This window comes from Mesoplodon mirus (genome assembly GCF_964341445.2).
Source record: "Mesoplodon mirus genome assembly, chromosome: 11".
In the NCBI taxonomy this organism is placed as follows: domain Eukaryota; kingdom Metazoa; phylum Chordata; class Mammalia; order Artiodactyla; family Ziphiidae; genus Mesoplodon; species Mesoplodon mirus.
The window spans coordinates 93,990,295-94,567,010 of NC_138987.1; the positions used below are offsets into that span (position 1 = coordinate 93,990,295).

At 43.1% G+C, this 576,716-nt stretch overlaps 4 protein-coding genes and 2 long non-coding RNA genes across 8 annotated transcripts; 1 reads left to right on the forward strand and 5 right to left on the reverse strand.

Annotated features, from left to right (window-relative positions):
* Positions 1-71,991: 71,991 nt before the first annotated feature.
* LOC309812322 (spermine synthase-like) lies at positions 71,992-73,625 on the reverse strand. Its single transcript, XM_082636003.1, has one exon. It carries the CDS (start codon positions 73,553-73,555, stop codon positions 72,458-72,460), a length of 1,098 nt encoding a protein of 365 aa, XP_082492129.1. The 5' UTR covers positions 73,556-73,625; the 3' UTR covers positions 71,992-72,457.
* A 13,923-nt stretch (positions 73,626-87,548) lies between these two features.
* ETV6 (ETS variant transcription factor 6) lies at positions 87,549-336,697 on the reverse strand. Of its 3 annotated transcripts, none has more exons than XM_082636528.1 (8): positions 336,526-336,697; positions 233,757-233,883; positions 136,285-136,449; positions 123,312-123,446; positions 106,297-106,842; positions 94,049-94,191; positions 92,037-92,137; positions 87,549-88,051 (listed from the first exon to the last, which is right to left on the reverse strand). In XM_082636528.1, exons 1-8 carry the CDS (start codon positions 336,556-336,558, stop codon positions 87,946-87,948), a joined length of 1,356 nt encoding a protein of 451 aa, XP_082492654.1. In that variant the 5' UTR covers positions 336,559-336,697; the 3' UTR covers positions 87,549-87,945. The 3 variants fall into 3 exon arrangements, with proteins under 3 accessions (XP_082492654.1, XP_082492653.1, XP_082492655.1); XM_082636527.1 differs by having other exon boundaries at positions 233,757-233,886; positions 336,526-336,695; XM_082636529.1 differs by lacking the exon at positions 336,526-336,697 and adding an exon at positions 234,426-236,208 and having other exon boundaries at positions 233,757-233,886.
* LOC309812639 (selenocysteine insertion sequence-binding protein 2-like) lies at positions 177,087-180,081 on the reverse strand. The gene is given in 2 exon segments (XM_082636520.1): positions 177,087-179,688; positions 179,690-180,081. Coding segments are annotated over 2 exon segments (2,094 nt in total). The 5' UTR covers positions 180,040-180,081; the 3' UTR covers positions 177,087-177,944.
* Positions 248,761-274,609, reverse strand: LOC309812695. The gene is made up of 3 exons (XR_014295378.1): positions 254,270-274,609; positions 253,572-253,908; positions 248,761-253,524 (listed from the first exon to the last, which is right to left on the reverse strand). It is a non-coding gene; the product is annotated as an uncharacterized lncRNA (long non-coding RNA).
* A 156,217-nt stretch (positions 336,698-492,914) lies between the features above and the next one.
* On the forward strand, positions 492,915-495,764 carry LOC309812202. The gene is made up of 4 exons (XR_014295297.1): positions 492,915-493,280; positions 493,432-493,494; positions 494,818-494,868; positions 495,549-495,764. It is a non-coding gene; the product is annotated as an uncharacterized lncRNA (long non-coding RNA).
* A 45,413-nt stretch (positions 495,765-541,177) lies between these two features.
* SMIM10L1 (small integral membrane protein 10 like 1) lies at positions 541,178-543,398 on the reverse strand. Its single transcript, XM_082636541.1, has one exon. The coding sequence runs from the start codon at positions 543,137-543,139 to the stop codon at positions 542,933-542,935; it is 207 nt and encodes a 68-aa protein (XP_082492667.1). The 5' UTR covers positions 543,140-543,398; the 3' UTR covers positions 541,178-542,932.
* Between the last annotated feature and the right edge of the window lie 33,318 nt (positions 543,399-576,716).

Consider the following 576,716-nt stretch of genomic DNA (forward strand, 5'->3'; position numbering starts at 1 on the left):
TTTTTGCATTTCAGCTTATATCACCAGACTCAGTATTGGTTCCACCACCAGGCTAGAAATCACAAGCAGAGAAATAACCTCCTCACAGAGGCTTATCTATCTTCTCAGTACACCCCACTCTGTGGTAGACAAAGTCTATATTAAGGGTGCTAAATATGACAGTGGCTTCAAGAAAGCTGGCTTCAAAGTGGGCCAAGAGTTCTCGTTAGGCAGCCAGACAACAGGCGACAATGTTTGAAGTTGTACCAAGTGTCTGGTCAAAGCAGAGATGGTAAGATAAGAAAAAATTGCCTTAGAAACTGGGAACTCTCAGAAGCTAGAATGTATGCCCTGCTGAGCAGCACATAGAGGCGATTAAACTGGTCTGAAGGAAGGTGAACTGACCAGGGGTGAAAGGCTAGCAAGCAGGAAGCAGGTCCAGATGGAGCGTCACCCAGGTGGCGAGGGGAATGGAAGACAGCTGGGAAAGTGGTGCCAGAGAAGAATCTGGTAGAGCAGGAAACTGGATCCCCTGGTTGCAAAGAGGACTCTCAAGTGGAAATGCAGAGGTTATGCCTGAAGCATACCAAGAACGAGGACTTGTTCAAAAAAGGCAGTAGAGCATGGGGGACAGAAATTGAGTTGGAGTCTCAGATCAACAATTTATTAGCTGGTGGCCTTAGTCAAATTACTTAGTCTTTCTGTGTCTTGGTTTCTTCGATTTTGAAATGGGGCTGATAGTAGTTCCTGTATCTTAGGCTGTGGCAAGTGAACTGATTTACAAAACACAAGCAGAGTCACAGATGTAGAAAACAAGCTGACGGTTACCAGTGGGTAAGGCGGGGGAGGGATAGGTTAGTAGATTGGGACTGACAGTTACCCACTACTATATATAAAATAGATAGCTAATAAGGACCTGCTGTACAGCACAGGGAACTCTACTAAGCACTCTGTAATGGCCTCTATGGGAAAGGAATCTAAAAAAGAGTGGCTATATGTATATGTGTAACTGATTCACTTTGCTGTATCCCTGCAACTAACACAACATTGGAAATCAACTACACTCCAATCAAAATTAAAAAAAAAAAACGAATGAATCGAGATAAAGCATTTCAAGTGCTCAGCGGGGGACCTGGCATGGAGGAGTACTCAATCAGTAAACACTGACCGATGGCGGTAGTCGGAGCTGCGTCTCTGGGGTAGTGTCTAGAATGGGCTGTTAGTCTCCTGAGGGTTGGGTTGTGCTGACAAAGGAAACTTGATACCAAGTTGGATTCAATAGCTAAGCTGCGATTTCCCTCTTCCTGAGTAGCTAGTGTCCTGGAATTCCTTGCAGGATGGGAATACACATTTCCACACTAAACAATTAACCGATTGGTCTGATAACGAATCTGGGGTAGCCAACTTAGATGGCGGTCAAGTTTAGAGTCTAGAGTGAAATGTAACCTTTCATTCCTTGGAAACAGCTACGTGGAGAAGTGAAAACAATCTATTTTTCTGGATGATTCCCCCAAGGTGATTTTTTTGCACATGGGCAGCAGGAACGTGGGGATGAGCATAGGTTAAGGTTACACGCTTTAAGTGAAGGTTCTCGGTCGTTAGTGTTATTAGCGTCACCTCATGGGCTTTGCTAGAACACAGATTGCTGGGCCTGACCCCCTCACCCATACACCATTTCCGATTCAGTGGGTCTGTGATGAGTTCCCGGGAGGTGCTGCTGCTGGTCCAGGGCCGACACTTTGAGAACCACAGCTATACAGTCAGATGGACTTGGTTTTAAATTTCCACCATTAGCTACTTTTATAACCTTAGGCAAGTGATACAACCTGTGTGAGCTTCAGTTTTCTCGTCTGTAAATAGAATAATGACACTTCTTGGACTTGTTTTGAATGTCGGTTTAAAAAATATATGACAAGTGCTCAGCACTTAAAAGGAGTAACTTAAGGAGTAGACGTTAGGGATGTAGCAGGAATAGGAGGCTTAACAATCTGGGAAAACTGTAATTAAAAAAGATGGACCTAGAGTCTGTCATACAGACTGAAGTAAGTCAGAAAGAAAAAGACAAATACCGTATGCTAACATATATATATGGAATTTAAGGAAAAAAAAATGTCATGAAGAACCTAGGGGTAAGACAGGAATAAAGACACAGACCTACTAGAGAATGGACTTGAGGATATGGGGAGGGGGAAGGGTAAGCTGGGACAAAGCGAGAGAGAGGCATGGACATATATACACAACCAAACGTAAAATAGATAGCTAGTGGGAAGCAGCCGCGTAGCACAGGGAGATCAGCTCGGTACTTTGTGACCAGCTAGAGGGGTGGAATGGGAGGGTGGGAGGGAGACGCAAGAGGGAAGAGATATGGGAACATATGTATGTGTATAGCTGATTCACTTTGTTATAAAGCAGAAACTAACACACCATTGTAAAGCAATTATACTCCAATAAAGACGTAAAAAAAGAAAGAAAGAAAGAAAGAAATGGAGTATTCATAGGCTAGCACAATGCCCAACACAGAGTACGTGTTCAATAAACATTTGTATAAGAAAAGGAGAAAGAGAATAAAAGGACAAAGAAGAGTAAAGTAAAAAAAAAAAAAAAAAAAAAAAGGTACTAAAAAGCAGAGCAGAGAAACTGAGCTGATGTCCCTCTGGCTCCTCTCTGCCACGCCATCCGTCATGAACCTGGGAAGGGATGGGAGTTCGTGTAGGGCAGAGGCACCACAGGCAGCTCTGGAGAAGCTGGTGGAGGCGGAGGGAGGGGGCCTTGGCTATTTTTAGCAAAATAGCTATTTTTGGATGTTTTATCAGGTTAGTAATTCAAGGCAAAAATCGTATCTCAGAAGCGTTTTGAAGGCAGAGAGGAAACTTTCACTGAGGTGTCATCCCCTTCCACCCAGTCCCAGGGCTGGACTTGGCTTCTCAGAAGATCACTGAGTGTCCAGGCCTCTCTGGGATAGGGCTCAGGCCATCTCCTCTCCTCAGAATATTTTTCTTCTCTGGCCTCATCTCAGGAGGTGGAATTTACCTTTTAAATTTCTTCATCTCTGTGAAGCCTGTGGCCCTTCCACAGGCTCATTCTATTTTTAACTTGTTTTTGTTTTGAGACTTTGAATACCTCAACAGTATGACCTATAACTTATCTTTATATACCTTTTGTGCTCTCTAGCAAAGGTCCAGCTCAGTGTTTGGTAAATTATGAAGGAAGGGAGAGAGGAAGGAACGGAGAGAGGGAGGAAGGAAGGAAGGAAGGGATTTGCATGTAAAACTGAAGTTTCTAGAAGGCAGGATGGGTATCCTACTCTTTAAGGGCATCTTCCACACTTAGCTCAGAACCCTGAATACATCAGACATTCAGTAAATACTTTTCAAAAACTTTCAGTTAGGATTTGCACTATCTGAGTGTGGGTTTAAAGAGTACTTCTAACTTCTTTGAGTTTTCTCCTTTCCCTCTGTGAATGTTTTCTTCACTCTTTCACCTGTTCAAGGCTTTCTTTCACTTTCTCCTTTTCCAAGAATAAATTAACATATTGAACACATAGCTAGGGTATGATAACTTTCTATTTAAATTGTGCCTTATTTCCCATTCTTATATTTTGTAATTACACCATTGAATTATTTTAAGACTCTGCCTCTGGTGGGGATCTCTTCTCTCCCCATGTTCTTTCTCTACCCATAAAGGAAAAAGCTCCCACTAACAATATCTGGGGATCTGCTGGGGATCTGCTCTGCCTTGTGTATCTGTCAGCTCGGGCTACCATAACAAAATACTAGACTGTGCAGCTTAAACAACAGAAATTCATCTTCTCCCAGTTCTGGAGGCTGGAAGTCCTTGATCCAGCTGTTGGCTGATTCGGTTCCTGGGGAGAACTCTCTTCCTGGCTTGTAGATGGCTGCCCTCTTGTTGAGGCCTTTTCTCTGCGGTGTGTGGGAGGGGGAAGAGAACTCTTGTGTCTTTTCCTCTTCTTATAAGGGCATCATTTCTATCGGATAACCCCCCTCCCCCCATGACCTCACTTAACCACCCCCATCTCCAAATACAGTCACACTGGTGGTAGGGGCTTCAACATGACTATTAGGGGGACACAATTCAGTCCATAACACCTTGGTTGCACCTCTCTTCCAGAGGATGAGTTAACTGAATGGCCGTGAGCCTGACACACCCGTTGAGCTGATGTGTAGGGGCCAAGGCATGATGTAAAGATGAGGGCCTTGTGCCCCACCTCCCACTTTCCTGGCCCTCTCCTCCAAGGCTCAGAGGCTGGCATTGTGCAGCCACTCGCAGTGAGCAGGACGGCAAGGGGCCTTAGGCTGCCCCAGCTGGACCCCTGCTCAGTCCCTTCCTGTTTTCAGCTGCTGCGCGGTGGGTACATACGGCCAGCGCTGTGCCCAGATGTCTGTTTGCAACTCAGAGAAGGAGTGAGATGCCCCCCTGAACTTTGATCCAAGCGCTGTTCTCCAATCAGACTTTATGAGAAAGCCCAGTCCTTTGAGCTTTTGAGCTACCTGAGCACATATTTTAAATTGCACCTCCCCTCGCCCCCCATCCTAGCTTCTTCCACCTCCTTTACTCCGCTCTTTTATTTTTTTCTCCATGGCACTTTTTGTCTTCTACCATTTCTCCAGTCTATCCATAAGAATCTTTTAATACACTTTCAAGTGGCTTTCTGAAAAAAGAGACATTAACTGAAGCATCTGAATGTTATTCTGTTGAGGAAGGTGGCGTTATATTTAACTGAGGGAAAATGCTTTTTTAGGCACAGCTGGGGGAGAGTACATGAACTGTTATCAAACATCTAAAACATGGTTTTGGAGCAGAGGCATGACAAGCAAGCTCTGGAACTTCAGCTGGTGGAAGCTCTTAGGGAAATGGGGATGGAGATGATGGTGCACATTTATATATATATATAATTATTTTTTCTTTCTTTGGCCGTGTTGGGGCTTTGTTGCTGTGCATGGGCTTTCTCTAATTGTGGCGAGTGGGGGCTACTCTTTGTTGTGGTGCGCAGGCTTCTGTTTGTGGTGGCTTCTCTTGTTGTGGAGCACGGGCTCTAGGTCAAGCAGGCTTCAGCAGTTGTGGCACGCGGGCTCAGTAGCTGTGACTCGCGGGCTTAGTTGCTCCGCGGCATGTGGGATCTTCCCGGACCAGGGCTCGAACACGTGTCCCCTGCATTGGCAGGCAGAGTCTTAACCACTGCACCACCAGGGAAGTCCCGGTGTACATTTATTGAATCCTTTAATGTGTCAGATAGAATGCTAAGTGCTTAATGTGCGTCTTCACTTCTAAGTATCCCTGTGGTGTAGCTAACACCATTTATCCCATTTTATAGTCAAGGAAGCTGAGGACCAATGAGGTTAAGTGACTCATCCTGAAGTCCAGCTGAGGCCTGGCTCATCCCAGGGCCTTTGTGCATGTCACTTAGCTTAAGAAAAGAACATTCTAACAATTCGAGCTGGCCAGCGATGGGATGGCAACGATTACCATGTGGTCTCTGCTCTGAGCCTGATCCAGGAGAGGCTGGGTGACCATCTGTTAGGCCTGCTGCAGAAGGGAGATGCATTTAGACTACTTCTGAGTCTCTTTCCAACTGTAAGATCTTATGAAAACTTCACCGGGCAGTCCTGTGGGAGAGGAATTAGACTGGTTCTTTGTAGCTCTGCTCAATAGAGCAGCATGTCTCAGGCTCTTCCATCTAGAAATTCCCAATGTAAAAGACAAGTGAATAGATACTCCTGAGGGGTCTGGGGCAGACCTGCCAGAAGCAAAATTTTGTGTCAGATCTGAAAAAGAAATTATTTGAACTTTATATTTATCCACAAAAATATGCTTGTTGGTTTGAATGAAAAGTATTTTAGTTAGAAAATCTTTTAAAATGCAAAGACATTTAAGGTAAAGTTTAAAATCCACCCCCCCACCCCCCGCATGTCTTCATTTCAATTTGGTTCATCAGGAAAACATGCCATATTTACTGTATGGGTTTACACATCCCCAACCCATCACCAAGTCTCATGGGGGAACATTTATCTTAGTATGAGAAGCAAGGTAGTAGCGTTAAGACCAACAGGAGGGGAACTTCCTGGCAGCCCAGTAGTTAGGACTTGGCGCTTTCACTGCTGAGGGCCCAGGTTCAATCCCTGGCTAAAAAAATAAAGGACCAACAAGGAGAGGCTACGGAGAGGCAGATCAGATGTTATCCCAATGCCAGAGGGATCTTTCTAAGTAGTGTAGTTATCCAGCAGTGGAAGGGACCCTCTAAAGAAGTAGTAAGTAAGCAGCCCCTGAAAAGTTTCCAAGCAGAGGTGGGTCACAGGCCTGGGAAAGTTAATAGAGGATTCTACTTTGGGAGTGCTGGTGCCAGAGCAAATTTACAGCCACGGTCAAAGGAATAGGTCAGAGCCAGGCTCTCCCCCAGTCGAAGAAGGCTTGGAGAGAAGCCACTATCAGAGTAATAACAACTAACATCCTCCTCACTGTGTGCCAGGCCCTCTTCCCAAAGCTTTAATGTGTCATTCTGTCCTTAGAGTGACCCATATTATCATCAGCCCACTTTCCAGATAAGGAAATAGAGGCACAGGGAAATTAAGTAAATGGACCCAACGTCTCACAGCCGCTAAGAAGCGGAGCTGGATTTTTGAACCCAGACTGTTGGAGTTTGGGCTGGAACTGGCTATCTTGGTGCCCTCCCTGCCCTTTCTGCCTGTCCCCCAACCTGCGATGCCATTCCTGGGTTCCCTGCTCTGCCCTAGAAGGGATTTTGTCCAGGGGAAGGAGGACTGGTGGTGAGTGGTCAGGACACCTGGACTCTGGTCCACACTCCACCACTAACCAGACCTTGGGAAGGTCACTTACCATTTCTGTTTTTTTCACATACTGACCCATTATTTCTGAGCCTGCCATGGAGTCCATCGTTTTTAACACGTCTTTTACTAAAACTCAAGGAAATTGTGCCCCATCATGTAAAAGTCCTACTCAGCTACCAGTAGAACTGAATTATAGTAAAACAAAATAGAACAAAGCAAACAACCAAAAAAAAAAAAAAAGGCAAAATATCTACTGGGAAGCGCCTCTCTCTCTCCCTTGGGTTTACTTTTCTAGCCGGCGGCATCCTTTCCCCCAGGATGCTGGACTCTGTAGACAGTGTGTCTTTCTCTAGATCGGGGAATGTCTATCAAGGGGGGTACTCTGCATGGCTCCCAGCACCAACATTATAGTAGGATTTTACTGGACTCCTCTTACAGTGTATTTACAACTTCACAAAAATGTGGATGGGTTGTATCCAGATGGCTGTCTGGTTTCCAGTTTAAATGGCCATGAAATGTATTGATCTGGGACAGTGGCTTCAGCTGTGAATCATTTCTGGGTTCCCATCAGCTATAGTGAGATGATGAGGAATCTTCTAGGTCTCCCAGGGAATCTCTGCTCTAATGTTCCCCCTCCCAAAACAGTGGGGACAAAAGAGACTCACAGCATGGACCACCAAGAGCTTGATCTTATCATAGCCTGGGATGGGTGAGGCAAGTGCCACGTAATTCTTTCTAGAATGCTTTTTAAGTCACCAGAGGATCTCACAGGGAAATTGGGTCCTTGGAAGAATCTCACCCCTCATCTCCATTTTATCTTCAGAAGAGACTCGCCTTCACATGAGGGTCAAATGCAGGCTTGGTGTTTTCGATCTGGAAAATTTGCCTCAGTGACCTGAGGGTCTTACATACTTTGGGTTTTGTAGGTGGCAAGCGAAAACAGCATTGATCTGGTGTCCCTGGAGGTTCTTCCAAGTGACCTAGCAAGACCAGAACAGCTCAGAAGAAGTAGCCTGCTCACTCAATCATCCCATAAGCGTGTCTAAGTACCTACTAGGTGGAGATACATACATTAATATATGTAGTTATCTACCTACCTACCTCTCTCTCTCTCTCTCTCTATCAGTCTGTGTCTGTCTATCTATCATCTATCTATCTATCTATTGAGATCTATCTATCTTGATCTATATATAGATATACTGCTCACACTATGGGTAAGAAGTGTATTTCATAAACAAATTTGGCAATACAAAGAGACAAGTGCAGTATCAGAGGTGGGTTCAAAGAACCACGGAGAGAGGACTGATTGTCTTGAGTCAGACAATGAGAGGAGAAGGGCATTCCAGGAAAAGAGCACAAAGGAAGTAAGGACAGAGAAATGCAAAAGAGCTGCCATCACTGGGACCTGGGAAGAGTTCTGTGTGGTCAGCACGGAGGATGTTTATAGAGCAAGGGAAGTATCTGGGGCTGGAAAGATAGATTGAGAAAGATTGTGAAGGGACTTGCCGGCCTGGTTCAAAGAAGTGGGAATGAAAGCAGGGACGAGATGGGAGGCTGAAGGCAGATGGAGTGGGGTGAGGGGTCAAGGGGGGTTAAAATGGGAGGAAATGAATACTGAGAAATTTATGAAGGGAGTATTAATAATATTACCAGCTGACATGTATTGAATATGTTCTATGCGCCAGGCAATGTGCTTCATTCAATCTAATGCTCATAGCTACCCACAAAGATGGGTGCTGTCATCATCTTTATTTTTTTATTTTATTTTATTATTTTTTGCGGTACGCGGGCCTCTCACCGTTGTGGCCTCTCCCGTTGTGGAGCACAGGCTCCGGATGCACAGGCTCAGCGGCCATGGTTCACAGGCCCAGCTACTCCGCAGCATGGGGGATCTTCCCAGACCGGGGCATGAACCCATGTTCCCTGCATCAGCAGGCGGACTCTCAACCACTGCGCCACCAGGGAAGCCCTGTAATTATCTTTTATTTTACAGATAACAAGGCTGAGTCTTATGGAGGTAAAATAAATTGCCCAAGGTCACAGATAGTGAGAGAGCCAAGAGTCAAACCCTGGCTGTCTTACCCAAGGGAGAAATAACTCAAGACAAGAAATGTCAAGAAAGGAGAAGAAAGCCAATTTACTGGTCTTGAATTATTTCTCTGATTATTTAATTATGCAACCTCCACTTTTAATATGTTTTATTTGTCCCCAATAACCCTTCTTTCCAAAATCCTTGGTTTAAATTGTTCTTTGTCTATGTACCTCTTGTTATTTTCCTCTCTCCGCAATCCTTACCACATTTGCACAGTTCATGGTAAAAATCTTTTTAGGGTGCGTTGTATGAAAAGCATAATGCAAAACAAAAATTAGTCTATGAAATATATTGGCAGGACAAGCAGCATCTATTTGCAGTTTCTCTGCACAGGTAATTTGTTGCTTAGAGCTGGGGTTTGGTGAGAATATTTATAATGTCCGTTTTGTTTTTCTATAGCATTTCCTGATCAGGACACTGGGACTTTGGGAACTCATGCATATCCACCCGTTTCTTCAGTATAAATTGAGATGCAAAGTAATTGAACAGGACAAAAAAAAAAAAGAAAAGAAAAAGAATGAAATTGCCTTGTCAGCACCGTGAGTCTGACTAGTGCATCTAGGCAATTTATAAGTATAGTTAGACTTCTTGGTGTATGAGTCCACCTTTCTCCACAAGTGGGGTGGGCAGAGGAGGTCGTGGTAGCATATGCATGGATGATAAAGGTGTCCTTTCACAGGTGAGATGCTCTGAGAACAGTGCCTCCTTGCTCCTTCATGAGCTCTGAGTCCTCTTCCTGAGGGGGATCTAAGCCTGCATTCCTAGACCCTTACTGCAAACTGCAACAAAGTATGTTTTCAGGAATGGAAGAGGTGGGCTGAAAATGCTTCTTGGCCCACCTGTGGGCCTCTATCTTACCAGCCACTAGGGGCCTTCGCTGGTTGCCTGAGTGGAAGTCAAGAGCCATGGAAGGTAGGGGGTCCTGGAGAGAGGCTCTTTGTCCTTCTCTCACGTGACAGTGTCCACAAGGGAAGAAAAAACTCAATGTTTCTGCTCATCCTTAGAAGCTGTCGGAATGAACTTCTAGATTCAGCATCTTCACGTGTGCAGTGTTCTGAAGACTATCACACAGCGGCAGAGGCAGCAGAATTGCCATCACCTCTTGAGGTGAGCCAGTCTGTGAGGGTGCTTGGCCCCAGGTCCTAAAGTTCCAGACAGAGAAGCTGAAGAAGGTTCTCTAAAGCCGTGGGGCCACTACAGAAGCCACCGCCAGGAGCTGAGACATGAGGCTTCTTTCTTGTTGGCCGTTCGTGAAGCAATGCAGCCACTCTAGAGAGGAAGGCTTTTTAGCTGTCACACCCAGGTCTTTTGCTAGTGGAGTCGAGGGGGCCCTGACTGCAGTGGGTTGAGAGAGTTTGAGAGAAAACTTAGAGTCAGTGAGTATAGACAACACTTTCAGGGAATTTTATTGCCAAAAGGGTGAAGAGAGCAAGACACAGGGAAGCCAAGTGGCTGGCAAAGTCAATGAAAGTTTTCTTTTTTAAAGATAGAAATAGTAGCAGTTGGGATGTATGATTCAGAGTTTCAGGGACTGTTATGCATGTATCTCAAAAGCATAATGAGCAGTGAAAAAAGTAAGTACAGAATAGAACATACAGTATGATATAATTTTATTTTTTTAAGAAATATGTCTTTTTTTAAATAAATTTGTTTATTTTTGGCTGCATTGGGTCTTCATTGCTGCACACGGGCTTTCTCTAGTTGCGGCGAGCAGGGGCTACTCTTCGTTGTGGTGCACGGGCTTCCCATTGTGGTGGCTTCTCTTGTTGCGGAGCATGGGCTCTAGGCGTGCGGGCTCAGTAGTTGTGGCTCTGGGGCTTAGTTGCTTCACGGCATGTGGGATCTTCCCAGACCAGGGCTTGAACCCATGTCCCCTGCATTGGCAGGCAGATTCTTAACCACTGCGCCACAGGGAAGTCCATGATATAATTTTATTAAAAATGTAAAATATCCCCCCAAATCCTATCATTGCTTTATGACTATAAATGCAGTAAATATTTTTTTAAAGTCTTCATGGGACTGATACCATTCACCTCAGGCCAAGGGTCACCTGCTAGAGTGGAAGGAGGTACGTGGGATCAGGGAAGAACATTTGCAGAGCATTATGTGTATCTAAATGCTTCCTGTTTTTAAATGATTTTTAATTTTTTATTTATTTATTTTCCTTATTTTTTTGGCTGCGTTGGGTCTTAGTCGTGCCGCATGGGTTCTTCATTGCGGCACATGGGTTTCTCTCTAGTTGTGGCGTGCAGGGTTTTTGTCTCTCTCTAGTTGTGGCACGCAGGCTCCAGAGTGCGCGGGCTCTGTAGTTTGTGGCATGTGGGCTCTCTCGTTGAGGCGCGCAAGCTCAGTAGTTGCGGTGCGCGGACTTAGTTGCTCTGCAGCATGTGGGATCCTAATTCCCTGCCCAGGGATCGAACCTGTGTCCCCTGCATTGGAAGGTGGATTCTTTACCACTGGACCACCAGGGAAGTCCCTAAATGCTTTCTTCCTTTATTAAAAAAACTTGAACAAAATATGGTAAATTGTTACTAATGTGAAAGCTAGGTGGTGGATACACAGATATTTGATTTATTATAGTCTGCACTTCGCTCTTTACGTTGAAATACCAGATAATGTAAAATGAGCCAACACAAAAATATCATCAACAACAATAAAAGAATTCTCTCCCACTTGGAAGATATCAAATATAGAGCTACCAGAATATATGGGGGATAGGTTATGATTTCTTACGGTCTTTTTTTCCCCCCAGTCCCTTAATCAAAACAAAAAGTTCATTCCATGCAAATGTGTGGAGTGAAAGGATTATGAACTAGTTACTGTTTGGCTCTCTGCCATCTATCTCCCTTCCCACCGTGGGGGAGTGTTCTGGCAGATGGAGGTGATCATGAGAAGAGGGGGTGATTTTCTGATGACAGTTCACGTCCATAGAGTAGACCTCTACCTTTAGAGCAACGTTGACACGTTGGCACAAATAATTTTGGAGAGAAGCTAAAGCTATAAGCTGTTGCCTGGATTGAGCCACATGAACCCACCACTGGGAAATGGAAGGTTTATCAATGTGGGTTTTATTTTGGCCCTAATAAGCATTGAGAAGCAGCCACAGCTGTCTTTCTTCGATGTTCACAGTCACTTATGTTGGCCTCTGCCTTGAGTTTTCTGTAGTGTCCATGGGCTGGATACTGCACTGATAGGAGGATTATGTGACTCCCAGGGAATCAGATGAGAGGGCCCCGGAAAAGCAGTGCCCTGGGGAAAGTCGTTTATAATCGATCAAGATGTGAGTCAGAGGACCTGACTTTTCAAAACAAGTCAGGAAACAGACTAGAACATCTCTGTGGGGTAGGTGAGGAGGAGGAGGATCTGAAAGGGAGAGTAGAGGTACCTGTCCCTCTCTCTGGGCCGCTTGTACTTTCTGAAGGTCTGATATAAACGTGGTATCTCTATTGGACCAGTGGAAGTTGTAGAGAAGCTGGCCTGAGTCCACGTGGAAGGTTGGAGTATTTTGCTTGAGGATTGCTCAGGATGGAGCCCTTTGGAGCGATTCCAGCCAGATGTCCAGGCCCTTTCAGATGGTGGGACGGCAGCTGCTTTGTTGTTCTGTGAGATGAGGCATCGTTCCCGAGCTGTGGAACTCAGTGGTCAAGCACAGTCGTTCAGACACAGAGTCAGGGCAGAGTCACAGGAGGATGGCAGCTCCTGGGCGTCAGAGGAGTGTAGCTAAATACTTCAGCATTTCTTTCTTTTTTTAAATTGAAGTATAGTTGATTTATAATGTTGTGTTAATTTCTGCTGTATGGCAAAGTGACTCAGTTATACATATATGCATTTGTTTTTTATATTCTTTACATTAATATATATATATATTTTTAAACATCTTTATTGGAGTATAATTGCTTTACAATGTTGTGTTAGTTGCTGCTGTATAACAAAGTGTATCAGCTATACATATACATATATCCCCATATCCCCTCCCTCTTGCGTCTCCCTCCCTCCCACCCTCCCTATCCCACCCCTCTAGGTGGTTGCAAAGCACCGAGCTGATCTCCCTGTGCTATGCAGCTGCTTCCCACTAGCTATCTATTTTCCATTTGGTAGTGTATCTTATGCTTTATATTCTCTTTCTTTCTCACTATGGTTTATTGTAGAATACTGAATACAGTTCCCTGTGCTATACAGTAGGACCTTGTTGTTTATCCATTCTTTATATAATCACTTACATCTGCTAATCCCAACCTTCTACTCCATCCCTCCCCCAACTCCCTCCCCCTTGGCAACCACTAGTCTGTTCTCTATGTCCATGAGTCTGTTTCTGTTTTGTAGATCGGATCATTTGTGTCATATTTTAGATTCTGCATACAAGTGTTATCATATGGTATTTGTCTTTCCCTTTCTGACTTCCTTCACTTAGTATGATAAGCTCTAGTTGCATCCATGTTGCTGTACATGGCATTATTTCATTCTTTTTTTTTTTTTTTTTTTTGTGGTACACAGGCCTCTCACTGTTGCAGCCTCATCCTGTTGTGGAGCACAGGCTCTGGACACACAGGCTCAGTGGCCATGGTTCACAGGCCCAGCCACTCCACAGCATGTGGGATCTTCCCAGACTGGGGCACGAACCCGTGTCCCCCACATCGGCAGGCAGACTCTCAACCACTGTGCCACCAGGGAAGCCCTATTTCATTCTTTTTTATGGCCGAGTAGTATTCCATTGTATATACTTCATCATTGCTAACAAAAGTTTTAGAAATTCCTCCTCTCCCCACCTGACTCTTTGTTAATTACAACCACCCACACTTCCAGCATGTGTTACGTGGATCTATGCCCAAGAAGAGGTGCAAGGAAGGAGCTGGCCTGGAAAGATGCCTCATATTTCTGGCCCTTCTGCAACCGCTCCCCGTGGAGTCGACACTCCCTCCTGCTACAGGGGAGCAGTTTGGAATATTTGAAGGTGGTATTTGATGAAGCCCCACAGATAGCTGAGAACACAAACTGTCCTGGGTTTGATGAGCAGAAACATAAAGGGATAATAAAAGTGAACTTTTATTTAGTATTATTTCCCAGGCCCTTTTGGACTATGTCTCACCAGCCCCTCTCTACTCAACAATATCCCCATTTACAAACACGGCAACTGATTTTAGCGGGTGAGGGGCGGACAGGAGGTCACAGGCCTAGTAATGGTGAAGCCAGAACTGGACTTCAGGGCTTCCCTGGTGGTGCAGTGGTTGAGAGTCCGCCTGCCACTGCAGGGGACATGGGTTTGTGCCCCAGTCCGGGAGGATCCCACATGCCGCGGAGCGGCTGGGCCCGTGAGCCACGGCCGCTGAGCCTGCACGTCCGGGGCCTGTGCTCCGCAATGGGAGAGGCCACAACAGTGAGAGGCCCGCGTACCGCAAAAAAAAAAAAAAAAAAAAAAAAAAGAACTGGACTTCAAATCCCTGTTCTGTCCATTTCCATGCTGGCCTGCCTGCCCTCTGCCAGTTTCTGGATGCTCATGTCTGGTGGGGGCTGTTTGGGTGGTAGCTGCATCCGTGGACACCTACTAGCAATAAGGGTTCACCACCAAGAGCTAGTGAGGGGCCGGCAAGGTCTCCAGCACTGGGTCTGTGCCACACATGTGGCCCTCGCCTCATGGTTGCTCCCAAGGACAGGGCTTCATCTCTCTCCTTTACGGATCCCCAGCGCTTTGAACAAAGGAACCCAACACATACTTGCTGAATTACTCTGTTGCACTCTCAACTCTCCTAGTAGATTCTAAGGGAAAGGGACCATGTTAAATGTAGGTGGTGCATCTGCACATGAACTACGAAGAAGGAGAATAGTGTAGTGAATGTTTTGATGGCTTTTAAGAGATAAATAAGCTTCTTATCGTGGCTCTATGCACTGGTAGCCTTGGGACCTTGGTCTTGTTACCTAAGCCCCTCTGAGCCTTAGTTTCATTCTGTGTTGTGAGGATTAAAGGAGATCACGTATAGTCAGTGTTCAGCTTTCATACGTTTAACAAAAATAGCCCCTTCTGCCCATGGTCACTTCCCACTGTGTGAATATATTGGTGGCTGCGTGGATTCTACAGGCACTCTCTCATAAATATAATGAGCAGTTAGTGGTCCCCCTTTAAGTGTTCTGTCCTGTTGACAAACTAGAGAAAGATAAAATGCCATTTAACAACTAGAGGGGTTTATTTACCTTTTTTAATGCATTTAAGTTGAACCCTATAGAATTCCACTGATAATTTCATATCCAATCCAAATACTACAGATTTTCTTTTTCATTATTTCTGAATCCTGATTCACTCAACCTATCCCAGCTCTTATGCTGATTGGACTCAGCTGCCTTTAATGCTGGTTTTTAAGCTAATTACTTGCATTTGCTGTCTTTATAATCACCAAATACTCCCATTAACACTACCTTGTTAAACCCTCAGGATAACACAAGGAGTAAGTAGTATTATCCCCATTTTATAGATACAGAAAGGGAGGTTTGTGGTGGTTAAGTGAGTTTGCCCGAGGTCACAGGCAAGAAGTAGCCAAGTCAGAACTGGGGTGTGCTGACTCCAGAGTTCAGTATGTCTCCCATTATACTCCAGCTGTGCCCTCTCCACCATCATCAAAGTCTTCATCCTTGGCTATGATATAACAGTATTTGTATAGCTGAGTTATTACCTATGTCTCTTTATCTCTGTTGCCTCCTGGTTTCCTCTCCAGCTATTCCAGCCATTTGCATGCCCAAGTCCTGCTCCAGCTGATTTATCTTATTAGATCCTGAAAAGGAGTATAAAGGAAGAGAGTGTTTGGGTCTGCTTCACTTATGACTTTTCCTAAGATCCCGACCATATTAAACAACAATGACTATGATTTCAGGACCCGGAAGGTACTCTTTCGTTACCTGCGTTTCCCCTGGCAGCTGACAGACCATGTGGGCAGAGTGCTTCTCACTCAAGTGTAATAAAAAATTCAATTATTCATCAGTACAGTTGCTGTTAGACAAATGCCCAATTGTTACTCATCCATAGCTAAGTAACCTCCTGCTCTTTTTTTGGAGCTGTGACAGACCCAGCCCTTCCAGAACTGGCAGAGGGTTCAGATCAGAGAGCGCTCTGTGTCTTGTTTCAACCAGGAAAGGAAAGGTGAGCCAGAGCTCCCTGCTTGAGCCTGGGCCTCCTCCCCCACCTGCTGCCCAGTGCCACTTGGCCCGAGAACCTGGAGTTAGGAAAGCTGTTGTGGGGAGCTTCGTTCTGCAGCCATCGGGCCGGCAGCTGGGAGGCATCCCGCACCCCAGTTCACCTGGCAGAGGCTCTCTGGGCGGAACAGCTGCACGAGGCCTTTTGCCAAAGGAACAACTGAATTGCAAATGAAGCTCTGGAGAGTGGTCCTTGATTAGATGACCCTGGCTTTTCTCCTCCACAATCTGTGGCCTCCCTGCGTGTCCCCGGCTGGCCCAGGTCACTGGGAGGGCGAAGCCGGCGAGGAGGAAGTGTCCCAGGTTGCAGCCTTTCACTTCCCCCTTTCCCTTCCTGGCTCAGCATCTCTCTCCCCCGAGCTCTTCCTCCCTGCTCACCAGCCATCACGGGGTGGGGGGGATTTTCCTGGGCTGAACAGCTTTCCAGGTTTCCTTTTTTCCTACTTGCCACCTCCCCAAATTGACCACGAGATAGATCTCGGCCAGACAGTCTCTTGCACTCCTCCTGCGACCGAGGGCACCATCCTGCCCGTTTGGGAGGCCTCCCCCCTCCCCATGTCCCCCCAGACATCCTGAAGCCTTGTGAGAACTGCTCCTGGTGGCTTCCATGTTCTACCACAGCCCATCTCCACAGGGCAGTCCTTTCTGCCCTCCGCAGACCCCGGGTGTCTCCCTGGGGCTCCTACTCCTGGCCCCATCCGGCCTCAAAGCATCTCAGTCTGCTGCTCCCTCTCACTCCTTTGATCCTGGGTATCCCAGGCATCTTTCCTCCTCTGCCCTCTCTCTCATGTCTCTGCTGCCCTGTGCTTCCTCACCCGCCCCTCCCCACCTCTGAGTCCACTGGACCCTGTGAACCCTCACCCCTGGGTGCTCAGCCCTCTCCAACCACTCTTCCTCCACCCCCTCTCTTCCTTGCAACCTGCCTTTCCTCTAAGGAACACTACACATGTAACTTTCTCCACTGTAGGTTTTCTACTCTCCCATTTCTGGATCGTATCACTTTTCTCCTCATTAACCTATGGTGGCTTTCCAGCTCACTCAGAGTAAAAGCTGAAGTCCTCACAGGGTCCCTATGTGATTTGCCCCCATTATACTCCAATGACAATAAACCCTATCATTGTCCTCTTTTTCCCTCTCTCCTCTCCATTTTCTTGAGTCAAACCTGGTCCTGCCTCAGGACCTTTGCACTTGCTGCTCCCACAGGTTATAATGCTCTTCTGCCAGATACTCAACATCTCACTCCCTTCTTCTTCCATATCTGCTCTATACACTGTAACACCCTGGCTCTCCCTCTCCCCACTGAACTAACTTTTTTATAGCACTATTACCCTAACATTATATATATCTATTTTTTTGTTTATTGTCTGCCTTCCTCCATGAGTATGTAAACTCCATGAGGATAGGGACTTTGTTCACAAATAGTGGAGTGCTATGGACTGAGTTGTGTCCCCCCTAAATGGATAGACTGAAGCCCTAACCCCCAGTATAATGGATTAGGAGGTGGGATCTTTCACAGGTGATCAGGGTTAGATGAGGTCATGAGGTGAGGCCCTCGTGAGGGGATTAGCGTCATTATAAGAGACACCTGAGAACCTCTCCCGTCTCCCTCCACCATAAAAGGAAGCAGGGAGAAGGCAGGCGTCTGCAAGCCAGGAGTGGGGCTCTCTCCGGAACCTGACCACGCTGGCTCCTTGATCGTGGACTTGCAGCCGGACCTCCAGAACTGTAAGTAGTAAGTTTCTGTTGTTTAAGCCACCCAGTCTGGGGTATTTTGTTATGGCGGCCGGAGCTAAGACGTGGAAATTCACTAAGTATTTGCTTAAATGAATGCGTAGGGGGCGAGGAGAGGAAAGCTGGGATTTTTGTGTTGGTTTGTTTGCTCCCTGCTGCAGCTTCTGCCCTTGCGTGAAGGCCTTCCTGTTGAGGCCACTGCTGGTTGCTGTCAGCCGCTGTCTCCCTGTAACTCTCTCGCAGAGACTGTGGAATCTGATTTCCCTCTTCTTCCTCCAACCCGTTTTTTTTTTCTTTTTTTTTTTCTGCCGTAGGCGGGCCTCTCACTGCTCTGGCCTCTCCCGCTGCGGAGCATAGGCTCCGGACACGCAGGCTCAGCGGCCATGGCTCACGGGCCCAGCCGCTCCACGGCCTGTGGGATCTTCCCAGACTGGGGCACGAACCCATGTCCCCTGCATCGGCAGGCGGACTCTCAACCACTGCGCCACCAGGGAAGCCCCTTCCTATATTTCTTGCACGCTTTCTCCACGTTGCAAATACCAACTTTGCAACGGGGGGATGTGGAGGGAGAAAAAACACAGAGTTAAGTTCTCAGCCTCCCTTGTTTCCAGGGGCAGATACATGGTTTAGTTCCACCAACTTAATGCATCTGCAAGAGACTTTGACTCAAAACTGAGTTATACAGAGATGGTCAGGCAGGAGCCTCTGTCTTCCTGGGAGCAGGACAGCTGAGGGCGTTTAGTTGTATAGCTGGCAGCTGTGGTGGCGGAGCTAAAGCCTTGTGATTACGGCAGAGGCTCGGCCCCTCTGATGGACCAGGCCTGGGGTGTGTTGGAGAGGCTCATTCCTGGACGCCCAGCCAGAGGCTGTTTCTGGGCACCACTCAGGTGATTTCCTGAGCTGTCTACATGGCTCTCTGTTTAAGCCAGCTGAAGCGGATTCCCTTCTAACTAGAGCACCGCCCACCCTAGGTATCCTCTTTGTCTCTCGCCCTTCCCTTCCCAAGTCCTGTCATTATCTGAGCTTCTCTCCTCCTGATGACCTTGCCTCCCCCCACCATCTTTCCTCTGCACCCACCCAACAAAATACCTGCCCCACTCTCCTTTCTCCCTACACCTGGGTAGCTCAGCACTTTGTGGGAGGAAATCACAGAGCTGTGCAAACTGTCATTTGTGTCTCAATATCAGCTGGGTCACTGTGGATATCCAGCAGTCCTTTTCTTTCTCCTGTCCTGTCCATCTCCCGTTCTCTTCAATAGCAATTTAAAACTTTTACCATCCCCTACATATGTGGCCTCTTCACTCTTAGCAGACAGCCCTTTAGCTTTCTGTTCTATTCACCCCTCACCCCCTCCACACCCCCGGCCAACCTTATGCACCCTCCCTACATTTCCATAAGGGTCAGAATGTAGGGCACCCCTTTTACTTACAGGCAACCCCACGCGGTACCTCTGACCCAGTCTCCTCCTGCCTTCTCTCTACCTTGCTTCATCATCATCACCATTTGCTCCTGCATCTTCTGTCTTTCTTTCCCTTCTTAAATAACTCAACATTTAGTTAGTTTGCATGTTGATTATTTCATATGTGACTTGGTTGCTCATATGTTCTCAAGCTGATGTAAGGATTTAGATGTGAGTAGGGGGGTGAGGAAACACTATGGACTGTCTGTACACAGTAAACCTTGCCTGCACTTTTTTTTTTTTTTTTTTTTTTTGGTGTCAGCAGGGCTATATCCCTTTCTGGTAGCTCTGGGGAAGAATATGTTTCATTGCCTTTTTCATAAGCCCTGCCTTCCCTGGCTCTTAGCCTCATTCTCCCATCTTCAAAGGCATCAGTGTTGCATCTCTCTGTGCCTTTATTCAGTAGTTAGGACTTCCTCTGACCACAGCCGGGAAATGTTCTCTCTGATTGATTGATTCATTGATTGATTTATGGCTGTGTTGGGTCTTGGTTTCTGTGCAAGGGCTTCCTCTAGTTGTGGCAAGTGGGGGCCACTCTTCATCACAGTGTGCGGGCCTCTCACTGTCACGGCCTCTCTTGTTGCGGAGCACAGGCTCAGTAGTTGTGGCTCACAGACTTAGTTGCTCCGCGACATGTGGGATCCTCCCAGACCAGGGCTCGAGCCCATGTCCCCGGCATTGGCAGGCAGATTCTCAACCACTGCACCACCGGGGAAGCCCCTTGCCTGCACTTTTGTTGGGGGTAAACGCATTAGCTGGCAGCCAACAAAGATGGCCAGTCCGGGCCTCTTGTCCTTGAACAGGTCAAAGAGGGAAATCAAAGAAAACAATTTCAGTTGGTTATGGATTCTTGAGAAAACCTTGAGTCTGGATGAAGAGCACAGTTACAGACTCTCTCTCTAACGGCTCCTCGTGTCCGTCCATCAGCTCCTCCACCCCGTTACCACTCCTCACTCCCCACTGGATCCTTCCCCTGAACCTGCTCCTAATACTCTAGTGTTTCCATCTTGGAAGAATGTACCCTCCCTTCACCCTCCCCTGCTAGCACATTCAGACTCCTCTGAAAACTCCCCTCTCGGTCTCTGCTTTCTCACCTCCTTTTGCCCTTTATTCCACCTCAGTCTGTCTTCCAAACCCCATCAAGCTACCAAAACTCTTGTGCTAAGATCAATCATGACCTACGTATCAAACATAAGGACCAATATTTTTTTATTGAAGGATAGTTGATGTACGATATGTTAGTATCAAGTGTACAGCAAAGTGATTTAGTTATATATATTTATATACTTTTTTCAGATTCTTTTTCATTAGAGGTTTTTACAAGATATTGAATATAGTTCCCTGGGCTATACAGTGACTCCTTGCTGTTGGTTTTATATGTAGTGGCGTGTATCTGTTAATCCCGTACTCCTAATTTATCCCCCCACTGATTTATCCATAATTTTGTTTTCTGTTTTTGTAAATAAATTCATCTGTAGTATTTTTTTAGATTCCACATATAAGTGATATCATATGATATTTGTCTGTCTTTGTCTGACTTAGTAAAATTTCTAGGTCTATCCATGTTGCTGCAAAGGCAATATTTCGTTTTTTTTATGGCTGAATAATAGTCCATCGTGTGTGTGTGTGTGTGTGTGTGTGTGTATGTATGTGTATACATATATATATATATATATACACACACACACACCAGTGGTCCCCAACCTTTTTGGCACCAGGGACCAGTTTCGTGGAAGACAATTCTTCATGGACGGGGAGGGGGGAATGCTTCAGGTGGTAATGTGAGCGATGGGGAGCGGCAGATGAAGCTTAGCTCGCTCGCCTGCCGCTCACCTCCTGCCGTGTGGCCCAGTTCCTAACAGGCCGTGGACCGGTACCTGTCTGTGGCCCAGAGGTTGGGGACCCCTGATATACACCAGACTTCACCATCCATCCGTCGATGGACATTTAGGTTGCTTCCATGCCTTGGCTATTGTAAACAGTGCTGCAATGAACACTGGGGTGCATTTATCCTTTTGAACCATGTTTTTCTCCAGATATATGCCTAGGAGTGGGACTGCTGGATCATATGGTAGTTTGCTGGATCACGTGGCAGCTCTATTTTTAGTTTAAGGATCCTCCATACTGTTTTCCATAGTGGTGCACCACTTTATATTCCCACCTACAGTGTGGAAGGATTCCTTAAGGATCATTTTGTTTTGTCTTCTTCCTGGATTTTCCTGCTACCTCTGACCCTTTGGGACTCCCAGGATACCTGGTTACTGAAGTCCTGGTTCTTTATGGAGGCCCCTGATCATGTCGAGTTCATGGGCTCCTCTTTGCATCCCACCCTTACGTGTCGGTATCCCCAGGGTTTTTCTAGGCCCGTTCTCTTCCCTCTGGATTCTAAGTAGCACCCACTGTCGTTTTCACAGCTAATGACTCACAAACCTGCCGAGTACTGCTGGAAAATTACACAGAAGAAAATTACAGTCTAGGGGTAAGGGAGTGGATTTGTTTTATCCTGAGACAGAAATGCGAAACTTTACTGAACTCCTGCTGTTTATTACTCACCTTTCACTGGGGAGTTACACCACTTTCCCTAAATGGCTCCTCCTTTCCTGGGGCAGAGACTTCAAAGTGAGGGCTGGGAAGTGGCCAGTTGTTTGTTTGTTTGTTTTTTAATAAATTTATTGATTTAATTCATTTATTTTTGGCTGCGTTGGGTCTTCGTTGCTGCGCGCGGGCTTTTCTCTAGTTGCAGCGAGCGGGGACTACTCTTCATTGTGGTGCGCAGGCTTCTCATTGCGGAGCACGGGCTCTAGGCATGTGGGCTTCAGTAGTTGCAGCACGTGGGCCCAGTAGTTGTGGCTTGCGGGCTCTAGAGTGCAGGCTCAGTAGATGTGGCACACAGGCTTAGTTGCTCTGCGACATGTGGGATCTTCCTGGACCAGGGCTTGAACCAGTGTCCCCTGCATTGGCAGGCAGATTCTTAACCACTGTGCCACTAGGGAAGTCTAAAGTGGCTACTTTTTGGTTCTATCCATCCATATGTTGTCCCTTGAGTTACTCTGCAAATATTGACCCTCGTGAGACCCATTATAGCCATGGGGAATGTCCTGTGTCCCTGGAGAGCTCCCAGCACTCAGATGGGAGGCTATGCCTTGGGAATGGCAGCTGTGTCTTATGTCCATAATCTACTGGCCCAGTCAGGCCACCCATGGGCCATGTGTCTGCTGAAGCATAATCAGGGTGCCCCATTGTGCAGCATCAGATAAAGAGACTCTTGAGTGGCTGTTGTTGCAGTTTATGATTTTTTTTTACACCAGAATTTGTCTGGGAGCACTGGCAGGGCTCCATGGAGGGACCTGATGCTTTAAGGAGGGCATCCGCGCCTCATGGCACCATCACTCCCCTCAAACTCTCTTCTCCCAGCACAGATGATCTCTCCCATACATTTGGGCATTAATCACCCCTTGGTTTGGCATTTTCTTGTCCCCCGCCATCTTGTGCCCATGACTTTCTCCTTGAAGGCAGAGGCCATGGGGGTTACACATGACATATATGACACACTGCTACTGTGAAAAGGCACGGAAAAGTGAGTCCAGACCACGAAACAGGAAAAGCATGAACTCTGAGTCAGACCAACCTCTATGTGAGCTCTGCTTGGTTGTTTACAGATTGTGTGACCTTGCGGGTGATTATTTATCTGAGACCGCACTTGGTTAACTATCATAGAGGAATAGCAATTCACTTGATCACACAATGGTGGCAAAGTTAAATGAGGGAGCACAGATGAAGCAGTTGGCATTTATTAAATGCCCCCAAATGGTAGCTATTAGTAGCATCATTAGTAGATAGACACTTAATAAATATTTCCTGCTTCTCTTTCTTTCTTCTTTCTCCCTGGAGAACTCCCTCGGCCCTGTGACTCGTCTGTCAGATCTGCATAGTGCATGTCTCCTCCGCTCTCTGCTGGTTGCATCACACACTTGAGCATCTTGATGAACACTGATGCATACGTTTTTTCTGTTTATGATTTGTGTCATAAACCCTAGTGTAAGATTCCTGAAGTAACGATCTTATTTTATAGCTTTGAATCCCTACTGGCTTCCACAGTGTTCCAACCATATTAAATACTCAGTAAATATCTGGTGACACAGATGACTAACATTTCACCTTAGACTATAGTCAGACACGTGTTGGGGTAAAAAAAAATACTCCCTTACCCTTCACTCTATGTTCTTCTCCTGCCCGTGCTCTCCACGTTCCCTTATACGGCCCTCGCTCCACCCAGACTGGGGCCGACTCTGGTAGCCTAGGCTGGAACAGATTGCTGTGCACATACTTGGCAAAGTAATAATCTATTTGTGGATAAGCAGAAATTGGCTGTATTCTCAGTAGAGTTATGAACTGTCACTATTAACACCCATGAGTCACTAACATCATGGTGGGCCGAGTGATTTTTCTGCAGGCTTATAGGGCATGTTATACTAAAAATGCCACCGTCCATCTGTCTAATTACTGTCTGTTCCATTGATGTCAGAGGTATTCAAATGAGCTTCTTTCTTCATGCCAAAACACACAGGGGCTTTATGTAATCCCCAGATTCCACATGTGGGTGAGGTTGGGGTATCCAATAGTGGTGGCTTTTTTTCTTTTTATGGTTTCCAGGGCAGTGTATAGTATGATGAGAGAAGTTAAGGAGGAAACTTAAAAAACCAAACGAATCCTCTACTTGTGCTCCCCGAGACAGATCTTTGGCCTCACATCCTAGAAACGGAAGCGATGAGGATTAGATGGAGGAGCACATGGGTTGAATGGCCCTTAACCCAGCAGTATTTCAACCCTAAAAAACCCCCAGCATTTCATTGACTGTGCTGCTGCATGTCCACCTTCTAAATCACTCACAAATTTCTCTTGTGACCAGCTCTATTCCAGGACATACAGGAAGGGAATTCTGGGGAATGTGGCTCTGGCTTAGCTAAACAGACACGGTACAAAGCCACCACAGATAGTAAGTTTGGTTAGCATCCTAGAAAAAGAAAACCCTAGAGGAGAGAAAAGAAACTATCAATCATATCTTTCAATTGCAAAAGTACCCCCTCTTTGTAATTATTAAGCAATCTGTGGGTAATACTTTGAGATGATGTGGATATCCTGGTGGTTTCAGCATCTACTGATAATCCCTGTCCTTACGGCAAGACTATGTTTAGCTTTGTAAGAAGCTGCCACATTATCTTCCAAAGCGATCATACCATTTTGCATTCCCACCGCCAGTGAATGAGAGCTCCCACTGCTCTGCATCCTTGCCACTGTTTGGCGTTATCAGGGTTTTGGATTTTGTCTCTTCTAGTAAGTGTGTACGGGTATCTCGTTGTTTTAATATGCAATTCTCTCATGATATGTTGAACATCTTTTTAAAATTATTTTATATTGGAGTATAGTTGATTAACAACATAGTGTTAGTTTCAGGTATACAGTATAAGTGATTCAGTTATACATATATCTATTCTTTTTCAAATTGCTTTCCCATTTAGGTTATGACAGAATATTGAGCAGAGTTCCCTGTGCTATATAGTAGGTCCTTGTTGGTTATCTGTTATTTTAAATATAGCAGTGTGTACATGTCAGTCCCCACCTCCCAATCTATCCCTCCCTACCACCTGTCCCCCAGGTAACCATAAGTTCCTTCTCTAAGTGTGTGAGTCTGTTTCTGTTTTGTAAATAAGTTCATTTGTATCATTCCTTTTTTTTTTAGATTCCACGTATAAGTGGTATCATATATTTGTCTTTCTCTGTCTGACTTATGTCATTTCGTATGGTAGTTTCCAGGTCCATCCATGCTGCTGCAAATGACATTATTTCATTTTTTATGGTTGAGTAATATTCCATTGTATATATGTATCACATCTTCTTTATCCATTTGTCTGTCGATGGACATTTAGGTTGCTTCCATGTCTTGGCTATTGTAAACAGTTCTGCAATGAACACTGGGGTGCATTTATCCTTTTGAACCATGTTTTTCTCCAGATATATGCCCAGGAGTGGGATTGCTGAATCATATGGTAGCTCTATTTTTACTTTTTAAAGGAACCTCCATACTGTTCTCCATAGTGATGGCTGTACCAACTTACATTCCCACCAACAATGTAGGAGGGTTCCCTTTTCTCCACACCCTCTCCAGCATTTATTGTTTGTAGATTTTTTTAAAAGGAATTTTGCCTTTTAAAAAAAAAATATTTATTTATTTATTTATTTATGGCTGTGTTGGCTCTTCGTTTCTGTGCGAGGGCTTTCTCTAGTTGTGGCAAGTGGGGGCCACTCCTCATCGCGGTGCGCGGGCCTCTCACTATTGCGGCCTCTCTTGCTGTGGAGCACAGGCTCCAGACGCGCAGGCCCAGTAATTGTGACTCACGGGGCTAGTTGCTCTGCGGCATGTGGGATCTTCCCAGACCAGTGCTTGAACCTGTGTCCCCTGCATTGGCAGGCAGATTCTCAACCACTGCACCACCAGGGAAGCCCTGTTTGTAGATTTTTTGATGATAGTCATTCTGACTGGTGTGAGGTGATATCTCATTGTAGGTTTGATTTGTATTTCTCTAATAATTAGGGATGTTGAAAATCTTCTCACGTGCCTCTTCGCCATCTGTATATCTTCTTTGAGAAATGTCTATTTAAGTCTTCTCCTCCTTTGTCATAGAGTGATTGACCATAGGTACATGGGTTTATTTCTGGGCTTTCTGTCCTGTTCCATTGATCTTTATTTCTGTTTTCATATGCTTATTTGCCATCTATATATCTTCTTCAGTGAGGTGTCTGTTCAAGTCTTTTTCCCATTTTAAAATCAAGTTGTTTTCCTATTGCTGAATTTTTAAAGTTCTTTGTATATTTTGGATAACAGTCTTTTTTTAGAGGTGTCTTTTGCAAACATTTTCTCCCAGTCTGTGACTTGTCTTCTCACTCTCTTGACATTTTTTTTGCAGAGAAGAATTTTTTAATATTAATGAAGTCCAACTTATTCTTTCATGGGTCATGCCTTTGGTGCTGTGTCTAAAAAGTCATCATCGTACCTAAGGTCATCCAGGTTTTCTCTTACGTTATCTTCTAAGAGTTTTATAGTTTTGTGTTTTACATTTATATCTGTGATCTATATTGAGTTAGTTTTCATGAAGGGTGTAAGGTTTATGTCTAGATTCTTTTTTCTTTTTTTTTCTCTCCCATGAGGATGTTTAGTTGTTCCAGCACTGTTTGTTGAAAAAACTATCATTGCTCCATTGTATTGCCTTTGCTTCTTTTAAAGATCAATTGCCTAGGGCTTTCCTGGTGGCACAGTGGTTGAGAGTCCGCCTGCCAGTGCAGGGGACACGGGTCCGTGCCCCGGTCCGGGAAGATCCCACATGCCGCGGAGCGGCTGGACCCGTGAGCCAAGGCCGCTGAGCCTGCGCGTCCAGAGCCTGTGCTTCGCAACGGGAGAGGCTGCAGTGGTGAGAGGCCCGTGTACCACACAAAAAAAAGATCAATTGCCTAATTATGTGGGTCAGTTTCTGGGCTCTCTATTCTATTCCATTGATCTATTCCATTGATCTAACTAAGATTTCTTTTTTGGAATGTGCTAATAAAAATGGTAATGCACTTTTAATATCAAATTCTACTATGTTCATTGCATAGAAAATGGATTGACTTTTTAATGTTAACCTTGTATCCTGCAACCTTGCTGTAATCACTTGTTAGTTCCAGAAGTTTTTTGTTGATTCTTCTGGATTTTCTACATAGATGATCTTGTTATCTGTGAGCAAAGACAGTTTAATTTCTTCCTTTCAAATATGTCTATCTTTTCTTCCTGTCTTATTGCATTAGCTAAACTTCCAGAATTATGTTGAAAAACAATGGTGAGAGGGACATCCTTTCCTTATTCCTAAGGTTACTTTGTGATATTTGCATTCAATTTTAGGCATTACTTTAAAAAAATCTCTATGCCTATCACTCTTATTCTTATACCTTATACTTCATTCTATTCCACTCTTTCTTGGTAACCATTTGCATTTATTGCTGATTTATATTTTTGTGTTTCTTTTTTGTAAAAATAAGCAAATATGTATACTCACTTTTATTTTCCCTTCATTCTTAAACAATATGTGGCATAGTAGGTCTGCTTTCCCATGGCTTCACCAACTGAGTGTGTTCTCAGGAATTTGAATTTTTGCCATGAGAAATGGTACTCATTGTGAGTTTAGTTTGAAGTTACAGAAGTTTGAATTTCTCTCATTATAGTGAAGTTGAGCTTCTTTTCATGTGCTAAGGCAGGCCCTTCTTTCTTTTTTTAAAAAATTGAAGTATAGTTGACTTACAGTGTATATTAATTTCAGGTGTAAAAAAGTGATTCAGTATTTTTATAGATTATACTCCATTTAAAGTTATTATAAAATATTGGCTCTATTCCCTGTGCTATACAATATATTCTTGTAGCTTCTTTATGTTACACATAATAGTTTGTATCTCTTAATCCCCTCCCCCTTTCTTGCCTCTCTGCCTTCCCTCTCCCCACTGGTAACCACTAGTTTTTCTCTGTATCTGTGAGTCTGTTTCTATTTTGTTATATTCATTCATTTGTTTTATTTTTTAGATTCCACACGTAAGTGATAATATACAGCATTTGTCTTTCTGTGTTTGACTTATTTCACTGAGCATAATACCCTCTGGGTCCATCCATGTTGTTACAAATGGCAAAATTTCATTCTTTTTAATGACTGAGTAATATTCTGTTTTGTGTGTGTGTGTGTCTGTGTATCTTGCATCTTCTTTATTCTCTCATCTGTTGATGGACACTTAGTTTGCTTCCATATCTTGGCTATTGTAAATAATGCTGCTATGAACATTGGGGCGCATGTAGCTTTTCAAATTAGTGTTTTCATTTTCTTTGCATATATATACCCTGGAGTGGAATTGCTGGATTGTATACTAGTTCTATTTTTAGTTTTTTGAGAAACCTCCATACTGTTTTCCATAGTGGCTACACCAACTTGCATTTGAACCAGCAGTGTACTAAGGTTCCCTTTTCTTCACAACCTTGCCAACATTTGTTATTTCTGTTCTTTTTGATGATAGCCATTCTGAAAGGTATGAGGTGATATCAAATTGTGGTTTTGGTTTTCATTTCTCTGATTAGTGATGTTGAGCATCTTTTCTTGTGACTGCTGGCTGTCGTCTTCTTTAGAAAAATGTCTTTGGGTTGTTTTTTTCTTTGATATTGAATTGTATGAGATGTTCATATATTTTGGATATTAACCCCTTCTCGGTCATATCATTTGCAAATATTTTCTCCTGTATAATAGGTGTCTTTTTGTTTTGTTGATGCTTTCCTTTGCTGTGCAAAAGCTTTAAATTAGGTCCCATTTGTTTATTTTGTTTCCTTTGCCTGAGGAGACTGATCTAAAGAAATATTGCTATTATTTATGTCAAAGAGCATACAGCTTATGTTTTCTTCTGGGATTTTTATGGTTTCTGGTCTTACATTTAGGTCTTTAATCCATTTTGAGTTTATTTTTAGATGGTGTGAGAAAATGTTCTAATTCATTCTTTTACAGGTGGCTCTTGAGTTTTCCCAGCACTACTTATTGAAGAGACTGTTTGTTCCATTGTGTATTTCTGCCTCTTTTGTTGTAGATTAATTGACCATAGGTGTGTGGGTTTATTTGTGGACTATCTATTCTGTTCCATGAATATGCGTCTGTTTTTGTGCCAGTACCATACTGTTTTTATTACTGTAGCTTTGTAGTATAGTGGGAAGACTTGGGAGGGTGATACCTCCAGCTTTGTTCTTTTTTCTCAAGATTGCTTTAGCAATTCAGGGTCTTTTGTGGTTCCGTATGAATTTTAGGATTATTTTTTCTACTTCTAGAAAAATATGTCATGGGTATTTTGATAAGGATTGCATTAAATCTGTAGGTTACTTTAGGAAGTATGGCCATTTTTACAGTATTTTTAAGTCCAAGAACATGGGGTATCTTTCCATTTCTTTATACTGTAATCAGTTTCTTTCATCAGTGTCTTATAGTTTTCAGAGTATAGGTCTCTCACCTCCTTAGTAAAGTTTATTCCTAGGTATTTTATTCTTTTTGATATGATTTTAAATGAGATTGTTTTCTTGCTTTCTCTTTCATTATTAGTATATAGAAAAGCAACATATTTCTTTATACTAATCTTTTTTTTAAACATCTTTATTGGAGTATAATTGCTTTACAATGGTGTGTTAGTTTCTGCTTTATAACAATGTGAAGCAGTTATACATATGTCCCCATATCTCTTCCCTCTTGCGTCTCCCTCCCTCCCACCCTCCCTATCCCACCCTTCTAAGTGGTCACAAAGCACCGAGCTGATGTCCCTGTGCTATGTGGCTGCTTCCCACTAGCTATCTATTTTATGTTTGGTAGTGTATATATGTCCATGCCACTCTCTCACTTTGTCCCAGCTTACCCTTCCCCCTCCCCATATCCTCAAGTCCATTCTCTAGTAGGTCTGTGTCTTTATCCATCCACCTCACTACAAATAACTCAATTTCATTTCTTTTTATGGCTGAGTAATATTCCATTGTATATATGTGCCACATCTTCTTTATCCATTCATCTGTTGATGGGCACTTAGGTTGCTTCCATGACCTGGCTATTGTAAATAGAGCTGCAGTGAACCTTGTGGTACATGACTCTTTTTGAATTATGTTTTTCCCAGAGTATATGCCCAGTAGTGGGATTGCTGGGTCGTATGGTAATTCTATTTGTAGTTTTTTAAGGGACCTCCATACTGTTCTCCATAGTGGCTGTATCAATTTACATTCCCACCAACAGTGCAAGAGGGTTCCCTTTTCTCCACACCCTCTCCAGCATTTATTGTTTGTAGATTTTTGTTTGTTTGTTTCACACACACACACACACACACACACACACACTGTATTTTATTTTTACAAGAGATAAATAGACTGACACCAAGCATTGTAAATGGATGACCACAACAAAAGCAACGATTGCAATTTCCAAACATGGAACACACTCATACTATGTCATTATATTGACATTCAGTCCAGTAATCCTCCACTGTAACAGCTCCTTTACTTTGCAGTGAAAATTGATTTGTATTTTTTTTGCCTCTGAGTCCTTGTGGGTTTTTTTTTTATTCAGACAGAAAGTCACAAAAATTAAATCATCCTCATCAGTTCACTCAGTCCCATGTCATTAATTTTTTTTCATCTTGATCTTTTGTTAGCACTTTTATGAGTTCATCAGTTTTCCATTAGAGTTCTGAAAATGCTTATTCATTCAGTTCAGCAGTATAGTCAGTTACCAGAAACCTGTACTTGTCAGTCTTTTCCATGAATTCCTTGAAGATGAAACCCATTTATAGGAACATATTTGCAAAAGCATCAGAGTACACCCAGAACTGTCAGTAAATGACAAAAGACTTAAAAATGACCACGGTTAATGATTGGATGAAAGTTCATAATAATGCAGTTGACAAGGAAATTTACTTATTTCTGAGATATACATTTTAAAGTAATAACTAGAATTATGACTTATAACATTATACCAGAACATATAAGATTTTTAGAAATTTCATGTAATGTCTGAAACATTTATATTAACATATTTCCATACAAATAACCCAAAGAAAGTTTAGTATTAGTAGTTTTTTTTGTTTGTTTGTTTATACTGCATGTTCTTATTAGTCATCAACTTTATACACATCAGTGTATATATATCAATCCCAATCGCCCAATTCAGCACACCACCATCCCCACCCCACCGTGGTTTTCCCCGCTTGGTGTCCATACGTTTGTTCTCTACATCTGTGTCTCAACTTCTGCCCTGCAAACCGGTTCATCTGTACCATTTTTCTAGGTTCCACATACATGTGTTAATATACGATATTTGTTTTTCTCTTTCTGACTTACTTCACTCTGTATGACGGTCTCTACATCCATCCACATCTCAACAAATGACCGAATTTCGTTCCTTTTTATGGCTGAGTAATATTCCATTGTATATATGTACCACAACTTCTTTATCCATTCATCTGTTGCTGGGCATTTAGGTTGCTTCCATGACCTGGCTATTGTAAATAGTGCTGCAATGAACATTGGGGTGCATGTGTCCTTTTGAATTATGGTTTTCTCTGGGTATATGCCCAGTAGTGGGATTGTGGGATCATATGGTAATTCTATTTTTAGTTTTTTAAGGAACCTCCATACTGTTCTCTATAGTGACTGTATCAGTTTACATTCCCACCAACAGTGCAAGAGGGTTCGCTTTTCTCTGCACCCTCTCCAGCATTCATTGTTTGTAGATTTTCTGATGATGCCCATTCTAACTGGTGTGAGGTGATACCTCATTGTAGTTTTGATTTGCATTTCTCTAACAATTAGTGATGTTGAGTAGCTTTTCATGTGCTTCTTGGCCATCTGTATGTCTTCTTTGGAGAAATGTCTATTTAGGTCTTCTGCCCATTTTTGGACTGGGCTGTTTGTTTTTTTAATATTGAGCTGCATGAGCTGTTTATATATTTTGGAGATTAATCCTTTGTCCGTTGATTCATTTGCAAATATTTTCTCGCATTCTGAGGGTTGTCTTTTCGTCTTGTTTATGGTTTCCTTTGCTGTGCAAAAGCTTTGAACTTCCATTAGGTCCCATTTGTTTGTTTTTATTTCCATTACTCTAGGAGGTGGATCAAAAAAGATCTTGCTGCGGGCTTCCCTGGTGGCGCAGTGGTTGAGAGTCTGCCTGCCGATGCAGGGGACATGGGTTCATGCCCCAGTCTGCAAGGATCCCACATGCCACGGAGCAGCTGGGCCCGTGAGCCATGGCCACTGAGCCTGCGTGTCCGGAGCCTGTGCTCTGCAACGGGAGAGACCACAGCAGTGAGAGGCCCGCGTACCTCAAAAAAAAAAAAATTTCTTGCTGTGATTTATGTCAAAGAGTGTTCTTCCTATGTTTTCCTCTAAGAGTTTTTTTTTTTTTTTTTTTTTTTGCTGTACGCGGGCCTCTCACTGCTGTGGCCTCTCCCGTTGCGGAGCACAGGCTCCGGACACACAGGCTCCGCGGCCATGGCTCGCGGGCCCAGCCGCTCCGCGGCATGTGGGATCTTCCGGGATTGGGGCACGAACCCGTGTCCCCTGCATCGGCAGGCGGACTCTCAACCACCGCGCCACCAGGGAAGCCCTCCTCTAAGAGTTTTATAGTGTCCGGTCTTACATTTAGGTCTCGAATCCATTTTAAGTTTATTTTTTTGTATGGTGTTAGGGAGTGTTCTTATTTCATTCTTTTACATGTAGCTGTCCAGTTTCCCCAGCACCACTTATTAAAGAGACTGCCTTTTCTCCATTGTATATCTTTGCCTCCTTTGTCATAGATTAGTTGACCATAGGTGTGTGCGTTTATCTCTGGGCTTTCTATCTTGTTCCATTGATCTATGTTTCTGTTTTTGTGCCACTACCATATTGTCTTGATTACTGTAGCTTTGTAGTATAGTCTGAAGTCAGGGAGTCTGATTCCTCCAGCTCCGTTTTTTTCCCTCAAGACTGCTTTGGCTATTTGGGGTCTTTTGTGTCTCCATACAAATTTCAAGATGATTTGTTCTAGTTCTGCAAAAAATGCCATTGGTAATTTGATAGGGATTGTGTTGAATCTGTAGATTGCTTTGGGTAGTAGAGTCATTTTCACAATGTTGATTCTTCCAATCCAAGAACATGGTATATCTCTCCATCTATTTGTATCATCTTTAATTTCTTTTATCAGTGTCTTATAATTTTCTGCATACAGGTCTTTTGTCTCCTTTGGTAGGTTTAGATATTTTATTCTTTTTGTTGCAGTGGTAAATGGGAGTGTTTTCTTAATTTCACTTTCAGATTTTTCATCATTAGTGTATAGGAATGCAAGAGATTTCTGTGCATTAATTTTGTATCCTGCTGCTTTACCAAATTCATTGATTAGCTCTAGTAGTTTTCTGGTAGCATCTTTAGGATTCTCTATGTATAGTATCATGTCATCTGCAAACAGTGACAGGTTTACTTCTTCTTTTCCAGTTTGGAGTCCTTTTATTTCTTTTTCTTCTCTGACTGCTGTGGCTAAAACTTCCAAAACTATGTTGAATAATAGTGGTGAGACTGGGCAACCTTGTCTTGTTCCTGATCTTAGTGGAAATGGTTTCAGTTTTTCACCACTGAGAACGATGTTGCCTGTGGGTTTGTCATATATGGCCTTTATTATGTTGAGGAAAGTTCCTTCTGTGCCTACTTTCTGGAGGGTTTTTATCATAAATGGGTGTTGAATTTTGTCAAAAGCTTTTTCTGCATCTATTGAGATGATCATATGGTTTTTATTCCTTGATTTGTTAATATGGTGTATCACGTTGATTGATTTGCGCATACTGAAGAATCCTTCCATTCCTGGTATAAACCCCACTTGATCATGGTGTATGATCCTTCTAATGTGCTGTTGGATTCTGTTTGCTAGTATTTTGTTGAGGATTTTTGCATCTATGTTCATCAGTGATATTGGCCTGTAGTTTTCTTCCTTTGGGACATCTTTGTCTGATTGTGGTATCAGGGTGACGATGGCCTCATAGAATGAGTTTGGGAGGGTTCCTCCCTGTGCTATATTTTGGAAGAGTTTGAGAAGGATAAGTGTTAGCTCTTCTCTAAATGTTTGATAGAATTTGCCTGTGAAGCCATCTGGTCCTGGGCTTTTGTTTGTTGGAAGATTTTTAATCACAGTTTCAATTTCAGTGCTTGTGATTGGCCTGTTCATATTTTCTATTTCTTCCTGGTTCAGTCTCGGAAGGTTGTGCATTTCTAAGAATTTGTCCATTTCTTCCAGTTTGTCCATTTTATTGGCATAGAGTTGTTTGTAGTAATCTCTCATGATCCTTTGTATCTCTGCAGTGTCAGTTGTTACTTCTCCTTTTTCATTTCTAATTCTATTTGAGTCTTCTCCCTTTTTTTCTTGATGAGTCTGGCTAATGGTTTATCAATTTTGTTTATCTTCTGAAAGAACCAGCTTCTAGTTTTATTGATCTTTGCTTTCATTTCCTTCATTTCTTTTTCATTTATTTCTGATCTGATCTTTATGATTTCTTTCCTTCTGCTAACTTTGGGGTTTTTTGTTCTTCTTTCTCTAATTGCTTTAGGTGTAAGGTTAGGTTGTCTATTTGAGATATTTCTTGTTTCTTAAAGTAGGATTGTATTGCTATAAACTTCCCTCTTAGAACTGCTTTTGCTGCATCCCATAGGCTTTGGGTCATTGTGTTTTCATTGTCATTTGTTTCTAGGTATTTTTTTATTTCCTCTTTGATTTCTTCAGTGATCTTTTGGTTATTAAGTAATGTATTGTTTAGCCTCCATGTGTTTGTATTTTTTACAGATCTTTTCCTGTAATTGATATCTAGTCTCATAGCGCTGTGATCGGAAAAGATACTTGATACGATTTCAATTTTCTTAAATTTACCAAGGCTAGATTTGTGACCCAAGATACGATCTATCCTGGAGAATGTTCCATGAGTGCTTGAGAAGAATGTATATTCTGTTGTTTTTGGATGGAATGTCCTATAAATAACAATTAAGTCCACCTTGTTTAATGTATCATTTAAAGCTTGTGTTTCCTTATTTATTTTCATTTTGGATGACCTGTCCATTGTTGAAAGTGGGGTATTAAAGTCCCCTACTCTGATTGTGTTACTGTTGATTTCCCCTTTTATGGCTGTTAGTGTTTGCCTTATGTATTGAGGTGCTCCTATGTTGGGTGCATAAATATTTACAATTGTTATATCTTCTTCTTGGATTGATCCCTTGATCATTATATAGTGTCCTTCTTTGTCTCTTGCAATAGTCTTTGTTTTAAAGTCTATTTTGTCTGATATGAGAATTGCTACTCGAGCTTTCTTTTGATTTCCATTTGCATGGAATATCTTTTTCCATCCCCTCACTTTCAGTCTGTATATGTCCCTAGGTCTGAGGTGGGTCTCTTGTAGACAGCATATATATGGGTCTTGTTTTTGTATCCATTCAGCCAGTCTGTGTCTTTTGGATGGAGCATTTAATCCATTTACAGTTAAGGTAATTATCAATATGTATGTTCCTATTACCATTTTCTTAATTGTTTTGGATTTGTTATTGTGGGTCTTTTCCTTCTCTTGTGTTTCCTGCCTAGAGAAGTTCCTTTAGCATTTGTTGTAAAGCTCGTATGGTGATGCTGAATTCTCTTAGCTTTTGCTTGTCTGTAAAGGTTTTAATTTCTCCATCAAATCTGAATTGAGATCCTTGCTGGGTAGAGTAATCTTGATTGTAGGGTTTTCTCCTTCATCACTTTAAATATGTCCTGCCACTCCCTTCTGGCCTGTAGAGTTTCTGATGAAAGATCAGCTCATAACCTTATGGGATACCCTTGTGTGTTATTTGTTGTTTTTCCCTTGCTGATTTTAATATTTTTCTTTCTATTTAATTTTTGATAGTTTGATTAATATGTGTCTTGGCGTGTTTCTCCTTGGATTTATCCTGTATGGGGCTCTCTGTGCTTCCTGGACTTCATTGACTATTTCCTTTCCCATATTAGGGAAGTTTTCAACTATAATCTCTTCAAATATTTTCTCAGTCCCTTTCTTCTTCTCTTCTTCTCTGGGACCCCTATGATTCAAATGTTGGTGCGTTTAATGTTGTCCCAGAGGTCTCTGAGACTGTCCTCAATTCTTTTCATTGTTTTTTCTTTATTCTGTTCTGCAGTGGTTATTTCCACTATTTTATCTTCCAGGTTATTTATCTGTTCTTCTGCCTCAGTTATTCTGCTATTGATCCCTTCTAGAGAATTTTTAATTTCATTTATTGTATTGTTCATCACTGTTTGTTTGCTCTTTAGTTCTTCTAGGTCCTTGTTAAACATTTCTTGTATTTTCTCCATTCTTTTCCCAAGATTTTGGATCATCTTTACTATCATTATTCTGAATTCTTTTTCAGGTAGACTGCCTATTTCCTCTTCATCTGTTAGGTCTGGTGGGTTTTTGCCTTGCTCCTTCATCCGCTCTGTGTTTCTCTGTCTTATCATTTTGCTTAACTTACTGTGTTTGGGGTCTCCTTTTTGCAGGCTGAAGGTTTGTAGTTCCCGTTGTTTTTGGTATCTGTCCCCAGTGGCTAAGGTTGGTTCAGCGGGTTGTGTAAGGTTCCTGGTGGAGGGGACTAGTGCTTGTGTTCTGGTGGATGAGCCTGGATCTTGTCTTTCTCATGGGCAGGTCCATGTCTGGTGGTGTGTTTTGGGGTGTCTGTGGCCTTATGATTTTAGGCAGCCTCTGTGCTAATGGATGGGGTTGTGTTCCTGTCTTCCTAGTTGTTTGGCATAGGGTGTCCAGTACTGTACCTTGCTGGTCACTGAGTGAAGCTGGGTTTTGGCATTGAGATGGAGATCTCTGGGAGGTTTTCACCATTTGATATTACGTGGAGCTGGGAGGTCTCTTGTGGACCAGCGTCCTGAACCTGGCTGTCCCACCTCAGAAGCACAGCCCTGATGCCTGGCTGAAGCACCAGGAGCCTGGCTCTGAATCTTGACCGTGCCCTTTACAAGCTTTGTGACTTTGGATGAGTTTTGTAACTTCACCAAGCCTCCGTTTCCTCATCTGTACTCAGTGAGGTGTCTGACCATGGCTGGCTCACCAATATTCCGACCTATGGATGTGGATCAAAATCTTGGGTTGCAACAGCAGCTGCACTGGCCTTCTTCTCTGGAAGTTGTTTAAGACCCAAATCTGCTGCTGCCCCCAACCAACTCCAGTGCCACTGCCTCTACCTTGGGCGCCAGTAGCCCTATATTAATCTTGAATTTTGTCAAATGCTTTTTCTGTGTCTCTTGATGATCATGTGACTTTTATCCTTCTGTTAATGTATATCACATTGATTTTGAGGATATTGAACCATCCTTGCATCCCTGGGATAAATCCCACTTGATCATGGTATATGATCCTTTTTATATATTCTTGAATTTGGTTTGCTAATATTTTGTTGAGAATTTTTGTATCTATATTCATCAGTGATATTGGCCTGTATATTTCCTTTTGTGTGTGTGTGTGTGTGTCTTTATCTGGTTTTAGTATCCAGACAAAGGGTAATGGTGGCCTTGTAGAATGAATACGGGAGTGTTCCCTCCTCTTCAATTCTTCAGAATAGTTTAAGAAGGATACATAATAGCTCTTCTTTTTATGTTTGGTAGAATTCCTCCATGAAGGCATCCAGTCCTGGACTTTTGTTTGCTGGGAGTTTTTTGATTACTAATTCAATTTCACTACTAGTAATTTGTCTGTTCAAACTGTCTATTTCTTCCTGACTTAGTCTTGGAAGATAGTATGTTTTTAGAAATTTATCCATTTCTTCTGGATTTTCCAATTTGTTTAAATGTAACTGTTCATAATATTATGATTTTTTTGTAACGGTTGTAATTTCTCCTCTTTCAATTCTTACTTTGTTTGGGTCCTCTCTTGTCTTTTTCTTAATGAGCCTGGCTAAAGACATATCAATTTCATTTATTTTTGCAAAAACTGGCTCTTGGTTTCATTGATCTTTTCTATTGTTTTCTTGGTCTCTATTTTATTTTCTTCTCTGATCATTATTATTTCCTTCCTTCTGCTGTTGTTGGGTTTATTTGTTCTTTTTTTTCTAATTCCTTTAGATGGTAGGTTAGATTGCTTACTTGAGATTTTTCTTTTTTCTTGAGGAAAGCCTGTATTGCTGTATACTTCCCTCTTAGAACTGCTTTTGTGGCATCCCACAGTTTTTGGAAAGCTGTGTTTTTATTTTCAGTTGTCTCAAGATGTTTTCTGATTTCCTCTTTGATTTCTTCATTGACCCATTGTGGGTTTTTTTGTTTTTTAAGTATCATGTTGTTTAGTCTGCAGGTGTGTGTTCTTTTCCTGTTTTTTTCTATAGTTGATTTCTAGTTTCATACTGTTGTGGCTGGAAAAAATGCTTGATATAATTTCTCTTCTCTTATTTGTTGAGACTTGTGGCCTAGCATATAATCTATCCTGAAGAATGTTCCATGTGAACTTGAAAAGAAATGTGTATTCTGCTGTTTTTGGATGGAATGTTCTATAGACATCTCTTAAGTCCAACTTGCTTAAGACCACTGTTTCCTTATTGATTTTCTGTCTGGATGATCTGTCCACTGATGCAAGTGGGGTGTTAAAGTCCCCTACTATTATCATATTGTTGTCAATTTCTCCCTTTGCTTTATATATTTAGGACCTCCTATATTAGGTGCATATATGTTAACAAATGTTACATTCTCTTGTACTGACCCCTTTATTATTATATAATGCCCTTATTTGTCTTTTGTTATAGGCTTTGTTTTAAAGTCTACCTTATCTGAATATTGCTACCCCTGTTTCCTTATTTCCATTTGCATGAACTGTCTTTTTCCATCCCCTCATTCAATTTCAGCCTGTGTATCTTTAGCTCTGAAGTAAGTTTCTTATACACAGCATATAGATTGGCTTTGTTTTTTTTAATCCAATCAGTTACCCTGTGTCTCTTGATTGGAGCATTTAGTCCATTGACATTTAAAGTGATTATTGATGGGTATGTATTCATTGCCATTTTGTTACTTGTTTTCTGGTTGTTTTTGTAGTTCTTCTCTATTCTTCTTTCTAGTTTCCTCCCTGGTGGTTTGATGATTTTCTTTAGTGATATGTTTGTGTTCCTTTCTATTTTTTGTGTATCTATTATAGGTTTTTGATTTGTGCTTACCATGGGGTTCATATATGTTGACTTCTATATCCACTTGTTTTAAACTGATAGTCATTTAAGCCCAAACACATTCTAAATGAGCTCCATTTTTACTCCCCTCCCCCACATTTTGTGTTTTTGACATATTTTACATCATGTTTGTCCCTCAACTGTCTAGTATAGTTAATTTTACAATTTTTGTCCTTTAATTTTTGATCTAGCTTATTAAGTGGTTGATCCCTAGCCTTTACCATATATTTGCCTTTACTACTGGGAATTTTTCCTTTTCTGTAAATTTTTACTTCTTTTTATAGCCTTTCTCTTCCACTTGCAGAAGACTCTTTAACACTTTTTTTAGGGTCAGTTTAGCATTGATGAATTCTTTTAGTGTTTGCTTGTCTGAGAAGTTCTTTATCTCTCCTTCAATTCTAAATGATAATGTTGCTGGGTAGAATATTGAGTTAAGAGGTTTTTCCCTTTCAGCACTTTAAATATATCATGCTACTCCCTCTGGCCTGGTAGGCCCTTATTTCTTTTTTTTTTTCTTTTTTTTTTTTTTTTTGTGATACACGGGCCTCTCACTGTTGTGGCCTCTCCCGTTGCAGAGCACAGTCTCCGGACGCACAGGCTCAGTGGCCATGGCTCACGAGCCCAGCGGCTCCGCGGCATGTGAGATCTTCCCAGACTGGGACACGAACCTGTGTCCCCTGCATCGGCAGGCGGACTCCCAACCACTGCGCCACCAGGGAAGCCCTGGCCCTTATTTCTTGACTAGAATATTACAGTGGCCTCCTGACTGCTTTCCTTGACTTTGTTCTCTTTTAATTTTCTACAGTCCCACTAGGAATTTCTTTTAACAAGGGCAATCTGATCATGAAGTGCTCCTGGTAAAAGTCATTCAATCATATACACTATAGGAAAAATGTAAGATTTTAGCATGTCATACAAAATCCTTAATGATCAGTTCCCTGTTTGCATTGATTTTAGTCTCATATCCCTATGCACCCCTGCTCTACTCACTCCAAATATTTCCTTTTTCCTTTTCTATCATGCTCTTTCATGTCTACACTTTTGTTTTCAATTCCTTCTTTTTGGAATCCCCTTTTCCATCTTCATGAGAAAACTTCTACTCATCCTTCAAAGCCCAGTTCAAATATCATCTCCTTAATAAAGTCTTTCTTCTCTTTCTCAATAGAGCTACTCATCCCTCTGGGTTCCTATAGCATTTTGCAGCTCGGATGCCAACAATTAGCATTCACCAGATTGTGCTACAATTGTTTACTTTTGAGTCTATCTCCACTACTCTTAGAGCATATGGACTTAAAAAAAATGTATCTGCCCCTCATTTCACACACTGTGCCCGTTATATAGTGAGTGCTAAAAGAAGTTTTGCTTAATGAGCAAATAACTGATAAGTAGAATTTCATTCCTTCTGGTTTCTGCTGATAGAAAATTTGATATTTTTTCCTCTGGCTTTTTCTTTTTCTAGGATGCTAATGTATAAATTTAGCAGCTCAGTAGTTATGACCAAGCTTATGAGAGTTTCACTGCTTACCACCATCCAGTCTCCTAAGCTAATTTCCTTCAGCAAATCATGAATCATACAATTATTGAATCTCAGAGCTGGAAGGGATGTTGAGGAATCATTTGATCCTTCTTTTCCCCTCAAGGTAGCACATGAGCTGCTGCCCCGTGGTAAGTAGGACAGAAGATTGTGTGATTTCAGATTTCAACATCAGCAGAGTATACATCTCTCTTTTCAAGTGTGTGTCCAATAGTGCCTGAAATAAATCACCATGATTTTGCACAGGATGGGTTACAGGGGTGACATGGTTTTTATTTTAAGGTAAAAAAGTAGATATTTCTTTCCAAGTTAGACAGAGTACAAACATCTTGTCACCAGTACTATCCTAACTGCAGATCTTTTTGATGAAGATATGGTTTAGATATAACTAAAAATGTCTGAAGAGCACAGTTGAGGGTAATTCACCTATCTATCCCTTTTCATCATCTGGGTTCCTGGTCTCCTAATAAAATTGTAATAATGTGATTTTATTATTTAATAGTCATCATAACAAATACTAGGCTGTCATGTCACCCATACTAATGCGACTTGAATGAAAATCAACATTTGACTCCCACTCCCCAAAGCCCTTCAAGATAGGGGCTCCTCCCTATTATCTAAGAAAGATTTATTGAGCCATTAAAAAAAATAGTACTCTCCCCACCCCTGAATCAATTGGTCCACGTCAAAAAAAAAATCTTAAAAAATAAAAGAAATTGAAGGAAAGGAAAATAGTGAGGCTGGAGCTTAATGAACAAGGAAGAGAGTGGAACAAAGCAAGCTGTAGATGAAGAGGAAGGCAGGGGTCAGATCAAGCAGCCTTTGGGGTTACTGTTGGAATTTGTATTCCATTCTGAGGGTAATGGAAAGACATTGTTGGGTTTTATGTGACCTGTGACCTTTTAAGAAGATCACTTTTAGTTCCCTGAGGAGAATAAATTAGAGGGGGGCAGGGTTGGAAAAGAGACCAGTAAAGAACTGTGTGTAACTGGGGACAGGTAGTGGTGGCTTGTTTGAGGATGGTGGTGACAAAGATGGAAAGAAACAAGTGGGATCGAGAACTACTTAGGATGTGAAGTAGATGGGTGTTAGTGATAGAATAAATATTATGGGAGGAGATCAAGACAGGAATCAGAGATAATTTCTAGACTTCTCCAGTCTTGAGCAGCTAGGTAGGTGGTGGTACTCCTGTTTTCTTTTTTTAAATTATTTTTATTAAAATATACACATTTAAAAATCAAACAATACTAAAGAAAAAAAAAGTACAACTGAAAGTGCCAGTCTCCTCCTGTTTCAGTTTTGCTCCCCAGAGGAAACCATCTTTAACTCTCTTAGCTATTTTCTTGGTGTTATCTCTAAATTTCTAGATAATATTGGTGCATTGCTATTTTCTTTAAGTGCCTGTTGATCCTTGGCTGTTTATTGACATTCAAGAGAGAGACCCCAGTGCATGGATTAAAGCTTCGTGTGCATGGCTGCTTTGTTCTTGGTGACTAGGAGGCCCTCTCAGGAGAGGAAACAGACAGTGAACTGGCCCAGTATCAGTGTCTGAGGATTGTTTCTGTGGGGCCTTTCAGTTTCTCTAGGGAAGAAGATGCCAGTCCCTTTGACTCTTATTGTTCTGGGAGCATGGCAGGGGGAAGGGGGCTGGGTCTGCTTCTTACCATAGCACATACAGACTTTCTCGTAATTACCTTATTTTGAGATCTGAATCTTACTCTCGCCCTCCTCTGTGGCTGGTGTCCTGAGGTGGCAAGCTTTAGTTTCTCTGAAGGCTAAACCTCTAGTCTCCTGGCTGATCTACAGAAGGGTTCTGGTCACTTTTGTCCTGAGGATGGAGGGGTGAGGAAAAATCAAGAAATCCAGTTTGGAACACATGATGAGATATGCATAAATGATGAGCTATGCATAAATAGAGCTGTGAGGTAGGGAGGTGGGTGGAAGGTTTGGGGCTCTGAGAGAAGTTTCACTGGGACAGATATGCCTGAAGTCATCAGCACTAGAGGGTATTTCAGACCGTGGAACTAGATGCTGTCATTTGGGAGAGTATAGAAAGAGGTGAGAGGAGGGCACAGGACCCCATTCTGTGGCGCCCCAGCAGGGGTGCAGGGAGCCTGAGGACCAGGAATGAAGGATCTGCGGAGGGGAGGGTACCCTCACTTTGTCTGGAAAAAACTGATTGCTGAGAACCCAAGTGTCCACCGAGAGATGAATGGATAAACCAAACACAGTATGTACCAACAATGGAATATTATGTGGCCTTGAGAAGGAAAGAGATCCTGATACGTGCTACAACACGGATCCACTTTGAAGACATTATGCTAAATGAAGCAAGCCAGACACAAATAGGACAGTTGCCATATAATTCCACTTATATGAAATACCTAGCACAGTCAAATTCGTAGATACCGAAAGTAGGAAAGGGTAGTTGCCAGGGGCAGGGAGTGAGGTACGGGGAGTTTGTGTTTAATGGGCACAGAGTTTGTTTTGGATGATGAAAAAGTTCCAGATATGGATGTTGGTGATGGTTGCACAACCATGTGAATGCACTAAAATGCCACTGAACTGTACACTTCAAAATGGTTAACGTGGTACCTTTCATGGTATATGTATTTCACCACAATAAAAAAACAGAGGAAATTAGAAAGTATCAGGTAAGACCTCGGATGAAATAAAACAGAGTGATATGGGAAAAAAAAACCCAAACAACCCACCCAAAACAGGTAGCTGAGATAAGGTGACAGAGCCCTGTAAACGTGTTTTGTTGATTGAGGCCGTTTTCCCCTTTCCCCTCCACTGCCTTGCCTGCCCTTACATGGGGTCTTTGTCTAGTCCTTATGAAGGTGGGTGTGGTGTGGGGAGAAAAGGAGAGGGTAGAGAGGGCTGGAGAGGGAATAGATGAAAGAAAAATAAAACATCTAGGGAAGGTGCATGTGTGGGGAGGGAAGGAAGAAGAAATATAGAAGGAGAGGCAGGGGGAGAAAGGCTGCTTCTAAAGGTGTGACAGCCAGGCAAGAGGACAAAGGCAGGCCAGCCCCTTGTTGTCCTGGCTTGCTTCACACCCATGTGACAAGGACTTGGGATGTCGGTCCCGCAGAGCCATGCCCCACAGCTGGATAAGGTCCAGATAAAGTCCATTGAAACTGTCTTTCTGTGCCTGCGTAACTCGATTCTGCAAAGTGAACATGCTACCAATGAATAACATGTATTCGCTCACGTGGTCGTATGTAACTATAACGCTTCTTAGGTGATGCATCCTGGTGTAGAGAGAGTTTATGGAAAATATGTATGGAGGTATCCCTGTACTTTGTCACTACTTCAAACTCACAAGGAAAATGCATGGGAGATATGGTTTCGCTGTACCACACACAAGAGAGTCTTAAAATAGATCCGTGATTTTTCTAAACCACTTATAACACAGGTAGTACTTGCTTATTTAAAGAAATTAGGAAATAAAGGTAGACAACGAGGAAAATTTAAAACTCCCCTAAATTCTGCTCCCTAGAGATAACTACTATTATCAGGTGATGTTCTTCAATTTCTGTATCCCTGCTTCTTGAATCTGAGCAGGTTTGTAACTGCTTCAACCAGTAGAGGACAGTGGATATGATTTTGGAGGCTAGTCATAAAGGCCATTCAGCGTGTGCCTTGCTTGTTGGAACACTTGCTCATGGAGCCCTGAGTTGCCACATAGGAGGTCTAATTACTCTGAGGCCGCCATGCTGTGAGGAAGCTACAGTCACTTGGAGAGATTGCTTGTAGGCACCCTGGTTCACAATGCCAGCTGAGTCATGGCAGCCTGAGTGCCAGACAGGGGAGTGAAGAGTCTTCAGGTGTGTCAGGCTCCAGCCGTTTGAGTCACATGCTGCCAATCAGTTCTTCACAGCTGGAGCTCCAGACATCAGTGACCGGAGATACGTCGCCCCCATCCCCTGCACTGTGCCCTAGCCAAATTCTTGACCCACAGAATCTGTGAGTGTGATAAAATAGATGTGGTTTTGTGCTGCTAAGCTTTAGGTTAGAGATAACTGGAACACCCAGCTATTCTGTTCTCCTTCTCAGAGACAACCACCATTACCAGTTTCTTGTGTGTTCTATCAAAGGTATTTTATGAATATAAAATCACTTATTTAAAATATACTTTTAGTATAAATGGTTGTACACCACACACTTGTTCTGCACTTTGATTTTTGTCATTTAACGGCATATCTCGAAGATCCTTCAACTATACATATAGAGTTTCTTCATTCCTTTATGAGGATGCATACTGTTTTATTATATAAATATTTCATAATTTAATGAGTTCTCTATTGATGGACATTTAAATTGTTTTCAGTCCTTTCGTTTTTTTTTTCTTTTTTTTTTTTAGTCCTTTAGTTTTATAAACAGGTAGCAATTGCTGGAGTGACATTTGTAATTTTTGTGACATTGACTAATTGCTCTCCATGGGGGTTATTCTGTTTTCCTCTCCTAATAGAAATTTAGTTTCCTCAAAAATACCTTGTTTCATCAAACTTTGTTTTAAATCTCTGCCAAATAAATTGATAAGAATGACATGTTACTGCAGTTTAAATTATTTTATTATTTATTTTTCTTTTTCCAGTTTTGAGAGAGAATTGACATACAGCACTGTGATAAGTTTAAGCTGTACAGCATAATGATTTGACTTACATCATAAATGATGTAATTTAGGGAACATCCATCATCTTACATAGATGAAAAATTAAAGAAATTGAACATTTGTTTTCTTGTGATGAGAGAACTTTTAGAATTTACTCCAACAACTTTCACATATGACATACGGTGGTGTTAAGTATATTTATCATGTTGTTCATTACATCCCTAGTATTTATTTCTCTTGTAACTGGAAATTTGTACCTTTTGACTGCCTTCATCCAATTACCCCTATCCCACCCTACGCCTCTGGTAACCACAAATCTGATCTCTGTTTCTATGAGTTGGTTTGTTTTATTGTTTTTGAAGTATAATTGACCTATAACACTATATTAGTTCCTGTTACACAGCATAGTGATGTGGTATTTCTATACTTGTCAAAATGATCACCACAATAAGTCTTGGGATAGGTCTAGCTACAATATGTCACCATGCAAAGATATTACATAATTATTGACTGTATTTCCCACACTGTACATTTCATACCCATGACTCATTTATTTTGCTGCTGGAAGTTTGTATCTCAACCTCTCTCACCTGTTTCCCCACCCCCTACCTCCCCTCTGGCAACCACCTGTTTGTTCTCTGTAACTACAACTCTGTTTGTTATGCTTCTTCAATTGTTCTGTTTTTAGATTCCACATGTAAGTGAACTCTTACAATATTTGTCTTTCTCTGTCTGATTTATTTCACCTAGCATAATATACTCTAAGTCCATACATGTTGTTATAAATGGCAAGATTTCATTTTTATGGCTGAGTAATATTCCATTGTTGTGTGTGTGTGTGTGTGTGTACACATACATACATCTTCTTTATCCATTCATCTCTTGATGGGCACTTGGGTTGCTTTTATAATGTGGCTATTGTAAATAATGCTACAATGAACATAAGGGTGCATATAACTTTTCTAATTAGTGTTTTGTTTCCTTTAGATAAAAGCCAGGAGTAGAATTGCTGGATCATATGATAGTTCTATTTTAAATTTTTTGAAGAGCCTCCATACTGTTTTTCGCAGTGACTGTACCAATTTACATTCTCACTGAGCGTGTGTGAGGGTTCCTTTTTCTCCACATCCTCACCAACACTTGTTGTTTATTGTCTTTTTGTTAATAGCTATTCTGACAGGTGTAAGGTGATATCTCATTGTAGTTTTGGTTTTCATTTCCCTGATGATTAGTGATGTTGAACATCTTTTCATGTGCCCATTGGCTATCTTTGTGTGTTCTTTGGAAAACTGTCTCTTCAGATCCTCTGCCCATGTTTTCACTGAGTTTTTCTTCTTACTTTTTCGATGTTGAGTTGTATGAGTTATTTGTGTATTTTGAATATTAACTGTTTATCAGATAGATCCATTTGCAAATATCTTCTCTCATTCAGTAGGTGGCCTTTTCGTTTTGTGGGTAGTTTCCTTCATAGTGCAGAAGCTTCTTAGTTTGACGTGGTCCCATTTGTCTTTGCTTTTATTTCCCTTGCCTGAGGAGACATGTCCCAAAATTAAGAACAATATCAAAGAGTGTACTGCCTATGTTTTTTTCGAGAAATTGTATGGTTTCTGGTCTTACATTTATGTCTTTAACCCATTTTGAATTTATTTTTGTGCATGATTTGATAGAGTAGTCCAGTTTGATTCTTTTGCATGCAGTTCTCTGATTTCCCCAAAAGCATTCATAGAAGAGGTTATTTTTTTCCCCATTATATATTCTTGCCTCCTTTGTCATAGATTGTGTCCATATAAGCATGGTTCATTTCTGGGCTCTCTGTTCTGTTCCACTGATATATGTGTCTGCTTTTGTGTCAGGACCATGCTATTTTTGATGATTGTAGCTTTGCAGTATAGTCTGAAGTTAGGGAGCATGATACCTCCAGCTTTATTCTTCTTTCTCAAGATTGTTTTGGCTATTTGGGATCTTTTATATTTCCATACAAATTTTGGAATATTTTGTTCTAGTTCTGTGGAAAATGCCATTGGTGTTTTTTTTTGGTCACACCATGTGACATGCAGGATCTTAGTTCCCTGACCAGGGATCGAACTTGTACCCCCTGCAGTGGAAGTGCAGGGTCTCAATGGCCAGGGAAGCCCTGCCATTGGAATTTTGATAGAGATTGCACTGAATCTGTAGATTGCCTTGGGTAGTATGGTAATTTTAACTATCAATCCTTGCAATCCATGAGCATGGTAAATATTTCCATCTATTTGTGTCATTTTCAGTTTCTTTCATCAGTGTCTTATAGTTTTCTGAGAACAGGTCTTTTACCTCCTCAGTTAGATTTATTCCTAGGTATTTTATTCTTTTTGATGCAATTGTAAAGGGGATTGTTTTCTTAATTTCTCTGATAGCTTATTGTTAGTGTATAGAATTGCAGATTTATGTATATTAATTTTGTGTCCTGCAACTTTTTCAAATTCATTGATGAACTCTAGTAGTTGTTTGGTGGCATCTTGAGGATTTTCTATGTGCAGTATCATGTCACCTGTAAACAGTGACAGTTTTACTTCCTCTCTTCCAAATTGGATTCCTTTTATTTCTTGATTGCTGTGGCTAGGATTTCCAATACTATGATGAATAAAAGTGGCAAGTATGCTGTTAAGTGTGGTCTTACCATGTATGACCTTTATTATGTTGAGGTATGGTCCCTCTATACCCACTTTGTGGAGAGGTTTTTCTTTTTATCATAAATGGATGTTGAATTTTGTCAAGCTTTTTCTGTATATATTGAGATGATCATATGGTTTTTATTCTTCAGTTTGTTAATAGGGTGTCTCACATTGAGTTGTGGATATTGAACCATCCCGTCTCCCTGGGAGACTTGCTCATGGTGTATGATCCTTTTAATGTACTGTTGGATTCAGTTTGCTAATATTTTATAGAGGATTACTGTATCTATGTCCATCAGTGATATTGGCCTTTAATATTTTGTGATATCTTTGTCTGGTTTTGGTATAAGGGTGATGCTGGTCTCATAGAATGAGATCAGAAGTGTTCCTTTCTCTGCCATTTTTGGGAATAGTTTCAGAAGGATAGGTGTTAACTGTCCTCTAAATGTTTGGTAGAATTCACCTGCAAAGCCATCTTGTCCTGGGGTTGGTTTGTTGGGAGTTTTTAAAAATTGCTGATTTGATTACATTCCTGATATTTCCCTGTTCATATTCTTCTTCCTGGTTCAGTCTTTGGAGATTGTACATTTCTAGGAATTTATCCATTTCTTCTAGGTTGTCCATTTTATTGGCATATAACTGTTTGTAGTAGTCACTTACTATCCTTTGTATTTCTGTAGTGTTGGTTGTAACTTTTTTTTTTTTTTTTTTTTTTTTGCGGTATGCGGGCCTCTCACTGTTGTGGCCTCTCCCGTTGCGGAGCACAGGCTCCGGACGCGCAGGCCCAGCGGCCATGGCTCACGGGCCCAGCCGCTCCGCGGCATATGGGATCCTCCCAGACCGGGGCACGAACCCGTATCCCCTGCATCGGCAGGCGGACTCTCAACCACTGCGCCACCAGGGAGGCCCCGGTTGTAACTTTTTAAAATTTCTTATTATATTTATTTGGGTCCTCTTTTTTAAAAAAACATGAGTCTGGCTAAAGGTTTATCAATTTTGTTTATCTTTTCAAAGAACCAACTCTTAATTTTGTTGATCTTTTCTATTATTTGTTGTACTCTCTATTTCATTTATTTCTGCTCTAACCTTTGATTTCTTTTTTTCTACTAACTGGGTATTGCTTGTTCTTCTTTTTCCTAGTACCTTTAGGTTTAAGGTTAGTTTGTTTATTTGAGACCTTTCTTGTTTCCTGAGGTAGGCTTGTATTGCTATAAACTTCCCTCTTAGGACTGCTTTTGCTACATCCTATTGATTTGGGGATCATTCTGTTTACATTTTCATTTGTTTCTAGCTGTTTTTAAATTCCTTCTTTGATTTCTTCAGTAATTCATTGGTTGTTTAGTAGCATATTTAGCCTCCATGTGTTTGTATTTTTTTTTTTGCAGTTTTCTCCATTTAATTCATTTCTAGTCTCATAGTGTTGTGGTTGGAGAAGATGCTTGATATGATTCCAGTTTTCTTAAATTTACTGAGACTTCTTTTGTGGTCTAGCATGTTCTCTATCTTGGAGAATGTTCCATGTGAACTTGAATGTGTATTCTTCTGCTTTTTTAAACAACATTTTATTTTATATTGGAGTATAGTTGATTAACAATGTTGTGATAGTTTCAGGTGTACAGCAAAGTGATTCAGTTATACATGTATCTATTCTTTTTCAAATTCCTTTCCCATTTAGGTTGTTACATAATATTGAGCAGAGTTCCCTGTGTTATACAGTAGATCCTTGTTGGTTATCTGTTTTAAATATAGCAGTGTGTACATGTCAGTCCCAAACTCCAAATCTATCCCTCCCCCCCCATAACCATAAATTCAATCTCTAAGTCTGTGAGTCTGTTTCTATTTTGTAAATAAGTTCATTTGTATAATTTTTATTTGTAGATTCCACATATACACAATATCATATGATATTTGTCTTTGTCTGACTTACTTCACTTAGCCTGATAATCTCCAGATCCGTCCATGTTGCTGCAAATGGCATTATTTCATTCCTTTCAATGGCTGAGTAATATTCCATTGTATATATATACCAAATCTTCTTTATCCATTTGTCTGTTGCTGGACATTTAGGTTGCTTCCATGTCTTGGCTATTGTAAACAGTGCTACAGTGAACAATGGGGTGCATTTATCCTTTTGAACCATGTTTTTCTCCAAATATATGCCCAGGATTGGGATTGCTGGATAATATAGTATCTCTATTTTTAGTTTTTAAAGGAACCTCCATACTGTTCTCCATAGTGCCTGTACCAATTTACATTCCCACCAACAGTGTAGGAGGGTTCCCTTCTCTCCACACCCTCTCCAGCATTTGTTGTTTGTAGATTTTTTGATGATAGCCATTCTGACTGGTGTGAGGTGATATCTCATTGTAGTTTTGATTTGCATTTGTCTAATAATTAGCAGTGTCGAACATCTTTTCATGTGCTTCTTGGCCATCTGTATGTCTTCTTTAGAGAAATGTCTATTTAGGTCTTCTGCCCATTTTTTGATTTTTTTTTTTTTTTTTTTTTTTTTTGCGGTACGCAGGCCTCTCACTGTTGTTGCCTCTCCCACTGTGGAACACAGGCTCAGCGGCCATGGCTCACGGGCCCAGCTGCTCCGCGGCATGTGGGATCTTCCCGGACTGGGGCACGAACCCGTGTCCCCTGCATCGGCAGGCGGACTCTCAACCACTGTGCCACCAGGGAAGCCCAGGTTGTTTGTTTTAATGATATTAAGCCACATGAGCTGTTTGTAAATTTTGGAGATTAATCTCATGTTGGTCACACTTGCAAATATTTTCTCCCAATCTGTGGGTTGTCTTTTTGTTTTGTTTATGGTTTCCTTTGTGGTGCAAAAGCTTTTGAGTTTAATTAGGTCCTCTTTGTTTATTTTTTGTTTTTATTTCCATTACTATGGGAGATGGATCGAAAAAGATATTGCCGTTATTTATGTCAGAGAGTGTTCTGCTTATGTTCTCCTTTAAGAGTTACAAGGTGTCCAGTCTCACATTTAGGTCTTTAATCCATCTTAGTTTATTTTTGTGTATGGTATTAAAGGATGTTCTAATTTCATTTTTTAACATGTCGCTGTCCAGTTTTCCCAGCACCATTCATTGAAGAGACTGTCTTTCTTCCATTGTATAGTCTTGCCTCCTTTGTCATAGATTAATCTACCATAGGTGTGTGGGTTTATTTCTGGGCTTTCTATCCTGTTCCATTGATCTATATGTCTGTTTTTGTGCTAGTATCATACTGTTTTGATGACTATAGCTTTGTAGTATAGTCTGAAGTCAGGGAGCCTGATTCCTCCAGCTCCATTTTTCTTTCTCAAGATTGCTTTGGCTATTCAGGGTCTTTTGTGTCTCCATACAAATTTTAACCTTTTTTTGTTCTAGTTCTGTGAAAAATGCCATAGGTAATTTGACAGGGATTGCATTGAATCTGTAGATTGCCTTGGGTAGTATAGTCATTGATTCTTCCAATCCAAGAACATGGTATATCATCCCATCTCTTTGTGTCATCTTCGATTTCTTTCATCAACATCTTATAGTTTTTGGAGTACAGGTCTTTTGTCTCCTTAGGTAGGTTTATTCCTAGGTATTTTATTCTTTTTGATGTGATGGTAAATGGGATTGTTTCTTGAATTTTTCTTTCTGATCTTTTGTTGTTAGTGTATAGAAATGCAACAGATTTCTATGTATTAATTTTGTAAGCCTCAGCTTTACCAAATTCATGGATGAGCTCTAGTTTCCTAGTAGCATCTTTAGGATTTTCTATGTATAGTGTCATGTCATCTGCAAAGAGTGACAGTTTAACTTCTTTTCCAACTTGGATTCCTTTTATTTCTTTTTCTTCTCTGATTGCTGTAGCTAGGACTTCCAAAACTATGTTGAATAAAAGTGGCGAGAGTGGACATCCTTGTCTCATTCCTGATCTTAGAAGAAATGCTTTTAGCTTTTCACTGTTAAGTATGATGTTAGCTGTGGGTTTGTCATATATGGCCTTTATTATGTTGAGGTAGTTTCCCTCTATGCCCACTTTCTGTAGAGTTTTTTATCATAAATAGGTGTTGAATTTTGTCAAAAGCTTTTTCTGCATCTATTGAGATAATCATATGATTTTTATTCTTCAGTTTGTTGATGTGTATCACACTGTTTGATTTGTGGATATTGAAATATCCCTGCATCTCTGGGATAAATCCCACTTGATCATGGTGTATGATCCTTTTAATGTATTGTTGGATTCGATTGATAGTATTTTGCAGAGGATTTTTGCCTTTGTGCTCATCAGTGATATTGGCCTGTAATTTTCTTTTTTTGTGACATCTTTGTCTGGTTTTGGTATCAGGGTGATGGTGGCCTCATAGAATAAGTTTGGGAGTTTTCCTCCCTCTGAAAATTTTTTGGAACAGTTTCAGAAGGATAGGTGTTCGCCCTTCTCTAAATGTTTGATAGAATTCACCTGTGAAGCCAACAGGTCCTAGGCTTTGTTTGTTGGGAGTTTTTTAATCACAGTTTCAATTTCAGCACTTATGGTTGGTTTATTCATATTTTCTATTTCTTCCTGGTTCAGTCTCAGAAGGTTGTGCATTTCTAAGAATTTGTCCATTTCTTCCAGGTTGTCCATTTTATTGGCATACAGTTGCTTGTAGTAGTCTCTTAATAATCCTTTGTATTTCTGTGGTGTCAGTTGTAAGTTCTCTGTTTGCATTTCTAATTTTATTGATTTGAGTCCTGTCCCTTTTTTTCTTCATGAGTCTTGCTAAAGGTTTATCAATTTTGTTTATCTTTTCAAAGAACCAGCTTTTACTTTCTTGATCTTTGCTATTGTCTTCTTTGTCTCTATTTCATTTATTTCTGCTCTGGTCTTTATGATTTCTTTCTTTCTACTAACTGTAGGTTTTATTTGTTCTTCTTTCTCTTGTTGCTTTAGGTGTAAGGTTAGGTTGTTTGAGATTTTTCTTGTTTCCTGAGGTAAGATTTTATTGCTATAAACTTCCCTCTTAGAACTGCTTTTGCTGCATCCCATAGGTTTTGGATCATCGTGCTATCATTTTCATTTGTCTCTTGGCATTTTTTGATTTCCTCTTTGATTTCTTCAGTGATCCATTGGTTGTTTAGTAGCATATTATTTAGCCTCCACGTGTTTGTGTTTTTTTACGGTTTTTTTCTTGTAGTTTATTTCTAATCTTACAGTGTTGTGGTTGGAAAAGATGCCTGATATGATTTCAGATTTCTTAAATTTACTAAGGCTTGCTTTGTATCCCAGCAAGTGGTCAATCCTGGAGAATGTTCCGTGTGCACTTGAGAAGAATGTGTACTCTGCTCTTTTGGGATGGAATGCTCTATAAATGTCAATTAAGTCCATCTGGTTTAATGTGTCATTTAAGGCCTGTGTTTCCTTATTGATTTTCTGTCTGGATGATCTGTCCATTGATGAAAGTGGGGTGTTAAAGTCCCCCACTATTATTGTGTTACTGTTTGTTTCTCTCTTTATGGCTGTTAGTATTTGCCTTATATATTGAGGTGCTCTTATGTTGGGTGTATATATATTTACAATTGTTATATCTTCTTCTTGGATTGATCCCTTGATCATTATGCAGTGTCCTTCTTTGTCTCTTAAACAGTCTTTATTTTAAAGTCTATTTTGTCTGATAGGAGTATTGCTACTCCAGCTTTCTTTTGATTTCCATTTGCATGGAATACCTTCTTCCATCCCCTCACTTTCAGTCTGTATGTGTTCCTAGATCTGAAGGGGGTCTCTTGTAGACTGCATATATATGGGTCTTGTTTTTGTATCCATTCAGCCAGTCTGTGTCTTTTGGTTGGGGCATTTAAACCATTTACATTTAAGGTAATTATCAATATGTATGTTTCTGTTGCCATTTTCTTAATTGTTTTGGGTTTGTTTTTGTAGGTCTTTTTTCTTTCCTTCCTCTTTTGTTCTCTTGTCTTGTTTGATGACCATCTTTAGTGTTGTGTTTGGGTTGCTTTGCTTTTTCCTTTTTGTGTATCTGTTGTCATTTTGGGATTTGATGTTCCCAAGAGGTTTTGATAGAGCAATTTATATATGTACAAGGTTGTTTTAAGTTGCTGGTCTCTTTCCTGCCAAGAGGAGTTCTTTTAGCATTTGTTGCAAAGCTGGTCTGGTAGTGCTGAATTCTCTTAGCTTTTGCTTGTCTGTAAAGCTTTTGATTTCTCCATCGAATCTGAAGCCTCACTGGGTAAAGCATTCTTGATAGTAAGCTTTTCCCATTCATCACTTTAATATATTATACCACTCCCTTTTGGCCTGTAGAATTTCTGCTGAAAAGTCAGCTAATAGCCTCATGGGGGTTCCCTTGTATGTCACTTGTTGCTTTTCCATTGCTGCTTTTAATACTCTCTATCTTTAATTTTCGCCATTTTAATTACAGAGTGTCTTGGTGTGATCCTCTCTGGGTTGATTCTGTTTGGGACTCTCTGTGCTTCCTGTACCTGGATGTTGTTTCCTGTCCCAGGTTAGAGAAGTTTTCAGCTATTATGTCTTCTCTGCCCCTTTCGCTCTCTCTTCTCCTTCTGGTACCCACATCATGAGAATGTTAGTATGCTTGATGTTGTCCCCGAGGTCTCTTAAACTATCCTCATTTCTTTTTATTTTTTCTCTCCGTTCAGCTTCAGTGATTTCCACTACTCTGTCTTCTAGCTCACTGATTCATTCCTCTGTATCATCGAATTTACTGTTGATTCCTTCTAGCATATGTTTATTTCAGTTATTGTATTCTTTAGCTCTGTTCGATTTTTCTTAACTCTTTGGTAAACTTCTCTGTGTTCATCCATTCTTCTCCCAGGTTCTTTGAGCATTGTTATGATCATTGCCTTGAATTCTTTATTGGATAGATTACTTATTTCCACTTGAGCTAGTTCTTCTGGGATTTTATCTTGTTCTTTCATTTGGAACATATTCCTCTTTTGCCTCATTTTGCCTAGTTTTCTGTTTTTATTTCTATGTATTCGGTTGGTTGGTTACATTTCCTGACCTTGGAGGAGTGGCCTTTTGTGTCAGATGTCCTGTGCATCCCAGCAGCACACTCCCCTCTGGTCACCAGAGCTATATGCTCTATTGGTGCCTTCTAGGAGAGCTGCATGGGTCTTTCTGTTGTGATGGGCTGACTACTGTGGGTGGTCTGGTAGGCATGGGTGGTCCCCAGTCTAGCTGGTTGCCAGGCCCTGCCTTGTACAGAAGCTGTCAGCCACTGGATGGTGGGGCTGGGTCATGAGGTGGCTAGCTGTGGAGCCCAAGGAAGACCTGGGGCTAATGCTGCCCTGCTGGTGGTTGTGGGACTGGTTCCTGACATGACTGGCTGTGGGGTTTGAGGTATCCCAAAGCTGATGCTGGCCCATTGGTGAGTGGGACTGGTGTTGACCTCCTTGTTGGTGGGGCCAGGGCCCAGGGGGTCCCATGGCTGCTGGCAACCTGCTGGTGGGCTAGGTCAGGGCACAGGTGTTCCTGGGGTTAGTGCTTACCTACTGGTGGGCAGAGCTGTGTCCTGGCTACAAGGCCCTGCAGTTCCCAGGAATGGTGTCGGCCCTCTTGTGTACAGGCTGGTTCCTGATGGCTTGCTGCGGGGTTTAGGGTATCCCAAAGCTCATATTGGTCCACTGGTGGGTGGTGGGTTTGGATCCCAGGGCTGCTGGCTGAGGGGCCCAAGGTTTCACTGAGCTGGGTGTTGGCCTGCTGGTTGGTAGGGCTGGGGCCTAGGGGATCCTGGGGCTGGTGCCAGCCTGCTGGTGGGTTGGCTGTATCCTGACAAGGCAGGCTGCAGGGCTGTGCTGGCCTGAGGCTGGTGCCTGCCTGCTGGTGGATGAAGCCAAGTTCTGGGGCTAGTGCCAGTCTACTGGTGGAAGTAATCAGGTCCTGGGGTTGCTGGCTAAAGGGCCTGGGAGTCCCAGAGCTGGTGTCTGTCTGCTGGTGGGTGGGGCTGAAGCCCAGGAGGTCCTGGGGTTAGTGCCAATGCACTGGTGTGAGGGGCCGGGTCTTGGACCCTCTCATGGACAGGGCTGGGTCCCGGAGCAGCTGTGGGCTCAGGGGGCCTCAAGGTAGCAGGCCTGCTGGTGGATAGGGCTGTGTTTCTGCTTGGCTAGTTGATTGGCCTGAGGTATCTCAGTACTAGTGCTGACAGGCTGTTGTTCAGGGCTGGGTCCTAGGAGGATTCCAAAATGACACTTGACAGCACTGGTGTCCATGTGGTAGCATGAGCTCCCAGAAATGGCTGCTGCCAGAGTCTGTGTACCCAAGGTGAGTTCCAGTTGCCTCCTGCCTCTCTGGGAGGCTTTCCAAGGTCAGCAGGTACATCTGACCCAGGCTCCTTTCGTATTACTCCTTCTGCCCTGGGTCCCAGAGTGTGTGAAGTTTTGTGTGTGTGTCCTTTAAGAGTGGAGTCTCTATTTCCCTCTGACTCTCCTGAAAGTAAGCCTCGTTGTCCTTAAAACTGAGCATTCCGGGGCTTGTCTTCCTGCTGCAGGAGCCCAGTGTGGGGCTGGGACCTCTCTCTCCTTGGAGAGAATCTCTGCAATTGTAATTATCCTACTGTTTGTGGGTCAACCACCCAGGGGTATGGGATTTGACTTTACTGTGTCTCCGCTCCTCCTACCAGTCTCGTTGTGGTTCCTTCCTATATCTTTTGTTGTAGAAGATCTTTTCTGCCAGTGTTCTGGTCTTTCTCATCAATAGTTGCTCTGTAAATAGTTGTAATTATGGTGTGCCCACGGGAGGAGGTGAGCTCAGCATCTTCCTGCTCCACCATCTTGGCCACGTCCTCACAACTGTAGAGCCACAGCTGTGGCAAGTTCTAAGTCCACAAGGCAGGTGAACAGTCTGGAAACTCATGCAGGGCTTCTGTGTTATAGTCTTGAGGTAGAATTCTTTTTCCTATTATTAAATTTCTATTATTTTATTATAAGTGAAGTTGAAGATCTTTTCATATGATTAAGACCATGTGTATTCCTTTTTTGATGAACACTTTCTATCTCTTGCCCATTTTCGTACTGGACAATGGTGTTTTTATTTGTTGACCCCTTTATATAGTAAAGATATTAACCCTTGGACTGTAAAGTTAAAATCTCATCACAGTATTTTTTTTCTTTTGGTATTTTTTTTCAAAGAATTTTAATATTTGCATGTTGTCAAATTGCTCAGGCTTTACCTTACGGTTTCTGAGTTTCATGGCATTCTTAGCATGTCAGTTAGGATGGCAAGTATCGCACAACTGCAGGAAACCAAAATCTAAATACAGTGGCTCAAGTAAATAGGGTGTGTGTGTGTGTCTCATGGTGAGAAGTCTAGAGGTATAGATGGTTGTTAGCATTGGTTCAGCTGTTCAACCTTTTCAGGGCCAATGTCTCTTATTTTACTTTCTTGGTCTTTCCCTTCCGGTCCCAAGATGATCTCTTTAGGGTGCCAGAATGTTTTATTTTTACTGGGAAAACAAGAACATTTCCCAGCAGATTTTCATTTAAGTCTCAATGACCAGAACCAAGTCACACAACCCCTACGGCTGTAAGGGAGTCTGGGAGAGTGGAGAACAAGACTGCCATCATGACCCATCTTTGGGAGTTGAGACTACTGCCACCCTGAAAAGAACTGGGGTTTTACTTACCTGGGAAGAAGTGGGGGAATGGATAATGGATATGATGGACAAATGATTCACACCATTTGGCACGTGAGAAAAGGCTTTCCTCACTTCAAGATTATAAAAAACTATTTCCCCATGTTTTCTTCTAATGCTTTTAGGGCTTAACAGCCTTTCAATCTTTGATTCATTTGGTTTTTATTTTACTAATTTTGGAATACATGTATAATTTTTTCGTGAGATTACAACTCGGTTGTCTTAACACTATTTACTGAAATATCATTTTGCTTTCACTGGTTTAAAGTTCTACCTTTATCTTATACAAAATTCCTATATGAATTTGAGTCAGGTTCTTGATTTTCTAGTCTGTTTTATTGATGTATTTATGTACCAGTACCATAACATTTTAATTAGCTAAAATTTGGAAGAATAGATTTCTTTCACTATTTTTCCCTCCAGAGTTATCCTAGCAGCTCTTGTGTGTTTATTCTCCAAATGAACATTAGAATCACTTTGTATAGTTCAAAAAAATTTCTGTTGATTTTACGAGGATGACATACAGTTTAGATTAATTTAGGAAGAATTCACATCTTTATGATGTTGAGTCTTCCTGTCTAAGAACACATCACTTTTTATTTATGTAAGATTTGGGGGATTCCCTCAGTAGCATTTTAAAATTTTCTTGCTAATTTTTTAAGAGTTATTCCTAGGTGTGTTATCTTTTGCTTCCATTGCGAGGGAAATCATTTCTTCCATTATAAATTCTAAGCAGATGTTGTTTATATACAGACTTTGCTTTTAAAATTTTAATTTTGTATGTAGACAGCTTTAATTTCTTATTTTTTTAATAGATCTTTATTGGAGTATAATTGCTTCACAATACTGAGTTAGTTTCTGTTGCACAGCAAAGCGAATCAGCCATACGTGTACACATGTCCCCATATCCCCTCCCTCTCGAGCCTCCCTCCCACCCTCCCTATCCCACCCCTCTAGGTCATCGCAAAGTGCCGAGCCAATCTCCCTGTGCTATGCTGCTGCTTCCCACCAGCCAACTATTTTACATTCGGTAGTGTATATATGTCGATGCTGCTCTCACTTCACCCTAGCTTCACCCTCCCACTCCATGTCCTGTTTCTATGTCTACCTCTTTATTCCTGCCCTGCAACTAGGTTCTTCAGTACCATTTTTTTTTTAGATTCCATATACATGCGTTAGCATATGGTATTTGTTTTTCTGACTTACTTCACTCTGTATGACAGACTCTATTAGGTCCATCCACCTCACTACAACTAACTCAATTTCCTTTCTTTTTTATGGCTGAGTAATATTCCATTGTATATATGTGCCACGTCTTCTTTATCCATTCATCTGTTGATGGACACTTAGGTTGCTTCCATGTCCTGGCTATTGTAAATAGAGCTGCAATGAACATTGTGGTACACGACTCTTTTTGAATTATGGTTTCCTCAGGGTATATGCCCAGTGGGATTGCTGGGTCATATGGTAGTTCTATTTTTAGTTTTTTAAGGAACCTCCATACTGTTTTCCATAGTGGTTGTATCAATTTACATTCCCACCAACAGTGCAGGAGGGTTCCCTTTCACCACACCCTTTCCAACATTTATTGTTTCTAGATTTTTTGATAATGGCCATTCTGACCAGCGTGAGGTGATACCTCACTGTAGTTTTGATTTGCATTTCTCTAATAATTAGTGATGTTGAGCATCTTTTCATGTGCCTCTTGGCTATCTGTATGTCTTCCTTGGTGAAATGTCTATTTAGGTCTTCTGCCCATTTTTTAACTGGATTGTTTGGGTTTTTTTTTATATTGAGCTCCATGAGCTGTCTGTATATTTTGGAGATTAATCCTTTGTCTTTTGTTTCATTTGCAAATATTTTCTCCCATTCTGAGGGTTGTCTTTTTGTCTTGTTTATGGTTTCCTTTGCTGTGCAAAAGCTTTTAAGTTTAATTAAGTCCCATTTGTTCATTTTTGGTATTATTTCTGTTACTCTAGCAGGTGGGTCAAAAAAGATCTTGCTGTGGTTTATGTCAAAGAGTGTTTTCCCTATGTTTTCCTCTAAGAGTTTTATAGTATCTGATCTTACATTTAAGTCTTTAATTCATTTGGAGTTTTTTTTGTGTGTGTATGGTGTTAGGTAGTGTTCTAATTTCATTCTTTTATGTGTAACTGTCCAGTTTTCCCAGCATCACTTACTGAAGAGGCTATCTTTTCTCCATTGTATGTTCTTGCCTCCTTTCTCATAAATTAGGTGCCCATATGTGTGTTGGTTTATCTCTGGCATTCTATCCTGTACCATTTATCTATATTTCTTTTTTTTTTTTTTTTTTTTTTTTGCGGTATGTGGGCCTCTCATTGTTGTGGCGTCTCCCGTTGTGGAGCACAGGCTCCGGACGCGCAGGCTCAGCAGCCATGGCTCACGGGCCCAACTGCTCTGCGGCATGTGGGATCTTCCCAGACCAGGTCACGAACCCATGTCCCCTGCATCGGCAGGCGGACTCTCAACCACTGTGCCACCAGGGAAGCCCTATCTATATTTCTCTTTTTGTGCCAGTACCATACTGTCTTGATTACTGTAGCTTTGTGGTATAGTTTGAAGTCAGGGAGCCTGATTCTTCCCACTCCGTTTTTCTTTCTCAAGATTGCTTTGACTATTTGGGGTCTTTTGTGTTTTCATACAAATTGTAAAATTTTTTGTTCTAATTCTGTGAAGAGTGCCATTGGTATTTTGATAGAGATTGCATTGAATCTGTAGATTGCTTTGGGTAGTTTAGTCATTTTCACAATATTGATTCTTCCAATCCAAGAACATGGTATATTTCTCCATCTGTTTATGTCATCTTTGATTTCTTTCATCAGTGTTTTATAGTTTTCTGAGTACAAGTCTTTTGCTTCCTTAGGCAGGTTTATTCCCAGGTATTTTATTCTTTTTGTTGCAGTGGTAAATGGGAGTGTTTCCTTAATTTCTCTGATTTTTTTTGTTGGTGTATAGGAATGCCAGAGATTTCTGTGCATTAATTTTGTATGCTGCAACGTTACCAAATTCATTGATGAGTTCTAGTAGTTTTCTGGTGGCATCTTTAGGATTTTCTATGTAAAGTATCATGTCATCTGCAAACAGTGACAGTTTTACTTCTTCTTTTCCAATTTCCTTTTGTTTTTCTTTTATTTCTTTTTCTTCTCTGATTGCTGTGGCTAGGACTTCCAAAACTATGTTGAATAAGAGTGGCAAGAGTGGACATCCTTGTCTTGTTCCTGATCTTAGTGGAAATGTTTTCAGTTTTTCACCATTGAGTCTGATGCTTGCTGTGGGTTTGTCATATATGACCTTTATTATGTTGAGGTAGGTTCCCTCTATGCCTATTTTCTGGAGACTTTTTATCATAGATGGATGTTGAATTTTGTCAGAAGCTTTTTCTGCATCTATTGAAATGACCATATGGTTTTTATTCCTTGATTTGTTAATGTGGTATATCACATTGATTGATTTGCATATATTGAAGAATCTTTGCATCCCTAGGATAAATCCCACTTGATCATGGTGTATGATCCTTTTAATGTGCTGTTGGATTCTGTTTGCTAGTATTTTGTTCAGGATTTTTGCATGTATGTTCATCAGTGATATTGGTCTATAATTTTCTTTTTTTGTGATATCTTTTTCTGGTTTTGGTATCAGGGTGATGGTGGCTTTGTAGAATGAATTTGGGAGTGTTTCTACCTCTGCAATGTTTTGGAAGAGTTGGAGAAGGATAGGTGTTAGCTCTTCTCTGAATGTTTGATAGAATTCACCTGTGAAGCCATCTGGTCCTGGACTTTTGTTTGTTGGAAGATTTTTAGTTATGGTTTCAATTTCATTATTTGTAATAGGTCTGTATATGTTTTCTAATTCTTCCTGGTTCACTCTTGGAAAATTGTATCTTTCCAAGAATTTGTCCATTTCTTCATGGTTATCCATTTTATTGGCATATAGTTGTTTGTAGTAGTCTCTTATAATCCTTTGTATTTCTGCCGTGTCAGTTGTGATTTCTCCTTTTTCATTTCTAATTTTATTGATTTGCATCCTCTCCCCTTTTTTCTTGATGAGTCTGGCCAAGGGTTTATCAATTTTGTTTATTTTCTCAAAGAACCAGGTTTTAGCTTTATTGATCTTTGCTATTGTTTTCTTCATTTCTATTTCATTTATTTCTGCTCTGGTCTTTATGATTTCTTTCCTTCTACTGACTTTGGGCTTTCTTTGTTCTTCTTTCTCTAGTTGTTTTAAGTGTAGGGTTAGATTGTTTATTTGAGATCTTTCTTGTTTCTTGAGGTGAGATTGTATTGCTCTAAACTTCCCTCTTAGAACTGCTTTTGCTGCATCCTGTAGGTTTTGGGGAGTCGTGTTTTTGTTGTCATTTGTTTCTATGTATTTTTAAATTTCTTCTTTGATTTCTTCAGTGATCTCTTGGTTATTTAGTATCAATTAGATCTGTCTGGTCTGTTGTGTCATTTAAAGCTTGTGTTTCTGTATTTATTTTCTGTTTGGATGATCTGTCCATTGGTGTAAGTGGGCTGTTAAAGTCCCCTGCCATTTTTGTGTTACCGTCGATTTCCTCTTCATGGTTGTTAGCATTTGCCTTACGTATTGAGGTGCTCCTTTTTTGGGTGCATAACATTTATAATTGTTATATCTTCTTCTTGGATTGATCCCTTGATCATTATGTAGTGTCCCTCCTTATCTCTTGTAACAGTCTTTATTTTAAACTCTATCTTATCTGATACGAGGATTGCTACTCCAGCTTTCTTTTGGTTTCCGTGTGCATGGAATGTCTTTTTCCATCCCTTCACTTTCAGTCTGTATGTGTCCCTAGGTCTGAAGTGGGTCTCTTGTAGACAGCATATATATGGGTCTTGTTTTTGTATCCATTCAGCCAGTCTGTGTCTTTTGGTTGGGGCATTTAATCCATTTACATTCAAGGTTATTATTCGATGTGTATGTTCCTATTACCATTTTCTAAATTGTTTTGGGTTTGTTTTTGTGGGTCTTCTCTTCTCTTGTGTTTCCTGCTTAGAGAAGTTTCTTTAGCATTTGTTGTAAAGCTCGTATGGTGGTGCTGAATTCTCTTAGCTTTTGCTTGTCTGAAAAGTTTTGACTTCTCCATCGAATCTGAATGAGATTGTTGCTGGGTAGAGTAATCTTGGTTGTAGGTTTTCTCCTTCATCACTTTAAGTATATCCTGCCACTCCCTCTGGCCTGCAGAGTTTCCACTGAAAAATCAGCTGATAACCTTATGGGGATTCCTTTGTATGTTATTTTTTGTTTTTCCCTTGCTGCTTTTAATATTTTTTCTTTGAATTTAATTTTTGTTTGTTGGATTAATATGTCTTGGTGTGTTTTTCCTAGGGTTTATCCTGTATGGGACTCTCTGTACTTCCTGGACTTGGGTGACTATTTCCTTTCCCATGTTAGGGAAGTGTTCAACTATAATCTCTTCAAGTATTTTCTCAGACCCTTTCTTTTTCTCTCCTTCTGGGACCCCTATAATTTGAATGTTGGTGCGTTTAGTGTTGTTCCAGATGTCTCTGAGATGTCTTCAATTCTTTTCATTCTTTTTTCTTTATTCTGCTCCTTGGCAGTTATTTCCACCATTTTGTTTTCCAGCTCACTTATTCATTCTTCTGCCTCAGTTACTCTGTTATTGATTCCTTCTAGTGTATTTTTGATTTCAGTTATTGTGTTGTTCATCTCTGTTTGTTTGTTATTTAGTTCTTCTAGATCTTTGTTAAACATTTCTTGTATTTACTCAACCTGTGCCTCCATTGTATTTCTGAGATTCTGGATCATCTTTACTATCATTACTCTGAATTCTTTTTTGGGTAGATTGCCTATTTCCTCTTCATTTATTTGGTCTTGTAGGTTTTTACCTTGCTCCTTCATCTGTGACATTTTTTTGCTGTCTCATTTTTTTTTTTTTTTTGAGTGGGATTGTTTTCCTGTCTTACTGGTTGTTTGGCCTGAGGCTTCTAACACTGGAGTTTGTAGGCTATTGAGTAGAGCTGGGTCTTGGTGCTGAGATGAGGAACTCCGTGAGACCTCACTCTGATGAATATTCCCTGGGATCTGAGGTTCTCTGTTAGTCCAGTGATTTGGACTTGGAGCCCCCACTGCAGGAGCTTTGGCCTGACCCTGGGCTTGTGAACCAGGATCCTGCAAGCTGCCGGTTCACTTTGGGGTTCCTCCCGTCTCCTTGGGGGTCATAGTCCTGCACCAGTGGCCGGCAGGTGCCCTAGTTGTTGGGAGACGCTAACTCTACATCTTCCCACACCACCATCTTGACCAATTTCTTATTGTTTATAATAATTTTCAGTGAATTTTTGTGTGTTCTCCAAGAAAACATCGTAGTATCACCAAAGGTTACACTTGTCATTTTTTCTTCTTGTCTAATTCATTTGAATAATACTTAGAGTTATGTTAAACAGAAATAGAAATAGTGATAGACAGCCTTGTCTCGTTTATGAATTTATCAGAGACCATATATAAACATATATGTATGTATGTAATGTGTTTACACTTGTTCTATATATATGTAATGTGTGTGTATATATTCATATGTAATGTCAAGGAAGTATCCATCTATTCCTATTATAAGAGTTTTTGATGGATGCCTTTTTAGAAATCTTATTTTAGAAAATTAAGATAAGTCCCTGAATTTTAGATTTATTGACCAGATGGGAGATATTCCAAGCAGTATGGGGGATAGATTAGTGAGACAAAAAATCTTATCCAGACAGTAGTGTGACTATTAAGTTTATAAGAGGGTCAGGGGAATGTTTTCAGAATGGAGCATGTTGCAGTCAAACATGTTTTATTTACTGGCAAATGGGATGTATTGTTGTATTGCTCTGGTACTTAATCGTCACACTGAACTGCTGCTTATAATTAAAGGTTAAATCCAACATGGTACATTTTGAAATAACTCCATATTCTTCCGCATACCTGCACTGTTCGGATCTTCCTGGAAAGGAATACATTTTGTTTAAAAAAAAAAAGTAACGTTTCCATTCATGTTTGCTTTTTTGGTTAACATCCTTAACTGTAGACACTTTTGTAAAGCCTCCTTTTTTGATGTGAAAAATAATAAAACTCCTGATTTGAAATTAGTGAAGGAAAAGAATGTGGAGAATCTAGAGAAAATATTAGTGTTTTTCTTTCTGGGGCAGGTTAAAGTAGATGCAGTAATGCTACCTGAAGACCAAGGCCTCTTTTGATGGTTTTAAGTTTGCAGAATCAATGTGTACTGTCTTTGATCTGGTATTTGGAAAGAGATCGAGCTCATGTTAAACCTCCCAAGTTGTGCTTTGACACTTTGAAGGCTGACACAGGTTTTTACATTATTTTCTACTTCCTGGAATGAGCTTTTTAATGGACTTGATACAGACAGCAGCAGCAAAGAATGAATGACTGAACCAAGTTGAATGACTGTGCCCAGGTAACAAAGATGGGAGAGGAGGACCCAAGAGAGTTAATGCTGATAAGGATCCCACATGCTTTACTGTTGCTTAAGCTCTCCAGGGAGTTCAAAGGATGTTACAGTATGGTCTGATTACCTCTCCCAGCAACTCTGGACCATAGGTAATAAGTAGAAAGGAAGCTCTCATCTTTGGTAGTTAAATGCTGGAATTGGAACAATGAGAGCCCTGTTCCTCTAGCATTCCCCAAACACTGTACAATGGAAACCCCAGTCTTCTCTGGATTCCCTCTCCAGGTGAGGTGACACTGGCCAGGACTCCTCTTGCCCTCCTCTTAGTTGAGTCAGCTTTGGTTTCCCCCTTGTGTTAGAGAAAGTGAATCCCACACTTCTTTTAATCACAATTGACAATACTGGCTTTGTGGATTCAGCTGTCTCTCCAGTGCCTACTCTTGATGAAGGGTGAAAAGTGATAAGCTAGAAACTGGATTCATTGAGCTGGTTTGGCTACAACTCAATGACCCCAGGCAAACAAGTCTTATCAACTTTCATTAGATCAATTCTAATCCCTGAACTGTGTAATTCTTCCCAAGCTACAGTCCTTCCCATATCTCTAGATGCAAAGAAACTTTGAAAAGTAACCTGCAGGTGTCTGGATGGGGGATTTGGGGAGGAATGTATCACTGACAGATGCAGGTTTTGGTGACTGTTCATAGTGGCATCTATTATATAATTTTAAAGTTTCTGAGAGAGCTCATGTTGCTTATTTTTGAAAAAGTGAAGTGAGGAAAAGGGGAAGGGATAAGAAAAAATTCCCAGAATTGAATTTTTGAAAAAGAAAGATGAACTTAGTATTTACCTGCAAATTATACTTGTCATTATTATAGTTGTATCAGAATAGTGACTCACATCTTGAGATAAGGATTCAGGGTACTGTGGCAGCCCAGATCAGGCTTCTGAATCTAGAGCTTCTGTGGGAGAGAAATTCACTCCACAGAAGGAACACAAAGTTCCTCTCAGCACCTCTCAGACCATTCGTCATAAAATTGAGTGTAAAACATAGTTCCTGTGGAAACCTCAATTTATGCCCACATAATAGGTGGTATTGAATATGAAGGAGAAAGTATGGATGGGAACTGAAGGGATGAGAAACAGAGTAGAGGTTATGGAAATAGCAGAATGACCAAAGAATAATGTAATCTGGTGTCATTTTGTATGTGGGCAAACAATAACACACATGTTCTTGAGTCAGCAGAAAATTAAACTGTCTAAACATTTAATAAACCAAGGAGCTATAACAGTGATAAAACTTCTATCCAAAAAAATAAAGACTTAAAGTTTATTAAAGTCATTCAGCCAATGCAATATTGAAGAAGAAAGTTGGAGGACTGATGCTACCTGACTTCAAGACATACTATAAAGGTACAATAATCATGATAGTGTGTTAGGACTTCTCTGGTGGCACAGTGGTTAAGAATCTCCCTGCCAATGGAGGGAACACGTGTTCGAGCCCTGTCTGGGAAGATCCCACATGCCGCGGAGCAACTAAGCCCGTGCGCCACAACTACTGAGCCTGCGCTCTAGAACCCGTGCTCCACAACAAGAGAAGCCACTGCAATGAGAGGCCCATGCACTGGAACGAAGAGTAGCCCCTGCTCACCGCAACTAGAGAAAGCCCGCAGGCAGTAACGAAGACCCACTGCAGCCAAAAATAAATAAACAAATAAATTTATTTTAAAAAAAAGGTAGTGTGTTATTGGCAAAAGAACAAATAGGTCAGTGGAACAGAATAGAGAGCCCAGAAATAGACCCACATAATATAGTCAACTGATCTTTACAGAGGAGCAAAGGCAATGTAATGGAGCAAAGATAAGCTTTTGAACAAATGGTGCTGAAACAACTGGACATCCACATGCAAAAAGAAAAAAATGCATCTAAACAGACCTTACATGCTTCACAAAAATTAACTCAAAATGGATCATATACCTAAATGTAAGATGCAAAACTATAAAACTTCTAGAAGATGACACAGGAGAAAATCTAACACAGGTTGACCTTGGGTTTGGTGATGACTTTTTAGATACAATACCAAAAGCACAATCCATGAAAGGAGGAATTGATAAGTTGGACTACTTAAAATTAAATTCCATCTTATGAAAGACACTGTCAACAGAACAAAAAGACAATCCACAGAGTAGGAGAAAACATTTGCAAAAGTTATATCTGATAAAGGACTGTTCTCCAAAATATGCAAATAACTCTTAAAACTCAACAATGAGAAAACAGCTCAATTAAAACAATGAGTCAAGGGCTTCCCTGGTGGTGCAGTGGTTGAGAGTCTGCCTGCTGATGCAGGGGACGCAGGTTCGTGCCCTGGTCCGGGATGATCCCACATGCCGTGGAGCGACTCGGCCCGTGGGCCACGGCTGCTGAGCCTGCGTGTCTGGAGCCTGTGCTCCGCAATGGGAGAGACCACAACAGTGAGAAGCCCGCGTACCAAAAAAGAAAAGAAAAAAAGTCAAATCCAGTGGTTAGGACACCACACATTCACTGCCGAGGGCTTGGGTTCAATCCCTGGTCAGGGAACTAAGATTCCACAAGCTGTATGGTGCAGCCAAAAAAAAAAAAAAGGATATGCAGATGACAAGCACATGAAAAGATTCTCCACAGCATATGTCATTAGGAAAGTGCAATTAAAACAATAATGAAGTATCACTACACACCCATTACAATGGCCAAAATCCAGACCACTAACAACAGAATGCTGACAAGGATATGGAGCAGTAGGAACTCTCATTCATTGCTGAGGAACATGGGCATACAAAATGGTACAATTACTTTGCACAACAGATTGGCAGTCTTACAAAACTAAACACAGTCTTACCATATGATCCAGCAGTCATGCTTCACAATATTTACCCAAATGAATGGAAAACTTATGTCCACACAAAAACTTGCATACAGATGTTTATAGCAGCTTTATTCATAATTGCCAAAACTTGGAAGCAACCAAGATGTTCTCCAGTAAGCTAATGGATAAACTGTTTCATCCAGACAATGGAATATTATTCAGCACTGAAAATGATTTATCAAGCCATGAAAAGACATGGTGAAACCTTAAATGCATATTACCAAGTGAAAAGGCTATGTTCTGTATGATTCCAACTACATAACATTCTGGGAAAGACAAAACTATGGAGACAGTAAAAAGGTCAGTGGTTCCCAGGGGTTATAGGGAGGAAGGGATGAATAGACCGAGCACAGAGATCTTTTAGGGCAGTGAAACTATTCTGTGTGATGTTGTAATGGTGGCTACATGTCCTGATATATTTGTCCAAAATATCATAGAATGTGCAACACCAGGAGTGAATCATAATGTAAACTAGGGACTTTGGGTGATAATGAAGTGTCAGTATCAATTCATCAGTTGTGGCAAATGTACCACTCTTGTGGGGCGTATGGATAATGGGGAGGCTGTGGATGTGTAGAGGCAGGGGGTGTGCGGGAAATCTCTGTATCTTCTGCTCAGTTTTGCTGTGAACCTAAAATGGCTCTTAAAAAATAAAGTTTATTAAAACAAAGACAAAAATAGGTTATTCAGGTCTTAAAATAGTAATTTCATTTTCTGAAACTTGTATTTACATTTCATATCACCAATATGCCTGACAAATGAATTATTTCTTGATTAAACAAAATTTTGAATTCTAAAAATATTGAAAATTGGATAAGGTTGGGGATTTTGTTAAATATAGGGAATATATGTCTAGAAGAAAGAAGCACATTCTCTGATCTTCTACTTCCTAGAAATCCCTCTGTCACAGATTTATATTTTGGCAAAGGTGAGAATGGGCTGGCTACCCTGACAGCTAAACTTTAATTGGTGATTTGCGTGAAGGAGCAAAGCCCTTGCCTGCCTATTGGAAGATGAAATTACCACAAAGAACTTCAGAGGGGCTGCATTTAGATACAGCTCATTATGTCTTTTAAATTTTTATTTATTTTTAAAATTTTATTTAATTCATTTATTTTTGGCTGTGTTGGGTCTTTGTTGCCGTGCATGGGCTTTCTCTAGTTGCAGTGAGCGGGAGCTACTCTTCGTCGCGGTGCGCGGGCTTCTCATTGCGCTGGCTTCTCTTGTTGCGGAGCACGGGCTCTAGGCGCGTGGGCTTCAGTAGTTGTGGCTCGCGGGCTCTAGAGCACAGGCTCAGTAGTTGTGGCACACGGGCTTAGCTGCTCCGTGGCATGTGGGATCTTCCCGGACTAGGAATCGAACCCGTGTCCCCTGCATTAGCAGCCGGATTCTTAACCACTGTGCCTCCAGGGAAGTCCGTCTTTTTTATTTTTTATTTTTATTGCCTGAGGGGTGTCTCAGCTGAGGGCTTGGGTGGAATCTGGGCTGAGTCTCTGTGTAGTTGGGGCTAGGAATTTTGCCCCATTGGCAAGGGTAAAGCTTGGCAGAGGCTGGGGGTTACCCCAAAGGAAGACTGGTTGCAAGGAGTCAGACCCCAGGAGCAAGTAGAGAAGCAAGGTGGAGTCTGAAAGGAGATTCCAGTAGGTGACTCATAGTAAAAGTCCTAGGTTACTTTCAGAGGCAGAGACTGGCCAAACTATGCACAGATGTTTCCTCAAAACTGGATAGATTATTGCCACTTGAGCTGGATTCCATCATAGCATTTATACCTGTTACTCTATCTCTGTTTTTAAAGGGGGATAAAAGGATTTAGTTTATGACAGGAAGAAACAAAGATGGCTGTGGGGTTATAGGTTCTACCAAGCTAGTAGGACTGACTCTAGTCATTACTAAGCCAGTCAGTCTAACAAGTGTCTGGGCAACTTGACTGGATGGGATACAACCAGGAAAAGGTCAAAATTGTTTAGAATGCATTGTCAACTCTTTGCCTATTTTTTAGGTACCACACAGGTGAATCTTGCCAATGGAAAGCCCAAAGAACTCTTAGATGGATCAAGGAATGACAAAAGTATCTTTAAAAGCGATGTGTTTACATCTGATCTCTTCAATCTTTTGAATATTTATTGTTTCACTAAGAGATGGTCTTGGGTCTAATGGGATCTCTTTACTTTGTTGGGGCTGATTTTGTTTTCCCATTTCCTCAAACTGCTGGCTGTTCCCTTCTTCCAACCAGGCAGGACTGCCTTAAAAATAGGGCTACAGCAGGAATCCTGTGGTGGTTGGAAGAGCCTGAATCTTTTGAGAGCCCCACTCAGCTTTCCCATCTTGAGGCGCTTCCCCTCTACTCAACTCCCTCCATCCCAGTTCTTGGCTTTGGAGGACCAGATCAGCCTTTCTGCCCCAGTTCACTCTCCAGAGCTCCCACAGGGACCGCTTGGTCTTGATCCTTCTTCCCTGAGAATATTTCCCAGCTACAAGAGTAATAAAGCATAGATAACGTGAGTCAGTTATGTTTCTGCCTTCCTGGAGCTTAAGAAATTTGGGGTGGGATGGGCAGGAGCAAAGATATGCATAAATAATTACACATCAAGTCAGAATCCAAAAAATCATTATTGGAAACCAGTATATTCATGTAGTTAGTCAACCAATCACTATTTACCAGAGCTAATTTTGGGCTAGTTGTGGTTTGGAATCTAGTTTCTGGATTTTTTTTTTTTAAAGATAGTCTTCTTTCTGGCTGATGCACTTTTATGGAGTGCCCAATATAGTGGAAAGAGCTATAAGAAGAGATGGGGCAATAGCTTTCTGTGAGGTGATATACACCTTATCCCTGTAATGGACTCTCATGATGAATGCCTTAGCTATTCCAGATGCTTCCAAATTACTCTATTTCCCCCTCACTACAGAACTGAACATAGAGAGCTAGACATGGAGGGTTTACAAAGTGTCAGTGTACTTTATTTAGTTATGAAATAGGGTAGAGCTCCTCTTTTGAGTAGAGAAATCTGGTTCTGCTTTTGGATACTACCTGTCTGACTCTGAACTTTGAACTCCTAAGATGTCAAATGTTAGATGGCTTTGGTGTGGACTTACTGATACTCACTTAGATGGACCAAGGAATGGCAGAGATATCCTTTAAAAGCAATATGTTTACATTTGATTCATTTAATCTAATAAATTTTATTGAGTCATTAAGAGAAGGGATGTAATGAGATCATTTGTTGGATATAAGTAGCTATAATTTGTAAAAGAGGTTGTTTATAGGTGAGAAAAAGGACTGACCAAAGGCAACTCATACTGTTTGGGAATAAATAAAATTAAGCCCTTAATTAATACTTTACCCTCAAAGTATGGTTCATAATCTGGTTGATTTATTGCTCTTTGTGTAACTTGTTGAGATTTTATATCAGGGGCAGTATTTCCCATCATCCCTCTCTGTGCTCCTGAAAAAATCAGCCATCCTAGAACACAGAGCAAAACCTTCATTCTACAAAAAAAAAAAAAAAAAAAATTGAATTCCTACTATTTTCCAAGTGCTATAGTAGACATCTACCATTCATTATTTCATTTAGTCATATCACAACAACTAAAGGAACTGGGTATTACCATTATTTTATAGAGAGTTTATACAGCTAGTGAATAGCTTACTCCAACCCCAAAGCCTTTCCCCAGAGGGAAAGGTAGTAGGGACCATTCAAGGTGAGATCATCAGCTAAGTGTGGGGAAAGGAACAGAGGAGGTTCCAAAGGCAAAATTTACCTATTTACAAATTTGCATAGGGCCAGTTCTCTTCTGCAGTATAAAACCTGAAAGCTGGGTATCTCCAGGACCATAAGTTCCGCCCATCATAAATTTGTTTGCATCTCAGTCCGGTGTAAATATTTTAGTATTATGAAGAGCAACAGTGTATTGTTTTGCTCTTTTTCAAAGTGTGATGGTTTGGGCTATTTCATAATACCTTCCAGAGCCTATATAAGTGTTATTATTTGCTGGATTTGGGATTTCTATATCTATCTGATGAGTGAGATTGTTCCATAATTTCCATTTTTGTATCATCCTTATATTGTTTTGGTATCAAGGTTATGTTAGTCTTTTGAGTACATCTTGTACTTTGACCTTTTTGACTCTTTAGTTCTATAGTCAGCAAACTAATGCCTATTTTCAGAAGTTCCCATTTTGTTTATCTCCAGTAATACTATTTTTTTTCTCATTTGTAATTTTAATCAAAGCATTGCTATTCATTTTTTAAAGTCTTTCCTTATAAGCACCAAATTTTAATACCTAGGTCAATTTGGGGGGAGAAGAAACTCCCATCAAGAGCTCCCCTCCAGAAGAAAACAATGATGTTCATTCCTCCAAACAATCAAATTCGAAGACTACCAAAACAGAAACAAAAAAAGCCCACACAGAAAAACAAAAACAAAAACAAAAATCACATTCTAGAGGTTCAGTGCATTTAGCAGCCTTCACTGTGCTGTCTAATCACCCTTCAGCTGACTTTCAAAAAAATAACACCCTAGTTCATCAAAATATACATTTTCCATTTGATTTTTAAATTAAAAAATAATTAAAAAAAGGAAACTTGAAGGAATTCAAAATCAATTGCCTGACTCCTTTCGATGTCATGTACAGCATACGAAGGTCAGGAAGGCTATTTGCAGCACACATGATTAGGGGAAATTGATTTTCAAGGTTTAGCTTTCTTCCAAACAGTGTAAAATACCCACAATTCCAAGTATGAAGGGACACAGACGATCTCCTTCGAGAATTCCACAGGACAATACAGGCGCCCCAGCTGTTCTTCATAGAGTGACAGGGCTTCCATCAAATTGACACAGTTCCCCTGTGTAAAATATTTCCCATCCTGTTTCAATACTTTCATTGAGAGGTCAAGAATCAGTCTGAGAAACTCCCATGTGGAATCTTCTTCCGGAGATGTGGAGATTGGAACAGCTGTCAAATCATTAATCACATAATCAAACTCTCTCCCTTCTCTGGCGTACCTCTTCAGTACTGGAATACAGTCTTCTATTAGAACCTGATAGCAGTCTCCTTTAAGATTGTCTAGGACATCACCACATGCTTTCCGCATGTATTTCTTATATCCGTCAATCACCATTTGGTCAATCTCTACCATAGTGACCATCTTTGGTTTCAGTTTGACTATTTCACATAATATGCCCCCATCTCCACCTCCTAGAATCAGTACATCTTTGCCAGTGTAATCTTCTTTGCCGCTGCCCATGATGGCCCGGGTATACGCCAGATCACTTTCCGCCAAGTTAACATCCCCACTGAGGATGAGAATATTTCCAAATTGTTTTGAGTGTAAAATTTTAATGTTCTGGTAAGGTGAGTCTTCATCATACACTACTTCATCTATGTTGTACTCAACCAGGCGGCCGTCTGCAGTGGGCCAGTATCTGTCAACGGCCCCTCCTCGAACTATGGGTGGTAATCGCTTCACCCGCTCAGTACTGTCCTGACTCATTTCTTTCATTCTTTCTTCTACTTTGTTCAAAAGACTGTCAACTTCTTTGCCTTGCGCATCATCGTCGTAACTCTGAAGGTCCAGCAACACCAATCCATGCAGGTAAATTCTCAAATTGGCAAAGCTGCCGTTTTTGTTTATGTAGGTCGCTAAATAGCCATGTTCCTGCCAGGTGTGCACCGACTCCATCATCCCCTGCTCCTGGAAAATGGACTGGAGGCCTTTCAGAATGGTCTCACTATCAGCTTTGGCGCCGAGCATGAAGTCAAGGGTGCTGTGCCGTGCTGCTACCATAGTGAGGTGAGGCCCTGGGCCATGCCTGGGGGAGGCGGCCGGGGAGACTGGGGGGCTGCGCGGCGTGTCAGGCTGCGGCCGGTGGGGAGTGCGCCGCGCCAGGGAGGCTGAGGGTAGGAGGTAGGAGGGACCGCGGGGAGCCACCCAGGGCGTGGGGGCGGGGGCGGGCCCGCCTCCAGGAGGGAGGAAGCGAGGACGCCCGCAGCCCCGAACTCCTCCAGTAATACTATTGATATTTGCCTTAAAGTCTACTTGGTCTAATATTAACATAGCCACTTCAGCCTTCTTATGCTTGCTGTTTGCATGGCATATTTTTCTATCCATTTATTTTCAACCTGCCTATGTCCTTTATATTTCAAGTATGTTTCTTATAGACAGCATATACTTGAGTCTTGCCTTTTTAGCCATTCTGACAATCTCTGTCTTTTATTTGGAGTGTTTAGTCCTTTCACATTTAGTATAGTAATCAGTTTGATTGTCTACATTCTATTCTTTGTTTTCTGTTTGTCACATCTGTTCTATTACTGGTTTCTTTTGGGTTAAATGAATATTTTTAACAATTCCATTTTAATTCATCTATTAGCCTATTAGCATTTTAAAGTGATTGCTTAGACATTACAATATTTATCCCTAACTTTTTTAGAGTCCTAGAGTTACTATTGTATTGCTTCATGTAAAATGTAAGAACCTGGTAACCATATAGGTACATTTATCACCTTCCCTGCTATCATTCTTGCTTTAGTTGTCATGTGTATTACATTTCTGTATGTTACCCCACACCATGACGCTAAAACTTTTGCTCTAACCTCAATTCATTCAAAGTTTTGCCATTTTGGCCACTAGTCTACCTAACAGTTTCTGGAACAAGAATGAAAATCAAGGCCTAGTTTATAGCCTCAGTGGACTCCTTGTTTCTGAAACTGTCCAGGTGTATTTATAAATTGCTGAGAAGCCTACAGGAAGCCACTTTATTGGGACACCCAATTGCAAACTTTCAGCTAATAAACTAGGTTTATTCATCCTCTTTTTAAACTTAAATTGCAGTGAGCATCCAAGCCTCTTTCCTCCCACACAAACCAGTTCCTTGTATTTCTTCATGCAAAATCAAATACTTCTGCCATGCACTTTATTATAACACTTTGGCACCAAGCTGTCCATAAAATTAATATTTTTTATGGTATTTTTTTTTGCATTTCCTTCTGAAACAATATCTTATGTTTTTTCTGCTTTCAGAATCTGTTTTTCCTAAGACTAAATTGTCTTCTCAAGTATGGGACTTTTCATATCTGATGTGCTTTCCAGAAAATTTTCCTCTCTTCTTTTGCCTTCATGTTTATGCTGTTGGTTGGTAGCTTTTGAGGAGTGTTTTTTTTTTTTTTTAATTCCTTGCCTAGGTGTTTTCCTGACTCTTTGTGCCAAAGCCAGTGAACCATACAGAAGCATGCTAGCTATGCCACTGGGTAGCTGTGTGACTTCAGGTCAGTCATTAATTCCTTTGAGCTCCAGTTTACATAAAATTATGTAAGATTCCTTCTAGTTCTAGTATTCTATTGATATGTTCCTGTGACTCAAACTGTACTTTTAGTGACATGTAAACACTAGTGGGAGGGGGCTTTGGAACTGCTATAGCAATATTATCAGTTGTTCACACACATGCACATACACATAAGCACATGCAAGTACATATAAACGCACACATACAACCCTCCTCTCTTATTATCCTCTGACACTTATGGTTTTGAGCATCCTTACCTTTAGAAGCTGCTTCTGTATATCTCCTGATTCTCACCCCATATCCAGCTACCTGCTCCTTGCTATTCAAATACCCTCAGTGCTTATATTCTTGAATTGGGCTTTTACCCCTTTCAGCTACCCGGGTGATGCACACAGCTCTGATCCTGGCCTTGTACTCCACCTCTGCCTGCTGAGTTCACCAGGGTTTTCCTCCTTAATCCCTTCACCACACCCTCTCCTTCCTGAGAAAAGGCCATGGAAAAAGTTGGTGAAGTTTGTGAAGTCAGGATAGTGAAAAAGAGAGCTGAGGCTGGCCCAAGGTGAAATGACGACTTAGAGGAAGTTTATTTTCAGTATTCTTCCCTAAGTCCTTCAGATCCATTTCCTTTCTTTGGTGCCCCACATCCAGTGTTCTCATACTATTCCTTGCTGCCTCAACAGACACCAGAGGCACCTTCACTGAGTTCTCAGGACTCCAAATTCTACGTCACGGCCATGTCCAACTCTTCCCTCCAGCTAGACTTACTTGTCCTGTGTTCACTCCTTAAGAGTTCTCTAATAGCCAAATCAAGAGGGATCTGTGTCAAAGGCTGACAGTGGTTTGAAGAGTTTTCTTTCCTGGATAACATAGAACATGAAAAAACAAATCGGAAGATCTTGGTTTGAAACCAAGCTCTCCTGCATCAATCTATGTGAACTTCACCAAGTAACCCACCATCTCTTGAGTTTGTTTCCCTTTCCTTAAAGTGAGAGAGAATATCTTTTTCATGGGTTTGTAATAAGGATTTATAGATACAGCACATGCAAACAGTCCTTGTAAGTTCTAGGGTAAGTATAAAGATTTTTACTTGGGAATCAAAAACGCTTCTCAGCCTCACCATATACATTGTTAATTGGGAAAGAGGTCAGCTCATTTGGAAAAAGATAGATCTAGAACAGCCTCCATACTGAAGTTGTTTCTTATAAATTTTGTTCCCTTGACGAATGAGTGGAAAAAAGAATAAAATATGAAGAGAAAAGGTAGGTATGATTTGATGAGTGGAAGATAAGACTTTTGGACAGAAGACTGCATATCTATCTACCTATCCATCCACCTTCTGTAGAAAGGACCCACCCAGTTGAATAATTGTATCATTTATTGAACACCTACAATGTACCAGGCACTTTTTACATACATTTTCTCTACATTTCAAAGAAACCCTTCAGAACTGTAGAAAAGGCAATGGCTACTCAAAGAAAATGAGTAATTTTTACAGGGTCACATTGCTGCAGCGGGTAGAGCCAGGTTCCAAACTCGGCTTTGTCTGATACCAAAGCCTGTGCTCTTTTCAGGAGACCACCCTGATCTTACTTTTTTGAAGAAGCTTATTGATCCATCTCAGAAGCTACATACCACCCGAGGAACCTGGAACTCCTTCAAAAATGTTCCAAAACAAAGAGCAGGCATTTTTCAAAATAATTTGAAGTTGACTGGCCTGAGGCTTTTGGGCTGGAACTCTTAGAACTATGCCTGAGCAGTCTCCCAAGAACAGGGTTCCTCTGTGGAGCACCCAGTAGGGGGTGTGCTTTGGCAAGTCCGAGCCCATCCAAAGGTTGGCACCCAAAATTATAAAGGGAGGGACACTCAAGGAGCTGCTACATCATGATACCGTATCATTATTTTACATTGGTGTAATTCCTGCTTGACTGCTGGTTAAGCCACCTTATGTGACTGAAATGGAAGAAGCCTTTGTAGGTAAGCATAGAACTGAACTGGGTATTCTTTTATTTTCCCTTTAAAAAAATTTTTTTTTATTTTTTTTCTGTTCCATTATGGTTTATTACAGGATATTGAATATACTTCCCTGTGCTATACAGTAAGACCTTGTTGTTTATCCATTCTCTATATAATAGTTTGCATCTGCTAATCCCAAACTCCCAATCCAACCCTCCCCTGACCTTGGCAACCACAAGTTGTTCTCTGTGTCTGAGTCTGTTTCTGTTTTGTAGATAAGTTCATTTGTGTCATATTTTAGATTCCACATATAAGTGATATCATATGGTATCTGTCTTTTTCTGACTTACTTTGTTTAGTATGATAATCTCTAGGTCCATCCATGTTGCTGCAGGTGGCATTATTTCATTCTTTTTTATGGCTGAGTAGTAGTCTATTGTATGTATATGTGTGTATATACACGCACACACACACACACACACACACCCCACATCTTCTTTATCCATTCATCTATCGATGGACATTTAGGTTGTTTCATTGAACTGGGTATTCTTCATGGCCAACTTCTCAGCCAAGTGGCAGGACAAGGTGCAGGAGTCCCTAAAGTTGCACCTCTTCCTACATTCATGTTGAATGAGTCAGTCCACACCCTTCATGGGAAGGGACTCAGTGGTCCTCAAGGGTGGCTTTCCCTTGCATGTGGCCAGGTGCCATGTCATCATGGGCACTGGGGCAATATTTGAAGATGACCATGGTGTTGAACGCTGGCAGCAGAAGGAGAGAATGAAGCATCCCCCAATAAGGGAGCTATATTTGAGTGTCTAAATCCCTGATTACACCTAAGTAGGCTAAACCAAAACCCAAATTTCCCTTTCAATAGAAAATCTTTCTGTCTCGGGGGATGGACTTGGGGAAAGCCATCACTGGAGTTTTCCATCTTCTCCTGGGTTTTTCTCAGGCAGGGAACTGGATTGGGGGCTATTAGAGAAAGGAAAGGAAAGAGCTCCAAACTGAGTTGCCCAAAGCAGATTTCAAATTGCTTGGAGAGGGCCTCCCTGGTGGCGCAGTGGTTGAGAGTCCGCCTGCCGATGCAGGGGATACGGGTTCGTGCCCCGGTCTGGGAGGATCCCATATGCCGCGGAGCGGCTGGGCCCGTGAGCCATGGCCGCTGAGCCTGCGCATCCAGAGCCTGTGCTCCGCAACGGGAGAGGCCACAACAGTGAGAGGCCCGCGTACGGAAAAAAAAAAAAAAAAAAAAAAATTGCTTGGAGAGTTTGTATTCATCTGCTGATTTGACTAAGCTGCTCCAAGCGGATGCAAATGGTCTCTGCAGGATTTTACTAGGAGGAAGAGGCTGGGGGAGCGGAGGATCTTGCAGATTTCTAGTCCTGGGGGAGGCTTCTCCTTTAGGAGGCTGGCAGGGGAAGGATGTCTGACTTCCCAGGTTGTGTTGCAAGGTAATCTACCTCATTTTGGTGAAGGTCTTGACTTAGGGCCCTGTGTGTCTCGAAAGGGGAACATGGTAATTCAGTTGACTAGAAACTAAAGGTCTAACATCCCTCAGCGGTCGTCATTGGGTGATTTTCCCACATGCAATTCTATAGAATCAGAATTACAGACATTTAATGCTTGCAGGGCAGTGTGTACGTGGGTCGAGGGGAGGGTTTGGCAGGAAAGAGAGAAGGGAACTAACACGGACGTGCCAGGATCGTTACACATTTTCTTCATCGAATCACTGCAGTGGTGCATTGAGGAAAATAACTCTCCAGGAAACAAAGGCTCAAACCTTCAGTGAATTGCTTGAGATAGTGGTTAGATGGGTTTAGAATCCAGTACAGCTGCTGTTCCTCCTATTTTTCCACACGTCTCTGGAAAGAGGAGATTCTCACCTGGTCACGTGCATGTTTCCCCTTTCGAACAGAAAAGCAGGAGTCCAGCCGTGAGCAAGATAGTCCGGGTGTCTCACAGCTGGATCTCCGGAACACCCAGACTTCTAGGGCTTTGTGACGTGGCTTTCCCCGTGTTCGGGGCTCTCCTCAAAAGTACTGTTCTAATTTCCCAGTCCCCAGACTGAACCCAAACAGCATGTTTTGTGCACATGTGGGCTGAGTAGAGACTTCCTTAACAAGAAGGAGAAAACAAAATCAAGGAACCTCACAAAGTAATCTAAGAAAGAACAAAACCTACACGTATCCTACAGCTATTGAACTGGAACAAAACCAGATCAAAATGCCCTCAGTAATCCCCAACTGAGGCAGTATTTCCCTTGAGTCGAGTCCAACGCCACAAATAAGTTTCCCCGAGTGCTCGGGCTCTGTGAGGCTGAGAACATGGTCCACAGAGGATGCTGGGCTGTGGACCCTGGTTCAGACACCCCTGGGTCATGAGGGGCTCCGGCAGCCCGTCACCTGGCTAGGCTCGGACCCCTCCTCTGTATAAGTGATGGGGTTGTACTTGTTCCACGGTCTCCAAACTCAAACGAAACGAGCGGTGGAAACTTTTTCAGGAGGTGTCCTTTTGGGGAATCCCGACGTGTAGAACTGATAAAAAGCAGAGGCGCTCGGGGTGAGCTGCTGTTGATAGCTCAGTAGATCCAGAGTGAAGTACAAAAATAATAACAGGTAATAGTTAATGTGCCACGTATGGTACTTTTCTGAGCCCTTTCCGTGATAACTCATGTACTGTGCACGGCCATCCTTTTGAAGTGGGTGCTGCTATGATCATCATCCCCATTTCACATGTGAGGACACAGAGGCACAGCGACGTTAAGCCAATTGCCCGAGGTCAGATAGCAAGTGAGAGGAAGCGTGGGATTAAAGGCAGGCGTTCCGACTGCACTTGTTTCAACACTCTGCTCTGTGGCTCTCTCCAGCCAGTTGTGCTGGGGACCAGTCTACGTAAGGGATACAAAATAAGAACGGACTCAATCAGAAACTTGGTACCAATGAACCCAGGTGTCCATCTAGAATTCCTGATGTGACTGGCAAGATGAAGGTTGGGCACTGACTTCCAAGTAGACAGGAGCCTCAGGTGGACAAAACCAACATCTTTGCTGGTAATGCCCTATCTCTGATGTTGTTTTGCTCCTGGCACAGCTGGTCACTCCTTGATGATTTCGCAGGCTGTTCCTGCAGCCCTGAGGCCCACTGTCTAGAAATATCTCTTTGCCTATAATTGCAATAGGCTCAAGTTCTGAGACCAAAGATTCAGTGCGTAATGCTGTTTACCAGGAATGAGGAATTTATTTTATTAACTCATTTTAAAGCCCTTTAATATGCCTCCCAAGAGGCTGCCTATTTCAGAGATTTGCAAAAGGAAAGCGAAGAGGGAATATGAGTTACAGAACAGTGAAAAGTGTTTTGCCAACATGACAGACAGAAGAAATAATTTTAAAACACGTTTGGAAGATGGTTTCATTTCAGTAGACATGTAATATATCTCTGTCTTTTATGTGTGAGTGACTAACACTACCTGGTTATGGATGGAAAGATAACTGTCTTTTAAGGTAGCTTTAGATAAAGTAAAAATGTCGATATGTTCAATGCATGCAGTGAATTTATTTTGTATGCAAGAGTCGTGTTTTCCCCCAGTCTGTAGCTTGTCTTTTCATTTTCTTTTCACTTAACGGTGACTTTCTTTTTTTAATTAATTTATTTATTTTTGGCTGTGCTGGGTCTTCGCTGCTGCGCACAGTCTTTCTCTAGTTGCAGCGAGCGGGGGCTACTCTTCGTTGCAGTGCGCGGCTTCTCATTGTGGTGGCTTCTCTTGTTGTGGAGCACAGGCTCTAGGCGTGTGGGCTCAGTAGTTGTGGCTCGCGGGCTCTAGAGTGCAGGCTCAGTAGTTGTGGCGCATGGGCTTTCTCTAGTTGCAGCGAGCGGGGGCTACTCTTCGTTGTGGTGCACGGGCTTCTCATTGCGGTGGCTTCTCTTGTTGTGGAGCACGGGCTCTAGGCACGTGGGCTTCAGTAGTTGTGGCGCGCCTGCTCTAGAGCGCAGGCTCAGTAGTTGTGGCGCACGGGCTTAGTTGCTTCGCGGCATGTGGGATCTTCCCGGTCCAGGGCTTGAACCCGTGTTCCCTGCATTGGCAGGCAGACTCTTAACTACTGCGCCACCAGGGAAGTCCCTTAACGGTGACTTTTGAAGAGCAAGTTTTAATTTTGATAAAGTCCAATTTGTCAACAATTTTTTCTTTCTTGAATTGTGTTTTTGGGGTCATATCTAAGAAATTTTTGTCTAACTCAAGTGAACTCTTTGACTTTACTCCCGCATTCAAAACACTTATTCAGGTACACATGTACCAGGCACCACGCGAGGGGCTGGTCATATAAAAGCACATAAAACACTCTCTTCCCCTCTGAGAGCTCTAGTAGGGACAGGGGCAATGAGCAATCCATGGCAGACAAGCATCTAGTTGGATTTACAGAGTGCTTGCCGTTGGGACACCAAGGAGGGAGTGTGTCGTGCTCCCAGGCCATGGAAGGAGGCAAAGGCCAACTCAGGTGGTCTGATGTGGGATCTCATAACCAAAACTGGTTGAGGGGACAGGCACAGCGACCCTCAGAAGACTCTAGAAGAGTGTTGCTAAGAGGGTTTGGGGAGAGAGAGAGAGCAGTCTTCTACTGCCTTCAAAGAGATTTGGCAGAATTTATGTGTTGGCTTTTACTAGCAGAGATCTACCTCGTCAATCTAGCAGGAATGAAGTCCTTAAAAAAAAGGTGAATCTGTAAGTACTGACCGTGAGGACACTGCCCCAAGATTGTCTGCTTTTAATGTCAATGTCTTGGGCAGTTTGAGTAGAGGGTCTTTTGGAACAAGAATGGCATCGTCAGCTTTCTGTCTGCTCATACTTCTCAAGATTGGTCTTTCCAGAGGCTCAAAGAGGCAGTGGTGCCAGGAATTCTTCCCTCCCATCATGATGGTGACCATGAAGCATCTGGTTATGTGCCCCTGTGTTAAGGTCCAGTATGTGAATAGTTATCCCTTCACTCAGCAGAGACTTTTGCTCATGGTGTTTACTGTTGTTGCTGCCGTAAAAGGAGAACAAGCAGACTTTCTTGCAGAGCAGGACTGGCCCTGGGGACGATTCTAGGGGAGGAGTTGGCAAAGGAGCACACCGGAGAGAGAGGCTAGCTCAGTGTCGCCTTAGGTTCAGAATCTCAGGGCTGACAGATCATTGGTCTCTTGCGACTCAAAGTGTGGTCTGAGGACCAGAAGCATCAGCATCACTGGGGAGCTTTTGGTAAATGTGCCGAATCTCAAGCCTCGCTGGAGAGGAGGGTGGAAGAGTAGATCTGCCCCTGTTTCCTAAGATGGTGACCTTACTGGCAAAATCTGCTTTGAACCCAGACCCCCAGGTGATTCAAAGCACTTTCAGGTTTGAGAAGCACCGGTCTGGTCCAGTGGTTCTGAAGTCTCTTGCAAAAATCCCCGGCTAAGTGGTCACCTGGGCTCTGCTTAATAATTCCAGGAACAGACAGCCAAGGGCGGTGAGAATGATCCTTTTCTTTTTCGATTAGGCTAGTTAGGCAGATAAGTGGATAGAAGGGAATGAATTGCCCGTGCTCTGATTTACAAGGGCAGGCCAGCTGTTAGAGTTACCTTGAAAATAGCTCATCTTTATAGCAAACAGACTGCTTAAAAGGTTTGGAGGAAGCAAGAAGAGGACTTTGTTATGGGATTCTGTCCATTCAGCCTCCTTCCACAGTATGTCTAGTATTAGGGAAAATGCAGCATATTATGAGTAACATTAATGCAAATTAGTTGTCATCGATTACTTTGTGTATCTACTTTAAATCACCACACACTTTGTTTCATACTGTGATGAACAAATGGATGCTAGCAGTGGCTCCAGACTTCAGCATGCATCAGAGTCACCTGGAGAGCTTGGTAGACGAGATTACTAAGCCCCACTCCCAAAGTTTTTGATCCAGTTGATGGGGTGGGAACTTTTATTTGCATTTCTAGCAGTTCCCAGGGGATACTGATGCTGGTTATAGAAATAGTAGCTTCAGGTGCATTGTTAGCACCTTAGGAAATACCTAAACCCCTATTACTCGACACTGTGCTCTGACGATACAGAATAGAGGGCCAAGTTTCAGTAAGTCAAGGTCATGGGCGACAGAATACCTGGGACAACTTAAATATAGAAATAATCTCACAACACTTTCGGAGACCACTGATTCCAAACTTCTGCCTCCCAAACCTATATCGGAGTTGCTTACAAGCAAAATAAATTGCTTCCTTTTCCATTCTCCTCTTAGTTTCTACCCACCACTGATGGCAGGTAGATAGTTCTGGTCGACTGCAGGACGCTTGATGTTGGGATCGTAAGTGCCTACTGGTGGGCAGGTGACTCCACTGGCTAGTGTGGCTGAGACATTTTGAGTGCGGGGCTGGCTCTGAGCGGTGTGATGGATGACCTTCCAGGTCATTATAGGCCTGGGTGTAGTCACATTCATGCCCTCATCACCTATATGCGCACACCCATGATTTCAGCACAGTTGAGGGGCAGTTCTATTGTGGGAAGACCTAGGGTCCTTTAACTCTTCGAGTCAGGTGAGTCCGCAGCAAACTGATCATCTTCGGCACAGCACAGGACCCAAGCCGTCTCTGACTGAGGTTCCTGCTGGCAAATTTCTCCACTTGCGGCAGCTGCTCAGATTTGAACTGTTTGCTCTGACCTTTCTGGTGCCACTTGTCTAAAGATTGCCTGCAGACTGTTCTGTGACAGAGGCTTCCTGTCAGTGAAAAACCATGACTGCACTTTACACCGTAATTGAGTGGAGACAGGATTTACTTCATTGGACCACCCTGCCTGTCTGACTCCATTTCATATTATTAAAAACAGAGACTTGGATTTTTTTTTATAAAAAATTTATTGAGATGATGCAATTATAGGCTTTTCTTTAAAAATTATTTGCAATTCACTGGCCCTGAGAAAAGGCTTTTTTTTTTGTCTTTCTTTTTTGTTACATTCATTTGATTCAGTCCCTTATAAACCCCACACCTCATAAACAACAAGAGATTAGAAATTAAAAAAAAAAATCTAGATTCGTCCTGGTTTGCAGGCGGTTGCAGTCACAAAGGGAAATCTTCAGGAATGTTCCCTTGGCGTGTATGAGAGATTCGGGGAGTTTGTCGTTGTTTAGTGTTGATGCAGATGGGGCCCAAAGGGTACCAGGTTAGTCTTCTGTGGTGTTTAGGCAGGCAGGGACCATTGTCACCCCCCCTTCCCACCCACCCCTCCTGGCTCCTTGGATTAGTCCCTTCCTTACTGCTCAGAAGAGGAACAGGCTGAGGGGGTGAAAACTAACTAGCACCGAATGCTTGGGCAGAGAAACTGCCTTTTGTTCTGTGTGTATTTCCCCCCATGTTTATCTTCAGCTTCCTGGGTGGGAAAGGGTCAGATCGGGGTAGGGCCAGGCTGGGTCCCAATCCTCATGCTGTCCCTGGCATGCCGTCTGCTCCTAGGACAAGTCACAGGACCTCTCTGACACTCAGATTCCCCTTCCTCAAAAGGGGAGCTAACGTTTCAGACATGTATTCAGAGTTGGATCCTAGGCAGTGAATGGCAGAGGAGGTGTGGTTCCTTAGGCATTTAGGTCCATCCCGTCAAAGCCATTTAAGTTTCTGCTAAATCTACATTCTCACTTGGACAAGGTGTCAGTGTAAGAAGGTGATGGAGCAGGGGGTTCCAAACATACTGCTGAAAAGAGAAAAAAATCCATCGGTTGTTACTCCTCTTTTCCTGTGGGGATACCCCCGCCCCCCAAAGGGTGTGGAACATCGGTGACACTACCTTAGGCAAGACAAAGTTGCCTCGGAACAGAAAGATCTTAGAGATAGCATTACTTCCACGTAGCCCGTCCAGCCAATTGCCCCTGCTTTCTTCTGATGGAGAGGAAGCACCCTGGTTACCTCAAGGTGCAGAGAAGAGTAGACACTAGAGAATTTCAAGGTACAAGCGAGACTGTCTGCCTCGGACCCAGCTGGAGGCAAGTTTGCTCCCCTGCAGCATTCTTCTGAGTTCTCCTTTCTCAGTTTCTCATTTTGCAAGCCAAGACCTCCCACGATGGCAACAGGGAAAGGCCAACTACTCAGATCATGGACGTACTTTTAGTTTGGTCCCAGGTGAAATTTTCGTCACCCCTAATGCTTAGTGTTGAAGTGAGAAATTTCATGCTAGATAGATTCTGTAGGTAGGAGATACGCTCTTGGAGGGCAAGGATTGTGCCCGATGCTTGGGAATCTCTTGGGGTGTCTAGCAGGTGCTCCATCAAAGTTGCCTAAATTGAACCTGAAATCTTTCAGGTCTGCAGTGTGTAAATGCTGTATCCCCGGCATCAGCATCACTCAGGTATCCTCTCAAAGAACCAATGAGAAGAACCTTTGCCATTAAGGGAGTGAACAGAAAACCAATAACGGTAATACCTGGATGGACAGTGAAGACTACATTGGAATTGCCACCTTCTATTTCTTCAAGTGGCCGAAGGTGTCAGCCTAAGTCTTACAGACTCTTACAGGATATTGCTTTAAATACAGAAATCCTGGGGGCAAAGGGGAATTTCCCCTCCATAACTCAACTGTAAGACTCTTTGGACAATAAGAGCCCGAGTCCTTAAACCTGGGTGAACGGAATGAGATGCTCTAATCTTAGGGAAGAGTGACATCATGCCCGGGTCTCTGGTTTTATGTCACACAAAGAGAGCCTCAGTAAAGATCCACCCTTTCTCTCCAGCCCTGCAACTCAACGGCTTCACAACACACCAGGTATTTGGCTTAATCTCTCCATTGGAGAGCCAACATCAGTCATCTTAGAGGCTGGAAGATGATCACTGTGTGCTATGGAACGCTCTTGAAAGACATCTGTAGTATGCTGGGATCCAGCTGGATTTCATCCCCGTTCGAGCAGACTGAACCCAAACCCTTCATCAGGGGACAGGTAGAAGGTCCCTGACCTCACCGCAAACCCGACCTTCTGGAAGGTAAGAGTGGAGGGAGTGTGTGAGGGTGGGAGGAGGCTGGCCACCCCTGCGCATCTGTCTGTGGTCGGATGAGAGGCGGGAGCATTTCCAGTGTCCTTGAGCGATAGTCAGCCTATTTGTCCCTCCCTCCCCGCAGGCTGGTATCCTCGTCAGTGAGGCTGGGGCTGGGGGAGGGGTGGTGAATTTCTCCTGCCCGTGTGACCACAACCCCTGCCTGCCTGACTCACTCAGAAATGGCCTGAGGACGTGCCTGGGCATCTGGTGGCTTCATCCGGAAGGGCTGCTGACAGTGCAGACACGTACCCGGGGGGGCCATGAGATGCTCACCCAACTGAGCAGAGGAAGCGGAGAGAAACGAGGACGGGGTGCTTTGTACGGGAGGTCTAATCTTCGTGAGTAAAAAAAGACTGCACTCCTAATGTTGGATTCCGAGCCTGTATTGGAAGGGTTGATTTAGATGGCTATTGAAAAGGAAAAAAAAAAAACCCCAAACTGCAACAGCTTTCTAAAAATATGTTATCATCGACAGTACTAAGGGGTGGCCCCTTCCTCGTTTTATAAGACACTGTTGACCTTATTTTGAGGTGAAAAAGAGCCACACATGGGTCCATTCTGAAACACAGCTAGGAAAGAAGAGGGGAAAAGTAAGGTATCTGAGGAATTTCCCGTCTGCCCAGGCGTGGCAAACACCAGTAGCAACTGAGACTACACACTCCAGGGTCCTCCCTCTCAAATGCCCTGTGTCCTGTGGGGACCAGGAAACTTAAAAAAAAAAAAAAAAAGGCTGGGAATTGAAAAAAAATGTAGGTGAGGGTATGAAACTGACTGCACGATGGCCTCTGGGATGCAGCAGAGATGACCCTCCATAACCTACTTTGGAATAATTCATACCCCACTGCAGAAGATCTGTCACCTGGACCGTCAGGCCTGTGTGATTTTCTTTTTCATTTTTTTCTCACTTCGCAGCACTTGCAAACTAATCCCAAGATTCTGGGGCTTCCAAATAACCTGGACAGCCTTCCAGGCTTATCTTACGCTCTGTGGAACCACCAAGCCCCGCAGTTCTCCCAGCTGGGTCAGGGGCAGCCTGCCGGACTAGCGTTCATCTTTCCGGAAGGCAGCAGCCTCCGTGATGTTTCTGGCCGCCCTCCGATAGGTAGCCAAATGCTGGGATGTGGGTTTGATTTTTGTGGTGCCGGCTATAAAGCACCCAGACCACTGATTGCGTTTAGGTGCCAGCAATTCCCAAGACTCTCCAAAGAGGCTGAACTCTGCTGAAAGGCATCTGAAGTTCCACAACAGGCGAGGGGGGAGGACGGGACGGGGCAGGGAAGGAAAGAGAGCCAGAGAGAGAAGAAGAGAGCTCTCCTTTTCACTTTATCTTTTTTAAAAGCATCTTTTTTTTTTTCTTTTTTCTTTTTTTTTTCCAGCCAAGACCCAACAGCAACAGGAACAAACCTGATCCACGTGGCAGGATCAAGAGAACCTGAACCCTTTTGCAAGTGTTCTCTCTCCTGACCAGTTGGGCTTCTGCACTTTGTGAGATTTGCAAAAAAAATATATATATATAATAGATATATATTTCCATAGGAAAACAACCTCAATGTCTTCCCCTATATGAATGATGAAAAGTCAAACTGCATGGTCTTAAAAAAGAACAAAACCAAAAACACCATGAAACTTAACAACAGGTGGAACGGGGTGGGGGAGGAGTTACAGACAGAGATTCCAAACGAGAAGGAGCCACGAAGATGAGTCCCAGGCTGGTGCCCTTGGCCAGAATTCCAGCGCCGCCTTTGCCGAGTGGTTTGTCTAAGGTGCTCCGGGGTCCCTCACGCTGGGCGAGAGAAGTGTCACTGCCATGTCCGGGTCTCTTCCCTTCTGCTCCGTCACGCCCCAGCCATCCTGGCAGGCAGGGCGCCCTTGGCTACCGGCCCGCTGAGCCGGGGGCTGGTTCCTTCAACACTCATCTTCTTGGTATATTTGTTCATCCAGCTCCTGGGACTCAAGATGCTCCAGACGGTCTGTTCGGCCACTCATGATTTCATCCGGGGTTTTCATAAACCTTTGGAAGAGGAAATGGTGGCGTGAAGAGGTTACAATTTCCTAAAGCTGTCTTTACCTTGAACTCTAAAAAGAGAGTTCCCATCACCTTCACACAGCTGGAGAGCTACTGAACCTGGTCATAATGCTAACTTAGCACAAATTAGAAAAAGTTACCCCTTCCTCTGACTGCCTGAAAATTGGCAAAACAATGATAAACAGAAGTCTAGGATGACTGTAAAGAAGACGGAGCCGTGTGATGCATTCCTGCGTGACCAGGTGAGGGGGCCCTGGGACAGCACACGTGTCTGCATCTCTGATTTTCAGAGGGTTAGATTTTACAAAGACCTGTGAGTGCTGTATGTCCATTTCCATCCCAGACTGTGAGCCCAAGGAATGGTATTCAAAACTTGAATCTAATGCGAAGGATACAATTAAATGCTAGGTGGAAAAGCTGGGGAATAGGGCAAGATGGTAGAGCTTCTGGAAATTAGAAAGGCCAAAAGAAAGAATCTTTTTCAATGTTATCACCGCTCCACCCCAAATGCTAGCCATTCATCCCCTTTATTCTGTCTTCCTTTGCAGCTAGGTGCATACAGCAAGCCTCATCTTCTTGGTCGCTGGGGTCATTTGGAAATTTACATCAGTGCCGTGTTTTGACCATGATTTACATGGTTCAGGAAGGCTGCCTGGCTGCAAACGTTCCGTCCTTATGGTGGGAGGGCCCTTTCCACAGCCTACACACCGTTCCCTTCCTCTGCTCGGTACCACATGACCTGTCTTAAAACAGACATTTTCTCTCATCACTTCATGTTCAAAAGCCTATGATGAGGGCCTTCCCTGGTGGTCCAGTGGTTAAGACTCTGCACTTCCAATGCAGGGTGCATGGGTTTGATCCCTGGTTGGGGAACTAAGATCCCACATGCCTTGTGGCATGGCCAAAAAAAAAAAAAAAAAAAAAAAAAAAATCCTGTGACGACCACTTATCAAGTCAAGGATCCACTCTTTGGGCCCCTCGGTCATCTCAACCTGGAAACTCTTTTGTTTTTTACTGTTTACTAGCATGAACCTTTCACTCCAGTCTCGCCAGTTGTTTTTCTATAAATCACAGCTCCTGCCACCCTCCAAACCTTTAGCTTTGCCCTTATTTGGAACCCTCTTGACTCCTTCCACTCTCTGAGCCCTACTCACTGTCTGGGCTCTTGTCTCATCATCCACACCGAAATCTCCAAGAGCCCCTCCAGTTTAATACTTCACTTGATTACACACCGGGTTTTATACCGAGAAGCCTTCATTTTGGGGCGAGTCTGGCTTCCGACATTCATTTCCTCAAAAATGACTGATCTCTCCTCACAAATGGCACTCTTCTTTCCTTTTATCTTGTTGCAATCACTGTTGGAAGCCTGTGAACCTTCCACCTACAACTACTTTTCTGCCCATTATTGCCGATTTTTTTTTTTTTTTTCGGTACGCGGGCCTCTCACTGTTGTGGCCTCTCCCGTTGCGGAGCACAGGCTCCGGACGCGCAGGCTCAGCAGCCATGGCTCACGGGCCCAGCTGTTCCGCGGCATGTGGGATCCTCCTGGACTGGGGCACGAACCCGTGTCCCCTGCATCAGCAGGCGGACTGTCAACCACTGCGCCACCAGGGAAACCCCTATTGCTGATTTTTTTCAAGCAGTCTGTTCCGTAGCATCTGCAACCTGTCTTCCACTTTTATCCTGGAGCTAACACTTCTCCCTCAACATCTGGAGTCACTGATAATCCCCTCCAGGCCGAGTCCACAGATGTGCTATATTTGGCCCTCTGAAGTACCCCTATCCTCTTTTGATGGCTTTTCCATATTAAGTTTCTGATATTCCACACCAGGCTTGCCCAGAAACATTTATCAAAAGCCTCCATAAGGTATAAAACAGAACTATATATATAAAATATAACCCTCTACCTTCTAGGAGCTTATGACCTACTTGTTGGGGAGAAGGACTTCATATATACAACTATTAAAAATGTAAATCACGATGTGGTTTAGGGCCAAGGAAACCCAACATGATGGAAGAAGGTATCTGAGCGTGTCTCAGCAGTTGAAGAAGGTGTCATAAAGGGTAGTAGACTTGAGGCAGACCTGGGGGTATATACGTTAAAAAAGCAAAGGTTAAAGTGATGCACATTTCTGGCACAGGGAACCCTATTAGTGTTGGAGGGCAGCTGGCAGTGTGTATTATGAATTTGGGAGGCAGGAGAATGGACCAGAGGCAGAGATTGCTGAATTAATCTAGGTATCAGTCATGAAGTCTAGACATCAGCCTCCACTGCCAGGGAAGCAATAATAATGTTTCTGCTTTGCTTTCATCTTCCAGGTCTCGTGAGAGTACTTGCTATCGGTAGATTCCAACCTGGAGCCTGCTGGTAAGAAATCTTGGGAAATGTGGTTCCCAGGCTTCTAGCCCCTGAAACATAGACTGGAGCGGGAATGGTGCTGAAGAGCCAATGGACTGTCCAGCACAATGATGACGCAGATGTAAGAAGAGTCAAAGATAACTCTAGTGTCAAGGTTGGTTACTTCAACAATGGTGATGCCACTGTTGATGTAACATTTATTCTGGGGGTGGGGAGATTTCCAGTATGGGAAGAAGGCCTGTCTCGAACACTTCATGTCTGAGATACTAATGTGATATTTAAGAGGACATGTCCTATAAGAAGCTCTTGGAAATGAAGATTTGGAATTTCAGGGAGATTTGAGAGCTGCATGTAGGCATCTGAGAGCCCATTCACGGAGGTGATAACTGAAGCTGTGTCACGGGATCCATCCGTCCAGGGAAAAAGTATAGCGTGCGAAGAACAGAAGCCCAGGACTAAGGTTAGGGTGAAGGATGAAAAGAAGGCATCAGCAGAGCCCGAGAAAGGAGGCTTCTTTTTCCACTTTATTCTACTCTGTTTCCAGCTCTTGAAAAGCCTTCTCTGTTTCTTTTGAAGGTCGCAGCTGTTTTTTTTTTACTGCTCCTACGTTACCACACGTTTCCAATGCTCAGGCCCAGGTTCTCTGCTCTTTCCAGTAAGTACTTATCCCAGTGAGCTCGTCTGCTCATACACAGTGTCATTTTGTCATTTTCGACCCAAATCCACATCTCTAGCCCCATCTGTAACTCTCCTCTGTCCCACTTGCCAAAACGCAGAACCTGAGGTCGTGTTTGTCAATCCTACCTTCTCCCAAGTTTCATTTGGTCTCACCACGTCAATTACCACCAGTGTCAGAGGGCTATGTCTCCCTCTCCTGATTGGTCCTTTAGATCCCTTCTTTTTCCTCTTCTAATTGTTTCTCCTCTCTTGCCTAGGAATCACAATCTATGTGGTAGGTTAAATGGTTGGAACTCATTAGCTGGGAGGAATTCTGGAAAGAGGAATGTCTACTGCAGCAGCTTTCAGACTTTTACAAGGCACTGTCATAAATATATTTTACATCATGACACACACACACACACACACACATACACCCCTGAATCACAGTTTTCATGAATCAACAGTCACTCTTAATTCATGTGATACAGTCTGATATTTTCAACTCTATCCTTTCCTATTCAATTGTTCTATTTCATTAAAAAAAATTAGAATCATTAAATCTATTTCATGATTCACTAACGGGCAGGGTTGGCAACCTGGAGGCCTAGGTTTGTTTAGTTCCCTGCTTTGCCATCGGCTCCTCTGATTGCTCCCTTTAGCTACCATAGATATAAATGCCAGATAATACTGTTTGATCATCGCATTATTTGAAAGGTGAGTCAGATTGTGTTTATTTAGTTTTGGCTTTACTCTAGGTTAGACATAAGTGGAAAAGAAAAAAAATTTTTTTTCTTAAATTCTAACAAACCACCACCTGGTATCGAATGTGTAGCAGTGATGGCTTTGAGGATCAGATAGGCAGGTAGAGATCGTAACAGTCTCCCTCCTCCCTCTTATTTGAAGAAAACAATATCCTCCCAGAAGAAGGAAAGGAGAAAACGGAAGTGCTACCTGAACAAAAGCCTTTGTCCTGGCTCCTTCCTGATGATGTTTAGTTTGTAGTAGTGGCGCAGGGCTCTGGACATTTTCTCATAGGTCATGTTTGTTCTGTTCTGTTTGTTCAAAGGCGGAAGAGGGAAAAAAAGCACAAAGACACAATGAAATGAACCTCAGAAAAGACGCTGCAGGAGCTATTCAAATCCAGCTCTTCAGCTACTTCTGTGGCCCCGCCAGTTGGGAAAGCCACCTGCTAATCTGCTCCCTGCCACGCCCACCCCTGGGCTTTTTTCACAGACGTCCTCGCTGAGGTTTCTCCTAAGGTGAGTCTAGCTAACAAAGCACATCCCGCAGTGGCCTCCCCGACTTCCTCTCCCAGGCCTGTGCTCTGCTGTGCCCGAGGAATTTCCTGCAGTTCCCCCTGTCTGGGGGGTCATCCTTCACCTTCTGACCCACAGAGAATTTCTCTTCCTTTTTTCCTTTTTAAAAAAATTTTTAAAAATTTTTACAGTGACCTTTCTCAAGCTTGTGTTTCTGGTTTGTCATTTTTAAGGAAGAGATTTTTTTGTTTAAATTCCTGTCATGGAAGCAAGAATACAGTGGTTCCGAGCCCTGGGGTGAGGGCACCCTGTGCGAGCTGCAGAGCGATTTTTCTCAGTGACTCACAGGGTGGATGGTGTCAGTGGGGTCTGGCCATATTTGGTCACGACAGCCTCTGGTAGGTCCTCCTCAGCGGGGCCAGAGCACGGGCTGCCATCCTCCAAGGCTGCAGCCAGGGCAGAGCTCAGCGGTGTCTGCCCTGTGGCCTGCCTCTCCTTCGGCGGATCTGGAGTTGGGCCTTCCTGGTGCCTTGCCACCTCTGCCCCACGGCTACCTGTCTGTGGTCAGGCCTGGATCTTGCTGACTCATTTTTTTTTTCAAGTAGGAATACAGATTTATCTTAATTTTCTTTTCTTTTTTTTTTTTGGCAGGGGAACTCTCTGCGTATTTTACTTTATTTTACTGTGATAAGAACACTGACCATGATACCCTCTTAAACTTTTAAATGCATAATACAGCACCTAATACAGGGTTAACTACAGGTACAGTGTCCTACAGCAGATCTCTAGAACTTACTCCTCTTGTTTAATGGAAACTTTATGCCCCTTGATCAGTAACTCCCCATCTCCCCCGTTTCCCCAATCCCTGGCAACACCAGTCCACTCCTGGACTCAATGAATTTGCTTATTTTAGATCTAACTTTGAGTAAGTGGAATCAGGCAGTATTTGTCTTTCTGTGACTGGCTTCTTTCACTCAGCATCATGTCTTCAAGGTTCATCCATGTTGCCACACGCTGCAGAATCTCCTTTTTTTTTTTTTTTTTTTTTTTTCAGGCTGAAGGATATTCCATTGTGTGTATATAGCGTGATTTCCTTATCCATTCATCCATCAGTGGATGTCAAGGTTGTTTACTCACTTTTTACATCTATGCACTTTAATGGTTTTCCTAACTATATAAGACTTTATCTTTTAAATTCGATTCCCTCTTCCCAAGGTGGAAAACTGTAGGGGCAATCAGACTTCTTGCACTGTTTGCTTTTCAAGGAGATGCTTTAAAGTCAGAGGATAAAGCATTTTCCATGTAGAACTGGGCTTTTGCGACCATGGAAGTTTCTAACCCAGTGGAACAGAAGCGACGCTTCCCAAAGCCCCCTTGTGAGTCACAGAGTGCCACAGTGCATCCCTGGCACCCAGTGCCTAACGATGGCGTGGGTGGCAGGACCGGGCCGAGGCAGGGGAGTGACGGTTACTCGTAATGAGGCCTATCAGACCGGGAGACTTAACTGGCACCTGGCACAAGGCACAAATGGAAAGGGGCATCTTTAATTATTTCCTCCCCTTTGCAACTAATTGTTTGTCCAGTGAGGAATAAACTAAATAATCATGGGCAGACAGGAAGCAGAAGACAGACAATTATCCTCCAACCCAGGGATGAAGACTAGATTTTGGCCCTACTTTATAGAACGAATATCTGGTGCCCTTTTACCTTATGGTTTCCCCACAGTCGAGCCAGTCCATTGGGATCCACTATCCGGAATATTTTGGATTCTTTGTCCTCCCATCGGATGAAGTTTTCGTACCGGCTGTCAGAAAGCAACTGATAGACGTAATCCCAAAGCAGTCTACAGTCTACAGAGGAAAAGGGCAAGAAAACACTGTTGACAAGGTTGCTTGTTGAAGTACTAAGGGCAAGAATCAGAAAATAATCGAGTAACCGCTTTTGCCTCCTTTGGATGGATGGTCTAACTTCCTCGTTTTGGGAATTCCCTGGCGGTCCAGGGGTTAGGATGCCATGCTTTCACTGCTGAGGGGCTTGGGTTTGATCCCTGGTTGGGGAAGTAAGATCCCGCAAGCCACTCGGCCAAAACTAAAACAAAAACACATCCTCGTTTTATAGTGAGGGGAGCAAGGCACAGAGAGACCTGTGAGGTGGCAACCTGTGGCCTGTGGAGGCCTTCAGGACTGTCCGGGCCCAGAACTTCCCCCCTCAGGTGAGGACACAGAGACCGGAGAGAGGAAGGGACTGGTCCACGGTCATGACCAATGACCTGAACTTGAGCAGAGCCCACAGAAGGGACAGAACAAGCTCTAACTGCAAATGAATTGGTTCTGGAAAGGGGCTGAAGACAGGCTGGCAGGTAAAAGGGCAAAGCGTGTGCTCGTGTTCAGAGGAGCAATGTGGTGTCAATGGTGGCGCTTAAAGGTTACTTTGGAGGGTGAGACTCAGCGGATAAAGACGTGACGATTGGGGTCGGCTGAAAAGTGGCAGAAAAAGCAGCACGATGTGTGAAAAGCTGTGGAAGAAGAAAACCCCTGTGGCTTGGGGGCTACGACGGTGGGAACCACGGCCAGCATGGTCTTTAGAAAGAATATGGATAGTCTCCTTATAGCTACTTTGGAGGTTTTAAAAATCGTTTTATTATAATGGAATCAGTGTAGAAAGGAACCCAGTGCAGAAAATCCCTTTCTCCACGTGCAAAACCAATGTTGGATCACTTGGTCAGGCAACAGATCTTTCTTTGTACAGGCCAGGCGCTGGGCTAGGCCTTGACTTTTGGCTGTGGATTGGCAAATTGAAAGAGAAGATGCAGGCTGTGCACCTTTGCCCTGTTCTAGTGCTTTCGGGATTGGTGCCAGAACCGGGGGTGGCTTGGCCCCTAGCACAGCCTTGATAGGCGGATGGGAGCAGATGTGGACTTTCTAAGTCTAGCTGATGCAGGACTGGCCTCCAGATGAGAATAAGAGACCCCCCCTGGTGTGCACTGTTGCTTCTGGGAGCTTTGATGAGCACTAGCCAGCATGGCTGGTCGTAAACGATTAATTTTGTTGGACGCCGTGTATGTGTCCTGCACTTTGCAAGCATTATTTCTAATCCTCACTTTACACACTGCATCCTGTCTAATCCTCTCGTGCCCGAGGTCACTGGGATTTGAACTCTGGGGCTCCTGCACCGCAAGGTGCAGATTTCCTTACTTCCTTATGTTGGGTGAGGCCTGGCACACCTGCGTGGGGAATGTCCAGTCTCATCCTGGGCTATTCAGAGCGAGCCAAACATTCACCTCCTGGAGAATGCAGCACACCCTCCTCTGGCACATATTTACAAGAGGAAACGAGTCAGGTCGCCTTGGGCAAGTTGCTTAAATCTCCCTGAGGTTCCGTTTCCTCCTTCATGAAAGGGGAATAATAACGTCAACTCTCTCCAGGATTACTGAGTGAAGAGAAAGTAAGGAAAACAATAACAACAGCGGTTACTGGGTGCTATTTGCAGGCACTGGGCTGTGTGTTCTACCAGCCAGCTTGCCTCTGACCCTTAGGGTACCTGAGGAGGCCAGTGCTGTTGCTATTCCTAGTTTACAGCCAAGGAAGCTGGGGCTTAGCGGGTTTGGTCATTGGCTCAAAGGCACAGCTCGTGAGTGACACAGGTTGGAGTCTGGAGCCCCGTGCTGTGCCACACGTCCTGCTGAGACGTCTATTCTCAGAGGAGAGGGTTAACAGGTAACTGTTAGTCAAGGACTTTTCCAAGCAAGCTTTAACTCTGAGTGTGTCCTTCATGAAGTCCAGCTTTCTCACTGAACAGCAGAAGGAACTGGCCTAAAATGTGGCATTTTCCAGGAGGCTTAATCTTTTAAGGAACTACCATGAAACTTAAAATGACCATACATCTTCAGTACCCCTTACTGTATCTTTTTTTCCCCCGATGGATCTGTGTCTAAAAATTAATGTGACGTGTGGTTTCTTCTGTTTCAGAAAAGGACCCGTGGTGTCCTTCTCAGAAGGATGACTCCTGGAGTTTGAACCCTACGCTAAGAGAAGCTGACCAGAGATTCTGTTACCACCCCTGCCTGCCGCTGCCCTCCTGGTCGCCAGCAGGGGGCGCCGAGGAGCAGGGAGACAGCAAGGGGCCCAGTCCCGGCATCAGGAAGCACCTTGAGAGGTGAGTGCCACACGCCATCGCACACTGAGAATAATCGAGCTCATTTTTAAGGCACTTGTAAGAGGGCGACTGTAGGCAAAGCAGTGACGTAGGCAGTGTCTTTCTCCCTCTTTGCCACCTCCTTGTCTTACATCGTTTTTAGCACAGGTGGAAAAATAGAGAACTGAGATGCAGTTTAATTGTCCAGTTTTTGTCTTACTATCAAATGGCAGATGCATTTTAATTTCCCACAGGCTCTTCCAAGTAGAAACCATCTGGCAAGACCAAATATTATCACACAAAATGCCAGCCTACTAGGAGGAACAAAGGTGTAACAGCTTCTCCATGTTTCCTGACAGGGTTACAATCATTTTTACCACCGAGAGGCTTCATGACACCTTTTGGATGCATCTGAATTGGCAATGTGATTCTCTAGAGTGAATCATTTGAACACAATTTAATAGTTAAAAAAACTGATCTGGTTGTCTTTTGCAGTTTGACGGAAGGAACTTCTGCCCACCGGAAGGTGAGCAATAAATTGGCAGTCCCTCACCTCTAAGACTTCCTGGAGCTAAAATGTAAAGTGAGTGTTGTCTTAACACCATCTGCTGAGGGGTTTTCACTTTCATTGTTTCTGTAGCTTCTCTTTTACTGCTTTGGACATTCTGTGTCTCATAAAATGGTGAAGTGCGAACCATTTTCCGTTGGTTCGCACTTAAAAAATGGTTTCCATTTAAAACCATTTTACCGTTTCTCAAAGGAAGGGCTTAACCAGCGCTGGGTACCTACCATGCTGGTTCTTCAGAGGCATCGAACTGAGACCTTTATGTCGTAAATCATTTACTGAAAAAAATCTAGAATGTGATCTGTGTTTGTTTGGCTGGTAAATGAAGGGCAGGGCTTACCGCAGAACAGACCTTACCTATGAGTTGCAGGAACACGTGTATCTTGCAAACTTTTCCCTTTCATCAGTGTGAAAATAACCCCAAACAAGGGGCCAATTGATCATTTTAAATGACACTTAATCCAGCGAAGCCAACTTTAGCTGAGTAATAAAAATATATTGACATTCAAGACATACTGAATTACTCAGTCACTAACAGAGGCAGCAACAGGAATTTTGTGGCATAAAGTAGTTGTTTCAAGCTCAGAGTATAAGTGGCTTTTTATAACACTATTGATTCTTTTGTTTCTTTAGTTAAAAATTATGCCAGACGATAAAAAAAAAATTGCCTGACCACGCAACTTTTTTCTTTTTTTTTTTTAACAATCGAAGTTCAAGCCATCTGAGTTATTTTTGTTTTTTAAGATTTTAGTTAAATAAAAGGCAGATGCTTTTTAGTTCCTAGGTCCTCTGGAGGCTGTTGCCATGACCCGCCAGCAGTTTTTCAGCTTTGTCAAAATCCATGTGTCTGCACAGACACAGTGTTTTCTGATCATTGATAAAAATGCTTCATACTATATGATACAATGCACCAAAAGTTCATCCCATTACAAAACACTTGAACATGCATGTGAAAAATATATCACAAGGTCTTCACTAATTTTAGCTGCATGTGTCTTAAACTAAAGGGCCTTCTCTGTCAAGGCATGTGGGAATTTTAAACAAATGTTCATGATTTGGATTGTCTCTTCCATGAGAGGAAGCTCATGAAAGGGTTTAGCTCAAGTGAAGTGTTAAGTGTTATTTTCCAATTGCAGAAAGAGAGTTCTCTCTCTTTCCTGCTGGGTGAGGTACCCTGGGCATCCACAGTTAAAAGGCATTGTTAAATAAAAAAATATATATCCCTTCCTGTGGTTAGGGAGAAATATTTTCCCTCCCCCACCAGTCTCTTACCAGAGACTCATTGTACAAGCTTATTGAGCAGAGACTGTAAAAAGATGGGCAATTCACACATAACCAACATGGTTTCTAAAGGAAAAAAAAACAACCTAGAAAACCATGCTAGACAAAACTGATGTTTAAAAGATCTGAGTGGGCAAGTCGAGTTATTGACAAGTTATTTGAATTTCCCGAAATTCAAATTTCAGGAAAGCATCTAAGAAAGTAATTTTATGTTGTTTTAACTGCCCAAATGGAATTTTAAATGAAGGTCTGTAAACTGGAGTTCTGTGGATATAATCACCAACAAGGAGAGGCCTAGCGTTCCTGTTTCATTGCTTTAAATTTATTATGAAAAACTAATAAATTTATTTCAGACTCAGCAACAAAATGGGTCAGTAACACCCAAAATAAAAAGTTGCTTCTCTGCTTTATAGCAATGGTTCTAAACGAGGGGCAATCTTGCCTCCTAGGTGGTATTCTACAGTGTCTGTGACAATTTTGGTTGTCACAACTGGGGTGGAGATAGCATCCAGTGAGTAGAGGCCAGGGATGCTGCTAAAAATCTTATAATGCACAAAAGAACTCCTCCCCGGCGATGAACAATTATTTGGCCCAAATATCAAGAGTGCCCAGCTTGAGAAACCCTGCTTATGGAAGCACGGGTTTTACAACATGCAGGGGGGCTATCTGCAGGGTTTTTTTGTTTTCCTCCTCAATTCTAGATCAGCCATTACCTAGAAGCAGAAAGCTGATAAATCCAGTGCAGCCAACCCTGTGTTGATACGCAGAGGTGTGTTTACAATGGGTGCTTGCTGGTGCTTTGCTGTGGCTTAGGAAAACAGAAGCCATATGTGCACAGCAGCAAGCTGGGAGAGGGAGAAGCCAAGGCAGAGAATACAGATCTATGCTTCCTGGCTTCATCGGGGCAGAGGGACCCGCAGCTGCAAACAACCACCACTGAACCTTTCCACCTTTGGCTGCAGCGGGTGTGGAGTGAGGCTGGGAAATGCAGAGATCAAGCCCCCAGCTAAAACCCAGTAAGACGTACCCCTCCTCCCTCAGGCGTGGAGGCAGCCTGGGAGTTTGCAGCCAGGGACTGCTGGGACATAGGGACGCTGTTACAGAAATGCACGCCCTTAAACAAACTGGAATTTCCAGTCTCCTCAATCCCCTTCTATTATTTTCTACCCAGTCACTGTGCTGGTCCTGTTTTATCTTTTAAAAAAGCTGTCCTGAAACTTTCCTTCTCTTCTTGATTTCTCAGTGGCTCACAATGAAAAATAAAGTGCAGTGACTCAGCCAGAGTGTGAGGAGTCTGGCACCTCGGGATATTCCTGCCGGGGTGAAGGACTCTGTTCTCTCCAAGGGTGTCCTCCATCTCCTCCAAATACAGACAGCGGGCAAAGCCTCAGAGGAGGTAAGAGGGAGTGAAGAAGTTCATCTCCAAGGAAACTAGGGTTCCCTGAAGGGGTGCACTTTTCAGGCCAACATCACTTAGAACAAATGCCCAGACACAGGCCTTCTGGGTTAAGGCCCTGCACCTGCTCCGGTGGGCAGTGGTGCTGGCCACAACCACTGCTCTCGTCTCTGCAGCCCTGGAGCGGAGCAAAGAGAAATGGCACAGAGGAGGGACACTGACTGACCCTTAGAAGTTACCCTGCTTGGGCTAATGTTGGCATATTGTCTCTTTAGTGCTCAAAAGTGCCCAGAAATGAGTAGTAGTATAATCCTTATTATGGATAAAGAAACCAGGCTTCAGGGACCTTAAATACCTCTGCTTGGGAGACAAGGGTTAGATTCTAATCCTGTTGACTCCGGAGTCCATGCTTTCCCACAGGCCCACAGTGCTACCCCAGCAACCCTCCCACCGGCTGTGGATGAAGGCCCTGGGCCGGGAGCCATAGAGGGTTCTCTGCCCGAGGTAGCATGGGAGGACACAGCTCTGCCAGCTGGTACTAAAACCCCGAGCCCCCTTGGCTTATGGAGACATCCCACGATCCTGTCCTTTTTTCCAAACACAATATTTACACACGTGCGTGTGTGTGCAGAGGCACACACACGCACGCACACCACCACACCTTACTGCAAAGGCCTGGGGATGACACAGCCCTCCAGCACTTTCACACAGTCTGATTAGGCTTCTCTTTTATGATGTCGTCTTCCCTTCAGGGCTGCTCCTGAGGCTCATTTATACAAGAAAATAAAAGTCCACGTGACTCACTGGAAACAATGTCACCAGCAGATACCACTGGGGAAGAAGCAGAGATGGAAACAAGAGGGCAGGGTGCAGTGTGACCTCCCCCGGCCTGGGAGCCCTGAGGATGAGCCCCTAAGCTGCTGGCCCTGGAGTCTCAGGCTTAGGTGCCTTCATCTGATGTCAGATCAGAGGCTCCCAGGATTGAATTTCTGTGCACACAGGACTCATCCAGTCAATAAAACCAAATCAAGAGAGTACAGTGCTCTAGGCAGGTGACAAATAAGTGATACGGGAGATTCAGCGTCTCTTTGAGGAGAATCCTTTTGTTTCTATTAAAAATGTAACCCTGAGAGATAATACACATATATTTTTTTAAAGTCTCTCTGAGGATCTGGAAGATTGCCAGGCCAAGCGTGATCAGAGGGTTGCAAGTGAAGGGTACAGGGTCTGGGGGTGGGGTTCTCTGTTTTATCTGCTTTAAGATCAACTCACCAATGATATCCTCACAGACCGTGAAGAAGTTCACGTTTGCAAAGAAAATCAAGAGACTTAGACAAAAGTAGTGAGATGAGCACAAGAAAAGAATGACTCTTTTTGGATGGTCCATGGACTCTGAACAACCAAATCTGTACAGACCTCTTAAAGTCCGCACTTCTGTGGAGCAGGGGAATGGTTACGAATGGATTACAAACCAGGTTGCCAATGAATCTTCCTCCCTTTAGCAGATTTTTGGATTAAGTCCAAGGAAAGGGACACGCAGATAGGAAGTCTGCTAACTCAGGTTTTCATGGAATTGAAGTTTAAGAGAAAGCCAAAATGACTTCAATTTTTTTCTTTTAAAACTGAGCTGTTGGGCTTCCCTGGTGGCGCAGTGGTTGAGCGTCTGCCTGCCGATACAGGGGACACGGGTTCGAGCCCTGGTCTGGGAGGATCCCACATGCCACGGAGCAACTAGGCCCGTGAGCCACAACTACTGAGCCTGTGCTCCGCAACAAGAGAGGCCGTGACAGTGAGAGGCCCGCGCACCGCGATGAGGAGTGGTCCCTGCTCGCCGCAACTAGAGAAAGCCCTCACACAGAAATGAAGACCCAACACAGCCAAAATAAATAAATTAATAAACTCCTACCCCCAACATCTTCTTTAAAAAAACAAAACAAAACAAAACTGAGCTGTCTATAGTTAAAACCAAAGCAGGGAGCTTAGTTTGTCTGATGGCATAAAGTAAGAGGGATTATTGCCTTATGCCAGCAAAGACACAACCTTTGGCATTTAGAGACGCTGCGCCCTATCACCTAGAAAAATGCCCGGCACACAGAGATACGTGCGACTTTTTGAATGAATAATCTTTACATAGTTCAAGTGTGCAGAGCTACACTATTTTCCTCGGCTGTATTTTACTTACGTTAATGACGTTACTGTAACTACTCTGGGCTACTCGGCCATCAGCCTGCCGTCTACAGCTTAGCTCCTTCCCTACATCACTTGCCCTCGTCCCCTCCACGTCTTAGGCGCGCCTCATTCCCTGAGGTGTGAGGCATTCCTTGAGCGCAGGGACGGCATTTTCTACACCCGTGACTCCAAAGCATCCCGAACATACAAGCGGACAGTCGCGTAGAACAGGGAGCAGTGGACTTTTTCTGCAAAAGGCCAATCAGTCAATATTTTAGTCCAATCTCTGCTGCAACTCCTCAACCCTGCCAAGGCAGCCACAGACAATACTGAGTGAGTGGGTGCGGCCGTGGGCCAGTGAAATTGGATTTACAAAAACAGGCGGTGGCTGATTTGGCCCACAGGCCTGCATTTCCAGTCCCCGGTCCCAAGGAAACAAGTGTGCTGGAGAGAACAGTGGTTGAAGCTGGAGGCTGAACACTGGACGTGTCTTCATCTGTAAAAGATGGGTCTGTAACAGACCCTTCTAGCTTTGAAGTCACCGAGTTCTAAGAGTTATTTTCAATATATACTGAAAACACAGCATCCCCTGGGCTACGCTTCTTCAATTTACGGCGCTCACTGCCAGTACCACTCTTTGGCTATGAAACAGGTTGGCGAGACACAGGCCAGTAAAACGTTTGTGGGCTGAGAAAATGTTAGGAGGTGACAGAGGCTCCCCCGTCCCCCTGCCACCAAGCAGTCCTTTCCTGAGGACAATAAATAGCAAACAGCACAGAAAGAAGCAACTTGCTCCGTGTTGCACATACCACTGGCTGTTCAATAAAAAAACAGAACCCAGGCATCTTCTCTCACTCTCTCCTATGTTAAACTCTCTCCCACAAATGCCAGCCCTTCCAACTTGTTAAACTCAACCACAGTCCTTCCTATTCTTTGAAAAATAAGCAACACCTTTCAAAGTAAGCTATATGTGTCTATTTCAATTGATCTAATTTGTGGTTTGTATTTAAACTGTCCACTGCCTCCTGGATTTCTTTTATTGAAGATTTTAGTTTTTCCACCAGGTAAATACCTAAGTGAACTATCATAACTTTGCATGGGACCTCTTAATTGTGTGATGCCTCCCAATTTCATAGATATTAAAGTGTGAAAAAAAGAAAGAATTGCTAAACTATGGTGGATTTTTTTTTAATGACCCTGGATTCTTGAGTTTACATTTCTATCTGAAATAGAACACATATACTAGGCCTTACGTTGTTCTGGGGTTTTCTCCATCTGGAATGACCTCTTTTTCTTTAATCTCCACTTGTCCATATTCTAAGCACTCATCTAAGCCCAGCTAAAAGCCAGCCCCTCCAGGAAGCCTTCCTGACACCTCTCCTCCAACCTCCTACAGCCACTTAATGGGAGTCCTTGGAAGACACCACAAGCTACACTTGGAGCTCTCTGTCCCCAGGTCTCTCATGACAAAGATCATGGAACACTCCACCCCCATGAATGCAGAACAGTGCTGCAAACCCACAAGGGGTCCAAAGGCATACACCCAGGAGCGCCTGAGCAAATGATACGTGACTTACCTTTTGATCCACACACGTAAGTCGTGCTCTTATCCATATCCTCCAACTATGGTATTTGTCAGTGTGACACTCAGCAGCACCTTCTGTGCCCTCTGGGCTCCTTTGAAAAGCGACGTCTTCCCATATAAAAGCTGCTTTATAGAGATCTGAAGGACTTTTATGGCTGTCCAGTAATGACAGAACTTTACATTGTACATATGACTCACCCAATGAATTTGACTTCCAGTAAATGAAGAATCAATTCTACGAGGATCTGAGGAGTCCAAAAAGACACCCAAAGGGTTGGCGTGGAGAGACAGGGACACCCCAAATGAGAAACATAGAAGCCTGGGACTGTGATGAGCACTGTTCAGAGGGTCACAGGCTCAAGACTAAATGTTAGATCGTAGACTTCTCTCTCGTTTCACCCTTGAGAAAAACAGTGCCTTTGGATTACATTAGCTAATCCTGGATCTGGTTAAATTAGTGAATACAGACATATGGAGATTATGGAACTTTTGAATATACCAACAGAGTAGCACGGTTTTTAAGAGAGCCATATTAAAAAGTTTCCAGACCTACTAAACAAGGGAAAAACAGCTCTAAGCCTGAACAATTTAACGTGATACATGGGGCTTCTCTTGGATTCCTAAGAAGTCTGTGGCAAAGACGGCGTCACAGAGGAGGTGGACAAGACAGACGGTGATTAGGAACACAGGGGTGGCAAGGGCAGCCCAAGAGGCAGAGTAGCCAACGGCGCGGCAAGGGCTGTGTCGCAGCCTCGTCCGCCAGCCCCGATGGGACCTCTGCTGCTCTGCTGTGCAGTTTCCTCTGTGGTTTCCCCTGTAAACGACCCTTCCATATACAATGAACAGAGCAATGATAGGCTACCTCGAAGAGCTATCCTGAGGATTATAAACAAGTAGAAAGTATCCGCAAAATGTCCAGAACTGTTGCACAGACCGTGCGAGAAACAAGACAAGCAGGGCATACACAGACAAGAAGGAAAGCCTAGCAAGTCCACGACAGGTCATTTACATCATTCCCAGGAATATACTGACCCCTCCCTCTTTCTCCAGTCATCCGGGGAAATTCACAGGCTTTGCCAAATAAGCTCGTTGCTCCCTTATCCCCGTCCTTTCTTTTCATCGTTTCTCTTTTTTCCATTATTAAAAAAAACCTTTATGTAAAAGCAGACGGAACAATAATGTAAACCCCGGTGCACCCAACGCCCAGCCACACAGCCATCAGCTTGTGACTAACCTTATTTTATGTACACCCCACCCGTTCCTCACTCCCAACCCTGTGGGATGCTTTTGGATCCCATTCCAAGCGTACATCATTTCATTTTTCATAGTGTTTTTGAACCACGTCATAGTTCTTGGCCATTTGATTGTCTTGATTCAGCATCCCTTATGTAAATTATTTATAATGATAAAATTGAGGTGACATTGGAGGTGCCCTTGGGACCAGAGAAGAATTTAGAGACAAATGACTTAACTAAAAAAGGGACGAGTCAAAGCAGAAGTAAAGCAGCCTCAGGGCCCGTGTCGTCATGGTGTCGTGAGCACTGCTCCGTCCCGAGCTTCAGCTGGACCTCGCGCCTGCGGCATCGGCCCAAGGAGGAAGAGGCACCTCTCACCTTTCCCTGAACAGTTCCGACCTCTCTCCTGTCTCCGTGTCTCCCTCCCGTTACTGGACCCATGATCACCCTCAGCATCGAGCTACCACCCTTCCTCAGCTCCTCCAGTCAAAACACCCCTTTTCTCTCTGCGCTGCTTCCACGGCACTGAATTATCCTCGCATACAGTAAGTACTCAATAAATGCTCTATCCTCGCATACTCAATAAATGCTCTATCCTCGCATACTCAATAAATGCTCTATCCTCGCATACTCAATAAATGCTCTATCCTCGCATACTCAATAAATGCTCTATCCTCGCATACTCAATAAATGCTCTATCCTCGCATACTCAATAAATGCTCGTGCATTGACTGGGCGGGGCACAGGGCTTACGTCCTTCTGCCTTGGAGCTTAGTGGTTTTCACGTCTGTCTCTCCTCGTAAAATCTAAATCCCTTGAGGGAATAATAAGTGTTCTATCAGCTCCGTGTCCCCTACTTCCCAGTGCATTTGTCTGTGCACAGGAGGTGCCCCAAAACTGTCTCGTGAATGGAGAGAAGCTCTAGGAAAAGAGTTAACTTTGCCAAGAGGTTAGAGGATTATAAGCTTCTGGAGAATGACCTCATGTAAATTATGGGCGGGCTAGCAAAAATACAATGTGGTGATTTTTTTCACTGGTTTCCACTGGTTTCTCATTTTAGGGGAGTAAATTTGGGCTTGTCAGCATAGAAGGGAAAGAATTCGGGAGTGGTTTCCTCTGTCCAAATGACACAGCAGCACCAGACTCCAACACCCTAATCCTGCTTTTCTCTCCTACCCCCTCCCAAGGTGAAGGCTACGTGGAGTTGCTGTGCAGAGGATGGAATTACAAGCCTGAATCTGAGACAAAGGTTCTTTATGCTGCGCCTGCTCGTTAATTAGCTGCTGGAAACTTCGGGACAGGGCCACTGACATGCTCATAAACCTTTGATTTCAAATGTTTTTTTGCTCAGCCACGATTCTGTTGTGACTCTCCTTGTAAGCTGGATGGAGGACATTTGTTTCTTAACACTTCGGAGGCTCATAACTCCTCCAGCCCCGTGGCTCATTAACTCGCCCATTAAGGATTTCGCCTCCTGCAGGCAGAAGCCTCCACGTGGCCTCCCAGAGCCTCGGAGGGCACCTAATTGGGACAGTGTGAGGCTCCAAGGAAGCCCGAGGCTGGAGTGTGGCAAGGGCAGCGCTCACTTACCTGCTATCCTCCCGATGGGCATGGCGTGCTCCTCAGGCGGGGAGACGGAGACCATGATGTGGTTCATGTACGCCAGGTCTTCCCGATGGGAGAGGTTGATGGGTTTCCCTTCCCGGTGCAGCCCGTCCTCAGAGAGCCGGGACTGCTTGAAATCCACGGAGTGCCGGGGGTTCAGAATCAGAGGGTGCATGATGGGACTGGGCATCAGCTGGATCACCCGCGTGCTCTCCTGCCGGGGGCTGGAGGGCTTCTGGTGGGGCTCGGAGGACGGTGGGCAGTGATTATTCTCCATGGGAGACACTGACAGGGGGTAGGACTCCTGGTGGTTGTTCTCCTGGTGGAGCCTCGGTCCCTGGGCCCTCTCGGCCGGGGAGAGGCGGCGGATCATGTTGTCCAGGGGGGACCGGAGGGGCCGCTGCTCGGGGTCGGGAGAAGGCCGGTGGTTTGTCGTGATGGGTGACCTGGAACGGTGCAACAGTTCAATAGTGGGAGGGTTGTGGTGTACATTCTCCACCGACGGCCTCGGGGTCCTCTGGACACAGTTATCTGTGGAGCAGAGGGAAGGACAATCAGAGACCCTGATGGATGGTCAGGGGACGGACCTCACCACGGTCCTAAAGGCGGCAACCGTGGCGCACATGAGCTTGCAGGAGCACCTTTCTTCCTGGGATGCGGGGTCTTTTTCACCGCTTTAAAAAAATTAAAGTGCACATACTCGAAATTCTTCTCCTGCCAATGGACAAGCAGAAAATGTCTACAAACATTCCATTAATCACCTACTAGTGACTTATAAACACATGGAAGCCACACGTTCATTCTTTATCGTTTTGTTACTCGACTCTTCGACGTGGCTTTTGGGGTCTAAATGCTTTCACTGACTTTTCATAACCCAACTTTCATATTCTCTACCTCCAGGAGTTGCTGGTATTAATGATAATGATGATGATAATAATAAAGCGATTACTATATATCCTATGTACTGGATTATATTGTTTAAAATTTATAACACACCTAAGCAGAAGATACTAACTACTATTACTCCTATTTAACAGGAGAGAAAATAGAGGCATAAAGAAGTTAAGCAACTCACCCAAGGTCACCCAGCCAGTTAGACTCCAGTAAGATTCTAGAACCTTATGTACCCATTAGAATATCTACTTCTCTGCTATGTAGAAACTAGGGGGGAAAGTCACATCAAAACCTGCTCTAGGGCTTCCCTGGTGGCGCAGTGGTTGAGAGCCCGCCTGCCGATGCAGGGACACAGGTTCGTGCCCCAGTCCGGGAAGATCCCATGTGCCGCAGAGCGGCTGGGCCCATGAGCCATGGCCGCTGAGCCTGCGCGTCTGGAGCCTGTGCTCCGCGACGGGAGAGGCCACAACAGTGAGAGGCCCGCGTACCGCAAAAAAACCCCAAAAAACCTGCTCTAAGCATGCACAGTGGGCCTAATTTACATAATAACAATCTTGTACTTGAGAGAACATTGAGGATCATTTTGTTTCTGAGTGCACAGTCAGACAGGTAGAGTTAAGTAAGAAGAAGGAGGGATGGACCCCTGACAATACCTCCACCCCATCCCACCTGAACTTTCAAGCTGGAGACATCTGAGGAAGGACGACATCAGAAGTGTACACAGCTCAGGGACTTCCCTGGTGGCACAGTGGTTAAGAACCCGCCTGCCAATGCAGGGGACACGGGTTCGATCCCTGATCCTGGAAGATCCCACATGCCGCGGAGCAACTAAGCCCGCGAGCCACAACTACTGAGCCTGTGTGCCACAACTACTGAAGCCTACACACCTAGAGCCCGTGCTCCGCAACAAGAGAAGCCACCGCAATGAGAAGCCCGTGCACCGCAATGAAGAGTAGCCCCTGCTCTCTGCAACTAGAGAAAGCTTGTGTGAGCCAAAAATAAATAAAATAAATAAATTTATATATATATATAAAAAGTGTACACAGCTCAGCAGCAGAAGTAGCTCCATGGGCTGGGTTGAGGGAGGGACCAGCACGTATGTGGCCTTAGGCCCTTCCTGCTAAGGGTTGGAAGAACAAAAATCTGCCTACAAAAATGGAGTTTTCTCCAGGGCCTCACACACATCTTAATGAGGTTTCTCTAGCCACATCTGTTCCCAGAGCTGTCTCACCAAAAGGATGTGCATACTTGCAGGTCCCTGTTCTGGTCAAAGACTTGTCCATGGTTCTAAGTAAAGCAAGTCAAAGATATCTCCTTTATCCATTACGACAACATCTATATGAAGAACATATAAAGGGGATCTGGGAATCTGATAGGGTTAGTACACAGAGACAAAGGTGGTGGTTTCTTAAAGTTTTATATAGGGTTAACAGGAAAATGGGGACTCCACTAGATCTCACAAATCATATGAGACAGTGAACAAAAGAAATACTGTTCATGATAATTAAAAGATCATCTGCCTGAAGGCAAAGGGCTTATTTTGTAACCACTATATAACATGCTGCCATGAATTTAAAAGTGCTTAAACATTGGAATAGCTATCAATAGGAGACTGGTTTAATAAATGACGGTATATCTCTAAATGATGGAGGACTACGCAGCTATAAAATGGAATGAGGAATAACTAAATATTTTGCTCAGGACTGATCTCTAGGCTCTATGGCTAGATGAGCAAAAGCAAGGTGAAGTATTTATGGTATGCTACCATTTTTCTCAAAGGAGAAGGGAATTCCAGTTTCAGTAATGGCAGAGTGGCTTGTATCAGACTAACTTTCCTACATATAGCAATGATAGAATCTGGATAAAATATACTTATAAAAGTTATTGAGGGCTTCCCTGGTGGTGCAGTGGTTGCGAGTCCGCCTGCCGGTGCAGGGGACACGGGTTCGTGCCCCGGTCTGGGAAGATCCCACATGCTGCAGAGCAGCTGGGCCCGTGAGCCATGGCCGCTGAGCCTGCGCGTCCGGAGCCTGTGCTCCGCAACGGGAGAGGCCACAGCAGTGAGAGGCCCGCGTACCGCAAAAAAAAAAAAAAAAAAAAAAAAAAGTTATTGAGGGTACTGGAAACTGAACGGGATTTTACTCTTGCAAGAAAGGAACTGCCCAGAGTAAGATCCAAATTTATACAGCTGTCACTCTGAGGGTCCTTCCCAGTCCAGGTAGTGTGAGGCAGCTAGAAAAAGAACAGAAAGTTGCTTGAGATGCCAGGGAGTGGAGTATGAAGCTGCCAGAAGGGCAAAAAAATTGAGAAAACAAAGTCCATAAAGGAGGGACCCTCAGAGGGAGGAGCCACTAACTGGCAATAAAATCCCCTCAGATCCTTAACACGTGCTCCTGAACTGCAATGTGCAAGGGGAACTCCAAGGAGCTCAGTGAAAGGTAACAGCTGTACAGTTCAAAGACACGAAATCTCAGCTGCTGGCCATGGTATTGGAGACAGAGTTCAGAGTTGGGGCTCTATCAAGGAAGGCTCTGAAAACACCTCAGGCTGCTTATTACCTCAGAATGGCCACACCTTAGGAGTAAGGACTATGCTCTAGGACAAAGGGATTTGCCTGAGGGCTAAAGGCAAAACTGAAATAAATCTTCCCTGACCAAATATAAGACCAAGCCTCCACAAATTCAGAGTGACTGGCTAGTTATTTAACTGCTTGCTAGCAGAAAAATCAACACTCTTCAGAGGAATATAACATAATCCAGAGTCTCTACAATATGTTATATGTAATATTCAGTGTCCAATAAAGACATTCTAGACATGTGAAGGAACAGAAAAATGTGACCCATATTCAAGAGGGATGGCAGTCAATAGAAGTAGACTCTTGAGATAATCTAGATGTTAGAATGAGCAAAAAAGAACTTAAGCGTAGCTATTATAAATAAGTTCAAGCACTTAAAGAAAATGATGGTCATAATGAGTGATAACAGATGGAGACTATCAGAAAAGAAATGGAAACGATCAAAAAGGGTTTTGAACTGAAAAATACAGTACTTGAAATATTGGATTGGAGAGACTTAATAGCAGATGGGAGATAATAGAAGAAAGGGTTAGTAAATTTGAAAACAGATCAATAAAAATTGAAAACAAAGAAATAGATCTTCAGTGACCTGTGGAACAATATTAAATTGTCTAAAAGAAATGTAATTGGAGTTTGAGAAAGTGAAAACTTTTTTTTTTATACAGGTAGGTTGGTATCCCCCCCACACTCTCAACACACATTTTTAAAAACTGAATTATTTAAAAGCAAATTAGAGATTGTGATACCCTATCCTAAGTACTTGTGTGGTCATCTAAGAAAATAAGATGATTTTCCTGCACAGTCACTATAACACTGTAAAAGAGGAGAAAACAGAAAGAATGGGGCCAAAACAAAACAAAACAAAATTGAAGACATAATGGCCAAACTGTCCTCAAATTACAACAGCAACAACCATATACAACCTTAAAGATCCAAGAAGCTCGGCAAATTCCAAGCAGGATAAATACAATGAAAGCTACATTCAGGCACAGAGTCAAACTGCTGAAAACCAAGAATAAACAGACAATTTTGAAAGCAGCCAAAGGGGAAAGGAAAGTTACACCACATACAGGGGAAAAGTTATACTAATCATGGCTAACTTCTTTTTCAAACACCTGGAGAGTGTGCAAGCATGTACACAAAAAAGATATGAATGGAGATCTGTAGAGACTGAAAGGGACTTAAGAGACACATCAACCATTTGTGAAGTAGAGACAGACCCTTGCTTGGATTATGATTCGAACAAACGGCAAACACATTTACGAGGGCTTCCCTGGTGGCGCAGTGGTTAAGAATCCACCTGCCAATGCAGGGGACACGGGTTCGAGCCCTCGTCCAGGAAGATCCCACATGCCACGCAGCAACTAAGCCCGTGCGCCACAACTACTGAGCCTGAGCTCTAGAGCCCGCGAGCCACAACTACTGAAGCCCGCACGCCTAGAGCCTGTGCTCCACAACAAGAGAAGCCACCGCAATGAGAAGCCCGTGCACCGCAGCAAAGAGTAGCCCCTGCTCACCCCAACTAGAGAAAGTCCACGTGCTGCAACAAAGACCCAACACAGCCATAAATAAATAAATAAATAAATAAATTAAAAAAAACATTTATGAGATAGCTGGAAAAATGTAAACAGTAATAAAATATCTGATAATATTGAGGAACTATTAGTTTTCAGGTGGTGTGATGGCTATGTGATTATGATTTTATAACGGAATTAAAGTGCTTAATCAACCTTGCAGAGATACGGGTTGGGATGACAAGTCAACTTCCTCACTTTAACCTCAATGCAAATAATGCTTACAGGATACTGATTAGGCCCATGGGGTTAACTTTAATGGCCGGAATTATTAGTATGATAGAAATGATCCTCAATCTTTCGGGGATGAGGCAAGTTTTCTTTTCATAGCTAATACAGATCTCAATTCTGCCATCCACAAAAATGAATTTATCTTTTGTCCACGGTTCACTTTTTATGTCACAGAACATGATCATTATAAGCGATATTTAAGACAGTGGCATTCTGAAGTTTCACGTATTTTCTTCTAAATGCCATTTACAGAATACCTCCCTTTCCTTAAAAGCTTATTAAGGATTAAAAATACTTCAGGATGATGAAGACCATGTACTGAGAAATCCTATTTCCTGAATCCATTTCCCTTCTTACAAACTTTAAAACAGACACAGGCGTTGGCCAGTAGCCTGGTTACCTGCAGGTTTTCTTTGATGTCCTGGGCGTCAAGGCTCAGTGGATGGGTGTGCACTCAGGGCAAGCCTTAGGAAGTCTGGGAGAACTATGAGAGGAAGAACTTTTGTGCCAAGGGTAAAAGAGGAACTGATGTAATGTCCTGGAGAGATTTCACTCTCTGTTCCTGCCCAGATTTGGGGAACAATGAAGGAGGGAGACAGTGCTCTGGATGATCCAACTCAGATTTTACTTTTGACTCCGGATCTGGGCAGGAACAGGACTTGGATGGGCTTGATTTATTTATTTCTCTGCAGACACCACTGAAGGAGGAAGTACTTGATGAAGCTGATAACGTTAATGGTGGAGAACTGGAACTGAGGGTATTTAATTCCAGGCTCCTGGTGGTCTGGGCACACCACTGTCAAGGCTGAAAGGTCTGCAACGCGCCCTTCCAAGCTTTGCTTCAGTTTGCGAAGCATGTGCTCACGTATGGAGTGGGCTCTGACGTTGCTACCCTGCTGTCTGCCGCCTCTGTTATTATAAGTTGGCAGCACGGTATGGAAACTTATGAGACCAGAGCCGACAGGCAGAGAAGCTCCGGACACAGGAAATGCACTAAGCGGACAGTGGGTGCATTAAATCCCCCAGATGTAGGAGTCTTCTGTCTAAAACAAGAAGATGTTTTTTTGGTCTGGCCTTGATGTCTGGGTTTGTTCTTGGTGAACTGCCCAGCTGGAAAACTGGGAAATTATCCACATTGCCCTTGGTCTGAAGGTCTTGCTATGGGAGGGAAACGCACAAGGAAGAGAGAGGAAAAGCCAGTGTGGGCTTAGAAGGAGGGGGGGTGGGGAAGGTACCCAGGAGTGGTAGGGACCTTGTTCTGGTTGAAAGTACTTTCTGATCCCAAACCTTTCTCTTTGTAGATCTCCTTTAGACACAAAGAATCCCTTCTTCTCACTACCAAACAGCCCCCAATAAATTAGGACTTTAAATGTGAGGATCACAAAAAAAGGTCTGATTTCTTTTCTCATCCTCTTTCCTTTTACTTATTATGAAAGCCTCTCTATTTCGAATTCATTAGAATTCAACCCAATTTAATCACGTTATATAATGAATAACTAGTAGAAAAAACCTAAAAAACACAGCAAAACTCTGCCTTTGGTTAAAGTCTTGGTTTCTGACTAGGAAATTTCCAGGGTAGAGCAAAGGCTAAGATCAAGTTTACGTCTCACACACCAGGATCACACTTCCCCATCGTGCTTCCCCTAAGGCCATGGATGATAATAAGAGACGGAGATGCAATTCAACAGGCCCAGCAGATAACCCTCACTCATCATCCTCAGCACATTGTGATCCACATTTTTCCCCATGAAAACCCCATTTCCCAGCGCAATTTTGTAAAAGATTAGTAGGAGCCATGAATGATATAAAGACCTATACAAAAATTAAAGGCTCTAGACCTTGAGACGGAATTCAAAATAGATTTCATATCCATACTCCTGTTCTGTCACTCCCTGTTATGAGTTGACCTGTGTGCCCCCGCCCCAAAATTCATATGTTGAAGTCCCAATCCCCAGGACCTCAGAATATGATCTCATTTGGGAAAAGGGTCATTGCAGATGTAATTAGGTAAGGTAAGGTCATATCGGAGTAGCATGGGCCTCTATTCCAATATGACTGGTGCCCTTGTGAACAGGGGAATTTGGACACACAGACATGCACACGCTGCACAACCGGAGAGGACTGTTTTGTCACACGGTCATCACAATATGAATTGAAGCAAAGAACTTTCAGCGATGCCAGCCATATGTGAAGTAGTGTCTCAGATGCAGAATATGCAGAGTAAGGAAACGCAGTCCCTGCTCTCAAGGGTACCATGGTCTAATGGAGAAGGCAGACATATCAAAAAACGACAAAAGGCTGTAGGTGCTGAATTAAGAGTCAAGGCATGCAGGGGCAGGCCACGCAAGATCTACAAGCTGAGGCTCTCCAAAGATTGCCAGCAAACCACCAGAAGCTGGGAGAGAAACCTAGCAGAGATTTTCCCTCATGGCCTCAGAAGGAACCCATCCTGCCCAGACCTTGATCTTGGACTTCCAGCCTCCAGAACTGTGAGACAGTACATTTCTGTTGTTTATGCCACCCAGTGTGTGGCAGCCCTAGAAAACTATCCCTACTACCGCCTTTCCAAGAGGTTCAGCCAAGACTTTCAGCCAAGACTTTCCGCTGACCCTTTGCCTGCCCATTTCAGTGTTTCCATCTCACTCAACTCCCTTGTCACATTCAGTAGTCACTGAATTCCCTTGCAGGGCCTGAGAAGAAAACTGCCCTAGCTTGGAGTGTAGGACTCACAGACGTCTGAGGTCGTACACAATAAATCCTAAGGAAGCATCTAGAATTTTATAAGCATTTGGGTGAAAGGGGCTGAAAGCAACAAAACAGGTGACTTTCAGGATCACTGTGGGCAGGACAGCCTCCAACAGGCCACCTCTGCCGGTGGTTTAGTGCAGACGGCGTGGGCAAGTCTACACCAGCCGTTGACACGAGGCTTCGTGCTCCCGGCCGGACGCTGGCTCTGCTCTTCCCAGGTGGTGGAGGAGTCTCCCTCAGTCTCAGGAAAGGCCCACAAGAGAAGCGAATGAAGAAATCAAGGGATGAGGTTGCAGATGAGCCAATCTGCCCTTTGGAGGTAAACGCTGTGCATCATTTATAGGCAGGGGGCCAGGGCGGCACAACGGGAAGGCAGAGGAAGGCAGGGGAGGGGGAGAGTGGAGGGCTTCCTTCTCTGGAGTTGAACCCCCCCCCAACCCCCAGCCCTCTTATCTCAGAGGAATCAGGTGGCATTTCCTGAGGGCTAAGAGGAAATTTCTTGGAAGACTTCCTGGTTACCTTGGGAGCCTTGGGAGAATTATTCATGTCTATTACGGACCTCTTGCCCCTAAGACTTTTAGCTCAATGGAGCAAGCTAGCCCCTGGACTAAGGGCAGCCTCCACACCCCTGGAGGAAGCCAGAGGAGGCAAGGAAGGTGCACGGGTCCCCCCAGAAGGAGGCTGATGACCCCGATGAAAAGTGGCTCCATGCACCATCCCGGGCCTCCGTGTGCTCCCACACAACCAAACGCTCTGAACCAGGTCAGAGGGTGAAAGGTCATGCTGCCCTAGACCACGACATATAGGAGGCAAAACAGGAAGAAGAGGCCCTGGAGAGGAGAGGAGGGGAAAGAAGAGGGGAATGAGGCCGAGTGCGGGGGAAAGTGCCAGCTGGTGCTCGGGGGCTCTGACACTGCGGACAACAGGAGGTTCTGGTGGGACCTCGTGACCTCCTGCCAGATTCAAGAGTCACGGGGATGAAAGGGGCATAAGAAGGTTAATCTTAGAGTTCTTAAGGGTGAGAGGAGACGGCCAGATTAATAGAAAGGTTCCAAAGGGTTGTGGAGGACCCATCACGTGCCAGGTACTGCTGCAGGTAACACAAAGTGTAGGCACTGCTTATTTTTCAAACAGGCTGTATCCTGAATTAAGGTTTGCCCTTTAAATGTATTTTCCCATAGAAATCATGCAACAGATGGTGCCCGGTTAACCCATGAAGAAGCCCTAGGATAATGGCACGGGTGGACAACAGGCTTTTCCTACATCCGGATGCAGAAACCTGGTGTTTGCACAAAGCACATGCCATTGCAGTAACGGGACTGCTTAAGAAGATTGGAATTGGAATAGCACAGGGAACTATATTCAATATTTTGTAATAACCTATATGGGAAGAGAATCCGAAAAAGAATATATATATGTGTGTATTGATATATAACTGAATCACTTTGCTGTACAACTGAAGCTAACACAATATTGTATATCAACTATACTTCAATAAAAAATAATTAAAAACCAGAAAATTGGAGGTAAGAAAAAAAAACCATTGCACAACAATGTGAATATACCTAACACTACTGAATTGTACACCTACAAATGGTTAAGATGATAAATGTTATGTGTATTTTATCACAATTCAGCTTTTTTTAAGTTTAAAGAAAAGAAGAAAAAACCTGAACCAAATAGTGCTAAGAAACAGCAAATAGTAATAATGAATAGCATTTATCGAGCGCTTGCTATGTGACAGATGCTGCTCTGAGGGCATTTCCCATATGAACTTGACCCTTTCTTACATCAATCGTCTTCAAAAGGTACTGCTATTCTACTTTTACAGATGAAAACAGAGATACAAGGAAGCTAAGGAACTTGCCTCAAGTCACATAGCTGGTGAACTGGGAGCTGGAATTGGAACCCAGGTGGTCTGGATCCACACACGCACCATCACGCTCTCTGGCTCTACCATGTGCTACACGGTTAACGAGTATAACAAAGATGTCAAACCCGGGCCAATGGCCTCCTTGACACTTCAGTCATGAACACGATTCCAGCAAGACTAGAAAACCGGGGTGGTTTTTACAACAACGGGTAATAGGATGTGGCCTGAGCAGCTGGAAGCCTCATCTACTCTGGTGCCTGCTCAGCAGCTGTCCTGGGGGACCAGCTCTCAAGCAGCCACCACAGGAGGGGCTGGTCCAGGGGTACGAGAGCCAGGGCTTCTGTTCTCAGAGGCCACTGCCTGACTCAGAACCCACGTTTCTCCCAGGCCGGGAGTTTTTGTCCCGCTAATAAGTCCATTCATCCTGGGGCAGTCAATGATCCAGCCAGGTTAATTCAGTCCAATTTAGTATGAGTTTTTAATATCATTAACTGAAGACATACACTGGGGTCTCAAAAGTTATCCCTGACATTTTTTGGTTTTCATTTGACAGTTTCAAGTACAGATGGTCCCCGACTTACGATGGTTCGACTTAGCGATTTTTCGACTTTACAGTGGTGGCAAAGTGATACGCATTAGGTAGAAACGGTACTTCAAATTTTGAATTTCGATCTTTTTCTGGGGCTAGTGAAATGCAGGACGATACTCCTTGTGATGCTGGGCAGCGGCAGTGAGTACAGCTCCCGGTCAGCCACGCGATCACGAGGGTGAGCAACTGATACCATCCTGTACCCAGACAACCATCCTGTCTTTCACTTGCCGCACGGTGTTCAATAAATTACATGAGATATTCAACACTTCATTATAAAATTGGCTTTGCGTTAGATGATTTCGCCCAACTGCAGGCTAATGTAAGTGTTCTGAGCATGTTTAAGGTAGGTAGGCTAAGCCGTGCTGTTTGGTAGGTTAGGGGTATTAAATGCATTTTCAACTTAAGACAGATTTATCTGGCTATATCCCCATCCTAAGTCTGGGAAGATCTGTACTATGAAGCAGAAACATTATAAGCAGGAGTGCAGGGACCTGCCAGTATATTGGACCTGTCTTGGTATCCTAATCTCCATGGTTCTTCTACTCATCGTTTAATCATTTGCCCTATTTTCAGGGTTGCAAACACACAAAATTAATAAAAATGCTATTTTGGTCAGCTCATTCATGCTGCAGTGGAATGAACACCGAACCAAGTGGACCTGGGGTTAGGTCTTAGCTTTGCCACTACGTAGTTATGTGATTTGGAGGCAGGGTACTTTACTGCTCTTAGCCTCAATTTCCTCATCTATAAAGTGGAAATAATATTACCTTCTTTATGGGGTGGTTGTGAAGATTCAATGGTTTAAACATGTAAAAGCTTAGAACAGGGCCTGGAACACAATGAGGACACCATAAATGTTAGCTCTTATTTTGTTATTATGAGGTAGATTCATGTACCTCATCTCGTTGAATTATCTCACTAAAATTGTATAAGACTGGGCTTCCCTGGTGGCGCAGTGGTTGAGAGTCTGCCTGCCAATGCAGGGGACGCGGGTTCGTGCCCCAGTCCGGGAGGATCCCACATGCTGCGGAGCGGCTGGGCCCGTGAGCCATGGCCGCTGAGCCTGCGCATCCGGAGCCTGTGCTCCGCGACAGGAGAGGCCACAACAGTGAGAGGTCCGCGTACCGCAAAAAAAAAAAAAAAAAAAAAATTGTATACGATTTCCTTCCTCCGAAGTAGTCTCTGGCACTTGGATTTGGTGGGCAGGGGGAGGGAGCAGGGGAAATACTTCCCCCAGTAAAGCAACCATATAAATAAAATTTCTGTGGGCCATCCCAAAATACAGGCCACCCTCCCCACCCCCCATGAAGAAATGACTTCCCTCTACTGTCTGGGCCATGACCATGGGCCAGCTGTAAGGAGAGCTGAGAATGACAGCATTTCCACACCTGAAATTTCTCGTCCTCACTTCCAATCTCCATATCCACCTGGTGACAGAGAGCTGCCCCAGAGCAGAACTGTCACCTTAGAACTGTGTCTACTGCTGCAGAAACAATCACAGCACAGCATGTGTGAATAGTTTCAAGTTCAAGTGATTAAAAATCACCTCCCAATTCCCTGGCGGTCCAGTGGTTAGGACTCGGCGCTTTCACTGCTGGGGCCCGGGTTCGATCCCTGGTCAGGGAACTAAGATCCCGCAAGCCAGGTGGCATGGCCAAAGAAAAAAAGAAAAAAGAAAAAATCACCCCCCCAGTCTCTTAGATGGGGGCATAAGAGAGGGTGGACTGGGGCTTCCCTGGTGGCGCAGTGGTTGAGAGTCCGCCTGCCAAAGCAGGGGACACGGGTTCGAGCCCTGGTCTGGGAGGATCCCACATGCTGCGGAGCGACTGGGCCCGTGAGCCACAATTACTGAGCCTGCGCATCTGGAGCCTGTGCTCCGCAACAAGAGAGGCCGCGATAGTGAGAGGCCCGCGCACCACGATGAGGAGTGGCCCACGCTTGCCACAGCTGGAGAAAGCCCTCGCACAGAAACGAAGACCCAACACAGCCATAAATTAATTAATTAATTAATTTTAAAAAAGAGAGAGAGAGGGTGGACTGAAGGGTCGAAATTATAGGTGGGTCCCCCAAAGAGATCATGGGATGAGGACATTTGAGAAACACAGATCCTGTTCCTCCTCCCTGGAGACTTGTGCATGTCCAGTCCAACGGGGGTGACTCTGCAACGCTGACCCCATTTGGAGACCAGCCTAGACTAGAAGCATATTTTAATTGCTCAATGAACTTTTAGGGAATCACTCATTCAAGTTGTTCTAACACCAAAGGACCAGTGGCAATCGAATATATACTTTGGCACCAAGCTTTTCTTCTTAAATATTCCATGGGAGCCAAAAGTCACTCACTTCGGAACCCAAAGTATCAAAAGAAGTTGATATCACAACTGCGTGTGACAAAATAAATTTATTTTATAACCATCTACTGGTCTGAAATTTCTAAAGATGTTTTGCCTCCTGGTTTTGGTGAAAGAAGTAGTCTCCTTCCTACATAGCTATCTACGTTATACCTAACTAATTCATAACATGCAGATAAAATGGGTAATCAATAACCAAAGAAAAGGACTCTATTTAAAATGAGATTTTCACTGTGAAACAAGTGAATGATGCTACTCTTGGTTTGACTACTAAGAGGGGTAATGTATAAGGTGAGATAAACGAGAATAGATGTTCAACTTTTCTGAGCATCACCAGACAGGACACTGCTGTACTTTTGTGGATTTTAGTTGCCTGAAAGTAGAGAATGTGTCTTATTCATCTTCATATCACCCAGGGAGACTCAGTCCTTAGGATTTAAGAGCTCTAAGATCTGATACCATTTGGTGGTATTTCCTGTCTTATAACTGGGGTGACTAAGGGCCAGAGAAATGAGACACTGAGTCCTTATGACTGTTCTGGCAGAAGAGAGGATTAGAACCTGGTTTCCTGATGTCCAGATCCCACTCTTTTAAGACATTTAATCTAAGCTGACCATGTGCCCCAGTTTGTCAGGGATGGTCCTGGTTGATGCCTATTGTCCTAGCTCACTTACTAGAGTCCCATTTCACTAGCATAAGTGTCTGGGTATGGATGAAAAGTTATAAGGTTATCGTAATTATATAATATTGCCTTCCCCTCCCATAACTAAGTAAGGGAAGAGTAGAAATGCTGGTTCTCCTAGACGTAGGTGGTAATCTGAGTACTGCTTCACCCAAGGCATGACACACTTTTAGAGATAATGAATGCTTACAAAATAAAGGGTTTGAATTAGTGTGATCACCCTCCTCTCCCATCAGAGCCTGGAAGGGAGCCTCTGCGCTAACAATGACCTCCAAGCTTCTGGCACTGCCACGTGGCTGCCAGTACGGAAGGTGAGGTTTCAATGTAATGTACTCATAGGGGATATTTGCAGGCAACTGTTGCTGGATTACACAAGATATGTTTGTCCTGTGATATAAATTCCCATTGTGAAATTATGAATGTCTGAATTGGTCAAGTCGGTGGCAGTGATGAGGTGAAGTCACGGGGCGTTGAATGAAGCTTTGTGTTTGTACGTCACTCTGCACGCCTCCCTGTGCCAGCCTGCTGAGGGGCTGAGTGGGCCCTCTCTGGAATGGCCCATTCTCCTTCCATTCTGAGCTCTGGGCCAAGTCAAGAGCGACATACTCTTACATTGTACTGTATCCCCAATTAGGTAGCATAAATCACTGGGGATGTAATACTGGATGTTTATAATTTCACTTAACAAACCTTTCCCCTCCCCCCCCCCCGGACCAGATCTCTCTGTATATTAACAAATGCCCATATTAATGTGTTACCATTCACGATATAACCGTACTGATCCTAGAGATAATTCATGTTAAGCTGTAAATATATTCTTTTTGATGGAGGAGAAGGGAAAGGTGGTTGGAGGTGGGGACCTCATACTGATCCATCCACCTCTCTAGTTGGTCCCTTTGTCACCAAAGGCACCCATATATCTGGAGGTCTGGGGGCCAGCAGACTCTTCATATCACCTCCGTGCCCAGCACAGCTCTTCTCACATGATCCCACCTGACAAAGACCCATGCTCCCTTCTGTGTGTCCACCTGCTCACGTGAGAACAGGCAGAAGATCAAGGGCACATACCAGGACGGTGTTTCCTGGCTGACAGCTTGAAGGAACCGTCTCTGAGAACGCGCTACTTTTAAGAGCAGGTCTGAAGCAGAGCTGCCTGATCTACAGGGTGACGCAGCCCTTGACCTTGGCCTCATTAGCTCCATCCTTTTACCTGCTGAGCTCACCACAGCCAACAACGTGGTACTTGAGAGCGCAGCTCGTCCGGGTGTTGGTGGTGGTGCATGTGTACCTGCTCGGTGGGAGGGGGCTCTGAGGGTGGCCAGAGCTTTCTGCTGAGTCGCTCCTGCCCATGAGGACGACAACAAACACACCTACTTGGGAGTCAGATCAGGCCAAGGGGAGAGAAGGAAGGAGCTGTCACGAGATGAGACCAGCAGCCTCCCGTCACAGCTGAGGATAAACGGGGAAATAGAAATTCCAAATGGGATTTTTTTTTTTTTTAATAATGAGTAAAAGAGAGAGCGTGAAAAACAAAACGAAACAGCCCATCACACGCCTTTTGTGTGTGAAGAGGCAGGCTAGGCAATCTAATTCCTGCCCTCATCCTAAAGCTTCAGTAAACCCACCTCCTCCTCTCTGGAGTAGCTGTTGGCTATTACGCAAACAGGAAACGCACAGGGCAGGAAGGGTGAAAGAACGGAGAAACCCAGCTGGGATGGGGGGCAGCTGCTAAATTCAGCAGAGGTAAAGCTAGAGGAAGACGGGATGAGATGCACAGGTGGGGAGACTGCAAGAAGCACTTGCTTCCTCTCCATCACGGAGGCAAGGGGACCTGCTGTGAGCTGGGCACCGGGAGTAGATGCCGGTCAGGTGCCTGAAGCCAGGCTCTGCTCTGTGACGTGTTAATGAGGGAAACACGTAACGTCTCATTCTTAAATCTGCCAACAATAAAACAAAAATAGTCCTGCTATGGGGCATGTTCAATCAGTTGAAGGAAATGCCCCTGAAAAAACCCCAGGGCTGTAGGCCCCTCATAATCTGGTCTGAAGGGCAACTTTAAAAGAATTACGTTGTGGGGCTTCCCTGGTGGCGCAGTGGTTGGGAGTCTGCCTGCCCTTGCAGGGGACAGAGGTTCGTGCCCCGGTCCGGGAGGATCCCACATGCCGTGGAGCGGCTGGGCCCGTGAGCCACGGCCGCTGAGCCTGCGCGTCCGGAGCCTGTGCTCCGCAACGGGAGAGGCCACAGCGGTGAGAGGCCCGCGTACCGCAAAAAAACAAGAAAAAAAAAAGAATTACATTGTGTCCCCAATCTGGGCAGAAGGATGTGGACGAAATGCTCCCCAGAGGCACGGCGCATCGCTGTTCACGAGAACAGGAGCAAAGTAAGCTTCTTATACCCTATTTCTGTAGCCAAGCACCTGCTGTGGAAGTCTGCGCGGGGCCACAATTCGATTCTGGTCTTTTGTTGTGTTTTCTGCCAACGCTTTGATTAGGACCAGTGTAACTCACCAGAGCACAGCAGTGCACGGCACACCTGAACTAAGCGCTCACAGCGAGCACACTGCAAGGCACTGCCTCCGGTGCGCGAACACTAGACCCCCTTGGTCCCCCGCAGGGGTCACAGCGTTTGGGTCTCTCTTCTTCCTCCAGCTTAGGTTACCCTCTGCTCAAAAATCTTCACTCCCCACTGTTTCCCTCCATAGCCCGGAAATCAAAGTCCTCCACGTCCTGATTCTAATCTTACCTCCTTGGACTAGTTCTGCAACAGCAAAATGGTGATCATTGTTTGTTTGGTTTTTTGTTTGTTTTTGAATTTTTGGTTGTGCCCCATGGCATGTGGGACCTTAGTTCCCCGACCAGGGCTCGAACCCGCGCCCCCTGCATTGGAAGGTGGAGTCTTAACCACTGGACCGCCGGGGAAGTCCCTGTTGATCACTGTTGAAGTAGGGGGAGGGGATGGATCACAGGGCTTTAGTTAGTTTATTCTATTTGGGGTCTGTTTGTACTTTTTCATCATCAAAGGTAGGGGGAAAAGAAACGTAAGCTCTATAACCCAAGTCATGGGTTGCTCTCTATTCCAAGGACTCCCTCCATCCTGGGTCCTCCTGGGACGTTCTCCACTTCATTCCTGCTTATCAGACCTTCACAGAATCCTACAGAGTCACCTCCTTCATGAAGCTGAGCCTGCTGCCTGTACTGGCTGTAATCTCCCCTTCCACTGTCTCTTTATAGCACCTGTTATAATTATTCTTTGATACTTACATGTGTATCTATCCCATTTCCTCTCCTAGATTGTGAGTTGCAGAGAACCAGATCTTATTCATCTCAGCATTTCCCCCAGGGTCTCAAACAAAATCAGTACCCCACAAATGCTCGTTGAATGAAAAATGAATCACATGAATAAGAACGACTTATCAAAGGAACAGTGGAACCTCTGGGATTTGGCTATGTCTCAAGCAAAGAGAGAGAAGCCTCCTGGGTACCTTCTTCGTGGTTCTGATGCAGGATGACTTCCGGCTGCGTGTGTATCGAGTTTCCGGGGTGGAAGAACGGTGAGAAAAGAATCCGAGGTTTCCTCTGCTTCAGAATATGCTGAAGGAGTTCATAGAGCACGTCACCTGGATAGAAAAAGGAAAGAAAAATAGGGAAATGGCAGTGTTTTGTTCAACAACTATTTGCTGAGCTTTGACTTTGCGCCTGGCACTGTCCTAAAGACACAATGGTGAGGAAGACAGGTCTGCCACCTATCCACGTGGAGCTTATAGGGGACAGGATGTGGCACTGAAACTCAGGTTTTTGAACTTTTTTGATTATGAAAGTCATATACAAAAATTAGTATAAAAATGCAAGAAGATAGAAAGAAACAAAAATCACCTATAATCCTATCCCTAAGAGACACAAGCCTGTTAATACTATCTACAGTATTATATGGTTATAGAATTAGAATCAGGCTTATCATAGTTTAGTATCTCTCTTCTTCCCTCCACATTATTTAACTGCTTTAGTAGCTGCATTATAACAGCCTGTCACAGGGATGTACCAGACTTTATTAGAAACTTAAATTGTCCCAATTTATTTGCTACTATTTTTATAAAAAACATCCTTTTCACATCTGTATTTGCATTTCAGATTATTCAAAGAAGAATTACAAAGTCATTAAGGATGAAAAGTTTTAATGTTTCAATGACAACTCATGGATTCTTCATAGAAATCTTCCCAATAGAGAAAAACGTGCCTTTCTGATCCACCCCAATCCCAGGCAGGAAAAGAATAAACGTGAAAAAGAAATTCACAAGTCCGGTCAGAGGTGCTAACTATTAAAGATACCCTATAAGGAACTGGCATGTTCTGGGATGCTTCCCTCTAAAAATACACACAGGCACTGCTCCAAGGTTCCACAGTCTCTAGAAAATCATCTTTAGATGTCAGCACCTCGCAGAGGATGGTAGGGGCTGGTCTGAACTGGGGGCCTTCTGTTCTCTTTGGTATTGGAAGTGTCCACTGAGTTGTTAATTAGCCAAAAAAGCTGTCATGGTCTTGTCCCTCCCCTTTGACTTAGATCCAAGTTAAAAAATGCAGGTGGGTGCCTCAAAACCCCTTAGGGGTGGGTGATTAATCTTTAAAATACCACAGGCTTTTCTAACTGTCCCCCACACCCTTCCACATACAGATACGCAGTCAACAATTGTACCAAACAGTGGGCTTTTGTCTCTAATTTTAGACACTTTTAACAGATACTTTAATTAACAACTTAATTTAACTGCATATTTTGGGCTATTGCTAAATTATTTTTTTTTCCTCTTCAACTCAGCCTGAATCTGAGAAACACTCCAAATGAATTCCTTTGTTTCTGCAAACTTCTGCACCTTTTCTATTGGTACCAAATATAAGTTCCACGATACCCCGTCCTAAGTGATTCCTGAGATGCCCTGGTGTCTTTCCTTTGATTTTGTTCCTTCCTCTACCTTTGCATTTTGGTCATTATTAATATAACTTACTGCCACTGTTTACTACTGTGATCAAATAGAGCAAAAGACTTCTAAGAACTGAAGACCCCATGTCACTTGGGTATTTCCTCTTAGTGAAACGGGCGAGGAACCGCAGAGGTGTTCTGAACCCGACTTAAAAACGTTCTGTATAAGGTAGACCCGTGACACATGACTGCCTTTGGAGCTGGGAAGGCTTTGGAGCTCATCTAATTCAAATCCAGTAGTCATGGTGATGTTGTCTCTGATGAGACAAGGATACAGAGCCTGAAATACAGTCCTATTTTAATGATTCATATTTTAATCGCTTACAAAAATAAGTCCCTAATCAACATTTTGTGTCTTGGTTTAGTGTAAATGTCTTCCTGAACTTTTCCGAATTTACCCGGCCTCACAACGCTGGGTTCTATCCTGTGGGTTTGAGCAATGCTTTATACCGGTAGTAGCTGAAGAGAAAAACGAAAACACTGAAAAAAGAAGTGTTCCTGATGATACTAACAAAAATGGTCAGTTATTAGTGTACCCACGTTGGAAGGGGAGGCCCGGAAGTACAGACGCAGTGTGTGTGTGGGTGCTGGACTCTGCTGGTTTGGATGCGGGCTGGTGTGAGGGGAGGGCCCGGCAGCCAGGGCTGGAGCCCCAGCTCCTGTTGTGCATCAGGCGACCTTGAGCAGGTCCCTGAACTTCTCTGCGAAATGCAAACACCTCCCTCAGAAGAGGATGTCGTGAAGCAGGGCCTGGTGCACGTCACACGTGGTCCCTCCTTGGAGGTCACGTGGTGGGGGGCCGGAGGAGCTCTGGGTATGGTGGCTGCAGAGTGGGCAGGTCACTTTCTCTCCCGTCTCCATTTCTCTACGTGCACAGAGAAAGCGAGGCAACAAAGTGGATGCCTTTTACCTTCTCCAGGCCTCAGTTCCTCATCTGGAAAATGGCGATATTGGCAGTCTCTACCTCCCGGGATGCCTGTGAGGACCGGATGAGGTAAGTGTGTAATAAGCGCATCACAGCACCGGGCAGTGAGAACTCAGCAAACACCAGCTGTTGCGTGACCACTGCTGTTCCTGCTATTATTATGGATATCATTCAAGTGCTTTAGGACAGACCGGTAGACCCCGAAGGAGGTCTCAGGAGAACAGAGGAAGACTGTCTGGGTCATGGTCAGTGTTATGTTCCCCCTCCAGAAAGGGCAAGGTGAAGTGAGGCCGTTCCCCCACTGGGCTAAGCCTGCAGCGGGGCTGATACGTGCTCTGCCCTGTCCTCTCCCAGGCCTTCTGAACTGCCTCTCCCCAGCCTCTCATCCCAAAGCTGGCGAAGGGAGCCCAGCAGAGAAGGCTCGTCTCTGAGTGAGGAGGAGAGAGCTGGCGAGGGGCCGGTCAGGCAGAGCCCTGCCAGTTCTTTAACTCAACCACAAGAACTAGTAAGGTAACACTCGTAAGTGGCACCTGTGATAGCTGGCTAGAGGGTGGAAGCCTGGGCCCAAGGTCCTGGGCCAAGAAAAAACTTAATTCTAAGACTGCAGAGTATGGCTACCATTGGACCAGTCCATCCACAGACGTGTTTCCGCAGCAACCAGGAACTCACTTGGGGAATGTGGCTGGCTTAGCACAACGCATCGCTACTCTGGGGGAAAAACCAACCCGCCGTGCGTGCCATGTGTGTATGATTGGCAGGAATAGTGTGTGCCTGGTAATGGCTTGGAATCTTAGACTTAGAGAGGGTGCTATAGGTTTCCTAGATGGACTCAAACTTGTGATCAGTAAAAGTCCCCTGCCTCCTCTTCCCCTGCCAAGAAGTAGCTTTGGCTGAGTACTTCTGTGATGGGTAGCCGGCCACAACGTAAGCAAACCATTTCTGGACAGCTCTAGTCGACAGAAAGTTCTTCTGTTGAGTTGGAATCTGGCCTCCTCTGCAATCTCACGTACCTCGGTTCTTAGTTTTCGTCTCTGGAGCAGCACAGAACATGCGTCCCATCTACAACAGTTTCCTAAATAAATAAAGACGCTCCCCCCCTCCATCCTCTTCCATCTCCAATGGCCCCCGATTCCTCCGATACCCAGTCAGTTTTCTTGCTACATTCTTAAAATCTCCTTATACACAGGAGATCACATCTCAAAAGTGATCTCAACAAAAAGATCTCTGGAATAAAGAACAGATTTAAAAAGAAGTTATGGGGCTTCCCTGGTGGCGCAGTGGTTGAGAACCCACCTGCCAATGCAGGGGACATGGGTTCGAGCCCTGGTCTGGGAGGATCCCACATGCCACGGAGCAACTAAGCCCGTGAGCCACAACTACTGAGCCTGCGGCGCGTCTGGAGCCTGTGCTCCGCAACAAGAGAGGCCGCGATGGTGAGAGGCCCGCGCACTGCGATGAAGAGTGGCCCCCGCTCGCCGCAACTACAGAAAGCCCTCGCACAGAAACGAAGACCCAACACAGCCAAAAATAAATAAATAAATAATTTTAAAAAGAGAAAAGTTATATTTGTTTGCCTGCTGTATAAAAAGCATGAGCCATAGCACTATATATCTAACTAAGCTAATGACCACTGGCCTGAATTCAAAGGCACTGTTCAAAAAACTCTGGGCCTGTTCGACTCTTGATAAATCTTCTCTGTCTTCCCAGAAAAGAAATAACTAGTTCTAACCATAAAAGATGCTCCTATTGTACTAAGCAATGAAATCAAGGCTATTGCCTAAGGGATAACAGCTTTTGTTGGTTTCTCCATATATCTTCAGGCATACACACATGGTTCATGTACCCACAGGTACATGCACAAGTGGATTTGCCTCGAAGCTACTGAATTTCAGGGACCTTTCTTTGTATAGTCCCATGAAAGGAAACCTAGAATTATGTGCTCTCAAATTATAAATTTCAGGTCCCCAAAACCCTAGATATACTCCTAGGTGCACACACACACACACACACACACACGAGAAATCCACAAACTAAACACACATACAATTTTGTATCAGTGATCTTGATGTTAAAAGCCAGGCAACTACTTCCAGAATCCTAAATTCTATTATTTTATTTGCAATTTATTTAAAACGAACAGGAGTGAGAGTGAATAAAACTGCTGCAAGTTGCCTTAGCAAAGACTAGTGTCTGAAGATCAAGAACATAAAGATGCTGTTTAGGGGGTTAAACATATCTAAGTTTCTTTACTTTTTTTTTTTTTTTTTTAACATCTTTATTGGGGTATAATTGCTTTACAATGGTGTGTTAGTTTCTGCTTTATAACAAAGTTTCTTTACTTTCAGAAGAAAGAGCTTGGGCTCTGGAGCAAGGAAGTCCCAGGTTTGAATCCTGGTTCCTCTATTCAACAGCTGCATGCCCTGAGGCAAACTACTTTTCTCTTTGAGCCTTAGTTCAAGGCTTAGTTAAATATTCTTTTGTCTCAAATGAGAAAAATGCCCAGACTCGGCAGGGCTGTTAAGAGGATTAAATGAGATAATGTGAACAAGTGCCAGCCACACGTCTGCCCTCCTGTGCGCTCAGGAGATGGTACCCCTTGTGATTATGATAATTATTAACAGATGTGTCTCCAAAAAGTCTGGAAACTATTTGTTCTGCTTCGATATTTTTGTCTTTAAAGGACATGCATAAGTTTCATAAAGTCACATTCATAAGAATGGAATTTTTTTCCAGTTGACATCATTTCATACAGATATTTCTAGTTCATGGTTTCTTTCTCTTTTCTTCTAGTTCACAATGTACCTTCAACTTCTTTCTATAGGGTTCTTTCCTTTAGCATTTAAGCAGCTTCAAGTGTTTCCTGTCTTCTACACACACACATACACACTGTCCTCATCTTCCCCTCCAGGTGCTGCTCCTGTTTCTCTCCTCCCATCGCAGCCAAACTCCCTGAGGAGCTGTCCAACTCTTATCACCACACCCCTCTCCGTCCACTCCTCGGGGCCCTTGGTCTCCACTCCAACCCTCTCTCCAAAGCGCTCTTGCTGAGGTCACCTCCCTGTCATCAAACCCAAAGGGCAATGGTACTTGGGGACTCGCTGCCTCTCAGCAACATCCTCACCACTAGTCACTGCCCACCCCCCAACCCTTAGAACACCCCTCGGCTTCAGACATTCCTCCGTCTCCTGGTTTTCTGCTCTCCCTCCTTACCCAGCCTTTAAGGCTCCCAGATCTCCCATCGTCTTTCTCCCTGGGTCATCTCATCCCCTCCCGTGGCTGCAATCAGCTTGTCTATGCTAAATCTACTCCAGCCAGACCTACCTCCTCAACTCCAGAACCTTCACTTACCTCCTACATACGTCCTCTCGCATGTCACCCGGGCACCGCACATCTTATGTGTTCGACACAAAACGCCTTTACAACCCACGTGGTGTTTCCTAGCGCAGTAAACGCCCAGCTGATTGGGCCAGAAACTCGGCACTCGTCCTTAATGCCTCTCTCCCTCTTATACGACACCTAATCGGTCACCAAGACTTATAGACTCTGCCTTCTAAATACTGCTTCAATCACCCCCTTTTCTCTGCTGGTCCATCTTAGTTTAAGTCACCGCCATTGCGCCTACCTGCCGGCCAAGCCGACGGCCCTACATCTCACCGCCGCGCTTCATTATGCCGGTCTCTGCTTCAGACCCTGAATGGCTTCTACCTGTCTTTAAAATAACATGTAGGGCTTCCCTGGTGGCGCAGTGGTTGAGAGTCCGCCTGCCGATGCAGGGGACACGGGTTCGTGCCCCGGTCCGGGAAGATCCCACAAGCCGCGGAGCGGCTGGGCCCGTGAGCCATGGCCGCTGAGCCTGCACATCCGGAGCCTGTGCTCCGCAACGGGAGAGGCCACAACAGTGAGAGGCCTGCGTACCGCAAAAAAAAATGAAATAAAATAACATGTAAAGTGATGAACATGATCTGCAAGGCCCTGTACGATCTACTGAAGAAATAATAAGTGACTCAATGAATGGCCGTAAAGCTACAGTGTATTCCTCTATATTTATATTCTCCTCATTTTTTTTTAGCAAGTCTCCTATCGGGGGTGGCTTGGGCATTTCCAGTTTTTACCATTATAAATAGAATTGCTAAGGGCATCTTTTTTGTCCCTCTATTGGATTGTTCCCTTCAAATATTTTCCTAAAACGGTGTTATCAGTGAAAGCGTATGATTAGTTTTCAAGTTCTTATTATACACTGCTTGTTCTCCAGAAGGCTGGGACCAGTGCAGAGTGTCATCTTCAAGACTACCCAGAGCCTCTCCCCCAGGCATTTCACATCGTTTAACTTCTTGGGTTCAGTAGGTTGAAAGCAGAATCGTCACATTATTGAAAATTTGCATTTTTCTGGTGATGATTTACTATGTACACCTCCTCCTACGAAGATTATCTAAAGTAATGCATTCTTACATTTGCAAACTGTTCTCTTTTCTCTTTCTCTCTCTTCCGTTTTTATTCAGAGATTTTAGTTTCCTTCTGACCAATTCTTTAAAAAATAAATAAATATATAAATGAAAGCATGCACAGTGTGGGAGGGATACTTTTCAGATTTGTCAGAAAACTCTCTGCTGGTCCTCTCTGCCTGTGATAGGTTCAAAATGAAGTCCGAGGCCTCGGCTCCTTCAGTTTCATCATAAATTCCACAGTGAAAACACCAACGCAGACACAGGCCTGGGGGATCCCACTGGTGGCCTAACAAACATTCCCATCATGGGATGGCTTGGCTTTCCAACTCTGCTCTATCTTAGTTTCCAAGCATTCCATTCAATCCATTTTTGTAGGCTGCCTGAATTACAAACATTTTAATTTAATGCGGAGTGCCTTCTGTGACCGTAAAAATAAACCTACTCTTTTACTTAGGAACAAATATGTGAAATTCAGTTGATATCTATGTCTTGGACACAGAGATCCTGGGGAAAAAAAGGGAGCAGGTTGTGCGAAAATTTGAATATTATATTTAAGAGGAGAATAAATTTAGAAAAGACATCTAGTAAGACAACTGCCTTTACCTGGATACAGAATATAAGGTAAGATAAAGCAAAGAATAAGCTTGTGAGAAAATACAAATACCGTGACATAAGTATGCACTGTTAATTAAAGGATGTGTTGTATGTTTTGCATGTTAAAATATGACTCTGTACAGCAGAAAGATCAGTTATCACCACCATTTCACTGACGGGATAATCTAAGTGCTAAGAAATTCAGTGACTTTCCTGTAATTGACTTATCTAAGCATTTCTCCGATGGGTAATACACATATTTTTGGCTTGTTTTGCTCAAAGACACAGCAAGGGAAGAAAGAAGCCACTCTGGGTGTCTTCAGTCAAGGGTCATGTCTGCTGGAACTCCCACACTTCAGGGCTAACATTCCCCTCTGTGACCCACGCCCTCAGACCCTGTGACTTGAGTCTAAAACAGCCAGTTGATTCAGCTACTCAATTCAGCAAACCACCCACCATTGCTTAATAGAGATTAATAGGCAAGTTGGTTTCCAAGGAACTATATGTAGATAAAGACTGGTATTTTCAGTTTAAAGAAATTTCAAAGAAATTTTACTGTATTTGAAGATCACAAGCAAAGCATATTTCCAAAGTCAAAGGTTCTGGTGGGTGGGAGAGGTTTGTAACATCACACCGCAGTACGGTAAAAACTGATTTACTTAGTAAAACCCCAATTCACTTTTTGCTGAATTGACTTGAAGGAACTTTGAAAATATGTTTGTTTTGCTTTTCGCTTTTTTTTTTTAGCATTGATAGAAAGTCTAACATGAATTAAATTAATAACTTTTTGTTCATTTAAATAATGGATACATAAATACGTTCCACCTGAATACCTCTAAATAAAAGTTAGTATCAGGGCTAACTTGCCTGTTGCATCTTATTAACGTTTTCACAGTCTCAAAGTGGTCAAGAAACACATTAGAGTTATTCATTGTAAGACATTCATTGAATTCATAAAATTCAATGAAATTCCTTTGAATTTAAATCATCTCAGACCATTTAATATGGTAACTACCTAGTCGCTCAAGGGCTAGGTACAATTACCCTGTCCAGGTGACATTTTATAAAGCTGAGATTCCTTTACATTTTTTCCTTAACTTTGAGAATGTCATAAATATGTCATCCTGTTGTATCCTCTGATTGAGAGATTATTTCAAAAAATAGATCCCATTTATTTTCAACCTTGACATCTTCTGTTTGGAGATGATATTTTAAAGTACATTCTAGTACATTCCCTATTTTATTCTAGTGGTTGAAAAGGGAGGACCTTTGTCCTGGAGGTGGACAGGGTAAATGTAGTTTGTTAAATTGGTCAAAGAATGCGGAGTTCAGAGAGGCTACCATATTTGACTTAAGGTATCTCAATAGTTCAAGTAATTATAATTCATTGAACTCCCGTTCTCTCCTCTCTACATTTGGAATGAGTAGTGTCAAGGAATGTTATTTCCAAAGAAAGCAGAAGTCTGGGTGAGGCCAGGCAGGAAACGTGGCTGGGAGGAATCTATAAACATCCATTCATGGTGATGGGCCGGCCACCAGGTACTTTTGCTTCATTCTAGCAGCCCCATGACTAGTGAGAAGCTGCTGCTTTGTCGTAGGCAGCAAAAAAGATCCAAGGAAAGACAGGAAAAAACTGGGTGAAGTCTAGGTTTTACAAGGTATACAGGTCGAAGGAGACCAAGTTCTTGAATATTTATTTACTGCCTGTAGGTGGGAAGTTGTAAGGTTTATTGGAAGCTTAACACTTTCAGTGGTCGAAGTTGGGTTGACTTGCTCAGAGTTGAAGGGAGTTTAGGATCCCCTTGCTGAAAATCCCATTTTATGGATGAGGAAAATAAGGGCAAACAAGGTGATGTGATCTGCGGAAGAGCCACGTGTAGAACCTGGGCCTCACGACATCTACACCAAAGGCAAAAGCAAAGCCCGTGTCAGAAGAAGCAGTACCAAATGTTACACCAAAGAGAGAAGCAGGTTTTCTATTTATACCTTGTCTCTACCTAAGGAGAATGTGAGCAGGTGTATCACGCCCTCGTCACCCTGCTGGCTGGCTACTTCATGGGAAGGGTCTTCTCAACTCCTGCTTAGTTCTGTCTTCCAAACCCTCTGACAATCCTCCCCTGTTTGTGATAAGTTTTCTTATGGCCCCTACTGGCAGAATATCACCTTGATATTCTGTCCATGGCTTTCTGGTTGAAGCCTTAATTAAATTACCTACGGTGTAAATTTATCTTTATGCTCAGCTTGATGTAATGGGGATGATACTCAAAATGATTATTCTCAGCTTGGCCTGGTTCCTGTCTCAGATTCTGCAGAACAGGACGCATCTTCCTGGATGTCCTGGCATCGCTTGGCCAAAATGCCGGAAGTATTATTATTTTGGTGTCACTGAACCTATTCTGGATGTCAGCATCTTGCATGAGGACCACAGCAATAGCACTGTATCTTGCTTCCCTGCTTTTAGCGACCCAATAAATCCACCCTATGCACTGATGGCAAATGTCTGTACCAAAGGGAGAGCTCCAATCATATCATTCTCCTGATCAAAACCTTTCAGTGGTTTCCCATTACCTGCAAAATAACACCCAATCTCCTTAACCTGGGCTATAAGGTACTCTCAGGTTGGGTCATAATTCAACCAGTATTTATTGAGTGCTGACTGAATGCTGCGCTAGATGCTGGAGACATGGCAGCTTAACGGGACACAGCCCTGTCCAAACTGAACTCTCTACTCTGGGAGAGGATACGGAATAGAAAACAATGACATGTAACACAGTGTGTTACTCGGGGTGTGTGTGTGTGTGTGCACGCGTGTGTGTGTGTGCACGCGTGTGTGTGTGTGTGCGTGTGTCAGGGACCATGACAGAATTACGAAATGCTCTGAGATAAAAGAGGACCAGCACGTCACCCAGACTGAGGCGGGGAGAGGTGGAGGAAAGGAAGGTGGGGTGGAATCAGGGATGCAGGGATGGGAGCCAGGGAAAACATTCCTGGAGAAAGTAGCAGAACTTGAGACATGAAGAGGCAAGCAGACAGGTGAGGGGGGCAGTGACGAGTGACGATGAACAGTGTCTAGCTCATGTGGCCTCCTCTCTGGGTTCCTCCTCCACACAAACTGGCCTCAACACCTTTCCTTACCTACCTCTTGCTCACCCTTCAAAGTCCGGCTCCACTACCACACCACTGAGCCTCACTGGACAACCCAACTGGAAATCATCTCTCTATCCCTCAAGTCCTTCAGCCCAAACTCCCATCCTCTGATGTGGAGCTGCCCAGGGAACATTCACAGAATGAATTCCTACTGCCCGGTCCTAACTGTGGCTACGGCACCACGTCCCGACTATCGCACCAGCCTTATGCTGCCTCTTCCATCCGTAGGGGGGCTTCCTCACCGCCACCCAAACACACCAAAAATTAATGCTGCTCCAGTGACCCACCCACTCAGTTCCATCCTTCACGTCCCAGACCAACTTCACTCCTGCTTTCCTGAGACCCACCCGACTCTGCTCTCTCTTTCCCCAGCTCCCTGTGCCTTCAGGTTCAGGGCAATCCTGGCTCCAACTGGGCAGCAGGCTCCTGTCCAGCTTTCCACGTGGCCCACCCGGTAAAGACCTGGCAAAATGGCAAGGGCGTACTGACAGGTTTTGTGTATCTTCGCTCCCAGCTTTGAGCAGAGAGAACCTAGTTTCACAAGGAAAGTTGAGAGGTCACCGGAGAGAAAAATAAATCAGCAACAAAAAGGAACACCTGAGAGGTGGTGGGGGGAAGGCAGATTTACAAAGACTCTGGGAGGAAAGCATGCCCAAGGTCTAAGTCAAATCAAGTTAAAACACATCACTGGGTTTTCCTCTGTTTGCCTGACATGAGTAATTTCTCCGGAACCCTAAAGTGTTAGAGCTGTTTTCCTCCAGATAGGTAACTTTGCCCCTTTGAGTATAATCTGTGAGTTTCCACTGGAACAGAAAAGGGAAGTGTTATTGCATTAAATTAAAAGGAACTATTGAGGTTCCTTTTAGGGTAGTTTTATTTACTTATTTATATCATTGTTTTACGGTTTTCTTATTCTGAGGCTACAGAAAGAATCAATGATTGAAGACCGAATGTTTCAGGTAGATTTGTATCTCTTATAAAACCATAGCAATGATCTGTTTTTCAGCCTTAATTTAAGTTTTCAAGTTTCCATTAACATCTATACTTCTGGGGGAACCTTCCCCTTTATCATTTCCTCATATAAACGGTTCTGCTGCAATTGGGAAAAGCTGGGGCGATACTGTTCCATACACACCCTTATCTTACCCTCTGTGATGGGGCTGTTTCCTCGTGGCGGTTAGCTAGTGTATTAACTCCCAGCCAGCCTCCAGGAGTAAATCGGGGTGAGCGTAGCTGGGCACTATGGCAAGACCTCCTGCAGGACCCCTGCCCTCAGTCAAGAAGACACGGTCTCTGCCAGACAAGTTGCATCCAAGTGGGGCTGGTGGTGAGACTTGACAGAGGGAGGGCCCATCAGTCCTTGAATAACTGCCCTCAAGAGGCAGAAACCTGAGACCAAAGTTTCCCTTGGACATATGGAGTTCCCAAATCTCTACTTCAAAATATCCATCAAGTGTGAGAAATGAAGTTGGAAAGTATATTTGAAAGCTTAACCCACGTCAGGAATACACTTTGCAGGTACAAAAGCTCCTTGCTGAATGAAACCTTCCCATGTGGGTTCAGGAGCCCTTATTTTGACCAATCTTTCTAGTTAGATGCATTGCTTGTATTTTTCAGGGGTTCTACAAGCTGCAAGATGCATTACTTCAAAGAATTCAGTACTTCTAAAGGAAATCACTTGAAGCCCTGGGCATTTGTTTCTAAACTTGCCTGGGCTACTAGGATCTCCACCTTTCCCAGCCCTTCTCTCTTGTTCCCTTGATTCTTCCTTCCTTTCTACTCCTCCTACCTCAGCAGTGCTCATTCCCCTTCCTCTGCTGTCTTTTGTTATTTTGTTTTTGTTTTTGTTTTTTGTTTTCTTTGGCTGCACCATGCGGCATGTGGGATCTTAGTTCCCTGACCAGGGATCAAACCCGCATCCCCCGCATTGGGAGTGCGGAGTCTTAACCACTGGACCGCCAAGGAAGTCTTCCTGTCTTTGTTTATAACTGAGCAGTTTGCAATCTACACTCACGCTCAAGCATCTCTTGTAAAAGTCTTCAGGATCAGAAGCCAGGCAGAGAGAGAGGGCCAGAACGCATTTTCTTCCTTATTTGGTGGTGCAATGAGATCCCTTAAGTTCCAGGGTCTATAGGTCCGAACTGGGTTACTTCTCCTAACCTTAAAAGTCTCCCCCGGACCTGGAAATTCTTCCTCTTCTCCCTCAAACTGGCCTATGTCAGCAGGATATGTCCTCTCCTAAGCTGGGTCACTGTCCTTGCGTTCACGGTGACTTGATGTGGAGATGTCTTGGGAGGCTAAGTGGTGACAATGGCCAACTCTGGCTACCAGACATTCCAGGCTGAGCCCGTGTCCGGAGTCCAGACCCTCACCTGAATGAGGAGACCGGTAGCGAAAGTCCTCTTTGGTCAGGAGCAGGAGAGCTTTGCCATTCATCTCAAACGTGTTGCTGTCAATCGGCCTTAGAGAAAACTCATTTTCAGCCCACTTGAGCCACTGGGCTACGTCATCTCTGCTCCAGTACATTGGCTGCAAGCCTGTTGGAGAGACAGCAAGGCAGAAAGAAAAGAGAGAGAGAGAAAAAAAAGGTCTTGTCAGTTAGACAGTTGAAATAAAGGGCAAAGATTTCCAAATGGTTAATGAAATTGAGTCTCCATATCTGAAGAGCCCTTAGGTTCCACTCTGAATCCCAGGTAAAACTCAAGCTTCATGAGTGGCAAAGTGCGATATCAAATGAACTTTTTATTGAGAGGTAAAATGGGGGAAAAAATCCCTTTTTATGTTTTTAAGGAACCGTAGGTCTCACAGCCCTGTCCTTCCTTGGCTGACTCCGGCTCCAGGGGTGTCTGGATTCCTGGTCTGCCCTGAAGGTGCAGCTGTGGAGTGGGCCTGAAGCACCTGAGGGGGCTCAGAGTCATGACAAATGTCAATGGGCTTTGGAGGTGACTCCAGAATCAGAGCTGAGGTGGGAGGGAGGGAGGGAGACGCAAGAGGGAGGAGATATGGGGATATATGTATATGTATAACTGATTCACTTTGTTATAAAGCAGAAACTAACACACCATTGTAAAGCAATTATACTGCAATAAAGATGTTAAAAAAAAAAAAAAAAAGAATCAGAGCTGATCTGATTGTAGCCCATCGTCCTTTCAAAGTGACAATGTTCCAGAGCGGGGCTTGACCTTCCAGAGATGCCAAATAATGAAGTGTTCCCTGAAACTTCTTCCAGGAAGAGCAACTCACTCGCCTCTGGGAAGCTATCAGGCTAGTCTCTGGGAATGAGAGGGCAAGGTAAGGATAAAAGGTCTTTCGCCTGTTTACTGTACTTGCTGATGTCAGAACTTCCTGGTAGGGGTGGTACTTGAAGTCTGAGTAGGACCAGGAGCGGGTGAAAGGGAGGGCAGCCACTGAGGCTGAGAGGATGGCTCGGGCTGGGTCTCTGCCTGGAAGCCTGACCGTGAATCTATGTTTTTATTTGATTTTGCAGTTGTGGGAAAGCTTAGACACATCATTCAAGCGGTTTAGAACAGTCGTTACCAAAGTGTGATCCAGGGACCCTTCAGGGTTCCCAAGACCTTTTCAGGGTGTCTATGAAGTCAAAACTCTTTTCATAACAATATTAAGAGGTTATCTGCCTTTTTCACTCTCATTCCTTCATGAGCATATGGTGGAATTTTCTAGAGGCTACACAGCATGTGATATGACAGCAGACATGAGAATCCATCCATTTTCTATGAAGCTAGACATTAAAGAGACTTGCAAAAATGTAAAACAATGAATGCCACTCTTTAATTTTTTTTGGTTTTGGAAAATATATTCATAAATATATATTTATGTTAACATATACTTGGCTTATTTTTCAGTGAGTTAACCAATATTTTTATATATATTATAACCAATATTTAAAATTTTCAGTTTTAATTTCCAATATGGTAAATATAGATAGATATGAGCCACATGAGCAAAGCTCTTTGGGGTCTTCAATAATTTTAAAGAATCAAAAGAAATCTTGAAACCAAGCTGTTTGAGAACTGAGGGGTTAGAAGAAGCTAGATGCTCAAGAGTGCTTTATTCTCTAAAATAGCGTATGAATTAATAGTTCAAATACAACAGAATCAGTGTTTGCTAAGAGGAGCGTCAGTCTCTCTATTTAGTTACTTCAGCTTGCTAAGGAGACTCCAAGTGTGTGCTCTGACAGTGTCCTTCAGTTTGATCCTGGAAAGAAGCACCTTTCATCCTTATGTCAGGCATGACAAAGAATTGTCTGGTCTATCTGGATGGGCTGCTTTTCCTCCCAGGTGGACTGGGGAATGGAATGGCTCAGATGCCCTTGAGAAGATCCAGGGCCTCTGGGCATGACAACTGGCTCTGTCTTCCAGGTGGCTTCTTTGCAAAGTCTAGTTTTAAAGAATGGCAACTGGCTTCCTTGGACTCTGGGGAAGTCTCTTTGAAACTGGTCCACTGTGTAGGGCACCAATAAAGCACTATGGGCACTGAAATAATTAGAGATGGGCATTGAGAGTTTTCTCCTTGGTTTTTAAGTTTTTTGATTTTTTTTCACGTGAAAAAAGGGGCATTGTAAAATAATAACGTGTAGTATGTTACTGCTCTATGATCTTTAGAATAAACATAGCCACTAAAGAATTCAAGGTTTTGCTTTGGACTCTTGACTGGGCCAAGAAGCAATGCCTATTAAAAATGGTCCTCGGCTTCCCTGGTGGTGCAGTGGTTAAGAATCCACCTGCCAATGCAGGGGACACGGGTTCGAGCCCTGGTCCAGGAAGATCCCATGTGCCGCGGAGCAACTAAGCCCAGGCGCCACAACTACTGAGCCTGCGCTCTAGAGCCCGCGAGCCACAACTACTGAGCCCGTGAGCCACAACTACTGAGACCGCGAGCCACAACTACTGAGCCCACATGCCACAGCTACTGAAGCCTGCGTGCCTAGAGCCCGTGCTCCACAACAAGAGAAGCCACTGCAATGAGAAGCCCATGCACTGCAACGAAGAGTAGCCCCCGGTCGCCTCAACTAGAGAAAGCCTGCCCGCAGCAACGAAGACCCAATGTAGCCAAAAATAAAATAACATTTAAAAAAAAAAAAAAAGGTCCTTGGGACATAGATGGACTTGGAGGGCCTTATGCTAAGTGAAATAAGGTAGAGAAAGACAAATACTGAATGATATCACTTATATGTGGCATCTCAAACATACAACAAACTAGTGAATATAACAAAAGAGAGGCAGACTCACAGATACAGAGAACAAACTAGGGGTTACCACTGGTGGGGGGATGTAATATAGGGGTCGGGGGGTGGGAGGTACAAACTACTGGGTGTAAGAGAGGCTCAAGGATGTATTGTACAACATGGGGAATATAGGCAATATTTGGTAATAACTGTAACCTTTAAGAATTGCATTGTTAGGGACTTCCCTGATGGTACAGTAGATGGGACTCCACGCTCCCAATGCAGGGGGTCCGGGTTCGGCCCCTGGTCAGGGAACTAGATCCCACATGCATGCTGCAACTGAGGAGGCTGCGTGCCACAACTAAGGAGCCCGTGAGCCGCAACTAAGAAGCCCACCTGCTACAACTAAGACCTGGTGCAACCAAAAAAATAATACATTAAAAAAAATTGCATTTTTAAAAAGTTAAAAAAAAAAGGTCCTTGGAGATAGGAGGTAACCCAGCTCTTCCCAATGACCTTGAAAATGCACATCTGGGATCACAGTGAGGTGTGTGTGTGGGGTGTGTGTGAAAATGGTTCAGCAAGACCTCGACTTCTGAACTGGTTTAAAAAAACCAACACAAACCCTTAGAGTTGGCATCCTGCACTCCATGGTGTCAACTCTGGACGGGAACAGCAGAGTGATTAGTTATTAGGACTTTTCCCTTCTTTGCCTTCACACAAGGGGCAAGAGCACAGCCAGCCTTTAGGGGATGAATGTGAGGACCAGGCAAGCGTGGCCTAAGGAACTGCCTTGGGGCAAGAGGGCCGCAGGGCAGAAGATGCTTGGTCAGAAACAGGAAAAAGGACGGGGTAGCTAATTGGAAGAGGGAGTGCCAAAGCAAATACAGAACCGAATCCCGCTCAGGAGGGGAAATGAAAGTAAAATGCTGAAGTTTCTGCAGAGGAGACACTGAAGCAAGGGAGGCGGGTGAGAAGGGGGCGGGTACACAAGTAGTAATTTGAGGTTCTTTATATTCTATGGAAGAAAATACGCATGAGTAATCTTTTCCCTAAATACAAGAAGAGTCGCACACTCCAAACAGCCCTGCCGGTTAAGAACCACTGTTTCTCTTTTCACTTCCCATTAATCTCTCCCACAGCCCAGCCCCCGAAGCAAGCGGAGCCATCACGTGGAAACCCCCTCACCGGGGACCCACTGAATGCTTATGGGCTAAGGGGACCCGGCAAGTCTCAGTCTGTCCCGGGAGCACCATGGCAATCTTAGCAGTTTGACAAAAGTGACCCCGACAGACTAGGCTACCTGCTGGAGGCCAGGCAATAAACTGATCAGAATCACCGCTCTTCCAAAGAGAGAATGCGGACACATTCACCGAGCCGGAAAGAGGTTTGATAAACTTTGGGGTTCAAAGTCAAGTCCCACTGCTATACCCTTTTCAATTCAACAGAAGAGAAAGGTCCTGGTGTAGGATGCGCTCTGCCATTCTAACTGAGGAAAAAGAAGCTTCCTTTCCTCAAACCTCAGGGCCCTAAGGCCTGGGTGTTACAGCCTTGGATGGAGAAGACACTCCCACTGCATCAGGACCATTTAATTCACTTAACAGTCACCCAGCACCATTTTGAGCACTTGATAAATATCAGTTCATTTGACTGCACGCTCACAGTAACCTATGAGAGAGGGTTTCAGGTGGCGCAACTAAGGCCCAGTGCATTTAAGGGATTTGCCCAAAGGCACACGACCCCAGGGACCAAAAAAAACAAGAGGAGCTGAGATTTCGAACCCAGGGCACCGGGTTTCCGAGTCTGTGCTCTTACCCACCACATTCTGCTGACCCATGTATTTCCCATCCAGATTCATGACGCAGATTGATTTTCAACATCTATTGGGGATTCCGAAAAGACTGAGTGAACTGAATCCTCCCCCTCCGAGACTTTGATCCTGGGAGGTTTCTCAAGTTATCGACAGACTAAAAATAGAGCAAAAAAACACCCTGTAGATCCCTGGAGAAATAGATTTATACATGGGAAGAAGAGGGAGGTGTAGGCGAGACTCTGCTTTTAATGCATCCAGGAATAAGGCTCTACCGTCACTAGCTACTTGCTCACGGGCACTTGCTGTGCACACACCCATCCTGCGTAGACAGTTGCTAGTGTAACAGAACACGGGCAAGACCAGGGAGGAACGCATCACACGTAACTTGTTTTACAGTTACGTCTTGCAACGTTAGCTCAGCAAAGTTGGAGGATATACACGTTAATGATCACTAGTAAAAAGAAAAGAGAGGGAGACCATTATTCCACACCTACATTATGCTACCCCCCGTGCACATAACAAGCCTGTGAAAGCCACCTTAAGACCCGCATTTTTAACGCCAATTGATTTCAGAGCATAGTTGAGAAGGACTTTGCACAGAAGAAATGAACTGCTATGATTAAGAAAATTACTAAGAGTTCCACCGCACTTTTTTTCCCAAGTGGGTCAAGTCAAGTTCATGGGGCTGTAGCCTCCAATGACATACCCAGACCCTTAAACTTCCTTGTGATAGTTCTCCAATTCCATGTTCAAAGAAGCAGCCACATTCATCAGTACACTCTTAGCCTTGATTCAGACTTTTTGAGTTATGTTTAAACTAACGACGGAAAGCATGCTGAGAGATAGGAGCCTGGATTTTATTCCCAGATCTGCCATTAATTAACATGTGATGCTGGGCCGGCCACTCAGTTTCTCTTTGGTTCAGTGGCTTCATCTGTAAAACGAGGGGCTTAGAGTATGTGATCTCTCTTCCCTTCTGGGTTTAATACGGTCAAGACGCTCCCATTTAACTTGTCTCCTAAAACCCAAAGAATACAAGCAGCCGGGACCCTTTTTCTACAGAGCTACTCTGTGCTCACGACAATGACCCTGAGATTTTGTAACTTCCTGAAGGCTCTTCTGAATCACAGATTCAGGAAAACAGATTAAGTTACTTTAAATAGAGTTCGGTGCTTACGAGTATTTTTTTATATTCTAATTCTTGGAAAAGTTATAACCTGGTTACGGCAAGAATAAACAACATTTTAAGAAGGTGTTTTCACGTGTATGACCTCAGGTAATTCTCCAAAAAGCCCTGTGAAACCCACTGTGGTCTCATTTCAGTTTAACAGATGAGGAAACAGGGGCTCAGAGCCATTAGAGGATGTCACTGGTTTGCGTAATACTCAACTCAAGCTCTTTTGCTATAGTAAACATTCATCAAAAACACCCTTTATCCTAAATGTTCTGTGTACACAGGAACTGGCTGCAGATTCTGTGGCTTAGAGGACAGGATCATAGAATACAACTCCCACTGTCTCCTATTCATTAGGCAACTGAAGCTGGGAAAAGTGAAGAGATGGAATCAGGATCAAGCTGCCCCAGGTTCCCTGACTCTTTCCAACCTCCCACAGTGTCTCATAACTAGATTCGATGACACCGAACAGTTCCGTAACCCTTGACACAGTGAGGAAGGTTATCACTCCCTTGCTTAGTCATCTTGCCTTAAGATTAAACATCCTTCATTGGTCCAAACAGAAGTTCTGTACTGCCTTTTCCAGAGCCTTACAGGCCCGCCTGCCTCCTCTGGAGATGCTATTTGGCTGCCATTCCTAAAAGTAGTACCAGAAGCAGGACTAGAACCTTTCTATCTCTGGACAATGTTTTTGTTCATCCTAATAGCTAACAATTATTGAGCATTTATATGAGTCTTCACTACGACGATTACTCCTCCTCGTTGTGTAGAGGAGAAAACTGCCACACACAGTAAATGGAAATGGTGGTGCTGGGGTTGAAAACCAGGCCCCAACTCTTAACACCCCACCATATGGACTCTCCAGTTGCCCCCTCCGTATCGAGGTTCCACATCCAACCAACTGCAGATCAAAAATACTCAGAAAAAAAATTCCAGAAAGTTCCCAAAAGCAAAACTTGAATTTGCTGTGTGCTGGCAACTATTTTCATAGTGTTTACATTGTAGTCACAATAAATGACATAGCATTTGCAGTGTGTTAGGTATTGTAAGTAATCTAGAGATGATTGAAAGTAGATGGGAGGATGTGCATAGGTAGGGGATATGCAAATACTACACGAGTTCCTATAAGGGACTTGAGCATCTGTGGATTTTGGTATCTGAGGGGGTCCTGGAACCAATCCCCCCACGCAGATACCCAGGGATGTCTGTAACAGCAAACACTTACCAGCATTTACTGTGTGAAAGGCACTGTTCTAAATGCCTTCTCTATGCAACTCATTTAATCTCCACAGCAATCCTGTACAATAGAAACATTCACTATCCTCATTTACACAGGAGAAAACTGGAGCACTGAGAAGTTAAGTGATGCAGCCAAAGTCACATACCCAGTGGAAGAGCCAACATTTGAACCCAGTTGGTCTAGCCCGAAGTCCATATTTATTGACTCCTTGCCTCTCTGTCTAAGGTTATTTGGTGTTTTGGCAGGACATCAAGTTAAATTCAGGATTTAAAAAGAGAGAGAGAGAGAGGGAGAGAAAAGTTTCAGTGACTGTGTGAACTTTCACGTGGTTAAACATGTAGGCCCAGAGCACCAGCACGGAAACTCTACTTCCCAGCTGTGTGATCTCGGACAAGTTTCTTACCCTCTCTGTGTCTCACTTGCCTCAACTGGAGAATGGGGACAACTTTCAACTTGTGAAGCAAGTGCCACTGAATCATAGATGACATGCTTGTCAAATTGGCAAATGACATAAAGCTAGGATAGAGTAAGATGATACAAATGATGATATAAAATACAAAGGACAGTATTTGGCATAGAGCAAAAGCACTTAATAGTTATTTACCATTATCATTTTTATAATCTCCCTACCCTGCACATAGATGGCTGCTGTTTGGAACCCAACTGTAAGAAGGTGTATTAATCAGTATTAGATTTCATCTTGCTATTGTCCATCATCATTCCAGCCTGCAGCAGTCCCTCCAGATTTGGACCTATCTCTAGTATCATCAATACTTTGTAGCTTCCTGTCAACTGTGGCTTTGATTAGCATCTGTCACCTCAACAGGTTACTGACAAAGTGCTGATTAGGTGAGGGCTGACAGGAGAACACTCTGGTGACACACTAGCCACCTTCTTTCAGATGGAGACTGAGCCAGTTATTGGCTCCGTTTGGGTACAGGTGTTCAATTATCAACACATGTAAATACTCTGATATTTGGACTACATCTTTCCAGTTCAGCCATAAGTGGAACCATCTGAAATTCAAATAAAATGCTCTCTTGGTGTCCAGAAATACAATAACTACAAAAGTTACAGCAACCTTACTGAAGAAGATGAAGAGCAGCAGGTGGTTCGTTCCTAAGGGATGACTTTTTCCTAAGTGCTTATAACATGTATGTTTGAAACTCTCTTCTGAGTTCTATCTGAAAGTTATAACAGGTTAGCTGTTTGTAGTCTGTACATACAGCCTTTTTTCCTTCTTCTGCTCTGAGTGTCAGGTAAACAATGGCTCATATTCTTTCTTTTAGTGCCTCTTCCATTTCCCGCAATGCTTAGTGGCCTTTCAGTGTCAGTGGCCTTTCACCCTTGTAAGTTCTTTATTCTGGGATGTCATTTGTCTGGGCCAAGAGCCTTGAACTTATTTAGAACAACTTAGATTCACTTTTACAATCAATTCACCCATCTTGGGCTTCAATTCCCTCATGTCAGTTTGTACTACCTGTTTCAGTCTGACAATCACCCTCCTTGATGGAAGAGAGGGAAGAAAGAGAGAAGTTGCCCAGTTTTGTTTTCTGTTTGCCACCCAACCCAATCTGCATGCAGATACCGTGCTTATTCTTTTACTGCCCCTCCAAACACAGTTTTCTTAAGCATCTCCCATACTTTTTAGCTCACTTAGTTTTAACATTCTAGATCTAAAAATCTCTCCTTTATATGTTAAATTGTTTTGTTGTTGAGACACAGTTGATGTATAATATTATATACGTTATAGGTATATAGTAATCCACAATTTTCAAAGGTTATACTCCACTTACAGTTGCTATAAAATATTGGCTATATTCCTTGTGCTGTACAATATATCCTTGTAGCTTATTTATTTTACACATAGTAGTTTGTATCCCTTCTTCCCACACCCTTACATTTCTCCTCCCCCCTCCCCTCTCCCCACTGGCAACCACTGGTTTGCTCTCTATATTTGTGAGTCTGCTTCTTTTTTATTATATTCACTAGTTTGTTGTATTTTTTAGATTCCACATATAAGTGATATCATACAGTGTTTGTCTTTCTCTGTCTGACTTGTTTCACTTAGCATAAGGCCCTCCAGGTACATCATGCTGTTGTAAATGACAAAATTTCATTTTTTGTTTTTTAAAAAATTTCATTTTCAGTACCTTGTTCTTTCATCCACTATATACATCTTTTTAAAAATCTGAGCTCATTAGACTGGCACACAGAAAACAGTGGTAAGGTAAGTTGGCATGATCTTTCTAGTAACTAACTTGGTGATAGTTTAAGAGCCCTGTAAATGTTAACTTCTGAGAATCTATCTTAAGAAAATAATTGAGGATACAGAGAAATTGTTCATGCACAAAGATGTTCATTGCAGTGTTATTTTTAATAGTGAAAAACTGGGAACATCAATAAGGAAATAGTTAAGTAAGCTGTGAACAACATGTCTGGTAGAAAATTATGCAGCCAAGAACAATATTTATAAAGAGTATCTATTCATATGGAAAATCACAAAATAGCATGTGTGCATATATACTATAATCTCAAACAACTTATAGAAAAATATTATAATGCAACATAAAAATATTAACAGCAACTGTCACTCAACTGAGTTACAGATGATGTTTACTATCTCCTTTTCATTTTTTATTTCCCAATTCTCTCTATCAAGCATGCGCTACTTTCATATTTAAAAGGATCTATTTAAAAATTGAGATCATCAGAGAAGGTCCCCTCATCAGCCTCATCCAATTCTTTAGTTGTCCTCCTCCCTTCTCATGCCCTGTGCAGTTGATATGTCAGAATTTCATTTTCCAGAGCACCCTGATTCTCTAGACTTGGTTTTAGCCCCTTTCAGATCATGGGCCCATAGGTAGTTTTCCCCTCAATTTAAGTCATTTCCCTTCTTCAAGTCAAGAAAACACATCTGCTCGTGACTTTCAATTCCCTACCCAATTCCAAGATGATGTTTTCATTCTCACCAAAATTTCCATCATTTCTACTTCGCCAGCCAATTCCTCCTCATTTGTCAGACATGTGTCCAAATTAGCAGTGCCCCTCATTGCTGCTTCTACCTTCTGGGAGATCAAACTGCTAAATGGTAGGCACATGTGTTAAGAGTTAAAACGTGCATGTGTGTAGCTGAAGGCGATTTCAGCGCTTCTCAGATCGTGCTTGGCACACGACGGTCCCCTGGTAATGCCAGACTGTTTGGCCAAAGAACCCCAATGCTAGCACCCCACCTTGGGCCAGCTCTGCAGCCTGTCACTGCCACCCTGTCCTACCAACATTCTCACCAGGTGGGACACTTCTGATCTGTGCAGTTCACTGCCATTACCAGGTGCTTCTCAAACAGGTTGGGACCTGGGACCCACTGCTGCAGTGCTTGCACCTGGAGAAGCTCTCAGGGAGCAACAAAATACAAAGAAACTATAAGGGACTAAAAATAACTGCGTGCATGTGCAGTTGGGGTAAATTATGGACAGTAAGATACAAAAAGACCAGAGAGCCTAACTGCCACTTCTGAGGAGCCGGGAGCAAAAGCAAGGTGTCCCGAGCAAAAGCAGGGTACTGCGCATGCCCCCTGCACTCAACACCACAAAGGGGTGGGCAAACGATCTAAGCCACCCCTCCGGCCCGACCCCCTGGACACACCCCTACCCTCACCCCATAGAAGGAACCAGCTTAGCCCCCCAGTCAGGGAGCGAGCAAGCAAGGGAAAATATTACTTGTTCTCACTCCCCACTGCTGCAGCAGGGGCCCCAGTAAAGCCTTGCCTGAATTTCTTGTCTGGTCTCTTATCAATTTCTATTGATTAAGGAGGCCAAGAACCCTGGTGGTGACACTTCCACATTCATGGCATCCCAGCAACTATCCTGTGAGGGAGCTAAGGTTGGCACAACTGTATTTGCAGAAGAAACTGAAGCTCAGAGAGGTTGAGGGACTTTCCCAAGGTCACAGTGGGCCTCAGACCAGAACTCCAGCTCCTGGTCTTCTGTATATGTCCAGTGAACTTCCTCTGGGTCAAAGGAAATAAAGAATATAAAAGCCCCTTGCACTTTAATGCACCATAAAAGGCACTCTAAAAATGCAAAAGAATTAGGAATAATAAATCATAACTCAACTGGGGCAGGTTGAGTTGCAGGTCTGGTTTAGCTGCAGATCCAGAATGCCGAGCCCTTTCTGACCTCTGCAAAGGGGGTGCAGTGGGAAGGGTTTCTTAGGATAAATAAACACTCCAAAATAAAACAAAGTTATCATCAGAGGCTGTTAAGCTGCTGTTTCCCAGAGCACTTCGCAGGGGTCTTTTCTGACTCCTAACCCTTCCCCACAGGCTGAGTGCCCCCAGCCCACACTGCAGTCCTGGGTAGATTCTGACAAGCTCGGGCATTCCCGTTCCTCTGGGTCTGCCTCTAACTCTGGATGTGTTATTTGCTCAAGACTGCTCTCAGCACACAAATTCTGTCACTAGGGGACGTTCCAAAACATTTCCTACTTTTTGTCCTCCAGGTTATCCTGTATCTCAGCACTCAGTTTCCAAGTGGAGGTTGGAAGGTTATTCTGGTGTCTTTTCAGCTAAAACCCCAAGAGCAAGAATACTACACATTCACGTTTAGATCCAAAGTCCTATTCTGTTCCCTGGAAAAAATCTTTCCTTACAAACTTCATTTTGTGGATTTTTCTGGCTTTCACTCAGTTTTAGCCGCAAAGGGGTTTTTATCAGCAAACCTGTTGACAGCAAAACTGGCCCAGGGCCTCCTACTCATGCTTACAAACATGAGTGAGACCATTCCTCCTCATTTGTGCCTTTGGGCAGCAAGCCCAATGCGGAGAGAGGCATGGAATATTTTAGATAAAAACCTGGGTTTGGGAGTCAAACAGTCCTGAGCTCAAATACTGGTTCTGTTACACCTCTGAACCTCAGCTTCCCCAGCAGTCAAATGGGGCCAAGAATAGTACTTACCTCCTAGGGCAAATTTAAATATGGAGTGAGATAACCCAAATAAAGATTCTGTACCCTGCCTGGTAAACGGGAAGTGCTCAGTGCTTTTTGGGCGGTTGGGCAGGGCAGATTTGTTGTATTTTGTCACATCTTCAGGAGACTGAAATACCTTCTGCAGCTCACTGGAGCCTCAGAAGCTGGAGCAAGGGTTCTTGGGAGCCATGTGAAGGGTCTAGCAAGAGCTACGAGCCCAGCACAGGGCTTTAAGGAGGGGGTTGGCGTTATCCCTGTGCAGGCTGGGAAGCAGGCGAGAGGCCGGAGGAAGGAAGGCTGGGTTAAGAGCTCACTCAGGTCTGGGATTAGGGTAAGGCAAGTGAGGCACTCACTTCGGATGTAACATTTAAGGTAGTGACAGAAAACTCAGGAATCACAAAAAATAATGATAGTTTAATGCATTATTTTATTATTATTATTATTTTTTTTTTTTTTGCGGTACGCAGGCCTCTCACTGTTGTGGCCTCTCCCGTTGCGGAGCACAGGCTCCGGACGCGCAGGCTCAGTGGCCATGGCTCACGGGCCCAGCCGCTCCGCGGCATATGGGATCTTCCCGGACCGGGGCACGAACCCGTGTCCCCTGCATCGGCAGGCAGACTCTCAACCACTGCGCCACCAGGGAAGCCCTAATGCATTATTTTAAAATCAAAATAAATGCAAACATTCACAGTGAACAAAATATCAACATTTTACCTAAAGTCACATTGAAAGGAGAGATGATGGGGACGGTGTCCTGATAAAGGAGAATAGGGCAGTTGAGAGCAGTACTTCTTAAGTTCAGGAGGTAACGGACCCCTTTGAGAATTCAGTGGGAGCTACCGACCCTCTTTGGAAATGCACAGACCCACGCACACCGATATTCGCCTGCCATTTCCAAGTGGGTGGACTAGCTGAAGTTTATCTATGGACGCTTAGAGGATCCGTTTAGAACTGATTTTACCCTCGTGCATGCAAGCGGGTCTGATGAGATGGTCTAGGGACATCATGCAAAAACCCAATTAGGTTTGAGGAGAGAAACACACACACATGTCTTCTGATATGGGGGGGGAAGAGCGGAGAGAGGCAGGCAGGCTGCCCTCCGCTAACTCTGGAATTGGCGGGGGGAGGGGTGGCATGAGCAATGAAATGATGAAAGCCAACCTGGGGGTCATTTCCTTGTGAAAGGCGCACACCTGACCTTAAATACAAAACGTCCCCTCTTCAGGTATTTTAGAACCCATGGCTAACATACTGCACGTTTTCATTCATACTGGTGAAGGTCAATCGCTGCAAATTAATTTATGAATGTGAGGCAACTGGGCTGACCTAGCGAGAGACCCTTGAAAGACGAATTTCTAAAGGAAGGAGGCAGTTAAGGGCAGAATTTCTCAAGCTGCAGGGCAGAGAGATACGTTTTTATTTTCAACTTTACTGATATTTATGCACACAAAAAAGCCCAATTTTAAGAAGAAATAAGTATGTAGGAAAAATAGATATGAAGAGAGTTGAAATGTTCCTCAAATAGATTTAGCAAGCAAATGGAAACTGGCTGTGGAAAGCTGGTGCAAGAAGGTTTTTTAATCCTCCATAGAAATGGATGGGGTACAGAGAATCTAAAGATCTTGTTGGATTTGCACGATCCACAGAACACAGACGATATACTACGGATGTCCGTATAAACGGGAATGAGCATCCTTTCTGTCCCCTTTGGCTCTCTGAAACAGCACGGGATCGTCTCCTGTGCCTGCCAGTCTGCAGAACATTCCTCTGCAGAGTGTAACAAGAGCAGAACTCATTCTCGTTCTGGACGGGCAGGGACTCTCCCGTGTGTGGTTCAGCTGCGCTTGGTCCCTTCCCTCCCGGATTCTCTTTCTTCCAAGGAAACTAAAAAGCAGGCTGCCTTTTCTCAGGATGGAGAGTCCTTATGCTCACTGCATCCTCTGAGGAGACCAGGAGGCTGGAGGTAGAGGGGAGACTCTAAGAAGCATTTACCTTTCACCATGCTAACTCCACAGACCTCAGCAACATGTCCAGGGCCCAAAAGGCAGACTGCACCAGGGGTTCAAGCAACCTAACACACTTGTGTCAATAAAGCAATGCTTTTCTGGAAAATGCCTTCTTTGAATCCTTCTTTTCTTCCCTGACTCTTTGGGGAGGGATTCCGGTGTTTTTGAAGGCCCTGAGGCTGTCCAAGCAGATGCTGATTCCGCAGGAGGAAGGACAGGTGGCCTGTGAGCACAGGCAGGATGAAATCACTTCAACGGCCTCGCGGAGGCCTCGTGAAACGAAAAACATCAAACTTGGGGCTTCCCTGGTGGTGCAGTGGTTGAGAGTCCGCCTGCCGATGCAGGGGACATGGGTTCATGCCCCGGTCCGGGAAGATCCCACATGCCGCGGAGCGGCTGGGCCCGTGAGCCATGGCCACTGAGCCTGCGCGTCCGGAGCCTGTGCTCCACAACGGGAGAGGCCACAACAGTGAAAGGCCCGCGTATCGCAAAAAACAAAAAAAACAAAAAAACCCATCAAACTTGGAGAAGCAACTTCTGTTTCAATATAATTGTGTGTGTGAGTGTGCGTGTACGTGTGTGTCAAGATTACTCTCCACTCCTCATCCCCTCGTTCCTTCTTTACCGAGAGGATTCACGGGGAAACGTGAATCTACTTTCAGAGATGGATTCACCTAAAAGGCTGTCGTCTTTTTTTCTCACCAGTTATATTCCCCAGTATCAGAGATGTGAAGGTTACTAATCCCTGGATTTCCAGGCTTAAGATGATCACTTGGAGTCAGGAAGATCTAAAAACCAAACCAAACCAAGCCCTTGCCCCCTAACAGAGCAGCGGACACACAGGCAGAGGCAGGGACACACACCTTCCGCTTTACCCGCGGCCCCAGATGCTGGGAGGTGGGGTGACTGGGCCAGCTCAGGGGTCAAAGGGGCACCGAGGGACCCTCCCTGGCCACAAAATGTCTTTTTCTTTGGCTCTGTCATCCGGTCTGAAGTTATATATTATTCCCTCCTTTGGATGAAGGCACGGAGACCTCTGTGGGAGGGAACGCTGGTAAAAGGAACACATGGAATCAACATCATCCTTCACACTTTAGCTTTGTTACATAGTCGGATGAATGAGTCAGAGGAATGATTGTTTTAAGGCTAGTGGGGGTCGCCACAGCCCAGGGGCAGGATGCTAGAGGCACCAAAAGGAACGAGACTTGCACACTTTCACCGGCAGGGGTTACGGCTTCTGACTCTCCAAGGAGCTTTCAGATCTGCCCTAGACAAGGTGTGAGCACTACAATAGAGACGTGAGCGTCCTGAGCTCCGGAGAGGCCTGGGTCCCCACTGTGAACAGAACGAGAGGCACCTCCCTCACGACACCAGGAATGTTCACTCACAAAGTGCACACGTGCTTCTGAGACGCTGGGCAGGGGGGCGGCCAGGGCAGGGGGGCGGCCAGGGCAAGGTCTCCAGGTGCTCACAGGCTGACCTCCGACTGTCCTGCGATTTATAAAACATGCCGCCTCCTTTAGTTTCTTGGCAGGAATTGCTAATTTGCTGGAAATATTGAAATTGTCCTTTCGCAACTTGATTATAAAATGAGATTCAAATCCTGTTTCTGGCACCTGCTAGCTCAGCAACTACAGAGGGTTGAAAGGTGGCCCCCAAAAGACGTTGTCTGTGTTCTAACCCCTAGAACCTGCGAATGTGGCCTTGTTTGAAAAAAGACCTTTGCAGATGTAATTACGGATCTCGAGATGAGATCATCCTGGATTGTTTGGGGGCCTTAAGTCTAATGACAAGGGTCCTCATGAGAGAACACGGAGGAGAGACACAGAAGAGGAGACAGCCGTGTGAAGACAGAGGCAGAGATCGGAGTGGTGCAGACCCAAGCTTGCTTATTAGTTTTTCTTCTTCACAGGCTCCTATTAATCACATACTGAAATTCCTCTGCCCATCTTCAATATCTGTCCCTTTCTCTTGAAATGTATCTTTTTTTTTTTTCCCGGTAGGCGGGCCTCTCACTGTTGTGGCCTCTCCCACTGCAGAGCACAGGCTCCGGACGCGCAGGCCCAGCGGCCATGGCTCACGGGCCCAGCCGCTCCATGGCATGTGGGATCTTCCCGGACCGGGGCACGAACCCGTGTCGCCTGCATCGGCAGGTGGACTCTCAACCACTGTGCCACCAGGGAAGCCCTGTATCTCTTTTTTACTTTTAAAATGTTTGCTTTTCTCCTTCCATTTCTCTTAAAAATTACCTTTTGTATATGTTCATCTTGTATTCTTACTAGTTTACTTTTCATTTTTTTTCATTTAAAATTCTTTCCTGAGTTCCGTCATCTCATTTCTAAGTTTTCCTAATTCTGATTTATGTTGGGTTTTCCCCCCCATGTTTTATATCATTTTCTTAATGTCTTTCAGCTCATTTGGACATAGGTCACAGTTCTGAATTTTTCCAAAGCCATGTCTTTTTGGCATGCTTTCTTTAGAAATATTATTCTGCTTCTGATTTTCTTTTATCTTATAAAACCTTTGTATGGGATTTGAACTCACTGCTTTTCTATTGCTTGTTTCCCTGTGAAATTAGTTTTCCTGAACTTTTAGAACATGGTGTCATTCTAACAATACGCAGCTCTCTCTTCCATTATATTCATGTCATGTTCAAATATACCACTGCTGAAATTTCCTGGTTCTGTTTCCTTATGGGGACTTTTTCCTCTAAGTTTCTGTTGTTCCCACCCTGTCCAATTTGATTCCACTCCGGGCAGCTTCTCACTGTAGGGTCGTTCTGGAGGAGGACCTGGTTGGTTAGTTCCAGAGCTCACAGTGGCTGAAAAGCTCTAGATCCTTTAGACCTCCCTTCAGGCTACCTGTACTCATCCCTCTTGGAATCAGTAAAAGGACCCCCACTTTCAGCTCTTAGACTGACCCTCTATGCCTTCCTGTACTATTTGGGGCTTTTCCTGTTCTAACATCTAAAAGCCCCATTGTATCTTGGGAATATCCTGTCACCTGGTTTTGTCACTGTTCATGGGTTTGAAGTTTTGCTGTTGAGTTACTCTGCTCTTACCTGGGGGTTCTAAGAGATTAAAAACTACGCTGCTGCCCATGCTGTCATCCCAGACTCTGTCCCAGAATACTTTCTATTGGCAGGGACAGCATCCCTCTGGTGTCTCATAAAAAAGAGCACCGATCTTCTCATGTCTCTTGGTGAACTGTTGCTGGGTTTTGTAGCAGTAAGCAAAAATGTGATAATTAATGTGAGGCGTCTCTCATACAGAAGGCTAAAAAGCACATGAAAAGATGCTCAACATCACTAATTATTAGGGAAATGCAAATCAAAACTACGATGAGGTATCACCTCACACCGGTCAGAATGGCCATCGTCAAAAAAATCTACAAACAATAAATGCTGGAGAGGGTGTGGAGAAAAGAGAATCTTCCTACACTGTTGGTGGGAATGTAAACTGGTACAGCCACTATGGAGAACAGTATGGAGGCTCCTTAAAAAACTAAAAACAGGGCTTCCCTGGTGGCGCAGGGTTGCGAGTCCGCCTGCCGATGCAGGGGATACGGGTTTGTGCTCTGGTCTGGGAGGATCCCACATGCCGCGGAGCGGCTGGGCCCGTGAGCCATGGCCACTGAGCCTGCGCGTCTGGAGCCTGTGCTCTGCAACGGGACAGGCCACAGCAGTGAGAGGCCCGCGTACCGCAAAAACAAAAACAAAAACAAAAAAACTAAAAACAGAACTACCATGTGATCCAGAAATCCCACTCTTGGGCATATATCTGGAGAAAACCATAATTCAAAAAGATATAGGGCCTCCCTGGTGGCGCAGTGGTTGAGAGTCCGCCTGCCGATGCAGGGGATGCGGGTTCGTGCCCCGGTCTGGGAGGATCCCATATGCCGCGGAGCGGCTGGGCCCGTGAGCCGTGGCCACTGAGCCTGTGCGTCCGGAGCCTGTGCTCCGCAACGGGAGAGGCCACAACAGTGAGAGGCCCGCGTACAGCAAAAAAAAAAAAAAAAAAAAAAAAAGATACATGCACCCCAATGTTCATTGCAGCATTATTTACAATAGCCAGGACATGGAAGCAACCTAAATGTCCATCAACAGAGGAATGGATAAAGAAGGCGTGGTACATATATACAATGGAATATTACTCAGCCATAAAAAATGAAATAATGCCATTTGCAGCAACATGGATGGACCTGGAGATCGTCATACTGAGTGAAGTAAATCAGAGAAAGACAAATATCATATGATATTGCTTATATGTGGAATCTAAAAAAAGGCTACAAATGAACTTATCTATAAAACAGAAATAGAGTTACAGATGTAGAAAACAAACTTATGGTTACCAGGGGGTAAGGGGGGAGGGATAAACTGGGAGATTGGGATGGGCATATATACACTATTATATATAAAATAGATTACTAACAAGGACCTATTGTATAGCACAGGGAACTCTACTCGGTACTCTTTAATGGCCTATATGGGAATAGAATCTAAAAAAGAGTGGATATATGTGTATGTATAACTGATTCACTTTGCTGTACACCTGAAACTAACATAACAGTGTAAATCAACTAGACTCCAATAAAAAATTTTTTTTTAAATGTGAGGGGCCTCTGACCACACCAAAGGGGTAACAGCCCTAAGTGCAGGAAGCACAGACACAACACCAGAGGGAAGACACAATGTAAAATGTCCGTGAGCCTCAATGGGCATCGACGTCAAGGCAGGGAACACACGGCTTCCCTAAGCGAAAGGACTAAGAAACTATTCTAGTGAAGGTAAAACTTCCAAAGGGAAGGAACTTCTAGTGGGGATTAAAACGAAGCAACAGCGACCACAATACAGACGGCTGACCTTTCACTGCCTTTCCACACTTCTTCTCGTGAAAACGTCAAGGCTGTCAGATGTCAAAAACTGCAGACTTTCTAAAAATTCACAAAGATCTGAGTGACTCAGCCTGCAGGCTAGACATCTCAGAAGTCCTAGATAACGGTGAAGATCTCCCCCAAATGAGTCTTTCCCCGGCTCCGTGACAAACTGCAGCTCAAAGAAAGATGGAGTTCTGTGTTCGTCACAGATTTCCCACAGAAGCCCCAGGAGGAGCAAGTCATCTGCTCATCTCAGAAGGAGCCCCGCAAAGCAACGAGCCGCGGGATGCCAGAGGCTCTGCAGGTGTGGTCCGTTTGCCGTCCGCCCTCACTTAGCTTTCGTGCTTTTTAAAACCCTTCTTTCTCATTAGAGTCTGGTCAGTTTAGAAGACCCGACTCAACCCTGACAGGCAGGTCCCATCAGGCTGCAGCCGCAAAAATGATCATTTTTTAAAAATGGCTTTTTTACTGCAGCCCTTGGAAACTTTGCAAGGAATGGATCGATTTGAGATACTCAAGCTGAACTGTCACGCTTTGGCCAAGGGGAATAAATCTTTCCCATTCTCCATGCCTGTTGCCAAATGCCGCTTCCAGGAAGCAATGACTGTCCTTTCGGGAAAGGAAATAAAGCTCAAATGTTCTAGCGCCTTCCCTTCACTTCACCCGCTTCTCTTGTCTCTGCTGGCAATTCACTGACAAAAGCACTTTGCAGTCATTGCTCATTTGTATGAATAGGCATCTGAGTTAGTGATGTCCAAATTAGTGATGCCTGGCCGGGGCAGCTTCCTAAATAATGACGCCTGATCGTTTTGGCAGAGCCGGGGGCCCGCGGGAAGCAGGCTCGCGGCCCGTCGTCAGGTTAAACACTCTTCCTGTTTCATAACAAAATCTCCCCTACAGACCTGGCTGTGTAAAGTAGAGGGTATATATGTCCACTGAGGCTTTCGGTTAATGAGATCGGGACTCAGGACCAGGGCAGGAGGGTGGGGAGGGTGCGGGAAAGAGGGACCCACGCTGGAGTGTTCTAACGCAGACTAGAACACAGAAAGTCAGGATTAACACAGAAACTTCCTGACATCTGCTGTTTCTTTCATTTCAGTCTGGGGCGATGTCACCTGGCACAGTTCCAGGGGAATTCCCATCATTCCCATTAAAACACAGTTTGTCTAACTGTGCTGAGGGCTCCTCTGTCCATCTGTCTCCCTATTCCTCCACTCACCCAGCCATCTAACAAATTAGGCCTCCCCCCCCAACCCCGTGCACTGCATCTTGTGTCAGGTGTGGGGTACACCAAGGTGAATGACACACAGATGCTGGTAGGAAGAAAGAAATGTAAAGAGACGTTGACACGTCTGTGCATTAGTGCAAGACCGGGGAAGACTTACTGAACTGAAGGATCAGGGGACAGCTTTCCTGGCAGAGGGAACGGGGGATACAAGAACCTGGACATGCGAGAGAGCAAAGCCAGTTTGGGAAACTCTGAGCCGTTCAGTGGGACAAAACACGAGGTGTTCGTGAATATGTGTTTAAAGGAGGGGAGGGGGCAATAGAGCAGCTCCATGTTGATGCCTAAGAGGCATCTTAGACTTAATATGTCCCAAACTGCCCCCTTGCTGTCCCCCATCTAAATCTGCTGTACCCAGTCTTTCCCATCTCAGAGAATGCCAAGTCTGTTCTTCCTGTCGCCTACGCCCCGTACCCTGCAGTCATCCGTTCCGGCAGCAAGTGCTGCTGACTCTACCTTCAAAATGTATCCAGAATCTGGGACTTCCCTGGTGGTCCAGTGGTTAGGACTCCACACTCCCAATGCAGGGGGCCTGGGTTCGACCCCTGGTTAGGGAGCTAGATCCCGCGTGCTGCAAGTAACAATCCCGCAAGCCGCAACAAAGATCCCGCGTGCCACTACTAAGACCTGGCGCGGCCAAATAAATCAATAAATATATTTTTTAAAAAAGTATCCAGAATCTGACCACTCTCATCACCTCTGCTGCTGCTACTTTAGTGCCACCCACCATCACCTCTCACCTGGATTATTGTTACTGGTCCCTAAGCCGTCCCCCAGCTTCCACCCTTGTTCCCCTACAGTCCATTCTCAATATACCAGCCAGAAGGATCCATTTAAAACATGTCACTGCTCTGCTTGAAATCCCCCAGTGCCCCCCCAACCCTCAAGCAGAGTTAAGCTCAAAATCCTTAAAATGACCTTTGGGCTCCACATGATCTAACCCCTGTCTAAACCCGCTTCCTCCCACCTTTCCCCTCCCTCATTCTGCTCAACCCACCCTGACCCCTTTGCTTTTCCTCACACATACCAGGCACATTCCTACCTCAGGGCCCTTGTACTTGCTGTGTGTTTAGCTGGTGTATTCTTCTCCCAGACATCCCCACTTCCTTCAAGTCCTCCCTAGACATTCCACATAAAACTACAAATCTCTGTTCTCTCACTCTTCCTTATCATCTTCCCTGCTTTATTTTCTCCATAGCATTTATCACTATCAAATCTGTATATTTTACTATTTATCTTGTTTACTCTTCATTTTATTCACTAGAACGTAAATGGATTTTTTTCAACCTGCTTTGCTATTTATCTTTTTGGTGTTCACTGGATTGAAGAATATGCACATTTAAAAATCTTTTAAATGCAATTTTATACTCTGGAAAACTAAATGAAGCAAATATTACTACCATGAAAGTTATTTTATCTTGACATCCAGTCTCTGAATATGCTTGCAAAACTCCTTTGTTATGACTCCAAGGTAGACTCCTGATTAAATATTTTGATCTTTATTGTAATTAGTTACAAGAATCTAAGATAGCAGTGAAAGAACTGTTCTAATTACTGCTATATCCCCGATGCTTCAAGCAGTTTCTGGCACACTGCAGGTGATCAATATTTTTGAATGAACGAGAAGCTATGCCCTGTGAAGAAAAGATGGTGTATCACAGTGTGGGTTTAAATCTTGGCTCCCCAACTTACTGTGTGACGTTGGGCAAGATCACACAGTTTCCTCAACTGTAAAACTGGGACAGTAAACAGGACGCACATAGGGGAGTTGTGAGCACTCAGAATGTTGAGACGTGTGTAACGCTCTTAGAACAGTGCCTGGCATTGATGAGGCACTTGATAAATGTTAGCCATTTTTAGAAAGGGCCTGTTGTACTAAGGAGTTTAGACTTTATCCTAAGGCTGCTTGGAGTCATTGAAGGATTTTAAACAAGGGAGTAACATAATCAGATCTTGTTTTCCAATGGTCACTCCAGCTGCAGAGTGGAGGATGAATGCGAACAGGGCCAGACTGGTACAAGATCAGTCTGAAGGCTGCTGTAGAAATGGAGATGACAGATCATGTTAGCCTGAACTAAAGCAGAAGGAATGGAGCAAGAATGGGCTCAAGATATCAACGGAGGTAGAACTGTCAGAACTTGGAGATGAACTCAGTGTGGAGGAAGCAGTCCACAACAAAATCCAGGCTTCTGATCCCTGCCACCAGACGGTGGTGTCCATCCGTCCCAGGCTGCAGAGGACTGATGGGGAGAAAGTGTATTTTGTTTCATGTGAGGTGACTGTGGGCTAGCTAGGTGGAGAGGTGCAGTCCCACACAGTTGTATACGTGCGCCTGGTACTTAAGAGAAACATCTAGGTGAGATATAGAAGATATCTGGGAGTCATCATCATACTGGAGATTCTTGAAGCTACTGGAGTAGATGAAATTTAAGGAAAACATTTAAGGAGCGAAGTGTTTTAAAAAGGTGTACGTACCCTTTAAGGGGCAGCAGGAGACAAGCCAGGGGAGAGTGGCACCTCGCGGGCCAAGACGGAGCGAGTCTCAGGAGGTAGTCAGACTCACGACGAGAGGCAGGATAAGGAGGACCAAGGCATGTCCAGTGCATTTAGCATCAGGTGATTCGAGCCAGAGCGGAGGTGTAAGGGGGGGTGGAAACCAGCTCACAGTGGGTTGACGCATGCATGGAAGGTGAGGAAATGAGGAGTATATGTAGACAATCCTTTCACAAACTCGGCTGGGAGGCGGAACAAAGAGATGGGGCGGTCGAGAAGAGTGATGTCCAATCCAGGCAGATTTCTTTCAAGATGGAAGGGAACGAGATGCAAATGAGAAAGAGGCTGAGAGCAGAGAAGGGAGAGGATCCCCAACTGGGGAGGCTGGGGCACAGGAGCTGAGCTCGGGGGGAACGTGCCCTGCGTGCAGCGAGGGGAGACTTCTCGTGCTGTGACTGGAGTGAGCAGTGAGCTGGGCCTGAGTGCAGACAGGCTGGGGTAATGGGGGGAGGGGGAGGAGGAGAAGGGGGAGGAGGGGGAGGGGTTGTAGGTTAGGAACTGCGGGGCCTGAGTGCATACCAGCTGCAGGGAACGGGAGAGCACTGACTGGGGACAGTCTAAGGCTCGAAGAGCAGCATCCAGTGGAGGAAACACCAACCCAGTCTTTTCTGGAAATGCAGATTGTAGGCTCAGAGACATCAAGCTCCAGATCGCAATTGGTATAAAGCCAAAACCACAACAAATATGCCGTCAGACTATACAGTATTCCCAGAGAAATCCTCCTCAAGGACCACCCCCATTGCTTCTTTGATTAAACAGCTTCAAGGCTCCCCATCAAATACATACAGAATAAAATCACTCTCTTCACAAAGACGTTCACCACCCTAATGTGGCTCCCACCCGAGACCTTTCACCTGACATCCTCTCCTGCCTGCCCTGGTCCAGCCACTCCCTGCGCCCCTCTGCTCATGGGCTTGCTGCTTCTGACCCGACCCTGCTTTCCCTCCGGCTTTACCTGCTGGAACGCACCTCTCCTTTAAGGCCTGGCACTAAAGGCATTCTTTCCCTGATGCCTTCTTCCAAAAATGTCTTTTCTCCTGTCTTTTTGCTTCCAGAGCACCCTGAAGCTGGAGAGGGGACTTCCAGAAGCTGTGTTAAATTAGGTTTATCCATGCGTATGCTTCTTCCCCACTGGGCAATAAGCTCCAAATGCAAAGCTTACTTGTGTCTGATGTGGTACCACCCTCTCCACCATGGAACCCAGCCTGGTTGTGTTCATGCACTTGACCTGGCATGGTGCCAGGCTGAGGTGTGCCTTTTGTGGCCACGGAAAGAGTGAGAAGCCTTTTGACAAGTAATGATGATTTGTGTATTAAGACTGAATATACCCTATGAGTGCTGTCTTTCTGGCTAGAAAATCCTACTATTGGCTGGGTAGGCATTGAGCTAGAAATTAGATCTAGGGGTTAGAATACTAGGCCAGTGTATAGGACATTTGGGGCCCTAGTCAGTTGAGTTATTCATTGGCTCTTCTCCCTTCCTAAGGGTCTCTTCTGTTTGCTTCTAAGAGAATAATTACTGAAAACTTCTGGCATGGAAAGGAAAAGCATAAACTGAGATTTTACTATATACCTGGTGCTTTGGAGATTCTATCTGTTTGATCCGTACAGCAGCTCTGGAAGGTGGATGTTACTGTCCTCATTTTTTTCAGAGGAGAAAATGCAGACACGGAAGAGGGGTTAAATGACTTACAAAGATCCTGTGCCCCGTGAGTGGTGGGACCAGGACTCACAGCCCAGACCGCTTGGCTCCCGAGTTCAGATCCCCACACCCCCAGTTCACAGCACATCACCAGGTGGCTCGAAAGCCTGGAGCGTATAACCCTAATAGCACACGCTGTCCATGGCTGGGGACTGTGAACGTCTGAATTCTGCGTGGGCTGTGCGTCCAATGGAAGGACGGAAAGAAGCTGGTGTCTGATTAAAGTTTCCATTTGCTCCAGAGAAATATCAAGGAAAAGCAGGAGACGGTTTAATCTGAGTGACACTTAATGCTAGCAAATTATCCGCTGTGGTATGGACCCTCCAGCTGACCGACTCCTTTCCAGCCTTCCTTACCAAGCTCGGGGCTCCCTGGCACCCCTGCATCCTTTGGCTTAGACAGAGGAAGATGGCTGAGTGTGGGCTCATGGAGAGAGGGGGCCAGGGAAGCCGGGAAGACTTCAGGCGCCCCGTCCAGTATCTCTGCACACCTTGAGATCTGCCCTCTATCCAATAAAATTAAAAGGGTCAGGTAGCTGAGCACTGAGTTTGAGGCAGTGGTCTTTTTAAAACACAGAGCTGTGTTACTCCTTTGTTTAAACATTTTCAGAAGCCTCCCCGGGCCTCCTCAGCCCCTGCCTAACTCACCATGTCGCATGGACCTGCTTGCGATTCCCAGAGGTGCCACATTCTCTGGCCTTTGCACGGGCCACCCCGTCTGCCTGGGATGGGCCGCTGCTGTTTTTGGCCGAGTGAACCACACATGCTTCAAAATATGCTAAGATTTCTCAAGGGTCACCTTCTTGGTGAAGGCTTTTATAAATTACCACCCCAGGAAGGATTTGACGTGTCTCATGTCATCCTCAGAGGCGGTGAATAGTGCAAAAAACAAACAAACAAAACTGTGATGGAATTGCCTTTTGCATAATTTTTGAGTTTCACATCCTACAATGATTGCTGGTTCCAGGCATTTCTACTATACCCAGAATACTGTTCTTTGCCCCCAGTCAAATGAATCTGTTTGTTGCATCCTGTCCACAAATACCCTCAAACCTAAGTCATCACACCCTTTACCTGGATGCCCTTTTCCTCTGAGTCAAATCATGGGAAATGGAGACGTGAGCTTACATCTGGCAACAAAGGGCTTTCAAAGGCTACACCTCATCTGGCCTTCACAACAGCCAGGTGGGTCAGTGGTACAGACATTATTGTTCTCATTTCCAGCTGAGCATGCAGAAGGGAAGGAGGCCGACCGGCTTGCTCTAAGTCGCCCAACTAGTTCAAGGTTAGGGCCAGGATTAGCAGTGAGGACGCAGGCTCTCGGTCCAGGGTTCGTCTAATACACTGAACTCTGAAAGTAGAGGTGGCCCTGTGGGTCAGTGTCCTCAAAGGTACTCTCCACACTCATCCACCTGTTTACAACCAGGCCCTGGGGAACCAGTCACCTTAAAGCGTGACCCTACTCTATCAGGGGATTATGGGCATCAGGGAATTGTGGATAAGGAATCAGAAGACTTGTGCTCTGGTTCTGGCTTTGTCACCTTCCTTGTTTGGATAGGACTTAGCTAAGGCATCACTGCCTTTGGAAATGTTTTCTCCTCTGTAACATGGGGTGACTCTTTCTATCATGCCTACCTCGCAGGGCTGTTGTGAGATCACACGAGGCAATGGACATGAAGGTCGTCCTTTGACATTGTGTTACGGCTGCATTCAACGATAAGCAGATACCCTATTCGCGGTATGCTTCGACTTCTCCAGCCAAGTGTGTGAACTGTTGGACCACAGGAGAGTGGGGTATATCCTTTTCTGTTGCTTTAGGGCCTCTGTTTCCTTCTCCTTTAGCTCTTGTTCGGTGCCAGCTCCCAGCTTTCTGAGCTGAACCTGCAGAAACAGCAGCCAGGTCCCTGCCCCTGTACCAGGGCTACCCTGGTGGCAGTTGGCATCACTCTGGATGCAAGGCAGAGGTAGTGGGGGAGTGGCACTCTGCTCACATCTCTTCCCCTGGGGTGGCTTTTTAAAAAAAATAAATTTATTTATTTTATTTATTTTTGGCTGCACTGGGTCTTCGTTGTTGTGAGCAGGGGCTACTCTTCGTTGTGGTGCAAGGGCTTCTCACTGCGGTGGCTTCTCTTGTTGTGGAGCGTGGGTTCTAGGTGCGTGGGCTTCAGTAGTTGTGGAACGTGGGCTCAGTAGTTGTGGCTTGTGGGCTCTAGAGCGCAGGCTCAGTAGTTGTGGTGCACGGGCTTAGTTGCTCCGCAGCACGTGGGATCTTCCCGGACCAGGGCTCGAACCCGTGTCCCTTGCATTGGCAGGCGGATTCTTAACCACTGCGCCACCAGGGAAGACCCTTGGGGTGCCTTTTGTCATTATTAACCCCTTTCCTAGATGCCTGTAGAATTCTAATTTCTTAAAGTCTCCTCATTGTTTATCGCACTTGTCTTTCTATATAAGGTTTCCTTCGAGGAAAATGATACAAACCACATCTCACAGCAAAGCCTGAGAGAGAGGTGCAGAGCTCAGGAAGGAGGGCCATGGATCTGAGCCACTGTGATGTGGAGGCAAAACTACTGTCAGTCTCTGCAGGATGGTGTCAAACCCTGGCACGACTCAGAACACCTAGCAGAGATGGGCTAAGATATCAGAGAGTAATGGTGGGGACAGTTTGGGATGATCTCTCCCATACTTGGGTGACAATATTTATGATACTTCATATCTGCTATACCTGCTCTGAAAAAGAAATTTTGTTTCCTGGTCAGATTTGAGCTGTCATCACCTGAACCCAAAACATTGAAATCTTTTTTTTTTTAAACAAGTTTGGTTTATAATGCCAGGAAAGGATAAAATATTTAAAATTGGTACTACTCTGGGAATTCACGGTTGACTTGGATCCCCTTAAAAAAGATCTGAATATAATAAAATAGATACAACATAACAAACTCTACTGAATACAATTTCATTTTCTTTGATTTCTGAGTGGGTAATGCAGGATCTTACAGAAGTTCAGGGTCACTATTATAAATATCAGCTGTCATTGTACTGGTGAAATATATAACATGCCAGTTAATAATAGCTTTACAAAGTCACAGAAGATCAGATAATAGAGGTTTTACTGTAACTGGGTTCATGATGGTTAAGAGAATCAATACATTTTCCAAAAGAGCCTAAATCACTTCTAGGAAATATCTCATGCTCTGTGAGAATAGAACAGGATTTACAAGGAAGTGCTTGGTACTCCCTGGAAGAAAGGTGCTATATAATTGTAACTTGTGCCTTCTGTGCCCAAGGCCCTATCCACTAACCATACAGGCTCTCCTTAAATGGAGTGGAAGATTTCTCCAGTCTTTTCCTAAATCCAAGGAACAACATGCAGCTCGGGATGGGCACATCACACGAAGAAATCTTTTAAGGTCATGTTCAGAAGGACCCTTTGCTTAAAGGAATTTGGACTGGAATTAGAGTTCTCAGCTCTGACTTGAAGAAAGAGAGAGAGAGAGCCGGGAATGAAGGAGAGACGGAGGGAGAGAGAGAGAGAGAGTCACACCACACACCACTTAGCCACCAAGGACAGAGTTTCTGCGCTGTTTCATTAGAACACGAAACCTATTCTGTTGACTACGAGTCCTCTGTGAGCCGAAATGAAGTTAGTTCACTTCCTCAGCGTCTGGGGTCCCATCATTCTGAGTCATGGCCACATTAACTCTGCTACTGAAAAAGCAAGAGCGTGGCAGCATGGCCAAGCCCACGGCACCACCAGGCAGGGAAGGTTTCCCCCCCCCAAAGCACGACAGCGGGACGGGCTGCCCTGGTGGTGGGCTGCAGAGAGAAGGGGAGGGGAGGACACTTTCTTTTCAATACTCGCCACTTGCTCTGTAGAATTCAGTTCTCCCTGCCTGGGGAGGATGGACATTTCTGATTTCCTGTATCTCTTCTAACACAATGCATCTCGCCATCCCGGGAGGGCAGCTTAGCTGTGGCTCTGGCGGGACAGAGCTGGCCTGGCTGGGAAGCCACTCAGCAAAGGGAGGACATTCACCCTGGGCTTCCTGGGGTCTCATGAATGTCAGGGAGCCCCGTGGCAGGGAATCACTAAGTGATAAGGATAAAGACCAGTCGGGGTCCCTGTGCAGCTTTAGGGCAGATTTCTATTTCCCCTTATGGTGGAGAAGCAGATTCCAAACTGCATTCAAACACAATACGGTCTCCAGCAAGGAAGAAATGAAACCCTTTAAATCTTCAGCCCTTCGTGTGGTGCCCTCCCCTGCTGCTCTAGGGCTCACAGAAGCCTTTTGTTATAGTCCTAGGAATGTGTACTTAATAGAGAAAGCGTGGTTTTGTGGTTGCTGTGAAAGAATACTGAGCGGGGTGGAATAGACCTGCCTCTCAAAGCCTGATGGTGGCCTGTGTCAGGGAAACAGGGAAATTCACCAGAGACCGTGTTTCCCCAGCGCTCTCCCAAAAATGCAGGAGTGAGGGGCACGAAATAATCCCAGACAAGCATTAAATGTCCTCAGGTGAGTGAGTGTCAGTGACAGGGGAGCTCAAGGAGGTTTGCTGCATTGCTGGCTGTGACTAATGTGGTGGGTACCTGGGAAGTATTCCCGTATCCTCCCCTAAGGGACTTGTGCAGAAAACAGGCAGTCCGCTTACTGTGACTGAGTCTGACAGCACGCAGCCAAAATACTTCAAGGAATTAGAGGTGGAGGGGACCTCAGAGCTGATCGTCACCAGCCTTCTGGTAATCAGGCAAGATTCGTGCAAGATTCACATGAGGAGTGTGAATACTGTCCATTTCTCCAAAATGGGGACACTAGCTATGATAATGAATAAGGAAATGATAAACAGCACTCTGATCAAGTGGAGAAAGGTCCCTGATGAACACATATCTCATTCCACATAAAACATTTTACAGTGTTATATAAATTTTAGGTAAAGCCAAGGCTTGGAATCAGTCAGCATTAGGACATTTTTACTGCCACGTGCATCTGATTTCAAAGTGATGCTTTTAGACAAGGTCAACCTTATGCAAAATTCTGAAGCAGGCAAATTCCATCTCGGCTCCCACTTCTTTGCCCTTTTCCTTTCAATGACAGCACAAGGTATCATGGAATAAGGAGGAGCACAGGCTTTGGGTCAGGCAGCTCTGGTTTAAGTTCCAGCCCTGTCCCTGACTAGCCTATGACCTGGGCAGGACACTTCATCTCCTGTCTTCATTTCCTCATCTGTAAAAAGTAGATCTCAACTCACAGAGATTGCTGTGAAAATTACACGTGTGAAAGTGCTGGGTCCTCAGCAGGCGCTCAGAAGTGTCACCTTCTTTTCTTCTTTCCTCCCTTCCCACACCCCCAAACCTGTGTCTAGTGATGTACACATCCCCCCATCCATTAAAACACACTTCCAGGAAGAGATCTAAAAATGATTAATGTTCTAGTGAAATGACCACCCAGTGCTTAATGAGCCATCTCCCTAGTCTATGGGCTTTTTTAAACAAAAATCCACGTTCAAGGGGTAAAAGGCTAAGAGTAGAAATCCAGGCACTAAAGGAAGGGCCAGGAAGTATTCCAAAGGCAGCAAGTCTCTTATGGAAACTCTGAAGCCAGACAGATAAGCAGATAACTACAGTGGCAGGGTCACCATGGAATGTTCCAAAAGACACTGCTTCTTGGAATTATCACCGGCCTTTGCTAAACCGTCTTTCCTTTTCCTATCGGCTGCCAAACATTACATTTATGGAAACAGAGGATTTCTCAATTTTTAGTTAGATTCGAAATGAGTCCAGTAATCTAGATACCACCAGAGTGTGAAGTAAAAGATTGGTTGAGGTTGAGATCCTGTTATAAACAGTATCTGGGTGACAAGCAGAGAAGAAAAACACATAGAGGACCAATTATTTGCTGTACCACTGCTATGTGGGGTGGTATCAGCCTTGCTTTAATAAATGTCATGCAACTAAGAGTTTAAAGAACTTTCTGACTGTTGGCATTGCTTCAGAATGGCAAGCCTGCCTGCGAGACATTGAGGTCCCACTCTCAGAAGTGTCCAGGCAGAAGGTGGATGGTCATCACCCAATGAAGCCACAGGTGGAATACCCATACCGGGCAGGGGTAGACCAGATGACCTGGAATGTTCATCTAAGCCCAGGAATCCTATTTTAAAGCTATAAAAGCAGCCGCAAAGAAAAAAGAAAACAGTAAGTTTGAATCTTCCAGAAGGTGTAGGTTATTATTAAAGATGGACCCAATTCAGCTTTCCAGGTTAATCCTAATCAGAAACAGAGTAAAATCGGATATGTGGCTCTTGCTAATGTTGATAGGCATCCATGTTTTAGATTGGCTCTTGCCAGCTGGAACCTCAAGACACAACAGGTATTTCTGTCTTAGTATGGCTTCTCTTATACTAATTCACACTTAAATTTTAAAAGAAACCGTGGATTGTGGCACACAGATGCTGGATTCTGAGCTGTAGGGCCTCTGACAAAGACACAGATACTCACGCATGCACCCCCTTCACCCCTCCCCCCATACCTACACCCAGCTCTTTCTAGGTCTTCAAAAATGCATTTGAATTATTAGTCTGCACTCTTTCTGGAGTAAAGATGTGTTTTTCCTCATGGGTTTATATTCAGGGGTTTTCTATTTGAAACTTGGTGCTATTGTGGTCCCCTCAACCCCTCTGTGAATTCTCACTCTGGAGCATCATAGCCCAGAAGGACTCAGGAGAAAAGGGGGTTGGGGTTCATGACCCATGCTCAGGGTCAGCTCACAGAAGTCTTTAAGTGAAATGCTCTATTTCTTCCCCAGATTCCTGAGATGAGTTTTATGGAGCCTCAGTATAGCCTAAGGGACATCTGAAGACACCGATCCCTCCCAAAGGAGGATGCAGGAAGGCAGGAAACTGAAGATAAGGAGCTGGTGCTACTTAATCAACCATGCATCGCATGCCTTCCCTGTTTTATTTAAAAATTTAAAAATACACACACAGACAAATATATAGTTCAATGAAATTATAAAAATGTACACTAAGTCAAAACAAAATGATGGTTTGGAAATGACCCATTATTTTGGATTATCCATTTCATTCTCCTCTTCTTAGAACAGAAAGTCAATAGTTGAGTAAGCACTTCTCCTGTTTTACTTGTTTATTTTCATTCCTCCCCTCTTACGTCTTCTTTCCTCCTTTTCCTTCACATCTCTTCAGGTTCTTTCCTATATTCATTTTGTGTCTTTCCTTTGCTGTGTCTTTACTGTACTCTTTTCTCTTTCTTATCCTTTCCTCCCTCCCACTTCCTATCATTATAAATAGGTCACCCAGGTATCCCTGATTCCCTGAAGTCACATTTGTCTACTCAGCCTTCCTCTTCCAAGCACTCCTTTATTTTTCCTAGGTACACCTTTTGGGTTCCATGACCCAATTCCAATGTGTGGGGTTTGTTTGGGGGCGGGCAGGGCACTTGCCACACAACACCAAGCAATTCTCAGACACCAGCATAGTGTCCTACAATTCAGCAATTCTGACACTATCTCCCTGGAGAAAGCATCCGATTCCACAGGTTGAGGGCTCAGTCTCACAGGACTGCCTCCCTCTCCCACAACCTCAGACGCCAGACGCAAGGCCACACTGACACCTGTGCTTCTTCTTTTTTTTTTTTTTTGCAGTACGCGGGCCTCTCACTGTTGTGGCCTCTCCCGTTGCGGAGCACAGGCTCTGGACGCGCAGGCTCAGCGGCCATGGCTCACGGGCCCAGCCGCTCCGTGGCATATGGGATCCTCCCAGACCGGGGCACGAACCCGTATCCCCTGCATCGGCAGGTGGACTCTCAACCACTGCGCCACCAGGGAGGCCCGACACCCGTGCTTCTAACCAACAAACGATAAATCAGAAGTCCCCACCACTTCCTCCTTCCTGGGTTCGATTAATATGCTATAGCGGCTCACTGAACTCAAGAAACATTTCACTTACTAGATCACTGATTTATTATAAAAGGATATTATAACTCAGGAACAGCCAAATGGAAGAGGTGCAGAGGGCAAGGTGCGGGCAAAGGGCGGGAGCTTCCATGCCCTCTCCCAGCTCACCATTCTCCCAGTACCTCCACAAGGTCACCATCCCAGCACCGTCTCTGAATCCAGTCCTTCTGGATTTTTATGGAGGCTTTATTACATAGGCATGATTGATTCTATCATTGGTCATCGGTGACTGATTTAACCTCCGCCTCTCTCCCCTCCCGGGGATGGGGTGGGGTGGGACTGAAAGTTCCAACCCTCTAATCACATGACTGGTTCCCCTGGCAACCTGCCTGCAACCTCAGGTGCCTCCAGAAGTCACCTCCTTAACATAACAAAAGATAACGGTGCCACTTCGGGCACTTAGGAAATTCCAAGGGTTTTAGGTCTGTGCCAGAAATGGGGATGAAGACCACATACTTATTTCTTATTATAAATCACAATATCACACCTACTGTCTTTTACTATTTTTCTCTTAGTGCTTTGTTGCCTGGTACCATCCCCTTCAATGTAGTTTTCTAGGATACCTTGTCAGGTACTTTTTTCTTCTTATTGTATCTTATGGAGAAAATGGGTGGTGGATGGATGGAAGTGGTGTGGCCACAATTGTGGAGAAAAACACAAAATTCACGTTAAAGCTAGAGTTGGTTGCATGGCAACAATAGTTTGTGGGGTCCAAGCCCATAGTTGAGATTTTGGACTAAGCTACGTATGCCGCCCTTGCTGTCAAATGTTTGAAAACTTTGCTGACAAAAGAAATGGTCTATTCTGAAAATTCTAGGAATGTCTTGTAGGTATTCTTTTTCAAGTGAATTTTATGTTTCTCTTTCATGACCCTTTCACTGATTTATGGGTGGGTATATTGCTGATGATCACGGGAGAAGACGGCTGCAGGGCAGGAAGGAGAAAAATATAGGCTCCTATTACTTAAGAAGAATGTGCTAAGGTACCTTTGGTCAAATAACGGGTTCAAGAAGTAATTCCTATTTTTTGCAAAACTTCTTGGGGCGAGAGTAGAGGTGATAGGATCCCACCTATCATTCTTCTCTTCCCAAAAGGAAATAAAATCTGTGAGTCCAATCAAACAGCCATGGCTCTAGCAACAGAGGCACCTCTGGCCAGATGCATCGTGTTTCACTGGGAAGGCGGCTGGTTTACATAGATACATGCAGGTAAAGCCTCCCCTCTTTAAATATATGTTCCTGCCTGGCAGTGAGTAAAACCTAAAGTGGATTACTTGCTTAGTCTTTACCTATTATTTTATTGTGAGACTATTCTTTTCTTTCTCGTCCACCTTTCAACAGGCTCAGAAATGAAAAAACTTTCATATCTGAGGTTTCACAGCGCAGCTGTCAACCTGATGGCCTCGGGCCCCACCTGCTCATGACTAACGAGCCCTGCAAACTTAAGAGACTCCAGCCCAGAGCCACTGTTTCCTAAGCGGAAGCCTGGCCACGCACGTGTTCCTTGAAAGCCCCTGTGAATCTGTACTTTTCTTCACTCTACCGATCTTCCCTGCTACTACACATTCCTGCATGTGCTTCATAAAAAGTAATGTGTGAAATGTACTATCAAAATCTACCTAGTCTCCAATGTGCATTTATTTTCTTTGACATTCTTTAAGATCAAAATTGAGTAGATGCCTGTTTCTACTACAATTTACAACTGCAAGTCATTTCTACTGAGCTGTAAAAAGCCATACAATTACAGCAGTTGCATGAGAACCAGATTGCCTATTTATAGATAACTTTACAGCCTAAGCTTACCTGGAGATTTGAAACTGGTGGGCCTCAGACTCTGCCTGCATCTTTAAAACCCAGAAAGAATTCTACAAAACCAAGACCATTCGTCAGTGTGACAATTCTGCTTGTTGACTTGAATGGGGAGGGACACCACCAAATGACTATTAAAAGTCACTGTTTTCCTTTAAGGAATATTCAGCCTGTTCAGAAATGTCAGGTCTTGAGTGAAGGCTGATTCCCGGGCTCAAAGGATGAGCTCCTAGAGTTGAGCTCATCAGCTTCTTTGGTGTTGGAAGAATGAACACCACGTACGTGTGCCCTGAAGTTCAAAGGTCTGAAACTTGCCAATTTATCCCTGCACGGAAAGTGCAACTCTTTGGCCAGTTCTTTAAAATAGCAATTATGTTACAACTCAAATAAAAATACATTAAAGCTTAAAAGTTCCCTGAGGACAAGGGCCTCCGCTGTAATATTTTACTGTCTGTTGTCTAAAGCATTTAGCATGTTGCCAGGCGCACTGTCAGGAAACTTTGTTACATGAAAACCTAGGATGACTGTTTCATTATCAACTTACATTGACTGCCCAGGACAAAGGGGTATAGAGCTACCCATCTTTCTTTGGTGTCTGCTTCCTTAATAGTTCCCAGCTACTAATTGATAAACTTCTTGTTTTTAAAATGTATTTTTTGAAGCATAGTGATTTACAGTGTTGACTTAATCTCTGCTGTACAGCAAAGTGACTCAGTTATACATATGTATATATTCTTTTTCATATTCTTTCCCATTATGGTTTATCACAGGATATTGAATGTAGTTCCCTGTGCTCTACAGTAGCACCTTGTTGTTTATCCATCCTCTATATACTAGTTTACATCTGCTAATCCCAAACTCCCAATCCTTCCCTCCCCCACCTCTCCTCCCCGTTGGCAAACACAAGTCTATTCTCTATGTCTGTGAGCCTGTTTTATTTTTTAAATAAATAAATAAATTTATTTATTTATTTTTGGCTGTGTTGGGTCTTCATTGCTACGCACAGGCTCTTCTCTAGTTGTGGCGAGCTGGGGCTACTCTTCGTTGTGGTGCATGGGTTTCTCACTGCAGTGGCTTCTCTTGCTGCGGAGCACAGGCTCTAGGCACACGGGCTTCAGTAGCTGTGGCTCGCGGGCTCTAGAGCGCAGGCTCAGTAGTTGGGGTGCGTGGGCTTAGTTGCTCTGTGGCAGGTGGGATCTTCCCGGACCAGGGATCGAACCCGTGTCCCCTGCATTGGCAGGCGGATTCCTAACCACTGTGCCACCAGGAAAGTCCCTGTGAGTCTGTTTTGTAGATAACTTCATTTGTGATTTTATTTTAGATTCCACATACAGGTGACATCATATGGTATCTGTCTTTCTCTTTAACTGGTAAGCTTCTTAATCAATCTTCCTGCAGTATTTGTCTTGCAATATACTTGGAATACCATCAAATTCTTATCCTTTAACCTTTCCACCATCTTCCAAGTCTACCTTCGTCTGAGGTGTGGACAACAGAAACTTCCTTTTTATTAGACTTTTGGGTCCCAGAATGATGCCTCTCAATTATTTCTTACTTTACACCTTTCACTTACTTGATTTCAAGGATTATTCGTCAACTTGATATCTTGATTATACTGTTCTACTGAGCGGCTACAGCGACTCGTCACTGTCCCAAAAGATCACTGTAGCCCCTCGGTAGAACAGTAAATACATGATATCATTTAATGCTCATAACTCTGTGAGGTAAAGTGTCTGGTTTACAAGAGAAGATCCAAGATTTTGCGAGGTCTAAGGTTACTCAAGTAACACAGCCATGGCTACTCACTGCTTGTAGGACAAAGACCAAAATCTTTAACATGACGTTGCCTCACTCACCCTCACCATCCTCACCCCTCACAGTTCTGGTTTCCCACGGCAAATCCGCCAAATGTCAGTTGACTGGTCTTACTATTCCTTGAAGACCAAATCCTCTTCTGGGCTCAGGGCTTTCTGCTCCCCTACCCAGAAATAATCCCGCCTCCTCTACCCGATTAACTCCTGCTAAGCTTTTAAGTCTCCTCCTAAACGTATGTCATGGACTAGGCCAAGTTCCCATGCTTTGTGCTTTCAAAGCCTCCTGCAGGGCTGCATCGATACAGTTACCCTCGAGTGTAACTATCCGAGTCATACCTGTATCCATCCCTGCCCCTGTCCAAGGTCCCACTAAACTGCAGCAGAAGCATAAAAAAGGTACGAACCCGTGAAGAGACAGAATGGGAGAAGCAACAATGGTAGTTGAGAGGGGTATGCAACACTTTAGAGGATGGAAAACAGATGGACAATTGGTATCCGACTCAGCAGAGTGGGACAGCTGAACCCTACCTGCCTGCGAGGGGACATGCCAGCAAGACACAAGCTGGTTTCCCTGACAGAGCCCCCCCAAACCTCAGAAACTAGAGGTGCCAAGTGCCTGTGAAGGCAGGACAGAGCAGGGGAGGTGCTGTGGGCATCTGTACTCCGTCCCTCCTCCCCCGCCACGCCAGCCCAGCAGCTACCCCTCCTGGTAGATGACAAAACGTTTGCTGGCTGGAATCAGGTTGAGTCAGAGGATGAGAAGGTCCTGGAGAGAGCAAGCCTGAGAACACAGGGGAATTCAGTGGGAATCCGCATAATGAGTGATAAAAGCTCAAGCCCCTCCCCAGCTTGGCTCCTTCCAAGCAAGAGACCACAGGATTTCTTCCGGGGCAAACTCACTTGCCCCAAAGACTTGTGGAGTCTGCCATGAGACAGCCAGATTTCCACCCAATTGGACCATTACAGTTGGACCCGCCAGGCATCAAAAGCCCCACCTGTGCACACAGAACTGCCAATCGTCTTTTTGAACAGACACCTAAGAGTCACCATCCAAATTAAAAAAACAAACAAATGACACATCAAGTGGTGAAAAGTGCTATGAAGGAAAACAGTGCAGGGTAAAGGGGATGGCGAGCGGAGCGGGATGCCATTTTGGACAAAGCTGTCAGGGAAGCTTCTCTAAGGAGGTGATATTTGAGCAGAGACTGTGCCATGGGAATAACTGGAGGAACAGCCTTCTAGGCAGACAGAGAGCAAGTGCAAAGGCCCTGAGGTGGGAGCACAGGCAGAGTGCTCCAAGAAGAGCAAGAAGACCAGTATGGCTGAAGAGGAACGAGCACAACAAAAGGTGATACAGACTGAGACTGGCGAGGCGTACAGGGTTTATCGGGGCCAGATCACACAGGGCCCGGCAGTCCATACTCAGTGTTCCTAAATGTAACTGGAAGCCAGTGGAGGTTTTGCAGCGGTGAAATGACACAATTTGATTTCCATTTTACAGCGGATTACTCTAATCGCTGTGCAGGAAATGGCTGGTTTAATTCCTGGGGAAGCATCAATCTCCCCCACTATACTGTAAGCAACATGAAGGCAGGGGCTGTATCTGTCTTGGTCACTGATATATACCTAGCACATCACAGTAGACAGCAGTCACCCGGTAAATCATCTGTTGAAAGAATGAATAGAACAGCAAAAGTAGAACTAAAATTAGTTCTGAGAATCCAAAGCCTGTGGTCCTTCTAACACACTAAAAGATAAAGACACACGAAAAGACTTCCAGAAAAGATAAGGCTAGCAGAGAGTCCTGTGGTACTTTAATACGATTTTGGTGAAGACCATCACATAATAAAAATATCTTGGTTCGGTCTACAGCTATTGTGACATCACTGTGATCTATTTTAAAGTAAGAATACGTTGAAAATGACAATTATCCTTATGTAGGCAAATTGTGCTAATTAGTGTTTACAATGACAGTCACTATTTATAACATATTCCAGTTAATCCCAGTCTATAATATGAAATCATACATAATACCAGCTGTAAGTAACACTGCAAACAGGCCCTATTCTTCTTCTTTTTCCAAGTGCCCCCGACTAAATCACTGTTTTGCATTTCCATATTTAAAGCTTATCCCAAGGCATTTTTACAAAGATATTTTTCCTTGCCTTTGTAAGTACATTACACGCAGCATCATCAATGAGAATTCACCATTTTGAAAATCAATACTCAGTTCATGAGGGAAGTTTATCCTTACAAATAAGTTGAAAAAATTCACAACTTTTACACATTCTAGAAACAAAGTCCGAAACCCTGCTCCCTTTTTACTTTTATGATTAATTCATTCAACAAACATGTATGACATTACATGCCAAAAAATGAAAAATATCATGTATAGAAAGATAAACAACGGTCTCTGTCTTCGAGGAGTCTAACAAGCAGACTTCTTATCAGCCAACAAATTTCTTCCTGGTTAATTATAATTTCTTTCATGCTTCCCTAATTTGCACGAATATAACCACAAAACGCCACCTATAAATAGTCCAGTTCATTGATTTCCTCTGATGCTGGAATGATCATTTCCTATAAAGAAAGCAAGAAAGAACCCAAGCTTGTGGCAGAAGTTTGGGGAGGTGGGACTCATAGAAGCTTCCACTGAATCTAGGACATTCAAGAAAGGAAGGCCACAATACCCCCTGAACCAGGAAATAACACCTATTAAGAAACTTGTAGAGAAGCGAACTTGGCTTGGGGCAAATCAAGTGATTAAGAGACATCCTTCCAGTAACTGTCTAACCATATGGAAATAGCTAGAAAGAGGACAGGGGGTCAATTATTTTTATTATATGACAAGGGCAGGGCAAGTAGTAATGAGGCTACGGGTCACCAGGGAAAATTCAGGCTAATTAGGAGACCATGCTTTTAAACTATGAGCTGGGCTATGAGAGTTGCTAAGGGAACCTACAGAATTCTCAACACTGGAGATATTCAAAGTTCAGTTCAATCCCAAGGGATGAGTTAGGAATAATTAACTTTGCCCAAATGATAACAAACAACAAAATAATCCACCAGAGGTCCAGAGCAGGTCAAATGAACATAAAGCCTATCGGAGAACTTTGTGCTATGGTTCAAGGTTGGTTATCGTGTGGTTTATACCCCAGACAATTCACACTTGGTGTTAAGAGAGCCATGTCACATGCCTAGTCAACTGTGTCTGCCAATGACAAGGATCAGCCAAAATTCCCAGTCTCTATGCGATGGCTGAAAAGAAATGCTTGTAGTACTCATGAACCCATAACATTGAAGAGTCGTAGGCATGTATCTAAACATGGGTTGAAAGAATCAGATCCAGAACCTTGAGACATGTTCCAGAGCCCTCTCAATGCTTCCAGACAGAAGGTCCCTGCAGATACCAGTCTATGTAGAAATCTAAGCAGTCCTTTTAACTATGAGGGCTGATCTTCTAGGAGAACTTGCTGATCGTAAGTTTGAGCTTCTGGAAAATGCCGCCCAAGTGAGACTCTTGAGGCTTCTGTACACTTGCACTTTCCTGCCCTCTTAGACTTAGAGAAAGTGGAGACAGACCTTCCCAGCCTCCTGGGCAGCTGAGGTTTGGAGGCTTAAGTGGTTCGTGTTATCAGACCCCTGCAGTGTCCTAACCAACAGGAAGTTTCCCCAGAGTTTCCATCGCAGGAAATTTCCTGTGAGGAAGCCCTTACTGCACAAACAAAGAGTTCTTCAGCCCCCCTGCCCCCCAGAACCTGCAGAGGCAGCTGAAGCAGTGTGGGCAGACGGGGGTGGGTGTGTAACGGGCGTAGAAGGCAGCAGGGGGTGAGGGGAAGACAGCACGCAGCATGGGAAGAAATGGAGGGGAACAAAGTAGTTCTTTTACTTCCGCTTACTAACTGACACGTGTTGGCTTTCACCTCCGGGTCAGCAGCTTCATCCCTGGCCAGACTGAACATGGAGAGAAAAGACCGAAGCAGAGAGAAGGTCCTGCTGGTCGAACTCCATCCTTAACCTCTCAGTCTGTTTCCCCATCTGTACAGCAAGGGGGCTTGTGACAACTAAACGAGATAGTTTAATCCATACATTAATACTAGTCAACTATGAGGTACCATATAAATATAAGATAGTACTAGCTTTACCATAACAATATCTTCACTACAGCAAATGCCTGGATGAGAGTATGTTATCTGCGGAATAGCGGGGTCTCTCCCTGGGATGACCATTCTTTATCCTAGTCTCCGTCAAGGCCATCGAAATGACACAGAGCACCAGCTGTGGAAAGGGAGCCTTCGATTACATACCTGAATGTTTGGGTGACATCAAGAGTCATTAAACCAGCTTTTATTTTCCCAACTGTAAGGAACATTTTTTAAATGTAGGAAATCGGCCTAATTGCTCTAGGCCACAAGCCGAGAGTGGCCTCTTGAACTAAATCAGATAACTGTGTAGAAAAATTTTGCCTTTTTCTTCTAAAGGCCAAGGTCAGAGTTTTAAAAAGAAAGGTCAGTCGAGAGGTCTCTTTTGCTCTCTTCCAGTTAATTCATGTTTCTCTGTTCCCATATTTGCCATTCTGGTGTGGGGAATCTCCTCAGAATAATGTAAAACAAAAACCACTCATCCCACATGATGCGGACAACTTTTTCAATGAATGCAGCTCATTTTTTGTTTCATCTGTATTTTTGCTTTTATTTTTGAAACCGTGACATACTTGTGTTACTTCAGAGGGCAGACTCAACACTCAGATGACGTTTGCCATGCAATATTCTGGCTTTTTAATTCTTTCTGGTGAACATCTGGCCACAGACTCTTTTTTTTTTTTTTGAAATTAAATAATCACTCTTTATTCAAAATAAATAAGCCCTCTTACTTACAGGAAAATATGAAAGTAAACTTCTATCCTTCTGGCCTCTAAGATAGAAACCACATTCAAAGTATGTTCACTTACAAAAGAAAGAAAATATTTGTAGATTATGAAAACTGAAATTTAGAAACTTCAATATACATTTGTTTCTTTGCAAAATAATAAAAGGAATAATTTATGTCAAAAGGTCACAGGTTAGAGAACCGATTTTCCTCCTGAGGCTCAAACCCTCCAAGTACCCCCGAATCTTCTGGCTGAAAAGCCACAACCTGAGAAAGGCACCCCTCCCCACCCCGCTGCTCCTGTGCTGACACTGGTTCCCACAGCGCCCGTCCAGCGGCTTCTGCAGGGCTGTGCTGTCACCGGGACTGGGAACGTCAGGCTGGAACCCCGCTGCCACCCAGCCACGTCACCTCGGCCCCCCGCCGCTTTCCACAAACTAACCTGGCTCAGCTACTCTGCAATGGAGAGACGCTCCCTTAGCAGCAGAGTACTCCGAGTACCACCTTTTCCAGCATTTTCCAGACTCATACTGCACTCACAGGGCCAAGGCTACACCCCGAGGCTTGGTGAAAAGGTTTCCGCCAGCATACCAAGTGCCTGTCCATGGGACTCGCAGCTTCTGGATGCCTACAAACACCGCTGGTTAATTTCCCAATTAAACAGTCATACAAAACACACACTAGGTCAACGAAGAACTGAGAAGAAGAAAAAGACCCCGAAGTCTTTCAGCCCCCGCCCCCTTACCCCAAATACACAAACACACAGGAAAAGAACTCTTCTTATAAATTCAAGTTCATCATCTGAGAGGTCGAAGCCTCCAGCGATTCCTCCAGTTCCAGGGCACGTTGGGTGTATGCTTCCAGATGGTTTCTCCAGATTTCAATGTAGTGTGGCTCCTCTTTTCCGGCAGGGGCCAGGGGTCTGTCCTCTGCAGAGCAGCTGGGGCCCTGCGTGGGCGGGCTCGCGGGTGCGAGGGGCCCAGGCTCTCCCGGCAGCTCCCAGCGCGCATTCTCCAGCATGGTCCTGTACGCCTGCCGGGCCGCCATCGTCAGCTCGACCATCTTGTAGAACTGGTCCTGGGCCCCGTCGTAGCTAAAGATCCCCACCACGCTGACAGGAACAGCCTTGTTCAGACTGCGCCCCAGAGCTTTGCGGTTGAGAGCAAACACAAAGGGGATGTTCTGCTCACAGGCGTAGTCAATGATGGTGTGCAGGGTGTCGTCCAGCCCACCTTTCGACTGTATCTTCTCACAGTTGGGGGAGATGATGACGCATTTCAACTTTTTGAGCTTCAGATGTTTGAGAACTTCCCTCAGCCCCAACACAAGTCGGCGTTTGGTCTTGGCCTTGACTGGATCTTTCTGGTACATACGATCTTGGAAACGAACCAGCTCTTTCAGCAGGTCCGTAACACAAGCGTCAACTTCTTTACTGAGCATCTGGCTGCAGTAGTCCCTGAACCGCCGGCTGTGGATCTTGGGGCAGGGCTCCACCTCCTTCTGGGGCTCAGCTCCCAGTCGGTCTTCTGACTTGCTCTCTGCCACAGAAGCACAGGACACCAACTCTTCCATTCCCCCTGAGGGGTCAGGCTGCCCGAGGGCCTGGTCGTTACCACCGCTCTCTCCATCTTGCACATCGTCACTGGCAAAAGCTGGGCTCACAGCATTTTCTTGGAGACGCTGCTGCTTTCTCTCCTGCCGCTCTTTCAAAATAATCTTCTTCAACGAGGTTGGCTTCTTGGCCTTGGGGACCTCCCTCTGCTTCCCCTTCTTCATCAGGGGGGCGCTGGAGTCTAAGGGGTTGTGCGGGGTCTTCACCTGGCCGAAGCGGTGGCCCTTCTTCCCTGACATGGAGTCTTTGGAGAGGACAGGCACCGCCCCAACTGAGAACACCACTGGTTTGGAGGACTGCTTTGCATTCTGGGAGTGCTGCTTCTTTTCCAATGCGGTTAGCATTCCTCCCAAATCCAACTGTACTGGAATTTGGCTCTTCTTTCCACTGCTTTTAAAATTATTCTGTGGCTGCTGTTTAGACTGAAATTTCGGTGACTCTACTCTGTCTCTTCTTTCAGATGCAACTGCCAGATTGGGAAACTCCTCGGCATCTTCAATCCTTGGTGGCTCTTGAACTGTCAGGACTTCATATTTCGATTTAGACTTTTCTTTCTTTTTCTTATTCTTCCTTGAGGCTTCATTTTGCTCAGGATCGTCACCTTGTGATGCTCTGGACTTTTTAGTAGGATGGACAACATGTTTCTCTTTGTACGAAGGCTCCGAAGATAAAACTTCAGAAGATGACATACTACCATTTTTAGGATCTCTCGTACATGAAGAGCGACTGGTAGCAGCATTATCAGTTACAGATTCGGTCCGATTATTATTCCTCACCACTATTTCACCCTCTGCTAACACCGCAGCAGGTTTCCCCACTTCTCTTAGAAGAGGAACGTCAGTAGAGGCAGGGCGTAACGGCCCCCACTTGAGCTGCTTTTGTATCTCTGGTATCTCACTGTTCTCTCGACCCTGATTTCAAACTGTTCTCAGCATGAATGGACATACGAGGTGAACTTTTAACTGATTTTAAATCAGATGATATAGGTCCATCAGTCTTCTTAGTGTCAAACTTCGGCTCATCGCAGGTTTTCTTCTTAAACAGAGCTTTTGGGTCTTGCGGGAGAGGGCACATGTGCTCGTTTCGTGGCTTCACGGTTTGAAAACCTCTGAAACAACTGGGTTGGTTGTAATCATACTGGGAGCCAGGCACCGGGCAAACATTTTGTGACGACTCCAGGGTGTAAGGAGAACAGGCATACGGATGAAGAGGGATCTCAGGAGATAAATACTGAGGTGGAAAAGTTGAAGCTCCAAAAGCCATATCTTCAGCATAGAGTTTCTGTCTCGCCCGCGGGCTCCCGCGGTCCCTCCGACGCCATGGCGGGTGGCTAGGAAGAGGCCTGGCCACAGACTCTTGAAGAACATTTTAAAATTTGACCCTCGTGTTTCAAGATAATTCTGGGGGTTCATTCTGTCAAGGGTCAATACCACTGCCTTTTGTTTACAGACCTGTTGCAAAAACAGGCCTGCATTTCAAGCTTCTGGAGTAAAAAGAGGGGAACCCCCCCACAAAAGAGAGAGAGACAGAGAGAGAGACAGAGAGAGAGAGAGAGAAAACACATAATTTCAGAAGGAAGGGGGCAATGAAAATAGAAACTAAAAATGTGACAATGGAGCCTGCAGGTCAAAGGACAAGAGAGGACAACACATACAGATAGTCAGCAGAGCACACAGACACATATTTTTAATAATAACAAAGGACATTCAGCCTGGTTGGTATTTCATGACGTATTATCACCAGCGTCTTTCGTTTAAGCCCCATCGTTAAGGCCTCCCTGGAACCTGCCCCTAAAATCGAACGGATTCCACTTCACAAGCCTTTATTAAGCACAAACCCTGTGGCAGACGTGGCTGCTGTCCTCGAGGAGTCACCCTCCAGCAGGGGATGTGGACACACAACTAAGCAGAATACAATAATGAATTCCTGTCCAGCGACCAGCCCTGGACAGTAATAGGGGCTGTGCCCGTTAGGACAGGGTGAGAGGGATGGACGGCGAGACACACAGGTGATGCACAGAGGACAGGATACTTCTACATGACCCAGAACACGGCGTGGGCTGCTTTTCAGTCCTTAGCTAGTCACTCCCCTCCCCCATTCCGGCTGGAGCTCCCCGAGGACATGAGCCACCACCAGGCTGTGACTCTGATTCTGCAACTGGAACATAGCCCTGCCCTTCAGAGGTGGGCTCCAAACGGTGGTGAATGGAGGCTGTAAAGAAGTAACAGGCACTTGGGTGCAAGAGAGAAGCTCTAGGAAAAACTTCCTTGAAGGCAAATCACCGGAGCTGAGGCTGAGAGGCCCCTCCAAGCCTTTCCTCTGCCTTGAGCCAGAACCAAAGCTGAGTAATTTCCAGGTTGTAATGATGAGAGACTTGAGGGAAAAATCTGTCTATCACTCTCACTATCGTCCGCTTTGGGTTAGGCACTTTTCGATCCATGATTTAATTCTCACACCAATCCTGAGAGAGGGGAAAGGGGTTTTTTTTGTTTTGTTTTGTTTTGTTTTTTTAATTTCCCAGGTTAGACAAAGAAGCTGCAATGCAGAGAGGTAAAGTGTCTTGCCCTTTTTTACAGCTAGGGACTAGGGAGCTAGTCACAGCCCTGTCAGCCTTGAAGCTCCAAGGCCTACCCAACCTCTGCAGGGCCACAGAAACTTCCCTGCCGGTGGCATCCAGCTCCGCCACGCAGCCCACTCAGGGGGCTGAGAAGTCTGGCCACGAGGCGTTCTTCAGAACTTCGTACCTGAATGAACCAACCAAAACGCAGGGTTCTCCTGCTGGTTTTGGTTGCGCTTATAAACTGGATTTATTTATCCAGTCTTTCACTATAATTCCGTGACATTTCTTTAACGTTTTCTTAATCAAATAGAAGTCAGCCCAAGAACCAAGTTTCTCGTCTTGTCTCTTCCAATACTTGGGATGAACAAACATCACCAGCTCCAAGGCTTGGACACCAGCAGCCATGAAGGGGCCCTGAGGCTGATGAGGGGATTCCAACTAGTTCGTGGGGCTCAAGAGGAGGTAGACATTGCATGCAGGCTTACCAGGGGCGGGGGAACGGGAGGACACGCATGGATAACAGACCAGTGCTTTTTGGGGGGAGCCCTAAGGAAGCGTCTGGGATGGGTGGCCATGAAGGGGTTCTCTTGGCAAGTTTCAAAGCTGTATTCACCCATTCTCTCCTCAGGCTCCATGGATAAAAATGTCTGTGGGTAGCTGTCTCCTCTTCTTCCTCTCCCCCCGCCCCGCCCCGCCTTTAGTTAATTGCAGCTGTGGTCAAGGGCCTGCAGCCAGAAGTCCCACAATGCACTTCTCCACAGGAAGTTCCCAAGATCTCTTCCTGAACAGGAAATTTCCTGTGGTCCAACAGACATTCCTCTCAGCGTTTATCACTCACATACATTTGTTTTGGCAGATACTGGGTCTTGGGTAAGAACAACAAGAAACGGTTGGAGGGAAAGCTACCCCAGGGGGGGGGCAGGGGGGGAAGCAGTTATTGTCAGGAGAAGAAAGTGTGACAGGATTGACTCCTATCTCAAAGGAAAACAAATAACTAGCAAAATGAACTCAAGAGATCTGAAATGTGTGAGAATGTAAATACGACTTCCACCGCTATGTACCACTTGAATTTTAACTTGTAACTCAGAGTGAAGGTAAGCTGGCTTTTGGGGGTGGCGAGAGGGGACCAATTTCAAAGCACTTTGCAGAATTTTACTGGGGTAAAATCTGGGTGCTTATAATGAGCATGGCTACAAAGTGATTTAGATTTTAAACATATTTGCAATCTCCTTACCTATGTGCCCTAATATAACTTATTTCCTCATTTCAGAATCCTTCCAACCTCCCCCACATCTAGGGCCCCAGTCTACCCTTTCCTGAGTGGCTCACAAGCCAGGATTTCACATTTGTCTTACTTCTCTGGAGCTGAGTCCACATGTTTGGAAGCTCCAGTGGGCGGTAAGAGGAACGTGCAAGTTTTTGAGAATTATCAGCATCATTCTCCCTCCTAACTGGCCTTTCTGACTCCTGTCTTAGAATCCATCATCCTTCGCACAGTTCCCAAAGTAGTTTTTCTAAACACACACAAAGGAGCACATCCCTTCCTTAACTAAACTCCTTCAATGGTGGCCCCCAGTTTTCGCAGTAAAGCCTAATTCTTCCACTAAGCACTGCAGGCCCCTTTGGCCTATCTTCCCAGTTTTATTTTCTACCACTCCCCTGCCCTCCAGTCACCAGCTTCTGGTAGTTTCTAGAGCCAGTCGTGCCTCTTCACTTCTATTTGCCTTCCCCAAACCTGTCTTTACCTTTACTTTCCTTCATGACCCCATCTTAACCCCTTTTTCCTTTCCTAAGTCACTTGCTTCTCCTCTGTGAGCCAATGACAGGAAATGCATCCCCAATCACCCTATGTTCTAATTTGTTGGTTAGTTATCTGTCTTCTGCAGAGACAAATTCTTTGAGGGAACGAACTATCTTATTTGTTTTTGGAATCACAGTACAAAGGGCGTGTGCCTGACACATAATAGTTGATAGGTATTTGTTGGGAAGAGAATCTAAAATCTTACCCTCGTGTGGGAAGAAACACTAGGGGAGGGTTCTTTTGTTTCTACTAAAAATAAATAAACAAATAAATAGACTACACAAAGCTATCTTGTGTCACAAGCATTCAAGCCATCTTGTACTTTAGTCTACCGAGAACTGAAATCCTTTCATTCAAGTCATGCACTCTTGGAATGTCCATTTTCTCCTGTGCATAACATCAGTCCTATTTATTTTACTTGGGTTTTGGCTGTAGTGAGATGCTTGGCGGTCTGCCTCAGTGGCCCTATAACCTTTCCAGCTGGGCTTACTTAACCCCCTCTCTGTAAGTTCAACTCCACCCAGACTCCAGGCCCAAACCTGCCATTTATCAAGAGGAAGCTTGAGCCCAGTGGTTCAAGGAATTAGCACCCCAACTGCTGGTTTTATTGGTGCTTGCTGTCACTCAGAAAAAAAATCTTTCCTGTAACGGGGTCCTTCATCTTGGTTTCCCACCCAGCTTTATATTCTACTCCTTCTCCAGGACAGTGTCCTAGGACCAAATCCCACTTTCTATGGCTGAGTTTCTACCATCTGCTCTTGGACCCCTTTTCCAAAGTTAATGTTAGACCCCAGCTCCCAGCTACGAGCCGGCCTGCCTACCAAACTCACCAACGACTGTCGGGCCTGCCTTCCTCCCACTGATACTGAAACTTCCCCACTTGCCCTGACTCTGTGGGCACAGCTGAGGTTTGGAAACTGAATTTCTGAAATAGAATATCCTTTCATTTCTACATTCCCAGTGCGTGGACTAGTGCTAGGCATTTGTATGAATAAAAATACTAGTGTCTGAAAGAATGAACAGGCTCTCAAAAAGTTTTAAGCTTTATGTATGGAATGAGCTGGATTTGCTGGAAACATCAGAGTGGAGGACCAACCAACGATTTCTAGGTTCTTCCAGGAGAGAGGATCTTTCACTAAAGAAAGGATGTCTAAATGTTTCTCAAGAAGAAGAAGGAGATAAAGCCCTACTTCAAGGATTTATCCCTCAGTGCTGTTCAATTCCTTAAAACAAAAGAGAGAGAAAAAGGAAGTCTGCAGAGAGAAAGCCTGTCAATGCACAGCCTCGGTGTCCTTGGTGGGTTCCATGCACGGACAGTACACAGCAAGAGCTCTGCTTCGATGGTAAGTGATGCAACTCTGTGAATATACTACAAGCCACTGAACTGCACACTCTCAATAGGTGCATTGCATGGTTTGTCCATAAAGCTGTGGGTCGGCCGACCTCGTCTAACTGCAGGCCTCCAGCGCCATCAGCCTTCACTGTGGGCGTCTCCAGCATGCCTTTCGCACAGCGCTTCTCAGTTATCAGCAGGTTAGGGGTCAAATCTGGGTCACACAGTGGTTCTTAATCTAACAGTAATTTACGGGATTGCTGTTGGCTTCATTAGGGGAGGTACCTAAAAATGGCGTTTACTGAGCCAGACAAATTAATAAACTGGGTCAGACTTTATTTTCTGGAAAAAAAAATGGTAAGTGATGGATAAGAAAAAAAAAAAAAGGTAAGTGATGGATAAGAAAAAAAAAAGATAAGTTATGGATAAGAATCCGTGCTGCCTTTAAGATGATCAGGACCTTTAATGCCTGTGATCACTCTGGGAGGTGTGGACAGTTGTTTCCACTCTTCTATTCCTACCTCATCGGGCTGGGAATCAGGTGTGGGTTCCAATCCTCATGCTGTCCTTCACTAGCTCGATGACCCCGGACAAGTCGTCTACCTTGTTCGCCAAGTCTCGGTTTCCTCATCTGTAGGCTGTGGATAACACCACCCAGCTTGTGGGCAGTCGTGAGGGCTAAGGAAAATGACAAATGTCATGGGGCTGGCACGTGACAGGTGAATGGGAATCTCGGCCAAGAAGCAGAAGATGCTATTAAGTCAGTGTGTTTCTCTCCTTTCCTTTGTGCTCTGTGCAGAAAAGCCTCAAACTCAATGTACCCTCTTGTCTCAAAGGTATAACTAGTTCTTTACACGTGAGTTTCACTCGCAACGTCTTTCCTTCTTTACAGGACAGCAGCTGAACTGGAGGCTGAGGTGTCTGCATTTTATGTGTGCAAAGAGTAGTCTTCATTCAGAGGCCAAGGGAAAATATCTGAAGAATGTGGCCGAGGTCACCTGATCATCATGGACTTGCTGAGGCCGCTCAGATCAAGTCCATCGCTTGATCTTCCTGGGCTTTCTGAAGTTGAGCTAACAGATAAGGCTGGGGGGCCTCTTTGCATCTTAGCCAACATTTATTGGGTCCTCCCTATATGCCAGGCACTGTACTAAGTGAATGGTTTTTAGGAAATCAGCTCTGTATAACCTGCAATGGCTCCCGATTGTAACTCAAGACGTTCACTTTGGCTCTGAGAAGTCCCCATGTCGTGGCCTGATTTCATTGGAGAGTGCCCCTCCTCCTTGAGTCACTACCAAGGCCGGAACAGCTGGTGCTCTTGCCAACAGGGCTCCGGTTCCAAGGATGGGGAATTGCAGGCAAGAGGTTTTGTGAGGCAGGTCCTGCTCTGAGGCACGCCGGCCACCAGCAGATGGACAGAGGCCCTGCTCTTCAACTTCAGGGCCGCCTCCAATTTAATCCATGCTTAAATTTACCTTTTAAATATATCCTGCTTTAACTACTCCTGCTTTATTTTTACAAATATTACACTCTGAGATTCAATTTGAAGGAAGCAATTGTAGATATTAAAGGAAAAAAAAAGCATTGATGCAGCTCATATCCAATGAAACACTTACACATACACACACACATACACATGCTGATTTACTCTTAGAGGACTTGTGAACACAGAACCTCAAACAATGGAAGGTTAGGCAAACAACATAGTATTTATGCCATCTTCCAGAGGAGTGCCATGGACATTCAAGAAAGGTTGCTTTGGTCAATTCAACGGTCACAAAACACGTTAAGATGTGTAAGATGATTCATTAAGTTTTGAGGGCAGTTACAGTGAACGTAGGGAACGTGGTTCTTTCCTTTCAAGTATTCATCGCCAAATGGGAAAGAGAAAACAAATAAATGGATGCATCCATAGCAAATACCACTGATGTCTGCATGGGAAGATAACGAGGCACCATTTGTTTCTGGGAACCACCAAGTAAAACAATGGCTCTCTCCTGCCAAAATCCAGACTCCTAAGGATACTGATGCCCACCAATCTAAGATGACTGTTTAATCTTGCACAGGCCCCACAAAGGGGCAAGGGTATCGCATAAAACTAAAACAATTTCAAGAGATTAAACACGTAGGTGCAATGAAACCCACAGGTATGAGAGGCAGGTGCCTTGAGTATGCTGACCTCTCTGCTCACTGAGTATCTTCTTCAATTCCACAGCTAGCACCAGGAGGCTATTTTTAATCCCCAGGCTGTAGACAGCTGAGTTTGGTTAGAATAAGATATCTAAGTACCCAGGCAGCAGCGAGACGCCAAATGCCCGGAGCTCACCCTATAAAACTTGCTTGTACCCAAGCGGTGGAGAAAAGAACGTGCTTCCGGAGATCCCTGGGCCAGAATGGTTGAAAGCGTCCTGAGCTTAAGGGTCAGACAGGGGCCGGTTTTAGAGGTAGCATCGCCCCTGTCTTTGAGCTTAGCCAGTGTGCAGGTCCAAGAGCTATTTTAAGTGCACCTTGGAGCCGTTTCTATCCGCACACCCACACCAATGTCCAGGATGGAGAGAAAAAGAGAGAAAGGGAGGGAGGCTGACTGATTGACTGGGCTTTACTGCTCCTTCCCCGACTTCCGTGGGCTCCCATTGTGCTTCTAAGAAAGCAGGATTCAGCGGGCGTCAGTGCTGCGGGCTATATTTATCGCCTTCCAGCTGCCCAGTTGCTGCTGAGCTTTTCACAATTACAAACAGCGGGAGAACAAGACGCCTTCCAGAGAGGCCATTTTCTCATGGTATTTATTCTAGATTTCTCTGGGATGATCTCAGCATTCATATCTTTTTGATAAAGGAAAAAAAGAAAAGGGGAGAAGGAAAAAACCCAGAGGTGGTGGGCACAGTCCTCTGAAGCCACTGCAAAAGAGGGTTATTTCTTCTAGACACAAAAGGACGGTGCCTTCCCGTGCTTTATTTACCATGCATCCAGGTTGATACCTGAGAAATCGCCTGAAGAGTCATACAGTGCTACACAATGTAATTGTGAGTCGAGGTAGCCACTCATCCCTGGCTTTCTTTTCTGCCTCCTGAGAGGCAAACTGGAGCAAAAGGTATTAACAGGGGCAGGGAGGTAGGCCACTGGCTTTGGAATCCGACTTGGACGGAATCCTGGCTGCCACCGTCCATCTGTGTGACCCTGAGTAATGTCCTTGAGTTCTCTGAGGTCACCGGCCCTAATAGTCCCTTAAGAGCGTGACCGCTGGTTGTGAATGAGATGGCATGTGGAAGGAAGAGTGGGCATCCGCTGGCTTCCTTTGGCGTTTTCTACAACACCTTCTACAGCCCTGCCCAGCCCAGGCTGCAGCACAGTGTCCTCTGGGGCAGGCACCTGGGGTGAGCAGCCCAAAGCAGTACGGCACAGTGGTATCCAAAGAGGATCCAACAAGTGAGCAGATGTACAGTGCTCAGGGCCGTGCCTGGCACGTAGCCAGCATGCAGTAAGTGCTACCTGTTTTTATTTTACCCACCCAAAGCTCTGCTATTATTCTCCACTGTTCCAACACGAGAATATAGAATTTCAAGATACATTTTTGGGTAGTTTTTTTTTTCTTTTTTTTTTTTTTTTTGCGGTACGCAGGCCTCTTACTGTTGTGGCCTCTCCTGTTGAGGAGCACAGGCTCCGGATGCACAGGCTCAGCAGCCATGGCTCACGGGCCCAGCCACTCCGCAGCATGTGGGATCTTCCCAGACCGGGGCACGAACCCGTGTCCCCTGCATCAGCAGGCGGACTCTCAACCACTGCGCCACCAGGGAAGCCCTTGGATAGATTTTAAAGGAATATTCCTTAGAGTCAAACAATAAAAATTTTATAAACTTAAAAATTTAGTGGATATGAATTTGGTTATTCTGCAATTTTGCACTCTCCATCCCAGCCCCCAACTATGGTTTCTATTAATTATTCTATAATTATATAGTATAGTTCTATAATTCTATTTATTATTCTATAAATTATTCTTGCAACACTGACTGCTTTCGTTAAACAAAGGGTCCCTATTAATTCTCAAATAAAATAACCATTTTAGAGCTTTCTGAGTCACTTAGGTGGAAATAAAACTAAGGCTTTTTAATTTCCTCCCTTCTCTCCCTCAGCTGCACATAAGGGTTATTTGGTTTTACAGTAGATGAATGAAAATTGAACCCCATTAGCAGATGAGACCTGACTCTGAACAAGGATTAATTTAAATGTAATCCATCAGAATCGCGTGGGTTCCCTCAGGAGTGTGGATTTTGTCTAAAGTAAATGCTTAGCTGACTCTTGCCAACACTTCAAAAGTGTCTGCCACTGGGAGAGCAGGAATAAATGCACATCTATCCACAAGAACCTCTTCTAATTCTTTCCAGGTATAATCTGATTTAAACAAAGGGATGAAACAGCATAAAGAAAGGGGCCAACACACTATGTAAATGTTCTGTACAGAAGGAGAACCAAAGGCCCAAGACTTTGGTTTTCAAGCTCTGTGTGCATGTGTGTATGTATTTACTGTATAAACACACACACACACACACACACATACATTTATTTGTTGTACAAATTTATTTGTTTGTTGTGTATACAATACTTTGTTTCTAGTCTCAGTTCTCAGAACGGGCTCCTTTGCTGTCTTCTTAAACTACCCTCGACATGATATGTGCCGTCGATGATGTGCTGGTTCCTCCTTTCCCCCAGAGTGGTTCTTAAAATGTCTCACTTCTCTCTTCCCCAGAAAACTGGAGTTCTATTTTGTTATGTACTTGGAACCCACACCTGAAGATTCTAATTCAGTAGGTCTGAGGTGGGAAGTGAAATCTTTTTAAAAAGATCATCAGGTGAATCAGCTGTGCAGCTAGATGTGAGGACCACTGGCTATGACTATTTGAGAATGTAAAAGTATTATCAAAGTATATCAAAATAACAGTAGAAATTAACACTTACATGGTGCTATGTGCTAGTCATGGTTCTAAGAGCTTTACATATGCTAATTAGTTTATTATTAATTTGTATATTGATTTCTTTATTGAATTAAAGGGTGCTGGTGTAAAAACAGAACAAAAATCTAACTAACTGGGTTTTAACCAGATTATTCCTTTGATTTCTTATAACAAAGGAGACGTAACAATTTGTGCCCATTAACTGGACATAGGAATACAAAGAGACAACTACCTGTCCCTTAAGTAACACCTTAGAAAAATTCTACACAAGCAACATCTGTGATACAAGTTGTACTTGTCACGGTTTTAAAAAAATTATCCATAGTAGTAATAATTTCAGTTGACAGTGGTTTCTTTCTGAGAAGGTTTAGTGTGATATATACAAGAACACATGTATTTTAGACATCTCCCTATGGCAGAGAGATTGAACGAATTTATCTGAGTTTGAAGACGTTAATTTTAGCTCTTCTCTCTTTCCCCAAACTCCTCTAAAATAACAGCAAAGAGATTTTTAAGAAGGCACAAGGACAAAGACACCAGGAAGAGGAGATAAGAGCAAGAAGGAAAGGGGGGTGGGAGTGGAGTACAAAACAGAAAAACAAGCCAGAAACTTGAAAGCAGATGAACCAATGGTCATTTACTTAGAAGAGACAAGAAAGTGGAATTCTAAACTCATAGTAGGGAAAGCTGTGAAATAACCAGATGTACAGGGCAGAACCCTGGAACTGGTGGAACTGGTTACATCTGAAATCCTGGACCATCCTGTTGCTGCTTCTCCTCTAACCTGGCAGAAGATTACAAGTTCATGCACTAGAGTCAGTAATATACAGTGACATCCAAAAGAGCTGACACCAAAATGACTAAGTGGAATTAACTGAAAGTTTATATATGGAGGATTAAAAGAATGCATGTATGTTGACCACTGAGACCTCCCCTCATCCCTTCTCCCACTGCACTCCAGGGATGTTGGCAGCTAGACTTATTCTCTCTAGGATGGCTACCGAAGCATTGTCCATCTCTGGGGAATCTGAGCAACCAAAGACAAAAAACCTGGAGATACTGACACCAAAGGTATCTCAAGGAAATGCCCAGGCTGGTTCTTCTTGTGGGCGAGCCCACCCATGGATGTAGAATTTCCAATCAGTGTGCCATCAACTCTTCAGTATGAGCAGACAAGCAGAGATGACCAGACGTCTGAGGATAAAAGAGAGCAAAACACAACCAACCAGCAAACAAGCAGAAAAAGGCAACATGGAGAAAACAGAGACAACGCAGGGAAGAGAAAAAATAAGTAGAATAATTATTATGCTTCGATAAGAGAAGATATTGCAACTCTGAAGTGAGGACAACACGCTATAATGAGGAACGTGTCCAGAAAAACAACAACAAAAAACCCAGTGGTGTATTAAAGGGGTGACGTCAGGAATAAAAGTTCAATAGAAGTAGTGGGAAATAAAGTGGATGGATCTCCCAAAGAGGAGCTTAAAATATAAGCAGGTGGAAAATAAAAGAGAAAAGAGGAGAAAAAGTACAGGGCCAACATCCTCATAATGGGAGTTCCAGGGAGAGGGCTAAGAAAACAGAAGAGGAAATCTCCCAGAAGAGAAGGAAATGAACATGCAGATTGAAATGACACGAACAGATTAAGATTAACACAGACCCACACCAAGGCACCCGACAGGGAAATTTCAGAACTTGGAGGATAAAAATGCTCCCAGAGTGGGGCCTCCCTGGTGGCGCAGTGGCCTGCCGATGGAGGGGACATGGGTTCGTGCCCCGGTCTGGGAAGATCCCACATGCCGCGGAGCGGCTGGGCCCGTGAGCTGTGGCCACTGAGCCTGCGCATCCGGAGCCTGTGCTCCGCAACGGGAGAGGCCACAACAGTGAGAGGCACGTGTACCGCAAAAAAAAAAAAAAAAAAAAAAAAATGCTCCCAGAGGACAAACAGGCAAACAAAAATAGTTCCACACAAAGGACTAAGAATCAGAATGGCGTGTTCTTCTCAACAGTAGCGCTGAAGGGCCATACAATGGAGCAATGCCTTCAAAATTCTGGGGGAAAATTATTTCCTGCCTGGAACTGTATACTCAGTCAAATGATCAAGGATAGGGAAAAAATAAAGATATTTTCAGACAGCCAAGGTCTCAAAAAATGTACTGGCCACCCTCCACTTTCAAGAAGCTATTGGAAATGGTCCTCCATTAAAACAGGGAATAAACTAAAACAGGGAAAAAGCATGGCATTCAGGAAACGAAATCAAACTCAAAGAAGAGGTAAAGTGAAGAAAGGTCCAGATGGCAGCTGGGCACCAAGCTAAGCCAAGACCAGAGCAGGTGGAAAGCTCTGAGAGGCTCTGCTTCAGGATTTGTAACACCTACTGCATCCGAATTAGCCGAGAGAGAGGTGAGGCAGAGAGTTTGAATTACCAACAAGCACATAAAAAATGAAGTAGTATGTACGTGGTAAAGACACCATAGTTATTAACCCCAGGGAAAACTGAAAGTTACAGGAAAGGAAAAGTAATCCTTATAGACTCTATGAGTCAGATGCAAATAGCATTGATATAATCGTAAGATGTAAACACTAAATACTGATCTATCCGAAATTATGATTACTTGGATGAAATTATCCAAAATTATGATTACATAGTGGGGGGCTGGGGTAGGGGACAAAAAGGATAAACTGTCATCTTCCACGATGAGATAACATTAGATAATGTCTAGAAATGAAAAATAAAGAAGTACAATAGATACATGTATATGTATAACTGAATCACTTTGCTGTCCACCTGCAACTATCACAACATTGTTAATCAAATATACTCCAATATAAAATAAAAGTTAAAAAAAAAAGAAACAGCAACATGAGCAAGTGATTTAAGAATTGGAGGTAAATGACAAAAGAAGCAGTTAAAACATTTGAAAGTGTTTCCCTCTGGTGAGCAGGAAATCGAGTGGCAACAGTGAAGTGGGTGGCATGGAAGATTTTTGTAACTAACCTTATAGAATTGTTAGCTGTTTAAACTCCATACATAACAATATTGGTAACCAGAAAAACCAAATAAAGTTATCAGAAGAGAAATGATGGCTCCCGGGAGAAGGGACCCAGAACAAACCACACAAGATGCTAAGTTTCCTTTTCATCCAACGACACTTCCTCAAGTGCTACACTTCATGGACCACTTTGTACAATTTTTTTTTTAAAGACAGTATTACTGGGTTTGGTTGCACACCGTGGAGGGAAAAAAGAAGACTCCATTTGTGGGCGAAATAATCACATTAAAGTCTTATTAGTTTGGTACTTTAAAAAATTATTTCAAAACTTTTCAGAGTATCACTAGGTAGTATTAACATAGCCTCATGCTAAACACGTATCGTTGGGGTCCCTAATCCTGAGGAAATGATGTCAAAAAAACCGCCTGGGGTCCAAAACAATTTATTCTTGGTCAGCCTTAATCTCTTAATGGGTATTTGTTGAAGGGATTTTTGCTGTGTTGAAGGGAAAAGCATGATGAATGAAGCCTGGACTCCTTATAAATGTTTTCTTAGTGCGGTTTTCTTCAGCAATTAATGTTCCATGCCAGGGTGTTCGGGTAAAAGAAATCTGCTCAAGAAGGAAAACTGGGATTTCTCACTGAGTCCTTTAAGGGAAAGCTTTTCCTTTTCCTTTTCTTATTTCTTCTTTTCTCTTTCATTCATTTTTGGTGGGATTTGATACTGGAGGGATACAACTTAGGGCTCGTGCTTTGGAAAACTGCTAATAATCTATATAAGAGCCTTGGTTTTTATTCAAAGCAGCAATTTTAGCCTCCAGGTAAAACAAATCACTGTGATCCCTTAGACTGTTTTTGGTAATGGAAAACATACTGACCTAATCCTAGCTTAGCTACCAACTCACTGCGTGATCTTGAACAAGTGGTCTAACCTCTCTGATCTCACTTTGCACGGGGGCAGAATGAAGACCGCGTCCCAGCCTTTTCACCATCCAGAAGTCTCTCACCAACGCTTCCAACAAAAATATAATGTGAACCAAACCACATGATGTAATTTTCAATGTTGTAGTCCCCACAGTAAAAAGAAGTATGAAGAAATAGTTGACATTACTTTTAATAAAATATTTCATTTAACCCTATATATATGTAAAATATTATCATTTAAACATGCAACCAGTATAAAAAGTAATGAGACATTTCAGGTTTTTATATTGAGTTTTGGATGTCTGGAGTGCATTTACACTTAGAGCAAAGCTCAAGAAGATGAGCCGTGTTTCAGGTGCTCGACGGCCACGTGTGGCCAGCGGCTACCTGGACTGCACGTCACAGCTACAGGCACTGTGTTTGAAAGATTTTGCGTACCCAACAGCAGTTACAAGGAATAACTGATTTACTCTCATGTTCGTAACTCCGGCCAAAAGCAGAGCAATCTCATGCTTCCCTAGCTTGACTAACCTTACAATACTGTTGTCAAATATAGAATTACCATGGGGCATGTGGAATATCAAAACTGCCTCATGGACACACCCCCATTACCCTTTTCAGACTCTTTGGGGTCTGGAGGCCATCATTGGACTAGATAATATAATACCTTAGGGTCTCCCCCAGCAAGACCCTTTGGTAATTTCAGCGTTTGATCACTGGCAACAGTATCAATTATGCAGGTGCTTATCAGTGACGTCAGTATTCAGGGGTTTTAATAGGGAACGGGTCATCTGCCCGGGGAGAGCACTGGAGGGGGCTGGCATCTGCTCTCGTGATACGAGCCAGTTCTCCAAGGTCACAGCGCTCCTGACGGCTCTCATCAACCCCAGATGCTGCAAAGGGAAACAGGAGGCATGCACAATGCATGCAAAGAATTTCTGTACTTTCACGATGGAAAAGTCTTTAGAAGTCACAGAGTTCAGGGCTCTCTGTGCACCTCTGTTCTCCAGGAGACTTGCCCAAGATCACATATTTGTTCAGGGCTAGAACGACTGTCCTGACTCTTGATACAATGCTCTTTTCACTTACAACTTAAATTCCACACATTGAAAACAAAACACACAACCGTAAGACCTCTCCTCTAGAAATGAGCTGAGTGTTCTCAAGAAGAATCATATTTGTGCATTCAGAAATATAGAAATCCCTCCATTTGAGGAAAGCATCCTAGGAACTTGCTTGGAAAACAGGATTTCTGAAGAGTGTACCAACGATTCTGCCTCTACACTGACTTTCCAGCCCATGGTTCCGATCTACAGCTCCTGGACTGGAGCTGCAATATCCATCTCGATTTCCAGCCTCCTGCCCACCCTACTTGCTTCAGACTGGCCCTCACAACTCTAACTGGCATGAGCCCATCCCCTGACATCTCTCCCAATGCTACCGTTCGTCCTGCCATCAGGAATCCGGTGGTTTTTCTATACTGACAAACTCCTTAGTTTGTGTCAAGTCTGAAGTCAAGGGGAGATTCTGTGAGCAACCAAGGGCTCTCAGTTCAGTCCTGAATGGGTTTTTCCAATTGCTTGTCTTGTCACTATAGTCTACTTGTGCCATTAAATGTGCAAAGGTATACAGAGTTATACCACACCCTAGATTATCTGTTTAATATAAAAGGTATACAGGGCTTCCCTGGTGGCGCAGTGGTTGAGAATCCACCTGCCAATGCAGGGGATACGGGTTCGTGTCCCGGTCTGGGAAGATCCCACATGCCGCGGAGCGGCTGGGCCCGTGAGCCATGGCCGCTGAGCCTGTGCTCCACAGCGGGAGAGGCCACAACAGTGAGAGGCCCGCGTACCGCAAAAAAAAAAAAAAAAAAAAAAAAAAAATATATATATATATATATATATAAAAGGTATACAGAGTTATACCACACCCTAGATTATCTAACTGTTTAATATATTGTACCATGTTTAATACAGTGCTCCTTTAAAGCTGTCCATTTACCTTTACTTCAAAAATCTGAACATAGGGCCAGTATATAGTTATGCTCAGTATTTAATGGTGAAATTTAAATGGAAGTAAAATAAATCGTGAAAATAGTATCTCCCCCCAAAATGTATGCATGTATGTATGTATGTATATATATCAGAAATCCTATTATTGACTCACAACGAGAGTATAAGGATTCAATCTACAAATTATTTGCTTTATTTTGGAATGGTGTCAATTACATGTGCTATTTTCAATTATTTCATACTTATCAGAAGTTCTGAATAGCAGTTTATAGAGCATGTCTTTCATTAGGGAAAAGTGAGAAAACAAACTAAGTTGTACTTAATTGATACAGATTTTGTAGGAGAGGAAACTATGCAAAACATGGGATTCAGGCACAAAAGATATAACAAACATGGAGACTTGGTAGAAAGGACCACGAAAAACAGCATCGTACCGTACTCCCCAGAGGAAGTGATGGTCGATAAGCCCACGAGTACTGGAAATGCAGGTACATTTTTAGAAACAAAGACCCTTGCCTATCCTCTGAATCCCAAGACAGCTTCCATCCTGTGCTTCCAAATCCTCTTTTCCCGCCCGGATATGTGGTCACTTTTTGTAGCCAATGGCTGAATTATGCAATCAAACCTGCTAAAAACAAGTGCCAGAATTAGATGCCAAGCACAGAAGGCATGCTATTGGCAGCATCCTTCATCTGGTTCTCAAGTTCCCAGCTAATTCCAATGTCCAGAGTTACTCAAGAGTTTGAGCTGGAGGATTCTGAAGAGTGTGAGTGACGGGACTAAAAAAGGATGCAAAGACTGGCACCAGCCAAAGGCAAGGCTGTTTGCTACACGAGGAGCCAAGAAGCCAGCCCCGTGGCGTCGTGGCACCCTTCTACTCTGCAGAGGAAGATACGTGAAGCTTGATGTATCACGTCTTTCCAACAAGGGAGCCAGAGTAAGGGAAGAATAACATTAGCACTGCCATTAGCCCTACTGATTATAATGGTGGAGGTGGTATTGGGTAGGTGGGGTGAGGGGGTGAGTGGGGGCTGCTATGAAGGCCTCACATTTAAGCAGACATCTGAAGGAGGGGGCATGGTGGATGGACCATGGGAATATCTGGGAGAAGAGCAGCCCAGACACAGAGAACAGGAAGTGCAAAGGCCCTGAGGTAGGAACATGCTGGGACTGGCTTTCCATCATGTCTTGCCAAACTTATGGTTAACCAGCTCCTAATGTGCCTCTCTGCTTTCACAGCCCTCCCTCCTTCTACTTTCCCTCCTCTTATCCCTACAGCAGCTAGAATGACCCTTTAAAAATCAAAGTCAGACTACATCAGTCCTCTGCTTAAAATTCTCATTGGCAAATTAAAAGCCAAACCCATTATAATGGCCTAGAGGGTCCCCTCCCACATCATCCTGCTCCCAGCCCTCCTTCCTGACTCAGGCGTCCCTCACCTGTCACACATCACTTCAGACACACTTGCTTCCCTGCATTCCTTTTTTTTTTTTTTTTTTTTGTGGTACGTGGGCCTCTCACTGTTGTGGCCTCTCCCGTTGCAGAGCACAGGCTCTGGACACGCAGGCTCAGCAGCCCTGGCTCACGGGCCCAGCCGCTCCGCGGCATGTGGGATCTTCCCGGACCGGGGCACGAACCCGTGTCCCCTGCATCGGCAGGCGGACTCTCAATCACTGCGCCACCAGGGAAGCCCCCTGCATTCCTTTTAATACACCAAACACAGTCCTCCCTCGAGGCCTTTACTGCTCTCTGTGCCTGGAATGCATTGACCCCGGAAAGCACGTGGGCTCGCTCGCTCCCTCACTTCTCCGTATTGTTAACTGTGGCCTCTCCTATGGCAGGTACTCAGCATTTACTGCGAGAATGAGTCTTACCATGTCCTGCCTGCCCTCCAACACCACGATGTTGAATGGCACAGGGAAGACCACACAGACAGACAGACAGACTGGTACCAACACAGAGCCTCGGTCACCCAGTCGGAGGCAATGCCGGGACCCCGACCTGCCCAGACATCTGCCCCTGGCTCCACTAGCCACTCTCCCGTTTCCTTCACTACCACCCCCTCCATCTAAATCGTCTCAGGAAACAAAATGGAATTTTTGTGGGGAATTCCCATCAATTGAGCCTGCTCTCATTCCAACAATTATCCTATATTTATACCCACTTTTCTTCTAGTTCCACTGGAATGAATAGCCATCCACCTACTGAACCCTAAAGAATCCCTACCTCCATTTTTGTTTTGTATCTTTTTTTCCCCACTTCTGCAAGACCCAGTTCCATAAATTACCCCTTACTTCTCCTGTATTTTCAACTCTCACCAACAATTCTTCACGGCCAAATACCTTCCATTAAACAAACAAAGAAAACATCAAGGGAAGCCTCCTACACTGTTGGTGGGAATGTAAACTGGTACAGCCACTATGGAGAACAGTATGGAGGTTCCTTAAAAAACTAAAAATAGAACTACCATATGATCCAGCAATCCCACTCCTGGGCATATATCTGGAGAAAACCATAATTCGAAAAGATACATGCACCCCAATGTTCACTGCAGCACTATTTACAATAGCCAGGTCATGGAAGCAACCTAAATGTCCATCAACAGATGAGTGGATAAAGAAGATGTGGTACCTATATACAATGGAATATTACTCAGCCATAAAAAAGAATGAAATAATGCCATTTGCAGCAACATGGATGGACCTAGAGATTGTCATACTGAATGAAGTCAGACAGAAAGTTATCATATGATATCGCTTACATGGCATCTAAAAATAAAGCTATAAATGAACTTATCTACAAAACAGAAATAAGAGTTACAGATGTAGAAAACAAACTTATGGTTAACAGGGGGTAAAGGGGGGATAAATTGGGAGATTGGGATGGACATATATACACTACTATATATAAAATAGATAACGAATAAGAACCTGCTGTATAGCACAGGGAACTCTACTCAATACTCTGTGATAGCCTATATGGGAAAAGAATTAAAAAAGAGTGGATATATGTATATGCATAACTGATGCACTTTTCTGTACACCTGAAACTAACACAAGAGTGTAAATCATCTATACTCCAATAACAAAGTTAAAAAAAGGAAAATATCAAATGAAACACTCCTTTACCCACTGTTGCCTTCCAGCTTCTCTCTTATCGATTCCAATCCATGGTCCATCAAAGAGACATCTATAATTACCTTTTTCCACATTAACCACAGCAATAAGGTTTCTTCCCAGCTCTCCCCACCTCAAAAACTGTCTTGCCTGGGTCACTGATGACTTCCCTACTTGTAAAAGCCAAGGACACCTTCAATCCTCATTTTACCGGACTTCTCCACAGCATGTGGTTCTGGAGGGTCATTCTTTCCCTCTTGAAATTCCCTTTCTTTGGTCTTTCCGTGCTTTTCCTCCTGCCTCTCGGGGAGCCCATTTGACAGCATCTTCCTTCACATCTTGCCACCCAAGATAATGGGCTCCCCAAAGAGTCATCTTTTCTGCTTCCTTCCCTTACTCTCCTCATCTGATCTGTCCCTAAACCTGGCTCACTGAACACACTTAATATCACTTGACTATTTCCCATTCACAACATCCTCCCTCCCGAAGTTGCTTTAGTTTGGACTCGCATTTTTTCTCACCTGGATCACTGCCGCAGCTTCTTACCTCATCCCATGCTCTGTGTTACTGCCTATGAAAGCTTTTAGACATAAATCTGGTCACTCCTCTCTCCTCTTTAAATCCCTTGAACGGTACTTTATGACTTTCAGGGTAAAATCTAAACTCCTTTGCATGTTATACCTTTAGCTCCTCAAAAACTAGCTCCTACCTCCTTCTTCAGCCAGTCAATAGATTTGTAGTTATTGTTTTACATATATGTATACTTCTCATATTTTTAAAAAGTATTTATTTATCTACCTGTTTATTTGGCTGCATTGGGTCTTAGCTGTGGCATGCGGGATCTTTTGTTGCGGCACGTGGGCTCTTTGTTGCAGCCTGTAGGCTTCTCTCTAGTTGTGGCACGTGGGCTCTAGAGAGTGCGGGCTTAGTTGCCCCGTGGCATGTGGGATCTTAGTTCCCCAACCAGGGATTGAACCTGTGTCCCCTGCATTGGAAGGCAGATTCTTAACCACTGGATCAACAGGGAAGTCCCAATACTTTCCATATTTTTCTTATACATGGAAATAATGTAATTGAATTTCTTGCATCAACACACCTGAGGTTACACTATATATCATTTTATACTTAAACAAACCAAGGTGGCATATTCTCTTGATATTATAGTTGTAAGTTAATGTTTGGAGAATTTTCTGAAAAGGTATTTAGAGAGAAATAGCACAGAAGCGAGAAAAGCTGTCTCCTTCTAAACTTGTTACCATAAACATCTACATAATGGATTGTTTCCAAATCTTTCCAATGATCCTCAAATCCCTGTTTTTCCATAACATTAGTGAACATTCCACAGAGTCAATTTTAAGATGAAAAATAAAGTATAAAACCTCATAATTGTTCAATGGGAGAAAACACAAATATACACATAGTCATGAGTAAAGAATAAAAGACACTTTCACTCAATAGATTTCAGATACATTTTAGCTGTTTTACCAGTTTAAAAACTCTCACACAAAACTACAATTCTTCTTTTTCTCTCTTGAAAGCACACAGTATGTAAATTGATTAACCATCTGTTTATTACCACTGACCCAAGAAGATCTTTTCCCTAAGTCTAACTATAAGGTTTTAGGTTCAGCATGAATAGGATTAGCAAAATGAAAGAGGGTACTTGAGAAAGATTTTTCAGGAGAGCCAAGGAGGACATCTTGACTTCAGCAAATAATCTGACAGTCTGTCTTGACATTTTCTTATGGGTTAAACTGAAATGTAGTACCACTGTACATATTTGCAAAAGTGATGATGTGTCATTTACAGTATATATGGTACGTGGCATATAAAACAAGAGATGTATATGCCATAAAATACTACACAACCACAACATACTTGTTACTTATAAAGATTGTCAGTGCCTAGGTAGAAGGCAGTCTCTAGTGAAATGCCACAGGGCTCTTTCACTGATCCTGTCCCATTCAATTTTTTTGCTTCCAAATAATTAATATAAAGACCTATAGGGAGGGACTTCTCTGGTGGTCCAGTGGGTAAGACTCCATGCTCCCAATGTAGGGGGCCCGGGTTCGATCCCCGGTCAGGAACAAGATCCCACATGCATGCCACAACTAAGAAGTCCACATGCCGCAATGAAAAGATCCCGGGTGCCACAACTAAGACCTGATGCAACCTAAATAAATAAATAAATGTTAAAAAAAAAAAAAAGAACTATAGGGAATACTCTTCTAACCTGGATGACAAAAAGTAGAAAAGAAGCAATTCTATAGCAGGATGAAGACATAAGATCAAAATTACCTCAGCCAATTTAAATAAAATTTAACAGGATTAAATGTAAAGGCAGGGTTTCCCTGGTGGCGCAGTGGTTAAGAATCTGCCTGCCAATGCAGGGGACACGGGTTCGAGTCCTGGTCTGGGAAGATCCCACATGCCGCGGAGCAACTAAGCCTCTGCACCACAACTGCTGAAGCCTGCGCTCTAGAGCCCGCGAGCCACAACTATTGAGCCCGTGTGCTTCAGCTACTGAAGCCCGTGCTCTGCAACGAAGAGTAGCCCCCGCTCGCCGCAACTAGAGAAAGCCCATGCGCAGCAATGAAGACCCAACACAGCCAAAACTAAATAAATTAGTTAATTAATTTTTTTAAAAAAGTAAAGGCATATATTTAACTTAAAAAAAGACTCACAAAAGCATAAGGGAGGAGAACTCTGACTTTGGCTAGAGTCCAAATAAAAATGATCAACGTGAGTATGACACAGATACTAAAGTGCTAACATAACTTTATGTCACACTGATAAAATAATTGCCTACTTGTTCATTCAACAATTAGTTTGCACATACTGGAAGAAAAATACTGATAGAGGAATAGTCCCATTCCCTTAGCCCAGTGAGTATGCAGACCGCACCATCACATTAATAAAATTGGGGGAGCAGGGACTGAGGGAGCTCGGGAGGAAGACGAGAATGGTAGGTTACTCAGGAGGGATCCTCTCAAGTGAGAAGAGGTTTAACACAGAAAACAGAAGCCTGAAGGGGCAAGAGAATCACCTTCAAGTGTATGACCACTAATAAGGAGGATGGTTAGCATTTCTAGAGGATCTGCTAAGGGCCAGGCACAGGGTAAGGTCCTCTCTATTATATTTTAATCCCTGCAAAGTAGGTATTACTTTTCTTATTTTACCAATGAGGAAACAGCATTTCAAAAAAGATTACATATCTGCCTAAAATTCTTCCAGCTGGTAAATGGCAAAGGGGGGAACCAAATCCACACCTGATTCTAAAGTTTTGTCTGTTTCTAGAGTTAACATAGATGAAACATGTCCCACCTGGTCTCACAAGACAAAACTAGCACCAAAGAGCAAAGTGAGGGCTTCCCTGGTGGCGCAGTGGTTGGGAGTCCGCCTGCCGATGCAGGGGACGCGGGTTCGTGCCCCGGTCCGGGAAGATCCCACATGCCGCGGAGCGGCTGGGCCCGTGGGCCATGGCCGTTGGGCCTGCGTGTCCAGAGCCTGTGCTCCACGATGGGAGGGGCCGCAACGGTGAGAGGCCCGTGTACCGCAAAAAAAAAAAAAAAAAAAAAAAAGAGCAAAGTGACAGGGGAATTTCAGAAAAGCCTTATCCTGTCTGGGGACCTCCAAGAACAGGACAGGAAAGGGGAAGGGACGTGCACCTCGCTGACCGTGTCCAGGCAGAAGGCGAATGTCCTGCTCTACCCAGGATGCTGGAGAGACATTTGTGGCTTTGGTGACAAGTTGAAAAAAATGTCATCTCTGAGGCCCTTTACAGCTCAGGTTCATTGGTATGTAGCAGAAATTGCTAAAAGCCAGTTTTTAAAAAGTAAATAGACACTTCCACAGAGTTGCCCGAGTTAAAAAGCCAGGCCCACCTTTTTCTTGCAGTCGGGCTTTGCCACTGTTTCCTGGTAGAGGCCAGCTTCTCAGCACCCAGGGGACGCGGAAACCAAAGCTCCTTGGGATTTGCCTAATTTGCTAATGCCTCATACATGAAAGTGGAGGAGAGCCAACAGAGAAGACAATCCACTGACGGTCTGTGTGCTGACCTGGGGAATGCCAATGTGGACCCCCTTAACTTTGCCGTGAATAAAGAGCCCGCAGGACATGAAACGGGACGAAGTCCACTGCTATGCACTCATTTATTTTTATTTTTATTTGTTCAAATTCTGAGACTGTGTTTTCTTTCTGTGCTGATTTTATTTTTATTTAAAAAAATTTTGGGGGGGTACAGTTGATTTACAATCTTGTGTTAGTTTCAGGTGTACAGCAAAGAGTGAAGTAAGTCAGAGAAAGACAAATATCGTATAACGTCGCTTATATGTAGAATCTAAAAAAGGCTACAAATGAACTTATCTACAAAACAGAAACAGAGTTACAGATGTAGAATAAATTTATGGTTACCAGGCTGTAAGGGGGGGAGGGATAAATTGGAAGACTGGGATGGACATACACACACTATGTATAAAATAAATAACTAATAAGGACCTACTGTATAGCACAGGGAATTCTACTCAATACTCTGTAATGGCCTATATTGGAAAAGAATCTAAAAAAGAGTGGATATATTTATGTGCATAACAGATTCACTCTGAAAAGAGTGGAGATATATTTATGTGTATAACAGATTCACTTTGCTGCGCACTCATTTATAATCTCACACTAGACTTCTATACTTTCATCTGTTCAGTGTCCACAAACTCCTTCTGTTTCGGGGAATCCCAAGATTGGCAGGGCTTTCTTACCTGTTCTCTGGAACATAGCCTGGGACAATCAGAGGCACTTGCCCCAGTGTTTGAATCTGAAGGGAATGACCAATCCCCCAGGATGGCAAGAGAGTATTCATGGCAGGGCCATCAGTCTCATAAATTCACGTGTCCACTGGCAGCCATGTGCGGTGGCATTCTAAGAGGACTGTCCCCAGGGCATGATCTTGTCTGAGCTCCTGGCGACTGAGCCTACCTTGGTTTCTGCCACTTTTTTTTTTTTTCCCAGTCACGCCAATGACTTACCTAATATCTTTCCAATAAAAATTTTTCTGATTAGGTTACACATAATTTTTGTTGTTGTTATTTGCAGGTTAAAATACTTCTAACAGTGTTCTATCACAGAATGAGTTTGGATGAATATTTACTCTTGTCCCCGTGTAGTTAAAAAAAGGATAGAGGCTACTAAATCTAAAAACTACCTCTAACATAAACCCAGATGTTTGTTCTTCTCAAAAGCTGGCAACCTGGTGACAGAGAAAATCCCAACTTCAAAAAAATCTGTTCATTTATTAAATTATAGGAGATAACAATTACACTTCCATTAATCAACTGTGTGATAAATGATGACTCACCCACTGGTTCATTCATCTGGCACGTATTTATTGAAAGCCTTCTCTGTGCCAGGAAGAGGCAAAAGGAGTGATTCCTTAGGAACCCTTTCGTTTTGGGGGCATCTATGTAAGCACGGGCAGAGAAGGCTGAAGGTAGAACGTTTGTATGTTATAGACACACAAAAAAATACTATGGGAAAAACCTTTGAAAAAGTCATGCCAGGGGCTTCCCTGGTGGCGCAGTGGTTGAGAGTCCGCCTGCTGATGCAGGGGACACGGGTTTGTGCCCCGGTCCGGGAAGATCCCACATGCCGCGGAGCGGCTGGGCCCATGAGCCATGGCTGCTGAGCCTGCGCGTCCGGAGCCTGTGCTCCACAACGGGAGAGTCCACAACAGTGAAAGGCCCGCGTACCACACACACACAAAAAAAGTCATGCCATTTGTTCGATACTGCATAAGACTATTTCGTACAGACTTTATCCACTCATTTAATTATCCAGCACACTAGGCAAACACAGAGGGGGAATAACTGGTCACTCTCTGCAATTCTCCTTACACGTTTTACCTCCATGAAGGATTCTCATCAGGTACTGAACTGTAATCGTGAGAACTGCTATGCAACCAGGTTTTGAGTAAAAACCTGGCTCGCTGGAAAATTTGAGATATGAACGATGCTAAAGCTCCAAGTTTTCAGGGTATCATGCTAGTAAGCACCCAAGGTTACCTCAATGATTATTTTACCAACTCTGGGGAAATTCTTCAACGTGATAGTATATATTTTCCTTTTGGCAGAAAAGAGAAAAATAGCAGAGAGTCAAATGGTTGCATCACTTGAACTATGCCATTTCCATCCTGGAAATGTTTCTGTCTTGGTTCCCTAGGTAGAAAAGAAAGTGGGCTTTCTTGTGGGAGCTGTTTTTAGCATCTGATTTCTTTTTTGAGAAATTCGTTCCTTTCTTAATGTGAATGATTAACAAGACTAGCTTTCAAGTACAGTTTTAGATCAGAAGCGAGCACATCACGGGAAAAGTCAAAGGAATTTTAAGGTTTTAAGATGGGAACTCAGCAGATTTGGCCCCGAGTTCTGGGGAAGGGTTTGTATGCTAGCTTTCTGTTGCAGTGATCCTCCAAGAACCAGAAAAAGTACAGGCTGCGAAACAGCAAATCATTTCCCAAGTGATAAAAAGTTGAATTTTGAAGAAGGATCTATTCAGGAAAGCACGCACGGACCAACGCAGTGACGTGTGTGTGCAGATACGCAGAGGGGAGTCGACAGGCCTGTTTCCAGGTTTGCTTGAAGCCTAAATCTGTGAAAATACACAGCAAAGTACTGGATCTAGTTCTGAAGTATTTGGGGCCCAGCTACAGGAAGGACAAAAACCACACTAATATCTACTTCCGATGTAAATCTGGTTCTGGTTGTTTGGGAGATAAAATAACTACCAGCCCCAGTCTGACAGTTTGGCGACGTTCAAGAAGCTACAATAAGCGACAGCCCTAGGGCTGTATGGCTTGAACAAACAGTTTTATAAAAGAACCATGTGTCCGAGCCTCCAAGACCTTTTACCTGAAATGACCCACATGTAGGGCTCTCCAACCTCAGAGAAAGAACTTGGCTTTTATACCGTGCAATTCAAACCCAGTGGACACAACGCGGCTGGTTGAAAGGTGTTTGAAAGAAGAGTGACTTTCAGAAAGGGAACAATAAGAGCTCTTGGGCCCCAGAGGGGAGCTCCCTCTTTCTCTCCTTCCAGGCAGGCGTCAAGCAGCTGCAGGCTGAGGGCACAGTGATTTGCCTCCATGAGAGGGTGAAAGGTGGACATGTAGGTGTCGCTCAGAACTTCAGTCCGGTTCCGTCAATTCAGCCCAAATACACACGGGGCACTGTGTGGCACCCTAGAAATCTAACACGGCCCTAGGGTTCAGGAGGAACACTGACCAGACCTCATTTTCTGGGGGGAAGAAAAGGTTTCTCGGGGGGAAACCTCTCCTCAAATGACTTACAATAGACAAGGTCGTATCAAAACCAGGCGTGCACCAGGCCTGCTGCCTAGGATGACAGTTTCATTTACTGAGCACCTGCCACACACCACACGATGACTCCCAGAAGCTCACCACCCTTGCGTCCAACAGGTCCTGAGATCATCCTCCCAGGGATGAGGAAAACGCGACCCTGTGACATTCAGTCTGTAGGGCTCCAAAGCCTATGCCTCTACTGGGCATGGCTCGTCCTGAGAACAGAAGTTCCAGTCCGACCAGAGGAGATCTAGCCACTCATTGATACTTAAGAAGCATCTATGGGGGGCTGAGCTCTTGCTGCATTCTGGGGAAAGAAGGGGTGACCCAGGCGGCACAGTCCCAGCCCTCATGGACCCTCTGGTTTGGGGGGAGGATAGACCGGGCACCCATGTTCTAAGCAGGGAAGCTGAGAGCATGCTGGAAGCACAGTCGGGGTGTTGGCAAGTCCTCAGGGAAGCTCAGCCTGAGTAAGTGACCTAAGCTGAGGCCTAAAGACCTACTAGAATGATACTGAATTTATCTTGCTAAATTAGGGGTAGGTGGTGGTGCAGGGGAAGGGCTCAGCATAGAGAAGAGAGTGGCAACCAGAAGGAAGAGGAGGGAGAATGTGATCTGTACAGGAAACAGGAGAAGGCCCGGTGTGGCTGGGGAGAGAGCCAAGAGGCAAGTGGGACCCAGAGCCCTCAGGGCCTTGCAGGCTGCTGCATCCATGCCACGTGTAGCAGGAAGCTCCTGAGAGGGATGCAAAGAACACAAGCCCAGATTTGCATTTTAATACAATTAATCTAGGGGCAAAGCGGCCAGCTGGAGACAGAAGTGACCGCACTTTCATAGGCCTCTGTGGACAATAATGCTAGACAATGCTAGAAAAAATTATAGTAAAGAAGGAGAGAAAAATTCTTCCCACAATCCTTTCACCTAGAGTAACCAGGGTTAACTATTTCCCTGCATTTCCTTCTGGTCTATTTTTATATATTAAAAAAGGGAGGGGGGATTATTTTCAGGAGAGAGATCTGTATCCTGCCTTTTCAAAAACCTGATTTTTTTTTTTTTTTTTTGCAGTACGCGGGCCTTTCATTGCTGTGGCCTCTCCCGTTGCAGAGCACAGGCTCCGGACGTGCAGGCGCAGCGGCCATGGCTCACGGGCCCAGCCGCTCCGTGGCATGTGGGGTCCTCCCGGACGGGGGCACGAACCCGTGTCCCCTGCATCGGCAGGCGGACTCTCAACCACCGCGGCCACCAGGGAAGCCCCAAAAACCTGATTTTTAACTGCTGTATAATATTCTAGCCTGGGACCTGCCCTAATTTACTGAAGCGATTCCTTGTTGCTAGCGACTGCCGCTCTACTCGTCCACACGTACGAATCTTTGTCGGCATCTGAGTTTGTTTCCTAGTGATGGGTTTTTAGAAAAGAATTACTGAGCCAATGAGTATAAAGCTGTTTAAAGGTTCTTTATCCATGTGGTCAAAGTGGTCAAAGGCTATGCTCCCTGTATTATATTTTTGTTCTCATGCCACTGCTGTTGTTTTTTTGTTTGTTCGTTTCACTTGTATATGGAGGCCTCTTGTGTGAGTTGCTGAAAGTCTGGGGTAACCAGCTGTGTCAGGTACAAATAAACATCTCTGTCTTCCCACAACTCCATCTAAATTGAGAATTAACGTTAAAAAAAAAAAACCTGGGCTTCCCTGGTGGCGCAGTGGTTGAGAGTCCGCCTGCCGATGCAGGGGACATGGGTTCATGCCCCGGTCTGGGAAGATCCCACATGCTGCGGAGCGGCTGGGCCCGTGAGCCATGGCCGCTGAGCCTGCGCGTTCGGAGCCTGTGCTCTGCAACGGGAGAGGCCACAACAGGGAGAGGCCCACATACCGCAAAACAAAACAAAACAAAACCTTGCCAGTTAAAAAAAATACAAATTGGTATTTTATTATTTTGTGTGTGTGTGTGTGTGTATTTATTTATTTTTTGGTGACATTTAATCTTAGTGCTCAATCGCATAAAAAGATGCTCAATATCGTTAATCATCAGAGAAACACAAATTAAAACCATAATGAGATATCACCTCACACCTGCCAGAATGGCTATCATCAAAAAGAACACAAATAACAAATGTTGGTGAGGATGTGGAAAAAAGGGAGCCCTTGTACACTGTTTTTTTTTTTCCCTTGTGCACTCTTGGTGGGAATGTAAATTGGTGCAGCCACTGTGGAAAACAGTATTGAGGTTTCTAAAAAAATCTAAAAGTAGAACTACTGTATGATCCAGCAATTCTGCTCCTGTGTATATATTAAAAAAAAAAATGAAAACACTAATATGAAAAAATACATGCACTCCAATGTTCCCAGCAGCATTATTTACAATTGCCAAGGTATGGAAGTAACCTAAGTGTCCATCAACACATGAATGGATTAAGAAGATGTGATACACACACACACACACACACACTGGAATACTACTCAACCATAAAAAAGAATGAAATTTTGCTCTTCGCAATGACATAGATGAACTTGGATGGTATTATGCTAAGTGAGATAAGTCAGACAAAGACAAATACTGCATGAAAACACTTATCTGTGGAATCTAAAAAGCAAAACTAGTGAATGTAACAAAAAAGAAATAGACTCACAGATCTAGAGAACAAATTAATGGTTACCAGTGGGGAGAGGGAAGGAGGAGGGGCAAGATAGGGGGAGGGGATTAAGAGGTACAAACTACTATGTATAAAATAAATAAGCTACAAGGATATACTGTACAGCACAGGGAACATAGCCAGTATTTTCTAATAACTATAAATGGAGTATAACCTTTAAAAATCATGAATCACTATGTTGTAAACCTGAAACTTACTGTACGTCAACTATACCTAAATAAAAAAATTTTATAAAAATGGGCTTAATCAGTTAAAATTTTTTTAATGCTCAATCGAACATAGAAGTCAGGACCCCACTGACTGGGACTTTTTAATGCCACTGTGATGCAAGGACTTAGTCCTGGCATGCCCGTCTCCACCTCACTGGAGATTCACTTTGAAATAAGAAATCAATTTCCATCACCCCATAACTCCCTGGGTGTGGTCCTAAGCTCCTTCTCTCACACCACTCTGAGCTCCCAGGCTGAGCTCTGACAACTCCATCACTGGTAAACTGGTTTGCACACCCAGTACTGGTGATAATTATCCCCTTCAGCATCACCAACAAAGGCAGTTAGCAGGCTTGGTGCCCTGCGCTGCAGCAGATGGGGCAGAAAGTGGATTAAACAGTTCCCCACACTCCAGAAAACTTCGGTCGAAAACAGATCATAGTAGCTTGGACAGACCTGAAGAACTACAAGAAACAGAAACAGATCAGTACAATCAAGCAGTCGATGGCACGTCGACATGGACACGATACGACCACAACGCTTGGGGCAGGGAACTCCTGTTGCTACACTAACGGCTCACTGACCATTTCTTGGATGTGATGCTTTATCAGGCGCCACAGCAGGAATGTTTATAAACGTAGACAGAATCAACACGGGGAGTGACCTGATGAGGACTCATAACTAGGGCGGTGAGGGTGTCTTCTGTTCGCATCTGGTGGGTGGGTGTCTCCCCTCTTGGGTTGTAAATGCCACGAATGAACAGGGAAATCCATCTGCTCCTGTTCAGCACGGTTTCCGCAGTGCCTATCATCTGCCTGGCACGTGAGGTGCTCAGCTAATATTTGTGAACACAAACTTTCGGAAAGACATTTTAACAAGTCATAAAGAGAGGAGTGTCTATATTTTATTCACAGGATAACCTCAGCCCTCACCATGGGGCCTGCCACCAAAAAAAGTCTGGTAAACGTTTGCTGTGAATGGCTAAGCTTTCTTCTACAACCCCTTTGCGGGGGGATTAGAACTGGCGCGAGGAAGACCGTCACACACTTGTCAGTCTCCCGGGCTCTGCCGTCGTTTCTGTCACCACCTTCCAAGATTCATAGTCACGGGAACATCGGCCTTACCCTTCCAGATCCCAGCATCTTCCTTGACTGTCAATCAGTAACAGCTGAGCTCTAAAACCACAGTTCTGACTCGAGGAAACAAATGACCCTCAGGTGCAAGGTGACACGACCATACACGGGTAGAGAAGTAGGGACACAGCACACAGTGAAGGCACCTAACCATGCCCAAATCTGCAGAGATCATGTCTTTATACATGGAGTTGCTAACCAGAGACACTCAGTAGAGACCTACACGTAGGAAGAGGGAGGACTAAGTCCCTAGCCTGCCCCGTGGGGTCTCTGTCCTCTAACGCATAATCCAGAATTCCCAGGGGCTGTCTAAAGCAGCGCCTTCCCTCAGTCAGAGGTTACTTAACACGTTACCAGTTGTTCATTTTCCCCCCAAGTTCCTTCGAGGGGCAGGGTGGTGGTTATGGTGTGCTCTTCAGTGTACTGGGCATGTATTTCGCCAGATAAATTATGCTAAAAAAGGTGGTCGGTCGAAACAGGTCTTACCAGTATTATATTTCAGATAGGTTAGAGTTAAATGGGCTTTTGTGAGATAAATGGACATCTGAACACCATTTATTTACATTCGTTTATTTGTCGTGGGGTGGGGAGGGGACATGCTCCAAGTACCAATAAAGTTTTGGGACGCCCATCCTAAGATGCAGATTGACCCTGTGATTTCCTATCTCCGAAGTGCCAGGACAGGTGTGCAGGACACTCTGATGATACAGCATCCGTAATCTCTTCACCCAAATCCAGCCCTTGACTTTCTGAGTTCCATCTGCACGAGCCCCCGGGTTCTGATTGTAAACTCTCTGGGGTGGTTAAAACCCAAGCTCTCCATGCAGTTTCCCAGGTGGTAGGCTCTGCTTCAGGCCCAGATGAAACAAGGTAGTTTACTGACTAGGAAGAACATCACTCAACCCTGGACACGAACCTGCCCAGAACTTTCCAACTCACCCTCCTTCCTCATTTAACTCTCCCTCTTTCATTAAGAGCAAAACCAAAACAACCAACCAAAACACCTCTCCTTTTCCTTCCCATTCTTCTTCCATCGGCCATGCAGTTGGGTCCTGCTCCCAAAGCCCTTCCCCTCTGCTGTCAGGGCTCCAGACCTGCCCTCCTTCCCATGACGGCAGCCGTCCATCCCCGCTTTCTTCACTTTCTCTCTCGTTCTCGGTGGTAGCACCAGAAGACGGAGGAGGACACACGTCAACACAGCAGCAGGCCGCTCCCTTTCCCAACTTTCAGGTCAAATACATCCCACTGCACCCCCAGAAACAGGGGTGTTTGCACGTAGCCACGGGGGAGGGTGCTCCAGAGAAACCTTACCTGACAGGATTTCCTTCCCACACCTGGGCTTGAGATTCTGGGGTTTGTTTATCTGTTCTTTTGAGAGAACGAAGTATGCTCTCCTTATAAATACATGCTCTGTTTTCCTCAACTGCCATTCTTTTTCTATTAGAACGTTTTCTTCTGAAAGCCCTAGTAGCCAGAGCTTATGGAAAGGCACTTTGAGTATAGGCTTAGCGGGATGGATCCGTGTAGAAAGTCTCCTTCAAAAGGGAGTATGACCCTCAATTATCTCTAAGCAGAATCAAAAATATGAACTAACATATCAATAAAATAATGCAGATTTACATTTGAACAGGGACAGCTAATGTTCTAGAATAGGAATTGTATAATAAAGAAACCATGCTCTAAAATTCTAACTCCATCTTGTTCATTCTGATGTCACTTCAAGAATGTTTCCATTTTCGAATACTACTCAGCCATAAAAAAGAACAAAATAATGCCATTTGCAGCAACATGGATGCAACTAGAGATTATCATACTAAGTGAAGTTAAGTCAGAAAGAGAAAGACAAATACCATATGATATCACTCTTACGTGGATCTAAAATATGGCACAAATGAACCTACCTATGAAACAGAAACAGACTCATGGACATAGAGAACAGACTTGTGGTTGCCAAGGTGGCGGCGATGGAGAGGGATGGATTGGGAATTTGGGGTTGGTAGATGCAAACTATTATGTTTAGAATGGATAAACAAGGTCCTACTGTATGGCGCAAGGAATGATATCCAATCTCCTGGGAGAAACCATAATGGAAAAGAAGATTAAAAAAAGAATGTATATATGTGTAAAAAATTTTTTTTTCCATTTTCAACAGATCAGACTCAGCACAGTTGATTCTCAGGCAAAAAGACCTTTACTAATATACATATATACAGACATATATACATGCATGCATATACATATATAGACATATATACATGCATGCATATATATATATATACACACTCATATATATATATATATATATATGGCTGTTTTAGCTCTTGCTGAACTAAATAAAAATTGTTTTTATGTCAACGAAGTAAACTTAAGACAAAGAAGTGACAAGGAAAATGGTAAGATCAAGATTTTTTATACTTAAATCCTGATCATGGCACTTCCTAAAACCAATCTTGGAAGTAGCATTACAATGTGGACAATTTACAGCTCTTCCAATATTATGAATCTAAAATAAAAATTTTAGATTTTTGTTGGTTAAAGATAGACCAGAGGGAATCACAAGACAAGTTTAAACTGAGCACTACCATTATTAGTTGTTCTTTTTAACCTTGCAAAGTGTGGTAAAGAACTATTCTGACTTGGTGGTAGAAGGGAGCTGCCGCCTTGTTTTGGTTAACATCAAGTTCATTAGTTGCCTTATAAAGGAAATATGCACTTGCTTCCTCGACTCACAGTGGGTTTAATTCCCCATAGCCCTAGGAATAAATTACTTAGAAATTTCCCTTTGGGGGAAAAATTGGTCCCCTTTAAATGTGTATGACAGAAACCATCCCCCCAAATCACCCATCACCCAACTGCTCTGTGGTCTTGGCCACAAAGGATCTCACTTCAGAGCAGGCCCAAGCCCAGCGATGGGCACAGACCTGATCACAGAGAACTATCTTCACTGCTCTGACACCTTTGATCACTGAGTCATAAGATTCCCCAGGGAAGAAATTATTGAATTACATAATTGTTCTTCCAAACTCACAAGCGTTCTCTCTTGTGGCTTAAGAGAAGTGACTGATTGCCAATTCTTTCTTCAAACTAATTACCTTTAGTAACCAAGGCTCCAGAAAAACAAACTCTTCTGTTGGCTGCCCAGACTCCAGATTTTGGTTGTTCGTTTCAGAGATGAATGTTTAATAGAGATGAATCCCACCTTACATCTTCCAGGTGTTTGAAAGTTTCCATGCATATCATCCCAGCATCATCACAGTTTTGATGGTGATGGGGATGGCACACTGTATTACATTAATCAGCTATCTTTTTTGACTGCCAATGTATCATACTAGGGGCTTTCAGTATAGTTGGATGATTGACTATTAGAACTGGTGGGGGGCTTCCCTGGTGGCGCAGTGGTTGAGAGTCCGCCTGCTGATGCAGGGGACACGGGTTCGTGCCCCGGTCCGGGAAGATCCCACGTGCAGCGGAGCGGCTGGGCCTGTGAGCCATGGCCGCTGAGCCTGCGCTCCGCAGCGGGAGAGGCCACAACAGTGAGAGGCCCGCACACCGCCAAAAAAAAAAAAAAAAAAAAGAACTGGTGGGAACTCAAGAATCTAGAAAGTAAGGACCTGCAGGTAAAGTCAGAGCTGGGTCCAGAGGCCAGGCTTCCTGACTCTAGGCCATACTCTCATTCCACTGCAACATAGTTCTTTGCTGTGAAAGCCTGTTTAAACCTTGTGTAAGTTCAGTTGCAATTCAGGAGAACACCATGCATTCTATGAAGAGTCTTGGTTTACTTAGAGGAACCCAAGTGGTTAAACAGGACATGTCATTGGTTATTTCAATTGAAACTGCATGATCAGAACTCTGTAAGGAAGGGAATCGTACATCCATACTTCTTGATTTCTTCCCCTCTATTTGCTGTGAGGATCCACTTTCTCATGGGAACTTTAAGCTCTGAGTGTAGAGCTGTCACTGACGCCATGTTGATCTGTTACCATGGAGATCACTCTGGTAACAAACAAACCTGCCACAGTCCAGACACACAAGTGTCTCATTCTGACTCCCAGAAGGATTATTCTACCCCCAACTTCCCCCAGTTTAAAGTTCATCTCTGCTAGGATTTAGCTCTAAAGTTGTGGAGATTGACTTTTAAATGTCATTAAAAGTATAAATACTCAGAGACAAGAGTAAGGCAAGGGTGTCTCAAGACTTGAACACAACAAAGTTCACACACAGCAACTGCTCCCTAGGTTGGAGTTATGGACTCAGTTATTACATTACTTGACAAGGAACCAAAAGTAAAATGTGGTGGAGGGGGAGGACACCATTGGAATTCCCACCTAACACTTACTGATCATCAGCAATGCACTGTTTCCACAGTATCTACTCATTCCTGTGAGCTGTGAACTGTTAAAGCACTACTAAGAGTTAATCCCTACCTTTTCAGAAACTGGAGTTCTCTCCTAGACGGTGCAGGTCGATGGCAATGCTGTCACCGTCGGTCTCTAACGCAAAGACAAAGAGACTTGATGTCTCTCATCAGTTAAAGCCTTGTCAGCATCGCTCTGAGTCTTGTGCAAGTGCCCTGGACCAACCAGGAGGGTGGAACAGAGCCACTGCTTATTCTTTATTCACAGAAGTCAAAAAGGCTTTCTTTCTCTAGTGTAGAAAAAAGTGAAAAAAAAAAAAAGCTACATTTGTGCCTGAGACCTTGGTACCTTTCCAGAAGGTCTATTTTAATTTCCCCTAAATCTTAAGGTTACTGGCGGGCAGGCAGAGGGAGCAGGGGCTGTGGTGCATCAGGCTGACCGTGGACAGATAGGACCTCCCTGTTAGGATTCCCGGGAGTTACAGAAGGGAGAGGGAGGCTGGGACTGCCAGGCTCGTGTTCAGAAGCTCAGGCTTCAAGCTGGGCCTGGACCACATGCAGACATGAAGTTCTCTGACTGCATTTATGATGGGCAGAGGCAACTCCAGCTCCCGACAGCGTGAGGTGAACAAAGGAGGTGAAGCTTCCTTGCTCTGCACAACTAGAGCTGAACCCGGGCCACTGCCTCGGCCCCTTGGGGGCCTGATGGTCAGTGCAACTGTTAAGCACGTGGTTAGACACTGTCAACTCCCAACATCCAAGGCCTGGCGGGCCACTTGGGGAGCTCAAGCCCAGTGGCTTCGGTTCTTTCTCCCCACAGCTGCTCACTGACATTTTTCTGATCTGAAGGGCAGGGAATATTAAACAGAGGCTAGAACTGGAACTTATTAATTAGCAACTTTCTTTCCGTTTTCATTTGAACGGAAAGGATATTGAATTTCATCCACCTGTCAGTCATCTCGCTCCCTGCAGCACCTCTTCAGCTCCTGCAACTCCTGTGTTAATATGATCTTCCTCGGGGCTTCCCTGGTGGCGCAGTGGTTGAGAATCTGCCTGCTAATGCAGGGGGCACGGGTTCGAGCCCTTGTCTGGGAGGATCCCACATGCCGCGGAGCAACTAGGCCCGTAAGCCACAACTTGAGCCTGCGCGTCTGGAGCCCAAGAGAGGCCGCGATAGTGAGAGGCCCGCGCACCGCGATGAAGAGTGGCCCCCGCTTGCCACAACTAGAGAAAGACCTCACACAGAAACGAAGACCCAACACAGCAAAAATAAATTAATTAATTAATAAACTCCTACCCCCAACATCTTCTTAAAAAAAAAAAAAAAAGATCTTCCTCCTAGTGGATTCACCCCTTGCGATGCTGCCAGGTAAGAAAAACATCCAAGGAATCATTCCATCCAAGTGACTGGGATGCAGGAGAGTGCACACCAGCTCTTACGCTAAACCTGCCCCGCCTCCCTGCTTCTCATGTCCAAACAAAATAAAAAATCAACAAAATAAATAATCAATCAATCAGTCTCTTCCACACCCCCCAACTTCCTCACCAGAGGAGCAAAGGAGCATAGTGCAGATTCGGTCACAGCATTTCAACAGTACTTTCTTTTCTTCCACCTTAAGCCCAAATGCGGAATATAGTGTAATGAAAAAAAGGAATTTTTTTTGAAAGAGCCCACTGGCAGCTAGAGGCCAACGAAAGATTAATATGAGAGACTGCATTTCTCTGCAGGAGAAGTGACACCGCTTCTCCCCTTACTGTGAACTCCATATGACACCTACTTAAGTGTTTTGCTACATTTGCCAATGTACTCTGAGTCTTTTATAATTAGACACCATCACAATCGTATGTTTCTCTCAGATTTTCTCCAGGATATTATCTGTGTTTTAATTATAAATGAATTTTTACCAATAAAGATGTTAAAAAATATATATATATATATATACATATATATATAAATGAATTTTTAAAAATATTGTGGCCTTTATTGAAAAATAATTTTGAAAGTCTATATTCTTTGGGGAAGAAAAGTGAGATTAAGAATGGGAATGAGGGGCTACCCTGGTGGTACAGTGGTTGAGAGTCCGCCTGCCAATGCAGGGGACACGGGTTCGTGCCCCGGTCCGGGAGGATCCCACATGCCGTGGAGCAGCTGGGCCCGTGAGCCATGGCCGCTGAGCCTGCGCGTCCGGAGCCTGTGCTCTGCAACGGGAGAGGCCACAACAGTGAGAGGCCCGCGTACCACAAAAAAAAAAAAAAAGAATGGGAATGAGGAGGAGAAATTCCGTAGCTATTTTCATGATAGTCAAACAAGTAAAAAATAATAAAACAACGTTGGGCTATAAACAATAGGGCACACACTGAAAGGTTACTTGTACAGAGGAAATTTAATAAAATTAAGCAGAATGAAGACAAAACATGTTCTTTCTGCAGAGACTTAAAACATGTCCTTGGATGGAAGTTTTTTAGATATTTATTTATCTCTTATAATTACCATTTACTGGCACAGTAGGAGCTCAGTAATTACTGGTTTTATTGAATGATTATCCAAGTTTTTTCTTTCTTAGACTGATTTCTTACCTTGCTCATCTTTGTATTCCTAGCACTGAGCATAGTGTTTCTTCAAATCAATGCTTCTCGAATAGAACCAGATTTGAATTTTCTTCCGAACAAGCCCAGATAGCCACAAACAACATTTCCAAGGAATTTCACAAGGAAAAGGATGCAATCTGGCACCGGGCACTGTTCTTACCCACCTGAAACATGGCCAGCAGACTTCTGTCCTATTTTGCAAGGTGTGGCCAGAGCTGGCCAGTGAGGTTCTAGGCCAATTTGGCCCCAGGATGAACCCAAACAGGTTCTCTTCCAGAGGCAAAGGGCAGGGCTATATTTGCTCAGTTTATGCCCAGGTATATGATTTTCCACACTGGAAAGCTGCAGGCTTTTCTGCCATTACAAGAGCCTGATGACCATGAGGTTAGTTTTGTTTCTTTTCAGGGACCCTGTATAGGTTTAACTCCACTTCTACGCACTGAGTTCAATTTCGTAACAATGGACAACACAGATGAGATGCACTGAAGAACACAGGTTTGGGAGCAGACAGACCTGCGCTCAGATTCTGACTCTACCACTGACCAGTTCTGTGTCCTGGAGCCAATTACTTAACGTTTCAAAGCCCTAGTTTCTGTCTGTGTGAAGTGAAGATAGTATCACCTACCTCTCAGACTCGTCGGGAGAAAAACATTAATGAGACAATTTATTAAAGCACCAGTAACATACAGTACACACCCCAAAAACATAAGCTGTTTTGTTTGGGGACTTCCCTGGCGGTCCAGTGGTTAAGACTTCGCCTTCCAATGCGGGGGGTACGGGTTCAATCCCTGGTTGGGGAGCTAACATCCCACATGCCTTGCAGCCAAAAAAACAAAACATAAAACAGAAGCAATATGGTAACAAATTCAATAAAGACTTTGAAAATGGTCCACATCAAAAACAAAAGAAGGGGCTTCCCTGGTGGCGCAGTGGATGAGAGTCCGCCTGCCGATGCAGGGGACACGGGTTCGTGCCCTGGTCCGGGAGGATCCCACGTGCCACGGAGCGGCTGGGCCCATGAGCCATAGCCGCTGAGCCTGTGCATCCGGAGCCTGTGCTCCGCAACGGGAGAGGCCACAACAGTGAGAGGCCCACGTACCACACACACACACACACACAAAACAAAAGAAAACAAAGCATCAGCTGTTTTGACTCAAGGCTAGACTTGTCACCATTTTGCATCTGTGACCTTCTAAACGGTATCTAATTTTTCTAGCTCTTTGGTTTCATCAAATCAAAAATGGGTGCTGACAAGACTGTTTTGAGGCAAAATTAGTAATAGTCCTTCACTTATACAAACGGAAGATGAGGCAAAGAATAATGTGGCAGTCCTAAAATTACATATCAGCACACAATAAAACCTAACTGGCAGGACCAGTCAGCATCATGCCCTCTATCTTGGAAGCCTATTTGGACAAGGATACCCACGATGGGAACAGCTTAAATAAACAACCACTTGGAAACATACTGAGTATCCCCTGGAGCAGCTGGAAGAAGGTAAACCAAAATACTGGGACAAGTTCTCTTAAGGAAACTGCCATGTTCAACCCATGACCCTAATAATTTTCAATCAGCACTCACTCAGAAACACCCCAAAACAAATTGCTGTTGCTGACATATCTGGCAAGCCTCAGTTTTTTCCTGTTTACATCAGATATACTAACTAAAAGTATCTAGCTTTCTGATGCAAGTTTCTTCATCAGACAAGCTGTTATACAGGGGATATTTCTTCCTTACTCTTCAGAATAAATCCTGTAAGCAAAAGGCAGGGACCTCTTAAAATTGATTATACAATGTCAGAGTTGAACAGAACTTATTAAAGTCAAAGAGTTGGACTTTCCCCAATTTTACAGATGAGCAACTGAGGCTCAAAAAGGTTAAATAGCTCACCCTCATCTACAGAGCTACTGAATGACAGCCAGGATTGAACCCTGGCCTCCTGACCCTAAGTCCAAGATTCTTTCTGCCACACCATGTGACCCCTCTAAAACTTCACACTGTTATTTTCCCCTTCAGAGCCCAAGCATGCCGCACACATAAAATCTCTAATAAACATCTGCCAAACTGACCTACAAATTCTACAATTCTGCTGTTTCAACCTAATATGGTATTTCAATCCCCAAAGATCCCAATAGTGACTACAGAAACAGTGCTATTTGGCCAAGGCTTTAGAGGAGTGTATGAAGTGTTTTTGAAATCATAATCTAATTTCCTCACGACAATGTGAAACAGGTGTTGCTGCACCCATTTTAGAGATAAGGAAACCGAGACCAAGAAGTTAAGTGACTCGCCCAAGGTGACACTGCTAGTTTGATACTGTTAGAGCTGGCACTTGAACTGAGACATCTGATTCCAAAACCTGTGCCTCTTCTACTTCATTAGCTTAAGCCTAATTAACACGGACCCCAAATAACACTTCCACCGTTCCTTCTCCCGGTCTGCTCCATAAAAAAGGAATTTAATTCCTAAGGCATCTTCAGGTCAAGTTAAAAAAAATCAGGCTGACTAAACTACATAAAATTATAAGTTCAGGTATAAGGACATCATCCGCCCAGCGCAGACCCTCATTTTCTTCGACAAACCAGACTTCAGACCCAGCTCCCGAGACCAGAAGGGCACTTACGTTTACTGTCTACAAGATTTTTAAAGGCCAGCCTGAGGAAATGGCTGCATTTTTTTTTTTTTACCCCATTGCTGAAAACATCTTCAATCATTGCTTTGTGTCAGAGGGGGAAAGAAAGAGGTCATTTCTGTGGGTCTTGGCAGCATGGGGCTCTCACAGAACCTATATGGCCTCCGTGTAGGTCAGGATTGGGTGAAGCCACAAAGAAAGGCAGCGAGAGAGATGCTCCCAGCCTCCCTGCCGGCTGCTCCGAGAGCGGTTAAAGATAGAGATGGTGGCTTCTAATGGCAGGGGTGGGAGGGAGGGGGAAGCAGGGGGCTGCCAGGGAAGGTGTGGGGGGATGGATAGAATCCAGCATTCAGAAACCTGTCAGGATGGGATTTATTTTTGTTCTGTGAGGGAGTATAATAGGGCTTTGCCTGCACTCTCAATAGCTGTTTTGAAGTGAACCCGGCTGGTATGTCTTTAATTTGTCATTTCATTATGAAACTGTTTCCCTTCCAAGAAGCCTTCAAGTCAGGAAGCTCTGTCTGCCCACACAGGAAATTCCTTTGCTTCAACTTCCCCAAAAAGGAAATTTCCCTCAGAAGTGAGCCCAGCATATGCCTTTGAGCAGAGCTGTTTCAAGAAACTTTGGCAGCTGAGTCCTGAAAACACCCCTGGCTTGCTGGCTCCGACTGGGATGCTGGGATAAACAGTGTGGCTCTCTCCCCCCAGGGGATGGGGACCCCATTGAAATGGTCCCTGGCCCCCCTCGTCCTCCCTCTCCTTCATTCTCCTGAGCCCTTGTGCCAGCCAGCTCCCACCATCCTGAGCTTTAATTCTCCAAGTCACACCCAGAGCTTTAACTCTCCAAGAGGTAATCCGTACCTGTCACTTTCATCAAGAAATAGGCATCCCTGATTATTTTTAACTGTAAGTTTTGCAGAATCATTTAACTTTTTAAACTCTATACATGCATAACTTTTGATTTAAAAATTTTAGTGTTAGGGGGCTCATCTGAAGAGGGAACAGAGCTTGCACTGTTTGCACAGGATTATTTAAAGCAGAATTTGAGGTAATTGTGTGTATTAATCTGCTTCTTCCAAAAGGCACAGACTCCAAAAAAAAAAAAAGAAGAAAAAGAAGAAAAAGAAACAGGCATCTCCGAAGACATACCTACATCATACACGGGCACTTCGACACAAAGCACCCATTCTTGTCCTCAAGCCCACACACACTTAAGATTTCTGGTAGAAAGACTGCAGAATTTCAAACGAAGAGGGTGCACAAAAATAAAACAGCCAGTTATAGTTCCCAAAGCACTTATATGGCCAAATGACCTTTTATCAAGGGTGGTGGGTTTTTTCTACACAAACTTTCCCGGTGAGGATCTGAAGTAAAACATGGACAGGGAGAAAATATCCCAAACCACAGCCTTATAAAAATTAATCTCTCAGACATACTGTGAATGACTAAGTGGGTGAGAGCCCAGAGCAGCTGTGCTGAAGTGAAGAATAATATATAATATTTTATGAAGCTTCTTAGTACAGAGGCATTAGCAGAAAACTGCCAGACTCACAGTTAAGTTTTTAATTTTCCATTTCAAATCACTTCATTAAAAAAAAAAAGTTGTGAAAAGGAAACGACGCAGAAACCTAAAGCACAAAACGAAGGAGTGATACTGAACTTCACACGCTGTATCCCAAGCGATGAGACAAAGAGAGACACAGACAGATGAGGAACTAAGGCAGCCCTGGATTTTCACCCTGTACTTAAGACTGAACTTGAACGGCAGAGCGATAGGGTCCGATCTCATTACGCTATTCGTGTGCCAGGACTCAGTAGGGATATTATTTACCAGGGAGCAGAGAGATATTTAAGGGCCTAGCAAGACTCCTATAGCCCACTGAAATCTGAATATAGTAACACTGAGGTTTGGGGTTGTGGTGGATGCTTTTTTGTGCAGTGGATTTATGATTTGAGTTTAGCGAATTATTATGTTTTTCTAAAATTTATGAGGTTTTAACCACAGTTGGATCGCAGAGGGGGATGCAACACTATTTTTCAGGTTCTTAAAGAGAATGGTCCAGGGACTAGCTCTTTGGCTCAGCCTGGGAAGAAAGGTGTAGAGTGGAGGGTCTGACCTGCTCGGCCACCTATTAGCTCTGTGACTTTGGCCAAGTTCCTTAACCTCTTTAAACCTGACCTTTCATCAGTAAAGTGAGGATAATAAAACTCAGTTCATAGCTCTGCTGTGAGGATTCAATGATATAATCCATGTGAAAAGTCCCTACCGTAAGCACCGAGTACATGGAAGTTATTGCTCCATACGGAGAGCTCCGAGGAATCTTCCTCCCGAGACCACATACCCGCCCCTCATACAAGCCACCCACCCCCAGCCAGCCCCTTCAATTTCCACACAAGCCAAGATGTTCCTGGCCACTTCAGCTTGAGACCTGGATTAACAGCTCCCTTTATACCTGTGCAATCAAACAATTAGTCATCCCCAAGGTAGGGACATTTTGGTAGGAATGGTTGAAAAGCTTAAGGATTCAGATTTACACCCCCAAGTTCACCGCTCCTCTCAAGAAAATGCAGATGACTTACACATTCTCATGTTGACAGTGAGCTAGAGAGGTCCAACATTGTTTGGCCAATACGGATTCTGGCAACGTCTTGAGACCAACAGCCAGGCATAGTAAGTATCAGATTATTCATCCTGGTCTCACAGGTCCAGGTTCACAATGCTTCGTCTACATCGAGGGGTCTGGATTTTCCATCTAATCTTATGTCTGTCTCCTCCAAGGGGAAGCCAGCCCCCAGCAAAATCATGGAGTTTATTTCCAACTCAGCCCCCTCCCTTGACCTTCCATGCTGACCACGGATCTTCTATTTCAAAAGATTCAATTTGATAAACTAATTTTCATTAAGACATTAAGGGGCTTCCCTGGTGGCACAGTGGTTGAGAATCTGCCTGCCAATGCAGGGGACACGGGTTCGAGCCCTGGTCTGGGAAGATCCCACATGCCGCGGAGCAACTAGGCCCGTGAGCCACAACTACTGAGCCTGCGCGTCTGGAGCCTGTGCTCCGCAACAAGAAAGGCCGTGATAGTCAGAGGCCTGCGCACTGCGGTGAGGAGTGGCCCCCACTTGCCGCAAGTAGAGAAAGCCCTCGCACAGAAACGAAGAGTCAACACAGCCATAAATAAATAAAATTTTTTTTAAAAAAGGCAAAATTCCTTTAAAAAAAAAGACATTAAGACATTCAGGGACATAAGGTATTCATTATCTCTATCCAAGGTATCCTCTGCTATCATGACTATTTACTTTTTTTTTTTTTTTTTTCTTTTTGAGGTACGCGGGCCTCTCACTGCTGTGGCCTCTCCCGTTGCGGAGCACAGGCTCCGGACGCGCAGGCCCAGCGGCCATGGCTCACGGGCCCAGCCGCTCCGCGGCATATGGGATCCTCCCAGACCGGGGCACGAACCCGTATCCCCCGCATCGGCAGGCGGACTCTCAACCACTGCGCCACCAGGGAGGCCCATGACTATTTACTTTTAAAAGTGGAGCCAGGTGGAAACAATGCCTGATCCAAATGGAATGTACCTGAGGAGAATTTCAGGTACCATGGTAGTTCACCGTGGGAAATATTCAAGTGCGGGGCACTCTTGTATCATTGCAGCTGAGTGACCACACACTCTGCTGAAGCATAACATGGGCCCTGTTCACGGACAGCAATAAGCCCTCTGTCCTGGACCCAGAGTGGCACTGTCTGGACAGTACAAGTGTAGAAGCTAGCCACTTTCTGGATCTCAATACTCCTTCAGCAAACAAAGAAGCACCAGACGAGAGATGGCTACATGGCTGAATGTACAATGCCAACCCTACGATACCCAGTTGTTCTTCTTCAGCTTCGTTCCCTGGATCAGTTTGCGTGGGAGGAGTCATCACAGAAGCTCCATGGAGCAGATGTCTGGAGTAATAGCTCTGAGACAGTCCCAACCAAATTCCCCACCCTACACACACCCAAACATACATGCACACTCGTTTGGATTTATCTGAAGTAGAATTTTTCTTTGCCCAGGAATCAAAAGAAAAAACTTCTTCTTTTATAAGGCCCAAACACATTTCACCTCTGTATAGAGTTCTGTGGGTCTCTGAAGTACCTCTCAGCATGACCAGAGAACTACAGGAGAGTTTAAAAGGGCGTTTATAACCCATGACTCTCAAGTGGAGACTACCTCTCTCAGGGAATTTCTACTTTTGTGTTCCTAAAAGCCCTCTAAGTAAAACCCCAAATATCTGGATGAAGAGTTGAATCATGGCCAGACTGTAAGACCAGCAAGAAGCCCACACCACGCTTGACGGAACTGCAAAGAGGGGAACACGAATCGTCTGTCCAGGGTGGGGATTTTGTGAAGCGGCTTCACTGCCACATTGCAGGAGAAGTGAAAAGAGTAAGTGTGAGGGTACAGTGCTGTGAGAACAGCGGTGTGGAAGGAATCAGAGTGAAAAAGAAAGGGAAGAAGTTTCTCCCTGGCTTTGCTGACATCTAATAGGAAAATATGCCCAAGACAGAGAAACCCTCCAACACATCAGAATAACAGGTTTGTGAACCTGCCTGGCCGTAGGGCTGCTTCCTGGATTCAGGCTCCCGAGGAGAAAGAGTCATTTCATTTCCCCAAGAGGGTTGGCGCCAAATCACTGGCTCATATTTGTTTCCCTACAAAGAGCTCCTGATATTGGCGACCCAAGAGCTACTTAAGGAGGTAAAATAAAACCCCTCATCAGCTTTGTTCACAAATCACTGCTGCTTTGGGCGATTCTTTTCTCCCTAATCCTACACCCCCTTTTCGCAGCTTTTGGCAATAAGTGGATGATTCGAGTAACTAGCTCAGGGCCTCTACTTAGAAATCGTTCCTTGGGTGTGAGCTTTCATGCCCAGGGGATGGTATAAGTGTCACGGATTCTCTCTGCTGGCTGCGCGGATGGAAATGTACTTTAAAGCGCAGCATCAAAGCTTTCACTTTAGAAGCTGAAAGGCTTCATTCCCTTGCCCACTGGGCTTTTTTCCCCCCATCATTAATTAATGCAGTATTAATTGTGCATGTGCGATGGGGCCGGCGGAATGAGGGGAGTGTGGCCCATCCATGCAGATCAGCTGGCTCTGTAAAGCCCGAAACCCAGTGCACACCACCTACAGACGGAGCAAAATGCAGACTGTCATTTTTTACAGGTTACAGGAAAGGTAGACAAGCCCCCAGCTGCTGAGGGGATTCCCACACATCATGCAGTTGGGGTCAAGGAGGTAGTTACCAGAAGTCACACCTGTGCATCATGCACTAGGCAAAGAGCCAAACTTACAGACGATTCTCAGGCCAGAAGGGGGGCTTGGAAAACGGGGGAGCAGGCCTGCGGTTCTGCTGTGAGGTCCTGGGACCCAGGGGAAGATGCGAGCGGCTGAGGCAGCCTTCAGGAGACCTGCCAGGCGGAGCAGCTGGCTCGGGTTCCCAGCCCACAAAAGCATTAACCGATCTCAATCACGGGCAGCATAGGGAAGCACCCAACGGCGGCGGCGGGGCGTTGAATTGCCGTATTTCCTTGCAGGAGGGCATCCTCACAAAACAATCACAGCTAAAGTCGGGGACGATTGCCTGCGTCATTAAAATACCACAATCTGCACTAAAATGTGATGCTGAGTGCTCGAAATCAAGGGAATGATCACCATCCTTAGCATTTACAGATAATGCTCCACTGCTGCTGTGCCTTGTATTTCTCTACTGGAATTAGAGAACAAGAAAATGTCTGAGCGGGGAAGAGCCAGTGATTTTACACACTCAGGCCACTTCGCTTCATAGGCGAGGAAACCACAACCCTGGGAGGAAGAACAAGGTGTCTGAGACTACCCCACCCACCACGGACCACGCTGGGCCAACTCTCCGAGGAACGACCCCAGACAAGAGTGTCCGCTGCTCTGTGACCCTGCAGTAGAGTTTCCCAGAACACAGGTCAGATGGGTAATCCAAGGCAGCAACACATGCGACAATTTTTCCGAAGAAGCGTGTCAGATTAACAAAAAGCATTACGCAGTGGAATGGTTTAATTTGTGAACCCAATAATACAACCATCATTCGAACACATCACCTTTCCTACTGTTTAGTAATAATCTGGGAGGTAGATTATCTCTTTAAAAAGATGGAAAATCGTGGACAACAGGCACCTCTTTTCACTTCATTTGATTTTGTTTCTAACACACCAGCATTTATAGATACCCGAAAATAAGTTGCAGACATCAGTCTCCAAAGATGATTGAATGTGAAAATTTATCTTCCTGTAATATTTCTTAAGACAGACCTCTCCACACTCACCTAGGTACCTTTTTTAAAAAAAGTGATTGTTACCTCTCTCCTTGCAAACCTTCCCCCCTCCTCTTTAAAGCGGACCACTTTAGTGAAAGTCCCCAGACCAGAAAAGAGAATTCAGCCCTAGCCGAACTGGTGAAACAACATGTTCCCTGCACAGCCCTGCACGGATGAGAATTTTCCTCCCAGGCATCCCATCTACACCCCCCCCACCCCACACACAGAGCTCTTTATCTAGGGTCTACATCTGCAGTCTGCATTTCTATTACTGAAATCTTAGCACCCCATTTGAGGCTATTTCTATCCAAGATCTAGAGGAAGCAGAAATAGAGAATAATTTCAGAAGAATGGGGTTTGGTCCACCTACCAAAGATGGAGGCAGTAACTATCAGGGCGGGGTGACTAATTATTCTTAGGAATTTACAGTCAGCATGTGGTCAGAGACAGGGACCATTTAAGTCTCTCAAATCCTGCCCCACCTCGCTTCTGAAGAGAGCAGAAAAAACAGCTACGCTACCCCAAAACACACATAGATGGTTCAGGCGACTGAATCAGAATCTTCTGATGGCAACAGTGAAATCAGCAACACGCAAAGGTCCGAGGTAACACTGACCTCTGGAAATACATAAAGATGAAGCGGGTAAAGTCATGCCTGTCAGAAACTCCAAGAGTCTGAGCTCCTTTGAACTCAGGCATGCAGCAAAATGGGAGAAACTATCCGTTATTTGAAGATGGAAACGTGCTCACCTTTGTAGAGACTCAGCCCAATCAATATGCTTTGTGATAATGGGGAGGTCGTGGGGAGGAAGCTAAGGAAGCACAGTTCGAGTCAACGTCGTGTTGAATCTTTATCACACCAGCCAGCGAGTGTTACAGAGATACGTGTGAGGCTGGCCGCTTAACTGATGGACGGGGAGTCCCCAGTCTGCAGAACCCTAATATGCCAAGAGAAAGACCACAGCGGTACTGATGGTGGGGAAAATCCAAGGGGAGACAGGAGAGAGGACAAGGAAGAAACGGAAATATCATTTCTTATTTCCTGTTGTTCAAGTCTATTCATAGAATGAGCTGGTTCCCATCGACCTTTCTTCTTAAATGGATCTTTCGCTTCATCTGTCATAAAACTTCAACACTGGGTGTAGAATGGAGCCGGGTATCTCCAGGCTCATGTAAATATCCCACAGCACCAGGTAGGGACAACCCATAGCCAGTGGCTTCCAAATGTCTACTTCGGAATTCCAAGGAAAGCGAGAGCCTTCCCCCCAACTCCCTGCAGGACCGCAGCCACTTTGTCAGAGCATTTGTCAGAGGAACTGCCTTAAATGTACACGGAGTGCACGGCACGAAATGTGAAGTGAAAGAAAAGGTCGATTGACCTCTGGTTATATATTTTTTTTCTTAAAAAAAAAAAGACATCTATAAATAGCTGCATTTATTGAAGCTGCTTCCTTATCAGGAAGCATGCAGCTAGGAATTAACGTCTGCCTGCATCGGAAATTCTTGCAGACAGCAAACCCAAAAAGGAAATTTCCCTTCCAAAGCATCCTGGCTGTTCTGTTGTGGCCTGTTTTTTCTCTTCGAGCTCTTTGAAGCAGCTACCCAGGGCCCTGTGCGGCTGGAAAAGCAGAAAGCCTTTGAACACTTGAAAGTAAAAAGTGAAGGACCCCTAAGGAAGGCATGAGGGGCACAAAAGAGAAAATGCTGGTGGCTGGCCATCGTTGTTAGAAGTCACGACTGCTTTGTCAAGATACTGAGAAGGAAGTCTCCTTCCCCATGTCCTTGCCTCAACTCTGCTGGTGATGTCACCGTATGTCACAGGCAGCTGTGTGAGGAGGGGCCATTTGGGGAGGCCTGGGCCTGATAATGGCTGAGGATGGGGGAGCATCTGTCAGGTCTGAGGAGGTGGGCAGGGAAGGTTGAAGAAGGAGATGGCAGATTTGGGCAAGGCCAGGGAAGAAAGTTGTTCTAGACAGAGGTACAGGTACGGTGAGGGAGGTAAAGGCCCCGGGAAGGAGTGCCCCAGAGCAGAACCAAGCTCACGGAAATCACAGAGTCAGAAAATAAAGCTTACTTCCATTGTGACCTAGGGAAATCAGTCTCAATATGTGCAGACAGAGCTCCAGGCCCTTTCTTTAATGAAACAAGCAAGCACATCCATGCTTCTCTTGGCCCTTGAAAGGGAAGATGCACCTCCTCAACACAGAATTTACCAGTTGTGGAAACTGAAATAGAGCCCTCATGAGTTCCTGGCCACTGTTCACCATGCACTGTGCAAGATGCCACATACAAATTAGCTCTGATACTTATAAGAAACCCTCATCAACTATATTTCAATGAATTTTTTTAAAAAAACCCACAGAAAAAACAAAACAGACCAAAAAAAAGTTGCTAAAAGAGTAGATCTTAAAAGTTCTTATCACAAGAGCAAGAACTGTAACTATGTGTGATGACAGATCTTAACTATGATTGTCTCCAGGCTCATGTAAATATCCCACAGCACCAGGTAGGGACAATGATCATTTCACAATACATACATATATTGAACCGTTGTGTTGTACATCTGAAATTACTGTGTTATATTTCAAAAAAATTTTCCGTATTTTGATAATCATTGTGATTATGTAAGAGAATATCTTTGTTCTTAGAAAAATATACAGAAATATTTACAGGTAAAGGTAAAAAAAGAAAAGAAACCACCATCAGTAGGTGTTTTATGAAATTAGAGCCTTGGAGAGGTGAACTCATCTCTCTAATAGAGAGAGGCAGCCCTGGGATGCCAGCCCGTTCAGGTCTGTCCGAACTCAAGTCCTTCATATTGCTGTGCGTTTTCAACCAGAAACTCCGAAACAGCAGTGGGCCCTGTTCCCAAGAGGTCATTCCTGATGAAATGCCAGGGAATGTGGGGACTTGGGTGGGCCCTTTGTGGCCAGCGCTGTCCTGCTGGTGGCAGAGAGATACTGGATTTCAAGCTCAGCTCACTAAAGAGGGAGGCGCAGGAGGAATGGGTGAGCAAAACTGAAATAATGATCCATTGAGACAGGCCAGCCCGTTGGGAGGCTCAGCACAAATGAACGGCCAAGCGCATTACTGGAGCCCTAGCTGTTCCCAGTCCCCGCATCCACGGCTACCCAGACGCCAACAGTCAGCACTGCCTCTGCTTTCAAGTCTGAGAGACTCTGCCATTATGTCTTCTCCTAAGAAGGCTAAATGGTGACTTCTGAAATAGAAATCACGTTAGATTCTTCATGTGCCACGTGAATGTGAACAATTCAGTGTAACTATCTGAGCCATGGTCATCGCATCAATAAAATAGGATTAGTAACACCAAGCACTGCTGCATGATTAAATGAAACCACATATATGAACACATTTTGTTACTTATAATAATACAGAATACTAACTAAGATTATACTTAATTCCCATTTTTTGCCTCTTCTTTGGGAACGGAAAGAACTCGAATGTATATAAAATTGTTGACTGCTCCACTCAACAGCAGAGAGAAGTACTGCATCTCTTTTCAATCTCCTGGCTCTAACCGAGCTTTGCTTGTCTCGTGACTGTCTTACACTCGGTCACTCTGCTGAGACTGCAAAATCGCCCAAGGGGGTGAGCCACGAGGTAACGTTTCCAAAGGAAGGCATTAAATTAAATTATTAAACACACGAGCAGGAGCAGTAATGTAAGAATTCTGAAAGATTCACAAGGAAAGGAAGGAGGGCCAAGGGACTATTTCTGGTGTTCCAACTCTAGAAAACTCTGCGCAGCTATTACCGCTATTTATGAACCCGCAACGTCATAAACCGTAACCCTATTAAATGTGATGAATGAGTCCTGGGTTCCGATTTTTAAATATCAATTCACAGGAATTGCAGGAGAGCAAACTGGCACCGCAAACGGCAAAGGCTTCAGGCAGGCGGCATCACGTCAGCCTGTGATTAGAAGCAATTCTGTCGACTAAATGCGAGATGATTCTGTTAAAAGGAATTTAATAAGGAAAAGGCGTTCAGCGATTTAAATTCTGCCCCGTACATCTGAAATACACGCACTGTGGTCACGTGGGCGGCCCGGGGCATCGCGATTTGAGGCTGAGTGTTTCACAGGGCTGGCATCAGCTCATAAGGCACCTTTTGCTGCCCCCTTGGCACCCACCGGCCATGAGTTTAGAAAAAGTGGTCCCTGGGCAGACAAACTAGAGAGAGTCTCTCCTTCACACTAGGAGGGCCCAGTGAGGCCGTTCACCGCTCAGAGAATCAAGAGTGAACTTCTCCAGGCACTCTTGGGGCTCCACGGTCCTGCAACTGTTCTCAAGGTACCATGAAAGGTTTACGTTCCCTTTAAAGAATGGAACTTTTCTGGACTTCCCTGGCGGTCCAGTAGTTAGGACTCCATGCTTCCAAAGCAGGCAGCGCAGGTTTGATCACCGGTGGGGGAAATAAGATCCTACATGCCGCGCACAGCCAAAAAATAAATTAATTAATAAATTCAAAGAATGGAACTTTTCATTTTCACCTACCTGCTGTAATTGTCACACTTCAGCTCTTCTAGCCTCAAGCTTTAAACAAAAATTTAGTACCCTACATGGAAGGAAGGAGGAAAAAAAACCCTTTCTATCTTCTCAATAAACAAACTTGTGTCTGCTCTCCTGGTGCAACAAGCAAGTTCCAGGAAGCTGCCGCAGGACTCTGGGGGGTGGGGAGGGCAGGGAGGAGGCCTGACCAGGATGGTATGGGGCTGGTCCCCCCTCCTCTCCTTGGCCCCGACTGCCCCTGCCTGTGCCTTTCAAGTCCTCTAGAATCACCACTTTGGGCTTGCCCCAGTTATCACTTTGTTTTTTTGTTTTTTTTTTTTTAAATCAGAGGCAAGTAAGAGGAAAAGCCATGACTTTCTACTTCTCAACAGCTTCCTAAGTTGTCACACTGTGTCTTCAGCTTGCCCTGTGTTGGCAGGACAAAATGGTGAGAAACCTGCAGTACGAGAACCTTAAATATTATGATCCCTGCCTTCCGCCCTAACCAGGAAAGGCTATCTATTGATTTAAGAAGGAAAGGAGAAGAAGAAGGGGTTAAGAGAGAAAGGGTTTATCTGGAGATCCATGAGGACAGGGGGTGAAAAGAAGCCACTCGGAGGCATACCAGTCTGGTGAGTATCTCTTTAAAACAAGCGGCTAAAAATGCTTTCAACCCAGCAATACCATAAATGTCCTGCTGCCGTCTTGGCTTTCGGATTCTTCCCCGTACTTTCCATGAGCATTCCGCTGGGAATTGTCTGGAATCCCAGATTCAAACAGCAATAACCCAATTCCCTTGTTAGAATATTTATTTTCTTTTCGGTTTGGAAACCCAGCTGGGATGCATCCTCAAGTATACGACATGGCCTCAACCATCCTAGGCACTCCAGGAGATGTTTCTCAAACAGCACAATGGGCAGCAGAGTGCTGGAACAGGACAGGGAGGCCGGCAGCTCAGTCTCCTGTGGAAAGTCCCAGCTGAGGACAAACAGCAAGAGCCTGGGAACCTCCACTTTCAGAGGATTCATTCCAGATGTGGGAACAAATGGTGCTACCATAGGGCTGATGCAGATTCCAAGGAGGGCTCTAAAGTCAGGCTGCCAGACAGGAGCATTCAGGCAAAATCATCACCATGACCACCTAACAACTGATTATGTTCTAAGGCCAGCAGTAATGTGCTATATAGTTCTATATCTGATAATTCTCTAGGTGGGCATCCATCCACCCATCCATCCATCCATCCAAGGGAGATATGCAAACTATTTAACAACTGATCGACCAGTTAGAACAGATTCCAGCCAGAAACCAACCCTCTGGCCACATTAGTGAATAGTGGCTAACTGTCAACCCTGAATTCATCCATCCATCCAAGAAGTACCTATTAAACACACATCATGGCCTAACAGATAAAAGCCCAGGCTCTGGAGTCACACAGAACTGAGTTTGAACTCTGACTCTATCTCCTACTGACTGTGTGACCTTGGCAGGTTACTTACATTCTCTAAGCCCTAAATTCCTTATGTGTGACATGGATATAACAAAAATACCTACAAGGATCGCTGTGAGAATTAAATAAAATAATTTCCATAAAGGACTTCCCATAGTGTCTGGTACAGAGGCATCCCACAATAGCTATTAGCTACTATGACTGTGTGCTAGGCACACGGCAGGGCCTGACAAAACAGTGGTAAAGCAGCACCGCTGTGACTCAATGAGGAAACTGTCTACCCAAGAAAAAAATTAAAGTGTTGGTATGGAAGAAACAGTTCCAAGTAGCGAAAATGATGTCTTAGGTGAGATCATAATATTTTCAAGTTAAGAGGGCTGTTGAACATTCTCCTGTCCAATCACAATTTTGTATGGTATGAAAACTGAGTGTTAGGAGGACTGACTCACAGTCAAACAGCTAGTCTAACAGCAGAACTAGTTAAGAATTACAATCTCCTGATGGTCAGTTCGTTGTGTTTGTTAGTTCGTTTTACCATAGTAACTTTTTACGGAGAGGCAGTTCTACCGTAAAAGAGCTTACATATGTGGAGTCATCCAGAGACAAACCAAGAGTTAGGGTCTTTTGGGGGGCTGGGGGATGGGTTGTGTCAAAGTACAGGAAGAAAAAGTCATGAAACCTCAGCCTATTTGGGACAGGAGTTCATTATTTCTTTTTCTCTCTTTATGGAGACTTCAGGCTCCATAAGGGCAAGGAGTTGGGTCTGCTTTGTTCATTTCTGTATCCTGGCATCCAGAAGAGTGCCTGGCACAGTGCAGGTAATCAGTAACTATTTGTCGAACGAATAAATGAAAGAGATTAGGTAGTAGGCGTGCTTTCTCTGCATGGCCTGAGTATGTTCCACCCCAAAGTGAACGGTCCTGAAGTGAATAGCTTGGTCATAGAACAGCTTGGGGAAGAAAAAAAGGCTAGCAGTGGTCTCTTTCCCAGGCTGTCTGCTCACACCACTCACTGGTGCCACAAAACTCCGTTTTGCTGAGTACAGCCGTGCCCTCGATCATGACCATGGCACCTTCACAGCCCCAATCTCTTCTTTAAAAGTTCAGTGTGGAGAAGAGAGTAGACTGAAGCTGGAGTGTGCTGACCCTAGTATATACCAACTTTGTAAACACTGATGGATGCAGCAAGCTGGAGGAGGGGAAGGGTTCTCATGGCCCCCAACTCCCTTCAAGGATCCCAGCCACCACCCTCACGGTCGGGGAGAAGGGGTACGCCAGCAATGCACGCGAGTACCTCCCAGCATCACAGTCATGTGATCTGCTGGATGAGCACAGAGAGAGGAAAGAGAAGCCTGCATCCTCTCTTGCTGTTCCCCACTCTCAGCGGCAACCTTCTGCTTTCTGAGGAGGGATGGGCCAGGCGGAGCAGAATAACCTGGGAAGCACAAGCACGCCCGAAAAAGACAGCAAGTACCACTGGGCCACCATTCAAGTCATGAGGAATCAACTAGGGAAGGGCCAAGGTGACCGCCCCCCCCCCACGCCGTGTCGTGTCCTCCATAACTTGGACTCGTACCCTGAGGCTAACAGTCTAACCAGAGAACCTGGCATTTTCTTAGACACCGCGACCAGGGTGGCAATCAGGTGATGCCTTCTCCCCGGCTGCGCTCGGCATGCTGGATCATCGGGGCTGGGTGGCAGCTCAAGAAACAAAGACAAAAAGGAAAGGACAGGTGCTGGGTGCTTTGGAGCCTGGCCCCAGCGGCACAAGTGTGGAGGCCCCGACGCCCTGCTGAGCTGCAGCGCGGGTAGTATGTCATAGTCAGACACGAAATGAACACGCAGAGAAACGACAGCCAGGAAGCGCAAGCTTTTCAAAGCCATTTGCAGGTGGGAGGGCGCGAACGATGCCAAAGCAGCTTCGGGAGGTCGTGGGAAAACCATCTCAGAGCGCGCCCCTGCCCGGCTTGCAGCCCCGCCTCCCCGCCACCCCCGCCCACAGCGGTCGATCCTCCTGTCCGGCTGTCGGTCTGTCCGTCCCGTCCAATCCCCCCCCACCGCCCCGTCCATCCCGAGGCGCGCGAACACTCACGCAGGTGCGCAGGCAGGCGGATCGAGTCTTCCTCCATCCTGAGCGCTCGGGGCACTGGCACATGAAGTGGCGTCGAGGAAGTGTAACTGGGCACCGGGCTCTCGGGGGGTGTATATGAAATCCGTTCCTGCTGTTAAAAAGAAGCAGCAAGAGGGGAGGGGGGAAAAAGACAGTGAAAGCCTGGAACTGAGGGCTGACCTCCGCGAGGGGGCGGGTTCGGGGCACCTCTAGACACTGGTTCCCTCTCTAGGCACTCTGTGCAGCTGTCTTTCAGATCGCCAGCATCAGGGATTTGTAACAAAACGCGGGAAAAGTTTAAAATCGGGCTTTTCCTTTGCACTCGGCTAAATAGGTGTCCTTTTTTTTTTTTCTCTCTCTGTACTAGTTGTTTGTTCCAGTAAAAAGAGGGGAGGCAAGACCAAGGGAATGAAACAATATGTCTAAGAGAATGGCGTTAAAGACTCCTCTCTCAAAAATTACTCTTCCGGTCCCATAATTAATGTCACCAATACATTAAAACCACCTTCCCTCTTCTCTGGCAATATCCCCATCTTCTAATCAAAGTAGGATTCCACACTCAGATCCAATGAGAGGTGAGCCCAAAAGGATGGCTTATAATTTCGAGATTTTAGTTAATAAATCTGCGAGCAAGATTCGTCTATCACCTACCTATCTCATGACACAAGGTAGCACCACCAAAAATCTCCAGTGTTTCATTTTTCCCTTCATCGCAGGGAATTATCTGCTACATCAACAGTTATCTCCTTGTCCCCTTATGCTCCATCTCAGAATCAATAATTCCTTTCCTTCTGAAGCATTTCAGGGCTCATGCAAAGAATAACCTGCATTTAAGGAAGTATGGTTTAATCGAAGATTCTCACTCAACTGACAAGGAAAGGGGGAGGGGAGACCCAGCACATCCACTGTTTAAATTCAAACAGGCGGCGTTTGTTAGATCAATTAAAATAACTGGATGGGATGGGAAGGATTAGTTTTAAGTTAAAAATGTGCCAACTAATGGCCAGAAACCAACGATGGTGTACAGCGGGGAGAGCAGTGCAATTTGCATCTTAGATCGACAAATACCAACTAGTCTGACTTGCAGTCCATACATAAACCACAGAAACTAACAGAAGTTGTGTTTAACAGGGCAAAGTGAAGTGGGACACACATGGTCCAAAAATAAGATGGGGCGAGAGGAGATCGGTAAGATGCCGTTGGGAAAACAAAAATCGAGCAAAAGAAAAATCACAGATTCAAATAAAACGAAAGGGGTGTTTACGTATTGGAAACAGTTCTCTAACATTTTAAACTCCATCAAATATGCAAAGGGAAGCAGGGGAGTCCCCAGCCCTGTAACCAAACCGAAGCTTCTCTTCTGCTCATAACCTGGAAAGTTTGGCAGCTGTGGCAGGAAGTTTCGACTTTAAATGAATATATACATATTTTTGTAATTTCCGAATGGAATCACAATACCTTCCCTGAGGCATCTTCAACCTGCAACTAGGGCCTTTGGAATATTTCTGTTTAAACATACGTCCTAAAGTTTCCTGGTGAATTTCTTAATTAAGGGCAGACACATACACCCTAGATTTCATTTCTGGATCAGTGGAGACGTCCTGTGAAAGGCCACCCAGAGGCAAAACCTTCAACTTCACTTTTCTTGAACTTTACCAAACATCACACATATTCTGAGCAACTCTAACTTAAGGAGGAGTTATATTTGTGGTGTTTGGCTTGGGGTTTTTGAGGTGAAAAAGTCAAAGACATAAACACACATATGGGAAACATACGAAATCTGCTGAGGGGTTTTTCAAGGTGAGATAGGCTTTTTTAAACATTTTAAACAGTCTGTTTTTCTAGTTTAACAAATTCTCCATACACTTCACCCCTTGAATAACACCCCACCGCCACCCCAGTCCCAATATATGTCTCGCTATCTTATCTACCATTACTTTATTCCCAGAAATAGCTTTCTGTTTTGTTAGGGTTTTTGCAGAACTGAAACTGTTGATGAAGAAAACACGGTGCAGCCAGACAGCTTTCAAATGGCATGGTATGAGTGTGAGAAAAAAAGAAGATGGCATTTCCTAAGACGGTGACTTTCTCTTAAAGCAAGGAGAAACTTACAAGATTCTATAACTAGTCCACATGCGTGAGAGGCCACCTCTTCATGCTCCCTCACCCTCACCAACTCCATCAAGGATGGAGCCCTCAAGGCAGATTTTACTTTCTTGGGGAAATATACCTCCAGCCTGCTGATAAAAGAGTCAAGCTAGGTATCACCTTTAAAATGTATATATTCTGACTTGCTAAATTATCGTTGTGTTGTACCTTCTTTTCACTGTACTTTCTTTGGAGGCAGCCCCCTGTGTGTTTACATTTGTGTGTGGTTCCCGGTCTTTCCTGGTACACTGAACGCCACACTTCAGGGCTTGCCCTTGGATTTTTTTTTTTTTTTTTTTGCGGTACGCGGGCCTCTCACTGTTGTGGCCTCTCCCATTGCGGAGCACAGGCTCCAGACGCGCAGGCTCAGCGGCCATGGCTCACGGGCCCAGCCGCTCCGCGGCATGTGGGATCTTCCCGAACCGGGGCACGAGCCCGTGTCCCCTGCATCGGCAGGCGGACTCTCAACCACTGCGCCACCAGGGAAGCCCCACTGCCCTCGGATTTTTATGCCACACCCCCACACGTCCAAACAATTCCAGGTGAAGACAACCTTGCTATTTCATGATGAAACCTATAAGGAGAAGGGCGGACACCGAGTGATTGTGGAACTTGAATGCCTCTCACTCCCGATGATGGATTCCACCCAGCAACATTGCGACACCCTAAGCCTGGGATGGGAAGCTCTTTTCAAAGGTTTCAATGAAGAGATTTGTCAGTAACAAAAGAAAGGGTGGGTATCTTGACCAAGAGGGAGAAAAGCAAAATGCGCTTCTAGGGTCTTGAGCAATTTGCTAGCGGCTGTTACACTACCGTGACCCTGGGTTTAGCAGCCAGCACAGCACTCAGGGGACCCCGGAAAGGATGCCGCCCAGTGTGTGGGCTCCTTCCGAGGAGAAGCAAGCACACACCTGGGCATCCCCCACCAGACTTATGTCCCTTGTCTCTCTGTCAATCTCTAGGGTGACTCATGTGGTCCTCATTTTAAAATCTGTTATTCTAACCATGCACTTAACATCTACCGGGGCACAATCAGTAGACTATCAGCAGTTAGAAATATGAAACAAACACTGCTATCTCCGAGGGAGACATCCAGGCAGAGGGGCTTAAAGAGACTAACATCCGATTCCCCCGATAACGGAGACCTCTTTATTCTCAGAACTGCCTCTCTGGTCCAACCCCAAGGAAGGGAGGGGGAACCCGCTTACAGCGCTTTCACCTCGAGAGCAAATTGTCAGTCGGATGAAAACCAGAAGTGTTTTATTTTAACATTACAGAGGGGAATAACGATTTCCCCAAGAGGATTATAACCACTGCTCTAATTAAATTAAAATGCTGCCGACAGTGACATTAATGCATTCAAGCGTTGGAGGGGGATACACTGCCAGCAGAGGTCAATGATGTGACTAAAAATGCCGTGATGTGGTTACATTATTGTTTAGATACTGAAAAAGGAAACATGCTGCTCTCAAATGTGCAGACACAACCTATCAAACCAACGGGCCGAACAAAAGGGAGCACTGCCATTTCTAAGGCCAATTGTAATACCTCTGAGTAGGGGGGTTGGAAGAGCAGCACAAAGCTCTGGAAGGAGAAAATAAGGCTAAAAATAGTTTTAGGCAAAGGATGAAATGTAAATGTTACTAACCATCATAGAAAGCTTTCAAAACATTAAATGGAATGCGGAGTTAGGGTTGCTACAAGCACACTATTGAAAGTGAGCTCTATCCCCGACCATGAAGGGTCACAAGGTGACCCTTCAAGAGGCAGTTCTGAGAATAAAGAGGTTTCCATTACTGGGGGGAATCAGATGTTAGTGTCTTTAAGCCCCTCTGCCTGGATGTCTCCATCGGATATAGCAGTGTTTGTTTCAAGGTGACCCATCTAATGCTGCTCATTTAAAAAAAATTTTTTTATTAAAGTATAGTTGATTTACACTGTTGTTAATTTCTGCTGTACAGCAAAGTGATTCAGTTATACATATATATACATTCTTTTTCATATTCTTTTCCATGATGGTTTATCACAGGATACTGAATATAGTTCTGTGTGCTATACAGTAGGACCTTGTTGTTTATCCATTCTATATATAATAGTTTTTGCAACTGCTAATCCCAAACTCCCAATCCATCCTTCCCCCACCCCCCTCCGCAACCAGAAGTCTGTTCTCTGTGTCTGTGACTCTGTTTCTGCTTCGTAGATAAGTTCATTTGTGTCATATTTTAGATTCCACATATGAGTGATATCATACGGTATTTGTCTTTCTCTTTCTGACTTACTTCACTTAGTACGATAATCACTAGGTCCATCCATGTTGCTGCAAATGACATTATTTCATTCTTTTTTATGGCTGAGTAATATTCCATTGTATATATGTACCACATCTTCTTTATCCATTCATCTGTCAGTGGACACTTAGGTTGCTTCCATGTCTTGGCTATTGTGAATAGTGCTGCTATGAACGTAGGGGTGCATGTATCTTTTTGAATTATAGTTTTGTCCAGGAGTATATGCCCAGACGTGGCACTGTTGGATCAAATGGCAACTGTATTTTTAGTTTTCTGAGGAACCTCCATACTGTTCTCCATAGTGGCTGCACCAATTTACATTCCCACCAACAGTGCAGCAGGGTTCCCTTTTCTCCACGCCCTCTCTAGCATTTGTTATTTGTAGATTTTTTAATGATGGCCGTTCTGACCTGTGTGAGGTGGTATCTCATTGTAGTTTTGATTTGCATTTCTCTAGTAATACTTAATAGTTCTGCTCATTTTTAAACCAACTGCTTAGAACCTGTGACTACTGCATAAACCAAGCTTATATGTCTTGTGTTCAGTAGGAGAGTGGTGTTTATCCTTCCTCCACGCCTACCCCATGGCTGCCTTTTATGGGCAAGAGATAAAATCTGAATATTATTATCACCAAAAAAGGCTTTCCTTTTCAAAATTATTTAATATAGAGCTTCTATAAATCATGGGGATCCCCCAGCACATTTACACATTTGTTTTTACATCACTAACTCTTTGAAAAAGCTGAAAGGCTGAGAAATTTAGAGCTTACTGACCATTAAATACCAACCTTCTGGAAATAAAGATAAGGCATTTCTGTAACAGAGAAAAACAGAAATAAAGTCTGGTTGTACAGTCCACCGTCCCAAATCTGGGGATTCACCAACTATGGATTGAAAACATGCAGGGGAAAACAAATTTCAGAAAGTTCCAGAATGCAAAACTTGAATTTGCCATGTGCTGGCAACTATTTACATAGCATTTACATTGTATAAGTAATAAAGAGATGACTTAAAGTATGTGGGAGGATGTGTACAGATTATATGCAAATACTACACCATTTTATTTTATATAAAGGACTTAGGCATCTGTGGATTTCGGTATCCTCAGGGGTCATGGAATCAAACCCCCCTGCAGATACCGAGGGACAACAGTACTTGCAAAGAGACGGTTTAGAGGTAATTTCAAAGATTTCTTAACTGTAGAGCTAAGATGCCCTTGATTTAGGAACTTTTTCCAGAAATAGCCCCCATCCCCATTATGACTGCCAGGATCACACCAAAGATGATTTCTAAAGCCTGTGTAAAGTCTTGAGGACAAAGAGTGTCATGGAAACAGTGGTGCCCATGGACCATTTCCCAAGGAAATACAGTAAAAATGCTGCAGGTGCACTTTTGATCCTGCTACACTTAGGTGTCCCTTCACTGCACTGAAAACCAGCAACACAGACAAGAGGGGAAACGGTAGGTACCACAGGTACAGTGGTCGTGCTAGTAATATTCAATATTTTGAGGGAAGGATTTCCTTCTCTTTTCCACCCTGCAGATTCTTAGGAAAGCTGCCTGGGAAAGCTGATGCTTCTACTACAGTCATCTTCTATAGACTAAAAGAAGAAATCTCTCCTATGGGAAACTATTTATTGAGATTTACTCAACTGAAGTCTGAATACACAATTATTTAACTACACCCTTCTGGCTGCAGAATAATCCAAAGTGGTGGCTTTGGCTTTCATTAAATAAGCTTTCATTAATAAGCAAAAGCAACACATCACCAAAAAACTGAATAAGACTGAATTCTGAGCTGCACAGTTTTCTAGGTTTTTGGTGCCAGGGGTGCAAACAGAATACACAACAACCTAAACTAACACACTCTTGATTGCCAAGTTCTTTCACTTGAAAAACTACACTGAATATTTTGTTCACCCCCAAATTTAGCAAGATCAACTTAAAGGACTTGTGGAAAGATGCAAACATCACTCTTCTTTGCTAAATTTACACACAGCCACAGTCCACGATATCTTTCGCAGCTTTCGAGAAAGAAGCAGTGTACTTTAGGATCTGGGGTGAGAACGGTATACCTTAGGATGTGAGGAGTTCAAATAAGAAGTGCGAAGTAGAAAACCAGGTCCATCAAATCACAGCAGTGAAGTTGCGATGCTGTCTTTCCCTCCCACAGAGGCTCCAGGAGACGCCTAAACAAGTGACCCGAGCCGGTTCCCCCCTTAGTGCCCGGCTCCTCTCCTGAGGGAAACAGCCCTCTTGGTGCTGAGTCATCAGATTTTTACACCCCAATTGGTCTTTGGCTTTCAACATGCTTGCAGTCATTTCCAGCAAGAAAAATGGGAGTACCCCATGAAAACAGAATGGGCAGGAGCTACACTCCTGGTCTCTGGAGCTATCTCCCTTGGTCACCCAGACACCCATTCAGCCCTTGGTGGGGAGGGTACGCCCCACAATCTACATTCACACTGACGTGGGGATCTTCTGAGGAGCCCTGCTTCACCCGTCCAAGGAGTGCTCTTGCTTTGGGCACTGAAGAAGATGGTTCGGGACCTGGACTATGTAAATTCCTACATGCTTAGAACTGAAATAGACAGTCCTTTTCCTCCCCTTCTTAAGGCTACTCTACCCTAAATGAGAAGACAGCATATTGTGTCTATCAAACAGATATAAGTCAAAGCACCTTAAGTCTTTCTTTTGCCCAGAACTAAGTTATCGATGCACAATTGGATGAAAGAAAAGAAGCATTAGTGGGCTTCTCTGGTGGCGCAGTAGTTGAGAGTCCGCCTGCCGATGCAGGGGACACGGGTTCGTGCCCCAGTCCGGGAAGATCCCACATGCCACGGAGCGGCTGGGCCCGTGAGCCATGGCCGCTGAGCCTGCGCGTCCGGAGCCTGTGCTCCGCAACGGGAGAGGCCACAGCAGTGAGAGGCCCGCGTAACGCAAAAAAAAAAAAGAAAAAAAAAGAAGCATTAGCAATAGGCCATGCAATCAAGCACTGCTGTAAAAGGCCATTAAGGTTTTGTTCTCCCTGTGATTGTGATGAAATCTTTCAGCGTTCATCAAGCATCCACTAGCAGCCAAGGCCTGTACCAGGCATTACGAATTCTACCACCATTAAGTCCTAGAATTTCTACGATGGCCCCAATATTAAAAATTCCGGCCAGGACATGGAAGCAACCTAAATGTCCATTGACAGAGAATAGATAAAGAAGATGTGGTACATATATACAATGGAATATTACTCAGCCATAAAAAAGAATGGAATAATGCCATTTGCAGCAACATGGATGGACCTGGAGCTTATCATACTAGGTGAGATGGAGAAGGACAAATATCATATGATATCACTTACATGTGGAATCTTAAAAAAATGGTAACAATGAACCTATTTGAAAACAAAACAGAAATAGTGTCACAGATGTAGAAAACAAACTTATGGTTACCAAGGGGGAAAGGGCGGGGGACGGATAAAGTGGGAGACTGGGATTGACATATACTCACTACTATATATAAAATAGATAACTAATAAGAACCTACTGTATAGCACAGGGAACTCTACTCAATACTCTGTAAGGACCTATATGGGAACAGAATCTAAAAAAAAGAGTGGATATATGTATATGTATAACTGACTCACTTTGCTGCAGAGCAGAAACTAACACAACATTGTAAGTCAACTATACTCCAATAAAAATTAATTTTAAAAATTCTGCATCACTTTACCCATAATACATATGGGTACTCATACATAAACACTTATACTCCTCAGAACATATGTCCCAATCTTGGTTGAAAAATATAGTCATTGCGACAACCAGGGAGGGAAGCTAGCATTAATGGAGCGCTTGGAATATACTTCCCATGAAGCCTTCATTTTATTTCAGACTCACAATAACCCTGTAAGGAAGGCACCATGACCCCCATTCCACATGATGCGCCTGATCTGAAGATGGCAGGGGAGAAGCAATCTGTTCAAGTCACCAGCTCGGGAGATGGTACAGCTGGTAAAAAGAGGAGACATAAGATATTACACTGAAGTAGGGCCAGCCCGTCCACAGTGGCTTCACAACTAATGGTGACTCCCACGAGGTAAGTTCAAGCTTGTAAGAACAGCTGCAGCTTTGGAATATTTCATTGCTTTTGTGCCCTCACTCCTCAGAGAATTCCAGGGGGGTCCCCGAGGGTCGCTCCACAGGGGCCCCGAGCCAGGGTGCTGACTGTCTTAAGCCTGTTGCTTCTGCTACTGGGAACAAAGATGGCAGGCGTAAGTGCCTTTACCTGAAGGAAGGGGACTAAATGCAACGTGCGAGGGGAGTTCTCCTGGCATGACAGGAGAGACACTAGAATCATCCAGGGATGCGTGTTACCTGTGGGACTCCATCAGCAGAGCCGTCAGGGCATTTACAGATGGCTGGCGCCTCTGAGGACTCCACCTCGTACTGAAAGCTCATCCTAGGGGATTTTTAAATAAAACCATGTTCCTTTTCTCTCTAACAGTTTCTTCGACAACCACAAAAGCTATTTCCCTTACTCAACACCTTTCCATTTATCCAAGAGCAGCAGATCTGAACATACAGGTGAGACGAACAGGAGCCGTGAGGAGGAAAGGCCCCGTCAACATTTATCCGGGGCCTGTTCGTGGGCAGAGCTCTGAACCCAGGAGGAGCGAGTCTGCCTCTGGGAATCACAGTGGCTGCCATCTAACGACGCCGGTCCAGGGGTCTGAAGATGCACCCTCCCCTTCTCGCAAAAGAGGAAGGGGTGATGGAGGCACTAAGGGGGCTTGTAGGGGGGAAAGACTGAAAGTATCCAAATAGATGTCTTCAAATTCGGAAGGGCTAGTATAAGGCAGAGCGAAGGCTTCCCCTTAGCCCCCCAGAGGGCAGGGCTGGCCACACACACCTGTGCCCTAGGAATGTGTGTCTGATTACTGCTCCCCTTAAAGCCAATTTAAGATGAGGCTGAAAGGTGACTCTGAAAGGTGTTCCTGCGCTGGGAATTAACTCAAGGAGAACTTGAAGGGGCCTTGTAACTAAGTCCAAGATGCTGCTTCTGCGTGATCTTCTATCTCCTGGCGAGTCAATGCTTATTAATTACATTGTGGGCAGAACAGAGCCAAACAAAACAGGAAGACCACGGTCCCCCTTCTCCATCAACCAGTCCCCAGAGGCCCCTCACACCATCCGAGGGGTCTACCCAATATAATTAGAAAAATTACTAGTATCTACAACTTGGAGCAACCCTTTCGAAGACAAGCACCAAAGACAAAAACTCAAATAGATTTCTCTATTGTCCTAATTTTAAAACATTTTAATTAAGATCCTTTCCAACCCTGAGATGCTATAAATCTTTTTTTTTTTTTCTCTTCTGAACTTCTTAAATATTTCTGACATGAGTAGTAGTAAGCAGAATCTCAAGCTGTGATTCCTTTTCATGCCAGGTTGTGGTTTCCAGGGAGGTCTGTGTGTAAAGGATGCCTAGCTCATTTGGCTGGAACCCAGTGCTGACGGAGGCAAGGTCACAGGCTTTAGACCTGGATGGGAAAATGAAATGCACGCCACCCCATGGCCCAGATTACACCCCTAATCCCTGCCAGGATACAGATGACTTCTTTTAAGGTGGAGATTAGGTGAGCTCGGCAACAAACATCACCCCTACTGGAAACCCCAGAAGCGCATGTCCTACTGACAGCGGGGTCACTTCAGTATAAGAAAGGTGGTGTGACTTCATACAGAACCAGCTGGTGTCACCTCTGGGAAAAATACCGTCTTGCTGTGGGATTTATTCACAAATGCCCCTAAGCTTTTGATCCACCTTTTGAGAAAGGGTCACAGAATCCTTTCGTCCTAACTAATTCTAACAGCAGAAGAAACAGGTACTCAAATGAACAGCAGCTTATATCCTGGCCACAACCAAGTGAGGCCAAGTTCGGCTCTTGATTAGCTGCTTTCTCCTCCAGTAATGCTGTTCCCTCTAATGATCTGGCTATTGCAATTAGCCAATCTGCAGTGTCCCTGCCTGGGGCTAACAAGTAATGAACCGCGAGCGTTACTATTTAGTTGTATCAAGGGCGCCATTAGAGAGAGCTTCTCAATTTCTCCCCGCAAAGGAGAGATACCTTCCAGGCATGTTCTACCTGCCCGTGGGGCTGCTTTCCCACTGCACTCACAGCGCCCCTGGGTACGAGCTCCCGGGGGACTCATGGGACCTTAAGATTGGACAGAGGAAAGGATGAGGGTCAGGCTTCTGTGGAGACCAGAGGTGGAAGCAGCAGAAGAGCCCCAAAGAGGTGCTTTGAACCTGCACATTAACCACTGATTCCTCCCTCCCTCTTCACCTGCCTTCTCCTGCCTCATAAACATTCTCCCCAGCTCCAAGCAGCTTTCCTCTCTCTGTTACAGCATCACTCTGGGCTTAGTCCATCTTCATTTCTTTCGTGAATGACTGCACCTGAAAGTCTTACAAAAGGAAGAGAGAGAAAGAGAAGCTTTTAAACTCACACCCTCAGCTGATTGCTGGAGGTGACTGGAGGGGAGGCAGCTCAGACCCCCTTTACAATTGAAAAGACTTTTTGTCCTGTGATGTATCTTTACAAAATGTCGACAGCTGAAATGGACCACACACGGAATGAGAAATGTGAGGCTTTAAAAACAGGCTACCAGAGCAAGATTGGCCTTCTAGTTCAAACGAGGGTAATCCAGAGAAATGCTGAAGAAAGTCTCTAAAAGAACAGCCCCACTGAAGTCTGCGTGAAGTCCCGCAAGGCCCTAACTAGATGCTGCCCATTTCCAGTGAAATAGGAGACAACCCGGCCCCCCCGACACACCTCAGTCAGGAAAGGAGAAGGCTGGGTTACAACCACTGCCAGGGTCAAGATGAACAAATTCCCTTGCTCTACATATATCAGAAAATGCCTGGGTTGCATCAGGCTGACAAAGAAATAGAAAAAGCCCTGTAAACTATACCTAGAGTAACAAGTGCAAACGAGGTCTGGTACAGATTCATGTCTCTGGGAAAATGTTTCCTACCAATATAATTTTCAACAAAACCCTATTAAGAACACTATACTTGAAAAGCACCATAAAAGACATGTCAACAACTCCTCAGCATATGCCGTCTGAGGAACGGGCATTAAAGTACCCAACCTTTACCATCACATAATGTTATTTTAAAGGTAAGTCACATGAAGCTTGTGAAATATTACGCGTTTCTTGAAACAAAGGCTCTCTATAAATACAACGCATCGTTACAATGAGAAATTTGTATTACAATGAGAAATGTGTAAAGTCCCAAATAAAGCACTACTTTTTATGCATGCCGTAAGAATTAAACCTGCCTTCATGGTGCAGAGTGGGAAATTAACTGAAGCCACAACTGAAGACGGGCCGTGACTTCATATATGACTGACTGAAGAATCAGGGAAGAATTTATCTGCCTGCCCAACCTGCAGCCTCTGTAACTCAGAAGTAACCTATACACCATCTTGAACACTGATTAAGAGGGTCACGCACCTGCATCTCCTCTTTTAGAAAAACTTTTCCAGAAGTAATAACCATCCTGGCAAGTAATTTCTTAGAAACTTTGTCAGAAACCATAGACGTTCCCTGATCTTTAGACACATGACTCCTTACAGGAACTCAGAAAAGGCATCCTTCCCTCCACTGTGGTCGTGGTTACAAAGACCTGGGAGTTCGGATTTTTTTTGACAACTGATGACTGAAAACAAGTTCTGCTGCCAAGGTGAATATTATTATGAGAAATGCTACCAGCATTAGTAGCAATTCTAAAAACTTAATGACAGGAAAGAGAATGAAATATAGACGCCTGTGTGTGTATGTGATGACAACAGTCATTAACAGAATACGAAGCGGCTTGAAATAATAAAGAAACTCATGCGCTGCACTCTTGTAGCCCTGTCGTTATTTTACATAAGATCCTGTGCCTTCGTTACAACTACTGTGCTTGACAGTACATGAAAAATATGCTTGAGGTTCCACATACTTCAGGGACTCAGGATCATCTAATCATTTGGGAAATATACATTTTTTAAATCAGGTATTCTGAATCTTGCCTGCACATCAGAATCATCTGGAGAAGCTTTAAAAAAAAATCCCAGTTATCAATTAGCAGAGGCAAACTATCGATATTATACATAGGATGGATAAACAACAAGGTCCTATTGTATAGCACAGGGAACTATATTCAATATCCTGTAACAAACCATAATGGAAAAGAATATGAAAAAGAATATAAAAAATGAAAAGATTGTCTTTAATTGCCCCCCCCAAAAATCCCAGTACCCAAGTCAACCAGCCAGGTATCAATATAGATATATATATATATTTTTTGCGGTACGCGGGCCTCTCACTGTTGTGGCCTCTCCCACTGCGGAGCACAGGCTCCGGACGCGCAGGCTCAGTGGCCATGGCTCACGGGCACAGCCGCTTTGCGGCATGTGGGATCTTCCCGGACAGGGGCACGAACCCGTGTCCCCTGCATCGGCAGGCAGACTCTCAACCACTGCACCACCAGGGAATCCCCAGGTATCAATATTTTTAAAGCTCTTCGTGGGATTCCAATATGCAGAGAGGTAAGGCTGAGAATCAGTATCTTCAATCAAGACGTAAATAGAGTAAATCCAGACACATGCTAAATGATTACCTTTCGCAGTAGTTTTTTAGAAACCTTATTAACCCATTTGCTAATTGTCCTTCCCTCCTGAGTAAATTGCTACTGTTCTGCCTTTAACCATAAAATAGACATTATCGGTGTAATACAGGAAGTTCCCGCCTGATGACTACCTGGCCCACAAAGGAACAAGTGCCCCAGAAACGTGTGTCTGCAGTGGTTCCTCTTCCCTCCCAACTGCCTCTGGAGTTCCCCCAGCCCCACCCCCAGGGGGGCTGCTCAGCTTCACTTTCTGGAGCTCCACCTGGAGCCCATGTTCTCAGCACCGGCTGCACTTGACGTGGGTAGCAGGACCAAGACAAGGGTAACGATGGAGACGCTAGCGGGAATGAAAACCCATTCCACTTCCGGATTGCCCTCCCTCTCCCTACCCACACCCAGAAGGGTCTGTGTGTCTTCATGTGTTCAGGCCCCAGACCCCCTCTTTCTGGCTCAAGAATCCAGCAGCTTGGAGTCCAGGGGGCCTCTTTTCCCCAGGTGAGATGCATGATCCCCATGATGGCTGCCAGGGCTGCCTGTGTGCCACTCGAAAATGGCGAGTGGGATACATCATTTCCCCAAAGTAACCTTGCTACTTGTGATTAGGTCTTTATTGTTGCACATGAACTGTCAACTCTAACCTGGGGGAAGGTCTTGACCTCCAAGTAGCTGACTTCTTAAAAAAATCTTGGGGCTTCCCTGGTGGTGCAGTGGTTGGGAGTCCGCCTGCCGATGCAGGGGACGTGGGTTCGTGCCCCGGTCTGGGAGGATCCCACATGCCGCGGAGCGGCTGGGCCCATGAGCCATGGCCGCTGAGCCTGCGTGTCCGGAGCCTGTGCTCCGCAACGGGAGAGGCCACAACAGTGAGAGGCCCGCAAACCGCAAAACAAACAAACAAACAAACAAAATCTTGGAACCCTAAACGAGTAGAAATCTCCAGCCCGCTAAGGTCTTCACCAAGATGGTTGGAAGTCCTTCCATGACATGCTGCTATGTCCTCCTAACACCCCTGGGAGTCATATCACCCAAACCAGCACAAAACCTACTTGACAGATGTAGGAACTGAGGTGGAAGGATTGACAAGATTCTTGAATGAATCCCATAACTGCTCTGGAGGGCGCAGAGTCCTAAACCCAAAGATGTCATCTTTCTCTGGAGTTACCTTCTGTCTCTAGTGTTGTTTAAACTCTTGGTCATCATGATAAAGTCTGTGTATAAAGTGGCCCTTAAGGGGAAGCGTAGCTCACTTAAGAACCTAGCTGATTTATTCATTCATTCCTTGATAAAAATTATTCTCCAAAGAAGCCACTGGAAACCGAAGTCCTTCCAATAAAACAAAATTTTCAACAGTTTCCAAGCATCTTGATGTTATTAGTATTTTATCTCTTCTTCCTTTAAGCAAAATACAATTCTAAAACAGTGATAGAACTGTGGCATGAAGATGGCTTTATCATCTGAAATTCACTCAGGTGCTGAAAGTCCTAGAGTGGGCAGTAATTCTCTTTGCGTCTTTCAGAAGCAACTTGCAAGCTACCCTGTGAAAGCCGGCTACAGCATCGCTAGCCAAGCCTCACCAGCGGTGTCAACAGTTCTGACATGGAGATGCCAACAACTGAAACCTATCAACAGGAAGATCTGGAAAGTTTAACCAAAAGTTGAAATACAGACTCTGCAAATCACTTGGAGCTTGTAGGGTTGAAACAGGAGCTTAGAAAAAGGCTAATATTTCCTTTATTGCTATGGAATTCCTCTCTAGTTGTATTACTTTATATTCCTTGCCACAAGCCAATCAAATCTATGCTGACGGGGCTTCCCTGGTGGCGCAGTGGTTGACAGTCCGCCTGCTGATGCAGGGGATACGGGTTCGTGCCCCAGTCCGGGAGGGTCCCGCATGCCGCGGAGCGGCTGGGCCCGTGAGCCATGGCCGCTGGGCCTGCGCGTCCGGAGCCTGTGCTCTTCAACGGGAGAGGCCACAACAGTGAGAGGCCCGCGTACCGCAAAAAAAAAAAAAAAAAAATCTATGCTGACAATCCCCAAGATTTCTGCCTGAAGAAAAGGTGAATGAACCAGGCAGACACAAATGACAAAGCACTGATGTAGTATACAGTTCTCTGTTCTCATGAGAATCCGTGGTTTCTGAGTGGGTGAAAAGCATTTGAAAATCATTCTGATGAACAGAAGAAAACTATCTTCTCAATGAACTTACTCTTATTAAAACCCATTTTCCGGGCTTCCCTGGTGGCACAGTGGTTGAGAGTCCGCCTGCTGATGCAGGGGACATGGGTTCGTGCCCCAGTCTGGGAGGATCCCACATGCCGCGGAGCGGCTGGGCCCGTGAGCCATGGCTGCTGAGCCTGCGTGTCCGGAGACTGTGCTCCAAAACGGGAGAGGCCACAACAGTGAGAGGCCCACATACCGCAAAACAAAAAACAACAACAACAACAAAAAAACCATTTTCCAACTGTCAACTGTCATAAATCCATCCATATAAAAGACCACCGCAACACAACGGGGAAAATGTGTCTCTAACTTTTGAAGTCTAGCAACTTCCCATAGGAAGTCCTAATCACACTTCCAATGGATGCCCTAAGGCATTATCTAGACAAGCACGTTTGACAGAAATATAATGCAAGCCATATGTGTAATTTAACATTTTCTAGTTGATGCAGAAGAGACAGATGAAATTAGTTTAAATAATATATTACATTTAACCCAACATATCCAAAGTATTCTTTCAACGTATAACAAGCTATTGAGATATATTACTTTTTTTATACTAAGTCCTTGAAATTTACTGTCTAGTTTACATGACAGTTCAAATCAGACACTAAATTTTCACTGCAAATACCTCATCTGTCTTTACAGTTCACGGAATTTACAGCCGAAAAGGTAAATTCGCACACCCAACGCTGTTCCCAATAAATTTTTAAAGATTTTTAATAACCGACTCAAGTACAGTTTAAAATTCAAATTGATTAAAACTAAATAGGCCAAGAATTCAGTTTCTCTACTGCACTAGCCACTTCTAGTTCTCATAGCCTCATGGAGCTGCTAGTGACCCTAGTGTACACGGCAGGTTAGATCCTGGGGCAGCGAGCACCGCACGGGGGGGAATGGAGGACGAGGTGGGACGCGATCGCACATCCCTTCAGAAACATCCTCAAGTCTGGACGGACGAGGGCTACAGATGACCCATGTTCCTTGTCCTTCATTTCTCCAACTGCAGTAGTCAGTCATTAGAGTCACCCAGACTGCCAGCCATTTACAGAGCAGGACGAAGGGGCTAGAGGTCCTTCCTGCCCCTGTACTCAGAGACAGTGAGCTCTCAGCACTCAGCAAAAATACACAGGAGTTTAGGCTCCATCAGGTCAAGTCTTTTACTGTCTTCTTCTCTCTCATTCTGTCTTTCTCTCTCTCTCCTTCTCCCTTTAACTACCCGACCAATTTCCCTGGGAGCTGAAAAACGAGTTCGTGCAGGACGTCACCCTGCAGAGTTTCAGCTCTCCTCCCCGACACGAACAGTCACTGTGCATTGCAACCTTTCCTCATCTGGGTCATTCCTGAACTTGGCCACAATCCTTAGGAGATGCCCAGAAATATAAGCCGGCTGTAACTCCTAAAGCTCTGGGGCACGTGGTTGAATACTGATTAGTTCTCCCATCTAGAACTCTGAACCACAAAATCGAGGTTTAGACTTCTCAAAAGATAGTGTGCCCTCATCAGAGGAAATGTGTATCTAATTAGATGAAAACAGAATTAAAGCAGAAAGAAAGCTCCCTAAGGAGTAAAAGACATGATTCAACATCCCTTGAGAGCAAGTCTGGTTCAGACCCGCCCTCACCTGCCTGACCTGACTCCACGCAACAGGTACAGCAGATGTTGAAAAGGAACACAGGTTCCCTAGGCTGTGACTGACGTTCCATCTGAAGGACCTTCTTGAAAGCAAGAATGTTCCATAAGGACCTTTGATAAGGCACATCCCCCTCCCCCAAATACTCAACCTCTTACTAAAACTAACCTTACAGTTTTAACGAAACTTGTACGTATCCTTTTACCAATGCTAACCGTCCTTATCTGCTTTCCCCTACTGGCAAGACTAGAAAACAACATAAGTAGAAGCCTGAACAAACAGTCCTCCATATCCTCCGCACTGATTCTTCCCTCTAAAACTACAAAAACTACAAAAAGGGGGGAGGTGCAGACCTGAACCTCAGTTTTCTCAGCTACAAAAATGGAGACAATTGTGCTCACTGATTGATAAGGTTCTGAGTAAAGTGATTCAGTTAAAATAGGTAAAAAGGCCATGCCATGGGCTTCCCTGGTGGTGCAGTGGTTGAGAGTCCGCCTGCCGATGCAGGGGACGCGGGTTCGTGCCCCGGTCCGGGAGGATCCCACATGCCGCGGAGCGGCTGTGCCCGTGAGCCATGGCCACTGAGCCTGCGCGTCCGGAGCCTGTGCTCCGCAACGCGAGAGGCCACAAAAGTGAGAGGTCCGCGTACAGCAAAAAAAAAAAAAAAAAAAAAAAGGCCATGCCAACTATGATGCTATTATTCTTATGCCATGGTTTCCAGAGCTTTCAGACCAAGGTCCAAAGACTCGTGCTGATTCACTTGCCCATTCCTTTCACCCAGAGCAAAAAAAAAAGAAAAAAATTAATATGCACTGTCTCACTACATTATACCCTTTTATGTACAAACATTAGACATTAGATCATTGGGAAGAGAAGAACGGGTACAATTTTCCTCAGTTCAGACTAGAAAACTACATCAGTCTAATTTCTAGAGGCTGGCCTCGAGTGTGTTACATCCAGATTACAGGACAAACACTGGTAAATTGGGAATCTCTGAATGGCCCTGAGTATCCTACGACCTAAACAAAAATCCCACTCAGTTCAAACCACTGTCAATACGCGCCTTCTAGTTCAATAAGGGTGTTTAGAAAACTTTTTATAGCTGACTGTAGGTTTTTTACTCTACCGTCCCGACCCAGAGCTTTTAGCATTTCCTCCCCATCCAGAGACTCAGCTGTAGGTCCCCCTTTGGGACTTCCCATCCTGCCTTGTGCCAGGTCAAGTCTCTCCAGCCCATGTTTGCCTGACGTCCTCAGCAGACCTTGCCCTTGACTTTGGATCTGGGTCTCCTCCTTCACAGTTCCTTGTTTTCAGGTCGATGATTTGCTACAGCCTGGACTTTCATTCTCCTGTGTCTATGTCCACGGCTGGGGGTCTACCTCACCTTCACGTGCTTCTCAGACCCCCAAACCACACTGGAGCCCCAGGCCCTCCCTCTCACCCAGACGGGAAGGTTGTCATTGGCAGAAAACTTGGCCTGAGCAGGGGGCCTTGCCTGTCCTGCTCACCACCATGTCCCTCACACCCAGGGCAGTGCCTGTTGGCTCATAGCAGCCCTCGTTACATATTTACTGAATGAATGAATAAGCCTTATTAGACAATCTCACTCAGTGCATTTCTCGATGCCAACACAAACTCACCTCTTGTCCCGTGTTTTCCCCTAGGGCCATCTAGTGACTTTTGGACACAGTTTTAAGTCCAACTGTCTACATAAGAATCTTGCTACAAGCTGCCAGCACTGCCCTTCTCCTTTTCCTCTCCTCTCCAGGAGACACGTTCCCTGCCCTATTACCCAGTTAATGTGACTTGTTCTTAGGCCTTATTCCGGGTCGGTCCATGTTCCTGGAACACCTTCCCTCCAAGGATCCCATCTCATCAACCCTGCTGCCTCTCGAGAGACTTAAAAATGAACCTATACTCATCCCAATGCGGCCATCATTCCTCAAAAATACTCTAAAGACACCTCTTTCGGGACGTTCAGAAGCAACTACAGGTACCATTTTATTGCTATTTCTTGGATCTGACCAAGAACAGTTTCAAGTATAGCTTGGAAGCCTTACTCATTGGACTTGATGACAAATGCTTACAGCTATGTCCACAATTTAACTCCCACCTCAAGGACCGAAGTTGTTCATTGCTCTAAGTATCTGTGAAATGTTTCTCTCCCAGCTCGACTAGAAAAGAGCGGGGACACAGACCATGTCCGTGCTGTTAAGTGAATTCCTCCGTGCATGGCGCCTGATACACTGTACGTACACGACTAACGACTGGTGAGTCAATGAACAAATGATCTGAAGGCCTTTCTGAAAGATTCTTCTTTGATTCAACAAATACATGTCTGGTACTGCTAGATGCTGAGAATATGGAGATGAGTAAGAAAAAAAAAAACCTCTGTCTTCTTTAGGAACTTAATGTCCAAAGGGGAAAAGATGACTTAAGGGGAAAGGAAAAGAAAGTATTATTTACTGTCAACCCTTATGTAACAGACACGTATCACATTTCACTGAAATTTCCCCACAATCAAATAAGCATGACATTTAAATCCCTATTTTAAAAAGACTTAAAAAAATTGGGATTCAGCAACGCTGCATAACTTACATAATGGTAATAAGTTACAAGCCAGTCTTTGAACCCAGAGCCTACGGACAGCAAAACCTAGATCCTTTCTTCCTTGGCACAAGCAAGGGGTGTACAATTCAAGGAAATGTTTTGTCTTTTAAGTGACTACTTTTGAAACTCTGAAGGAGACACATTTACGTGGATATCTGGGTGCTGGTATGGGTCTACCCTTTTTTAGCCTTACCCCATCCATACTATTCTGGAAATCATGTTAGGTGATTTTAGCCTTACCCCATCCATACTATAGGTGATTTAAGTCTTACCCCATCCATACTATTTTTAGCCTTACCCCATCCATACTATTCTAGAAATCACATCAGGTGACCAACCAACTCTGATCTCCCTAAGAAGTACTCCAGGGACTTCCCTGGTGGCGCACTGGATAAGACTCCACACTCCCAGTGCAGGGGATCCCGGGTTTGATCCCTGGTCAGGGAACTAGATCCCACACGCATGCCGCAACTAAGAAGCTGTAGAGCCACAACTAAGGAGCCCAGGAGCCACAACTAAGGATCCCGATAGCTGCAACAAAGGAGCCCACCTGCCACAATTAAAGAGCCCACCTGGGCTTCCCTGATGGCGCAGTGGTTGAGAATCTGCCTGCTAATGCAGGGGACACGGGTTTGAGCCCTGGTCTGGGAAGATCCCGCATGCCGCGGAGCACCTAGGCCCGTGCGCCACAACTACTGAGCCTGCGCGTCTGGAGCCTGTGCTCCGCAACGAGAGAGGCCACGATAGTGAGAGGCCCGCGCACCACGATGAAGAGTGGCCCCCGCTTGCCGCAACTAGAGAAAGCCCATGCACAGAAATGAAGACCCAACACAGCCAAAAAATATATATAAAAAATAAACAAATGTGGGGTTAAAAAAAAAAAAGACTTTAAGATCAAAGCCCTTAAAAAAAAAAAAAAAAAAACGAGCCCACCTACTACAACTAAGACCTGGTGAAAGCAAATAAATAAATAAATATTAAAAAAAAAATACTCCGAAGACCATCTCCCTTAGCTCTAGCTCACACGGGCATCAAGAAGCCTGAGGCTTATTCACTCAGAGGTCCATGACCCCCGATCTGTGCCAATGTTGGGGTGAAGGTTCTTTTAGTAGAAGTTGCCATGTGAATATAGGTGGGCCTACGAACACCCACGGAGGGGCAGGTAGACTAGGCAGCAGATAAACATTGGTACACAAGGAGCTGGAAGGAAGGAGGAGGCTTGGAAGCAGAAACCAGTGTCACTACAAGGGGCCAACTTTGGGAGAAACATCACAAATGACCAAGACATCTGCTCATTCTTACTAAGTAGAAGATGAAAAATGGAGTCTGTCAAGTTTCATTTCAACGACATTTGAAAGAGACGAAAGATGTCGTATGGTTATCACAAAAGACATTAAAATCTAGGAACCGTGTTTTCCCTTCCCTTAGATTTCTCCATTCAGTTCTAAAACTATTTGTGAGCCTACACAGTGGTGGTGAAGAGCTATAGCTTGGAGATACTCAGGCTTGTTTTGAATCTTGGCTCCTGCACTTACTGCATGACTCTGGACAAGTGACTTAAGCTCCCCAAACCTGTTTCTTCATCTATAAAATGGGATAATGATAACACTGGTTCTATCTATCTCAAAAGGTTATAAAGGAGAAAATACATTAGAACTCAGCACAGGGCCTAGCACATAAAAAGCTTAACAAGCATCCATGACAAGAACACGTGCCAGCGTGGTGGTAAATCTTTAAGACATACAGATACGCACACATACAAAGACGGTCATTTTTGAGGTGGCTTAGGGTCTCCATCTGTGGTAGGCTCAAGATATCACATAATTACACAGAGGACTGTGTGATGAAAGACACAAACGGTCATGTAAAACTACCGTCCATGAGAGAGCTTAAGTCACTATCAAGTGCCTTTGCAAACCATCTGTTTTCAAGCAGGAAAAAATAGGGAAAAAGGAAATCAAAAGACTCGATTCCAATAAAGATGGTGCAATAAGCGGAAGTGGCCACTGCTAGGTCTACGTGTCCTAGGACGATCAGACAATCCCTGTCTCTGGATTGGGTAGATACTCGAGGAGAGAGAACTCAGTGTACTTTCTGTGACACTGTTACCCACGCTCTGCCCAAAGAGAAAACGTGCCTTTGCTTCTTTGGAGGAGCATGTGAGTGGCTACAGCTGGAGCATCAAGCCGAGCGGTCTGCTGAGCAGAGGTTTCCCAGCCGTCTGCCGTGAGGATCAGGGCAGGCGGCCGCCTCTCAGCATCAGCTGCACCTGGATTTGCGGATCAACTCTTCAGTATCCCGGAGCACAGGGCGGGTGGTGTGGGAGGCGCCTGTGTTGCTCTAATAATGAGCACATTTCGTTCCTTGCGTGGAGGTAACTGGTTCTTGCTAATGACACCTCTTTCCCAGTTGGTTGCATAAACACTCAGGGGCGGTGTAGCCCAGTGTGAGTCGTCAGGAGGAGGGCCTGAGGTACTTACTCAACCAGCGTGCACTCACTCTACCTGTAACACACACCTTTTCTGTAACCTCTGAAATTAAACAGAAGGGAATGGGAACGAGGTGAGGTGTCAGGGAGCATATGGTGCAGGAGGAGGGGCTAAGGGAAAATGAAGAGGCCAAGCAAATACATTCAGCACCTTCTATGCGCCAGATGCATAAGATACGATACCTTTCTGTTTCATAAATGAAGACAGCAAGTCTCAGTGAGCTAAAAGAACCTGGTTTTTCCAATGTCACACAACAAAGTGGGGCTAGAATCGGAATCAAGGGAGGTCAAATTCCAAAGCCACGATTCTAACTTTCCTCCCCCAAAATGAGGCGTAAGGATCTTTGGCAAAATGAAAAGTGGTACCATGGACTCAGGGAAGAGAAGATGGTAAAAAATAGATTAGAAAGTTTTTGAAAGTTCTAGGGGTTCACAAGGCGATTGCAAACCTGGAGTCGAGCTATTTAAATAGAAAAGAGCATATTCTGACATCTGGGATAATGCATTTAGGCCCAGGGTCGGGGTGTTGGGAGAACAAGAGTCGCTTTAGATCGCCCAGAGGCAGGGAAGGGGAAGGGATGTCTGTGCGTCGGGTACAGCCAGAGAAACAGGGCAGCGGCCCACGCCTGAGAAAGCAGCACATTCGAAGGACGGATGAAGAAGACGAAGGGGTGGAGAGATTGATACTGAAAGGAAACTGTCCTGCTTGTGAGCAGAGCTTAGTGAAGGACATGGAGTCCATTTTCTTTCTGGCCTCTCCGGCCTCCTACTTCCTGCTTCTTTCCTCACAGCAAGTTTGAGCAGAAAGGGACCCTAGCAATCGAGACCAGCATCCTCATTTTTCAGATGGAATATCTGAGACCAACAGAAGTATCTGCAATCACACTTCTTGTTTCAGAAATCAGGTAGTGATCAGTTCTTGTTTTTGTTTTTCACCATATTCTGTTGTAAAGAGAAAAAGGGTAGACAGGAGGAAAAAAACAAAACAAAAAACAAACCACAACCAAGAAACCAGAATTTTTAACTTGTAGACACAAAGATATCCCTACTTATCGCGACCTTCCCTGATTCCATGGCCGTGTGCTTTGAACCTTCTACCAAGTGGCATTAAAGGTGTGCACTGCACTGCTCACACAGTACCTTCTAGGTCATTTCTAAGGCACCAGGCCAAGCTGAAGGTTAGGACGGCAAGGCCGAAGGATGTCTCTTTATGCAGGGTGACCCTCATGGTTGCTTTCTTGGATGATGCACCATCCTGGCTGACCTGGGGTGGAGGTGATCCCTGGGATGTGGGATTTCAAGGCTAAAACCAGGAAAGTCCCAGAGAAACCAGGACGAATTGGTCTCCCTATTGCCTTAAGGAGGGCCACATTCTCAACCGAGCTCATGGACCCATGTAGATAAAATGCATTTAGCTGGACGTTTTAGCTGGTATGACACCAGCTAAGCGGTAGTTCACATTTCAAGTTTTTACAAAAAGAGGCGAAATGAAGATTAATGACTGTAAAAAGCCTTGAGCCCTGGGGGAGGAAGGTATTCTCAAAGTAGGAAGTGTTAAGTCCATAAAAGAAACAATATGAGAATGCAGTGGGGCTTTTTCATACCTAACAAGTATGACTAAATCTCTAAACACTTCCTGTTCCGTCCCATGTTTTTCTGAAATTTGCTTTTCCTTATTGGCCAAGAAGATAGAAAGAAAAAAACAAAACCGTTCTTTCTTCTCATAAGAATAACAGTGGGGAATTTCAAAACCTCCAAAGACTTCTAAAGTTTAGCTCACTCTTGCTGTCAGATAGAAATATTGTGGAGAAACAAACAGCCCTCATTTTTTCTCCATAGGCATCCTAAATTCTTTGTACGTATAATTTTGGGCAAGTAGAAAACCATCTGATTAGAAAAGACAAATACCTACACTTAAGTAGCACCCATGCATTCAGCCATCTAGTTGTATTTTCAATAAAAAAGTTTCTGTTGTCGTTAAACACTCTGACAGGTGCTGAGAATACAATGCTGAATAAGGAGAATACATTTTCATTTTAGTTTTCACAGTCACCCGAAGATCAAAAGCTGGGTTTTGGGACTTAATCCTGATTCTTCTTATTGCAATGGAGAAAGCAAGCCACCCTAACATAAAACCTCACATTTCAATCATTTCTCCAGGGCAGTCCTTCCCAATCACAAAGTGCAGCAGTGCCCCAAAGGCAGCCCCACTTTCTCCTTTTCTGGGTCACCAAATACCCAGGACGCACTCAGCCTAGAATGAAAGGGTGTAAGTCAAGGAAGGGGTTACACCAGGGAGCATGTCAATGGTTTCCCCTGCTCACAAGGACAGCTTAAAGCTGCCCTCTACTCACATTTGAGAAAGGAGCTCTTCCACCTCTTCTAATCTCCTAGAAGCACGATTTGAATATAAAGTAATTTTCTAGGCAAGGCCAAATGGTAGCCCACAGAGGACCCTTGGGGGAGGCTTTCTCTCTGTCCACTTCCACTCTAATGCGCTGACTGCCATACCCTCCAAAGCAAAAGGGGGAAATGGAACCAAGCACACAAGTCCCGCCACGTTCTTGAGTAGAGAGAACTGCCGACACCAGTATCTGCACCCTAGGATGAAGTCTAGAGGACTTGACATGAAGGGTCATGGGAAGCAGAGCCCGAACACTGTCAGACGTCCACCCAGCAACACGGCCCATCCAGGTAATAATGCCACCTCACCAAAGAGTCCACGGTCACTGAGCTCAGCTCTCCCCCTGTGCTGCGATGGACCTTCAGGCCCTAGAACCCTGGGTCCTTCCTGCATGGGGGCCTCCTGGGAGCCTTAGTGACTTGTACTTTTGTACACAGTACGTTGGCCTCTTTGAGTTTAGCAATTCCAGACCAGGAGCCTTATTGGACTTCCTCTGTTTATATAAGACTCATCAAGCAGGTTATGCTGCTTTTCTGCCACTTTTCCTTCCAGACACCTCCCAAATGCCAAGGTATCAGGAAGCAAGAGAGGGGTAGGGTTTTCTCACCACAATCCCAAAGGCCTACAAAGGCATGTGGAAGCCACAGGCTTTGCCAAAAGCCTGCTGCCGAGCCCTTCAGTGGTGGAGTATGTTTTTCAGGATGGTAAGGGAAGGGTTGTCAGGTAAGGTCAAAGTCAAATGTACGGTTTCTGTCGTTACTGCTGGTCTCTTTCCAGAGAGAGTAAAATGCACCCCTTGAAGCTGGCAGCAAGTCCTGTGCTTGCATCAATACTCATTTTCACTTGCATGGAAAAATCCTCCCGCCCCATAGCACATAATAGGTTCATGAAATCCCCTCTTTATTTTGCAGATCTAGAAAAGGTGGGAGAGAGAAATTAAATGCCTTTGTGAATCAGCAAAACAAACAAACAAACACCTAGGGATAGAACCTAGGACAGCTAGTCTTCCAGCCTGGACCCTCACATCTGGCACACCACAGGGAAAATGGTTATTTTTTCACTACAAAAGAGATGACCTTCAACTTCAGGCATGTAAGGTACAAAAAAAATCTTGAAAGACACCAGTTATTTTGTGGAGAGGAGAATCAATAAAACAGTAGCCCAGGGCACAGTTCTTTCCAGAGGTCAAGATGGTATCTAACCAAGGTCAAGACTGTAGGAACCAGAGGTCAGAGGCCACTAGCTAACCCCTGGTATGAGTCAGTCCTATTGAGACTGCCTCAAGGTCAAGGAGAGAATCCTCAGACTGCAAGCAATCTCCCCAAATAGGAATTGGAAACTAGCTATTCCTGTCGACCTCCTTTTCATTCATAGTAAAGGTTGCCATGGAGCAACCAGCTTAGATGCTGGGTGAGTCCCTTTATGAGGCATGAACCCAAACCTACCACTCTGCAATCCCACCCCCATCTGTTCCAAGATGGCAGAAGGAGTCTGCGGTTAAAGGCACAAAGCCTTTGAACAGGTCTTTGATCCTAACACTCCCACCCACAGGAGCACACCCAGAGATCAGATAAAATCCGGAAAACACGGGCAAAGTTCAACCAACAGCTGCCCCTTCTAGGCCACGAACTGGCACACCTGGCCATCTGGCAACTGTTCCTTTAGCGGACCTTAACCTGCCTGAGCAGGAAGCAGTGATAAGGCTAAAGGTAGTTTATGTTCATTGCTGTGGTTTCTCACACTTGAGCAGAGCTCAGTCTAGAAACAGAACCTTAAACTGCTGTCCATCAGATCCACGGAAGGTCAGAGCCAAAAAATTAACAGAGATAACGTACACCAAGTGTTCTGTAAACTATAAAGCCCTACATAACAATAGTCCATATAGTTATGTTGATATTAAAGTGCTAAAAGTAGAATATTAAACTGTAAATAAACATCGATAACAGCTACGGAACAAATGGTGAGCGTAGGGCTGAGGACCTGAAGAGGTCAGGTACAGGTGTTGGTTGCTATGTAAAAAGGCTCCATTTCAAAAACCTTTTAAAGTGGTCCAAACATTTAATAAACGATAGATAAGTTTAAATGATTTCCTTCCATTATAAATGTCTATGGTCCAATTCAACAGTAAAATCAGTGTCATAATCGTAACTTGGGGGCATCTCCAGGTGGCCTCAACACTAGCCCCATCTCCTTTATCACCACAAAGGATAGGAATCTGATTTTGTAAGGTGTAGACTGTTCTCTTGTGAGACGTACCCGTTCTTGCTAGCGTACAATCCATCCTGAATGAACATCCAGCAGTAAGGAGGAATCAACAGGCAACAGAAGCCTTTACACGAGCCCCATTTACTGAACTACAGCTCACCGGGTCTCGTAACTGGAAATAGAGCCGCTTTCTCCTGCCAAGGTCAGCTCCCGTGGAGTATCTGAGGACCACCTGGTCAGAGCAGCCTGCACACAGCTGTGGACCAGCAGGCCCGCGGGCTTCTCCCCCACATGTGTGATGCAGCCTCTACAGAACATTCAAGACACTGATTCCTTCACTTTTTATCACGATGTAAATCAGGTGTATTCCCCACACTTTTAATCACGCCTCGTAACTGGAAAGCCAGCTCCACTATACGCTGGAGGCTATATATCTTCTCAGCTCTTCTTATTCCTTATTTATTCTGAGTCTTTAGAATGATTATTCCTTTCAAGTGACTTCATGCGTGACATGGATGAGGGCGATGAGGAACACAGAGACGTAAAATGATCGAAGGGAACTTGGACACCACAGATAGAACAGGGAGCCCCCAGCTACACTGCCCCTAAGGGGAGAGGGCCCTAAAGGATGGGTGTACGGGATGCGGGCACGTTTGTGTCACACGAGGTTCCTTTCATACCAGGCTCCCTGTTGGAAGAGTCAGACAAACGCCACGTTCAACAGCTTGTCATACCGGTGGTGTTTATTTATTCTCCAGGGCAGGCTACCTCCTCAGGGCTCTGCCTGGTGTCCTTCCCCCCGCTGCCCGTGCACGGTCTGCTTACCCTCCACACATCAGAGTCTGTCTCTTCCCCGACAACAAGCTGAAATCTTGGCACTGACATTTACGAGCTGTGTGACCTGGCACAAGGGATCCGGCCCCTGAATCTCAGTTTCCTCGTCTGTAAACTGGAGATAAAGATGCCAATCTTGGAAGGCTGTGCAGATTAAATGAAGTCGTGTGTGTGTGTGTGTGTGTGTGTGTGTGTGTGTGTGTGAAAGGCTTCCACCTCAGAATTACACAACGTCTGGCACACAGGAGGCATTGGCCTTCCTCTCTCTAGCCTGAACTGATCCTTACTTTCCAATTACTTTGAGTTCCTACATTGTCTCCCCACTTAGATTGTGAAGAATCATGCCGTTTTCATCTTTCCTACCCACCACCCGAGCCGTGTGCACAGTGGGTGCCCAACCTGACAACTGCGGCCCAGGGTACTGAACACGTGGATCACTTGCCCCACTTCTCGTCACAGCTGGTAATGTTTCCTGAGGAAACTACTGTGAGCGCTGGATACAGCTGATCTCCCCTGTGACCCACCAGGACCTCATGCCTCTTCTTCTAACACACCCCTTTGCCACCTGGAATGCCCTTAAGAACTCTCAGAAGCCAAGTTATCCATTCATTTGATCACTTCTTGAGTGCATTTCTCTCGAGGACACTTGGGGAGCCCATAACCATTTCCTGGGTACATACCATGTGCCAACGAGGGGCACTGTGGATCCACACTGGTACTCGGAAATGGTAAGACATGATATCCCCCCCTACCCTTGAGGCCACCGAAGCGACTCATATGGATAGATAATACACACTCAGAATAACACAGAAAACCAGACACTAAGAGAAGCGTGTATATGTGAGTCCTGTGGGACAAAGAAGAGGAAGTTGTAATTCAGCCTGAAAACACTATTCTGGAATTTTAAAAATATATACTGCCTTTGAGATGGACCTTTCACACACGTAACCCGTTGAAATAGGAGGTCAAAAGGAAACCCCATCGTGGTCTATTACAAAACAGATCAACACGTAAGACAAATGTCACTCCAGAGAAGCTCTCAGGATTGCCAGGTCCTTGTCAGTACCTTCTCTCATGTTAGGCAATGTGCAATGCAAAACAAAAGAATTTTCCTGCAACTCAAACGTGGAATTCTGTCCAATCCATTCCACCCATATTCACAGCGTGGGATGTTAAGTATTTAGCACCAGACTAGGTATTGAGTAAAGAAAAGAAAAGAAATATAAGTCTTAAAAACTCTCTGCCGATTCCAGGCAGGAAATGGATCCTGGAGAAAAGATGTGCCCTGACAGTAGGTGAACCTGCTGGGGAAAATGGGCAGGAAGCAGGTGGCAGCCAGTTTACGATGGAAGAAATGCATGGCCATAAGACTCCAGTCTTCCCAGATGGAAAGGTGGAGAACCCAAGGGCAGGTGGACAAGGCCCACCTGTGTGGACACTGGAGTAGCCCCACCTGAAACCTTGGTATCATACAATAAGGAGGGTCTCCCCTACCCAGATTCATGCTAACGCAAAGTGCCTGGTGAAAAGCAGTGTGGGAAGGCTGTGAAGGTCTCGTGCAAGGACTACAGAGCCAGACAGGTTCCACGTCTAGCTACGCAACTACTACAAATGCCTTAATGAACTGGCTAAGCAGTTAAGACTTTCTTCCTACTTCCCTAAGGCTTATCATTATTTCTCAGGTCGCCCCCGCCAACTCTTTGTTCTTGTACCAACTTGACCCTCTGCTGATACACAGAGCAGAAGTAAAGGCGTCCTGAAGGGCAGGTCTTGCCCGTCTCTGTATCCTCCCCCCTACCCCCACTAGGATGTAGCAGAGGGCCCGGCACACAGTAGCTTCTCGATCAATGTTTCTGGAACACCCGGTCATGGGTCAAGCAAAGGGAAACAATGAGAAGACGGACCCCTGAAACATCACATAGTTTACGACTCTCCCCCGGGGGTAACTTCCCCCAGTGCTGACTGGCACGGATCCACCCACGTGATCGGCTCCAAATACCGAAGATCCGCGAACATGCGTAGAAGGCTGTATGCGGAAACCTTAAACCCTGCCGTAAGCCCTGGCCACATCGACTGTGCAAAACTAGCCCCCATCAGGAGCCATCTGAGGGAAGGAAACCCAAGCTGCATGAGTAACCAGAGACCTGGGCGGCTGACCTGCTTGCGATCTGGAAGCGGTCCCAGTGTAATGGCAAGTTTAAACCAGCTGTAACCGGGTGACACCTGGCAACCCACTTCCCTACAAGACCAAGAGTCAGGCTGACCGGTGGCTGACCAGCAGCGGGGCGCGGGGAGCTGCTGTTGGGAAGCACCAGCCCCACTGGGTCAGGGAGCACAGGGTAGCTTCAGATGGCCAGCTCTCACTCCAGGGACCCTCGGGAGTGTGGTCTCCCCCTTCCCCAACCAGGGGTCCCACAGGCTTCCTGGAGGCTCTCAAGGACATCTTGCCTTATCCCAGGGAGGACCTGCTGAAAAACTTTCATTTCACTCCAGGTAGCAGCCAAGTAAAAGGGGAGCTTTGTAGACGGTTGGTGATACCACCACCTTGCCTGGGCGTACGGGGGCCTGCATTTGGGGGAAGAAAGGGCAGAGGCTAAACTCACCACTGTGTTGGTCAAGGAGAAGCAGGAGAGGATAGAAGGACCAGAAGGGAACCCTGATGGATCTGTAAGGATGACAGGATTCGTGTAATAAACGCTCACCAAACTCCTACTGTGTGCCTGGTACCACCCTGGGACACTGAGACAAAGAAGGGGGTGGTCCTCAGAGATTCAGACTCTGGGACGTCACACTTGATGACAACAAATGTGTATTATTTTCTCTTGAGAATATTATTAATGTTGTTACAACACTGATTATGGAGATCACGAGAGAATGGGAGGCAGGTAGGAGGGGAAGGGATAATAGAAAGAAGGGAAGCGGGAAGCAGGAAGTGAGAAAAGGAGAGGCTTGTTGTGCACATTAAATGGGACAATCCTTGTACAGGGCTTAGTCAGGCTCTGGCATACAGTAAGTGCTCAATAAATGCTGGCCACTGTATTCATTGTCATAGGGACCTACAACTGCGTCGTGCTAGGCTACATTGAACATATACGATACGGCAGGCAATCATCTAAGTAAAAGGGCTTACCTTGTGTTAATTCATTTAATGTTCCAGCCTATGAGATAACAGTATTCCCATTTTATACATGAGGAAACGTAGATAAAGCGATTATGTCAGCTCCAACTACCCAGTCACACAACCGTCGGGTGAGAGTTGGTGGGGGGGGGGTCAGACCCAGGTGTCTGATTCCCGAGTTCATCTTCTCATCCACGACACCCGTGGTTCTCAAGGTGGAACCTGGGAACTTTTCAGATTTGCAAATTCTTGGTCCCAAGCAGACCCAGTAAGCCAGAAACTCTAGGGGAAGGGCCCAGCAGACTGTTTTTAAGAGGGCTCTAGGTGACTGTGATGAACACCAAAGTTGGAGCACCACGCCATTCATTACGGTGTAGTGCTTCTCCGTACAGTGGCTAATTTAAGGCGGATAATAAAACACCTCTCCCTCACTGGGACTGGGCTCGCCTGGCAATGGGCAAAGGTCAAAATACTTGGGTCGTGCATTTCTCTCCGATTAGGTTGTACCCTGGGGTCGGGGCTGGGGAGAACAATCTCAATGGTCCTTATTTTCAGAGAAGTCGATTTGGTTTCTCTGATTCCATCCTGTGATGTAAAGAGGAGAGGCGAGGAGGGGGCGAGAATCCCTGGATATTCTTAGGATGGTTTAACTCCTTCACAGCATGGGGTCCCGAAATATCTACCACTGGATTAAAAAGGGAACTTGAAAGCTTTGCCTCTAACGTGTTAATTTAGCTTCTGACAATGCACTGCGGGTGCATTGAGTTGTCTGTTCTTTTCTCTGCGCGTTAATTCAGTGACTCACACCGACCATCCAGTGGGTGGATTAGCGAAGCCTCGTGCTTCTCGTCCCCGGGAGCAGCCCAGCTTTTGGCCATTTCACTGTTCATTAGCACCTCTGCTGAGGCTAGGCAAGGAAGAATGAAAGGTGAGGAGACTCAAGCTGGTCAAGTTTTCTCCTTGTTAGCAGTTCTGGTGAAGGCTTGGTGGGAGGAGAATTGTTATTGGCTAAGATGAGACACAGGGATGATCTACAGGCTCTGAATTTCCATGCCCGCCCCCCGACACGGTCAGGCTAGCCTAACTTTATAGTGTAGCCCCATCGACAACTAAACAGAAGCATAACACTCAAATTCTAGAATTTCTACAAAGGTAGCCTGTGATATCTTCTTGCTTTAAATTATAGCTTTTGGGCTTCCCTGGTGGCGCAGTGGTTGAGAATCTGCCTGCTAATGCAGGGGACACGGATTCGAGCCCTGGTCTGGGAGGAGCCCACATGCCGCGGAGCAACTAGGCCCGTGAGCCACAACTACTGAGCCTGCGCGTCTGGAGCCTGTGCTCCGCAACAAGAGAGGCCGCGACAGTGAGAGGCCCGCGCACCGCGATGAAGAGTGGCCCCCGCTTGCCACAACTAGAGAAAGCCCCCACACAGAAACGAAAACCCAACACAGCAGAAATAAATAAATTAATTAATAAACTCCTACCCCCGACATCTTAAAAAATAAATAAATAAATAAGCTGAATGTTGAAAAAAATTATAGCTCTTAAAAATGCCAAGGTCATGGACAATTTTGATGACAGCTGGAAAAGCTCAGAGAAGTGGTCACGTCTCCATAGATGCCATTTTCAACAGTTGACTTTTCCCACCTTTCTAACTTTCCCTGACCTAACTGAATACATGCACCTTCATGCCCATAAGAAAAAGAAACCGAACATGAATTAGGCAACCTACTATATTCTAGGGTGCCAGACCTTCTGCTGGCTACCTTAGAAACATTATCGCTTAATTCTAAAATGACTTGGCAAGAAATTTTTATCCTGACTTTATAGGGAAAACCAGAGAATTGAAGCTCCAGTAAGGGCCAGAGCTAAAATCTGAACACAGAGCTGTCTTCCCCGCCCCCAGAACCTATGCTCTTTCCACTATGTAAGTCAGCCTCTGTTAATCACAAACACCTACTGTACAGCACAGCGAACTCTATGCAATATCTTGTAATAACCTATAATGGAAAAGGATCTGAAAAATTAAATATATATATATAAAATGTAGCTGAATCACCTTGCTGTACACCTGAAATTAACACAACATTGTAAATCAAGTCTACCTCAATTAAAAAAAAAAAACCAAGTCAGGCTCACGGATAAGATTTTTTACATCCACACAGAACTGTCTGGGACAGTGCTCTCAAGGCTCATTTGAGGGATGCTTGTGCTAAGTGCCCCTTGTGACTAAAAAGATGAAGCCCGTACCTGAATGCCCTAATTGCATCCTCAGAAGCCCCTCACGATGTCTTCAGATATCTACCTTTCCCCTTCCATCAGCTCTAATAAATCCGCTTCCACCCCTTTACCCTATCTGTCCAGACAGGCACTGATCTCGTTCACAGCTTCAGGTTGGTAGCAGAGCAGGCATTTCCTGCACAGCAGAGGCCTGAGGCCACGGTGGGAGAGGACGTCGGAAAAGACGCCTTCACTTCCTGGATGACTCAGCGCCAGCAAGTGTGCCAGGATGCCCATGCAGCCAAAGCCATGCCCTCGGTGTCACCACCGGGCCGCTTCCCCTTTCAGGGAGGGAAGGACCTGAACCGTCCAGCGTGAAGGCAGACGGGCAAAAGGGGAAAGAGGCTCCGTTCACAGTCTCCATCCCTATCTTCCCTCCCCAGTGTCTGCTCCTAACCCAGTGCCCAGGTTTTAGCGCCTGAACTTGCCTTTCTCCTCCCCAAGCCTCGCCGGCCAGGCTGCCCTCTGCAACTCTGCCCCAGCGCCCCCAAAGAGCCACGGCACCTCAAGTCTCTCACTGGGAGAAGCTCCGAGGCCTCTGCGTGTTGGCCAGAGATAAATTCACCTTTATTCAGCATCCTGTAAACTCGCAAATGGGCTTGCTTCATCACTGGGCACCTGGTCCTTTCTGGCCTTCCCTGGTGAGTGACTTACTCTCAGTGCAGGAAATACGACAAAAGCTGGTCCTTCAGGAAAGAAAATCTCTTCCCTCCCCTGTCCACAGCACTCATTGTCTCCAGCACATTCTAGTCCGAGAAGATCAGTATCTTTCATGGGTCTCAAGTTTGTTGGGATTTTTATATGCATTACATTGCCCAAAGAGGTTGTAAAATAATTTGGGGCAAGGACCCTCTTTTCTTCACCAAAGAACATCCATAGGATGCTGGACGGCCAGGCAGGGCCTCCTAATTTGAGATGCAGGCCTCCTGCCTGGAGCAAATGGATCCCAGACTCCAGGGAAGTAGGTCCCCGTGGCCCCAGCTCAGCTTCCTCTCCCCGTGGGCTCACCAACAGGACAGCAGCGTGGCCAGCCCTTGGGAAGCTTCAACATCCTTGAGTTCATCTGGTCTGCTGCCAGGTCCGGAGTTGCCAGAGGAATCACACTGACTGCCCTACCAGACTGGATGAAACAGTAAACAAATGCACCCTGCCTGGCATCAACCGCTGCAGGAAAGAGAGGGAAGTGCAGACCCTCGGCAGTTCCCGTCTGAATGACTCTTTCTGAATCACAGGGCAGGGATCAGCCGAGGGCCCTCACATGACGGGGCTGGAGAGTCAGGTAGCCCCCAGAGAAATGCCTGCTAATTCCAAAGTACAATCCTGAGCACCAGGCTGGCTTCCCATGTGCAGTTCCAGAGGACCTGTGCTTGTCTGGGCCTGCCCGCGCCATCCTGAAGTCCTTCATAACTTTCAAGCAAGGGACCCTGCGTATTCCTTTCGCCCTGGGCCTCACGGGATAAGTAGCCAGTCCCGCCAAGCGCTTCAACTTCAGTCAAAGATGCACTGCAAAACACCCAGTAAGTCTGAGAAGCCGTGCCAGGAGAAGAAGGGTGTGACCAAGCAGGGTGTGAGTGAGGCTTCAGGCTGGCAGGGATGAGCTAGGAAGGATGACCGCCCTGTAGAGAGGAGGGAGCACGGGGTGCCCGGGAGGAGACAACGCCACCTGCCGCGGTGGCGCCAGGAAGAGCTTCTCAAATACACATACTAAGTACTGCTCCCTTGGGAGCGCTATTTTTTGGAAACTCTCCCAATCCACCTCAAATCTTTGATTATGGGCCTCACTTGCTCACTCTCTGATTTCTACAAAGTCTGACTTTTCCCTGGTGTTTTAAAGAAGTAGCTCATTTTAAAAGCTGGCCTTCCATTGGTTTGTTCTTTTCTCCTCACCTGGAGAGAAATGTGCAGGAGGTGAGGGCTGTTGGGATGGAGAGGACTCCACTGCCAGGCTGTTAATCCTCGGCTGCACGTCCAGACTCTGTCAGCTACAGAGCTGGCAGCGGCCGTAAGCTGTACGGGGTCGAACACCGCCACGTACCGGGACGTGGACCAGGACAACAGGGGGGAATATCAGGGCCCCCCACAGTCTAGGGTCTGGCTGGGCGCCAACTCCCCAATGATCATCAACAACATCAAACTACAGGAGGAGAGCCGTCCCCAAGGGTGTCCTCTACGAAGTGGCCTTGGGCGAGCTTTCCCAAGTTTTTCCAAAAGGAGCCAAAAGACAAAGACACTGCTTCTTTGAATGCTTCCACAGCTGTCTTGTGATCACCTGCAGCCATGAGGTTAAGCCTTTTATTAATGTTCTCAGACACGACAGCAAGAGACGGATGGATGCTCCTTACTCAACACCCACCCTGCCACCCCCATAGCATCACAGTATTGCACTACAGGGGAAAGCAGCTATGTCCTTTTCAAAAGGGCAGTCGCTCTCTTTAGTAGAAGGAAATATTCCAGAGCACCCCTGCCTATCACTCCAGTCTGTCTTAATCCTCACACACGGCCTCTCCTCCTGAACCATGAGATCAGCAGAAAGCAGAGATGTTTTACGGGCTGTGTGTCACTCAGCGCTGCCGACTCGTCCTAACCGGTGATGAGATAAGGGACCCCAAGCAATCGCCATCAAGGCTGGCGTACCCTGGGTTCCAGGTCTGTCCTTTTTCGGGAAAGCGGAGCTGGGTGCCTGCTTCTTGGCAAAAGGAAGAAAATGACGTTGGGCAGATGCTGCCGTATTTGGACCAGGAGAATGTTAACGTGCAGCAGACGGGGACAGCAGGGACAGGCAAAAGAAAAGTTTTTCCCTGAGGCCCCGGGGAAGCCCTCACCTGTGCACTCTGAAGGCTGGAAGCGCCCGCGCCACCTTCTGAAACACCTGCTCAGATGACAGCCTGCTGCAAGCCACGCCGGCACTTTCATCAAAATCCACAGAATTATTCTAGATATAAGAGATAAGGAATCTGGACCTACACATAAGACGGGGCTCAGGGGCTGAGCCCTCTATGGACTTTGTGCCACTGCCTGAAAGCCACCAAGGTGTTCTCAGAACTGGACGGCACGGACAGGTGTTGAATTACTCAATACAGGAAGAAATAAGCAAAACCTAACAGCCACTCTGATGGCTATTCTGCTCTGATGGCTCTTCCACTCAACTGCGTAAAAGGAAAATCCAAGAATCTTAGAGCTGGAAGGGAAGAGGGATCCTCCTGACTGGGTCCACTGTTTCACAGATGGAGAAAGGGGATGTGGAAGGTAGGTAAGCTGGCATGATGAGTCTTCCTGAGCATCCTCAGAGCAGGCCCAGACAGGGCACAGAAGAGAGAAACCAGTTCTGCTCTGCCCAAGTCTACCAATTTCAGCCCCAGATGGACCAACTTCCACCCAACACTAACATAAATGCCAGTGCAGAAACTGAGGCAGTCTATCTGGAATGGAGACTACTTGTTCAGGGCAACTCATCTGGGTGGCATAAATCAGTACCGGTCACCAGATCACGGCCCTGAGCTCCCAGATCTCCACCTAATTGGGTCCAAATGGTCTTAAACACAAGGGTAATAAGCAAGCTGTTGCTTTCTTCAACTTTTCAGTATCAGACCCAGATTGTTCAGCAAATTCTCTTTGACCAAGATTGCAGGCTTAAGACAGCTAGGTCAAGGGTCACTGTTCTTCCCTGGGCTCTCCTATTTATGTGAAGAAAGAACTGCTGAATATTTATTATTAGAAGAAAGCTAATAAAGAAACCCGATAAAAATTCTCTGATCTAGGTTCGTTTTCCCCTCTTACACGTCAGATTTTTTAAGGATCTCAAAGCCTTTAGTACTTCCAAAAGTCATGTTTTGTGACTGTGACCAAAGTTAGAGAATCAGCTGTCACAAATCCCCAATTCATGATCATCAGAGAGAACAAACCCTTGTCCAAAAATAAGAGCAATGGCTGACCTTCCTTTAAAAGATCAGCTCATCGTCGGGAGTGGGAGAGAGCGCTGACTCAGGAGCCGGCGGGGCACAGCAGTGAAGAACACAGCTTAGATGGGACAGACCGACCTCCAAATCGCAGGTGTGCCTCTTATGAGCTGTGAGTTAACCACGGGGTCACTTAACTCGCTGGGGTGAGTTACATAATCTCTGAGTCTTGGCTTTCTCATCTTTAATATATTTTTTAAATTAATTAATTTATTTTTGGCTGCGTTGGGTCTTTGTTGCTGCTCAGGCTTTCTCTAGTTGCAGCAAGCAGGGGCTACTCTTCGTTGCGGTGCGCAGGCTTCTCATTGCAGTGGCTTCTCTTGTTGCAGAGCACGGGCTCTAGGCGCGCAGGCTCAATAGCTGTGGCTCGCTGGCTCTAGAGCGCAGACTCAGTAGCTGTGGCGCACGGGCTTAGTTGCTCCGCGGCATGTGGGATCTTCCCGGACCAGGGCTCGAACCCACGTTCCCTATGTTGGCAGGCAGATTCTTAACCACTGCACCACGAGGGAAGCCCCGCTTTCTTATCTTCAAAATGAAAATACCAGGGCTTCCCTGGTGGCGCAGTGGTTGAGAGTCCGCCTGCCGATGCAGGGGACGCGGGTTCGTGCCCGGTCCAGGAAGATCCCACATGCCGCGGAGCGGCTCGGCCCGTGAGTCATGGCCGCTGAGCCTGCGCGTCAGGAGCCTGTGCTCCGCAACGGGAGAGGCCACAACAGTGATAGGCCCGCATACCGCAAAACAAAACAAAACAAAAAACAAAAAAAAAAAACCTAAGTGAAATAAGTCAGAGAAAGACAAATACTGTACAGTCTCACATATATGTGGACTCTAAAAAAAAACATAACTCGTAGGTACGGAGAACAAACTGATGGCTGCCAGAGGCAAGGGAGGGAGGGAGGGTGAGGATAGGGGGAGAAATGCGTGAAGGTGGTAAGAAAAAAAAATGTCCTGTCATGAGTTAAGTAAGTCCTGGGGCTATAATGCACAGCACGGTAACTATAGTTCACAGTACCATATTGTACTGAAAGTTGCTAAGAGAACAGATCTTAAAAGTTCTCATGCCAAGAAAAAAAGAAAAGTTTGTAATTGTGTGTGGCGAGGGCTGTTAACGTACGGTGGTGATCGTTTTGCAGTATCTACATATACCAAATCATTATGTTGTACACCTAGAACGAATACAATGTGACATGTCAATTTCATCTCAATTAAGAAATAAAAATGTAAATAGAATGAAAATAGCACCACGTACTTCATAGGACTGTTGTGAGGATGGAAGGAGGAAATGCAGACAGTGTGTCTACAGACTCCCTGGTACTCAAAGTATGTCCAAGAATGGGGAGCTGAGCTCCAGTCCTGGCTCTGATGGTCCCCTGATAGCTCGGTCTCTTCCTCTTTATTTTCAAAATAAGTAATCATTAGGATCTATCTTAACTGGAAGCTCTAAGACAAGGAGGATGCTCAACTCTATCTGATCCAGTCTATCTTGGCCAATGAAAGAAATGACTTTCAATAATTATCTAACATGGTACAGTCTTCAAAGCACATGCTCAGAAAATTACCAAATGTTGTCACCCCAAGAATTCCTACTGGCTTGCATTAAATAACAAAGACAGACATCATCTTCCACCTCTGAAAAGCCTCTCAAAACTATCTCTACATTTTACGTCCGCCTGCCACTGCCCAAGGGCCTTGGCACGTAACCTGGAGCATATCTGTAACCATCTCTGCATTGGTTCTGATGCTGCCATGGTCCCCTTCCTCCAGTCAAATCCACAGCCATCAGTGTTCCAACACCTTCACTGCTTTCCAGATGCCTTCGCTGTAGCCCAACCTCAGGAGCACGCCTCCCTTACCCTGTGTTCCAACCACTCACTTTCCCAACGCAAAGGTCCCCTGTCCCCTCTACCAGGAAGTCTACTCCGATCCCCTAATCTGAAATAATCACTTCCTCCTGACCTTCCACAATATTCTGTCTACATGTCTACATGTGTCTTACACCACTGACCATTTTTTGCCTCAAGTTATAATTACTCACCTCAGTGCCTATCTCTACTGCTGGACCCGAAGTCATGTCTTTTCCATCTTTGGTTCTTAGCCTCCTGAGCCATGTCAAGCCAGCCACGCATGTAATAGGTAGTCCATAAACTCTTACAGAATTATTACTTAATTGGTTAATTGGTTTCAGCAGGCTCCTAATCAAATCTATGCTTGAAGAGAAGCAGCAGGGCTGGGTAGTTAGGCAATTCATTATCACAACATCTTTTCCATCACCTTGGAAAGCACAGAAAGCTGGAGGCAAGCCCATGAGACAGTAAGTAGGAGGCTGGTTAAGTTTTCACTGGGAGCACAGAGCAGGGAAGAGCAGCCCTGATGATACCTGTGCTCAGGGAACATGGGCAGGCAGAGCTCTCTTCTCTGCCTTCCCTTCCTTCTCTTTCTCTGTCCTCTCTCCCGTATCTCCTCCATCTCCCTCTGACCTCTGATCCATTGTTCACTCAATAAGTATTTAGTGAGTGCTTACTATGTGTAAGGCATTGTTCTGGCACTAGGAATGCCACAAAATGAGGCCACTAGCTTACATTCCAGGGCAATGTATCTCCAACTTGTGTCATCTGAATTATCCGGGGATCTTGCCAAACAGAACTGGACTCAGGGGGTCTGGGGTGGGCCCAAGCACCTGCATTTCTAATAAGCTTCTGGGTGATGCTGATGCCACCAGTCCATATTCTCTGTAGAAAGGTTCTAGACTAGAGCAGTGGTTCTCAACCTTGGCTGCACACCTGGAAATCACCTGGAAAGTTTTATAAAATACTGACGCCTGGGCTTCTTCCCCAGAGTTCTGATTTAATTGTTCTGGAGTGTATTAGGATTGTAAAAAAAAAACTCCCATGGTGATTATAATGAACGTCCAAGATTAAGAACCACTAGTGAGAGGTATAGAGAGAAAATAAATATTTATTTCAGACAGTACTGTGATGGGAAAAAAAGTAAGGTAAACACAACTGAAAGTGAGAGATTATATTAGTATATGAGGTGATCAGGAAACACCTTTCTGAGGAGGTGACATTTGAGCAGATACCTGAAAAATGTGCAAGAACAAGCCATGCCGTTGTCTAAGGGAAGGGCTACAGGTAGAGGAGACAGCACGTGTAAAGGCCCTGAGGTCACCGTGTGGTTGGCGTGTTTGAGAAACAGCAAAGGAGACTAACATACAAATACAGGCCCTAGGAGGCTTCACTGAAACAATAATTTACAATCATTGTAAAATAGTCAATCCTAATGGGAAGTCTAGGCACACGAGACCTGAAGGAGTTCAACATGAGTAATGCTTTAAATCTAAAAAACACTCTGAGATGGGCAAATATCTGAAAGCAAGGGAAATGCACGTGGATCTGTTAGGTCACTTACTCATCCCCAAGAAATGTATCCAATAAATATTATTATCCCCATTTTAGAGATAAGTGACCAGAGGCTCAGAAGGGCATACTCACGTGCCCATGACCGTAAAAGGGCGAGATTAACTCCAGTCTGAATGACCTCAAGGTCTGCTCTCTTTCCATGATAAATTCATCCCACACTGGGTTGCTCACCTTTACTCTCACTTCACACGTGCTCCCACCTTGGGCAGACTGGGAGTTGGGTGGCGGGGGAAGCAGGAGGGAAGGGGAGAAAAGTTCAGGAGGTAAAGGAGGCCCAGAGAGAGAAGCTGGAAAGACAGCGGCCTCCCCCAACACGCCTTCAGCTCCTGACTATTCACGGCTGATGCTCGTAAAAGCCCTGGGAGCTCGTGAGGGTGAATTTTACAGGTTGATATGGCCGGGCCACGGCACCCAGCTACGTGGGCGAATAGCAGTCTACATGTTGCTGTGAAGACAATATTTTAGATGAGATGAAATGTAAATCAGTGGACTATGAGTAAGGCAGATTATCCTCTTTCATATTGGGTGGGTCTCATCCAATCAGTTGAAGCCCTTAATTAAAAACAGACTGGCAGGGCCTCCCTGGTGGCGCAGTGGTTGAGAGTCCGCCTGCCGATGCAGGGGATACGGGTTCGTGCCCCGGTCTGGGAGGATCCCATATGCCGCGGAGCGGCTGGGCCCGTGAGCCATGGCCGCTGGGCCTGCGCGTCCGGAGCCTGTGCTCCGCAACGGGAGAGGCCACAGCAGTGAGAGGCCCGCATACCGCAAAAAAAAAAAAGAAAAAAAAAAAACAGACTGGCAGAAACTAACACACCATTGTGAAGCAATTATACTCCAATAAAGTTGTAAAAAAAAAAAAAAAAAAAACAGACTGAGGTCCTCCAGGAGGAGGGAATTCAGCCTCCTATTGTCTTCGGAGTTGCAACATCAACTCTTCCCTGGGTCTGGCCATAGAGATTTTGGACTTGGCAGCCTCCACAAGTGCATGGGCTCATTCCTTAAAATAACTCAAGTCTGTCTGTCTGTCTCTCTATACTTACACACACACACCCTATTGGTTCTGTTTCTCTGGAGAACCCTGATTGATACAGATGGCACGGCCAGTAACATCATTCCCATTTCGGATGAGAGGATGCATCTCTGAGAGGCTTCCCGAGGTCACACTTCTAGGAAATGAAGGACTGAGACTGGGGTCCAGGTCCTTTACACCCCTCACAGACCACTTGTATAGCTGGCATTTCACCTTAAGTCTCAGACCAGATTAAAATGCTACAACTCTGACCATACACGGAATGTTTTTAATAGCATTTTTATCCCTTAAAACGGATTGGGTGGATGAAACAGGGAATAAGGCAAATAAAAGGAAAGCACTTCACTTTGCCTACAGCTGGTACGATCACTGTCCTTCTGACTCCTGGGATTGCTAAAAAAGTGAGACAGGAGGGTGCCTGTTTACCACAGTTTAAACCTTCACCTGAGGATTAACCAAAGTGCTTTGTTTTTAGGAGGGTTCCTTGATGGGCTGGAAAATAATGATGGGAAATTAACACAATCACAGATGCCACACTAAAATTTCAGGACTGAAAAACACCCAAAAGGGGTTGGGGTTTGCTGGAGCCTTGACAAAACAGGAGACAGAAAGTGGAAAAAAACAGAGAAAAGTGATTCAGTGATGCAATTCCATCCACGGCGGGTAAGGTTGGGAAATACCGCACAATTCTTCCTCAAAAAATGTTGATCAAAATACTTGTTCAAAAATAATGATGTTGAAGAAAACAAGGAAATGACATTAAATCATGACTTCAGATGAGTATTCCTCTATTTTTTACTCATTTTTGAGTACTTATGAGCATGTCCCTAAAAGAACCCAAAAACCACTGTGAACCTTGTATGACCGGTGTTTTGAAAATACTTTAGGGAGAAATGTTTGGGAAGTCAAGAATGCAGCAAGGATGTCCCACAGAAAACAATGGCATCCACAAACATTCTCTCTCCCTTGAAAAAGGAATTTGGGATCAGAAACAGTATCCCTTCTCTCCCTGAGAGTCCAGGACAGAGGGAACCAGGATATATGAAGGAAAAAGAAGGGAGGTATTTTAAAAACAGTATTTCTGACATATACACACTATTAGATATAAAATAGATGACTAATAAGGATCTACTATATAGCACAGGGACGTCTACTCAATACTCTGTAATGACCTATATGGGAAAGGAATCTAAAAAAGAGTGGATATATGTATATGTATAACTGATTCACTTTGCTGTACAGCAGAAACTAACACAACATTGTAAATCAACTATACTCCAATAAGAATTAATTAAAAAAATAAAGTTGGGGCTTCCCTGGTGGCACAGTGGTTGAGAGTCCGCCAGCCGATGCAGGGGACATGGGTTCATGCCCCGGTCTGGGAAGATCCCACATGCTGCGGAGCGGCTGGGCCCGTGAGCCATGGCCGCTGGGGCTGCGCTTCCAGAGCCTGTGCTCCGCAACGGGAGAGGCCACAGCAGTGAGAGGCCCGCGTACCGCAAAAAATAAATAAATAAATAAATAAATAAAGTTGTGCAAATATATAGCAAAAAAAATAAAGTTCCCAAATATAACAATATTTTATACAGTTAAAAGAAAAAGAATATTTCTACACTTAAATGGAGTAACTTCTGCTGCTTCTGCAATTAGGATGGAGAAACGAACCTCGCAGGTAGAGAGACTCCTAGGGCTCCTGGTGGATGATGTCCTTCTCTCGAGGCACTGCTATCGCTGAAAAGCTGAATGAGTCTCCACAAAAGGGTGGAACGGACTCCTTGAGAACCCGCTTTGGAAACTGAGTTGTGTTGGACCATTTCACTTCTTACCAGACGGGAAAGAAAGTTAAAAACACTGAAGGAACAAGAATAATAGGTGGAGCCAGTGTGGGAAAGCTGGGGGATACAGTTGGGAACAAAAAAGAGAAAGGAGGGGTAAGACCGAGGCCAGGCTCCGCTCTCCGGGGTCACCCAGATCCCCGGCAGGGTGGGCAAAGCTTTCATACGACTTGCCCAGCTCGATCAGTTAGCAGCGGTTATCCGGAAGGGCACCGTGGTCATTAGCCACATTTGCCATGGTGCTGGGAGGGAGAGGAAGTGCCAAGTATCTGCTAGGCCTGGCTGCGGCCTCGGACCCTCCAAGCTAAGGGGTCCTCACCTGAGTCAAGTGAGGGGTCGCCTGCTTTCAAGGGGCCGCACTACAGTCTTGGGACCTGTTTAAACACAAAGTAGGGGTGGCTTTCTTGGTGTGACCTCAGGAGAGGCTCAAAACCCCACCCGCCCCTCATCATCCTAAAGGCCCCTACAGAACTTCTCCTAGGGGCTCAGGAATTGTGGCCACAAGAAGGCTGCTGTCAAAGGACCAGAGCTTTCCAGGAAGGGCAATAAATTCCTACCAATGAGCTCATTAGCGTGGATCAGCTCCTCAAATGCCCAAGCTATCAACGCGCAGAGCACAGGGCCCCAAGGCAGTGGGCGTATTTTGACAATAGCTCTATTTTCTATTTTCAGAGTACTTACCAATTATAATGTGTTTAAAAGGTGGTAGGAGCGGGACCTCTGAGCTCAGACTGCCTGGATCTAAGTCTCACTTCTACGACCTTCCTGCTATTTTCCCACTGCAGAGTGAGCACGACGACAGCACCTACCACCTGGGATTGTTGCTGGGAGGATAACATGGGCTAAACAGGTCAACAGGCACCTCGATCAGTAGCTGGCACAGGGCGACACATCATAAATACAGACTGACCACTGCCCCCAACCCTCGGAGAGGTGAAGAGGTGGGCTCAGAAAACTTAAGTGTCTTTTCTGGTGACAAGCAGAACAAGATTTCACGTAGAAGCTACGGAAACATGCAGGTACGGTTTGCACGTGTGCTGGGAAGGGATGGATGTACTTGGGGTTGGGGGAGGAGGGCAGAAGAGAGTATCTGAGTGACCAGAGAAGGCCAGCGGACTTCAGAAGGGGACACAGCACTAAAGAGGAGACAAGGGACTTCCCTGGCAGTCCAGTGGTTAAGACTCCATGCTTCCACTGCAGGGGCCATGGGTTCGATCCCTGGTCAGGGAACTAAGATCCCACATGCCACACAGCATGGCCAAAAAAAAAAAAAAAAAAGCTAAAGAGGAGAAAAGAGTACTCCAAAATCAAGGTTTCTCTTCCATGGCCTAGGTCGGAATCAGACAAATGCTTTCCCAGCGTGTGACTAATATACTGCGGCTTTCCTGACATAAGAATACTCTGCTCGGGCTTCCCTGGTGGCGCAGTGGTTGAGAGTCCGCCTGCCGATGCAGGGGACACGGGTTCATGCCCCAGTCCGGGAAGATTCCACAGGCTGCGGAGCAGCTGGACCTGTGGGCTATGGCCGCTGAGCCTGAGCGTCCGGAGCCTGTGCTCCGCAATGGGAGAGGCCACAGCAATGAGAGGCCCGCGTACCGCAAAAAAAAAAAAAAAGAATACTCTGCTCATCAATTCTGTAAGGCTACCGACGTGGCATGTGGAGAAGTGTGATGTGCTGTATTAGTCAGGGCTTTCCAGAGAAACAAAACCAGTGGCATGTGTGTATACACATAGGAAGAGATTTATTTTAAGGAACTGGTTCATGTGTTCAGAGGCTGGCAAGTCCAAAATCTGCAGGGGGGTGCTGGAGACCCAGGCAGGAGCCTATGCTAGAGTTCAAGTTCACAGGCTGTCTGCTGAATCCCCTCCTCCTTGGGGGAGGTTAGTCTTTTGTTCTGTTCAGGCCTTCAACTGATTGGATGAGGCCCACCCACATTATGAAAGGCAACCTACTTTACTGAGTCTACCCGTTTAAATGTTAAGCTCATCCATTAACACCTTCACAGAAACATCCAGAATAACGTTTGACCACATATCTGAGCAGTGTGGCCCAGCCAAGTTGAAACATAATATGAACCATCACGTATGCCCTTGTTGCCTTCAGAGATTCCGTCTCACAGAAAATTATGAGATGTCCGATGAAAACATATGAGTTCTACAAAGACTTTCACAAGAAGTTTTTTTCAAAAGAAGGGCAGGAATAAAACCGACCAAATTAAAGATGGTTAGTAACTCGGGTGGGAAGGCAGGAGGGTTCATTTTATCGCTCTGCTTTGGAACTCACATATCTTCTTGTGTATATAGCAAATAGTACATAGAAGAGAAAGGGAGAAGAACCAAGCCTTCCGGCCATGTAGTGAGGCCCGCACCTCAATCCAGCCTCCTGACCCCTCCTGAACAGCACTCTCGCCTTCTCTGATCATTCTGTCTCCTCCATCCATGGGCTGATATTCTAGATGACTCTTCATGTGCTTAGCCCTTTCCTTCTCAAATGGATTTTAAGTCCCTGAAGTTCTGGGGCAGTTTCTCACAACATCTTGTTATTCTCCCAGGGAGTCTAGCCGAATGTCTGAGTAACTCAATAAAAACTCACTGAGGGCTGCAAAACAAGGCGGGCGGGGCAAGCGTAACAAAAATAAGCCAGCGGAAGAGCAGGGCTGCTTGAGGGGTGCCCGGTTCCAGCTGTACAGAAGGTGTTAGCAGCTCCACAAGTTGGCGGGAGGGTCACATGCATGATTTTTACATGCCTAGAAGGTATGTAACATGCCCACCCCACGTGGTAGTCCACAAATGGTACCCGTGTTAATCAGGATAACACAACAAGGCTTGTAGATAGGGATACACACAAGACAGGTGGGGCCTCTGAGATGTCCAGATCGCGAGCAACCAGTGGGAAACACCTCCCAGGGATGTGGAACCGCAGCCCCAAGTGTCCTTAAGAAACATACCATGGCACCATAGCCAAGTGCCCAAGCAAATTTCCGATCTTTCAGCAAGCTTCCTGCCTAGTCCAGTCAGTAGCTGGGAGGCAACAGGACTCCCCGAAGAGCCAGCAGAAGGAGTGTGCTTTCTTCAATCCCTAGTCCACACACTTAATTTTTCTCGTCAGGACTCCGCAACCCTGAACTCCAGCTGCCTCCACTTGTCCCATGCACCCCAGCTCTGGCTTACTCCGATTTTGGTTAAAGGAGATCAAGGCTGTGTGTGGTGGTGAGCGCCCCCCCATGTGGGAACCAAATGTTAGCCTGGAGAAGAAGTATAGCTTTCCGTGTGTGCTCACCGCAGAGCTGGATGGGGATGCTTTCTCTACTCACCGAACTCTAGGGGATCAGGTTGGGAGAATCATAAATACAGCTGCTGAGAGAGGATTGGATAGACTTCAAGTAGCTTATAAATGGATCCTGTTCAAAGGTCACTGAATATACTATAATTTAGATGGACAGAAGGCTGAGATTAAAATTCCCATAGCCGTGGTCTAAGTCCAGTGTCATCACAATGAACAGGCGAATATGGCCCTAGGAGGTGACACAAGCAGCTTTGTGCCACATCAGCTCACCAGCAGGGTAAGAACCAGATCCAGGTCCCTCCCCTCCATGACCAATTCTCTTTCCACCATGCTGGACTCTAGGATAGCTCATTTTGGCCACCTGCCACAAATAGGACTTGGAGTTTGTGTAAACCGGCACTGAATCAAAAAAAAGGTCCAGATTAGATCGCACAAATCTATATGAAGGAGGCTGAAGGTCAGTAATTGAGGGGAAAAGAAGTCTCGCCTGACACTCAGAGAAGGAACCTCGTCAGGGCCAACCCAAACCGAGACCCTTTCGTGGACCCACCCCTAGGACCTACGCATTGGTTCCAATGATCCCCAAATTTCTCACGTTTAGAAGAAAACCCTCCTTCAAGATGACAGAATTCTCAACATCAGCCTGCTGCCTGGAACCAGAGGGAACAAACGAGGGCATGAAAGGGACTGTTGGAAACGCAGGGCACAACTGGAACCAAACGTCTGTGTCCAGCTCCCGTGGGGAAATCCTGCAGCTCAGAGAGGGCGTGATTCCCAGGGACGCAGAGCTCTGGGCTCAGGAAGCCACTTCTCAAGGGTGAGCTGCCCGCTGGCAACCCCCCTCATGGAGAACCAGGCCCCACAGCAGGATTTCTTTCTTTCGCTTAAGACTACCCTTTCGAGAAGCAGGGGATGAGAATTTTTGTTTTTCCTCAGCAGCACATTTTTTTTTTCACCTCCAGCCTCTTGGACACCATGGCTCTTCTTCTGGAATCTGAAATTGAGCACTCTTGTTTACTTTCTTACTAGTTCCCTGAGGTTTGATTGTTGATGTCTCGCAAGTTGCTGATTAGCATTCTGACCTCAGTTCCCTCTTCAGAGTCGGCCAAAGGAGCCCGAGAAGTTAGCCGCAAGCGCTCCCTGGGAACAATAGGCCCTTTCTACAAAATACAGGTTTGTCTTCCTTTTCAGACACACAGGAGTTGGTCCCTTGGCGGACGGGCCTCCCAGACTGTGCAGAGTGTTCGCTGGAGAGCCGAGGGCTCCCCAAACAACAGAAACCAACTTGCAGACCCCGTGTCCGACGGGGTCAAGGTGTCACCCCGATTCCATGTATAGAACTCGAAAGGTAAAACATGTGCCCCAGCAGAAAGCAAAGAGGTACAGCCCCGGATGCAGTCGACCTGGAAACACCTGGGTCCTAGCAGTCTGGGCCTGGAAGCGCAAGCACGCCTGACAGGCAACCCTGCCACCTTCACACCCTGTCAGTGTAAGAACTCCTCTGAGCTCAGTCCACGTCAGACTCACTCCCTCGTCTGGCCTGCTCTCAAAAGACCCTGCTGTTTCTCTAGCACTTAAACTTTAGGTCAATAGAAAACAGTGCCCGTCTAGGTGAGGCCTGGGCAGCCTAGAAGGTACCGAGGCCTCTCCACCACCGAGACCCAGAGGACACGGATTCCCTATGTTACTAATAAGGAAGAATGAATACTCATTCGCCTCTAAAAGCTAAAGTTCACAGCATCAGTTCTCTACGCTTTTTTATTTGTCTTTAGGACCGTTTCACAAGAGCCCATCTTGCACTGCGTCTGCCTTTGCGGTGAAAAAACGCGGAGTCTGGTCCCTGCCCTGCCCTTTACCAAACCGGGCGACTTAGCCTCTTTGTGCATCAGCTTCCCCGCGTGTGCACAAGGACAAGAAGAACGCCACCCTGCTTTTCTCACACGGTTACTATCAGGATGGAACCAGATAACAAAAGCAAATATTTTAGAAGCAGCTTCACAAATGAAAGGCGCTGTTATTCTCATTCCAAGGGCTCAGACGCAGGCGCTTCGGCAGAAGGAACACTTGCTCCTTGCCGTCCCTGTTCTAAAGAGGTCTTGGCAGGGGACCTCAGAGCCACTGCAGCCCAATGCCATCCAAGGATGTGTGAAACCATGGGAGATCAGGGATGGCTTCAAAACATTGGAGCCCCAATGCTACAATAAGTCTCTCAGAATGATTCTGGAAAAACCCACAGGCTCAAGGCTCTCGTTGCATTTCTCTGTGCTTCTATGGTTATTAAAAGCACTTAACACTGGTCAGAATGGCCATCACCCAAACGCCTACAAATAATAAATGCTGGAGAGGGTGTGGAGAAAAGGGAACCCTCCTACACTGTTGGTGGGAATGTAAATTGGTGCAGTCACTATGGAGAACAGTATGGAGGTTCCTTAAAAAACTAAAAATAGGGACTTCCCTGGTGGCGCAGTGGTTAAGAATCTGCCTGCCAATGCAGGGGACACGGGTTCAAGCCCTGGTCCGGGAAGATCCCACATGCTGCAGAGCAACTAAGCCCGTGCACCACAACTACTGAGCCTGCGCTCTAGAGCCCGCGAGCCACAACTACTGAAGCCTGCGCACCTAGAGCTTGTGCTCCGCAACGAGAAGCCACTGCAATGAGAAGCCCGCGCACCACAACGAAGAGTAGCACCCACTCGCCACAACTAGAGAAAGCCCGCGCACAGCAACGAAGACCCAATGCAGCCAAAAATAAATAAATAAAAATAGAGCTACCATATGATCCAGCAATCCCACTCCTGGGCTTATACCCAGCCAAAACTATAATTCAAAAAGATACATGCACCTCAATGTTCATAGCAGCACTATTCACAATAGCCAAGACACGGAAGCATCCTAAATGTCCATCGACAGATGATGAATGGATAAAGAAGATGTGGTACATACATACAATGGAATATTATTCAGCCATAAAAAAGAATGAAATATTACCATTTGCAGCAACATGGATAGACCTAGAGATTATCATACTAAGTGAAGTAAGTCAGAGAAAGACATGTTATATGATATCACTGATATGTGGAATCTAAAAAAATAACACAAATCAACTTATTTACAAAACAGAAATGGGCTCACAGATATAGAAAACAAAACTTATGGTTTCCAAAGTAGAAGGGGGGGGAGGGATAAATTAGGAGTATGGGATTAACAAATACACATCACTATATATAAACTAGATAAACAAGAAGAATTTATTGTGGAGCACAGGAAACTATATTCAATATCTTCTAATAACCTATAACGAAATTTGAAGCTGTATACCTGAAACTAATGCAATACTGTAAATCAACTATAGTTAAGTTAAAAAAAAATTTTTTTTTAAAGCACTGAAATGCAGGCAGCTGAACAGACCCAGCCTGTCTTCTCATGGTGAAGAGAGCACAGAGGTAGCAACAGTGTGGTAGGCTGACGGGGGTTAGAATTGTCTCTTGTGGCCTTCTACTCTTCCCCTTGGAACATTCTTCTGGCTAGGAGGGAACGCCCGTGGTTCAAAATAATTTCCCTGGAAAGCTCCATCAGCACGGGACAGGTGGTAAGGTGAATTATTTGGATGTGGGTGGGACTATTTGTTTGTTTGAGAAGAGGTGACTTTTTTCCCCTTGTTTTAATTTTATTTTGTTTTGCCCTTTTGTTAATATGTGAATGGTTTAAGTGAAGCATCCCAAGATCTGGGACTTCGTGTCCTTAAGTTAGACCACAACAGACCAGACCAGACTAAATCAAGATTTTTTTTTGGCTACTCAGGACAAGAAGTGTTGAACAGTCCAAAGCATAGAGGCAGTTTGCCACAAAATCACTCCATTAGCTCAGTGTAGATAATCTAATCTAGAGTGGCTCAGAAAACATCTGAAGGCCAGGGGCAGAGAATATAAATACAGGAGTCAGATGCCTGAAAAACACACACACACACACACACACACACACAGACACACACACACACACTCTCCCAGATGACGTACAAACCAGAAAAACTAGGTTTTTAGAGAGCCTTTGGCTGTTTTCGAAAAAATTTACAGACTTTATCAGTGGCATGTCACTGTGAATTGCTTCCCAGAGTTAGTGTCTGGGCACTAGCCCATGTTGTCTCCTGTTTTGTACGGTCACTATATGTCTCCCCGTTTTAGCACATTCTTACCTAACGCAGACACAACAACAGGAGAAAAGGCCTTGTGAACTCACTCTCCTTCCCCGTTCCTTCCACTCTCATCCCCCTCTCCCTTCTCTTTAACCCCAGGCGAGCATCCCTTCCAGGAGACCATTACCCACTGACTGGTCTTTGTAGCACTTTTCTCCCCTCGTCACCCCTCTTCTCCCCGGGGCACACCCTCAACTCGTTCATTCATTCAACCACTATTCTTTCTTTTTTAATTTTTATTTTATATTGGAGTACAGTTGATTAACAATGTTGTGTTAGTTTCAGGTGTACAGCAAAGTGATTCAGTTATACATAGACATGTATCTGTTCTTTTTCAAATTCTGTTCCCATTTAGTCAACCACTATTCTTGAGTACCTACCACGTGTCAACATTGTGCTTGATGCTAGAAAAACAGTAAAAAACAAAACAGACACGGTCCCTGTCCTCCTGGTGTTTACCTTGTAAGGGTGAGACAGACAAAGGAATGAGGGGGAAAAAGAAGGAATATTTGCAAGTTGTAATCATTGTTAAGAAGGACACAAACAAGAGTGAGATTAAAAACTACAGAAGGATACAAATGAACTTACTTACAAAACAGAAACAGATTTAGACTTCGAAAACAAATTTATGGTTTACCAAAGGGGCAAGGTGGGGGGAAAGGATAAATTAGGAGTTTGGGATTAACACACACACACTACTATATATAAAATAATCAACAAGGACCTATTGTATAGCACAGGGAACTCTACTCAGTATTCTGTAATAACCTAAATGGGAAAAGACTCTGAAAAAGAACAGATACATGTATATGCATAATTGAATCACTTTGCTGTATACCTGAAACTAACACAACATTGTAAATCTTCCAATATAAAATAAAAATAAATTTAAAAAATGAAAATACTACAGAAGGAGAACCTGAATATCCTTTGGGATGACCAAGACAGCTTTTCTTTTTTTAATGTTCAAAACCTTAGAAATACACATTTATTTTGGGTGTTGACACTTATACTCACAGGGCAGTCAATGACCCATCTAACCCTAAACTCTCCTTCTAATCTTAAAATGGAAAGGAATTACATAATTGAGATCCTTCAGTCCAAATCCATCAGGAAGCTCTCCAGCTCAGCCCTCCTAGCCTCCAGGAAGGAAACTCATCACCTCCCAGTGGGTGGTTACAAGGCATCCTGCTAGGCTCTGTGGATCATTCAACATAACTCCCACAACTTAACATGCATTTCCTTCCATTTAGTGCTTCTTCAGAACTTAAAAAATTTTTGATTAGTCAACTGCACAGTGAAAATCTGGCCACTGGATTAAACCCTCCAGAGGGCAGAGTGTGTGGTTTAAACGTCTTGGTATCATTCACACAGGTTTGCCTGTAAATAGTCTTTCATTTTTTTTATATTGAAGACAACTAAGTCAGCCCGTTTTGATCCCCCAAATTTCTCTAAACTTATCTCTTAAAATCCATCTCCTACATCTTTTTTTAAAATTTTTATAAATTTCTTTATTTTTGGCTGCATTGGGTCTTCGTTGCTGCACACGGGCTTTCTCTAGTTGTGGTGAGCTGGGGCTACTCTTCGTTGTGGTGCGCGGCTTCTCACTGCGGTGGATTCTCTTGTGTGGAGCGCGGGCTCTAGGCACGTGGGCTTCAATCGTTGTGGCTCGTGGGCTCTAGAGCGCAGGCTCAGTAGTTGTGGCACATGGGCTTAGTTGCTCTGCAGCATGTGGGATCTTCCCGGACCAGGGCTCGAAACTGTGTCCCCTGCATTGGCGGGCGGATTCCCAACCACTGTGCCACCAGGGAAGCCCCTGTCCTACATCTTAAGTTGTTTTAATCTCACTCCTCTTGATTCTCTATATTTATACACACTTTTAAAGCAGTGACTAAAACAGGAAAAAATATTCTAATAAGGAACTGACTAATGCAAAGGTTAGCAAAAGGGTTATTTTCCTTGAAACTCATTTTATTTTTAGTATATTTCAGCACTTTTTCCTCAATCAGCTTTTAGTCAACTAATGACTCTGGGTATTTTCTTTCAGTACTTGTACCAAGAGGTATTTTCCCTTTCTGTATGTGAATGTTTGGGGCCCTCCTGACATATCACTCTTTAAGAGTACTGACTGCTGAATTCCATTTTCTTTAATTTTCCAGAGTAACTGCTACCATTTTATGACTTAGAATATACACTGCATATGGGCAGGGACTATGTCTTTTCCTGTTACGCTGGCTTTCAAAGCACTTCGTGAAGAGCTGAGTTTTTTGCGGACCATTAGAGAAGCTCTGATGGCCGTGCCACTGATTTTTGAGCTTTGTTCTTCAAAGTTTCAGTTTATTCACTCATAAGAAAGCTTGAGTTCTTCAGTTACCAAGACATCACAGGGTGAGCAGAGAGCATTCCCCATGCAGCTTGGCCCATTTGTTCTAATTAAGGTTATATTCCAACTATTCTGTGTGTATTACATACAATCTTAACAATTGTATCTTTCTAGGTGTTAGAGCCCATGTGGAAGACTATTAAAACTACGCCCCCCCCAAAAAAAAAAACCTACGCCCAAAAGTGCATTACTGAGTAGCAAGCCTGGAAGTCGGAAACTGTCCAGTTGTCCTTTATAAATCAATCTCTTCTTGCCACTCTGGTTACAATAAGAACTCTAATGGAAATTTGACAAAAACAAAACTCTCAATTGGCGTTGAAATGATAAGGATTTCAGAATATTAAAAATGGCTAGCTAGGTGGGGCTGGTCCTACGAACTCTGATGTCAACAAACCCGACGCTACTGACCATGAGCAAACTCTTGTCTGTGGCTGCCTTGGTCCAGGCCCTCAGCATCCCTTGCCTAAAACGTTGCAACCACCTTGCTACCCCACTCCCCATGCCCACAACACACACACTGCTCTCCAATCCCCACCTCTCCTACTCAGATCCATCTACCGCTCTGTCAACCCATGGATCCAATCGGGTCAGTCTAACTACATGAAGCGGCCAACTGTTCCCCCGATCCAAACTCCTCGGCATGGTGTTCAAGGTCCTCTAAGTCCCCCACCATCCTCCCACCCCCTCTGCTTTCTATATCCACAGCCCTTGGCTATTCTTCCAACAAACCACACGTTTCCACTTGCCTTGGTTCAGGCTATTCGTGGAATGCCATCCCTTATTTCTCTGTCTTGAACACCTATTCCTCCTTCAAGGCCCATTTGAAGTATCACCCTTCTTTGAACTTTTCTTAAATTTCACTCACAGCCCTCAGCAGATGAGCGGATCCCTTGTGGTACCTTTTCTAGCACTTAGCACATGATACTGTAGTTAGCAGAGTATAGAGTTGTCTCCTCCAGAAGACTGTGCAATCCATCTCTGGTCAGGGGACTTCCCTGGTGGTCCAGTGGTTAAGACTTCACCTTTCAATACAGGGGGTACGGGTTCGATCCCTGGTCAGGGAGCTAGGATCCTACATGCCACACGCAGCCAAAAAACCAAAACATAAAACAGAAGATTGTAACAAATTCAATAAAAGACTTTAAAAATGGTCCACATCAAAAAAATATATATATTAAAAAAAAACAAAACTCTGGTCAGAAGTAGAGCCTCTGGGCTTCCCTGGTGGCGCAGTGGTTGAGAGTCCGCCTGCCGATGCAAGGGACGCGGGTTCGTGTCCCGGTACGGGAAGATCCCACATGCCACGGAGCGGCTGGGCCCGTGAGCCATGGCCGCTGAGCCTGCGCGTCCGGAGCCTGTGCTCCGCAACGGGAGAGGCCAGAACAGTGAGAGGCCCGCGTACCGCCAAAAAAAAAAAAAAACAAAGAGCCTCTGACACCTAGTAGGTGCTCATTTGTTGCTCTGACATTAATTGCCTCAGTTTTGCTACTCAGCTCCCCAGAAGAATATCATTCAGGAAGAACAGGGCATGCTCTTAGGAATGTCATTCTAGGAAAACGCCAAGGATAGATCTGGGAGAAAAATCTGCTTCTGGCTGCAAAAACTAAAAACACTGAAACTCTCAAGTCTTAAAAAGACAACGGCTGACTTAACGGAATGAAATTCTGACACACTACAACATGATGAACCTTAAAACGATGCTAAGTGAAATAAGTCAGTCACAGCACGATTCTACTTATACGAGGCACCTAGAATACTCAAATCCATAGAGACGGAAGAATGCTGGTTACCAGGGACGCGAGGGAGGGAAGAAGGGGACATTCTTTTTATTTTATTTTTTTTAATTTTTTATTGGAGTACATTTGATTTATAATGCTGTGTTAGTTTCTGCTGTACAGCAAAGTGAGTCAGTGATATATATACATATGTATATATTTATATATATCCTTTATCATATCCTTTTCCATTATGGTTTATTTCAGGATATTGAATACAGTTCCCTATGCTATAGAGTCGGACCTTGTTGTTTATCTATTTTATACATAGTAGCTTTTATCTGCTAATCCCCAACCCTTGATTTATCCCTTCCCGACCCCCTTTCCTCTTTGGTTACCGTAAGTTTGTTTTCTGTGTCTGAATCTGTTCCTGTTTCATAGATAAGTTCATTTGTGTCATATTTTAGATTCCACATATAAGTGATATCATATGGTTTTTGTCTTTGTCTGACTTACTTCACTTAGTATGCTAACCTCCAGGTCCATCCATGTTGCTGCAAATGGCATTATTTCATTCTTTTTTATGGCTGTGTAGTATTCCATTGTGTGTGTATAAGGAAGGGGCATTCTTGTGTAACTGGTACTGAGTTTCGGTTGGAGAAGATGAAAAAATTCTGGAGACGGATAGTGGAGACTGTTGCATAACAATGTGAATGTAGCTAGTGACACTAAATTGTACACATAAAAATGGTTAAAATGGTAAATTTTATGTTACGTATATTTTACCACACTTCTAAGCGGGGTGGGGCAGAGACAACAGCTGAGAGCCAAGATAATTAAAATGTAAAAAACATAGACACATGAAGGATAGTAGATACAGTAGATTTGAATCTGTTCACAAACTCTGAGATTCCAGGAATGAGGGCATCCCCCTCAGAGCCTTAAAATGTAAGTTTTAGAAATAATGGTTGGAAGCCCTGAGTTCCACAGTAAGAGTATATGGAATGTACTTTATACCTTTCACTCAATTCAATCAATATATTTTGAGCACCTCCAGTGTTCCAGGCCTCATGCTACTAGGTGCTGAAAGATAGCCAAGGTTTGTAAGAAGAAAGACAAATGTAGTCTAGGAGAACGTCAGTTCACGGAAGGTTTCCAACAAGGGTTCAGGGAAGGCAACTTCATAAGCATTTAATGAAGGAAGTTGGATGCTGACCCTGGTCCATTTACACCTTTGCATCCCCACCAGGAAGTGAGGAGGGGGCACTTGGTATGGTACAAGTCCTTCCAGCTGAAGGACTCTGCCATCCTCCGTGCTATGGAATATATATATATACACTCTATAGCATAGAATATAGAATATATATTCTATAGCATATGTATGTTTTATATATATATATATATACATATATATATATATATATATATATATATATATATATATATAACAATATGTAATGCATGCTATATGACGTGAGGGTGGCCACAACACTTTGGATGTTTGGCTAGATCTGACCCAGTGTGACATTTTTCCCTCCTCTTGACCTCTATCTGCAGCTGCTCCATTCTGCAACTCATGAAAAAAGCTCAATAATCAACAAACCTTCTCTGTATTTTATTTCCCCTTGGTATTTATAGATTTTACAGTATCTTGCAGGATAACTCTCAAGTTTCCAGAAATACAGAAGAAATACACACGCAACTGGATATTTTTACCCTACATTTCAGTTTCTAATACTCCAGTCAAACCTTGCCCATCTCCCAACAAGATCCATCTACATAAATAGTTTTACAGGGTGAAGAAACAGACCTATTCTGCCTTTTCTAGATTATTGGTGTTTTATGGAATAATAAAATGCAAAATGCTGAACTAAAATGAATGTTTTAAATGACTTAATATGAACAAGCTGTAGTCTATCAGCTTTGAGGAGTTCGTAAGTTTGGTTTTTTGGATGTGTATGCAGCAAAAGTGTTATTAGTACACACAAATCCCACTAAATTCTGGTTTCCTTCAATTTGTCCCATATGTCTTCAGGAAAATGAGAAAGCCTGGTTCAAGTAGAAAAGAAAGAACATTGTCCCTCCGTTTTATTAATGCATTCTTAAAGAAACACCCTATTCCAAGTATCCCTTTGCAATACTGCAGTGATTTAAGTATCTGATAAAGGAGAGGGAGAATTCTGAACATGAGTAGCATTATGTTCTAATGCAAAGATCTTCAAAGTAGTAGTACTATGGCAGGAATCCTCCTGCCTATGTTCCCACCTAGGTATTTTCTGTCTGCAAACCTTAGGCAGGTTATACAACCCCTAATCCTCAATTCCCCTACCTGTTAAATAGTTTAGTAATAGTTAGTTAACCTAACTCAGAAGGTTATGCTGAGAACTGAACGAGCCTGTGGGGGGGTAAGCTCTGAGCACATATCTGGTGGGCAGTAATTGTATAGAAAATGTTAGTTTTGGTTATTAATCACATTGTATTCTTACTCTAATGCAACCACTGGCTGCTCTGCAAATTTCTGGAGCTTCTTAGTTCTCCCTGCTCCTACCTTCCCTTACAAGGGTAACAGGGGGGAAACTGAGGTTACATCCATAATGAAATTTGAACTGTAGGAAAACATCAACTCCCTTGCTAGTTTTGAAGGGACAAGTTGCCATGTGTGGGGCGCCTGTGTTGGGAGGCCCACAAGATAAGGAGCTGAGGGCAACCTCCAGCCAACAGCCAACAAGAAACTGACACCCTCTGTCCTATAACCGCAAGGTACTAACCTGCAAACAGAGGCAGATTCTTCCCTAGTCAAGCCTCAGATGAGACCACAGCCCTGGCTGACACATGAATTGTGGCCTTGTGAGACCCTAAGCAGACAATCCAGATAAGCTGTGTCCAGATTCCTGCCCCACAGAAACTGTGAGATAGTAAATGTGTGTTGTTTTAAACCACTAAGTTTGTGGTGATGTATTATGCAACGATAGAAAACTAATATGAATATGGGGATTGGGAATGCCAGCAGATACACACAGTACAAAACACATACACACACAAACACACACACAGACACACAAGGATTCCTATGATTTAATGTCACTGCTGCAGTGATTTAGCTTATTGGAACACTATGGTAGGAAAGGACAGTAAACCAAGGTATTTAGGAGCAAATGGGAACAATCTTCTCCACAGAGATGGGGTATGGAAAAAAAAATTACAGCTTTCTGTGGCATTTCACCAAACGAGTAACAACCAAAAGGTTTTGTTTTCAATTTACTTTCAAATTAGGTAAGTCAGCCTTTCTGGAAACCAAATTGGGCAAGAGATTTTGTCAAGGTCCAAATCCTCTTGCCAAATTACATTACCTTATAGGCATGATTGGAATCTCTGGGGACTTAGTTATGGGAAAGGCCCACAAGTCAGATGCCCGGATCCGAGAGCCAACATGCAACTTAGTTCACGTTGAATAAATGGACCCAAACCAGGAAATCAGAAAAGCCTTCTGTTAAGATGTGGGTTCTGATTCATTTTCTAGTTAAGTACTAAAAGTTCCCAGTTCCTCTTGCAAAAAAGACACGATCCGCCGCTTGCTACTTGCCCACTGCTCCTACGGTAACAACCCCGTCCATCTTATCAGTATCTCCATTTAAACCTCTGACCTTTGTTTACTTTGTCAATTAACTTTATTTTTGGAACAGGTTTAGATGTACAGAAAAGTTGAGACCATAATACAGAGTTTCCACATACCCTCTTGCACAGTTTCCCCTTCTGTTAACGTATCACCTTGTTATAGTACATTCGTCAGGATTAATGAGCCAATAATGATACATTATTATTAATTAAAGCCTCTGACCTTAAATTCTTAACCAGTCTGAAGCCTTCTGAAATATTCTGCACAGAATCAGGAAATTCAACAGGTAAGATGGTTCACTGGAGATCACCTAGTCCTATTCTCTAATTTTACTGGAAAAACTGTGAGGCCCATGGAATTCAAATGACTGGCTCGAGTTTAAAAGCAGAATCTTTGTATCAGTACAGACTTTAAACTCTTTCTTGAAAACAGAGAGGAGGAGCTTGTTTCTCTCTTAACGTTGCCTTTTGTCTTTCCTGCATCTGTCTGTTCAGATGCCTGCAGCCTCTGCTAGGCAGCCCCCCTTGCCAGGGAAGCATTTCTGTGAAGTACCAACTATGAATGCAAGGAGATCTCACGTAACTGCTGGGGATCAAACAGGCTGGGGTGATATCCATCACCCACCAAGGTTCTGCCATTGCTGTCAATCCCTGAGAAATTCCAGCCAAGTCACAGCAACAAAAATAAATCACTGGCTCCACTGCTTAAGTGATAATAAATTACTGGCTCCACTGCTTAAGTGATGAGCTAAAGGTAGATCATAATCATACTCCTTCCACACAGATTCACCAACTGCAGCTTGGGGGAAAAGACAGCAAAAAAAAAAAACAAACCCAAAAACAAAAAAAAAAACCTATTCATTCAAATGTAACAAACATTTACAGAGCCACTGCCTACAATTTCTCTATAATTTATCTAACAAACACTGAATATCAATCATGTGTTTCACCACATCACTACCAGAAATGAAAAGATGACGTAAGAAACAGTCTCTGCCTTCAAGGAGTTCGCAGTCTTGCAAAGAAGTCAAATATTTAGCCATTATTATAACAACAGAGACCCTTTATTGAGCATTTACTATACGCCAGGGTGGTTCTAAGTGTTTTAGGTGGATGAACTCCCTCAATGTTCATTGCAGCTCGACGAGGTAGCCTTTATTTTTAATCCCTAATTGACTCACATACACACACACACAAAAAGGCATGGAAGGTTGAGTTACCTGCCCAAAGTTCACACACTCAGTGTTTTAACAAAGATTTGCCTGCTGTGTTATACACACTGCTCTGGGTGCAGGGGCGACAGGAGCAAACAAGAGAGATGAAAATCCTGTTCCCGTGGAGTTTCTGTATTAGTGGAAGGAGAAAAATATTAAGTAAAAAATAAGTAGAATCAATGTCAGAGAGTGACAGGTGCTAAAGAGAAAACAAAGCGGGGAAGGGGAACTAAAGGGTGTGTGGAGGGGGTCGGGCAGGTGCTATTTTAGAAAGGTGGCCTAGAAGGGTTTCCAGCAGAGACCTGAGGGGGTCCCGAAGCAGCAGAGTGAGGACTCGTGCAGGCGGCTGTGCTGCATCCTGACACGTACAGCCCTGCCACCATATACAGGGTCAAAAGGGCTAGGGAGAGAAGCTCTGACTTTCCCTCTATTCATCTCCTTAAAAGAGCTCTTTTTTCTCTTCTGATTATAAAAGTAATGTGCCCTTCTTGACAAAAAAATTGATTTAAAAGTGGGTTTTCATGTAGAATCTAAAAAAATGGATACAAATGAACTTCTATACAAAACAGAAATAGACCCACAGACATGGAAAACAAACTTATGGTTACCAAAGGGGAAGCGGGCAAGGATAAATCAGGAGGTTGGGACTAACATATACACACTACTATATATAAAACAGATAACCAACAAGAACCTACCATATAGCACAGGGAACTCTGCTCTATATTTTGTAATAACCTATAAAGGAAAAGAACCTGAAAAAGAATATATATGTACATCTATATGCATATATACATTATATATATTATATATATGACTGAATCACTTTGCTTTACACCTGAAACTAACACAACATTGTAAAACAACTTGTAAATCAACATTGTCAATCAACATTGTAATCAATTTTTTAAAAAGTGGCTTTTCACAGAAACTTCTATCCCATGGAGGCTTGGCTGAAATCCTTAGAGGGGTTCTCCACATCTGCCATGCAAAGGGCAAGGGAGAGAGGGCGTCATTTAATGGAAGCAGCCCTGGACGAGGATTCCAAAAGCCCAGATCTGGTCCTAGCTCTGCTTCTAACCAAAACGTGCTTCTGAAACCAGAGAGAACCCAGGGCAACTCCAGCATCCAGCCAGAAGAATTCTAACATCCCACGAAAGACACCCCGTGAAAGAGACCCAATCGCTTGAAAGCATGGCCCCTGTGGCTGCTGGTCCCTCCCTCCCTCCCCTCATCACTATTCCTCAGCCTCCTTTCTCCATCCTGTTCTACCCCTGTTGGTCCATATCCCCCACTTCAATATTTAACTCCCATACGGTCGAGAAATCCGTACTTCCATTTATTAGAATCTGTTCGAATCACAATGATTTCCTTTGAATTGGGGTTAGATTTGGTAACGTCCTGAAAAGAAAGGACAATGTACCTTCAGTTCACGACAGATCAGTTTGACAAGTAAGAAAATGCCAGAAAACAAAATGTCTCAGATGGGCCTGTCTTCCATATCTTTTGGCAGATTTCAGTAATATCCAGTATACAGAAGTTACACATGCCGTACGCTAGGGGCGGTACACCATCCTTACCCCACCGTTCCCCCCATTTTATTTTTTTAATCACATGGTGATCTAAGGGAAGAAAAACACAGTGATACACGGACACAAAATGAATGTCGAACGGAACTGTCTCCCAGCTCCTTGAGGAGAGGGAAAATAACATTTCCGTGGGGAAGGAAAAGAATATTTTATTCCATGGACCAGCAGGAATAGATCTTCTAAAGAGAGAGATGGGACAAACACACACCAAAGTACATGTGGATAAATTGTTACGACTTTGAAGCCCTAAACATATGAGAGCAGAGAGAAGGCTGTAACAAACACAGAGACAATAACCAGGTGGAAAAAGAGTTTTCACTGGGAAAAGTTCCTTAGGGGAGGAGATTTTTCAAGCACTATTTTGAAATTGAGGGACAGCCACGTTTAGGTAGACATGCCCACTCTGTCTGTTTAAAATCAACCTCTTTTTTAACCTCGGCACTGAATAATATTAAAAATGTATTAAACATTACAGAAAACAGTCCACTTGGTTTCAAAAATGGGCATCTGACTGGCACAGCTTAAAAGGACGGACTGAATCTTCTTATGAAAGCAACATATGGGCTGAGGCATTGGTGGAACAGTGGTTAGCGTAGCTGGCTTCCAAAGCAACATATGGGTCCAAAATTCAAATCATTCCATAAAGAAACCACTGTAATATATTTTGTGTGCATTACCTCTCATATAACCCTCACAATAACCCAATGTAGGAGCCAGGTATTAGTGGCCCATTTTTCAGCTGAGGAAACTGAGCCTCGGAGGTTAAATAATACGCCCAAGGTCACAGAGCTAAAAAGTGGCAGAGATGGAGTTCAAACACAGGCAGGTCCATCAAACTTTAAAAGCTGTGTTCTTAACCAGTGTGCTAGGTGAGTACACAAACACAAAGAAATTACAGCTCTAACAAGGTGAACCTAAAATAAAGACTTCCCCCAAAGCATCCAAACTATGACACTACATTGTGCCGTAGCATAATAAAAGGTGTTTCTCTACCACCATGCAGTCAAATAAAAATTTTATTTGGTACAACTCCATCCACCCTCCCCAAGTGTGTGTGTGTGCGCGTGTGTGTGTGCACATGGGGCTGGATAATCTCTCTAGTTAGAGGGAGAACTGGTCATAGAGGACTAGCTGTTTTCTCTGAGAAGAGACCCCTGCTGTCCGTCAGTCCCCTCTGGTGCTCCTCCTTCCCCCCAAATCACCGTTCCCTCTGCTTGTCAGTCTTCGAGGACAGGGGGTCAGTGATGGCCGCGAGTAAGCCCAGTGTTTCATCACTAGAAAGCAAGTATGTGAAAGCAGCCGGGGGCAGAGAGAGACTCCTGGGGCTAAAAGTTACCGGAAGTAGTTGACTGACCCCCCAGCATGTGCTTCTGTTACCCCTACAATGGAGTTATCTTGGGCTAATCCCTGGAGAGAAAAACATTCCTCCATAACCCCAGACTGGTACTGAATGCTACCGTAGGTGAAACCTGCTGTCCAAGCAAACAGGCTGAGTGGGACCAGAGGCCAGTGGGATCTTCCCCCTTCCCTGGGCACATGCCCAGGCCTGCCCTCTTAGCCAACCGGATACACCATGAGGGGAAGGGTGACGGACATCACTAAGTACCAAAGACCCAGCTGACCGGCATGGGGGTGGGGTGGAGCGTGGGCGTGAGTGGAAATGACCTGGCGCTATCTCCAATTCTCGAAGCTGAAGACGCGCCCCAAACACAAGCACGTTTGATTTCTCACCTGCCTCTGCTTAACTGAGCGGGGCATGTTCTAGTCAAAGCCAACCGCTTGCCAGGGCCCGAGTGTGCCACATCCTCCAGGCCTCTAACTTCCCTGAAATAGTCCACCCCTCCCTCCTTCCCAGTCTACCCTGTGAACTCTTGCTCATTTCCCAAATATCAGATCCAACACTCTCTCTCCCTCCCGCCCCCGGAAGCCTTCTCTCCTAGGGAGAGGTGAGCTCCCTTCCTCTATGACCTACGTGTTACGGCACATGCCATAATGCATTAAAATGCTCAGTTTAGAAACATCCTCTCCCCACTAGATAAGAAGTTCTTTAAGGGCAAGAACCATGCCTTATTTATTAAGATGGAGCCTGCCTGGTTGGTGGCAGGTGCTAAATAAAACAATGCAAAGAACTGACTTGAGTAGACACACAGAAGCACCAAAAAAGACTGGTCTCAGAGGGATATGGTTTTACCTCCAAAGAGTTTAAAATAAGACAAAGTCAGCAAGCATTGACTGCATCGAAGCCACGTATAAAGAAAGCGCCTGCCGGGCGCCCAGAGTCGTTCCAAGCCTCGGGGTGGGACCGGGAAGATGGTCGGAGGAACAATGTAGAAATAAGACGGTGTCTTGTCTCTAAGTTCATATGCTACTTCTTCACACCAAACTGAAATAAAAAGCACAGGGGACTTCTCTTCCCACAAATGTTCCTCCAGCTCACAGTACTGCTGGTTTCAAAACAATGAAGTCAGATACACAAAGTAATCCCTTGCACAGGGACAACTGATTACACGTACAAGAATATTTATAGCAAACATGTTCGAGGTAGCCAAAATCCCAGCACCAACCTGTGTGTCCATCAACGGGAGACTGAATGACTAAATGGTGTATCATCACACGATGGAACATTCTAGAGCAGACAAAGCAATGACCTACACTGACATGGAGCAATGCAGATGAACAACAGCAGTAAAAACATTAAGTTAAAAAGTCCCCAAAGGGCTTCCCTGGTGGCGCAGTGGTTGAGAGTCCGCCTGCCGATGCAGGGGACACGGGTTCGTGCCCTGGTCCGGAAAGATCCCACATGCCACGGAGCGGCTGGGCCCGTGAGCCATGGCTGCTGAGCCTGCGCGTCCGGAGCCTGTGCTCCGCAACGGGAGAGACCACAACAGTGAGAGGCCCGCGTACCGCAAAAAAACAAAACAAACAAACAAAGTCCCCAAAGATTATATATAATCTGATACCCTTTTTATCAAGTTAACAGACAACTAAAATGAGATACACTTCTGTATCGATACATACTTTTTATATGTTTCATGTAGTCCTTTTCAGGACTCATATAGTTGAAAGAGACTATACAGAAAGGAAATGACGCACACAGAATTCAGGTGATGGGTTACCTGGGGGAGGGAAAGGAGCAGGACTAAGATGTGGGGAGGATCATCATCCAGTCACATGTAGGTTATTTTCAAGAGCTTAGCTTTTGTTTCAGGAGATGGGTTTATGGTTACTTATTATTTTAATTTAAATAAGTTAAAATATAAAGATAATGTGTCATGAAGTAAGGATTATGATTAATCCAATTCTTTGCATATAAAGCCCATGAACAGAACAAAAAATGAAGTTACAGGAATATCGTAGCACGGTGCCTGAATCTATGCAAAATGCACAGGTGTCCTGTCAAGGGGATGAGGAGGGCACAGAGAGGCCAGCTCACGCCCCACTCTGCACGAGCTGACTTCCCGCAGCCAGTCTGTTCCCAGCCTAGGTCATCAATTGAAAAGAGGCAAGAAATCTGCATCTACACGTCCCACTGTCAGTCCTCGGAGCCCTCTGTTTCCTCCGGGCATTTGCAGGAGGAACTCAAGCCCTGGAGAACACCAGATACACTTGGGTTACCTCGGCACCACACAGCACTTATGGACCGGCATTAATCTCATCTTTGAATATTCTGACCCTTTCCCAATTGCGTCATAAATTCATGTTTGTGACACTGAGTACATGGAACTTCTGGCAAGAACATCACTGTATTTGTGCATGAAAATCAATCAGTTCTGTCTTCTTCCAGAAGTTTATACTAAGCAGACAAAGCTCTCGGATGGTTTGGTCCGCATGCCCTGGAGAAAGGGTGCAGCAGAGTCTGAGAAACAAGCCGAGGAGGAAGGGAAGAGTCTCCCAGTGGGAGACAAATGATTCTGGGGAGGACGCGCCCCGGGGGAAAACGTGGTCAGCTAGGACACTGATACGCATCCAATGTCCACAAAAAACATGGCAAAGAACGCCTGCTGCTCTGAACTCCCTCCTACCACGCCCCTAACCTGAAATTTCAGTTGCTGGCAGTTTATTTTGTTCTTTTATAAAAAGCTAGGCTGTGAAACATTGAAACCAGAGGCAAATCTTCTCTGCTCACCTAAGCCTGCCCATTAGCATAACTGTGGACATTTCTATGCCAGGATGACGGCAAACAATCAAAGTTTTCTTCCTGGAGGAGAGAGAAGAGCTAGCCATGGTTTAAAAAAAAATAAAACAGGAAAGTAAATGTACTGTGCTGTGCCTCTAAATATTCAAAGCACGGCTAATCATCCCCCGCTCCCCACCACTGCAGTCCATTCCCTAAATTTCAAGCAGGTCCCTTCCTCTATTTATTTTGGCTTTTGGGGGGGATCCTTTAATAGCACGAAACCGTACTAGGGTACCCCTCACCCTCCAGACACAGATGTTCACACTACTTCCACACTTTAGAATGTTCTTCCACACCCCCAGCAAACACCCCACATTTCCCTGAGTCTTGGGCCTCCTTCCCAGTAAATAATCTCAGTGATATCTTGCCAAAACATTTTTTTAATTAATTAATTTATTTATTCATTTATTTTTGGCTGCGTTGGGTCTTTGCTGCTGCGCACGGGCTTTTCTCTAGTTGCGGCGAGCAGGGGCTACTCTTCGTTGCGGTGTGTGGGCTTCTCATGGCGGTTGGCTTCTCTTTCTTGCCGAGCACGGGCTCTAAGCGTGCGGGCTTCAGTAGTTGTGGCACGTGGCCTCAGTAGTTGTGGCACGTGGGCTCAGCAGTTGTGGCTCGCGGGCTGTAGAGCACAGGCTCAGTAGTTGTGGCTTGCGGGCTCTAGAGCACAGGCTCAGTAGTTGTGGCTCGTGGGCTCTAGAGTGCAGGCTCAGTAGTTGTGGTGCACAGGCTTAGTTACTCCGCGGCATGTGGGATCTTCCCGGACCAGGGTTCGAACCCGTGTCCCCTGCATTGGCAGGTGGATTCTTAACCACTGCGCCACCAGGGAAGTCCCACCAAAACATTTCTTAATCACATATTTTCTTTGTCTAAAAAGAATGACAGATGGAGTAAGTAACCTTTGTTCCTCATCCTTCCCACATTTCCAGGGGCCCCACGGCATCTAACGGGAACTTGGTTTGCTTGGAGCCTGTGTTTAAATCCTAGATTCATCAGCATGGCAGAGAAAATTGTGGCTACTCCCTGTAACCTTGCTCTGTAAATGTCCACAGTCCTGAGCAGGTGATCACAAAGGATTCCTCTAATTAGCCCTTGGGGACCCAGAGCCAGGCTTGGAGGGGCAGCTGGGGCTGCAGTTATTCTAGAAGGTCCTCTGTGTGCCCACACCGTCCTCCTGAGTTTCTAAGGCTGCTCTGAAATGTGGTTTTGCATTCTTTGGCCCAAAATCCAGAAAAGAGTCAAGGGATCCCAGAGGGGGAGTGACACCACCTGGGGCTTTCCCTTCTTCCAGGTAAGTAGGCAGGTCACCCTCCAGCACTTAGCCCTTGTGCAAGCTGCTGGCAAGACAAGTGGGACACGGAGCTCACAGCGCCTGATGACCGAGATCTGGTAGTTATTGATCCTTCAAGGCCAAGGGAGAAAGGCCTCATGGAAAATCAAATAAACCACTGGACAGTCACAAGACTGAAGCAGAAATGATCAGAAAGCCAGACTCAAACCATAATAGTTGCCCTGTGACACACCCAGGGTTCACTGTGAGAGCCATCCTCCCAGGGTGCTGGCTGATCATGTTATTTTCTTGATAAGTTCATTCACTGGTTCTCTAACTGCTTTTCCCATCAAGTCCAAATGCTTTTCACTTGCATTGAAGGCCTTTTAAATATGCCTCTGAAACCTCATCTTGCACTCTTTCCCTGCCTACACCGGCTGCTTCCGTGAGGTGGTCTGCTTCCTTTGCCTAAAAGGTGCCCCCTTCATCAGGCATCCCTAGACCACCCCAGTATGGATAAGACTGTGGCTGTGGAGTGAAGCAGCCCAGAATCTTAATGGGGGTCCCACCATCCCCTTGGCCTGTGAGCCAGGCCAGTTGGCAAACGTGCCTCAGTTTCCTGACCTGTAGAACAGGAGTGAGAATAGAAATGCCCATCTCACATGGCTGACATGAAGACTAAGTGAGTGAATGCCTGTAAAATCCTCAAACAGTACTGAGTACATGGTAAGCACTCAATAAATGTTGCCTGCTGTCATTATTATCATTATTCTAGTTCTACTGCAATGAACTCTCTCCCTCTTTTAAACCCCTTTAGCGCACATCTGCAATTGGCATTGATGACATACTACTGCTTTTTGAGTCTACTTATCTTCTTATACATATGTCTTATCTCCATTAGGCTACAAGTTCCTTGAAGGTAAAGACTGCAGCTCATGTGCTTTTCTTTCCCTACAATGTTTGAAAGTGTCTTAAATGCAGGAACACAATAAATGCTGGCTATTTAACAACACACTCATACTGATTAAGCCCTACTTTGGCTATAACTGTACCTAAGTTCTTCACATGCATTAGCTCACTTAATTTGCTGATTTCTCATACTCCATGAACTTGACTGAGTGTTGAACTCCCAGAGACGTGTCTACCCAATTTCTTATTCAAAAAAAAAAATTGCCGGGCTTCCCTGATGGCGCAGTGGTTGAGAATCCGCCTGCCGATGCAGGGGACACGGGTTCGTGCCCTGGTCTGGGAAGATCCCACATGCCGCAGAGCGGCTGGGCCCGTGAGCCATGGCCGCTGAGCCTGTGCATCCGGAGCCTGTGCTCCGCAACGGGAGAGGCCACAACAGTGAGAGGCCCGCATACCGCAAAAAAAAAAAAATTGCCAAGCAAACTTAAATTTTAAGAAAACAGATACTACAGAGCATTGAGAATCACAGCAGATGAAGTTGTTGATATACAATCTAGGTACCACTCCAAATATCAATACATCCTGGACCCTTCTTGATGATCAAGGTGTGCAGAATAGTTTCTGAAGGGCATGAAAGCTCATACAAGAGAGAATGAGGAATGTCTGACAGATGTAAACAATAATTTCCTGGTTTGCCTTTGACAGCTCCAGGCCCTGGAAGAGTGGTTGAGTACATAAAGACAAACTGAATCTACTGTAAACTCTCTAACTCAGTACGGGTACCCCATGTCCTGGGCAGAAAAATCCAATAGTTAGTCCCCAGGGAACACAAGGGCACTGGTGTTTGGCAGAAGATAAATTAGGATGAGTAACAAGTTCATATATTGCAAAACTATCCACAGACGTGAATGTAGCTGATGGTTCAACCTAAGATACCAGAAACTTTTTCAGGAGTGAAGGCGACAGAATTTTCTAGATTAAATCGAAAATAACATTTTAAGCTGTTTTACAACACAATGGAATTTTACTTTGGGTTACATTCAGTGATGAATACTAACCTTGAAGCTTTTCTTGTACAAAGAAAATATGTGAATCAACAAATATCTCCTCTGTGGACTAAATGAAATGTCTACCAATGTTTAGTCTGACTGCGGCTAGCTGTGTTTGAAGAAAAGGCTGACAAACTCTTTGTGTGTATATGTAAAGAATGTTTCTTTCAAACCCTTCTTTTAATGGCTGAGAAGAAAAATGCTAAAATCATCCACTTTTGTTCAATCATATGAACATAATACCCCATTTTATCTTTGTTACAGAAAAGAATAAGACAAGAATGTACCCTAATTTGCTATTACATTTAAATCAAGTTTGACAAAGACCATCTTCCCTCTCTGCATCCTTTCCCTCCTCCATATTACCCACGTATATATTCACATGCACATGAAAATACACACGTGTGTATGTGTATTGTTGGTTTCTATACATTCATTTCCCACTTCCTGGTTTTTACCCAGATAAGAAGAAGTATTAAAAAGTCACAAGAAAAAAAAAGTCGTCACTTTTACTTTACCCAGAATCAGGAAGTGCCCCCAAATCTCAAGAGGGAACCTGCCCTGCAGAAATTAGAGCTCTACTATTATAGAGATAAGAATTTGAGCCCTTAGGACCTTATGTATTTCAAAGGGTCTTTAAGTAGCCTGAATTTTCAGTTTCTTTTTTTTTCTGGAAGGTCAAGAGGCAACTAAGCATAACTGACAAACAAATCAGCCAAAAATTATCACGAAGTTCAATATCAGTGCAGTCTGGGTGGTTCTTTCTATTTATCTCGCCAAGAAGGGAAACACTGAAAAGTTACATATTACAGATGATGACAACTAAAGCCAGCATTAATGGTGAAAAAAGTCTGCTTGGTTGGCTGAGCTTGCACAGGCCCCACCACTCTTAGCGTGCTGACTGCACACACTCTGCCCTGAAGGCTGTTCCCAGCTCCTGCTACCCACCTGTCTCGGCTCCCAGGACACCTCCCCAGGGCTCCCCTGACCACCGTGCCTGAAGCCCCCCGCCCTCCACCTGGGCCACTTTCTGTCCTATTACCCAGCACTCAGCATTCACAGAAATGATCTTTTTATTTTACTCATTTTGTGTCTGTTTCCTCACACTAGAATATTGCCTCAGGGATATTAAAACGTTCTAGTCCTTCCCTTTACAGGCTGTATGCTCAGTGCCTAGAACACGAGGTATCACATTTGAACTCCAGATATTCGATAACTTGAAGGAATTACCGTTAGCTTTGTTAGGTGTGATGATGACACTTTGTTTATTAAAAAAAAAAAAGCCTGTTAAAGACGCACACTTAAGTATTTATAGGTGACGTTACGGGAGAATTTATACTTCAAAATAATAGGGTGGGAAAGAGGTGAGAAGGGTGGCCATAGGATACAGAAAGAACAAGATTAGTCATGCATTGATCAGTGTTGAAACTGAGCAATGCACATATACAGTTCATTGGCCTGTTCTCTTAACCTTGGAATATGTGTGAAAATTTCGTTAATAAAATCTTAAAGTTTAATGGAAAAATGAAACAGGTCGTCTTCTGTATATTTAACCGAATATTTATTTGATCTTAGGGTAGAGAAAGCCTAAGTAAAATATCAAAGGAAAAAAAAAACGCAAAGAATTTTTTTAAAGCTAAATAAAATCAGATGCTCATTTAGTTTATCAAATTAGCAACGAGTCAAATCAAACCACAGATGAGAATCCATCTATGATGCACTGATTTATCTACCACTAAGAAAAAAAGAATGTATCACAATTACTTTGTACTTATTGAAAGAACTCTTAGATATACACGAGGTTTACATTCATCTTGGGCAAAATACTAATAGGAAAATAAGTGAAATTAACTGGTCATGCTGTCCCTAAAACTTCGTACATGCGGGGCCAACTCCCTTGAATCACTGTGACTCCACTGTCAATGTCCGTGACAAATGACCATCCTAATTCTCTGTCCATGTAGCAATATGCATCTGAGGAATTAATTATCAATTAATTTTGCAACACAGTGTTTAGGAAGGTCAGGCTTTCTTTATGCCCATGTTTGCACAGTAATGAATCAAACGCCTCTTCCAAGAGAGGAACTAAACACGGAAGTTTGGGAGGCAACTTTATGAAGTACATACTATTATATGGAATCCTACAAGAAAACCGGTAACATCAGGGAAAAAGTAACAATAGTTCCTGAGGGAATTTCTCTGTGGGCAGTCTGTTTCTGAGTTTACATTCTGATGACATTTCTAGGATAACAAACTCAGGTTCATGGTTTGCCCTCAGTTCTTTGACACATGAGAGTTACAGAGAGGAACAGCCAGACTTAAAAAGAAGTCTGAAGGGAAAGCTGATCCCCCTTTCCTCTTTCCATTTCTAGTATTCTGAACCTATATATAAATGAGCCAGTGATAGGCTACTGGTATATGCATCATGGCTAAAAATAGATCAATAAATGAATTAATAATAAATGAATAAATGAATTTCTCGAGAAAGGATGAGTAAATTCCTTTATTAGTGTTCCTTTTACATTTTTATTTTACTTAGTTGCATTGTAATTTAAATATCTTATTTATCATGTAGGCATTAGTACAAAAAGTGTGGCTAAGTCTGTGTGTTATCTGTGAAATGTGAAGTGAAAACGGTCTGGTAGAAAGTCAAACAAATTTCATGAGTTTATGTCTAGTAAATTGAGCCTAATCAAGGCAGAATCTTTAAATTAAAAGTGCTAGCCTTGACGATCAATGCAAAAAATGTACATATAGGGCTTCCCTGGTGGCGCAGTGGTTGAGAGTCCGCCTGCCGATGCAGGGGACGTGGGTTCATGTCCCGGTCCGCGAAGATCCCACATGCCGCGGAGCAGCTGGGCCCGTGAGCCATGGCTGCTGAGCCTGCACGTCTGGAGCCTGTGCTCCGCAACAGGAGAGGCCACAACAGTGAGAGGCCCGCGTACCGAAAAAAAAAAAAAAAAAAAAAGTATATATGCTGTATAGATTTGTTCACTGAACTATGGCCTGAAGCCTTTACCCAGTGGTGAGAATGAACACCACACTTACAGTCAGGAACTTCATTCCTAACTTCAGTCTTACCTCTTGATTTTCAGCATCATCCCATGCAAGTCACTGGACTTTGGGGTTTATGATGTGTGAAAACAAAAAAATACCAGAAATCCACCAGAAAGGGGCATAAAGTTGGCTAAAAAGTGTTAACAGCTAACTTGAACAATGTAAATAGCTATCTAAGGCCCAGAAGCCAAATCTTTAGCACACTGTAACAGAAAGAAAAGGGGGGACCAAGTCTGCTCCTCAATACATGAGCCAAACGAAAATTATCCTGAAAAACAAAGAAACCCAATGGACTTGGTGGTGCTTCAGCTGCTATGAACCCAGATGCACGTGACTTAGAGCTGCCTCAGCACGACAGAGATCACCCTTATCCTCTTTCCATGTGGAAAGCACACCAGCCACATTACAAAGCAATGAAGTCTAGACTCAGTGGGATGCAGAGAAGAGAGGCTGGCCCAGTGGGCTTCCAGAGAAAAGGTCAGCTCGCTCCTGTGCCTCCAGGAAGTGTGGACCAGAACCAGAGGACCTTGAAATCTCCTAACTCTCTATATATGATATTAATGACGATGCCCATTTTCCTTGTCCACCCTGGGATCCAAAAGGAAAGATGCGGAAAGGAGCATCACAGAGGAGTGAAAAATCTTCTTAAACAACAAGCCTAAAATAAAAGGTCTCAGAGTCACTTGAAGGAATGGGCCTCTCTCCACCTTCTCCTCCTCGAGGGAGATGGGCTGAAAGATGGAGAGATTGGCGCCCGGTCGACAGATGGGTCCTGACACAGGCAGGACTGTCTAGGAGACCCCGGGAGTGTTCAAATTACAGCCAGGAGAAGAAGTGGATCATCAACACCGTTGGGGAAATGCTCTAATTAGTTTCCAGGTAGATTGCTTTGCTGCTGGAAGGCGAAATAGGGACAGTCCATCATTTTAACAAATACTTTGCTATCTGTCCTTCCCCTCATGTGAGTCTTCCATGTAGGGAGTTAATCCCTGGCTGCAAGAAAATCAAGGTGTTCAGCTGAGTCAAATTATATGCGAGGTGATTGCCCTGATGCAGTCCCTGGCTCAGCTGGACATGAACTTCGACTTTTGGGATGAGGTCAGCTTTAGCTTTAGCATCAGCACTAAGGGGGACAGGGGTCTGCAATCAAAAACAAAGGACGCAAAATACTCCACTATCAGAAGTCATTTAGAAATAAGGAAAATGTCAACACTGAGGATGTTAAATAATAGGCATGGGTCAACTTTGCAATTTGGTTTCTAGACTTTTATCAATAGAGCTGGAATACACTGATTGCCCCCAACAGCTGTAGGGTTTTTATTTTTAGCAGCTACCACCTGAAGGGGCCAGAAGAGTTCCCTTTGTTTCTCACGGGAACACAGATTTTTTGAATTACTCACATGGCTGAGCAAAATGCTCCCAGAAAGCATAAGATATGAAAGATTGAAATCCCGCCTGCATCCTTTCAGCGTTCAGAAGCTATCAAGCTGGATGTCTCAACTTCTACAGAGGAAAAAACTACCAACCAGAAACGTTGAGTGTCTGATCCAAAGACACAGCTCGTCCTAATTCCCAGCCAAGTGCTAGTCCCACTACATCGTGATGGCAAATGAAAATGAAATCAAGAGATTTGTAAACTCAAGAAGAGTAATATGATGAGAAGCGCTGTGTGAGACCCAGAGGATGTCACAATGATGGATGCCAGTCGGAGCGTGATTCCTCCCCTAGACCACTCACAGACCCTAGAACTAGCATGCTTGAAAGTATGGAACTGCCTGTTCCTCTGGCTCTGCTATCCGGAGAGAGACAATGAATGGTCTATGAAAGACACAAATCACTGAATGTTACCAATGAGGGAAATTCTTCCTAAATGTGCCAGTTCCCTGTGAGTGGAGAGAAGAATGAGAGAGCGACAAAAATAAATACAGTCAAATCCCGTGATGGCCCCATTTAAAAAAAGGTTTATTTATAGACTGGAGAGACATCAAGATCATTTAACATCCCCTAAGTGAATTTTGCAGCAGCCCTGCAAAGAGTGAAAGATCACTCTATGGCCCCAGTTTGCAGAAACCAGGGAAGGGATGGAAGGAGACTGGGGAGAATAACCAAGTTTTCCTCAAGAAGGAAGGAATGTTCTTAAAAACATGTCCGTCTGTCCGTCCGTCCATCCGTCCATCAATCGCTAAGAACGGATTCTACCTAGAACACTGTACACACTGCTGATTGGCTCTTCTTTTCACACAACCATTGGACCTTACCATGATCTCAATGCTGAGAGCCGAAGAGATGGGTAGAGAGAAAAAATAATCCTTCAAGACACGATCTTTTCCCAAACGTTCTTACCCCTTAATTTCCCGCACGTTCAGACTATGTTGAAGATTTTACACACATATCCCACAATGGAGAAGAACATTTTCTTTTCAACTCAAATGTTATTAATAATCATATTAACGCTCTAGCTTATATGGACAACAACAACAAAAAAAGAGGTATGGTCAGAGCGGAAAAAAGGCGACTTGGAGAAGAGAAACACACTTCTTTCTGCGAGATGAGAGGAAACTGGAGGAAGAAGGTGCCGGCATGTGAGCTGTGGAGAACATGGCATAAAAAGACCAAAACAAGCCTCTCCTCGTCAACCACCTAGATCTGTGAGTCTCGTTAGCTAGTGAAGCCATGTGGCTAACCTGCAGGTTAAGCACTCAGTACACTTCCGCTGTAACCTCAGGGGGTTTCTTTACCTTGATGTCTGATCAAACATCAGCATCCATGGTAGAAAGCATCACACATTTACAACCTTGTAATAACAGTGGGTAGGCCAGGCTCTCCTTTCAATTCTCCAGGGCCTCAAAGCACTCTCCCTTTTTGTTCTATTTTCTTGCCCCAAATTCTTTTAATCATAATATGATATGTGTGGTACTTGGTCATTCATAAGCTTTGTTCTTTAATTTATTCAGCAGCAAACACACATCAAGTACCATGTGCTACTATTTACAATAGCCAAGACATGGAAACAACCTAAATGTCCATCAACAGGTGAATAGATAAAGATGTGGGATATATATACAATGGAATATTACTCAGCCATAAAAAAAGAACGAAATACTGCCATTTGCAGCAACATGGATGGACCTAGAGATTATCATACTAAGTCAGAAAGAGAAAGACAAATACCATATGATATCACTTATATGTGGAATCTAAAACATGACACAAATGAACTTACCTACGAAACAGAAACAGACGCACAGACATAGAAAACAGACCAGTGGTTGCCAAGGGGGAGGGAGGGATGGTTGGGAGTTTGGGGTTAGCAGATGCAAACTAGTATATATAGAACAGATAAACAACAAGGCCCTACTGTAGAGCACAGGGAACTATATTCAATATCCTGTGATAAACCATAATGGAAAAGAATATGAAAATATATATATATATATTTATATATATAAAACATACACACACTATATATATAAGATAGATAACCAACAAGGACCTACTGTATAGCACAGGGAACTATATTCAATACCCTGTGATAAACCATAATGGAAAAGAATATGAAAAACAATATATATATATATATGTAAAACATACACACACACTATATATAAGATAGATAACCAACAAGGACCTTCTGTATAGCACAGGGAACTCAACCCAGTATTCTGGGATAACCTATATGAGAAAAGAATCTAAAAAAGAATGAATATATGTACATGTATAACTGAGTCACTTTGCTGTACACCAGAAACTAACACAACATTGTAAATCAACTATATTTCAATAAAATAAAAAAAATTTTTTAAGTGCCATGTGCTAGACACCCCGAGGCCCCTGGATTATAGAGATGGGTACAATGCAGCCCTTCATCCAGAAGAGTCTGGCCCAGGTGCAGGCACCAAAGCAAAGGATGCCACAGCGAGGGGTTAAGTGCCACAGCTGCCTGCTCGAGGGAGCAGGGAGAGCTGGAGCACAAAGCTCTGCCACGGGAGGTCGGAGGGCCTGAGAGACGTCGAGGATGAACAGGGGCTTGTCAGGTGGGATGTGACCAACGTTAACGCAGCAGATGCTCTTGGCAGCCCTATAAAGCAGGTGCTACTCTCCTCACAGCACCCCTAGGTAGGTGCTACCACCCTCATTTTACAGTGAAGGAACGGGAAGTTTAAAGAGGATAAATGATTTGTCCCCTAAAGTTACAAAGTGGCACTAGCTTGACCCCATTACACACCCAGCCTGTTGAATCGGAGGCCTGTTTTCTTCACCATGGCAACTCCAATAGTATCCTGGCTATCACAGGTGCTCAGTTCGTATTTGTCCAGTTAGTCCATGTCATTGGACCCTATCTCTCATGTTATTTTAGCTATATCCCAATAAACCAAGAAAGATTCACATAAACATCACATAGCAGGCCAACTGCTTAGGAAACAAGGTCAGGTCTTCACGTAGGGCCATCATGTCAGGCCAAAGGCTGTGTGTGTGTATGTATGTGTGTGTGTGCATGTATGCATGTATGTATGTAAGTATATTTCCAAAGAGTCCTGATATGCACGTGCTATCTATACGGTCTTATTCAGAGTGTCAGGAAAGAACTTGGATTCTCAGCAGGAGTTCAGTTCAGCTTTGTAATTAGTGGCAGAGAGAGAGAGAGAGAGAGAGAGGGAGGGAGGGAGGGAGGAAAGGCTCTTCAAAAGCCAGACCCATCTACCTTCCTCACCTTTTCCAGAGGCAGCAACTAGAATTGATCTGTGAAGGCTTTTCCTGTCTCACAGGAACATCCAGAGAACCGCAGTGTCTTTGCAGGAAGGAGCAAATGATAAGGGAGACCTTCCTTTAGATGATTTGGTTTGGATTTAACGGTAAGCAGAGAGTCCATTTAAAAAAAACTCACCACTGCTCATGTATAACTCAAGATTCTGAATTCACAACTAAAAATAAAAAACTCCATGTTGTCCTCTGCAGAAACAAACTTGTAACGACCTGACTACATCTGACAATACTGCAGATCCGCTCAGCGAACAGTCCTGCAGAGCCTGAGAGGAAGTATCGGGACCTGAAGAGCATGAGACACTGAGCTACATACAGAATTAAGCAAAGATCATATTCTGTTTTCCACACGTCCCTTCAGTCAACAAGTATGTACGGGGACCAACTCAATGTCCAACACTGTGGTCACAGACACAAAACCAGGGGGGGCCCTGACTTAATGGGCTTATTGTCAAGTGATGGATATAAACAGGCAATTCCAAGACCATGTGACAGAAATTTCAAAATGGGTGCACTGAGCAGGACATCTCACCCAGACTCCAGGGGCCAGGAAGAGTCTCCTGGAGGTGAGACCTGAGGATGAGTAGTCAGTTGGGAGAAGAAAGATGGGAGGAGTGTTTCCGAAAGATGAATGGCATGTGCAAAGGCCAGGAGAGGAGAGGATGGTATCTGTGTAGAATCCTCAGGAGCCGGTGTGGGTAAAGCAAGTCTCAGAAAAGAGGGGAGGGGCGGGGACACACCGCACGGGTGGGCGTCACAGACCAAGAAAAAGGCATAAAGCTTGCCTGCCCCATCACTGCCTCACTTGGCAGCTCCCAGCCCCAGCGACTGTTTGCCATCATCTCCAGAGCCATCGCCCAGCCTGGGTCCCTTCCAAACTAACGAGGAAAGTGAGTGACATGAACAAGCAAGTAGTGGCCATAGACTGTGGCCAGAAACACAGCGCAAGGAACAAGACAGGAACATTCAACTCGCCTTCAATGGCTTTTTCTTTACAGTACTGTTTCATTTACCAATTTCTAGGTACACTTAACTCCTCCTTAAGTATGTTTTTCCGGGAGGGGGAGGGGAAAGCCCATGTCTGAGCTTCAAATTGACATTTCCTCTGAATGTACACTATGCACCGACTTTAAGGGCCGTATCATGAAGTTTGAGAGAGTGCATTTTCCAAAGGACTGACTGTATAGACGCCCCTGCTCGGTGACATATAATAGTTTTCAAATACATATTAGCATCACTAAAGGACTTCCAAGGGCTTTTTTTGTTGGATCACTTGCTTCATTTTTGCCCTTTGTAGCAGAAGTACAAATGGCAATCTCTACGAGGTCCTTGCTGAATGCTTTCTGGGTAATTCTGAGATCAAGCCAAAAATACCCAGGAGCTACAGGTGCTTTGGGGCAACAGGATACCTTAAGAAAACATTCCTGTGTTCTTGTTCCTTATAGTAATAAACTTGCGTGGGGTGGAGAACTAGGCTCACCTCTGTGGCTACTGCTAGGTCTGTAACTGTTAAATAAATATGCGCCCACAGAGAGGCAAGTCCTGCCCCAGGAGCTGGAGGGGGCACTGGGGGGACCTACACAGCCCAGGATGCATTCGATTCCTTCGATAAGTGTTGACCGAGGGGCTGCAGCTTCCCTCCAACATTCGTCGGGCCGTGGCCTCCATCACACCACCGCCAGGCTCTGTATGGCCCTCGGCAAGGCGAGGATGCAGCCCCCGGCCTCCTGAGCCCCAGCACCCCGTTCCCAGCTCCTGGAGGACAGGGGAGCAGTGAGAGAGCAGAGGCCGAGCTGTCTCCCTCCTGACCCCTCGCCTCTATCATCAGGCCGTGAGATGGACACTGACGCTCTCCTGGAAAAGAGGAGCAGGAAGCAGCTGCCTCCGAAGGGCAGGGTTGCACAACCCGGTCACCGTGGGGAAAACACCAGAAACAAACCCCCCAAAATCCCCTAAGTCCTGAGCCACAGGACACATTTTAGCAGGGCCCCAGATGGTGCCGAGCCAAGGGTGTTTCCATTTTCTGTTTTCTGCACATCTTCATGACACGAAAGAGACTGTCACCTCTTGGAATCGTAAACCCTTGAGGACAGGCACGCTACGACCCACAGCTTTTGGAATTTTCCAACATGGAGCTATGGTGCTACTTAATGAAAATCACTCGTGAAACAAAGTATTACTTTTTCTTTTTCCACTTTAAAAGCCTGAGCTTCCCTTCTTGGGTCACCGGCCGGCCATCTGCTCTCTGGCCCAGAATTCCTGCTTTCCCTCTTCCTCCACACGCCCATTTGCACATCCTCTGGCATTTTACATCGCTGTGTCCCAGGGCCTGTGCAACTCGCAAGCACAAGGACTTCCCAAAAATCTAGGCAAAAAAAGGAAGGAAGCTAACGATCCGGCCACGCGAGCTCAAGCCCTTTATTGTTTGCTGGATTCCGCACATTGTCCTGCCTGGGGGGCGGTGGGGACGTCTGCGGTCCCCAAGGTCAACGCCAGCCAACGCGTCACATGTGCGTTACCGTTACCTTGTACCTTTCAGAGGAAGCGGGTACGGAGGTCATTCTTTCTGAGTAAAGGAAAAGTCTCTGGGATACATTTGCATTGGCAGAGGAATAAAAATGACACCTGCTCCAACCAAATTCCATGAGCCAGCCGCTCCATTCCTGAGCTTTATTACTGAACTGCACTCACAAGAGTCGTGAATCACTGCCAAAGCCCGGTTTGGAGACCACGGGCCAGAGTCTGACCGGGCTGGTCGGGGGAGAGCAAAGATCACTGCGACAACAGTCACTGGCAATTTCGGGCCAGGATCAAACGCGGGACCATTAGGCACGGAAACAACTGAAAATGGAATCCGGCCATAAACATGAGACCAGCCCTCTTATGTAAGAGCTAAAACCGATGTATTTGGAACAACTATAAAATGGGGAGGGCTTGGGAGGACAAAACGCTGATTTGTGAAGGAATGCGATCTTTTATCCAACATCACTGCTCCTCAGACACCTCCTATGGGAACTCTGTATGACTAACAAGTTCAAGGTTTAGACCTGGCTTTGCTGCCTTTTCACACGTAGAACTCTTCTGAGCTGTCCCTCAGTTACTCAGGCAGCAAAAGGTTTAATGCCTTGATTGCTCTCCTCTGGATGCTACGAGAGCCTTTCTTTCATTCCGCTTGCACTACGACCTCTCCCCTCCTGCCCCAGCCCACTCCCCGGAGCCATCCAGTTCTCACAGACGTCCCCACACTGTTTCTCGCAGAAGAAAGCCACACACACCCCCTCCTCGCTCAGCCCTCCCACCGTCTCAGAGCGCTGCCCCCTCGCAGCTTGGCCCACGCCCTCAGAACACCCGGGCCTGGCGCCACCAGGGCCACGAATGGGCCGCAGGAGAGCCGCTCACAAGTACCAGCTCCAGCAGCTGAGATGCTCTCCCTTCCCTTCTGTCACTGAATGTTCAAGTTCCAGGTTAGTGAGGAAGGCTGGGTTTTAGAGCCTGGAGCATCCCCCAAACAGGGAAAAGGCTGAGGGACTCGCAAAGGGCTTTCTCATCATCACGCGGTCTTCCCAGGCAGCGAGACGGCAACAGCATTCATCCCGGGAGGACCTGGGGTTTCCCACAAAGCAGGTGGGGGCTTCTGATGTTCCAGGACACTCAGCTCAGCACCTTCCTTCCCTCACTCCAATCCGGGGCTCAGTACCGCTGGGTGGTCCCTTTCCGGAAGACGTGGCAACTCGGAAGAGCAAACATTTCATAGCGAGGACCCCAATTACACGGGGTGAGGGTCACCGAGGTTTCCGTAAGGTGGCCGTCCGCCACGGGTGGCATGGTGTGTGGGCTCTTCTGCTGATGCCCTCTTAAATTCTCCTTTAGCTCTGCCTTTCGGTGCGTAGCACTGTCTATCATATGCAAGCTTTGTTTCACCCCATGAACGGAGGACAACTGTATTAGCCATACGAGTCTGAGTTCCCGTGTTATTTAATTGCTACACTGCTGTGTTAACGAAGTTAGGAGGGGGGGTTGGCAAACACGTAGATCACCTTCACGTACAGATATTTGTGGTTTTATTTTTCCTTCTGCCAGCTTGCCTCTCTGTTTCAATTGCCTACCATCTGCCTTTGAACAATCTAAGTGCGAGCAGATAGGTTTTATTTGGAGGATGCAATGCTTTGAGCTCATCCTACAAAAGCATTTTCATAGAGTGGTGTTCAGAGTATGGGTTGCTTAATAGGATCTCGGAGGCCATTCAGTTTGGGCCGGGAGTTGGTTTCTTTTCACAGTCGAAGTACATTATAAAATTAAAAACCCATGATCACAGTTTTTTTTAGCGGAAGGAAACAGAGTGGTCAGGGGGCTGGAACCAACCTCTCACCTTAAAATGAGCCCTGAAACACCCAGCGGGAGTGCAGGCAGCCGGACAGGGGAGCAGATGGTGTGTTATGTATAAGGTCTATTTCCCACTCCACCGTCCTTAATCGCTTTGAGTTTTCTTGTTTTTTAATCCAAACATGAAGACCTTCTGAGTTTGTGGTTTTCTTCACATGACCAAAAACACCCAACTGAAAAGGAGACATATTCACTCTGTTCACCTGGTTGATTTTAAAAAGTTTTCCCACTAAGTAGAGTGATTTGACTTGAACCGATCTGTGATTTAGAAAATACTCCTAAAATAAAACCACCTACTGAGTTAGAAATCAGGAAGCTGCCAGGGAGTCAGAAGACCTGGGTTCTAGTTTGAGTCTTGTCTGAAACTCCTCAAAGCTGTAGCTCTAAGTGTCTAAATCCTAATTCTAATGACCATCTTCTGAATGACAAGTGCTCAGCAGTCAGAACATTTTTTTTTTTTTTGGTACACGGGCCTCTCACTGCCGTGGCCTCTCCCGTTGCGGAGCACAGGCTCCGGACGCGCAGGCTCAGCGGCCATGGCTCACGGGCCCAGCCGCTCTGCGGCATGTGGGATCTTCCCGGACCGGGGCACGAACCTGTGTCCCCTGCATCGGCAGGCAGACTCTCAACCACTGCGCCACCAGGGAAGCCCCAGTCAGAACATTTTTAAACCCTACAAGGCAAGTTTCAAGGTGTTAATCCTTATGGCAGTGTCATGCCTTAAGTGGAAGGAAATTTCACCTACCACCAAACCATATTCAAACTTTACTTCTCATTTACAAAGAGGGAATTCGTATGTATAGCTGGCCTGGTCTTAAAACTGAGCCCATAAGCCACCTCCCTAAATCTTCTCCCCACTAGTTTTAGAAGAGTGAGAACTTCTCTGCTTTCATTACTAAAATGAGGCTGCTCTTCGGTGGGGTATGACTCAAACTGAATTCCCTCAACTCTTTCCCTCTTTTCCCAGAACAGGGTATGTTGAAACTACGCTTATACTGAAAAATCTTACAAATGGGCAGTCATAAAATGTCAAAGAATACGGCTACTTCAGTAAAAGTCTGACGAGGAAAGCCCATTTAAGGAAATGCAGTTTTACTACTTATATGCAGTACACTGTGCACTTAAACTCTACTATAAAATGAGAAAGTTATAATTCCCAATAGGCTAATACCCTACAGTGATGTATCACCAACATTAAAACTCCTAACGTACAAAAATTAATTATTAGCTGCTGAAATTAAAGCAATAATTATAATAATTTCTAAGGCCATTAACTGAAAAACTCATACATTTAAACTGGGTTTCTTACCCAAACTGAATGAGATCCACATAAATTACAAAAAGAGTAACTTTCAAGCTTCTCCTCTGTAAGAATTACATGAACTATTTCTCAATTATTATAAATTTGGAATTATCACTATACCAAAAGCTGCCAAAAACCTACTTTCCTTCCCCTGTTCCCAAAGGGCTTGCTTGATATAAGTTCCAAATACTCACTATTATGTCCATTTAGCAAATTTAGGTAATGAAAACTGGTATAATAATCTCTAACTAATAGGAAGGAATACCAGCGTACCCCAAAGAATAAGACAAACTTAAAGGGAAAAAGGAAACAATAAACTACAAAATGAACAAACCAAGATGAACAAGTACTAAAACAGTAATTTGGGACAATGGACTATCACCTCACAGCTGTCAAAGTGCCTATCATCAAAAAGAACACAAATAACAAATGTGGGCAGGATGTGGAGAAAAGGTAACTCTTGTACACTGTTGGTGGGAATGTAAATTGATGCAGCCACTATGGAAAACAGTATGGAGGTTTCTCAAAAAACTAAAAATAGAACTACCATACGACCCAGCAATTCAGCTCCTGGATATACATGCGAAAAAAATGGAAATACTAACTCGAAAAGATACGTGCACCCCAATGTTCCCAGCAGCATTATTTACAATTGCCAAGACAAGACATGGAAGCAGCCTAAGTGTCCATCAACAGATGCATGGATAAAGAAGATGTGGTGTGTACACACACACACAAACACACACATACACACAATGGAATACTACTCAGTCATAAAGAGTAAAATTTTGCCATTTGCAGCAACATGGATGGACTTAGACGGCATTGTGCTAAGTGAAATAAGTCAGACAGAGAAAGATAAATACTGTACGATATCTCTTATATGTGGAATCTAAAAAAATACAACAAACTAGTGAATATAACAAAAAAGCAATAGACTCACAGATATATAGAGAACAAACTAGTAGTGACCAGTGGGGAGAGGGAAGGGGGAGGGGCACAATAGGGGTAGGGGACTCAGAGGTACAACCTATTAGGTATAAAGTAAGTTACAAGGATATATTGTACAGCATGGGGAATATAGCAAATATTTTTACAATAACTATAAATGAAATATAAGTCTCTAAAAATTGTGAATCACTATATTGTACACGTGTAACAATATTGTATAGCAGGGGGCTTCCCTGGTGGTGCAGTGGTTGAGAGTCCGCCTGCCGATGCAGGGGACACGGGTTCGTGCCCCGGTCTGGGAGGATCCCACATGCCGGGAGCAGCTGGGCCCGTGAGCCATGGCCGCTGAGCCTGTGCGTCCGGAGCCTCCTCAATGGGAGAGGCCACAACAGTGAGAGGCCCACGCACCACAAAAAAAAAAAAAAAAAAAAAAAAAAAAATATATATATATATATATATATATTGTATAGCAACTATATCTCAGCTTTAAAAAATAATAAAATAAATAAAACAGTAATTTGGGGAAGGAACAGGATTCGGGCAGAATCATCAAAGAACAAAGAGAAGGGTAAGAGAGAGTGAAGATAAGCCAGAGGCCACCAGGGGTGCCAGAGTGCCCAGTCCCGAGACGGAGCAAACCTGTTTTTGGAGAACTCAACGTCAGCACACACTGTTTGAAAGGTTCACAAACCACACATTATGTGCTGGAGGGTGAGGGTTTCTACTCTGGGAATATGAATGAACGCATGATAAAACGAAGGAGAAAATGTTCTCTTAATAAAGAAAAAGAAGACTCGCATCTGAACCGAACATGGGAAGTGCTCCCCAAAATAACTTTACAGGGAAAAGAAAGACTGGGGGAGGATGAGGAGGAACCCGGGAACTGAACGGGAAAGTTAAGTCAGCTAATAATAGAGACAGAAGGAAGTACTGCGCCCCAGGAGATAGAGACGCAAAGGAAGAAAACGCAGGCCGGCCAGCCTGGGAATCGCGGGTAATTACCCTATTGCACAAGAGGCTGTACGGCCGGGGCCTGACCAAAAAAAAAAAAGAAAAAGTCCATCTCTCCCCACCCTCCAACTTCTTTTAGATCAGACTTCGAAGTCACTTACAGCACAAGCTTGAGATTGGCCCCTGCAAGCCTTAAAGAATTCAACTATTAACCGTGAACAGCATTTTGATGTTCTGGGAATGTGTGTGGGTTTGATGTGGTGTCAGAACCGAAGTAAAGCTCAGGAGAGGGGAAGTGAATTTATGCCAAACTCATTTTTTTTTTTTTTTTTTGCAAAACTCTTTAAAGATGAACGTGTGTGCGCGCGCGTGCGCATGCATCCACGTGCACACGTGAGTGGGTGTGTATATACTTAGACCCAATTGCAAAGTGAGAGTTGCAAAGAGTTTTGGGGGTCTGAAGACACGGCCCTGAGGTCAGTCCAGTGCAGCTGGAGGAAAGCCAAGACCAAGAGCACCCAGGGCAGCTGCCTGCCATCTTAGAGCGCAGGACGTGCCAAAGGAATCAGGCTGCTGGCCGAGGAGTCCAATGTCCTGCTCTGAGGATGGCCAGTAAGGAGGCGTGTGCTCCTGGGTGTGTATAACAGAGCGAGCACACCTGGCTGGGCAACTGTGCAATCTGATACCACAGGGGGGAAACTTCTTCCTGATCTCAGCGCGTGATCGGATTCTGCCCTGAAGCAGAAGGCTTAAGTGTCCTTGCAACTTTTATCCAGAAGAAAGGCAAACAGACTCACTCCTCCTTCTCAATACCAGCCAAGGGTCATAAAAAATGAAGGAAGTACAGAGGAGAACCACAGTGTGGTGTCTTCGGTCACAGAGTGTCACCTTGGCCACGCTGGAAGGCTGGCTGGCAGGAAAGCTATGCTGCAACAGGCCTGATCTCACGCAATTTTATTTTTGACAAGAGCTAAGTTGTTAAAATATAACAGCGCACCCTTTTGTAAGCCTTGCCACATAAACGAAAAACACTGAGAAGTCCTTTATCAGATGACGTGTCACAATTTAGGGTTCGGAAAACACGGTAGCTCCTGCTGGGGGATGGGGGATGCCCCCCTACACACAATTTCACAGGCACTTGTTACTTCATCCCTATTTCTATTTCAACAGCTCCTTAAGGAATGCGTCCTGAACCTTTCCTCGTAGGCAGGTCAACTTTTAAGCAACGCAAGTGAAACCAGTGCCAGACGGCCCTAATGTAGTCACAGAGGTTGGAAAATGTGTCCATAGGAGGCTGCCACAACTGGGACTGTAATCCTCGCAGGACTGAAAGGGAGGGAGTCCCAAGATTAGACTGTTTGTCCTGATGCTCAGGAACCCAGCGCCCACCAGGGCTAGGCCCAGGTTCCCCTGCTCCCGGAAGGGTAAGCTCACCCTCGGGTCTGGTAAGGCCGGAAGGGAGAGAGAGGAGGAAATGGCCCCTCCATCAACAGCCTTGGCAGTGGAGAGGCTGGGCCAGGGGAGTGACAGCGGGAGGGACGCTGGCGGCACCATGTCGTCCGGGTGTGAGGTGTATGAGTTGAGGGTTCTGAGGAAGGCACGCGCTTCGCGGCTACCTGCACCCCAGGAGCCTCATGAATGTGTCTTTTCACTGGGCACACACGGCCCTAGGCTTTGCTGCTGCCCAACGCGGCTCAGAGGAGCATCCCTGCAACAGCACCCGACCTGCCTGCCACACAGCCCCTCGTGGAGCCTGTCTGGAAGGCAAGGGGAACCTAGGACACCCTGCAAGGACAGAAGGGCCTGGGGGTCAGGCACCGTGGAGACGCCCCCCCCACTACAGCCAGGAAGAGCCCAAGGCCGGGAGGGCTGGCGGGCAGCTTTAGGAAAGAGAACCGCTGGCAGATGACAGTCTGGGGGGGAACCGTAAAAGAGCCCTGGCTGGGGTCTGGCTGGGTTCCGGAAGTTGCAAGTTTTCACCTACCCTGATGCCCCAAATCCCACCTGTCTCTCAATGGCAACAAGCGCAGGGCAAAAAGGAGTCACCTGGGCCCCTACGGAAGGCCCAGGAGTGTCTGCTCGTACCTGAAAATACCTGGCTTCTCCAGACTGGTCCATCTCACATGCGTCAGATTGTTCCTAACTCTGACACACTCCCCTGACAGTCCTGACTTTAAGGACACAGCACTGAGTTCTCCACTGTAAATGGAAATGTTGAGGCTGTCATACCATCCATACGACAGGACCTGGGGCTGGTCTTCTAGTCCTCGCTGCTTTAGCCCCCAGGGCAGCCCACTGGGAGGGAACTAGAGCTCCAGAGCGATCATCCCCCAGCTAAGTGCGGAAGAGAACAGGGATCTGGAGAAGGAGGCTGAGGAGTTGACGGACGGAAGGGTCAGATCCCTCCCTTTGCCTGGAAGGGCAACCCTGGACTTCGCAGGAAGCTCACAAGCCGCCCTGCTCTCGGGTCACCTCCGCCACCCAGTGAGCAGACGGGTGAGGCAGAGAGCAGGCGGCGGCCCCTCGTTCCCGGAGGATCGCAGCCAGCAGGGTCAGGACTGCACGCGCTACAACTAACAGCCCCCAGCTCTCTCTCCCAGACCCGAGAGGCATCCTCAGCCAAGCAAAGAGGACGGATTTGATAGGTTCACTCCTTTGGGGCTGTCCGTGCTTCATCCCACACAACCGGCCTCAAGGTTCTCAAGCCTCGTCTCCAGCTGCCGATGCTCCTCTCTGGAATAGGGGCGATCAAGATGGGAAGATCCAGCAGGTGCTGTGTGTGTACGTGTCGGTTCAGGGACTGAGTCTCAAGGGGGGACTTAGGTATTGGGATTAGTCCTGACACTGCAACAGAAATGAGGTCTCTCCCTTTCTTCCTCCCTCTACCTTCAAGGGGTATTTACTCAGGACTTCCACTGTGCAAGGTTTTCAACTTACACTTCTCTCATGTAGCACAGAGCCTAGCGCCCACCGAGCCCGTGAACAGAAGATTCATAAATACTTGCTGATTTAAAAAAATTCCATTCAACTAAAGGACACTGGACCTTCTCTGTGCCAGGCACTGAGCTGGACACTGGAAATATAAAACGAATCCATCTGACTCCAGCTAGAGGACGAGGCACAAGCAAACCATAACAGGATCACTGCCAGTAACGGAGACAAGTTCAGCGAGGCTGTAGGATGCCGTGCCTGACAGCACCAGGGAAGGCTTAAGAAACGGGATTCAGATGACAAGCTGGCTAGCAGGCAGGAGGAGGACCGGGGCAAGGTTCCAGGCATAAAAGTTCATAATGTGGTTTGGGAGAACGACAGGTACTGTTGGACTACAACGTGGGGCAGGAGGGTGGAGATGATCCTAGCGATAGAAAGGCAGCCTGTCCAGGGCCTGGATGCCCTGATAGAGAGCTGGGTTCCATCCTGAACTGCAGTGTCAGAAAGGGCCTGGTGTGATCAATTTCTTGTTTGCCAAGAATCATTCTGGGCTGGTTGGGAAGGGGCGGGGAGTGCAGGGTGGAAGATCAGGTGGGAGACAGCTGAAGAGTCCGGGGCCGGGGGGAGACAGTGTTAGTCAGCACGGAGAAGAAAGAACAGCGTGAGAGACATGGGGTGTGGGCCGCACAGGATCCAGGAGCCCGGAGACGCAACCGTGGATGAGTCCGTGAGTGCCCCGTGGACCAGAGAATGGTCCTCACTCACCACCCTCGTCTTGGATGGCTTTTGTGGCCACACTGGCCTTTGGAGGAGAGAGAGGTGACTTGGCAGAACTATTATTACTGCCCCCCTTTTGGCTCCTCTCCCCCGTGATTCGTATCCTGAACAGTTTTCTGTAGCTCTATCTTTACGCCCTGAGACTCTGAGATTCTTTTAATAGAAACCTCCACCAAGGAAAGCTGCCATCTTCTCTCCCATTAATCCTCCTCATCAGCACCTCTTGGCAGTTATCTAACCCACATGGGACAAAAATAAATAAATAAGTAAACAATAATAGTAAGGCTCTGCCAGGCTAGCAAACTGATCCAGGCAGGGGATTATAAGAGACACCTGTTTTTCAACACAGCAGCTGCGAACACAGTAGAAGCGTGGCATCCTGGAAACAAGAAAGAGTTCTCATTAAAATCCAAGAGTAGCAGAAACTGCCATGGACCAGTTTTCAGCTATGTCACCTGAATGTGAAAAGAAGTTCAAATAGGACTAGACACATAAAAGGAACTCTGCTTCACTGAACCTGGAATCTGAATGTTAGTTTGCTTATGGGGAGGTGATTCACCTATTCATCCAAGTATTCTAAATCCTTAAAGCAGCTATTATGCACTTAGGGTATTATCATAAACATACTAAAGCTTTTTGAAGTCTGGTTGATCCATACCCCGTGCTGACCAAACACCTCTTCATTTAAACCAGAACACAGCCCAATGGAGAAAGTGGTCACTGACATAGGAGCAAATAGACAATATTTAAAATCATCTTTTCAAGATACATGCACCCCAGCGTTCACAGCAGCACTATTTACAATAGCCGAGACATGGAAGCAACCTAAGTGTCCATCGGCAGATGAATGGATAAAGAAGATGTGGCACATATATACAATGGAATATTACTCAGCCATAAAAAAGAATGAAATAATACCATTTGCAGCAACACAGACAGACCTAGATTATCTAACTAAGTGAAGTCTGTCAGAAAGAAAAAGACAAATATTATATGATATTACTTATATGTGGAATCAAAAAAATAATACAAATTCTTAAAAAATTTACAGAACAGAAACAGACGCAGACATATAAAACAAACTTACGGTTACCAAAGGGGAAGGGGGGTGAGGAATAAATTAGGAGTACAGATTTAACAGATACACACTACTAGATATAAATAGATAAACAATAAGGTTCTACTGTATAGCACAGGGAACTATATTCAATACCTTGTAATAACTGTAATGGAAAAGAATATAGATAATATACACATATATGGATAACCAAAGCACTTTGCTATATACCTGAAACTAACACAATATTGTAAATCAACTATACTTCAATTTAAAAAATTATCTTTTCAGTTCATTCACCGGTGAAAATACACACACACACACACACACACACAATCTACCAACATATAAGCACCACAGGCAAACTGTTTCATAGCTGCAATATGTACACATTACCTTTTCAGACCAGACCAGGGAGATGCTCTTAGAAACAGCTTGTTAACAAGCCCCTCGTATTGCTGTTTAACAATCCGTTTATAGCCCATCAGGAAGTCAGCCCTCCAAGGAGATATATTTTACATCTACATGTAGGGTTTCTTTGCCACAAGGCTGGGTTTCATGAAATCTTTCACTCTATACACTGGAAAACAGATTATGCCATAATTGCTAGGACATATGATCCTATGAGCATGCAATACATCTGCATATATACAGAGTCACAAGAACAAACCCTTGGAATAAAAGCAGAATGATGTCCAAGGAAGCACAAGCCACCCCATACAGTCCCGACTAGAACTAAAAATAGTGCAAAAAGTCCTGGTGTCAGCTACCCTCGCACTGTTCCCTCTAGAACACGCTACTTCTAACCACCAGTGTTGGTTTTTAAGCTTGAGTCTTCAATAACTTTACTTAGAAACCTTTCCCTGACCCAAAGAAGCTACTTTCCAGGCTTTGGATTGTGGAGCAATAGTTCAATGCACTTCAATTATGAGGCCATTAACGTACACAAGATGCAAACAAAGAGCGAAGCTGAAATTGTGAATTTCCCCCAAAGCCTAACATGTGTGCCCCGGGGACACTAGGGCCGGCTGAGAGATTACCTTTCTGGCAAATGGAAACCCCTGAAGCTCTAAGTACCGTCAACTGCCCAAAGTGCAGCCAGCTGGACCAACGCTTGCCTCACCCCGCCTGGGGAAGCGTGAGGCCAAAACTTCCCCAAAGTGGCGCAACCCTGTCAACACAGCCCCAGGCGGAGTCCCAGAAGGATTAAGAGAGAAAAGCAGCCTAAGTATATACAGGACCCCAAGAAGAATCACAGGCACCAATATGGGGGCCAGAGCTGTGAAGTGGATTTTTCCTAATAATCCATTTGGCATGTAGCCTGGCAGTCCACAAACATGTGCATCGGGTAGGATAATGAGATTTGCCCAAACTAGGCTCTGCAGGTCATCCTAAAATGGACCCAAATAAGAAACAGGAGGTGTTGCGAACTCATTTTCACCTATAACCTAGATAAAATTAACCAAGAGGTAAGAGGACGATACTCCCGTCCACCCACACCCCCGCCACGGCAAACCTTTAAACACCACAGCTGAAATGGAAACGTACCCAGAACCATCGTCCCCTTAAACGGGATTGTTCAACACCATGGCTAAGCACAAAAGCACGCGCAGGCATTCCCCCTACCTTACAGAAGCTCCATTTGGCCATTTCACCAAATTTTTCGAGACAGACGAATTCTCAGAAAAGCAGGCTAAGGTTAACAGTGACTTGCACCCCAGGGCCCGGCTCGTCCCTCTGCTGGAATAACAGGGCCTTTCGGCGGGGTGCGCGTGGCTTTCTGCCTTTTCTTGCATTTTTAAGGTTCTTTTCCCTCCGAGGCCTCGTCCCACACATCTCCAAGCAGAGCCCACGACCTTGCACCCAGAAAATGAGAAATAAATCTGCCGTTGATGTCAGTGGTTCTTTATTCATTTTCTAGGGTAGGGAGCTTAGAAAAGCCAAGGTGCCAGCGAGGGTGGGAGCATGTAAGACGGGTATACTAATAGGTGCCCTACTTGAGATGTAACCCAACACCTAGGTCCCTGTGCCCATCTCCCTCCCGTCTGGGTGAAAGTTAAAGATCCCCTTACAGCATGCTGAAAGAGATTAGAGGATCATCACTGCAGCCTTCCTGTGCTCTGCAGCATTCCCCCAGGATTCCATCGTATCCAAAAACTGCTTCTGACCTGCAGCTGACTTCTGCTTCCGAGAAGCGTGCCCTCACCACTCATGCACGGCCCCGCCAGGAGCACAGAGCCTCAGAGACACAGAAGAGCAGAATGCCAGCTTCAGAGAGCGAGCCTTTGTTTCTCTGTGTCTGAGGGCAAAGACGCTTGGCTTCCCAAAGGGTACGGTCTCCCGTTCCACCTCACCCTAAAGTGCTCAAGTCAGCAGACCCGGGGCAGGACTCGGGGGCACAGAGTCAAACACGGAGCTGGCAGCCTTCCAGGGGACGGACTTGAGAGGTCGTCAGCCAAACTGGGTCATTCAGGTCTCCACATCCGGGAGGAGAGGAAACTTACCCAGACTGGGGACCTAGGCCACTCAGAGTTCACCCTTAAATGACAGTTCTCCCACCCAGTTCACCTCACTTCGGAGACAGGCCAGATCAAGAGGTGCAGAGTGAGAGTGACCCTGACCTGCTGTCCCCAGCCATCACTGGCCACGACTGTCAAGACCATTAGGGGAGCCACAGTCTCGACAGAGCGAGGCACCAGTCAAGTGAACTCATGACCCGGATGTTTCAGATCTCCCAGGTCTCAAGTCAAAAGGAGGACACGGCAGCTACCAAATGCACCAGGGGGCCGATCGTTCAGATTGCCCAGTTCCCCAAACCAGATGTGCCAACCCCAGGGCAGGAATTTGGACACGAGAGCACACACAGAGGCCCAAAGAAATGAGAACTCACTTCTGTCCCTTTGGGTGCCCGGCCTGTGATCACAAACCTACACGCAAAAAGACAGCGCTGGACCAGATGGCTGAGTCAGGAGACACTACCATGTGGTCTGCTCTGGCAGGAGGCCGACGTGACGGTCAAAGATAGTGTCTGGGAAAGATATATGGTCTAGAACAATGAAGGAAGGAAGTAACATGGAAAAAAGTGGCCTTCCCTTGTCTGAGCTTCCGCAAAGCAGTCCAGAAAAGTACTCAGCAAACGCCTGCTCCCCTTTTATAAAGTCTCAGGTATGGTTTCTCTTGGCTACACCAGTGGCAGATCTATTTATCCGAGTACTAATTATGAGGCTTCAGACAATACTGGTCCCAAACTGTCTCTTGACCTGGAGTCTTCGTCAGGGATGCCAGCACTGTTCTGGTCACACCATAGCCAGGCTGGCACACACGAGGCCACCGCTGCACACCTAGACCCACACTTTCCCCAGAGACCCAGGGAAGTGTTAGGGACGCGGGTGACTTCAGAGACAGAAAGGCTGTTCTCTGGGGGGTGATTTTTTTTTTTTAAATTACAATGATGATTTCTATCTGTAGCTCATTTCTTCCAGGAAATACCTGAGAGTCAGTATCTCATCTTTGGTTGCTGCTTCCTCGTGTATAGGGGATGTGACAGAATCAGGCATTAGTGACCTCATGATACAGAGAAATCTTCAGAAAGATGAAGTCACCTGGCCTCATCATAACCCACCGGAGAGGGCTGCAAGACAGCTGAGCAGAAAAATCACCAAAGTTCTCTTGTGTTTTCCAGGGCGAAGGGAGAGGAACGGCTCCAGACCTAAGCTCTTTCCTCAACGGCCTAAAAGTGCCCACACCTGCTTCTGGGGACGGCGGTGGAGGCCGCGAACATTGTCTCCACTATTTCTCAAAAAGGGCTGTTTTCCAGGCCCCATTTCATCTTCTCATTTAACATGGATATCAATGGAAAACGCAGGAACGCACTGTAGGTCCACAGCAAAACACTGCTAACAAATACTTCAGCCCCCCTCTTAACATTTACTAAAAACAAAGGTTCCCTCATGCCCCAAAGTTACAAATTTGGCTTCTTCAAACTCTTCCGTCTAAACCTCCACGAAGAGCCATCCACTCCTGACGCTTGGAACTGGAAATTCACCACCCACAGCACACAGTGTCTGCTCTGTGGTCAGACAGACACGGGGCTGCACGCCACACAAAAGCGGACTGAAGAATGGATGCTCCCTCTCGAGTCTCAGCCCGGTCGCAAATAATAAGCGACTATATGAACAAGCAGATCCCTGAATAGGTTTGAATACTTGAGGGCTGAGTAATAATGCCCATCAGAGGCACTGTACGGTACTTCCAGGCTTCGGGTTTTTTCCTTTCTTTTCATCTCTGGAAACTTATTCAGAACCCTACTAGCTCCGCCCTCACCATTTTAAGATGCAAGAGGCATCTGTTTCTACCACGTAATTGCAGCTGGCTCCTTGCCCCTGTTAGTGGGGCCTGTATTCAATGAAAGTCAAAAGCGAGGCTTTGCTGAGCGCTGACTGAGCGACCCCAACCCCGGGAGAAACTCATGGCGACAGTGATAAGAGCCCAGCCTGGGAGTTGGCCCACCTGCAAGGCCTGGAGTTTAGTTCAGGCGGTGCCACAAACCAGCCACGGGAGCTTGAGTAACATCTCTGAGCTCCATTTTCTCAACGGTATAATGCAGGCACAGGACTAGAAAATCTCTCGCCCCTTCTAGATCCCTGTGATGGGAGGATATATAAAGAGGGAGAAGAACTAAGTTTGGGTGTTTTTAAAACAACGTAAGGCAGTGCCAACAGCCCCCAAAGATAGGTTTTTTTGTTTTGGGGTGGTTTTTTTTGGCGATATGTGGGCCTCTCACTGCTGTGGCCTCTCCTGTTGTGGAGCACAGGCTCCGGACATGCAGGCTCAGCAGCCATGGCTCACGGGCCCAGCCGCTCCGCAGCATGTGGGATCTTCCCGGACCGGGGCACGAACCCGCGTCCCCTGCATCAGCAGGCAGACTCTCAACCACTGCGCCATCAGGAAAGCCCAGATAGGTATTTTTATTACCACTTCAGATAACAGGTTCAAGCTTAAGATGAACAAGTTCAAGAAGCAGGATTCACACTCAGGTCTGTCTACTACAGGGTCCTTCCTTCCCCTAGAAGCTCTTCGCAGTATGGCAATGACTGGTCCCCTCTTCTCGGGAACTTACCATCCCCTTAAGGGAAATCAGTGTTACAGAGAAGAACCAATGAATAGCATTAGGCAGAACAAAGTGCAGATCAAACTCTGAAGCAGCGCTGACGGAACTACATGGGAGCAACAGTCACAGCACTGAGCGTAGGCACCCACGGTGCTCACACCAGTGGGGCCGCACGCCCTTTTCAGGTCATTCAGGAAATGAGATCGTTTTCCGTGTGTCTGACTCCCACATACAAAGGGAAAATACCCCCGAGGAACACACGAACTCCGGTGAGCGAGCAGATTTACTGGGCAGCTCTTTCCTGTCTTCTTTGGGGAGTAAGGTATTATTTTCAGAAGTCATTCGTCCAGATAGCTGAAGTGTGGCCTTCTAAAAACGTAACATTATTTCTATGCCAACCATTTTCGTTGGATAGCTTTCCAAAATGCATGACACTATTTCCTCACTTCCTAAATCTCATAATTTACAGTTTGTCTTCAACTTGGACAAGGTCATAATGATGATCATTAATACTGTCGGTCATTGTGTGGTGCCAGGCAAAGGGGTTTCACTCTCTAGATATGAGTCCTCACGATGAAGCTATGCTTTCTGAGGTCTTGTCTGCTTTTTGCCAATTTTCCTCGTGTTAGTGGAACATGGTCCTGAGACAGAACACCTGGATCCTGACTCCAGCTCAGCTATGAAGAGCACTGTGATCTCAGGCAGGCAATTTAAATGCTGCACGAGTCAGTTTCCTCATCTGTTTCATGAGAATTAGGGCTTAGGCTTTCTTAGTCCCTTCTTAACCCCCTCCATGCCATGTCTCTGTGTGCTTCCTTCTCTATGTCTGCTCTGAAGACAGGCTTCATTAAAGCTGTTCAAATCCAGAAATGTATAAAGTCAGAGGGCCCCAATTATCCCTTCATTCTGGGAAATTAGAACAAGGCCAGTAGGGCCAGATATCAAGCTATCAAGAAAAAAGATAGGGCTTCCCAGGTGGCGCAGTGCTTAAGAATCCGCCTGCCAATGAGGGGGACACGGGTTTGAGCCCTGGTCCGGGAAGATCCCACATGCCGTGGAGCAACTAAGCCCGCGAGCCCCAACTACTGAGACCACAGGCCACAACTACTGAAGCCCACGCACCTAGAGACCATGCTCCGAAACAAAGAGAAGCCACCAGAATGAGAAGCCCGCGCACCGCAACGAAGAGTAGCCCCCACTCGCTGCAACTAGAGAAAGCCCACGTGTAGCAACAAAGACCCAAGGCAGCCAAAAATAAATAAATAAATGTATTAAAAAAAAAAAGAAAAAAGATGATTCCTTTGGTGGTGGCGGAAATCAGGGAACACCTGAAGAGACATCAAATAGATTCCTAGAATTCACACAGTATCTTCAGATGGACATGAGGGATGGTTTTTAAAAAGCATTGCATTCATGGATTGTGTAAAAAGTTTGAAATTGTGGAAAAAAAAAAAGCAGTGGAAGGAGAGAGACTGACCAGGGTGTGACCAAGGTGTCCAGCTCCGAGGGTGGGCAGGATGAGAGGACACAGCCCTGGCCTGTCACCCACCTCATCACCTGATGACGGGGTAAGGAGACACTGGGGGAAAGCAGAGCGAGGCAGAGAGGGAAAAGATTTGTGAGAAAAACATGAAAAGGGCACAAATGAACCCACCCGCAGACAAAGTATCACGAGAGGACATCAGGGATTGGTGTACAAATGGGAGATCTGGACGTCTATTCCAAGGTGGGTGGTGCGACGTGACCATCTGGCTACCCTGCCGCGAGAGGGCCGGTTAGGGGGCACCCACCCAGAGAGGGAAGGAGCATCTCTGCCGGCTCTCTTCCCACCTCTCATCTTGGCCTGTGGGAAGCTCCCCCACATTACTCTTGGTTTCCTAACTTTCTTCATAAAGGTGGCTGTCCTTGAGTCTTGGGTCAGGAGAGAAAGTGCTTCGGAACTGTAGTCCCGAGATGTAGACTCGGTGAAGCTCGGGCCAGAGCACAGCCTGGGAGATCTTAGACCAATACATCGCTTCACGGCTATGGGCTTCAGGCTCCTCCTTTGCAAAACAGGGAGAAAAGCTGCATCCCGGAGGGAGTCGTAAAGAGCAAATGAGATAATGTAGATAGAACGCTTAGGCCAAGGACCAGCGCACAGCAGCATCCGATAAACGATGGTGGTGATGATGGAGGAGAATAACCACCAAGGCAGCACACAAACCCTTTTAATTACCTAGACTTCACAAAGCTCCCAAAACGCAGGTGTTCCACAGTTTCCCATACGCTTAGTCCACAGGCCTGAGTGAGTAGTTAGCTCACCTGGGGCTCCACACCTAACAAACACAGGCTAATACCTTCCTTGTCACCACCCCACATACGCCCCAAGTTCAAGGTCATTTAGCCAAAGACCAGGCTGAACTGTATACTTTCACTACCTAAAAACAAAGGGTGATCAAGCAAATTAACAGAGCAAGTAATATACTGACGGTACTATTTCGATGCAGGAGGTACGGTCTCCAGCACCCAGCAGCCCTCATTTCTCACCAGCTGATGGTGTGGACACAAGTCATTTCTGCCTGTTCACACGGAGGCTCAGCCTGAGACGCCCTGGAAAGCCACACTCTATTAGGCTGGTTCCTGTATGTTCAAAAATCAATGAAAATGTGTTTGTTTTTTAATAGGCTATCATTCTAACTTCTCACTAACTTTTCTCTTTCTCTCTCCAAATACTAGGCTTGGCAGCGAATGGTCTTTAAGCTGGGCCCCTTCTGGCGTGGGAACCCTGCGTCAACTTACACTCATGCTATTCAACAAATCCACACAGAGATTGGTTTCTACAACAAATACGGCAGTGAAGGACTCTGCCAGAAAACCAAAGCCAGTGCTTCTCCTAAAGTAGCATTCACAGAGACAAATACTTCGTTTGTATACCCCACACCCTAGGGGGCTTCGTTTGGCACTGATTCACTCAGCCGGGAGATCCACACCACAGGGCAACTTTTCAACATCCGTAACAGAATGCACCTGCTCTTCAAGTTGGTCCCCACACTCCCTCCCCACCTGCCCCCAACCTGCCTCAGTGGCTCAACTCAGATACACAGTTTAGTTCTGCCTTCCTCTGGTGCCCATATTTGGGGTGTTTTTCCCCTTCACTTACCTATGCTAAAGAGGTAAGCTACTTCCCTAGGACCAGCTGCCATGTTTTTAGCTGATGCAGAGCCTACTGTGTATATTATTTTTTCATTTTTGTGGTACGCGGGCCTCTCACTGCTGCGGCCTCTCCCGCTGCGGAGCACAGGCTCCAGACACGCAGGCTCAGCAGCAATGGCTCACGGGCCCAGCCGCCCCGTGGCATGTAGGATCTTCCCGGACCGGGGCACGAACCCGTGTCCCCTGCATCGGCAGGCGGACTCTCAACCACTGCACCACCAGGAAAGCCCCAGAGTCTACTGTGTATAAATTAAGGTGTATATTTGAGCCTAGGGCCCCCTCAAGGATTCCTCAGAAAAGGCCCTAACAGGTCCAGCACCCCCAGCCCAAAACAGAAGTACCAGCCCCTCACATGGTATAAAAAAGTACCACTGCACCCCACCATCCCATCTTTGGGTATAAATCCAAAGAACTCAAAGCAGCATCTCAAAGAGGTATTTGTACACCCATGTTCACCACAGCATTATTCACAACACCTGTGAGATGAGAGTAACCCAGATGTCCATCAACAGATGAATGGATAAAGAAAATATGGCATATACATAAAATGGAATATTACGCAGCCTTGAAAAAAGGGAAATCCTGTCACATGCTGCAACATGGATGAGCCTCCAGGCCATTATGCTAAGTGAAATAAAGTATGATTCCACTCATATGAACTATTTAAAGTAGTCAAAATCATAGAAAGAAAATAGGAAGGTGGTTACAGAGGGCTGGGAGAAGGGGAGAGGGGACATGGGTGTTGAGTGAGTATAGAGTTTCAGTGTTGCAAGATGAAACAGTTCTAGAAATCAGTTGCACAACAACGTGAACAGACTTAATGCGACTGAACCGTACCCTTAAAACTGGTTAAGATGGTAAATTTAATGTTCCATGCTTTTTACCAGAATACAAACACTTGATTGCTGTAGATGGTGGTGCAAATACAAGTCCATGAAGCCCCTCTTCCCTCACCCCCCACTCCTACTCCTTCCTCTTCTCACGTCTAACAATATACCCCCTGGACCCAGGGCTCCCACACACACCACCTTCCTTGGCACGTACCTCTGTGCCCTCATACCAGCTGGCTTGCGATTAAAATGGACCAAGCTGGGAAGTGCCAGAGAGTATGCAGCCTATTGTATCGAATTTCCTTGGCCTCTTATAGGGATGCACCGTGAACGCAGCCAGTGAGGGACAGGAGTCTGAGAACCAGGGGGTCTGCCTTGCCCTAAACCTGGCTCAGTCACCGATCAGCTGAAGCAAACAATTTAGCTGTGTGGACCTCCTCTCCATAAAAATCAGACGTTGTAGGGACTTCCCTAGTGGCGCAGTGGTTAAGAATCCTCCTGCCGGGCTTCCCTGGTGGCGCAGTGGTTAAGAATTCGCCTGCCAATGCAGGGGACAGGGGTTCGATCCCTGGCCTGGGAAGATCCCACATGCCATGGAGCAACAAAGCCCGTGTGCCACAACTACTGAGCCTGTGCTCTAGAGCCTGCGAGCCACAGCTACTGGAGCCCACATGCCACAACAACTGAAGCCCGCGTGCCTAGAGCCTGTGCTCTGCCACAAGAGAAGCCACTGCAACGAGAAGCCCGCACAGTGTAACAAAGAGTAGACCCCGCTCACCGCAGCTAGAGAAAGCCCGCACACGGCAACGAAGACCCAACACAGCCCAAAATAAATAAATAAATAAGAATCCGCCTGCCAATACAGGGGACATGGGTTCAAGCCCTGGTCCAGGAAGATCCCACATGCCACGGAGCAACTAAGCCCGTGCCCCTAGAGCCCGCGCTCCACAACAAGAGGAGCCACTGAAGAAGCCCGCGCCCCGCAATGGAGAGTAGCCCCCACTCACCGCAACTAGAAAAAGCCCGTGCGCAGCAACGAAGACCCAACACATCAAAAAAATCAAATCAAATCAGACGTTGGCCCAGGTGATCTTTATAGTCTCTCATCTCTTAGATTCTCAAAGTTCCCTGATTCACTTGCTAAAGACCCTGGGGAACACTTAGAAGCCTGCTAATCTGAACCTTCTCCAGTGATTCCTCAAGCCCCTGTCTTGTATCTTTTACCCAGTTCCATGTTGTTGTTCGTTGAGACGCAAAAGCAGTTTTTGAAAATTTTATCAAAATAAGAAAACATTATTATTAGGCCAAAATTCTACCAGTGATCATTTTTCGGCAGACACCCAAGGGAGTGCGCTAGGCCTCCCCGTGACAGCACAGTGGCCCTAGTAACCACTTCGTGCAAGCCTGTGGGTGAAGTGTTAAGTCACTCCGAGCACACAGGACAGAGAGCGGAAAGGGCACTGACCTCCTTCCGTGCTTCACTGCAAATCAGCAAACATTACTGACACACATTTCTGAGCCAGGTGCCAAGGTGGGCACCAGGACGCAAAGATCATCGCCATTAAACCCAAGGAGCTCAGAGTCCAGGAGGGGAAACCCAGAGACTCCCAGAAAGCAGCAAAATAGAGGTTTCATTCCGCTAAAAAAGCCAACCAGTACGGAGGGCAGAGAAAGGAGGGGCCAGGGATGTTAGGCAACTATTTTTCTGTACTATCCTGGATAGTTCTCGCCGGTCGCCCAGCCGAGCCTTACAAAGGGCTGTGTCTGCTGGGCCATAGTTACTTTCAGCTGCAACTTGGCTGAAGTTAACACTGAACAGGTGACTTGAAGGTGAAGGCTGATGATGGAAAAGATAGCCTCTTGCTTTCTCCCGTACCCAGCAGTCAGCCACACGATCCTCCGAAGAAAATAATTTGACTTTTTACAGAGTTAGGTGACCCTGTCCTTACATTTAAACAACCCCAAATGGTCAGGAATGGAAGCATTTAATCTCTCACGATGAGAACGCCCAGTGCAGACAAACAGTGGGGCGCAGCCACAGTTTGTGTGACCTTGGGCTGGTCAACCTGTCTTCTGCTATAAACATGTGTCTGATATTAACTTCCCTGCAGTGCCCGGAACATGTTTATAAAGTGCAAAAGAAATATAAAAGCCAATATCAGGCATTCATCAGCAACCACCACCATGAAAGTGATACATACAAAGATGTCACTGACTGATTCAGAAACTTTCACCCTGGAAATTCCACCGAAATCGTACACTACTCTTTTCTAGCACAGAAGTAAACAGAGTACTTCCCTCTGTGGCTGCCTCTGGTCAGGCTCCTCTGTGCTCCATCACACCAGCTGCTGAGGAATTTACTGCCTGCTGACCAGCTGCTTGTAAGGAATGAGAGCCAGGGAGGAAGGTTTCAGGAGTAGACAGGAGGAGTGAAGGAAATCTCTCCACACAGAGAGCCTTCCGTGTCACATGTCCTCAGGATATCAGAGCCATCAGGTCATCCTTGAAAGCTCCTGACACTCATTCTCTGCTCCACAGAAAACTTTATTGTTTACTGGACTGTAGAAAAAAATCCCAGTTCTTGTGGGTTCCCAGCACACATTTTTTATTATGCAGTCACTGTACCACATCCCAAGGACTAAGGGAAACACCGCACACATCACCAGAGCATTTTCAGACAAGCTAGAATCATCCCAGTCCTTGATCTCCGGCGCTTCTTACTGGAACGTTGCAAACTAAACAAACTCCGTGGAAAAACGCACTTCACATATGTGCATTTAAACATATGCACAGTCCAAGCAAACAGTCATATTCTGGTTCCATAAAGAACAATCCAAAATAAAAGTGATACTTTCATTACTAGTAAAGACCATTAAATCTATTCTAATTACAGAGAAATACAGAGTGAGAAAAGAGGCTCCCAAAAAGAACTGAGGGGTAAACGATAAGGAAAAAAATGATATACAGACTACGGCTGCAATTTTTATGCCACATGTTAAGACAGTGTGCTGTCTGGGTTTGGGAATGATTCCATCCGTGTGTGTGTAAGGAAAGGGCTGCTGTAGCCCCCCACTGGGGTACAATAAGATGAGCACCTGCAGAACCCAAACATAAGCCCCTCAGAACAGTGGGCATATGCAGCCTCTTTAGAAGAGACACCAAGAAAAGTCGCAGAAAGGCTTGTTTTTTGTTGTTTTCACCCTAAAATCACTATCTCATAGTTGGTCCAGGTTCTCCCCAGGTCAGATTTATTGCCATCGAGCTAAATACAATTTACTGATTTCATACCCTAGTATTTAGTTACCTGTTTGTGTTATGAAGTATCCGATAAATTAGATCAGGCATACCCTAGGATTTTCCTGAACTCGTAGAATCAAATTTATACAGAAAAAGAAATTGGTTTTGAAGTATAAACCTACCTAACACCTTTACTCTGACACCTCCCTGCCACCACAGACATACTGCTATCATCCCCAGATATGTACAAACACAGAAACCCGAAAGTTCCACTGGGCATTTTTTTGCGAGGCAAAAACAAAGAAACCCAACCCACCTTTTCAGTTCACATTAGCCCTAATTCAAACCCCCTGAGAATCTTTCCTGATAAGAAACACTAACACCTGAGTATAATTGTGAACCCCTAATAAGCAAACATGATAAAATACTGTTTCCTCTTAACAGATCCTATGGAAAAGCCGAGTTAAAGCAGGAAAGGTTTCTCGAATTCACCATAGATGAAGAAAACTGGTTACTTGTTCATTGTCTCTGCAGGGTCCCCTCAATGAACATTGAATGGGCCAAGCCACAAACAAACTTCAGGAGCTTCAGCCTCTCACAGAAGCAAAAGGCTTTTCCATCTGGGCACTGATGGAACAGGGAAATGGAAGTGCACACCAAATGCAAGGACGGGCAAAATAATTGGGGGAGATGGACAAATCAGTCTGCCTCCTCACGGTGGCAAACTTTACGACAACTTTCTAGAGGCAACAAACCGCAGCACCACTAGCCTTTAGAGACACACACACACACACACACACATAAATGTACACACACAACTACTTGAAAGGTAAATGCTGTGTTTGCGAACATCCCTCACCATCCTGCATTTACAATACTGAAAACCATGGCCAGAAAGCTGGGAGATTTCTACTCTTAGCTCTCCTCTCTGCACTGTCAAACTGGGAAGGTCATTTTGTCTGGTCACTTAGATAATTCTCCCTCTCTGCAACACGGGAGTTTTCTACTTTGGGATTGCTCAGCGTTCATATGCATCAGAGTAAAATAACCATTCAGCGACTTTATTCACCTTGGTTTAAAGGAAAAAAAGAGAAAGAAAAGAAATTCATTGTGCAATGCCCAGGAAAAGCTGACACGACGACTGTCTCTCCGACAAGCGCTTGCAATTACAATGCGGGGGTGGGGGGAATCTGTCTGATCCGACTCTGTGAGCCCTTAAAAAAAAGAAATGATTCCAATCCCAGTGGAGCCGGAGAACTTTTTTTTCTAAGGAGACCACCCCTCGGGAACAAAAGTTCCATTTCGGTCACATGTTGGGAGTAGGAGTAGGGACCAGGCTTTTTTTTTAAAGGCGCACTAATTACGGGGGTGTTTTGCAGTCCTGGAGACCACTCGGGCTCCTCCAGACCGACGGTAACTGGCATTTCATTGTCAAAAAGCAAAGGGGTGAGGTGAGGGCGCAGGAGCCGACAGGGCGCTCGGCGGGAGGGGGGGAGCAGCAAGGTTACACTAAAGGGTACGCTGCCGCCGCGAGCCGCGTCTCCTTCCCCGGCGCCCCAAATAATTTCCTGCGAACAGAGCGACTGCAACAGTCCCCTCGCAACTGAAGAGCCCAGTACGACTGGCCGGGCCGGTGCAGCTCAAGGTTTTCCACCCCGGAGAGGGAGGGGGAGAAGATCTTTACCTTAATGCTACACTGAGCAGGAGTCTCAGACATGTCTCACAGCGAGAGAGATCAGGAAGTTCTCAGTTTTTTTCCACTTTCCTTTCCTCTCCCCAACCCAGAAACGCTCCACGGCCGGCCGGACGCGGTCATTTAAGAAGTTTCTTGCAGCATCTCTCCCGGCGGCCGCCCCGGGGGGCCGCGAGCGCGCGGGGCGGGGCGGGCGCCGGCGGAGTCGCCGCGCGGGGCGGCGGGGGCGTGGGAGCCGGGCGGCGCGGCGGCGGGGTCTGCAGGTCGCGGTGCGGCGCGGCGACCCGGGACGCAGCCCGGCCGGCCTCCTGCTCTCTCCTCCCACCCGGGCCGGCGCCCCCGCCCCCCGCCCTCCCGCCGCTCTCCCTCGCTCTCTCTCTCGAATGTTTTCCTTCCTGGAAGAGAGAAACTGAAAGGCAGAACTGAGAAAGCTCTTTGCTCATTGATCTTGAGAGTTTCAGTGCAGAAACTGACGTGAATTCCCAGCACTGAGCTCTGCCTCTTAAAGGAGCCACCAGGAAATAAAAGATCGGGTTACAGCCCCGCATCGGAGAAATAAAAGCCGGGCCGGGGTGGGGGAGGGGCGGCGGCGGGGGCGCGGGCGGAGGATCCCGGGGAGCGGGGCCGCGCGAGGCCGCGGCTGCTAACTAGGCGGGCGGCGCGGCCCCCGCCGGCCTGGCGCGGGGCGTCCTAGGCTCCGCTGGGCCGCCGCCTGGCTCGCGGAAGACACTCCGAGAAACGTTCCATCGGGGCCCCAGAAACCTCAGAACAGGTTTTATTAAACGCCTCCCCCTCCCCTAGCTCCGTCTCTTGGATACATTGAAAGGCACAGGGGTTCCCCACCCCCCGCCGAGCGCAGACGCAATGAAAATAATTATATAGGAAGGGACATTCCGGTAAGGACGCGGAATCCGAAGGAGGAAGTAAAACAATAGCCTTTGTTCTGCTTCTCAACCGCGGCCTCTTTAAGAGAATCCACCAGGAAATGGGAGATCGGGTTACAGCCCGCACCGGGGTAAAGGGGCGAGCTAGCGAGCGAGCGAGCGAGCCGCGGAGCGCGACGTCGGAGACAAAGCGGGGCGGCCGCCGTTAGAAGCCCAGCCTGGCCTTGGGGGATTCCCCGCGAAGGTGGGCGCCCGGAAAAGAGGAGGCGCGCGCGCCCGCCAGGCCGGGGATGCGGGCGCTGCCCCAGCCGAGCACGCGTCCTGGAGAAGGAAAGGCTGTTGGGCGGTTATCAAAGGCAGTTGAGTTCCTTTTCCTGACCCCCCCCTTCCTCCCTGTTTCGAAATCCTCTTTTTAAAGCAATAGCGGCCGCTACCAACCGAAATAGGTGACTCGACTGCAAAGTTGACAGGACGTGTTCCTGGAGATAATACCCCTCCCCAGGACCGCTTCTCTGAAACCGTCATTGGCGATGGGACGACCCCGGGAGCCTGCCGGGGGAGGAATATTTGGTTGGAAAAACAATTGAGAGGAGGTTAAAGCCTGTCGGGCTGAAGGTTCTAGCCTTGAGTACGTGCAGTCTGATCACTCTATTATTTTTATTGTTATTTATAGTCTCTGAAAATGCTCTGAAGTGTCCACTGCAGAAGGTTGAGAACATTATACTTATGTTTAAATTCTAAACCCTGCTAATACGTACGGCTTTAATGTATGGATGTGTAATAAATTACAAATATATAAATACATATGTATAATGTGTGTCTATAGTATATACAGATAAACCAGGACAGATTTCCCAGATCCTCCCCATCCTACGGATTTTTCCTACCCACTTGCCTTCATCTCTCCACATAATAAATTGTGTTCAGACTTCTTCACACGCTCATTCGAAGAACACTCTGAACTAGAATTTATTAAAGGGGTTGGAATGGGAAAAGAGTCCTGTTGCTGGGATGGTGGGAATAATGGGATTTTGTGAGTCTCCGAGGACCTCAGCAGTCCATGTCACCTGTCACAGGACTTGTCCTTCCGGAGAGCGCTCATGTCCACACCAACTCTTCTGCCCTGGACCACCTGCTGCTCCCCACCTCAACCCACACACACGTGTCTGCCTTTGATCCCTCGGGCTGGTGTTGCAGGCGTTGGTTCTGATGTCCCATTGCTGGGTTAAGTCTTGTAAACCTCTACATCCCTTATTTATCAGCATGATCTTTGGCAACTCACTCTCTCAGCTTGGGTAAAACGGGGTGGGGAATATTACCTATCTCCTAAGATTCCTGTGAGTATTTATTAAATGAGCAAATATATACAAAGAGATGAATTATCTGAGTTCTTATCACATACTTTATCTGCTCAGTGAACGTTAGCTACCATTATTTAACCTCAGGACTGAATTAACTCTCAACTTCGTTCTATCTCCTCGTTACCTTCTCCAGGTGACTCAACAAAAGTGGCGTGTAAAGGAGACTGTGTGTGGTTCCAAAGCAAAATACGCAGTAGCAGCTGTGGAAAACACTGCATTTAGCCAGGGGTTGGTGATTTCTTTCTGTAAAGGGCCCAAGAGTAAATATTTTAGGCTTTGTGCCCCAAGAGACAAAATTGAGACTATGTAGATACTTACATAGCAATAGTGAAAACAGATATCCACAGTTTTTTTTTATTGACAAAATATAAGGTGTAATAATAAGAGTTGTAATGAGAGGAATGGAACTCTTTTTCTTTTTAAGGGGGATAACATTTCACTTAGTTAAACCCCAGTTTAAACTAAATGTTCTCTATCATCAAAATTGACTGCAAATGTTTATCTGCTAATGGTGATCTGTCATGAGATTTTACATATTTCATTTGGAAATATCTTTTCATCCAGATAGGATACTGCCAAATGTACGTCCATGAGCATATGGTTTTACTTGAGCATATTTATTGCTTATAAGGCATTTATACAATTTTATTGGAATTCTATAAATTCTCTTGATATTTCCCCTTTAGCGTGTTATTACATTGCAGATTAATCACTTCCAATTGAAAGTTAGGTAGAAGTGCCTGAACTGCACAGTGAAGTGGATTTTAAATATGAAAATATCCTTTTCACTTGCATCAAAATCCAAAAACCACTGTTGGAACTGTAGTTTGAGTTCAGAAAAATAGAACTGCTGCAAATTTGTGTTAGAATGGACACCTTGCTTCTTGTTTTAACTTTTGACAGCATAGGAAATGTATAAAGCAGCTTTATATTATTTGTGATGCAAACAATGTTAATTGTGTCAAAATGATTTAACTGCAGTATAAGCTTCACATATAGCTATATTTTGCCTTGTAGTTTTAGGTTTAATTCATGAAAAACAGACTTGATAAAGTCTGTAGCAAAACTAATTTCCAAAACCACTCAGTAATAGTAGTTAAGGGAAGTTGTTTTCATGCACTCATTCCCATTTGTCAGGTGTTTCTCTAGTCCTTGTTTCCTGACTTCTTTGGTGTAGTTAGGTATTTTTTTCATATTCCATTTAAATTCCTAGATGGTCTTTCTAGTGTTTCTTTTTTACATTAAATATAGTGGTTGCTCTAGAAATTACAATTTGCATCTTTAATTACCACAGTCTATCTTCAAATAATATTATTCTATCTCATAAATATATAAGAAACTTACAACAGCATAATTTCATTTATCCCTCTCCCATCCTTTATGATATTGTCCTATATTTTATTTCTACCTGTGTTACGAAACCCACCATACATTGTAGGGGGTTTTGGGTTTTTTTTAATATTGTAAATATGTGTGTATAATGAAGGTACTAAAATATGTCTCTTTTTTTTTTTTGCGGTATGCGGGCCTCTCACTGTTGTGGCGTCTCCCGTTGCGGAGCACAGGCTCCAGACGCGCAGGCTCAGCGGCCATGGCTCGCGGGCCCAGCCGCTCCGTGGCATGTGGGATCTTCCCGGACCGGGGCACGAACCCGCATCCCCTGCATCGGCAGGCGGACTCTCAACCACTGCGCCACCAGGGAAGCCCTAAAATATGTCTCTTTTTAATCTGTCCAGCTATTTATCCTTTCTGGTACTTTCTTATTCCTTCTTGCAGATCTAGTATCATTTCTATTTGGCCTCAGGAACTTCTTTGGCATTTCTTGTTGGAGATAAAGTCTCTCAGCTTTCTTTGTGTCAGAATGTCTTTATTTCACATTCATTTTTGAAGGATAATTTTCAACTGTGTATAAAATTTTAGGTTGACAGATTTTTTTTTTTCCTTTTGGCACTTTAAACATTTCATTCCATCTCTGTCTCCATTATTTTTAAGAGTCATTTGTAGTTCATATTTTAGCTCCCTGTGTGTAATGTCTTTTTTTCTCTGGCTGTCATTAAGATCTGGTCTCTAAATTTGGTTTTCAGAATTGTGACTAGGATGTGCCTACATGTGGGGTTTTTTTTTTGGTTTGTTTGTATTTATTCTTCTTAATGTTGACTACAGTTCTTGGACCTATAAGTTGGTATCTTGCATCAGTTTTGGAAAATTCTGATCTGTTATCTCTTTGAATATTGTTTCTGCCCATTCTTTCTACTCTACTTTTTTTTTTCTCCAATGATACAAGTGTTAGACCAACTGACATTGTTCAATAGACCCAAATACTCTATTGTATTTATCATTTTTCTCTTTGACTTTCAATTTGGATGCTTTCTATTTATCTCTTTTCCAAGTTTTTTTCCTCCATTATTGTCCAACTTACTGTTAAGCCTATCAAGTTCTTTACTTCTGATACTGTATTTATTTTTAGCATTTCCATTTTTTAATATTCTCCATCACTTTTCTGAAGTTGCTCATATCTTTATTTATGGGTTCTACCTTTTTTTTAAAGTCCTTTAGCATTTTTGTTATAATGTGATAATTCTCAAATGTGAGGTTTTCTTGGTTAACTTCAGTTGGTTTCCTTACTTGACCATAAGTTACATTTTCTTGCTCTTTTGTGTGTGTGTCTTGATATTTTTTACTCCATGCTGGACATTTTATGTAAAACTACATACATTTTCTGTAAAAATACAGTAGACAATGAATTAAATATTTTCCTCCAAAAAGGGCCACACACATTCTCCTATAAGACCACTAGAATTGGAGCTGAGTAGATATAATCTATAGTTGAGCTAGATGTGGGCTTTGTTGTAATTTTTCAGTTTGATTCAATTCACCACGGGTTTCAAATATTTTGAAGGCAAGATCAGAACTTTTCCTATAAGCAAATACTGTCTTAGAGCTGTTATCTCAGCTGTTCTGCCTTGCCTGATGTCTTCATTAGCTATCAAGCCTTCAGGTAGGCTCTCCCTTCTCTCCTGCCCTGAGCCTCAATTTTTCTTAGCTGAAGGCCTGGAGTGCCATGAGTTTTCTCTCAGCTCTCCCACCCTCTACAAGTCTTTCTTAACTAAAAGCCCAATGTGTCTCTGAGAGTGTCTCTCAGCTCTTCTTCACTGCCCCTCTGTTTATGGCCCTATCCCAGGGGTTAGTGACTATCAGTGGGAAAGAAGCGCGAGGTAGTAGAGTTTCACTCTGTGCCTGTGGTTCCTCTGGATTCTGATCTGTCATGTAAGCCCGCCCACGGCCATTACAATTTGTTAAAAGTTAGGCTGATGTCTCCTTGCCATCATCTATGGTGGAGTCCTATACTTCAGTCAGGGGTGAGAACCACTGTGGATCTTTTCTTACATTTGAAGGATTGTCATTTTCTGAAACTTAATTCACTTAGGTTTCTTTGTGCTCTCATCTCTCTGATGGTTTTTTAAGTGATAATTATGTAGATTATCTGGTTTGTTTTAGGTGTTAGGGAATGAATGATGGTCTCTTGTGACTTTCTACATACAAACTGGAAGAGGAACCTGAATGTCTAGTCTTTATCCTCCAAAAGAGTGATGAGGAGTGGCGAGAAGTGGGGAAGAATGAAGTTAAGAACCATGTGGAAGTGGATGTGCTTAATTTAAAAACACAGCCATTATTGTAGTATAATGTTATGTTTTTACAATGAAGATAATGACATTTAAAAAATATAAACTGCAAAAAAAACACCATCCACATATCTCTGCCAAATCAGAATTCCTTAACCTAATGGGCATGCTTCTGTAAGAAGGATCTGTCGTAACTGGTGGGGTGGGAAAGAAGAAGAGAAATGTTTCTGCTTATCCAAAGAAGACATAGGTTTTTAAATAGTAAGAGTCACTGCCTTAAACTATGTATTTTATTTACTATATCAGTCAGGGTGCATTCAGGCAGAATTACTCCGTGTGTGTGTTGTGGGAGTGTATTGTATATATATATATATATAGAGAGAGAGAGAGAGAGAGAGAGAGAGAGAGAGAGAGAGATGATTTTTTTTTTTTTTTTTTTTTTTTTTTTTGCAGTATGTGGGCCTCTCACCGCCGCGGCCTCTCCCACTGCGGAGCACAGGCTCCGGACGCGCAGGCCCAGCGGCCATGGCCCACAGGCCCAGCCGCTCCGCGGCATGTGGGATCCTCCCGGACTGGGGCACGAACCCGTGTCCCCTGCAGCGGCAGATGGACTCTCAACCACTGCGCCACCAGGGAAGCCCCTGATTGTGTATTTCTGATGCCATGCTGACTGATATAGTAAAGGAAATATACATATATACAGCAGGCAGTTGGGAAGAGCAGATCTTCCAACTGGGTGAAACCAAGAGATGGGTGAAATCTATGCTCGACTATGGGTGAAATCAAGAAAAAGCTAGAACTCAAAAGCATGAGCTGGAGCCCATGAGAATGGACTGAAACCCATGTCAATCTCATTGCCTCTGACCTTGATGCCCTGGGTGTCCTGCACAAGCTGGGGCCTGCCTAGCTCAGGAGTTGCAGAAGCTGAAGGAGGATCATGGTGAAGGCGGAGCAGTCAGTGGCTCAGCCACTGCCACACACCGATGAGGGAGGCAACAGATGAGTGACAACATGTGTGAGCTACAAAATGTCTGCTGCTTCATTTCTACCTTCCAAATCACTCCAGACTCTCTCCTGTGTCCCACGCTAACTGGAAACATACAGAGAAGGGAATTCTGAGAATGTATTTCAATCTAGCTAAGTTGTCACGTTACAGAGTCACTACGCAAAATGATCAGCTTCCCATAGCCCTCTCCTGCTGTTATATTTTTAGAATTTTTCAGTTCTCTGTCACATCATCCCCCACCTAACCTTCAAACTATTGTATTCCATATGCTTCTCCCTATGGCCTCCCCATCTCTCTTAATAATGCCATCATATTATCAACCCCCAAGTTAATGAACCTCAAAATAATTTTTGACATGCTGCTCTTTTTTATGCCATAAATATCGTCTCTTCCCAAATCTTTCTGTTTCATTCACAGATTCTCCTTTATCTTTCCAGAAGTGGCAACTCTAGTTTGGATTATTGCCACTTCCTTTTTCCACAGAACTTGTATAGTTTATCTATAATCACTACTGAATCTTTTATCTCTGCTCAAATCTCTTACTTCATTACTCCCATTGCTATCCTCAGGCCTTGTCCCGTATTACTCAAAACTCCACCCACACACACAAACTGAAACTATTTGTTTTCTGTCAGGTAGTACCTGAAAATCACCTCTTTCATAAATCCATCTCACACTATATAAATGGAAGGTATCCAAAAGATAAGGAGTTGGAATGCTGGAGTGGATTTATTATGTAAGAACTACCGCTCTCCCCTAATTATGACCTGGGAGGGTTCAAAAGACACTCCCTTCAACAAGGCTTTAAGTGGTGCATTGTTGAAGCAAACACCAGCACCCTTGCAGAGTTCTGTACCAGCCATTCTCTAAGCCATTAATGCTGCCATTAGACTGGGCTCCCTGAATTCATTGGGGATGGTGGGATACTGGAGTGACAGGCGTCAAGTGACATTGCTTAACTCTTTTAACTACCAGAGATAAGAAAACACGGTTATCATAATGGATAGCAAAGCTAAAGTGATAATTAATCGCCGTGGTTTGATCTTTGGTATTGGCTAATTTATTGGGATCTCCCTAGGACTGAAATAAATAGACATCCTATTAAAGTCTTACTTGACTCGTATACACAGAAAAGCTCTAGGTCTAGAGTCAAAAATTCTGACTTGAGTCCCAATAACAGACAGTGCTGGATCCTCAACTGAATCCCAGACTTGATTCAGTCCAGATGTAGATGCAGAGCCCCTTAAATTAAGGGGAGGAAGGTCTCCTTGAGGAAGAAACCGGCTACACTGCCAAAAATGTATGCTGTAAATCTTCTACCTACCTTTCCCCAAAGGCACATGTGGCCATCTACCAGTATGGTCTTGCATCAGGGAAGGGGGAACAACGAGAATCGGGGGTAGTTACTGCACACTGGCTCTGAATTAACACTGATTCCTAGAAACCCAATAGGTGGAGTTTTGACTTGAGCCCAATTCATAGTGGGCTTGGTGGATACCCAAACCCACCCCATGATTATTTTCCCAGTTCTGAAATGCAGAGTTGGAATTTACATATTCATCAAATGGCAGAATCCCCGCCATGTTCCCCAAATTATGAAGTGAGGGGTTTATGATAGAAGGCCAGAAAGAAGTCCCTAGAATGGCTTTTACTTGCTAAAATAGTAAACCAAAGGATATAGCATTCTTGGAGGAATTACAGAGATTAGTGCCACCATAAAGTTCTTAAAGGATGGAGAAGTGGTGATTTCTACTACATTCCCATTCATTTCACCTATTGGCCTGTGAATGAGAGATAGGTCTTGGACTTCCCTGGTGGCACAGTGGTTAAGAATCCGCCTGCCAATGCAGGGGACACGGGTTCAAGTCCTGGTCCAGGAAGATCCCACATGCCGTGGAGCAACTAAGCCTGTATGCCACAACTACTGAGCCTGCACTCTAGAGCCCATGAGCCACAGCTAGTAAACCTGTGTGCCACAACTACTGAAGCTTGCGTGCCTAGAGCCTGTGCTTTGAAACAAGAGACGCCACCACAATGAGAAGCCTGCTTGCCGCAACTAGGTAAAGCCTGCGAGCAGCAATGGAGACCCAATGGAGCCAAAAATAAATTAATTAATTAAGAAAAAAGAAAAAGAGATAGGTCTTGAAGAATGATGGTGGGTTACGGTGAACTTAATTAGGCCATAACTCCAAATGCATCTGCTACTCCAAATGAGATTTCCTTATTGGAGCACATCAATGCAATCCTTGGTACCTAGTATGCAGCGCTTGACCTGGCGAATACTTCTCCTCTTAATTCCCATAGTAAAGACTACAAAAAGCAGTTAGCTTTCAACTGGTAGGGCTGGCAATACCCTTCACTGCCCTATCTCAAGCCTACATCAACTCTACAGCCTTCTATCTAGTCTGAAAAGACCTTGATTGCCTCTCCATTCCACAAAATATTGTTTTGGTCCATTACAGTAATGACAGCATGTTGACTGGACCTGATGAGCAGGAAGTAGCAACTGTCCAGAGGGTGAGAATAAATCTCACAACAGCTTAGGGGCTTTCCACCTTAGTTACTGCCTCCTCTGATCTGCGGCGTGGTCAAGGTATCTCTAGGAAGGTGAACAAGTTGCTGGGTCTAGGCCTTCCCACTCCAGAGAAAGCAGCACGACTTCTACAGCGCCTCCGGTTTTCAATGGGACCTCACGTAGGAGAAGACTCTGCAACAGGCCCAAGCTGTGTGACCGCTCCTCTGCCCGTTGAGCCCTTTGATCCAGAAGACCCACTGAGATTTGAAATGCCCATGACAGATGGGGATGTTGTAGGGGCCCTTGACAGGATTATGTGAACTACACCGCAGACCTTTAGGATTCTGGAGCAAAGCTACGCCATCTTCTAAAGATAAACATTCTCCTTTTAAGAAACAGCTTCTGGTTTGCTACCGAACCCTAGAAGAGACCGAATGCTTGACTTTGGACTGCCACGTTGTCATGGAACCTCATCTGCCCATTCTGAATGCAGTGTTGTTTGACCCGGGAAGCCACTATGCTGGGCACACACAGCAGTGCTCCGACTTGAGTGGAAGTAATATACACGAGTTTGGGCTCACACAGGTCCTGAAGGCACGAGGAAGTTGCCTGAGCCACTGGCTCAGATCCCTATGGCTCTTACTCCTGTTAAATCACCTCCTCTCTGTCAACCCACACGTATGGCCTCATGGGAAGTTCTCTATGTCGAAAAAGTTATGCTAAGGACGAAAAAGTTCAGGCTCGATTGCAGATGGTTTCTCAGGCACCATGCTGGCACCATCTGAAAGTGGACAACTGTGGCAATACTGCCCCACTTAGGCGTGGCTCTAAAAGACGGTGGTTACGGAAAATCCCTCCAGCAGTCAGAACTGGTTATGGATTTGCCTTTTGTGTCTGCAGTGCTTCTGGAAAAACCACCATTTGTGGACTTACAAAATGCCCTATTCGTCCTCAGAGTATTCCACACAGCGTCACTTGTGAACAGGAAATTGATTTTATACCAAGTAAAAGACAGCAATGGGCTCGTGCTTATGGAATTCACTGAGCTTATCATGTTCCCCATCATTTTGGAGCAGTTGGCTTGATAGGGTAGTGTGATAGCCCTTTGAAGACTCAATTGTGGTACCAGATGGGTGACAACACTTTGCAAGGCTGGAGTAACTTCTTCCAGGATGCAATAAATGCACTGAGCAAGCAACCGCCATATGGCTTCTTCTCTCATTTCCAAGAATCAGGGGGTGGAAATGGGATTGGCCCCTCTTATTCTGAACTCCAATGGTCCACTAGTAAAAATGATACTTCCTGTCCTCTGAACTGTGTGGTCTGTTGGTTTAGAGATCTTAATTCCCAGAGGAAGAGTGTTTTCACTGGGGACACAGCAGTGTTTCTACCAAAGTGGAAGCTGAAACTGTAACCTGGACATTTTGAGCTTCTCGTGCCACTGAACCAACCAGCCAAAAAAAAAAAAAAAAAAAAAGGCAGCTTAATATATTAGCTAGTGTGACTGATCCCAATCCTCAAGGGGAAACGGGGTTGCTACTACACAATGGGGGCAGGGTGGAGCAACTCTGGAATTCAACAGATCCTCTGGGGACACCTCTTCATATTCCTGTGTACTATGAAAAAAAGTTGACAGAGAACTACAACACCCCAATATAGCAGCACTGAAAATGCTACAGATCCTTTGGGAGCGAAGGTTTGGGTAACCCACCAGGAAAGCTGAAGTGCTTCCTGAGAGCAGAGACTACTAACTGGATAATGGGAAAAGGAGGTTAATAAACACCAACCATGATCAGCTGACCAATTGCAGAAATGGGGGTGGTAGTAGTTTTGAGTGTATTTTCTCCTTGGTGTCAATGTGGAGGGGGGGTGAGGTGGGCAGCTGTCGCCTCTGTCTGCAACACACACACACACCCTTTTTTCTTTTTTTCCTCTCCCATTTCTCTACCATCTAACATAAAACATTAACTGTATACATTAGTATTTAAGTTACAGGATATTAAAAGATGAGTGAGATCCAGCTGTAGGACAAATGGACGTCACTGAAAAACAGATCTCACGTGTGGATTGTTGCGGGTAGACGATCAGGGCCTTTTCAGTTGTATGAGGGGTAGTTACAGCTTAAGTGGAAACATGATTTTGCTATTATCTGTATTTAGAAGTGGTTACAAGAAGATGTATAGCTGCCAAATTGGGAAACAGCAGACTACATTAAACTGTTCTGCTCTTTTCCAGAATTCCCTTTTCCTTATGGTTCTGAGTTACAGTCGGCCATAGAAAAGCCTGCGTGAAATCTGGAAGGCTGAACTGAAGAAGTGGCCACTGCTTTCAAAAGTTTGTTGTGGTCAGATATGGCGATGGTTGGATACAGAGGTCACCACTGGATTCCAGCTTGTCCTTGCTCTTAAATTCCATGATTTGCCCATAGAGGCAACAGCTTCCCACAGATTTCTCCACAAGCTCCCTTTTAGAGGCTCATTTGGGTATCTGGATATGATTGGCCTCTTGGGTTTCCCTGAAAGCTTCAACTTGTCCACCTGTGCCAGTGTTTCCAGCTGATTGATTATTGACTGCTTACGGGGATAGTCCACATAGGAGAGACGTGATAAATGCTTAATTTAATTTTTTTCTCTTTATTTACCTGTTCTCAAAATAATGAATGGTTCTCTATCATCTTCCCAAGGTAACCTACTAGCTTTTTCCCCAAGTGTCTAAACTCATAGATTTAAACATATTTGGCCTGTTTTAATGCCCTGCAATTAGTGCCTTTAGTGAGGTCCTAATTGTGCATCCTTGATCATCTATCAAGTTCTAATATGTAACAGTTTCATTATCATTTATTACATAGTATTCTAAATTTTCCATTATTATTTCTCCTTTCACACATGCGTTATTTAAAAGTGTGGTTTCCTTTCAAATTTTCAAAAGCATGGAATTTTTAAACTTGTCTTAATTTACTTTTATTGATAACTTAATTGCATTTCAGTTCAAAGATGGTTGTCACTTGATACTGATATTTTGAAATTTGTTGAGATGCTTTATGTCCATGTACAGTGGCACAAACTTTTTCTATAAAAAGCCAGATAGTAAATACTTTAAGCTTTGTGAGCCATATTTTCTCTTCACCTTATCAATTTTTACTGTATGTAATTTGATGCTATTTTATTAGGTGCACATAAGTTTAGAATTTTTATGTCTTCCGGGTGAATTGGGCTTTTAAAAACTATTATGAGTGTCCTCCTTTATACTTATTTTTTTAATCTTAATGTCTATTATTTCTAATACAAATATAGCCATATCAGCTTTCTTTTGTTTGATATTTGCCTCTTTATCCTTTTTTGCCTTTTTATTTTTAAGCTTTATTTGTTCTAACATTTTTGATGGCTCTCTTCTGAACATCATATAAGTAGATTTAAAAAATCCCTTCTGACATTACCTGCTTTTTTACTTGTGAGTATACTCCATTTGTGTATTGTAATTTATAGATTTCTCTGGACTTGTTTATACCATGTTATTTTACATTCCTATTTGTCCCACTTATTTCTCTGTTTCTTTTTTCTCCTTTTATGGTCATGATTGGCAAACATTCCTTGCACTGCCCTATATGAACACTGCCCTATATGCCCTATAAGTTTAGGGGAGGCAACGTGAGAGTAATCCTGAGCAACAGGAATGAAAGTGACGTATCACCCTTTGTCAAAGCTGGAAACGGTCAGAGTTTTCCATGTGTTCTTTTACGCTGTTGCAACAACTTACAACATGCCAGATGGCAAAGCCTTCATCCATCAAGCCCTTCAGTAGCTGCAGAGCAGGGTCTCCTACCAACCTGCGTTGCTGGGAAGTAGGAGAGAAAAGTCAGTTTCATTGTCAGTGAGATAGTGAAGTTGATTTATCGTCATAGCATAAGGTAGCCTACTGTGGCTAATATGTCATTGTAAAATCTTTGCAACGATTGTGTTTATTTATTTTTTCCTTTTTCAATTTTTTTCCCCTTGGTTTGGAATGTATTTGGTCTCTTTCTATTTATTTTGTATTTGTGTGTGTATATGGTGGGGGCAGTGCTGGAGATTTCCATTACTGCTTGGTAGCCCAGCTTGGCATTAAAAGTAGGTTTTATTCAGGATATAATTGTTTTTATTTGTACTGATGGATCCTTCAGAATGTCTGGGACACCACACCCCTGCAAGTGGAATCACATCCTTCTTGCAAATACACAGACGCTCACCACCAATCTCCTGTCACATATGACAGGCTCATAGCCCCTAAGCCAAAATTCTTTGGCCAGATGTGTTTCTGAATTCAGATCTTTTGGATTTAGAAAGGTAATGTAGTATACCTCTGAATCAAACATTTAAAGAATTCAGCTGTCAAACATGTGAATATTCAGAATAAATAGGATAAATCCAGATAATCAAGTAGCCTCCAGTAGTTCACATCAGATTCTTCCACCAAATTAGTTATTAAAAAATTTGTATTTCATGGTTTTCTGGAATTAAAAATAAGAGATTCTTGATTCATATTTCTTTAAATAGGTTACAAAGTAATTAACTTATCGTTTTGCTAGTGGCATTCTAAATAGTTCTAAGGATAAATTCTGGCCATTTTAGGTACAATTACTGTTTTCCAAGGCTCTTTGGCAACAATGCATTTCGTATTTTTGTTTGTTTTGTTTGTTTGTTTGCTTTTTGGCCGTGCCACGCAGCATGTGGGGTCTTAGTTCCTCAACCAGGGGTCGAACCCATGCCCCCTGCAATGGGAATGCAGAGTCTTAACCACTGGACCGCCAGGGAAGTCCCAAGGATGACTCTTTTCTCCTGTGATACATTATTGCTGTGTTGTCAGAAACACTTAGCAAATTTATGGGACTTCCCTGGTGGTCCAGTGGTTAAGAATCCACCTTCCAATGCAGGGGACATGGGTTCAATCCCTGGTCAGGGAACTAAGATCCCACTTGCCACAGGGCAACTAAGCCTGCACACTCTAGAGCCCATGCACCACAACTAGAGAGCCTGTGTGCGGTGACTACTGAGCTTGCACACTCTGGAGCTTGCACGCCACAACTAGAGAGAAGCAAAAAACACTTAGCAAATTTAAATTTTTAAAAAAAGATTTAAAATTCTGTTAGCAAAAACAGATACAGTACAGTATACTTAAGGTTTCATGGAAGGGGGGCTTCCCTGGTGGCACAGTGGTTAAGAATCCGCCTGCCAGTGCAGGGGACACGGGTTCAATCCCTGGTACGGGAAGATCCCACATGCCGTGGAGCAACTAAGCCCATGCACCACAGCTACTGAGCCTGCGCTCTAGAGCCCGTGAGCCACAACTACTGAGCCTGTGTGCTGCAACTACTGAAGCCTATGCGCCTAGACTCTGCAACAGGAGTAGCTACCGCAGTGAGAAACCCACACACCGCAATGAAGAGTAGTCCCCGCTCACTGCAACTACAGAAAGCCCACGCACCAAAGACCCAACACAGCACACCCCAAAAAAGATGTGGTTTAGGGACTTCCCTGGTGGTCCAGTGGGTAAGGCTCCTCGCTTCCCTGCAGAGGGCACGGGTTCCACTCCTGGTGGGGGAACTAAGATCCTACATGCCGTGCAGCATGGGCAAATCAAACAAACAAACAAAATGTGGTCTATACATACAGTGGAATATTATTCAGCCTTAAAGGAGGAGGAAATTATGACACAGTCTATAACATGGATGAACCTGAGGACATCATGCTTTGTGAAATAAGCCCATCACAAAAGGATTCCACTTATGTGAGGTACTTAGAGCAGTAAAAATCAGAGAGACAGAAAGTAGAATGGTGGTTGCCAGAGGCTGGGGGAGGGGGAATGGGGACTTACTGTTAAACAGGTATAGAGTTTCAATTTTATAAGATGAAAGGAGTTCTAGAGATGCATGGTGGTGATGGTGATGCAGGGGTTACTGGCATGGTTGTGGCTAGCTCATAGGGTACCTTTGTGTGAGTTACAAAAAGGCACCGCCTCCTGTAACACAGGGTTTGGTTTGGAGGGAAGCATGGGCTAGACTTCAGCCTCCATCCACTCCCTCTGCATGGTGCCACATAAGTGAGCCCTTCTGTGTAGGGTACAACCTACACAATCAACACAGTGGCCGTGGCTCCTGGGACAGAAAATGGATTATGATTAGGGGGATGGGAGAGGAGCTAATCTCTACTCATGCACAAAAAGATGGGGCAGAGAAGCAGGTAGGATGGACAAGGTCTCACCTGTGGGGAAGGAAGTCTTCAGTCCTGGAAGAGACTCCATACAGATTTTGTAATTACTGATACAGACGGTCTTGCCTAGCCAACCAGCAGATTTTCCTTCCTGTGGGAGAACATTCTTTAGCAAAGAGGCCAGTATAGTCTCTATTCATTTTACCACAGGCTCCTGGACTGCTCCCCCACTCCACCTCCCCTGCTACTCCACCTCCCCTGATACCCCACTTCCCCTGCTACTCCACCTCCCCTGCTACTCCACCTCCCCTGATACCCCACTTCCCCTGCTACTCCACCTCCCCTGCTACTCCACCTCCCCTGATACCCCACTTCCCCTGCTACTCCATCTCCCCTGCTACTCCACCTCCCCTGCTACTCCATCTCCCCTGTTACTCCACCTCCCCTGATACCCCACCTCCCCTGCTACTCCACCTCCCCTGATACCCCACTTCCCCTGCTACTCCACCTCCCCTGCTACTCCACCTCCCCTGATACCCCACCTCCCCTGCTACTCCACCTCCCCTGATATCCCACTTCCCCTGCTACTCCACCTCCACTGCTACTCCACCTCCCCTGCTAACACTGCTCCCAATTACACTAAGATGATCACTAAATCAGATCAACTTTCAGAGATCTCCCTACTGACCTTGGAGGCTTTTCTGCTCCATTCAAAAATTTCCCTACCTATTAGGTGACACCTGTAGCTTCTTTCACAGATGACAGAACCTTTTATTCCAGAATTCATTATGAAAAACACAATGAAAATGCCTGGTTGACACAGCACATCATGAAGTTTATTCATACTTCAGTGTTAAGAGTCAGTGAATGAACCAACATAAATGACTGACAAGGAAAAGAAATTAAAGAGCAGATCCCTGAAGGCAAAGAGGGAAGACCAAAAGAGGATGCTATGGAAAGCGAGCTGAACTCGCTCCGTTCTGCAGCCTTGTTCATCTTCAACTATGCTGGACAAAGGGAAATTGATTATGGGGTTGGTTTTTCTTATTTATTTTGCTTCTTTGCTTGTGTGTTTTCTTTTGTTTTGCTTTGCTTTTTGGTATTATAACTCAAAACCTTTGAGCCCTATGACACGTCTAAAACCTCCAATGAGGCTTGAAGATTTTATTTTTGTAAACACAAGCACCATTAATATAAAGAAGCTCATTATAAGGTAGTTCGTTAATTTTTTTTTTTTAATGTAGAACTTCAACACTGAAAGGGAGGAACCCTTCTTCCCTTGTCTGAACACTAAGCCTGTGTGTGCGTATGTATGTACCCTCGTAGGGAGAATACTGCTGATGCATGTGTCTGTCCTTGTCTTGCCACCGGTGGTCTCTAACTTCGCTTCAACTCACTTAATTTCATGGTTGGAAAGCTCCTTGCCTGTGCATGATGTTCTCACATCTCATAAAACTGAATGGTTAACCAAATACTTGCATCATTCGAAACAAATAATCATGTCCTGTCCTACTGAATATCTTTTAAAAGACCTTTCATGCCAGCTACTAGGGTAACCCAGCTCTTTCTCCTCTTTTGCTTAGAATTAGAGTGTTTATAGCTATAAGGAACGTAGAGATCATCTGGCTGGTGGCTTTCTCAGTGGTTCTCAAACTCTACAGGTTTCTCAGCCAGAGGGCTTGTTACACCCAGACAGCAGAGCCTCAGGAAGTCTGGGATGAGCCCTAAGAACTTGTATTTCTTTTTTTGTTTTTTGCGGTACGCGGGCCTCTCACTGTTGTGGCCTCTCCCGCTGCGGAGCACAGGCTCCGGGCGCGCAGGCTCAGCGGCCATGGCTCACGGACCCAGCCGCTCCGTGGCATGTGGGATCCTCCCGGACCGGGGCACGAACCCGTGTCCCCTGCATCGGCAGGCGGACTCTCACCCACTGCGCCACCAGGGAAGCCCAAGAATGTGTATTTCTAACAAGTTCTCCCCGGCTGCTGCTGCTGCTGATCCAGGGAGAGCACTTTGAGAATCAGCCCAAGGCCCTCACTTCACAGCAGGGGAAGTGGAGCCTTAGACAACTGCAGTGTTTGGCCCAAAGTAACCCAGCCCATTAGTGGCAGAGCCAGGACCAGCACCAAATCCGCATGCTAATTACACACGTATTCTATTGTTTCTTTTTAAATCTTGGTTCATTTTTCTTTCAAGAAAAACTTTTGCTGAACCCTTAAACATCAACTTCTTTTTTTTTCTTGCAAAGCTTTATGCTTTCAGATAATTGTTTTGATCTCCTTCTGTTAATAATTTCTCAGGAAACCCTGAGAAGCCACCTCTGTTTTTCTTCACACATTTTTTTTTTCAGATACAAAAATCCAAAGAAGAAACCTCTTATAAATTCTAATTATTTTTTCTGATCATTAGGATTTTGGAGCCTGCTTTTGGCAGCCTCGTCCATTCTGTCAGCTGCTGCTTTCCGGAAATGTGAACATCTCTAGAAGAGCAGATCAGTTCGTTGCCTTCTTTGGTCTTTCGCCCCACGTTACCTTACCTCTTCAGGTATCCTTCTCTCGTTTGCTCTTATTCCACATAGAACGTCTCTGTTCCTGCACTCTCTCCCATCATTTCCTTTCGATATCTCTTGAGTTTCAGTTAGTGAGCTTCTAACTTATCCTCTGGCTGACATCACCTTTGTCCCTTCCTCAGACTGTGTGCTTCCTTGCCAAATCTCTTTGGGAAAAACCATGGGGATGGAGAAAGGAGTGCACGGAAACATCACCAACATATGTGTTATATTAGAAAAAGTGGTGTGGATGGATGAGTCACTTGGCTTCTCTGGTCTCACTTCCTCAGCTGTAAAAAACGAACAGGTTGGTCTAACAAGGGCTGCAAATGCAAAACTGCCAGCAGAGTCCAGGCAGGATGTGTAGATGGATTGAAGCAAGGCTGCCGGAAGCTGGGGAGTATGTCCAGTGTCCCAAGGGCATAATGGCCGCAAGCTCTAGTCACAGCCGTGGAGAAATGCTGGCTAGTCAGGGTTGCCAGATCTTCCGATTTTTCAAATCTAGATTTTTAAAGAAATAATGTGAACTCTCCTTATTTTAAATGTTGACAACTAATTCTGAGCCAAATAAAACACATTCCATTTGTGTGCCCTAGGCTGTCAGTTTGTGACCTTCAGATGAGATGGGATCTTTAAGTTCCTTGCAAGTCTAAAATTTCATGACTCTTCAGTAATACATTTTAAAACAAACTAGATCTCCCTGGGAGATCCCTAAACTGTTTCCTTGCCGTTTGTGTTTGGTTATAAGATTATTAGTCTCCAAAGTGAACACTCTGGAGTTTGCTGTAAGAGGAAGATACAATTCTTCCCCTGCCTCTAGCGTAAAGTAACCACATGTTTTGCTCCCAGATGCTTAGCATCAGAATCAGCTGAGTGCACGTGCTCTCCTACAATGCCTGACTGTGGTGCGCACGTTGGTCCTGGGGTAGGCAGCCTCTGTGAAGCAGAGCTTGTGCCTCTGTCACTTTGTCTGGAGGCAAGATTTTAGTCCTTCTGTACATCCTATGTAATGTACTACTACAGATCAGTCTAACTAGGAGGAAGCTGAACAATCAAAGACTTGAGGTTCAGAAGCCCAGGAAATGAATGGAAGCTAACAGTAAAAAATGGAGACATTGCCTCAAGATGGCAAAGCTGAAGAATATTCACGAGATCCTGCCTTATCCTATTTCACATCTCCTTTAGAGATTTCCTGCAAGGAGAGCCTTTGGTGGGTCCCTGCAGGCCAGCCTTCCCTGGACTGGGACTCGTCTGTCAGAGCTCCTCTCCGTCTTACATACAAAAACTGGCACGTTTTTTCTAGTAAAATCCTGGCTGGCTGGCGTTACTTCTCGTCACCCTTGGACATTCAAGAGTAGGACCCATTATATCTTCCCTGTAGCTGGCCCTTGAGAATCTTCACTTTTTGGTGTTTCAGCGGAACTACGTATGATGCTTTAAATGACCCACAAGATTAGAAAGAAAATAAGGCTCAAGGGCCAATGACATTAACAAGGAGGAAAACCCTTCTTAGCAAGTTAAGAGTTTCTGTGAAATAGTAGCAGAAAGTATTACAGCCTAAGTTAGGAATCCACGCATTATACAATAGGGAAATATTTCTCAAACCACAAGTTCTCTATAAGTATCTTTAATTTTAAAATTTTTGATTATATAAACCATATGTAATATGGTTTAAAAAGTATGTTTTGAATCATTTGATAACCTTTTAACCAAGGACTGGCACGTAGATTCAGGTAGTTCATTTATATTTATGTTTATGATTATATTGTTACCAACTATCATCAGTAACTTCTAATTCAGTATTTCTCAGGCATTTCTTCAAGAAATCTTAAGGCTTTGTAAATTATAAGATGGAAAAATAATTGGTGTATGGGTAAGAAGAGGCATGTCTAGGTGTTATGTAACTCAGCAGGTGTTTACCATGTTGTGCGTGGAAGCTTAGGGAGGTTAAACACCTGCTGAGTTAAAATATGCTTGAAAAGTACTCAACACAGTGCCTGGCCTATAGAACCAATTAAAAAAAAAAGCAGACTACTACTATATGGTTAGTATTACCATTGCTAGCTACTTAAAAAAAATTTTACCATCTATTCTTGCTCTTGATTTTATTTTCATAAACAAACTGCTTTTGGCAGCCTCCTCCATGGCACAGACTTAGAAAACAGGGTTGTGGATAGTGATATGTTATGATCTGAGGAACCCTCTGATGAACTCCTTAATTATATTATCTTCTAACTATCTACCTACCTACCTATCTATCTATCTATCTTATTCCGGGTGAAAAAAATTTTTCCATCAATTCTCTCTTTTCACAAAGCCTAGCTTTTTAAAATTTTAAATTTTTAAATTCAATTATTTAAGCTACACTAAAGAAACAAACAAACAAACCAAACAGTTCATTAATTTCTCCCAAGCCTCTGGCAACCACTGATCTGGATCTATGTGTTTAGTGTGGTTTCTTTGTTTGTTTGTTTGTTTTTATTTTTTGGCCACGCCACACGGCATGCAGGGATCTTAGTTCCTCGACCAGGGATTGAACTCATGCCCCTTGCAATGGAAGCACAGAGTCTTAACCACTGGAATGCCATGGAAGTCCCTGCTTCTGTTTTTATATTCCACATGTAAGAGATATCAAATGGTATTTGTCTTTCTCTGACTTATTTCACTTAGCATAATGCCCTTGACGTTCATCCACATTGCTGCAAATAGCAAAATTCCATTTTTTATGGCTGAAAAATATTCCATTGTACATATACCACATCTTCTTTATCCATCGGTGGATTTTTCCATCTCTTCATTTTCAGACTGTGTGTGCCCATAGATAATTAGTGTATAGAAATGCAACAGATTTTTGTGTATTGATTTTTGTATCCTGCAACTTTACTGAATTTGTTTATTATTGCTAACAGTCTTTTAATGGAGTCTTTAGGGTTTTCTATATACAATATGTCATCTGCAAATAATGACAGTTTTATTTCTCCCTTTCCAGTTAGATGCCTTTTATTTCTTTTTCTCGCCTAATTGCTGTGGCTAGGAATTCCAATACTATGCTGAATAAAAGGGGTGAATGGGCATCCCTTTCTTGTTCCTGATCTCAGAGGAAAAGCTTTTCAGATTTTCACCATTGAGTATGATGTTAGCTGTGGGTCTGTTATATGTGGCCTTATTATGCTGAGGTATGTTCCCTCTATACCTACTTTGCTGAGAGGTTTTATAAGTGGTTGTTGAATTTAGTCAAATTCTGCAAATTTTTCTGCATGTATTGAGATGATCATATGATTTTTATTCTTCTTTTTGTTAATGTGGTGTATCACATTGACTGATTTTTGGATGTTGAACCATCCTTTCATCCCTGGAATAAATCCCACTTGATTATGGTGTATGATCCTTTTAATGTATTTTTGAATTCAGAATTTGGTGTGCTAATATTTTGTTGAGGATTTTTGCATTTATGTTCATTGGGGATTTTGGACTGTAATTTTTTGTTGTTGTTGTTTGGTGGCATCCTTGTCTGATTTTGGTGTCAGGGTAATGCTGGCCTCATCAAATGAGTTTTGAAGAGTTCCATCCTCTTTTATTTCAGGAAAGAATTATGATATTAATTCTTCTTCAAATGTTTGGTAGAGTTTACAGTGAAGCTGTCTGGTCCTGGACTTTTGTTTCTTGGAAGGTTTTTGGTTACTGATTCAATCTCCTTACTAATAGTCTGTTCAGATTTTCTGTTTCATCATGATTCAGTCTTGGTAGGTTGTATGCTACCAGGAATTTATCCATTTCTTCTAGGTTGTCCAATTTGTTGGCATATAACTGTTGATAGCAGTCTCTTATCATCCTTTGTATTTCTGTGGTATTAGTTGCAGTCACCTCTTTCATTTCTGATTGTATTTGAATCCTCTCTCTCTTTTCTTCTTGGTGGGTCTAGATAAAGTTTTGTTAATTTTGTTTATCTTTACAAAGAACCAGTTCTTAGTTTCACTGATCTTTTCTGTTGTCTTTTTAGTCTCTATTTTCTTTATTTCAGCTCTAATCTTTGTTATTTCCTTCCTTTATTAACTTCAGGTTTCATTTGTTCTTTTTCTAGTTCCTTGAGATGTACAGCTATTTATTTGAGACTTTTTTGTTTCTTGAGGTAGGCATTTTTTCTCTATACTTTCCTCTTAGAACTGCCTTTGCTGCAGCCCATACATTTTGGTATGTTACATTTCAATTTTCATATGTCTAGAGGTATATTTTGATTTTTCCTTTGATTTTTTCTCTGACTCATTGGTTGCTCAACAGCATGTTGTTTAATCTTCACATATTTGTGAATTTTCCAGTTTTTATTGTGTAACTGATTTCTAGTTTCATACAACTGTTGTTTGGAAAAGATGCTTGATGTGGTCTTGAGCCTCTTAAATTTATTAAGACTTGTTACATGGCCTAACATATGGTCTATCTTGGAAAATGTTTCATGTACACTTGAGAAGAATGTGTATTATGTTGCTTTTGGGTGGAATGTTCTGTAAATATCTGTTAAGTCCATCTGGTCTAATGTGTTCTTTAAGGCCAATATTTCCTTGTTGATTTTCTTCCTGGATGATCTGTCCATTGATGTCAAGTAGGGTATTAACATCCCCTACTATTATTGTGTCACTATCTGTTAATATTTGCTTTATATATTTAGGTGCTCCCATGCTGGGAGCATAAATATTTACAAATGTTATATCTTCTTGTTGGATTAATCCCTTTATCATTATGTAATACACTTGTCTCTTATTACAGTCTTCGTTTTAAAGTCTATTTTGTCTGATATAAGTATCACTACTCCAGCTTTCTTTTGGTTTCCTTTTGCATGGAATATCTTTTTCCATCTCTTCATTTTCAGTCTGTGTGTGCCCATAGATAATTTATCTAATATTTCAAAATAACACACAGGCACAGACTTAGAAGACAGAGTTGGTGGTTAGTGATATGTTATGATCTGAGGCACCCTGTGAGGAACTCCTTAATATTAGTATTTAAATCTCTTCCCTGCTAACAAACTTCTATTATTCAAGATTGAATCTTCATCTTCTTGTATCAGAAAAAAACTAGCTGTTTGTCAAAATTTGTGCTTGCCCTTCAGGGAATTTGAGTTGTCACTGGAAGCAGCTACCCAGACAAAGACCATATTTCCCCTTTCCTCCTGCACCTGGCATGGCCTTCCTTCTCATGTTAACTGGTGGAATGTGAGCAGAAGTGATGTGTGGCATTTTCAGGTCATGATTTAAGAAGTAGGTGCACTTTATCATCTTTCTCCTTCCACCAGATGAATTCATTTGAAGATGAGGCCTTAGGAGAAGACTGAACCACAAGATTGAAGGAGACTGGATCCTTGAATTACAGCATGGAGGAAAAGGACCCACCAACTGGGAACACTTACTGTAGGTGGTCAAATGAATGAGAAATAAACCTCTATTATGTTTATGCCACATATTCTGGGGTCTATTATTTATTGCCCCTAACATTACCCTAATTAACACAGGAATTAGCACTTTAAAGGAGGTGCTATAACAAAAACCTAAAGTAAGTATATTTGGCTGAACATGTGGGCAGCATACAGCAAAGAAACAGATGTTCAGTACTGGAAAGATGGAGACCCATGTTATGCATTGGCCAAGCATTTTTAAAGCTATGTCTACAATAACTTCCAAAGCAGAATCCATTACTGCCAGGCACCCATGACTGCTATACATTCCTGATTCTTCTTTTTTTTGTTTTTTTAACATCTTTATTGGAGTATAATTGCTTTACAATGGTGTGTTAGTTTCTGCTTTATAACAAAGTGAATCAGTTAACTTCTGTTTCTTAATAGGAGTTTTTATTATGATTATCTTGTCTCTGTTTTACCATCATATAATGAGAAGTACAGATAACTTCTCTATAGGTTTATTACCATGTGAGAAGAGCTTTAGATGGGAAGATATCATGCCACCCAAAGATGCTGGACTTCGAGTGGTTTACTGGGACTGGATTGGACTGTACTTGTTCTTGGAGTAAGAAAAGATGGGTGTGCATGAATACTTGGTGGAAAGAATGGCAGACCAAGGAAGGACCAAAATATCCACTTCCTCTTCCATATTCTACATCGAATCTCATCCAACCTAAGATTTCACTGGTCATCAAATACCCAGGTTTTATGTACTGCTAAGATATAAAAAACGCTTCCAACTAAATATGAATTTACACTGAATACTTGTTCTTAACTGAACACTGCACTCCTATCAAAGAGATGTTCAAGTGTGAAAAAAAATGTGTAGATTAGGAGTGATGAAAAATAATATTTTTGAGAACTGACTGTCCTATTTGAGACAATATTTCCTAATCTTCTTTGCATCCTGCTGTTGCCTTGAGACTGGTTCTCACTAATAAAGTATGAGTGGGAGTGAGATAAGTCACTCTGGGCCAGACTGGGTACCTCATCTGTACCCTTTTCCCTTCCATAGCTGAAAGCAGATGACAGTGGGATCTAGGAGAAGGCAAAGTCAAAAGGTGGGTGGCAGGGGTGGGGGAGACTGGTTTCCTGAATCGAATGGGAGAAAGCCACCACCGATCAGGAACACCCATACCGGCTTGGGCTGTGAGAGAGAAATAAGCTTCAATTTTGTTTAAGGTATGTATTGTCTGCTTTTGTTTGTTACTGCCATTAATACACTCCTAATTAACACACTCTTTTACCTGGGCTGTTGTAAGGATTAAAGAAATTATTATATGTAAAGCTCTTAGAAGAGTGTCAGGCATATAAAAAGCTCTAAATGGATGTCAACTATTATTATTATTTAGAATGCTCTTTAAAAATGCAAGTAGCCTTGGATGGGTGATCAACTTTTATCTTTGGAAGTTAGAAAGTTGTACTAGAAAACTACTTGAGTCAATTAATCCAAGCTCTGTCACTTTAGAGATAAGTAAATGAAGTCACTGAGAAGATGAATGGCTTGCTCTTAAGTTATTTTATTAGTCATAAGTACTTTTGTATGAATTAGTTGTGTTTCAGCCAAGAAAGAGCAGGCTGAAATTGGAATGAGACGGTGGATGGGGAGTAAGAGTGCAGATGCTTTTGGAGTTGGGTTATTACTGGTGAGGAAAAGCCCGGGATTGAGGCTTTTGGCAGCCACAGCAAGTAATAATGGGCTACTTGGTGACCAGGTTGGAAGAGTCAAGGAAGATCTAAACAGTAACATTTTTCATCTCATTACTAAACATAATGATTCATCCAAAGTTGCTTAGTAAAACATAATAAATATATTTTGGATACATTTTAGCACAAAGTCCCTTTCTTTGGAAATGACCCCCCAGAAAAGCCTCTGTGGAAGAGGTGGCGCCTAGGTGGCCATGTTGATGCAATGTGTCCTGGTTCCTCTTCTTCCATGGCAGATTGGAACAGGGCTGTATGTACACCTCACCCAAGCTGAGACAATCGGCAGCTTCTCTGGAACCAATGTGGAATTGGCTCTCTGAGAGTCTGTGTTAGCTGAGGGGAGCCCATCTGTTATGTAGCATCATGCTTAGGGTGAGTTTTATGACCTACAAAAAGCCATGTGCAGGCGAATATCACAGAAAAGCAGAAATATTGAATAAGTGAAGGGATCTGGTCTGCAAAGATAAGAATGGGGGGAGATATTCAGAAAAAAAGCAAAGAAGAACAGCCGTGGGGCTCCAGGATTTACAGAGCATGACTCCCAGGCTGACAGTTTACCAGTTCTCATCCTCAGCTCCCATGAGCTGGAATGAGTGGTGTTTACATGAATTCTCTCTGTCCTTAAAAATAAACCCACTTTAAAAAAATCTGAGCTGAGTTGGTTTCTGTTCTTTCGGTCAAGGAAATTGGTAATAACATAGTCAATAACTAAATCAATTAAAAGTCTCCTAACCATACTTCATTACTTATTGTCAAGTAACAACAATAAAAGTTCACCTCTGCCAAGAAGGAAGGGTTATAAAAGCCACTGCTACTACAACTGTGTCCTCCAACTTCTACTTCTAAGGGTCTAGATTTGATGCTCTTCTGAATAGTCTCCTAGAGATCATCTTAGTAATGATTTGAGTCGATGGGATCAAAATTTTCATATTTCTACCACAATAGATCAAATAAACCAAATTTTTAGATGTTAATCTACTCAGAATTTTTGGAAGGCAGGGGATTTTTCTTCTTAACAATAATAGTACATTTTCATTGTAGAAGATTTTGATACTGTAAATAGGTCAAAAAATTCTAAAAATTACAGTTTTACCATTAATAGACAACCATCAGTAATTTTTAGGATGAAATCCCAACAAAAATGAAAATGTAATCATACCAGTATCTTGAATTATCCTCAAGGATTCATGTAATTTTACTGGTTATATTTTTTCATGTGTCCATAGACTTTTTTTCCAAAGAGTTCCCCAAGGATCAGAATTTGAATCACTGAGAAGTACTTTTGGCATCAGACTTCTTTATTTTTTTCTGATGAACAATAAATGCATTTACTTTATTCAGTTCCTTTGTTCTTTAGGAAATGAAAAGAAATCATCTAATTGAGATATCCTGTGTGTCATAGAGGCAAGGAGATTTAAACCATGTCCCTAGGCCTTTATATTCCGTCACCTGCTTTTTATCAACAATTTAATGGAAGCATGTTTTTTACTTCCTAGCTGTCCACTTGTGTTTCCTGTAAAAACACCAAATCTAAAATGACTTCAATTCCAGAAGGGTCTGCCTGGCAGCTCTAGAATCAATCATGATCTGTCTTTTTCTCCTTATTTTGGGGTTTCATTGGGCTCACCTCTGTTCATTTTCTAATATCAGATATTTTATTTTATTCCCTCCTTGGGCTAATATTCATTATCTTTGCTCCTCTTGTTTTCCCTTGTTAGATTTAATTGACCCTCTCATTTTATTTACCATATTTAAAAATGAATTATCCTGATACCATGTTACTTATTTCTCACACCAAGGATTTATCGTCTTAGTAAAACCCTAGTCTTTTAACAATCAGAGTAGGAATATAGCTAAGAGTTTTAGAGGTGTTTTGCTTTCTTTCACACATATGATTTTTGCCAGTAGCCAAATTTACCTCTATTTTCCACTAATAAAGGAGATATTATTGAAATGCTAAGTTTTCTAAAATCTGGTAACTCTCCACTATGGTTTTGAGTTCTTTCCACTTTTTAAATTCCAAACATTTTTGGAGGGGCCATTTTAGGAGGATACCATTCTCTTGATTTGCCACCAAGGGCTTGTGTTCCCATTCTGCTTAATCATTATCATCTTTTTAAACCAGAGAACACTCATACTTTACTTGTTATGTGAAGATTTAGCTAAAGTTTTTTGGGGGGGACTGGAGGGTTATCTACTTAATCTGATTACCCTTGAACGGCAAGTATCATCACTGAATTTCAGAACTTTCAGTTATTCTCAGCATGTGGAAAAGGTGGAATATACAGAAGTCCATCAATATTCATATTCATTAAGTTAACAAATATTTATGGAATTTGTACTATGTGCTGGGCACTGTTCACCCATGAATAGGATGCACATGACCCCTGCTCTCAAGGACATCATGGTCTAGGAGGGAAGATAAACACGTATTGCAATACATGGTGTTAGCACCTGTGATTGGGGTAAGCACAGTGTTAGAGAACAGACCAGGTGGGCAATGACAGAGAGAGGATACGTGAGCTGAGACTTGAAGGACGAGAAGAGGTGAGAAGAGGGAAGACTATTTTAGAAAGAGAAAAGAGCTGAAAAAAAATTTAGAGGCGTGAGAAGGGACACTGGGGAACTCCAAGAACTTGATGTAACTGGTGATGGTGTGTGTGCCTTGGCGGTGTGGATGGTATTGGGAAAGGGGGGGAAGATGTGATCAGATGATGAATGGCTTGTGTGCCATGCTGAAGGGTACATGTTAGCCTGGGGAAGCAGAGTCCCTGAAGAATTTTAGACAGACATACAATGATCAGAATTGTAATTTAAAAGGAGTGTTCTACTGAATAGCACAGGGAGATCAGCTCGGTGCTTTGTGACCACCTAGAGGGGTGGAATAGGGAGGGTGGGAGGGAGACGCAAGAGGCAGGAGATATGGGGATATTGTATACATATAGCTGATTCACTTTGTTACAAAGCAGAAACTAACACAACACTGTAAAGTGATTATACTCCAATAAAGATGTTAAAAATAAATAAATAGATAATGAATGAATGAATGAATGAATGAATGAATGAATGGAGTGCTCTAGCAGTGGGGGCCACTGACAGGGCTCAGAAGATCCTCTTTCACATGTATAGAGAGTGTTTCTCTCAAGAGCTGAGCCTAGCGTCTGTGAAAGTCAGAGGGGTTGGGACTATCAACCAACACCAGAACATTTACCCCTTTTTCTCCTTTCCTTCTTTTTCTTCCTCTTTTTTCTCCTTCTTCCTACCTCTTCAGCCTCCTCCTTCTCTCAAACATTCTCTTAAGAAGCTCTTAAAACTTAAACAGTTCATGGGACATGGGACGTCTTTAAAAAATATCAGTGAAAACTTTCCAATTTAGTTGTAAATGTCTTCTTTTTCTCTGTGGTCAATGCTAAATTACCTACTGGCCGAATTTCCTTTCATGGATGATCAGATCTCCTTCTTTCCCTTTGCTACCTATAATTCTTTACCACTATCCATCATCACCTTCAATGTGGTGGAGGGGAGGGGAAACAGAAATTCAAGGAAATTGATTTTACTATTGACTTGTGGTTTTGTAGAGAGTTTATTAGTAGAATATGAAAGCTTCTGGTGACTTTAATGTTTTTCATAATGTTTTTTAAACTGTAGGTTGTGACCCATGTGTAGGTCATGAAATCAATTTAATGGGTCATAACCTGCATTTAAAAAAAAGAAACAGGACCTAATCTAACAGAACAGAAAATATCAGAGTGCCTTGAATATACTAAGGGTCAATACTGTTTTATGAAACTTTTGTTTCACTTATAGACATACATGTTTATTCATATAGATAGTATAAAATATGTCTTACTATGGGTGGTCATCAAAAAAGATTAAATTTTAAAAATAAAAAACTGTCAAAAAAGTTTGAAAAACACTACCCAACATCAACTTTTTTTTCCACTCTGAAGTTCAAAAAAATTGAGAACCACAGAAGGTGACTGGTCCAAGTCTAAGAATCAGCTGCAAATGCAAAATCTGAACAGTCAGATGTTCTTTGACCAAAAGTTGATTAATTGCCTAACATAAGGAGAGCATGGATTTCATTTACTTGATTTATCCTTGAGACCACATTGTGAAATGATCAAATGTCATAATGCTTCGTTATCTTAGTATTTATGAGAAAACACATCATGTTGGTCTTTTACTTTGCATCATAGATGGAGCACTCCACTTTGACAGATTGTCAGTTTGTGCCTTTATTATTCTTAAAAAAAATTTTTTGTGGACGACTTTGACACATATTCATACTTATGTTTTGAATAAAGATAATCTAGTTATTTTTGTTTTTCAGCTGAATGGCCGAATGATTATTTTGGTACTTTCTTTCATAGTCCTTAACCATCTTGAAAAACAAACATTCCAGAATATTTAGAGGTGTTTCTCCTGAAATCAGGGAAATATTACGTGCACCTCGGGACTCCTCCATCCTTATAGTTCTATTGCTTTTACCTTTGTGATCAGTCTTTATGGATTTCCTCTTCCTTTTTCCAGTAAATTAAACTTTTCTTTTTTCTTTGCACAGTATTTGACTTAATTTCAGGGAGGCATTGAGGCACAGCAAAAAATACAGGGTAGGGAATTGAGAGGCCCGAGTCCCACTCCTTTTTGTCACCATAACATTTGGGGGCCTTGATTTCTTCATTTGAAAAATAGGAAGTGTGTCTAGATTATCTATAGTTGCTGTAATCAATTAGTGCTTCCTAACCACGTGGAGGTTACAGATTCATTTCCAAATATGAGAGAAACCATTGCCTAGAAATTTGCACTTGAATATAGAGAAACGTGTTTTTGTGTAAAATTGTGTAGGATTCCTGGATTTTTGTAACCCATTTATAGGTTCACAGTTTCAAAAACCTTCTTTACATAACTTCTTCTATGTCATACAATGTACCAGATTCTCTACATTTCCTTTCTTGAACTTCCTAAGGAATACCTGATTCTGCTTCTTTAATGATGTTCTCTATAGTTCAAAGACTCCTAGAGCTGGAAAAAAATTTGAGCAAGCTAGATCATCCATCTCATTTCCTTCTTGTCTATTACCTTCACTTATCAGTACTTCTCATTTGTCCATTTAGTAACTCAAATAGTGTTTTAACTTTGAATAATGACATGGACAATAGCCCCTTAAAATCCATTTCTCATGTAGGGACCCTTTATTCATTCATTCTACAATATTTACTGAGCATCTCCTTGGGTCAGGCACTGTGTTCCATGTTGAGGATATAATGGTGGGTAAGATAGACACTGCCCTTTCCTCAAGAGGCTTACTGGAGAGACTGACAAAAAAGAAGTTAACAAAGAGTTTAATAAGATTACTTCAAGCTCAATGAGATGGGTGGATTTTGAGGCCAGGCTGCCAGAGCTTGAATCCCATGTTTATTACTTACTATCTGTATATATCAGCCACTTCCTGTGAACTACTTCAGATACCCTGGCCTCACTCATCTCCAGGGTCTTTGGCTATGAGGGGAAAACCCTTTTTTCCTCCTCTACCTTCCTAGGTTCACTGGCTGGGCTCTCCAATTAAAGTAATAAGAAACAGTTTAGAAAAAGAGAAGAAAAAAAAAAAAAAACCAAACAAACAGAATATGGCTATATACATAGACATAGAGTTTTACAAGGAAAAGAAAACTCAAGGAGACAGCCAGATTGAGGCTTATATACCATCTTCAGCTAAACAAAGGGCAAGAGTCTGGGCTTCTGGGTGGAGGAGGCGGGTTAAGGAAGGGGAGGGAGGAACCATAGGTAAATAAGGGTTGTCTAGCTATGCAGATAAGTCTCTTGGGTGATAAGAGTTGTCTCTGGTGTAGCTCTTTCTCTGGTAAGAGACATAAGTAGAAATTGCCTTTTTAAATGTAAATTTCCTGCACAAAAGGGGAAATTTTACTCTATTTTCAGGCAGTTAGGGGGAGGTAAAGAGCTTTTCCTGCAACTGCTGGTTCTCAATCGCCTTTAGCTCAAAATAATTCATATTCCAAAGAGGCATATTTTGGCACCCTTCATTCTGTCCTTTGAAAATTCTTCCCCCACCCCGGGAAAAGGCATTACTGTTAAAACAAAACAAAACAAACAAAAACCCAAAGCTTCATGGGTGGAGCAAATTATAAACCCAGTTTTGAGGACCAGAGGAAAAGTCAGTCAAAAAGGTTTCTAGATGTTGGACTCAAAGCAGCTTTAGATGGTGGAGAGAGGATGGCTGTGACAATCTAACTTCCAATTTCCTGATTTTCAGTTTGAATGTCTTTGGTGATGGCATGTATATCAGTGTCACAGTCATGGTTATTCTTCAGAGCAAAGCATGGAAGCATCTGGCAGTAGTTTGTAGAGCCCTTTTAGATAGTCCTAATGAGGATAGGGCAGTCAGGTTTTAGTTCTCAGTGGTGCCAAGTCAGAAAGGTGAGAGAAAAACTAGAAATGTTAATTACTGACAAAATGTACAGAACAGCCCACAAGGATGTGCTGTATTTTTTCACTGAAACAGAACTTCTCTCTCTATAATCACGCCAATTTCTATCAAAGGTAATCAAAGTAAGACTAATTTGCAAAAAAAATCGAGTCTCATTGAACTTGGCCTGATTATTTACATAAGTGCAGCAGGAATAAGTCACTGACCATTGAGGCTCTTTTAAGTCTGCTTTGCTGGAATTTTAAATAAGGGAACTCAGATTAGATTTTTAAAAGCCTCTTGAGGGTAGGAAGCCAAGCCAAGAACTTACCATCAGTCTTCATCTGAAGTACCTGTAGATTTGGGTGAATTCCTCCTTTCTCAAGGTTCCCAATATATTTTAAGGCTCCTGGGCCTTCCAGGAAGCAATTTTTCTTACCTGTAAGACCAGGAAAACTGTAAGGCAGCTATCAGATGGGTATTCCAAGAGGGCTTTATAAGCATTGGCTCTATACAGTGAACCTTAGTTCTCAAATACGCCATTCCAGTCAAAGCCTTGGTAATATAACCAATATTTCAAATTGTGTCCTGTTAACAAGGACAACAGATTCTTTTTTTTTTTTTTTTTTTTTTTTTTTTGCCCCTTGGCATGTGGGATCTTAGTTCCCCAACCAGGGATCAAATCTGTGCCCCCTGCAGTGGAAGCACAGAGTCCTAACCACTGGACAGCCAGGGAATTCCCAGAACAACAGATTCTTATTGAACATATGCAAATAATTATATTACTATGAAAACAAGAATATTCAATAAAAGCTTCCAAATTCTAGAGGGATCAGGTAGGGAGAAAAAGTAAATATTTCATCTTTATTCACAAAAGTATACTTTAACATATTTCTGTAAGTTATAGATAGCTTAAAAGAAAAGGGAAAAAGGATTCCTTAAATCTGAAAAACGAAACATTAAAGAACCAGTGACGTTTCAAACAAAAAGGCCAGAAAAATTATAATCATCCTTATCAGTTCATTCAGTCCCAGGAAATTAATTCTTGTTTTGCTTGATTTAGGGTTAGCAATTTTATAAATTCATCAGGTTCTTTGTTGGACTGCACCCCACAGGCCTACAAGAACTGCACTTGCCCAGCTTTAAGACCAAAGAAAGAGGACTTCCCTGGTGGCGCAGTGGTTAAGAATCCGCCTGCCAATTCAGGGGACATGGGTTTGAGCCCTGGTTCGGGAAGATCCCACATGTCGTGGAGCCACTAAGCCCATGCGCCACAACTACTGAGCCTGCTCTCTAGAGCCCATGAGTCACAAGAACTGAGCCCAAGTGCCACAACTACTGAAGCCTGCGTGCCTCGAGCCTGTGCTCCACAACAAGAGAAGCCACCGCAATGAGAAGCCCAGGCACCGCAATGAAGAGTAGCCCCTGCTCGCCTAGAGAAAGCCTATGCGCAGCAACAAAGACCCAACGCAGCCAAAAATAAATGAATAAAATAAATAAATGAATAAATAAATAAAAGACCGAAGAAAGAGCCCAGCATCAGCGACAGAGACATCAGTGGTTGAATGGCTGGGGGAGCTAACACGTCTGAAGCAAGGTCCTGGGGCGACACCCTACCGTGTGCGGTGGAAGGCGGGCAGGACACGGCAGCAATCTTCGCTCCTGGCGGGGAAGGAGAGATTGCCACTTATAGGAGGAAGTGACTTCAGGTTGGCTCATTAGTTACCAGCCGCGGGCGCACCCCTCACTGCCCCTTTGATAAGGACCATCCTAGCTGGGGCCTGGGACAAGTCCTGTAGGAAGGTCAGTTATGTGTGTAGGGTGTAGGTGAAGCAGGCACTGGTCGGGCAGGGGATGTACAAGAGATCAAGAGAACAGCCATCTTGAGTGGCCTGACCATACATTCTCCATTTGAGTTTTTGGAATTTTTACCCAGCCCAGTGGCATGATTTTTATGTTATCAGAAACCTGTACTCCAGAGTACTTGTCAGAGTCTTTTCTGTGAATCTCCCTGATGTGAAGCATTTTCCCCTGTAGTTGATTGCTACAACATTTCAGGAAGAATAGTGTAAAATATTAACTGTGTGTGAATGACAGACTTCAAAATGGTTAAAAATCTGATGAAAGTTCATTATGGCACACTTGACAAATTTGGTTATTTCTATGACATACAACATTTTATAATGACTGGAATTATGACTGATAACATTAAACAAGGACAAATGATGGACAGCAAAGATACTGACAAATTTCTAGGAACTTTATACAATTTCTGAAACATTTATATGAAAAACATGTATCCATACAAATATAACCTAAAGAAGGTTCAGAATCCCTTCTCATCTGACAATGTTTCCCATGTAATTTAACATTTCCAATAAACCTAATTAGTGTAACATCTCTATTTTACCAAGTGAAAGAACAAACTCTGTGAGATTTTTCAGGTGCCCTCTGGGAATCTCAAAGTTATCCTGAGGTAAAAGAAGACTCCATTTAGAATTTTATTTGGGGAAATTTGTCGAAAATATCAAAAGGTTTGAACACCTGATTAAATAGGATCGCAGGTCACTATGAAACAATACTTGGTTATCTATTTAACCAAAGTGACAATAAAAGATTTCAAAGGCAAATACAGAAGATCACATGACTATAAAAAAAAAAAAACTTAGCACTTTCAATATTAAGAAGTTTGTTTTCTCAAGTAATCAAAAACATAATAAAGACAACACAAAGCACAGAAAGTTATTCTAAGACACGGAATCTTTGTTTTCTAGGCAGATTACTCAACAGGTAAAAAAAAACTTTTTATGATATCACATTAAGAACAGACCATTAGGGGCTTCCCTGGTGGCGCAGTGGTTGAGAGTCTGCCTGCTAATGCAGGGGACATGGGTTCGAGCCCTGGTCTGGGAGGATCCCACATGCGGCGGAGCAACTAGGCCTGTGAGCCACAACTACTGAGCCTGCGCGTCTGGAGCCTGTGCTCCGCAACAAGAGAGGCCGCGATAGTGAGAGGCCCGCGTGCCGTGATGAAGAGTGGCCCCCGCTTGCCGCAACTAGAGAAAGCCCTCACACAGAAACGAAGACCCAACACAGCAAAAATAAATAAATTAATTAATAAACTCCTACCCCCAACATCTTCTTAAGCAAACAAAAAACCCTGCTGTGTCCATACAGCGTGATTCACTTAACAAAAAAAAAAAAAAAAAAAAAAGAACAGACCATTAATCCAAACTCCAGTTCTGTATCAGTACATTATTTATATCAAAATTCATTTTAAAACCTAATGATGAATACGTTTCATTTAGCCAGCTTGACCACAGGAGAAAAGGTTTTCTCTCTCTTTCCTTTTACACCTCCCTATATCTATCTAGGTTTTTGTCCTTTATTTTCCTCTTCCTCATCTGAAACAATTTTTAAATAACCTTAAACTACTTTAGGACAAAATTACTCTCCTTTTTCTTAACAAAAAAGCATCCTTCATCTCTCACATCCTGCCTTATTTTCTTGCATACTTTGCAGACAATTTTTTCCTTCATTTTTATTATCCCTAATAGCTAAGTTACATACATTGATTAGAATTCTTAACCCTTGGTAACCTTAATTTCCAGTGAAAACAAGGAAGTAAGCAATTGTGAACTGTGTGTTATATATATCAGCATTCTGTAGTAAATTAGAAAATTTATGAATATACCAATTTTATAATTTTTAGAGGTATCTTTTCTTCATAGTAAAATTTTTCAATATGATAAAATAATATGTTTATTAACAGAACTGAATATCTTTAGCCTGTGTGTAATAAGAGGCCAAAGTAGATATAATTAAACTTATGTTTAGCAATTAATGTTTTGGTATTTTATCTTATTTGGAGATGATCTAGATATTCAAAGAATGTCCATCATTTAACTTAACTTAGTATAGCTTTAAAGTTTTAAGATACCCAAAAGATTTTGGAAACTATTCTTAAGCAGAAAGGCTCATGTATAAACTGTTACCCACTTCCATTTAACCCACATATTCTTAACAGTTATGCTTTAATTGTTCATGAAAATTTCATGAGACATTAAACAAAACTAGCCATCATCTAAAGCTGTTTTCTTGTTAACAAATTTTGTAACATGCATGCTAGGAAAATATTAAAAGTCACAGAAGTAAAGAAACCAACATGTTACCATGTGCCTTATAATAAATTTGTAATTTTATAATTTTAAACAACTAGAGATAACATAACAACAAGTAGAGATAACATAATCTCATTTGAACAGTAAACCCAGGTAGAATAAAATTGTATGTCTGCTTTATATTTAATGCCACCAACTTTCAGGAGATACCTATTTTTTTTAACCAAAAATATTAAACTAGTTTTATTTACCAAACATTATCTGAGATCACATGGACTTAAAAAAAAAACTAATTTGGGTTAGTTTCTACTTTTCTGACAGTTTTAGGAATACATAACTTATATAAGTGTTTATTTCTTTCTAAACCAATTAAAGCAGAGCTCTTTCATGAATTTTGGCAATACCTTCCAGAGGTAGAAAAATATCACATATACAAAACATACATACGTAGACATAAACATTCAGACAGTCACAAATAGAAATCACATAGCATTCATTTAAAAATGTTATCTGTGAATTAGATACAAATAATATAAAACTTACTAGTTTATATAAAATATTTGGATCCAAAATTGTGTTTCTGCCAGGTATAACAAGTTAAGGTTACCTGCTGTACTAAGACTTTTTGACTTTTAGCCAACTAATATTGTATAATTTTACTGAAATGGGAAATCTTTAAAAAAATTATAAATATTTAAAAGACCTCGCAGATACACAGAACAGATTGGTGGTTGCCAGAGGTGGGAGGCGGGAGGGGTGGGTAAAATGGGTGTAGGTGGTTAAAAGGTACAGACTTCTAGTTATAAGATACATAAGTCCTGGGATGTAAGGTACAGCATAGGGACTATAGTTAACAATACTTTATTGCATATTTGAAACTTGCTAAAAGAATAGATCTTAAAAGTTCTCATCACAAGAAAAAAAATTCTATGTGTGGTAATGGATTTTAACTAAACTTCTTGTTGTAATCACTTTGCCTTATATATATCTATCAAATTACTGTGTTTTACAACAAAAAATAATACAGTGTTATATGTCAATTGTATTTCAATTAAGAAAATCCTTTTAGATATAAAGTCCAAATTTCCAAAGGTATCCCTATTCCAATGTGACTAGAAACCAGTAATCCTTTTTATGACTTAAACATGAACACAAGAAGCATCCCCAAAGAGGCTGAAAAAGATGCAGAGACAACCCCCCTTCCCTTTGCCCCAGGATCAAGAGTTACTCCCAAAGACAGCTTAAGAAATCAAAGACCTTCACTGTCACAAGCAGTAAGGAAACTCCGGTCCTCCACAAAAGTGTGACACCTTCAGTCATAGACCTGCTAACCTGTCCCACTGAATAGGCTATACTGGGATGAGACTTTTGCCTGAATGAAAAAGGAAATGAAATTATGGACTGAGACCTCTCATTGATACAAACTTCCATGAGAGCTGGTATGGTCAGATGGACAAGGTTACTTATGTGCTTTTGTGTGTTGGGTTTCCTAGCCTGACAGGTGCCACCAGATGTAGATCTGACAACCTGCACACCCCCTCCCCACAAGCTGTTGAGACCAAGAAGAGTATCCTCTCACTGGTTGCAAGCCAAGCTCTTAAGACCCAAAATGAAATGGAAAGACAATCTTATATGATTTTCCTCCTCATGACAAACAATGCAAAAGACAGAAACAGAGGAAAACAATGACTTTTCCTGGGAGGCTAAGGATCAATAAACAATGAGTACTCCAAACCAAATTTATTAGAGTCATAATCCAAAGAACTAATTCCTACAACTGCTTTTCTTCTCGATTTGGAAAGAGAAAACAAAGACACTTTACCACCCTCATTCAATTAGACCATGCAGACAGAAATCAGGGAGGGTAACTTTGGTAAGAAATTTTACCTTTTGCCAGCTTTATCAGAGGGCCCAGACCTCAGCTTCAGCCTCTGTGCAAGTGGGGTTTCCCAGGCATCCCTCTGTGGTAGAGGGAGGAAAACTGTAGAGGAGGAAAAGCGTTCTTCCTTCTATTCTCCTAGGTTCACGGGTGGACCTCTGAATCAAACTGATAAGAAATAGATTAGCAAGGGAAAAAAAACAGATTTAAATACATACATACGTATGCAGGAGAGTTCAAAAAGAAATGAAAACTCAAGGAGAGGGTCCTATGACTGAGGCTTTTTTTTTTTTTTTTTTTTTTTTTTTTTTGCAGTACGCGGGGCCTCTCACTGCTGTGGCCTCTTCCGTTGCTGAGCACAGGCTCCGGACGCGCAGGCTCAGCGGCCATGGCTCACGGGGCGCGGCATGTGGGATCTTCCCGGACCGGGGCACAAACCCGTGTCCGCTGCATCGGCAGGCGGACTCTGAACCACTGCGCCACCAGGGAAGCCCTGACTGAGGCTTTTATACCATCCTTGGCTAAGCAAAGGAAAAGGGGTGTGAGGCTTCTGGGCAGGGGAAACAAGTGCTGGGAAGAGGAGGGGAAGAATTGTCTGGTAAATAAGGGTTGTCTTGTTACGTAGATGAGTTTTCCCTGGAAGTAACTCTCTTCCTGATAAGAGACACCTTTACAAATGAAAATGTCCTTTACACGTGGAAATTTCCTTTGCCAAAGAGGTGTATTTTGGGGTGCAATATTCTGGTACCCGTCAAGTACTTGTTTTGCTCTAGTCACCCATGTGGCAGGCAGCTCTGCCTGGGCCATGATAGCCTCCAGGTAGACCAATCTGAGAGCATCTTTCCTCTGCCCTCACCAGGCCCCAGGCATCTTGGGACCAGGTGCTTTCCTGCTGCTGCTAAGACTAGCCTGTGGGCATGAGTGCAGCTGAGCTAATTAACGCTCCATATTGTAAACCTCCGACCAAAGAGACAGAGGCGCCCGTGAACATGGTCTTCCCCGCTTCCACCGGGTTGGAGTCCCGACACACATGTATTCATACAGCTTCTCAGAGTTGGTTAGGCAAGAGCGAGCCCTCCGGTGGACGTGAGAGCACGCAGTGGCCCCGTCACTTTGTGCTGACTATCGCTCCTACTTCCTGAGATTGCCCTCCCTAATGAAGTCATGGTACAGATGCGTTTCCTGCAGTCTCCGCTCTCTGGGAAAACAAAGGCCTTTTGAAAAAATGACCTCTCCGTGCCTCAGTTTCCTCAGTTGATACATATAAGTTCTAATAATCGTACCTGCCTCATAGGGTTGAATATAAAGCAAATTACTATATGCAGTGCTCTGAGTGGAGGGCCAGTATGCGTCACAGATGTGCTAGCTTTATTATGATGATTTATTCTAAGTGCAACGGGGTGTCACTGAGGAACTGTAAGGAGACTATCATGGTCTGATTGACATTTTAGTGTTAAGTTCCCTCTTGTACCTATGTGGGAAATAGATTAGAGAGAGACAGATACAAGTGGAGAAACATTGAGGAGGCTGTTGAAATGGTAATGCGGAGAGATTTTAGTAACCTATTCAAGAGAATAGAGTATTAGCAGTGGAAACCAGTAGAAGTGGACAGAACCAGGAAACGCTTTGGAAACAGTACCTACAGAGCTCAAAAAATAGATTGGATGGGGCAGTGAGCAAAAAAGAACAACTAAAAACTATACTGCTTGTCATGGCATGTGCATGATAAATCCAGCCCTTTTTCTCAAGATATGAAGTCAATTCCTCCCCCATCCCTAGACCACGGATTTAATGCTCTCTTTTTACCTGGACTGTCTTTGCTGAAGTTCTTGCTTGCTCTTCAGTCTCACATCCTATGACATAACAAAATGTTATTGTCCACCACCCAGTTTTCACCTGCCACTCCCTCCTGTGGCCCCAGTGATGGAAACTTACAACAGCACAATGCAAGTCTGCGTCTTGTGCTACTGCAGCTCCTTGACTCCTCCCAACTCCTCATTATTCATGCCCTTTGTCCCCTTCTAGCAAGCTTGCTAGGTGGGCCCATCACCTACCCTCCTATTTTTGCACCTGTAGCTTCAATTTACTCTTGGAATGCCATTTTCATTTTAATTGGCTGTTTTCTTTCTCCATCTTTACTCATTAAATCCTAACTCCCTCACTTAACAGAATCAGAAGACAAGCAGAAAAATGATCCTTGACTTCTCCAACCAACACCACTCACCCCTACTCACCCTCGCCGCAGTAAAAGTCAGTTGGCCCTTCCAGCTGTCCAGGCTGAAACCTTTAGAGCCTTTCTGTACGCATGTCTTCCTCTTACACCACATCCGATTTGTCAGCAAATCCTGTTGGCCTTACCTTCAATATGTATTCCAAGTTCAACCACTTCGGACCAGCACTGGTTCCACCTTGATCCAAGTCTCTGTATCTCTCCTCTTGATTATTTCAGTCGTTTTCCGCTGGTCTCTCTGCTCCTGTCTTTGTTTCCCTGTAATCTATGCTCAACACAGTGGCCTGGGTGATCCTGTTAGAACATTCAGATCATGTTACTCTTCTGCTCAGCATCTTTCAGTGGCTTATCGTTCCACACAAAGTAAAATCCAGTGTCTTTCACAGCCCCCAGTATGTGGCCCACTTCCCTCTGATCTGCCCTTTTATTCACTCTTTCCCTCCCCCCATTCACTCCACTACAACCTCACGGACCACCTTGCTATCTCTCAAGCATAGCAGGCCTGCCCCCAACTCAGGCTCTTCCACTCATTGTCCCATCTGACGAGCATGTGGTTCCCCCAGATCTCCACATGGATGGTTCCCTCCCCTCCTGCAGGCCTTTGCTCAGATGCTACCTTCTCAGTGAGTCTTCCCGACCATCCTCCCTCCCCACCAACCATGGCCCTCACTATTTCCCTTCCCTGTGTTACTTTTCTCTAAGACACACCCTCTCATACTATGTATATTAACCCCAGCTGTAAAGCACTTGGCTTGCAGACTGTTCTCAGTTCTTAAGCAGCTAACGTTCTTGTGTGCAGGGGGCAGAGTGGAGGTGGGAGGAGCTTGGAAGGGACCTCCTCCTTGTAATTGGGGTTTTTCTCAGTTCATTGTCTATCGATTGTGTATACAGTTTGTTTCATTATCTTTATATTATCAACTGAAAAGTATTATTCTACATTAATGTCACAATAATGGGACCCCAAATTTTACACAGGGGAATTTTTGCAGCCCTCTTTTGTTTTCACTAGTTTGCTTATCATCTATCCTGCTTGTGAGGACAGGACTTTTTACCTGTTCTTTTCACAGTGTATCTCCAGCACTTAAAACACTCTTGGCACCTAGTATGCCATTAATAAACATTTGAATTAGTGTTGAGTTAGTGAATGGCTCATCCTATCCACACATACGCTGTACACAACTCACCTGCTTTCAGAAACTAAGAGAAACCATTGCTTAATCATAATGTTTTCAAGACCATAACCTAAAATTCATGACACTTTACATTTATATATTAAATATATAAAATATATATTTAATAATATATTTAAATATATATATTAAATATATATATATTTTACGCAGACCGTAAAATACTTTCACATACTTGATCTCATTTAATCCTCACAACAACTTTATATTCTGATTTTTCACAGGAAGCCGACCCTGAGAAAGAGTGTTTTGTTCAAGGTCACAGGAAACTGAATCATAGAGAGACTGAGTGATTTGCTCCAAGTCCACACTAGAGAATGGAGATTCGGACTCCTGTTGTCTTGACCACAAATCAGATGCAATTTTCACTCCAGTATCTCAGTTCTTTGATTCTGTGTTGGATCAGCTGCCTACATATTCTTCGACTCTGTATCAGCAACATCTGCCGACTCTCCTCAGCAAACCAGGCTCAGGACTCCCAGTCGAGCTAATCAGGTTTGCTTCGGTTTTTACTAACTGTGCTAACCCAGCAAAACTAGGGATGGCTGAGTGGCTCTGCCTGGTTGAAAAACCAGGATTAGGGATTCTGAAAACCAATGTTCTCAATACAGCTCATCTGCAAAAACTTCAGGCTCTAAACACCCAGAAACAAAGACTCTGTAAAACTTAGTTTATATAGAATTGCATGCAGGTAGGGGCTTAGCCAAGTTCCGGTCAAACCATTTAAAAATGTCACTCCATAGCTTTAAAATTACCATGTCCTTTTCAAAAGAATAATTTTCTTATTTCTTCCCAACTTGAAGAAAGCAAGCCCTCTTTTTAAGCCCCGTGCAGATCCTGCTATAAATGGCTGCTGAGCACCTAATAAGTGAACAGCATGGTGCTCTCCCCTTCCTGTTCATCCATAAGCCCATTTCGCTTTCTCTGTAAACTTTCTTTGCCTTTAGTCATCCATCGTCCTTCTTCTTCCCTGACACCTTTCATGGCTCATTCCCACTCACAGAAACTTCATTATTATTATGGGTCCACTCTGGTTTTTCTTCTCTTGTGGCTTCACTACTTCAACTGTGGACTGTTTAGAGTTCAAAATCCATTTCTTTGTACTATCACAGATTGTAAATATTCAAAACCTGGTGACTTAGGAAAGGGAGAGGAGCCCCATTCATGATTTGAACCAGAGAAAGGAAGCAGCTGCTATCAGATGCCCCATTTTAATGGCATACAGATAACATGACTCAGACTGGTTCGGGTGCCGTCTGCGTACATCAGAGGGGGAGATGGAGTGCTGACTTGGTGAAGGAGTTGTAAATAAAAGCTGACTTTGGTTTGGCACCTATAATTACACCCAAGCCATAGCTTGCATTTTGATTGTCTCTTAGAAAGAAAGAAGAGGAAAAGAAAGAAAGACAGAAAGGAAGGAAGGAAGGAGGGAGGGCGGAAGGAGACAGGAAGATGAATTTGTTTTTTCATAATAGGATAGACTCAGACATTCAGTTTCCTTATGGAATTTATTTTATTTTTATTTATTTAAACATTTAATTTAATTTTTATTTTTGGCTGCGTTGGGTCTTTGTTGCTGCACGCAGGCTTTCTCCAGTTGCGGTGAGTGGGGGCTACTCTTTGTTGTGGTGCACGGGCTTCTCATTGCGGTGGCTTCTCTTGTTGCAGAGCACGGGCTCTAGGCATGCGGGCTTCAGTAGTTGCAGCATGAGGGCTCAGTAGTTGTGGCACACGGGCTTAGTTGCTCCATGGCATGTGGGATCTTCCCGGACCAGGGATTGAACCCATGTCCCCTGCATTGGCAAGTGGATTCTTATCCACTGCGCCACCAGGGAAGCCCTGAAATTTATTTTAAATTGGGTCTTCTTTTGCAGAGAACATCCATGAGAATGGTAGAATAGAAAATGGTGTAATTATCTAGACTTTCATAATAATTGTCTCACAGATGCCATAGGAAGCATTAATTACAACACTGAATTAAAATTTTAAATACTTAGAGGAGAAACAATCCCTCTGGCCACATCTACATGACATATCTAGAGCATCACAGGTGTTTGTACATAATACAAAATACTATGTTGAGTAATGCAAGGGAGGAAAACCTTTTTTTCTCTACTCTCCTAGGTTTGCTGGCTGCCCACTCCTCCAATCAAATTGATAAGAAATAGATTAACAAGAGAACCACAAAAACCAGATTTCATTACATATGTATGCATAGGAGTTTCCAAAGAAATGAAAGCTCAAGGAAGTGGCCGGATGATTGAGGCTTATATACCATCTTAGGCTAAACAAAGGAAAAGGGGTTTTGAGCTTCTGGATGGAGGAGGCAAGTTGTAGAAAGGGGAGGGGAGGAAATGCCTGGTAAACACAGGTTATCATGTTGAGCAGATCAGAGTCTCTCAGGTGATGAGTTGTCTCTGGGAGTAACTCTCTTCCTGGTATGAGACAATTTTACAAGTGGAAATTTCCTTTATAAAGGTAAATTTCTGTTACAAAAGGGGAAAATTGTACTCTATTTATGGGCAGTTGGAGGAAGTAAAGGGCTTTTCCTGCATCTGCTGATTTTCCATTGCCTTTAGCTCAAAATAATCCATATGCCAAAGAGGCACATTTGGGAATGGCACCTTTTGGAACCCTTTAGTACTAATGGTTAACACAGAAGAATTCCTGTCCTCAAAGAACTTTATAGCCTAAAAAGGAAAAGAGTATGTATGAAAATACTATAGCACAAAGCAAACGTGCTTTGGTAGAAGTATAAAGCGCCATGGAAGCCAAGAAAAGGTAGTTTTCTGCTGTGTGAGAGGTTTTAGGTTTTATGAAGAAGGTGACATTTGAAGAATGGGTAGGATTTGTATCTGTGATAAGTGGAGAGAAAATGACAAGAAAAAAGGCAGGAAAGTTCAGAAAACATTTAGCGGTAGGTGAGTGGTCATGTTTGGTTGAAGGATATGTTAGGAGGGATGAAGCAAGAAAGAAAGCAAGTGACAAATTATAGGGTGTTTGAGGCTGTTTGAGCAGTTTGGTTTTTATTCTGTGAGTCCTAGGGAGCCACTGAAGGTTATGGAAGAGAATAACTTTTTTCTAGACAGTTCTTTGACAGCAATTGGAGGATGTTTAGACTGGAGTCTGGGAGTATAGTAAGGAAACCATTATGTAACATAGGACCTGAGTTAGGTGAAGGAAACGGGATACATATCAAGGATGGTTAAGAGGTGGAACCCGGAGCTTCCCTGGTGGCGCAGTGGTTGAGAATCTGCCTGCCGATGCAGGGGACACGGGTTCAAGCCCTGGTCTGGGAAGATCCCACATGCTGCGGAGCAACTGGACCCGTGAGCCACAACTACTGAGCCTGCGCGTCTGGAGCCTGTGCTCCTCAACAAGAGAGGCCGCGACAGTGAGAGGCCCGTGCACCGCGATGAAGAGTGGCCCCCACTCGCCGCAACTAGAGAAAGACCTTGCACAGAAACGAAGACCCAACACAGCCAAAATAAATAAATAAATTAATTAAATTTAAAAAAAAAAGAGGTGGAACCCACATGATTTGGCAACTGGTTAAATGCTTTCCTATGTGTTCAGGAGAAGGAGAAGCATGGGGTGAAAAGCAAAGATTTAAGTTGGGATTTTGTAAATGACAGAAGCCCAACTTGATTCACCTAAAAAGTAAAAAAGGGGAATTTATTTGTAAAATTCAATACTTGATTACTAACCTAACTTTAGGAAGGACAGCCATAGAGCCAGGTAGGGACAACTGAGTCAAGGTCTCGGCTGTCATTCTTCATCCATATCCTCTCTTTGAAGATAGCCTTTATTCTCTTCTACTATGAGAAGCACTTCCATGCTTGAGGATCATCACCATAACTGGTTCTTCTAGCTAAGGGACTGAAGAAGAACGGGATCTCTCTCTGGGCCACTTTGAACTTTTCCGGAGATGGACACTGATGGATGGACTTGGGTCACACATCCATCTCTTGGGCCAGTCACTGGACCTGACATATGAGGTCCTGTTTTTGGCACATCCCACTAGAAAATCATGGTTGGGGGTAAGGGAAGGTATCACAGGCGTGGCCATGGGGGAACCCTTTGTGAGCTGTGGTGCCATCTTGGCCTTCCCAACGGGGGCACAGTAAAGAGGACAGAGGAATATCAGTTGTGACTGGGGTTCTGGGCCACTATGTTTGGGAGGATGGTGACGCCTTTAAGAGATGGAGGAATGGGTTTGGGTAAAGTGATGAATTTTATTTTAGACATCTTACTTTTTTTTTTTTTTTTTTTTTTTTGCGGTACGCGGGCCTCTCACTGTTGTGGCCTCTCCCATTGTGGAGCACAGGCTCCAGATGCGCAGGCCCAGCGGTCATGGCTCACGGGCCCAGCTGCTCCGTGGCATGTGGGATCTTCCCGGACCAGGGCACAAACCCGCGTCCCCTGCATCGGCAGGCGGGCTCTCAACCACTGCGCCACCAGGGAAGCCCCTAGACATCTTACTTTTGAAGGCGTATCAGGCCATCTGTGTGGCATTGCATGGGAGGCCCTAAGTAATTGGGGTCTTCAGTTCTTAGGAGAAGTCGGTTTAAAAACTATAGATTTGGGAGTCATTAGCATATACATCATGATGAAATTAATGGAGAAGATTGCTCAGGGAGGAAGTACTCAGAGAGGAGGATGGAGGGCAGAATCTAGGAAATTTCCATCATTTGAATGGAGGCCTACAAGGATAAAACAATGTAGACTGAGAAGGAGCTACCAAACAACTATATCCAAGAGAGGGAAATGCGTAAGGAAGTGTCCAAAACTCACTGAGAGTGCTGCAGATTCCTTTTTATCTTCTTCATCAAATCAACAATTCTCTCTGGAGTAGGTATTAGGATCGTTGCACTTTGATAGGGCACCAAGGGAGACAGAAAAGAGTAGAAGACAGATCTTTCCCTGAAGTGAAGAAAACTTGCAAACTCTCAAGAATGGGGTAAGGTAGTGGCGGGCTTTTGAGCGTGTGCTCAGGTAGGGACCAGAATGGCTTTGGCTGGCCAGCATGCCGATAATATCTGGCCCACCTGCCACCTTGGGCATATGTGCCAGACATTGCGAGAAGAGAATGAGGGGAAGGACTGAATGTGAGAACCTGTGGGAGCATTGCTTGTTAGTTGGTTGTAATAGAAAACTGTATATGGGACATAGTGCCTCATGAATAAATGTGTGATTTCAAAGGGTGATTACCTTCCTGGATCAAACAAGGCTAGGCTTAAAAATATCATATGATGGGGCTTCCCTGGTGGCGCAGTGGTTGAGAGTCTGCCTGCCGATGCAGGGGTCATGGGGTCGTGCCCCGGTTTGGGAGGATCCCACATACCGCGGAGTGGCTGGGCCCGTGAGCCTTGGCCACTGAGCCTGCGCGTCCGGAGCCTGTGCTCCGCAACGGGAGAAGTCGCAACAGTGAGAGGTCCGCGTAGAGCAAAAAAGAAAAAAAAAATCATATAATAATTGTCATTATTTTAAAGAAAATAATCTCTTTTGTTTGGGCAATTTTTTTTGTTTATATTTTCTTTTTTCCAGTTGAGTTTCTTTAGTAAATGATAACAGATTAGTAAGAGGTGTCATAACATGGTGGAAGAATCACTGTATAAGAAGGTAAGACAACCTAAATGCTCATCAACAGATGAAGAATAAAGAAGATGTGGTACATATATACAATGGAATATTACTCAGCCCTTAAAAGGAATGAAATAATGCTATTTGCAGCAACATGGATGGACCCAGAGATTGTCATATTAAGCGAAGTAAGTCAGAAAGAGAAAGACAAATACCACATGATATCACGTATGTGGAATCTAAAATATGACACAAATGAACATATCTATGAAACAAAAACAGACTCACAGATACATAGAACAGACTTGTGGTTACCAAGGTGTGGGGGGAGGGAATGATTGGGAGTTTGGGATTAGCAGATGCAAACTATTATATATAGGATGGATAAACAACAAGGTCCTACTATAGAGCACAGGGAACTATATTCAATATCCTGTGATAAACCATAATGGAAAAGAACGTGAAAAAGAATATATATATATGTATAACTGAGGCACTTTGGTGTACAGCAGAAATTAAACACAACATTGTAAATCAACTATACTTCAATAGAATTTTTAAAAAAAGTAGGAAACCAGGATTTTAGTTATGACTACCACTCTCTCCTCTCCCCACTTCTACCCCATCACACATACAAACCCCTATGCTCCAGGTTTGCAACCTTAAATCAGTCACTTAATCTCTAATAAAATGAAAATGATAATACCTCATTGACCCCAAGGGCACAGACTATATGGAAGATTTCTTGAGTTTCCGTCTGCTGTGATTATGATCATTCATTCATGGGACACATGTGCAAGGAATACAAAGCTGAAAGGATAGGTTGCTGCCTCCAAAGTGCCTACTGTCTGGTCTGGGGAAACAGGAAACATACAATTACAATTTAACATAAAAATGCTGTAGTGGAGGCAGATGATACACACAGAGGACACAGAAGGACCAGGAGCCCCACATCAGTCCAGGGAAGTTAGGGAACTTCCTTAGGGGAAGTAACACTTGAGCTGAGCCTGAAGGGAGTTCCCATGCCAGCAAAGAGAACAGGGGTTCCAGGCGGGGAGAACTGAACATGTTTTAAAAAGGAGACATGTCCTTACGGATACCGGTGTTGGGGTGGCGGGGAGGAAGGGTGGGATGAATTGGGAGACTGGGATTGACATATGTACACTACGATGTATAAAATAGATAACTACTGAGAACCTACTGTACAGCACGGGGAACTCTACTCAGTGCTCTGTGGTGACCTAAAGGGGAAGGAAATCCAAAAGAGAGGGGATGTATGTATACATAGAGCTGATTCACTTTGCTGTACAGCAGAAACTAATGCAACATTGTAAAGCAACTATACTCCAATAAAAAATCAATTAAAAAAAGAAAAGGAGACACGTCTTGAGGAAGAACTAAAAGTTGATATGAATGGGGTATAGCGAACAGGGCATGAAGTAGTGAAAATCTGGGGCTGGAGAGGTGGTCAGATATTACTCAAGATAATTATCAAGCACTCAGTGGTGGAAGGGCAGTGTATGCCAGATGCTGGCTGATTAGGAATTGCAAGAGTCTAAGGACTTATTTGAGAAGGCTTCAAACCAGAGTTAGAAAGACCACTAAGAGAATCCAGGGAAGACATAATAAAAGTCTATTAAAGACGATGGTTGTGGGGAAAGAGAGATATTTAGGCATTAGGATCAACCCTCAGTTTATGGAATGAGGTATAAGGAGAAGAGAAGAATAAAGGATCACTTTCAACTTTCTGGCTTTGGGAAGTTGGGTGGATAATGATGGCGTTCACTGAGGTGGGAGGTTGGTGGAGAAACGTCAAGTTTTGACACTCATATCTTTTATCCTGCCTTTGTTTTTTGTTTTTTTTTTAAATTGCGGTACACGGGCCTCTCACTGTTGTGGCCTCTCCCGTTGCGGAGCACAGGCTCCGGACGTGCAGGCTTAGCGGCCATGGCTCACGGGCCCAGCCGCTCCGTGGCATGTGGGATCTTCCCGGACCGGGGCACGAACCCATGTCCCCTGCATCGGCAGGCGGACTCCCAACCACTGCGCCACCAGGGAAGCCCTTGACACTCGTATCTTTTATCCTGCCTTTGTTTTATGGATGCAATATCATTCCTAATATTTCTGAATTTACTGACGTACTTTTGTTTGTTTTCTGCTCGTTTCTCATTCTCTTGCCTTCTGTAGAGTTTGGAGTCTGCAAGTTGAGAGTGTTTCTGGGTTTATTCCAGGCAGATTGACTACTTCCTTGGCTGTGGTCTCGTTCTCAGGGGTCCTGGGCTGCAGCTCACTCTGCTCTGAGCGTCCCTTACCCCTCTTCACCCATCTCCTGACTTCCAGAACTTTGTGGGAATCTCTACCCCTCTGCTTCTCTCCCTTTCTCTTTGTTGGATGGGGTCGGGGGTGTCCACATCTTGTTTATTTCTTTACTATGATTTTAATGTAGTTTTTGGGAAAAAAAAAAGATAAATGGATATGCTCAATCTACCATCCTAAACCAGAATCTCCTGAATTTGATTTTTGATAGGATGTGTTTGAGGTAGCTATGGTATGTCTAGGTAGAGATTCATAGTAGGCCATCAGCTGTATGTAGGAACTTGGAATTCAGGAGACAAACCTAAATTACAGGTAAAGATCAGGAGTTACCGGTACAGAAATGATGGGTGGGGATGAGATTGCCTAGGGAAAGCATGCAGCATGGGAAGAGAACAGGAATTAGCTTGACACTGGGGACCATCACTATTTAAGATAATTGTTTTTAGGATACAATATTCCTCTAGAGTTAGGGAGAGTAATGATAACTTAGAACTTCACCCTATGGATAGAAAGGACTCAAATGGGCTCTCTGAGTTCAAGAAAGTTGCATTTAATATATAACAAAGGTGTAAAAGCAATAGCAAAATGATTAGGTATAACAAAGTTGAACAGGGTGAGGATAGGAGTTCCTAAGATGGGAGAGATAATCAAGGGTACCATTGTTCCCAGATGATGCTATCTAAATTTTTTGGTTCTGGGCCCATTCTTATGAGTCAGCTGAATGATGGCTCCCATGATCTGCTCTAGTATTTTTTTCTTCAGCTGAGAACATGGCTCTGATTCAAGTATCATTGTTCAGTGTGGTTTGTCCCTGGACCACCAGGGAAGCCCCCAGAAGTTTTTTTAAGAGTAAAACTTAAAGTAAGTATAGTTGGCAAACAAGTCGCTGGTTAAAAAAAAAATTCAACTGGACTTCCCTGGTGGCATAGTGGTTAAGAACCCGCCTGCCAGTGCAGGGGACACGGGTTCAAGCCCTGGTCCGGGAAGATCCCACAAGCCGTGGAGCAACTAAGCCCGTGTGCCACAACTACTGAGCCTGTGCTCTAGAGCCTGCAAGCCACAACTACTGAGCCCGTGTGCCACAACTACTGAAGCCCGCGTACCTAGAGCCCGCGCTCCGCAACAATAGAAGCCACGGCAATGAGAAGCCCGCGCACCACAATGAAGAGTAGCCCCCGCTTGTTGCAACTAGAGAAAGCCCGTGCGCAGCAACAAAGACCCAACACAGCCAAAATTAAATACAAAAACAAAACAAAACGACAAAAATAGCTTATAAAAACTACAACTAGGGCTTCCCTGGTGGCGCAGTGGTTGAGAGTCCACCTGCCGATGCAGGGGACAAGGGTTCGTGCCCCGGTCTGGGAAGATCCCACATGCCGCGGAGCGGCTGGGCCCGTGAGCCATGGCCATTGAGCCTGCGCGTCTGGAGCCTGTGCTCCGCAACGGGAGAGGCCACAACAGTGAGAGGCCCGCGTACAGCAAAAAAAAAAAAAAAAAAAAAAAAAAAAACCCCCCCAAAAAACAAAAAAAACTACAACTAATCAATGAATGATTGTTTATTGCCTTCCTTATAAATCTCAGGGTTTTTTTTTTAAACCCCATGATTTTTTTTAAAGTCTCTGAAAGAGACAGGAAAAAAAATTTTTTTAACATCTTTATTGGAGTATAATTGCTTTACAATGGTGTGTTACTTTCTGCTTTATAATAAAGTGAATCAGCTATACCCACACATATATCCCCATCTCTCCTCCCTCTTGGAGACAGGGAAAATTTAATTAAGTAGGGAATAAGGATGTACGTTGGCCCAAGGGTGAGTAGAGAATTAATCTAGTATGGGGCTTTATTATTATTGCTAAAACTAATTAAATTTGTAATTAACATGACAGTAGTAGTGATGGGATAAGAAGAAAGGAGTAGGGCCACTTCAAATGATGACTTTTTTCTAGTTTAGGGGAATTTTTAAATTTTGTTTATTGAAAAAGAAATAATTGATTACTTGATCCACTCCATCAACAGATACACGCAGAATGTGCCAGGCACGGTGCTAGGTTCTGGAAACACAAAAATGAACTCAATGCTCACTTCTTTGTAGGGGGCTACTCACTGATGGCTAAATGAAATCCCACCGAGAAAGGCACAGCGCAGCGTACGCCGGAGGAAGGCTTTGCCTTACAGCCTTGGTTTACTGCAGTTATCTGGTGCTGCCACCTGCTGGGCATTTTCTTTTTCACAGGGTTTAACCCTAGGCATGGATGGAGAAACGAGAAATCCCCTGGGGGAGAAGGCCATTTCCTTTTTTGCACTCCGGACCATGACCTTTTTCTTGAGGAGTAAACCTTCCTCTTCCTCTCCACCAGCCCCATGGTAGCACGAACCCCAGCTCCTCCAGAATCACCAGCTCCTCTCTGGCAGGCGTGCTGAGTCACGTGCCCGTAAGCCCAGGGTAATTGCCTCATTTCTCTCCCTCCAACACTTTTGCTACTGAGCTTCTGTTTGGAGGCTTTGGCCTTCTTTGGTCTTCTTCCAGCTCTTGTGAGAGAGTTTCTTGCCAGGACACTAGTAGTGTGTGCCTGAGTTGCTTAACATGGGCAGGAAGAGGCCAAAGGCCTTTGCAGCAAACCCTTCCACCCAATTTTGACATTACTCTCACTTCTGTATAGGGGGGCCGTGTCGTGGGTAGGGATAGTTTACTTACTTCCTCAACGAGTCGTCTGGTTCAGGTCCTCTGGGCTGCTTCAGACTGCTGAGCAGAAGTCAGGGTGCAAGGATGAAGCGTTAAATAGGTCATTGGCTTTGCATCATCAGTCCTTGAAGGGAGTTGAACACTTTCAGGGATGGTTTCATCATGAAAAAGGAGCCCAGTATAGGGGCAAGACGGGAATAAAGACACAGACCTACTAGAGAATGGACTTGAGGATATGGGGAGGGGAAGGGTAAGCTGGGACAAAGTGAGAGAGTGGCATGGACATATAGACACTACCAAACGTAAGGTAGATAGCTAGTGGGAAGCAGCCGCATAGCACAGGGAGATCAGCTCGGTGCTTTGTGACCACCTAGAGGGGTGGGATAGGGAGGGTGGGAGGGAGATGCAAGAGGGAGGAGATATGCGGATATATGTATATGTATAGCTGATTCACTATGTTATAAAGCAGAGACTAACACACCATTGTAAAGCAATTATACTCCAATAAAGATGTTAAAAAATAAAATTTTTTTTTAAATTAAAAAAAGAAATTCGAACAAGGAAAAAAGAAAAAAGGAGCCCAGTAGTACTACTGAGTCCACCACTGATTGCAAGGCCTCCTGCCTCATTTGGTCCTGCTTCAAGTCAAGGGCTTCCCACGAACTGCTAATATTTCACCCAGAAAATATTTACCTACCTGGTTATTGGACTACTCGGTTAGGCACAGAATCACGGAGACCCCCTTCTTCCGTTACTTGTCATCACATCAAAAATTATTCTGGGTTTAGTAGTAAAAATGACTGTTGGAATATAAAATATGCTTTCCTGAGAAATGCACTGCTTACTTTATGTCTTTAATCCTAAATTAAATCATGAAGTGAAAAATGTTTTTCTGTCTGGTGGACCCCCAGCCCCCAAAAGCTCCAATTTAGGAACCCGAGTTTATTCTGCATGACTCTGAAACTGAAGAACATTTCCTGAGCTCAGTGACCTGAACCATGAGAAAGAGGGCCAGAGGCAGACACAGTGTTGAACAAATTAATCACCAAATCTCTTTTCTGATACTCTGCTTCTTGGTTCTTTTTCTTCCTCATTTTAGCTTGACAGACCATTCTGTCACTTCTCCTCCCAATTCTGATCCTTTCTCAGGCTATAATTCACGTTCTCCTTTACTTTCCCTCCTTTGCTAAAATTACTGGCATTTACGGACTGCCTTCAGCACAGCCTGGAACCCTCCTACCTGAATTGTTGTTGGATGCAGCCCAGCCAACCCTCACCCTTACTTCATCCCATTTCTGAGGATGAAGTGATTTTCATGAAAAATGTTTGTGTGGTGCTCGGCATGGATTCCAGGTGTCCCCACTGGTGCTCATTCAATAGACTAGTGCTTCTCACGACCAAGTTACGATGTCCAAGGTGTCCCACAAGTGAGGGGGATGAGGAAGCCTGGAGGGGGGTGGCAATAAGAAGGTAAGAAAACGTCGCTAATTAATAGAGAAATGCAAATCAAAACTACAGTGAGGTATCACCTCACACCGGTCAGAATGGCCATCATCAAAAAATCTACAAACAAGACATGCTGGAGAGGGTGTGGAGAAAAGGGAACCCTCTTGCACTGTTGGTGGGAATGTAAATGGATACAGCCACTATGGAGAACAGTACGGAGGTTCCTTAAAAAACTAAAAATAGAACTACCATACGACCCAGCAATCCCACTACTGGCCATATACCCTGAGGAAACCATAATTCAAAAAGAGACATGTACCAAAATGTTCATTGCAGCTCTATTTACAATAGCCCGGAGATGGAAACAACCTAAGTGTCCATCATCGGATGAATGGATAAAGAAGATGTGGCACATATATACAATGGAATATTACTCAGCCATAAGAAAGAACAAAATAATGATATTTGCAGCAACGTGGATGGACCTAGAGATTGTCATACTGAGTGAAGTAAGTTAGACAGAGAAAGACAAATATCATATGATATTGCTTATATATGGAATCTAAAAAAAGGGTACAAATGAACTTATTTACAAAACAGAAGTAGAGTTACAGATGTAGAAAACAATCTTATGGTTACCAGGGGATGGTGGGAGAGGGATAAACTGGGAGACTGGGACTGACATATACACACTATAATATATAAAATAGATAGCTAATAAGGACCTGCTGTATAGCACAGGGAACTCTACTCAGTACTCTGTAATGGCCTATATGGGAAAAGAATCTAAATAAGAGTGGATATATGTATATGTATAACTGATTCGTTTTTCTGTATACCTGAAACTAACACAACATTGTAAATCAACTAGACTCCAATAAAAAATTAAAAAAAAAAAAGAAGTTTGGTCAGAGGCAAGGAGGGCTGGGGCTGGAAGGTGGGTATCATGGGAACCAAGAAGACATGAAGCACAGGGCCCAGATAGAGTGGACGAGGAGAGGATCTCACAGGTGGGGGGTGCTAGCAGGCAAAGGGAGAACCAACTCCCCCAAAAAAACAGTCCTTAAAAATTAGGACTCAGGGGCTTCCCTGGTGGCGCAGTGGTTGAGAGTCCGCCTGCCGATGCAGGGGACATGGGTTCGTGCCCCCGTCCGGGAGGATCCCACACGCCGCGGAGCGGCTGGGCCCGTGAGCCATGGCCGCTGAGCCTGCACGTCCGGAGCCTGTGCTCCGCAACGGGAGAGGCCACAACAGTGAGAGGCCTGCGTACCACAAAAAAAAAAAAAAAAAAAAAGCTAATGGTAACAGTTTGATGTATTTTTACATTCTTATAATAACATATATAAGGACCTTTCTCTCTTTTTTTAACAAAAGATGAGATAATATATACACTCACACTGTAACTTTTTTCATTTAATAACATATATCAACATATTAATATTTCAGCATATATTTCAATATTTCAGTATATTTCAGACAATGGATATACGGTTCTTTATTCACCCCATCCTCCACTGACAGATATTCAAGCTATTTCCAGTGTTTTGGCACTACAAATATTGTCAAAATAAAAATCTTTATACACATATCTTTGTATCCTGGCTCTTTTGCTTTTAAAGGATAGATTCTTAAAACTGGGATTGTTGGGTAAAAGGGTCTGTGCATTTTTAGTTTTAGTGGCTACTGCCAGGTAACTTTCCCAAATAATTTGGGAATGCAAACTGTGCATTATCACAAGATGGCCTATATTAAAAATTCAATGATTTCTCTATAATTGAACCCAGCTTAGCTTCTACTTTCATTTGTATCCTGATAACTTAATTTACTCTCAGTTTAAAACTCAGTTTCTTATGAGTAACTCAAATTACCCCCCCAACCCTACTGTTCTAGTTCTTTTGTTCCTGGCTGGCCTCTGAGTTTGGGAGATGCTTGTGAAATTGTGGCATCAGGGGTGGGCATGTGAGTTTGAACCATGGGTATCTCTGTCCATGCTGACATCTGTAACTCATCCTTCGGGCTTTGAGCATTGCTTTCTCTTCCTGCTGAGTCCTGCCATGGCCCCCAGTTATCACATCTAAATTCTGTGTCTTCCTCGTCCTAATCACAAAGACGCACCTGGTGCACACAGCTTGTCCCACGCCCTCTCAAGGAGCCTGGCGATTCCAGCTCCTGCACCTGCACTGTGCCCAGCAGGCATAGGAGACTCTGGGAGAACCCCTTGGGCCCTGATACCCCAGCCCTGATCACTGCTGATCTTTCTCCTCAGGAAAACTCAGGCTGCTATCTGAGGTTTACAGTCACTTAGGTTGTCTGTGAAGCCAGGCAATGGTTCTATTTGCTCTGGAATGCCTCAAACCTACCTAAGCTTATTTTGTTTTTCTGCAAAGACTTGACCTTGGAGGAGGGCGTAGCAGCCCTAAGCCCCACAAATGAGCCCTCAGCACACCCCCTACAGTCCTCACTTTCTTGCCTGCTGGTCAAGCTCTTATATCCTCTAGGCTCTTCTGACATCACATATTCCTCTCTGTGGTTATGGTGTAAATATTATGTTCTTGGTCCTCTAGGAATTGGCTCTGGATATTTAAAGCCAGACTTTGGGAATTTAAAAAACTATATTTCCCTCTCAATTACAGCTCTTGTAATAGAAAATATGGCTTTTAAGAACTTCTTGTCTGCTACAGACTTTACAAAATTATTTTCAAGAGCTTAACTGTTTAGGATTTAATTGTTCTCTCTGTATTGTCTCTGTATCTGCATCTTTAAAAATCCTAATACTCCTTGAATGGTGGGGAAAAAGACAAGTAAAAGGAATTTTAAAAAAACCCACATAGTGGGACTTCCCTGGTGGCACAGTGGTTAAGAATCCGCCTGCTAGAGCCTCCCTGGTGGCGCAGTGGTTGAGAGTCCGCCTGCTAATGCAGGCGACACGAGTTCGTGCCCTGGTCCGGGAAGATCCCACATGCTGCGGAGTGGCTGGGCCCGTGAGCCATGGCCACTGAGCCTGCGCATCTGGAGCCTGTGCTCCGCAAAGGGAGAGGCCACAACAGTGAGAGGCCCGTGTACTGCAAAAAAAAAAAAGAATCCGCCTGCCAGTGCAGGGGACACGGGTTCGAGCCCTGGTCCGGGAAGATCCCACATGCCACGGAGCAACTAAGCCTGCGTGCCACAACTACTGAAGCCTGCACGCCACAACTACTGCAGCCCATGTGCCTAGAGCCCCCACTCGCTGCAACTAGAGAAAGCCCACGCTCAGCAATAAAGACCCAACGCAGCCAAAATTAAATAAATACATTGATTTAAAAAAAAAACCCACGTAGTTAAGTGTCAAATATTATTCCACTACAAGATCAAATATACTCATTGCCCAGTTAATTATGTGAGGTGATGAGACAGCTTTAATTCACAAGAATTCCATTTCGGGGGAGGGATTTGATTGGAAGAAAATGCTTGAATTGCTCTGGGGTAGGGCCATGTAATAACACAAATCGTTGTCCGAACTGGTACACATAAGACAAAGGGAGGACTTTGTACCAGTGAAGGAGCGAGGAGGTTGAGGAGGAGATGGAAGGAGACAGAAGGTAGGAAAGATGGCGAGATGATGTGCTCTGCACAACGTGACATATCCTCTGCCTCTGACTAAATCTGCAGGCTAATTCCACGAAGCTACAGGAAAAATATTCAGTCTAAGTGGATACCAGTGAGCAGACGAACTTTGCACCCAGGGTGGTGCAGGGCTAACAAGACCAACACAAACAGATAGTGTCCAGTTACCGGCAAAAGTAAAGCCTGTTTACTTTTGCCAGCCAGAGTTACTGGCTCTTCCCCATTATTTAGTATCTTCCGTCACCCCCTCACCTTCTTTGCCTGTAGAGGTGCTATGTTTTCATACCTTTATGGAAGAGATCTGCCTTTCCTCTTTGGCATCAGATGAGCCTCAGAGAGCCACACACATCCACAAACCTGATTCCAGGAGCGGTTAAAAAAACAAACAAACAACCTTCTTAATATACCTCCAAGAGTCATTTTTTTCTCTTTCACTGCTAGCCTCAGCAAGCAAGGAGAGGTTGTACATGTGTTTGACCTAACTTACGTGTGATGCTTTCATACAGACACATGCACACGTGTGTATTTAATAAACGTAATATGATGCATAATACATGTCATGTCTCAAATGATATATGACCAATGCATCTCCAGATATTGTATATTATGTGTGTATGTATATGTGTGAGTTTTAAGTATTATATATTATATGTATAAACATCTTTCAAGTAATTATATTTATGTTTATACTTATAAATATTATGTATAAATAGACACATGGACATTAATTGGCTCTCTCATTAAGGCCATCCTCAGCCTGGGGTCACATTCAAAAGAAATACAAATTTCACTCCGAAATGCCTTTCAAAAATAGTGCTTCTGGGACTTCCCTGGTGGCGCAGTGGTTAAGAATCCGCCTGCTAATGCAGGGGACACGGGTTCGAGCCCTGGCCCTGGAAGATCCCACATACCGCGGAGCAACTAAGCCCGTGCGCCACAACTACTGAGCCTGTGCTCTAGAGCCCGCGAACCACAACTACTGAAGCCCACGCGCCTACAGCCCCTGCTTGCTGCAACTAGAGAAAGCCCACGTGCAGCAACGAAGACCCAACGTAGCCAAAAATAAATACAAAACAAAAATAAATTTATATTAAAAAATAGTGTTTCTATTTAAATGTTTCTCAGAGACAGGAACTGGAGAAATGCATACATAACGCATGTCAAAACTTTAAAAAATCCTCTTTAGGCACCACCTGTTCCCCAAGTTTCATTCATCTTGTGAGCAGCTGGAATATCTCGGGCCCTTCCCTCTAGGAACTCTAGTCTCCTCCCTGCTTTCCTCTGCAGACCTCCTTCTCCTTCTCATCTGCCTCCTCTTGCTTCCAGGATCTTCCACACCACCCCCCAGCACTGCACATAGCTCCTATTCTATGTAGATAGACTCACTCCTTCTCAAAGCTTCTTTAATTCTCTGTCTATACCCCTCCTCTCAACTTAGGTCAACAAGTTTCCCTAGTTAGTAGCCAATCAGCCTCTTAGAGGCAGGAAAGGGAAAAATATTTTAAATTTTTATATTAAAAAAATACATAGATCTCTAAGCTAAGCTTGATCTTCTGCTGTATTACTTATCTTCTAGAGAGCTCTGATGAGTCAGTGCCCTTGCATGAGTGGCTGTTACATGATTCGAATACCACCTCTGTTGTAACAGAGACAGAACAAACAATCTTTAATTTAAGAGCTTTGGAAAAAATTCTGATTAGGGAAGAGAACTGTCTTCATTTTGGTTGGGAAAAGTGAGCCCACAGATTTGCTGTACACCTGAAACTAACACAACATTGTAAATCAACTATACTCCAATAAACTTAAAATATTTTTTTAAAAAAAGTAAGCCCACAAGGCATGGCCCCAATTAACTAGCAGTGGGACAAAGACTAGCAAATTCCATTGCAAAAGAAAGGCAGAATTTTGAGTTTTAGAAGGCAATCCAAGAAATTGGGAACAGAGAGGAGAAAATCAAACTCAGCATCATGGCATTAGTCTGGGCATAATTATGTGCTAGGCCCTGTTCTAAATGTTTAACTTGGGACTTCTCTGGTGGCACAGTGGTTAAGAATCTGCCTGCCAATGCAGGGGACACGGGTTCAAGCCCTGATCTGGGAAGATCCCACATGCCACGGAGCAACTAAGCCCGCGCGCCACAACTACTGAAGCCCGCATGCCACAGCTGCTGAAGCCTCCATGCCTAGAGCCCGTGCTCTGCAACAAGAGAAGCCACCGCAATGAGAAGCCCGCGCACCGCAATGAAGAGTAGCCCCTGCTCGCCGCGGCTAGAGAAAGCCCACAAGCAGCAATGAAGACCCAACACAGCCAAAAATAAAATAAATAAATTTATAAAAAAATAAATAAATGTTTAACTTGTATTAGCTGACTCATTCCTTACAACACTAAGAGTTAAGTACTGGTTTTTTTTCTTATATATATGGTTCCCTGTGCTGTACAGTAGGACCTTGCTGTTTATTCAAGACTCAAGTACTATTATTATTATTTTCCCCATTTTTGAATGTAAAAACTGAGGCACAGGGAAGTTAAGCCAACTTAACCAGGTATCAGCGAAAAGCCCCAACGTCACAGAGAATGGCAAAGAGTAGCAAGGCTGCAAAGGATAAGCCTAAGCCACAGCCCGGTGGACTCACCATCACTTGACTGGTGGGCAAGTAGACAGTGAGACTGAAGGGGGCAAGCAAGATGGTCCACTACACACAGCACAGCAGGCACAAGGGCACAGCCACTCGGGTTCCCCTCCCCTAAGTCCCGCAGGGGCGTCAGCTACACACACTGTGGGTTGTGCAGCCTGTGAGGAACTGAGGGTCAGAGTCTCAGCATATTTTATAGCAAGCAGCAAACAGACCAGCCCCTCTCCCTGAGGAGTGAGTGATAAAGTAGCTACACCATGGGCGCCTTGACCAACTTGACCGCTATGTGACTGGCTGCAGAACAGCTCAAGGTCAGGATGGTGAGATGCTGTGGCTTGGCGCACCCAGCAAGGACACGGCCAACTGCCTCTCCCAACACCAAGGTCAGAGCTGGTGAGTGAGGGAACGAGAGTCTGAACCTGGGCCGTCTGGCTCAGAGTCCACACCCGCCACTTCCCGTAGTCACACTGCGCAGAGGCCCGGCACGGAGCTCATCGTCCTGGTTGTCGTGCTGTGCCCTGCCATGTGAGCTCCTCTTTTGCTGCCACAGGACTTTGTGGAGCATTCACACATGGCTTTAATCAGCAGTGTTTTGGAGGAGAGGGGTTTGGGGTGCTGTGTATCAGAGTGACAAATTGCCTCCAGGGAACAACACAAAGCCCAGAAGGTGAAATGCAGACTGGAGAGTAAGAACTCAGAGGGAGAAGCAACCAGGTCCAACAAAGGCTTCCCAGCTGTCAGGAAGGCTGTGGGGCATCCCACACGCAGTGTGACTGGGCTGTGACTCAATTCTTATTAAATCTGTTTTTTAAATTAATTATTACTGGACTATAGTTGCTTTACAGTGTTGTATTAGTTTCTACTGTACAGCAAAGTGAATCAGCTATATGTATACATATATCCCCTTTTTTGTATTTCCTTCCCATTTAGGTCACCACAGAGCACTGAGTAGAGTTCCCTGTGCTATTCAGTAGGTTCTCACTAGTTATCTATTTTATACATAGTATCAACAGTGTGTATATGTGAATCCCAATCTTCCAATTCATCCCCCCCTTCCCCCTTGGTATCCATACGTTTGTTCTCTCTGTTTGTGTCTCTATTTCTGCTTTACAAATAAGATCATCTATACCATTTTTCTAGATTCCACGTATATGTGTTAATATACAATATTTGTTTTTCTCTTTCTGACTTACTTCACTCTGTATGACAGTCTCTAGGTCCATCCACAGTTTTTATTAAATCTTAAAGGGCAAGATGATCTTACAAAGCTGGAGGACTTGGGTACACCCATGGGCTGACACCTGGTGGAGGGCTAGATAAATAAATCAATAGACATATGATAGACAGATAATAAATAGAGGAACAGAAAGAAGAAAGGAAGGGAGGGATGGAGGGAGGGAAGGAACTCATTCTGTAGTGTTCACAGTGCTGGAAGCTTTAACGGTGACCACAGGGAGGCAGCAATCATTATCTCTGTAATCTGTTTTACCGAGGAAGGCACTAAAGTGCAGAGGTAACTTGCCCAACACCACGTAGAAATTGTCAAACCCAGAACTTTAACCCAGCCTTTCTAACTCTAAAATCCAGATTCTTTTCACTCAACTACACTGCCTGTTTCACTTGGGCAGGAAGGAAACTATGTAGAAACATAAGTAAAGGGTGAAGCCAGTCACACGAAAGCTAATCAGACACATCGGCCCCCCTACAGTGTGTGCCTGAACCACCTCCATCGGATTAGACCTGGAGGTTGGCAGTTTCATCAGACCCAGGGCCTGGCTCCTTTCCCTCACCCCTTTAGAAGACATACCAACCTCTGGATAAAAGATTGATGTACCCTCCAGGGTTATCTAACCATGGATGTCAGTGTAATACTCTGTTTCATCAAATCTAAGGTGAAACAGAAGACGGTTTGAAATTTTATCCACCTGCACATTTTACTTTTTAAGAACCCTATAAAAAATAATGGCTAAACCATATTGCTCTTCATGGAAACTCAAATAACTGGACTCGTTGATTGATCATACATTTTCTGACCAGACTTGATGGTAAATATTTTCCTATATTATGCTTTCTGCATCCTTAAAAACCGTTGGTCAATTTTAAGGTAGGTGGAGACACTGAGTCAATTTCTATCAAAATTAAGTATGGAATCCTTTAAAAAAATTTTTTTTTTTATTGGCCACAGCATGTGGCATGCGGGATCTTAGTTCCCTGACCAGGGATCGAACCCTCGCCCCCTGCAGTGGAAGCACGGAGTCTTAACTGCTGGACCACCAGGGGAGTTCATAGGATCCTTTTTTATATCAGGGATGATCTGTATTGTGGGTCACAACCTCTTCTGAGACATCCTTACAGGCTCTCTGTTCTTCTCATACAGCAGCTTCCATGCAGACAATGAACTATTACAATGCCCTTTAAATACCACCTTCTTATGCTTTGCAAGCACTCTACCCTCATATTCTTCTACAACACACTGGCAAAAACACAGCATTAAAAAACAGAATAATTCCTCAACTGCACGGCTTATAAGGCACCTTTATATATATATTACAACAGTCAGGTTTCCTTTACAACAGTGGGTTTCACTTGGGGATAATTCTGTCCCCCACCCTCCAGGGACGTTTGGCAATACTTGGAGACATTTTTGGTTGTCACAACTGGTGGTAGGGGGTGTAGTAGGGTGAATGCTCCTGGCATCTGGTGGGTAGAGGCCAGTGATACTACAGTGAACAGGACAGTCCTCCACCACAAAGAATGACTCAGCCCTAAATGTCAGTAGTGCTGGGGTTGAGAAACTAGGCGTCATAGTTTCCTCATAATGTTCCAGGAAAACTTGAAGCTGATAAAGAATGCATGGGAATCAACTGGAGGTCGGGGAGAAAGATAGATACACCCAACTATTACGGTAGCAGGAAAGCCATCACTAAATATTTCAGTACTTTGCAGATTATAAGATAACAGAAATGAAGAGGAGTTAATCTTTATGGCTGGAGCAGATGTTAGTTGATCTAGGATTTGTACAGTGGAAGAAAAGTGAGGCTGTAAAAGTCTGAGACAGGCATAGCCGACCAAAAGCAGAGCTGCTCCCGGAAGCTGTGACTCCAGACAAGGTAAATTCGCCAAGGGAGGAAGTCAGCCTGGGAAGAAGACCGGAGATGTATAGGTGGAAAGATGCTGGCAGAATTACTGGCCACAGTTCACATCTGGCTGAGGTCACAGAGAGCACAGTGTGTTTTTCAAAGTGCTCTGTGACCTTTTCCTTCAAGAGAAAATGGTGGTGAAGGCTTAGAAGTTTGTACATTAGAGCAATTTAAAATTACTTCAAATTCTAGCAAGTCTAAATATTAATACATTCTAAAATAAATCAAAACCAGAAATGTGCATGACCCTTTTTCAATGATTCTTTCTCTCATGATTCATCATTTCATGTAGGTAGATGACAGCAGAATGCAGGATTTCAAGAGAATCCATGAAGAGAGTAAGGAGGACCTGGGGCACCACCACATCTTAGTAGTAAAATTATTTCAGCTGGATTCTCTAAATTCCTCGGCATTCTGTATTCAGCTTTGTTGTTGATATTTAGTATCATTGTTTTCCTTGCTCTGGTGAGAACAAACTCCTACACTGTTCTTGGAAAGGACATCCTAGAGATTCTTGAAAGTCAGAGCATCTGACATTACGCTTGTGAAAGGTAGAGAAATCCCTAAATTCAGGAACAAATTACATGATGCCAAGGAGAGAGTATGGTGTGAGAATTGGTGTCACTAGGTACCTCTGGGCATGTATAACTTTGATAAAAATAAAATTATAAAATAATTATGTCTTTTAGGTGTTTTTGTTTGTTTGTTTTTGCGGTACACGGGCCTCTCACTGCCGTGGCCTCCCCCGCTGCCGTGGCCTCTCCTGCTGCGGAGCACAGGCTCCAGACGCGCAGGCTCAGCAGCCATGGCTCACGGGCCCAGGCGCTCCACGGCATGTGGGATCTTCCCGGACCGGGGTACGAACCCGTGTCCCCTGCATCGGCAGGTGGACTCTCAACCACTGTGCCACCAGGGAAGCCCTGTCTTTTAGTTTTTAACAATGGGCTATAACCAGATGCCAAAACCATTGCTATTCAACCAATTTCCCACTAAAAAACTAAAAATGGGAGAAAATATAAAAACTTATACTAGTACTAATATTAAGAATTATATCCAATGATATCATTGTTTGTGACCTTTTTAGACACATAAGTATTTTTGCTTGTATTTAGTCAAATATTTCAGTGTTTTTCTTTTTGAATTATTGTTGCCATAATTAGAAAATCCTTCCCCACCCCAGGGTTTTGTGGTTTTCTGTAAGTATTCTCCATAGTTCCTCTAGTATTTATGGATGGGTTGTTTATTCTTAAAATCTTAACCCGTCTGTATGATGTTGGCTATTGGTTTGAGATAGCAATTGTTGAATCAAATTAAGAAAACAGGCTTTAGTTTTTGTTGAAAGACTTTATCAGGAGACCCTTAAAAAATAATCAAATAGGATACTTGACTATTGATTTACTCATAATCAGGCAGAAAAAAAAGTAATAATACCTATAAATGGAGTTTGGGGAAATTTGAATCTAACAATTTTATGAAATTATTAATTTTTCTTAGGTGTGGTGATATTATTGGTTTTTCTGGAGAAGTCCTTATTCTCAGGAAATATAGGCTAAAGTATTTAGAGGCAAAGTGTCACAATGTCTGAGGTAATTTCAAATGATTCAGCAAATAAAAATGTATATATCTATAACTATCTTGATTTATCTTTATTTCATTTTTAGATTTATATATATGTAGATCATGTACAAATGTAGCAAAATATTACAATATATGAATTTAGGTGAAAGATATGTGGATATGCATTGTACTGTTTTTTAAAGTTCTCAAGATTTGAAAACCTTCAAGATAAAAACTCGGGAAAATTGCTCATCAGCAATATATGTTAAATGTTATCAAATGAATTTTCATCACCTATAACAATGATTACATAACATTTCTCCTTTGATTTGTAGAAGTGATCAATTATATTTGAACATTTTCAAGTGCTGAATTATCCATACATTCCTAATGTTTGATAGTACTTGCTCATAAAACTGTTTGGTATTGGATTTGTTTGGGTGTAGAATATTGATGGCCATTCATTTTTTAAATGTTACTGATTTATTTTGATCTTTCAGTTTATTCATAAGTTGATTTTAGTCATTGATATTGTCCTTGATAATCATCTACTTTAATCATACTTTCAAAATATTAAATTTATGGAATTGATTTATAATGCTAAAATGCCCATATCTCGGTTGTACCTTTTTCTCATTCTTAATATTTTATATTGGTGTTTTCTCAATTTTATGATTAAGTTTGCCAGAAATTCATCTAAATTCTTAGTCTTAAAAGAACTAACCACAGGTTTCAAAGAGTCATACATTAGCTCTTTTATTCTTTCTCAATTTATTGATTGTTCCTTTGGTCTTTTACTCTGCTTTTTGCCTTCTTTCCTTTTGTTCATTTTTTTCTCTCTATTGGAGGATGTCGAGAATTAAGATTGTAAATTTTCAAATCTCCCACAAAACTGAAATGCTTCCTTGCACAAATCACTTCCCAGCCTAAGAAAACATGCCTTGAGGGCAAAGTAAAGCAAGTAACAAAGGCTGTGACTTCAGCTTCCCACACTAGTTCAGAACTGTGGTGAGCTAGTCTGAGTCTTGAGAATATCTTTCACCTAAACTAGGTTGACTTGAATAGCTCTCACAACAAAGGTGGCAGATAGGTTTCCCTTTATTCTCCAACTCTTATCAATTGGTAGTGGCTTCTTGAAGTTCTATCCCATCGAAGATTCTAAGACTGAAGGAGAATTCAGTGGAACAGTGTGTCATGCTATGTTAACAATGTCATGGGCTTGAGAATGGATTATGATAGCGATATCTGACATTTCCTAACCTAAAACCAAAGCAAGTCAAGAGGACTTTTCTATCTAATTCTATCCCAAAGATTGAACCCAAAATCTTACTACTTTGATGAGATGAAAGGCCATACTTATTATTTTAAATAAAAGCAGAGATTTCCAAGAAAGAGAGCAAGAATAGGACAATGTTTGTCCTAATGCCTATTTTGTACAATTCTTCTGCGACATTCTTGGTCACTTTCCACTTTATGGGACATATAAAGACCCCACCAAATGCAAATCAAAACTACAAGGAGATATCACCTCATGTGGAAACAGTATGGAGATTCCTCAAAAAATTAAAAATAGAACTACCATGTGATCCAGCAGTTCCACTTCTGTGTTTATATTCAAAGGAAATGAAAACAAGATCTCAGAGATATCTGCATTCCCATGTTCACTGCATCATTATTCACAATAGCCAAGATATGGAAACAACCTAAGCGTCCACTGACTGATGTATGGATAAAGAAGTTGTGGTAAATATATATATCTGTCTGTCTCATAGAATATTACTCAGCCATAAGAAGGAGAAACAATTCCATTTACAATAGTGTCAAGTAGAATAACATACTTAGGAATCAACTTAACAAAAGACGTACAAGATTTGTATGCTGAAAACCACAAAACATGAATGAAAGAAATTTAAAAAGACTTCAGTAAATGAAAAAAATTCTTAGGCTCATGGATTGGAAGACATAATGTTGGTAAGATGGCAGGTTGGTAACATGTGTAAGCTGCTCTTAAAATTCATATGGAAATTCGAGGGACCCAGAATAATGAAAACCTTCTTGAAAGAGGAACAAATTCAGAGGATTCACACATATCAATTTCCAAAGGAAAAAAAAAATTAATAAAGAGCAACAGTAATCAAGACAGTATGTTACTGGCTCAAGGATATACACATACACCAGAATTGAGAGTCTAGAAATAAACTCTTACATTTTTTGGTCAATTGATTTTTGACAAAGGGGTCCAAATCATCCAATAGGAAAAGAATAGTTTTTTTTTCAACAAACAGTGTTGGGATATATACCTGCAAAAGAATGAAGTTGGACTCTCCTCACACCATATATCAAAATTAACTCAAAATGGATCAGAAGCACAAGTTTAAGAACTAAAACTATAAAACCCTCAGGAGAAAACATAGTGGTAAATATATGTGACCTTCGTTATTCAAAGCCTTCTTGGATATGACACCAAAAGCACCAGTGACAACAATAACAAAAAAATTGAACTTAATTAAAAATAAAAACTTTTCTGGACATACTGATGGCCAACAAGCACATGAAAAGCTGCTCAACCTCACTAATCACTAGAGAAATGCGAATCAAAACTACAGTGAGGTACCATCTCACACCAGTCAGAATGGCCATCATTTAAAAGCCTACAAGTAATAAATGCTGGAGAGGGTGTGGAGAGAAGGGAGCCCTCCTACACTGTTGGTGGGAATGTGAATTGGTGCAGCCACTATGGAGAACAGTATGGAGGTTCCTTAAAAAAACTAAAAATACAGTTGCCATATGATCCTGCAATCCTACTCCTGGGCATATATCTGAAGAAAATCATAATTTGAAAAGATACATGCACCCCAATGTTCATAGCAGCACTATTCACAATAGCCAAGACATGGAAACAACCTAAATGTCCATCAACAGATGAATGGATAAAGATGTGGTACATATATGCAATGGAATACTACTCAGCCATTAAAAAGGAATGAAATAATGCAATTTGCAGCAACATGGATGGACCTAGAGATTATCATACTAAGTGAAGTAAGTCAGAAAGAGAAAGACAAATACCATAGGATATCACTTATATGTGGAATCTAAAATATGACACAAATGAACTTATCTATGAAACAGAAACAGACTCACAAACATAGAGAACAGACTCGTGGTTGCCAAGAGAGAGTGGGCTGGGGGAGGGATGGATTGGGAGTTTGGGATTAGTAGATGTAAACTATTATGTATAGAATGGATATTGGGACTTCCCTGGTGGCGCAGAGGTTAAGACTCTGTGTTCCCAATGCAGGGGGCCCAGGTTCAATCCCTGGTCCGGGAACTAGATCCCACATGCATACTGCAGCTAAGAGTTTGCATGCCCCAACTAAGGAGCCCATGTGCCGCAACTAAGACACGATGCAACCAAATAAATAAATAAATATATACATATAAAAAGAATGGCTAAACAACAAGATCCTACTGTATAGCACAGGGAACTATATTCAATATCCTGTGATAAACCATAATGGAAAAGAATATGAAAAAGAGTGCATATGTATGTATAACTGAATCATTTTTCTGTATAGTAGAAAATAACACAACATTGTAAATCAACTATACTTCAATAAAATAAATTAAAAAAAAATTTCTATTTCAGAGGACACTATCAAGAAAGTGAACCCCCCCACACATTATGGGGGAAAATATTTGCAAACATGATAAGAGACTTGTATCCAGAATATATAAAAACCTCAAAACTCAATAATAAAATGGCAAAAAACCCCAGTAAAAATGGGCAAATAATTTGAATAGACATTTCTCCAAAGATGTACACATCACCAATAAGTACATGAAAAGAGCTCGACATGATTAGTCATTAAGGAAATGAAAATCAAAAACACAATGAGATATCACTTCATACCTCCAGGATAGCTGTATAATCAAAAAGATGGCTAATAACAAGTGTTGGGGAGGATGTAGAGAAGTTGGAACCCTCATACATTGCTGGTTGGAATGAAAAATGGTGCAGTTGCTTTGGAAAACTGTTTGGCTGTTCCTTGAAAAATTAAATATACAGTTACCATATGACCCAGCAATTTCAAACCTCGATATGTACCCAAGAGAACTGAAAATACATGTTCACACAAAAACTTGAGCACAAATGCTCATAGCAGCATTACACATGATTTTTTCAAGCCAAAGATTGGAAATAACCCAAATGTCCATCAACTGATAAATGGATAAACAAAATGTGATCTATACATGCAGTGAATTTCTTCTTTCACTCAAAAGATATTTTACAGAACTTTTAAACTTAAAGTTTAAAATTAGTCTCTCTTGCTTTATGCTGAGAGATCATGTTATGATCTGTTCAATGTATAATTTCTTCAACTTATCTTCTGGCAAAATATTAAATGATTATAAATACTTCAGGCACACTAAAAAAAAGGCATATTGTTTTGGAGCATACATAATTTTGTAAGTGTTGATTAAATCAAACATGCTAATTATACTACTCAGCTCTCTTAATATTCATGTATTGCTTATTTGACCTGTCAGAGAGTGACATATGTTAAATGTCCCAGTACATTTGTGTTTCTATAATTTTCCTCTTGTGTTTCTATTGTGTTTTGCTCTATATATGACTATATAGTGTTTATGAGTAAAATCACATGACTCATATCATGTGATTTTACTCATAAACACTACTTTATCATATGATAAAGGTGCACCTTTATCAATAAAATAGTGGTTTTGAACCTACTTACTGTTTTTTGCTTTAGGTTATATTTTGCCCAGGATTAACCCTTGTTTTCTTTTTCTTTTTATTTCTTGGTAGTTCTTTGTCTATCATTTTGCTTTCAAGTTTTTTAGCCATTTTGGTTTGAGTATGTTTTATAAACAGCATGATTATGTGTATATGGGTGTGTGTGCATGGGTGCATGTGTGTTTAACCAGTTTGAGAACAACTGTCTTTTAATAGGGAAGTTTAAGAAGTTGAACCCATTTTCATTATTATTAATATATATGTGATACTATGCTAAATATATATGTTTTATTTTTATTCTTCATTGTTTTCTGTTTTACTATGTTTTGTTTTGTTTATATCTTCTTCAATAACTTTCAAAATTGTTAACTTCATTTCTCAATTTTTTGACTAAATAAATCACAGAAAAATGGTACTTTTAACCATAAACATAAAACCATATGTACACTGAAAAATATCATGAACAAACTAAAGGACAAACAACTAACTGGGAAAATATTTGCAGCAAACATGATATATATCTGCAATATGAAGAAGTCATAAAAAATGGGTATAATAGTCAAAATTGTGTTTAGCTACAAGAAACAGAAAAACCTACCAAAATAGCTTAACAAGTGAAAGAACTGTTTTATCCAGGTAAAAAAAGATGTCCCATGGGAATCGGTCCAGGGCTGATACATTGGCTCCAAACATCACCAACGTCCAAGGCATAAGCCTTTGGCTCAGATATTCTTAGCATGTAGCTTTTATATTTTTGCTTTCAAAATGACTACTGTATCTCCCAGTAGTTCGAGAAGGAAGAAGGCAGAACTTGGAGAATGCACTAGAAGACTTATTTCTCACATCAACAAGGGAGAGTGGAAGTAAAAATTTAGCTTTTGCCCCACCCATAGTAGAGTCAAGTAAGGGAGGATGCAAATGAAGTTTGGATCTGCCAAAATAGAGTGTCTGCCATACAGACATAGAGTAGAAACAGAAAATGCATACATGAGAAATGAAAAGATATAAAAATCATATACAAGTAATAAACCTCATTAAAGCAATTTATGAAAAGTTGTTTGGTAGTATTCAGAAAGTTCTTTACCCTTTGACCTGTCAGTTTTTATTCTAGGGCTCAACCCTAAGGAAATAACTTTAAACACAAAAATTTATCTTCTAGGCTGTTTATCACAGAGTTGTTTGTTTGTTTTTTTTAATTGGATACAACCTAAATATTTGTCTATGCCAGTTAGCTTCTTCCAGGTTGCAAGGAGCAGATACATCTTTAGGTTGTCTCAGCTGATGGTTTGTATGGTAAGAAGATACAAAAAACAGAGACAGATCAAAATAATCTCATAAGCCACAGAGCTGAGGAACAGGCCTCAGAGGCCTCAGTGAGCACTAGAAAGCTATTCTGATAAGAAGCAGCTCTTTCAATCCTGTTATCTTGTCTGTGGCTCTGCAATGCCCTGACATTATGATGATTCATCTTCTCTCTGCTTCCACTTCTCTTCCCACTGCCGTCTAAACTCAGAGTTTCTAGACCCACTATTAGTTCTCTACAGCCCTGTCTGCCTCACTGGTCTCTGCTCACTCTTACTGTTTGGTCTCCTGATAGGTTTCTGGTCATTAGGCACTCTGATTCAGGGCTAAATGCAGCCAACATAATAAAGAGATTGAAATTAAACATGGACCACATCAAATTGCTTACAAAAGTGTTTGTTCGGTAAGTATTAATGTTCTTGAAAGTACTGCTCAGATTCTAGGCTACTGTCTTAAGGTCTTTAAATAATTTTATTTCAAGTTTTTGAAGAAGCAAGTGTCAAAAACCACACTCTGCATAACGAATAAACCAAAGCAGAAGATGAGTTTATTGTAAGGTTTTCGACCTGCAAGCCGAGAAACTCAAGGCTATGGGAGCAGTTCTGAGTTGCTCACAGACTAAGGGATTTTTACGGGATAAATACGGAAGTTATTTGGCTTTTTCAGCTTGTTGGTTACCTAGTGGTCTCCTTTTTTATTTGGGTCAGGGTAGCTGAGTCAGGGGAACAGAAAAGACCAGAGATGGCATGCACAGATTTGGCATTTGGGAATTGGCTGGTGTCCTCTGCTGATTTCTGAGAAGAGCTGTAAATTCCTGTAAGGTTAGGTTAAATTTCCTTTATGTGCCTGCATTGACCATCTGCATTTTGCCCTTGATATAAGTGACTCCATTTTAGTTTGGTTCTACACACGGCATGCTAATTATAGAGCAGTTGGACATACAAAAAAATATAACAATAAATAACCCACAACCCCACTCAAGCAGAATTGTTCCTCCTCAGATTATGGGAGAAAAGGAAAAAAATTATTCCAGGTAAAAGGACCCTAAGGAAAACACCACATTATCAAAGATAGTTTTCTTTGGATTGTGGGGTTGTGGGCCGCGGCATGGCTGGGCCCGTGAGCCATGGCCGCTGAGCCTGCAGAGCCTGTGCTCTGCAACGGAAGAGGCCACAACAGTGAGAGGCCTGCGTACCGAAAAAAAAAAAAAAAAAAAAAAAGATCAGAGTATTTATGGCCAAACAAAAAAAAATGGACGAATTAAATTACACATTTTCTATAATGTGCAGCATGTGAAACCAAATATGGCCAAAAATGGGAGGCCAAATGCTGTTAGTGTCTTTCCATTTAAAGTACAACCTCAGGCATTCAGTGCCATCCATTTGTTTTCACATAGGCTGATGTGAACCTCACCTCTGCATTGCATATGAAAACAAAGTTTGTCAGGCGAAGTCATAATGTAAATAAGATGACTTGGGACATGTCTGACCTGTGTAAGGGCTCTTAAGGATTTGTAAACACTTTAACAGCACTCGCAAGTGTTTACATACTCACTACTAGTGTTCAATGATTGTTATCTGCTCATTAAAGTTCATCAAGTAGAGCAACGGATAGTGAATGAGGAAAAGAGGTTTATGTTCTGAGACATGCTTCTTAATCCAAAACCAAAACATGCTACCTAGTTTCTTCACTTTCCTTAATGGCCAAAATAGTGTCTACAGTTACTAAGTAAATATTTGTTTAGTGAAAAGAAACCACTGGATCTTGGAAGCCACACTAGATGGAGAATGTAACTGAAGGTTTAACTCTTTTGTTGGTTCCTTTGAAAAGCATTCTCTGACTTCCAACAAAGACTTATATTCCTTGACTGTATTTCTCATCACACATCACAGCCTATTATTTTGGTTTCTCTGTAAGTCTTCCTTAATAGATGCTAAGCTTTATTATTAGTGTGTTTTCAATTTCTAGCGTAATATTTAGCCCCTTATATTTTCTCAGTGAATGTTGGTTGGTTGAATGAATGCACAACACACAGCTTAGTGGATGCAGTAAAATTTTTAGATTTCTAAACTTTGAGATCACAGTCTTTCATTCTTAAATTTTTTAGGGCCTGCTGATCTGCTTCGGTGAGGTGATGATTTGACTAATAATGATTATCTAAATTCATTATATTGGGTGAAGCAAGGCATGAAAAGTGTCTTATCAGGAAGCTAAAGTAGTTTGCAAGAAAAACCATAGAGGTGAAGCTGTTTGTGTGTGGGCAGGCTCTACAGTTTAGGGACTGTGTATAGGCACAAAACAAAACCACATTGTATCAGCGTTATTGGGTAGAAGAAATTCATTTGGCCACAATTAAGCTATCTATCTTAAAAGATTCTGTAGGACAGACTTATTTTTAATTAGAAAACTTTTCAATCTCTTTCATTCTTTCCAAGTGATAAAGTCTTTATTAAGAATATAAATTTTTAGAGACTTCCCTGGTGGTTAAGACTCCGAGCTCCCAATGCAGGGGGCCTGGGTTTGATCCCTGGTCAGGGAACTAGATCCCACATGCATGCCGCAACTAAGAGTTCACATGCTGCAACTAAAAAAAAAAAAAAAAAAAAGATACCGCATGCCACAACTAAGACCCAGCCCAGCCAAAAAAAAAAAGAGTATAAATTTTTAACAATATCATTTTAACCTCAAGATCTAACATCTGATAAATGTTTTTCAAAATTATTTTCCTAAATTCTCAATACATTTAAACTTCTTATTTGTCACTTTTCACATTTATCAGTCAGTAAAGGGTGAATGTGTATGTTTCCCCACAGAAGAATGAACACTTGAGGGGCCAGAACCATTTTCTTACTCATATGGTACCACCTTTATCTCTTCATACATTTCTCATAAAGGAGCATGGTAATTTTAACTGAACCAAAATTATCTTAATTCTTTACAGGAAATCACTATGTCAGAGAAGAAATTGATCCTCTACCTGCTTCAGGTTCTAATACTTTCTGAGATTCTACAGATGCTCACTTCCTTTCTTTTTAGATAAAGAGCAGATTATTTGAGATAATTTCATAGTGAGAAATGAATAAAATGAGGTGCTATGAGTGAGATACCCTGGATTCTAAGAACTCTTTTGACATTGACTCTCTGTGTGACCCTGGATAAAGCACTTAACACTTCTGGCCTTGTTTCCTTTTTTTTTTTTTAATTTATTTGTTTATTTTTGGCTGTGTTGGGTCTTCCTTGCTGCGCACGAGCGAGCTTTCTCTAGCTGCGGCGAGCGGGGGCGACTCTTCTTTGTGGTCCACCGGCTTCTCACTGCAGTGGTTCTCTTGTTGCGGAGCACGGGCTCTAGGTGCACGGGCTTCAGTAGTTGCAGCACACAGGCTCAGTAGTTGTGGCTCACGGGCTTAGTTGCTCCGTGGCATGTGGGATCTTCCCGGACCAGGGCTCAAACCCATGTCCCCTGCATTGGCAGGCGGATTCTTAACCACTGCACCACCAAGGAAGCCCTGGCCTTGTTTCTTAATCTGTTAAAGTATTTGAATTAGTTGACATTTACCATTCCTTCTAGGTCATTCTATGTGAGCCGATCATTATCTACCTTCTTCAATTCATCTTTGCTCTTCTTACTTATCTTATGGAAACATGTTATTCTTGCCTCCTCCCATACTCAAGTACTATTTTTCTTGAGAAATACCCCTGAGTTCTCTGGTTCTATTACCTGTGAAACTTTCTCAGAGAAATGTTAAGCAAATCCCTCAAACTCTCTGGCCTGCAGTATCTTCATCTGTAAAAATACTGGAATGCTAGAGGATCTCCAGGTTTCTCACAGCTCTGACAATCTCAGCAAGTAACCTTTGTTCCTACTTCCCCAAGAAGAGAGATGTTATCTGGTGATAAGGCTTTAACTTTTGGTTTCTGAGCTCATATATTTAGCTACATCAACTTAATCTCTGGAGTTAAACCTCTAGCTGGGTTCCACCAAAATAAGTAGACAAATAAAACTGGAATGGAAAGGCATACAATTGTCATACAATCCAACAAATCCTTGTAGGATTGCAAAAAAGCAGCAAACACAAGGTGCGACCTTAGGACTCCAGCTAAATTCTAAGACTGTGTCCCCCAATGTCTTAAGAAGATCACACCCTTGGAGACACGACTGAAATTTAAATAAAATACAGTAATTGAGGAATGACTGCAGATAAATTATGTCAGTAAGCACATATTAATGGTTGTGATTAAGCATTTTTGTCCTAAGAAACCCCAGCTGCATGCTATTAGAACTGGCTATTCAGTACACAAATTAACAAAGAAATGATATGGTTGACTTGCTTTATGTTCTTTTTTGTAAGCTACCACACTGGAGCTCTAAATTAAGTAGATTTAAATGCTGTCTCACTTAGTAAAGCCATTTGTAGCTCAAAACAATATAACCACCCATCAAATTATCAGTTTTAAATAGCTGAATTATTATTCCACTGATTTTTGTGTATAGACCTTGTATGATATTTTGATTTAGATTAATAAATCTGTCAATCATTTAAATGATTAAACAAATTTAGAAAGGTTGCTAAGATCATTAAACAACAGCTCTGCTTTTTCTTAAGTATTCAAAACCACACTCACTGAATCACAGAATTTCAGAGCTGAAGGGCACACGTAAGGACCATTTACTGCTATTTCCTTGTTACACAGAAAAGAGAACTCAACTCCAGACTTACTCAAATGCACTGAACTACGCTTTCAGTCAAAGAAGTGAATCTGCTGAAGGAGAGTTGGGAAACCCTCTAGAATGATGCAAATCAAATTATCCCTGGGATGGTGGGTGAGAGGAACATAGTACACGGTGATTTGATTAGGATGTACATAACTCTCTCCAGGTAAAGAGACTGTGGAAAACACTCTCAAATGAGGCACTGGAAGAAGTGACAAAGAGGGAGGAGCTCCAGAGTCTGGCCATAAAGATGGACTGGGCAAGGGGTCTCCAGCTGTACTGCTAAAGTCAAGAGCATGGAGGAACAACTGGCAAATAGGCAATGAACAATGAGCGTACAGATGGAGAATCAATTACCACGTGGGGCCATGACTAAATGACATTGGTCAGTTTTAATTTAATTTTATTTTTTGGACTCGTGGTATTTGGAAACTCTTCTTCCATTTGGGTGTTTCTAATCATATGAATCTTGGTCTCCAGAAGCTGAAACGTCTAATTACTTTTTTCCCAGTCCTGTGGCTGTCAGGATGTGGATGCATGGCCCTGCTCTATTTGTATTGTTTTTAAAGTAAATCTCTTTGTAAAAGATATGTTAGCAAAACCTTGGGTTGAGAGTATAAATAGATGAGGGAGTTATCTTGTGCTTGCAAATGTGCTATAATTCTTCACCTACTGCCAAGTTCTCCTTAAGTCATCTAAGGATTGAGCGAGTCACAGGCTTTCCGCGCTCCATGGAGGGATTTTCTCAAATAACACTTCCAGTCTCTCTCTCACCCCTCCCTGGCTCCTCCCCCAGGGGCTGAGTGTGTGGGCTCAGCCCCTTTCCCTCTTTTTTGGGGATGTGCTGTTCGCAGAGTGTGTGTGTTCTCACTAGCTCTTGGCCATGCAATGAACCTGTGGCCCAGTCTCTGTCTCTTTGGGTCTGGCTTGCTACTTTAGAAAGTTAATTCATTTCATTCAATTCAGAGGACCATTAGCAAGCCCACCTGGCTCATATTTAAGGCAAGTTCTCTAAATAACTTTATCAGTATTAAATGTGATACTTTGATGTCTATATGCCTTACTCTTATATCTTAATTAGTTTTGAATTCAGATAGGTGTTGTGTACGACCCCACTAAAACCTCAACACATTGTACCATCTCCAATCATTTAAAGTTAGAACCCAGCATTGTTTACAAGGGCCAAGATATGGAAACAACCTAAGTGTCATGGATAGATGAATGGATAAAGCAGATGCGGTATGTATATATAGAATATATATATATGGAATATTACTCAGCCATAAAAAAATGAAATGTTGCCATTTGTGACAACATGGATAGATCTAGAGGGTAGTAGACCAAGTGAAATAAGTCGGACAGAGAAAGAAAAATATTGTATGATTTCACTTATATGTGGAATCTAAAAAACAACAAAACAAACGAATAAGACAAAAGAGAAACACTTAGAGATAAAGTGAACAAGCTGGTGGTCGCCAGAGGGCGGGGGGAGACGGGTGAAATAGGTGAAGGGGATTAAGAGGTACAATCTTCCAGTTATAAAATAAATAACTCACAGGGAGGTAATGTACATGATAAGGAATAAAGTCAATAATATTGTAATAACTTTGTATGGTGACAAATGGTTACTAGACTTATTGTGGTGATCATTTCATAATGTATTTATATGTCGAATCAATATGTTGTATACCTGAAACTAACATAACACTGTGGTCAACTACATTTCAATTAAAAAATAAAGTTAGAACCTTACACAAAATGCCTTTAGGCATTAGGTGGCAGGCTTATTTTTCACTACCCTATGTGTTTCTCAGCCTGACCCGCAGGTGACAGCTTTAAGCCTCAAAGCTAGTCCCATTTTAAGTACACTCCAGCTTTGCTCACTGAAATGTGGTCTAGGAGAGAAGCACTACTGACATCTTGGAGAGCTTGTTAGAAAAGCAGAATCTCAGGTCTACAGGGTCAAAATCTGCATTTTCACAAGTCCCCCTGGTTGAGTTGTGTGTATGTTAAAGTGAAGACACACAGAATCATGGAACGCTTTGTGTGCCCTCTTCCATGCAGGCTATTCACAGAGACCGATTCTCAGTCACTTCATCTCTGCATCAACTCCTCAGATAAACAACTGAGCAGTATTTGTAACATCTGTTGACTCATCCAGAGCCAAGGAAAACCACTCCAGTTGTTTGTCTTGTTTTATAATTGGTCATTGCTGTCGCTCCCAACACCTTCAACTCTGCCAGCAACTGTTGTTACCAAAAGGCTAATAGTCTTGAGGAAGTTTATTTTCTCTGGACACATTCCTTTGGCTGCTGCAAACAAACACGAGTTAATTAATTTGCTGTTCGTGAATGGCTTTCCTTGCTTGGTTAACACATGTGTCACTCAGAATCTTACTTTGATTGCAGTCCTATCTTCAGGGACTTTTTTGTGTGTGTGTGTGTGATAGAATCCTGCTAGATGAGAAATTCCCTTTAAAATTTAAATTTGTTCCCTGACCATTGCTCTCCTGTGAGTTGGAGATACTTCGATGAGAGCTTAATCTGATAATGTCCGTGTACAGTACATTCTTTTAGCACAGCTGTAATATCATCATAAACACAACAAAATAATCCTCACTTCACTGTGCCTTCAGAGTGTGACATTTGAAGCCATGATTGTCCACCCTGGAATAGACCACTGAGTTTTACCTATAGGTGGTCTGGCAAGAATGGGAAGGGGGAAAGCCAGGTCTTTTCCCACCCTGTTGGAATTATGGTAAGACCAATAGAGGGACAGGAGGGAGGTGCCTGAGAGCAGACGTTGCGGTGTGATTTCCTGTCTCCTAGCTTTGGTCCACAGAAGTGAGATGCAATAGCTTAGAATGATGTCACCAAGGGCAGGGTAGGCTCCAGCCTCCCATCATCAGCCACTTGCCAGTTTTCACCTCACCCATCCTCACTTCCCCCTGTGTGAGGACACTACCTTCCAGGCTGCCTTGTGCTGAACTGAGGGACAGCCATGCAAAGCAGACTTGTTGATCCAGCATGATCAGACAGAGGGGGCTCCTGAGGTTTCACTTCCCTGCACTGCCCTAAACCCCCATGTAGTGTGGATAGTATCAGCCAAGCCAAAAGGACACAGGGCACAAGTTCGCCAGCCACAGATCTCAGCATCAGGTCCCTGCAGGGAGCCCAGTGGCCAGAGGGAGAAGGATCAATGCCCTGGGGAGAAGCTGATGTCAGCCAGCACATGCCAAGGACCGTCGCGAGACCAGGGGCCCCTCATGCCTCTCCCCAGAGCTATTTATAACTGAGAATTTTCTACAGGGATTGTGTAAGTTACTAGAACAAACTAAGCTTTAAATCAGAACCTGACTCCCCTATCCCTATTAATCAGGAGGCAGGGGTTTGTGAAGGGAACCAGAATAGATAAAACCAAATTAAATTATTATATTTCCTCTCAAGTGGTACTGTGATACAGGATATGTGACTTTGCTTATGGATTGTCTTCAACAGGCTGACACACCTGGGAGATTCCCTTTTTGATCCTTAAACAAAAAAAGCTTGCCCATTGCCCCCCTCTATTTAACGGAGCTTGTTGAAGCCCCGACTTTCCAAACATTCCTGACCTGCTCTCTCCTCCTGTATCTCAGTGGTGATTTATACTCTCAATATTACATGTGCAGGCTGTCCTGGCACCTTTGTCACTATAACAAGGACAAAAACACACAACTACCCAGCAGTCGCATTCTTAGAGATTTACCCAAATTCAAAACGTATGTTCACACAAAAACCTATATGCAAATGTTTATTTCAGCTTTATTCATAATCTCCCAAACCAGGGAGCAACCAAAATGACCTTCAACAGGTTAATGGATAATCAAGTTGTGGTACCTCCATATAATGGAATACTATTCAGCTATGAAAAAGAATGAGCTATTTATTGATTCACACAACATGGATGGATTTTTTTTTTTTTTTTTTTTTTTTTTGCGGTATGTGGGCCTCTCACTCTTGTGGCCTCTCCCGTTGCAGAGCACAGGCTCTGGACGCACAGGCTCAGCGGCCATGGCTCACGGGCACAGCCGCTCTGCGGCACGCGGGACCCTCCCGGACTGGGGCACGAACCCACGTCCCCTGCATCGGCAGGCGCACTCTCAACCACTGCGCCACCAGGGAAGCCCAACATGGATGGATTTTAAATGTATTTTGCTAAGTGAAGGAAGCCAGACTACAAAGGCTACATGTTATATGATTCCATTTACATGACACTCTAAAAAAGGCAACACCACGAGGATAGAAAACAGAGGCCAGGGGTTGACTACAAAGAGAATTCATGGAGGAATTTTTAGGGTGATGGAACTGTTCAGTATGATTCTGAGTTGGTAGATAAATGACTGCATTTATCAAAATCCACAGAACTGTACATCACAAAGAGTGACCTTTATGTATACAATTATAAAGCATCCACCAGGATGTTGGGGATCCCAGGATGGAAAGCAGACTTGGATGAATGAATCCCACTGGATTACAAGTGGATTCCCTATGAAGGGAATGGGGGAGAAGGAGCTCACCTAAGTGACTTCGGAAACTGCTGCTCGGACTTGTAAGGCTGATGGCAAAAGGAGCTGTATGTAACCACTGTACTCCAGATGGTAAATCTGTTTCTCATGGAGGTGTGAGTTGGCAATTCTGAAACTGCTTTACATGTAAAGTAAGTAATAATAATGGACACAGGAGTAAATGGACGGTGGATAATGGGGCCAGGTTTTTCACCGTCTGAGAGGGAAGTTATAGATGAGCAAAGGGGGGACACCAGAAGGACCCCTGTGACACTAGAGTTAGGGGTATGAACTTGTATTTAACTTATATATTTGATATGTATATTCATATTTAAGTTATAAATACATATATAGGTTGTATATAGTGTATATATGTATGATATATATATTCACATAGAAACAATAATGCATATGTATATAAACATGGGTTAATATAGTTTATATATATTATTTATATGATATATATTATAATATAGAAATAATAGATGTGTCTCTATTATATAATAGATAAATGATAATAGATATGTGTATATGTATAAACATGGGTTAATATATTTTGTATGTATTATTTACATTTTATATATTATGCTTTTTACATACTATATGCATGCTATATTTCTATCCTGTAATTTTTTTATTATGTATATTCTAGCTCTGTTCCAGAGAAGGCCTAGAAGCAGTGACACCCAGTGTGAGATTGCCAGATAAAATACAGGATACTCAGTTAAATCTGAATTTCAGATAAACAATAAGTCCACATACACACAACCTATAACTGAGGAAAATATCTTTTGAAGGATGTACAAGGAAACTGAAGCTGGTGGTGGGCAGACTGGTGGGAGGAGAGTAGCCTTTTAATTATGCACATGTTTCCTATTCACAAAATAAACAATTCTACAAAAACGTAACCAGCAAAATCTTGTTAGTAACTTAGTAAATAAATAAAATTGGAAAAAAAAAAGACTGCCTTACTAACTTTTAAAAATTTCACTGCTTTTTAGAGAAACCACTTAAGCCCTTGTATAACTGCTTTGTAAGTCCATCTTTCTCTTCCCCCGAGCAGGTCTTCTCTGCCCTTCCGCAGATGGGCTGGTGGTCTTGGGCAACACACCATTTCCTTCCTGTACCCGCTTCTTCCCAGCGGATTGTAGGGGAAGGGTGGTGTGCTGACAATTGGGGGGCAGAGACAGGAGGAGGGCGTGCTCCCTGGGGTGATGGCTGTTTCTCACTTTAATCAATGTCTCCTCCTGAGTCAGAGAAGTGAGAATGTTATTCTCAGCTGTTGACACAGGAAAATCCTTTAATTAAACTCCGCCTGGCTACCTGTGCCAGTCATCACAGGCCAGCAACAAGGCAACATGCTTGAAACGATTTAGAGGAAATCTTCTTTTAATGGAGGGAATAATTAACCTGTGCAATTTACTGTTACAGAATCTCATAGAAACAAGGTAGTTTATTATAATGAAAAAAAAGAAAGAAAGCTTTCAGCCCTGCTCTGGATAAGATGGCTTCCACAGTGACACTGCAAACCTGGGTGAAGCTTCCCAGGTCTCTAGAGGCATATGGTAATTGTCAGGAAGGAATGCTGAGGTCAAGGAGGAATTTCCTTGCACTGGGCCCGTGCAAAAGCCAGCAGACCAGAAACACCGCAGGAGGGGGTGGTCTGCCTTTTGCAGCAGTAGGCTGCATCCATAAAAGAGAGGAAATAGTGCAACAAAACTTCTCTTCTGGTTCAGACTTGCCACAATAAGAAGACCAGCCAAGACTTGGTCAGCAGGCTGGGCTAACAGATCCTGTCTTAGCAGCTGCCCACGGAACTGAACGGGGTTGGAAAGTCATTAGGGAAATGGAGCGTAACAGCCCACCTCTCTCTTCTGCGTCCAGGTCAGCAAACATGGAGCGTGAACCAACTTTTCCTGCTGCTTAGACTGAGGCTCTCCTCATGAGAGACTTCTACTTAGAGGCCAACACCCACAGTTTGACATGAAAGTTACAGGGCTGATGAGTACAGTTCATAATTCCTTTACTTCGGTCTTGTTTCCTGAACTGCAGGAAGTAAGGAAGAAAGATGTCTACTTTATGAGGCCTTAGGGGAAAATTTAGATATTCTCTGCATTCATGTCCCCCTCTTGGCTCTCTTAAGTGAAGGGAGAGCTTCCTAATTTAGTGTCAGATCTAGCTGCCTTGATAAGGATTGGCTGGACTGGACATCCTGCACTAGCTTGTGGGCAAGAAGAAAAACACTTAGAGAAAATCCTCCCCCACGTAGCTCAGAGAATTCACTGTCTGCACCATCCCTTTAAAACTTCATCATCATCAACAACAACAACAACAAGAAAACCAGGTCTCTGGTACTGTGGTGAGCTTCAGCCCGAGTCCCACGGGCACTTTTTCCTTCTCTGGCTTGGGTTGGGGACAATGGAGGTGACCATTCAGAAGCACTAGGGTGTTCCTTTAATTGCTATTTGTCCGTCAGCGCTTTTACACGATTTCCCCTCGTTTGCTGCTGACTCTTGAGGTTATGCAGCAATTGTGCTGTGGAGGATCAGCAACCGTGTATGCTCTGTCCTCTAACAGCTTCCTCTTTGCTGGTGAGAAAAGAGTAGTAATTGTAAATGGGAGAGCAGCTCTAACAAGCATGGAGGAAACTCTTCCACAGCTTCATGCTTACTCACCTGTGGGGGGTCTGCCTTCTGTGTTAAGACTTAGGTGATCAGTCATCCTCTCCACCTCGGGGTATTGGAAAGAACTGGGCTTGACATCAAGAGACCTTGGTGTGCATCCTGGCTTTGCCACTTGTGTTATTAGCACAAATTACTTAACATCTCTAAGATTCTGTTTCACTCTCTATAAAATGTCATTAAAAATGGCTATCAGGGCTTCCCTGGTGGCACAGTGGTTGAGAGTCCGTCTGCCGATGCAGGGGACACGGGTTCGTGCCCCGGTCCGGGAGGATCCCACATGCCGCAGAGCGGCTGGGCCCGTGAGCCACGGCCGCTGAGCCTGCGCGTCCGGAGCCTGTGCTCCGCAGCAGGAGAGGCCACGGCAGTGAGATACCCGCATACCGCAAAAAAAAAAAAAAAAAAAAAAAAAAAGGCTTATCACCAAAGATATTGTGAGAAATAAAGGAATTAAAATTCCTGCGAAATACCATTTTCTCATTAAGTGCTTGTTGAATCTGAAAGATACTGCCTGAATCCCACCATCGTCAATTATCATTCTTAAGTATCTGGATCTGTTCTTCCCAAAGACAGAGTATCTGACCACTAAAGGTGCACAGTGGAAGGCAGAGATGCTGAAGTCAGTTTACGAAGACTTTTGAAATATTCATTAGGAAAGGTCAGTGATAAAAGAAAGGGATTATTCAGGGAGCACACAGTATGTCGCTTCTTATACGTGTGACTTATAAACACTCAATGAGGAATCAGTTATACTACAGCATTTGATACTTCTACGTTCAAGTGTTAACAGAACATAGAACATTTTGTATTAGCATACAAAAATGACACCAAAGTTTTTCTATCTGCTTATAGCTTGATGTGTTTTTTTAATTCTCATCCATTCTGATCAATCTCATAGAAACTTTATTTTCAAATTCTAAAAAACCATTTCTCTTTAACATCCTTGAATGCCTTTGACATAAGTGATTAACATCCCCTTTCTCTCAAAACAATATTCATTTGAACACATTTGGCTAAAACATGTGAAACTCTAAATAAGTTTCACTTCAGATAACACAGAAAATCACACAGGATTTGCATACTTCATGTCAAAGGGCCTTGGAATTTAGTAAAGAGAATAAAAAATATTTGTGACTTTCACTTTAGCCTGCCTTCCTCTGATCTCTAATTTCCTAACCCAGATGTTAAAGACACAGGAACACCATTGCCTGAGGGGGACAAGTTCTCGTTCTTTCCCGGTGCCAGCCCGGTTGCATCAAGCACAGGGACATCTGTACCCATGCTTTTTGAGCTTTCTGCCCTCTCACCACCCCTCCTTGTAAAGCCTAAGCACGGACATGGGTTCATGGGCTCCACCTAGTGGTCACACCTCAAATCATCTAAAAGTTGAGAACATTTTGCCAGTGGATGAATGACATTTAATCCACCCGTCTTTTTGACATATGGGAAATCTAGACCTAAAGAGGTGAGGCAAAACATTCTCTTTTATTTTTATTTTTTTGGTTGTCATTTCTCTTTAATCTCCTTTAATCCAGACTAGTTCCCCCTGCCTTTTTTAATCATTTAAGATATACCTACCTTTAATTTATTTGTTTCAAATTTTGAATTTTAAGTTTTTTCCTGGGCTAGCAATACATGGTACAATAACCTCTCATAATGCTGGGCAGCAGCAGCCAGGCAGCCAGCCACAGCTCCCGGTCGGCCACATGATCACGAAGGTAAACAATCCATACATTTACAACCATTCTGTACCCGTGCAGTAGTGAATTAACCACAGGAAATAGTCAACACTTTACACCTTTATTTTAAACATCACTGAGGAAAAAAAGTGCTGCCATTTATAACTGTAAAATGCCATCAACTGTAAGATGAACCTTGCTAAATGCTGCATTTTTTTAAAATTGAAGTATAGTTGATGTACAATGCTGTGTTAGTTTCAGATGGAGGCGAGGCATTCTTGGCACACAGCGGACAGCTGGTTAGCGGTGGCACTGGGGCTGGAGCCCCACGCCTGACCCCAGCCACATTCCCTGTGCTGCCCTCCTGCCCGCCCCCCCCACCCCGCCGACGGCACCGAGGTAGGCGTCGCACAGTACTGCTTAACAGTACGTATTCTCCAGGAACTTAAACAGCTGACGTTCAGTTCTGATGTAAAAATAAGCCGGAAACATAAAAATGAATATTTGAAATGATTAGAAGTATAGCAATAGAAAAGACTGTATACTTCCACTGTATGAATTGTAAAGATTACTATGCTTTAAAATTCAACGATAAGATTTGTTGAATCAATGAAAGACAGATTTCGGTGAAGGAAGAGTCAATGGAGGAAATGGAATTCCATTAGCATCTTGATTATGGAGGAGTGGATAAGATGGAGGAAATTCCTGGGATAGGACATTCCAGGAATATTGGAAGAGCATGACCAAAAAAAGTTGGTTGGATTCCCAAGGCAGGAATCAGGAATTTTTAAAATAATTTTTTCTATTTTATTTATTAATAGAGTTTTAATGGGCACAGTGTAAGTTTTGACATATGCTTACACCAAGGAAGTCATTACCACAATCAGGACAATGAACATATCTGTTACCCCCCAAAGTTTCCTTGTGTCTCTGTGTAATTCTAATTCTTTTCTCTGGCCCCTCCCCACTCAGGCAACCAGTGATCTGCTTTCTGTCACTATAGATGAGTTTGCACTTTCTAGAATATTAATTCATTAAAATTTTTTTTGTTTTAAAATAATTGCAAATTTATAGAAAAATTGCAAGAATAGCATGAGAACTTCCATATATCCTTCATTCAAACTCCCCAGTTAACATTTTACCTTATTTGTCTTACTGTTCCATCTGTATACTTATACATAGTATTGTTACTTTTTTCTGAACCAGTTGAGAGCAGTTGCAGACATGATATCCCATCACCCTTTATTACTTCAGTATGTATTTCCTTAAAACAAGGACACCTATTTAACCAGAGTGAAACCATCAAGACCAGGAAATAAATATTGCTGTAATACTGTCATCTGATCTATAGGCCCCATTCAAATTTCCACAGTCATCTCAATAATGTGCTTTATAATTTCAGAATCCAACCTAGGATCATGCGTCATACTTAGTCATTCTTTTTTAGTCTCCTTCAATCTGGAATATTTCCTCATGTTTCCCTTGTTTTTTACAACTTTGACATTCTTTAAAGAGAGCAGGCTACTTTGTAGAATGTCCCTCATCTCGGGTTGATCTGACGTTTTCTCATGACTAGATTCGAGTCATGCATTTTTGGCAGGAATTTCATGGAAGTTATGCTGTGTTTTCTCAGTTTATCGGGAGTAACTTAATGTCAATTTATCCTGTCACTGATAACCCTTTTTTATCACTTAAGATGGTGCTGGCTAAGTTTGTCCACTTTGAAGTTAATTAGTAAGTATTTTGTACTTTTAAATAATCAGGTAAATATTTGCGGGATCTGTTTTGAGACTATGTCCATAACCTCATCAAATGCTCCCTGGGAGTTTTAGCATCCAGTGATGATTCTACCTAAACTAGTTATTACTGTGATAGTTGCCAAGTAATGGTTTTCTAATTCCATCATTTCTTCTATACTTATTGGTTGGCATTCTGCTATAAGGTGGAGGTTTCTCTTCTCCCTCATATTTATTTATTTGTGTATTTATATCAGTATGAACTCATGAATTTTGACTTTTCTCCCTGGTGGATTATAATCAGTATCATTATTTATTTTGGGGTTCAAATCATCCCAGCTCTGGTCAGTGGGAGTCCCGTTAGGCTGGCTCCTGTGTCCTTTGGGTATGTCCTCATAGTTCTCTGAGTGCTTCTTTACTTTCTGGAACAACATTTCCAGACTCATCATCTTGTTCTCTTCCTTCCTTAGCCCTGGAATCAGACATTTCTCCAAGAAGCCAGAAACTGAGATTTGGATGCTGGATTTCAGCACAACTGGGGTGTCATTGCTTCTAAGCCATTTGGTGCCCACAGCTACGAAATATAACACACCTATCTGTTCATATCTATTTCCATATCTATCTATCTACCTACCTACCTACCATCTATCATGTAATCTATCTTAAACCATGACTTCAAACTGATATCTTCAATTCCAATCCAATACCAGTTTCTCCTTTCCACATTCGTAACGCCTTTCCCCAACAGTGAGAAATTGCCCTGCTATCCCCCATATATTTACTTACTTGCTTAATCCTCTTGCACGAAGCCATTCTCCCAGCTGCGCCAGTCTTGTCCCGAGCCCTAGTGCACCAGCTCTGAAGAGGAGATGGTGAAACACCAAATTTTCACTCTTTGCCCATTTTTCTCTTTTCAGTATTACTCAGATCCATTCTCTCCCCTCAGTTCTACTTCCACTGCCCAAGTTCAAGGCTGTAACAACTGCTATTATTTCTGGTTTTGCTCCTGAAGATCTAACCTGCAAATAGCAGTCCACATGATCTTTCAAAACATGACTATGTCTGGTATTCCTCTCCTTTAAACTCTCCTCATTGCCCACAGAGTTAAGTGAAGCTCTCCTACGTTACCGTGACCTGGTCCCTGTCCGCACCTCCACTCTCATGTTTTCCTCTCCCTCCCTTGTCCTTTCAGAAGAGATGAATTTTTGCAGTTGTTTGCACACACCATGTTCCATTACTATCATTTCTGCAGCATGCCCCAGCTGCTTTCCCCAATTCACCCTTATAAACCCTGCTCAGGTGCTCTTGCCTCTAAGAAACTTTTCTTGCCACCTTTTTTCAATAGTTAATTACTCCTTTCTATTAGTCCTATTTCTTGTACACACGTTTATTATTGCATGTGTGACTCTCCACTATTTTTATTTGTTTACGTGTCTGTTTGTCCTACCAGGTGACCAATCCAGAGGGCAGGAATAGACTCATTTGCCATTGTGGTTCCAGTATCTAGCATAGTTTCTGTCGTGTGCTGTACACTTACTATATGCTTATTGAACTGAAAGAGAAGTTTTGTTTTTTTGGTCTAGGAAGAGTGGAGAAAATGATGTGCTTTAGTTATCATAACTAAACACCTGCATAACAAAATACCTTAAAATGTAGTGGCTTAACACAATTTCACATCACATGAAGTTTATTACTTCACATGATTCTGGGGGTTGCCTGGGTAGTTCTGCTTCGTGTGGTACCGGCTGGGGCACTGGGGTGGCTGGAAGGATTTAATGGCCTCGGTTCTCTGGCTGGGTGTCAGTGCTTGTTGCTGGCTTGTCGCTCCGCTCAGCTGACGCTGTCAGTCAGGCATCTCAATCTTCTTCAACAAGGGCCTCTTCATGTGGCTGCTTGGGCTTGCTCCCAGCATGAGGCCTTGGTTTCAACAAGGAGCATTCCAAGGAAACAAGTCCCATACAAAAGCTTATCAAGAATCCATTGCATTTGGCAAGCGATGTCAACTTGAGAGGGGACCACACAAGGGCATCACACAGAGAGTGGCTCATTGGGGGAATCAAAGTAACAGTCTACTATGGGGAGATGTTAGATCCTTTTGAGTATCATAATAAAAGGCATTGAGTTTCTGAGGAGGAGGGATTTTTTTGGCTACGCCACACAGCTTGTGGGATGTTAGTTTCCTGACCAGGGGTCGAAACCGGGCCCCCCGGCAGTGAAAGCGCCAAGTCCTAACCACTGGATCGCCAGGGAATTCCCACGAGGAGGAGGATTTTTTTTTTTTTTTTTTTTTTTCTTTTTTTTGCTGTATGCGGGCCTCTCACTGTTGTGGCCTCTCCCGTTGCAGAGCACAGGCTCCGGATGCGCAGGCCCAGCGGCCACGGCTCACGGGCCCAGCCGCTCCGCGGCATATGGGATCCTCCCAGACCGGGGCACGAACCCGTATCCCCTGCATCGGCAGGCGGACTCTCAACCACTGCGCCACCAGGGAGGCCCGAGGAGGAGGATTTTAAATGTGAGAAAACAATGCAATGGGAACTCAATGCAATATCTTGAAGAGAGAATTACCTTGGGTCAAAAACAATGGAATCTCTGCAAATATGAAATCGGGCACCCAGACCTGACACTTTCCTTTCAATAGATTAAATTCATGATGCAGCAATTGGAGCCAGCAAACTGTAGTCTATATTGGAAGTGAGTTACCTAACCCAGTATTTTTTTACAAATTAGTGACAGAAGCATTATCTCGAATAGATGCTTATAAGAAAAATAAAACAGAAACAGGTAAGGCACAACACTCAGGGTTATTTCATTTAAAGTTGGGGTGTTTTGGGTTCTCCCTATTTTCATGTATTTTTGGCCATTTTAATAATAAAAAATAAATAAAATACAATTAAAAATCCATTTTATAAAGTAAGACCCACAGAGAAAGGTTGCTGTGAGTCAATGTTTGAAGCTTTGCCCACTCCATCCTCTCTCACGACTGTCCGCCGCTACCCCTTCTGCTGGCATCCCCCAGAGACCTCCATGCTTCAGATACCTTCGAGGAACTCAGGGCAGCCACGGATCATATTTTGAAAACTGTTGACCTGACTGACTAGAAGATGCCCTAGAAGATTCAGGTCTGTACTCTGATCTGGTCCTCCTAATACTGATTTAAAAAACTAACTAGAGGGCTTCCCTGGTGGCGCAGTGGTTGAGAGTCCGCCTGCCAATGCAGGACACACGGGTTCGAGCCCTGGTCTGGGAAGATCCCACATGCCAGGGAGCGGCTGGCCCTGTGAGCCACAATTACTGAGCCTGTGCATCTGGAGCCTGTGCTCCGCAACAAGGGAGGCCGCGATAGTGAGAGGCCCACGCACCGCGATGAGGAGTGGCCCCCACTTGCCACAACTAGAGAAAGCCCTCGCACAAGAAACGAAGACCCAACACAGCAAAAATAAATAAATAAAAAATTAAAAAAATAAAAAAAAATAAAAAAAATAAAACAACTTTATAAAAAAAAAAAACTAACTAGAATCAGTGTTGCTGCTGCTCTGTGTCCTCTCTGCCCGCCCCCCGCCCCCAACCCGGCAGCCACCCAGGAGTCCACTGCTCTCTGCACTTACTGCTACCGTGAACACAGGAAACAGCCTGGGTACCTTCTGACTGCTGACTGAGGATGTGGAAAGTGATGCTGCAGGGATCAAAAGCAGAGAAGCTTCTAAGACATTTGCGAAACTGCATTCCCAAGACATTTGCTAAGTGGACTCCAGCAGAAACTGCAGAAGTAGCAGCAGCAGTGGCCCCCAGAAAAATCCAAAGACGGGTTAGTCTGTGCAATTTTTTAAAATAAATTTATTTTATTTATTTCTTTGTGTCTGCGTTGGGTCTTTGTTGCTGTGTGCGGGCTTTCTCTAGTTGCGGTGAGTGGGGGCTACGCGTCGTTGCGGTGTGCGGGCTTCTCATTGCGGTGGCTTCTCTTGTTGTGGAGCACGGGCTCTAGGCATGCGGGCTTCAGTAGTTATGGCGCACGGGCTCAGTAGTTGTGGCTTGCAGGCTCTAGAGCGCAGGCTCAGTAGTTGTGGAGCACGGGCTTAGGTGCTCCGCAGCATGTGGGATCTTGCCGGACCAGGGCTCGAACCTGTGTCCCCTGCATTGGCAGGTGGATTCTTAACCACTGCGCCACCAGGGAAGCCCAGTCTGTTCAATGTTAATGCCATTGTCCTGTGAATACTTTTGCAAAGAAGGCTGGAGTCAGGTGGCTCCCCACCAAGGGCACTAGCCGGGGGAGGGGAAGGGTAGGAAGCTATGCATTTTGTACTGCAGGCTTATCAAGAGTTGTGATGTTTCCTGTGTTAAGGGAGCTGTGTGGTCTCCGTGGAACATGAATAAGACTTTTTAAACTTCTTGATCATCATTGAGTTAATGCTAGTTCTAGTCATCTCATCATACATATACTGTGTTCTTACTGTGTTCTGGGCTTCCTGCTTAATCTTTGGGAGCTCACAGAGAGGAGTAGGGATGCCTCTGTCCTGAAAATGCTCACAGGCTGCCGTGTGCTTGGGATCAAGGTTGGCTGAGTAAATACCCATTAAACATACAAAGCAGACACTTGGGAAACTAGAAAAGCAGAGAAACAAAGTTTTGTTTTGCTTAAAAGAATATGTTTTCCTCCCAAAGCATAAAAGCTCTAATTGTAGAAACTATGCATGTTATTATTTAATTTTTCAGAAAGCAAAATATTTTTAAGATTTGTAGTTTTCAGGCTTCCCTGGTGACGCGGTGCTTAAGAATCCGCCTGCCAATGCAGGGGACACGGGTTAGAGCCCTGGTCCGGAACGATCGCACATGCTGCAGAGCAACTAAGCCCGTGCGCCACAACTACCGAGCCTGCGCTCTAGAGCCCATGAGCCACAACTACTGAGCCTGCGTGCCACGACTACTGAAGCCCGCGTGCCTGGAGCCCGTGCTCTGCAACAAGAGAAGCCACCACAATGAGAAGCCCGCGCACCATAACAAAAGAGTAGCCCCCGCTCACCGCAACTAGAGAAAGCCCGCATGCAGCAACGAAGACCCAACGCAGACAAAAATAAATTTAAAAAAAGTGAATCTGCATAAAAACATAAATCTACCATAAAAAAAGATTTGTAGTTTTCAACATGTCTCTGTAGTGAGTGTGAAAAATATGCGCAGGAATAACTCTAACACAAGACAGCATGTGATGGATACCATAAGGGAGCGCCAAAGTGCCAATGTATTCAGAGACAGAGGGACCACAAAGTCTTTATGGAGGAGGTGGTGTTTGAAGTGGACTTTGATGGGTAGATAGAAGGGGTTGGAGCACATGATCTCTAAATCCATTCAAATTCTTTACTGCTGATTTGTGTGGGTGTGGGTGGGATGGACAAGGATGCTCCAGGCAAAGGGACTACTTTGGGATCAGAGAGGCATGCTGGGGGATTATGAGCGCTCCCTGGTGTCTGGAGAAAAAGGCACATGGCGGGGTAAACGATCTCAGGGCTCAGCCTGGTTTAGTCTGGCTGCAGCAGGAAGGCTTCCTTCGACCTCCTTTACTCTCCTCAATCCCAGGCCCTACTTCCAACAGGAAAGTCTGGAGGGACTGCTTTTCTTTCCAAAGGGCAGTCTGCCCAGGGCCGAGGCTGGTGTGTCCAGCCTGCCTCTGTCCCTGCTCAGGGTACAGGGAAACCACTGTATGGCTTTCCTGTTTTAGGTGCGAGTGCTCAGCTCAGCTGTCTGTGTTCCTAGCCTGCTTCTGTGTACTCGGAGTTGACCTTCAGAGCATGACGTTTGAGCGTCAGTGCCGAGCTTCCTGTGCAAAATACAATGAGTTTGTGCCTGTGTCTAGAGCTACAGACATGCTCCTTTTCTGTGAGCTGCATGACCAATTTGGCCTCATTAAGAATGAAGTGGGCAAATGGGAATGTTTGCAAGGGCATCAACGGGTACTGCTCGGACAGAGGACAGCCACCAGGTAAACACACCCCAGGCTTCTTCCCAGTAAGGGAAGACCCCGACTCACAACGTGGCCTTGTCCCCAGCACTTCCCACAATACCCTTTAGCATCCTGGTGCCACCCACACCCCGTCTCACTCCCGCGTGCCCCTTCGGCCACCTCTCCTACGAGCGCCCTTCTGGGGACTCTGTGACTCCCCCTTGTGCCCCTACACATGACTGAAACTTTCATGTGTATTTTATTCACAGAGTTAGGATAGCCTCATCCTTTCCAAATTAATTTCTCCTTGATCTCGGTTCCTTCTCCCCTGTTTCCATCAAGGTTGAAAGCCAATGTTATTTTCAAAGGGAAACTGATAGTTCCTTGAAGGATTCAGTTGTAGGAGCCATGTGACCTGTTCACAGAAGTTCTGTGTAGTCACAGAAAGAGAGGGAGGTATGTAGAAAACATACCATAACTAACTTAACAGAGCAGTTTAAAGACAAAGATTAATGCTGCTACCATTTAGGAGTTCAAAGACAAAACATTTGCAAATTTAAAACATAATTACACATATATCCCTCTTGGGGGCTTGGAGACGTAGTTTTGCAAAATAACTTTGGCTGCTAGTTAGAGAATGAAGGAAAGTGCTAGATGTTAAAAACTGTTAACTGTTCATGGACCCACATAAATTGAGGGTGTTTTGATATTTTCTGTTTCTTACTCCACTGCTCCCCTGCATATGCACATTTACTCTGGATTGATAATTGAGATTATCCAACACTTGTTGTACACGTATGCAAAGACTCGGGAAGAAAAGCTTGAGTTAGTAAAAAGCTAGCTAAGTGACCATGGGCAAATTATTTGTCCTCTCTCCATACATCTTTCCTCACTTTTAAAATGAGAAGGTTGGACTAAGCATTCTTCCACCTTTAACAATCCGTGATTAACAAGAAAACACACTATAGAACAGTAATTAGTGTCTTAGGATCCACTATTGCCTTTGATTCTTATAACTGTGTGATCTGAATAAAGTAGTTTCTTCTCCCCAGACCTCACTTCAACTGTAAAATGACAGAATTGGTCTCCCTATTCTTTATTGTCCCTTCGAGCTCTAATATTTTGCAGTTTTCCTCAGTTGGGGTGGGAGTCTCAGCTTTCTCTTCTTTGCATTCGGCTCTCATGTTGGGGGAGAGGGGAGGGAGAGGGGAGAGGCCTAATATTAATCATTATTATTTTCAGTCTCTCTGTTTCGTCTTCCCTCTTTCCTCTCTCTCTACTCCCCCCACCCCCCAACTTTCTCTCCTATTGTTCTTCTAGAAAGCTGGGAAAGTTTCCTCATAATGAACGTTGCAGACCCAGCTTTACTCAGTGAATCCTGAAGCCTAGGTCTGGGTTGGAGAAGAGGCGGAAGTCCTTACGGCTCTGCCTTGTTTGTTTTTAAGTCAGTTTATTGGAATCCCTGCAGGAGATTAAGCTCTTTAGACTATCAATACTGAGCCCTGTATTGCTATAGTCTAAGGCTCTTGTGGCAGCTCTGAGCCAGGAAGTCCTCAGCACCTCAAGCTCCTTGGCCTACTTGCCCCACCATCCCCAGGCTGTAGCTCTCACCCTGTTGATCCAAGCCATATAATGAGGAGGGAAAACCAGGAAGAGGCTTGGGAACTGCCACACTGTGCTGCACCCCATTGGCCAGACATTGGTCACATGACCACACCCAACTGCAAGGGAGGCTGGGCATTGTAGACTCCCTTCTGGGTGGCCATGGATCCAGGCAAAAAACTGAGGATTCCATTACCTTGGAAGGAGGTGAGAATGGATATTGGGAACAGAAAGCCATCTCTGCTACTATCTCCATTTGGCTAGTGAGCCTTGGATATGTTCTCTCTCTAGTGAGAAACCATCAGGGAAGAGGGGTGAGTCCTAGGACCTCCAATACCCAGCACCCTTATTTCTCTTTATTCTCTCTTGTCCTAGAAGACTCCACTCTCACAAGACACTGCCATTTCCCAAGAACTCCAAGTCATTTGTGTATTTACTCATCTATAAAGGTTTGTGGAAAATGCTCTGTAGTCAGCACCGTATTTGGCAAGGGGACCAGAAAGGCAGATGAGGTACAGTCCTTTCCCCAAGGAGTTTACAGTCTGGCAGATAGAAGAGGACGTGTAAACCAATTGCCTGGAATCGTTATAGAATAGACACTTGAACTGGGTATGATGGGAGGGGGTATAAGAAAAGAAGTAATAGTTCTAACTTCACAGACAGACGGCAGAGGGGTAAGGAAATGCCTCATAAAGGAAGCCTCCGTTAGGGCTTCCCTGGTGGCGCAGTGGTTGAGAGTCTGCCTGCCGATGCAGGAAACACGGGTTCGTGCCCCCGTCCGGGAGGATCCCACATGCCGCGGAGCGGCTGGGCCCGTGAGCCATGGCCGCTGAGCCTGTGCATCCGGAGCCTGTGCTCTGCAATGGGAGAGGCCACAGCAGTGAGAGGTCCGCGGACCGCAAAAAAAAAAAAAAAAAAAAAAAAAAAAGGAAGCCTCTGTTAAACTGAGTGTTTAAAGCCAAAGTCCTTGGATGGAAGGGACAGGGCAGGGTCTCTGCCTTTTTTCTCCCTTTTCTTCCCTTTCTTCTCCATGACTAATATGTCTTGCTTATAACCACCCGTATGTAAACAGATCAACTTGGCTGCTGTCCTGCTAAAAATACAGTGTCCCTGGCTAAGCTCAAATTACCAAATTGCATATTCATATACGTGGCAATTCCTGTAACCCTGCCTCTTAAGAAAACTAGAAAAATGAAGTTAATTACCAAAGGAAATCAACGGCAAAAATATCCAAGCCCTAATTCTAGGTAAAGATGACAGAACATGGCACAATGTAAACTCTGGTGGGGGTCTGTCGAAGAGGTGGAGCAATTGTTTTTACATGGAGAAATTACCGGGTTCTGTACAAATGCAACTATAATAGTTAGCAAGATAATGGAATATGGCTTCACATTTACTAAACTGTTGAGCCATTATCTGCTCAACTACTAACATTCAGTTCAAAGAGTATTTTTCTCTAGTTATCATAAATGGAAGTAATGGTGAACCTGAGAAATTTATGAGCAATAACATTTGATGTTTAGGAGAATATAATTTATCATTCACAGCATACAATTTTGCAAGAAAACTGGGAAAGTTTTCTTTCCCCCAAATGTTCTTTCCCCCAAAATGTTCATTTTGCCACAATAATTCAAGATTGCTTAGATTCTTTCAGTTAGATCACCGAAGGTGAACTTTCAAGTTCTTACAAATTTTTCTTCCCCATGAATTTTCATTGACTAAGTCAACAGGAAATTCTCCATTTTATCTGAAGTTTCAAAATATGCACTTTTATTTCTCTATTTTTCTATGTATGAAACGTATGCTTCATAAGCTTCATAAATGCTTTATTATTTTTACTTTATAAGTTTAAATTCCTTGGAGAATGCTTTAAGTATAAAATTTAATTTTATAAACATGTATTCATTATCTCATAAAGCAAGATGAACTGTGTAAAGCAGAGGTCCACACACTTTTCCAATAAAGGGCCAGAGAGTAAATATTTTAGATTTTGCAGGCCCCATACAGTCTTTGTTGCATATCCATCTTCGTTTATGTCTTTTTTTTGCTTAACAATGCTTAAAAATGTAAAAACCCTGTAGGCTGTACAGAAATGCTTCATTTGTTCTGTGGTCCTTAGTTTGCCAATCTCTGAAAAGCTTTGATTTCAAAATCTTACATGCACATAAATAACTATAATAAAAGGCAGATATGTAAGGCTATATAAGTACAAATGTGTAGATATGCAGCATTTGATCCTCTTCCAGGGTTCTTCCCAGCAATGGCATCATTATCTACACAATTATGAAGTCAGAGACCTTGGACTCATCCTTAACACAAATCTCTCCCTTTCCCTTGCCCCTTGTATTCATTTATTTATTTTTTGAATTTTATTTATTTTATTTTATTTTTTTTTCCAGAGTTTAAAATAAATAATTATGTAATTTATTTAGAGTTGTGATTTTTATGTTAAAATGTGACTATGCTTATACACACAACAGGATCATTTAAGTGAACTTCAGATTTTTATAAATTTGTAAGTTTGAGTACTTAGACATTTAGATCTTTTTTTTTTTTTTTTTTTTTTTTTTTAATTTTTTGCCTTATAACAAATTTAATCAGTTATACATATACATGTTTCCATATCCCCTCCCTTTTGCGTCTCCCTCCCACCCTCCCTATCCCACCCCTCCAGGCGGTCACAAAGCACCGAGCTGATCTCCCTGTGCTATGCGGCTGCTTCCCACTAGCTATCTACCTTACGTTTGGTAGTGTATATATGTCCATGCCGCTCTTTCACTTTGTCACAGCTTACCCTTCCCCCTCCCCATATCCTCAAGTCCATTCTCTAGTAGGTCTGTGTCTTTATTCCTGTCTTACCCCTATGTTCTTCATGACATTTTTTTTCTTAAATTCCATATATATGTGTCAGCATACAGTATTTGTCTTTCTCTGTCTGACTTACTTCACTCTGTATGACAGACTCTAGGTCTATCCACCTCATTACAAATAGCTCAATTTCATTTCTTTTTATGGCTGAGTAATATTCCATTGTATATATGTGCCACATCTTCTTTATCCATTCATCCGATGATGGACACTTAGGTTGTTTCCATCTCCGGGCTATTGTAAATAGGGCTGCTATGAACATTTTGGTACATGTCTCTTTTTGAATTATGGTTTTCTCAGGGTATATGCCCAGTAGTGGGATTGCTGGGTCATATGGTAGTTCTATTTGTAGTTTTTTAAGGAACCTCCATACCGTTCTCCATAGCGGCTGTACCAATTCACATTCCCACCAGCAGTGCAAGAGTGTTCCCTTTTTTCCACACCCTCTCCAGCATTTATTGTTTCTAGATTTTTTGATGATGGCCATTCTGACTGGTGTGAGATGATATCTCATTGTAGTTTTGATTTGCATTTCTCTAATGAGTAAAGATGTTGAGCATCCTTTCATGTGTTTGTTGGCAGTCTGTATATCTTCTGTGGAGAAATGTCTATTTAGGTCTTCTGCCCATTTTTGGATTGGGTTGTTTGTTTTTTTGTTATTGAGCTGCATGAGCTGCTTATAAATTTTGGAGATTAATCCTTTGTCAGTTGCTTCATTTGCAAATATTTTCTCCCATTCTGAGGGTTGTCTTTTGGTCTTGTTTATGGTTTCCTTTGCTGTGCAAAAGCTTTTAAGTTTCATTAGGTCCCATGTGTTTATTTTTGTCTTTATTTCCATTTCTCTAGGAGGTGGGTCCAAAAGGATCTTGCTGTGATTTATGTCATAGAGTGTTCTGCCTATGTTTTCCTCTAAGAGTTTGATAGTGTCTGGCCTTATATTTAGGTCTTTAATCCATTTTGAGCTTATTTTTGTGTATGGTGTTAGGGAGTGATCTAATCTCATACTTTTACATGTCCCTATCCAGTTTTCCCAGCACCACTTATTGAAGAGACTGTCCTTTCTCCACTGTACATTTCTGCCTCCTTTATCAAAGATAAGGTGACCATATGTCCGTGGGTTTAACTCTGGGCTTTCTATCCTGTTCCATTGATCTATCTTTCTGGTTTTGTGCCAGTACCATACTGTCTTGATTACTGTAGCTTTGTAGTATAGTCTGAAGTCAGGGAGCCTGATTCCTCCAGCTCCATTTTTCGTTCTCAAGATTGCTTTGGCTATTCGGGGTCTTTCGTGTTTCCATACAAATTGTGAAATTTTTTGTTCTAGTTCTGTGAAAAATGCCAGTGGTAGTTTGATAGGGATTGCATTGAATCTGTAGATTGCTTTGGGTAGTAGAGTCATTTTCACAATGTTGATTCTTCCAATCCAAGAACATGGTACATCTCTCCATCTATTTGTATCATCTTTAATTTCTTTCATCAGTGTCTTATAATTTTCTGCATACAGGTCTTTTGTCTCCTTAGGTAGGTTTATTCCTAGATATTTTATTCTTTTGGTTGCAATGGTAAATGGGAGTGTTTCCTTAATTTCACTTTCAGATTTTTCATCATTAGTATATAGGAATGCCAGAGATTTCTGTGCATTAATTTTGTATCCTGCAACTTTACCAAATTCATTGATTAGCTCTAGTAGTTTTCTGGTAGTATCTTTAGGATTCTCTATGTATAGTATCATGTCATCTGCAAACAGTGACAGCTTTACTTCTTCTTTTCCAATTTGGATTCCTTTTATTTCCTTTTCTTCTCTGATTGCTGTGGCTAAAACTTCCAAAACTAGGTTGAATAAGAGTGGTGAGAGTGGGCAACCTTGTCTTGTTCCTGATCTTAGTGGAAATGGTTTCAGTTTTTCACCATTGAGGACGATGCTCGCTGTGGGTTTGTCATATATGGCCTTTATTATGTTGAGGAAAGTTCCCTCTATGCCTACTTTCTGCAGGGTTTTTATCATAAATGGGTGTTGAATTTTGTCGAAAGCTTTCTCTGCATCTATTGAGATGATCATATGGTTTTTCTCCTTCAATTTGTTAATATGGTGTATCACGTTCATTGATTTGCGTATATTGAAGAATCCTTGCATTCCTGGAATAAACCCCACTTGATCATGGTGTATGATCCTTTTAATGTGCTGTTGGATTCTGTTTGCTAGTATTTTGTTGAGGATTTTTGCATCTATGTTCATCAGTGATATTGGCCTGTAGTTTTCTTTCTTTGTGACATCCTTGTCTGGTTTTGGTATCAAGGTGATGGTGGCCTCGTAGAATGAGTTTGGGAGTGTTCCTCCCTCTGCTATATTTTGGAAGAGTTTCAGAAGGATAGGTGTTAGCTCTTCTCTAAATGCTTGATAGAATTCGCCTGTGAAGCCATCTGGTCCTGGGCTTTTGTTTGTTGGAAGATTTTTTATCACAGTTTCAATTTCAGTGCTTGTGATTGGTCTGTTCATATTTTCTATTTCTTCCTGATTCAGTCTTGGCAGGTTGTGCATTTCTAAGAATTTGTCCATTTCTTCCAGGTTGTCCATTTTATTGGCATAGAGTTGCTTATAGTAATCTCTCATGATCTTTTCTATTTCTGCAGTGTCAGTTGTTACTTCTCCTTTTTCATTTCTAATTCTATTGATTTGAGTCTTCTCCCTTTTTTTCTTGATGAGTCTGGCTAATGGTTTATCAATTTTGTTTATCTTCTCAAAGAACCAGCTTTTAGTTTTATTGATCTTTGCTATCGTTTCCTTCATTTCTTTTTCATTTATTTCTGATCTGATTTTTATGATTTCTTTCCTTCTGCTAACTTTGGGATGTTTTTGTTCTTCTTTCTCTAATTGCTTTAGGTGCAAGGTTAGGTTGTTTAATCGAGATGTTTCCTGTTTCTTAAGGTGGGATTGTATTGCTATAAACTTCCCTCTTAGAACTGCTTTTGCTGCATCCCATAGGTTTTGGGTCGTCGTGTCTCCATTGTCATTTGTTTCTAGGTATTTTTTAATTTCCTCTTTGATTTCTTCAGTGATCACTTCGTTATTAAGTAGTGTATTGTTTAGCCTCCATGTGTTTGTATTTTTTACAGATCTTTTCCTGTAATTGATATCTAGTCTCATAGCATTGTGGTCAGAAAAGATACTTGATACAATTTCAATTTTCTTAAATTTACCAAGGCTTGATTTGTGACCCAAGATATGATCTATCCTGGAGAATGTTCCATGAGCACTTGAGAAAAATGTGTATTCTGTTGTTTTTGGATGGAATGTCCTATAAATATCAATTAAGTCCATCTTGTTTAATGTATCATTTAAAGCTTGTGTTTCCTTATTTATTTTCATTTTGGATGATCTGTCCATTGGTGAAAGTGGGGTGTTAAAGTCCCCTACTATGAGTGTGTTACTGTCGATTTCTCCTTTTATGGCTGTTAGTATTTGCCTTATGTATTGAGGTGCTCCTATGTTTGGTGCATAAATATTTACAATTGTTATATCTTCTTCTTGGATTGATCCCTTGATCATTATGTAGTGTCCTTCTTTGTCTCTTCTAGTAGTCTTTATTTTAAAGTCTATTTTGTCTGATATGAGAATTGCTACTCCAGCTTTCTTTTGGTTTCCATTTGCATGGAATATCTTTTTCCATCCCCTTACTTTCAGTCTGTATGTGTCTCTAGGTCTGAAGTGGGTCTCTTGTAGACAGCATATATATGGGTCTTGTTTTTGTATCCATTCAGCCAATCTGTGTCTTTTGGTGGGAGCATTTAGTCCATTTACATTTAAGGTAATTATCGATATGTATGTTCCTGTTCCCATTTTCTTAATTGTTTTGGGTTCGTTATTGTAGGTCTTTTACTTCTGTTGTGTTTCTTGCCTAAAGAAGTTCCTTTAGCATTTGTTGTAAAGCTGGTTTGGTGGTGCTGAACTCTCTCAGCTTTTGCTTGTCTGTAAACGTTTTAATTTCTCCATCAAATCTGAATGAGATCCTTGCTGGGTAGAGTAATCTTGGTTGCAGGTTTTTCTCCTTCATCACTTTAATTATGTCCTGCCACTCCCTTCTGGCTTGTAGAGTTTCTGCTGAGAGATCAGCTGTTATCCTGATGGGGATTCCCTTGTGTGTTATTTGTTGTTTTTGCCTTGCTGCTTTTAATATGATTTCTTTGTGTTTAATTTTTGACAGTTTGATTAATATGTGTCTTGGCGTATTTCTCCTTGGATTTATTCTGTATGGGACTCTCTGTGCCTCCTGGACTTGATTAACTATTTCCTTTCCCATATTAGGGAAGTTTTCAACTATAATCTCTTCAAATATTTTCTCAGTCCCTTTCTTTTTCTCTTCTTCTTCTGGAACCCCTATAATTCGAATGTTGGTGCGTTTAATGTTGTCCCAGAGGTCTCTGAGACTGTCCTCTGTTCTTTTCATTCTTTTTTCTTTATTTTGCTCTGCAGCAGTTATTTCCACTATTTTATCTTCCACCTCACTTATCCGTTCTTCTGCCTCAGTTATTCTGCTATTGATCCCATCTAGAGTATTTTTTATTTCATGTATTGTGTTTTTAATCGATGCTTGATTCATCTTTAGTTCTTCTAGGTCCTTGTTAACTGTTTCTTGCATTTTGTCTATTCTATTTCCAAGACTTTGGATCTGGGAAATAGAATCTTGGATCATCTTTACCATCATTATTCTGAATTCTTTTTCAGGTAGACTGCCTATTACCTCTTCATTTGTTAGATCTGGTGGGTTTTTATCTTGCTCCTTCTCCTGCTGTGTGTTTTTCTGTCTTCTCATTTTGCTTATGTTACTGTGTTTGGGGTCTCCTTTTTGCAGGCTGCAGGTTCGTAGTTCCCGTTGTTTTTGGTGTCTGTCCCCAGTGGCTAAGGTTGGTTTAGTGGGTTGTGTAGGCTTCCTGGTGGAGGGGACTAGTGCCTGTGTTCTGGTGGATGAGGCTGGATCTTGTCTTTCTGGTGGGCAGGTCCACGTCTGGTGGTGTGTTTTGGGGTGTCTGCAGACTTTTTATGAGTTTAGGCCACCTCTCTGCTAATGGGTGGCGTTGTGTTCCTGTCTTGCTAGTTGTTTGGCATACGGTGTCCAGCACTGTAGCTTGCTGGTCGTTGAGTGAAGCTGGGTGCTGGTGTTGAGATGGAGATCTCTGGAAGATTTTTGCCGTTTGATATTATGTGGAGCTGGGAGGTCTCTTGTGGACCAGTGTCCTGAAGTTGGCTCTCCCACCTCAGAGGCACAGCACTGACTCCTGGCTCCTCAATTTGGGATGATGTGTTGTCTATTCATGTATTCCACAGATGCAGAGTACATCAAGTTGATTGTGGAGCTTTAATCCGCTGCTTCTGAGGCTGCTGGGAGAGGTTTCCCTTTCTCTTCTTTGTTCTCACAGCTCCTGGGTCTCAGCTTTGGATTTGGCCCCGCCTCTGCGTGTAGGTCGCCGGAGGGCGTCTGTTCTTCGCTCAGGCAGGACAGGGTTAAAGGAGCAGCCTCTTCGGGGACTCTGGCTCACTCAGACCGGGCGGGAGGGAGGGGCACGGAGTGCGGGGCGAGCCTGCAGCGGCAAAGGTCGGCGTGACGTTGCACCAGTCCGAGGCGCGCCGTGCGTTCTCCCAGGGAAGCCGCCCCTGAATCCCGGGACCCCGGCAGTGGCGGGCTGCACAGGCTCCCGGAAGGGCGGTGTGGGCAGTGACCTGCGCTCGCACACAGGCTTCTTGGCGGCGGCAGCAGCAGCCCCAGCGTCCCACGCCCGTCTCTGGGCTCCGCGCTTTCAGTCGCCTATTTATTTTTTATACAGCAGGTTTTTATTAGCTATCCATATTAGTGTATATATGTCAATCCCAATCTCCCAATTCATCCCACCACCACCACCCTGTCCCACTTTCCCCCCTTGGTGTCAATACATTTGTTCTCTACATCTGTGTCTCTGTTTCTGCCTTGCAAACTGGTTCATCTGTACTATTTTTCTAGATTCCACATATATGCGTTAATATATGATATTTTTCTCTTTCTGATTTATTTCACTCTGTATGACAGTCTCTAGGTCCATCCATGTCTCTACAAATGATCCAATTTCATTCCTTTTCATGGCTGAGTAATATTCCATTGTATGTATGTGCCACATCTTCTTTATCCATTCCTCTGTTGATGGACGTTTCGGTTACTTCCATGTCCTGGCTGTTGTAAACAGTCCTGCAATGAACATCGGGGTGCATGTATCTTTTCGAATTATGGTTTTATCCAGATATATGCCCAGTAGTGGGATTGCTGGGTGGTATGGTAGTTCTATTTTTAGTTTTTTAAGGAACCTCCATACTGTTCTCCATAGTGGCTGTATCAATTTACATTCCCACCAACAGTGAAAGAGGGTTCCCTTTTCTCCACACCCTCCCCAGCATTTGTTGTTTGTAGATTTTCTGATGATGCCCATTCTAACTGGTGTGAGGTGATACCTCACTTAGTTTTGATTTACATTTCTCTAATAATTAGTGATGTTGAGCAGCTTTTCATGTGCCTCTTGGCCATTTGTACGTCTTCTTTGGAGAAATGTCTATTTAGGTCTTCTGCCCATTTTTGGATTGGGTTGTTTGTTTTTTTAATATTGAGCTGCATGAGCTGTTTATATATTTTGGAGATTAATCCTTTGTCCACTGATTCATTTGAAAATATTTTCTCCCATTCTGAGGGTTGTCTTTTCACCTTGTTTATAGTTTCCTTTGCCATGCAAAAGTGTTTAAGTTTCATTAGGTCCCATTTGTTTATATTTCCATTACTCTAGGAGGTGGATCAAAAAAGATCTTGCTGTGATTTATGTCAAAGAGTGTTCTTCCTATGTTTTCCTCTAAGAGTTTTATAGTGTCTGGTCTTACATTTAGGTCTGTAATCCATTTTCAGTTTATTTTTGTGTATGGTGTTAGGGAGTGTTCTAATTTCACTCTTTTACCTATAGCTGTCCAGTTTTCCCAACACCACTTATTGAAGAGGCTATCTTTTCTCCATTGTATATTCTTGCCTCCTTTATCAAAGGTAAGGTGACCATATGTGCATGGGTTTATCTCTGGGCCTTCTATCCTGTTCCATCAATCTATATTTCTGTTTTTGTGCCAGTACCATACTGTCTTGATTACTGTAGCTTTATAGTGTAGTCTGAAGTCAGGGAGCCTCCAGCTCCGTTTTTTTCCCCTCAAGATTGCTTTGGCTATTCGGGGTCTTTTGTGTCTCCATACAAATTTTTAACATTTTTTGTTCTAGTTCTGTAAAAAATGCCATTGGTAATTTGATAGGGATTGAACTGAATCTGTAGATTGCTTTGGGTAGTAGAGTCACTTTCACAATATTGATTCTTCCAACCCAAGAACATGCTATGTCTCTCCATCCGTTTGTGTCATCTTTGATTACTTTCATCAGTGTCTTATAGTTTTCTGAGTACAAGTCTTTTACCTCCTTAGGTATGTTTATTCCTAGGTATTTTATTCTTTTTGCTGCAATGGTGAATGGGATTGTTTCCTAAATTTCTCTTTCTGATCTTTCATTGTTAGTGTATAGGAATGCAAGAGATTTCTGTGCATTAATTTTGTATCCTGCAACTTTATCAAATTCATTGATTAGCTCCAGAAGTTTTCTGGTGGCATCTTTAGGATTCTCTATGAATGGTATCATGTCATCTTCAAACAGTGACAGTTTTACTTCTTCTTTTCCTATTTGTATTCCTTTTATTTCTTTTTCTTCTCTGATTGCCATGGCTAGGACTTCCAAAACTATGTTAAATAACAGTGGTGAGAGTGCCTGGTGACTCCAACTTCAACTAAATTAGTTTAGTGCACATCCTGAAACACACCTTGATTCCATTTATCCCAAACCTACCAGCTTGAGTCCACTTCTAGTTACCTCTCCCGTAAGCCAGTCACCCAATCGCTCCTTCATCTGAATTTCTTTGTTATTTACTGTGTTTCACAATCATCTGTCATAAGATTGGAAATTGAAAATTTAGGATCTTCTAAAACAAAACACACAAACGTTGTTTGTTTGCTGGTTTTGTTTCCGTTTGGTTATATCATTCTTACTCCATATTTTTTTTTATTGAAATATAGTTGATTTGCAATGTTGTGTTAGTTTCCAGTGTACAGCAAAGTGATACTTCATAGATCTTAACGTCTGGAGAATTGAAAGGCATTCTTGGAACTATCAAACTGTCATCATGCTTCCTTATCATTCACTATTCCTTCAATGAATAAACTGTTCTCATATAAAAAAAAATAGTGGCAAGAGTGGACATCCTTGTCTTGTTCCTGATCTTAGAGGAAATGCTTTCAGTTTTTCACCATTGAGAATGATGTTTGCCATGGGTGTGTCATATATGACTTTTATTATGTTGAGGTAGTTTCCCTCTATGCCCACTTTCTGGAGAGTTTTTATCATAAATGGGTGTTGAATTTTGTCAAAAGCTTTCTCTGCATTTATTGAGATAATCATATGGTTTTTATTCTTCAATTTGTTAATATGGTGTATCATACTGATTGATTTGCATATATTGAACAATCCTTGTATCACTGGGATAAATCCCACTTGATCATGGTGTATGATCCTTTTAATTTGTTGGATTCTGTTTGCTAGTATTTTGTTGAGGGTTTTTGCATCTATATTCATCAGTGATATTGGTCTGTAATTTTCTTTTTTTGTAGTATCTCTGTCTGGTTTTGGTATCAGGATGATGGTGGCCTCATAGAATGAGTTTGGGAGTGTTCCTTCCTCTGCAATTTTTTGGAAGAGTTTGAGAAGGATGGGTATTAGCTCTTCTCTAAATGTTTGATAGAATTCACCTGTGATGCCATCTGGTCCTGGACTTTTGTTTGGGAAATCTGGAAGATTTTTAATCATAGTTTCAATTTCATTATTTGTGATTGGTCTGTTCATATTTTCTGTTTCTTTCTGGTTCAGCCTTGGAAGGTTATACCTTTCTAAGAATTTGTCCATTTCTTCCAGGTTGTCCATTTTATTGGCATAGAATTGCTTGTAGTAGTCTCTTATGATGCTTTGTATTTCTGCAGTGCCCATTGTTAACTTCTCCTTTTTCATTTCTAATTTGATTGATTTGAGTCCTCTCCCTCTTTTTCATGATGAGTCTGGCTAAATGTTTATCAATTTTGTTTATCTTCTCAAAGAACCAGCTTTTAGTTCTATTGATCTTTGCTATTGTTTTCTTTGTATTTATTTTAATTATTTCTGCTCTGATATTTATGATTTCTTTCCTTCTACTAACTTTGGGTTTTGTTTGTTCTTCTTTCTCTAGTTCCTTTAGGTGTAAGGTTAGATTGTTTATTTGAGATTTTTCTTGTTTCTTGAGGTAGGATTGTATTGCTATAAACTTTCCTCTTAGGACTGCTTTTGCAGCATTCCATTGGTTTTGGATCATTGTGTTTTCGTTGTCATTTGTCTCTAGCTATTTTTTGATTTCCCCTTTGATTTCTTCAGTGATCTCTTGGTTATTTAGTAACGTACTGTTTAGCCTCCATGTATTTTGTTTTTTACATTTTTTCCCCTGTAACTGATTTCTAATCTCATAGCATTGTGGTCGGAAAAGATGCTTGATATGATTTCAATTTTCTTAAATTTACTGAGGCTTGATTTGTGACCCAAGATGTGATCTATCCTGGAGAATGTTCCATGAGCACTTGAGAAGAAACTGTAATCTGCTGTTTTCAGATGGAATGTCCTATAAATATCAATTAAATCTGTCTGGTCTATTGTGTCATTTAAAGCTTGTGTTTCCTTATTAATTTTTTGTTTGGATGATCTGTCCATTGGTGTAAGTGAGGTGTTAAAGTCCCCCACTATTATTGCATTACTGTTGATTTCCTCTTTTATAGCTGTTAGCATTTGCCTTATATATTCAGGTGCTCCTATGTTGGGTGCATATATATTTATAATTGTTATATCTTCTTCTTGGACTGATCCCTTGATCATTATGTAGTGTCTTTCCTTTTCTCTTGTAACATTCTTTATTTTAAAGCCTATTTTATCTGACATGAGTATTGCTACTCCAGCTGTCATCTGATTTCCATTTGCATAGAATATCTTTTTCCATCCCCTCATTTCAGTCCCTAGGTCTGAAGTGGGTCTCTTGTAGACAGCATATATATGGGCCTTGTTTTTGTATCCATTCAGTGAGCCTGTGTCTTTTGGTTGGAGCATTTAATCCATTCACATTTAAGGTAATTATCAATATGTATGTTCCTGTTACCATTTTCTTAATGTTTTGGGTTTGTTTTTGCAGGTCCTTTCCCCTCCTTGTGTTTCCCATTTAGAGAAGTTCCTTTAGCATTTGTTGTAGAGCTGGTTTGGTAGTGCTGAATTCTCTTAGCTTTTGCTTGTCTGTAAAGCTTTTGATTTCTCCGTCAAATCTGAAAGCAATCCTTGCTGAGTAGAGTAATCTTGGTTGTAGGTTCTTCCCTTTCATCACTTTAAATATATCATGCCACCCACTTCTGGCCTGTAGAGTGTCTGCTGAGAAATCAGATGTTAACCTTATGGGAGTTCCCTTGTATGTTATTTGTCATTTTTCCTTTGTTGCTTTTAATAATTTTTCTTTGATTTTTGTCAGTTTGATTACTATGTGTCTCAGCGTGTTTCTCCTTGGGTTTATCCTGCCTGGGACTCTCTGTGCTTCCTGAAATTGGGTGGCTATTTCTTTTCCCATGATAGGGAAGTTTTCAACTATAATCTCTTCAAGTATTTCCTCAGGTCCTTTCTCTCTCTCTTCTCCTTCTGGGACACCTATAATGAGAATGTTGTTGCTTTTAATGTTGTCCCAGAGGTCTCTTAGGCAGTCTTCATTTCTTTTCATTTTTCTTTCTTTATTCTGTTCCGTGTCAGTAAATTCCACCATTCTGTCTTCTAGGTCACTTATCTGTTCTTCTGCCTCAGTTATTCTGCTATTGATTCCTTCTAGTGTGGTTTTCATTTCAGTTATTGTATTGTTCATCTCTGTTTGTTTGCTCTTTAATTTTTCTAGGTGTTTGTTCTTTAATTCTTCTAGGTCATTGTTAAACATTTGTTGCATCTTCTCTATCTCTGCCTCCATTCGTTTTCCAAGGTCCTGGGTCATCTTCACTATCATTATTCTGAATTCCTTTTCTGGAATGCTGCCTATCTCCACTTCATTTAGTTGTTTTTCTTGGGTTATTATCTTGTTCCTTCATCTGGTACATAGTCCTCTGCCTTTTCATTTTGTCTTTCTGTGAATGTGGTTTTTGTTCCACAGCCTGCAGAATTGTAGTTCTTCTTGCTTCTGCTGTCTGCCCTCTCCTCTTGTATTTAATCTATCGTCAAATTCTATCCCTCTTACCTCCTAAATATCTCTCATATTGACCCACTTCTCTCCATCTCACTGTCACACTCCTATAAAACTGTCATCATCCCCGACTTGGAATGTAAGATTCCTAACTGGTGTTTCTAACCCACTCTCACCTATTTTGCTTCCCTATTCAATATTTTATGTCTCCTTCCTATTTCTTTTCCCATTTCCTCTCTTTTTATCCTTCTTCTCACTTCTCCTCACCTTCCTTTCTCATCCCTTCCTAAAAAATTCAGTCCTAAACCACTTGCAGTGTGGGAGGAGGTGGGTACTTCAGTGGCCCAGCTGGGTTTCTGAGCCTGAACCAGGTGAAGCCTGTTCATGTGGTGCAGGAGTGTGGCCTGATGTGGCGTGTCCAAGCCCAGGCAGGTTAAGGAAGACACCCTAAGGGAGGATGGCCTAGAATGCAGGCTCAAGGCTGGAGGGGGGAGGAATTGGCAGCAAAGATGGGAGAAAAGTTACATACACTGGTCAAATAGGTAAATATACTAGAAGCCAGGTTTTTCACTGCCTGAGATGGAAATTACACACAAAAAGAGGAAACTAGAATGATTCCAGTGATCCATGGTGTTAGGTTGGGATCAGTCAATTCATGGTTTTTAATATGTAGATACACAGGTAGACAAACAGATAGATAGGGAGATAGATAGATAAGTATAGACGTAGATGTAAATGTGATTGTGTGTATGATTTTGTGCATATGTGTATTGTGTGTGTGTGTGTTCCTTAGCTCTGTCCACTGAAAAGGCCTGAGAGCAGTAACAGCCCAGTAGCAATGAGTCCATCTCATGTCCAGATCTTCACTTCTAAAGGCCATTTTCCAGTAAAAGACACCAGGACTCCTTGAAGCCTACTCCAAGTCAGGCTGGGTAGAGAAAGTACAAGATGAGCGGAGAACACCTTGTTGTGCCCCCAAACAAGGAAGTATTCAAACAAAAGACAATAACAAACAATGATAAAATGGCAAAAGAACATGAAGCCAGCTTGAATGGGCACCCACTGGCTAAATCTTTATGATGTAGCCCAGTGCTTCTCAGATTTTCTGTGTAATTATCAACAAAAATATATAATTAAAATACTGATTTATAAGCCCCAGTCCCCAAGTTTTAGATACATTGGTCTGGAATGGGGCCTAAGGCTGTATATTTTTCTCAAGCCCCCAGGTGTTTGATTCAAGTGGCCAATGGACTTCACTTTGAAGCCATGGACCGGGCCTCTGTCTGTCTCTTCTTTCTCTTGTCTCAGTGCTCATCACTTACTTTCCCTGTGCTTCAAGGGCTACAAAGGTTCTACTTTAGCTGAACAACTTCCAGATGATTAGGAAAGTCAAGAGTGAACTTTTTGCAGAGCATTTTTAATAGAGTAGGAATATGTGAAAAGCAGATTACAGGGGGCTGAAGAGAGGAAAGAGGAAGATTTTGTTCTTAAAAAGATAAAAAGGAAGGAAAATATGGGGAAACACATGGGGAAGGTTTGAGGTGGAAGGGAGGGACTTCCAGGGACTTGGAGTTGGAAGGTGCATGTGGTCAAAAAAGAAGGTAGTGGTGGATGTCCTGCCACTTGCAACAAAATGGCTGGACCTTGAGGGCGTTATGCTAAGTGAGATATATCAGACAGGAACAAATACTGTACGGTCTCACTTACATATGGAATCTAAAAAAACAACTCATAGAAACAGAGAACAGATAGGTGCTTGCCAGGTGAGGGTGGTAGGGGGCGGGTAAAACGGGTGGAGGGGGTCAAAAGGTACAAACTTCCAGTTGTAAAATAAACAAGTCCTGGGTATATAATGTACAGCATGGTGTCTATAGCTAATAATAGTGTATTGTATATTTGAAAGTTTCTGAGAGAGTAAATCTTAAAAGTTCTCATAACAAGAAAAAAAAGTGTAACTGTGTATGGTGATGGATGTTAACTAGACTTATTGTGGTGATCATTTCATGATACCCACATATATCGGATCACTGTTTGTACAACTAGAACTAATATAATGTTATAAGTCAATTATATCTCAATTAAAAGAAAAAGACAGCACTGTCATCTGTTGAGTATCAGGGAGGGATCAGACTGGCTGATTGAGGAGATTGAAGTAAAATTGTAACAACTGGGGTGGGAATTTCAGTAATAAATCAGTCAGGGGCAAACAAAAAAAATGATTGAGGCTCTGGCTGCTTCAAACTCACAGTCTTAAAACTGGAGAAATAGAGGAGACAGATCAAACACGAAATTTGATGCTTTGATCCCCTCTGCGACGTGCCTGCCAATTGACGGGAAATTGTTATCCCTGTACCATCCCTTCACATTTTGGCCAGCTCAGACTGTTCTTTTCTGCAATTCCCCCCTTTGTCTGTTTGTGCTCTGGGGGAGGCTGTGTCCACCTTCAACACGGGAGCCCTTGAAATGCTGGATGATGCCGAGCTATTGCCACCAACTCTTCTCCGAGGTCGGCGTCCCTAGCCTTTCTGACGATTCCTCAATTATTCCATGTCCAGCCTTTATTCCTCTTTCTCTCCTCAGATTGTATGATTCTTTGTACACCTTCCTCTTGTAGTTCTCATGGAATAGCTTGACCAGTGCAGAATAGAGCAGAACCATTATCTTTTAGAGTCTAGACATGGTAATTCTGCTAAGATAGCCTAGGATTACATTAGCTGTTGGGGCAGGAGAAGGGTATGGGAGGTAAAATGTTGTTGATTATTGACAATATCGAGTTTGCTGGCTGCTAAAATGTTCCTATCTTTTCTTCACATCCTTCTGCTAAGCCATAGTGCAACCAAACTATATGGAGCTGAGATGTTTTAGTGGCTCATTTGGTGTTTGTTTGCTCTGTTGACTTATTGTAAGACATCATGAACATGAAATAATGTCAAAGGCTTTCTTGTGCTAATGAGTGGCCAGGTGAAGACTGCTAGTGATCCCCTCCATCCGTGGTTTCAAATTACATTGAGATTCTTCAATTTCAACCCTTAGCTTTCCTGTGTCTCCCACCCTAGGTTGCTCCCCAGCTGATTGCAAACTACTTCTGGGCCAATCCCTGCATTACCTATTTCCACATCTCCAACTCCCACCTATATGGTAGGTGCTCATAACTGCGTGACAGTCTAGTGAGCAAGCACAATGAAGGGACTGGCATGAAAGTGTACCCAGGCCATGGTTCTCAACGACTGGTAACACCAAAACAGAGAGCAAATCAGACATGAAGTGCCTCCTGAAGCAGAACACACCACTACCTATGGTGTAGTCTTAAAAAACAAAAGAAACTGACCAGGAATCTAATCAAGCCCCTGGATATAACTGCCAATTCACAGGAAATGGAACAGAAGAATGCATTAAATGGTCTTTCCGGTATACAGCTCAGCAAAATCTGGACTGTGGGGGAATTCTACAGAACAAACAATCAGTTTCTTCAATTAAAATAAAAAAGCAAGAAAAAACAGATGAAAGGGGGGCTATAGATAAAGAGAGACTTAGGAGATAGGTCAATTCATCATAAAGTTTGGGTCTTATTTTGATCACAATTCAAACAAACAAGTGGACAAGCTATTTTAAGAAATCAGAGAAATGTGAACACTGACTACTTAATGAGACTAAGCAAGTATTAATATTCTAGGTGTGATAACAGCAAAAATCAAAGGGACTTTATTTTGTTCCACTGATCTATATTTTTACATTCATGTCAATATTATACTATATTCATTACTATAGCTTTATTTTATTTAACAACAAACACAAGGAATTTAAGTCTTTCTTTAAATTCTTAAATAGGATACAAAAAACATGAACTACAAAAGAAAAAAAGATAAGATAAATTAGACTTTATCAAAATAAAAAAACTTTGAGACAATGAAAAGGTAAGTTAGAGACCAAGAGAAAATATTTGTAAAACCCATATCTGAAAAAAAAAGGGCTACTATCCAGAATATATGAAGAACTCTTACAACTTAATAAGACAATCAATTAAAAAATGGGGAAAAAATTTGAACAGACACTTAAAGGTGATAAACAAGTACATGAAAAGATACTCAACATTATTAGTCACCAAGGAAATAAAAGTTAAAGCCACAAGGGGATACCACTACATACTCACTTAATGAGTCACTCACTACAGTATCTGAAATTAAGAGGACAATACCAAGTGCTGTTGAGGAAGTGGAGAAACTGGAGCTCTTATGAATTTCTGGGGAGAATACAAAATGGTAGAGCTACTTTGGAAAACAGTTTTGTCGTCACTTTAAGTTAAGCATAAAGCTGTTCATAGCAATCCTACTCCCAGGGGAGATAAAACATAGATGTATCTCAAGGCTCCCACGAAAATGTTTATAGCAGATTCATTCATAATAGCCTCAAACCCAGAACAATCTAAATGTCCATCAACTGATCAAAGAATAAACAACTTGTACATCCATACAGTGGCACACTACTCAGTAATAAAAAGGAACATCTACAGATCCCTGCAACAACGTGAATAAATCTCAAGCACATTTCGTTAAGTGAAAACAGTCAGACACAGAAACTAAGTATGATGTGATTCCATTCTTATGACATTCTGGAAAAGGCAAAACCATAAAAACAGAAATCAGATTAATGGGAGACAGCAGCTGGGAATGGGTGGTGGGGACTGACTTTGAAGACAAGGGAACTCTTTGGGGTGATAAGATTTTTCTATATCTTAATTGTGATGGTGATTAAACAACTGTATTCAAGTGTCAGAACTCATCAATCTGTACATTTTAAAAAGGTAAATGTTACTATATAGAAATTATAATTCAATAAACCTGACTTTAAAAATTAATGAATAAGGTGGATCAGAGCACAGAAATTCTGTATTCTCCCAAAAACATTACTGGGACAGTTAATTTATGTGCTAATTATTCTTTATGAATTGGCTAAAACCTATTCATGTCTGCCTACAGTGTTTCACTGAGACCACAGCTATAATTTTACATGGTGAGGAAAAGGAAGCAGGGAGAAAAGATGAGTAATACTCCCGGGCTGGATATCTGGGATTAAAAAATGAGAACAGTTTATTTTACTCACACAAAGGACTCTGACCTGTTGAACAACCTTCATGATGGTGAAACTTATGAGGACCCCACATGTTGCTGACTATATATTTATGAAGCAAAATTGATCCAGTTTGCTGTGGTGACCACTGTATACAAGTTTTTCAGATTCCACAGAGAATATTAGAGAGAAGTAGCTGAATAAACTGCAAATTGTAAGGCAGTGAATTCTTAAAGGACAGCCTTTATCTATAACACTCATCTCTTCTTCAGGGCTCTCTCTTCCTTTCCTCTCAGATAGGAAAAGGATTTGGAGAACACACCCACTGAAATATTGGAGCTTCATGGGATATTCCTCTAAGAAGGTGGGCTCCCCACTTCATAGCAGTGCTGTTTACAGTAGCCATGACATGAAAGAAACCTAAGTGGCCATTGACAGAGGACTGGATAAAGAAGATGTGGTATATATATACAATGGAATATTACTCAGCCATAAAAAAGAATGAAATAATGCCATTTGCAGCAACATGGGTGGACTTAGAGATTATTATACTAAGTGAAGTGAGACAGAGAAAGAAAAATGTCATATCACTTATATATAGAATCTAAAAAAAATGATACAAATGAACTTATTTACAAAACAGATATTCACAGACATTGAAAACAAAGTTACGGTTCCCAAAGGGAAATAGGGGGAGGGATAAGTTAGGAGTTTGGGATTAATAGATACACACTACTATATACAAAATAGATAAACAACTACATTGAGTATCTTATAATCCTACTATATTCAGTATCTTATAATAACCTATAATGGAAAAGAATCTGAAAAAGAATATATATGTATATATAACTGAATCACTTTGCTGTACACCTGAAACTAACACATTGTAAATCAACTATACTTCAATAAAAAAAGTTGGGCCCCCCAAAGAAGGAAATACTTATTAATACAAAGAAGTTTCTAGTTAATAACGGTTTGTCACTTCAGTGGAAAAAAAATGGCCTGAAGCAGGCTCCCCAGTGACCCCTTGAATTGCTTTATGTCCATGATAATCTACTCTGCTCATGCACTCATGCCAGGCATCATTTAGAGAACGTTTTGGATTTCTATCCAGTGAGTGACTGTTAAATGTTTTAGCTTACAAAAGATGGGTTAGGAGGCAGGGGTGTACTGGAAGGTGCCTCATCTAGCTGTTGTCATGGGCACTGTGATTTGATAGCTTTCCTTGTAGCTCTGGGGTTGGTTAATAAGTTTGGTTAATTTTGGATCTGCGCTCATAGGTTAATTTAAGGCTTTATCTTTAGCCATCTTTTATTTTTTTATTAAAAAATATTTTTAAATTAATTATTTATTTTTGGCTGCGTTGGGTTTTAATTGTGGCATGCGGGATCTTTCATTGCAGCATGCAGGCTCTTAGTTGTGGCACGTGGGCTTCTCTCTAGTTGTGGTGCATGGGCTCCAGAGCGTGCGGGCTCTGTAGTTGCAGCACATAGCCTCTCTAGTTGTGGCGCATGGGTTTAGTTGCCCTGTGGCACGTGGGATCTTAGTTCCCCAACCAGGGATTGAACCCGTGTCCCCTGCATTGAAAGGTGGATTCTTAACCACTAGACCACTAGGGAAGTCCCTAGCCATCTTTTAGTCTCAAGCTTCATGATTTCCCCTGGTGATGTAATTCTCTTCCACAGCTTCAACTACTACCGATATACTGATAATTATCACATTCATCTCTCTTGGGTCAAGAACCATAAGCCTGATCAACTATTGGCATCTCTGCTGGGATGTCACACAGACCCTAATGTAGTATGTATACTTCCTGTTATAGCCATTATTTGAGTGATGGTTCAAAGATCAACACCGTCCTCAGAGTTAGTTAGAAAACTGAGATGCATCTGTTGCTCCTCCCGTTCTTTTTCCCCTACATTCAGTCAGTTTCCAAATCCTAAAGAATCTAATCCTTCATATGTTAAAACATTTGCCCTCACCTTCAGTTACATCTCCTTTTTCCTGGTTCTAACTGTATCTTACACAGATGATTAATATATGCCCTTCCACCTCATCTACCTGTCTGTACCGGACATCTGACTTTTACATTTTGACCTTTCCACAATCTAGCTCCTTTCTTCCTGCTTTGGGAATTACTGACCATGTGGCCACACAGAATCCTGATGACATCTGTCAGCTTTTCCTGCAACTAGATGTGGCTATGTCACCAAGTTCTGGCAATGGCTTATAAGTAGAAGTGAGATACACAACTTCTGTGTTGTGCTCTGAAAAGAAAAAGCATGTCATCTCATTTTCCCCCTTCCTCCTGCAGTTGGAATGGAAACATGATGAGGGGAACTGGAGCAGCTATCTCGGACCACGAAACGGAAGCTATGTGCGAAGGACTACAAAGTAAAAACACAGAGGGAGGTTGGGCCAGTGCTGGCTTCACAGAGAAGCCAACATGGACCTTTACATGAAGGAGAAAGAAACGTCAGCCTTCTTTAAGTCATCGTTAGATTTGGTCTTTGTTATTTCAGCCAAACAGATCCCCTGATTAATACTCTGTTGTTGCAGTCTAAGAGGCCAGTTAACCCTCGCTGCGACCTAGCAACCAAGATGTGGGCAGATGGTGGAGGGCTGACCATCCTGTGTTTCCACTGGGGTGAAGGGGGCTAATTCAGGTCGGCAGTGACAGCAATGTCCTACTGCCGCCGAATCTTCTTGGTCAAACTGGTCCAACTCCGAGACAACGACTGTGCCTCCTCCAAACTGCCTTTGCTCCTGTGGTTTCCAAGCCGGCTCTTCCAGCCTCTTGATAATTTGGTGAACTCGTGATAGCCTTCCAATAAATTCTCCCTTTTCATTTAAGTGAACAGAACAAGTTTATGTGACTTGAAACAAAAATCAAAATTCCAAATTGATGCACTGAATTCCAATTTCATTTTCTTCTAAAGAAAAGGCACCGCTGCCTGTGTTGTATTTGTAAACAGTGGTCTTATCCTGCATTTTCCCTGCTTAATACCCGTCGGGGTTCTTCAGTCATTTCCGGCAGGACAACCTCCAAAGTGTGGCATGTGAAGCCTTCCAGGATCTGGCCCAGCCTCCCTCCCCGGCTTTCTCTCTTGGTCCTGTCTCTACACTTCCCAGTTCAGCCATACTAATCACGTGGCAGGCAGTGTCTGCACCTCACCTATCCTTCTGCTTAGGACTCCTAGCCCCTCCTCATACTTGCTCATCGATTTTCATTCACGAGATGCCTTGGGGTTCCTTGCCTCCATAAAGCTTTCTTAACTGCCCCCTACTCTGGTCACCCCTATTTGACTGCCAACTGTCCTTTGGGCTGCACACTGCACTCTTCTTAACCTCACCAGGATCTCTTCTGTGTGCTCACCTGTCTTCATGACTGCCTTCCCCATATTGTGTTACCTATTTTTCTATTTCTAGCATCTTTTATATAGTTGGTGCTTGATATACATGTCTTACCTGAAAGTAAACTTTCTGTAAAACATTTGAAAAGTTTAAAAATAAATCAGTAGGTGGCAGCCTAGTCATTCTATTAAAACCAACCACTGCACTCCTAGATTGCTTGCAAAAACTCACATGAGCCAGAAGGTGGCGCTCTCGGCCGTAAAAGCCCTTCTCGCTCATTGAGCCCCTCCTGGCTTCCTTTACTCCCAGCCTGGCTCCCTGCAGGAAACCCTGGATACAGTGCTATCATCATACACCAAGCGCACCTGTTAGAAACCGAAACCATCTACACCCGCACAGCTTACTACCAGTAAGGCTTCACTATTTGTATTATTTACTATGTACTGTGTACTATCTATTATTGTCTTCACCAAGTCTTTGCTATGCTAGGAAACTCTTGCCCAGGAAGATAAAAGTTGTAAAATCAGACTCTTCAACTTTCCAGTAGGTGACATCAAACAGCTGTTTACTCCCCGAGACTCTTCCAAACCCTTGCTGTCCACCAATCTTTGTTATTGTATCATAACCTTTACCAAATCCTAATCTAGTCTTCGCACTGAGAGACTCATCTTAAACCAAACCCCAAAATGTCATAAATATCTCAACCCTGACCCCTGGCTTTGAGCTGCTGCACCTTTATGATGGTGAGCAAGCAACTCAACTTTGCCTCATTAACAATTTGTTTTATTGGTGATTGAGGGGAGCCAGCATTTGTCAATATACATAAACCTGAGCATTCATGTGTTGTCTAGGGTTTTGCTACTCAAAATGTAGAGTTTGTTAAAATGCAGCACCTCAGGCTCCATCCTAATCCCACAGAATCAGCATCTGCACTTTGACACGATGTCCTGGTGATTCTGTGCTTCCTTCAGACAATGAAGTTGGATGTGTGTTGTTGTCAGGGCATTACCTCATTTTCTTCTAAAGAATGCATGCAGACTCAAAGTTTACACTTTAAAGAACAGTTTCTTTTTTCTTTGATTTTTAGTTGAAGTTTACCTAATTAGTATGAAAACCAACAGAATAGAAGATTTGGATTCAAGCCTCTGCTTCATTAGGAAATTCTTCAGGTTTTTTTTAGACAGAACTACCTTCAGAGGATGGGTGGGGTTTTTGGGTATTTGAGGAAACATACCTGTTGAATTCATTTAAATATATATATTTAAAAACCCTGCCAGTGTTTCCTAGGAGAGATCTATGAAACAATGGATGCATGGTGTATCAGGAGCCACAGTCAACAGGCACATGAAAAAATGCTCAACATCATTAATCCTCAGGGAAATGCAAATCAAACCCCAATGTCACTTCACATCTGTCAGAATGGCTATAATCAAAAAGACAAGAAATAACAAGAGTTGGTGAGGATGTAGAGAAAAGGGAACCCTTGTTAGTGGGAATGTAAACAGTGCAGCCACTATGGAAAACAGTACGGAGGTTCCTCAAAAAATTAAAAATAGAATTGCCATATGATCCAGCAATTCTACTTTTGGGTATTTATCAGGAAAGAACAAAAACACTAGTTCAGAAAGGTATATGTACCCCAACGTTCACTGCAGCATCATTCACAGTAGCCAAGATATGCAAGAAGCCTAGGTTTCCACTGCTAGATTAGTGGATAAAGAAGATGTGATATATATATTATTACTCAGCCATGAAAAAAATCTTGCCTTTGTGAAAATGTGGATGGACCTAGGGGATATTATGCTAAGTGAAATAAGTCAGACAGAGAAATATGATTTCACTTACATGTGGAATCTAAAAAAACAAATTAACAAATGTAACAAAACAGAAAAAAGACTCACAGATACAGAGAACAAAGTGATAGTTGCCAGAGGGGAGGGCAATGAGGGGGATGAGTGAAATGGGTGAAGGGGCTTAAGAGGAACAAACTTCCAGTTACATAATAAGTCAGTCACAGGGATGTAATGTACAGCGTAAAGAATAGTCAGTAATATTGTAATAACTTTGTATGGTGACAGATGGTAACTAGACTCATAGTGATGGTCATATCACAGTGTATAAAGTACTGAATCACTATGTTGTACACTTGAAACTAATATATTAAAACAATGGAGCCATGGGTTTGTATTTCCTAACTACAGTGCTTAATCCACAGGCACAGTGTGCACTCAGTAACATTTAGTCAGCTGTTGATATAAGAGTTTTTTTCAAGAAGTATTTTAAATCTGGATTTGCTCTTTACCCCATACTCTGTTATGTCTTGTATTAATCTCTTTTTTGAGATGTGAGCCCCATTTGTCTTAGAGATTTCCGCTGATCTACCAAACAGATGTAATGGAAAGAATGTGGTATTTGAGATCAGAAGACATGGAGTAAAATCACAGTTCTGCCATTTCCTGGCTGTGTGACTTGGGGCTATCCCCTTAACCTCTCTGAGCCTCAGTTTTCTCATCCTAAAATGAGGAAAATGTTACCTAGCTACAAGGGCTGATTTGGGGATCAAAAGAGATAAAGTATATGATAAAAGTTCTTACACCAACCTTTGCATTCATGGTCATTTACCTTAAACACACAGCATCCACATATTACTAGGCATTACGGCAATTAATATTAATGAATTAATTAGTGCATCCAATCATTTTAATAGGGATAGAGGGGAAGGTCAGAGTTTCTAGAGATAATGGTTTATCACTCAAAAAACTGTTTATAATGGTGGCAAATTTTGGCAACTTGGGAAATGTGCTAAGTATGTGGTTTTGGTCAGGGCTATTTCATCTCACACCCCACACTGGCTACCCACCTAATTCTGCATCAGACAGGCTACATCTATCTCATTGCGAGTATTAAATCAGAAAGTGCACCTATCCTCTACTGAATTTCCTCTTCAAGTCAGCTGCTCTGAAAACCACATACTCTACTGTTCCTCTTCTATTGCTACTTAATGACCTTGTTTTCCCCACCATGATTGGTGCTGTGCATTCACTAAGGCTTGTCTACAAATTCTTGGACCTCCTCTCATGTTATGCAGAAAAGAATAAAGGGGAGCCCTGACAGAACTGCCCAGGTGAGCAGACGCCCACAGGGAATAACTGTATTTAGTTGGTGTGTTTCAGAGCTTGGTGCTGTGCCTTTGCCATTGTGAGAAAACTAAATGTACCAGCACCTTACCCAACAGTGTCCACAAGGGATCTCATACACATCACTGCTAATAACTTTCAGTGTGACTCATCAGAGAAAAACAACAGAAGCAGGAAACAGGGACTTGGAGTTTTGGTTCTGTCTTTGTTTTGTTGTGGGACAAACGTGAAACCCCAGGATCCTGGGACAGGTTTGAGTCCTGACTCAGCCAGTGAGTAGCTGTTATGGCCTTGGGTGAGTTACTTAACTTCTCTGGACCTAAATTTCCTCAGCTAAGTACTGGATTAGATTCTAGGATGCCTTTTAGCAATACAGTCCTCCCATTCTGTGGAACCGGCATAGCCCACGGTTGTCTCAAGGATCCACTGATTGCCCCCGAAACAGATGACTGCACTGAGACCCACTTGGGTGGTGGTTCCAGGGCAGTGATTTACAGGGCAGGTGACTCAGGAACGCAGCAGGTGGTAATAGAAAAGATCGGGGTCTTACAGGGACGCAGCCCATAACATGCCTGCCAGTGCCATTTTGCACCCCCCACCCCAACTCATCCCGGTGTTCCTCCGTGAATGTCCCCGTTTTATTGTCTAGATGAGAGGGTCTGCTCCTTTTCTGCTTTCCCAAACCATCCTTTGTACCGTCACAAGAATTCTCTCTGTGGCAGTGCAAATGAGATCATATCACTGCTTGGTGTTAAACTGTTGATAATTTATTATGAACAGTTTGTGTTTGTCGTGACACTCAATGCATTCAGGATCTGGCCCCAGTGTTACACTTTACTACTTGCTCTTACCTCTATCTCCAGAGCAAAGCTTCAGACGGTCCACGCTGCACTGGTATGTGTTCTCCCAGACTACCAAGCACCTTCCCAATGCAGTGACCACTTATCTATGCTATTAATTTTCTGGGAAACCTACTTCTTGACCAACAGGTAAACTCCTCCTATTTCAAGTTCTAGCTCAAAGGTCATCTCTATTAATCCCTTCGCTCCTTCTGCTTCTATTGCACTGATCATACTGCCTTCTGATTACTGGTTGTTTTCAGGCCTAGTTCCCCAACTAGCAGATGAGCTTCAGGGAATGCAGGCACCTGGTTTTACTCTTCTTTATTTCCTTCAAAGTGCTTAGCACACTTCCTTGAATGTGACAGTACTTAATCAAAGCTTGTTGAGTAAAGAACCCTCGCAAAGCAAAGCAGGAGGGAAGATCCCTTCATCTTCTCTTGACATATCCACCAGACTATTATTTCGTGAATTATTTTTGAAGTTTTCCCCTCAATGTTCATTTTCAAGTATTTCATTAACAAAATTAGGGTGGAACCAATAGGTCCAGGAGACATTACAGACGGTTTTCTCAAGTGCAAGAGTTGGGAGTGGAGATGGGGGCGGGGTGGCAGGATGGAGGGGGAAGCGGGGGGTAGACAGATGAAGTCAGTATGACCATTTAGCTCAGGACTTCTATTTGAAAAGTTCCTTCAACAGGACTTTTTGATGTTATCTCTAAATGAGAGCTGTACATACAGTTATAGGTATACATTAACAAGATGGAAGATGTTCACTGTAAGACTTAAGGCTTGCATTCCATTCCTGGAGGATCACACTGCTTGTAATGTGAATTACAATTAATTTACAAATTTAAAAAGGATTATTTTTTTAAATTGTAGTTATCTTATAAATAGCACAATATTTTTATGCTTTGGCATCTCTTATTTTTTAAAAATATCATAGGCACCTCAAAAGATGGAAGCGACTGACGGCCTCTCTTGACCTGTGAGATTCCGAGGCAAAATGGACAATGCAAAATAAGTTACTACCACACACCCATGAGGTCAGAAAAAATTTAACATGGGGTCACACCAAATACTGGTGAGGATATGGAACACTGCAAAACTCTTATATGCTTTTAAGACTTTAAATTGGTACAATATTTTTGAAAAATAAATTTTAATTATTTAGTACAGTTGAATATATGCATACCGATGGCCTAGCAATTCTACTTTAGGGTATCTATCTTAGAGAAACTCTAGTACATATTCACTAAGATAACTGAATAAGAAGGTACTTAGCTGAACTGTTTGTAATAGTCCCAAACCAGAAAAAGATCATATACCTATAATACTAGAATAGAAAAATTAATTTCGGTAAAATTATAAAATATCAGTATAGTATATAGCAATGAAATTGAATGATCTGAAGCTACGTGAAACAGTATGGTTGTATCTCACAAACAAAATGTTAAGCAAAAAGAGTAAGCTCAACAAATACACATATGAAGCTGAAAACCAGCATATTCTGAACTCCTTCACTATCTACAAGAAACCAAAGTTGGATCTCAAAGAGATATTTGCACACCCATGTTCACTGCTGCACTATTCCCAATAACCAAGACACAGAAGCAACCCAAAGGTCTATTGACAGATGAAGGGATAAAGAAAATGTGGTATAAACATACAATGGAATATTATGCCACCTTAAAAAAGACGAAAATCCTGTCACATGGTACAGTATGGATGAACCTTGAGGATATTATGCTAAGTGAAATAAGCCATTCACAAAAGGACAAATGCTGTATGATTTCACTTATATGAAGTATGTAAAGTAGTCAAACTCATAGAAAAAGAAAGTAGGTGGTCGCCAAGGGCTGGGGAGAGGAGAGAGATGAATGCTTAGTGGATATACAGTTTCCGTGTTGCAGGATGAAAAAGTTCTAGAGATCCATAGCACAACAATGTGAATATACTTAACACTACTTAACTCTATGCTTAAAAATGGTTAAGACGGCTTTATAGTTTCTTTCGCTTTGACACTGTGCTAAAGCAGTCTGTTCTTTTCCTATGAATTTAACGGACTATTTAGCCTCTTAAATTTATTCAGAAAGTCAGCACATTAACTTAACTGTATTAAAGGGTGTGAGTGATCCAGAATATCCCTTCAAAAAAATATTTTACTTAACCATGAACTATAGTTGCATCTAAGTGAAGAATTCCAGTGCTGGGATGGTTTTGTGTTTGTGTGTTTATTATTAGGGTCTTCATCCCAGAAGAATAACAGGAGGATTGACAGCTGCAGAGGAAAAGGCACTACAGTTTTTGGAACAAGTCTAGGGTAGCGAAGAGATGGACAGGGAAACACTTGTAGATGTGGCCAGAACACCTGTACATACTAAAATTCATGCTGAAGTTCATGATGTCTTAACAGAGGCTGTTGTGGACCCCTTTTAGGCCATTAAAAAGTAAGAAGAACCTACTGACCTTGTGAAAACTAATAAAGGGAAACCTCATTAAGATGAAGTCAGGAGGCTGGAAGAGAGAACTCTCAGGCACGTAGCATTTGACGTCAATACAGATTCCAGCGGAAAGAGGTGTACCTCACATTTCTGGCAGGATGTGACACTGGTGCTGTCAATGGGGGGAGAAAGATTTTCTTCTCGCCTGGCAACAGCTCAGCCAATGAAAGAAAGACTCTCGAAACCCAGCTAATGAAAAGCTACTATACTCTGAACGCCCAGTTTCCTCCAATGAACTTTGTGTTTTTATAGCTCCCAAATTCCCCTTCTCTATAAAATAATTTCTTCTCTTTTGTTTTACTGGACTCGCATGGGGTTCACCATGGTTGCATGTCCCCAAGTTGCAATTTTTTGCTGCTCCCGAACAAACCCACTTTGCTGGTAAAATAACTGGCTGTTTTATTGTTTTAAGTTAACAAACTCTTCACCGTTGAGATCATGGAGATGAAATACTAATCTGAGAATGATACAAGCTTAATCACAGGTCTTGTTTTAGACCATGAGCGTGGCACCCTGATATGAAAAAAACAGAGAAGATGTATACATCTTCATGTGCAGTGTGTCATTAGAATATGAAAGACAGAGTGAATTCTAGACTTCTTTTTTACTAATTGTATTGAAGTGTACACACATAGAGCAGGCCATTTTAACCCAATGAACAGGGTATTTTGCTTTAGTTTCAGTGATATAATAAAAATACATGCTAGATAAGCACATGCTATCTATCTTGTAATTAAAAAGAATAAGATGGTAAATTTTATGTTATGTACTTTTTTTGCCATATTTTTTTTAAAAAGGAAATATGTGAGAATATCAGATTACATCATTGATGTCTTAAAAATATTGTTTAAATATTTTTAAAGAACATTTAAAATGCAAACTACACTTTTGGCAATTCTTTAAAACAACATAACAGAAAAACAAACTAATAAACAAAACTTGGGCCTGGGCTTAGGAGAAAGTTCTCTGTATTGAATATAGATAACAACAGCAGTGGGCTTGGGTACAGACTGAAAGATCTATGTGTGACAGAAAAAGCATACCTCTTTATTCAATAATTAAATAAGTATGTAATATGAGATACTGAGATAAATATAAGGATCACAGTCAAGACAACTGAAATCTTATTATCATTTGCCAGGTATTTCAATTATTTAACAACTATTATTAACAGCACACTATGGACTAGGAGCTGGGGATGAAACTGTGGAACAAGAAGAAGCTTACTGCCTTGTGAGTGTAAGTCAACATGAAACTGAACCCCAGAGGATGACACGTGACCCTCTCTTGGCAGTCCAAGGAAATCTTCCCTGAAGGAATGATGTCTAAACCGAAACCGGTGAAGCAGGATAAAGTAAGCTGAAAGGAGGTTAGGGGCTGGGGTGGGAGGAGCAGAAGCAAGGAGAGTGTGGTGTTTCGGGCAACTTAAAGTACTTCGGTGAGACCACAGTTTACACTGAGTGTTTATGGGTGGTGGTGCAGTGACCACAGTGCTAGAGGGCTGGTTAGTGCCAAGAAATGAACTCTGGGAAGTAGCCAAAGCCTTTGTATTAAAAGTTTGGACTTTATCCAGAAAGCAATGAGGGAACCAGTGAAAGGTTTTAAGTGGGACAAGGAGGCAAAAAGGTTTGCTCTTTAGAAGAAAAATCTATACTGTGTTCACTAAATGGGAGGGGGCAGGACTGAAGTCAGGGAAACCAGCTAGGCGGTTGTTGCCAATAGAACATGATGGCATTCAAAGGGGAATGGAAGGAAGGCAGAGATTTAAAAGCTACTTAAGAAACGGAATCGACAGGATTTAGTTTATTAGATCTGTGGGATAGGGAGAAAGGGAGAAGGTCACATTTGGCAAGTTTAGGGCCAGAGCAGAGGCCAGCAGAGATGCGTAGGGAGTGGAAGAGGTTAGTGACATCGCTGAGATGGGCGACACAAGAGGGGAACAGGTTCTGGGGAGAGAAGAAGAGCCCTGTTTTGAACTTATTTAATTTGAGGCCCTTGTAGAAAATCCGTTAGTTAAATATGTAAATCTGGGGTTTGAAGACTGACTTGATCTAAGGATATAAAAGCTCCATTATAGCACGATCTTGTTACTGAACCAAACTGGAACCCTTTTCCTCATACATTGGGGCCCTTTTATCGTTAATGTTTAGTTATTAATATTTTAGGTGGGAGAGCTATGAAAACTTACTGTACCCAGGAATGGGTTACCAGTGAAGGCCAGTAGTGTCCCAGTGGGAAATCTACACTCAGTAACATTGCATGTAGAGAGGTCCTTCCACCAACGGAGTGGGTCACAAGATCTTTTTGGAAAACGCAACCTATGGGGTAAGTTTAGCATTGCTTATACTGAGTCTTTTACAGTCTTTTCTGAATGTGGTTCCTCTAACTTCTTTTCTAACTTCTCTAAAACAATATCTGTCAGGGTGGCTGCAGGAGAGAGATATTCTTTCCTTTTCTCTAGTGTGCCCTCGCCCCTTCCCCTTCTCTCTCTCCCTTAAAATTAAAAGCAAGAAAGTTCCACAAACAGCCAAATCTAGATTCTGGTTTGCTTTAGACAAGAATATCACTTTACAAAGTCTTAATATAATCCTCTGGAACAAAAGTTATGCTGAAACACACAAGAACAAAACATAATAAGACAACCAAAGAAAACAACAGAAAGGCCTCCATAGGCCCATGAGGAAAGAAAAAACTTAACTTTTTTGTGCACGTGCTATGTGCTTAGCCCTCTGATATTTTGTTATTTTTACTTTGTATTATATTTTGTATTTTGTATTATATTTTATTATTTTACTTGATCTCATAGTGTTCCAAGGGGTATTATAATTTCCATTTTTTAATATGGGGAAATAAATTCGGAAAGCATAAGTAACAATAAGTTTGAAACATATAATTGCTTTCTATTTTAGCTCCTCACAAAAATTTTTCTATGTTTTTAGGAGCAAATTTGTAATATCACAACTATCAGGATCACTTTCCCTTCTACACAAATCAACATAGAAATTTTTACTTTTCAATTTTTAAAATATGAGTTTTCCCATTTAAACCAGTGGTTCTCATTCAGGGGCAGTTTTGTCCCACAGGGACATCTGTCAATGTCTGGAAACATTTTTGGTCATCACAATTTAGGGAGGGGCTGCTGGCATCCAGCTGGTAGAGGCCAGGAAGGCTACACCCTCTAATCACAGGAGCCCCACAGCAAAGAATTATCTAGCCCCAAATGCCAATAATGCCAAGGTTGAGAAACCCTGATTTAAACTGCAAACAAAGTTTTTAGATGTAAGTTATTCAATGTTACACTCCTCGGTATGTGCTTGTGTGTAATTTTATTTAGAATTTATAGGATTTCTTGAGTAGTAACATTTCTTTGTTCTCTGCTTTGGTAATTAAAACAGGGTAAGTCTCAGTTTAATTTAGGAGAGCTTGATTCCCAACTATTACACTGTTCAAATTCACCAAAGAGGACAAGGTAATCTGTCAGGGGAAGGAGACTAGCTGGTTGCAACCAAGCATTTTTAAACATAATTGAAGTCAGCTGCTCTTTTAGTGGTTTCCTATGTCGAGTTTAAGTTATGTTAACATCCAAAGCAAATCTGAATGAATGATCAATTATCCAATTTTCCTGCTATGTCACCTTCTGTCATCTATAAGAATGACACTTGGTGGGCTTCCCTGGTGGCGCAGTGGTTGAGAATCCGCCTGCCGATGCAGGGGACGCGGGTTCAAGCCCTGGTCTGGGAAGATCCCACATGCTGTGGAGCAACTAGGCCCGTGAGCCACAACTACTGAGCCTGCGTGTCTGGAGCTTGTGCTCCGCAACAAGAGAGGCCGCGACGGTGAGAGGCCCGCACACCGCGATGAATAGTGGCCCCTGCTCGCTGCAACTAGAGAAAGCCCATGCACAGAAACGAAGACCCAACACAGCCAAAAATAAATAAATAAATAAAATTTTAAAAAAAAGAATGATACTTGGTGGATTGTGTCCTAGGCACTTCCTAAGTTAGGCCAAAATGTCAAAAACATTTTATTAACATTTGTGACATAATGAAAACACTATCAACACATAGTTTGTAAGCAAGAAGATCATTGTAGCGGGCTGAATGATAGGGCCCCAAAAGATACGCCTACGTCCTAATCTCTGGAATTTGGAATGTGGACTTATTTGATAAAAGGGCCATTGTAGATGTAATTAAGGTAAGGATCTCGAAGGGAGAAGACCATACGAAGATGACGCAAAGACTGGAGTGACGCTGCCACAAGCCAAGGAGTACCTGGAGCCCCCAGAAGCAGGAAGAAGCAAGGAAGGATTCTCCCTCCAGAACCGTCACAGAGAGCACAGCCCCACGAACACTTATTTTGGACTTCTGGGCTTCCAGAACTTTGAGAGAATAAATTTCTGTTGTTCTAAGCCACCCAGTTTGTGGTACTTTGTCATAGTATTCTTTGGAAAGAAATATAAAGATTTTTCTTCAAACAAGAGTTCAAGAGCATAACCAGTAGTAAAGAAAAAAAGAAAGAGTGAAAGGAAGAAAGAAATTTTAAAACTTGTTGAGTAGAGCTTCTATTCTCCAAATATTAAAACAAAGGGCAAACAAGAACACCATATCCCATTGGAAATCGCTCAATCAGTAGGGAGAAAAATTCTATTAATTTGTCATTTATGTGGTTGTTAATTTTGTAATTTAGTATTAACAAAATATGCTAAATATATGAAGGGCTGCAAAAGACAGGATAGGTGATAGAGAAAGGAGCTATTACGACTCTTCTTTGCCAGAATCAAATCAGCCAGATAATAATTGAAAGAGGTGGAGTAATTAAAGTATTTCTCTCAGAGGGAATCGAGGAAGGCTTCACAGAGGAGGTGACATCTAAGCTGGATCTTGAACCATGAGTAGGAGTTTCCCAGGCAGACACTAATGTGGAGTCAGGACAGTCGGTATTTCACAGAAAACACAGCATGTGTAAGGCAAGGGTACAGAGATGGAAATGTATGGCACATACCTGGGAATGATACGTGGTTCCATGTGGTTGGTCCCTCAAGCGCACCGGTGATATTGGTAAGAAATGATTTGGAAAAGTAGGGAGGGACTGGATTGAGATGGTTTTTTTTCTGCTTTACCTTGGCACTTGGCCTTATTCCTGTGGACAATGGAAAGCCATTAAGGAGGGGTAGTGCCATAATTAGATGTATCAGACTTACGGCCGCTGAGGTAGAAGCCCTTCAACACTGGAACATTGGATGAGGTGCTGAAGATGCTGGGACCAGTATGCATCTCGGAAGGAGGTCTTAGGTGTGGCCTTTCCCCTGCATGGGGACTCATGCCACCTATGTTTGAAGACCCTGAAGCACCGTTGGCTGTGGTCAGAGGAGGTGTAATTAGTTGATGATGCACGTTGAGGTAAGCATGGTCTTTCTCTCCTAATGGGGGAAATGAGATGCCCACACATGGAAAATAGTTTTGAACTAGTACCAAGGTTAGATATGAAACATACACACAAATATAGTATGTACGTACGTAATATTTTTAAACGTCAATTTGTTTACTTTTCTCCCATGCTTAAAATTTTTCAATGGTCCCCTTACTCTGGCCACTGTTATCACACTTTATTTAAGAATCACCTGGAGAGGTGGTTAAAAATGTAGATTCCTAGGTCTACACTCTGAAGTAGGACGCAGAAATTCCTATTTTCAGCAAGCCACCCTGTGGATATGAAGCGAGGGGTATCTGCCCAATGAGTTACAGGGTGGAGCCCAGGCTCCCTAACATGACACTCAGGGCCCTTCATCTCTCTCTGGCTTCCCAGGCAAGTCTCCAGTCCTGAAATAAATGCTCTCTACTCACCAAACTCACCACTTTGTTTTAAACCCACTTGGCCTTTAATCTGGTTCAAGTGTTCCCTCCATCACTCTTCAACATTTATTCCACCCCTTACGGGCAAATGCCCTGTGAGGTGTCTCAGGCCAGGCTCTTCTCAAGATCTTCCTTCCCCCAACGCCACAGTTCCTGAACGTTTACACTCTATCTCCTTGGATTTTATTCAGACCTGCATTCTCGCTAGTCTTATCTTAGGTGCCATTATTTCTTTGTATGCCTCTCACTTTCGTGAGTCTCTGAAATCCTGACAGCGAGAACTCGTGTAATTTTCATCTTTTTCTGAGCATTGTTCAGCATCCTAGGAGGCATTACTAGGTGCTCAGTTGAAAGATCGACGAGCGAGGATTTGGGGGTGGGGGAGGGGTGGACCTGGAGTCAGCAGTGATCAAAGAAATCTCATTTCATTACTGTGGACAGGAGAACCAGGATGGAACTTTTCCTTTCTCTATAAATGGGAGCAATTACATAAAGGAGTCCTGTCTTAGGACCTCAAGGAAGAATAAGGACTTCTTATCCTTTCGGTGGAATCCCTTCAGGTAAAACATCTCGCCAGGGGACCACCTCCCACCCAAAGGCTCCTTGCTTATCTTTTCTTAGTGGTTGACATTAACGTCTGGTGCAACAGTGCTTCAGGTTCAGAATGTCCTTTCCCTACTCTGATTTCCCAATCGCCAACATTCATACCAAATGCTACAAATTTCTCAATCCCTGATTTCAATCACTTGTCCTCCTAAACTCTCAGCATTGTTCTTTTCCTTGTTTACTTGCTTCGATAAGGTATCTGCCTCCTAAACTAGATTGCAAAATCGAGGCCTAGGGTCCTACGCTCTTCCCTTCCCAGTTCTCCTCTCCAATAAGGGTGGGAGAGGGTAAGAGGAGATCACTCTTTCTTCTTAATTTTGCACATAAGTGCCTGATAAATACTTGTTGGGGGAAAAAGAATGATGAGCAGTGTTTATTGTTGTATTTCCCTGCTTCCAGACTCAGGAATGACTATTATTTTGTCAAGTAGGACTTGTTACTGCTGAACCAAACTAGAGTACTATCAATATGAATGGTTTCGTCATTACCGTTTTGACTAGAAGCGGTATGGAGATTGGCCAAACCAAGGAATGTGTTACCAGCAAGAGCTAGTGATGAGACAGTGGAAATCTGTACTTGAAAAAGTGTCAGATGGGGATGATTCCTGCCACACATGGCATGGACGACAGGATCTTTGTGAGGAATGACACCATCCACGGTATCAGAACAGTCCACCAGATTAGAACAGTATGCGTCTTTATAAGCATGCATTCTATAGAAATCTGGCTTCCTAAGTCCTAAAGGCCAGGCACACCCTGCTGGGAATTTTGTTTATTAATGCTCTTTAAGCAAAGGTGTGATTTATAGATCTAGATATACAGCCACAAACAACAGCTAACACAAACACATTATACTGAAGAAAGGACAGCCTGGGAATTTGAACACTTGACATCTGGGTTTGGGTCATTCCTTCTGGGTCTCTAAGATCAGGATGTGTGACAAGATTTCTGAATGAATTTCAAGACCTAACACTGTGTGATTCTAAGTCATCCCTATTTTACTGGGAGATCCATTATGTATGGGCTTCCTTTCTGGCCATGGAAGCAGTATGTATGTTGCAGTGGTTCAAGCTTGCCCCTGGATGGCAGGTACCATGGATTTGCGTTCCGGGCTCAGCCACTCACTAACTGTGAGGCCTGAAACAAGTAGTTTAACTTTTCAGCTTGTCCATGCATTGTGTTCATACAGTGGGAATAATAGTATCCACTTCACAGAATTGCTGTGCAGATAAATATGTTTTGTTTATATAAATTAAATAGACATATATCTAGCCCTTGGAACAGTGACTGGCACGGTAAAGTGTTCAATAGATGTTAGCTGTTATTCTAGCAGACTTGATGCCTTAACTCTGTTTTGCTTAAGCTAAACTTAAGCGGTGACATTCCTCAAGTCCATGCTAGATGCTCTGTGAAAAATGAGGGAATAACACAGGACACGGTCTTAAATTGCTCTGAAGAATGTTGCTGCTGTTTTGAAATTATGATCTTTATTTATCACTATAAAGCCATATTGAAGCACCAATTCCAGAATAGGAAACTTAGCTATGTGTCCCTTCATCTTTTCGACTTGCCTATGTCCATTTCAGAATCCATCTAGGTCTGTGGCTCTTCCCCCAACACACAGAGCCCTGTCTCTATTTTCTGCCTTGCTTTCCTTCTTACCACTTGTACTGTGTGGTGTATGAAGTGTATATATAGTTTACTTCTTTAACTTGTCAGTTGCTTCCTCCACAAGGTTATGCTTCATTACGGCCAGGAACTTTGTTTTGGACTTTGCTTGGTCCCTCACACCTAGAACAGTGCTTGGTATCTTACAGGCACTCAGTGAATATTTGTTGAATAAATTAAGTCTGGTATATATATTTATGTTCTGAAAATTTCTCTCTGGTGGCTCTTAATTATACTCATACTATATTGGGAGAAGACCAGGCAACAGTGCGTGAAGAAAATTAACCAAGCCCGTTCCCATGTCACCTCAGGGCCTTTGCACTTAATGTTCCTGCAGCCGAGAACACTCTTTCTCCAGAGAGCATATAGCTGTCTCCCTCACTTTGTTAAAAGCCTTTCTCAGGGAGACCTTCTCAGAGCCCTATGCAAAATAGCATAGCCACTAACTTCCTCCAGACTTCTGCCACACCAACACTATCTGTAACCCTTCCTCGATGATTTTTTTTCCACACTACTAATCTCATCCAGCTTATTTATATTTACTTGTTTATTTATTGATGTCTCTCTTCACCATGATGTCAGGAACTAAGCCTATTTCATGTTCTACTAATACTTAGAACAATGTCTGACACTCAATATGTATTTGTTAAATGAGTTAGTATACATGTCAGAACATGTAAAAAGGATGGCAGCATTTATATTTTCTTTAAAAAATAATTTACCCCTTATAATAAAAGCAAATCATGCTCACTCAGTGAAATTATTATTATTAAAATGAGAAATATCCAAAATCTTATTATACACGTAGAATCACACGAGAGGTAATTTGGTAGCATTTCCTTCACAGCCTTTCATAGGTGTCTATTATGCCCTGCTTTTTTCTTTTTATTCAGTTATAGGCAAGCTGTATATATAGTTTTGCATTTGCTTCCCTCCTCCCCTCCCCGCCCCCATTACAGATTATTCTGTTATAGTTGTTGCCCACGTGACTTTTAAAATCAGGATGGTGTATTGCCAATGCAACCTCAAAGCACAATTTAAAAATTCTTTATTTTCTCTGTCTTCTCTGCCATTCCTTCATGAACTTAAATTCTATTTTATCCCTGAACTGCATGGGAGAGATGACAGTTCTAGAAAAAAGACTGAGAAAGAAGGATTTGCTTCTTCGTCTTGTACCAGGAACTTCTCCCTACAACACCCACCCCCTTCACAGGGCAACACTCATCCTTGGGCTGTCGTGACTTCATGCCTTCCTTGCATCCTTCCAAGATCCGAGAGGGTGTCCCCTTGTGCACAGTCCCCCTTCAACAAACGGCATTGCAATTTGCTGCCTGCTTGCTTGCCTTCCCCTCTAGACTGTAAACTCCCTAGTGGCAATGATCATGTCTTATGCACCACTGTATGCTCAACACTTACCACAGGGCCTGGACTATGATGCACAGGTGCTTTCTGTTGAATAAATGAATGCAAGGCCATGCAGGACCTCAGACCTTAGCCTGTCCTTGCTTAAAGTGTCTTCCTGCTCTTCCACACATTAGTCTTGCCCTTTTGATCAGAAGCTCATTGAGGATAAAGAGGAGAGTCTTGTCTCTTTGGTACCGAGGACACTGCCTGGCTCAGACGGCGGTGTGGGGACGGATCCAGAAACCCTAAGGGACACACCTTCCTCTTCCTCCACCTTCTCCTCCTCCTCATTATCATCATCAACATATTCTTTATTGCCCTGGACATACAAACAGGGGTAACAGTGTGGCCCTTCCCTGATAGAGATTATGAATTTAGTCTTAGAAAGAAACACATAACAACAATAAAAAAAAGATAAATGACAAGCTAAGTGCCAAATTCAGGATGCCAACCCCAGGGTCTCTAGGAAGAACATATTCTGGGTTTGACTAGTTGGAAGCAGCTTCTTGAGACTCGACTGACGTTTAGACCTTAGACAAAGGGAAGGGGGCACGTGGGACCTGGGGAGTTGAGGCCCAGGGTCCAGGACTTAGCTACTTAGCTACTTAGCTACATGCTGCTCTCAGGGGCTGGCTTTGTGACCAGCAGGTGCTAAGCGAGCAGCCCAGGCTCAGGTTACACCAGGAGAGGCTTGGGAACCCCATGGGGAGAGCTTCAGCTCAGGGTGGAGCAGCTGAAGGAACAGGAGGAGAGGTGGGCTGAGGGGACAGGGGAGGCAGCTGGAACAGGAGGCCAGGGCCCCTCTGACTGCCCAGATTCCCTTAACTGGTGGGAGTACTCTGTCGCCGTGCAAAATCTAAAGGAAGGATTGCAAGTCTCTCCTGGCGCCCTTGTGGAGGGTTCTGAGCCTCTGAGCCAAGGTCCAGGAGCAAAGGACCTGTCAGGTGAGACCTGACAGGGCCGTGAAAACCATGATGAGGTACCAATTTTTCCCAAGAGGCTTGGGGCATGCGTGGTGAACAGTATAACCTGTGGGAGCAGGCGTTGATCTCCTCAGCTTTCCATCATCCGTTCCACGCCTGCTGTCCTAATGACTCAGGTGTGGTGCGTGTGGACGACAACATCCAGAAGCTCTTGCTATTTAAATGTGCTTTCCAGTTTCAGGTCGCATGCATTTTAAGTCATGGTTGCTTTTTCAGGGAATCACCTAGTTCTCACTTGACCCTGACATTCTTTTCTCCTGGAGTCTTTCTCCTCTTTTTTTAAAAAAAAAATTCCACACGTTTGTTCGGTTCACTTTCAGTGAATAAGGAGATTGCAGCATCTAGCCTGGCTTGGTTTAGGAAGGTGATGTTCCTGAAGGCTCCTGGTCCAGGACCCTGGAACAAGCCTGCAATCCTGACATTTCTTCTACTTCCTTTTCCTTTTCCTCGCTCCTGCTCTGCTGCGTTTGTGGAAACAGAATGGAGAGTGATCAAAGACCCTGACTTGCTTCTTATCAGCAGGGTCGTGTGCTTGTTTATGTGAGGCTTTTCTTCTCTCTCTCTTTCTTTCTTGGAAGTTCATCATTAAGACCCTTTAGTACTGGCTGGAAGAATTTGGGGTAAAGAAAAATTGTTAGAAGGTTGAGAGCTAGGCTCAGGTCTTGTTTACATGCTGTGAATCAGCTTCTGATGAATCCATCTGTTGACATATGTTTTGTTTTGGGGAGCGGTAAATTATGCTCAGACTGAAATGGTCTTTGCCAATAGTTAATTGAGCACAGGTTCACTGCAGGGATTACAATGATTTCACAAGCCTAGAGCATATAGGATAACGTCTCAATAAGCCAATACAGAAATGACATACTCCTAACAAATGATAGATTAATTTACACTATTGTTCCCAGGTAAGGGGAGGAGACAGAAATAAAGTCCGCATTCATATGAGGGGTACGTTTTTAATTTTTATTTATTTATTTATTTATTTTTATTTTATTTTATTATTATTATTTTTTTGCAGTATGCGGGCCTCTCACTGCTGTGGCCTCTCCCATTGCGGAGCACAGGCTCCGGACGCGCAGGCTCAGTGGCCATGGCTCACGGGCCAAGCCGCTCTGCGGCATGTGGGATCTTCCCGGACCGGGGCACGAACCCGTGTCCCCTGCATCGGCAGGCAGACTCTCAACCACTGTGCCACCAGGGAAGCCCTTTTTATTTTATTTTTTAAAAATCTTATTATTTAGTTATTTATTTTTGGCTGTGTTAGGTCTTCGTTTCTGTGCGTGGGCTTTCTTCTAGTTGTGGCGAGCGGGGGCCACTCTTCATCGTGGTGCGCGGGCCTCTCACTGTCGCGGCCTCTGTTGCTGCGGAGCACAAGCTCCAGACGCGCAGGCTCAGTAGTTGTGGCTCACGCGGCATGTGGGATCTTCCCAGACCAGGACTCGAACCCGTGTCCCCTACATTGGCAGGCAGACTCTCAACCACTGCGCCACCAGGGAAGCCCTACATTTTTTAATGAGGTTGGTTTTCAGGAGAGTTGGCTTAACCGACCACGAGCTGGTGTCCAGCAGTGGTGAAACTCAAGTGAAAAGTCCCATGTTGTTAGAGCAGTTGATAGAGAACGAGGGCACATGGGTGTTGGTGGCCAAGGTGAGCTTCTTCTCAGGCTGCTGCCTGGCTTTGGTCACTGCCAGTAAAAGGGTCACCTTCACCAAGGCAGGAGCTAAAGCACCAAGGTCTTTGGAGACTAGATCAGCAAAGGGTAGCTTTGCCAAGATGGAAACTCTCATGTAGTCCTCACTAACTCTGGGTATTTATAGCCTAAATGTCTCCTCCTCTTAGTTGCTTCATGTGTTTTTATTGATAAGCCTCCAGGGCAGCCGCTTAGCAGCTGAGCCTGAGTGCTTATCAAGAACAGATGAGATGGTGACATCCTGATACAGCTTACTTCACTCTTATAGCAAAACAACTTTACTCCTAAAATCAACTCCTTTTTTTTTGTCTTTGCCATAAACAAGGGGATTGAAACCACTTCACTTAAGTCATAAACAACTGGATTGAAATCATTATCAAAACAATACACAAGAAAGTTGTTACGGATATTTCACCAGCCCTTGAAATTGCCATTAACTAGCTCTGTGTTTTTGGATGTTACTTAACCTCTCTGTGCCTTAGCTTCCTCATCCTGCCTGGGTTGCAGAGGGACACGTGAAGATTTCCTTTGTCCCGTGACTTCTCTGAGTTTCTTCAAACTTGATAACTTCTTTTCATCCTCTTATCTTGCCCCTGAGATCTAGCTTATCACTGATTTTCCCTTTTCTTCCTTTCCTTCTAATAGATTTTATTGAATTCCAATCTTCCTCTCATCTTCCCCTTCCCCATACCTGAATTTATTTCCTCAATGGAGGAAAGCTAATTTTAAAGCCAAAACATAACTTAAACAGCTAGTTGGATTTTGCTAACGCTCATGTTTCCAGAGTATACTTTGCAGCTACAGAATATATTTCATGTTTTTCCATATCTGTGGGTTTTTTCTTTCTGAGTTTCCTTGTTCTTTTAGCTTTATTTATTCTGATTATTTCAAGTAAGAGGACGTGGTCATAATGATTTGGATTGATCTCTGATGCTTTATACTAGCCTTTCTTACACATCCTCCCATTGATTTACTAAACTGGTTATCTCTGCTCAATTCCCAGTAGGTGTTGATACTTCATATTGCATACATTTTTATTTGAAAGTGAAAGCTGCAATTAATGATTCTAATAACTTTCCCCTTTTGCCTTTGGTAAAGAAAGGAATGTTGCTCGCCATTCCAGTTCTATAAGGATCAATCCATTAGCCAGTCGCTGCAGTCGCTCAGGATAACACACCCTGAGGGGAATTCAGGGTGGAAAAAAACAGGAAGCATTCTCTTCTTTGGATATACTGACCTGTGATAGTTAGGATGCATCTCTACGGAAAAATTTCAATGACCCCAAGATTCTCGCATCTTCTCACACACAGAAAAGCACTAATATCATTAACTTGAGATGCCTGTTCTTTGTGATCAGCAGTACTCTTTTGATGCTCGATTACAAGTTTGGTTTTTTTTTTCCCCGAGCGAAAAATTCCTATATATCCTGGCTCCTTCCTTTCCTCTTCGGAGCAGTTCCTCAGAGCTATCTGAGAGGCTGTCTTCTGGGCTATAGTCCTCAGGAAGATCCCCGAATAAAACTCAGCTTGCAACTTTTAGGTTGTATGTTTTTCTTTCAGTCAACACTTTTTGTTATCCTTGACTTGCTTTGAAATCTTTGATTTGGTCCCTTATATCCAATGTCTCCCACTCATTCAGCCCCTGGTGACTGGCCCAGTGAATTTTAGTGGATCGTCTATCAATTCTCTTTCTACCATAAGGAGACTGGAAAGTGAGGGAATGGCCTGGGCCTGGGTTTTGCCTTACCTTTAGCATGGCTGACATCTGTGTACTTCCCTGCTTTGTTTCCCAATACTTTTTTTCCCCACCAGAGACCCACCATGAGGAGGGTGACCTTGGCCGTCTTATGCCTGCTTCTTCTGCTCCAAGGGAGTCTAGTGCCAACCCCAAGTAACTCAGCTCCTCTGGGCCCTGCAAACTCTGCCTTCTCACTCACTGTTCCCTCTGCTGCTAGTCAGCTTACTACCAACTTTAAACATTTCAGTAACACTTGGTATTTATTTCCAAAGTGTTTGAATCAAGTTTACAGGAAATCCCAGGCACAGCCCAATTTCCTGGTTGCTAGCTTTCTCACTGGCCTTAAGGAAATCTCCATGAATCCCACCTCACCTGGGTCTGGCTCAAATTTTGATTTGTTTCCTACCCCGTTAATTATTTCATTACTATAAGAAATGTTTTTTGAGCATCTGTAATGTATTAGACACAGACTCATTAAACAAAGCCTGCCAGGACCACGTTGGGTGAGTTAACAAAGAAAAAGTCTTGGAAGAAGAGAGTGGGGTAAAAAACATTACCGTTGAATCTGTCATCAAAGCTGCAGTAGGGGAAGCTGTGAAGATTTTTCTGCCTTCCAAACTAAGGCTGTTTGGAGCCCTGAAAAATAATAATAATGAAAAGTAACATTTGCATCTTTTTTTCTAGAGATCAACGTAACAGTTCTTAAGGGGGACAGTATCATGAGGCTTCTTTTCCTCCACGGAAATGAGTTTAGGGTCATAGTTAGTAAGTGGTAAAATCAGGGCTGGAGTCCAAGTCCTAAATTCACTCTGGTTCTTGGTGAGTTCCTCACTCTTGTGTGTGACAGTCTCTGGCTTTTGGCCTTGGACGGTGAAGGAGAGCTCAGAGCCGGAGCCGGCTGTAGGTAAAGCTGTTGTGGGAATCTTACTAACAAGCCTCGCCCATCCTTCTTGAGTTTCCTCGGACATCTCGCTTGCGTGCCTCCTCTGCCACTCTTAATAATTTTTAATGAATGGCAGTTCGTCTAAATGAGATGGCAAGGTGAGAGTATCTGGAAACAGAACAAAGTTAAATGTTCTGTTCCACTACTAGGCATGAGCACTTCCAGAGTGTTCTTTTTAATATCAACAATAATAAGGACAAATTTGGACAATGGCAATCAGGTTGCTCAGTGGATAGAGCAGGACCATAAGAATGGTTTTATGGGAGTGATTCAGAGTGTGTTTGTGCTAATGAAGTCCAAACCTCAGTTATTTCCAAATTTTTTTTCTGAGGAAATTCTCATTCCTGACAAGGGAAATTGGACTGGACAAGTAGCAGGGAAAAGGTATCAGTTCCTTAACTGAGAAGAATTAAGTCTCTCTGTCACACAAGCAATGCAGCAAAGGCTGTACTGTCCTGTATGGTAGCTGCGAGCAGTAGATAACTATATAAATGAAAATAATTAAAATTAAATAAAATTAAAAATGCAAGCACTCAATAGCCACCTGTGACTAATGGCTAAGGTATTGGACGGCACAGAGAGCATTTCCAGATGGTGGAGAGCCACGGACGTGCCCTCCGCTCCTGTCTCAGAGTGAGGGAAGTGGGAGAGAGACTTACCGTAGACTTTGCTGAAACGTTCGGTCTCTTGCTTGTATTTGCTCGACTGCCTTTTATTTAATGTCTTCTGCATGAAACAATGCCTACAGATTGAGACACACCGGTGGAGAATTCGGTGACGTTTGGGAACAGGATTTCAGTTAGGAATTCATTGAAGAGTCATTTGAACCATTTAGTGAAGAATCCAGGAAAGAACCCACTGAGAAATCCAAAGAGAAGCAGTCAGAACAGCCTCAAGTTAACTCCAGTGAGGAATACAGTTGGAAAGGCAATCCTGATGGAGTGTAACTGGGAGTACAACCAATAGCCTGCTTGGGAATCCAATGGATAAGGAGGTGGAAAAAATAACAATAGAAAAACTTACAAGTAAATTCGTCTTTTGAATACTGTTTTAGGAGTCTAGGGCTCTTCCTCTACTTCCAGTAAGATTTTAAGATGTCCTTTATGGGCTTTAGTAGGATTACGGCAGCAGCATTGTGCCCTTGGGGCTCTGGCCTTGGTGATACTCTGCTCTTTAGGAGAGTATCAGAGGATAGGTGGAAATTTGACCTTTATTCTGCTACCTCTTGTAGTCCCAGGATGCAGGGAAGGGCTCCTCTGCCAGCACTATGGAAACCAGGGCCCTGTACTTCATGGGGCAGGTGGGGGTGACTGGGATCTGTTAAAGCGAAGATGTGATCAGCACGTTCCAGAATCTGATTTCACTCTCTTGGACCATCGAGTCATAGGGGACCCCAGTGTCACAGTGGACAAATGGGGTCTTATGATCACACCAACATTAATCTCATGAATATTCTGTCCCAGAGAGTTTCTCCCTGTTCTTTCTCAAGCTTTGAAAACCTACTCTGTTCCAGGCCTATGGCTAGGCTCTGGGGAACAGAAAGAGGATTTAGACAGACCTTCCTCTCTAGGTTCTTATAGTCTAACATTCTGTGACTCTATTCCACTTGCGTCTGTAGCAGAGTTATTTCTGGAGTGCCGTGACTGGTTTCCCCTCTGATGAGACTCTCTCTAGTAATGGGTCTAACCGCTCTGGCTCCCTTGAAGTGAAACAACTGTATCTTGTTACATGTATTATTCCAGGCACATTTGACCTTGGGATGGAATCAGCCCGTTCTGTACTTCTACAAGTAAGTTTGCTTATTTATTTAAATAGACTTTATTTAAAAAAAATTTTTTTTTAATTTCTATTGAATGAAAGATTCTTTAAATGCTGTAGTGCTTTACAATGTTCAAAAGTTTCACACACATGATTTCATATAAGGCCATAATAACCCTTTTTCCCCCTTACCCCTGTGTTGCCTCTCCCCACACCCTCTCCCCACTGGTAACTACTAGTTTGTCCTCTACATCTGCGAGTCTGCATCTTTTTTGTTACATGCACTAGTGTGTTGTGTTTTTTTTAGATTCCCCCTATGAGTGATATCATACAGTATTTGTCTTTCTCGGTAAATAGACTTTATTGTTTAAAGCAGTTTTAGGTTCACAGCAATACTGAGCAGAAGGTACAGAATTTCCCATAACCCCCTACTCCTGCATGTGCACAGCCTGCCCTGTGATCAACACCTCCTACCAGAGCAGTACCTTTGTTATAACTGATGAACCTACATTGACACACCATCATCCAAAGTCCACAGTCTATATTAGGGTTCACTCTTGGTGTTGTACATTCTATGGACTTGGACAAATGTATAATGACACGTCTACCATTACAGTGTCACAGAGAGTGGTTTCCTTGCCTTAAAACCCCTCTGGGGGCTTCCCTGGTGGCGCAGTGGTTGAGAGTCCGCCTGCCGATGCAGGGGACACGGGTTCGTGCCCTGGTCTGGGAAGATCCCACATGCCGCGGAGCGGCTGGGCCCGTGAGCCATGGCCGCTGAGCCTGCACGTCCGGAGCCTGTGCTCCGCAACGGAAGAGGCCACAACAGTGAGAGGCCCGTGTACTGAAAAAAAAAAAAAAAAAAAAAAAAAAAACCAAAACCCCTCTGGGCTCTGCCCGTGCCTCTCTCCCTTCCCTCTAACCCATGGGTAAGTTTATTTATTTGGTCTGTGATAACTCTTGAGTATCAGACTTTCTAATTTTTTTTTTTTTTTTTTTTTTTTTTGCGGTACGCGGGCCTCTCACTGTTGTGGCCTCTCCCATTGCGGAGCACAGGCTCCGGATGTGCAGGCTCAGCGGCCATGGCTCATGGGCCTAGCCTCTCCGCGGCACGTGGGATCTTCCCGGACCGGGGCACGAACCCGTGTCCCCTGCATTGTCAGGCAGACTCTCAACCACTGCGTCACCAGGGAAGCCCAGACTTTCTAATTTTTAAAAAATACTCCCTCCCACTTCCTCTTCACATAAAGGACAATGGGCAATCAGCCACTAGAAATGAGGAGGGAGAATTATATACTCTTTGACCCTATTACTGAAGTTACCATGTTTCATTTTTCTGCAGCTTGTTTGTCTGAAACTCTCCATCCAAATACAGATTCCACATAACTAGTTGTGCCTTTCTTCGAGGTGATGGTGGATATCTATCTAATACCAAATTTCTTAGATGCCCATTACCTTTGAATCCAGTTTCTACTATGCATTTAGATGTGGAAAACAAGAATTTACTTTTAATGCCTTTGGCACCTCAAAGAGGGCAGAAGAGCTCTTCCCACAGAATTAGATAATGTCGTGTGGTAGAAAGAACACTGGATTTAGAGTCAGATTTTAGTACCAACTTTTCTATGTGTGCTTGGTAGATGATGATGATTGTAGTACTGGCTACAGTATTTTTTTTAGTACTTACTAAATATTCAGTACTTACTAAGTATAGGCACTATCCTAATTCTTACACAACCCCATAAGATAGGTATTGTTATTCCCATATTACATATGGGAAAACTGAGGTATAGACATGTTAAGGAATTTGCCAAGAGGCAGTGTTGCAACTGGAAGCCAGACAATCTTATCTAATCTTTCTGAACCTCCACTTCCTCCTCACTAAAATGAAGGTATTAGGCCATAAATCGCTGAGTTTATTTCTGTTCTAAAACCCTCCGGGTCTGTGAAGTTTTACAGATGGGCAGCCCACTATGACAACTGCAGGATGGTTTGGTTTCATGTAGTAATTATAAAAATTAAGGTTGGATGGCCTGGATAGTTGCCTTTATCAGGACTGTAAGAACTTTCCTTTTTACTCCCTGTTATTTAGGTTTTGGTTGCTGTTTTTTAGGGCATGAAGTTGGCATCAAAGGAGCCAATATCTGTTCCTTAAAAGGAAGCATGGATCGACCCATTTTTCTTACCTCTGAAGAACGAGTATCAAGTCCTGAAGATATTCCATAAAATTGGAATAACACCCAACACAAGGCTGTTGTGATACTCAAGTAAGATAATGCATGGGAACTGTTCTGTAACTTGTCAAATTCTATATAAATGCAGGAGCTATTGGTATTGCATATAATACTGATTCACAGATCAGAAACTGGGTAGTTTTCCCATTTGATTTCTATGCATGGTGCATTTAGGAGGCTTGAACACACATCCTGCCTGCTGAGATTAGTATACATGCTGATTAAAGGGTAAGATACTCCAGTCTTATTTTTGCTTTTCTAGGGTTAAGACAAAACAACCTCTGTAAACAGACCCCTAGGATGTTTAGTCACTAGCCAGAGTCAGAAACAATACTGCTCCATTTTCCATTAAATTTCCCTAACTAGTTAAAAACAGAAAGCGCAGGCAGGGCAAAATTCCTGCAGATTTCATCTAAAATGCGGCCTGAATCGTGACCTCAGAATTCTGCTTGATCCCAGGCTCCTCATCTCTATCCAGATCACCCACCTGTATTTTCTTGCATGGAAAAGCAGGATACAGTTCCGAATTTCCTGGACTCTTTTTTTTTCTGGCTTCCTGGATCTTTGGGCTTGTAATACACACACTTTTCTTGTTTTGGGCACCCACTGATGGATCACACAGAATGGCTGTCATAGGATGGCCCACTGAATTGAGAACAGAGAATATAAAAATAGTTGGTTTGCAAAGGTCAGTTTCTTCATTTATTCACTTATTCATTCAATGAGTATTTATTTTATTGATCTCCCACCATATGAAGAACATGGTTGAGGATATATAAAAAAAAAAAAGGAATTGACTTCTCTGAGCATGGTGGGGCTCTTTGCTGGCCAGGGTGGTTGGAGGAAACACAGCAAGTTTTCCTTATCATTGATATTGAGTAATGCCCACATGAGGCCATCCGGATGAGGCACCTTAATCATAAGTCACAGGGCCCTGGAAGGCAAAATGCCTGTCTGGCTCTCCTTCCAGAATTTTCCCATTAAGATTCCATGGATTCTTGCTGTAGTTCTCAGAAGATATTTTTATTGGTTGAAACGTCAAATATGTTTTGGTGCTTTAAGCAAGAGAACACGCACGCCTACATGCTCTTGGTAGTGCTTCCAGCTACGGATAGAGAATGAAGATGAACAAGGTGTTTGCTCTGATGGGAAGGGCTGCTTTTCATGGAAGCAAAGACTGGAATAAGTTGAGACAGTACAAGTAGTTACTTGGAAATGAGTTAGAATTTTCCTTGCCTTTCACTATTTCCCACCTTAGGTATAAAGTAAATTAGGAAAATGTGCTTGTATTTATTTCCCTGTAACTGATGGTGAAATAAATGCCAATCATGAGACATTTTGGGTTTACCAACAGAAAGAGTGAGGAATTGGATACTTCCTGGTGTTTCAAGAGAAACCTTATTCTGGACGAGATGGCTTACGTTCTTCAGAGGCTACTGTCCACTAAGTCTGTTATGATTAGATGAATTCTAGATGTCTTGGTTCTACCTCTTGGCACTGCACTAAAGAGCTGTGACCTTGACCAAGTCACTTACCATCTTGGATTGCTATCTCCTTGGTTAGCACTCAATATTTAACTATTTATGGAGGCGACAATACGCGGGGTGTTCACTTGTAGAAAGATATTAATATGCATTCTGCCAATCTCTCAGAATTGGTATCAGAGTAAATTTGGATTTGAAAGCCCTTTGAAACATTTATAAACCTCACACATCTCACAACAAAAGGCTATACATCAAAGAAGGAAATCCTTGCCTCATTTAAGACTAGACTTATAATAAGAAAGCCTTTCACTAAATTAATAGCAAAGTGAAGCAAGATCAAATTGGAGATTTTTGTCGTAGCCTGATTTGGTACAAAGAAATGGAAACACAAGGAACCAAACCTGTGTGTTCATGACTCACTTAAAGCAAAATTTCTTTCACTTCCTAGAGTCCTGCCAACATCTAAAATGTCTCCTTAGACATCTTTTCCCTCCTTCCCTTGCATCTCTATGAAGCAGCTAATAGGAGCTATGCAATGTGCTGGGATGCAGATTAGTTTGGGATACTTGGGGTACTCGGACAGTATATCCCACCTCACACTACACTATCAAGGCTTTAAACAGGACAGAGGTTTATTTCTCTGACCTGGTAAGATGGCTGTGTTCTGCAACTTTGAGAAGAATGCAGGATCCTTCCTTTATATCTTCTCTGCCATCCTTACGATGTTGCCCTCATCCAGATGGTTCAAGATGAACCATCACTACACCCACATCCCATACAGCAGAAAGGAGAAAAGTAGAAGTGAAGGATATGCCTTTCCCTTTAAGAACAAAACCTAGAGGTTTCAAATACTACTTCTGCTTATATCCTCCAGGAAGTGAAATCTTCATGTCGGGCTGTCATATGCCCGGTTAAGCATCAGGGATTTTATTACTCTGTGAGAGAAGGGAAGAATGCATATCAGGGGTAAGAAGCAATCTCTGTCTGGGGTGCAAACATGAACAGTTCTTGGTCCTTTCCTAAAAGCTGCTTACTTTAATGGGAGAAAACCAAAGTAAAAATAGGTAATTACACATATTTTTTGCAACTCCGTGCCATCATTTACCCCAACACTTTTACAGTCTAACACTTTCATTCTCTTACTTCCTTTTCTCTCCTTTCCCTCTGCCGATGCTCTTGTCAACTGTTAAAAAACAAAATTCAACCGAGTGAATTTCAAAGATCTTATTGGCTTTATTCAACGATTCATGAATCAGGCAGCATCCAATCTAGCAGATAGAAAAGAGCTCTGAGGACTTGTACAAAATGAAAGCCTTTTTATAGGCAGAAGGAAGCAGGAACAAAAGAGTTATACTGGGCAAAAAAGCAGGTTGGTCATGGCAAGGTTGCTTTCCTTCAGGAGACGGCAAGGGGCTTAAAGGCACATTTCTTAACTAGTGCTGATCAGGAGAATCCTGACTGACTGGTTTAGGATTCCATTTCTAGGAGAGCTGAAGCTAATTAAGTCTCAGTCTGGTGAGTGGGGATTAGCATAAATGACTTCTTTTGGGGCTTGTTGTTTTGTTTTTTAACACTCTTTACCTAAACCCCAAAATAACTGCTCCGCCCCCAAAAAAAACCCCACCTCACTTTCTCTTGATCTTTTTGCCCCTGTGCTTACTTCCTTACTTTTCTTTATTCTTTTTTTTTAAACTGTAAGGCAATTTTATTTATTTTTATTTTTTTTTATAATAACTTTTTTTTTAACACCTTTATTCTTGACCTATCTTGGCTGTATCTGATGCTGTTTACTATCTCCTTGAAATACTCTCCTTCCTTGTCTTCTGTGTCCGTGTAACACTGGTTTTCTGCTTCTTTGTCTCCTTTGCTGGCTTTTCCTCCATTGTCCTAAATAAAAGAACTTCCTAGACCAAGCTCCTTCCTAGTCCTTTCTTTCCCCATCTGTTTTGGAATCGTATCTACTGTTTGGTCACAGTCATCACTTCAGAGCAAATGAATAACACATCTCTATGCATAAAGCAAAATCACCATCATAAACCAAAATCTCATGGACTTCAGCCTCACGTTTTCTGCTGCTTATGGGATATTTCCATCAAGATTCTCTTAAAGCAACACAATTTCCACTAGCCAAACTCATCTTGCCCCCACCTGAAAATCCTCTCTTCACCAATCTCCTGTCCTCCTAACACCATTCAGAAACTGGGTCCTAGTTTGACCCCCTGTGTATGTCACTGGAATAATTCACCCTTTACACCTTGGGAGTCATCTTTTTCCCCTCCCTGGACCCTCACTTCTCATGTCGTCCGTGTAAACATAACTTGCTGATCATATAGTATTCTTGCTACTCAATGTCTTGCCTGTGCTACTGTGATGCCCCTCTTCTCATCTTTCCTTTACATTTTTTTCCACTGCCTGTCTTCATATAATATGAGTTGCATCAGCTTAGTCTACTAAAAAGCCTTCTGTAACAAGCTGTTATCTGTCAGTGAGTCAAATCTCTCTGGTCTGCCATTCCAAGGTAGGCATTCCATTCCATGGTCTCAAATCCCTATGTTTTCTGCAACATCCCTTTAAGACAAATTAGACGAATTGCTGCCACCTGGATGGGTTCTCTACTCTCCTATCTCTGCTGCTATGTATATTTACTTGGATTATTACTTCTTCCTGATAATCCTTCCTGTTTTACCTATCATTTCTCCTGATGAGATCTTATCCATCTTCTAAGATCCAGTTAAAATGTAACATCCTTTATGAAGGCTTTCTGAACTATTAGCCACAAATACCTTCAGAGTCAGGGACGGTCTTTACGTCACTAGTGTCTAGCATAGTTCTTGACTCATTGAGTTGCTCAACAAATGGTGGCTTAATGAGCCATCATTAGTTGAGTGTAATCTCTGTCTCCTCTGGATCACCAGAGTACTCTGTACTTCTCTTAGGGCTCTTGTCATATTACATCTTTTACTTCATTTATTTGTATCCATAGCTTTGAGCCCTTGGGATAATAAAGAATTTTGCAAAGAACAGATGATTCATCAGTATTAATTAAATGAATGAACTCTAGGAGGCATTAAAGTAGGGAGGGTGCTGGGTTGTTAATCAGAAAACTTGCTCAAATGGTTAAAACTGGAGCTAAGGAGAAAAGGGAACCCTCCTGCACTGTTGGTGGGAATGTAAATTGATGTAGCCACTATGGAAAACAGCATGGAGGTTTCTCAAAAAACTGAAAATAGAATTATCATAAGATACAGCAATTCCACTGCTGGGTATATATCTGAAAGAAACAAAAACACTGATTTGAAAAGGCACTAATTAGTGCCTAGCTGCACTCCAATGTTCATAGCAGCATTATTTACAATTGCCAAGATATAGAAGCAACAGATGAATGGATAAAGAAGTTGTGGTATATGTATATAAAGTGGAATACTACCCAGCCATAAAAAAGAATGAAAATCTTGCCATTTGCAGTAACAAGAGATGGACTTGGAGGGCATTATGCTAAGTGAAATAAGTCAGACAGACAAAGACATATACTGTATGATGTCACTTAGATGTGGCATCTAAAAAATACAATAAACGAGTGACTATAACAGAAAAGAAGTAGACTCGAAGATGTAGAGAACAAACTAGTGGTTACCAGTGGAGAGAGGGAAGAGGAGAGGGACAATACAGGGGTGGGGGGGGGGAAAGGGGTTATTATGGGATTATATGAAATCATGTGTGTGAAACTTTTGAAAATTGTAAAGCACTATGGAATTTAAAGGATTTTTCACTCTATTAAAAAAAAAACAACTAAGCAGTGCCTGGAATAAAGTAAGAATCAAATACATGTTAAATGTGTGAATCCAAGAATAAAATTTAGAATATCTCATAAAGTGAATGGACTATAATCCTCCTTGAGCACTGAAGAGCAAGAATAATGCATAAATTTTTTTTTCAAGAAATATACAGAAGAAAATGTTAATCATGGGTTCAGGGTTAGGAAGCAGAGGTATTTTTCCTTTTCAATTTGATACTTTTAAGCACTGTTTGAAATTTTATCATGTACTGTGTTCATTTTTATTTGAATAAATATGTTATTTTTATTTTTTCTTCTAATTTTATTGAGATATAATTGACATATAGCACTGTATAAGTTTAAGGTGTACAGCACAATGATCTGACTTCACTTATGATTACCACAATAAGTTTAGTGAACATCCATCATCTTATATAGATACAAAATTAAAGAAATTAGAAAGGAGATATTTTTTCCTCATGATGAGAACTCTTAGGATTTACTCTCTACGCAATTTTCGTATATAACATACAGCAGTGTTAATTATATTTATCATGTACATTATATCCCTCATAGTTATTTTTTTTTTTTACAGTAGGTCCTTGTTGGTTATCTATTTAAATATAGCAGTGTGTACACGTCAATCCCAAACTACCAATCTATCCCCCTCTTCCCTCCCCCCGGTAACCATAAGTTCATTGAATAAATATGTTAATTACAAAAATAAAAAATTTTAAAAGGACTTAAAAAAAACGGGTGTTGAGAATTAATTTTTTTGAGATTATATTCTATAACCTTTCCACCCCCCACTAGGCTGTGTGATTCTTGGAGACAAGGTCCTTTAAACTCCGTGCGCCCAGGACATTTTCGGGCACTTAATATTTGCTCAATTAAATGTTGGTTCAACAGAATTGTCTGGGCAATGGTAGGGATGGTGGAGTGGTGGTGGTGTGATTCTCTCAGGGAGAAGTGGGGGATAGGTCAGGTGGCCAATGGACTGTAGCACTGTTGGGAGGAGCCATCAGTTCAGACTCTTCCTGACAGAGCAGTGAGCCTCAGGTTCTTAAGAGAGAGTCTCTTAATGTGCTTTTCAAAGGGAAAGGGTAGGAGGCAATACTGCTTGGAGGAAACTCCAGTGATCAAAAGAGAAAAGAAAATTTGTATATAGAAGATGAGGTGACTTTGTTTCAGATTGCCTTCAGCATTTATCAAATCTAATAACGGGCGCTTTCACTCTTTATCCACCCTTTACCCTTCATTCCGCTTTACCTAAATGCGTGCTGGGGTGGTTAAGAGGAGGCTCATTTGTAAGGAAAAGAGTGGTGAATAAAATTCCATGGTGCATTTCTATTAATCTCTTGGAGAGGTTAGCAAAAGACACTCAAACCTTTTCCTGCTTTTTCCCTATGTAACTCAAAATGTGATTGGGGAAACTGAAGTTCTTTCATGTACCTTCTCCAGCCTCTCACAGGGGTACCTACCTCAATCTGGTGTCAGGAGAGAAGCAGCTATGTATTTATTTAAAGAACATTTTAAAAAAATTTTATATTGGCGCATGGTTGTATAACAATGCTGTGTTAGTTTCAGGTGTACAGCAGAGTGATTCAGTTATACATATACATGTATCTACTAGGAAGCATCTATCGAGAACTGGGTCAGTGAGGAGCCTGGATGAAATCTCCTAGTTCAAATCTTACATGGATGGGATTCCACTAAGCTTCAATGTCTGTTAAAATGTCTGAGCTCATTTGGTCCAACAATAATGGGCAAAGCGCCTAGCTAGGTACTATTAGGGAACATGTCATAATATAAGTCTGGCCTCTGTTGTCTGAACCTTTCAATATAGTTGGGGCAGAGACGTAAGGAAGGAATTAATCCTGAACTAACAGAGTAATGAGTAATTACCCTTGACACTTAGATGATGAGTAGAGATGAGCTTGTATAAAGAAAAGATGGAAATTGAGCCACACTGATTGGATTGAATACTGCTTCAACCTCTTACTAGCTTTGTGACTTGGGGCAAGTTACTTAAATTCTTTGAGCCACAGTTTCCTTATCTGTAAACTGGATGCAGTGATAATAATTTAGGATTGTTATAAGGATTAAAATGATATTTGTAAAGTACCTAGAATTTGGAAAATAGTTTGAATTGTGTCTGGTACCCGATCATTGTCATTTAGCCATTATTAACTTATAGCTATTTTTAGAAATTTTAATTGCAGTAAAAAACTCATAACATACAATTTGTCACTTAACTGTTTTTAAGTGTACAGTTCAATAGTGTTAAGTATATTCACATTATTGTGCAACAGATCTCTAGAAGTTTTTCATGTTGCAAAACTGAAACCCTATATCCATTGGACAACAATTCCCATTTCTCCCTATTCCCAGCCCCTGTCAACTACCATTTTACTTTGTTTCTCTGAGTTTGGCTACTTTAGATACCTCATGTAAGTGGAATCATTCAGTATTGGCCTTTTTGTCACTGCCTTATTTCATTTTGCATAATATTGTCAAGGTTCATCCATACGACCTTGCTTGTTCATCCATACGACCTTGCTTGTTCATCCATGTGACCTTGTTCATAGCATGCGACAGGATTTCCTTCCTTTTTTAAGGCTGAATAACATTCTGTTGTATTTGTAAACCACATTTTCTTTATCCATTCATCTATTGCTGGACGTTTGCCTCAACCTCTTACCTACTGTGAATAATACTGCTATGAACATGGGTATGCAAATGTCTCTTTGAGATCCTGCTTTGAATTCTTTTGGATATACACCCAGAAATGGGATTGCTGGTTCATAAGGCAATTATATTTTTAATATTTTGAGGACCTGCCATACTGTTTCCATTATGGCTGCACCCTTTTACATTCCCACGACAGTGCATAGAGTTCCAATTTCTCCACATCCTTGCCAACACTCATTATTTTGTCTGTTTGTATTTCTGATAATCTTAATGTGTTTGAGGTGAATCTCATTGTTATAACTATTTTATTTCTTATCCATTAGCTACAGACCCACCCCATGAATTAAAAGGGTCCAATCTAGAGGCAAAATATTTAACAGATAAAGACACTGTAGTCAGTCTCAGAATTTCCCATAAGGATGGGTACTAGCACCAGAGAAAACATGGGCCCTAAAACTTTATTCTCACCCAGTGAGATCCATTACTGCTACACCACAGTGTGTTTTCTTACTTGTTCACTCACCACCAGGCAAGACTCTCAGCTGAATCTCAGGACTCATCCTTCTCCTCATCCTCCTCTTCTGTCTCCTTTTATTTTTAGCATAGGCGTTTTGACTCTGGGAATTCACGTCCTAGAGGAATTAAAGCCAGCTCTTGGTAGCATATACATAACTTATGGTGGGGATGACTTGCCCATCCCCGCCAGTCCCATCAGCCACCAAGTCCCTTTAATTTCACCTTTGTAATGTCTTTAGTATCTGCGTCCTTCCTTTCATGCCTAGGGCCACCACTCTGCTCAATCTGAAGTAGCTCTTGCTTGTGCTGTGTCATAGCCGACCTACTTTCTTGTGCAGGTTTGGTTAGTCTTCCTAAAGCATGACTCCACCAGAACGTCTGCTGGCAGAATAATGACTCATCTCTTCAGCTTCTGAAGCGTTCCTTGGTTTGGTCCCAAATGTCATTTCAGACTGTTTTTCACAACCTTCTTTCCTTCCACCCCCTTTCCTCTCACACTCTCCCTATGTTCTCCAGTCAGGAAGTTCTCTTGAATGAGAATAGTCACTCTTACAGTTTTAATTATTCTTCAAGGTCCATTTCAAGTTATAATAATGATAGCTGCCAATCACTGATCATTTATTATATGCTAGTTACAAGTTTACATGGATGAGCTCATTTAATTTTCATAATGATGCTGTGAAATGATTACTATCATCACCTGCATTCTGAAGGATAAAGTAACTTGGGCAAGCCCAAGTGTTCACAAAGACCTGGATTCATGGTCCAGAACTCAAGTTTTTAGCCACTATTTTATTGCTGAAATGATGGATTTGATGATGCCTTCCCACCTACCCCATGTTACAGTTCAATACAGATGAATAATCATTTGGCAATCACTATGCAACCATCACAGACTCTGTAGGAGTGGGTAATGCAAAGTTGATTAAGATGGTCCCAGCCTTCAGTGGCTTAGAATCTAGCAATTAGCACAGTTTTCCTCTATGTTCCCAAATTGATTATAGTTCACATGACAGGACACCTTGAACGTTACTATTCATGCACATTACTTCTTCTGCCTAGAGTCCCTCCGTTTACCTTCTTTCTCTCTATAAACCCAGAAATATGTTTATTAAATTCAGGCGAATCTTATCTAACTGTCCCATCTTCCCCATGAAACTTTCCAGGGGGATGTTCCTTTATGTTCCCACCCTAAAATAATATTATCAACTCTTTGGAGACCTGGGCCTTTTTCATCTTCAGCACCTAATAATAATAATAGCTAATTTTTATTATGGTTTTCCTTATTCGAGGCATTTGACACGAATACATTGATTTAACCCTTATAGCAATCCAACAAAGTAAAAACTATTTTTATGTCCAGTATGTAAAGAAAAAACTGAGGTACTATGAGTTAAGTAACATGCCCATGGTTGCTTAATTATTACTGGCAGAGCCAGGATATACGGGATATAGTCCAGGATGCTGGACCCTAGAGTCTGCAATTTTGACCTCTTGTCTCATGCCTCTTCTGCTTTAGTCATTTCTCAGTCATTCTGTAAACATTTGTTAAGTAAATAACTTTTTTGTATCTCTGGCACTGGATTAGAGTTCTTAGTATCCTGTTATAAACTGCCTTTGTAATATAAATTTAAAAATAAATAAATAAATAAACTTACTCCATGGTTATAACTTTTTTTTTTTTTTTTTTCGGTACGCGGGCCTCTCACTGTTGTGGCCTCTCCCGTTGTGGAGCACAGGCCCCAGACGCGCAGGCTCAGCGGCCATGGCTCACGGGCCTAGTCTCTCCGCGGCATGTGGCATCTTCCCGGACCGGGGCACGAACCTGTGTCCCCTGCATCGGCAGGCGTACTCTCAACCACTGCGCCACCAGGGAAGCCCATGGTTATAACTTTTAAGAAGGAATCAATTTTGAGATTTCTTTTGAATTGCTCAAGATACTTAGTGTAATTGCTAGGTCTCTGACCAGATGCTGGAAAAATGCTTGACTAGGCCCTAAAATACTAGGCTAGCCCTTATCAGTATCTAATCTGCAAGGTAAGGTGGCCATTCTGGGCGCCCTGTTCCTCAAGGGAGAAACTTGTCTTGCTCTCTGGAAACTTCCCCCTAAGGGAAGCATGACTGTTGGGGTTTGGAATGGAGAATGGAGGAAGCACTTGCCCTGGGTCAAATTCCTGGCTCCATGCTCCCAGGTGCTTCAGGGCTTCTGTCTGTTGAGGGTGGGAATTCAGAGGGGACAGAGACACATCTGCAGGATGTCACTCACTCCCAGCTCAACCCGCTTGCCAGAAACTGATCTCACTCTAGAGAAAGTAGACGCAAAGGCTTTTGAATTTCTTTAGTGCTTTCAGGAAACTTTCCACACTTTCTGCCAGACTTACCCTTTAGCACTTAATCTGGCATTAAATGCACAAGTCAATTTAATATAATCATATTTTCCAGAAGGAAGGATGGTGATAGTTTTTTTTCCCTTCTCTAATTAGATCAAACCTGTGATAATCTGTTTCAATTATAGTGTTTCCTTTTCAAAAGACCATAGACTAATGCGATCAGAGACTAAGGACCAGGAGTCATCTATCATTAACTTATCAATAAATATTTTTTATCACCTCTGATGTGCCAGACACTTTGCTAGGTTTTGGAGAAATCTGAGGGAATAAGACAGGAAAAAACTTACACTTTTTTTTTTAGAATGGTGAAGAAATTGGAAAGTAAAATGATAGCCACTTTTGACAGCTGAAGAGAGGAAAAAGGACCTAATTTTATATATATGGCCCCCCAGAACAAAACTGGGGCAAATAGGTTGAAATTACAGGAAGACATATTTTCTCTATTGGAAGGAATAATTGTCCAAAGATGAACTATTCTGCTCAATGTAGTGAGTTCCCCATTACCAGGGATGTTATTTAAGGAAAAATTACTCTTATATTTTAAAAAAAGACATTGGATATCTGGTTGAGCTGAGTACAATTTAATATACCTTCAAGCCTTGACATTATATAATTCTATAAAATTTGATAACAATGGAAAAAGTTAAGAAAGCCAAAATATTTTAATACTGTAAAACAGAACTACAATCCCATATTAATAAAAAAGACCTTATAATTATAACTTGACAATTTTATTGGATCTCACCTTAGCAGAGACCTCTCTGGGACCCACTGTGTTAATGACCTAACTATATTCAAGTGATGAGAAATAATAACACATCTTCATGACGGGAGACCAAATTGCTCCCATATTTCAACGTAGTAGTCACCAAGAAGCTGTTCGTCCACTGACTCTGGGGGAAACTGAGGCACACAAAAATGCTACCATTATCTTTGGAAGAACATCTAAAGCAGTGTCTATATTTTTAGGTAGTTGAGTTGTGAAACAAACCTTCTAGAGGAAGCTGGTCATTTCTGTCCCCTCAGTACTAAGGTCTAAGTCCAGCTCTCCTCAAAGAGATCAGAGATTCTACTTTGCACATAGGGAAGTGGATTCTTCCAGTTTTCTAGGGTAGGAAATATTCTCATATTGTGGCTGATGCAGATTAAATCTCCCCTTCATCCACTGGCTGGCGACCTGCTGCATTACTGTCTGATTTGAGTTCACTGTTTGCTGGTGTTATTTGCCTGCAAGTTTTTCATGAGCTTCTTGCTTCCCAAGCTCCTACTGTATTTGGTTACACTTCATTGCACAGGCCTTGCCAAGGAAATTTAGTTTCCAGAAAAACAAAATGTGTGTGTGTTTGTGTGTGTGTGTGTGTGTTCCCTCTGCCTTTAAGGAGAAGACTGTAAAGTTGCCACACTTCCTGGGACAAAACTATGAGCTCAGGGAGATAACAGGGCCTGGGGCACAAATGGTGGAGTTGGTTGAGAGCGGAGGCCCCAGCATCAGGGTGCCCACAGGTTTGCTTCCTGATTCTATAACATTTACTGTGTGACCTTTCATAAGTTCCTTAACCTCTTTGTGCACGGTTACTTAATCTGGAAAAGGCGAATAAGATTGCCTGAGGTTTGGTGTTAGGCTAAAGTAACACATGCCTACGGCAAGAGTTAAGCACCCGATGAATATTAGCTGTTATTATTACTATTACTGAGAGGTTTCCCTCAGTGGTATTGTCAGCCCTGTGGTTTCTGAGGAGCAGGAATCAGCTGTGACCTTTTAAGTAAAGAAAACTGAAACCAAAAGCCCCCATGGGCTTTGACCCTGCGATGGGAGTTGTGCGTATGTGTAAAGGCCTCCTGTCCAGGTAACGGTGGTGACTTCACTGCGCTCTGAGGCCTACTTAGGTGAGCCAGCCCCACAACCCTGTGTTCTCTCGGCCTGCTTTGCGTCTATGGGGAGGGTTAGTCGGTGCTCAGCCAAGGACGCATCGCAGCTTCATACCGCCCCCTGGCGGACTGGGAAGGTCATTCGCAGGAGCCAGGTCCTCACAGTCAAGAGGTCCTGCGTGTTCGCAGCATCGCGGCGGAGCGTGAGTGTCTTCGGGTAAATCGTTGTCATTGAGTCTCTCAGCCTCTAGGCTCCTCACCAGAAAAATGAGGACAATCACGACTCCCGCACAGGACCGTGGTGAGAATCCAATGAGATAGTGGCACATGTGAAATCTTACAATTTTAGATATTTCTGTTATGATAATAGTTGTACTAGTTATTATCATTCTGATCGACGATTCTCTTCCAGGGACCCGCTAGAGTTAGAAGACTGTTCGCATTAGGGCTCTCCCTCAGCGTCAACGTCACCAGCAGACCCCACTACTATTCTTAGTCCCGCACCCTGACACACAGTGGCATTTCGGGGGCTCAGTAAAGCATTATTTGGCTCCAGCCTAGAGGACAAACTTGCAGCTTTGGGTGCTGCGATCTGGTGGAACTAGAAGCCCTGCCCCTAGTGCTAATGGGGCAAAGGACCCTAACGTCGCCAAGGACCTCACTGATGGTTTCCTCCGAACTCTTCCTTACTTCCTCTCCCTCCCGCCACGCCCCCCACCCCCCCATCCCCCTCCCCCCTCTTTCCCCTCCTTTGCTTCAGGGCAGTCTCATCGCTTGTGGGCGAGGCTGTTTTCTTCCCAACCCACTGGGAATGCCTCCTTTGGGACCTGGGCCTGAGGTTGTAATAAATGCCCAGCAGAGCTGCGGTCCGGCACCCTGGGGCCTCCCCACCTCCGCTAGCCTCCCGCGCTCCCCGCCCCGGCATCAGCATCATGCTCGGGAAGGCCCTGCTCCTCTCCGCCTGCTTCGCCCTGGCGGTGACTTACCCCGCACTGCTTCAGGGTGAGTGCCTGTTGGGAGGTCTTCTGGAGAACAGGGCTTAAGTCCATTCACTGTGTGTGTGTGTGTGTGTGTGAGCTATGAGGCCTTGGGCAAGTTGAGTGGCTTGATTAAGGTTGTGTTTTGCATCCACCTCATACAGGTAGTCAGGCTGGGTCAAATGGAATTAGGGTTGGTGATGAGAGGGCTCTTGAGGTTTCCCTGTGGTCCCCTTAACTATCAGGTGCTAAAGAGGCTTCACTCTATTTGATTCAGGTTAAAAAGTCCTTGGGTGTACTCTCACTTTACTGGAGAGTAAGATTCAAAGTGCTTTAGCCGCTGGCTGGGTTACATGCAGTGGGCATCAGTGGGTCTGGAGCAGAAACTTGTGAGTCATATTGAGAGAGGAAGGAATCCCTGTCTCCTGAACCAGAAGAAGGCTGCTTTCCCCCCAAGGCTCTTTCTCTTCTAGTCCTTCCTGAACTCAGATCAGTTTCTCAAGAGGAGGGATATTCATTCACTTGCACTAAAATGGTGATTATACCCTCCACTTCCTCCTAGTTCCCCTTCTGTTAGCTCTCAATTTATCGGCTGCTGGGTTTGGGTCCTTTACTGCATATGAATGAATGACAAAGCAAATTACTAAATTAGAGAGCTAATGATTTTGACCTCATTGGCAGGGTGCCCACAACCTGCTGGACTAGGCAGCCATGAGGACTGTAGGTCTTTCACTGCAGCCCAAGCAGACCCAGGTTGTAGGCTCATCAGGCCTTCATGGTTATGATGCTTTTATGGTTCACAAGACCCACAACGTCTGGATTGTGCATTCTCTGGGACAGACTGGAAACTGAAGAGCTAGATGTAGCCCATTAAATGAAAATGGTAGGAGTCCCCATTTTAGAGTCCATTTCATTCTTGCTTATGCACCTTGGAAATAGCTGTTTTCCTTGCTCCTTTCCCCCACTTATATTTTTAGTTTTCAGGAAACTGAAAGAATTATATAGAGGGGTTTTTGAAATTTTATTCCACTGCAGTCTGACTGATTCACATTTAGAGGCACAATATCAAATGCTCCTTCCTAAACCGACCCCTCAAAGGAGGGTGGAGTAGGGGACAGTGAGCATATTCCTAGGTGGCAGTTAGTCTTCTGGACATGCTAGCACTTGGTAGAAGAGAAACTTGTGGGGAGACCAGTTTGATTCAATATACCCTTTTCTGTTCCATGGTTTCCCTGGAAAAAGATCTAGCTGGGAATGGAAGGGTGTGGAGATGGTGGAAACATTCTCACAAGAAAGTACTTGAGCTGTTTTTTTTCTTTTTGGTTCCTCTAGAATTCATCACTGACTTAGAGTCAACCATTGACCTGGAGTCAACCACTGGCCTAGATCTGACCACTGGCCTACAGTGGACCACTGGCCTAGAGTTGACCACTGGCTTAGAGTTGACCACTGACCCAGAGTCGACCACTGGCCTAGAGTCAACCACTGACCCAGAGTTGACCACTGGCTTAGAGTTGACCACTGACCCAGAGTCGACCACTGGCCTAGAGTCAACCACTGACCCAGAGTTGACCACTGGCTTAGAGTCGATCACTGGCCTAGAGTCGACCAGTGGCTCAGAGTCTACCACTGACCCAGAGTTGACCACTGGCTTAGAGTCGATCACTGGCCTAGAGTCGACCACTGACCCAGAGTTGACCACTGGCTTAGAGTCGATCACTGGCCTAGAGTCGACCAGTGGCTCAGAGTCTACCACTGACCCACAGTCGACCACTGGCCTAGAGTCAACCACTGACCCAGAGTCGACCACTGGCCTAGAGTCGACCACTGACCCAGAATTGACCACTGGCTTAGAGTCGACTGCTGACCCAGAGTCAACCACTGGCCTACAGTGGGCCACTGGCCTGGAGTCAACCACTGACCCAGAGTCGACCACTGGCCTAGAGTCGACCACTGGCCTAGAGCTGACCACTGACCTGTCAGACCTGACCACGCACCATGACTTCACTGAAGATGCAGAAACAACAACTGACGGGTATTTGGAGAACACACAGACTTTTGGTAAGTGAGGGTTCTGTCCTCAGAGGAGGCCTGGGCAGCAATTGGTAGGCTCCCTCTTTTACATTTCTGAGGGAAAGCCTGCTTTTGTCCAGTGTACTTGATTTCCAGCATATGTCTGTGACAATTCCTGTCCTCCATTTTGTTTTCCTAGAATTGCCTACTAATGTGGAATTAAACACCCTGAGCTCTAAGGAAGAAGCCACTGAGGTCACAGGTGAGGATTCCTCTCTTCAGAAATGCAGAAGTTCCTCCCTGCCTCCCTTTCCTTATTTATAGTTCTTTACATAGGAAAGTCCTATGGCAATTTACACATTTGGGGCTACTTTTGCTGCTTTGTTCTCTGAGGTGGAGTAAACTTAGCCAAAAGTTCATTGAAACTTGAGGAAAGTTGAAGTATTTCCCAGAACGCCAGGAACTGCAACTGGTTGAACACCAACATAGCTCCAGCCCCAAGGTCTGACCTGATCTGATCTCTGGGACCTGCCTTCTGGGCTTCCCTAAAGAGGACAAGCTCCTTCATGTCTCTGTAGGGTCGATGGACGTGGTGTCAAAAAAGGGGTTAACAATTTCCTTTTCATTTCCAGTTGATTACAATTCATTTCAAATAGAGAACTTTTGGAGTAAAGGTTACGCTAAGTGTAAATCTTATCTGAATATAGACTGAACAGACGATAGAGCGATTTAAAAGCTTCATGAATTAAGCAGTGTCCCTATCTCTGCCCATCCCTCTCTCAAGCCACCATCAGTTTTCAAATTTCTGTCTGCCGCTCAGCCAAGAAGTCATAAGATTTCAATGCCTTCTACCTCCGCAAACAAACCCCAGTAGTCTGGGGGAATGCCTGAGATTTTTGCTAAGAAAGACCCTTGGGCCTTACTTACAAAAGCAAATTTCTAAACACTCTGATTCTTATGTCTATAAATAATAGCTAACATTTATTGAGACCTACTGTATTCCAACACTGCTTAAAGCGTATAGGGGATTGCAGATAGTAGTTGGAGAAATCTAGAAATTGTATTTTAGGGAGGCTGAAGGGCCTGTTAAAAAAAAAGGTTGGGGCTTCCCTGGTGGCACAGTGGTTGAGAGTCCGCCTGCCGATGCAGGGGACACGGGTTCGTGCCCCGGTCTGGGAAGATCCCACATGCCGCGGAGCGGCTAGGCCCGTGAGCCATGGCTGCTGGGCCTGCGCGTCCACAGCCTGTGCTCCGCAACGGGAGAGGCCACAGCAGTGAGAAGCCCACGTAATGCAAAAAAAAAAAAAAAAAGGTTGGATCTCTCAGGGACTTCTAAGTGTGAGTGGAGACCAGCCCTTTAACTAAATCCTTCTCATGAAGTGCACTTGTGTTTCATTTCCACTGGTAGGATTTCAGGCATGGCAGAGTGCCTTGGCAGTTAGAAGAAGGGAGGTTTTTGTGTCATAGACTCAGTGGAGTCCTATGTTTACTAGGGGGCTACTTAAGTCTGTGAGCTGAATGACAGACACACTGTGAGTGATCCTTACTGGAAGTGAATAAAAACCTTCTCTTTACTTAATTATAGAGGAGCCCAGCACCTCCACGGGAAGCAACGAGTCCAACACAGTGTTTTTTGGTAAGTTTCTTCTCTCTTGTCTCTGGTATCTTATTAGGGATTTGACACCATTTTCAATGCTGGTTTTAGTCCACTGGGAAAGGATTCCAATTTAAAACTTTCCAGATGCTGAGATCAGCTATAATTCTAACATGGAGGTGAGAAAGACAGCCTCTTTCCTCTCTGAGGTTTGCCGTCCAAGTCTAATTGTTTTGGATTTTCAGTCACCAAATAGGCATAGGATAAACAAGTATTCTCCCTTGAGTTTTCCAAGATTTCCTGTCTCACTAGGATGTGTATTCCAGTCCAGTCCATGGAATCTTTTTAAGGGAGAGCCTGAGGAAAAGGCATCAGATTTTCTGATTCATAAAATATATAATTCAATTAAAAGCTGTAAAGCCTAGGAGCTCTGAATCAGGAGGTCCCGGTTTTAATACTTTGCCTCACTCCTGGCTTTTTTGGAAATTTCTGAAGTAATTTCTTCAGGCATTAAAATGGATACCTGGACAGTGTGCAGGTATCTTGCTTAAGGCTCAAAGAGAGGGAAGGAGAATAAGGAATTTACACCTTAAAGAAATTAAATCATGCGCCCACTGTCACAGCGGGAAATGAGAAAGATGAGCCTGATCTTTTGAGCACTAGGTTTTCTTGTTTCTCTTGGCAACTCATGTTTTCATTTTTGTTTTTGTTTTGCTTTTTAGTTTAGAAAATGAAGTAGATTCTCATTACCTGTGACCATCGCTCTACTAACCGCAACTTTCTAAGAAGATTCTGAGCCTCTGAACAAGCCTTCCATTCCATTATAGGAGCTTGAATAATTGTAAAAGACTAGTGAGACATAGGAGGTACCTACTTGAGGATAAACAGAGTGGCAGGAATTATACACAGACAGAAGGGGGGCATCTCTTAACCATGTCCCATTTAATAGGGGCTCAATAAATGTTCATTTGTACTAAATTTTGAGAGGGGGTTTTTATTTTATGAGGCAACATATTGCTTAGTTGCCTTGTTTTAGAACCAATAACCATTTTATTCCTCTCTGATAAATACTTTATAATCAGGCGCCAACTCCTAATGACCACAGGAAAGCGTGAAATGAGCCTATGGAAAGTATATTGGTTTTCCTATTCCTAGTATAACAAGTTACCACAAACTTAGTAAATTAAAATAACATGGGCTTCCCTGGTGGCGCAGTGGCTGAGAATCTGCCTGCCAATGCAGGGGACGTGGGTTCGAGCCCTGGTCTGGGAAGATCCCACATGCCGCGGAGCAACTAGGCCGGTGAGCCACAACTACTGAGCCTGCGCGTCTGGAGCCTGTGCTCCGCAACAAGAGAGGCCGCGACAGTGAGAGGCTGGCGCACCGCAATGAAGAGTGGCACTTGCTCGCTGCAACTAGAGAAGGCCCTCGCACAGAAACGAAGACCCAACACAGCAAAAAAAATAATAATAATAATAACATAAACCTATTATTTTAGTTTTGTAGCTCAGAAGTCTGAAAGGCATCTCACTGGACTGAAAAGGATGTGTTGGCAGGGCTGAGTTCCTTTCTGAAGGCTTTCTGGAAACCTCCATTTTCTTGCCCACCTTCCTTGGCTGTCTTGCATCTTTGAAGCCAGCAAAGGTCGGTTGGTTCTGACAGTACGTCACAGAGTCACCAACACCGACTCTACTACCTCCCTCTTCCACATTTGAGGACACATTAAGCTCCACCCGGATAACCTAGGATAATCTCTATTTCAAGGTCAACTGATTAATGACCTTAATTCCCCCTCTACCATGGAATTGAACATATTCAGTGGTTCTGGGAATTAACAGGTGACCATCTTTGGGAAGCCATGCCACAGACAGCAGAGAACATCTTACTCTAGAACTGGTTTGGTTCAGTGGGGGATGGAAACAATCACCCATGTTTTTCTTTATGTTTACACTATATTTTTTGCAAAAGGGAGTGGGTGAGTTTATGTAAAATTAGTTGGTTTCACGTATTTAACTTCACAGTATGTATATGCCACATTAAAAATGACAAACTAAAATGACACAAGTTTAGAGTGATGGGCAGACTTGGGAGTGAAGAGATGTAGATTCTACCAGTTGTATCTCTGCCTCTTGTGAACCCCAGCTTCCTCTTATAAAATGAGTCAGTTATATCAAATCAATTGAAATTTCCTTTTTGCTCCTTAATATATTTCAACAAATAATACACTGATTTGGGGGATCATTAATGTAAAGAATTACTAATTTATTAGTTTGCCTCAGGGAGAAGTATTCCATGTCATCAGTGATCTGTCACATAGGCTTGTACCAGAGCACATCATATTTGAGGATTCCTTAGCTGGGCTCCATCAAGCCGCTTGTCTCAGGGCTTTTCATCTAAATAGGAAAGTAGTTCCAAGGCCTCCACTGACCTCTTTTAAGGATATAAAAGTATTTCTGTTCTGTCAGTGACTATTTTTCCAATTTCTCTTCCCATTTTCTTTTAAAGTTCAAGTGGATTTCAGCATGGAATTTTATGATGGACTATTGGAATGATTTGTGAAATTTAGCCAAGAAAAAGTGTTAGTGGACTCAAAATAGGCACTCATTAGTATCTATCCAGAATGGAAAAAAATTTTCATTTCAAATTCCAGCTGCACAGTTTAAGTGGTTACCTAGAGAATAGAGGTGAGTCCAGCCAAACCAGGGGATTGGTTGAAGGGGGAATTTGTAGCATGTCTGCTTAGTATTTACTGATCCTGGTGTAAGTGGCAGTTGAAGCTATGGGTTTAGAGAGGTCACTTAGGAAGAGTATATAAAGATCTTCCTCAACCTACAATGGGGTTATGCACCTAGTACCCATTGTAAGTTGAAAATATCCTAAGTTGAAAATACATCTAATGCATCTAATCTACCGAATGTCATAGATTAGCCTAGCCTAGCCTACTTAAACATGCTCAGAACACTTACATCAGCCACTGTTGGGCAAAACCACCTGATTGGGCAAAGCCAGTTTTATAATAAAGTGTTGAATATCTCATGTAATTTACTGAATACTGTTCCAAAAGTGAAAAACAGAATGGCTGTATGCATACGGAATGGTTGTAAAGTCTATCAGTTTTTTACCCCCCTGATCATGTGGCTGACTCAGGGCTGGAGAGTGTATCATGCTGCAAATGATGAGAAGCCCTACCCAGTTTCTGTCCTCATAATAACAGCTATCACTGAAGGCCTGGCCTGAGCTGAAAGCTCTATATGAGTTATTTACACTGTGTACAAGTTCTATATGCTATTACTAATTGTACAAAATTAATTAATTTGTACCAAAAATTAATTATACAAAATATTAAATAATATTTAACATAAAATATTAGGTGAGCTGACGTGGGTTGTGAAAGAATTCACAAAAGTATTAACAAGGGTAGAAAAGAAAGTTTTTATTCACTTTCCAAGGGAGGAGAGGGGCCAAACGCATAGAGTGGTGTTGGCCCTGAAGGGTGGGGGGGGTGAGTCTTTTACTGTGCTTTAAAGGGCAAGGTGCAGGAAACAGGGAGGGGGTTCACATCTGTTTTGGTCCACGTTTTTATGTGGGCTGGCTGTGCTTCTACAGGATGTGGTTTTTCTGAGAATCTGTAACCTTTTGTTTTCAGTAATTTTCTAGTCCTTAGATGTCTGAAAGAGACTTGATGGTGGCCCTTGACAGGCGTTATCCTATTTTGAACAATGTTAGATGGGTTTACATAAAGTGTGTGCAATTTATATATAAATACAAATATTGGGCAAATTTTTATACTGGTGTAGGCTATTCTGTTTCTTTAGTCCAGAACCTCCCCAATTTTCAAGCATTTTGGTTTACTTTAGCCCATTTACATTTAATGTAATTATTGATATGTTTGGGGCTTATGTGTACCATTTTACTTTTTGTTTTCTGTTTATCTTGTTATTTCTCTATTTTCTATGTTTTGCCTTCCTGTGGGCTACTTGAATATTTTTTTAAAATTCCATTTTGGTTTAGTTATAGTATTTTGAGTGTATCTCTTTGTACAGCTTTTTTTTTTTAGTGGTTGTTGTAGGTATTACATTATATACACATACATTTTCATTGTCTAAGAGGTTCAATATTTTACCACTTCGAGTGAACTGTAGAAATCTTGCCTCCCTGTATGTCTTCCTTTACCCTCCTCTGCTTATAATTGTTTTAAATACTTCTCTACACACATTTACAGCCATATCAGAGAGTATTAGATAATTTTTGCTTTAACTGTCAAACATATTTAGAAAGTTCAAAAGAAAAAGGAAGATGTATTTTATCAGCCCGTATTTCCCCCTTTCCATTTTCTTCTTCTTCTTGATGTTCCAAAGTTCCTTCTTTCATCATTTTCTTTCTGTTTAGAGAATTTCCTTTAGCCATTCTTTTCAGGTAGATCTGCTAGTGACAAACTCTTGTCTTCCTTCCTCCAATGTCTTTATTTCCCTTTCATTCCTGAGAGATAAATTTACTATATGAAAATCAGTATTGACAGTTCTTTTCTTTCAGTACTTAAAAAGTATTGTGCCACTTCTTTCTGGCTTTCATGTTTTCTGCTATTTGTATTGTTTTTCCCCTACAGATAAGTTGTTTCTCTTGCTGCTTTCAGGATTTTTTTCTTTGTCTTTATTTTCAAATATTTGACTATGGTGTGTCTTGGTGTGGATTTCTTTGGGTTTATCTTGGTTGGAATTTGCTTGCCTTTTTGAATCTTTAGGCTTATGTCTTCTGCCAAATTTGGGAAGTTTTCAGCCATGATTTCTTTTAATTTTTTCTCAGGTCTGCCCTATATGTCTTCTTTTTCTGGGATTCAGATGATGTGAATATTAGGCCTTTTGTTTTACTCCTGCAGGACCCTGAGAATCTGTCAGGTATTTTGTTTTGTTTGTTTGTTGGTTGGTCTGTTTCTTTTCTCTCTGTTGTTCAGACTGAGTCATTTCTATTGCTCTGTCTTCAAGGTCACAGATTGTTTTCCTCTGCTGTTGAGCCCTTCCATTAAGTTTTTTTTTTTTCTGCTTTATAACAAATTTAATCAGTTATACATATACATATGTTCCCATATCCTCTCCCTTTTGCGTCTCACTCCCACCCTCCCTATCCCACCCCTCCAGATGGTCACAAAGCACCGAGCTGATCTCCCTGTGCTATGCGGCTGCTTCCCACTAGCTATCTACCTTACGTTTGGTAGTGTATATATGTCCATGCCACTCTTTCGCTTTGTCACAGCTTACCCTTCCCCCTCCCCATATCTTCAAGTCCATTCTCAAGTAGGTCTGTGTCCTTATTCCTGTCTTACCCCTATGTTCTTCATGACATTTTTTTTTCTTAAATTCCATATATATGTGTCAGCATACAGTATTCCATTAAGTTTTAAAATTTTGGTTATTATAATTTTCAGTTCTGAAATGTCCTTTTGGTTCTGCTATACATTTTGATTCTTTGCTGAGACATTTTATTTCTTTGCTGAGTTTTTTTTTTTTCAGTTGTTTTAAGCATGTCTGTAATTGCTCATTGAAGCATTTTTATGACAACTGCTTGAAACTGTCAGATAATTCTAATATCTCTGGCCTTTTCGTCTGGCATCTACTGATTGTCTTTTTCATTCGGGTTGAGATTTTCCTGATTCTTAGTATGATGAATGATTTTCAACTGAAACAGGATATTTTAGGTATTAGAGGCTCTGGATCTTACCTAAATCTTCTGTCTTAGCTGCACTTCTGTGACACTACTCCAGCAGGTAAAAGCTGGAGGTACTGAATTACTGGCAGGTAGGGGTAGATGTAAAGATCTCCCCCTCAACTTGTGTTGACTCCCAAGCAGGGGCGGGGTTCCCCATAACTGCCTGGTGAAGGATGGAATTCTGGCTCCCCACAAGGCCTCCACTGATATCACCCTGTCTGGGAGGAGTCGGGGTGTCTTGTTACTGCTTTCCGTGTAGTCTCCACTGACACCACCCCAGTATGGAAAGGAGGGAGTGCTTCGTTACTGTTGGATGAGGACGTCCAGGCTCCCCATCTAGTTGCCACTAACTCTGTGGGGTGGGGGGAAAATGAGGGTCTTTTTTTTTTTTTCACAGTAAACACATAGGACATTTATTATTATTGTTTTAATTTTGCACCTGTGAGAAAGAATCTTGCTTTCTAAAGTTTATTTTCACAAGCCTCCCAACCCCCAAGATCATCCTCTTTTCCTTTTTTCCAGAGGGTCAGTGACCATTAGTACTGCATATAGTATAGGGACTGTCCACGAAAATGAGGGTCTTAAACTGCTAAGTGGGGATGAAAGTTCCAGCTCCTCCTCGGTCTTCTCTAACTTTACTCTGGCACAAGTTTGGGCACCTTGTTACAGCTGGGCATGTGTGGAAGTCTAGGCTCCCCACTTGGGGCCATAGCTTTTTCTGTGGTGTTTGACTGTAGAAGAGGGATTATTGTCTAAATGTTTTCTGCCATGCTAGGCTGTCTGTTTCCTAGTCCTTTGGCTGGACAGAATAGGTTTTTGTTGGGGACACACATTGCATTATCACATATACGGTTTGAAAAGCTAACCCTGGCTGCAGACTACAGCTTGGAAAAGGATTTGGAGGAAAAGCGAAAATGGTTACAGGTCACCAAGTAGGGAGGATACTGTAGAGCATAGGTGAATGGAGGTGGTGATAGAGATAGAGACAAGTTGAGAAATATTTAGAAAAGGAGACAAAAATTGGTGGTGGATCTTGTATGGAATGACACAGAGCTAAAGCTATAGATTTTGTATTGTATGAGTGGTTGGATGGTGGTCTCTAGAGTTAGGATTATCAGATTAATTTTGTTTTGGAAATACTGTACTGAGTGGTGCCTTTAAAATATTTAAATGAAGATGTCATATAGGTAAAGGTGTGAAGCTTAGTAGAGATCTTGGCAAGACACAGAACTTTGTATCATGGCACATAGATAATAATTGAAGCTGCGGGCAAGGACGAGTTTTTTTTTTTTTTTTTTTTTTTGCGGTATGCGGGCCTCTCACTGTTGTGGCCTCTCCCGTTGCGGAGCACAGGCTCCGGATGCGCAGGCCCAGCGGCCATGGCTCACGGGCCCAGCCGCTCCGCGGCATATGGGATCCTCCCAGACCGGGGCACGAACCCGTATCCCCTGCATCGGCAGGCGGACTCTCAACCACTGCGCCACCAGGGAGGCCCAAGGACGAGTTTTTATTTTTATTTTTTCCAGTTTCACTGAGGTATAGTTGATGAATAAAATTGTATATAGTGCTCACTTTGGCAGCACATATACTAAAATTGGGATGATACAGAGAAGATTAGCATGGCCCCTGCACAAGGATGACACATAAGTTTATGAAGTGTTCTATATTTTAAAAAATTGTATAGAATTAAAATGTACGGTGTGATGATTTCATATACACGCACATTGTGAAATGATTACCACAATCAAGTTAACACATCTGCTGCTTCACACAGTTACCTTTTTTTTTTTTTAGTATGAACTTTTCTAAGGAGATAGTATATAGTGAGAAAAGAATCTAAAACAAAGTTAGAGGAATTTCATAATTTCGTGGCTAAATGGAAGCATATGCACCTGCAAAGGACATGCAAGGCTTTAACTCCTAGATGGTGGGCATCATGATTTTTATATTCATCCTAAACTCCTAGTAAAATCACTGGTGTAGAAGAGGGACTCAATAAATACTGGATAAATGAAAGAAGTAAGGAGGAGAGCAACCAGAGAGTTAGACTATGAAACAGGTACACACAGTATCATGGGGCCAAAGGAAGAGAGTGTTTTAAGCAGGACAGAATTGTAAATCATGTCCATTGTTTCTGAGAAGCAAGTTAAGATGAAGATTGAAACATATCCACTGACATGTTTCAGCAAGCTGGAAGTCACTGGTTACCCTGGTGTGAGCTGTTTGACTGGAAGGATGGGAAAAGAAGCCTTGGTTTATAAGCCTTTGTCAGCCTTTGTTTTGATTTTTTAGCCTATTGGTCAATTTTTTCCTCAATATAACTGAGAGCGACTTATGTGTGAATAGTAAAAACATTTCCTATCCCTTTCTTCTCAAAGTCCAAACAAGAACAAGAAGAAAAGAAACAGAAATGCAAACATCAGCTCTGATAAAACTTACAGGACAATTAACAGCCACAATTTATAAGGACTGGAAACCAGCAGAATGGTTAATGACATAACAGAAAGGAGAAAAACTTACTCAAGCAGCTGTGCACGTCTGGGGGCAGGGATAGTGGTACCAAATAGAAGTAAGCCAATGGTCTTACAGAACCCTGGCAAGGCTCAAGGACTGTAGACACAAGGCATGTGAAGACTGGATTGGAGGAGGAGTGATGATGGTGGGGAGACAGGTGACTGTAAACAGGTTCATATCCTCCCTTATTGCAGCAGGAGAGAGTAAGTTTATTGTCTAGAAAAACTGAACCAGAGAGGCACGGACAGTTGGGGACAACTGTTATGGAAGAAGATACAAGTGAGATGCTATTCAAAAAACAGGACAATCAAGTGAAAGCCTATAAAATAAATGGAGAGATGTCCAACCTCTTACCCTGGCCAGCTCCAAAGCGCCAGCAGTGAGGATTATGCTTGCCAAGCAGGAGATGGGAAGATTCTTCTGAAGGCTCAGAGCTGTCTCAGAGACAGCACCTGGAGATAAGTTTCAACAAAATAGCTATCATGCCACTCAATCATCCTACTGTGAGGTACATGATTCTACAAAAATTCTTTCAGTGCACATAGAGTTTTCTGATCGTCTTGTGGAGAGTTTTCTGATCGTCTTGGTGTCTAACTCCGATGTATGAACAGAAAGCAAAGAATCACCAGACATTTGAGGAAAATCTCTATCAAATAAGACTCAAGTAAAGAAACAGTAAAAGGAGAATTCAGAGGAAACAGACAATATGAGGAGTAGAAGAAACCTTTAAGAAACTGTAATTAATATACTCTGAGGGAAAAAGAATACATATTGCATCTTTCAAACAAGAACGGGATGCTATTAAATAAAGAGTCAACCAGGGGCTTCCCTAGTGGCGCAGTGGTTGAGAGTCCGCCTGCCGATGCAGGGGACGCAGGTTCGTGCCCCGGTCCGGGAGGGTCCCGCATGCCGCGGAGCGGCTGGGCCCGTGAGCCATGGCCGCTGGGCCCGCGTGTCTGGAGCCTGTGCTCCGCAACGGGAGAAGCCACAGCGGTGAGAGGCCTGCATACCGCAAAAAAAAAAAAAAAAAAAAAGAGTCAACCAGAAGATAAAAAGAAATATTGGTCCTTGTAAAGTTAGTTGATGATAAGTTCAATAGAAGATGAAGTTAAGAACTCCTCCATAAAATAGAGCAAAAATGCAGAGATGGTCAATAGGTGAGAAAAAATTCAACTAACACAAATTTCAAAGAAAATAGAATATATTGGGAAAGAAATTATCAATGAAACACATATTTTCCAGAATTTAAGGATGATCCTCCGTGTTGAAAGTGTCCAGTTATTATCCAAAGGCTCACACTTAACATTGCAGGGTCCAGTGCAGGAATACAAATGGAGGCCTGCATACATATCTCTAAATATTCACAAGTTACAAACCAAGATAGACCCTAGGTTCAGGTCATGTTTCCCATGTTGTCTGTTTCCCGAAGCCTGTTCCTTGGAGACTGCCTTTTAGACCAAGCCTAGAGACCATGGGAGCCATGAGTTCCCCTGGATGGACACTGTCCCTGCAAGCTGGGAGGAGGGAGTGGGCAGGCTGTCTGCTGAAACAGCAGGTTGGAAGCTGGTCGGGCCCAGGACTGACCTGGTCAAGCTCCTGTGGGAACCTGCTGGGCAAGTTTTCCTCCCTCTTGCCTCAGTTCTGATTTAGGATTTCCAAGAATTTTTAAGCACCTCCCCAAACTATCACTGAGCACAGGAGTTATTGGGAGTGTAGTTACAGTGGGGGTGGTGGTGGGAGAACCTGTCTGCCTTCAGGCTTTTGATTGATCTGAGGTGACTAAATTTAAGCAAAAGTAGACTTTTTTTTTTTTTTTGTCTGATGCCCCAGGGCAGGAGCTGTGAACTTATCCTGAACCTTTACATATTCTCAATCCTGCATACTCAGGCCTTGGGGACCCCATGTTCAATTGTGCCCCTCTCCCACAATTCCTGTTTTTTTAATTTACTTGCTGAACTTTAAAAATATTTTCTAATGAAAGTGAAAGAAAAAAACAATGCCTTTGTTTTGGTGTTTGTGTGGGGCCTCTTTTAAAGTGCAGGCCCCAGGACAGAAGACCCTCTGGGAATACTGAGTGCCCAGTACAAGAAATGGAAAAAAGGTCCACATCAACATATATCTAATTAAATGTCAGGGATAAAAAGATGATTCTGAAGTTCTCAGTGAGAAAAGCAGTCATATGCAAAGAATTGAGAATCAGAATGATAGTGGAACAACAGTGGAAGTCAGGAATTGTAAAAATTCTGAGTAAAAATAATTTTAACCTAGAATCTTTTTTGTTTTTTAAACCTAGGATCTTATATCCAGTCAGATTATGAACTGAGCATAAGCCTAGACTAAAGTCATTCTCAGACATAAAACTCTCTAAATATTTAGCCTCTCATGCACTCATTCGTAATAAGATATGGTAGGATGTACTTCAAACAAAGAAGAATACCAAGAAAGGCTTTCTTTAACCCAGAACGTACATCATCCTACTTAAGAAGGAGAAAAGGGAATTTCCAGGACAAAAGCAAATTATCTGACACGTTTGAGGGTGAAAAAGATTGTGTTGAGAGAGATTTAACAGGTCTGTTGGAGGTTGCATGAAGACTTAGATGTGAAAGGAAACCAAGCAAATGAAGAAAAAGATGATTATTAACTGCAGGAAAACAAAAAGTTTTCAAGGAAGGAAATGTAAGTGTAATTTAACTCTACAGAGTAGAGTTGACCTTGGTGATTATATGATCCACCTATAAACAAAATCTTTCTCATTTTAAAAATAGTCACTACCAAAGACTCTTGAGCACCTGGAGCTGGACACCTCACTGCAGGGCTTACTAAGAGGAAGCAGACCCATCCCTGTCATTCAGCCCACCTCCATCCAGGTTAGAAACAATTTGGGGAGAGTGAAGTTGCTATCAGAAGTCAAGTGGGAAGTGAAGAACTGGAGGTAGAAGACTTTTTCTTCTCCTTCCTCTTGGTGCTTTCCCCTCTGTGAAACCAAACGGGAGGATCCAAGAGACTCACCTGTAAAGGATGGGTCCTCTTCATAGGGCTAAGGCACCTGGCTTCTCCCAGAGCAAGTGATGAGAAAGAGAGAGAGAGGGAGAGAGAGACTGAGATTGAAGAACAAGAGAGAGTGACCAAGACGAAGCCACAATGTGCTTCATAACTCAGTCTTACAAGTGACATACCGCCATTTCTGCCATCAGTGTGCCAACAGTCACACAGGCCAATCCTGATATAATCTGGTAGGGGATTACACATGACTGTGACTACCAAGAAGTAGGGATCTTGAATGCTGGCTATCTGACAGTGAAGACTATAATTTTTTTTAAAAAAGCATGCCTTTTTAGATATCACACCAAAAATACAATACATGAAAGAAATAGTTAATAAGCCAGATTCTTTAAAATTAAAAACTTTTGCTCTGTAAAAGAGACAGTTAAGAGAGTTGGAAGAGGAGTCATAGACTGGGAGAAATATTTGCAAAAGACACATCTGATAAAGGACTGTTATCCAAAATATAACAAAGAATTCTTAGAACTCAACAATAAGAAAACAAACAACTTGATTAGAAAATAGGCCAAAGACCTTAGGGTGTAACTCACCAAAGAAAACGTACCGATGGCAACAAGCATATGAAAAGATCCTCCACATCACACATCACCAGGAAAATGCAATTTAAAACAGCAATGAGATATTACTACATACCTATTAGAATCGTCAAAACCCAGCACACTGACGAACCAAATGCTGGTGAGGATGTGAAGTAACAGGAACTCTCATTCATTGCTGATGGGAATTTGAAATGGTACAGCCACTTTGGACGACAGTTTGGCAGTTCCTTATAAAACGAAACACTCTTGCCATTATGATCCAGGAATCACACTCCTTGGTACTTCACCCAAAGGAGTTGAAAGCTTGTGTCCACACAAAAACCTGCACATGGATATTTATAGCAGCTATATTCGTAATTACCCAAACTTGGAAGCAACTAAGATGGCTTTTAGCAGGTGAGTGGATAAATAAACTGTGGTACATCCAGACAATGAGATATTATTCAGTGCTAAAAAGAAATTAGCTTTTAAGCCACAAAAAGACACTGAGGAAACTTCAGTGCATATTACTAAGTAAAAAAAGTCAATTTGGAAAGGCTACATACTGTGTGCTTCCAACTATATGACATTCTAGAAAAGGCAAAAGTATGGACTTCAGATGACTATGATATGTCAATGTGGTTCATCAATTGAAATAAATATACTACTCTTGTGAGTGATACTGATAATGGGAAAGGCTATGCATATGTGGGGACATGAGTACATGGGAAATCTCTGTACCCTCCTCTCAATTTTGTTATAAACCTAGAACTGCTCTAAAAAGTATTAGGTCTTTAAAAAAAAATCTACCAGAAGAAAATTTTTTTTAAAAAAGCAGGTTAACGAGATGGACGGTTTTTGTGTATTCAGAGAAGGCTTCGAAGTGGTGAAATTTGAGCTGATTTGAATAAAGTGAGGAAGCATGACTGATAAAGGTAGGAACAAGCTTGGTATGTTGGAGGAATACCAGGAAGATCAGTGGGTCTAGAATGGAGTACAGAATTAAGTAGAGAAGTCAGCAAGTTCAGAAACAGCCAATCATGTAGGGTGTTGGCCATAGTAACAAATTTGGATTTTGTTCTGATGGAATAAAATGGTGGTAATACATTGGAAATTTTGGAATGGAAGAATAATGTGATCTTAAAATAAATGGGGGTGGAGAATAGACTTTTGGAGCAAGAGTGGAATTGGTATGGGAGTAAGCTAGCAAAATCCTTGACTAGCCAATGTGGGTTGAAATTCAGAGGAGAAGTAAAAGGAGGAAGAAGGCTTCAACTATAATGGGAGAGAAGCCAGAGAATAGGGCTAGAATTGCCTGTGGGTTAGTCACAGATTATCATCGTGCAGCACGTCTCATGGTTAGTCACCTTGGTGGCTGTTAAGGTGAGACAGTTCTTTTCTGATTTCCTTGAACTTCTCAGTAAAAATTTTGAGGCCATCAGCAGCGGTAGAAGGTCAATAGTAGAAGCAGGATTCAGTATTTCCTAATTCTGAACCGTGCTTGCAATCCTCTTTCAACATGATATATTCTTCTTCTAACACAGTGTTGACTAGTTAGATGTTAACTGAAAATTTTTCCTGATAAAATATCTTTGCAGGTCTACATATTTTTTTGTGTGAACCTCACAGAATGAATTTAGAAACTTGTTAATCTTATCTATATTTTAGAACAATTTAAGTAAGAATTATGTTTTTTAATGATATAAAAATTTATATATCAAAATTTGCTATGTCCATTGATGGTGGAGGTTATAGTGAGAGGTTGTTGCAGCTGTTTTCCTATAACTTCCATTTCTTTCATGGTTATTTTCTATTCAACTTTTCCTAAGCTTCTTGAGTTAAATTTGGCAATTAACATTATCTTACAATAATGTCAATTTCATTAAAAATTTTAGATCAAAATAGCATTTTACGTTATCCTATTCCTTTTTTAATTTTTTAATGCCAGTTTTAAAAGATTATTTTAATCTTACAGAAAAGTTGCAAAATTAGTATAGAGTTCCTGTATACTCTTCCCCCAACTTCCCCTTAGGTTAGCATCTTACATAACCGTAGACCATTTGTCAACACTAAGAAATCAACCTCAGCTCCATGTTACTAACTAAAGTACAGAACTTACTTGGATTTCACCAGGTTTTTCCAGTGATGTCCTTTTTCTGTCCCAGGATCTCCTTCAGGATTCCACATTACACTTAGTCATCATGGCTCCTTAGTCAGGCTCTTCCAATGTATTCCTCAGTCTTTCTTGTCTCTCATAACCTTGACATGACAGAGTACTGATCAGTTATTTTGTAGAATGTTTCTTAATTTTGGGTTTTCTGATACATGCTTATGATTGGATTGAGGTTGTGCATTATTGGGAAGGTGCCATCAGCTGTGCTTTTCTTAGCGCATCATATCAGGGGCACATTATGTCAGTATGTATTATTGGTCATGTTAACCTTCACTTCTTGGCTAAGGTGATATCCACCAGGACTCTCTACTGTAAACTTACTGTTGCTCCCATTATAAATATTTGTGGGAGATACTTTAAGACTATGCAGATATCCTATTTATACACTGATGGATCTTGCCTGTGGTTAAATATTAGTGTGGTGTTCTAACATATTAAGTGGAATTTTTCTGCAAGGAAAAGTGACCACTTTTCCATTCACTCATTCATCCATTCATTCATTAATCTCAGGATGGACCTAAGAATACGTATTTTATTCTTTGGGTTATAATCCAGTACTATCATTATTTATTGCGTAGCTCAAGTTCTTACTGGTCATTGAGTGCTCTTTGAGATACCTTTTGACATGTTCCATCTCTTTTTCTTTTAAGCAGTTCCTTACTTTCTGACACCCAAGATGTTCTAGCCCTGGAATCAACCATTTCTCCAAGGACCCCTGGTTCCCTTTACTGAAGAATGGCATTTAGAAACCAAGATCTAGCAGCTAGGTGGTGTGTTCATGGCTACTAACCTGTCACTGATTCTAGCCCCTCTCACTGAATAGAGCTAGAAAATACATGTACATATGCTAACTCATACACACATATGTGCATTTATTTCTGTATCTGTTTGTGTATGCATATGCACACACACACACATAAGTGAGAACATGAGTACATACTGATAATTCAATTCCAGTCCAGCAACTCAAAGTTTATTCTAGCCTTCTCCATTTCCTTCTTTTTCTTTTACCTACAATGAGAAACCTACTTCTCAACTACAATATGTTTACATTATTTGTTCAACTCTACTACACCAATAAATTGGTTTCAGAGATACTGACTCACCTGTCAAAACAGATTTACAATTACAGAACAATGTTTGTGTGTAGCTCTTTTTGTCTTTTGCCTTCACATTATCTGGTCAAAATCCTCTTTGCCAAGGTTACCTAGGTTGGGACCTTTGTTTCTGTTCTGTCAGCATGGTTATATGGTTCATTTGTACTCAGTTATGGTCATCTGTCTCAACTTGCACTTCATCTTAGATTCCCCCCATACCCTGGTTGATTGTGCTTTTATTTACATACAATAAAGTTCACGTTACGGTGTACAGTTCTATGGTTTTTGACAAATGCATAGAATTGTATGTCTACTGCCACAGTTCCATACAGCAGTGGTCCCCAACATTTTTGGCGCCAGGGACTGGTTTTGTGGAAGACAATTTTTCCACAGACTGGGGACAGGATGGTTTCTGGATGATTCAAGCACATTACATTTATTGTGTGCTTTATTGTTATTACACTGTAGTATATAATGAAATAATTATACAACGCACCATACTGCTGACAAGAGGCAGAGTTCAGGAGGTACTGAGAGTGATGGGGAGCAGCTGTAGATATGGATGAAGACAAACATACGTTTGTCTCAGGAGCAAAGAACTAAGACTCAACATGACTAGTATGTGGATGAATAGGAGTGATGCGAAATGAAGCTAAGGATAGGAGGGAAGTTGGTAGTTGAGAAGCAGGTTCTGGGAGAAAGGGACTGTCTGAAAGGTGACCAGAGATCAAAGTGACAGGGGAGCCTTCTATCCCCATGATGCTCTACCCTTGTGCCATCCCTTACAGATGTAAACAACTCAAGCTCAAACTCAGTTAAGGAGTTTCTGAGACCATCTCCTGGAGGACCTGGAGTACCACTACCTAGACCCCCTCCTAATGGTGAAAATCAAGGTGATGGACCTCAGCAGAGACCACCCCCACAAGATGGTCAACCTCAGCAGGGACCCCACACACAAGATGGTCAACCTCAGCAGGGACCCCCTGCACAAGATGGTCAACCTCAGCAGAGACACACTTCTACAAGAGGGTCAACCTCAGCAGAGACCACCCCCACCAAGAGGTCATCGTCATCACCATTCTCCCCCATCTCCTTCTGGGAATAATCAGGGAACACCATCCCCAGGACATGGACCAGAAAGACCTCCCCAGGGCCCACCACCCCAGTGTGGATCTCCCCAAGGCCCACCACCAACACAAAGACCTCCCCAAGGCCCACCACCCCAGGAATCTGGAATTCAATGACAGGTATGATTCAAGCTCACTCTCCATCAAGGGCCCTAACCCCTGCAGGTCTCAAACTTTACTGTGTCACTGAATCAACTGGAAACATATTGAAATTGCATAGTCCTGGACCCCCAGTTCTAACGATTTCTATTCAGGTATTCTGGATTAGCGCAGCAAGATCCTTTATTTTTTAACAAGCTATCTAAGGTGGTTCTGATTATGAGAAAGACAGCCCATAACTTTCCTTTTTCCCTATGATTACCTGTCTTAAAGTGGGCTGGTAATGAGGAAGTAGGTCACTGTTCTCTCTTGGTCCTCTCCTCTCTTCCTCCTCAGGCTCAATGACTTTCCACCTGACCAGGCCTCTCAGGGCCTGTGTCCCTGGTAAATGATACTGTAATTTTATGCTGCTAAATGTTTTGTAGTTTAAAAAATATTGCTTATATATGTTCAAGTTAGAAAAACGCGAAATAGAAAGTATGAGGCTAACTTTTAAAGGCATATCATATCCTGCCTCTCCACTTCCTTCTCCAAAAGCCACCACAGTTAACTCGTTTGAACATCCTCTCGGAAATATTTGTGTCCATATAAATATATATAATCTTTTTTTATCCACAAATGGTATCATATTTTATATTCAGATCTATATGCTGCTCATATCAAATAACGTATTTCTTCGAAAACTTCCATATTAGTTCATAGAGCTATGTGGATCTATTTGATCCTGGTTTTTGTTTTTGTTTCTGTTTTGTTTTACCACTGTATACTATCCATTGTCTGGCTGTGCCATGATTACTTTAACCGACCCCTATCAATGCACATGTAGGCTGGTTTCATTTTTTTGCTATTATAGGAAATGTACAGTAACCGTCTTTGTAAATACATATTTGAACATTACCAACAGCAATCAAGAGATAACCTCAGAAGAATCTTTTTCATTCATCTTGTAAGAAACAATTTAGAGCCTATTATCTGTTAGGTGCATATAAACCATAAACAAAAAAATTAGGAAGGAAAGGGCAGAATAAGGAAGAAGAGAGGGAGAAATGTTGAGCTCTCACCCACTTCCCTTCAATTAGTAGCAAGGATTAGAAACCCCCTGCAAACTTTTTTGGTTTTTCAGAAAATCAGTAAGAAGATACCAGTTCTTCAGAAAGCCATGACACTGGAACAAGGCATTCTATCTTCAATTTACCAATGAAATAATCAGCATCCAAAATCTAAGTGCCATGTCTCATTCTGAGTGTTTGTCAATCTGAAATTTGAGGGCCATGAACCCAGCATAGGAACATCCAAGACCCCTTCTCACTGATGATTCCAGCAGGCTTCCTCCTGGACCACTTTTCTAGAAAACATTTTCCCTTTGTTCTTTGCTTGCAGACAGGAACAGCTCTCTCCTTTTCTACCTGCTGTTGCTTCCTCCCCCCTGACACCTCTGTTCACAAACCAGCTGCCAGGTGAAAGAGCTCCACTGTGTTCCGCCTTCCCTGGATTCTACAGCACTAGTGCAATGGTTTTATTACTTTCACACCTTTTTTGAGTTTCAGTAATTTTAGCAAACAAGGAAAATATTGCAAAGGTGAAGAAGCTGCACAGGCTGGAGAAATCCTTAAAATACAAAAAGTAAATGCTGGAGAGGCCAGCAAGAGTCTGCCCCACTCACGGGAGGCCCAGACACTTTTTAAGAGCTTGACCTCAACATTGCTAATTATTAGAGAAATGCAAATCAAAACTGCGATGAGGTTATCACCTCCCACTAGTCAGAATGACCATTATCAAAAAGTCTACAGATAGGGCTTCCCTGGTGGCGCAGTGGTTGAGAGTCCGCCTGCCGATGCAGGGGACACGGGTTCGTGCCCCGATCCCGGAAGATCCCATATGCCGCGGAGCGGCTGGGCCCGCGAGCCATGGCCGCGGAGCCTGTGTGTCCGGAGCCTGTGCTCCGCAACGGGAGAGGCCACAGCAGTGAGAGGCCCGCGTACGGAAAAAAAAAAAAGTCTACAGATAATAAATGCTGGAGAGGGTGTGGACAAAAGGGAACCCTGCTACACCACTGGTGGGAATGAAACTGGTACAGCCACTATGGAGGACAGTATGGTGGTTCCTTAAAAAACTGAAAGTAGAGCTACCATATGATCCACCAATCCCATTCCTGGGTATATAGCAAAGAAAGCCATAATTCGAAAAGATACATGTACCCCAATGTTCATTACAGCACTATTTACGATAGCCAAGACATGGAAGCAACATAAATGCCCATCGACAGATGAATAGATAAAGAAGATGTGGTACATATACACAATGGAATATTACTCAGTCATAAAAAAGAATGAAATAATGCCATTTGCAGCTACGTGGATGGACCTAGTGATTATCATACTAAGTGAAGTAAGTCAGACAGAGAAAGGCAAATATCACAAAATATCACATATATGTGGAATCTAAAAAATGATAGAATGAACTTATTTACAAAACAGAAATAGACTCACAGACTTAGGAAACAAACTTATGGTTACCAAAAGGGAAAGGTGGTGGGGAAGGATAAATTAGGAACTTGGGATTAACAGACACACACTACTGTATATACTGTATATAACATCGATAATCAACAAGGACATACTGTACAGCACAGGGAACTCTACTCAATACTCTGTAATGACCTATATGGGAAAAGAATCTGAAAAGGAATAGACACATGTATATGCATATCTGAATCACTTTGCTGTACACCTGAAACTAACACAACATTGTAAATCAACTATACTCCAATATAAAATAAAAATTAAAAACAAACAAACAAAATAAAAATAAAATTCCAAAATAACTGATCTTCTTGCTAGGGACATAAATGTGGTTCTAGGTCCCCATTACCTGGAGCTCACTATACCCCATTTCCCCTTTTTAATTTTTGCTCAATTTTCTCCCTCCCTAGATGGCCCACCATTCTTTAACAAACACGAGTCTATTTCATAAAGGAAGCAGCATGCTGTATTCTATAAAGCAAGGAATTTGGACAACTGAAGGTGGAAGATTGGTTGCAACAAAGTTACATTCTGCCCCTTTTGGAGCCTGTTTTTCTGTCACAGTCCAAAGTATTTGAGGTGTTTGGGGCGGGGGGGCGGAAAGGAAAGTAGATACTCCACGTCATTTTCTTCCAACTTGGCTTTAAGTGGGTACTCTGGGCTTTATGCCATTTTCAGTTTCTACATAAGAGCCTTCTAGTCAGAGCTCGGTAGAATATACACAATTGACAAAAGGTCTTACCGAGACTTGCAGAAAGCACTGGATGTGGTGATGTCGCGCTCTCCAGGGCTGGGCCTAGGCCAACGTTCCCGGGAACCAGGCCGCTCTCCTCATTCTGCCCGCGGACCCCTGGCCTCTCCTGCCCGCCCATTGGTGGTGCGTGGAAGGCAGGGGTGCGAGCCCGGGCCCGCCTTTGGTCTCCCGCCCCTGCCTCTCAAGCCGCGGGCACTCTCTAGCCTCGACGCCTCGGTGCATGTCTCGCGAGAAGCCTCCCCACCCCGGTGGGGGAAGGGCGGGGGTGTCCCGCGGCCGTGCTGCGTGCCCACCTCAGTGCGTGGGCGCGTCTCGCCCCGCCCTCAGCGGTGCACCTGCAGCGCTCCAGGTCGCCCCTCAGTGGCCCGAGCTGTGGCGTCATTTGCCGTTGCCGGCGAGGCTCGGGTCCCCACCGCGATGGTGCGTCCGTCGAGCAGCTCTCTCCGGACGTCGAGAGGGTAAGGGAGGCGTGCCTGTCCCCGTCTCGTGGGGCAGGTGCCTCGTCGTGGTCGTCCTCGCCGCGTGCGGGGGGGAACTGACGTAGCCGGGCGCGCGCCGTGTGTTAGCCTGGGTTGCACGCGGGCATGTGAGCCATCGTGGCGGGCCTGGCGACGCGAGGCGGGCTCGGTCAGACTTTTCAGATCCAGCCCACGCGCACGCCTCGGCCACGCCCCGCCCACGCCCCGCCCAGGCAGACGGAGGAGCCTGAGGCAGCGCAGGTTTCTCACTGCCTTGACCGCCAAGGCCCACGTCAGCTCAGCTGTGACCCATACCGCAGACCCCCAGCCCAGCCGTGAGCTAGCCTCTCTCGAAGGGCCTCCGTGGGCCCGAAGGGGAGACGATGGTGGGGGACGACGCGCCCTCGGGGAGAAAACCTCTTTTAGAGATCGGGGAGGACCTTGGGGTACCGGACCCCCAGCCTCCGCGCCTCCAAAGCCCGCTGTGCTGCAGCGTGTGCGCAGAACCTCTCATCCCCGTGTGAGGGGGGCGCCGTATTTTTTTTTAAGTTAGACAAAAAATTAAAAAGATAATAGAAAAAGAAAAAAAACTTGCCAAAATGAAATGAAATGCATGTCTATTTTGAGAAGAAACAGAGAATATAGTTATCAATTTGCGGACGGAAAGCTGAGGGTTCCATTACATTGGGAAGTTACCAAAATCAGCATCGGAAATAGTCTCAGTTCAAAGCTACAATCAACCGTGTGTGAAGTTCTTTATTAGATTTAAACATGAATAACTCAAGAAGCGGTTTAACAAAACCTATTTGTTTCAGTTAACTGTTAGTTCAGTATGAGTTAATAGTGTGAGCTAGTAGGTAAGAAAATAAAATCATACTCAGCATTCATTAAGCGATGTATAGTGAGTAGACCTGGAGTTAGGATGAATCTGGCTGGCCCTGAAGGAATGTTCCTCAGATCCCCTCTTTCCAGTATATAAGGTTTGCCAGTCCTTTCCAGAGATGTTCATGAATGGGCTCCTTTCCATCTTAGAGATCTGCTTGGATAGATTCTTATCATTCTATATGATTTCAAGGTAGATGGAAGCCCTTGATGAAATCCAAAGATGATTTTTTTTCACTTGATGTCAACGATCCCACTGTCCGGTTTCTTTTTCAATACTGATTTTGTTATGCCCATTGTAAAAGTGTTGTTTAACCCAGGAACATTTCCCAACTTTGTAAGAAATGCGAGTGAGTAGAAGTTATCAATGTACCACGACAGAATCAATATCAGAAACAGTATCCCCCAGATGAAACGAAAAGACATCAGAAAGTGCTACCAAAAAAAAAAAAAAAGACAAAGTGAATTTTTTCATGTCTTTTTAAAATTTGGAAGGCGCATTGTCAGACAATATTGTAATTCGATCTTTTTTTAAAAAAATAAATTTATTTATTTATTTCTGGCTGCATTGGGTCTTTGTTGGTGCATGCGGGCTTTCTCTAGTTGCAGCGAGTGGGGGCTACGCTTCCTTGCGGTGCGCGGGCTTCTCATTGCGGTGGCTTCTCTTGTTCTGGAGCACGGGCTCTAGGCATGTGGGCTTCAGTACTTGTGGCACACAGGCTCAGCTGATCCACGGCATGTGGGATCTTCCTGGACCAGGGCTCGAACCTGTGTCCCCTGCATTGGCAGGCGGATTCTTAACCACTGCACCACCAGGGAAGTCCTGTAATTTGATCTTTTGTCATAGCAATCTGAACAGTTTTAATTTGGGAGCACTTAATTTCTTAGTTTCATGTGTACTGTTCTTGCCCACAATAATTATTAGGAAGTGGTGAAGGCATTCTCTGCTAGGTTTTTACGTGGGCTAATCATTACTCTTCGTCCTCTAGGGTAGGTATTATTATTATCTTCATTATATGGGTGAGGAAACTAAGGCTTTGAGAGTTGAAATAGCTTGCTAAAAGTCCAGAGAAAACAAAAAGAGATAAGATTAAACTCACGTCTGAAGAACTCCAATTAGAATACATCATGCCACCTCCTTTATGAAATTCACTCAGATTCTGTTAACAAAGATGCGGGATCTAGGGAGGAGGAAAATTGAGAAATGCCAAAAAAGGGGAAAAGGGGTATAGTAGGCTTGAGGGAGTAGGGACCTAGAGCTACATTTCTTTTTTTATCTTTAACAGGATCAGTTAGTTTGGAAATTTTAATGATTCCCTCAGCCTATGCAACTTCTTCACATTTGCAATATTTTCCTTATTTCCCTAAAATCTCAGTAAAATGTATGAAAATAATAAAAACATGGCATTAGTGCTGTAGAAACCAGGGAATGAGAGAAACAGGCACCTGGCTTATGAATAAAGGTGTCAGGGGAAAGGAGGCAATAGCAGGTAGAAAAGGAGATACACATTCCTGTCCCCAAACAAAGAACGAAGGGAAAATGTTTTCTAGGAAATTGGTCCAGGAGGAAGCCTGCTGGAAGCATCAGTGAGAAGGGGTCTTGGATGTTCCTATGCTGGGTTCATGGCTCTCAGATTTCAGACTCACAAACACTCAGAATGAGACACGGCACTTAGAAATTGGATGCTGATTATTTTATTGGTAAATTGAAGATGGACTCCCTTGTTCCAATGTCATGGCTTCCTGAAGGACTGGTATCTTCATACTCATGCTCTGAAAAGCAAAAAAAGAAAGTTCATAGAAGGTTGGCAGGTGGTTTCTAATCCCTGCAGATCACACTGAAAGGAAGTAGGCAAGAGCCCACAATTTTCTCTCTCTTCTTCCGCCCTCTCCGGTTTCCTTCCAGATTTCTTTTGGTTTGCAGTTTTTATGCACCTAACAGATAATGGGCTCTAAATTGTTGCTTACAAGATAGAAAAAGATTCTTCTTAAATTGCTATTTAAGGTGTTCAAATATATATTTACAAAAATGGTTACTGCAGTCCGTTTTATAGTAGTGAAAAACTGAAACCAGTCTAAATGTCCATTGATACAGGGCTGGTTAAAGAAATCATGGCACAGCCAGACAATGGAATAGTATACAATTAAAAAGAAAACAAAACCAATACCAAATAGATCCGTATAGCTCTGTGAATTGATAAGGATGTTATCTAAGAGGTTTGTTCTTTGAAATGAGCAACTTATAGATCTGCATATGAAGAATGATATAACTTGTGGATAAAAAGGTTATATATGTTTATATGAGCATAAATATTTCCAGAGGGTGTTCAAAAGAGTTAATTGTGCTGGCTTGTGGGGAAGTAGGATGTGAATGCCTTTAAGAGTTAGCCTCATACTTTTCTGTTCCGTTATATTTTACCTTGAACATACACTAATTCAAAATGAAATATTTTAAAAGCTAGATAAATTTAGCAGCGTAAAATTAAAGTATCATTTAGCAGGGACACTGGAGCTGAGAAGCCTGGTCAGGTGGAAACTTGAGATGGGAAGTCATTGAGCCTGAGGAGGAGGAGAGGAGAGGACCAAGGGAGAACACTGTTCTACTTCCTCATTACCAGCCCACTTTAAGACAGGTAATCATTGGGGAAAAGGCACTTTATGGTCCGTGTTTCTCAAAATCAGAGTCACCTTGGATAACATGTTAAAAATAAAGGATCTTGCTGTTCTATTCCAGAATATCTGAAATGTTTAGAACTGGGGTCCAGGACTATGCAATTACTACATATTTTCAGTTGATTCAGTGACACAGTAAAGTTTGAGACCTGTAGGGGTTAGGGCCCTTGATGGAGAGTGAGCTTGAATCATACCTGTCATTGAATTCCAGATTCCTGGGGTGGTGGGCCTTGGGGAGGTCTTTCTGGTCCACGTCCTGGGGATGGTGTTCCCTGATTCTTCCCAGGAGGAGGTGGGGGAGAATGGCGATGACGATGACCTCTTGGTGGGGGTGATCCCAGCTGAGGTTCATCACCTTAAGGGGGTGGTCTCTGCTGAGGTTGACCATCTTGTGGGCGTGGTCTCTGCTGAGGTCCATCACCTTGGTTTTCACCATTAGGAGGGGGTCTAGGTGGTGGTCCTTCAGGTCCTCCAGAGGGTGGTCTGGGAAACTCCTTATCTGAGTTTGAGTTTGAGTTGTTTACATCTGTAAGGCATGGCACAAGGATAGAGGAGCTAGGTGACGGATGGTTGCCCTCTCATTTTGATCTCTGATGACCTTATCAGACAGTCCCTTCCTCCAGAACCTACCTCTCAACTACCAACTTCCTACTCCTTTTTGCAGTACTCCTGTTCACCCACATATTAGTGATATTGAATCTTAGTTCTTTGCTCTTGAGACAAATATGTGCCTTAAATTTGGCAAAAAAGAAGGTGTTGGGTATCTTAGAATCCCCAGAGGCTGCCTCCTAGGACAGAAAACAGCAAATGGATTATCCATGGCAGTTATGTTGCCAGTTATATTTTGGGTCACTGACATAGCTTGCCAACTGTGATTCCAAATCTGGCCTGTTGAGTGTATATGTGGAACTCTTTGGCTCTAAGAGCAGGTGAAGCAATAATAATAAGAGAGAGAGAGACAGAGGGAGAGGCAAAGTGATGGCCCACACGGGATTCACTAAATAACTTTTCCAAATTTTAATTAAGCACAGGGACATAGTTGAGAGGAGAAGCACAGAGAAGAAGGAACCATACCTAGTTTCTTTTCATTTTTCTTAAACCACATATTTAAAGAGAGGAACATTGAGGAAGAAGGAAGCAGTTGGTTCTGAGTACACTGGAGGAGTCAGAACGTGGACAGCTTGCCTTGCTGTCCTCTCTCAACAGTCATTTCTGGCCTGAGGGCACTCCTGTGTCATCTAAGCTAGACATCTCTGTTACTCAAGTTAGGGCCCTGCTCATGGTCCCCAAAATCAAGATTAGAAAAGGATTGCCTAAATCCTTTTTTTTGTTTGTTTGTTTTTTTGCGGTACGCGGGCCTCTCACTGCTGTGGCCTCTCCCGTTGCGGAGCACAGGCTCCGGACGCGCAGGCTCAGCGGCCATGGCTCACGGGCCCAGCCGCTCCGCGGCACGTGGGATCTTCCCGGCCTGGGGCATGAACCCGCGTCCCCTGCATCGGCAGGCGGACTGTCAACCACTGCGCCACCAGGGAAGCCCAGGGTTGCCTAAATCTTTAAGGGTACTAACTTTAATCAGCTCTTCACAAGAGAATGATGATAATAGGACAACAGAGAACTGAAAAGTTGCTAATGAAAAAAAAGAAAGATGATGGAGGATTAATTGAACCTTACCTGAAATGAGGTTGAGAAAGCCTTCATCGTTGCCCTCTGGGAAAAGAAGCAGAAGATGAAGTGCAAGGTACGTTCCAAAACCTTCAGGGCTCACAACTGTTGTACAGGGAAATGGACACTTCCAGCCACACCCCATATATCCCCTGAGTTATCCCGTCAGCCACCATCTGTGATGCTTTTGCAAAGGGAGGAGGATGTGGAGGGGTGGCTGGGTTGCTCCTGTGCTGAGGATCAACTGCAAACTCAATATACACGAGGCCCTTCTGTTCTCCCTAGGATCCCTTAACCCCATTACTAATTTAGGTTAAGTGCTGGGGTATTTCAATGTCATATGTTAGTGTACTTCTGCCCTCTTTCTTCATAAAACACTCTACTTATATTAACGTGCTTTCTCAAGGTGACAGGACCAGGAGTAACACGTGGATACAATCTTGCCCATTTTGGGCACAGCACATTGACATATTAAATGTGGGTGGGAGTAAAACAAGACCACTAGGCCTTGGAATCTCTGTATCTCTATGTCTCTAGGCAGAGAGAGAGAGAGAGAGATTTATTATCCTAGTCTCTATCTCTGAAGTAGCTCTGAACAGGCTTCACCTCCTCCGTCTATGTGGCATCCCCTGGCAAGTCCATCTTCATCCTACTTCATGCCTACTTTGATTACTGTAACCTCTGCATGAGGGAACTTCTCTGTACTGGTCTTGCGTTTTTGTAATGCATTCTTCATAACACAGTCACAGAGACTTTTGTAAAAATGCAGAACTTAACATTTCATTCCTCTGGTTGAAAATTCTGTACTGGTTTCCAGTTGTACTTTAAATAAAGTGTGAGGCCTTCACACTCACAAGGATGTGAAGGGCCTTATTCTTGTCTTAAGCACCGTGCAGCCTCATCTTTCCTCTCCTTTCCGTTCTGTCTCTACCAGCTTCCTCACTGCAGTCTCTGTGATCTCCGCAGCCCCAAGCAGACTCAGCACCCTCCCCCTTCTTCTTCTTACCATCAAATGGGCCCTGAGCTGAGCGCAGGGCCAGCAAGGCCACTGAGAGCAGGATCAGCAGCATCTTGGAGGAAGCTCTGGAGGTGTTCTCAACTCTGTGCCGGGGGAAGCCAGGCAGCTTCCTTTATAAAGGGGAGCAGAACAGTGGTATCTTTGAGTTCCATACTGGACAGACCTTATCACCGGATAGACAAGGTAAGGGTTGGGACTTATCCCAGCAGGATGGAGTGGATAGTTGTTGCTAGTGTGTCATTTCTAAAAGGTACAACATGTGACTTGGGCAAAGATTTTGAAGGAACAATATTCAAGCAGTCAGCACAGGTATTAGAATTGTTCTGTCATCATTTGATTTTCAGTCTGTTTAGTTAGTCTGTTTCTCTGTCCTTACATTGTGTTGTTCCTGTGTGTGGTGTGTGTGTGTGTGTGTGTGTGTGTGTGTGTGTGTATATGTTGGCAGGGATCCTACTGCCCATAGTGAAATTGATCAATATCTCTGGCCATTATTATGACCTAAACTCCATCATTCATTGTATTTCTGTACGTATGTGTATGATATGTAGAGAAGCATTTTGATGATAGAGATCATCTCGGTTTAACTTTGAAAGTTATGTGGAAAACTCATATTGTGCACACATGGATAGCAGAGAAGGTTGACCCTCATCCTGCTCAGGCCCCATCCATCATCCCAGATTCCATGGCTCTAACTGAGAAATCTTTGTGTTGTAGACAAATGTGACCTAATAATTTCTATTCATATTAATATCCTTAAGATTTATGATATTTAATAAATGCAAATGTAGACACAGAATCTACCATAGGGGGTCCAGGACAGAAGAAATGAATAAATACATAGTTCCTAGAATGGATCATGGATCATGTTATTTTATGTCTCTAAGACTTCTTCCATGCTGCTTCTCTTTTCTAGAATCTTCTGTAAGATTCTGGTTGGATCTTATTTCTTCTAGAAAGTATTTTTAAACCCCCCTCCCCCCACTGATAATTTAGAGGCTGCAATTATGCACGCCAATAAGATAGTCTGATGCTCCCTTTAAAGCCTCAATTGCATTTCATGGATCTTCTGTTTTTCAATCAGTTTCTGTGCTAGAATCTGTTTTCTCATTTTGTTCTTTAACAGAGGATGTTTTCTCTTCAAAATTCTGGCACTCGAAGACGCGGAGATCACCTTCCTCCCCACGGATACACCAGAAATACAGCTACACGTGGAACAACTCCTACAGAACACCTACTGAACGCTGGCAGAAGACCCCAGACCTCCCAAAAGGCAAGAAACTCCCCACATACCTGGGTAGGGCAAAGCGGAGAGATCCCCACACAGAGGATCGGTGCCGAGCGGCACTCACCAGCCCGAGAGGCTTGTCTGCTCGCCCGCCGGGGCGCGCGGCGCTGGAAGCTGAGGCTCGGGCTTCGGTCAGAGCGCAGGGAGAGGACTGGGGCCGGCGGCGAGAACTCAGCCTGAAGGGGGCTAATGTGCCACAGCTAGCCGGGAGGGAGTCCAGGAAAACTCTGGAGCTGCCGAAGAGGCAAGAGACTTTTTCTTCCCTCTTGGTTTCCTGGTGCGCGAGGAGAGGGGATTAAGAGCGCTGCTTAAAGGGGCTCCACAGACGGGCGCGAGTCGCGACTGAAAGCGCGGAGCCCAGTGACGGGCGTGGGACACTGGGGCTGCTGCTGCCGCCGCCAAGAAGCCAGTGTGCGAGCGCAGGTCACTGCCCACACCGCCCTTCCGGGAGCCTGTGCAGCCCGCCACTGCCGGGGTCCCGGGATCCAGGGGCAGCTTCCCTGGGAGAACGCACGGCGCGCCTCGGGCTGGTGCAACGTCACGCCGACCTCTGCCGCTGCAGGCTCGCCCCGCACTCCGTGCCCCTCCCTTCCGCCCGGCCTGAGTGAGCCAGAGTCCCCGAAGAGGCTGCTCCTTTAACCCTGTCCTGTCTGAGCGAAGAACAGACGCCCTCCGGCGACCTACACGCAGAGGCGGGGCCAAATCCAAAGCTGAGACCCAGGAGCTGTGAGAACAAAGAAGAGAAAGGGAAACCTCTCCCAGCAGCCTCAAAAGCAGCGGATTAAAGCTCCACAATCAACTTGATGTACCCTGCATCTGTGGAATACATGAATAGACAACACATCATCCCAAATTGAGGAGCCCGGAGTCAGTGCTGTGCCTCTGAGGTGGGAGAGCCAACTTCAGGACACTGGTCCACAAGAGACCTCCCAGCTCCACATAATATCAAACGGCGAAAATCTTCCAGAGATCTCCATCTCAACACCAGCACCCAGCTTCACTCAACGACCAGCAAGCTACAGTGCTGGACACCCTATGCCAAACAACTAGCAAGACAGGAACACAACGCCACCCATTAGCAGAGAGGTGGCCTAAAATCATAAAAAGTCCGCAGACACCCCAAAACACACCACCAGACGTGGACCTGCCCACCAGAAAGACAAGATCCAGCCTCATCCACCAGAACACAGGCACTAGTCCCCTCCACCAGGAAGCCTACACAACCCACTAAACCAACCTTAGCCACTGGGGACAGACACCAAAAACAACGGGAACTACGAACCTGCAGCCTGCAAAAAGGAGACCCCAAACACAGTAACATAAGCAAAATGAGAAGACAGAAAAACACACAGCAGGAGAAGGAGCAAGATAAAAACCCACCAGACCTAGCAAATGAAGAGGTAATAGGCAGTCTACCTGAAAAAGAATTCAGAATAATGATGGTAAAGATGATCCAAGATTCTATTTCCCAGATCCAAAATCTTGGAAATAGAATAGACAAAATGCAAGAAACAGTTAACAAGGACCTAGAAGAACTAAAGATGAATCAAGCATCGATTAAAAACACAATACATGAAATAAAAAATACTCTAGATGGGATCAATAGCAGAATAACTGAGGCAGAAGAACGGATAAGTGAGGTGGAAGATAAAATAGTGGAAATAACTGCTGCAGAGCAAAATAAAGAAAAAAGAATGAAAAGAACAGAGGACAGTCTCAGAGACCTCTGGGACAACATTAAACGCACCAACATTCGAATTATAGGGGTTCCAGAAGAAGAAGAGAAAAAGAAAGGGACTGAGAAAATATTTGAAGAGATTATAGTTGAAAACTTCCCTAATATGGGAAAGGAAATAGTTAATCAAGTCCAGGAGGCACAGAGAGTCCCATACAGAATAAATCCAAGGAGAAATACGCCAAGACACATATTAATCAAACTGTCAAAAATTAAACACAAAGAAATCATATTAAAAGCAGCAAGGGAAAAACAACAAATAACACACAAGGGAATCCCCATCAGGTTAACAGCTGATCTCTCAGCAGAAACTCTACAAGCCAGAAGGGAGTGGCAGGACATAATTAAAGTGATGAAGGAGAAAAACCTGCAACCAAGATTACTCTACCCAGCAAGGATCTCATTCAGATTTGATGGAGAAATTAAAACCTTTACAGACAAGCAAAAACTGAGAGAGTTCAGCACCACCAAACCAGCTTTACAACAAATGCTAAAGGAACTTCTCTAGGCAAGAAACACAACAGAAGGAAAAGACCTACAATAACGAACCCAAAACAATTAAGAAAATGGGAATAGGAACATACATATCGATAATTACCTTAAATGTAAATGGACTAAATGCTCCCACCAAAAGACACAGATTGGCTGAATGGATACAAAAACAAGACCCATCTATATGCTGTCTACAAGAGACCCACTTCAGACCTAGAGACACATACAGACTGAAAGTAAGGGGATGGAAAAAGATATTCCATGCAAATGGAAACCAAAAGAAAGCTGGAGTAGCAATTCTCATATCAGACAAACTAGACTTTAAAATAAAGACTATTAGAAGAGACAAAGAAGGACACTACATAATCATCAAGGGATCGATCCAAGAAGAAGATATAACAATTGTAAATATTTATGCACCCAACATAGGAGCACCTCAATACATAAGGCAAATACTAACAGCCATAAAAGGAGAAATCGACAGTAACACACTCATAGTAGGGGACTTTAACACCCCACTTTCATCAATGGACAGATCATCCAAAATGAAAATAAATAAGGAAACACAAGCTTTAAATGATACATTAAACAAGATGGACTTAATTGATATTTATAGGACATTCCATCCAAAAACAACAGAATACATATTTTTCTCAAGTGCTCATGGAACATTCTCCAGGATAGATCATATCTTGGGTCACAAATCAAGCCTTGGTAAATTTAAGAAAATTGAAATTGTATCAAGTATCTTTTCCGACCACAACGCTATGAGACTAGATATCAATTACAGGAAAAGAGCTGTAAAAAATACAAACACACGGAGGCTAAACAATACACTACTGAATAACGAAGTGATCACTGAAGAAATCAAAGAGGAAATTAAAAAATACCTAGAAACAAATGACAATGGAGACACGACGACCCAAAACCTATGGGATGCAGCAAAAGCAGTTCTAAGGGGGAAGTTTATAGCAATACAATCCCACCTTAAGAAACAGGAAACATTTCGAGTAAACAACCTGACCCTGCACCTAAAGCAATTAGAGAAAGAAGAACAAAAAACCCCCAAAGCTAGCAGAAGGAAAGAATTCATAAAGATCAGATCAGAAATAAATGAAAAAGAAATGAAGGAAACGATAGCAAAGACCAACCAAACTAAAAGCTGGTTCTTTGAGAAGATAAACAAAATTGACAAACCATTAGCCAGACTCATCAAGAAAAGAAGGGAGAAGACTCAAATCAATAGAATTAGAAATGAAAAAGGAGAAGTAACAACTGACACTGCAGAAATACAAAAGATCATGGGAGATTACTATAAGCAACTCTATGCCAATAAAATGGACAACCTGGAAGAAATGGACAAATTCTTAGAAATGCACAACCTGCCAAGACTGAACCAGGAAGAAATAGAAAATATGAACAGACCAATCACAAGCACTGAAATTGAAACTGTGATAAAAAATCCCCCAACAAACAAAAGCCCAGGACCAGATGGCTTCACAGGCGAATTCTATCAAGCATTTAGAGAAGAGCTAACACCTATCCTTCTGAAACTCTTCCAAAATATAGCAGAGGGAGGAACACTCCCAAACTCATTCTACGAGGCCACCATCACCTTGATACCAAAACCAGACAAGGATGTCACAAAGAAAGAAAACTACAGGCCAATATCACTGATGAACATAGATGCAAAAATCCTCAACAAAATACTAGCAAACAGAATCCAACAGCACATTAAAAGGATCATACACCATGATCAAGTGGGGTTTATTCCAGGAATGCAAGGATTCTTCAATATACGCAAATCAATCAACGTGATACACCATATTAACAAATTGAAGGAGAAAAACCATATGATCATCTCAATAGATGCAGAGAAAGCTTTTGACAAAATTCAACACCCATTTATGATAAAAACCCTGCAGAAAGTAGGCATAGAGGGAACTTTCCTCAACATCATAAAGGCCATATATGACAAACCCACAGCCAGCATCGTCCTCAATGGTGAAAAACTGAAACCATTTCCACTAAGATCAGGAACAAGACAAGGTTGCCCACTCTCACCACTCTTATTCAACCTAGTTTTGGAAGTTTTAGCCACAGCAATCAGAGAAGACAAGGAAATAAAAGGAATCCAAATTGGAAAAGAGGAAGTAAAGCTGTCACTGTTTGCAGATGACATGATACTATACATAGAGAATCCTAAAGATGCTACCAGAAAACTACTAGAGCTAATCAATGAATTTGGTAAAGTAGCAGGATACAAAATTAATGCACAGAAATCTCTGGCATTCCTATATACTAATGATGAAAAATCTGAAAGTGAAATCAAGGAAACACTCCCATTTACCATTGCAACAAAAAGAATAAAATATCTAGGAATAAACCTACCTAAGGAGACAAAAGACCTGTATGCAGAAAATTATAAGACACTGATGAGAGAAATTAAAGATGATACAAATAGATGGAGAGATGTACCATGTTCTTGGATTGGAAGAATCAACATTGTGAAAATGACTCTACTACCCAAAGCAATCTACAGATTCAATGCAATCCCTATCAAACTACCACTGGCATTTTTCACAGAACTAGAACAAAAAATTTCACAATTTGTATGGAAACACAAAAGACCCCGAATAGCCAAAGCAATCTTGAGAACGAAAAATGGAGCTGGAGGAATCAGGCTCCCTGACTTCAGACTATACTACAAAGCTACAGTAATCAAGACAGTATGGTACTGGCACAAAAACAGAAAGATAGATCAATGGAACAGGATAGAAAGCCCAGAGATAAACCCACGGACATATGGTCACCTTATCTTTGATAAAGGAGGCAGGAATGTACAGTGGAGAAAGGACAGTCTCTTCAATAAGTGGTGCTGGGAAAACTGGATAGGGACATGTAAAAGTATGAGATTAGATCACTCCCTAACACCATACACAAAAATAAGCTCAAAATGGATTAAAGACCTAAATGTAAGGCCAGACACTCTCAAACTCTTAGAGGAAAACATAGGCAGAACACTCTATGACATAAATCACAGCAAGATCCTTTTGGACCCACCTCCTAGAGAAATGGAAATAAAGACAAAAATAAACACATGGGACCTAATGAAACTTCAAAGCTTTTGCACAGCAAAGGAAACCATAAACAAGACCAAAAGACAACCCTCAGAATGGGAGAAAATATTTGCAAATGAAGCAACTGACAAAGGATTAATCTCCAAAATTTATAAGCAGCTCATGCAGCTCAATAGCAAAAAAACAAACAACCCAATCCAAAAATGGGCAGAAGACCTGAATAGACATTTCTCCACAGAAGATATACAGACTGCCAACAAACACATGAAAGGATGCTCAACATCTTTACTCATTAGAGAAATGCAAATCAAAACTACAATGAGATATCATCTCACACCAGTCAGAATGGCCATCATCAAGAAATCTAGAAACAATAAATGCTGGAGAGGGTGTGGAGAAAAGGGAACACTCTTGCACTGCTGGTGGGAATGTGAATTGGTACAGCCGCTATGGAGAACGGTATGGAGGTTCCTTAAAAAACTACAAATAGAACTACCATATGACCCAGCAATCCCACTACTGGGCATATACCCTGAGAAAACCATAATTCAAAAAGAGACATGTACCAAAATGTTCATAGCAGCCCTATTTACAATAGCCCAGAGATGGAAACAACCTAAGTGTCCATCATCGGATGAATGGATAAAGAAGATGTGGCACATATATACAATGGAATATTACTCAGCCATAAAAAGAAATGAAATTGAGCTATTTGTAATGAGGTGGATAGACCTAGAGTCTGTCATACAGAGTGAAGTAAGTCAGAAAGAGAAAGACAAATACTGTATGCTAACACATATATATGGAATTTAAGAAAAAAAAATGTCATGAAGAGCATAGGGGTAAGACAGGAATAAAGACACAGACCTACTAGAGAATGGACTTGAGGATATGGGGAGGGGGAAGGGTAGGCTGTGACGAAGTGGGGGAGCGGCATGGACATATGTACACTACCAAACGTAAGGTAGATAGCTAGTGGGAGGCAGCCGCATAGCGCAGGGAGATCAGCTCGGTGCTTTGGTGCTTTGTGACCGCCTGGAGTGGTGGGATGGGGAGGGTGGGAGGGAGACGCAAAAGGGAGGGGATATGGAAACATATGTATATGTATAACTGATTAAATTTGTTATAAAGCAAAAAAAAAAAAAAAAAAAAAGACTATCAGATAGTAGAACTAAGCAGGGCAGTGTATTACTTTTCTTTTTATTAATCCATTATATGACTTCCAATAAGTTATGAATGAAAGCATTTGTTAGAAAACGGTCATTCAACACAATATTCAAAGGAAACTTCTGAAAACTCAGAGATCTATATGTTCATAGCACAGTGTCTGACATATAGAAGCCCTACAACGTTTTTGTTAAGAGAATTAATAAATTATCTCTCTTTGTTCATTCAAAAAAAAAAAAATTCTGGCACTCATATCTCCCCATTCTCTACCTGAATCTTATTTGTTGATATTTTATCTGGAATCAGTTCTCCGTGTTTTTTTTCCCCTCTTATATCTATCTTTTTTTCCTGTGCATTTTGGAGGAATTCTTTTATTTGATCATCTAAATCAGGCCTCTCTCCTCTTCACTAGCTTGTTGCTTTTATTTCAGACTTGGCAACAAGTATTGTGTTTCCAAAAATTTTTTTTAATTACCTGCACTCTTTTTTTCAGTTGATTATTATATTTAGTAGTTGTCTGCTTATCCTTTTATTTGAGGATGAGATTCGTCAACATCATCAGCTGCCACTTATTTCAGAACTAGTGTTGGGTTTTTGTAATTGTTCAGTTTTTGTGCAGTGAAATTTTATGCTTGTGTTATCTGAGGGAGAGCCATGTAGCTGGAAATCCTAAAGAACGTGTCCTTGACTAGTGTGCATGAGTGGGTCACCTGCAATGCATATGAGTGTCTGGGTCTGGGCTTTTCTGAAGGATTGCAGATAATATTACAGGAAGGCTTTCTGATACAGTGGTGTTTGCTACAGATAACTTTGCCACTGCAAGGAGACTGGGCAGATTGGTTTCTTTTCCTGGCATAATTATGGATGTGTTCCAGAAAGAGGACTGTATCCACAGTTGGCAATGTGGGAAAGCTATGTGGCTATGTGGCAAAGCAGAATCGTTCCAACTGGGCTTTGTGGGAGAAAAAGAGTACTTTCTTGGGATAAACAGGTCCTCTTATGGTATTGGGATGACTTTTTCTGGTTTCCTCAGACAATAATTTGGAAAGGAAAGTGGAGGAGAACAGTCCTGACCAGGTGGCTTTTGGTAAACCTTCAGGTGGGAAAGGAGGGTCAGAGGTAAGGAAGAGAGGGAAGTGGCAGCCGACTTGTGTGTGGGCTGCGGAAGGGGCGGTCCTGCTGGAAGGCGGGCTTCCCTTTGGCTTGGTGAGGACTGGAAGAGAGCAGGGAATTCTTCAAAATATCACTCAGTTCAGGACCTTTCACTAACCTTCTCCAGTGTCAACCATGGAGGAAAGAGATTAGTGTGCTATGACAGGATAAATAGCAGCTCTGAACTCACCAGACACAAGGAAAACAGAGGAAATGGAAGAGCTGAAAGAGAAGGCTGTCAGTCAGGAAGGGTGGGGTGAATGCAAAGAACAAGGCCGCAGCAGGAGGTTAGGCACCTGAAAATGAATGCAAGCTCTCAAGCAATGCACTTGCCTCCTAGTACGTATGCTTAACTTAACATGTCCCAAAGAGAATTTCTGATTTCCTTCCTTAAAATCCACTCTCCCTCAATCTTTTCTCTGTTAACGACAGTTGTTTCAGCCATTTGTTCCAAAATAGGAAGTCATTCTTGACCTCTGACCCCCCCCACCACCTGTCCATTAGCAAGTCCAGTCGGCTGGACCTTCAAAATATACCCCCAACATGAGTGCATCCATAATCTCTACCCAAGAATGTAGTCCAGGCTGTGATTCTTTCTCTCCTGGAGGACTGTAACAGCCTCCCAGCTGGTCTTGGTAACATTCCTGCCCTCTGCCACACTCCATATCAGTTTTCCACTCAACAGCCAGAGTGATAGAAAAATATGAATTACATCATATCACTTTCTTGCCTAAAATTGCCCAGTTTTTTCCTTACACTTGTAGTTTGATGTGCATTTCATACCTCAGCTCCTTCAACAACCACATCTCCCTTCTTTCTAGAGGAGTGATGAGCTCTCTGAATGTGACAGAAATATAATCTTCTTAAACTTTATCATGCACTAGTTTGCCTGGAACACTAAAGGGTGGTTATAGCAGAAAAGATGAGTACTGACAGAGTTGACAAACTTGTGCTGAGAGAGTGAGTGAATTATATCGGGTCCCTATGGTCTAGGAAGTGCTCATGGGAATTGGAAGAATTGATGTGTCCACTGAGTTAAATAAGCACTCTGATGATGTAATTAGCAAATAAACAGTGATTACCTGTGTCTTAAATTGTGTTAAGACACAATTAAACTTTGATTCGATTTTCCTAAAGCTTCTGGGCGTACTGTTATGCTGGTTACTATATTTTAATTTCATATTGACGGCTTCTAGTGAATAGATTAGGGCAGAAATACTGGGAAGTGATATGTGACATTAGGTTAAGAAAAGACAGTGACTTCCATCGCAACTCTGCTCTCTCACTCTGTTGAAGCATAGCTTTCACTGGGGGAAGCAAGCTGCCCTGTCATAAGGCAGCCCGGGGAGAAGAAACCTAGTTGCCATGTTGTGAGGACATTCAGACTGTGACTAAGTCCATGTGGTTAGGAACTGAGGACCACTAGCAGCTATGAGTGAGCGTGGAAGCAGGTCTTCCTCTGGTGGACCTCGAGAGAACCACAGCTCCGTGTGACTGCCACTTCCTGAGAGACCCTGAGCCATAACCACCCAACCAAGCCACTCCTGGACACGTAGCCCACAGAAACCGTGAAATAAATAGATGTTTATTGGTTTAAGCTGCTAAATTGGGGATAATTTATTGCACAGCAACAGATAAGAACATCTCCTCCTGTTAATATCTTGCTCCTTCCAATTCAACAACTCTTGCAAGAGACTCAAAGAAACAAATTGTTAACAAAACTTACCCATTTTCTCAGCCTGGCTTATATTATATTATTAGAGTCACCATGCAGGATGTAGTTTTTCTGTTGTTGTTTTATCTATGATAGATGTTGCCAATTCAGCAATAGATTATTTTTTATTTCTTGTAATAAATGAAGGGATGTGGGGCTTCCTAGTTCATTCTACCACCAATATTATCTATGAAGAGGAGAACATGTAGTGCAGAAAAACACTTTACAGAAGAACTTAAAATCCAAAGTGAGTAATCAGGAAGTAGGACAACCCATATACCTTCAAATAATTTCAAGTTCCCAGAGTCAGACGAATTGCATCTTTGGTTGTAGGGAACTGGTAGATGTGAACTGAAAGACAAATTTTTGAGATAAGGAAGTTCCAGGAAAGATGGGAGCATAAGGAGAATAGCTTAGAATCCTTTCACTATCCAAAATGGAGTAAAATAAGAGAAAGGAAAAACAAAATGGTATGATCAGTGCTGAAACTACAGGACAGGTATTGATATGTTGGCCAACCTGTCAAATCCTTGTCTCGGGGGAAACTACTTCAAAACATGTGATCCCATTAAAGCTTCTAATCATAATTGCCCAAACCTCAGGCAACTGGGGTTGGTGTATGTCTAGGCCAGTCATAGTGATTGGCTGAGGAACTGGCATGTGGTTAAAGCATATCTAGTCAGTGTCTTCCAAGTGGAAGTCTTCCATAGGAAAATATATGAATGAATTGCTAAAATGAGGGGATGTCATATGGAGCTGCTGGCAGTCATTTTGGCAGCCACACATGGAAAGAGCTAGAGATGGATTAAAGCCTTTTGATAACATTTTTGAGCCACTGAATCCAGTCATATTTGAGGTCCCTGTTATATGCATATTCCATTTTTTATACTTAAGTTAATTTTAGTTGGGTTTCTTGCATTTGGAACCAAATTAATCTTTGTGGAAAAAGATTGCTAAGTGCAAAACACAAATTTTGAGATGCTTCTGCCAGAAAGAAAGACTATTGGATTTTCCTAAATAAGAAAGTAGCATACATTTCGTGAAACAACTGAGTGTTATTTTGTCAAATTCCATAAATTTGACTTCCCGAAGCTGGAAGATTGAATGCAGCGAGTAATATTCTGCTCCTTTTGGAGCCTTTTTTTCTGTCACAGACCAACAGTATTTGAGGTGTTTTGAGGGGCTAGAAGGGAGAGTAGATATTCCTTGTCATTTTTTTTTCCAACCTGGCTTTATGTAGATACTTCTTGCTTTATGTCATTAGCAGTAGGAAAAATGTGAGCTTTTCTAGTTAGAGCTTGGTAGAACAAATATAATTTCCAAAAGGTCTTATTAAGACTTGCTAAAATTAAATGAAGTACATGTTTATTTTGAGAAGAAATAGAGTATATATTTACTAATTTGAGGACATAAAGCTAAAAGTTCTATTACATTTGGTAAATACCAAAATCAGGTTCGGAAATACTCTCAGTTCAAAGCTACAATCAATGGTGTATGTTCTGTATTAGATTTAGAAATGAATTACTAGGGGGCTTCCCTGGTGGCACAGTGGTTGAGAGTCTGCCTGCCAATGCAGGGGACACGGGTTTGAGCCCTGGTCTGGGAAGATCCCACATGCCGTGGAGGAGCAACTAAGCCCCTGTGCCACAACTACTGAGCCTGTGCTCTAGAGCCCACGAGCCACAACTACTGAGCCTGCACGTCTGGAGCCTGTGCTCCGCAACAAGAGAGGCCACGACAGTGAGGGGCCTGTGCACCACGATGAAGAGTGGCCCCCGCTCACCACAACTAGAGAAAGACCTTACACAGAAACGAAGACCCAACACAGCCAAAAATTAATTAATTAATTAATTTTTTAAAAAGTCAAAAAAAAAAAAAGAATTACTCAAGTAGTTTAAACAAAATCTATTTGTTTCTGTTAACTGCTAGCTCTGTAGGTGTTAATAGTGTGAGCTAGTAGGTAAGAAAATAAAATAATGCTCAGCATTCATTAACAGAAGTATAGTGAGTAGACCTGGAGTTAGGGTGAATCTGGCCCTGAAGGAATGTTCCTGAAATCCACTCTTCTTAGTACGTGAAGTTTGTCAGTCTTTTTCAGAGATGTTCATGAATGGGTTCTGTGACACTGTAGAGATCTACCAGGATATATTCTCATCATTGCATGTGATTTCAAGATAGATGGAAGCACTCAATGAAATCCAAATGTTTATTTTCCACTTGATGTCAACAACCTCAATGTCAGGTTTCTTTTTCAATACTGATTTTGTTATGCCCATTGTAAAAGTGTTGTTCAACCCAGGAACATTTCCCAACCTCGTAAGAAATGGGAGTGAGTAGAAGTTATCAATGTACCATGACAGAATCAATATCAGAAACAGTATCCCTAGATGAAACAAAAAAACACCAGAAGAGGAGTTATGTAAACTTCCCATCAAGGATGAGATTTAAGGTTAAAGGAAAGTAGAGAACGATTTACAACTTGGAACAACATAAGCTCTTTAATGTTTGTTAAGAATTCCAAACAATCATTCTCCAAGTCCTTATTCTAATCATATGTGACAATCTGGCCTTTTTGGTTTTTCATCTGAGATATTAGAAGTGTGTTCACTAATACTCTTTATCATGAACTACCCTTCCCTACTTGATTTTTTTTTTTTTTTTGTGGTACGTGGGCCTCTCGCTGTTGTGGCCTCTCCCGTTGCGGATCACAGACTCCGGACGCGCAGGCTCAGCGGCCATGGCTCATGGGCCCAGCCGCTCCGCAGCATGTGGGATCTTCCTGGACCGGGGCACGAACCTGTGTCCCCTGCATCGGCAGGCAGACTCTCAACCACTGCGCCACCAGGGAAGCCCCAGACGTAACTTTTAAAACAAAGGAGCAGACTATCTATCATTAGGGATCTAAGCTAGACTAGCTACTACCTTTCTAGAATAAGACAAAAATCAACTGAATTTATAAAAAGGTACTGAATAATGTCCCTAAGTGTATAATAATACTTATATGTCTACTTTGACACAGAATTTGTATGGTGTGTGTGTGTGTGCATCTAAGGATTATATGAACAGTAATGTCCCTTGTCAGAGAGGATAAAAACAACCAACTCACCAGAGATAAAAACAAAGTTTACAAAAGAATCACATATTTGTAGAATTTTTGGACATGTTTGTGTGCGTATATAGTGCTGAGTTGACATTTATAGTAATTAAAATAAAAGCAGCTGAAAATGTATATACATCTTAAGGCCAGCAGGTGGCAAAATTGTGCTTGCTAATGATATTACAATTTTGAATACAATAATTCATAATTTTGCTAGTAATTTTAGAGATTATAATTGTAAACATTTTTTAAAACCATAAAAAATGAAGAAATTTTTGTTAGGATTTACAGTTGCCATAATTATTCAGTGGTAGAAGCAAACAAACAAAAAAACCCAAAAACAACGTAGAAAATAAATGTTGAAAAGATGTGGGTTATAAATTAATTTTGATGGAGCAGTAGGTCAAGTCTGACACTAGGAAGAATGTAAGAACCATAAGAGCTTTGTAAAGCGTACCCTTACTCCAGGGAACAGGGCTATGGGGTACTCTGATGTATCCACGATGATGACACATGTATATGCAGATCTCCATAAAGATTTAGATTTCTAAGCTGCATTCATTATTTGGACAACTATATAAGAAGTTTCCTGGGTGGGGTTAGGGGAATTAGATGAAGGTGGTCAAAAGATACAAACTTCCAGTTATAAGATAAATAAGTACTGGGGAGGTAGTGTACAGTATGATGACTATAATTAACATTGCTGTATGGTATATTTGAAAGTTGCTAAGAGAGTGGACTGTAAAAGTTCTCATCACAAGGAAAAAGACATCTTTTTTTTGGTATTCATACTAGATGATGGATGTTAACTAAACTTAATGTGGTAATCATTTTGCAATATATGCAAATCAAATTGTTATTTGTACACCTTAAACTTATACAGTGCTGTGTGTCAATTATCTCTCAATAAAACTGAAAGAAAAAATAAATTTCCTAATGGTTGTCACTGGGATTATCTTGTTTTAGGAAAGGTGAAATTCTAATTATACTGGTTATAGTTAGATTCAGTACTGAGGATAATTTGATTTAGAATCCCTTTCAGTAAAAAAGTTAAAAATTACTTTGTACTTATTAGAAGCAAGCATAGTTTTAGTTTTTAGATTTACATTTCAGTGTTACTAAACTTTTCTTTAATGACCTATAAGATAAAAAAAGATTTAGGCAACTATGCATAGCCCTGGGTGCTTATGAGTGGAATTTAGCAGTAAATGTCTCATTAGGATTAAGTTCTCCCTACACATGTACTAATCTTGGAGAGGTGAAGCTATGAGAAGTAGGGGCCTGGGAACTTCCCTGGTGGTGGTGGTGGTGCCTGCCAGTGCAGGGGGCATGGGTTCGAGCCCTGCTCCGGGAGGATCCCACATGCCCCAGAGCAACTAAGCCCCTGTGCCACAACTACTGAGCCTGCGCCCTAACGCCTGTGAGCCACAACTACTGAAGCCCGCACGCCTAGAGCCCGTGCTCCGCAACAAGAGAAGCCACTGCAATGAGAAGCCCGTGCACCGCAAGGAAGAGTAGCCCCTGCTCGCCGCAAGTAGAGACAGCCCGCGTGCAGCAGCGAAGACCCAATGCAGCCAAAAATAAAAAATTAAATTAAAAAAATATAAATTGAAAAAAAAAAGAAGTAGGGGCCTATTCCACATAATAGAAGCACAGAAAATAACTATAAAAAGATTAAGTCTGGGCTACGGGCTGGGCATTGTCTACCAATGTATTTATTGTCTTCTCCCTATTAAAATGGCATTTAGAGATTAAGTTCTGTGCCTCTCCTTTCCATAAGAAGAAGCCTGTGTTAGAGACCCCAGCCTTGATCCAAGAAAAGCTACTAGTATCACATCCATAGCTAGTCTCATGCAATCTGGAGAGAATTGGATCCCATTCTGGAACCGAACTATTGGGAAAATAAAATGATTGTCCATACTTTATTGCTGATCACTTCCCTCCAAAATAAACTTTTTATAGTCGAAGTAATGAGTTTTTTGGTTTTGTTTTTTTTCAGTTTGAGATCAGGAGTGTTGCAAATAACCTGTTTCTAATGTCAGAAGAGGCTTATATCTGAGCTCTGCCCTAGGCCTAGAACTTAAACTGAGAAGATATTTCAGTGTTCAAGCCACATTGTCTTGAACTTTACTGAAAGAAAAGGTCCCAGTAGAAATACGCACGGATGAATACAGAACGTGGTAATGTTGAATCTCTGATGGTTCAGGTGTTGTGTCTGCTGCTCTTGATTAAACCTCATGTCCTCCAAGGCAGGGGCTTTCATAACTGAAGTACAGAAACCAGGGGGGCACCTGCAAAACCCATTCTTCCACAGTCCACCCACCTTGACATTGGTTAGGGCTGTCTATCGAGATCTATGCCCTGTGCTGGATTGCCCAGAATAAACCATTTAAAAATGGATCAGATGGTTGGCTTGATCAATTAAAAAAAGACAATTTTTTTTTTTGGAGGGGGATTATTTGAAGGTATAAAAGCTCGGGTGACAGATGGGTTATTTTCAGCTTTAGCAATTTGGAGGGACACCAACGTAGATAGGGCTTCAGAAGACTAAGGCACTATCTTGACTTGTATGTTAGTACATCTGTTTCTTAGACCCAGGTTTAAATGAGTTAGCTTTAAAATAACTTCTTTTCCCTTCCATATGGATCTAACCTGACCTCTAAATTTTAAGGCTTCTATTAATTGTACTCGACTTTGCAGTTTGAGATGCTTTTTATCAATTAAAAAGCTAAAACAGTCTTTTGAAAAACAGCTCTTTTTTAAAATTAAACATCTTTTTGTTTCTTTATCTGTTGGACACAATCTCTATTACTGTGCCAATGATTTTAGAGCCAAGATGTTCTAAGTACAGTATTTCCTTAGTGGTTTTTGCTTTTTCGTTGTGTGATGATTTATTTTTCCTCATTTTGGTTCATATGAAAAAGTATACCCACCCTCCCTCACCCAGTATATGAAAGATCTCCATTCCGCTTTATTTTTCACTGATGGCACTCCACCACCTTACTGTGAATAAATCCACTTGGTGCTTGAAAGCCATAAGGATGAGCAAGAATTTCCAAAGTTCACTGCAGATCCCTAATTAGGACAGAAACTGGGAGGAGTGCCCTCAGATGTACTGCAACTAAGATGTACTTTACTAAGAATTCCAGTGTTTCTTCATTTGTTGTAGGCACCAGGAATGTCCTTTGGCCTTTCAGTTCTTCCAAGGGCATTGCTGAGATTTGCATTAGTGAGGAGTGGGGGTGGGGAGGAGTTGGTTTCAGCTGCAGAAGATTCATGACCTGACCTGGTGGTAATCCTGCTGGGCAATAGGCTATCATGTGTTCTTGCTGAAATTGCAAGGACGTTCCCACACTTAGGGTAATTCAAGACATAGACTGATGTGACTCAATCCAGCCCAAGTGTTGGAAATTCTGATAGCTATTGAAGGGGTCCTTTGGTCCACTGTGTTTGGAATCTTCCAGATCTACTCCTCAGACTACCTTCCAGGCATTAGGATTTTCCTCTCCTTCTTTTGTACCTATATTCATAAACTTTCTATTCCCCCACCACTTTATGTCTCCATGTGTAAGTTGTGTTTTCTTCTTGACTCTTATCAAATGCTATTGATGCTCTAAGAAAAGTCTCCATTAAAATAGGACTGCAGAATTTTGTAACCGGGAATTTAGTTCAGCCTCCTCAGGACAGCGATGACTTAGCTTGAAAATTCATGTTTTTACCTGATCTCCACTCCATCATGGGAAGGAACGTGTTTTCTTTCCATCCTAGGGGAAATGAATGTCCTTTCCTCTGTGTTCTCCATCGCCTTCACCCCTCTTCCCCACAAATAGGCCAACTGGCTTTAGGCATCAGAGTATAAAATACTCGAATTTAATATCAAATAATGTTAACTATTTATATTCTAATACAAAAGGCCCTCAATAATTATATTAAAAAAAGATATCCTCAAGTATTACTCAGGTAATACTTCTGTTTGAGAATTTGAGAAAAGCTACGGGATTATTCAGAATTACCTATACATGTAAAAAAAATTGAATCCCTCATCAAATGTATCTTTAGTAATAAACTTGAGATGCACTTGTGGTTTGGCCAGTTACTATGACCTTAGGAAAGTTACTTAACCTCACTAAATCCTAGTTTCCTTACCTGAAAAAATGATGATGAAAATATCTTCCTCATAGGGTACACGTGAGGATTATGATCATGTAAGTAAATAACTTTTCATAGTTCCTGGTATTAAAATCTCAATAAAATTTTAAAAACATGCTGATAGTGATTAGTGATATGTTCTTTTTTTTTCAAGGTTTTTTTTTTTTGATGTGCACCATTTTTAAAGTCTTTATTGAATTTGTTACAATATTGCTTCTGTTTTGTTTTGGTTTTTTGGCTGCAAGGCATGTGGGATCTTAGCTCCCTGACCAGGGATAGAACCCACACCCCTGCATTGGAAGGCAAAGCCTTAACCACTGGACCACCAGGGAAGTCCCAATGATACATTCTTTTAGCCAACTAATCATAAGTATTTTTACCCTCAATTTTAAAATTCTTAAACAAAAAAATCTTGCTCCCTAACCCTTAGGTTATGTGTTTACTATGATCACTATTTCCCTTTTAACTATTAAGAGTCTCCATTCCCCCAGGATTCTTGTCAGTTGCACTGCATAAACAAGTGTTTTTCTTTATTGATCAGAATTATGCCACCTCTTTGCTTCTTCAAGTTTGAGATCTCTGGGCCAATCAATATTCTTCAAGGCCTGAAAAAGCTTGATTTATGGGAGAAATAAAGTAGCTGACTTTAGTATCAGGGACAAACACATCTTTATTTCTTTTATTGACTGCTAAGTGTAGAAAAACCAACTAATTTGGCATTCATTCAACAATATTTACTCACATTAGGCAATGCTGTAGGCTGGGGATTGAGAAACTCTTTGGCTTCATGGATGTGACCTGGAAGGATGCCAGGAGGAATAAAATTCCTTGTAAATTAGAATAGTAAGTGGTTAATAATAAGTAGGGCAAAAATCTTGTTTTCTCCCGTGGGAAACTTTACTGAGTTGTATCATGTAGGAAGAAAAATACACATCTGGTTTTAAGAGCAATTGTTAAGAATAAATGGTAAATCATGGAGCCTTCATTCAGTTCCTACTATATATTTGCTGATATTACAGGCTGTAAAATTTGATAGGATACAGTACCTTCCCTCACAGGGCTTCTAATCTAGGTGGAGGATATAATAATAAATCTGCTAAAGTGCCTTAGTTTCTTCAGTGTAGCAAAACACTAATATGAAGAAAAAAAGGTTGAGGAAGGCACATGTTCATTAGCCACCCAAATGGAGCATCCCTGTATGTCACCATTCCAGGGCTAATGGCAGCCTCATTCTTTTGTGTTACAGATTGGGACATTATTGCCTCTAGGAAATAGTGATGCCCACCATTTGTCAACCCATTGGCAATACTGAATTATTTCATTGATCAAATTACATTTCTGATATTTCAGACTAAAATGTTTTAGTCCCTGCACTTTCACAGCAATATGTAATTACCAAGGGAAGAGATCATAGTCCAGGAAACCTGTCTTCTTGGATATTCTTTAAAAAACTACATCTGATAATTAATGCACAATTAAGCACAAATAAGGAAGCCTATGAAAATGGCGTAGGTTGATATTAACACAGCCCTTTTTTTTTTTTTTTTGCGGTACGTGGGCCTCTCACTGTTGCGGCCTCTCCCGTTGCGGAGCACAGGCTCCGGACGCGCAGACTTAGCGGCCATGGCTCACGGGCCTAACCGCTCCGCGGCATGTGGGATCTTCCCAGACCAGGGCTCGAACCCGTGTCCCCTGCATCGGCAGGCGGACTCTCAACCACTGCGCCACCAGGGAAGCCCAACACAGCCCTTTAGATGGATTAAAAGAAATGATCGCTAATCTGGTCAGGAGCATCTAGGAAAAACTTAATGGAAAAAGTGATGTCTAAGTTCAGCCTTAAAACACAGGTAGAGTAACCATAAGCCAAAAAAAAAAAAAAGGTACAGAAGGCAGAAGAAAGTGTACGTAGAAAGATGGAAGATGTACTCTAGTTTGGCTGGAGACAAGGAATGAAGGGTAGGAAGAAGTTACTCGAAGTAAGACATTGTGCTACAGGGGGCACTTATTTTATTATATTCCTAGAGTACAGTTGTTTGTTGGATACAATTAGTGGAATACAGAACACTACAAATAGTTTAAATCTTTACTTTGGCAAATAATTGCCCCTTTCAGCTCAAATGTCTCTTCCTGGAGGGTCTTCCCTACACCCCCACTGTCAGTAATCTACAAATCTCCTTCAGTACTAAAACCCTCCAATGGAAAAGCAGGCACTCCATATGAGAGTTTTAAGTTTTATTCACAAGTTAATGAAATATTCTGTTATAACAAATACTCTTTACTGTGTACGGTATGTATCAAGCACTAAGTCGGGCTTATTTTTAATTCTTGACTGATCTTTCAAGGTGGATATTTTTACTCTCATTTAATAGAATTGAGAAAGCTGGGGTTTAGGCAGATTAATGGGCTCACCTGGACCACAAAGTTAGTTTGTATTTTAACAGAGGTCTGCCCGATATATCTATATATATATATCTTCACACACACACACATATGGGTAAGAAAAATCACCGTTACTGTTAGACTGTTAGTGAAAAACAGCAGTCCTCCACCTTTCTCTGTCTATCCCTGATCTTCTTTCTCCAGAGACTACCAATTTTAACTCTTAGCTATTTCTTATTGTACTCTTTCTAAGTGACAAGTTATACTGCTTTAAATCAACTTTTCTGTATCAGATCTTGATTCTCCTCCATTACATATACATCTCTCTCTTCTCCAGTCCTTCCAATGTTACCTAATAATTTGTTACCTGTATTCAGTGTTTATATAATTATAACTGGCTTGATGAGTAGTAATATTCTTCACAGTGGAGTTATGCAGTGTAGTTCTTGAAAAATTTTTAAATTTTTCCCAGGGTTCATAACTGCCTCAGCTTTGCTTCCTTAATTAGAAAAAATTTTGCAGACCACTAATTCGTCTCCAGACTCTCTGAAATCTAAAAATCTCTTGACTCCAAATAGATCAGGAAATCTGAGACATTCCACCCTAACTCTAACCTCTAGGCATTTCTTGTTGACCTCATGCTGTTCTCCCCTCCTCTTCTCTTTCATATAGTTACATTTAAGCAACTTTATGGCTACTCTTTAAATAATAAAATGCCCTCTTCCCCCATCGACAACAGAATTTTCCTCTCAGCTTCCCACTTTAAAAAGACATCATTACCATTCCAGGTACCCTCACTTACGCCATCAAGGCTGATAACATGTGCATTCAAACTTTGTAAATATAAGTATTCTCTTAAAAAGATGAAAACCATAAACAGCATTTACATTATTATGATTATTTAAATGTTATTCAGTAAGTCGCCAAGCTTTGTGCTATGACTGGATTTCCTTCTCTTTGGCTCCAAGATTTTGAACTGCATGTTACTCATAGGGACACTGAAATAGAGTCCACTTTCTTACACTCCCTCTGTTCAAAATCCTGCAGCATTTTACATTGTTTGGTATTTGAAGGATGTGTTTCCTGTACAGTTTTTTTCACTGAAAGCTTCTGATCGTCATTGTTTTTTCTTGTGGGATGAAGAAATATATGCTCTCCACAGCATATCCTTAAGATCTCCAGCTTCCTACTTATATTCCAGTCTCATACTCCCGAAATTTACTTATTTATTAAATTAATATGGACCATGAGCTTGTTGTACATTTTTGTCCTGAAAATTTTAGTACCTTTCCCTTTTTGTAATACATCCTGTTCGTCCCGTTTTTGTTTTAAGGATGCACAGCTTCTTAAATATTGTCGTGGGTCTTAAGTTCTTTCTCGGCTCCCGGAATCGCGTATTTCCTCTTCCTAATCTCGGCAAGGTCTCAGTGACAGTACAGGAGCTCGGCTGAGAGCGGAGAGCACAGCCGCGGAGGGAGCCCAGGCACTCTCGCGAGACAGCGGGACTCCTCGCCCCCAGCTCCACGGCGCCGCGGGGCCGCCTGGGGGTCGGCCATAATGCAGGCTCGGGATACCGGCGGCTTCCTCAGGGCTCTAAAAGTGTACCTGCAAGCGGATGTTGAGGACCACGGAGCCCGCGATGTAGAAGTACGGGAAGTTCATGCGCAGCTGCCAGGCCAGCTCGAAGAAGGCGAGGAGGGTGCGGGAGAGCCCCTTGCAAAAGACCCCGTACGAGCCGGGGGCCGCGGCCAGGCTCGAGGCCTTGAGAGCCAAGGATGACGGAGCCGCCGCGGTGGCCATGGACGCGGTGTCGCCGCTTGCCCGGTGCGGTGCCTGGAGCGCAGGGTGACCGTAGACCCCGCGGACCCTCCGACTGACGGCAGTGACCGGGAGGGGCCGGGGGCTAAGCGGCAGCTCGGCTTACACTCGCGCCCGGCGTAGCCGCAGCTGCTTCCCTAACGGCGGTGAGGCGGGGGCTGCGGCTGGCGCTCCGCCCCTTCCTGTCTGCTGCTTAAAATGGTATTCAGCGTTTAGCGTTTTAACTCTTGGTAGGTCGGGAACGGGTTATTTATTTACATGTATGCCACGCAGTTATTTTGTACAGCATATACGAACAGCCTTACCGATACTGTTTTCACTTTAAAATGAAGAAAGGAAGCTAAGTAAAATTCTGGAACTTGCCCGAGGAGCTTGCATTAAAACTCGGGTTAGTCTGCTCTGTGATCTGGGCTACTAGCCAGTAATCTTACCCATTTGATTCTGTAACATTAACTTTAATATTAGGGCAAGGTGATCTCCTTACATGAGCCAGTTTGGGCACAAAGTCTCCGTATTTATAACATGCTTTAACTTAAAGGATCACAATCTCAGGCAGTGGATTTCCTATGTATCAGGACGATTTCAGGGGCAAGTGTTAGAAATTACACACTTATTTAAGCAAACACACACACACACATATCCACATATATAAAACTGTATAAAACTCAACTGTATATCCCCAACTAGAATTTCTTTTGCTACTTTGCTACCAGTACCAACCCAGCAACTAGACAGCACCTAGAGGAACTGATAACTGCTCACTCAAGACAACTTCTAAAATACTGGTATAGAGACTGAAGAGTAGCGTAAGATAACTGACAACTCAGAACCAGTAGATGTATCGTTTCCACCTAGAAGTACAATTTATCCTTTCTGAAAATTGAAAGAATAATAGAGGTATTCAGGGTCACAGAAGTCATGAAGTCCCTGAATCTTCCATTTCCAACCACATAAAACTATGTGGACTCATTCTCTTCCACCATTCTTCTGCTCTTCGCGCCCCTCCCTCCCCGCTGGCTCTTGTTAACTCCGTGAAAATCAGATCTTTCATTCTAAGCCCACGGGGAAAACAGCAGCCATTTATCAATGTTTATAACATGGCTAGGTTGATACCCTGGTCCAGTTGGAAAGGAAGAGGCAAAGAAGAGTAGTCATGAAGCTCCAGCTCCTACTTGTTAATGCTGCAGAGCTGACGAAAGATTTCTATCAGGTGAAAGTGACAGTGGAGAGTGGGATAGGATCAGTAGTTTACATGATCGTGTTTTTTATTCTGTCCCTTGATGTCTAGACTTGAATGACTGATCCACCCTTTTTGCCAAGTAGGCACACATAAGTAAGCTTCAACAGGAACACATCTTAAACCATTTCTCCAGATGTTGCTTCATTGACTCTTTAACTTGGCCTTCCTTTCCAGATCTTTCTTATCCCCTTATTGTTGACCCTATATTCCCAATTTAGTACTTTTTTTTTCTCCTTTAAAGTAAATGTTTATTGGGAAAATCAAGTCTGCTGAATTTACAATGATTTGCTATTAAATCATCATGAAGCTTAAAATCCCCAGAGGTCATGCTCATCTTTTCATCACACACATTGATTTTCATTTTCAGGAGGCCTAGACAGGCTCTGAAAAGTAGTTCATCTCACTGGGTTTCACATCAGTAGGGCCAGGAATGCAGCCTAAAGAGGAGATCATACCAAGATCAAATGTAAGTGCTTCATTTCTTTTTTTTTTTTTTTAACATCTTTATTGGAGTATAATTGTTTTACAATGGTGTGTTAGTTTCTGCTTTATAACAAAGTGAATCAGTTATACGTATGCCCAGTTTAGTACTTTTTAATGGCTTGTTTGGTTTAATGATGCTGTGAAAAAGTTTTAAGGTAAGCTGCAGCAGGTCTGCAAATTCTCACCTCCTTCTTTAAAGAATTTGCCAATATAAGTGTTCTATTATATATAAAAAAATGCATTCAGGCTGCAAGGATTGGATCCAAACGATCAAAGCCTAAACACAAGATAAAAATTACAACTCAGTGAAAGAGTCTGTCCCACATTTGCAGGCTAACAGATTGAGTTTAGCCTTTCATTAGGCATCACATCAGGAACTGTTTGATGTTCAGTGGAAACCTTTATGTAGGTTTAGTAAACTCAGTGAAAGAAAAACAAATTGTAACATTTGATAGCAATGATTAGATCCCATAGTAACACTGAAATTTCTGGATCAAGACTGTACATTCAAGCATCAGATTTGTGTCATACAGAAGCAAACCATTAGCTGCAACATCAGATTAAGATTTTTCCCTCTTAAGGTATCTAGAAAAATATCTGATGCAGGCACCGTTTCTGGACACTTAGCTCTGAATCTCCTTCTGCAGACCTTGTAATACTTTGATACTCTCTCATAAATGCCTTTATGCTTAAAACCACCAGAATAGATTCTTTTAAAATAAATTTCAGTGAGTTCATGCTGACCTTTCCAATTCTAATTTTGTATATGTTTATTTCTTTTTTCTAATGCTGAAAATTTTGGTCCCTAACAACAAAAAATTAACAATTATTTGTGTGCATCTCTGTGTATAATAGTTTCAAACTAACAATATGCTATTCTAACAACATAATTATTAAAAAAACAATTTAAGATTTCTCTTATTTAAGAATATATGCTAATGGAGACAAAAAATAAAATTACCATGTCTTAGCGTCATTTGAAACAACTTTATTATTAAACCATCCACTATACAAACAAGTGTCTTTGCTTTATTTTGCATTTGATTTTTACAAATTGATAGTTCTTTTGATTTAATTTTGTCTATTATTATGTAATAAATTTTCATGGTACCAGAGTCAAAACTTCAAAACAAAGTATATTTAAAGAAGTCTAGCTTCTTTCCTGTCTCCTCATCTCTGTTACACTCCAAATAGGTAACTATTTTAAAAAATTAGTTTTCAGTTAGGAAGCCTTCTGCACTTCCTTAGCCACTAGATAGCACACTATACACATTGTTCTACATCTTGCTGTTTTTCACTTAGACGTATAACTGGAGATGACTCCATGGGACTCTGTAACATCTTGCCCATTCCTTTTTACTGCTGAATACTATTCCATTTATCCCCTCTGCAGTTATTCATAGACCCAGGCTGAAGAAGGCTTAACCAATTTTAACACATTTTCTCTTTTTTTTTCAGCTTTATTGAAGTATAATTGACAAAATTGTAATATATTTAAGGTGTAGGATGTGATGATTTGATATATATATACATTGTTAAAGGATTCCCACAATCAAGTTAATTAACACATAAATTGCCTCACATATTTACCTAGCCCCCCTTTTATTTGTGTGAGAACACAAGTTCAACTCACTTAGCAAATTTACAGTATTATCAACTATAGTCACCATGTTATACATTAGATCCTCAGACCTTATTTGTGTTATAACTGGAAGTCTGTACCCTTTTGCCAACCTCTTCTCATTTCCCCTAACCTCTGGCAATCACCATATCTTTCTGTAAATTTAACTTTTTTTTGTAAGATACCATATATAAGTAATACCATGAAGTATTTGTCTTTCCCTGTATGGCTTATTTCACTAAGCAAAACGCCCTCCAGGTTTACTCATGTTGTTGCAAACGGCAGGATTTCCTTTTTTTTTTTGGTGGCCAAACAGTATTGGTGAGACATATATATTTATTTCACATTTTCTTTATCCATTCATCCTTCTATGGACACTTAGGTTGTTTTCATAGTTGGCTATTGTGAATAATGCTTCAATGAACATGGGAGTACAGATAACTCTAAGAAAATGATTCTGTTTCCACTGGTTGTACATCCAGAAGTGGGATTGCTGGATCATATGGTATTTCTATTGTTAAGTTCCTGAGGAACCACCATACGTTTTTCCAACTGCCTGTACCAGTTTACATTCCTATCAGTGGTGCACTAGGGTTCCATTTTTACATCCTTGCCAGCATTTGTTGTGCCTTGCTTTTTGGATATAGACATCCTAATAGATGTGGTATCTCATTTGATTTGCCTTTCCCTGATCATTAGTGACGTTGAGCACCTTTTCATAAACCTGTTGGACATTTGTATGTTTTCTTTGCAAAAATGTCTGTTCAGGTCCTTTACCCATTTAAAAAATCGTATTCTTAGTTTTTTTGTTTGTTTTTGTTTTCTTTTTTGCTATTGAGTTGTATGAGTGCCATGTATATTTTGTACATTAACCCCTTATCAGTATATGATTTGCAAATATTTACTCCCGTTCCAAAGGTGGCCTTTTCATTTTGCTGATGGTATCTTTTGTTGTGTGGAAGCTTTTTAGTTTGATGTAGTCCCACTTGTTTATTTTTGCTGTTGTTGCCTTTGTTTTTGGTGTCAAATCCAAAAACTCATTGCCAAGACCAATGTCAAGGAACATTTTCCCTATGCTTTCTCCTAGGATTTTTATAGATTCAGGTCTTAAGTTCAGGTCCTTAATTCATTCTGAACTGATTTTTGTGTGTGGTGTAAGATAGGGGTCTGGTTTCATTCTTTTGCAGTTGTATATTCAGTTTTTCCAACAACATTTATTGAAGAGACTGTCCTTTCCCCACTGTATACTCTTGGCATCTTTGTTGAAAATTAGTTGAGTGTATATGCTTATGTTTGTTTCTGGGCTCTCTATTCTGTTCCATTGAACTATGTGTCTGTTTTTATGCCAATACTATCTGTTCTGATTACTATAGCTTGTACTGTGGTTTGAAATCAGGATGCGTGATGCTCCCAGCTTTGTTCTTTCTCAAGATTGCTTTGGCTGTTCAGGGTCTTTTGTAGTTCCATACAGATTTTAAGATTTTTTTCTATTTATGTGAAAAATGCTATTATAATTTTGATAGAGCTTGCATTCAATCTGTAGATCTCTTGGGGTGGTATGGATATTTTAACAATATTAATTATTCTGATTCATGAGCATGGAATAGCTTTCCACTTGTCTGTGTCTCCTTCACCTTCTTCAATTTCTTTGAATGTCTTGCAGTTTTCAGTGTACAGATCTTTCACCTCATTAGTTAAATTTATTCCAAGGTATTTTATTCTTTTTGATGCAGTTATAAATGAGATTGTTTTCTTAATTTGTCCTTCTGATAGTTCATTGTTAGTGTATAGAAATGCAACTGAATTTTGGATATTGATTTTGTATCTTGCAAGTTTACTGTATTTGTTTCTTAGTTCTAGCAGTTTATTTGGTCGAGTTTTTATGGTTTTTTTTAACATAATATGCCATCTGCAAGTAAAGAGTTTTACTTCTTCCTTTTTAAAATATATACATTTATTTAGTTTTGGCTGCATTGGGTCTTCGTTGCTGCACGTGGGCTTTCTCTAATTGCAGTGATCTGGGGCTACTCTTCGTTGTGGTGCGCAGGCTTCTCATTGCAGTGGCTTCTCTTGTTGCAGAGCACAGGCTCTAGGTGTGCAGGCTTCAGTAGTAGTGGCTCGCGGGCTCTAGAGTGCAGGCTCAGTAGTTGTGGTGCATGGGCTTAGTTGCTCTGCAGTATGTGGGATCTTCCCAGACCAGGGCTTGAACCCATGTCCCCTGCATTGGCAGGTGGATTCTTAACCACTGCGCCACCAACGAAGTCCCACTTCTTCCTTTTCAATTTGGATGCTTTTTATTTTTTATCATGCCTAATTGCCATGGCTAGGACTTTCAGTACTATGTTGAATAAAAGTGGTGAGAATGGGCATCCTTGTTTTGTTTCTGATCTTGGAAAGCTTTTCACTACTGAAAAGCTGTGGGCTTGTCATATATGGCCTTTATTAAAGTTGAGATATGTTCCCTCTATACCCAGCTTGTTGAGAGTTTATCATGAATGGATGTTGAATTTTGTCAGATCCTTTTTCTGCATCTATTGAGATGTTCATGTGATTTTTGTCTTTCATTCTGTCAGTGTGGTGTATCACATTGATTGTTTTGTGAGTGTTGAGCCATCCTTGCATCTGAGGAATAAATTACACTTGATCATGGTGTGTTATTCTTTCAATGTGCCGTTGAATTTGGTTTGCTAATATTTTGTTGAGGATTTTTTCATTTATGTTCATCAGGGATATTGACCTGTAATTTTCTTTTCCAGTATTGTTCTTGTCTAACTTTGCTATTAAGGTAATGCTCATCTCATAAAATGAGTTGGGCAGTGTTTCCTCCTCTTCTGTATTTTGGAAGAGCTTGGGAAGGATTGGTATTAATTCTTTTTTGAATATTTAGTAGAATTCACCAGTGAAGTCATCTGGACCAGGACTTTTGTTTGTTGGGAGGTTTTTGATTACAGATTCAATCTTACTAGTAATTGGTCTGTTTAGATGTTCTATTTCTTCATGATTCAGTCTTGGTAGATTATATATTTCTATGAATTTATCAATTTCTTCTAGGTTATCTTAGAAACATTGGCATACAATTGTTCATAGTAGTTTTTTATGATCTTTAGTATTTCTGTGTTTCAGGTATAATGTTTCCTCTTTCATTCATAATTTTATTTATTTGAGTCTTGTCCTTTTTTTTTTTTTTTTTCTTAGTCTGGCTAAGAATTTGTCAATTTTGTTTATCTTTTCCAAAAAACAGGTGTTAGTTTTATTGACCTTTTCTATTTTCTCTCTAATCCCTACTTTTATTTCTATCCTTATCTTTATTATTAATATTTTCCTTCATCTACTTACTTTGGATTTAGTTTGTTTTTCTTATTCTAGTTCCTTGAGGTATAAGTTAGGTTTTTATTTGATAACTTTCTTTTTTCTCTATGTAGGCATTTATTGCTATGAACTTCCCTCTTAGAACTGCTTTTACTGCATCAGGTTATGGTATATTGTGTTTTTATTTTTATTTGTCTCAAGATATTTTTTATTTCCCTTTTGATTTCTTTTTTGATCCATTGGTTGTTCAGAAGCATGTTGTTATTCTTCATGTATTTGTGAATTTTCCAGTTTTCCTCTTATTATTGATTTCTAGTTTCATACCATTGTGATTAGAAAAGATGCTTGATATGATTGCAATATTAAAGTAGTTAAGAATTGTTTTGTGGCCTAACAGGATCCTTCATGGAGAATGTTCCATGTGTACTTGAGAAGAATGGGTTGAATGTTCTGTAAATGTTAAGTCCATATGACCAGCATGTAGTATAAGCCCGATGTTTCCTTATTGATATTCTGTCTAGATGATCTATCCATTGTTGAAATTGGGTATTGAAGTCCCCTACTATTATATAGATTATCTATAGATAATATGGATTTCTACTTTGTGGTTGTCATGAGGCTTACGTAAAACATATTTTTCACAGCCTATCTTAAGGTGACAACAATTAACTTTGAAATCATACTGAAGCTCTACAGTTTTACTCTCCTGCCCCCCCACCATGTTTTATGTTTTTGATATCACAATTTACATCTTTTTACTTTGTGTATCCATTAACAAATTATTGTAGTTATAGTTATGTGTTATATTTAATACTTTTGTAATTTAACATTAATATGAAATTTATAAGTGATTTATCCACCACCATTACAACATTAGAGTATTCTGAATTTAACCGTATGTATATATATATATATAGAGAGAGAGAGAGAGAGAAAGAGATCTTTACCATTGAGAGTTATACTTTCATATATTTTCCTGTTACTGATTAGCTTCTTTTTGTTTCAGCTTAAAGTCCTTTTGACATTTCTTGTAAGGCTGATCTAGTGGTGATGAAGTCCTTCAGCCTTTGCTTGTCTCGAAAACTCTCTCCTTCAAGGACAACTTTTCTAGGTATTCTTTTTAAAAAATTGAGATATAATTGATATATAACTTTATTTAGTTTCAGGTGTACAACATAATGATTCGATTGATGTATGTATATATTAAGAAATAATCACCACAATAAGTCTAGGTAATATCCGTCACCACACATAGTTACAGACTTGTTTTCTTTCCTGAGTAGAGTGTTTTGGTTGGCAGTTTGTTTTTTTTTCCCCAGCACTTTGAGTGTTATCATGCCACTCCCTTCCACCTGCAAGGATTCTGCTGATAAATCTGCTGATAGTTTTATGGGGGCTCCCTTGTTCATAAGTTGTTTGTCTATTGCTGCTTTTAAGATTCTTTCCTTATCTTTGACTTTTTACGATTTAATTATAATGTGTCTCAGTGTGGGTTTCTTATAGATTCATCTTGTTTGGAACTTTCTAGGGCTGCCTGGATCTGGATTTCTGTTAGTTTCCCCAGGTTAAGGATGTTTTCCACCATTATTTCTTTGAATAAGTTTTCTGTCCCTGCCTGTCTCTTCTCCTTCAGAGACCCATGTAATGCAAATATTGGCTTCGCTTGATGTTACCCCATATGTCCCTTAAGTTGTTTTTATTCTTTTTCATTTTTTTTTCTTTTTGTTCCTCTTACTGGATGCATTCCACTGCCCTGTCTTTGAGTTTGCTAATCATTTCTTCTGCTTGATTTACTCTGTTGCTGAGCCCCTTTATTGAATTTTTTAGTTTTCTTATTGTGCTCTTCAGCTCTATTATGTCTCTTTGGTACTCTAAAATATTTTCGGTCTTTTTGTTGAAATTCTCACTTTCTTCGTGCATTGCTAGTTTGAGGAATAGGCAGGATTCGATTTTCTTTTTAGAAGAGGAAAGGTTTGACCAGGGGCAAAGGGCAGTTGCCAAGGGAAGGGTAAAACTAGCTATGAGTCAAGAAAAATCAAAGATATACACAAAAAAGCATGATGTTTAAAGTCTGGCTTCTCTTGACAACTTTCTTGGAGGGAAGAACCTACAATAATTTGAGCTAGTTTTTCTTGTATTCTGATAACACGTCGAGATCGAGTATTATTGTCATGCATGATGCTAGGATGCCACCCTGTGGTCATTATAAGTATAGCTTCTATAATATCATACATCATTATATTTCTAGATTTCAATTACAACAATTTTCATGGCTCTTTTATTTTTTTCTTAGCATGGCTTCCTATCTTAAGTTTCTTTTTGAGTAATACATAACATGAAAAGAAAATATAAGGCCAAACAAACAATTCTGCACACAAAAATTTATAAAAATCAAAAAGTGTGTTACCACACCTAAATAAACAATTTTAGAATTTCGTTGAAAACCTTATAATGATATCTGAGGTTAACTTGTACAGTAGGTTAACTTGGAAATTATGTTACATTGTTTCTTTGTTAAAAAAAGATATGATTTTTTAGAATAATAGAACTCATAAGGTTAGCGAGAGGTTCAAATAATGTCTTACAATAGTTATTTTCAATCTTATTTCAAGCACTACTTTTTTCATATTCATCCTGATAGCACACATACTATAATAACTGCAAACCTAGCTGTGGAAGAGTCATCCAATCAAGTATACTCCATTATTGTTCATTTCATCTAGCTCTTTTTAATCTCTTTTTATTTGATTCCCAACAACTTACTAATTGTCTTTGTACTCCAGGTCCGTGGGAATGTGCATCACTTGTTTGTATCACATAGTCTAGCAGTAAAATGTTGAATTTAGTACATATTTATTTACTACCTTCCTAAGGGTATGCAAGCCTTGCTCTCCCATGAAGATTGTTCCTTGAGGACAATAAACCATATTACATATTTCTTTTGTATCCTCTATATAGACACACCTTTAATTTAAAGTTAATAGGTTGAAGAAGGCTGTATTTCTAAAATTATATTTAAAAAAACTATTCGATCAAATTAATTATTTAAGATTGGAAAAATTGATTTTTATTGGCCAAAGTGACAAGTAAATCAAAAAGAAATTGTCTTTGATTGATTGATTCAGCCAACTATTGGAAATACTACTCAAAATAAACCAAATCTCTCCCTAAAATGTCAATATCATATAACAGAAGTAGTAGGGCATGACTCTGGGGAAGGAATAAGAGAAACTTAAGAAATGTTCATCTGTATTCGTTCTTAATCTGTACTAATGATTAGAATAATTGACATTCTAACTAATTAATGGAAGGATCAATAGACTTAAAGAACAAACATGAAATGCAATCATTACTTAAAAAAATTATCTGCTGAGTAAATTGTTCCTGGTGAGTTGCTCTTTTGGAATTGGGGTTGAAATGTTAAACTAATCATAAGATCTTAGATGTCAAACATAATACTCTGATTAGACGAACCCCGTGATGGAAGAGGGTATATTTTGAATGTGGAGATTATTTGAATAGTTGTGATCAGGGAGAGGAATACCGTATATTATTCTTCTCTCTGTACCTAAGCCCTTTGCTCTCTGTTTGCTCTAAAGAAAAGGAAAGCAAAAAAAAATGACTGAGAATAGACAGTCTTTTTTTTTTTTTTTTAAGGTAAATGGAACCCACTATGCATTTATTTTGAACACTTGGCTCTCAGAACCCAGTAAGATTACTGTGTAAAATGATTGCACAACTATTCATTCAGGTCTGTTCATTCAACAGACATTTGTCGAGTGCCTCACACGTGGCAGGCCCGATCTAGTACTGGGAAGGAACAAACAAACAGGAGAAGAAATCACAGCACGGACCTTGGCCCTGGGGGAGTGTGCATTTTAGTGACATTTGTTGTGAGCACACCATGAGCCTTCAAGTTTTGGAGGAGATGTCAGCGACTTTTAAATGCTAGGGAACATGAAGCTGACAAGGAACATTGGGGGTTCAGTTTTAAACAGGGAGGTCAGGAAGGCCTCAGAGGAGGGACAGTGGAACAGAGATCAAATTTTAGGGGGAGCATAACTTTTCCCCTGCCCTCTTAGGGTCTCCAGCTGGACGTGAGAATTAAATCGATCTAAGACAGATTAACAGGAGAAACCCACACAGATTGTTCCATGGACATGGGCGCCCCCAAGGAAACAAAGACCCAGTGAAGGGGCCAGGTCTGGGTGTTTCGAGGACAGACAGTATTAATGCTCACATGTCTGCTCATCAAAACCTTATCACACTTGTCATCATATCAGACTTATCACTCTGGGTCTTTAACTATTTGCTGGGCTTTTTTCAGAGGCAGCAGGGTAGCTAAAGGAAGAAGGAAAGCATCTTTAAATCAGTTATTCTTCCCTTTCTTCTAGAGGAATTTGGGGTTTCTCACTTGCGTAGTTTACAAAGAACAATAAAGGCTATGCTGCTACAGAAGAAGGACCTCCAGTCTTTTCTCTTGTGAGGTTGCTTGAACCAGAATATTTCCTTCCACGATTTATCACTGATCTCATTGTGTCCTATGTTATTAAAGTTGTCACACGATAGTACAGCTTCTGCTGTCTTCCTCAACTGTTATGAGAATGACAGATAGCAGAAGGAATGATTAAGAAAGCACAAATGTAATTGCTTGATGACACAGGAACTCCTTGGGAGAGGGTTTACAAAGAACTTTCTGATTTGTTGGCAGAACCAGAGGAATTGCTAGGTAGTGCCAGGGGAAAGTCTACAAAGAAGAGACCCACGTTAATATACAATACCTGGTTTAGGGTTGATTTAGTTCACAGAAAATTGACAAGAAGTGAAGATAAACTTTACAACATCAGATTCCCTTAGCAGAAATACTGGAGGTGAGGAGCTGGAAGCTGTGGAAAGGATTTGGAGAGTGATTTGGTGGGAACGGCACTTGCCGCTGCAACTTGGAAGGGAATTTAAGACAAACTGGCCTCAGTGGAGGGGAATCAGGGAGTTAAGAAAGAGTTGGTTTTCTTGTACAAACATGAAAGGTCAAGTCAAATGATTTCTGGGAACTCAGGACTTGGCTCCTCCTCTTATTATCTCTTTGACTTTGAACATTAAAACTGAAACAGCTGGGGCTTCCCTGGTGGCGCAGCGGTTGGGGGTCCGCCTGCTGATGCAGGGGACACGGGTTTGTGCCCCCGTCCGGGAGGATCCCACGTGCCGCAGAGCGGCTGGGCCTGTGAGCCATGGCCGCTGAGCCTGCGCGTCCAGAGCCTCTGCTCCGCAACGGGAGAGGCCACAACAGTGAGAGGCCCGCGTACTGCAAAAAACAAAACAAAACAAAAAAACAGAAACAGCTGAACTAGATGTTCTCTAAAGCCATGTTTGTCTTCATGCAAGGAGTCTGAACAGAGTTTTAAGGATAGAAACTGCTATTTTATCAATTCTCTGAAAAATTACCAAAAGAAAGGCCATTTTATAGGCAGTAGGAAAATGCTTGCTTGAAAGAATATACCTAAGAACGAAAACTTTCCTTTGGTTCTAAGGAATAAACTATAGAAGTTAAGTGTTTGTGTCCTGAAGTCAGATGTGGTTTCAAAATCTGTCTTTATCACTTACTGGTTGTGTAATTTGGGCAAAGTAATTAACCTCTCTAAGCCTCTTTCTCTTTATCTACAAAAGAGAAATAGTAGTAACTAACATAACATTTTTGTGGGAATTAAGTAAAATTACAAATATAAAATGCTTATCCTGCCGGGATTTCTGTGGTGGCACAGTGGTTGGGAATCCACCTGCCAATGCAGGGGACACAGGTTCGATCCCTGGTCCAGGAAGATCCCACATGCCACGGAGCAACTAAGCCCGTGCGCCACAACTACTGAGCCTGCGCTCTAGAGCCCGCGAGCCACAACTACTGGGCCCACGTGCCATAACTACTGAAGCCCGCGTGTCTAAAGCCTGTGTTCCACAACAAGAGAAGCCACGACAATGAGAAACCCACGCACCGCACTGAAGAGTAGCCCCCGCTCACCACAACTAGAGAAAGCCCACACATAGCAATGAAGACCCAAGCAGCCAAAAATAAATAAATAAAATAAATAAATTTATTAAAAAAAAAACTTTGCTCTGTCATTTAAAAATGTTGTCTCTATCACAGACCTTACGGAATTTGTGGGTACACAGAAATAATCCGTGGACTATTACCTATTTCTGGACACTAAATTGAGTCCAGCAAAGTGTCCCAAAACACGAGAAGGCTGAGATAAAGGCAAAGAGTAATCATCCTTGTACTTTTGCTGTCATGGATCAATTATGCTAGATGGTCTCATTCTCAATGATGTGTGATGCCTCCTCATTATGAAAGTTTTCCAACTCAGAATTTAGAAAGGGTTCCTCATTCAGATTTCCTGAATGGTTGTTGAGATTGGCAGGAAAGATAGATATGTCAGGAAAGAATAAAGTACAAGAGTCAATAACACCAGGTGGAACAGAAAGACAGCCACTAACAGCCACTCTAGGCAGTCTGATATTCCTAGTTGAGAGAGGAATGTTCTAAAGAGCATAATATATGTCAACCTTCACTTAGTTGATGATCTGTGTTAGGCTTCTGTCCCTGTATACATGAGGTAGCTATCCAAGTTCATCTTGTATTTTCATCACTTTGTGCTTAGACCACACAGAGCTTCTGTGAGTTTCTTCAGAGCTAACCATCGTATTCCTCCAACAAGCAAATAGAAAATAAAGGGACTATGATGGAGGGGGAAGATTGGGAGTTTGGGATTAGCAGATGCAAACTAGTATATATAGGATGGATAAACAACAAGGTCCTACTGTATAGCACAGGGAACTATATTCAGTATCCTGTGATAAACCATCATGGAAAAGAATATGAAAAAGAATATATATATGTATAACTGAATCACTTTGCTGTGCAGCAGAAATTAACACAACATTGTAAATCAACTATACTTCAATAAAATTTTTTTAAAAAAGTAAAGAGACTGATTATTTTTGCTGATTAACAAAATTGTTGTTTAAACGGATTAGAATTTTAAGAGCAAATGTAATTCTTTTATTGAGGCCAATACTCATTTAAATTAGATATGTATGTCTTCCCAGTTTTGTTGCTGTTGTTGTTTCAACAACTTCTTAATCTAAAGGTCTCAAGTCTTATTTCTAGGGAGTTATAGTCCCTCTTTGAATGAAGACACTTAGCATCAAAGATATAAAGGAACAATGCAATAGCTTCTTGTGGTCTGTTCCCTTGCCTTAAAATCATTATACTCCTTCATGCTGACTCAGATATATTTATTCTTATTTATGACATACAAACATAGATTCTTCACCCTTTTGTATTCTAGAATGAACAACCTTCATTATGGCACAATTGTCAGATTCTTTTATTTATCATTAATTCTTCATAATGCCGCTATGACATTTCATTTTAAAAATTATGTGCAGTGTTCATATATTACATTTTTTTTTTTTTTTTTTTTTGCTGTACGCGGGCCTCTCACTGCTGTGGCCTCTCCTGTTGCGGAGCACAGGCTCCGGACATGCAGGCTCAGCAGCCATGGCTCACGGGTCCAGCCGGCATGTGGGATCTTCCCGGACCGGGGCACGAACCGGTGTCCCCTGCGTCGGCAGGCGGACTCTCAACCACTGCGCCACCAGGGAAGCCCCCATATATTACATTTTGAGTAGAACTTTGCTTACTTTGACAGCAGAGGTATCTTGTCTCAGCTTTATTTGGTTTTGTTTCTTGTTATTTTTCACTGAGAGAGCCGAATCAGCTTATCTGACATAGTAGCGGTGACCATTTGCATATGTTGAGAAAGAGGGAGAGCCTGGTGTTGGAGTGAAGTTCTGGCTATTTAATAGAATGATTAAAAAATGAAGGCCAGCAAAGAAATTTAAAAGACTTTTATTTGGAATACCTTGTCTCTAAGAATCAGGTTTGCTCAAACTTTAAAAAGTAAGAAATGGGAAGAAGGAGGCAGTCTTGCTCTGACAGAGATAATGCTGTGAGTTCACCAAATCCCTTCTATTGCTTGTCCTCCCTTGGAACAAGGAAAACTACTTCCCAGTCCCCCAAGTAGTTGGCTGGAGCCATGTGACCAATCCTGGGCAATGAATATGAGAACAAGTGACATGTGTCATTTCTGGCTTGAGGCACTGAAAAGCCTTTTATGAGTCTCCAGGCAAATGTGCAGGCCTCAGGGTCAGTTGGTGGGACCATAAGACCAAAGCAGCCAGAATCACTGAGCAGCTGCATGCAGAGCAGGGAAGCTTTCAGACCCACAATGGGCTTTATGTGAGGAGGGAAGAAACAAACCAAAAAAAAAAAAGAAGAAGAAAACCTATTCTCTTAAGATTTGAGGCTTGCTGCAGAATAAACCCAAGAAAAACTTGCAAGAAAAATTCAAGAACTTAGAAGCAAGGTGAAACAGAAATACAAAAGAAAAGGAGCTTTATACCTGTACCTATGGCTTTTAAAGTCTGGGCTAAAAAGGAGAGAGAGACTCAAGACAGACTTAGAGAATGAAAAGCAGGAGCCTACATAACAAAGGGGAATCATTTTCCCAGTAGTAGCTGGTTTCAGAAATTATTCAAAGTATGACAGGAAATCATAAAGCCAGCAATTGACCCCAAAAGTATTAACCAAGAAACAAAAAATAAAGATATTTGCAACACAAGTCTTTGATAAGGGCTTGTATCCAGAAGTTAGAAGAAACTCCTGCAAATCAAAAAAAAAAAAAAAAAAAAAAAAGAGAAAACCCATACAGTAATAGGTAGAATTTGAACAGACTCTGTATGAAATAGTAAATGGCCAAAAACGTAAGAAAGGATGCGCAACTTCATTAGTCATTATGGAAATGCAATGGAAACTATTACGTTAGAGAAAAAATAGAGGCACATGTGAAAAAAGAAAAGAAACACTAGACACCTGTCAACTGAAAAAAGGGCACAACCTAAAAGCTGAGAATTATGTTTTAGTCGGCAGACAAAATCAAGGACTTATGCCTGGGACACAGCATCTCAGATAGCTCTGAGAGAGGTAAGGGAGAAGCCAGGATACATAGGAGTTTTTGCAACAAAGACCAGGTAGTCGGAACATCAAAAGTTTACTGTTAATTAAAGAAAGTCAGATATCTCAAGTTAAGGAACTTAGTGCTTTTTTATATATGGGAAGATGCAGAAGTCTGGGCTCACTGAAATCGTTCCTTTGATATGGATCTCAGTTATCTGAGGCCAGTATCTGATGCTTTCTCATCCTGAGTCTCCTCAGGGTGCGCTGTTGGGGGAGGGCGCCGCAGTTGACTGCTAGGTGGCGGGCATCCTGTTTCTATCCTGAGTTCCCTCAGAGCTCACAGGGCAGCTGTAACGTGAAGGCTTGATGGCTGCAACATCCTTTGTTTACTGACATGACAGGCAACATGTTTTTCATTGAGACACCTAGTCCACTTCTTCAGGATAGGATTTGGAATAGAGAGAGATTTTTGCTGCTCTTGAAATAGTGCGGTTTACTTATGGCCTGAAAAATTCAGAAGCTGAAAAAAAAGGGGGCTTGTGGAAAAGAGCAAGTTGATGAAAAGGGGTATACTGTTCCTTATCAGGACCTAAGGGCAGTTGCTCCCAAAACATCAAGAGCCCAGTTCAAGAACAAGTTAACTGAAATGTTCTTTATCTCAATCTGGGAAGTAGATTTGTATGTACATACATACAAATATACATAAAATTATATTTGTATGTAAAATTTCATTAAGCTATAGAATTAAGATCTATGCACTATACAGTATGTATAGTTAGGCTCGAAAAATACCCTTAATTTGTTAAAAAGCATAAGGTAAGAGTAATTCTCCAGGTGAAATTATCTTGGGAGCAAGAAAGAAACCTCCTCTAGGAGACAAGGTTCATAGGCATCAAGAATGTCACTACAGGAGGTCACAGTGACAGACTTTAAGGTAGGGCTAAAAGGTCTGAGGCTTCTGCTGGGGATGAACACATACATCTTCCAGAGCAGAAGACTTGAATGAAGGTCAAGGTGTCTAGAATTCCCTATTACAAATAATGGTACCCTGCTTAAAAAGTATTGTAGAAGAAAGACTCCATTTATTTGTGATGCTAGGAACATGGGGTTCAAAAAAATAAAAAATTTAGATGTTTCTCATAAACTAATGGGAATAATTCCTTAAGTAAACTTTAGACAATGTTTATAACCCTTTAGACAGTTTCACATTCCACCCTCTGACAGAGAATACATACATAAGGCATAAAATCACTATTAACTTCTTAAAGGAGATATTTCTTCTAGTTGAGTTTTTAGCTCACAATTTGTGGACTATAGACATCTGGTAGAAGTTCACTGATCGTCTAAGTTGAAAACAATAATTTTCTCTTTGTTTTTGTTTTTCTTTTTCCATTTCCCTATCTTGGTGGCTCGCAATAGTAATGCAGGCACATTGCTTTTGCTCTTTAAATGTTATTGCTCCAGGCAAATTTTCTAAACTTATGTATAGAGATATTTTTGTAATATTCTTTTATATGCAATTATCCTTTTCGTTCTTTGGAAAATGGGACATATAAGACACTGTGGTTGGAAAGCAAGGGGGTATTTTTCGACTTTGGAGAGTCAAGGGCCTATAATTACTCAAGTGAAAAATGGCTTAAGCTCAGTTACAGCTAAAGGCAAATAGAATCTAATGAGGTATCTGAATGGCTTAAGTAAGGTGAATAGAAGATGAAATTGGAGAGCAGAGTATTTTGGAATTTAGTTTTTTTAGGATTTTAATTTGTAAAGGATAGGAATATTTCTTCCAAAAATTAATAATAGGAGGCATTTCCTTTGGTGGTGTTTTTCATTGTAACTTTTGGGTTCATTTTGTAACTATAGGACAGTGGATTTGCAATGGGGGACTTATGGGGAGAGAGGCATCTTTACCCTTCTCCATACACTTTCGACCTCCTTCCCATGTTTCCAATAAAAATTAATTTAAAAAAACAAAACAAAAAGGAAGTCTTCTTAGAAGGCAGAGTGAGATTTGGTGGCTTTGGATGTCCTTCAACAGTTATCCTTCAACAGTCCTTTCCCCCATCCTTTCTCCTTTCTTCCCACCTTCCTTTCTGCTTCCTCTCAAGAGAGGAGAATTTGCTAATCTGCTTGTTCAGAATCAAGGATATGAGGATATTAACTGTGCTCTATTTTAGGGCAGGTTTGCTTTGTCAGAATCCAGGAGAGGATGCTCTTGTCCATCCACCTCCTGGAGTAAACCCTAGCCGGGCTCACTCTCTTGAGGCAGCTGACTGCCTCTTCTCTCCCCACCATTTGGCTAGGCCACTAAGTCACTTGGTTAAGTCAGTAAGTAGGTAAGGGTCCCCTCTGTGCTCAGCCTTCTTGAGAGAGAAACAGAGAGTCAGAGGCCCCACTTCTGTACTTCCAATCCAGTTTATACCAAATAGTGCTACATAACCCTGTGCCTACCCAGATAATTTCAAATATTACAATGAAAGCTTTCCATCCATTTACCGTACTGAAATATTGTGTATACATTGATCATCACTTATACTAAGTTTGGTTAAGCTGAAAAGAGTTGACGTGTGTAAGCAAACCTGAGGAAATAATACACAACGGATTCAAAGGATTTTTGAGATAGAAAGGAAGAGGAAAAGAAATGCACAGGGACTTCCCTGGTAGCACAGTAGTTAAGAATCCGCCTGCCAATGCAGGGGACATGGGTTCGAGCCCTGGTCCAGGAAGATCCCACATGCCACAGTACGTGAGCCACAACTACTGAGCCTGTATGCCACAACTACTGAAGCCCATGCGCCTAGAGCCCGTGCTCCATAACAAGAGAAGCCACTGCAATGAGAAGCCCACCCACTGCACTGAAGAGTAGCCCCTGCTTGCTGCAACTAGAGAAAGCCTGTGCAGAGCAATGAAGACCCAATGCAGTCAAAAATAAATAAATAAATAAAATTTAAAAATGCACAGTTCATATGGCCAGACATGTGAATAGTGATGGATGTGTCAACATTTTTGAGGGAGAGATGGAAGAATTAACTAAGGGCACAAAAAAGCATAGACTAACAAAGGGTTATAGGACCTGATATCTAGTTGTAGAAACAAAAACAGGGCCAAGCACTTTAACTTGGGCTGATTAGGGGATTTCCATGGGTAATTCTGGCAATACATGATTTTTCACCTTGTGTTCTGACCTTGGTTCTTAACTTGCTGTCAGATGCCGCTCTACTGCAGTGTTCCTTTCATGTAAACTCCTTAGTCAGGAACCCTGAGGCAAAAATCTGAGTGGCAAGATCCAGAATAACTGTTGAAGGACATCCAAAGCCACCAAATCTCACTCTGCCTTCTAAGAAGACTTCCTTTTTGTTTTGTTTTTTTTAAATTAATTTTTATTGGAGTATAGTTGATTTACAGTGTTGTGTTTCTACTGCACAGCAAAATGAATCAGTTATACATATACATATATCTACTCTTTTATACATTCTTTTCCTATATAGGTCATTACACAGTATTGAGTAGAGTTCCTTGTGCTGTACACTAGGTTCTTATTAGTTATCTATTTTATATATAATAGTGTGTATATGTCAATCCCAATCTTCCAATTTATCTTCCCCCTTCCCCCCTTGGTAACCATGTTTGTTTTCTACACCTGACTCTATTTCTGTTTTGTAAATAAGTTCATTTGTACCTTGTTTTAGATTCCACATATAAACAATATCATATGATATTTGTCTTTCTCTGTCTGACTTACTTCACTGAGTATGACAATCTCTAGGTCCATCCATGTTGCTGCAAATGGCATTATTTAAGAAGACTTCCTTAACCATCTTTCCCTTTTCAATCTATTGTACTGGCTTCGACTCCCATTACTCTACAACATTACTCTGGATCCATCCTCTCCGCATGCCATGAATATTCCGCCTGGAAATAAAGATGGCCTGTGATGCTTGGGATGGATACTGACTGCCTGAACAAAACACCTAGCTGCAAATGAGCCCACAGGTGTAGTTGCTTGTGAGGGGTAAACTGTGAAGAGACCTGGGGTCAGCAAACATCATGAAGACAAGCAAGAGCAGCATCTCAGGTGTCTCTTTCCTTGATTGGAGCTCAGTTAGTTTTAGTTTGCCCTCGGTTCTGTTGTCAGAAGAAGGGTCCTGTCCTCCTTGTCTCCTCCCACAAAGACAGGGTAGGTGGATACTTTCTATTGAATTATTTAAAGGACCCCAAGGTCAGAGATCTCTACCTGTTTTGCACACTAATATGCCCCAAATGCCTAGAAATGTTCCTGGGACACGGTGAGCAGTCGGTATGTATCTGATAGTTTTATGTAATGTTAATCATTAGAACCTGAAAGCTGTTTCTTACTGGTTCGACTGGGAATAAAACATAGATTAACGGCAAAAGTAATGAAAGAATTTTTGTATTCAGTGATCTCTGATCAGTACAGAGGCAGTTTTTACTTTGGATTATTTATTTTGTCTTAATTTGTTCAGGCTGCTCTAACAAAAAATCACAGACTGGGTAACTTATAGGCAACAGAAATTTGTTTTTCACAGTTCCGGAGGGTGGTGCCAGCATGGTTGGGCGAAGACCCTCTTCCAGATTGCAGACTGTCAGTATCTCACTGTGTGCTCATGGGATGGAAGGGTCGAGGGATCTCTGATGGGTCTCTTTTATAACATTAATCCCATTCCTTAAGGCTCTACCCTCTTGGCCCAAGCATCTCCCAAAGGACCCACCTCCTAATACCATCCTCTTTGGGATTAGAATTTTAACATATGAAATTTGGGGGGACACAAACATTCAGACCGTAGCAATTTCCTAACATACTACTTACAATTCAATGAACCCATTGATGCTTTTTTTTTCTGTTTTAGCCACCTCCCCAGAGAACCTTGTAACAACAGAAGATCTGTCCTTCTCTTCATAATAGAGTACATGTCTCCAAAGAACTGAATTATTCTGCCTGTCAGATTCTTTATTTCCTGCACTTGAACAGTAAAAGATGAAAATGATTAAAGTTTTGTTTTCAATTCTTTTAATAAAAGTCATGGATATTCTGCCACAACATTTTCCCAACAATTTAAAAAGCAGTTATTTTTCATTCATGCCTTCAGGGAGTTAAAATTCCAGTCACTGTAGTTGAACTTGAGTATTTCTAAGTCTTTTGAGCTATAGGTTGCCAAGTGATTTCTTGCTTTAAAGCCCTTAGTACACTTGAAATGACTTTGTTTTAGTATGATCACTTCTTTAACATCTGTCTCCTCTTCTGGTTTGTAAGCTCCATGAGAGAGGATTGTATCTGTTTTGTTCAGCACTATTTCCTGACGCATTTTGTATTCTCTAGAACCTAGAAAGCGTCATGTGGAGTTACCACTGCAAATGGTTAGACAGTACTTATATATATGTGTGAGCATGTGTGTGTGTGTGTTTGCATTTTTGGAGAGTTCTCTTCTTTTTTTCTGAACTGATCCCTAAATTCAGTAGGACTTTAAAAATTGGTCTTACATATAATGATATACTGCAGTAAAAGATGCTGGACACGAGTTCAAAATAGTAGCAATAATACCAACAACAATTACTATCTACTGAGTGCATATTATGTGACTGGAACAGTTCTAAGCTCTTTAAATGTAATCCTCACTATAATACTTTGAGAGCAGTACTGTAATTGATAACACTTGCAGATGAGAAGCTAAAAGATGGGAAAAGTAAAAATTTTTCAAATGTGACACAACTAGTTGGTAATTGAGGTGAAATTTGCACCCAGTGTAGATTTTGTACCTTTAACAGCTATCCCTCCCCGGGCATTGAATCTTTCTCTGCTTCACGCTAATGGTGTGAATCTCAGTTAATCCTTGGACATAGTTTTCTCAACTTGAAATTATAATGATTATCTCAGACTTGTGGAGAGAATTTGGTGATATAATTTACAAACTTTTTGGAAAATGCAAAATGATGTCAGTTTATACAGGGTAGCCTATGATACTTATTCATGTTTACTCAGTTCAGTGCTTCACTGATCTATTGATCAGAAGTTGCTGAATACAAATATTCTTCCATTGCTGGTATTGTTAATACATGTTTTACTAGCAGTCGAGCCAATAAGAAGTAGCTTGAAATACGGAAAACAATTAATTAGTGGGCATTACTAACAGAATGGGCGAATGCAACAAACCTGACCTCCCAACAAATTTTTGAAAATGAATTTAAAAATAAGGAATAAATCCTTCGCCATACTGGAAAAAAAGATGTCGTTAGGAAAACAGAAATGTTTAGATACGTCTAAAAGATAGAAATCTGACAGGATTGAATTGAGGAAGGAAAATTGGCTGAAAGGTAGACACTAGATATAATGGCTGATATGGTGAGATTAGTTCTGAAGACTCTTCTAACTCATAATCAATGAAAATAACAAGGAATATGGAGCCAAGGATTAGGGTGACTGCTTAGAGATGGAATGTAGAACAGTCAAGCAGGTTGGTCCTGCTTCCACCCCTCCTACACAAACACAAACATTCACACACCCACATACCCACACACACACACACACAGCCAAGCAGTAAACAGTTTGGCGTCTGCTTTCAGACTGAAGAAGTCAGTATGAATAACTGGGTCACAGAGGCAATAAAGCCTTCCAGGTGGCTGGCAACACCCAAAAGGAATGGAAAAATCCTAATAGAGACAGCTGGAAGATTCTGTGCTAGCAGATTCCACCCCTCTCCACTGCAACAGTGGAAGCACTCAGGAATAAATCTAAAAAGTGTCCACAGACAGGGAAAGAGGAATTCGCAAATGCAAAGATAAGCCTGCAATCAAGACTAACAAAACACACGGGGAAAGAACAATTTTGTTACAGAGAGGGTCCAAATAGGACAGCGATAAGAAAAAACAAACAAAAAGCACAGATATTGAAAAGAAAGCAAGGAAAGGATCAATAACTATAGGTGATATGATTGCTTTTATTGAAAATTCAAGAGCAGTTAAGCGACAGACCAGTCGAGTTAATAAACAAGTTCACCAGATAAAAGATTACTAAAGGATTTAAAATAACGCCCTGCACATGGTAAGTACTATGTAAATCTTACCTTTCTCTACAGCAGTGACCAATAGAAAATGCAAATTTCAAAAACTGTTTACGAAACCTCAGTGTAAGATCTTTAAAAGAAAAACATAAATGTTACTGAAGGACATAATGAAGATATAATAAACGGACTGATAAACCATGTTTAAGAACGAGAAGGATAAGTATTGTAAAGATATTGTCTTCCTGAATTCTTCTATAAATTCGGTGAAATCTCAATCCAAAATCATACCAGAATTTTTCCTTGAAATTTACAAATTAATCCCAAAATGTATCTAAGAGATTAAGTGAGTGGTCATGGGGCCCATCAAGAACAGCCACCCCAGTTCAAAGAACTAAGAATTCTAGACAGGACATGAAAAAATCTTTTTCAGTGCATTGCTGAGCTAGCAAAAAATCAAAGGATATGCTCAGAGGTTTAACCAAATAAAGTGAAAGTACTCCATGGAGAGAAGTAAAGCCTGAAATTGGTGTCTGCCCTAAGGGGATCTGTCCAACCAGGAGAAACTTGAGCTTCCATTTTATAGCCCATGAGAGAAAAGGACCGACACAAAAGCAAGTACTCACTTAAGTTCGCTAGTGAAAAATCAGGAGTCAAGTTGGAGATGAGTTAATGGAAACCAACCCCTCCACACATACATGCATCTGAAATACAAGAAGGCTACACTCTCATTATGAGGGTGAACTGCAAAAAACAAATTAAAAAACAAGCAAACAAAACAAAAACAAAAAAACTCCCCTCCTCAGAAAAAGGAATGATTTAATATAGGTTTCAACCTTGGAAATGAGGGGAGAGAGGGAAAATACTCTCCACTGAGAATTCATAACCATAAACCAGCTTTCAAACACATTTGCTACATTTAGTCCTCAAAACCTCAAACCAAGAATATGTTTTAAAGTGATAACATCAGTTGCCTCTAATAAACAAAAAAGAGAACCTCTGTGGAAGAAAGTAACTTGAACACAGATGCCAGAGAATCCCCGTAGATGAATTGCTCGGCACTGGAAGTTATGGGAGAAATCACATACACACACACACACACACACACACACACACACACACACACCATGCACGTACAAATGAGGAACCTGGTTGCCACAAGTAAAACCCAGTGGAAACAAAAGGCAATAATCTGCTACTATGTAGTTTTCTTGTTTTTGTTTTTGTTTTCCTGTGCTTGGAAATATGGAAACAAGATAGAAAAGGGAAATGGAAGCAGGGACACCTAGGATGGATCAAGAAATATGTATTAATTACATATCCGTTGCGAATTCAGGTGCCCTGAGTAATACAATGAAGACATCTTTGCTTTCAAAGAGATCATAGTCGAGCTAAAGAAATAATAATGCACATGTTAAAATAACATATAAGCCAGAGATATGAGCCCCAAAAGATGTAGCATGGACCACTGTGGCCTGCAAGACTCAGAAGAAGCAGGTGGGACTTGAGTTGTGCCCAAAAGAAATAGGATTTGCATAGTATCAGAGAAGAGGAGGGATTTTTCAGGAAGTAGGAGGAAACACAAAGGTGGAAATTCTACAGCGAATACAGATAGGCTCTTAAACTATCACCAGATACTTCCACAGAAAAAAATGACAAGAAAATGCTTCTAAAGGAGGAAAATCGGCAGCACCCAGGAAATAGACTAGAAGAGAGGAAGAACACATGTATATACAGTGCTATAAAGCAAACTAATTAATTGATCAATTAAAGCCTGCCTATAAAATAAGTAACTAATGGAAAAATGACCAACAGCTAATTGTAAAAACAAGGCTCTGTTATCCAACTGTGTAAGTGGGAAGAACGGTCAGTTGGAAGTGAAGACCCAAAATTCTCTTCCTAGCTTTACCACTGCCCAGCCTTGAAATTCAAATTATTTGGGATTCAGCTTTAGTATTTGAAAATTGGGGGAGGGGTGTGTGTCCATGGAGGAGGGCAGGTTAATGCACGATCTCATTCATGCTGCAGCACTACCTTCAACTCTGCAAACCTACAAACTCCACAACTCTACAAATGGAATGATGAGTGTGGTACTTCCTTCAATGCCCAGAAGAGGGCACTCACACTGACAACAAATTTACTAAAGTAACTGTAATCCCCCCCTTTCACTGGCTCAGACTGAGCTTCATTACCCAAGAAATCCACGGGGTGGCAGTAACACTGAGTGAAAAGTAAATTCACAGTTGAATTCTAACAGGCTTCTTCAGTGGCTAATGTTGACACATTTCTCTTCCCCCGCCTTTATGATGTCACCAAGGCCAGAGAAGCTGGGAGAACAAAGGCTGTCCCAGTCCTGTGAAGGAGACTTTTTACCATCCTCATCCTCATTTTACATAAGAAACTAGGAAGAGAGAAATATTATCTAAGGTAGCAGAGATAGTAAGTGATCCAGCCAGAATTCACAATTTTGTGTCTCTGGTCAAAGTCCATGGTCCCTTCGCCACACTTGCTGGGGGAGCTGAAGAAAACCGATTTGATTGACAAAGGGACCTTCCTTCCTAACCACGCTTCACTGATAGAGAAATGAGATGTTTGCTCTTTTCTTTATAACTAAGGGGCACTTAAAAGATTTGATTCCGTTTGAGCACCGGACAATACATATAAATTTTCCAGACACTATTAAATAGTGTAGTGATTGCTATAACAGTTTTCAACTTTAGGGTTTATTTGAATCACTCATATTTCTTTCCTGCCACTTAGATGGAGCAGGAACATTTTTTTTCATTGGCTGTAAATTTAATCAAGGCACTTTGAGTTACAAATAACAGAATTTCATTCAAACTTGGCTAAAGGGGAAAAAAAGGATAATTTTTCAGTGGAATAAAGGTGCATTTCAAAGAATCCAAAGACAAGAAGTTTCTTTAGGTGATACAGAAGGTTTAGAGTCAAGAACCAGAAAACCATTAGGAATTATGGCAATTGCCCTCATACTCTTTCTCTCCAGGTTCTCTAGCCCGTGGATTTCTTGGCATGTCTGGGCTATTGCCTCTTTCTAATGACTGGCTTTGTTTTCTTCTCTAGACACCACAGTTCCTGGATTCACACACCCTCAGCCCCAGTGGCTAGCAGAGACTGGCCCACATCTTTCAATCCAGATTCCTAACCTCTGAGAGAAAGTATCCAACTTGGTTGGGCTATGACTATGGCGTAAGTAAGCACAAACAAGGGTGATGATTATCTAAGAGGGATGTTCTGAGCCAAGCAGCCACCCTAGAAAATGTATGTTACCAGTGGCTGAGTAACTTTCTGGGGAATTTGAAAGAATATCAGGATGCAATTCTAAACCATTTGGCATTTCCACACTTCCCCCTATGCTAATGGTGATAACTATCAAACCATTATTTGGGATACAGATTTTGATAATTTTTCAGGATATTTAAAGTTAGATCAAAATTTGAAATTTTTCACTTACAATATCTATACCTCAGCCTGCCCATTTAAAAATGGGTTGTAAAAATTAAGATGTACTTTGATGATAGATCAAGTAGCATACACTTAAAATGACAAAAGAGTAATTTAAATTTGACATCCAGAAAGACTTCTGAATAAGGGTGGAGTCACTGAAATAGGTTGCCATTTACAGCAAACACATCTTTTCTGGAGAATGATCCTCAAATAATAAAGTGGATCTAGCAAGGATATTTAATATCCTGATTAGAACCAAGTCAGTGAAAAAAAATTTTTAAGTGACAACCTTAAGTTTTAACAACCAACATTTAGTCTATTTAGCAAAAGAGAATGTAAAAGTTACCAATACGTTACAAATGTGCGCTATTATCAAAAGCTAAATTAAATGCTGTTTATACTCTACATCAGTGATTTTCAAACTGTAGTGCGCTTCAGAATTGCCTGGAGGTCTTGTTAAAACAAGAATTGCTGCCTGTCCCGCCTCCTCCAGTTTCCGATTCTCTAGGTCTGTCTAGGGTCTGATAATTTATAATTTGCATTTCTAAAAGTTCCCAGATGGCATTGATGCTGCTGGTTTAGGGACTGCGCTTTGAAACCTCCTGCTCTAAACTCAGGGCAGAAGAACCATTTCTTCTTCCTTCCTTCCTCCCTTCCTTTCTTTCTGTTTCTTTCTCTCCTTCTTTTCTTTCTTTCTCCTTTCCTTCCTCCCTCCCTCCCTCCCTTCCTTCCTTTCTTTCTCACGTAGTTTTTGGTGTAGGTGAGAACATGTAGGTTTTCCTCCCTTAGCAAATGTCAACCATCCGATACAGGTGTTGTCACTATAGTCACCATGTTATACATTAGATCCTCAGACCTCATTCAGTTATAGCTGAAAGCTTGCACCCTTTTACCAGCCTCTCCCTATTCCCCCCATGCCCAGCCCCTGTCAACCACTTTTCTACTCTGTTTTCTCTTCCATAGGTTGCCTTTTCATTTTGATGGTTTCCTTTGCTGTGCAGAAGCTGTGCAGAAGTTCGGTGTAGTCCCACTGATTTATTTTTGCCTTTGCTTTTGGTGTCAAATCCAAAAATTTATTGCCAAGACTGATGTCAAGAAGCTTTGAGAACTTTAAGAACTCTTGTTCTAAGCTCAGAACAGAAGACCCATCTCTAACTAATATTTTTCTGGTTTCATGCAGAGTTATACCAAACACAACCAAAGGCACCAGAAACTGTAAGCAAACAAAAAAAACCAGCAAAATATTTTACTGGCTTACTTCTCAGGGTCCCGGTTTATCCCAATTGCAGATGTAGATAACGGTGGTTGGGAGAGTTAAATCTATAGACACGTTCACAAATGACATCTCATAAACTCTCAAAGATGAATGAAAGCTCAAAAGCTGTAGTCAAGGCTAGTACTAGACAAAATGAAAGACAAAGAAATATATGCTCAGATTGTCACATGTTTGTGAAGGATCATGGTATAATGGAATCATTACAGATTTTGTTGTCAGGCTATCCAGAGTTTACGACCTAGAGCTGCCATTTACCAAGTATGCAATCTGGTATACTGGTTTTCGTAATACCTATTAAAAGTGATGTTGAGAACACTATCAGGTAACATATATTAAAATGTCTAGGGCTTCCCTGGTGGCGCAGTGGTTGAGAGTCCGCCTGCCGATGCAGGGGACACGGTTTCGTGCCCCGGTCCGGGAGGATCCCACATGCCACGGAGCGGCTGGACCCGTGGGCCATGGCAGCTGAGCCTGCACGTCCGGAGCCTGTGCTCCGCAACGGGAGGGGCCGCAGCAGTGAGAGGCCCGCGTACCGCAAAAAAATAAATAAATAAATAAATAAATGTCTAGCACATAGTAGCATTCAAAAATAATAGCCACCGGGCCTCCCTGGTGGCGCAGTGGTTGAGAGTCCGCCTGCCGATGCAGGGGATACGGGTTCGTGCCCCGGTCTGGGAGGATCCCACATGCCGCGGAGCGGCTGGGCCCGTGAGCCATGGCCGCTGAGCCTGCGCATCCGGAGCCCGTGCTCCGCAACGGGAGAGGCCACAACAGTGAGAGGCCCGCGTACGGGAAAAAAAAAAAAAAAAAAAAAAAAAAAAAAAAAATAATAGCCACCATATATTAGAGTCCTGTTATGTGCAAGGCACTCAACTAGGTGCATTAGCTTGTCTAATCCTCATAAGAGCCCCTTGAGTTGTCATCATCATCATCACCATCATCATTCCCACTTCGCAAACAAGAAAACAGAATCCCAAGTCACTTAGGCAAAAAGTCAAAGCGAACCCCCAACAGCTTGAGACCAAATGCTTACCTTTTTTTTTTAAGTTTTTTTTTTAATATCTCCACCTTTATTTCCCAAAGATGTCTTAAACTTTTTAAATTTTATTTTATTTTTTGGCTACGTGACATGCGAGATCTTCCCTGACCAGGGATCGAACCTGGGCCCCCTGCAGTGGAAGCATGGAGTCTTAACCATTGGACCACCAGGGAAGTCCCAAATGCTTGCCTTTCTACAAAGGTGAGTTGTCTAATCCCCCTTATCATTCTCTTCCCAAGTTCCCTGGCTGCAGTTATGAACCACATGTTCTTATGCAAGAACAATTTCCTCATTTAGTTGATTTCCCATACCTTGCCCTTAACTTTCCTCTCTCTAAGTCATGTTCACTACTTTTATGTCTTAATTCATCAAGACCTTGTTGGCAGACCTAATTAGGGAAAACTAAGATGTGAGGAAATTTTATTTTTCATAATCTAGTCTCCAGCTTTTTCCGACATTGCTTGAGTAACTCTTTAGTCTATCTGCTATTAGAGTCTGCTCCCAGTGGGGAAAAATCTGACCCTGTACTTCTACAGCATAGTTGCTCTTCATCCTCTCTGACTATGCAGTACAAAGGAGTCTGTTTTACGGCATAACCTAGTCTGTATGGTATTGTCAATGATATAAATGATAACAACCTTACTGGACTATTTGATCACCTGCCTTTGAATAGCTGTTTTGATTTTTTTTTGCATTATTCCTTTGATTCTGCTTAGATACATTGTACAGTTGCTCCAGCAATTATGTCCCTAAATAATAACAGTAACTTACATCTTTACTGTCACAATGTTCACATACAATATTGCATAAAGCTCTTTATTGTCTCTGGTAGGTGGATCTTCAGAACACCCCTTTACTCCACACTTGACATTCAGAGACTACTGTGCCGTGTGGAGCAGAGACACCCTGTCATTATTAACTTAGTTTTATGAGGTACTCCTAAGTTATTGAAGTCTTTTACACTCGTTTACAAGCTGCTCTCGGAGCAATACTGAGAAATGGGTCAGCATTGTCATGGATTTTACAGATTGGAAGAAGAGGTCTCAGTTTACAGGTTATTTTCTGAAGGACTGACAATGCAAAGTCTTTCTTATAAACAGAATCTAGAATCTCTTTTGCCTTTTGGTCATGAACATTGTAATCGGCCAGCAGGCATTAATAAAATAATGTTATTTTCTTAGTGATCTTGGAATTGCTTGGACTTTTATTAAATCTCCACAATATGTGGGTTGTTACACAGATTACAACTCTAACACATAGTAAGATGGATAAGTGACACAATATGTCAAATGTATAATGGCCCATATATATTGGCTATAGTGGGTTGTAGATTTTAATTTGGGTGCTTAGGTGTGGTAAGATATTCACATCAGGCTCTTCTCTTCATCAGTGTCATTTTGATCCCTTCCCCACCCTGCCCCATGACCGTAATAATCATAATCAATTACAAAGGTGCCACAGGGTCTGCTTCTAGGCCTTCTCCTTCTGCTCCAAGCCCTCTTCAATGGTGCCTATCTCTGTGATTTTCTTCCATAGCAGTTGATAGTTGAATAAATTTTAAAACCTATATTTGATTTGTAATGACAGAAAAGTGTATTTGAGTGTATGGTATACATACACATATACAAACATTGTAAAGGTATATAAAAAGCCAGAAAGGATAAAAAGCATGTCTTAAAAATTATTTTAACTTTTTTTAAGTAGACAATTTCAAACATTCAGAAAGGCTGCAACTATAAGAATAATGCAAAAAGAATCCACGTACCTTTACTCAGGTTTGCTTAATAACATTTTACCCCATTTGCTTTGTCACTCTCTCTCTTTTTGCCTGAACCATTTGAGGGTAAGTTACACCCATCATGGCCTTTTACCCCTAAACTTTTCAGTGTGTCTTTCCTAAGAATCACGACAGTCTCTTACGTAACGACAGCCCAGTTATCAACTTCAGGACATCTAACACTGACACAGTACTTATCTAACCTACTCTCTGAATTCCAATGTCGTGAATTAAACCAACAGTGTGCTTTACAGCATTTTTTTGCCCCCTCTAGCACACATAACCAGTCTAGTGCTGTATTTCATTGTCATGGCTCTTTAGCCTCCTTTTTTGTTTGTTTTAATTAGTTTATTTATTTATTTATTTTTTGCTGTCTTGGGTCTTCATTGCTGTGCGCGGGCTTTCTCTAGTTGCGGCAAGCAGGGGCTACTCTTTGTTGTGGTGCACGGGCTTCTCATTGTGGTGGCTTCTCGTTGCGGAACACAGGCTCTAGGAGCTCAGTCTTCAGTAGTTGTGGCATGCAGGCTCAGTAGCTGTGGCTCGCGGGCTCTAGAGCACAGGCTCAGTAGTTGTGGCACATGGGCTTAGTTGCTCCACAGCACGTGGGATCTTCCCGGACCAGAGCTCGAACCCATGTCTCCTGCATTGGCAGGTGGATTCTTAACCACTGCGCCACCAGGGAAGTCCCCAAAAGACTTTTAAAATGGCTATGGTTCAAGGTCTGATAAGAGTTCATTTGATAAGGAAATTCAGTTATTTTTGTGGCATACAACAATTTAAGACAATAATTGGATAATGAGGGTATTGATAAATTTCTCTGAACTTCAATTTCTGGAATACCTATATCAGTAAACTTACATCCATATATATATATAACCTAAGAAGGTTTATTACCACTTCTTATTTGACAATGTTTCCCATGTAATTTAACATGCCAAATAAACCTAATTAGTTTAACATCTCCTTTATAAGGCGAGAGACAAATATTTTGGGAATTTCCAGGGGCCCTCTGGGAAATCTCAAAGTTAGTTTGAGGTCATAAAGACTCCATTTAGATTTGATCTGGGAAGTTGTAAAAAATGTCAAAAGGTTTGAACATTTGACTAAATAGGATCACAAGTCATTATGAAATAATGCTTATTTAACAGGAGTGACAATAGAAGATACTAAAGGCAAATACGGAAGGTTACACTGTTGTGAACAAAATTTAGCTCTTTTAGTATTGAGAAGACTCAGTTCTCCAAGGTAATCAAAGATCTAATAAAGACAACATGAAGCACAGGAAATTATTTTGGTAAGACACAAAATCTTTGCTTTCCTGGCAGATTACCCAACAGGCAACAAAACAAAAACAAAAACAAAAAGCTTTCGCCATCTCCTATCAAAAGCAGACTAATAGTCCAATAAAACTGTCTTTTTAACAGAAACAAAAACATATTCTAATTCTGCACCCGTGTACTTTTGATATTAAGGCTCATTCTTTCAAAATATAATTCCAATCATAACCAGCTTGACCACACATAAAATTCATTTCCAGGATTCCTTTTCCACAAAACTTCTACAAGGTTTTTTTGTATCCCTTCAGGTTTTGTCTTATATTTGTCCTTACTCATTCTTCATCAGCCAGTCATTCCACTTCTGGACAAAATTACTTTCTTTTCCTCTTAACAAAAGTATGTTCTTTATACCTTACCTTATTCTAAAAACATATTCTTAGAACTACCATACGACACAGCAATCCCACTACTGGGCATATACCCTGAGAGAACCATAATTCAAAGAGAGTCATGTACCACAATGTTCACTGCAGCTCTATTAACAATAGCCAGTACATGGAAGCAACCTATGTGTCCATCGACAGATGAATGGATAAAGAAGATGTGGCATATATATACAATGGAATATTACTAAGCCATAAAAGAATCCAAATTGAGTTATTTGTAGTGAGGTGGATGGAGTTAGAGTCTGTCATACAGAGTGAAGTAAGTCAGAAAGAGAAAAACAAATACCGTATGTTAACACATACATATGGAATCTAAAAAAAAAAATTTAATGGTTCTGAAGAACCTAGGGGCAGGACAGGAATAAAGATGCAGACATAGAGAATGGACTTGAGGGCACGGGGAGGGGGAAGGGTAAGCTGGGATGAAGTGAGAGAGTGGCATGGACATATATACACTACCAAATGTAAAATAGAGAGCTAGTGGGAAGCAGCCGCATAGCACAGGGAGATCAGCTCAGTGCTTTGTGGCCACCTAGAGGGGTGGGATAGGAGGGCGGGAGGGAGACACAAGAGGGAGGAGTTATGGGATATATGTATACGTATAGCTCACTCAATTTGTTATACAGCAGAAACTAACACACCATTGTAAAGCAATTATATTCCAATAAAGATGTTAAAAAATAAATAATAATTAATGACAGTAATGCAGTATAACTCCTTGAATAAAATAAGAATCTATAAAAAAAATTCTACTTTCCTTACCTGCTTTTTATACACAGTTGTTTTCTTTCACTCTCGTTACTTCTGGAGTTTTTAATTAAGTGTATTGATTAGAATTCTTAACCCTTAGAAACCTTAGTTTCTAGTGAAAACTGAGACGTAAGCAATTATGGACTGGTGGTTACACCAGCATTCTGTGCACTGGCAAATTTATGAAAGCTCAGTAATTTCTAGAAGTACAGTCTTTCTCAGTCAACTTTTTAATGTGGCAGAAGACATGTTTACTATTAGACCCAAACATCTTTAATTCCTCTGTAATAAGAATCCAAAAGTAGAGCTTCCCTGGTGGCGCAGTGGTTGAGAGTCCGCCTGCCGATTCAGGGGACACGGGTTTGTGCCCCGGTCCGGGAAGATCCCTCATGCCACGGAGCGGCTGGGCCTGTGAGCCATGGCCGCTGAGTCTGCGCGTCTGGAGCCTACGCTCTGCAACGGGAGAGGTCACAACAGTAAGAGGCCTGCGTACTGAAAAAAAAAAAAAAATCCATAAGTAGATCAACTTATATTCAGTTATTAACACTTCAGTGTTATATTTTATTTGGAAATGATCTAGATATTCAATGACTATCCATCATTTAACTTAACTTTAAGGTTTCAAGCTAACAAAAAGTTTTGGAAACTATTTTTAAACAATTATGCTTAGATTACTCATGAAAATTTCACAAGACATTAAACAGCTAACCATATTCTTAAGTTATTTTTCTTGCTGACAGATTCTGGGACAGTGATAACATAACCTTATTTGACTTTTAGTAAACCTAGGCAGAATAAAATTTGTATGTTTGCATTATATTTAATGTGAATAGCTCTGAAGACATGT

Coding starts and splice junctions, on each gene's coding strand:
- SMIM10L1 (XM_082636541.1), bottom strand. CDS start 543,139: ATGGCCACCGCGGCGGCTCCGTCATCCTTGGCTCTCAAGGCCTCGAGC.
- LOC309812322 (XM_082636003.1), bottom strand. CDS start 73,555: ATGGTAGCAGCACGGCACAGCACCCTTGACTTCATGCTCGGCGCCAAA.
- ETV6 (XM_082636527.1), bottom strand. CDS start 336,558: ATGTCTGAGACTCCTGCTCAGTGTAGCATTAAG. Junction 233,887..336,525: donor CTGCTCAGTGTAGCATTAAG/GTAAAGATCTTC, acceptor TCTTTTTAACAG/CAGGAACGGATTTCATATAC. Junction 92,138..94,048: donor GACTGTGGGGAAACCATAAG/GTAAAAGGGCAC, acceptor TTGAACAAACAG/AACAGAACAAACATGACCTA.